Here is a 576716-nt window from a genome sequence, read left to right as displayed (position 1 = left end):
TGTATCAGCCAAACCTCCCCCGTCGGCAGAAATGCCTGCTCAACTATAAAGAGCAACATTCTCCTAACATCAACAAGACAACTGAAAAGATAACATTTCTTCTTGATCTTATAAGAGGCCACAATGAGGCTTAGATCTGGATTGTGTAAACTCGATAATACAACATTTAAAGTACAGCCCTCTGTCTCAAAAAACTTATCTAACTGTGCCTTCACTTTTCTTTTTTAATAAATTTATTTATTTTATTTACTTACTTTTGGCTGTGTTGGGTCTTCGTTGCTGCATGTGGGCTTTCTCTAGTGGTGAGCGGGGGCTACTCCTCCTTGAGGTGCGCGTGCTTCTCATTGCTGTGGCTTCTTTTGTTGCGAAGCACAGGCCCTGGAGTGCATGGGCTTCAGTAGGTGTGGCACGCGGGCTCAGTAGTTGTGGCTCACGGCCTCTGGAAAGCAGGCTCAGTAGTTGTGACTCACGGGCTTAGTTGCTCCGCGGCATGTGGGATCTTCCCGGACCAGGGCTCGAACCCGTGTCCCCTGCATTGGCAGGCGGATTCTTAACCACTGTGCCACCAGGGAAGTCCCTGTGCCTTCACTTCTAAAGGGTGGAACAGTTCTCTGAGCTTTCTGAGATGCTGTTTCCAGGTTATAATCCTCATATTTGGCTCAAATAAAATTTTTCATTTCTTCCTTAGATCAACTGATTAGTTTTTCTTCAGCATAGCATTTACCACATTCTGCTCTAGGTTATAGGAATTTGTTTGTGTTTGTTCTACTACCAGATAACAGACTCTTGAGGCATTGGACAGCCCCTAAGACAGAGTCCTCTTCAATGGGCCCAGCTAATTCGTATTATATCGAGTTGTAGGAAGACAATTTTTTTTTTTCAGAATATAATTTGTGTCTTATTTTTGCTACTTTACAGAAATCGGAAAGAATATGGGCCATTGAGTTTGGTTTTTTTTTTTCTGACTGTGTCTGCCTTTGAGTTCTCTTGCCTCAGGGGATAAAGAAGTGACTTCAGAACAACCTGTCCTGGGCTTTTTTATTTTATTTTTTCCCCAACAGCCTAAAGTCTAAGCTGATTGAAGAGACTATGGAGAATGTTCAGGAGTTGGGTATGGTGGGGACTGTGGATGGTAGCTGAATGGAAAAGGACATGGTTCCTTTTTGAAGGGCTTGTGCCCCATTCCCTGGGAGTATTTTGAAAAGAGTGGATCTATGGTGCCCTTAGGAAGGCTAGACTCTGATCACTAGCACGGAGCAGGATCTTTCCAGGGACAATACAGCTTTAAGCAATAAGACTATCAGTGACTACAAGGATAAACTGAAGGCTAGAAGTATTTACTTTCTCAGTGGCACATAAGCTTCCTGAATTCTTGTGTAATCCTGAGTGGGGGAAGGAGCTGCCTCCAATAAAAACCTAAAAGTGAGTTTCCCACCAGTACGGTAGAATATTGGCCAAGAGTTGGAATTAATTTGATTCACAGAAAAATAAAGTAATACAGCTTCTGGTGTTGGTTAAGAGCCTGGCTGCTGTGACCTGAATGCTGAGTCAAAAGGATTTTCTTTCAAGCTAGGTTCAGATTCATAGACTTGTAGTCCAGGACCCTGGGGCAAGAAACTGCTATGAACGCCTAGGTTTCTAACTCAGAAAAGACCCAAATCATGAGCAAAAGAGCACAAATAGTGTAAGAAGTGGGCCATCTCAGAAGGCGAGAGACCCCGAAATATAGGGCGGTTAGTTTTCATGGGTTGGGTGATTTCATAGGAGGATTATTCCAACTATTTCAGGGAAGGGGCTGGGATTTCCAGCAATTAGGTCACCACCTACTTTTTGGCCTTTTATGGTCGGCCATGGAGCTGTCATGGCACTGGTGGGCATGTCCTTTAACATATGCTAATGTATTACAGTGAGCGTATAATGAGGCTCAAGGTCTGCTGGGAGTTGAATCTTCCACCACCTTGGGTCTTGTAGGTTCTAACTAGTTTCCGTCATATCCACAACAGCTCTGTAATTCACAAAGGGTTGTGCCCTGCCCCCCTCCCTCCTGTTTCACAGGGATCAGGTGGGTGTCTGCCGACTATAGAGCTGAGAGATGCGCTTAGTTTCTCCTCCTTCTGAAAATATGCACCTCCTCATTATGGCATCTTATACAGTGGTCATTTTTTGTCCCTGGCAGACAACAGGCACTTATCAGAGATTCAAAATGCGCATCATCATCAACAAATACGGTAGTTAACTACCACCTATAACGTGTGAATCATGGGAAGCCTTCAAATCTTTGTCAGGTAGAAGATAAATAAGTGTTATTGGATACCCTGGTATTTTTAGAAACTTTGAGGACAATAGAAATTTGGGAAAAAATATGATTGAAATATTGTTAGAACTTTCTAAATTTACGTTTGCGAAAGACTAACTTTTTGTTCTTGGAACCTGGATAAATACATAAATACAAGCAAGGAATCAAGGAGCCCCTACATCTTTGCTTTTGGAAAACTGTGGTGTTATCGTTTCTCTCTCTACAGGTGTTGACATAAATATGCTAAATGCTCTGGGTGTCATATAAATTTGGTTTCTGTCTTTGCAGACTTTGTTGTTACTTTGGAGCAAATGGATCTTTTGTCTGTATAGCGTGTGTGGTCAAGCTGGGGGCCGCAGGAGACTAGCTGCGGAGACCTATAGGAGGGACAGGACAGCCTCACAGTCACGGTCACCTCACTCCGCGGAAGATGGTGGAAAGGAACTGGACTGGTTGGAAGTCATTCTGCAGGCATTCCTCACCAGACAGAATACGCCAGACTTTGCCAAGGTATTTCTGTTGGACTGTTTTCTGTGTGGGTGTCCTGCTGGAGCCAGAGGGCCAGGTCACATCTGGGGACAGGAGTGGGGGACAGGGTAGGTCAGGCTTTTCCTGAAGGCAGTGTCTGTTTTCTCTCAGCCATTCTGGGATGAGGCAGATTCTGGTTGAGGGAAAGAGAAGGTGGGCCACGGACTAAAAAAGGGTGGAAAGTTCCTTCTTCTTCCCCAGCAGAAGAGTGTAAAATGTGACACAAGTCTGGGGACTTCTGTAGGGGGACAGGGCTGCTTTTTCCAGGTGGAGGCAGGAGACAGCCCTTTAAGGGACCTCAGAGCAGGTCTGAGCCTGAGGTCTCAGGAACCCATATCTAGCAGTACTATGAGGCTCTGTACTATACACAGTCCATTTCATTGTGCCCAACCCTTCAGTGATGTCTTGTTCACTTCAACTTAGTTTTTGTGGTGGCATGAGGATCAAAGGAAGATTTGGGTTGGATCTGCAAAGGGCCCGTGGTGTCCTCTCCTTGAGGCCAGAGCTGGGGATACAGTGATGGGCCCAAAGCCCAGTAATCTTCAATAATCATTGGCAGCATCAGTAGGTAAGGCAGCAAGGATGAACAAAGGGAATTTATTGCACACACACAAGGTATCATCCTGCATGTTCTCAAAAATACCTAGGCATCACTTTACAAGGACTAGGATCCAAAATAATGCTGGTGGGGTCTGGAAGCTTCATCACGAATATATGTAATAGAATGTGGTGATCTAAGCTTAGAGTTGCAGGCTGGTGAGAGGTTGTTTTTTGGACCCAGTGCCTGGGCAGCATCCCAGGTGAGGCAGGCCACCAGGCCAAGCAGGTCTTATTCTGTGCCCTCAAGTTTTGCCTTTCCATGAGATGCTTCCACTCCAGTTCCTGTTGCCACCACCCAGCTCAGTCCCAGGGAATGATGCTCCCTCGTCAACACTTTGGCCTGAGCAAGGATAAAGCTCAAATCTCTCGAACATGGTGCTATCTCAATACTAAGAGAAGTTAACTCACACTAAAATAAATAAATTTAAATTTTTACCTCAAAAAAGATCTGTAAACAAATATTGAATTCTAATTAATTACAAATAGGCTAAATTGTTTTAGGCTATATGTTTGTAATTGTCATAATAAAATATTGGCAAAAAATACTTCATTAGAAAAAACATTGCACACAATACAAAGTTTATTAATATGAAGATCCAGATCCTACCGTAACGTCACTATCGTGCTAGGGCTATTTCACCAATACCTTCTCTGAATTCTTTTTTCCTACATTCCAGCCTGTCCCCACGGGCCAAGTACCACCATATTCTCTACCACAGGGCAGTGGTGTCCTGAAGGCTTTGTTCTCTTTCTCATCCTAGTCATCTCTCTCGGTGCCCACCCCAGCCCCTTCCTTACTTTCATGCTAAAGGACAGACCTTCTTCAGAGTTGATAAACAATCCAGAGGAATGGCTACATAGACTCACAATATCATAAGCTATGACCTAATTGTAGCATATTCTTACAACAGCAATTATACAAATTTAGTAAGAGGAAGACAATTTCTCTTATAACCTGCTACTCTGTGTGGCAGATTATATTTTCCCGAATGGCTCCAGCAGTACTTCCGGGCCCACAAGCTCTTCCAGAACCTATCCTATTTCCTCTCCTCAAACCTGGTTCAGTGAATAGAACGTGGCAGCAGTAATGCTGCATGGTTTCCAAGGCTAAGCTATCACTTTCTACCTGTTTTTTTTTTTTTTTTTTTTCATTTTTTGGCTGCGCTAGGTCTTCGTTGCTGTGCACGGGCTTCGTTGCTGTGCATGGGCTTCGTTGCTGCACACGGGCTTTCTCCCCATTGCTGCCACAAATGGGGGCTACTCTTGGTTGTGGCGCCCTGGCTTCTCATTGCTGTGGCTTCTCTTGTTGAGAAGTCCCTTTCTACCTGTTCTTAATCTCTCTCTCTCAACTCTCTCTCTCTCTCAGCACGCTCACTCTTGGAACCCAGCCACCATGCTTCAAGGAAGCCCAAACCAGCTCATGCAGAAAGATCACATAGAGAGTCCCATGAGAACAAGGATTGAGGTCTTCAGCCAACAGCCAGCCTACACTGCCAGCCATGTGAGTAAATGAGCTTTCAAAGAATCCCAGATATCATAGAGCAAAGAAGAACCGTCCCCTGTGTGCCCTGTTTGAATTCATGACCTTCAAAATTATGAGCATAACAAATGGTTGCTTTACACCATTATATTTGGGGGTAATTTGTTACTCAGTCGTCGTAACTGGGATGTGCTGGGAGATTCGAGATACAGATATCAACTAAATCCATGTTCACTGTCTTCATGGAATTTACACTCCCATATTTCTGAGAGTCCTTTGATAGCTGCACATACTGTGAGAGTTTCAGCAGGCCTGAGTTTGGAACAAGTTGAGAGACATTCTTAGGAGTCAGCCATACAGAGTTAAAAATATCAGCTTTGCTTCTGATCATGTTGGTTGGTGCATATGGCTTCAGGACATTAGCCAGGTGTGTTTGCTAATATCTCACTCATTGATTACACTTACTCACTCATCTAGGCGCTGGTCCAGTTGGAAAACTTCAGGCCTCCTCCCCAACCACTTTCCCTTCACACACCTTTCCCCAGGAGCAGTTAGTGCTGCTGAGCAACTTCCACTGGGAAAAAGGAATGTCATACCTCCCACCATATTAATATTAAGGGTTTATTATGTCTCTTAAACTTCTTTCCACTTTAACCTTGTCCTAAGCAAAAATTCCAATGAAATTGGGGATTTGATTTGCTAATTATACATTTTTCTGATATACATTAAAAATAAGTACTCTTTTAATCAACTATTAAAAATGGTTTGTCCATATACCATTTAAAATAATTTCACATATATCCGTGGCTGTATATTACACTTGGGGAAATCATGCTGTGAGATATTGATGTGATGTCATCCCACGAAAGGAGTAAAGTCCAACTCAGGCAGATATACAGTTCAATGTTTGGTCAAAGGCACATATAAGACATGAAAATTGATATTAAATTTTAAAAAAAGTTATAGATTACATTTTACTATTTTTTTCAACAGTATAATCCTTAGGTAGAAAGGTACAAGATTCAGGAAGCAGGAACTAGAAATCATATGACATTATAATGGAGTCTCCTGATTCTTCCAATAATTCCAGCATTGTGGGCATGATTCAGAATGATTCTATATTGTTCTGGATTCCAAATCTTTGTGCATTTCCCAACTTCCATTCTATGAGCCTTTGAAGCAAATTTTTGTTGCCTTGCCTGTGCTCTCCTCAACCTTGGTGACAACAGCTGTTGTCCCATTTCTCTCTCCCCCTTCTTCCTTTCCTTGCTGCTGGAGCCCACTGCAGAGAAGTCAGAGCGGGATGCCAGCCTAGAGTGCTGTCATGGAACCATAGCTGGGTGGGGCTTAGAGTGTTCTTGATGGCTAACAGTGGTCTCTTAGAGCTGTTTCCATATGTGATATCAATGTAAATTTTTAAAATTGAGGTATAGGTGATGTACAATATTATATGAGTTTCAAGTGTACAACAGTGATTCACAAATTTTAAAGGTTATACTCCATTAATAGTTATTATGAATTATTGGCTATAGTCCCTGTGCTGTACAGTATATTCTTGTAGCTTATTTAGTTTATACATAGTAATTTGTACCTCTTAATCCCCTACCCCTATCTTTCCTCCTCTTTCCCTCTCCCCACTGGTAATCACTAGTTTATTCTCTATATCTGTGAGTCTATTTCTGTCTTGTTATACTCACTAGTTCGTTATATTTTTCAGATTCCACATGTAAGTGATATCATACAGTATTTGTCTTTCTCTGTCTGACTCATTTCACTTAGCATAATACCCTCCAAGTCCATCTATGTTGGTACAAATGGCAAAATTTCATTCTTTTTTGTGGCAAAATTTCATTCCTTTTTCTTTATCCATTCATCTGTCAGTGGACACTTAGTTTGCTTCTATGTCTTGGTTATTGTAAATAGTACTGCAATGATCATTGGGGAGCATGTATCTTTTTGAATTAGAGTTTTCCTCTTTTCCGGATATACGCCCAGGAGTGGGATTGCTGGATCATATAGTAGCTCTATTTTTAGTTTTTTAAGGAACTTACATACTCTTCTCCATAGAGGCTGTACCAATTTACCCAGAAATCTACACTTTTAACAACTTTCCCCAGAAATCCAGGACATTCTGATGCAGAAGGTCTACAGAACACACTTGAAGAAACACCCCTCTCATTACCATTGTTGGGACTTTCTTTTGCTATGACACATATGCCTAAACTATTTCTTAATAATTCTTCTAAGTTTTAGTCTGTTTCTCTTTTGACTTTGTTTTCCTATCACAGCCCTGTTCTAGGAGGAATAGAAAGAACACTCAGCCAATATACCTGGACTTCTGACCTTGCTCTGTTCCCAGCTTGTACTGGGCTTCTAACTTCTTTGGGCCTCCGTTTCTTCATCTTTCAATTAAAGGAATTTTTAAATACTGTGCTCCATTTAAACCCTGGGATACCTGGATTTTCCCCAGACCCAAAGATTTAATGATGGGGAAAGGATAAGCTAATAATCTGGGATTAAGCTACCCCTCAACCCCAACTCCTTCAGCAACCAAACCAGCTTGGCTTTGAATTTTTACTTTATACCTTGGAATTCCAATAATGGTTTTGTTTCATCAGGCGAGAGACCTCACTGCTGATTTTTTTTTTTTTTAATCTGCAGGATTTAGAGGTCTTTAAAGAGTCCCTTGATCTCTAGTGTCTATGATACCAGAAACCCTGGGTGGAATCCCTGGCACAAATCCTTCTTTGTGGGAAAATTCCACCCCATCTCATGCCCAATCGATGGTGGCTAGCTTTATTAGGCTGGGGAGAAAGGATTTACTTCTGGAAAGCATGTTGTATTAAGAGCCAGAGGTGTGAGTGGGTGACATGGGCATTGTGACAACCAGTGCTTACCCGGAGACCAACTCAAGCATCATTTAATCACCCCAACCACACCTGATCAGTCTCCACCAGAGTTACTACTTCCCCTCCATGTTACCCCCGTCACAGTGATGTCCCTGATACACAGACTGTCCAGAGGACACCTGGACATTTAAACAGTACAGTTCCACTCTGAGAGACATCATATCATCTCAAAACGAGATGATTCCTCTGAGTTCACGCTTTCTGTTCAAGGACAGTACGCTATCACCCCGGCAGGAAGGCCCTTGGACTGGCAGCAAACGAGGGAGATATCCCCCCAGTTTGGGCAGGAGTGCCATGTTCAGCCATGGAAATGCGCTATCTAGGAAGAGTGAGGGCTTCCCTGGTGGCGCGGTGGTTGAGAGTCCGCCTGCCGATGCAGGGGACACGGGTACGTGCCTCGGTCCGGGAAGATACCACATGCCGCGAAGCGGCTGGGCCCGTGAGCCATGGCTGCTGAGCCTGCGCGTCCGCAGACTGTGCTCCGCAACGGGAGAGGCCACAGCAGTGAGAGGCCCGTGTACCACAAAAAAAAAAAAAAAAATGTGAGCACCAGCAACTTGGCAGGAGCAGACAAAGGTCTTCCTTTGGCCAGAGAGCTTGAGGTATTGAAGGCATTAATGACTTCCATTAACTGAAGAATCAAGAGGTATCTTTTCTATGCATGGGTAGACATAAGGAAAGTGCACTACAAAGAAATCCTTGCCCTCTCTGGACATGTTGGAAGACACCAGTGGTACCTGCCCTAGTCTGCCAGCATCGTCACGTGCTGGGGAGTACCCTGTCCTCTGCAACAAGCACCTTGTCTACAGAATACAGCCTGGCAGCCACAAGTACTTACATGACCTTGGACTAACTTGTCCCCACACCAGTCAAATCATCTCCTGGCCAGTAGGACATATAGTATCACTGGCAGACCCTAAGTTGGCTATTCTGGTTGTCACCAGTAGAAAAAAAAAAAAAAGTACCCATATGTATAAAACCTGCTTATATATAATTAATACTTTCTTTATCTATAATGCAGTAAACTTTGCCCAAATTTCAGGAAAACGTATTAGAAAACTAAACTTTGGGGTTAAATAAGTTGCAGAAAGAAAGTCTTCCTTGGCAAAACCCAATTCAATAAATGAATTCATTTATTCATTCATTCAACAGACATCCAGACCTGTGTGGCCAGTTGCAGCAAATCCAAATAGAACACAGCCTCCATCCTGAACAGGAGTATATCACACACATACATGCAATAAATGTCAAACTAATGAAAATAATGATAAATGTCATGAAAGAAATAAACCAAGAACTGTGGAAATTGAGAATGAGAAGCTGCTCGGCCTAAAGGACAGGTAGGATTTTCACAGGTAGACATGAAAGATCATATATTGTAGAAGGGAAAAGTCTCACAGTAGCCAAGGCTCACAACCTTCCATGTCACATACATTTAAGGAGGCTTTATTATTTAGGAAAATTGTGAATCCAATTTGACTAGAGGGCAGGGTGGAAGTGGAAGCTTGAGGAAAAAAGCAGAGGGCAAACGCTGAGGACTTTGGGCTTAATTCTGAAAGCAGTGGAGAGTGACCCAAATAGAAGAGTCATGTGATCAGAGCTGGGTTTTAGGAAGTTTTACCCGGTTCTTGGTGTGAGTTGGGTTGGGGGAAGAAGAGAAGTAAAGACAGGAAAGTCATTTTAGAGGCCTCTGCAGCAGTCTTGACAGGGACATCTGGACTAGGAGTTGGCAGTTTAAAGGACAGAAGCCAAGGAAGAGAGGAGCCATTGGCCAGGCCGAACCCTCCGTGGATTGGCTGGAGGGAGCAAGTAATCAAAGATGACTCTGACATAACCACCAGGCTCCAGGGAGGAGCAATAATATGTATTTACCACAGACAAGTCAGGAAGAAATGTATCTCGTAAAGATAAAATTGTTTGATTTGGGGTAGTTTCATAAGGACATAAAGTTTATGAGCTGATCTGCTTCATATTAATTCTCTTATTAAACTGAATTGCACTGCTATCAGTAGAATACAGCCTGAAGGGAAACATGAGTAAGGTGGGGTGAGGAAAATGAATGCAGTCAGTGAAGTTGCTTCACAGGGACAGCCAATTCTGTGTGAATTGCCAAGACAGCAACATGTAGATTTGCTGAATTTATTTAATTCATTCTATTAATAACAATTTTATTCAACTTGGTTGAGGTATAATTGATAAGTAAAATTATAATGTATTTAATATGTAGAACATGATGATTTGATGTATCTATACACTGTGAAAGAATTCCCACCATTGAGTTAATAACACCTCCATCACCTCATTTATTTACCTTTTCTTGTGGTGGGGGCCGCATGGAGGTGAGAACAATTAAGTTCTACTCTCCTAGCCAATTGCAGTTGTATAATCCAGTGTTATCAACTACAGTCACCATGTTATACATTAGATCCTCAGACCTTATTCATCTTGCAAGTAAAAGTTTGTATCCTTTTACCAGCCTCTTCCTATTTCTCCCACCCCCAGTCCCTGGCAACCTTTTTTTAAGTGCAAATGAGTTGCACTTAAAAAAAAAAATTCCACATATAAGAAGATTCACTTAATCTATTTGGGTCACTAGATTGTTGCGAAGTAGATATAACAGAGTCTAATTCTTAGGCACATGATGGAAAGAATTGTCAAATTAGGAAAAAAAAATCCCCATGCAAATCATTAAGGGTGTTTTTTGTAGTTGTTGTTGTTGTTGTTTTGCGGTACGCGGGCCTCTCACTGTTGTGGCCTCTCCCATTGCGGAGCACAGGCTCCTGACGCGGCATGTGGGATCCTCCCGGATCGGGGACACGAGCCCGCGTCCCCTGCTTCGGCAGGCGGACTCTCAACCACTGCGCCACCAGGGAAGCCGTAAGGGTGGTTTTAAGGCTGCCTGAAAAGCTAGTTCTCCTTATTTTGCTATGCTTTATCTTTCTCCAAGATATAAACTTGTCAGCATGTGTTAATCCATTCCTTGTTTGCAAGACCATCAAGGTTTTTTTTTCCCATCTACGATATTTTAAGTACAGGTTTGAGTCTGACGCGTTCTTTCTTTACCCAGACCAGACATCGGCAGGAATTTGCAGTGACCCCAGTTGGGAAAAATTTTATCTTTAATTTACAGGTTTCACTTTTAGTCTGGGCAGGTCAAACCCAACTTCAATTTTTTTTTTTTAACTTCAGAATGGTTGGAAATATAGAACTGTTTTACTTTATAATTTTCAGATATATTTTTCAGAATAGTCATACAATGATCTCTTTTGACTCCCTTTACCATATCATCACTTCACAAAATGTAAAGAGACTGATCAAGTGAACAGAGCTCCAAAAAGCCAGTCCAGTCTACCTCCAGGCAGGAGGTTTAATCCCAGAAATGTCCTGGGTCTCAGCATGAGAGAGTGGTCTTGGAATTACAGAGCAAAGTCACGTAGAGAAGAGCTAAAACAGGGGTCAGGGTGTTGAAACCGAAGTCCCTGGCTAATCAGCTGAGTCCTGCTGGCCCCTGGGCTCCAGACCATCTGCACGGGCTGAGCTAATCCCCTCAAATAATAAGAACAATAATAAAAATAAAAATCACTACTGTAGCATAGCTACTTACACTAGGCACTGCATGCATATTCACATACTATTTCACCCCATTTCACAACAACCTTGTGAAGGGTTACAGATAAGGACAAGCTACAAAGTTGCAGACTTCTGGCTGGGATCAAGTTCTGACTGACTCCAAAGTTCGTGCTCCATGCATCCTGCCTCTCTGGCTCTCCAGCAGGTTTTACTCACACTCTTGAGCTGGAGGCTAAATATGCATCCTGGGTTCAGGCTGAGCTGTTCAGATGCTGTGAGCCAAGAAACTGATCCCTTGGGATAAAACTGAGACTCTGTCCAAACTCTCCTGGCAAATGGCCCTCATTTTAGTTCTTACTTACATTGCCGTTGCACTGGAGGTTGTTTTCTAATTTCTCCTACTCATAAAATAGATATTTTTCTACTATTATATAAAAACAAGATACTAAAGGGTTCTATTGCCCTTCTCCTCATCCTCATGTTTTTGCTCCTCGTTCACTGAAGGAGAGCTTTAGGATGCAAGTAATTCCCTTACTTCGCACCCGTGCCCAATTCCTATTGGCTGAGATCCTTTGGTATTTTAAATTCTAAACTATTTTTAGATTTTTCACTGCCGTATGTGTCATCAACGTCTTCAGTTTTGAGACTCTGTATTTGCCACTTACGTTACACATTTGCAACCTCTCTGCCACTATTTCTTTAAAATATAACAATATGGGACTTCCCTGGCCATCCAGTGGTTAAGACTCCGCACTTCCAATGCAGGGAGCACGGGTTTGATCCCTGGTCGAGAAACTAAGATCCCATATGCTGCATGGCGTGGCCAAAGATAAATTAATTAATTAATTAAATACAATATAACAATATGTGTGTCAAGGTTCATTGCTCGTCACTCTTGCATCTTCTCTTGAGATTCCCTTAGCTTGAAATGTTCTTTCTTAGTATTTTCCTCAGGTGAGATACACGTGGGATATCTAATCTAAATCATCCCGTATTCATCAACAGGTTCCTTTTTACTCTGGGAGGTGGATGGCATCTTGACTGAGTGTAGGCTTTTGAGATTGCCTTCCTTTCTTTCCATGCCCCGTAGATATTATTCTACCATCTCCAGGCTTCCACAGTTGCAGTTGATATTTGCCTTTTGTCCGGAAGCATGTAAGATTTTCTCTTTGTCCTTGCAACTCAGAAAACTCACCAGTTTTAGAAATAGATATATTATTTATGTATGTATTATATATTATTTCTTTTTCTCAACCTGCCTGGAACTCAGTAAACCTTTCCAAGGTGATAACTCCAGTCTTTATTTAAACCAGAATTTTTGTTCTTTGTTTTGAGATATGTCTTCAGCTTGATTATCACAACATGAATTGGATTCTCAATTGCGCCTCTTCTCTCTTTCCATTTTTGCACTGAATTATTGAGTTTCAAAATAATGCTTTTTAGGCCCAGAAAGTCCTGTTTATGCTGTAATAGAATCTCCTTGAGTGAGTGTGGGTTTATTATTAAAGTTGTCTTCTGTAGCCTCTAGCAATGACTACAGTAGAAGCTCACCTAATTCTGGGTGTTCTGGCTGCTCTTCATTCTTTTGTGGCCGCTGGGTTGCTTAAGACAATTTCTTTGGCTTAGGAAATTTGTCTTGGGTCTATCTTCCCCTGAGGTTTAGTCCAGCTCTGGAGGTATGTTAAGCAGAATGATAACTGCAGTTGCAGTGGTCTTGGCTGCAGTGGGCCTGTGATGGACAAGCAGGCCAGTTGTGACTCCTTCCTTGGTCAAGGACCAGAGAGTAGCTTCCTGCTCTCATTCTTCTCACAGGTAAACACTGGTGTTCCTCGGGGAAAGAGGAGAACGTGCTCCTGTTCAGCTGCCTCAGGGTGTCCAGCAGTTTTCCGTGGGCTACTTGGAGGCAGATCGGTACAATCTGTCCTCTAGGATGAAGGTCTACAGATCTCCTCAAGGCATTCTCTCACCAAGATCCAGGCCTCATCCCAGGATTCTTCCCCCATACTTCTCAGACTCAGATCTGATTTGCAACAAAGTTGCCAAGACTATTCAATGGGAAAAGAAGTCTTTTCAATAAATGGTGCTGGGCAACTGGATAGCCACATGCAAAAAAGAAAGAAAGAAAAAAGAAATTGAATGCTTACCTCACACAATATACAAAAATTAACTGAAAGTGGGTCAAATACCTAAATTTCAGAGCTGAAACTCTAAAATTCTTAGAAGAAAGCATAGGGTTAAATCTGTAGTACCTTGGATTTGGCAATGGATTTTTAGATATGACAACAAAAGCATAAGCAACAAATGAAAAAAATACATAAATGGAACTTAAAATAGAAAAAACATCTATGCTCCTAGGGACACTGTCAAGAAAGTAAAAAGACAACACAGAATGAGAGAAAGTACACTTGACCCTTGAACAGCACAGGTTTGAACTGTGTGGGTCCGCTTATATGCAGTTTTTTTTTTAAATAGTAAATACTATACAGTACTACATGATCCACAGCTGGATGTACTCTCTGATGCAAAAGCACAGATATGGAGAGCCGACTCTAAATTATACCTGGATTTTTGACTCTATTTGCAAATCATGTATCTGATAAGAGACTTGTATCTGGAATAAGTAGGGAGTGCTTACAAATCAATAATAAAAAGATAAATAAAACAATGTTTTAAATGAGTAAATGATCTGAATAGAAATTTCTCCAAAGAAGATCTACAAGTGACCAAGAACGATGAAAAGATGTTAGACATCATTAGTCATCAGGGAAATGCAACTCAAAACCACAATGAGGGCTTCCCTGGTGGCGCAGTGGTTGAGAGTCCGCCTGCCGATGCAGGGGACGAGGGTTCGTGCCCCGGTCTGGGGGGATCCCACTTGCCGTGGAGCGGGTGGGCCCGTGAGCCATGGCCGCTGAGCCTGCGTGTCCGGAGCCTGTGCTCCGCAATGGGAGAGGCCGCAACAGTGAGAGGCCCGCGTATTGCAAAAAAAAAAAAAAACCAAAAAAAAAACACAATGAGATACAACTTCACACTCACTAGGATGACTAGGATCAAAAAGTCAGCTAAAACAAGTGCTGGTGAGGATGTGGAGAAAATGGAACCCTCATACACTGCCAGTGGGAACGCAAAATGAAGACACCACTTTGGAAAACACTCTGGTAATTCCTCAAATGATTAAACTTAGAGTTTCCATTTGACACAGCAATTCCAGTTCTAAGTAACCTAAATGGAAAACAACGAAATGTTCATCAACTGATGAATGAAAACAATATGAGACATCCATACAGTGGAATATTATTTGACTGTAAAAAGGAGTGAAATGCTAATTCTTGGTATAGCATGGATAACCTTGAATTTATTGTGCTAAGTGAAAGAATCCAGTTACAAAAGACCACATATTCTATGATTCCATTTATATAAAGTGTACAGAATCATCAAATCTATAGAGACAGAAAGTAGGTTAGTGGTGTTTAGGGCTGGGTGGCAGAAGGTAGGGGTGAGGTGAAAAGGGAGGATGGGGCACAAAAGCAAATAGCTACACAGTATGGGTTTCTTTTTGAGGTGTTGAAAACATTCTAAAATTGACTGTGGTCATGGTTGCACATAACTGTGAATGTAGTAAAAAAAAAACCATTGAATTATATACTTTAAGTGGGTAGATTACATGGTATGTTAATAATCTCTCAATGAGGCTGTATAAAAACATGCTATAATGAAAAAAAAGAATAATATTGCTAAAAATACCATGTAAGAACAAAGGTTGAAATAACCTCAAGCCTGTGTATCGAGTAAAAAGGTAAGCAATATTCCCAGGTCTTAGAAAATTGGCAAAATTATAATCTGCACCTTGGTATACAAAGTGCCATAATTTGTTAAAAACTATGAATATAACACATAAAAATAAAACTATTAACACTTAAATTTGAACTAAATATAAGGTCGCAGATTTAGCAAATAGAAACAGAATTCCCAGTTAAATTTGATTTACTTTTAATTGCCTTGGCATATATACATTTAGATAAATGAAAAATACCACATGGGATATACTTTACAATAAAAGTATTTGTTATTTATCGGAAATAAATTATAAGCATCTAAATTATATACCACTTCCTTTGATTTTATTTCTCTGATTTTATTTCTTCTTAACCGTTCCTTGTTTTGTAGCCTTTTGATTGTATAATTCCTTGTGGTTACAGTCTATTTTCCATTTACATTGTCCATTTCTTTTGTTATTTTAACATTTAACAGTAAGAACATGGGTAATATTAACATTATAAGCCAGTATACTAAACATATACTGGCATAAAGTTAAATTCTAATCATTGCTCTTCAAATTTTATTTGTTGAAGCATATACCATCTTTAATGACATAACTTGCTCCTCTATTCTTGAAGACTACATTGCATCTCTTGATCAATAACTTTATAAAATGTCCACTGATATGAAAGAACATTGTTGTCCATTTTTATTTCCTTCTTCTTCAGCAAGCCACCTGATTCCACTTGTTCTCGTGCTGGCAGAATTTTTAGTAATATCCAGTAAAAGAATCAAATTCTTCAAAGGAGGATATCAATTTTAAAGCCCAGTTATGACTAGTGCCATAATAATTGTCTACATCAAGTTGGAATTTCTTTCCTGTTCAGAAGTACTACTACCCCTTTTAAGAACAGGCTCGAAGGCTTCCCTGGTGGCGCAGTGGTTAAGAACCCACCCGCTAATGCAGGGGACACGAGTTTGAGCCCTGCTCCAGGAAGATCCCACATGCCGCAGAGCAACTAAACCTGTGAGCCACAACTTCTGAGCCTGTGCTCTAGAGCCCATGAGCCACAACTACTGAGCCCGCATGCCACAACTACTGAAGCCTGTGCACCTGAAGCCCATGCACTGCAACAAAGAGTAGCCCCTGCTCGCCACAACTAGAGAAAGCCTGCGCGCGGCAGCAAAGACCCAACACAGCCAAGAATAAATTTAAAAAAATAAAATTAAAAAAAGAACAACCTTGATAATGAAAGAGATAAATTTTTCATCAATTCTTTCTTCAGTTTCCTTTGAACAGTGGAGTACTTGAAAAATGTTTGCCCTTCTTTCAATTTGCATCATCTTCTTGCTAAATTGATTAAAAACTACGAACAAGAAATAGGTAGCCTTCACTTAACAGATTACTAAAAACTCAACAAGAATTTTAGGTCCATTTTCTTCATAATTAAAGTATGATTTCATACTTTGTGACAGACTGATGATTCCTTCAAATGTATTTGTTAAATAGAGCCAGTAGATTTTTTGAGAGAACTGAATAATGCCAACAAAATCACAAACTTTTTAAATTGCTTAATACAAATATCATAATATCATTAGAAAGCATAAATGCTAAAGTAAAAGAATAATTTCATAACAATGTCATGGCAATGTCTATAGAAAGAACATCATATGCTCTCTGAGCAGAATATAGCCAGGACAGCCAACACAGTCAGTGGAATCTCATGCTTTGCTTCAACTTTGAAGAAACTTTTTTTTTGCACCTTTAAGCAAACATCTGCATCATCTACATCGAAAGCAGGAAAATTGATCTCATCAACTCCTAGCTCAGTAAGAGAGTCATTCCTGAAATTCGTTAGTGTTTCTGAAGTCTCATCTGGAAGATATTTCACTCACGATGACTTTGTGAGCAAGCCTTTTTCACAAGAAAAATATTGCAGGAGCAAAAGGAAAATTTTTTTCTCATTGTGATTATTTGTGGCTGTGCTGCAAAAAGGTGAGGAAGCATTTAGATCTTTGATAACTTGTAGTAGTAAATGCAGCCATAACACTCCTTATTATGGCTGTAGATTTTGTCCCAGCTCTTGAGTATTTGCTTGCAGTTTTGGAATCAGAAAATCCTTCTGATAGCAATACATTTAAACCTTCGAGCTAAAAGACAGATGGTGACATAGACTGTGAAGGCCATTTTAACTTCTGCTGTGATGATTTATCTTCATCTGAATCTCTTGCAATCAAAAAAATTTATTATTTTATCATCTTCTTTGGTACTAGTTGAAGAAATCATATATATCTTATGCTCAGCTGTTAGTATATGCTGGTTTATACCTAATGGTTTTTATATTGAATGAATAATTGTGTATTACACAAAGGCTTCAAAATAACTTTTTTCTCCTTTAATAAGTGTCCATAGTTTGGAAATTCATCACAAAATTACTTTTGTGTTTTGGCATTTGAGGTTTCAAATATACACAAAAAATTATCGATTTGCTATTATCAATTACTGCAAAATTTGAGACAATTGAATTTGATAATCTATGTCTACATCAATGCCATTGGTCACTCACAAATCTGAACTCATAGGAACTACACACAGGCTTGCAAGGTTGCCAAACAACAATAAACTGAACTCGATATCTGATGCAAAGAAGGTAATCTTCCTGCTTGCCTGCAAGGGAGAGCTACACTTGTAAGACAGTTTTCGTGAGCAAAACCAGAGTTAATCTTACATAAGGTTTTGAGAAGCTTGCCATTCAGGGACTAGTGGACTTTCAGAAGCAAGAGTATACACAGCTTGAAGGACTTTTTGCTGTGTTGGGATGGTCACTGGAGGAAGGCGGCTGTTGGTCAGCTGACCAACCTCCAGGAGTACGGCTACTGGAGAGAGGCACTTGCTGTTTGGTGTTGTATATAGAATCATGGGCTGTCCCAGAGCGCTGACTTTCAGGACTGGGGATTTGTCACTGATTGGCTGGCATTCAGAAACTCGGGCTCTTATTAGGTGCTTAGAGTGAGGCTTTTGACTGGCCAGTTTCCAGAAGCAGGGCTGTGGGAGTGAGCCTATAGCTATTTGGCTAATATTCGGAGCATATAAACTGGTACCAAGTTATCTTGAATTAACAGTTGTTACTTGTTCGCAACTTGGCAATTTGGCCAGAGAAAAGTGTTTCCTTTTCTTGAATATGAAAAGTAATTTTTTTTTTTTTTTCTTTTTGCTGTAAGCGGGCCTCTTACTGTTGTGGCCTCTCCCGTAGCAGAGCACAGGTTCGGGACACGCAGGCTCAGCGGCCATGGCTCACGGGCCCAGCCGCTCCGCGGCATGTGGGATCTTCCCAGACCGGGGCACGAACCCGCGTCCCCTTCATCGGCAGGCGGACTCTCAACCACTGCACCACCAGGGAAGCCCCGAAAAGTAAATATTTTTAATTCTCAGTTTCCCCTTTTGATCTCCCTTCAACCAAACCTTCAGGAGAGACAATAAGAGATTGTCCAGATGTTTGTTTGTACAAGTATGGTTTTCAGCTGGTATTGCCATTTAAATGATTTAAGCACCAACCACTGTAGCGGAAAAATAGCTCTAACTGATGAATTTTTGTAATTTCTCCAAAAGAAGCTGAATACAGGGCATTTGATGTGTCCTGACAAAGTCTATACAGGTCATAGGACATGATTAAATACAGAGCTTGTCCCATATATACAGGATGCCTGACAACCCTATTTAAATATTTTCTAGTTAAAACAAACATTAAACATTTTACGTAACAGTAAAAAGATTTGCTTTCTAAAATTAAAAAAAAATTTAAGATCATTTTATTGACCTGGGTATCTTTAAAAACATCAAATTAAATTGAGCTTATGCCTTTTTCTCTCTCTCATTTAATCTCCCCAAACTATACAGACGTATTTAAGATCTCTTCTGCTAAAGGAGGTGCTAATTTTTTTTTTTTTTTTTTGGCTGTGTTGGGTCTTCGTTGCTGCGCGTGGGCTTTCTCTAGTAGTGGCGAGCGGGGGCTACTCTTCGTTGCGTGTGCAGGCTTCTCATTGCGGTGGCTTCTTTTGTTGCAGATCACGGGCTCTAGACGTGTGGGCTTCAGCAGTTGTGGCATGCAGGCTTAGTAGTTGTGGCGCATGGGCTTAGTTGCTCCGTGGCATGTGGGATCTTCCTGGACCAGGGATCGAACCTGTGTTCCCTGCATTGGCAGGCAGATTCTTAACCACTGCAGGAGGTGCTTAATTTTTTTGATGTTGATGATGGTAATAATTTCCTACCAAAATGTTCTTAAAATAAGATCTGAGTTTGCATGTAACGATTTTGCTTTTGCTTACCTCTTTGTTTTTATTCAAAGCTATAATTCTACTTTCTAGTGAGAAAGATGCACCAATAAATAAGAGATCAATAAATATCACCAGGAAAGTGATTAATGCCTAATGTTGCCTTTCTAAAACAGCAAGCTGAGAGTTTCATATTTCTTTAGAAGTTTTTAAAAACCATTTATGCAGGTCATAAAACAAAGATTTTTTTTCTTTTTTTTTTTTTTTGGTCATGCTGCTTGTGGGATCTTAGTTCGCCGACCAGGGAGTGCTAACCACTGGACTGCCAGGGAATTCCCTAGCAAAAGCACTTTTAAAGAGGCTTCAAGAATTCTCATAAATCTCAATGGTGATTAAATCTTAATAATAATACTGATATAAATGTGCTTCATTTTATGCTCTGTGTAAATTCTCTAGAATAAAAGTTGTTGTTTAAAGGAAATCTGTTTTAAGTAACTGTGAAATCTAACTGTAGTTCCAGGAACCTGTAAACCCATTCAACAGATGCAATGAAGCAGAGGGAGGCCACAGATATTAAGTAGGGAATCCTGTGCAGAGCAGCTAGACAGGTCAGCCCCTCCCCTTTCTCTCACTCACACTAACAGTGGCAGCAGCAATTTGACACTCACAATGGACCGTGGGGATAAAACAGCACAGCAGTGCTCCACAGAGCTGTTGACTTAGTGAGGGACAGAAAGACCTCTCACACAGAAGATATCTATTGGGACATCTCCTCCAGACCACATGTTCTGTCCCACCCACAATCCCTGCAAGCAAGTTGTAGTAAACAGAAGCCAAATCCACAGACATGTATACACAGAGCCATAGATACAAAGATAAGCACACAACTAAGAATCACCACTTGAGGAATACTGTGAAAGAGAGGCACCAACCTCAACCAAAAACCCAACACTCAAAGAAACAGATAAGAGAACAAATAGAAAAGACTCCAAAATAGTTATAATTAATAATTCTTGTGTGATAAAAGAGGACTACAGATATATATTCCATACAAGATAGACAATTATGAAAAACTCCAAAATTCTTAGAAATTAAAAATATGATCACAGAAAATTTTAAAGCTCAGTAAATAAGCTTAATAAGAGAATGGACAAAATTGAAGATTAACTATTGGTTAGAAGGTCTGGGTGAGGAATTTGCTTATAACCTAGCACCGTCTTGAAGTTCTGATGTCCACCTTCAAGGAGGGAGGAAGAGAGGGAAAGGGGAGAAAGCAGAGGGGGCTCTAAAATATAAAGTATTTTTTAAAAGATTTAAGTAAAGAATAAAAATAGAGTAATGAAATAACAGACCTTTAATAGATATTAGTAAATATTGACACATTTAATGTATTTATGCATAGACTTCATTGTAACACAACATATTTTTCTTCTCAGCTAAATAGACAAGCAAGTCAAATGACTAGACTTATACGGGCTAATTCAGACTATAGAAAGTGTTCCAGGAATACATAAAGATGAAAAGTTTCCTACCTCATTCTATTAGGCTCAAATACCACCACCACCACCACCACAAACAACAAACAAACAAACAAATAAAACTATAGGCCAACACCAATTGTATACCCAGTTGTAAAAAGCACAAATAAAATATTAACAAATGAAGGTCATTGGTGTATTAGCAAGTAGAGTTTATCTCAGGAAAGCAAGAATGATTCCATGTTACAACATATATTAATGTTATTTACAATAGTAAGATACCATAAAGAAAAAAATGTTATGATCTTGAGGTAAGAAAGACATCACTTAAGCAAGATTCAGTTAAAGCTTAGAAACCATGAAGGTTAAAAAAATAATAAATTATATTTAAACTGCAAACATTTTAAAACTCTATAGTACAAAATTTACCATAAACATGTAGAAGACAACAATCAACAGATCTTTCAGAAAATATCTGAAATATAGGATTAATATCTCAAATATATAAAGAGTTCCTAAAATATATAAGAAAAAGACAAAGGTCCTGTGAAAAAATGGAAGTAAATTAGCAAGTCACAGAAGAAATTCAGGTGATTAAGAGCAAATAAAAAGGTGCTCCTCTTCATCAATAATCCACAAACTGAATATTAGAACTTATATTCTTCACTCCCAAGACTAATAGAAAGGTGGAGAAAGGGCCATTTTGGCAAGTACATGGTTAAAAGGTATTCTCTTATCCTTTGGGTGAGAGTTCAAATTGATTCAGTTGTGTTTTGCTGTAGTGGTGGTGGTTATTGTTGTTGTTGCTTTTAGGGTAATTAGCTGAATCTATTAACATATTAAATGTGCATACATTTTAAGCCATAAACTGCACTTACAAGAATGTCTCCTAAAGAAATTCTAATTGCACAGCTTCTCAAAGGTGTAGTTCAGTGAGGTGACAGTTTGAGAACTTGGACATTTTGATTTACTTTGCAAAATCCCTTCCATTTCTCTACTATTGAAAGCTGCAGGGCAATTTGGGGAACGGTCGTCGGCACAGATGGTGGGCCTGAATAGTCTGAGTAATCCCAAACTCATTGCCATTGATTGGTTCAGAAATGAACAAATTTAGCCAGTGAAATGTGAGGAACCTTGAGTAAACGTTTCTGAAAAAGTTCTTTCTCACTCTTGAAAGAGAACTGTGGGAAACAAATCTTTTTCCATTGGCTATGCAAATTAGAAAGCATATAGCTCTGGTCACTGTCGTCAGTCATTTTATGTCCAGAGGTGAGCCAGCTTTGGGATGAAATGGATGCTGAGACTGGCAGGGTAGCAAGATGGAAAGGACCTGGCTCCATGATGGCATTGTTTGTTTGTTTTTTAAAATTTATCTTATTGAAGTATAGCTGATTTATAATGTATTAATTTCTGCTGTGCAGCAAAGTAAACATTCAGTTATATATATATATACATTCTTTCTCATATTCTTTTCCACTATGTTCTATCACAGGATATTGAATATAGTTCCCTGTGTAGGACCTTGTTGTTTATCCATTCTATATATAATAGTTTGCATCTGCTAATCCCAAACTCCCCCTCCATCCCTCCCCTATCCCCCTCCCCCTTGACAACCACAAGTCTGTTCTCTATGTCTATGAGTCTGTGTATGTTTTGTAAATAAGTTCATCTGTGTCATATTTTAGATTTCATATATAAGTGATATCATATGGTATTTGTCTTTCTGTTTCTGACTTACTTCACTTAGTATGATAATCTCTAGGTCCATCCATGTTGCTGCAAATGGCCTTATTTCATTCTTTTTTAGAGCTGAGTAGTATTCCATTGTATATATGTACCACATCTTCTTTATATATTCATCTGTCGATGGACATTTAGGTTGTTTCCATGTCCTGACTATTGTGAATAATGTTGCTATGAACATAGGGGTGGATATATCTTTTCAAATTATAGCTTGTCTGGGTAAATGCCCAGGAGTGGGATTGCTGGATCATATGGCAACTCTATTTTTAGTTTCTTGAGGAACCTCCATACTGTTTTCCATAGTGGCTGCACCAATTTACATTCCCACCAAGAGTGTAGGAAGGTTCCCTTTTCTCCACACCCTCTCCATGATTTTTTTTTTTTAAAACCAACGTTTTCACAAACTGTTTTTTTTTTTTAATTTTGTTTATTTATTCAGTTGCGCTGGGTCTTAGTTACAGCAGGTGGGCTCCTCGGTTGTGACACGCGAACTTCTTAGTTGCTGCATGCATGTGGGATCTAGTTCCCTGACCAAGGATCGAACCAGGCCCCCTGCATTGGGAGTGCAGAGTCTTAACCACTGCACCACCAGGGAAGTCCTCCAGCATTTGTTGTTTGTAGACTTTTTAATGATGGTCATTCTGACTGGTGTGAGGTGGTACCTCATTGTAGTTTTGATTTGCATTTCTCTAATAAGTAAAGATGTTGAGCATCTTTTCATGTGCCTTTTGGCCATCTATTTGTTTTCTTTGGAGAAATATCTACTTAGGTCTTCTGCCCATTTTTCCATTGGGTTGTTTGGTTTTCTGTTGTTGAGTTGTATGAGCTGTTTGTATATTTTGGAGATTAAGCCCTTGTCAGTCGTATCATTTGCAATTATTTTCTCCTAGTCCATAGGTTGTCCTTCCGTTTTGCTTATGGTTTCCTTTGCTGTACAAAACCTTGTAAGTTTGATTAAGTCACATTTGTTTATTTTTGCTTTTGTTTCCATTGCCTTGGGAAACTGACCCAAGAAAACTTAGGTATGATTTATGTCAGAGAATGTTTTGCCTATGTTCTCTACTAGGAGTTTTATGGTGTCATGTCTTTTGTTAAAGTCTTTAAGCCATTTTGAGTTTATTCTTGTGTATGTTGTGAGGGAGTGTTTATTCATTTACATGCGGCTGTCCAACTTTCCCAGCACCACTTGCTGAAGAGAGTGTCTTTTCTCCATTGTATATTCTTGCCTCCTTTGTCGAAGATTAATTGACCAAAGGTGTGCGGGTTTATTTCTGGGCTCTCTGTTCTGTTCCATTGATCCATATGTCTGTTTTTGTGCCAATACCACACTGTTTTGATTGCTAGCTTTGTAGTACAGTATTGTCTGAAGTCTGAGAGGATTATGCCTCCTGCTTTGTTCCTTTTCCTCAGGATTGCTTTGGCAATTCTGGATCTTTTGTTGTTCTGTGTACATTTTAGGATTATTTGTTCTAGTTCTGTGAATAATGTCATGTCATGAGAAATTTGATAAGGATCGCGTTCATTCTGTAGATTGCTTTGGGTAGTATGGCCATTTTAATAATATTAATTCTTCCAACCCAAGAGCATGGGATACATGATGGCATTATTGAGCCAATAAATCAGCCAGCAATAAAGCCTGCTTTATCTCTGAAATCCTAGTTATGTGAGCTAAAAATGTCTTTATTGTTAAAGCAGTTTGAGTCAGAGTTTCTATTACTTTCAGCCAAATGCATCCTAACTGATGTAATGTATACTGCAGCACCATTGGTAATAGAGAAAAATAGCCAAACAACCTAAATGCATATAAGCAGGGGAATGGTTAAATAAATATAGCATATCCATATTGTGGAATATTAGGCAGTCACGAAAATAAATAAGGTAGGTCTGTATGCATAGATGTGCAAAATTCTTCAAGACCTTGATACGTGAATAAAGCAAATAGTGAAACAATACATATAGTACGTAATCCCTTTGATGTTTTAAAAATTATATATGTAAACATTTGCAGTCAACTGCGTAAAAATAGAACTAGAAGGATACACAGCACTGGGGAATAAGGTGGGAGTGTGGGGTTGGAGGTGAAAGAGCCCAGTTTTATGTTTATTTTTCGTAATTATGTATGTCTTGAATATTTTACAACGTCAATGAAGACATACATTAATCTTGTGTTTAAAAAATGCACAGTTCATTGTACTACACAAAGCTTCGTGACTGACCCTTCTTTCATAGCTTATGCATAAGACCTCATAGGTCTATAAAAAGCAATATTTATTTTTTCCTTTATTTTATTTTATTTTTTATTTTTTTTATTTTTGTGGTACGTGGGCCTCTCACTGTTATGGCCTCTCCCGTTGTGGAGCACAGGCTCCGGACGCGCAGGCTCAGCGGCCATGGCTCACGGGCCCAGCCGCTGGGCGGCACGTGGGATCTTCCCAGACCGGGGCACGAATCCGTGTCCCCTGCATCGGCAGGCGGACTCTCAACCACTGCGCCACAAGGGAAGCCCTATTTTTTCCTTTATTTTAATAAGCGCTGACAGAGAACACCTCAAAGGTGTTCAACATAGTTGACAATCACTAATGCTTGTCTCCAAGAAAGATTCTATATTTTCTATAAACACTAGCCTCTAACTATAAGCTCTGTCTTTTCATTGGCTTTGACTCTAATATATAATAGGCTAAGGAAGATGTGGCTTCCTATGGATTCTTCCGATTGTGTGAATAAACCCAGAAAACACCATCAACCAAAGTTATCCTGGAAAATGTTTCAGAGCAAATGGCAAGTCTCTAGCTAATTCCAGGAATAAATGAATTCCATCTTTCCCTAATGCTAGTGGGAGTTTTTGTTAATCTCATAGCTAATTACATAAGAATTAGCATTGCAGCTTCAGGATGTGTGACTTTTCCGGTGTCTGTTCAGGATGCCCATGGCACTGAGTGCATCGCTTGAGACATCATAGTTGCCTTGCTGTTTTGTAATAGTGTATTTACACGTTCATCTCTTTTGCTAGACTGTTTGCTCCCTGAAAGCAGGGAGCCCTTCACTAACACATTCATTTATTTATTCATTCATTCCATAAATATTTATTGCATGTTGTGATGGTTAGTTTTATGTGTCAGCTTGGCTAGGCTATAGTACTGAGCTATTCAATGGAATATAAATCTAGGTGTTGCTATGAAGGTATTTTGTGAATGTGATTAACATATACAATCCGTTGACCTTAAATCAAGGGGATTATCCTGAATAATCTGGGTAGATATCATCCAGTCAGTTGAAAGTCCTCAAGAGAAAAACCGAGGTTTCCCTGAGGAAAAAAAAATTCTGCTTGTGGGCTGCAGCTTTAGCACCTGACTGAGAATTTCCAGTCTGCCTTCCTGCCCTATGAATTTCAGAGTTGCCTCAGCAGCCCTCACAATGCATAAGCCAATTCCTTGCAATAAATCTCATACATGTATATGATATATAATCTCCGACTGATTCTGTTCTTCAATAGAACCCTGACTGAATCACATGCCCACTATGTGATGGACACTAAATGTTCAATGATAAACAAAACAGAGATGGAATTTACCATCTAGTATTGGCAGAAACAATAAATAGACAAGTAATATATATATTTGCAAGTTGTGGTGTGTACTAAGAAGGAAAATAAATAGGTACTACTATGAGGAAATTAAAGGAGGAAGCTAATTTAACTCGGGTGATCAGGGACAGGCTCTTGAGGAAGGTGACATGTAGTGTGAAGTGTGAGGAAGCATCAGTCTTGAAAAATGTAAAGAGAAGAGAGTCCCAGGCAGAAGGAACAGTATGTGCAAAGGCCCTGGGATCAAATGAGTGCTTGACCTCTTCCTGGAATTGCCAGAAGACTGAAATATAATGTGTCCTGACCTCTCCTTTGAAATCCTGTGACTATACCAATTATCTATTTGCCTTACCCACATTTCTTTGAATAATTGGTTTTCTGCCTTGTCTTGCCGTTACTAAAATGAAATTTCCATAAAGGCAGGGATTTTGTGTGTTTTGTTTCCCTGCTGTATCATCAGGAATGAAAAGTTCCTGGTACTTAGCAGGTACTCATAAATATTGAATGAATGAATGAACAGTTAGTAACAATTGCAGGAGTCCAGGCAAAAGAGGATGTTGGCTTGGTTAAAGTGGAGGTGATGGGACTAGAGAAGGGCCAACAAGTCTGAGGTATCTTCGGGAGTTACAGTCAATAGCACTGGTTGATAGATGAGAAGTGGGGTGTAAAGGAGAAGAGGTCAAGTGGCTCACAGTTGTCCGGCCTGAACAAATAGGTAGATGGTGGTGCCAGTGGCAGAAATGGGAGAGCCTATTGGTAAATAAATTGGTATTTCCAGGACCTAGCTTGCAATGTTTATAACTGTTTGATAAATGAATGAATGAAATGGTGAGTTTAATTGCCATCACTGTGTTTGGCAAAAGGCAGCTACCTTAATGGTCACAGATCTTCCAAGTCCTCCTTTTAAATTGTTTATTTTTTCTTAATTTTTCATAAGCTTTAATGATATCTTTAGCACCTTCTAGAAGAAAACACTTTGTTTTTTTACTTTTGTAATATAAAGTAAATATCCTATTAGTAGGCTGAAGGACTGTGTTTGGATGACTTTAAGGAACTTTTAGCTATGGTGAAATCCAGCAGACAGGGAAATTCTATGTGCTACATGCTCCCAAGATACACATTCTTGGTGCAATAACCACAGAACAGGCCCACGTATATCCCAAGAAATGGGTCTCTCCTTTCTTGGTACCTCCCTCTGTTTTAGGTATTTTCTTTCATTTCAAATTTTAAAATTTCATTTCACCAAAATGCGTCTCAATTTTGTGAAGTACCTAAGCTATTTTTTTTCCTCCAAAACAATTTTCTCAAACCCACCATGGATTAGTACTACCTGGGGGCAGAGGAACCGGAGGGGGAACTTGTTAAAAACAAGTACACATTCCTAGATCCTGGTTGAAACTTAGTGTATCAGTCAACTTTGGGAATGGGGGCCCAGAATCAGTATTGTAAATATGCCTCCTAAATGATTCTTCTTTTTTTTTCTTGGCTGAGTTTGGTCTTCATTGCTACACGCGGGCTTTCTCTGGTTGTGGAGAGCGGGGGCTACTCTTTGTTGCAGTGCCCAGGCTCCTAATTGCAGTGGCTTCTCTTGTTGTGGAGCACGGGCTCTAGGCATGCGGGCTTCAGTAGTTGTGGCAGGCGGGGTCAGTAGTTGTGGCTCACAGGCTCAGTAGTTGTGGTGCACGGGCTTAGTTGCTCTGTGGTATGTGGGATCTTCCCAGACCAGGGGTCGAACCCATGTCCCCTGTGTTGGCAGGTGGATTCTTAACCACTGCGCCACCAGGGAAGCCCGCTTCTAAATGATTCTTAAGCACATGCACCAAAAGTTGAGGACCACTGTTGTAGGAATATGAAAATGCATATGTTTTTAGAATAAAAACTCAAAAGATAGTTTAATTGCATTTCCTTGTTTATTTTTCAATATAAATGTATGGCTTGAAACTAGTAGTTTTCAAGGTGTGGTCCAGGGGACCCCTGGAATCACCAAGACCTTTTCATGGAGTCCACAGATCAAATCGACTTTTGTCATAATACCAAGACGTTATTTGACATTTTCATACTAATTCTCTCATAGATGTGCAATGTAGTTTTCCAGAGGCTAAGTGGTGAGTGGTAACACCACAAACTGAATGCAGAAGCAGAGAGGAGGATGTAGCCTTCCTTTATTAAGCTAATTAAATATTAAAGAGAGTCTCAAAAAATATGAAACAATGCCACACTTCTCATTATATATTTTTTGTTTTGAAAAAATAGTTATTTTTTATAAAAACATGTTATTTATGTTAATATATGATGCATATTTTATTGTTATTTTAAAATAAGTTAATAAACATTTTAAAAATTACTTAGTTTTAATTTCAGATACAGTAAATATCAGTAGATATAATTCACATAAACACAAGCTGTTTGGGGTGTTCAATAGTTTTTAAGACAGTAAAGTTGTCCTGAGCCAAAAAGTTAGAGAGCTGTTATCCCAAATTTATTTTTCTTCTATAAAATCATCCTAGGGGATCTCAATGGAAACTCTTTCCTGGTCCTTAATCCTCTGTGCATTTTGAATCCTTGTGACTTATGACCAACCAACTGCTTGACCAGGTGAACAAATATACTGTGGGGACTTTGGTGAAGGCCTTTGTCTATTCAAGGGTAAACAGTGATGGTTTCCATGAAGACTAAGTAAAAAGCTAGAAAAACAAGCTCTCAGAATTCCGTTCAAGTAGCCAAGTCTGGTCAAACGCTGAAAGAGGAACAGATGAGGCATTATTAAAACAAAGATGTTTTAGGCATGCATAATATGACACAGCAACAACAGCATTGTCCTTGAAGCAAACATGCTTCAGAGTTAAGATTTCTATTTCTTGCTCTCTGCTCTTAGGCAAATCAAACCTCTCTGGGCCTCAGTTTTCACATCTGGGGTTTATACTGGAATCTAACAGTCATTCATTCATTCATACATTTATTCATTCTTACTATCTTTTATTCAACAAGTATTTATTAAACATCTCCTTGGCTCCAGATACATTAAGTATTGGAGATATATAGGCCGATGATCTAATGTCTGACTCTAGCAGTCTATGAGGAAGATAAATTATTTAAATTATTTAAGTTGCTCTGACTAAAATAGCTTCCCGTGTTCACAACTTTTTATCTCTTTACCCTGCTAGGTATTTCTTCATAGCACTTATTATCACATAATGTGAGATATATATAGATATATATATATTTTTTTGGGGGGGGTACTTATTTCTGTGCTGTCACCAAACTATAAGTCCCAGGAGGAGAGCAACTTAGTCATGTTGACCAAGGCTTTCCAAGCACATGGTTGACATTCAGTAACTCTTTGTTGAATGAATGAAAGAAAAAAGGAATAAAAAAGAAGATATATATGGGGGAAAGAAAGAAAAAACAGCAAGAGAATGCTTAGGAAAACAAATCAATATACTTATTGAGAAAAGAAGGATGAGTTAAAGTTAGGTGAAGTATTGGAGAGACAGAAAGAATTCCAGGCAGGGGGAAGAGCATGCATGAAGGCTTAAAATGTGGAGTAACATGAAATTGTAAGTCATTTAATCCACAGAGCTGAAATGTGTGATCTGCACGGCAGGAGAAGTGCTGCAAGAGACGGACAGTTCTCACGTTCTCTGAATCTATGAAGGAACTGGCAACTTTGTGCCAGGTTTCCACTTCCCTACCTGGGCAATGTGGATTCCTCCGTGAACTGGACTGATAGATATATAGTTTTAGTGTGGGAAGGTTTTTAGCCATTGAAAGGAAAAAAATACTGTTTTCCTTCTCTGCACACACACCCCTGTTAAGACTTCACTTCTGGTCACCAAATGTGTGGATTTTTTCCCTCACACTGACCAATTCTCTAGCAACAGCTGGTATCCTACAATTTAGCTCAGTTCTGACACTCTCTACCTAGTGTTAGCGTCAGACCCCACAGGTTAAAAGGATCAGTCCCACAAGACTAGCCCCTCACTTCAGACACCAATCACAAGTCTGGGTTGTCACCTGTGCTTCTTACTGACTGGCTACAAATCAGAAGTTCCTACAACCCCTCCTCCAGTTTGATAATTTGTTAGAATGGCTCACAGAACTCAGGAAAACAGTTTACATACTAGGTTATTGGCTTATTATGAAAGGATGCAACTCAGGAACAGCCAAATAGAAGAGATGCATATGGGAAGGGACACAGAGCTTCCGTGCCCTCTCCAGGCCTACCACCCTCCCAGAACCTCCACGTGTTCACCAAACCAGAAGTTCTCTGATCTCCAAGCTCCATACTTGAGGGGGTTTTATGGAAGCTTCATTAGGCATGGTTGATTAAATTATTGGTGTTGGTGATTAACTCAACCTCCAGCCCTTCTCCCCTCCCTGAAGGGTGGAGGGTAGGGCTGAAAGTTCAAACCCTCTAATCACTGGGTCGGTTACCTTGGCAACTAGCCCTTATCAGTAGTTATCTAGGGGCTTTCCAAAATTCACCTCATTAACATAAATTCAAGTGTGGTTGAAAGGAACTCTTTGTGAATAACAAAAGACACGCCTTTCATCTTTATTGCTCTAGAGCTATTTCAGGAACGGGGACAAAAAACAAAAGATGCTTCCATTTCTCTTATTGCTTAGGAAATTACCAGAGTTTTAGGAGCAGTGTGTAGGGGAGGAAGACCAAATTTATGTTTCTTATTATAAATCACGATATCACAGCCATCATCTAACAATCTTGATGATAGTATTATTATGGTTATGTTTAATGTATACTGAATTCCTACTAAGTGAAGAGCACTTATATATCATATCATCTTTAAACAACTTTATGAGTTAGAGACTATTATTAAATCCCACATTACAGATAAGAACATTGGTGCTCTGAGGGGTTATGGAATCTTCCCAAAATAAATGACGGAGATGAACTATGGTAGCCAGTCTCTAAGAAGGCCCTCAATGATCTTTACCCCCTGATATTCCACCCATGTGTCATCTACTCCCATATTGAAGTCAGAGCTGATCTGTGTGCCCAATAAAATATGGCACAAGTGATGGTGTTACCGAGTGCAAGCTCGCTCTGCTCACCGCATGACAGGCCAATAAATCGGAGATGAGGTGTTGAGGCAATGAATATGTCTTTATTCGGAGAGACTGAGAAGATGGTGGACTAGGGTCCCAAAAACCATCTTACTGGGGTCTGGATGCCAGTTTCTTTTATAGAATCAGAGAGGGAGAGGAGGTGAGGAAGTAAAGTAAAAAGGGCCATCAGTCTTGCAAAAGATCTCCTGGAATGACCAGCCTCGGTGAGAGGATGTGTTCATTTCTTCTTTCTTGCAGCCATGCACAGGTGGGCAGGGTCAGATGGTCTCCCTGTGAGCTGAACAGAGGCACTTTAGTTTAACATTCAGGCAGAGGGGCAGGGGTCCCTGAGGCAGGCCATTAGGTATGATTATAATAAGGAAAGCAATGAAAAGCAAAGGTTAAAGTCAAAGAAACAGATCCAACATGGAGTCAAAATTGGCTCTTCCCTGTTACAATGGTATATGATTCAGAAACTAGGTTATAAAAGATATTGCATCTTCAACCTTACCTTTTGAATTGTGAATTGTGAAGACACTCAAGCAGTCCTGTGGAGAGGTCCATGCAAAGAGGAACTGAGGCCTCCCATGAAGGGACAGCAGCATTGAAACCGGAGGGAAGGGGGCAGGGCACAAACTGTAAAAGAATGACATAGTCAAGGTCATGACATAAACTGATTAGAACCAAATAGATCCAAGACGGTGGACAAGCTGACTTCCACTAGACCTTGAGCCTCAATATACACACTCATTGTAACACATCAGAAAGCTAAATGACACAGCCACCAAGCACCATGACAGTTTGGAGGCCCAACATCAAAGATCAAAAAGTAGGTGGTGGGCAAATTCCTGGAAATCCCCACCCCTTCCCCAAAATAGCTGGAATACCCCTCCCACTCATTAGCCTATGAAATTACCCACCCCTATAAAAACTGCCAACCCCATACCCTGGTGCCTTTCTCACCTTCTGAGATGGCCCACACTCTGTGGAATGTGTTTCTCTCTAAATAAATCCTCTTCTTACCTATCACTTTGTCTGTCACTGAATTCTTTCTGCTATGAGACATCAAGAACCTGAGCTTCTTTAAGTCCTGAAACCAGGTGTGTGATCTCAGTTAAAAGACCATGGGTTTTGGCTGGGTTCGAGTCCCAGCCACATGGGCTCAAGTCTCAATCTGAGGTGCACAGTTTCACCGTCTGTGTCAGCCACCTTGAAAGTGTATTCTCCAGTCCTAATCAAGCCTTCAGATGACTTCAGCCCCAGCCGACATCTGACAGCAACTTCACAAGAAAAGCCAAGCCAGAACTGCCCAGCCAAGCCTCGCCTGAATTCCTGACCCATAGAAACTATAAGAGATAAAAAATGATGTGGTTGTATTAAGCCACTAAATTTGGGGGTAATTTATTATACAGGAATAGATCATTAATACAGTTGGGCTTCAAAGTCAGATTTGTCTGAGTTGAGAACCAGATTTCTTCATCTTTTTTCCTCTTGCTACCTCTGATTTAAAAAAATAGGCTTGTCTTACTGAGTGTGACATAAATAGTGTCCCAGGAGTTATGGAATCCAGCAGAGTATTTGAGTTATAGGACATAATACAAGATTCCAAAAGTACTCAATATGCCCAGATAAAAAGCAACTCCAAATGAAATCTGTTTTCCTAATTTCTCATTTTTTTAAGTTTCAAGGGGCCATTTTAAATATGAAAACTCTTCCTGAAGTAGATGAAATTTTGAAATGCTTACTAAACAATTTCACTTATTCAATTTGTTATACATATGTTAAATTACATATTATATAAAATAATGTTCTAATGTAGAAATGTTATTTTCCCCACTCTAACATCAGTCAACTATTTTACTCATATTCTTCATATGCATAGTTTACATCCTTGCTATAGATATCCATGGATCAACAGTATTGGCATCTGGGAACTTGTTAGAAATGCAGAATCTCTAGCTCTCCCCTAGACATATTGAATCAAAATGTGCATTTTAACAAGATGCCCAGGTGATTGGTGTGCACATTAAACTTTGAGATGTACTGGTCTACACAAGAGTTGTAATCACTAGTGTCATCTGTTTTCTAGAACACATAATCTTCACTTCCATGTAAGCTGCTTGCAGTATAGCATGCTATGAACTTCTGTATGATGCTACAGCAGATGTTGCTCATTACTCTCCCAATAGCCATTATTCTTTACCTTAACTATGGAACTCCCATTTTGTTTGGGTGTAACACTGTGCCCAGTTAGAAAAACTCAACTTCCCAGACTTCTTTGCAGCTAGGCTTGACCATACAACAGAGTTCAACTTCTGACTAATGAGAGGTAAGCAAAAATTGCTGGATGGGGCTTCAGGAAAAATTCTTCATAAAAGTGGTCCTGGGGGCTTCCCTGGTGGTGCAGTGGTTGAGAGTCCGCCTGCCGATGCAGGGGACGCGGGTTCGTGCCCCGGTCCGGGAAGATCCCACATGCCGCGGAGCGGCTGGGCCCGTGAGCCATGGCCGCTGAGCCTGCGCGTCCGGAGACTGTGCTCCGCAACGGGAGAGGCCACAACAGTGAGAGGCCCGCGTACCACACAAAAAAAACAAAAACAAAACGGGGTACTCGGCTTGCGTGCATTTTTGGACTTGCCTCCTGATCCTAATCCTTTATTTCTGCCTGAAATGTGGACATGAAGCTAGAAGGTGGAGCTGTCATGTTATAATCACAAGGATTAAAATCACACAATGAGGATGGTGGAGGGAAAGTGAAAAGGAGCTTGTGTTCCTAATGGGACTGTGGTATGGTTATATCAGACTTGGACTGCTCAAATCCAAACTTCTTGCCATGTGAGAAGAATTCAACTTTTTGTGATTAAGCCATTGTAGTTAGGCTTCTATTATATGCAGCTGAACACAATCGTGACGCAAGCTGCCGGCACCCGTTCATGTAACAGCAGGATGGTACCGCTGTGTTGTTTTTCATTTCTTCTGTAGGTATGTATTTCCCTGGTTGCCCAAATTTAACCACTTACTATACTGCTTTTAAAAGTAGTTTTAAAAAGGTTTATTTACAAGAACATTTAATCACAACCATGGGGTCATATATGTAGGAATAATGACTAAATGTATGTTCATTTATATTCCTCCTTTGTTTTTAATCTATGTCCATCAGGTGACCTCTGTCAGCAGCCATAATTAGGATTGATAGAGTGCTTACCCATTTAGTACTTTGTTTTCCAAAATTATATAATTGAGATAGGGCCTTATAATAGGAAGACTTTGTAAAATTGCAAATGTAAGGCAATTTCCTCTTTTCTGATCATCCTTAACTTCTATTTAGGCATTTATAGGCATCAGAATAAATCTGTACATCCAGTATTCTGAATCTAGATAGAGCCAATAGTAAGGGGGCTGACCGGAGAGGGGTCTCTCCTACGCAGGGTGATTTCTTTAGGATTAGGAATTAAAGGTAGAATAAGGAACGGAAACACATGTTTAGAGTTTGGAATAAAAATCCTGATGCAGAAGTAGTTTCTAGAGAAGCAGCTGAATTCATTTTAGGGGCTGAAGGCCCTAGATAGTGCACTTTGGGGAATGATGGAGAGGAGGTTGTATCCACGTTGTAGCATAAAGGGAACTGGATAGAAAACTACTAGGAGGATGGGTGTTTCCTCCCAGAAACTTTGGGCTTTGGGTTTCCAGAGTAATATGGGATGGGGTTGTAGTTATTTATTTGGTTATTAATGGACAGGTTGACCCCAGGACACTGGAGGACTTGGGAAGGACTGGAGTTGCATCTGTCAAATCACCTGGCAGATGTGTCTGAGATCCACTGTAGGTTTGTCAAATGTATGTTCATTTGGTCTATATCCAAGGTAATCATCAGCATAATACAAAAGCTTATCCAGAATATTTATCAAAACAACAGTTTTATCAAGCCAAAATGTTCCATACAAAACTCCAGAATTGGAATTAAAGATTCAGAATGGGCCTCCCTGGTGGCGCAGTGGTTGGGAGTCCGCCTGCCCATGCAGGGGACACGGGTTCGAGCCCTGGTCCGGGAAGGTCCCATATGTGGCAGAGCAACTGAGCCCGTGTTCCACAAATGCTGAGCCTGCGCTCTGGGGCCCGCGAGCCACAACTGCTGAGCCCACGTGCCGCAGCTGCTGGGGCCCGCGCGCCTGGAGCCCGTGCTCTGCAACGGGAGAGGCCACCGCAATGAGAAGCCCGTGCGCTGCAGCAAAGAGTAGACCCCGCTGGCTGCAGCTGGAGAAAGCCCGTGCGCAGCCTCGAAGACCCAATGCAGCCAAAAATAAATAAATTTATTTAAAAAACACAAAAAACGAATACATAGGTAGTCTGAAATGGAGGGAAAAAAAAAAGATTCAGAATGAACAAACACTTGAGGAGCATCTGCTTTGTGTCAAGCATCGTGAAGGTACTTTTACATGCACTTTCACCCGCGAGCGACTGCCCTCTCCACAGAGGTTTACTTTGTTCATCTGATCAAAATAGAAACCCCCTGCTGCTCCTGCTGAGCCCTCGTGTGCTGATCACGCCCAGGATGCTCCACCCCTGAGGAGGAGGAGCCTGAACAGCCAGGAGCCGACCAGCTGGCTCCGAGCACCTGTTCCATTGTCTCACCCTCGCCCCCGCAAGGCTTCTGGGTAAGAATGAATTTTTTTCTAATCTGAATAATGCATGTCATTCCTATTCTAGAGCTATACTTATGCCTAAAACAAATAATGCCCTTCCTTAAGTCAGTATCTTTCCACTGAGCTATCTATCGCCTATTAACTTCACCTGACTGTATCTCAGTCAACGGAACTAGCGGAAGTCATGTAACAGAGAAACGACGATAAAGAGGGATCCCAAATTGTAGTTTGATCCCAAATTATAGTTAGGTGTTGTAGTTAAAATTTTTTTTTGATGTACCAGACCAATCTGTCTCAAATTTGAGAGCTATATTAACCTTTTCAAGGACAAAACCTTCTTGTAAAGTCCCAAGAATATGTTCACTTACTTCAGTGGGAGGAACACTCCCTTAAAGAAACAGAAGTCTTGGGCTTTCCTGGTGGCACAGTGGTTAAGAATCCTCCTGCCAATGCAGGGGACACGGGTTCAATCCCTGGTCCGGGAAGATCCGACATGCCACGGAGCAACTAGGCCAATGTGCCACATACTGAGCCTACTCTCTAGAGCCTGTGAGCCACAACTACTGAGCCCAAGTGCTGCAACTACTGAAGTCTGCATGCCTAGAGCCTGTGCTCCACAACAAGAGAAGCCACGGCAATGAGAAGCCTGCGCACCACAAGGAAGAGTAGCCCCCGCTCGCCACAACTAGAGAAAAGCCCGCGCGCAGAAACGAAGACCCAACACAGCCAAAAATAAATAAATAATTTTTTTAAAAAAATTAAAAGAAATGAAACAAAAGTCTTATTCTACAAAAAGAGTTTTCCAGATATGAATTATCACTGCAGATGAATGATCTCTTTATAACCAGATGATTTTTATGCTATCTTTAAGATGAAAACTCAACATTTAAAACTGTTCACAAAACTCCCGCCTCTAAGAAACAGCAAATCCCTCTCACCTGCTGCATAGTTGGAGAAAACCTATACCAGCCAAGAGTCTATTTCTATACAAAACCATTCCCAATCACATATGGGGTCTTTGGAGGCCCTAACAGTATAAGGCACTGCTCTGTTTCCTTCTGTGTGGTTTAAGGGGAACTATATCGCGGCATGATGCTTTCAATTTGTTTCTGTAGAATACTGTTAATCTGGTTCCATTGGTCTGGGTTTGCTGGCTGTGTGAATGGTTGATGTCTTAGGCACAGATGAAATCTTCAACTTTGTTTTGCACAAGCTTTTAAGCCCAGTTTGCATGCTCAAGTGTCAGACACCCGCCATGAGATGGGTTCTCTGACCTGGAGATACCCATTCCAACCAGTTAGCGGTATTGCAAGAACTGCAGGGCCTTGGAGGAGCTTTGTCCTCTGAGGCTGCTGGCCGCCCAGAAATCTGAATCTTGCTTTTATGATGACATCTGGTTGCTGGCCATATGGCGTTTCAAGGGGTCTGTGATCATTTTCTGAAAGAATTCAGGAGAATCATGTTACAGCGTCCAGGGTCTAAAAGAGGCATTTGGCACTGACACAAGAAACACATTACTGGTGACTCTGTTGGCACCATATAGAAAGGGGGCAAACCCTGGGAAAGCCTGGCTTAACCCGGTAAGGGACAAAGCAAGGAAAGGATTGGCTGGGATGCCCATCAGAGATTTTGTAGTTCAAAGGACTCATAGTAGATTTATTCTAAAATTTTGGACAGAAATTTCAGGGTCATATTTATTCATAGTTCCATTTCGTTACTATACAAACCATTGCCTCAAAAATACTGATCATTAAAAACCTCAGAGAAGATGTATTGTTATTTTTATTGCTGGAAGGAACAGTGATGACAACATCTGTGATGTTGTCTTTCAGCAGTAGGGTGACAAGTGACTTTTTTCTTGCTTCTGTATATTTTCTGTAATTTCCAAATGAGCTACAATAATGCAGGAGTAGGGATTTAGACTCAAATGATTGGCTCCACTATCTAATACCTATATGGCCTTGGGCAAGTTATTAACTCACTCTACTTCCATTTCCTTCTGTAAAATGGGGATAATAATACTAATAATATCTGCTTTCATGAAGCTCTTGTGAGGACTGAATGAGACAATACAAATAAAGAGTTAAGACAGTGCCTGGCACATAGGAACTACACCCAAATATTAGCTCTTGTTACTATTATTACTGTACTTCATTGACTCTAAGACTCACTGTTTTTCTCTCTCCAATTCGTAATTTCTTTCTAATTGGGATGTATCTTACATTAGCTGGTGTGAAATGGCTTAAAGGACAGTTCTTTTTTCTGTCTTGATGATACATGAAACAGACAGGCATCTTAAGTGATAATTTGTGTTAGCTGAGTAGTTATTTCTGACTCTATGTATTTCCTGTGAGGGATGAGACAGGATAGCATTTAGCCCTGATGTTTTTGGCCACTCCACCCCCTCCCTTCCTGCCTCCCCAGCTGAAGAGTACGGTGGGTGCCGGGCTGCAGGGACCCACCCCTTCCTTGCCTGGTCCTCTTGGAACTGCAGTATGGAGGGGTGAGTTGAATCCAGGGGAGTGCTGGGCTTTGGGGGCACTTGCAGCACACCTGGAGAAATAGATAAGGAGTAGAATAAATTTGGGTGGCAAGATGGTAGTCTAAAATGGAAGGTTTAGGTGTGGCCACGGCACACAGATTTTTGACCGTGGTGGTTCAGTGCAGTCTGCACAGCTGTACAATTAACTTTTAACTGCTGCAGCCTGCACCAGAGTCTCTTTCCCTTGGGCCACTCGGTATTTTGAACTTGCTGGTTACGGCTGCTTATGAGGCTTTATTCACAGGCCAGTGGCTGTCTTTTATAGAGGAGGACCCAGTAAATGTAGGGGATCCATGGTTGGCCTCAGCAGACAGCCATGAGGGGCTGGTGAGCCAGCGTACCCTGGCCTTGCTGTCCTCCACAGAGGTACTGTCCCCAAGTGGTGGCTTTGATGTGTAGGCTGCAGCTCATTTCTTGGATTACACAGGCACACGTGCTTCAGCCTCCTGGGCTTCCTGCAATACCAGTGGGCTTCAGAGGGATTAATAGTGGAGGAGCTGAGGCAATCATCCACTTACAGGGAAAAGAGATTTTTTTGGATATACTTTTAAAGCAGCGTTCTTTCGCTGCTTTAAAATGCAATGCAGCTGCTGTGTGTGTGTGTGTGTGTGTGTGCAGAGCGTTTCAATTATGAGTGCCAGCCCTTGGTGGTGGGGAGCATTAGCTGAGCTGTCTCAATTCCATTCTGCCTCCAGACCAAAGAAGTGCTGTCATGGAGCTAATTTGGGGGTCACAGGACTTGTGCACAGATTCAGAAATCACTCTCCACCATGTGATCTTGATAAGACTCAGATTAGAAAGCAGGGTTTTTAGGACTAGTGAACCCACAGCAAGAGGTAGCAGAAACAGCCTCTATGGCCAAAGAGGGGAAAGGCCTGCTCACACAAGAATGTAGATGCTATGTAATAAACTGGGGCCTCCATTCAAATCAGCATTGGCGTGCTAGTGAGGTACAACCTGTGCTCTGATCGAAAACTATGTAACCATGTCCCATCTAGACTAACACACACCTTTTGTGGTTATCCAGTTCTGATTCTGTGGAGATAGTTTACAGCTCTGTAAGTTGAAAATAACTGATGGCAATGCAAAATAATTGTTGTCTGCAGACACAGAAATGATTCCTTCTGTGGAGGGGCAACGCTTCCCCGCCATTCTGTGTGAAAGCCAATTTTGTATCTATTTGCACATTCATTTAAATACTCCTTACTCCATAAGAATTTGTGCTTCTTTGATTTCTCCTTTGAACCAGTTGCCTGTCTCTTCCATTTAATCAGTGAGTTAAATAAAATCTTTACCGTAAGTTCATTTTATATCTGTATGTGAGTTATGATTTTGCTTCTTTTGAAAATAGCTTTTAACACTAGAAACATGGGGTTCAAAGGCTAAATGGAAACTTAGGAAATGTTAAATACACTGGGTGAGAAGGAAAGTCCCCTCAAATAAGACTGGGGATGCCACTAGGTCAAATTTCTAGACTTTGCTCAAAGCAGCAATATCTTAAATGCCCTTCTCTGAGAAAAGACAGTATGCATAGGTGGATTTCTCTTCCAATCTAGAAAATTCATAGTTCTAAAAATAATCTCTTGCCAAGAGATATTTCCCAATTGATTTAAAGTTCCCAGGTCATGGTCTCTGGACAACTGACATAAACCCTGGCACACTGGCACAGCTCAAAACAAGGCGGTGCCCCTTCTCTCAATGCCACTGAATCTCTGCTGTGGTCTTGCCAACTCCTTTTGGTTTGGACTAAGTACTGAGTTCTCGGAATATAATTTTGTTCTGGGCTAACTGCCCAAGGTACTGGGGATTGAGTCATTTTCTAAATTTGGTAGCTGTGGGCCAGTGCTATGATAATCTTGTATGTCCTACTAACGTTTAACTCTGGACTTTTTTCAAGGGTGGTTAGTAAAGATTTGGCATTAAGTAATCCGCTTTTTATGAACAACATTCATGATGGTATGAGGCAGCTTAAGCTATAGCTGCTGCAAGAATCACAACTTTACCCAAGATGGAGAATCCCTCTATCAAAACTGAGCAAGATAAATATTGAGAAGGGTGCATTTTGAACATTAATGTCTTTGTACTTTAACTCTGAAAAGCAAGGGAAATTGTTTCTGGACTTTTCATTTCTTTGGACCATAGTGACTTTAGATTCACTTTGTAACCAGGGCTTAGTTGACAGACCCCGTTGCTCTTTGAGAATGAAAAGGAGTTTCTATTCATATTTCTATGTTGACAATTTTTTGTTGGACTATCTTAATGTTGTCATTTACTGTCATGGTGAACCTGTAACAAACTATGTTGGACAGTGAGGCTGCTCAGGATTTGTGATGGGATACAAAAGACGTAGCCAACTTTCATAATTGGGTAGAAACTGGCTTTGACCCTAATCCACCTAATGTATTGCTCTGATACATTTTTGAGCCTCTGGAGGCAAAATCAAAACTCCCACCAGTCGTTCTAAGGTGCTATTCAAAGGGGAAGGGGGCTTCCCTGGTGGCGCGGTGGTTGGGGGTCCGCCTGCCGATGCAGGGGACACGGGTTCGTGCCCCAGTCCGGGAGGATCCCACATGCCGCGGAGCGGCTGGGCCCGTGAGCCATGGCCACTGAGCCTGCGCGTCCGGAGCCTGTGCTCCGCGACAGGAGAGGCCACAACGGTGAGAGGCCCGCGTGTCGCAAAAAAAAAAAAAAGGGGAAGGCATTGGTATTGGGAAGCACTCATGGTGAGAGCACACGGGATGTTACTGGCAGACTGCTGGTATCTTCCCCCAAGGGGGAGGCTGTGCCCCAGGATTAGTGGTTAATAGAACACAAAACTAGAGTATATGCTTGGGAAATACTTCCATGTGAAGCATGTTCATTAGGTAACACTTTCTCCACCATGAGAAAGCCATGAGTTTGGAAGGAGACAATGGGCAAGGATAGCATAGACTCTTCATTTTCCCTCCCTTCCGAGAGAGAGCTGCCCAGAGAGAACATGTATGTGCCTTCCTCCTCCACGTGCAGAGGACGGCCCTGCCAGTGCTGTTGGGAGAGGGGCTAATTCCATTTCCTATACCAGGAAGCTTTTCTATCCACAGATACGAGCCCCCTTCTCCAGCATCGGTTTTATCAGTAACAAAGGTGGTAATTGGAGCACATATCTGGTTGGGTTTTCTTTGGGTTTTTTTTTGTTGTTGTTCCCTAACAACATGTCATTAATCTCAGTGCTTATGAGTGAGCACAGATTGGCCTCATTGTAAATCTACTTTATCAGTGGTGTTATGGTTTATTAACTGCTTCCTGTGAATGAATGTTGAGCTTGTCTTGGGCCTGGCTGGTAGACATCACACATTGCTGAGCCCTTGCATGTTCCTGTGCACTCATGTGAAGTAGTCTGTGTCTAAACAGTTTTACCAACTTTTGTGGCTTTAGACATTTTTTTAAACATCTTTTTGACTTGGAAGCCCCTCCTTCCCTTCCAATAAAAAAGAGGGGGGAAAACCTTATTTTACTTATTTACTTTAAAATTTATAGTACAGAAAAGGCTTTATAGGCTGTTGTCAACTTCTTTTTTTAAAAATTAATTAATTTCTTTTTGGCTGGGTCGGGTCTTCGCTGCAGCACGGGCTTTCTCTAGTTGTGGTGAACGAGGGTTACTCTTTGTTGTGGTGTGCAGTTTTCTCATTGCGGTGGCTTCTCTTGTTGCGGAGCACGGGCTCTAGGCACATGGGCATCAGTAGTTGTGGCACATGGGCTTAGTAGCTGAGGCTCGCGGGCTCTAGAGTGCAGGCTCTAGAGTGCAGGCTCAGTAGTTGTGGCGCACAGGTTTAGTTGCTCCACGGCATGTGGGACCTTTCCGGGCCAGGGCTTGAACCTGTGTCCCCTGCATTGGCAGGAGGATTCTTTTTTTTCTTTTTTTTAATCCAGGCTTGCTAAAGTGATAAATCAGTGGGATGGGTGAGTGCTCGCTCTAGAGAAGGGTTTCTTTTATTTATTTATTTTTTGGCCACACCATGTGGCATATGGGATCTTAGCTCCCTGACCAGGGATCGAACCCATGCTCCCTGTAGTGGAAGCTTGGAGTCTTAACCACTGGACCACCAGGGAAATCCCAGCAGGAGGATTCTTAACCACTGCGCCACCAGGGATTGTTGTCCATTTCTACTTCTTCCTTTGTGCATTGCCTTTTCCCTTTTCCCTTTTTGTTTGATGTGGCATTTGGTAAATCTATTTTATAGTAAAGATCTATACCCTTTGTTGTAAACACTGAAAATATTGACATCTGTTTCTTTTAAATTTTATTTCAAAACTCAAGGAGAAGAAGGGTGTCATTTTTGGACTATCTTTGAATCCCAATATTGTGCACTACTATATTAAATGGCACATGTATTTTGTTTAAAATATCTCTTAATCATTCAAAATAAATCACATTCCAAATCAGTCTCTTGTATTTAAAATTAACCCCAGAACTAGTGTGTGTTCATACACACACACACACACACACCATACATTCATTTGCAATATTTGAATGAGAACCAATTTACCTGAGGAGATATTTTAATAATTTATTCAAGAAAGAACAGCTCTGTAGAAAAATAAACCTTATCTAAGGCTCCAGGATGGGAATTTAAGCAAAATTCATCCACATTATAACAGTTTTGTTAGCATCTCAGTCTCCAAAGACATTATTCACCAAATAACTTCTCTTTTAGTGAGATACAAAAAACTGAACATGCACATACAATTACACAAGTGCACGTACTAGAAAATCCAGTTACATATTCAGAACACTGTAACCAGCTTTTCAGACCCCATTATCTCTATTTTTGTTTCTTTCAGCTATTTGCTCCACTTTTATCTTTCTGCATTTCCCCACATTACTTAAGAGAGTATACATTACATACATACATACACACATACATATATGTACATACATATACATATCAATATATACACATAAATATATGTATACACTTTCATATATAATATATTGATATTTTCTTTTTACTTCACAGTTGATGCTGTGATATTAGTTTTATATCAGGTAGTTGTAGATATATTCCTTTTATCATCAGAAAAAAAGTTTATGTGCAAAATCTTCAAGTGTTGCCCACGTGAAAAACAATAGCGGGAATTCCCTGGCTGTCCAGTGGTCGGGACTCCGTGCTTTCACTGTCGGTGGTGCAGGTTTAATCCCTGGTTGGGGAACTAAGCTACCACAAGGTGTGGCCAAAAAATAAAAATAAAAACAAGAAAAACGCTCGCATAGAGGAAGTAGGATCCATTTGACAATGCACAGTAAAACTCTCAGCTGTCCAGATCTGCAAAGGGGTCTGAGATCCGTGTGTCTCAGGCCCCATCAGTCTGGAGCACATTGGAGTAGCTCATGATTTCACTGGCTGTGCCTTCTACCCACTATTGTGGGGTTTCTGGCCTTTGCCAAACCCCTGGAGGGTCTCATGTGTTGCCCACACACAGTGCTTTCAGCTACCAGGGAATGGCTGTTAGTACTCCACTCCCTGGGGCACACTTCACAGGCCTGCAGGTAGGCGGCAGTGTGAAGAAACACGGAGGAAGGGAGGACGTGGGCCAGAGGGGCAGTAAGAACCACAGTTTCTCAGAATGCCCCCTCTCTCATTCAGTCACCACTCTCCTGCACCTTCTTTTGTAGGTGCTCCTTTTCCTTCCTTTTTTTTGTGTTTTGGATTTTTTTGGCTGCACTGGGTCTTCATTGGTGCACGTGGGCTTTCTCTAGTTGCAGTGAACAGGGGCTACTCTTAGTTGCAGGGTGCGGGCTCTAGGTGCGCAGGCTTCAGTAGTTGTGGTGCGTGGGCTCAGTAGTTGTGGCTTGCGGGCTCTAGAGTGCAGGCTCAGTAGTTGTGGTGCATGGGCTTAGTTGCTCCATGGGATCTTCCTGGACCAGGGCTCGAACCCATGTCCATGTCCCCTGCACTGGCAGGCGGACTCTTAGCCATTGCACCACCAAGGAAGTCCCTCGCTTTTCTTTAGGTGAGTTTCTTCTCCAGGAACCCTGGAGTCCTCTCCATGGGCCTTTCTTGTCATGATCACCTAGCTCTGAGCCCTAGGTCAGGCCCAGCTGGGGTTTAAGCTAAGGCTCCTATTACATTTTCTAGTTGGTTGAGTTGCAAAGAGTTAAACATGTATTCACTGGAAAACAAAATTTCAAAAAAGTTTTAGAAGGAATGCAGTTCAGTCTTCACTAATGTCTTAAACAATGTAATTTGAACGTGAGTCAAACTTTCCTTATTGACTCAGGGTCAACATTGTGAACATGATTGCTGGCACCGTTCTATAATATAGCTATTTCCTGTCTGTTGAGGGGTGTAACTGTCTGTCCCCATTCCTAAACTGCTATGCTGTTGAGTATCCTATGTGTTTTATTCATGGTTACAGTGCCTCCCTTGCTGCCTTTCTATCAGCTGTCATGTCTTGTAGTGAACATCCTTGTGAATTAGAAACTGGAAAAGAAATCTTAATAAACTAGGTGTAAAATAAGAATAAATGGGCTCTGCTGAGAACTACTGGAGTTTTCCCATAAATGCCATGCATGACCTCGAGCGAATGTGGGGAATCTTCATTTTGGCTGCTCTGCTGCCTTTGTGATTTAGCACTTGGGTCACAGCTGAATCTCTGATCTGTGACTATACATCCTGATTTTTCCATGAAAATCCTGGCGTCCTGGAGTAATATGTTAATAGTGTCCTATTTCATTCTCAAAAGTGCTCCAGATAGGATCATAGATTCAGTGGTCACCCTACAGATGAGTGATGTCATCAGCATGAATAAATACTGTACTAATTTCTTCTCCGAGTGATCTGTATATCAGGATTGTACTCGGAGTCACAAAAAATTTAAAAAGAAGACATGAAAATATATGGTAGAGCTCCATTCTAAAGATTTCTAGATTTGTCCACCCAACAGAAAACTGAGATGGAAGAAGGAAAACTCATATTAAGTGCCTCCTGTTTACTTTGTTCTTTATTAGATACATTCACATTTACCAAATTTGTTTAATCCTCAGCGTAGATGTAATTCTTTTTTCCATAAAAGGATAATTAGCTCACAAACCTTGGGGATGACAGACAGAAAGAAAAGATAAGCCTTGTACCGTTGATGGACTTGTGTCAGATTCTTTCCTTCTGTTTCCAATCACAATGTATGTCAGTGTCATACAGCCAGCTGGAGTACCTCTTCCCGGTAAATTTATAGCATTGTCCTCACTTTTAGTTAAGGGGCAGAGGTCGGGTAGAAAAAGAAAGGCTTAATTTAATTCTGAAATATTTGGAAAGCCTCGGTTTGGAAGAAGTGCTGAATATTATGTCATAGCTTTAGGTAATTGTAAACCCTACCCAACTGATTACTGCTTTAGTTTCTAAGGTCTGTGGTTTGAATAACATTTTAAAGCTTGTAATGAGTCAAAGGAATGGAAAATCGTGGGGGAAAATATGACTTTAACCATTCTGGGTGTATTTGAAAATGCAAGCCTTCAGGTTTAGAGTGCAAAATAATAGAATTCTGAGGAATATGGGATGGTACCCAGTCCATCCATAATCATTTTTTAAAATGTATTAATATATTAGGGCTTAAATAAGCCATTTCATTTTTTATATATTGTTTTTTCCCTGTTTTTTTAAAATTTCTGTTTTCTTTTTTCTGCCTTTCTGTAAGTTACCTGGACATTTTTTGAAATTCCATTTTGATATATCTAGCATTTTTTAATGTATCTTTCTATATAGGTTTTTTTGTGGTTGTTCTGGTTATCACGTTATACACGCATAAATTATCAGTCTATTTTTTATGTTATTCTTTTTTGAAGTATAGTTGATGTACAATATTATATATGTTTCAGGTGTGCAACATGGTAATTCACAATTTCTAAAGTTTATACTTCACTTAAAGTTATTATAAAATATTGGCTATATTCCCTGTGCTGTACAATATATCCTTGTAGCTTATTTACTTTACACATAGTAGTTTGTACCTCTTAATCCCCTACTCCTATCTGGCCACTCTCCCCTACCCTCTCCCCACTGGTAAGTACTAGTTTGTTCTCCATATCTGTGAGTCTGCTTCTTTTTTTGTTATATTCACTAGTTTGTTTTATTTTTTAGATTCCACATATAAGTGATATCATTATCATAGTCTACTGGTGTCAACATTTTACCAGTTCAAATGGAATGTAAAAAACTTATTTCCTTTTAAGTCCCTTTACTGTCTCCTATTCATAATAAAATAGTTGAAATATTTCCTCTATAAACATTGAAAACCATTTGCTTCAATGGTCAAACATAATTTAGGAACTCAAGAGGAGCCTATTGTATTTTACCCATATTTTTACTCTTTCTGTTGTTCTTCCTTCCTTTCTGATGTTCCAAGATTCCTTCTTCTATTATTTCCTTTCTGTTTCAAGAACTTCCTGTAGCCATTTTTAAAGGGTGGTTTTGCTGGTGACAGAGTCTCTTAGTTTTCTTTCATCTGAGAATATCTTGATTTCCCCTTCATTTCTGAAGGATATTTTTGCTGAATATAGGATTTTGGGTTGACAGTCCTTTTAGCACTTGACAAATGTGAACCACGTCCTTCCAGCTTCCATGGTTTCTGATAAGAAATCTAATATCAAATAGTTTTTCTCTTATTGGTGAGGTGTTATTTCTCTATGGTTTTTTCAAGGTTTTTACTTATCTTTAGTTTTTAGAAGTTTGGTTATGATATCTTGGTGGGGATTTCTTTAGGTTTATCCTATTTGAAATTCCTTTAGCTTCTTGAACGTGTACATTTATGTCTCTTGCCAAATTTCAGAAAATTTTCAGCCATTATTTCTTTGAATTTTTTTTTCCCATCTTTTTTCTCCTCTCCTTCTAGGACTTCAGTGACACAAATGTTAGAACTTTTGTTATGGTCCCATAGATGCCTGAGGCTCTGTTGATTTTTTTTTCCAGTTTATTCTCTCTCTGTACACATTAGGTAATTTCATTGTTCTATCTTCAAGTTCACTGTTTCCTTCCTCTTTCCTCTTCATTGTGCTGTTGTACCCATCAATTGAGGTTTTTATTTTGGTTATTGTATTCTTCAACTCTAAAATTTCCTTTTAGTTCTTCTTTATGTCTTCTTCCTCTTTTTGTTTGTTTGTTTTTTGATAAGACTTTTTTCCCCATTTGTTTCAAGTATGTTTGTAAATCTTGTTGAAGTAATTTTATGACAGCTGTTTTAAAATCTTTGTCAGATAATTCTAACAACATCTGTGTCATCTCAGTATTGGCTTTTTTTTTTTTATTGCCATTTCTTACTCAAGTTGAGATTTTCCTGGTTTTTGTTATGCAGTGATTTTTTTTTTAATTGCATCTGGACATTTTGGGTATTATGTTGTAAGACTCTGGATCTTATTTAAATCTTCAATTTTGGCAGGCCTCCTCCAACATCACACTGGCAGGGGAAGGTGCTGCTAGGTTCCCAGTTCAATCTCCTTTGATACCCCTAGGAGGAGGAAAAGGCACTTCATTATAGCTGGGTGAGTGTGGAAATCTAAGCTCCCCACTGGACCTTTGCTGACAGGGTGGGGTTAGTTTTCCCCATAGTGTTGGGCTGGAGTTGGGTGGTTTTTGTCAAAAATTTTCTGTCTTGCTGGGCTGACCTAGCTAGAGAGAACAGGCTTTAGGTAGAGAGAACAGGACTTTAGCTAAAGAGAATAGGCTTGTTCCATTTTTGTCTGTGTCTGTTGGTGTTTCTGGGTTCCAGGCTACTTCAGCACCCAGTCCAAAATATATAAGGCAAAAGAAAACCCAGAGAATTCACTGCCATGTTGTTTCTAAGGTTCCAGGGTCCCTGGCTGGTCTGTCTTCTCTCAACCTTTCAGAGTGTTCTTATGTTTGTTTTATATACAATATACGTACAGGGATTTGGCTATACCTGGAGGAAGGAATAGGGAGAAATGCACCCACTCTAGCTTCCAGTCATAATCTTTTAACCCTTTTGATGCACCCTCAGTTTCCAAATATTTTGAAATAACTGACTCCAGAAAGTTCTATAACCAAGGTAGATATGTGGATTCCTGTGTCAGCTGGTTCCATCAACTAGTCACGTGTTTGGGTTGTCATTTGTAACTGGGGCTATTAATTTAGGAGCAAATTTACATTGACTGACTTACCTTTTTCACACTGTATTCTGCAAGCTACTTTGGGCCAAATTTCTTTCTTTTCTGAAATCATATGTCATTCTTTAGGCTAAGTCCCTAGTCTCTATCTCCTGAGTAAATATAAAAGTTTTTCCTAATTGGCAAATTAATTTCAGAAAAGTTTGCTTTGGATTTAGAAGTGAAACTTCTTCCTCTAATCTCAAAGTGCATTTCAAATATAGGCTCATTTGTAGAGTTTACCTGTGAGGTGTGGTTGCTGAGTAAATTTCAGGGTGTTACAAGTTCCTTTCCAAGGGATCGTAAGTTTTGCTCTCAGTGATGTGAGTCCTGAAGTAGGGCAGCTCCAGGTTGAGGACCTAGAATATGTGCCTGGATGGAGCCTCCAGAGTGGTGGCTTTGGCAAAGGGGATTAGGGAAGACCCCAGGTGATGAGGGGGCTAGGGAAGCGGTCCTCAACCTTTCTGGAAGCAGGGACTGGTTTCATGGAAGACAGTTTTTCCACGGACTGGTGGGTGGGGAGGGGGGGAGGGATGGTTCAGGCCGTAATGCTAGTAATGGGGAGCGGCAGATGAAGCTTCACTCACTTGCCCACTGCTCACCTCCTGCTGTGCCACTGGGTTCCTAACAGGCTGTGGACTGGTACTGGTCCATGGCCTGGGGGTTGGGGACCCCTGGGCTAGGAGATGACAAGCAAAGGAAGAGAAATGCATGCTACAAGAGGTGAGAGAGCACAGTGGTGTGGTTGAAGCTCCAAAGGCTAGAGACAGGAGACCACCAAATGTGGCATATCCCTGAAAGTTAGTCAATATGACTGACTTTGCCTATCAGGGTGGAGAAAGCCAGATATTTTGTCCTGTATTATGATATTCCAATGAACTATCACAGGAATTGCAAACTCAGATGTCTACAGGGACCAGGGTGGTGACATGGTTATGAAAAATATTTCCTTTCTTCTTAGCTCTATAATAAAATCAATAACTCTAGTATGATTATAATTAGCAAAACCTTCCAATGGCTTCCCATCTCACCCAGTAAATGACAGTAGTCTACAGGAACCCATACCATCTCTATCCTATAATCTCTCTGATCTCTTATCTTATGTACTTATTCAATACTTTGCTCCAAACCACATTAGCTTTTTTTTTTTAAAGAGAAAGGTTTATTCAGGGAGAAATACATCCCATAGACAGAGTGTGGGCCATCTCGGAAGGTGAGAGTGGCACCAGGGTATGGGGTTGTCAGTTTTTATCGGGGTGGGTAATTTCATAGGCTAAGGAGTGGGAGGAGTATTCCAGCTATTTTGGGGAAGAGGTGGGGATTTCCAGGTATTGGGCCATTGCCCACTTTTTGACCTTTTGTGGTTGGCCTTGGAACTGTAATGGCACCTATGGGTGTGTCATTTAGCTTTCTGATGTGTTACAATGAGCGTATACTGAGGCTCAAGGTCTAGTGGAAATCAACTCGTCTGCCATCTTGGGCCTATTTGTTCCTAATCAGTTTATGTCTTGTCCTCGGGCTCTGTCATTCTTTTAAGTGTTGTGCCCTGCCCCCTTCCTGTCTCATTGCACCCTCAGAGATTTTACTCCCATAATATTATGGGAAGCTGAGGGGCAAAGGTCTGTCTTCTGTAGCTGCTTCAGGGCTGAGTAGGGGTGTAGACCCTGCCTATCAGGGAGTAAGATCTCTGGATGCCTGATCTAGGGGACCCAGGGGCAGGACAGCTCTTGTTTTGAATCATTATGGGCTGGAATCCTTGCATAGTCATCATCTTGATGTGGAACTGGTTGAAACTGCTTCCATAGGCTTTCTATGAATCTCCTTGATGATGAAGCATAACAGCATTAGAGTATAAGAATAACTATAAATGACAAAAGACTTAAAAGGCATGATTAAACATCTGATTATAGTGTAATCAGTAAAGAAACTTGGTTACAATAACCAGAATTACAAATGACTGCATTTAACTTAACATATCATATAATCCTAGTTAAATATTTCTCTTTGAGTTACTTTAGGGGCCCTCTAAACTATCCCAAAGTTAACTGGAGATCAAAAGAATTTTAATTAAAATTTGATATTTGGGAAGTTTGTCAAAAAGTTGCAAAACATTTGATCAAATAAGATCATAGGTCACAGACTTCCCTGGTAGCACAGTAGTTAAGAATCCGCCTGCCAATGAAGGGGACATGGGTTCGATCCCTGGTCTGGGAAGATCCCACATGCAACTAAGCCCGTGTGCCACAACTACTGAGCCTGTGCTCTAGAGCCCACGCACCGCAACTACTGAAGCCTGCATGCCTAGAGCCCATGCTCCACAACAAGAGAAGTCACCACAATGAGAATCCCGCACACCGCAACGAAGAATAGCCCCCACTCGCCGCAACTACAGAAAGCCCATGCACAGCAAAGAAGACCCAGTGCAGCCAAAAATAAGTAAAATAAATAAATAAATAAATTACCTACTTTAAAAAAAAAGATCATAGGTCACTAGGAGACAATACTTAGTTTTTTTAACTAAAGTTACAAGAGATCTCAAAAGTAAATATGGTCACTTAAAGGCAAAGAAACTCATACAATCTGTTATCAAAAGCAGCATTCCAAGAAAACTTTGTTCTCTCTTTAAAAAAAGAAAATTATTTATTTATTTATTTGGCTGTGTAGGTCTTAGCTGCAGCACGCAGAATCTTCGTTGCGGCATTGCAGGGTCTTTCATTGCAGCGTGTGGGCTCTTCCTTGCAGCACACTGGTTTCTGTCTAGTTGTGGCACATGGGCTCAGTAGTTGCGACGTGTGGGCTCCAGAGTGCGTGGGCTCAGTAGTTGTGGCACACGGGCTTAGTTGCCCTGCGGCATGTGAGATCTTAGTTCTCCTACCAGGGATCAAACCTGCGTCCTCTGCATTGGAAGGCGGATTCTTAACCACTGGACCACCAGGGAAGTCCCCAAAACTTTGTTCTTGTAACAGAGAGAAAAACCAAATCCAACTCTTACCTCAGCTTACTCCCAACAAAATTCATTTGCCCAACTAAATTCAATCCAATCTTAGAAAATTCTGATCATGCGTAACTCTTTTTGGTATTTTTTCATTCCTCACACCTTCTTTTACTGAAAACACATATCTTACTTTCCTTAAAAATTTTTTTCCCACATTGAGTTACTTTTCTTGCTGACAAATTAGCAGTAGATATAATAAGGTCTAGTAAACTAGGTACAACAGAAGTATTATGCTTAACATTGATGACTCTAAAGGCATGTCTATATTAATCAAACCAACAAGCTTAAGCCACCTTCAATACCAGATATCAGTTTAGAACTGAATATTTTCCAGATGACATGAACCTGAAATTCATTCTAGCCAGATTTTTTCTATTTCCGAGTATTTATATAAGCACTTAATTTCCTTTAAGTCAATTAAACAGAGCTCTTTTATGAATTAATTTTTGGCAATACCATACATCTACGGCACACACATAGATACATACGAACACTCACAGAGGCCTCATAGTTCCCATTCCAAAATTTCAGCCATCAGTCAGGTACAGCAATGTAAAACCCATCAGTCTACAAAAGAGGTTGGATTAAAATTTGGTTTCTGGCAGATGGAACAAGTCAAGCTCACTTGTCTAGATGGCTAAACCCTTTTTACTCATATTTATGGAAAAGATGCTTAGGATTTTTATTTGTCCTTGATAAGTTCCAAATGATTTACCCCTTTTTTCAAAATTTGCAGTTTAAAAAGATTGCAGAGATAAGGGTTCCTGAGAAGACCGGATAGGACATTTGCATCTCAAAGGTACAGGCAAGTTCCTCCTAGGATGACTTTGTTTCCCCTTTGTTTAATACTTACAAGCCTCTTAAGATAAATAGGGAAGGTTTGGGGAGCAGTAAATGGATTGGTGGGCTTTGGATTATTTTTGGAGCCACACCTCAGGTCATGTAAAGACTAAATTTATATGGGGCTTCCCTGGTGGCGCAGTGGTTGGGAGTCTGCCTGCGATGCAGGGGACACGGGTTCATGCCCCGGTCTGGGAAGATCCCACATGCCACGGAGCAACTAAGCCCGTGTGTCACAACTACTGAGCCTGCGTGCCACAACTACTAAAGCCCTCGTGCCTAGAGCCCAGGCTCCACAACAAGAGAAGCCACCGCAATGAAGAACTGCGCAACTCAACAAAGAGTAGCTCCTGCTCGCCGCAACTAGAGAAAGCTCGTGTGCAACAATGAAGACCCAACACAATAAAAAACAAGTAAATAAATGAATAAATAACTTTATAAAAAACAATATATGCAAAACAATCAATGTGATACACCATATTAACAAATCAAAGAACAAAAACCATATTATCTCAATAGATGCAGAAAAAGCTTTTGACAAAATTCAACATCCATTTATGATAAAAACACTGCAGAAAGTGGGCATAGAGGGAATCTACCTCAACATAATAAAAGTCATATACGACAAACCCACAGCAAACATCATTCTCAATGGTGAAAAACTGAAAGCATTTCCTCTAACATCAGGAACAAAACAAGGATGTCTACTCTTGCCACTATTATTCAACATAGTTTTGGAAGTCCTAGCCACAGCAATCAGAGAAGAAAAAGAAATAAAAGGAATACAATTGGAAAAGAAGAAGTAAAACTGTCACTGTTTGCTGATGACATCATACTATACATAGAAAATCCTAAAGATGCCACCAGAAATCTACTAGGACTAATCAATGAATTTGGTAAAGTTGCAGGATACAGAATTAATGCACAGAAATCTCTTGCATCCCTATACACAGATCAGAAAGAAATCAGAAAGAGAAATCTGATCAGAAAGATCAGAAAGAGAAATTAAGGAAACAATCCCATTTACCATCACAACAAAAAGAATAAAACACCTAGGAATAAACCTAGCTAAGGAGGCAAAAGACCTGTACTCAGAAAACTATAAGACAATGATGAAAGAAATCAAAGATGACACAAACAGATGGAGAGATATACCATGCTCCTGGATTGGAAGAATCAATATTGTGAAAATGACTGTACTACCCAAAGCAATCTTTGCAATCCCTATCAAATTACCAATGGCATTTTTCACAGAACTAGAACAAGAAATTTTACAATTTGTATGGAAACAAAAAAGACCCTGAATATCCAAAGCAATCTTAAGAAAGAAAAACGGAGCTGGAGGAATTAGGCTCCCTGACTTCAGACTATACTACAAAGCTACAGTCATCAAGACAGTATGGTACTGGCACAAAAACAGAAATATAGATCAATGGAACAGGATAGAAAGCCCAGAGATAAACCCACACACATATGGTCACTTTATCTTTGACAAAGGAGGCAAGAATATACAATGGGAAAAGACAACCTCTTAAATCAGTGGTGCTGGGAAAAATGGACAGATACATGTAAGAGAACGAAATTAGAACATACCCTAACATCATACATAAAAATAAACTCAAAATGGGTTAAAAACCAAATGTAAGGCCAGACACTATAAAACTCTTGGAGGAAAACATAGGCAGAACACTCTGACATAAATCACAGCAAGATCCTTTTTGACCCACGTCCTAGAGTAAGGGAAATAAAAACAAAAATAAACAAATGGGACCTAATGAAACTTAAAAGCTTTTGCACAGCAAAGGAAATCATAAACAAGATGAAAAGACAACCCTCAGAATGGGAGAAAATATTTGCAAATGAAACAACAGACAAAGGATTAATCTCCAAAATATACAAACTGCTCATGCAGCTCAATATCAAAAAAACAAACAACCCAAGCCAAAAATGGGCAGAAGACCTAAGTAGATATTTCTCCAAAGAAGACATACAGATGGCTAAGAGGCACATGAACTACTGCTCAACATCACTAATTATTAGAGAAATGCAAATCAAAACTACAATGAGGTATCACCTTGCACCACTCAGAATGGCCATCATCAAAAAGTCTACAGACAGTTAATGCTGTAGAGGCTATGGAGAAAAGGGAAACCTCATGCACTGTTGGTGGGAATGTAAATTGATACAGCCACTATGGAGAACAGTATGGAGGTTCCTTAAAAAACTAAAACTAGAACTGTATGACCCAGCCATCCCACTACTGGGCATATACCCTGAGAAAACCATAATTCAAAAAGAATCATGTACCACAATGTTCATTGCAGCACTATTTACAATAGCTAGGACATGGAAGCAACCTAAGTGTCCATCGACAGATGAATGGATAAAGAAGATGTGGAACATATATACTATGGAATAAAGCCACTTCCAGTGGCCCTCTTGTTTGCGTGTCGGGCAGGGTCCCAGTGGACTTTTCCCATCCAGGGAGGATTTGTTCTTCTAGTGGCCCTCTTGGCCACACTTAAAACAGTTGTTTTCTCAATGAGACAGTGGCTCTGATGCAGGCTTCCTGGATCCTGTCCTCACCACGGGTCTTTGCAAGGGAGGGTAACCCTGAGGTGGTGCAGGGGTAGGGCTGCCTCCAGTAATTGTGCTGTTAGCTGTTGTACCTGAATCCTTTTTGCCTCTTCAACCCTATCTCTATTGTTAAATACTCCAAAGACCAAATCCATGAGCTGGTTTATGGGGAGGGTCTGGGGTCTCCAGCTCCCCAGATGGGGCATTAGGGGTAAATGGTGTGGAAAACTGTCCCCCCTCAGAACTGGGGGAAGAAGGATATCCCGGTTGTGGACCTCGGGGAGGTTGATCATAAAGGTATCTAAAACATCAGGCTCCTGTGGGGGAAGAGGCACTTTGAAGGGATGTGAGCCAGGCACACACAGCTGGAGTTCGTTCAGACCTGTATATTGGAATAGGGTCATGAACATTTGGACATATAGAACTTCCCCTCATTTGCCTTTCCTTTTACTAAACAGGTCCAGCTGCAAGATGGTGTTGTGATTCAGTGACCCATTTTCTGGCCAGATCTCTTGGTCCCCTAGTTTGTATTGGGGTCATGCAGTACTGCAAAAGAAAATTAATTTCTTTTTTCTTAAACCATCCTGTCTAAATTTTCCCCAATTAGCTAAGTATGAATTCTAGCAGGAAGTCCCTCAGGCTGCTTGTAGTTGCCCCATTTTTTGTTGGGATGTCTTGACAAGACGTCGGTCTAATGGATCCTGGACAGATGGTAGTTATTTGTCCTGGCGTTCTCCCAGTGTCAACAGTGGGGTCCCTATGAGCACCGAAAGTCTGCCTGGTCAGTTAGCCTGAGGAGGCCCCTTGGATTAGTCAAGGAAACAAACAAGAGCCAGGGGCAGAAAAAGCAACCAGAGTCTCAGGGCCTAAATCCTTCAGAGAGGGAGAGAGGAGACCCAGGCCCTGAGCCAACTAAACAGGTTAACTTTATCCCTACTGCAACAAAAGAAAGAGAAACAAATAGAGCCAAAGGGTAGGGCTGGAGGACCACAAGGCAGTGACAACAATACAAGGCAAAAACTCCCCTCAGGATATGGTCCTTGTGAAGTTGAGGAGGGCTACCTCTCCACAGAAGAGGCAATGCCCAACCTGCTGACAAAGCCAGCAAGGAGGCTCAAGGATCAATAGACAGTCCAAGAGGTCAGGAGAGAAGGAGGATATAAGAGAAATCCAGGACAGGAGGGAAGGTGTACAGCCAGGAGGCTTCCCAAGGGAGATTCTAAGCCTGCCGAGAAAGGTGCTCACCTGCTTCCTCTGCTCAGGGGTTGATAAAGTCCGCCCACGAACCCCACGAGAGAAGTGCTCTCCCACACTTCCATTCGGGGGTGCAATATCTGGGGTGAAGATCCCCGGAAAAAAAAAAGGAAGACTGGGACTAGGAAGATGCACAGCTGCGACGCTTCCCGCAGGGAAGGGACTGTGACCCTCTCGACGGAGGGTCCCCTGCAACATCCAGTCGGGTGTGCAATGAGGCTGTAAGCCCTGAGAACACTGGGGGACCACTGGGCACACATCTAGAGGGGGACTCACGGAGTCCCGGTGCAGTTCCAGCGTCCCGGAACTGGACTGGGATGAAGCACAAGAAGGGAGGGGGACCTGGGCTCGAGGAGCCACAGGGGAAACTCGCCCAACCAGGTTGTCAGTTACTTGCCGTGGGGTCTTAATGTGGATGTCCGGTGGTCTTCCTGGTGGATCTTCTCCAGTCCAAAGAGAAAGCGATAGTAGAATGAGAAAGATCAGGGGAGAAAAGCCTTGGCCTCGATGGGCTCCTTCACGGCCAGATCCATCTACAAGGCTGGGGACAAGTCCCAGTCACCCTTCAGAGGGGGAGCGTAGCCCAGTAGGCAGATGGAGATTGTGCCCTCTGAGGCCTCAGGTTGGGCGCCAGAAAAGATACTGCAGGAAAGAGAGTGGGGCACGAGAGGACGGTCACGTCTCAGGTCTCAGGCAGTCCCTGGGACTGTCGCGGAGTGTGGGTTTCTGGCTTCGCACAGGAAAGAATTCAAGGGCGAGCCCTGGTAAAGAGAAGGACAGTTTGTTCAGGGAGAAACGCACTCCGTAGACAGAGTGTGGGCCATCTCGGATGTGAGAGCGGCCCAAGCCACACTAGCTTTTGATTGAAGACACTGGGCAACCTCCCTTGCTCAGAATCTTCTCCTGGACTATTTCTTCTTCCTAGAATGTTCTTCCCTGGGATATATGCATAGTAACTCTCTCACCCCTTCAGGTGAGTGACCTAAAGCAAAACATAGCTGCAAGCCTTATCATGCCTGGGGCCAGCCAGTTTGCCAGAGATCCTGAGATTTTTGTTTTTCTCTTTGGAAGCCCATGTATTTCGTGTGGTTTTTTTGGCCACACAGGCCCTTTGAGACTTGACCCCAGATTTTGTATATTCCCCATCCTGAGGTTGTGAAGCCATATGGAGACCGTTATCGGAGGCCGTAATTTATGGCCTTGGTAGTGCTCCTCTCGCCCACACATCCTCTGCAGGGGGGTCGACTGTAAGGGGTTGACCCTTCCATAGCAAGGTTCAACCTTGGTGAGAGGGTATATTGGCACACCTCCAGCAGACTGGCACAGGTGGGATGGTAGTCATAATCTACTCGGGGGGCTTACTGGAGGTACTCGTGTTTGGTCCTCCACCACTCCACCAAACAGGTAGACTGGGAGCCAGAGAGGCTTCTGTCACTCCTGCGTGGCTGGTCCAGCTCGTCCAGGCAGCCTCCTGACAGGGCCTTCTAGTGAGATTTCCAGGAAGGCAGGAATACAGGCATCCCTTGTTCTCTCTGACCTGAGAAGGAGGAAAAACTGCAGGACTGCTCTGGACATTAAGCCCTGTTTATTTTTTATCTTTCCTTTCTATCAAAGGCAGAAAAAGGGAAAAGAAGCCACAACTGGTTCTGGAAGGTAGCCGTGCCGTCTGTAGTAGCTGCAAAAGAGAAGGTCAGTAGAAGAAGGTCAATTTGGGCAAAGATAGGGGATAGAGGCCTTGGGAAACCTCGGGTCCCTTGGCCGAGATGCTGGAGGGCATTGACCAGCAGTAGTGTGGGGCTTTTGAGGGTCGCGTGAGGAGGGATGCCCTTTGGGGTACTGGTGGGGGATGTCAAGGCAGGAGAGATGCAAATGGGAGACTAACGTAGTAGGCAAGACGGCTGGTTATAGGGTGGCCGTGGGACGCCTCCCTAGGCTCCTTAAACAATGTGGGGTGAATTGGAAAGGGCTGGGTTTCTGCAAGGCAGGTGTGGACAAATCCAGAGAAAAACTGCTTTGTCGTTAATACTACGCCTCTACTCTTTAAAATTGAAATAACTTTAAAAGTTTTTTCTCTTATTGTAATAATAGTACATGCTTATAAAAATTTCAGGGGCTTCCCCGGTGGCGCGGTGGTTGAGAGTCCGCCTGCCAATGCAAGGGACACAGGTTCGTGCCCCGGTCTGGGAAGATCCCGCATGCCGCGGAGCGGCTGGGCCCGTGAGCCATGGCCGCTGAGCCTGCGCTCCGCAATGGGAGAGGCCACAACTGTGAGAGGCCCGCGTACCGCAAAAAAAAAAAAAAAAAAAAAAAAAATTTCAGAAAATTTACAAAAGTATGAAGAAGAATATAAAAGTCATTTGAACTCCTACTATGTAGTGATAACCACTGTTAACGTTTGAATAATAATTTCCTGGATTTTTAAATATCCAGGGAGCCAAAGGATATTATACATATATATGTATATGTATACATACGTTATTATATATACACACATATATACATGTACATAAACAACACATACATATATATACATACACATATCTAATGATCAAGAGAGAATCTTATTTTATTACCTTCTTCTTGGGGCCAGATGTTGGCTGACACCAAAGCTTCCCAGGAATCAATCAGGAGAAAGGCTGAAGAGCTACTGAGACAGGAGTGAAGTGACCACCACCACCCTCCTTAAAACTTCAATAAAGTCAGCAAAAACTCATCAAAGGCTTAGTGGGAGTGGATTTATTGTGAAAGGACTAAGTTTTACATCTGAGTTTTATGAGGTGAAATAAGATCAGTGCACAGGGGTACAGAAGTGCAGAGGCAGTTGGAAACATGAAGAAGTAAACTTCAGGGGAGGGTGTTGAACTCTCAAAGGCCTTGAAGTTGGTGTTAATCTAATACAAGTTTCACGGGATCTTCAAAGCCAGTTCAACCCCAATGGGGCCCTTAGCTACTATCTGGCTCATTTTCTCTCTCTCTCTCTCTCTGCATGTGTATGTATATATTAATACATACACCCATATATATTCATATATTAGCACACACATATGTGTATATATACATATATATCTATATAATTTTAAAAGAAATTATACAAGTTGTGTTGTCTGATATCCTTTTTAATTTTTATTTAATTTTTTAAAATTTTTATTGAAATATAGTTGATTTACAATGCTGTGTTTGTTAGTTTCAGGTATATAGGAAAGTGATTCAGTTACATATATATACTCTTTTTTTTACATTCTCTTCCATTATAGGTTATTACAAGATATTGAGTATAGTTCCCTGTGCTATATAGTAGGTCCTTGTTTGTTATCTATTTTGTATATAGTAGTGTGTATATTTTAATCCCAAACTCCTAATTTATTCCTCCTGGCCCTTTCCCCTTTGGTAACCATAAGTTTGTTTTCTATGTCTGTGAGTCTATTTCTGTCTTGTAAATAAGTACATTTGTATCATTTTTTAAGATTCCACATATAAACTTGATGTCCGTTTTTTTAAAAAGAAACTACTATACAAGTTGTGTAATGTGATTTTTTTTTCACTTAACAGCATATCTTAAATAACTTTGTGTCAGGAAAAACATATCCAGATTGTGATTTTTTAATAGCAGCAGGATATTCTACGGTGTGATTGGATCAAAATATATTTAACTCTTCCATGATTGAACATTTAGATTATTTCAGTTTTTCACTGTTACAAACAATGCCACAATAAATGTCTTGGACATATATTGATTTGTGTTTTTCTAATAATGTTCTAGGATAAATTCCTAGGAGTAGGATTGCTGGGTCCATTTTGAAGGTTTTGTGGTACAAATTACCAAAGTATCCTTCACAAAAATGGTAGCAATTATTCTCTCACTAATCCTGTATGAGGGGTCATTTTCCTATATGCTTGCTGTAACTAGATATGATGATTCGTATGTATTTTTGGCAATCTGTTAGCTGAGGAATTATAGAACTTTTAAAAAAATTGTTTTATCTCTTTATAGCAAGGATATATTTCCTCCTTTTTGAATTGAAGGACTATAGAAATGTAAATTCCTTATCACATATATTTTAAATATGTTCTAGTTTTTAATTTTGCCATTGTTTCAGTGCATTTTCTGGCAATATAAAAGTCTTCTTTTTTCATTTTTAAGTATACTTAAATGTAATCTTGTGCTTCATGGTTCTGCCTTTGGTGTCATGCTAAAAGGCCTTTATTTACCCTACAGTTGGAAAATGATTCACCTATTCCACACTTTTTCTAGTACTTTTATAGTTTGAAATTTTACTTAAACTTACTTAACTTTTTAAAAAATATTAATTAATTTATTTATTTTTGGCCACATTGGCTCTTCGTTGCTGTGCGCGGGCTTTCTCTAGTTGCGGCGAGCAGGGGCTCCTCTTCGTTGCGGTGCACAGGCTTCTCATTGCGGTGGCTTCTCTTGTTGTGGAGTACAGGCTCTAGGCATGCAGGCTTCAGTAGTTGCAGCACATGGGCTCAGTAGTTGTGGCTCATGGGCTTAGTTACTCCACGGCATGTGGTATCTTCTTGGACCAGGGATCAAACCCATGTCCCCTGCATTGGCAGGAGATTCTTAACCGCTGCGCCACTAGGGAAGTCCCTACTTAAATTTTTAAACACACCTGATATATTTTTTTCACGGAAGGTTAAGGCAATGATTTAACTTTTTTTTTTTTTCAAATAGATAGCCCAGTGTACCAACACCCTTATTCCCTCTGATTTGAAATGTCTGATTTATGAAAATCTTTGAGCCCAAACTGGTGGAAACTGAGAAATGTAAGAAACACATGTGGAACCTACTTGTCCATGACTAATGCTACCCTTATGATATTAAAATTTTGCATTCCAGAGCTGCATTCCACACTAACCCCAGTATAATACATACTTGTTTGCTATTGGCATTCTACCCTCGTAGGCTTGCGTGATTTGGGCATACTACCCAGTCTGTTCACTAAGCATCCAGAAGGGCGTGCCCAACTTTTCTTCTGAAGACCAAACAGTTTTGTGATAAACCATCTGAAAATGAAAAATTACAAGAGAGACCTACATTGTGTATCTACTCTAGGCTTAAAAAAAAAAAAAGAATTAGCTTTCTTTCTCTTCCAAGCCTAAGAGAAGCTTCCTCTTTTGTACCAACTTGTAGAAGACAGTAAGCTGGCAGCACCTTTAAATGACACTGTTTCTGCTCTTGGCAGCCAGCAGTTAAAACTTGCTCCTAAGTGCCTTGAATCTGGTTTTAGGCTGGGAACTACAGTGGAATCTCCATTAACTTGGGCCTCTGGGTCTGACATGTGAGGGAAAGTCATCTTTGCTTGGATTTCAAGACTCTTATTCTTAGTACTGTCAAACACAAGGCTCCAGGGAAGAGGAGAGCCTTCCATCTGAACACTGTTTACTAACTTTTTTATTCTGTCACACTCTAAAATTATTTACCAAGAAACCAGGTACTAAACAAATCTTTTTAGAAAATGTGAACTCATGATTATACCCTACTTTATATTACAGTTATTTGTATATTTAGCTCCCTTACTAAATTGTGTACTTCTTGGGGGCAGAGCCTTTGTCTTATACATATTTGTCTCCTCCTGGGGCACCTAATGCAGAGCTAGGGACCCAGAAATGCAGTGTCCTTAATACAGCCTTTAGCTTTAGACAGAACAAATATAGCAACCTGTCTCCATACAGTTAAGTGTATGACTGTAGGCAAGTGGCTTAACATCTTGTAGCCTTAGTTACTTATCTGCAAAATGGGGATCATATTCTCTCTCTTCCCTCTTTCCTCCCCTTCTTTCTTTCTTTAACAAACACTTACTGAGCACCTACTCAGTGCCAGGCACCAGGGGACACAAGATAAAATAATGAATAACGTAGGAATGGTCTTTGTTCTCCTGGAACTGTTTGAGGATTAAGAGGGCTGACAAGAATGAGCGTGGTGAGGAAATAAAATGTGAGATAGGTTGATGAGAAGTGGGTAGGACTGGAGAGATGTTATTCACTAAATGAGTGCTAATTGGGAGAGGCAAAGGGAATGTGATTCCTTTTAAAAGGTATGATTGATTACCAATGGAAGAGAAAGAGAAGAACAAAGAAAGAAGGAGATAAGAGAGGAATGAAAAGGAAATAGGAGATGTGGATGCAAATGAAAATTAAAAGAGAAGGTAGAAAGGGGGAGGTGAAGAACAGGCAGAAGTTTAAGCTGGTGGATTAGCTGAGCTGTATCTAGACTTATCATCAGGACATAAAGGTGTCACTAAATTGTAGCTGGAAATGTGGTTAGCAAATCTCCCAGTCCAATCCTCTCAACTCACTCATTGCTGGATCCTGTGAGCTGCCTTCCCTGCCCTTCTGGCTTAGAGTTAATGATGCCATATAAAGGGACAGGAAAACCAAGGATAACTCAGAGGTCGAGAGCTTGTGTGAACGGAGTAATAATGACACCATTCATAGGAATAGAAAAGTGAGGCATAGAAATTAGTTAGGTCTTGAGTTTGGTTTAAAACGTAAGTTTCAGGTGTGAGCAGCTTGTCCAGGTGGAGATAACTGATGGCTAGTTGGAGGTTGGAATGTGATTTGGGGAAAAGGTCCCGTTAGAAATACACGTCTGAAAAATGCACACTGAAGTCATGAAATTGGATAATTCCTGAGGGAAAGAACAGAGACAAAGATAAACCAAAGAGCAAATACTGAATTTGAGGGTCATCACCTGGGTGGTAACTAGGTTCCTTCAGGTGGCAAGAGGAGGAAGGACTACAATCAGAGGAAACTGGAGTTGCCTGTGGAAGAAGAGCCAAAGGAGTATCATGGCAGTGAACCCAAGAGGAGAAATTTCAAGAGAAGGATGGCAGGTGACCACTGGTGATAAGTGATACTGTGTACAGATTAAAGACACTAAGGACAAAGGGAAGAGCTGTTGGATTTGAGGGTAAGAAGATCAGTGGTGACTTTCAGGAACTACTTCATTGAGGTGAAAGAAAGGGACATTCGCTGGTAAGGGACAAGTGAACTGTCAAGAGTGAACACATTGACCAGAGAGCCCTCCAGTGTGGGTATCACCTGGGTGCTTACTAGAAATGCAGATTCTCAGGTCCTTACCTACTCAGAATCTGCCTTCGAATGCTGTTCCCCAGGTGATTCACATGCAAGCAGTGTTGGAGAAGCTGTAGAGTCCTTGTTCAGGGTGACTGGTAGGGAAAGAACGTTGACAGTAGTATCTTGAGGTGACAGCACAGCCTCAAGAAGCATCTCTTAGAATAGGGGAGATGGGTACAGGTTTTTAGCCAGAAAGGAAGGGATAGGAGGAGGGGAAGATGTTCAAAAGGAGAAGAGAGAGCTGATGAAGAAAGGAAGTGGATGGAACCAGGAGTCGGAAGAGAGAAACTTCTCCCTCTGCAAGGAGGAAGGAGGTGCCGGGAGTGGAGAGGGACGGGTGGTCACGGAAAGTGGAGAAAAAGTGGTGGTTTTCTCATATAACACATGGCCTTGAGGACAGGGGCTGACCTCCATCATCTATTTGTGGACCATCCTAAGACATTGCTGCACCTTAGTAATGATTCATGGAAGGAAAACATGTAGGCAGAGTGAATCTCAGCAAAAATAGAATTATTCGTTGCCGTTGTGATTTCTGGGGCACTGCAAAGAGACTGGTACCCAAAATGCATTCCTCTATTTTAAAAAAAATGTGTTTCTTGTTAAATGGTTTATAGCATCTTAAGGAATATTTTAAAATAATATCTCTCTCACATGTGGTTTCTTGAAAGTGGAAGGTCACGCTAAAATTAAATTTTCCTGCAGTTAATAGGAGTTTAGTATTCAAGCTTTGTGCTGGGGCCAGTAGTTATTTGCAAACTGGTTTAACAGGTAAAATAAAAAAAGAATGAAAAGGGATACAGGGTAGCTAAAAAAAGAACTCTGAAGATTTTTTTTTTTTAATGGAGAAATTAAATTAATTCTCCAGTTTCTTTTGGTTTCCTTTTGCTAAGTCTGGGCCTACTACATAATTAGAGTGTATGTTTATTCAGGATGTCATAAGAAAATATTTGCAAAGCACCTTTACTGATGGAATGGATGTAACAAGAAGCTATGAGAGTTAATAGAACGATCTGCAGGCCAGATGCTGCTGCTTAATGTTTGATTTCCAAAAGAAAACCACAAAAACCTTTCATTGTAAAAATGGTTAGCATCGTTGGAAAAATTTGCTCCAGAGGAGAAACATGCATTAAGAATTTGTAAGGGGACACAGTCTTTCTTCCCTTGACCTTCCTTCCCTCATGTTCTTAAAATCAGAAGCGATTTTTGAACCAGAGCTTTTTAAAAAAGATTTGGGGCTTCCCTGGTGGTGCAGTGGTTAAGAATCCACCGGCCAATGCAGGGGACATGAGTTCAAACCCTGGTCTGGGAAGACCCCACATGCCGCGAACAACTAAGCCCGTGTGCCACAACTACTGAGCCTGTGCTCTAGAGCCCTTGAGCCACAACTACTGAGCCCATGAGCCACAGCTACTGAGCCCACGAGCCACAACTACTGAGCCTGCGTGCCACAACTACTGAAGCCCGTGCACCTAGAGCCCATGCTCCACAACAAGAGAAGCCACCATAATGAGAAGCCCACGCACCACAACAAAGAGTAGCCCACCTCGCCGCAACTAGAGAAAGCCTGCGCACAGCAACAAAGACTCAATGCAGCCAAAAATAAATTAAAAAAAAAAAAAGATTGGTACAAGTTTCTTGTGTCTTCCCATTGACCCATATTTTGATAGGGGGAGGCTGAAGTGTGGAAGAGAGTATGATTATGAGAACTGCGTGGTGAGCGGTGGGTAGGAGAGGCTGATAAAGGTGGAGGAACAGTACAGAGAAATTTTGCACACCAAAGAGAAATTTCTCCTGCTTCACAAATTTCCTTTGGGTTGCCGTAAAATGTCTTCCTTCAATTCATGTGCGCTGAATATTCATGTTATGTGAATGGCCCAGTAGTTATTTACAAACTTGTCTTAAAAATTGTTCTAATTTTTTACCCATGATTTTCATTTTTACTAACATGAAAGTTCAATTTTCCAATACCCTACTTGGAGTTAAGATTGGAAATATGCTCCCTGCTCCCTATTTTTTCTTTCTTTCTTTTTAACTGATTGTGAAATAAAGCAGAGACATAATGTACTCTGTACACTAGGCAGAGTTTGAGATTTTTTTAATCCAGTGCAAATATAGTGAGTTGATTGAAATACATCCAGAAGCTTAGATCGTTTGTCAAGCAAACACGCTATGTCTGCCTCAAAGTCACAGTGGTCCCAGCTATTTTCATTTTATAACAAAACTGGTTTCATGCAATTTCACAGTGCAGATTGTTTTTACTCTTTTTAAATTTTTAAAAATTTTATTCAAGTATAGTTGGTTTACAACCTTGTGTTAATTTCTGCTGTACAGTAAAGTGATTCAGTTATACATATACCTATTCTTTTCCATTATGGTTTATCACAGGATATTGAATATAGTTCCCTGTCCTGTACAGTAGGGCCTCATTGTTTATCCTGACTTAGCTTTTTTCTTTCTTTCTTTCTTTCTTCCTTTTTTCCTTCCTTCCTTCCTCCCTTCCTTCCTTCCTTCCTTCCTTCCTTCCTTCCTTCCTTCCTTCCTTCCTTCCTTCCTTTCTTTCTTTCTTTCTTTCTTTTCTTTCTTTTCTTTCCTTTCTTTCTTTCCACAGTGGAGATTTTTACGTAAGTTGAAGTTAAGAAGTCTTAACTTCTTCTCACCTACTTGGCCTGAGTTTAAAATCTTGTAATTTAGGCAGATAGTTGCAGAAACAAAAATTCAGCAAAAGCATTTAAAGAATAAGTAATAGTTGTTATGGCAATATGCCCTCCTCTCTCCTAGCTATCAGGAAGGGACCCCTGTCATCACTTCTCAGAAATGTCTGTCAGTGCTATCTGCCACCACAGATCTCTTCTTCAAGGTAGTTTCAGTGAATGGTATGGGCGTCTCACCTAAGTGGAAAATTCCTGTCACTGACACGTGCCAGCAGGTAGGTGGGGTTTCAAAGAACTGCAACTGCCTGTCGTATTAAAATTCTGCTGAGACAGAAAATCATGCCTTGCACACCCTGGAATTTATTTATTTTTTCTTTTGCTCCAAGAAAAGGACTAGTTGAAAGTTAGAACATGTGTGAACTAGGATAGCAGGGTTTTAACAAAGTTCTGGTAATGCCAGTCGCTGTGCAAGAAGACAGTCCAGTGGTACCTTCTCCCCTCAGTTTCAAGCAACTTAGTAAACACCCCTCATCTCTGGAGTCCAGAGGCAAGGTCTCTTGGCCTCACTAGTGGAGTGGTTTTACTGTGGTCTGGTGAGCAGACCATCTCATCGCAATAGCCACCAAGCCTCTGAGTTACTACTTGGAGGGAAGCTGGCAGCATTTGTGTTCTCCCTTTAGGATTCTTGCCGAAGTTTGCAAACTCAGATGCTTACAAGGGACAGACAGGTGATTTAACAGAGCAGGGAAGGCAGTTGGAGACTTGAAGAATCAGAAAACTCTTGCCCAATACAAGGCCCTGGCGTGGTTCAGAGTGGCCAGCCCTTCTCACCTCCATCTCGTTGTTGTACAGGAATGGGGCTCCATGTTGCCCGATCTTTGGATTTGTCAAGAGAAGCCAGATATTTTTGTGAAATCTACTCATTATAAACTATTGGCAACAAATTCAGAAAATATTTTGAACACTTTTTTAAGTGTTCAAAAACATTTCACCTCCTTCAATTCTTTGCTCAAATGTCACCTTCTCAGTAAGGATTTCCCTGACCACCCTATTTTAAATGACACCCCCTACCCCACCCTCGAACTTCCTTATTCCCTTTCTCTGCTTTATCTTCCTCCATGGCTCTTGTTACTATCCAATAAGGGGAGAAACTTTTATCTGACTGCACCCCTTCTGGAGGTCCACCATCAAGAACAGTGTTTGGCCCACAGAAAGTTCTCAAGAATATTATTGAATAAACGCAGGTCCAATACACAGAGACAGGACTAGGGTGAGGGGAGTGAAGCACCGGGGGTGCCAACTTTAAGGAGGCACTGAGCTTCCATGACCGCGGAGTGAGCACCTCCTTAAATTTTGTATCCTAGATGCCACACTCTCCTCACCCTAGTCACTGTCATAGTGATGCAATTCCCAGAGTGGTCTCATATAATTCTGAGGGCAGGGTAAGATAGAGGGAAAGGGATTAGAGTGTTTAAAAATTAACGTGCTACTGTTATTTTAAACGGCATAATTCTAGTGAATCTCTAATAAGCCCATCAGCAGCACAGGTGATATTGACCATGAATGGTGCAGTGATCTACAGTTAGGATACAACTCTTCTGGGGATTAGGAATTTCACTGTATGCCCTCTTCTGCATTCGTACATAGAAAAATGTAAAACATGATGAGCTCATAGGAAAATTTTCCATCAGTAAGGAGAGACAGACTTGATTCCAGGTCTAGGCATAGGATGACCAGCATTGAGTGCCCATTTATTGAAAACCACCAAAATGTGGAACAAATTGAAAAAAAGAATTAACATCTGTGGAAGAGGTATTGTAATCCATTTTCAAATTGTAGTCAAAACAAAACTTTGAGGGAATTCCCTGGTGGTCCAGTGGTTAGGACTCGGTGCTTTCACTGCTGGGGCCGAGGTTATGTTTCTAGTCAGGAAACTAAGGTCCTGCAAGGTGGCACGGCCAAAAAAAAAAGGAAAAAAATTTGAATAAAAGGAAATAATTATGAGAAAATTTCCGGGTACTGTAACAAGGGCCAGACAACATTTTTAATATACAGCTTTACTGGTTGAGAGGAATGTTATTCTGCACTTAATACCCAAAGTGTATGTCCAAGTGACAATGAACCATAGTATATAGAACTAGTGTAATGGTGAATATTATAGGTTGTTAAATGGGAAATGTGGATAGGCTCTGAGATAGAATAGCTATCAGGTACCAAAGAGGATAATGAGACAGATCAAAATAGAAGTTGTTAAATGTTGCTGGAATTTGTTGAGAAACTGTTGGTTTCTCAAGCAGAGTTGCACTGGTAGGGACCTACCAAGGGGACTTCTGAAGAACCCACAGTATGGGAGAATCAGCTTTAAGCATCTCCCATGCCAGACAGTGCGAAGCCCTTTGGTATGACACCAGTCAAGGAAGAACTTTCTACCCCTTTCCCTCTTTGCTCTAACCCCAAGAACCTACCAGCTTTGCTTAGCAGGTTGAGAGTGAGAGAAAAGGCCCACCACCACTCTTCCTGGAAGCCTGCTCTTGCTAGGAGGGGGAAAAGATTTAACACTAAATCAAAGAAAGAGTTCTTTTTATTGCATGGGACTGGGCATTCTCATTATTGGGTGGAGACTGTTTTGTGACATCAAGTGACCTAAGATGTCCTATTTCCTAAGAGTGAGCAGAAAAGTCATGGAACATGCTGGATTTCAGTCAGGGGAAGGGGAAACTGAACAAATTTTAAAGGGACAGTTGGAATCGAAGCTCAAGTTTCCTTCTGATTACCAGTCATGAATGTGCTTGTTCACTGTACCGATACCGAGAGCTAAAGCAGGCCCTGCAGTAGTTCTATGGCCAGTCTCTGCCATTATTGTTAAATTATCTAGAGAATGTGCTCTTGGGAAGAATAACTAAGAATAGCTTTAAAAGAGTGAAAAAAGAAAAAAATATGATGTGGTATAGTCTTAGGTGCATTTGTATGGCTGTGTAGTAACTGGGAGTTAAAGAAGTTTCTTAGTTCAGACTACTGTAACAGAATACCATCCACAAAGTGTTTTAAACGACAGACATTTATTTCTCACAGTTCTTCACGCTGGGAAGTCCAAGATTAAGGCACCTGCAACTCTGGTGTCTGGTGGGGGCCTTCCTTCTGGTTTGCAGAATGCCATCTACTAGTCATATCCTCATATAGCAGAGAGAGCAGAAGGGAAGAAAACTCTCTCATATCTCTTCTTAAAAAGGCACTAATCCCATCTAGGGTTCCACCCTTGAGACCTAATTACCTCCCAAAGACCCCATTTCCAAACACCATCACAGTGGGGATTAGGGTTTTAACACATGAGTTTTGGGGGGACACAAACATTCAGTCTATAGGAAAGAGTGAAGGAGCTCAGAGTAAAGGTCTTGGAGGGAAGAATGAAGCCAACTAGTCCTGAGAGCTTGGCGGAGCTTGGTCCTCTCCTTAAGAATTTACCCCTCACTAGTTACAAAAATGAGAATCTCCCTTGTAAAACAGAATCCATTGCTCTTAGTTCATACCTTTCAATTCAAGTGTTGTAAAATGAGATTTTGAAGCACAATTAACAAACTCTAGAAAGTGAGATAACAAGTAATGTATTTTGAATAGGATAAGGAAGTGAAAGGAATGTAATTTTGGAAGACAGAGTCAGATCTACCTCTTAGGGCTCTGTGCCTCTCAGTTTCCTCATCTGTAAAAAATATGGATATTAATACTATTTTTAGTGTTATTGGGTGGATTAAATGAGAACATATACGTAAATAAATTCTTATACTATGTTGGTCCACAGCCAGCATCCAATAAATGAGAACCATTATTATTTTTAAGAAATGATTCCTTTAAGCCACTAAGTTTTGTTTTGTCTTGTTTTTTAAAATTTATTTATTTATTTTTGGCTGCGTTGGGTCTTCGTTGCTGAACGCGGGCTTTCTCTAGTTGTGGTGAGCAGGGACTACTCTTTGTTGTAGTGCGCGGCCTTCTCATTGCAGTGGCTTCTCTTGTTGCAGAGCAGGGGCTCTAGATGCATGGGCTTCGGTAGTTGTTGCACGTGGGCTCATTAGTTGTGGCTCATGGGCTCTATAGAGCAGGCTCCATAGTTGTGGCGTGGGGGCTTAGTTGCTTGGTGGCATGTGGGATCTTCCCAGACCAGGACTCGAACCTGTGTCCCCTGCATTAGCAGGTGGATTCTTAACCACTGTGTCACCAGGGAAGTCCCAAGAACTATTATTATTAAAGTAAATACTAGAAGACTCACCATCTACAATGGGGAAAAAAAAATTATTTGTATCACTTGTGTATTACTTACCTCTGTTGTTATCATTAGTATGCAATGACAGGCTTATGAACATTCTTGCAGAAAATTTACATTGGAACAAATATATTTATTTAGTGTAATTTGCTTGCCTAACATGAATACGAGGAAGCACATGGCAGAAGACTTGTATAATAGTCAAGGAAAGACCTCCAAATATATCCTCCTAGAAAATTATCTCTTTTCAATTTTACTTCACACACTAAAAAATATATGTTTGGAGGGTTTCAATAATAACTTCAGCATTCCTTAAGAAGATTAGGAGAGCCATTCTAAAGTGAGTGATTATTTTCATTTTTAAAAGGGAAAAGGGACTTCCCTGGTGGCGCATTGGTTAAGAATCTGCCTGCCAATGCAGGGAACACAGTTTCGAGCCCTGGTCCGGGAAGATCCCACATGCCGTGGAGCAACTAAGCCTGTGCACCACAACTACTGAGGCTGCATGCTACAACTACTGAAGCCCACATGCCTAGAGCCTGTGCTCTGCAACAAGAGAAGCCACCGCAATGAGAAGCACCACTACGAAGAGTAGCCCCTGCTCACTGCAACTAGAGAAGAGCCCGTACGCAGCAACGAAGACCCAACGCAGGCAAAAATAAATAAATAATAAATAAATTTATTTAAAAAAATAAAGGGGAAAAGCCTAGTTTATTTTAAGATGGTGGAAACCTACCCTAATGCAGCTAATGTAACAACTCCTAATGCAAACAGTCTTATGACTTTGTTTTGTCTTATGCCATCTCAGTAAACATTTGTAGGACCTGACATACCAAACTGGGCTGATTTCCCAGAGTCCCAGGAGATGATGGGAGACTTTTTTTTTTAATGCATGTCTCTACTTTTTAGCAGTTTCAATAAAATATAATTTAAGTTGTGGGTAACATAAAACAGGTATCATCAATCCATGTGCTACTATGGTTAGCAGCATTGCATGCTATCAGCCAGTAAGAATGGAAGATCAGATTCTGGCCCTTTCTTAACAAGTGAAAAGTGATCTTGATAGAGGTTACATAAGTTATTACATAGGTAGATATTTGAAGATTGACATTAGACTGTTCTTGTATGTGTCCCATCTATACATAAGTCCTTTATTATCAATATGCCATCCCTTGGTAAACCTGCACTGCTTTGGGGACTGTTCTCCTTCTGTACAGTTCAGGTTCTGGGTCTCTCAGTGAAGAGCTGGTGCCCTTGTAAGCCCAGAGTGGGGATCCTTTGAGGATGTGAGAGCAAGATGTACAGTGTTTGAGATTTTACTTTCTACTACCCAAATTGTATTTTGATTTTAGTGGTAGTTACGTGTGTATCTACACATTTGTCAAAACTCACTGAACTTCGAAAAGGGTGTGCTTCATTATAATTATACCTCAATAAAATTAGTTAAAAGTAATTATGTGCCAATCAGATTACTAAAAAGTAATAATGGACATGAAAAAAAAAACTTCAGTGGCTCCCATTGGCCTATGAGATTAAATTCACACTGCTGAAGATATTTAAAGCTCTCTGTTACATGGTTGCAGGTTACCTTCAGCAGAGGTTTTTAACCTATTTGGTGTCATGGCCCCTTTTGATGGTCTGGTGAAAACTGTGGACTCCTACTCAGAGTAATGTTTTCTGGGGTTTTTTTTTTGTTTGTTTTGTTTTGTTTTTATTTTTTAACATCTTTATTGGAGTATAATTGCTTTACAATGGTGTGTTAGTTGCTGCTATTTAACAAAGTGAATCAGCTATACGTATACATATATCCCCATATCCCCTCCCTTTTGCATCTCCCTCCCACCCTCCCTATCCCAGCCCTCTAGGTGGTCACAAAGCACCAAGCTGATCTCCCTGTGCTATGCGGCTGCTTCCCATTAGCTACTATTTTACATTTGGTAGTATATATGTCAATTCCACTCCCTCACTTCGCCTCAGCTTACCCTGCCCCCTCCCTCTGTCCTCAAATCCATTCTCTACGTCTGCGTCTTTATTCCTGTCCTGCCCCTAGGTTCTTCAGAACCTTTTTTTTTTTTTAGATTCCGTATATATGTGTTAGCATATGGTATTTGTTTTTCTCTTTCTGACTTACTTCACTCTGTATGACAGACTCTAGGTCTATCCACCTCACTACAAATAACTCAATTTTTTTCTTTTTATGGCTGAGTAATATTCCATTGTATATATGTGCCACATCTTTATCCATTCAACTGTCAATGGACACTTTGGTTGCTTCCATGTCCTGGCTACTGTAAATAGTGCTGCAATGAACATTGTGGTACATGACTCTTTTTGAATTATGGTTTTCTCAGGGTATGTGCGCAGTAGTGGGATTGCTGGGTCGTATGGTAGTTCTATTTTTAGTTTTTTAAGGAACCTCCATACTGTTCTCCATAGTGGCTGTATCAATCTACATTCCCACCAACACTGCAAGAGGGTTCCCTTTTCTCCATACCCTCTACAGCATTTATTGTTTGTAGATTTTTTTGATGATGGCCATTCTGACTGGTGTGAGGTGATACCTCATTGTAATTTCGATTTGCATTTCTCTAATGATTATTGATGTTGAGCATCCTTTCATGTGTTTGTTGTCTATCTGTATATCTTCTTTGGAGAAGTGTCTATTTATGTCTTCTGCCCATTTTTGGATTGGGTTGTTTGTTTTCTTGATATTGAGCTGAATGAGCTGCTTGTATATTTTGGAGATTAATCTTTTGTCAGTTGCTTTGTTTGCAAATATTTTCTCCCATTCTGAGGGTTGTCTTTTTGTCTTGTTTATGGTTTCCTTTGCTGTGCAAAAGCTTTTAAGTTTCATTAGGTCCCATTTGTTTATTTTTGGTTTTATTTCTATTTCTCCAGATGGTGGGTCAAAAAGGATATTGCTGTGATTTATGTCATAGAGCATTTGTCTATGTTTTCCTCTAAGAGTTTTATAGTGTCTGGCCTTACATTTAGCTCTTTAATCCATTTTGAGTTTATTTTTGTGTATGGTGTTAGGAAGTGTTCTAATTTCATTCTTTTACATGTAGCTGTCCAGTTTTCCCAGCACCACTTATTGAAGAGGCTGTCTTTTATCCACTGTATATTCTTGCCTCCTTTATGCATGGGTTTATCTTTGGGCTTTCTATACTGTGCCATTGATCTATACTTCTGTTTTTGTGCCAGTACCATACTGTCTTGATGACTGTAGCTTTGTAGTATAGTCTGAAGTCAGGGAACCTGATTCCTCCAGCTCTGTTTTTCTTTCTCAAGATTGCTTTGGCTTCACGGTCTTTTGTGTTTCTATACAAGTTGTGAAATTTTTTGTTCTAGTTCTGTGAAAAATGCTATTGGTAGTTTGATGGGAATTGCATTGAATCTGTAGATTGGTTTGGGTAGTATAGTCATTTTCACAATGTTGATTCTTCCAATCCAAGAACATGGTATATCTCTCCATCTGTTTTAAAACACGTAAAATAAAACATGTAAGAGTATAAAGGAAACCAATTAAATGGAATTTATATCAAAATATGTATCAAATTTTTGATATAGTAGTATATGTACTTCCTCATTAACTCATTAAATGACAAGGGCTGGCATAAGTCTCATAACTACAATAATGTCAAAGTATTGATGAACATAAACAGTAGCTTAAGATCTCAGCAACAACTCTAATGTGAAATCATCTGTGAGTTTTACTGGTGACAAAGTCACACATATTGCTAATACTATTGTGATTTTTTTTTGATCACATTCAAAATGGAAGGAAATGCTAAATTTCAGTTAAGAGGTTAGTAAAAAAAAAAGGTACATTTTTTTCCCAGTCAAATTCAACCTCATCCACACACACTCTTCCCCAACTCCCTCTCTGCCTTAATTCCAGGCTAAAAACTCCTGCCTAATCCCTTGTTCCCCAACAATCCTCCAGACACCCTCTGCCTCTGCTTTAGTGCAGGGCTTACCCATCCTAAAACCTGCAGGGACAGCAGGTAACATGAGTATGTGAATGGACACCTAAGTTAGGCAATGGAAAATGATGACTGATACAGAGCCCATGTTTTCCCTCAGGGCATTCAAATACATTTGTTTTTTTAAAAAATACAATAATGTACTAGGCAGGGGAAGGTTAGCACAGAGTTGGCCAGTGTGCAACCACTGCTTAATCAAGCGGAATGAACTGCCTGTTCTCCTCCTCCCACCCTCCCTCAGCATCTCCAGGGAGCTTCGTTTGTGTAGAAAGCCCTTCCCCTCTAATCTCTGTTAATCAAAATACAGCTAGTTCAGAGGCTGGCATTTCCTGCTTCCCCTAGCTGGCAGTCATCTGATCCCTCTCTCTCCTCCCAGAACACTTAGTTCAAATCTGTTCTATTTTTTTTTAATACAGGTCCCATTTTGGCTTTCATTGTGGTTTTTGATGTCCATGTTTCTTTCACCTTCTGTCATCCATCCTGAGCTCCTTGAGGGCATCACACCTGATGTTTCTCTTTGCATCTCTCATAGTGCCTGTGCTCTGGTGCACACAAAGCCAAGGGGATGCAGCGGAGTCAGATTGACCGTGTTGGGCTGGCCTCTGCCTCCCCTCTTCTCTGCCTCATGTTTTTGTGTCTTTTACTGATAGATTCTAATGCTTCAAGCACTAGAAACAAAGCCCTGACGTACTTTTCTTTCATGGGAGAGCTTACAATACAGCCATAAAACTCCCAGCCAGAAAAGTAATTGATGTCATTTAAAGCCTTCCTCCAGGAATGGACATTCCTTCATTCAAGCATTCATTCCTGTCATTTCTTATTCTACTTAGAGACCAGGTGAGAGCTTACTGTCTGAAATACATCAGGTGGGGACTGGCAGGATATACACACTGTGATGCGTGTTTGTGAAATTGTTTCTTAGTAGCCTAGAGACAAGGAGATTAATGCCTCTTCATGAAAGGCATGCATTCCTCCTCAAATGGGGTGGAGTTGCCCAAGTAGCATCCTATTATTTATATTTTATTTTTTAATTGAAGTATAGTTAATTTATAATGTTGTGTTAGTTTCAAGTGTACAGCAAAGTGATTCAGTTATACATATATATATATATATATCCTTTTTCAGATTCTTTTCCATTATAGGTTATTACAAGATATTGAATATAGTTCCCTGTGCTATATAGTAGGTACTTCTGTTTACCTATTTTATATATAGTAGTATATATATGTTCATCCCAAACTCCTAGTTTATCTCTCCCCCAGCCCCGCTATTCCATTTGGTAACCATAAGATGGTTTTCTATCTCTGTGAATCTATTTCTATTTTGTAAATAAGTTCGTTTGTATCATTTTTTTGGATTCCACAAATAAGTAATATCATACGATATTTGTCTTTTTCTGACTTCGTTTAATATGATAATCTCTAGGTCCATCCACTTTGCTGCAAATGGCACTATTTCATTTTATTTATGGCTGAGTAATATTCCATTGTATATATGTACCACAAGTAGCATCCTATTAATATGGTCAGTCAGCAGTGCCCAAAGCCCCACTGAATACCCATAGCTGTGGTCTCTCTGAAGTTACATTTAAAAACATGAAAGACAATAAAATCTTAGTTTATCTCTTGGTTTTTAAAATTCTCTGCCGTGTGACCTTGAACAAATTACTGAAGATATCTGAGCCTCAGTTTTGTCATCTGTAAATATGGATGGTAAAAACATCTACCCCCTAGGGTTATTCAGTGGTTAAATGAGTTAATACATGTACAACATTTAGACCAGTGCCTAGCACATGGGAAGTGCCCCATCAATGTCACAAGTGTTTGCGAAAACAAAACATTCCCATGCATCTATTTTTTATTAAGCACTTGCTACTGGGTAGGCACTGGGTTAGGCATTAGGGATTTAAATCTAAATAAAACATCACTTTATCTTCAAGGAACTCATGGTATAATATAATGTTTTTCAACCTATAGACTGGAGGTTCCTCAGGAAATCTTTTTCTGAGAATCTGTTTGTTCATCAGACTGAACAAATAATCTGCCTCAGACATAATATGCTTTACTTTAAAAACATGTAGTTACTTTGGGATTAGTAAATCTTAACATCATTTAGAAGGACTTCTTATTTCATACTTTTTGTCATTACATATCATCTCAACCCACATGAAGGGAACAAATGTGATCGTGTGCTGGTCCCCAACATTTTTCGGAGGATATCAAAAATAGCTTCCTGTGGTCGAGGTGGCTGGATCCACTGAGTGGATGGTACATTCTGATAGAAACACAGATCATCATGTCTGCTTAGGCATAAAGGGAATTCTGCCCCTGAAGAATGGCAGTTAGTGCCAAGATACTGCATGGGGGAGACTGATTCTCGGGAAATATTTCATCAGAAGTTTCCAGGTGCTCCCCCCGCAAACTGGGAACCCTTCACAAAGAAGAAAGAAGTAGAAGGACACTCCCAAATTGACTCCACAAGGAGGGCTTCTGTTTAGGAGTTTCTGTTTCTCTGATCCAGCTGAAGCAGGAGAAGGTCTCCAAGGTTCCCAAGATCAGAGGGGCAACCAGTGGTTGCTGATGCTGGATTTCTGTGAATGCCTCCTGGGTGTGGCTACTGATGGAAGGCCCCACAGACAGGCAGAGGTTGCAGAGAAGCATTTGATTCCCTTCTCCCTGCTGCTGTTCTGGTACTATAGAAATTACAGAATTGTTCATCCTCATAGCGTCAGTTGCTAACCAGCAGGTTTAAGTTTTTAGATCTCCTCTTTTTATGACAGATCGTATGAAGGGGTGGGAGAGCGTGAGTGTGTTGGATTCTGATCTGTGTCGCAGTTTGAATTTTCTGTCTTGGCAGTCCACCTAGATAAAGTCTTTAACAGACTGCAGTGACTTTTCTGGCAAAATCACTGGGAAATATTGCCAACACTAAGAAACTCATACCAGCAGAGATTGGATGAGAACCTCCTACCTTGTTCTTTAGAGTCCCATGCCTTAAAGTAGTTATGGTGCAATGTTCCTTTATAGAGGAGATCAGTAATACTTGCTTTCTGGTCCAGAACAGAAGGTCAGTGCACTTTGCTGCAGACAAGTCTGGGTGATGTTTTGGTAGTTATATCATTCTCAAGCCACTTGGTGATCTCCATGGAAAAAGAGATCTCACTGTTTTGTGTTGTTTTGCTTTGTATGATTTTTGTTTTTCTTGTCTGGGAACTCATGTCTTTCATTACTCCCAGAAAAATCATAATTCAGTACCAAGTTTATTGGCTGGCAGTAGCAGACACTCAGTACAAATTATCGACTGACTGAAGAAATGCTTATTCATATACCAGTTAAACCCTAAGCTGTGTTAGCTCTCCTTAGTCACATTCCCATCCCTGAGGTGTTTTCTTTTAGGTGTTTCTTTTAGTTGTTTTCTTTTACCTTCTTTATTCAAAAAGTTGTTGTGGGCCTGATGAACAAGTGGGGTTGTTTAGTAGTAAAGAGCATGAGCTTTGCTCTCAAACAACACCTCCGCGTGAATTTTGGCTCTGCAAATAACTCGATGGGTGATCTCAAACAACAAACTCTTTGAGCCTCAGTTTCTTCTTCATTAAAATGTGCTGAATAAAACCTACCTCATAAAGTTGTTGATAGAATTAAATGAAATAAGACAGGTTTTCCCAAATTTCAGTCATTTGTAACTTGTCCATACAAAAATTGCTTGCACAGTTTTTGCCATATTTAAATACTACCTGTGCGGTTAAGAATCCACCTGCCGATGCAGGGGACAAGGGTTCAAGCCCTGGTCCAGGAAGATCCCACATGCCACGGAGCAACTAAGCCTGTGTGCCACAACTACTGAGCATGCGCTCTAGAGCCCACGAGCCACAACTACTGAGCCCACGTGCTGCAACTACCGAAACCTGCGCACCTAGAGCCCCTGCTCCACAATAAAGAGAAGCCACCACGAGACGCCTGCACACTGCAACAAAGAGTAGCCCCCGCCTGCCACAACTAGAGAAAGCCTGCATGCAGCAACAAAGACCCAATGTGGCTAAAAATAAAGAAATCAAATTTTAAAATAAATTAATTAAAAATTTTAAAAATAATAAGTAAATAAATACCACCTGTGCTATGATTCCCTTAATGTTTTCTGTAACTCAATTTTAATACAGATTAATTTTAAAAGATAAATGGATACTTATCACCTCCCTGGTGATAAGAATTTAAGTATAAAAATAAATGTCATGGAGACTAAACAATATTAAGTTCTAGCTGCTTATTTTTACCTGCTAAAGTCTCTGACCTAAGGTCTGCTCTATTTGTTAGAAAGATTACTGTCATGTGTTAAAGACATATTAACCCCAAACTGACACCTTATTTTTTGTTTAATCAAAAGAACTAAAAAATGATCAAAAGGGAATCATTTTTTCTCTGTTTGATTCAATGTTACCTCTTACCCTGTTATATTATTCATATTGTCTCAGGTATTGCCAATGGCATGTGCATCACATTTTAGAAAGCTGAGATAAAATTTGCGAAGATTTTGTGTTTCTGAGTGAAATGACAGATACACCTTGAGGATGCAGCTCTACTGGATCACATGCAGGCACAATATCCACTAAGAAAGTGCAGTTTCGACATAGAAGAGAGGGAAGGAAAGTCTGCTGTGTGTTCCCCCTGACCTTTGCGTGTTTCCACGAAGGACTCTGAGGTCAAATACTAGACCCCACAGTGGGTTCTCACTCCTGGCCTCAGGGGAGACTGGGAACCTTCACTCATCCAACAGAGCTCACAGCTAGGAGTGGTGGTATGCAGATGATGGGAGAAACTGGAGAGGGAGAAGCACCTTTTGAAATATCCCACCTTGGTCTCTACTTCCTTAGAGTCTGCTGTGGGCTGAATAATACCCAGTGCCTTAGAATGTGACTGTACTTGGAGATAGGGTCTTTAAAGAGATAATTAAGGCAAAGTGAGGTCATTAGGGTAGGTCCTAATATGACTTGCGTTTTTTAAGAAGAGATCAGGACACAGATACACACAGAGGGAAGACCATGTGAAGACACAGGGAGAAGAGGTCATCTCCAAGCCAAGGAAAGAGGCCTCAGAAGAAACCAACCCTGCTGTCATCTTGATTTTGGACTTCTGGCTTCCAGAATTGTGAGGCAATCGATTTCCATTGTTCAAACCACCCAGTCTGTTGTACTTTATGAGAGCAGCGCTAGCAGACTAATACAGAGTCAGTGCTTCCCATCTGAATGAAGGGGATAAGGGCCAAATAGTTAATCACTCATTGACAGTGACACCCAATGTCATGCACTGGCTGGTGTGATAGAGAGAGCCAGGATCATTTGACTTTTTACATATATTTCTCCTTTACTATGCTCTCAATCCAGCCATTGAAATTCCTCATTGGAAAAAAAGGGGAGTGTTTTAGAAAAGCCTTGGTTATTTTGTCAGCTTAGAGGACAAATTTTAATGGTTTTATATAATCTTGATAAGATTTGAATTGTCTTAAATGTCAAAATAGAATTCTGCTTCTCAGCCTGCTCAAGGCCCAGGTGAACTGATTTTCCCTGTTTTGACCTTGTCATTTCTTTTATTCCTTACGCACATAATAGCCTTTCAACTTTGTTGCAACTATGTCTTGTGCATAAGTTCTCAGGTGACACCCACTTACCATGTTTGTGTCCTTTCTCCTCTCTCACTATGTCTTCTCTCTCCTTTTTATCATCATTGTGTCAAGTAAAGGCTTTAATTTCAAGTTCTGATACCATCTTCCTGCCACTCCTGTGCATTTCTGAGCATCCTTGGCGTGTATGGAATTCAGCTAACGTGCCAGTTCACATTTATGTTCGTTAAGTTTATTACATATTCTTTTTGCTCCTGGTGTACCCAAAGAATGCAGCACAGCCAGAATCGCAAAGACTCCTACCTAGAGCTAAGGGGAAATTCTCTTTGTGCCTGCGTATCTTTGTAACTAGCTCCAAGAATTCTGACTGTCCCTAATTAGTTTGTAAAATGTTTGCCATTGTACATTCTGTCTCTTGAGAAAAGCTCTCCTGGCCTCGTGGGTTCAAGCAAAGTTCAATTATGACTTCTTTGAATATCATCTATAATCACAAACGTTGGCCAGAAAGACCAGTGCTTGAAAAGATTTTAAGTGCTTCCGGCTCCCTACTTGGTTAATTGGTTAGGAAGATGTTTGAGCATTTTATGGAAGAATACTAAGTGTTTTGAGGCCGTCATCCAACCAGTTTATCTAGAAGTAATGGGTGAGTGTTGGAGATAAGTGACATGTCTCATCATTAGCCACATGGCAGGGACTGGAGGAAAGGAACAAGACAAAGAAAGTCCTAAGACCTTAAGATAAATAGTGAGTCACTCAAGTCCTCAGAGCCTCTGGTGAGCTAGTGTGGTCTACCAGTGACACAGAAGATGAGACCTGCATGGTAGAAACCCCTAGTACAAATAGCAGCTGGGAAAAGTGACGTTGATTATTCACTGCCTTTTTGTGTTTTGTTTTATGTGGTCACTTTCTTCTTGGGAATAAATCCCTCCCTCTTAGAGTTTTTCCTGGCCTGATTTTGGGGCCTACCTCTTGGTTATAAGATATGTTCTGATTTATAAGTTTCTGTGAAGGCTTGGCCTGTGAATAGATCCTTTATCCTGTTTGAAAGTTTCTGTGCAGTTGGAATTTAGAAAATCTGCTGGAGAGGAGACCAAAGGCAGTCTCTGAGTTCTGATCCCTGTACTTCTCACTTTTCCTTGCTGTGCAGGAAAAGCCTAATGTTTTCTCTTCCTTCTTAGATCCTTATTTCTCCCCTTCATAACTACATGATTTATAGAAAGTGAGGCTGGGTGTGCCCTCCCAAATGCCCGTATCTACCCCTGTGCACACACACTAGCACGTGGACACGGCCAACAACTAATGTTTTCAGGGTTGAACTTGTCTAGCACGTGGCCGTTTGTCAAATTCTGCTCTGTTTCTACGCATTTTAAATTAATGGCAAAGGTGACATCTTGAGTGTCTGCTGTGCTCTTGTCCTCATGTCCCTGCTCCTACATGTTTACATGCCTGCAGCCTCAACACCTGGATCAAATTTAGTACAATGTGATGGGCCCCACAGGAAATGCTCTAACAAGAATAGTTAAGTCCTCAATGGCTCCAAGCAATATCTGGCTTTGATCTTTGGCTGCATCTTGGAGCCACTTTCAGGCTAAAATTTTCCCTCCTCATTTCAATCTCCCTGTCTTTCCATCTGTTTTCTCTTTGTGTCCAGTGTTGCTACCGGGAGACTGAGACTCAAAGAAAACTCTACCTAAGGGTTTGTAAGTTGTAAGTAGTATAAAAAAGAATGAAAGGCATGGCACCCTTGTTAACATTTTTATAGTGCTTTCAAAGGTTATGAAGAGCAAAGCCAACCAGAATGACTCAGGAGCCTGGGCTCCAAGCCCTCCTGAGAGCAGACTGGGTTTCCGTCCACCAGAAAATGTGCCTTTTTCCTCCTCCCTTATCTCCTGGCTCAATTTTCTAAAGAATTTCTTTGCCTATGACCTTCTGTTACATAAAACAAACTAGTTAACTAAGAGCAAAGAGCCATCTTTACACATCAGATTAATGGTAAACATGTTTTCTAGCATCATTCCTGCCCATCATGTTTATTCCCTTTCTTTGCTACACGCATGATACCAGAAGTCTTTCACTCATTCATTCATGGACAGCCATTGAGAAGGGGCACTGTTTCAGATTCAAGACACCTTCATGAACAGGTCAGACAGGGCTCCTGATCTCACCCATTCACATACTAGTTGACTGCAGGGCACCTAACAGTTCTGTGTAGCCTTGTGGGGCTTCCTTCAAGAGGGTCCTGAGAGACTGTGGCACAGAGGCTCTAAGGTGGCCCCCCACAATCCCACCTTCTGGTACTCATGTCCTCTGCTTGAGTATGGGCTGGACCTGTGTCTTCTGACAATAGAATGTGACAAAGGTGATAGAATGTCACTTTCTAAGCAAATAGGGTAGCAGGGTCCCCAGAGAAGGAGAACCAGGCATGGCTTTCTTGACATAAGAGAAGCCATTTTTGGCCTAAGCCATTATGTGATCTAAGCCTGGCCACAATGCTTATCCTAGAACAGGTCTCAGTAATTAATGATCTTAAGGGAAAAAAAGAATGCAGAAACAACCGTTATCAGGCAAGAGATGGAACAATAGCAAAGATAATAGATCAGTTGTGAAGACTCCCAGTTCACTTTCAATGGTAAAGATTAGCCTGAAGTGCTCAGATCAACTAGAACCTAAGAGATGATGATTGACCTTTTCTAACCCTTGTAAGTTCAATCAGTTGAACAATTAACTTGAACTTTGTCCACTGCCGAAGCCCCTTCATGAATATGCATGTACCCTTAGCTTAAAACTTCCCCAATTTTGCCATTCAGGGAGACACTGCTTTGGGAAAGATCCCCCATGTTCTCCTTACTTGCTGCAAGTAATAAATCCTTCCTTCTCCCCATCTTTGGCTTGGTTGTGTCTTTTGGCTCAACACCCACCAAGAGATGAACCCAGTTTTCAGGTAACAACCTCAGTGATTACAATAGGATGTATAAGATTCCATCTTGCTTGCAGGGCCCTCCCAGGTACAAAAGCCCCTCTCTGTCCCCCATTTCTTATTTGTAGAAAAAGACTTTATTCTCTTAGTCCTTCCCTGAGTTCCAAAAAGCATCATAGGCAGTTACTAATTAGGGAAGTGAAGGAATGCAGAAACAAAGGAAAAGCAGTTCAACAAGAGAAGTTCAGCGGTAAAACAGAGTCCTAGTTCCTTCTCAAGGGATATATGTAACAATCCAATTTATATCTTTGAGTTGTCCCACAGGAACTAAGACCCCCCACCCCCACCCCTAGGTGGAGGATGGTGACTACATGCTGGGCATAAGTACACAGACCCTAGACTGATTGGAACCAGAAGGCTGATGATTGAGATTCTTGAAACACCACCCTGTTACCTCACTACCAACCAATCAGAAGAAAGTCATGCATCCTGAAGCCCTCACCCCCAAATGTTGCCTTTAAAAACACTTCCCTGAAAACCATTAGGGAGTTTGGGTCTTTTGAGCATGAGCCACCCATACTCCTTGCTTGGTGCCTGCAATAAACACTGAACAGTAAGTCCCCTACATACGAATGAGTTCCATTCCAAGAGTACATTTGTAAGTCCAGTTTGTTCGTACGTCCATCAAAGTTAGCCTGGGTACCCAACTAACACAGTTGGCTATATAGTACTGTACTGTAATAGGTTTATAATACTTTTCACAAAAATAATACATAAAAAAATAAAGAAAGCATTTTTAATCTTACAGTACAGTACCTTGAAAAGTACAGTGGTACAGTACAACAGCTGGCATACAGGGGCTGGCATCAAGTGAACAGGCAAGAAGAGTTACTGACTGGAGGAGGGAGAGGAAGTGGGAGATGGTAGAGCTGAAGGATGGTCAGCAATAGGAAACAGAGGCCAAGCTGCAATTTCACTCATGCCTGACATTGATGGAACACACCTTCGCATCTTTGAATGTTCTCAACTTGGAGGTTCGTATGTAGGAGACTTACTGTACTTCCCTTCCCCACAAGCTGGTATTAGTAAATTGGCTTTGTTGCACAGCAAGTGAGCAGACCCAAGTTCAATTTGGTAACACATACTCACTCTAGAAACTCTGTAGCTGACTTTGAAAAAATAAGGGGCTATATTGGGAAGTCTGTGTGGTGAAGAGCTGAGGGCAGCTGCCAGTCAACAAGCAGCAAGTAGGCAGGGCCCTCAAGCCTATGACTGTGAGGAGCTGAATTTTGCCAGCACCCTTTGTGAGTTTAGAGGTGGAGTCTTCCCCAGTCAAGCATCTAGATGAGAACACAGGCTGGTGACACTATGACTGCAGCCTCGTAAGATCCAGATAAGCCATTCCTAGGCTCCTGATCCACAGAAACTGTGAGATAACACATGAGTGTTATTTCTTTTTTAATTTATTTACTTTTTTTTTTTTGGCTGCATTGGGTCTTCATTGCTGTGCACGGGCTTTCTCTAGTTGCAGCCAGCTGGGGCTACTCTTCATTGTGGTGTGTGGGCTTCTCATTGCGGTGGCTTGTCTCATTGCAGAGCACAGGCTTTAGGCATGTGGGCTTCAGTAGTTGCGGCACGCAGGCTCAGTAGTTGTGGCTCATGGGCTCTAGAGCGCAGGCTCAGTAGTTGTGGCACACAGGCTTAGTTGCCTGTGGGATCTTCCTGGAACAGGGATCGAACCCGTGTCCCCTGCATTGGCAGGTGGATTCTTAACCACTGCGCCACCAGGGAAGTCCCAAGATAACACATGAGTGTTATTTTAAGCTGCTGAGATTGTGGTAATTTTTTAAGTAGCATGGAAAACTAATGCAGAGACTCTGCAGACAAGAGGAAGAACCTGGCCCAGCACTGTCCCACAGGCTTCTGTAGCTGGTTAGGCCGGCCTTCTCTGCTCATCTCTGTTACATTCCTTGGGATTATTGGATTGCAAAGCTGTAACTTCTCCACAGAAGTTCCCTGACCTGGGAAAACGTGTTTATGACCTCCCAACTCCTGGAGCTCCTTAAAATCAGAAAAATTATGGAGCAGAATTGTCTGAAGCAAGACCATAGACAAAGAGAGATTCCTGAAAAACTGGAAGTTGGGCACTGTGTCACTGAAGGGATTTAAAAGACTTGTCCTCTCCCACACTGGACTGAGTAAAGGTACTCCGCCAAGTACCTTTTCAGACCCCAAAGGAATTGTCTCAAGGTGGTCCATTTAATTACATATGGTAACTTTCCATTCTTTCATTCATTAGCTCAATAAACAGGTTTAATTTCCTCATATGTAAAATGAGTATAATATTAGAATCTATCTCATACAGTTGTCATGAGAGGAAATGAGTTAATACATATAAATTGTATAAATAATTGCTTAGTACATATTAGATACTTTACAAATGTATGCTATTATTATTGACATCTTCGTGGTGTGCTTATTTTTTATTATAGCTGGGCAGTGACCTAGACATTGGGAATACAGATATATATAAGACATAGACCCTATCCTGCAGCTGGTTCCTTATCAATCTGCCAGAGAGCTAAGTTCTGAAAAGAGAGGTGAAATGGACAGGAAGTTTTATGGAATAGGGGCTTGAAGTCAGCAATACAAATTCCAAAACCACATAATGCATGCTGGAAAAGCACATTCTAGGTGGGGGAAGTCTGGAGGTGGTAGTTATAAAAGATGGATCCAGTAGCATCTTATGTCCTCCTGGTATTGTAGGAGTCAATTAGTACTGAAAGAGAAGAGATGGGTGAAGACAAACTCACCCAAATTATCATTTTCACCGAGTCTGTCCTGCTAATGCAAAAAAAAAAAAAATTAAACTACAAACACTCACCGTAGCTATAGGGTTATTATTCATGGCAAATTATATATATGGCAAACATAAATACTCATTTATGGCTTCAATAAAAGGGTAAGTCATGGAAACATTAGATTTGATGCTCTTCTTTCAGGAAAGCTAGTGGGAAATCTAAGGGTGAAACAATCTTTGGTAGTGGGCAGAAACTACAGTCTGGTCCCTGTTCTCCACAAATACAGTTCTTTTTGTGAATGATATATGATGGAGCAAAGGGGAAATGGACTGCCCTGCCCTGCCTGGGACAATTTTAGGCCTCCAAACAAACAAGCCATTTAAAATTAAATCTGTGTTTCCTGGGGGTTTCTTGGTTAAGGTTATCATCCAGGATAAGGATAAACATGAGATCGTACCCTGATGAGATCATGTCATATTATAATTGCCTGCTGCTGAGTGCATCTCAGTCTGTGGCTGAACTTTTCATTCCTGCTTTTTACCTCTGTAGCTATCATGGTGTCTGCAAAGAGCAAAGTATTCTGTCTGTATTTACAAATAATAAGTCATTGAACGCTGATTAATAAAACTAGACAAAGAATAGTTAACTATTCAAAAGAAGGGCAAAATAATTCATTACTCAATAGTTCTTATTTCTATTTGCAGGCTCCCACATTGAGGGAGTATTTTGACCAATTTGGATACAATTCTAGTAGGAATGGAATTTCAATCTAGAAGTGAAGGACTTTGTTCAAATATTGTGTCTATAGTAATAACTAGTTTCTTGAGACCACCCCTAGACCTTCTTTCTAGCTACTCGAAACAACAAGTGCTTTGTTTTTCTGGCATAGAAAGGATGAAAAAGAATTCTCAAATGCTCTTCTCCTAAACTCCTACTCTGCTAGGCTTTGTAAATGTTTGCATAACAAGTGAAACCAGATGTTTTGACTTCCTATCCCAGCATATCACAAGTTGGCGTTGTTGGTTACAGCTTGAAATCTTATTATGAGAGGCCCTGCGATAGATATTTTTATGTGTCAAGTTGATTGGACTCAGGCATTCCCAGATAGCTGGTAAAATATTCTTTTGGGGTGTGTCTGTGAGGGTGTTTCCAGAAGAGATTAGCATTTGAATTAGTAAACTGAGTAAAGAAGAATGCCCTCACCAATGTGGGTGGGTCATCCAATCATTGAGGGCCTGAATAGAACAAAATGGTGTAGGAAGGGTAAATGTGCTCTGGGACATCCATCTTCCCCTATGCATAGACATCAGTGCTTCTGATTCTCCTAGAGCATGGGCCTTCAGACTCTGGGATTTATGTCATTGACCCCCTGAATCTCAGGCCTTTGGATTCAAATTACACCACCAGCTTTTGGGTTCTCCAGTTTGCAGGTTGTACATTCATAACTGCACGAGCTAATTCCTCTTATATATATCCATATATCCTATTGGTTCTGTTTCTCTGGAGAACCCTGACTAATACAGATTTCTTTGCATATCAGCTAGTGAACATATAAGCCTGAATTAAGTTTGCTGTTTATTTCTTGGGTGGAAGAATGTGAAAATGAGCCATCACAAGGAGGTAGGATTTGTAATGATTAAAAAGAGGAGCTTGTGATAGAATCTGAGCTCTACCATTTACTATCTTGAATGGGTTGTTTAAACTTTCTAAGCCTCCTCTTCCTCTGAAATGAGAATACAGTTACTGAATTTAGATCATATGCTGACTTAATGAGATGGCTTGTGTAAAAATATTCAGTATATAGTAAAACAATCAATAATTATTAACTATTCCTATTATGTCTTGATTGAGAAACAGGAAAAGGAAAGAGAAGGAAGGGTTAAGAGCTTGCATGCTATCTAGCTCTGTAGGGAAGAAGGAGGGAGTGTAGGAGGGAAAGTTTTAAAAGTAGTGATAGTGGAAAGCTACAGATTTCTCTAAATTCACCATATCACAAATGGCCAATTCTGGGTACTGATACCTTGTGCCAATGCATTCTACAAGAACATCATACCTGTTCCCCGCCAAATTCCTCGGGTTCAGATGCTCTTAATATACTTTGTCCAACAGAGTGTTGTATGGCCCACCAAAGTTGTACATGTACTAATTTCTAGAATTTGTAAGTATGTTACCTTATGTGGCAAAACAGACTTTGCAGATATAGTGAAGATTACGAGTCTTAATATGGGTCTTATTTGATTAGGATGCATCTAACCATATAAACTCTTGAAAGTGGGAGAAGGCAAAAGGGTCAGTCAGAGAGATGTGGCAGAATCAGAAACAGGAGAGATTCAGTGCCTGAGAGGTACTCAACTCCCTGTTGCTGGCTTTGAGGATAGAGGAAGAAGGTCATGAGCCAAGGAATGCAGGCAACTTCTAGAACCTAGGTAAGCCCCCACCTGACAGCCAGCAAAGAAGTGGGCACTTCAGTACTGCAACCATAAGGAACTGAATTCTCCCAACAACCCATATGATCAAGGATATGAATTGTCCCCTAGAGCCTTCAGAAAGAAATACAGCCTTGCTGACACCTTGATTTTAGTCCAGTGAGACCCATGCTGGACTTCTGACATGGAAAACTGTTAAGATAATATTTTTTTGTTGTTTAAGACACTAAATTAGTGGTAATTTGTTTTGGTAGCCATATAAAACTAATACACAGAAATAAAGGCAAAAGCTTCATTTAATTTCATTCATTCATTTATTCACTGATTTATTCAGTTTTCAACATTCATTGAGCAGCTATAGTGAACCAGGCACTGAGCCAGTTATTGGCAATAAAAGCATGAGGAAGATCCAGTCCTGGCTCTCAACGTATTTACAGAAAGTCAGTGGAAGGATCAGAAAAAGTTTCAAACTACCTAAACAACTTGGTCTGCCTTAATTCTCTGAACTACTCCACCTTTCCTCTTGCCTGCAATTTCAAAACAATTAGTCATTGCAGAGGTGTGGCGTGTTTTGCAAACTCTTTGGCATAGATGTAGAATGGGCAAGTTAAACAAAAACTAATGGATTTTTGCCCTTTGGTCTATTTCCAGTGAGATCTTGGCTTTGGTGCCCTTCTGTGTAGGGCTTTGGCCACTTAATAAACTCACCATCATGCTGCTGCTGCCCAATAACACAGTGACATCCTTATTCCTCAGAAGAGTAGTCTATAGATGGTTGACTAGGTCAGGGCTCCCCAAACCTTGGTGTGCCTAAAAATCATCTGGAAGTCTTGTTAAAACACAGATTCTTATGCCCTACCCCAGAGATTCCAACTCAGTAGGTCTGGGCTGGGGCCTGAGAATATGAATTTCTAACAACCTTCCTATCGACAGGCCACACTTGGAGTGTCCTTGGTGGATCACTCCTTATTAATAAATATGTCTGATGGAGCCGGGATGGTCAGAAGCAGACAAACCTCAAAAAGCATGTAGCATATCTGCCAGTTGGTGCAATACTTTTGAATACCTGAGCCCTGAAAATCCTCCACACTTGTCCCTCTCATTTTGTTCTCAGATGGCACTTCCCAGCTCTCCTGTGGTGACCTGGCATATGCCCTGCAACTTGCTGCAAACTCAGGCCACTGAGAAGTGAGAGAGAGGAGGGGAGTGTGAGTGGTGTTTCTCTAGCCCATAAGTCCTGATGCCCTTGCGTCATAAACAGCATCATCAATAATAAGGCAAAACAAAACAAAACACTGAAATCTCAACTTATGCAACTCAGCATGAGGGCAAAGACTGTGTCCCACTGAGGGACAAGCAAGGTGATTACACAATGTGCTCTTTGGACACTGAGGCATCACATGATATTGCAGCCTCTCCTCATCCCCAGCCTCTGTTAATATCCCCTCACCTAGCTCTGTTGTCCTTATTTCCCTCGCTGCCATCCTTCTATAAACTTTTTAAAGTCCAAGGACACTCTAGAATATATTGACACAGACAACTGCTAATGACTCACTGCTCAGTTCTCTGCCATTGCCTTTCTGAAGATCTTTGGTCTGAGCTATGAAATGGCCACAAGCCTTAATACATTCCAGGCAATAATCTTGGACTCCTAAATTGAGTATTTGTACATATCACATCACTTTGATTGACTGTAGGAGTCCTGTTTCCTCTGTTCAAGATTCAAAAAGATAAAATGGGATTTGGGTCTACAGCTTAGAAAAATCTAGTTGAAATTCCATCCTCTCCATCATTTAAAAGAGGAGAAATGTCATAATCCAGGACTTTGTCAAATACTGCTTGCTTGATTAAAAGGGAAAATATGTTTATTGTAGAAATCAGTTTTCACTTAAGTCCTCTTTCTAAACAAAAGATCTTTCTAGAGTTATAGGAAGATGGTTTATCTCTAGATGACGGTAGTGTTGTTATTTTTTTTTATGCTCGGTTTTTACAAAATGAAAAAGACTTGTTTGACATGTGGATTTTTTTAATTTTTTCCCGAAATTAATGTTTTTATCACTATTAATTTTAAGTTGATATCTTTAATTTTGTATCAATTTATTTATTTATTCTTTTATTTGACAAAGTCTTTTTTTTAACATCTTTATTGGAGTATAACTGCTTTACAATGGTGTGTTAGTTTCTGCTTTATAACAAAGTGAATCAGTTATACATATACATATGTTCCCATATCTCTTCCCTCTTGCTTCTCCCTCCCTCCCACCCTCCCTATCCCACCCCTTCAGGTGGTCACAAAGCACCGAGCTGATCTCCCTGTGCTATGAAGCTGCTTCCCACTAGCTATCTACCTTACGTTTGGTAGTGTATATATGTCCATGCCACTCCCTCGCTTTGTCCCAGCTTACCCTTCCCCCTCCCCATATCCTCAAGTCCATTCTCTAGTAGGTCTGTGTCTTTATTCCTGTCTTACCCCTAGGTTCTTCATGACATTTTTTTCCTTAAATTCCATATATATGTGTTAGCATACGGTATTTGTCTTTCTCTTTCTGACTTACTTCACTCTGTATGACAGACTCTAGGTCTATCCACCTCATTACAAATAGCTCAATTTTGTTTCTTTTTATGGCTGAGTAATATTCCATTGTATATATGTGCCACATCTTCTTTATCCATTCATCCGATGATGGACACTTAGGTTGTTTCCATCTCTGGGCTATTGTAAATAGAGCTGCAATGAACATTTTGGTACATGACTCTTTTTGAATTATGGTTTTCTCGGGGTATATGCCCAGTGGTGGGATTGCTGGGTCATATGGTAGTTCTATTTGTAGTTTTTTAAGGAACCTCCATACTGTTCTCCACAGTGGCTGTACCAACTCACATTCCCACCAGCAGTGCAAGAGGGTTCCCTTTGCTCCACACCCTCTCCAGCATTTATTGTTTCTAGATTTTTTAATGATGGCCATTCTGACTGGTATGAGGTGATATCTCATTGTAGTTTTGATTTGCATTTCTCTAATGATTAATGAAGTTGAGCATTCTTTCATGTGTTTGTTGGCAGTCTGTCTATCTTCTTTGGAGAAATGTCTATTTAGATCTTCTGCCCATTTTTGGATTGAATTGTTTGTTTTTTTGTAATTGGGCTGCATGAGCTGCTTATAAATTTTGGAGATTAATCGTTTGTCAGTTGCTTCATTTGCAAATATTTTCTCCCATTCTGAGGGTTGTCTTTTGGTCTTGTTTATGGTTTCCTTTGCTGTGCAAAAGCTTTGAAGTTTCATTAGGTCCCATTTGTTTATTTTTGTTTTTATTTCCATTTCTCTACGAGGTGGGTCAGAAAGGATCTTGCTGTGATTTATGTCATAGAGTGTTCTGCCTATGTTTTCCTCTAAGAGTTTGATAGTTTCTGGCCTGACATTTAGGTCTTTAATCCATTTTGAGCTTATTTTTGTGTATGGTGTTAGGGAGTGATCTAATCTCATACTTGTACATGTACCTGTCCAGTTTTCCCAGCACCACTTCTTGAAGAGGCTGTCCTTTCTCCACTGTACATTCCTGCCTCCTTTATCAAAGATAAGGTGACCAGATGTGTGTGGGTTTAGCTCTGGGCTTTCTATCCTGTTCCATTGATCTATCTTTCTGTTTTTGTGCCAGTACCATACTGTCTTGATTACTGTAGCTTTGTAGTATAGTCTGAAGTCAGGGAACCTGATTCCTCCAGCTCCGTTTTTCGTTCTCGGGACTGCTTTGGCTATTCAGGGTCTTTTGTGTTTCCATACAAATTGTGAAATTTTTTGTTCTAGTTCTGTGAGAAATGCCAGTGGTAGTTTGATAGGGATTGCATTGAATCTGTAGATTGCTTTGGGTAGTAGAGTCATTTTCACAATGTTGATTCTTCCAATCCAAGAACATGGTATATCTCTCCATCTATTTGTATCATCTTTAATTTCTTTCCTCAGTGTCTTATAATTTTCTGCATACAGGTCTTTTGTCTCCTTAGGTAGGTTTATTCCTAGATATTTTATTCTTTTTGTTGCACTGGTAAATGGGTTGTTTTTTTAATTTCACTTTCAGATTTTTCATCATTAGTGTATAGGAATGCCAGAGATTTCTGTGCATTAATTTTGTATCCTGCTACTTTACCAAATTCATTGATTAGCTCTAGTAGTTTTCTGGTAGCATCTTTAGGATTCTCTATGTATAGTATCATGTCATCTGCAAACAGTGACAGCTTTCCTTCTTCTTTTCCGATTTGGATTCCTTTTATTTCCTTTTCTTCTCTGATTGCTGTGGCTAAAACTTCCAAAACGATGTTGAATAAGAGTGGTCAGAGTGGGCAACGTTGTCTTGTTCCTGATCTTAGTGGAAATGCTTTCAGTTTTTCACCATTGAGGATGATATTGGCTGTGGGTTTGTCATATATGGCCTTTATTATGTTGAGGAAAGTTCCCTCTATGCCTACTTTCTGCAGGGTTTTTATCATAAATTGGTGTTGAATTTTGTTGAAAGCTTTCTCTGCATCTATTGAGATGATCATATGGTTTTTCTCCTTCAATTTGTTAATATGGTGTATCACGTTGATTGATTTGTGTATATTAAGGAATCCTTGCATTCCTGGAATAAACCCCACTTGATCATGGTGTATGATCCGTTTAATGTGCTGTTGGATTCTGTTTGCTAGTATTTTGTTGAGGATTTTTGCATCTATGTTCATCAGTGATACTGGCCTGTAGTTTTCTTTCTTTGTGACATCTTTGTCTGGTTTTGGTATCAGGGTGATGGTGGCCTCGTAGAATGAGTTTTGGCGTGTTCCTCCCTCTGCTATATTTTGGAAGAGTTTGGGAAGGATAGGTGTTAGCTCTTCTCTAAATGTTTGATAGAATTCGCCTGTGAAGCCATCTGGTCCTGGGCTTTTGTTTGTTGGAAGGTTTTTAATCACAGTTTCAATTTCAGTGCTTGTGATTGGTCTGTTCATATTTTCTATTTCTTCCTGATTCAGTCTTGGCAGGTTGTGCATGTCTAAGAATTTGTCCATTTCTTCCAGGTTGTCCATTTTATTGGCATAGAGTTGCTTGTAGTAATCTCTCATGATCTTTTGTATTTCTGCAGTGTCAGTTGTTGCTTCTCCTTTTTCATTTCTTATTCTATTGATTTTAGTCTTTTACCTTTTTTTCTTGATGAGTCTGGCTAATGGTATATCAATTTTGTTTATCTTCTCAAAGAACCAGCTTTTAGTTTTATTGATCTTTGCTATCGTTTCCTTCATTTCTTTTTCATTTATTTCTGATCTGATTTTTATGATTTCTTTCCTTCTGCTAATTTTGGGGGTTTTTTGTTCTTCTTTCTCTAATTGCTTTAGGTGCAAGGTTAGTTTGCTTATTCTAGATGTTTCCTGTTTCTTAAGGTAGGATTTTATTGCTATAAACTTCCCTCTTAGAACTGCTTTTCCTTCATCTCATAGATTTTCAGTCGTCGTGTCTCCATTGTCATTTGTTTCTAGGTATTTTTTTTATTTCCTCTTTGATTTCTTCAGTGATCACTTCGTTATTAAGTAGTGTATTGTTTAGCCTCCATGTGTTTGTATTTTTTACAGATCGTTTCCTGTAATTGATATCTAGTCTCATAGCATTGTGGTCGGAAAAGATACTTGAAACAATTTCAATTTTCTTAAATTTAACAAGGCTTGACTTGTGACCCAAGATATGATCTATCCTGGAGAATGTTCCATTAGCACTTGAGAAAAATGTGTATTCTGTTGTTTTTGGATGGAATGTCCTATAAATATCAATTAAGTCCATCTTGTTTAATGTATCATTTAAAGCTTGTGTTTCCTTATTTATTTTCATTTTGGATGGTCTGTCCATTGGTGAAAGTAGGGTGTTAAAGTCCCCTATTATGAATGTGTTACTGTCGATTTCCCATTTTATGGCTGTCAGTATTTGCCTTATGTATTGAGGTGCTCCTATGTTGGGTGCATAAATATTTACAATTGTTATATCTTCTTCTTGGATTGATCCCTTGATCATCATGTAGTGTCCTTCTTTGTCTCTTCTAATAGTCTTTATTTTAAAGTCTATTTTGTCTGATATGAGAATTGCTACTCCAGCTTTCTTTTGGTTTCAATTTGCATGAAATATCTTTTTCCATCCCCTCACTTTCAGTCTGTATGTGTCTCTAGGTCTGAAGGGGTCTCTTGTAGACAGCAAATATATGGGTCTTGTTTTTGTATCCATTCAGCCAATCTGTGTCTTTTGGTAGGAGCATTTAGTCCATTTACATTTAAGGTAATTATCGATATGTATGTTCCTATTCCCATTTTCTTAATTGTTTTGGGTTCGTTATTGTAGGTCTTTTCCTTCTCTTGTGCTTCTTGCCTAGAGAAGTTCCTTTAGCAATTGTTGTAAAGCTGGTTTGGTGGTGCTGAACTCTCAGCTTTTGCGTGTCTGTAAAGGTTTTAATTTCTCCATCAAATCTGAATGAGATTCTTGTTGGGTAGAGTAATCTTGGTTGCAGGTTTTTCTCCTTCATCACTTTAAATATGTCCTGCCAGTCCCTTCTGGTTTCTGCTGAAAGATCAGCTGTTAACCTTATGGAGATTCCCTTGTGTGTTATTTGTTGTTTATCCCTTGCTGCTTTTAATATGTTTTCTTTGTATTTAATTTTTGAAAGTTTGATTAATATGTGTCTTGGCATATTTCTCCTTGGATTTATCCTGTATGGGACTCTCTGTGCTTCCTGGACTTGATTAACTATTTCCTTTCCCATATTAGGGAGGTTTTCAACTATAATCTCTCCAAATATCTTCTCAGTCCCTTTCTTTTTCTCTTCTTCTTCTGGAACCCCTATAATTCGAATGTTGGTGCGTTTAATGTTGTCCCAGAGGTCTCTGAGACTGTCCTCAGTTCTTTCCATTCTTTTTTCTTTATTCTGCTCTGTGGTAGTTATTTCCACTATTTTATCTTCCAGGTCACTTATCCGTTCTTCTGCCTCAGTTATTCTGATATTGATCCCATCTAGAGTATTTTTAATTTCATTTATTGTGTGTTCATCATTGTGTGTTTCATCTTTAATTCTTCTAGGTCCTTGTTAAATGTTTCTTGCATTTTGTCCATTCTATTTCCAAGATTTTGGATCATCTTTACTATCATTATTCTGAATTCTCTTTCAGGTAGACTACCTATTTCCTCTTCATTTGTTAGGTCTGGTGGGTTTTTATCTTGCTCCTTCATCTGCTGTGTGTTTTTCTGTCTTCTCATTTTGCTTATCTTACTGTGTTTGGGGTCTCCTTTTCACAGGCTGCACGTTTGTAGTTCCCATTTTCTTTGGTGTCTGTCCCCAGTGGCTAAGGTTGGTTCAGTGGGTTGTGTAGGTTTCCTGGTGGAGGGGACTAGTGCCTGTGTTCTGGTGGATGAGGCTGGATCTTGTCTTTCTGGTGGGCAGGTCCACGTCTGGTGGTGTGTTTTGGGGTGTCTGTGGATTTATTATGATTGTAGGCAGCCTCTCTGCTAATGGGTGGGGTTGTGTTCCTGTCTTGCTAGTTGTTTGGCACAGGATGTCCAGCACTGTAGCTTGCTGGTCGTTGAGTGAAGCTGGGTGCTGGTGTTGAGATGGAGATCTCTGGGAGATTTTTGCCGTTTGATATTATGTGGAGCTGGTAGGTCTCTTGTGGACCAGTGTCCTGAAGTTGGCTCTCCCACCTCACAGGCACAGCACTGACTCCTGGCTGCAGCACCAAGAGCCTTTCATCCACATGGTTCAGAGTAAAAGGGAGAAAAAGTAGAAAGAAAGAATTAGCAGAAGAAGAAAGAAAGAAAGGAAGGAAGGAAGGAAGGAAGGAAGGAAGGAAGGAAGAAAGAAAGAAAGAAAGGAGGGAGGGAGGAAGGAAGGAAGGAGGGAAGGAAGTAAAAAAGAAAGAAAGAAGATAAAGTAAAATAAAATTAAGTAAGATAAAATATAATAAAGTTATTAAAATAAAAAAATAATTATTAAGAGAAAGAAAAGAAAAAAAATTTAAAAAACAAACAAAATACTGAACGGATAGAACCCTAGGACAAATGGTGGAAGCAAAGCTTTACAGACAAAATCTCACACAGAAGCATACACATACACACTCACAAAAAGAGGAAAAGGGGAAAAATTCATAAATCTTGCTCTCAAAGTCCACCCTCTTAATTTGGGATGATTCATTTTCTATTCATGTATTCCACAGATGCAGGGTACATCAAGTTGATTGTGGAGCTTTAATCCGCTGCCTCTGAGGCTGCTGGGAGAGATTTCTCTTTCTCTTCTTTGTTCTCACAGCTCCCAGGTGCTCAGCTTTGGATCCGGTCCCGCCTCTGCGTGTAGGTCGCCTGAGGGCGTCTGTTCTTCGCTCAGACAGGACGGGGTTAAAGGAGCCGCTGATTCGGGGGCTCTGGCTCACTCAGGCCGGGGGTAGGGAGGGGCATGGAGTGTGGGGCGAGCCTGTGGCGGCAGAGGCCAGCGTGACGTTGCACCTGCCTGAGGCGCACCGTGCGTTCTCCCAGGGTAGTTGTCCCTGGATCCCGGGACCCTGGCAGTTGCGGGCTGCACAGCCTCCCCAGAAGGGGGGTGTGGAGAGTGACCTTTGCTCACATACAGGCTTCTTGGTGGCGGCAGCAGCAGCCTTAGCGTCTCATGCCCGTCTCTGGGGTCCGCGCTTTTAGCCGCGGCTTGCACACGTCTCTGGAGTTCCTTTAAGCAGCGCTCTTAATCCCCTCTCCTCGCGCACCAGGAAACAAAGAGGGAAGAAAAAGTCTTTTGCCTCTTCGGCAGCTCCAGACTTTTCCCGGGACTCCCTCCCGGCTAGTCGTGGTGCACTAACCCGCTGCAGGCTGTGCTCACGCCGCCAACCCCAGTCCTCTCCTGGCGCTCCGACCGAAGCCCGAGCCTCAGCTCCCAGCCCCCGCCCGCCCCGGCGGGTGAGCAGACAAGCCTCTCGCGCTGGTGAGTGCCTGTCGGCCCTGATGCTCTGTGCGGGAATCTCTCCGCTTTGCCCTCCACACCCCTGTTGCTGTGCTCTCCTCCGCAGCCCCGAAGCTTTCCCCCTCCGCCACCCGCAGTCTCCGCCCGCGAAGGGGCTTCCTAGTGTGTGGAAACCTTTCCTCCTTCACAGCTCCCTCCCACTGGTGCAGGTCCCGTCCCTATCCTTTTGTCTCTGTTTATTCTTTTTTCTTTTGCCCCACCCAGGTACGTGGGGAGTTTCTTGCCTTTTGGGAGGTCTGAGGTCTTCCGCCAGCGTTCAGTAGGTGTTCTGTAGGAGTTGTTCCACGTGTAGGTGTATTTCTGGTGTATCTGTGGGGAGGAAGATGATCTCTGCATCTTACTCTTCCGCCATCTTCCCGGAAGCCCCAGTCTTTGGGTTTTTAAAAAATTCCCCGTGATTCTGACATCCAGCCCAACCACTGACTGTTCTCATATTCCTTTTAATTATACAAGTAATGCACAAATACATTCTTGTTAATTTTTTCAAACACGGTTCTTAATTTTTAAAACATTTTTCAAAGTACATGGAATAGGGATTCTTAAACTCTGATGTGCAGTAGAATCATCCGGGAGCATATTTAACATGCAGATTTCCATGCTTGATCTGCTTTATCAAGCGTGAGGTGAGATCTAGGAAAGTGTAATTTTTATAAGCTCCCCTTTTTCCTTTATTATTAAAGTTTTTATTTTGAAATAATTTTATATTTACAGAAGAGTCACAGAGAATTCCCTTCATCAGGCCCCAGACATCTTACTTAACCATGGTACACTTAATCAAAACCAAGAAGTTAACACCAGTACAATATTATTAATTAAACTACAATTTTTATTTGGATTTCACTTTTTTTTACACTATGTGTTTTTTCTGTTCCACAATACCACATTACATTTAGTTGTCATTTCTCCTTAGTCTCCATCAATCTGTACAGTACTTTGGTCTTTTCTTATCTTTCATGACCTTGACTCTTTTGAAAAGTTTTGATTAGTTATCCCCCAATTGATTTTGGTATGGAATTTTTCTACTTTTTTATTTTAAATTGAGGAATAGTTGATTTACAATATAATATTAGTCTTGGGTGTACAACACAGTGATTCAAAATTTTTGTAGATTATACTCCATTTATAGTTTTTATAAAATATTGGCTATATTCCCTGTATGGTACAAAATATCTTTGTGGTTTATTTATTTTATACATAGTACTTTGTACCTCTTAATCCCTTATCCCTATCTTGTCTTTCACTCCTTCCCTCTCCCTTCTGGTAACCACAAGTTTGTCCTCTGTATCAGTGAGTCTGGTTTTTGTTGTTGTTGTTATAGTCATTCATGTGTTTTATTTTGTAGATTCCACATATAAGTAATAACATACAGTATTTGTCTCTCCTGTCTGACATCTTTCACTAAGCATGATACCCTTCAGGTCCATCCATGTTGTTGCAAATGGCAAAATTTCATTCCTTTTTATGGCTGAGTTGTGTTGCATTGCACATATATACCACATCTTCTTTATCCATTCTTTTCTTAATGGACACTTAGTTTACTTCCGTATTTTGGCTATTGTAAATAATACTACTATGAACATGAACATTGGGGTGCATGTATCTTTTCAAATTAATGTTTTTGGGTTTTTTATACCCAAGTGTGGAATTGCTTGGTCATATGGTAGTTCTATTTTTAGATTTTTGAGAAACCTCCATACTGTTTTCCACAGTGGCTGCACCAATTTACATTCCCAACAGAGTGTGAGGATTCCCTTTTGTCTACATCCTTACCAACATTTAATATTTGTGTTCTTTTTGTTGATAGCCATTCTGACAGGTGTGAGGTGATACCTCATTGTGGTTTTGATTTGCATTTTCCTGATGATTAATGATAATAAGCATCTTTTTATGTGCCTGTTGGCCATCTGCATGTGCTCTTTGGAAAAATGTCTATTCAGGTGTTCTGCCCATTTTTTAATTGGGTTGTTTGGGTTTTTTTGATGTTAAGTAGTATAAGCTGTTTATATATATTGGATATTAACTCCTCATTGGTCATATCATTTGCAAATATTTTCTCCCATTCAGTACGTTGTTTTTTTCATTTCGTGGATGTTTTCCTTTGCTGTGCAAAAGCTTTTAAGTTTAATTAGGTCCCATTTGTTTATTTTTGCTTTTATTTTCTTTGCTGTAGGAGACAGATCCAAAAAAATATTGCTACAATTTATGTCAGAGTGTTCTGCCTATATTTTCTTCTAGAAGTTTTGTGGTTTCCAATCTTACATTTATGTGTTTAATCCATTTTTATTTTATTTTTGTATATGGTGTTATAGAATGTTCTAATTTCATCCTTTTACATGTAGCTGTCCAGTTTTCCCTGCACCACTTATTAAAGAGACTGTCTTTTCTCCATTCTGTATTATTGCCTCTTTTGTTGTGGATTAATTAATTGACTATAAGCGTGTGGGTTTATTTCTGGGCTCTCTACTCTTTTCCATTGATCTATAAGTCTGTCTTTGTGCAAGAATGATACTGTTTTGATGGCTGTAGCTTTGTAGTATAGTCTGACGTCAGGGAGATTGATACCTCCAGCTCTGTTCCTCTTCCTCAAGATGTTTATAGCTATTCAGGGTCTTTTGTGTTTCCATACAAGTTTTTAAATTATTTATTCTAGTTCTGTGGAGAATGCCATTGGTATTTTTATAGGGACTGCATTGAATCTGTAGATTGCCTTGTGTGGTATGGTCATTTTAATAATATTAATTATTCCAATCCACGAACATAGTATATTTTTCCACCTGTTTGTGTTATCTTCATTTTCTTCTATCAGTGTCTTATGGTTTTCCAAGTACAGGTATTTTACCTCTTTAGGTCAGTTTATCCCTAGGCATTTTATTCTTTTTGTTGTTGTTGTTTTGTTGTTGTTTGTTGTTGTTTGTTTTTAAAGAAGATGTTGGGGGTAGGAGTTTTTATTAATTAATTTATTTATTTTTGCTGTATTGGGTCTTCGTTTCTGGGCAAGGGTTTTCTCTAGTTGTGGCAAGTGGGGGCCACTCTTCATCACGGTGTGCAGGCCTCTCACTATCATGGCCTCTCTTGTTGCGGAGCAGGCTCAGCAGTTGTGGATCATGGGCCTAGTTCCTCCACAGCATGTGGGATCTTCCCAGACCAGGGCTCGAACCCATGTCCCCTGCATTAGCAGGCAGATTCTCAACCACTGCGCCACCTGGGAAGCCCGGTATTTTATTCTTTTTGATGTGATTGTAAATGGGATTGTTTCCTTAATTTCTCTTTCTGATAGTTCATTGTTAGTGTGTAGAAATGCAACAGATTTCTATATATTAAATTTGTATCCTGCAACTTTACTGAATTCATTGATGAGCTCTAGTAGTCTTTTGGTAGCATCTTTAGGATTTTCTATGTATAGTATCATGTAATCTGCAAACAAAGACATTTTTTAGTGCTTCCTTTCCAATTTGGATTCCTTTCATTTCTTTTTCCTGCTTAATTGCTGTGGCTAGGACTTACAATACTATGTTTTTGTTTTTGTTGTTTTCTAAAAATTTTATTTTATTTATTTATTTTTGGCTGTGTTGGGTCTTCATTGCTGTACATGGGCTTTCTCTAGTTATGGCGAGTGGGGGCTACTCTTCATTGCAATGCACAGGCTTCTCATTGCGGTGGCTTCTTTTGTTGTGGAGCACAGGCTCTAGGCATGTGGGCTTCAGTAGTTGTGGCTCATGGGCTCCAGAGTGCAGGCTCAGTAGTTGTAGTGCATTGGCTTAGTTGCTCTGCAGCATGTGGGATCTTCCTGGACTAGGGCTCAAACCTGTGTCCCCTGCATTGTCAGGCAAATTCTTAACCACTGCACCACCAGAGAAGCCCTACGATACTATGTTGAATAAAAGTGTTGAGTGTGGGCATCCTTGTCTTCTTCCTATCTTAGAAGAAATGCTTTCAGCATTTCACCATTGATTGTGATGTTAGCTGTGGGCTTATCATATATGGCTTTTATTATGTTGAGGTATGTTCCCTCTATACCCACTTTGTGGAGAGTTTCTATCATAAAAGGATGTTGAATTTTGTCAAAAGCTTTTTCTGCAAATGTTGAGATGACCATTTGATTTTCATTTTTTAAGTTGTTAATGTGGTGTATCACAATGATTGATTTACAGATATTGAACTATCCTTTCATCCCTAGGATAAATCCCACTTGATCATGGTGTATGATCCTTTTACTGTATCATTGGATTCGGTTTGCTAATTTTTTGTTGAGGATTTTTGCATCTGTGTTCATCAGTGATATTGACGTGTAATTTGCTTTTTTGTGATATCGTTGGTTTTGGTGTCAGGGTGATGCTGGCCTCATAAATGAGTTTGGAAGCATTCCTTCCTCTGCAATATTCTAGAGTAGTTTGAGAAGGATAGGTGTTTAGTCTTCTTTAAATGTTTGGTAGAATTCACCTGTGAAGGTCTGATTCTGGACTTTTGTTTGTTGGGAGTTATTTTATTACTGATAAAATTATATTACTGGTAATTGGTCTGTTGATATTTGTATTTTTTTCCTGGTTCAGTTTGGGAGATTGTATATTTCTAGGAATTTGTCCATTTCTTCTAGGTTGTCCATTTTATTGGCATATAGTTGTTCATAGTAATCTCTTATGATTCTTTGTATTTCTGTGGTGTCAGTTGTAACTTCTCCTTTTTCATTTCTGATTTTATTGATTTTCACCCTCTCTTGTTTTCTCAATGAGTCTGGCTAAACGTTTATTAATTTTGTTTATCTTTTCAAAGGACAATCTGTTAGTTTCATTGATATTTTCTATTGTTTTTTAGTCTCTATTTTATTTATTTTTGCTCTGATCTTTATGATTTCTTTCCTCGTACTAACTTTGGGTTTTGTTTGTTCTTCTTTTTCTACTTCCTTTAGGTATAAGGTTAGGTTGTTTATTTGAGATTTTTCTTGTTTCCTGAGGTAAGCTTGTATCACTATAAACTTTTTAGAACTGCTTTTGCTGCATTCCAGAGTTTTTGGATCATCATGTGTTCATTTTCATTTGTCTCTAGGTATTTTTTATATCCTCTTTGATTTCTTCAGTGATCCATTGGTTGGTAAGTAGCATATTGTTTAGCCTCCATGTGTTTGTATTTTTTGCAGTTTTTGTTTTTCTCGTAGATGGTTTCTAATCTCATAGCATTGTAGTTGGAAAAGATGCTTGGTATGATTTCAATTTTCTTAAATTTATAGAGACTTGTTTTATAGCCTGGTATGTGATATATCCTGTAGAATGTTCCATATGCATTTGAAAAACATCTGCTGCTTTTAGATGGAGTATTCTCTCTCTATATATATATATGGCCCAGGGTATTCTGGGGCTCATGCCTACCCACTGGTGGGTGGTGCTGTGTTCTGGGGTCTCTGGCTGCAGGGCTCTAGGGGTACTGGGTTTCATGCCTGTGCACTGTTGTGTGGGACAAGGTCCTGGGTTCTGTGGTGGCCAGGGTCATTTTCAGGGGCGGCTGTGGGCTCAGGGAGTCTTAAGGCAGCCTGTCTGCTGGTGGGTGGGGCTGTGTCCCCACCCAGCTAGTTGCTTGGCCTTAGGTGTCCCAGTACTGGTTCCTACAGGCTGGTGGGTGGGTTGGGGTGGGGTCCAGAGGCTAGTATTCTAGAGGGAGGATTTCAAAATGGTGCTTGTCATTACCAGTGTCCATGTGGTAGAATGAGTTCCCCCAAAATGGCTGTTGCCAGTGTCTGTGTCCCCAGGGTGAGCTCAAGTTGCCTCCTGCCTCTCTGGAAGGCTCTCTAAGGTCAGCAGGTGGGTCTGATCCAGGCTCCTTTCAAATAACTGCTCTGTGCTGGGTCCCAGAGTGTGTTAAATTTTGTGTGTGCCTTTTAAGAGTGGAATCTGTCTTTCCCACAGCCCTCTGGGTCTCCTGAAAGTAAGCCCTGCTGGGCTTCAAAGCCAAACATTCTGGGGGCTTGTCTTCCCTTGTAGGACCCCCAGGCTGGGGAGCCTGATGTAGAGCTCAGACCCCCACTCCTTGGGGAGAACCTCTGCAATTTTAATTATTCTCTTATTTATGGGTTGCCCCCCTGTGGGTATGGGTCTTGACTATACCACGACTCTGCCCTTCCTGCCCATCTCGTTGTGGTTCCTTCTTTATATCTTTAGTTGTAGAAGATCTTTGCTGGTAGGTTCTGGTCTTTGTCATAAATAGTCACTCTGTAAATAGTTGTGATTTTGGTGTGCCCATGAGAGGAGGTGACCTCAGGGTATTCCTACTCCACCATCTTGGGAACTCTCTGATATGGAATTTTAAAAGGATTTCCTTTTACCCTCAGCCCCACATCTCCTTTGAGTTATCCACTGAAAACTCTTCTTCCATATTTTCTCCTGTTTAAATAAATATATATACTAATACATACTTTATATAACAATGTAAATACTGTTGGGCAACTTGCTTTTATTCATGTAACAGTTTGATTTGGTGATCTTTTGTGATAGTATGTAGAATGTTTAATTTAGCATTTGTACCCTAGAAAAGATAAAGTGTGTTCTATATAGAGAACCTTCTGTAGTAGCTGATGTTCAAAGCAGCAGAACCAAAATCCTAGGGGATGGTAATGTAGTAAACACATTTTTCTGATTTTGTTTCAAAAAGCTCACACAGATCTGGGAAATGAATAGATGAAAGGTACATAGTGCATGGATATATTCATTGTCTCATAAGCTTTTCATTATTATTTGAAATTTATTTTAAATGCAGATAAATACAGAAACAAAATCACAGTCTAGAAATCCTTTATTAGTCTTTGAACCTCTTCCTGGAAAAGTCACTCAAACTCCTGTTGCCCCTTTCTCCATGCATTTAGTGGAATGAATTAATTTTACATCAGTGTTGTGAGAAAAATCTTCTAATAAAATTTTTAATGAAGACTTTGAGTACACATGAATATGAATTTGAAAATGCTTCTTCCTCTGGGAACAGAGGAAACAGCATTTTAACTGGTGTTGACAGTTGGAGCAGAAATAGATGTGGTCTCCAAAAGAAGACAGAACTGTTTTGTGGTCATGTGTAGTTATGATTTTAAAAGAAATGCATTTTTCCAACTCTGGCTTGTTGACTTTGGAATGCTTGTTTCTCTTGCAGAGTCAATATTTGAAGAGAGCTCTGATATAGAAAATAAGGTCCACTTCTGTAGATGACACATCAAACGGCCTGATCTGTCACTGGAAAAGTGACAGCCATTAAAATGAAAAATTGAGGCAAAGAGCTCTGCTGTGATAACTCATGGCATTCTGAGTTCTCACATTCTGACCTTGAAACAAATAGATAAAATTCAATTAAAGAATAAAATGCTTTATTAAAAAAGCAGGTCTTTGTCTGGGCCCATCACTTTGGATTTTTTAAATTTGTTTGCTTGTTTTGGCCACACCATTCGGCTTACGGGATCTCAGTTCCCAGACTAGGGATTGAACCCAGGCCATGATAGTGAAAGCCTAGAATCCTAACCACCAGGCCACCAGGGAACTCACAAGGGCCCATCACTTTGGATCCTTATGTTACACCATGGTGGTCTTATGAGATCAAGTTAATGGATTTGATTCTTAAATGACTTTAGTCAGCGTTCCATAGAGAAAACCTCGTTTCTACGAGTATAGACAATATTCCTAACCTTAGCCAATCTCTATGCAAATCCATTCCTGCATCGGTCAGTGTTATCCAGAGAAATAAAACCAATAGGATAGGTATGTAGACAGGCATAGATAAAGATATAGGTATAAATAAATTTTTTAATTTTATTTTATTTTATTTATTTATTGGCCACGCTATGCAGCATGCAGGATCTTAGTTCCCTGATCAGGGATGGAACCATTGGAAGCACAGATTCTTAACCACTGGACCACCAGGGAAGTCCCTAAAGAAATTTGTTTTAGGGCTTCCCTGGTGGCACAGTGGTTGAGAGTCTGCCTGCCGATGCAGGGGACACGGGTTCGTGCCCCGGTCCGGTAAGATCCCACATGCCGCAGAGCGGCTAGGCCCGTGAGCCATGGCCACTGAGCCTGCGCGTCTGGAGCCTGCGCGTCCGGAGCCTGTGCTCCACAACGGGAGAGGCCACAACAGTGAGAGGCCCGCATACTGGAAAACAAACAAAAAAACAAGGCAAGAAGTAACGAGTGTTGGCAAAGATATGGAGAAAAGGGAATCTTTGTGCACTGTTGGTGGGAATGTAAATTGGTGCAACCACTTTGGAAAACAGTATAGAGGTTCCTCAGAAAATTGAAAGTAGAAACATCAAATGATCCAGCAATTTCCCTTCCAGTTATTTATCCAGAGAAAATGAAAACACGAATTTGAAAAGATATATGCACCTCCATGTTCATTGCAGCATTATTTACAATATCCAAGATAGGGAAGCAAATTAAGTGTCCATCAATGGATGAAATAGACAAAGAAATTGTGAAATAAACAGACACACACACATACACATACCTCAAGGGAATTATGCTAAATGATATAAGTCAGACAGAGACTCTAAGACAAACACTATATGATGTCTCTTATTTGTGGAATCTAAAAAAAAACCAAACATACCAATCTCATAGATACAGAGAACAGTGGTGGTTGCCAGAGGCAAGGTGGTGGAGGGTGGGAAAAATGGATAAACTGTTTTGGTTTTCATTTTAGCTTAAATTAATTAATTAAAAAATTTTAATGGAATAAAATGGCTCAGAATTGTACATGATCATGAAGTGGTCCTGAATACTCTTCATTTAAAGCAGTCCTGATTTTTCCCAGCAGCTTCCCTCTTCCACTTCAGTCTTTCTTTCATAACCCTACATGGTCTTCCATAGGGGAAAAAAAAAAGAATTCCTAAGAGGACAATCCTTGTGAAGATGTGGTATCACCATCATTGATTACCTCTGATTGACATGCAATTTGAGTTTTATTAGTTGTCTTTATTTTCTCAGCACTCTTCATAATTGTTTTAATGGTGGAAGCAACTAGGCCTATAACTTAACATTCATCACCAGAATGTCCCCCAACTCTATCCACCATAATATTTACACTTCAACATCCAGTGAGTACTTTGCTCATTAAAATAAATCTTGAAAACACCCCAAAATGGGCAAGGAATCTTGTATGAATGAGAAAATTTGTGGGTATCACTCAAACTGAGGACTGCATGGAATGTCCACTGGCTGACATTCGACCTAGAACAATCCAAATCCCTGTCCTAAAAATGTGTGAGGGTGTAGCCCCATCGCATGTACACTTGTTTATAATGTCACAATGTATTGTTATACTAATTTGACATATGCATCATAAAACATGCACAAACCAGCAAATAAAAGAGAATCATTTAGGGCTTCCCTGGTGGCACAGTGGTTGAGAGTCCACCTGCCAATGCAGGCGACACGGGTTCATGCCCCGGTCCGGGAAGATCCCACATGCCGCGGAGCGGCTGGGCCCGTGAGCCATGGCTGCTGAGCCTGCGTGTCTGGAGCCTGTGCTCCGCAACGGGAGAGGCCACAACAGTGAGAGGCCCGCGTACCGCAAAAAAAAAAAAAAAAAAGAATCATTTAAAATGGCACAAACATTATAAATGACTTTAAAATGTATATTATTGTGTTTATAACATATTTGCTCTTACTAAAAACTCATCATTATTAGTCACACTTTAAATGAGAGCAATGTAATTGAATAGGCTTCATTTTTTTTTTTTAATCTTAGTTCAATACAATGTGATGAAGCAGTACTAGGTTCAGTTTATTTTGAGATTTAATTTTAATGGCTGTCAGAGTAAAGAAAGATTAAAAAATAATACTTAGACCTAGATGGAAGAAATACTCTTGAAATCATGAAACTCATCTTTTTAATTTCATGCATAATTATGCTAATGTTTTGTTGCTGTTGAAATGGAGCTGTTAAACAGCCTGTTGATCTTGCAAACTAATTGAATGATACTGCATTTTATTTATTTATTTACTTATTTTAATTGAAGAATAGTTCATTTACAATGTTGTGTTTGTTTCTGGTATACAGCAAAGTGATTCAGTTATATATATATGTTTTCAGATTTTTTTCCATTACTGGTTATTACAAGATACTGAACATAGGTCCCTGTGCTATAAAGTAGGACCTTGTTATTTATCTATTTAATGCAGTGTTTATCTGTTAATCCCAAGCTCCTAATTTATCCCTCACTACCCCACTTTGGTAACTGTAAATTTGTTTTCTATGTCTGTTGAATCTGTTTCTGTTTTGTAAATAAGTTCATTAGTATAATTTTTTTAGATTCCACATATAAGTGATACCGTATGAGAGTTGTCTTTCTCTGTCTGACTTACTTCACTTAGTATGATAATCTTTAGGTCCATCCATGTTGCTACAAATGGCATTACTTCATTCATTTTTGCCTGAGTAATATTCCATTGTATGTATGTGTGTGTGTGTGTGTGTGTGTGTGTGTGTGTGTGTGTGTGTGTGTGTGTGTATATATATATATATATATACACACACACCACATCTTATTTATCCATTCATCTGTCAATGGACATTTAGGTTGTTTCCATGTTTTGGCTATTGTGAATAGTTCTGCTATGAACGTTGAGGTGCATGTATCTTTTCAAATTAGAGTTTTCTCCGAATATATGCCAGGGACTGGGATTGCAGGGTCTTATGGTAACTCTATGTTTAGTTTTTAGCTTTTTAAGGAACCTCCGTACTGTTCTCCATAGTGGCTGCACCAATTTACATTCCCACCAACAGTGTAGGGGTGTTCCTTTTTCTCCACACTCTCTCCAGCATTTGTTATTTGTAGACTTTTTGATGATGACCATTCTGACTGGTATGAGGTGATACCTCATTGTAGTTTTGGCTTCCATTTCTCTAATAATTAGTGATATTGAGCATCTTTTCATGTGCCTATTAGTCAACTGTATTTCTTCTTTGGAGAAATGTCTATTTATGTCTTCTGACCATTTTTTGATTGGGTTTTTTTTTTGATATTGAGCTGTACAAGCTATTTGTTTATTTTGGAAATTAAGCCCTTGTTGGCTGCATGTTTGCAAATACTTTCTCCTGGTCCACAGGTTGTCTTTTCATTTTGTTTGTGGTTTCCTTTCCTGTGCAAAAGCTTATAAGTTTGAGTAGGTCCCATTGATTTATTTTTGCTTTTATTTCTTTTGCCTTGGGAGACTGGCATAAGAAGACATTGGTACAATTTATGTCAGAGAATTTTTTGCCTATGTTCTCTTCTAGGAGTCTTATGGTGTCATGTCTTATATTTAAGTCTTTAAGCCATTTTGAGTTTATTTTTATATATGTTATAAAGGAGTGTTCTGATTTCATTGATTTGCATGCAACTGTCCAGCTTTCCCACCATTTGCTGAAGAGACTGTCTTTGCCCCATCATATATTCTTGCCTCATTTGTTGAAGATTAATTGACCACAGATGTGTGGGTTTATTTCTGGGCTCTCTATTCTGTTCCATTGATCCATATGTCTGTTTTTGTGCCAATACCATGCTGTTTTGATTACTGTAGCTTTGTAGTATTGTTTGAAGTCTGGGAGGGTTATGCCTCCAGCTTTGTTCTTTTTCCTCAAGATTGCTTGGCAGTTCTGGGTCCTTTGTTGTTCTGTATACATTTTGGGATTATTTGTTCTAGTTCTGTGAAAAATGTCATGGGTAATTTGACAGAGGTCACATTCAATCTGTAGATTGCTTGGGGTAGTATGTCCATTTTTAACAATATTCATTCTTCCAATCCAAGAGCATGGGATATCTTTCCATTTCTTTGAATCATCTTTAATTTCCTTTATCAATGCTTTATAGTTCTCAGCACATAAGTCTTTCACCTTGGTCAGGTTTATTCCTAAGGTTTTTTTAATGCAATTTTAAAAGGGATTTTGTTGTTGTTTTTTACTTTCTCTTTCTGATATTTCATTATTAGCGTAAAGAAATGCAACAGATTTCTGTATGTTAGACTCTGAAACTATAGTAGTGAACAAAACAGATGAAATCTCAGGGAATTTTGCAGCAGTTAATTTTTTTTTTTTTTTTTACAAACACAAGGCAAAATCATCTATGTGCCACAGAAGATGGAGAAACAAATCGGGAAAGAAGGTTTTATCTGTTCTTCAAGGCATTTGAGCCAGGCCTTGAAGAACAGATAAATTTTTAACAACTGAAAATGAGGAAAGGGTTTTTTAAAGTACAAATTGTATACTTCATAAATGCAGTTGAATTACTTTCTAGTAAACAATAGCAGCAAAAAATCTGTCTTTTTGCAATTCTTAGGAATAATCATTCATGATCATGTCCCCTTTTATTCTGAGCCAAGTAGCTCCTTGTCCTCTTGATTTCTTTATATTCTACAAGAATTTTTTTTTAATAGAAATTGTCAGGTAGAATACCCTGTTGGAAACTCTGGATTTAGAGCTAACTAACATAAGAGGCGGATTTGCAATCAGTAAGCTCTAGAAAACAATAAGAAAAAACATTCAAGTGTTTTTCTGACATTAAATTAAAAGTATGAAGTTATTCCACATTCTGGAAATGAAAATGGTGGTGGCATAACTGTGACTGTTTTTCCTGTACTGAGAATTTCTCAAATGAGCTGGTATTTCAATAAAAAAGTTAGTTAACAGGGCTTCCCTGGTGGCGCAGTGGTTGAGAGTCCGCCTGCTGATGCAGGGGACACGGGTTCGTGCCCCGGTCCGGGGGGATCCCACGTGCCACGGAGCGGCTGGGCCCGTGAGCCATGGCCGCTGAGCCTGCGCATCCGGAGCCTGTGCTCCGCAACGGGAGAGGCCACAACAGTGAGAGGCCCGCGTACCGCAAAAAAAAAAAAAAAAAAAAAGTTAGTTAACAGATGTTTTAAAGGTCTTTCCCCCCACCCTCCCTCTTAAAGACAGACTGTGTCCACCCACTCTTACACCAAAACTCCTTCAACAATAAATTCTTTGACCTTATTGCTTCCCTGAAAAACTCCTATTGCTGTCCTGAGCTACACTTTTTCTCTATTGGCTTATCAAAATAACTGGATACCGAATAACGCTTGACTTCATAAATGTTTGGAATGGGAATTATCTAAGAAAAAAAAATCCAACAGAAACAAATTCAGGCTTATAGCCAGAGGGCAGGTAGGGAGTACAAGTAAATACTGAGGGCTTCATAATTACATGCAGTTGTATATTAAGTGATTAGAACATAGTAAGCAGCTCAGAATTGGGTTTTAATTCTGCAGCCGTTTGCCTTTAGATAAAAATAGATGTGATGGTTGCCAATAACTTTCCCTGATTAATGTGAAACGATTCACATAGAAGGAGGAAATACCAAGCCATGTCAACACAATGTAGTTTCATTGTCTAAGACTGTTCAAACACAGTGTCTAGTATTTCAGAACTTGTTAATAACCAAACAACATTTAAAAATGAGAGCTCTTCACATTTTCATAGCACATAAGCAACTCTTGCCTCATCTGTCTTGAAAATCATTTGTGAAAGTGACAGACATTTGCGGTTGTCCTCATGACATCACTGAAACCAAACGTTCTCAGTCTAGGTCAGATCAGCCCATCAAGGAAGCGGCCGCCGTCAAGTCACTGAATGACAAAATGTTAGATGTAACGGGGCAGAACTGGAATGAGACCCAGACCATCCAGATCTCAGTCCTGCGCTGTTTTGTGTTTTTTTTTTTAACATCTTTATTGGAGTATAATTGCTTTACAATGGTGTGTTAGTTTCTGCTATATAACAAAGTGAATCAGCTATACATAAACACCTGGGCTGTTTTTAAACACACTACCAGAATGTCTTTTAAAGAGATGGGGGGAAAGATCTTTGAAACATCTGTTAACTAACTTTTTGAGATACCAGATCATTTGGGAAATTCTGGATACAGAAAAGGTACTCACATTCATGCTACCACCATTTCCATTTCCAGAAAGTTAATAGTTTTTGTCTCCATTAAACTAATTTATCTTCCCCCTCTCCCCACAGCCATGCTCTTCTGTGACTAAATACCCTGTAAGCCCAGGAGAGCAGCTTTGAAACGTCAGACCCTTTTGCTAGCACTTTCTTTTGTAGGTACTCTGCTTTTTTCTTATGAGTCCACCTTGGTCTGCAGATTTTCTTCCTTGGTGGAAGTTTTCAGAAGGCCTTAATAAGCCATAAGAGCAGGTGGTCCCCGTGTTTGGATCACTTCCTGATGCTGAAGATTATAGGCCCCTCTATGTGTGGTCACCATCGTATCTCACTGCCTGGCAGGTTTCCTGACCCACGACAGACATTCAGTAGTATTTGTTAAGTGAATAAACATATCAGATAAGTGTGTGTGTGTGTGTGTGTGTTTAATCTAGGCTGCTGAGGATGGCAGCTCTTACAATAGTCAAGGCTTTTGCCCCACATATTGTCCATTATATCCCATGAATGGAGGTAAAGATGTCGAGTCAAGTCTTTCACCTTTTTTGCAAAGACAAATCAGTAAAGCAGTCACTATTGTTCCATTGCGCTATGTCTTATCATACCAGAGCAGCTCAGAGAACAAGAAATCCTTTCCCCGCAAGTCTCACTTATATTACAGACAGCACGGTTCTCTTCTTTTCACTAGGAAATATGTGTTTCCCAGGCAGTGAGAGGAAAGGACTGATTTTCTGTCTGTCCTGGAGTGGGCTTCCCTTACGGGTGGGTGAAAGAAGAAAAGCAGCTGATGCATTCCACCCTTACCTGTGTGGACACTGATATTCTGTGCTAGACCCTAGACCCTGCTCCCCACACCCGTGGAGAATTGAGTGACAGTGTGTTAAAGCTGGCAGGGCACTGAGAGAAATTTGTGTCCCATTTGGTGGTTCTGCTGAGGATGAAACAAGAGTTCAGATAGGCAAGAAATTCCCCAGTTAGCCGTGGCAGCAGCAGGGGAGGAAACTGGTCTCTTGGACCTATACACATAGTGCAAGGCTCTCTCTTCCCATGACGTAGCATGGCCGTCCTCTGAGTTTTCTCCACTTTTTGTTCCAACTTAAGATTTCACTCATGGAAACAAAGTTCTAAACTTTCAGGTTCCTGGAGATACGAGGTATTATTGTTTTTCTTTCTGGATTACAGAAAAGTTGAAAAGCTGAATGATTAGAGAGAAAATAACATAACTATGTATTTTCTGTCATGTCAAGATGTTAAGTTTAAAAAAAAAAGTTTCAGAAAAATGTATAGAGATCAAGCCCATTTTGTGTCTGTGCCATTTAAAAAAAGGTCTGAACTAAATTGTCAAAAAAGCTTACCCCTAGGGGCGTGAGGGGGATTAGATAGCAGGGTATGAGGGGGACTTTCATATTATTATGCTAAATATTATTCTATTGTATTATTTTTATAGTCAGAATGTAATCATGTATTCATGAGTCACATGTTAAAAGTTACATGAATTCAACAAAGAACTAGTATTTAGAATACATGAAGAACTCTCAAAACTCAACAGCACGAACAACCAATCCATTTAGAAAGTGGGCAAAAGACCTGATAGACACTTCACTAGGGAGGATATCCTGATGGCAATAGCATATGAAAAGATATTCAATGTTATTAGACATAAGAAAAATAAAAAATTTATACCACAATTATGTGTCATTTCACACCTATCAGAAAGGCTAAAATAAAGGGTAGTGAAAACACCAAATTCTGACAAGGATGTGAAAAAACTGGACCCCATTGCTGGTAGGAATATAAAATGATACAGCCACACTGGAAATTTTCTTATAAAACTAAACCTTGTGATCCAGCAGTTGTACTGAGTGTTTATTCCAAAGAAATGAAAACTTCACACCGAAATGATTGTTCATAGCAGCTTTATTCATAATAGCTAAAAACTGGAAACAGCCCAGAGATCCTTCGATGGGTGAATAGCTTCATGAACTGTGGTGTGCCTGCTTCATGCAATACCACTGATACATGCAATGACTTGGATGAATCTCCATGGAATTTTGCTGAGTACGAAAAGTCAGTTCCAAAAGGTTACATTCTGTATGATTCCATTTATATAACCTTTCGTAATGACAAAGTTTTAGAAATGGAGGACAGATTAGTGGTTGTCAGGGGTTAGAGGAATGGGGAGGGGTGGAGGAGGTAGGTGTGGTTATAAAGGGGCAACACAGGGGATCCTCGTGATGGAACTGTTTTGTGTCTTGACTGTGGTTGTGGACGCATGAATTTACATGGGTTAAAACCGTATGTAGCTAAATTCACAGTACAAGTGAAACTGGGGAAATCTGAATAAGATCAGCAGACTGACATGTCAGTGTCATGGTTGTGGAACTGAACTATAGTTTTGCAAGACGTTATTATGGAGGGAAGTGGGTAAAGGGCACGTGGAACTTGTATCATTTCTTACCATCGCATGTGAACCCACAATTATCTCAAAAAATGTTCAATTAAAAAAAAAAGAGTCCGCCTGCCGATGCAGGGGACATGAGTTCGTGCCCCGGTCCGGGAAGATCCCACATGCCGCAGAGCGGCTGGGCCCGTGAGCCATGGCCGCTGAGCCTGCACGTCCGGAGCCTGTGCTCCACAATGTGAGCGGCCACAACAGTGGGAGGCCCGCGTACTGCAAAAAAAAAAAAAAAAAAAAAGAACATGTTGAAGCATTTGAATACATCTGTCAACTCCTGCCTGTAGAACTGCAGGTTAGGGGCAGCTGCAGGCTTCCTTACTGCCTTCAGTTAGGGGATGAAGCATCCTTTCTGTCCCCCTCCCAGCAGACACCATCCTCCCAAACATGTTTCCCTTGTTCTTTCCTCAAGTACAAAAGGGAGAACAGGGACTGATACTACCTCAGTGAATTAATTTCTATAACCATAAAATCTGATTGTCATCTAGGTCTAGGTCAGAGGCTCTCAGCCTGGCCAAAGCTGAGACCTATCTGTGGTACCTCATTAGCCTACCAGTGGTGACACCCCATCCCAGAATGATTAAATCTGAGTCTCAGGAATGAAATCTAGGCATGGTGCTTTCGTTTGGTGTTTAAGCTCTCTGGGTGATTGTGATGTCCATCTAGGACTGAGACTCACTGGTCAGAGTGGTGATCACAGTGGTGGCGTTTAAAGCACGAAGCCCAGGTCCCCCTTTCTCAGTATCACAGCCTACACTTCTAGGATCAGAAGGGTGTATTTTCAGGGGCTCCCTTCCATCTGCAGTCAAAGCTGATGCCGGGCATAACACCTCAAGAAGAGGGTCTGCCCTGGAGCAGACCAGGTGGTGAGTTCTAGAAGGCACACAGACACGCTTAGCGTTCTCCAGCTTGTGCACTTAGCAGAGTTTCTCCACACCCGGCTGGAGCTCTGCTGGCTGCTTCTGAGGTGGCTGAGAGATCGAGCAAATTGTGGGCAGAGCCTTTGAGGAATGGGAGGGTGGGGAAGACAAACGTCCTTGGGGTGACAGAGCCTTCTTGGGCCAAGCTCAGCCTCCATCCGAGAGACCATGGTCATAGCACTGAAGATTCTGGAATCTCTCTGAGGTTCTGGGCAGTGTCAGGTGGTAAATGTGGCCTGGGGATTAATCTCTGCCTCCAGTGTAGAAGAGAGGTTGAGGATTTGCTGCACCCCTGCCGCGACTGCTTGACAAGGTACTCGCACTCCCAAACACCCTCAGAGACAGTATGAAGGAAAACTCATTTAACAACTCCTATCCAGCCATCATTAGCGTCTGGATGGCAGGCAGAGCTATGAAAAACTCTGCCTAATTATGTCATAAGTACCACAAGAATTTCTCAAATAACGCAAGCAAATTCCTCAGACTCTGCTAAAAGCCAAGCAGAGGAATAACAACTTTCTGGCCATTCATGCCTTCCCTCCACTGTTATTTATGAATTCCAGACATTTTCTCCATCTAAATCTAATCTCCTCATCTAGAGATTAGCAATGTTAGTTTCTCCCACAATCCAACTGTGTCCCTTTATCCACAGTTGTCACCATTCAGATTCTGTTCCTAGGCTGCTAAGGATCCATTAAACAGTTTCTCAAAAGCCACATGCTACTTGACCCGTATTCAGTGTGTTTACGCATTCCCAAGTGCAGTTATGTAAACAGACACTGTTCATCTACATGCTGAGATTGTTTCATTTTGTCCTCTTGTATGTTTAACCTATGTGCCTCATTTGGAGAAGGGAAGAAAATAATTAAATTATTTTCTCTCGCCCATATTCTTTATTTTCAGTTGCAGTCACTCCACCCAAAAGATCTAAGAGGTCATTGTCAAGGGAGACAAAAGATTGAAAAGGCAAAGCAACTAGCACCCAGGTGCTTGCTACCGTCCAGGCTGAGTGTGTGCTGTGGGATTCCGAGGGTGCTGGTGCTGGCTTGGACCTTTCCTGACTCTATCTATTCTTTTTCTTTTTTTTACCAGGGGAATATTAATTTTATTTTATTTTTTCTTAATTTTTATTGGAGTATAGTTGCTTTACAATGCTGTGTTAGTTTCTGCTGTACAGCAAAATGAATCAGTCATTCGTATACATATATCCCCTCTTTTTTAGATTTCCTTCCCATTAGGTCACCACAGAGCATTAAGTAGAGTTCCCTGTGCTATACAGTGGGTCCTCATTAGTTATCTATTTTATGCATAGTAGTGTCTAATGTCAATCCCAATCCCCCAGTTCGTCCCACTCCCCCTTCCCCCCTTGGTAACCATAAGTTTGTTCTCTACATCTGTCACTCTATTTCATTCTTAACTTCTTGATCTTACTTCTCTGGTTTTGACTAAAAGTGATGACACAGGTTGTTTTTCTCCTAAAGCAGCTTCAAAACTATGTGAAAAATCAGAGGCTGTGGCAGATTCCTGCTTTTCTTCCTCTTTAGGTCAAAGTTTCTCAGGTTTTAAGATAAAACTTAAAAGGTCAGCCACTTGGGCAGTTAACCATATTTATGTGACCAAGTCCCAGTAAAAACTCTGGCCATCAAGGCTCTACCTTCACGGCAATGCTCTGTGTGTATGTCACACATGTTTTCCAGAACAAATTCGCACTACTCACAGCTCTGCTGGGAAAGGCAGCTGGAAGCTCCAGGTGTGGGACCCTCCTGGACGCTGCCCTAGTCACCTCTTCTTGTAGCTGATCCTAATCTGTCTCATTTCGTTGTGATAAATCATAAACCCCAGTGCAACAGCTTTCAGCAAATTCTCTGAGTCCTTCTGGGAAATTATGGAATCTGAGAGCGGTGTTCCAGATCCTTGAACTTGCAGCTGTTCTCAGAGGTGGTCTTGGGGACTTCCCTGACTTTGCAGTTCTCATTATTAGCCCTGGAACAGTCAGAGGACCTTTCTGGCCTTCAGTTAACTCATCTGGAAAGTGGGGACATGATCATATCTGAGCTGCTGACCCTCCTAGAATGAATAAACATATATACTGAAACAACATATTTGAAAGTACTTTGTGAACCATAAAACACTTCGTAAATATAAAGATTATTCATTGTGGCTTGCTTTCTGTTTCAAGGCATTCCAGGTGAGAGGGTTAAGTTTTAGATAGCAGAGCTGTAGAGGTCAATGGTCCAGGCTGTGGCGTCAGCCTTATCTGGCCTTGGTTTTTCCCATGTCTACCAATTATTGAGGCTACTTAATCTCTAAGTTTCACGTTCCTCATTTAAAAAATAAAACTAATAATATTTAGTTCATACAGTTGTTGTAAGAATTAAATGACTCTTAAGTACCCAACACATGTAGTTATTATTGTTACTTTTTTTTCTTTTTTTTGCCGTACGCCGGCCTGTCACTGTTGTGGCCTCTCCCGTTGCGGAGCACAGGCTCCGGACGCGCAGGCTCCGGACGCGCACGCTCAGCGGCCATGGCTCACGGGCCCAGCCGCTCCGCGGCATGTGGGGTCTTCCCGGACCGGGGCACGAACCCGTGTTCCCTGCATCGGCAGGCGGACTCCCAGCCACTGCGCCACCAGGGAAGCCTTATTGTTACTATTATTATTTTTGATGACCACCACTCCAGTGGCTAACCAGCTGTGGAGGCGGGGGCTGGAGGATGGGGATAATTTACCATATTTTTATGTAAAACTCAACATGTCATTGCTCTTTGCCTTACAGTATTACCCTGATATTCGGTAGTAAGTTATTTTTTTAGAATATTAAGTCGCTGCCCATATTAACAGAGTTAATATAACTTCAAAACTCTAATTTACCACTAAAATATAATCAAGACTGCATTTTATATGTCTCTTTGGTTTTATTTAAGCACATATATTGGTTGGTTGTTGGTTCGTTGGTTAAGACGCCAGATTCCTCTTCATGCTGCTAATGATTGGAAGCGGATTCTAACAAGAACTCATAGAATCACATAATAGGAATAGACAGAGAAATTAGAACAGGGCTGGGGAAATAGTGTGAAGCCAATATGTTTAAGAATATCTTCAGTGGAAGCTAACACAACATTGTAAAGCAACCATACTCCAATAAAAATTAAAAAGAAAAAAAGAATACCTTTAAATCTGTTAGAGGACTTGACCAATTTTTCCTCTCTTCTCTTCAAAACATGATTTCTTTCCCCTACCCCTGCCTTCTTCCAAAGAAGAAAAGTGTTTCCTTTTCCCTAGAATGATTTCTGCCAGCCCTTCCCTGCATTCTTCTGCTTTTTCCCAACCTTGACTCCTGGCTGAGAATTGAGCATTGTGTCATGCCAAGCAAGGTTCTCATCTTCCTCTGAAGGGTGCTCAAGCTGCTCTTGAACCGCACATAGTCCACTGACAAAACAGTCCACTTCTGTTTTAATGAGTTGAAATTGGAATGGAACGTGACATTTCGATATCACTGCCAGGACAGTCTTATCAAATGTGGGCCTAAAACAGACTTTCTATGTTGTTTTTTTTCTAATTACTGAGTAGAATATGAAACTGATCTCAGTGTGTGAAACAGGGTGTTTCCACACATCTCTTCACTACTTCTGGCCTACATCTCAGCCTCTTTCTAGCCCTGAGCCTCAGCCCATCTCTAGGGCTCACCCCTTCATGGGTTTTACCCTATTCTTCCTCCCATCCCTGAACTCCACCCTCTTTTCTGAGAGTCAACTACCCTTGACTCCCACTCCCATCTCTGAGCCTCATTCTCTCTAACTTCCACCTTCCAACCATCAGGAGAGAAGGAGGGGGAAAGGCATGCCATGTCCCTTTAGAGACAACCACTGGAAAATGCACACACCTCTTTTCACATTCCACTGGCCACACTGTAGTTACATGACCACAGTTAGCGGCAAGGGTCTAAATTCTAATATCTGTGCACATTCTCTGCCACTACAAATTTATCTGGTTTACAGTGATTTTCAACACTATATTTTGTGTTGTTTCCTAGGATCTTACACCATTTTTTTCCTGCTGATCAAAGATACGTGGCCACTGCAGAAAATTGGGAAAGTACATAATGCTGCTAAGAGGCAGTAAAAATATGAACCACGATCCTGGCACCCAGGAGGAGCATTTATTCATATTTTGGCATGTTTCCTTCCAGGACTTTCTTTCTACATTCCTTTTCTTTACCTAGCTCAGGTTAAATTGTAAATGCAGTTTTGTATTTCTCCTGTTTTTTCATTTATTAGTAATTGTAGCATCTAACTGGGTAGGGTTTTCACCTAAAAGAAGTGTCCCTAGTAACTGAGAGAGGGAGACAGTGACTCTGTCCTCAGAGTCCAGAGAAGGGAAATGGAGGTTAAAGAACTTTGGTCAGGAAGCCCAAGATGGCAGCTGCCTGTTCTCATTGCAATCCAGACAAGCTGGTAGGGGCTGTGCCCTGGGGAAGTGACTGGCCAGGCCCTTGGGAAGTGAACACCAGAGGACCTTGAGCCAAAAGCATGTAGGCTAAGATGGAAAGAATGATGGCCTATGAGTTCTGCACATGAACAGCGTTCAGGGGACTTGTTCATGAACCCCAAGTGTCTGTACGAGGAAGACTGAGCCTAAGAGTGGACACGGACATCATCACATGGTCAGGTCACCAAGTATCAGTTCACCCCCAGTTTCCTTTTCTGATGGGAACACAGCATTGGGGCAGTTAGAGGTCTCAGCCCTGGCAGCAGCAGGGCTGATGAGACCTCCCAGTTTCCTGATGATTCCAACAAGGGTAGATTATGGGCAGGCCATAGTAGGAGAAAGATATTCTCATATTCAAAAATGGAGGGAGCATTGCCATGCAGTAGATATGGTTGTGATTCACATGTCCCTCCAGCAGCAGGTATCTGGGGGCTACCACAGAGAAGACCAATCACAAACAGGGCAGGGCTTTAATGGAAAGAATGCATCATACTGGGGCCTTCCATAATACCAGTGAGTACAACTTAATCCTCTTCCAGTACAAGTCTGTTCTGTTTTTGTTTTTTAATTTATTTATTTTGGTTGTGCCGGGTCTTAGTTGTGGCAGGTGGGCTCCTTAGTTGTGGCTTGCAGGCTCCTTAGTTGTGGCATATGAACACTTAGTTGCAGCATGTATATGAGATCTAGTTCCCCAACCAGGGATCGAACCTGCGTCCCCTGCATTGGCAGGCGGATTCTCAACCACTGCACCACCAGGGAAGTCCCCAGTACAAGTCTGTTTAAAGGATAGTGATAAAATACTTAGAAAGGCACAACTGAAAGTCTCTTGGATGGATATTCTCAATCTTTTTTGACCTCAATCAACCCTGTTCAGATAAAAGAGCCCATTGTCTACTTAGAACAATCTCCCCCTGGGAAAAGAATTTGGGGATTGCAAAGAATTAGGAGAAGGCTGCAGATGTAGAGAATGGAAGGGTGGACACAGGGGGGGAAGGGGAGGTGGGAATTGGGAGATTAGAACTGATATATATACACTACCATGCATAAAATAGATAGCTAGTGGGAACTTGCTGTATAGCACAGGGAGCTCAGCTCAGTGCTCTGTGATGACCTAGATGTGTGGGATAGCGGGTGGTGGGAGGGAGGTCCTAGAGAGGGGATATATGTATACATATAGCTGATTCACTTCATTGTACAGCAGAAACTAATACAACATTGTACAGCAATTATACTCCAATAAAAAAACAAGAGAGGGCCAAAATTAAAATTTATATGGTCTTACTGCAGTAATTGGAGAAAAAAAATAAAATGATCAACAGAAATAGAACCTGTCAGTAATTCTACAAATATATATTTTTTTAATTAATTAATTTGTGGGTGTTTTGGCTGTCTTGGGTCTTCGTTGCTGCGCATGGGCTTTGTCTAGTTGCGGCAAGCGTGGGCTACTCTTCATTGCGGTGTGCGGGCTTCTCATTGCTGTGGCTTCTCTTGTTGCGGAGCACAGGCTATAGGCTCGCAGCCTTCAGTAGTTGTGACTCGCGGGCTCTAGAGTGCAGGCTCAGTAGTTATGGCGCACGGACTTAGTTGCTCCACAGTATGTGGGATCTGCCCGGACCAGGGCTCGAACCTGCGTCCCCTGCATTGGCAGGCAGATTCTTTTTTTTTTTTTTTTTTTTGCGATATGCGGGCCTCTCACTGTTGTGGCCTCTCCCGTTGCGGAGCACAGGCTCCAGACGCGCAGGCTCAGTGGCCATGGCACACAGGCCCAGCCGCTCCGCGGCATGTGGGATCTTCCCGGACCGGGGCACGAACTCCTGTCCCCTGCATCGGCAGGCGGACTCGCAACGACTGCACCATCAGGGAAGCCCGGCAAGCAGATTCTTAACCACTGCACCACCAGGGAAGTCCCTACAAATGTATTATTAATATAAACCTTCCAAATTAATTGAAATCTTTGGCCCACGTACAGTTAAATGTGTCTCATGTAAAAATTGTGGCAGTTCCAACTTTGTATGTGTGCAAAGCTTTGCGGTTAAAAAAAAATCTGTTAAACATTCAGCTTTATTTTATATTACCAGATAATGTGGGCAATAGACACCCTCGTCCTACACTTCATTCCTCCTTCCACCCCTGACCCCCATCTGAGTCTCTGACTCTTGCCCACCTGTTTCTAGATTCCACTTCTATTCCTGAGCTGCAGCCTAGTCTTGAGCTCCAAGTTAATAACTTGATAACTTTTAAAAAGTGAAAGTAGAGTCTTTCTGCATCGTGAACCAGGAATAAATGTAAAATATCACGCGCTTGTGACTACAGCCGCTCGCTAGCCCCAGTTCTGCATTACTTAATGTAAGATCAACAGTAAACTTTGGGCCAAATAATTCAGATATTGTGGTAATAGAGAACCCACGTTAGAAGTTGAAAAGATTTACCCTGAAATATTAAACATGTGGCCCTGGCAAGAGAGCTAAGGCAAAGGGGGAAACTGATAACTCAGCCACATGGTGTCAAGGGAATTAGGGTGCTTTTATGTGCCCTAGCCTGAACAGCTTGTAGCCTTGGGAATCTCTCATACATGGGCACTAATTCAGTATAGTGTGGTCTCAAATCAATAAATACTTTATGACTCAAAGCAAATACTTTACAGTACTTGATAATGTTTATTCTTGTACACCGATATGTCAGTTCAGGTCCTCTGGGAAACAGATGCCAGATGGAATTAGAAATTCAAGAGACTCATTGAGGAAAATGCCTGTGACGGATTAAAGGGAGAGGGGGTTGGAGTGTGCAGGGAGAGGCTTCCAACTGTGACGCTGGTCCAACACCTGTGAAAGGAGAGGGGGAAGGAAGACTGGGTGGGAGAGCCTCAGAAACTGCAGCACAGCTCTGAGAAAGTTAGTCAACCCTGGAGTAAAGGTTGCCCATAGGATGAGTCCTGCATCAGCCAGAAATAGACTGTGTCTAGGACCCTCACCATGCTCAGTCACTGGCTGGGTGCAGCCTGGGCAGAGGCTCCAGCATGGACAGTTAACTACACTCATTGCTGCAGGTTCTCTTGAAGGGAGATCTGAGTAGTGCACCCCCATGGCTTCTCCAGTCCATCCCTTGTGCTGCACAGATCCTTTGCTCCAAATATTTGAGGAACTGCGGGCCTCTCTTCCTGAGGGAAAGTCTTGATGACTTATCTGGTGTTGTGACCCAAATTCTCATTCCTGCAGGGACTGAGCCCTTGTACCCATTTCAGTCTGGGGTTGCTGCACATGTCTGTTCACTGTTTCAGCTGAGCAAGGGCTATCAAGAAGAATCTAGTTGGATTATCTGATTTGTACATTACTCTGCCCTGCTCTCATGTGCAAGCATAAGATGAGCAATCCTGTCTCATGGTCCTGCTGGTCAGGGTCAATTATCCCTGCCATGATGGTAACTCTTTTCACCTGCTGATGTATGGGTCCACGGATCCCTGCCATGATGGTAACTCTTTTCACCTGCTGATGTATGAGTCCAAGGACTCCAAAGTGTCCTGGAAGGGACTTCCCTGGTGGCGTAGTGATTAAGAATCTACCTGCCAATGCAGGAGACACGGGTTTGAGCCCTGGTCCGGGAAGACCCCACATCTTAGTTGCCACATAGCAACTAAGCCCATGCACCACAACTACTGAGCCTGCACGCTAGAGCCCGTGAGCCACAACTACTGAGCCTGCGAGCCACAACTACTGAAACCTGCGTGCTTAGAGGCCATGCTCCACAACAAGAGAAGCCACCGCAATGAGAAGCCCACATACTGCAACAAAGAGTAGCCCCTGCTCTCCACAACTAGAGAAAGACGGCATGCAGCAACAAAGACCCGACGCAGCCAAAAGTAAATAAATAAATAAATTTACAAAGTGCCCTGGCAGTAGCCATAGCATGTATTATAGTTCAATAGGACCCTTGCTGTGTCCGCTGGCAAGAGTGTGCCCCTTTGGATACTGGGACTGCAACTATGTAAGCCCAGAGTTGCCCAGAAAGCACAAAGTCCCTCAGTGGGTCACTGGGTTTGATGGTTAAGTGAGGCCCCTCCTGTTTCCACCCCTTAGGTCTCAGTTGCTTATGTTTCCTCTAACGGACACGTCACTGTATAAAGTTCTGTGATTTAGTGTCTATACTGCATCCCAAAGGAAGGCACCCCGTTTCTGCAGATTATTGTCTCCAAGACGGCACCTCAGTTGTACCTTCAGAAGGCCACCAATGGAAGGCCACTGCTTTGTGTGGTGCTGTAAATGATATAATGAGTGGACCCCATGGTCATGGGGCCACCCCCATACCTCCTCTGTTGTGAAATGGATCCCCTGGTTGGATGCTGTGTTGTGTGGGATTTTATGCCTGTGAATCAGGCATTCTGTAAGTTCTTACACAGTGGTGTTGGCTGAGGCTATGTGGGCAAGAAAAACAAACCCATTCTCCAAATAGTTCTCTTTCCCTGTGAAGATGAACCACTGGCTCTTGCAGCATGGAAGGGGCCCAGCATAGTTTACTTTACATAAAATAATGGGTTGGTCTCCTCAAAGATTAATGCCACTTGGGAAATTCAGGTTGGTCTCTGTTGCTGGCAGGTTGGACCTTCCAAGGTGTCAATAGCCAAATCAGCCTTGGTGATGGGCATATATGCTGTTGAGTTCCTACGTAGCCTTTATCTTTACCATTTTGGCCACTCCACTCATGTGCATACTGTGATAAAGGCTAACTAATGTCAACCGGCCAAGTCCTTGTGTCTAGTTGGTTGTTGAGTATTTCTTTCATGAGTGGTTTCTAATGGACATTAACATGTGATCCAAAAATCTTCACAATTCATGCCCACTCCATCAAATTGCTGTTATCCCAGACCTCCTTGCCTCTAGTACAGTTTTTTTATTTTCCTCCAGGCCCCTATTCAGTTGGCTGGGCCATTGGCACCTGCCAAGGAATCTGTATATTTTCTCACCTTGGGCTACTTTTTCTTCCACACAAAGTCGATGACCAGATGCACTGCTCCCAGCTCTGCTTATTGGGAAGACTTTTATCTCCACTGTCTTTCAAGGCCAACCCTGAATTTGGCTGTAATGCAACTGCTGTCCACTTTCAGCTTGCATTCACGTATCAAGCCAACTCACCCCCAAACTTGGCTTTTCTTCCTTCTTCATCTGGTTGTATGAGATTCCTGCATAGGTGGCCATATGAGTGGGCTGAAGGAGGGGCACTGGTGTAAAGATGGTGGGCACATGGTGTCTGGGTTACCTGCCCACGCTCCTTGCTCATGCCTTCTAGTCCTACTTGGCCTCAATCCCAGACATTCCATTTCCATTTTACTGTGGACTGCTGCTGGGCCTGTTCCACTCTATGACTTGGTGAGTCTAACAAATTGGACAAATGGGCAGTTCTGAAGGAACAGTCACTTAGTGCCCTGTGGTCAAGTATTTCGGTTCTAACAGGGCCCAGTAACATGCTAGGAGCTATTTCTCAAAAGGCATATAATTCTCCACTGCAAGTGGCATGGCCTTGCTCCAGAACCCCAAGGACTTGCGTTGTGATTCTCTTACCAGGGCTTGCCACACTGCAACATTTTCCATCCCTGACATCATCAACACCATAGGGTCTCCTGAATCACATGGCCCAAGCAGCAGATCTGTTTGCACTGCAGCCTAGATTCGCTGCAGAGCTCATTCCTACTCAGGGCACCACTCAGAGTTGGCAGCCTTCCATATCACTCTGTATATGGGCTAGAGAAGTATTTCTAGATGGGTAATGTGTTGCCTTCAGAATCCAAAATGGCTCACCAAGCACTTTGCTTCCATCTTTGAAGTAGGAAATGCAAGATTCAGAAATTTGTCTTTTACTTCTGAGAGGATGTCTTGGCAAACCCCTGACTACTGGACTTCTAAAAAATTTACTCAAGTAGTAGGCTTCTGAGTCTCCTAAAGCTTATCTTCCACCCTGTGGAGCACAGCTGTCTTACCAAGGCCTCTAGCATATTCGTCACCCCTTCTTGCTCAACCTGTTCGTTCAGCATGATGTCATTGATGTAATGGATCAGTGTAATGTTCTGTGAGATGGCTAGAAAGCCCAGATCACTTTAGACTGTGTTATGACTGAAGGCAGAGGAGTTTTAACAGAGCCGTGGGGCAAAACTGTAAAGGAATACTCTTGTCAGTTGGGGAGTCTTATGTCAGGCAGAAATGGCCTGGTTCTAGTACCTCCACCTCCCCTGCTCAGCTCAGCCATTGGCGGAGAGGGGGCTGGGGGCGTGGCCTCGGGTGGATGAGGCTGAGTACCCTGAAGGTGTGGCCACTGGAGGCTGTCCTCTCACTCCACTCCTTGCACCGTCAGAGAGGCACCACTCCATGGTTGCCATAGTATGTTTACAAAGGGTGATGTTTTTTCTTTTCCAGTGTTTTCCTGCATTTTGTAAATTTCCTAAAGTGGACATGTATGAACTCTAAAATCAGAAGAAAGACAAAACAAAACATATGCACAATCATATGTCTGGTTTTTCAGAGCCATACTGTTTCACAGTAAGATGTCTATTATAACATATTCTTGAACAAGCCTCTGGCCAGTAAATCATAAAATGATTTAATACCATTTTAATCTTGTTTACTGTTTTTAATGCTGTGACTTTGGAGAGGTTTTTAGTGTTTTGCCTTATTTTTTTTCCTGACTGTTGAAATATATTAATTTTAGAAAATGTGGAAAATTACATAACTTAGTAAAGAAATGATTAGAAATAATATCCCAAATCTTAACATCTTTGGACAAATTGTGCTAGTGTTCTAGCATATTTTTTTTTAGGCTTTTCTCTTATTTATTTCCCCCCTTTAAAAAGCTGTCATCAAAATATGCCATTTTTTGGGCTTCCCTGGTGGCGCAGTGGTTGAGAGTCCACCTGCCGATGCAGGGGACATGGATTCGTGCCCCGGTCCGGGAGGATCCCACATGCCGCGGAGCGGCTGGGCCCGTGAGCCACGGCCACTGAGCCTGCGCATCCGGAGCCTGTGCTCCACAACGGGAGAGGCCACAGCAGTGAGAGGCCCACATACCGAAAATATATATATATATATATATATATATATATATATATATATATATATATATGCCATTTTTTGCGTAATTTTTTCCTCTTCAACCTATTTCAACTAACAGTATAGTTTTACCCTTAAAAAAGTGTTACTCACGTACCGAAAAGAAAATGGATATAGGCCTGGGAGTTATAGGGACGGGATTACCTCCACTTCAGAGGTGCAGAAGGACATGGTGGTGGAAGGGTGGCTGTCCTGCATGAAGCAGGACATGTCAGGACCTACACCAGTGTAGCCACTGAGATGGCAGGCTTCTGTTCAGGGCAGCGACTGGCAGCGAGTGAAATGGTAAAACGCTGAATTCCTAATGAGGAAAGCAAAATCAGGGCCCATAGGGAGTAAAACCCTTCACATTTGTACCATGGTCATACTCACTGTGGTGGGTGGAATGCATATATATACACACACACATATACATATATACACATATATAAATAAATTATATATTATATATGTAAATTTTATATATATATATATATATATATATATATATACACACATATAGATAAAATTTATGATGGGTGTTTTAAAACTAGTTCTGTGTCCAGAGTGAACTGCATGGAGACACTCATGCCCTAGGGCCAGGATCATACCAAGTTGTTGGGTTACTAAACTTAATTTCATTCCCCAGATTCATGATGTGGCAAGGGGCAAGGCAGCAGAAAGTGAGGCCAATCCAATTTTCTAGTGGCTCTCAGTGCAGGATTGGATACTCCTGGGCCTCTCATGAGAGGTTGGCCTACCGAGAAGAATGAAAAGCTTTTCTCATGATGCTAAGGTTGGAAGAATTAAGAGCTGTGTCCTTATTTTTTAAATCCCAAAGCAGAGAAGGTGGTCATATAAGCTAAAATCAAAGCATCTTTACTGTGCCTTTCAAAAAGTCTTCAAGTATGGGAGTTACACATTAAACAAGTTTGGCCATGTGTTAATAATTGGTGAACCAAGTGATAGGAACATTGCAGTTTCTCCCTGCTTTTGTATGTTTGACAATTTCCATAATAATAAAAATTTTCAAAAAAAAACCTCTTTGTAACAACTTTAATGATTTTATAACATTAACTCATAGAAGCATCATGAAATCTTTGCCCATCTTGTTCACCAATTTATCTCCATTGCCTACAACAGTCATGCCACATTAAGTTCTCATTTAATTAATGAATTAATTGGTATGTATTAATTTGCTTAAATATAGAAAGTCTTTTAAATAAATTACAACTTCTCAGTGTATGGGTAAACTTCAGGATTGAGCCATATTCTTAACCTAATTGAGAGTGGAAAGTAAAATATTTCTACTGCATTTATAATTACTTCTTCTCTATAGGAAATCCTAGTGTAGCAGTGCCAGAATGACAAAACAGTAAGAAAAGGGAGGACTGAGGTGGAGAGGTTGGGGACAAAATAACAGAGAATAATATGTGCACAAGAAATAAACTTCAGAAGCACTGGGCTCTTGTCTTTTATCATATTCATCTTCTGCCTTCATTTTATACAGAAAATATCACCAAAATATTTTGTGCACATATACTACCTTTAATTTCCCACAATATCTCATGTCTTCCAAAAGAATGCTGCTCCCCAGCCATAATTCCCTGGAACATTTGTGGTTCCCATGGATTAAGGCTCAAAGGTAATATTAGATTACTCTGGAATTCTTAATTATTATAGTTTCTAGGGGAAGGAAACATTTAAACATCCTTTGTGATGTTCCTTTGCTAAAGAAGCATTCTCCTAGTATAAATAATAGTGATAGTTTTTATTTGCTAAGTATTTACTAATGTGAAAAGCCCTTCACAAAAGGCACCTTATTTAACCCTCACAGCAACCCCATAAAAAAAATACTGACCCATTTAAAGATGAGGAAACTGAGATTCAAAAAAGTTAATCAACTTGCCTAAGACCACACAACTGGAAAATGGTATAATCAAGTTTGACTCTAAAACATATACTCTTAACTACATATGAAGGGGTATCCCCATTAGGAACCCAATTAATACAAAAACAACTTTTCCTTAAATTATTTGTAAAGTCAAATAGAAACTATGGCATTTCTGAGTATACTATCAGAATTAATTAACTTTATGTTTTATATCTTACTCTGGGGATATTAATAAAATGGAGCAATAATAGTATTTTCAACAAATTGTTCTGGAACAACTGGACATCCATATGCAAAAAAAAAAAAAAAAAGCTAGACACAGAACTCATACCCTTCACAAAAATTAACTCAAAATGGGTCATAGACCTAAATGTTAAAACACAAAACTTTAAAACTCCTAGAAGAAAATATAGGAGAAAACTCAGATGACTTTGGGTATGGTAATGACTTTTTAGATACAACACAAAAAGCATGATTCTTGAAAGAAATAATAAGTTGAATTTCATTAAAATTAGAAACTTATGCTCTGTGAAAGATAATGTCAAGAGAATGAGAAGACAAGCCATGGATTGGGAGAAAATATTTGCAAAAGACACATGTGATAAAGGACTATTATCCAAAATATACAAAGAATTCTTAAAACTCAATAATAAGAAAACAAACAACTTGATTAAAAAAGGGACCTAAGTCCTCAAAAGACACCTCAACAGAAAAGATACACAGATGGCAAATAAACATATGAAAATATACTCCACATCATAGATCATCAGGGAAATACAAATTAAAAGTGAATTGTTTTAATACTGCACACCTATTAGAATGGCCAAAATCCAAAACACTGACAAAATTAAATGCTGGCAAGGATGTGGAACAACAGGAATTCTCATCCATTGCTGAGGGGAATGAAAATGGTACAGCTACTTCAGGAAACAGTTGGCAATTTCTTACAAAACTAAATATACTCTTACCATATTATCCTGAAATCATGCTCCTTGGTGTTTACCCAAAGGAGCTGAAATATTATGTCCACACAGAAGCCTGAACATGGATGTTTATAGCAGCTTTATTCACAATTGCCAAAACTTGGAAGGAACCAAGTTGTCCTTCAGTAGATGAATGGACAAATAAACTTGGTACATCCAGACAATGGAATATCATGCAGCATTAAAAAGAAATGAGCTTGGGACTTCCCTGGTGGTGCAGTGGTTAAGAATCCGCCTGTCAATGCAGGTGACACGGGTTCGAGCCCTGGTCTGGGAAGATCCCACATGTCGCAGAGCAACTAAGCCCGTGTGCCACAACTACTGAGCCCACATGCTGCAACTACTGAAGCCCATGTGCCTAGAGCCCATGCTCTGCAACAAGAGAAGCCACTACAATGAGAAGCCCGTACACCACAACGAAGAGTAGCCCCCACTCGCCTCAACTAGAGAAATGCTGTGTGCAGCAATGAAGACCCAACACAGCCAAAAATAAATTAAAAAAAGAAAAGAAAAAAATGAGCTTGGGCGAACCTCGCTGTCTGGAGGACATCGCCACTTCCTGCTTACCCACAGTAAAAGTAACACTAAAGCAGTTCATGAGAAAGCAACAAGTTCTCCTCCTCCACAGAAGGATTTTGCAGACAATTTGGCAAGTTCCAAATGATTGTGATCACAAATACCTGAAGGACTGGGCAAGGGAAGAATTCAAAAGAAACTAAAGTGCCACTGAAGAGGATACAATCCAGATGATGATTACTCAAGGCAATACGCAGCTCAAAGAGTTAGAAAAAATACTTGCTTTAGCCAGCTCTTAACTACAGCATTATTCTGAAAGGTTTTCAAAGTCTCCATGTGTTTAGTTGAGCTTAGGCTCGACAATGGGCAAGTCAAAGCCAAGTGAAACTGTTTGTATGTAGAGCCCTTGAGCAAAACAGCAGAACATGGAGCGAGACGTATCAGAGTGAGCCAAGAAAAGTGCATCAGAGCAATTGCCTTAGCACTGAAAAACAGGCCTTGTATTTTGAAAATACTTCTAGATGTGTCAGCAGTTTTTGTAAGAAGCAAAAATTACTACAACAGATTGTCAGCATATAAAAAGATGTTCAACACCATTAATCAGTCATCAGGGAAATGCAAATCAAAACCAGCAAGAGATACTATTCACACCCACTAGAATGGCTATAATTAAAAAGGGAGAGAATTGCAAATGGTGGTGAAGATGTGGAGAGGTTGGAACTCTGATACATTGGTGGTGAGACTATAGAGTTGTGCAGCCACTTTGGAAAACAGACTGTCAGTTGCCCAACAGGTTAAACAGCATTGTTCATAGTAGCCAAAGAGTGGACAATTCAAATGCCCATCAACTGATTAATGGATAAGTAAAACATGGTATACCCATATAATAAAATATTATTTAGCAAACAAAAAGGAATGAAGCACTGATACATGCTACACCTGGATGAACCATGGAGACATTATCATTAAGAGGCCAGTCACAAAAGATCACTTATTGTATGATTCCATTTATATGAATGCACAACTCTGAATATATTAAAATCTATTGAATTATACATCTTACATGTATGGTATGTGAATTCCCCCCTCCCTTTTTTTGAGATATAGTTGACATATAACATTGTGTAAGTCAATAAAGCTGTTTTAAAAAACAATGTGAGAGGTAGGGCTGGAGGTGTACTGACCTCAGGAGACACCCTGGATAAAACATGAAAAATCGAATTTTCATCTTCCAGAGGCTAATTTTATTCTCATGCACAAGCTTTTACCTTCATCTCTATAAAACAGTTTAATTTTATTCACATATATCTCTGATTATCTTCTCTGAATTATAGGTTAAGTCTGTTGTTTATTTAGCAATCTCTTCTCACGTATGGAGCCATGGTCGTTAACTAAGATGTTGGCCAGAACAGAAATGCTGGTGAGACACATTTTATTCATCATATTTATCAGTATTTTGGATAAGGCAAATTAACTTTCTGGGTGTTCCCTGTAAGCTATACTATTGTTTGAATGTTAAAGTTTTGTTCCTAAAATTTAATTTTAAGATGTTTGAGGGCTTCCCTGATGGCGCAGTGGTTGAGAGTCCGCCTGCGGATACAGGGGACACGGGTTCGTGCCCCAGTCCGGGAAGATCCCACATGCCGCGGAGCGGCTGGGCCCGTGAGCCATGGCCACTGAGCCTGCGCGTCCGGAGCCTGTGCTCTGCAATGGCAGAGGCCACAACAGTGAGAGGCCCGCGTACCGAAAAAAAAAAAAAGTTGTTTGAATGTTCGATTTATGTATATGAACTACATAAATCAATCTTTTTTATATTAGAATTTTTTTAAATACAGAGACTTTCTATCATATGAGAAGTGGCTAGGGCTATTTATTATTTAACATATTGACTGCCCCAGTGTCATTTTTCCCCTTTAAAGTGTGCCATCGAAATTTTAAATTCATGGCACAGGCATTGCTGCAGATGTGTCTGCAGAGACAGATGACTTTCTAATGTTTGAGGAAGGCAAAACATATTTCCTGGTATTTGTATTACTGTAGTCACGCCTCTCCTCTCAGGAAAGCTGAGTGGCAGAGACCCATACTTACGTAACTAAATTATCTGTATTTTATGGAATAAGTAAGGAAAATTCGAGTAAAAAAAACAACAAAGGAAGCAGCTTACATGTGCCTTGAAAAAAAGTTGGATTATGTAGAATAAGGATCAAAAGCAAACTGTCACTCTGTGCCAAGCTAGAAATCGTTACAGGCTATTTCCTTCCTTGAGTCAGACATATGAGAAATACTTTTAGAATTAAATGAAATTTACTACTTTTATTTGCTGAGAAGAGTAAATCACTTTTTTTTTTTAATTTAAAAAAACTTTTTGGCTGTGTTGGGTCTTCGCTGTGCACGCTGGCTTTCTCTAGTTGTAACGAGCGGGGGCTACCGTTTGTTGCAGTGCGTGGGCTTCTCATTGCGCTGGCTTCCCTTGTTGCAGAGCACAGGCTATAGGTGCACGGGCTTCAGTAGTTGTGGCATGTGGGCTCAGTAGTTGTGGCTCGCGGGCTCTGGAGGGCAGCCTCAGTAGTTGTGGCGCATGGGCTTAGTTGCTCCGCGGCACGTGGGATCTTCCTGGACCGGGAATCCAACGATGACCCCTACATTGGCAGGCAGATTCTTAACCACTGCACTACCTGGGAAGTCCCAGTAAATCACTTTTATTCAGCTCATTTTGTATTTTAAAAAAAAGTGATTTGCTGTAAAAGAAAGAAAGAAAGAGAGAGAGAGAGAGAAAGAAGAAAGGAAGGAAAGAAGGGAGGAAGAAAGGAAGGAGGAAGAGAGAAAGAGAGAGAAAGAAAGAAAGAAAAAAAGATATGAGCTTGAAAAGCTCATGCCATGAAAAGGCATGGAAGAACTTTAAGTTCATGATACTGAGTGAAAGAACGTAATCTGAAGAGTCTATATACTGATTTCAACTGTATGACATTTTGAAAAAGGCAAAACTGTGGAGACAGTAAAAAGATCAATCATTGAGGGGGGCAGGAAAGGATTATTAAGTGAAGCACAGAGAATTTTTAGGGCAGTGAAAACACTCTGTATGATACCATAATGTTGCATACATGTCATTACATATTTGTCCAAATCCATAGAATGTACACCACCAAGAATAAACTCTAATGTAAACTACGCACTTTGGGTGATAATGATGTGTCAATGTAGGTTCATCAATTGTAACAAATGTACCACTTGGGGCAGAGGATGGGAGGATGTTGATAATGGGGGAGGCTATGCACGTGTGAGGGTAGGGGGTATACGGGAAATCTCTGTACCTTCCTCTTAATTTTGCTGTGAACCTACAACTTCTCTAAAAGAAAAGTCTTTTTAAAAAGCTCTTGTGGGGCTTCCCTGGTGGCGCAGTGGTTGAGAGTCCGCCTGCCAATGCAGGGGACGCGGGTTCGTGCCCCAGTCCGGGAAGATCCCACATGCCACGGAGCAGCTAGACCCGTGAGCCATGACCACTGAGCCTGCGCATCCGGAGCCTGTGCTCCGCAACGGGAGAGGCCACAACAGTGAAAGGCCCACGTACAGCAAAAAAAAAAAAAAAAAAGCTCTTGTGTAAAACAACATGCATATAGTTGTATTTTGGAGAGTATAACTTATGGAAATGCGATATATTCGACAATAACTGCACAAAGAACATAGGTGGGAGTAAAGCCATGTTGGAGTAAGAAAATAACACCAGATGGTAACTCACAGGAATTATTCCCACAGGAATAAATGAAGAGAACTACATATGGTGGATAAGAAAGTTAATATAACAAACTCTATAAATACATACTTTCTCTCCTGTCTTCTCTCAACTTCTTTAAAATATATAAAAGTATATAAAGTAATAATTACAACAATGTATTTTGGAGTTTATAACATATATATGTAATATATATATATAACAATAATAGCACAAAAGGGGGGAAGAAGAATAGAACTATATAGTGTGACATTTATATATCTTAGTGAAATTAAGTTAGTATAAATCTGAAGTAGATGCTGATAAGTTAAAATGCATATGGTAAGTCTGCCATTATGAAAATAAATCCAAAAAATATTTTTTTAAATCATTAAAGGAATTAAAATTTATGCTAGGCACTTCCCTGGTGGTCCAGTGATAAAGAATCCGCCTTACAATGCAGGGGATGTGGGTTTGATCCCTGGTCAGGGAACTAAGATCCCACATGCCATGGGGCGACTAAGCCCACGCGCCACAACTACTGAGCTCACGTGCCTCGACAAGAAAGCCTGTGTGCTGCAAACTACAGAGCCCACGTGCCCTGGAGCCCACGTGCCACAACTACAGAGCCCATGCGCACTGGAGCTTGTGCACCACAACTAGAGAAGAGAAAAACCCACACGCCATGACTAGAGAGGCAGGCACACCACAACAAAGAGCCCACGTGCCGCAATGAAAGATCCCGCATGCCTCAGCGAAGATCGCATGTGCCACAACTAAGACCCGACACAGCCAAAAAACAGCTAAAAATATTACTTAATGCAGAAGAAAGCAGTAAGAAGGAACAGTGGAACAAAGAAGACATGATGCATGTAGGGGAAAAAAAGTAGAATATCAGATGGCAGAGACTGTCAAACTGGATTAAGAAACTAGCAAGATCCAGCTATGTGCTGTCTACAGTAAACATACTTTAGATTCAAAATACAAATAGGTTGAAAGTAAAAAATATATTTATACCATGCAAGTAGCAATTAAAGAAACCTGCAGTGGCTATAATAATATCAGACAGAATAGACAATGAAACAAAAAATGTTACCAAAAATAAAGACAGACATTTTATAATAATAAACAGGTCAATCCATCAGGAAGATATAATAATTATAAACATATGCACCTAATAACAGGAACCAAAATACATGGAGCAAACACTGACTATTCAACGATAGTAGATAGCGATTTCAATATTCTATTTTCAATAATGGGTATAACCCAAGAGAATTGAAATATATGCTCACATAAAAATTTGTACACAAATGTTTATAGCAGCATTATTCATAATGGCCAAAAGATGGAAACATCCGAAGTATCCATCAACTTATGAATGGATAACAAAATGTGATGTATCTATATAATGCAATATTATTCAACCATAACAAAAGAATATCAGTACATGCTATAAGATGAATGAACTTTGAAAGCACCTTGCTAAGTGAAAGAAGCCAGTCACAAAAGACCATATCTACATATTGCATGATTCCATTTATATGAAATGTTCAGAATAGGCAAATCTATAGAGACAGGATGCAGATTAATGGTTTCCAGGAATAGGAGAAGAAGGGAATTGAGACTGACTGCTAATAGGTAGGGGGTTTCTTTTGTGGATGAGAAAAATATTCTGGAATTAGATAGTGGTGATAATTGCATGATATAGTGAGTATACTAAAAACCACTGAATTGTACACTTTGGTGAATTTTTTGATATGTAAATTTATATCTCAATAAAAGGAGGAGAGGAGAGTAACGGGAAGGAAGAAGAAGAAAGGTGCAGACATTTCATCTTAAGAAAGCAAGGGGAAGAAAGAGTCACAAGGGGAAGAAAGAGTCTCAAAGAGAGTGTTGTTATAAGTGTGAAAGTTTCTGAAAGTACAAGTTAGATCAGAATGGCAAAGGGTCTTGTATTCAAGAGTGGAAGTGAAATTCAAAATGCAATGACTTGAGAAGTGACTGGGTGATGACAAAATGGAAACACTCTGAGATATTTTGTTGTGGACGAAACAATAATGATCGGTAGTAATTGGAGGGGAAAGGGAGCCAGGGAGTGTTTTTTAGTGATGAGAAAGACTTAGGTAAGTGTTGAGAAACAATTCTTCACGGGCCTCACATTTCTACATGTCTTGCAGAGGTACTAACTGCCTTGCTATCTCTTCAAGGATGTTTGTGAATAGTCTTGGAAGATAGAAATAATGTTTTCCTTGGAGCAAAAGGTAGATTTATTTACTCTCCAGTAAACAAGATAATGTCTCTCTCAGGAGCAAAGATCAGACAGACTTACTGCCCATCATAAAAGGCTCAGGTACCTTAATTTGGGGATTTTTCCCCCCATTATGTACCCTATTACTTCTGCAGGTATCACCTGACACCCTTCACAATGTCCTTTGGGAACTGAGGCTCAGGGAACTATAGTTCCCTGATGCTTATGCTGATGCGTATGCTGCTTGCTATGCTGTGAATAATAGTCACTTGTCTCTGAAAAAATAAATAATGCATAGAACAACTCAGCAGAGGATAAGCAGAAAATAAAAGACTTGAACAATGCTAAAAACCAACTACACCTAATGGATATCTATTGACTACTCCACTCAACAGTATCAGAATATATATTCTTAACAAGAGCTCAAGGAACATTCTTTAGTATAAACTATATGCTAGGCCATAAAAGAAGCTTCAATAAATTTAAAAGTATTGAAATGACAAAGTAAGTTCTCTAATCACAGTGGAATGAAATTAGAAACCAATAACAGAAAAAATTTGGGAAATTGTCAAATATATGGAAAGTAAACAACATAGCCCTAAATAGTCAATGAGTCAAAGAAGTCACAAGAGAAACTTAAAAATCTTTTGAGATGAGTGAAAATGAAGACATAACGTACTAAAACTTATGGGATGCTGCTGAAGTAGTACTTAGAAATTTATAGGTGTAAATGTTTATATTAAAAAAATAAGATCTCACATGATGTGTATGTCAAATCATTTTGCTCTACACCTTAAACTTATCCAGTGCTGTATATCAATTATATCTCAACAAAACTAGAAGGAAAAAAACAATTTTTAATTAAAAAAATAAGTGAGATCTCACATCAATAGCCTAACCTCCCACTTTAATACATTTAAGAACAAAGTAATCCTAAAGCAGGGAAAAGGGAAGAAAATAATAAAGATTAGAATGGAAATTAATCAGGTAGAGCATAGAAACAAAGTAGAGAAAAATCAACAAAACCAAAAGTTGGTTCTTTGAAAACTTTAATAAAAATTGGTAAATCTTTAGCTAGACTGACCAAGAAAAAATTAGAGGGCTTCCCTAGTGGCACAGTGGTTAAGAATCCACCTGCCAATGCAGGGGACATGGGTTCAAGCCCTGGTCCGGGAAGATCCCACATGCCACGGAGCAGCTAAGCCCATGTGCTACAACTATTGAGCCTCTGCTCTAGAGCCCCTGAGCCACAACTGATGAGCCTGTGTGCCACAACTAATGAAGCCCACATGCCTAGAGCCCAAACTCAGCAACAAGAGAAGCCACCGCAATGAGAAGCCACGCACTGCAACGAAGAGTAGCCCCGGCTCGCCACAACTAGAGAAAGCCTGCTAGAAGCAAAGAAGACCCAATGCAGCCAAAAATAAAATAAATTAATTTATTAAAAAATTTAGAGAAGACTCAAGTTAATAAAATTAGGAATTAAAGAGGAGACATCACTACTGACCCTAGAAACACACAAATAAATCGATGCCTCAAAATGAGGCTGCCAACCTTTCCAAAGTGAAAGTGAGCACAACTTTCCCATCCTCTAGCATCCATCTCTTTGAAGCACAGAATGAAAAGCTGCTTACAAAGGCATTACTGAAAGCCCCTAAGATTAGTGGTTTTAAAATTGCTTGGAAATCTGCCAACATAGGACAAAAGGCATTGCAGCCTACCTACCCAAGCTGTAACCATCTCCTGCTGGAACAAAGAACTTGGTGATAACAAAGACTTAAAATAACGATGGTAACATTGCAGCAATTACACAAAAAATTACCATTACATAAAAACAAAATGATCCACAAAAGTAAAAATCATTAATTTATATTCATTATTTCAGCAACAGCAGCAATAAAAACCGTGACCCACTCATGTCAGCATTGTTGATGGAGATAATATGGTTCAGTCTGAGAATTATGGAAATTCTGTTCTTTTTGTGCATCAGGTACAAAGGGAATTTTATGACACTCAGTGGTAGCCAGGTGTCTTGTATTAGTCTCCACTAAACTCTGCTAACCAGTTAATTTTAGTATTCACTTAGGAAAATAAGTCTATATAATTGTGCACTAGTCACTCATAATAAAAAAAAGAATAGGACTTGCACAAAGACGAATCCCAAATCCCATTAGTGTTTGGCAGATCTTATTTTGAGAATCATTGCTTTGCTTTGCAACTGCACACGGATTGCCATTTATCTACTTGGAAATATAACATATAACCCAGTGTCAGCAGGGCCTTCCCCCTGACCTTTCAGAAAAAATAGTAAAGTTGACTTGAACCCCAATCACATGGAAGTCCGAGCTCTTCTCATGATTTCTGTAAGTTTCACGGGTGGGATGCAGGTGGACACATTTCACAATCTCATGATCACTTTCTTTTGATTCTCTCTTCCATGTGAGAGGCCTCTGTGCTGCCTAACAGCAATGCAGGTGAGAAATTCAATACCTCTTTAAATCCCACCATCAACAACAAAATCCCCTCAGAAAGATGTTTTGGGAAGATGTGTAGGAAGATGGAGGGAGAGTGAAACGACAGCCACACAAACACTTGCAAATAAAGGATTAGGTTTCTCATTCTTAAAATGTTCTTCACCTGCCACTTTCTCCACTCCCTTCCTTCCCCTTCTGCCTGCCCCTCTCCCTCCCCAACCTTGGGGTTTCACCAACACTCTCCACCTAGTCCCAGCCAGCCCCCATTTTGTTTGTTCATCTTGATCCTCCTATTCTCCCTGCTTTTGGTTTTTTTCTCTCCCTTGTTTAGAACAACAAACCAATTCAACCCAGCCTCTCAGAGCAAAGAGCTTTAATGCTTTTCCAAAGGCATGGCAACTGTGAATGAATGCTCAGGTCTTTGGGGTCTCACCTTCAGCTTATTTCCAGGGCTGATATGGAAACTCTTCCTTGAGAATCAGCTGTGACTGGCATGTAAGATTATGTGAGAACATGGCCAGTGATGCTGAGCTACCTGGTTAGATAAGGGGTCAGAAGCATTTCTCAAGAAAGGCAGTAATTTTCCCAGAAGAAGGTAGTGGGATTGTGGTGCAAAGAAAGAACTAAATGTTTAGTAAATATTTGCTGAAGAAGAAGGAGCTCATGGAGTAGGCAAGTGATGGGAAAGAGAGGAGTCATGGGACAGGATAAAAAGCTGAAGTGGAGAGGGATTTCCCTGGTGGTCCAGTGGTTAATACTCTGTGCTTCCACTACAGGGAGTTTGATCCCTGGTCGGGGAACTAAGATCCCGCATGCTGTGCAAAGTGGCAAAAAAAAAAAAAAAAAAAAAAAAGCTAATGTGGAGAGATTACCCCTTTTCAGGAGGAAGGAGCCTCTTTTACTGAGATAGCCTGAAAGGAGATAAGAATGTGCAGGTAAGATGCATTTGGAGGGGGCAAGGTTGGTCATTTGAGGGCATACTTATGCAATGACTTGGATTTTCTCAATGAAGTCAGGAACAACGTCATCTACTGACTGAGGCCAGAGGTAAAAGAGGGCTCAGGATTATGATTGGAGACAATTATTTACCAGTGTTTCTCGTCTATAATGTTGTACAATCTTGTCCACCATATGCGCCCACCTATGAATAGGAACAGATGAAAAATATGATGGCATGGATCCTGGGCTGTGATTTTGAGTCCAGTAAAACAGAAGGACATGAAGACAAGTCAGCAAATACCACAATGGACCAAAAATGCCATCAAGGGGAAGATGGTAAATTGGAAGAAAACTAAATGGCTCAGAGGACTGGACATGGATAAGATTAGATATATTGGGAGAAAAGAGTGAGCCACAAGAATAAGAGATTGTTGACAGAGGTTACTCTGTTAATATTTAGGGTATATCACTGAAGATCAGCTTTTTTTTTTTTTGCGGTACGCGGGCCTCTCACTGTTGTGGCCTCTCCCGTTGCGGAGCACAGGCTCCGGACGCGCAGGCCCAGCGGCCATGGCTCACGGGCCCAGCCACTCCGCGGCATGTGGGATCCTCCCGGACCGGGGCACGAACCCGTGTCCCCTGCATCGGCAGGCGGACTCTCAACCACTGCGCTACCAGGGAAGCCCTGAAGATCAGCTTTAAATTATGACAGAGTATGGCCCATGGGAACTGTTTTTGTGGGCTATAGATGAAGATGCCTGGCATTGAGAAGGATGAGGAACTCAGAAGCTAGGATATTTGATTGGCGATGGACAGTCAGACATTTCAGGATGTGGTCAGCTAGAGATGAAGACTGGGCCAAGCACAAAGACCTTGCGGGAGAGAGACCAGGAGGCGGGAATATGGCAATAACAAAATTGTGGTGGAGGAGAAGAAAACATTCATATTTCATAAAAATAATTTTAACTCTTCAAATGAAATCATAATTTACATGGAATAAATACTAAAAAATCACTCATTTTGTAGGAATCAGAGTTGATCCTCAAGCGAGGATGGGTAAGAGAAAATATGATGCTAGTGGCATAACAGCAGAGAGAAAAGGTGATCACGACAACAGTGTTTGACTTTGATGCTTCAAAAAGGTCAAAACAGAACTCTAATGCCTGAAAGGATAGTGTGTCCAGATTTTGTTTTCTAAATAAAGGCTAAAATGTGTATGGGTTGAGTGCCTGCTTGCACAAGTTGTACTCTTAGAAAGCCTTATAGTGATAGATTCTGGAAGTTACTGAAACAGTTAAAGCAAGGAATGCTGCTCTAAAACTGGGTAAACAATAACAAAATGATACAAATGAACTTATATACAAAACAGAAATAGAACTACAGACATAGAAAACAAAGTTATGGTTACCAAAGGGGAAAGGTAAGGTATAAATGAGGAAGTTGGGATGAACATATACACACTACTATATATAAAATAGATAAGGGCCTACTATGTAGCACAGGGAACTCTATTCAATATTCTGTAATAACCTATATGGGAAAAAAAAATCTGAAAAAGAATGGACATATGTATATGTAAATATAACTGAATCACTTTGCTGTACACCTGAAACTAACACAACATTGTAAATCAACTAGACTTCAATTAAAAAAAAGTATTTCCACAGACCAACAAAAAAGAGCTGGGTAAACAAATGTGTTCATTGAAAATCAAACACACACACACACACACACACACACACACACACACACCCCCCATAGGCCTAATTCTCACTCTAAAAGACAATTACCATGCAAAAGAAATAGATGGTTGAACAAACAAATAACTTAAAACTGCTTGAAAAAGTTTTCTTTCTGGATTAAAAATTCATGGTGGAATTAAGGAGATAAATTATAGAGGAGAGCACATTTGGACCTGATGAGTAGAGCAATGTAAAAACTTGAGAAACTTGCTCTGTTTCTTCAGACCACATTGGCCCTCAGGGGAAATGGAATTTTGCCTCTTATTTGACACTCTGTCTTACTTGATTTTGCAGATCAGCATCTTACAAAGGACTGTTTACCCATCCATAAGAATTCCACCAATCAATGAACAGGGAAATTCTCTCAGGCTACCAAATTACTGGCCAATCCTAAGAAAGAAGATAAATATTGAATTTTCCTTTTCAGTCATTACCCATTAGGTTTCTGGGACAAAATGTAAGGAAGGAATAATTCCTGAAAAGGAAGACATCTGAACATGTGATAAATCAAAAGTTTCTGTTTATGACCTCAATCAGCAAAAATTTCATTGTTAACTATTTGCAAACCAAAGTTGTTAAAATTATACAAAAAATGAAAAGTTTGTTTTAAATGCCAGAGTATGATATAAAAAGAAAGTGAAAATTTCCCTGATGAACTAGAATTCAGTCCATTCGTTGATTCAGTTATTCAAGATATATTTATGCTAGACACCAGAGATATTGGTGAGCATCAGTAAAAATGAAATTATTTTTAGCAAAAGTTACTTGCAAATATTAAGGCCTTAGATACTCCAGGTAGGAGACAGATATGTTTCTTGTTTTTCAGTCCTTTGGAGAACTTCAGATTTAGTCTTATCTGAATTTATTCCAATAATTAAATGCTTGTAAATCTGATTTGGCATATCACCTTAATTGATGCAACAATATCAGTGTTTAGAAATAAAATGAGCCAGGCAGCAAGCCAAAAGAAATACTCCTATTGCTTGTCTGCTGAAAAAGTAGTTCATTTTCAACATCTCTTAAAATGGGAATGCGTCTTGCTTAGTCCAGAGACAGAGGGGGAAAAATCACACACACAAAACCTATCAAAGCTCTTGTGGTAGAACTTGTTTGCTTGGGAACTGCAGGACTGTTGTTTGAATGGCTGTACATTTCATTAGTTAAGACTCTAATTTAGAGGGAAGAATAATACAGTCATCTGCAGTCTCTAAAGTTCTGTCTGATTAACCTCTGATTAGCGTTAACTAAGAAGAAAGAGCTGCTATAAAAATTCACGCTATTAAAACTGGAACTGGAAACCATAACAATGAAAACTGCAAGCTTTCTTAGTGTCATGTTGTGTGCTTTGAAAGCACCAGAGAATCCTTTCAGCCTTTATGGTGTGGGAATGCAGGCTTTTTTCTGGAGGAGAGCACATTCATGAGAGAAGGCACACACAGTGAGTATTAGACAAGGGCTTGGCCTGGGAGCAGATCCCAGGGTGAAATGGAGATTAGCTCAGCATTTATTCTGCTGGCTCTGTAGGTATTGCTGAGATTTTTATTTCCTCTACTCATGAATTTTGTGGGGAAATTGAGGATAGCACTCAGAAGGGTTGAATTCTAAATATCTGAAAAATAATGAGAGCTCAACACAGTTTCTAAGAGCCCTGATCTCTCTGAGCATTTTGATTGTGCCAGTAATTATAAATTTCATTTTAGCAGCCTATGCCCAGGAGGCTCCATGGAAGAAGGGAGAATTATTCTTCAGGGAAGCTATATTTGTACTAAAACTACTGAATGTACATGGGCCCTGCCAAATTATTTTATTCATCTCCCAAATTTAAACTTAAACTGGCTGAATCTCCTAAAAGTTCCAATAAAAACTCATGCAATTGGCAAAAATTTTATACATGTTGATGCATAATACTGAAACCATCTTATAAGCACTAATTTGAACGGAAAAAATAATTGTAACATTAAGGGAAAATGTATACAGAGACCCTGTGGGTTGCTGAAGGAGCAATGATACAAATTAAAAAAGTAGTTGAGCTAGATTTTTTTTGTATTGGTCAACAGTTGCTATTAGGACATTGGGTTGCAAATGCAGATATCTAGAAAAAAAAAAATCGTTTTAGCAAAAAAGGAATTGATTATGGGTACAAACCCTGCTGGATCCAGGACCTCCAACAATATTGTTAGCAGTGACTCCTACACCTTCTCTCAATCTCCATCTCTGCTCTGCTTTCTTCTATGTTGGCTTCATTCTCAAGCAAGGCATTCTTCCCATTGTGTTGGAAAGGTGGTCGTCACCAACTCCAGGCTTCATTCAACCAGGCTAGTAACCTCTAGGAAAGAGATTGTCTTCTCCTCAGTGGTTTCAGAAAAATCATGGGAATGATATTGACTGGATTGACTGAGCAGGTGCCCATCCCTGCATCAATCTCCTGTAAGGTTTTGCTTTACTTAACCATGCCTGGATCATGGGCCCTACACAGAACTGGAAGATTGTGTCAGTATCTCAGGAAACAAAACTGTATGTAATCAGAAAGTGTTTGGAGTGGTTCCCCGAAGGTTCAATGGTATGCTGTTAGCAAAAGAAGAGGGAAAGGAGGTTGGTCAGGTAAACACAACAGGTTGCAAGAATTAGAGACAAGTTCAAGTGACTTCAAGATTTCATTGCAAGAATTCATGTGAAAATGAGGGATGGCAGAAAACAATCTCAACCGTCTTCATGGAGAAATGAAGTATAGTTCCCTATACTGCTGTAGCTCCAGTAGTCTTACTACAACCCTGGAACAGAACATCCACTCTAGAAATTACCACATCCTAGAATCACAGAGTAGATAGTAGGACTTATCCATTTTGGTGCTTCTGTTTCTTCTGCTCTGCAGCTACTAATTCATTTCTGCTCTTCATTTTTTTTTCTCTATTGACTTCTGTTTATTGCTTTCTCTCAATGCATTTCTCCTCTTCTGTGCTACCATTTTTGTTTTCTATTACATTAATTTCTGCTTTCAATATATTTCCTTCAATTTTCTTTAGAATTTCTGTATGGTTCTTTTGCTAGCAAATTTTTACTTGAATAGCTCATTAATTTTCCATCTTTCTTGTTTTCTAATATATGCAATTAAGGCTATAAATTACCCTCTAAGTTCTGCATTAGCTGTTAACCACAATTTTTGACATGTAGTGCTTTCTGTATCATTTGGTTCCAAATATTTTATAATTTTCAGTATAATTGTTTTCTTTAACCCACAACTTCTAAAAAATTTTGTTATGGAGGTATACTATACATAAAGTACACAATTCTTAAGCAAGTAACCCAATAAAATTTATGTATGTATATACCTGTGTAACCACTGCCTAGATCAAGATATAGACCATTTCTAGCATCCCAAAGAGGTCCCTTATGCTCCTTCCCCATAAATACATCCCTAGAGGTAACTACTGTTGACTTTAATTTCATGGATTAGTTTTACCTCTTTTTGAACATCACCTGAATTGGAATCATGTATTCCATTTTATAACTGTGAGATTTATCCATGTTGTAGCAATGATTCGTTTTTCTTTCCTCTCCATTACTGGGAACGAATATACTCATTTGTCTATTCTATTCTTTTGTTTTTAATATTTATTTATTTTATTTATTTACTTTGGCTGCTCTGGATCTTAATTGCGGCATGCAGGATCTTCGCTGTGGCATGTGGTCTCTTAGTTGCAGCATGTGGACTCGTTAGTTGCAGCATGCGGACTCCTAGTTGTGGCATATGAACTCTTTAGTTGTGGCATGCATGCGGGATCTAGTCCCCTGATCAGGGATCATACCCAGGCCTCCTCCATTGGGAGCATGGAGTCTTACCCACTGGACCACCAGGGAAGTCCCTCGTCTATCCTACTCTTGATGCATATTAAAGTTGTTTCTAATTTGGAGCTATTATGAATAAAACTACTATGGATGTTCTTATAATGTCTTTTGGTGGACATATGTACTCATTTCTCTTGGATGTATAGCTAACAGAAGAATTGCTTGTCATAGGGTAAGCGTATTTTAGCTTTATTAGATACTTCCAAACAGTTTTCCATGGTGGTTTTTACCAGCTTACACTCCCACCAGTAATGTGTGAGAGTTCTGATTGTTTCACATCCCTTCAATATTTGATATTGTCCATTTTTCTTTTTTAATTTTAGCTATTCTGGTTGTGTATGTAATATCTCAAGGTCATTTTAGTCTGCATTTTCCTGCTGACTATAATGTTGAACACCTTTTTTATATGCTTATTGACCATTTGCATATCTTGTTTTATGAACTATTTTTTCAGAACTTCTGTCTATTTCTAAATTGGATTAGTTGTCTTCCTCTCCTTGAGTTGTAAGAATTCTTCATACACTCTGATTATGAATACTCTATCAGTTATATGTACTGTGAATTTCTTATTCCAGTATTTTCACTCTCTAAATGATATCTTTTGATGAATATAAGTTTATAACTCAATGAAATCTAATTTTTCTCTTTCAGTGATAGCGCTTACTATGTCCTATTTGGGAAATTTTTGCTCACCCCAAGATCATGAAGATATTTTCTTCTAAAAGCTTCATTGTTTTACCTTTCACATTTAAGTTTATTACCTATTTCATATTAATTTTTGTAGATAGTATTATATAGGAATCAAAGTTCATTTTCTTTTCCATAGAGTTATCCAACTGATCCAACACCATTTATTGAAAAGAATATTGAAAAGATAACTCTCCCCTACCCCCAAAGAATTGCAGTGGTATTTTTCTGTGAGTCTGTTCTGGACTCTCATTTTGTTTCCATTGTTTAATATCCATGTGCTTATATCATATTGTCTTATTTAATATGCTTTATGATAAGTCTTAAAATCTGGTAGTCTAAATCCTCAAACTTTTTTCTCCTGAAAGATTGATTTGGTCATTCTAGATTCTTTGCATTACCATATGAATTTTTAAATCAGCTTGTCAATTTCCACAAACAAACAAAAAAAACCTGTTGAGATTTTGATTGAGATTACATCAAATCTAGATCAATTTGGATAGAACTGATATTTTAAAAAAAATTTAATTGACATATTGTTGATTTACAATGCTGTGCCAATCTCTGCTGTACAGCAAAGTGACTCAGTTATACACATATGTACATTCTTTTTTTATATTCTTTTCCGTTATTGTTTATCACAGGATGTTGAATATAGTTCCCTGTGCTATACATTAGGACCTTGTTGCTTATCCATTCTAAATGTAATAGTTTGCATCTACGAACCCCAAACTCCCAGTCCATCCCTCTCCCTCCCACCCTACCCCTTGGCAACCACAAGTCTGTTCTCTATGTGGATAGGAGTGATATTTAATCAATATTTAGTCTTCCAATCCATGAAAGTGGCATTTCTCTCAGTTTACTTAGGCCTGCTTTAAATTACTCATTGAATTTTTTTTTTCCCAGAGTTAATTCCTGGACATTTGATTTTTTTTTTAGCTATCAGTACTATTTTTGACAGCTAAAATACTGTTGTTTAGTTATCAAAAATGGTATTTTAAAATTTTTGTATTCTGATATTCATTATTAATATCATATAGAAATACAATTGATTTTTGCATGTTGACCTTGCATCCAGTAACCTTACTAAATCCACATATGAATTTAAACAAGTTTTTGGTGTGGTGGGGGGTAGTTTAGATTTTCTACATACACATTCAGGTTAGGTGCAAATAATGACAATTTTATTACTTCCTTTCCAAACTCTACACCTTTTATTTCTTCTTGCTGTACAGCACCCATGAAGTTTTTTGTAATGTTGTCTAAAAATTCCAAAACATATGAGGGTTTCTTCTCTCTTTTTATTGTTAGTTTCTAATTTTGCTCTACCCTTTCTGGAAAAGAAGTTATATGACATCAATTCTTAAGAATTTATTAAGCCCCGCTTTGTGGCCTAGTATATGATATGAATTTTTGCATATGTTACATGTTGCTTGGTTCCCAGATCCATGCAATCTAACTGTGGAGGAAGATGCACCATATGTTGGCTGCTTATTTAAGGCATATGCCATATCCTGTAAGAGAGCATCCTAAACTTGAAGTTGCTTTCTTTGAGCTGGTGCCAAAATTGTGTCTTCAGTAGGCTATTCTGCTTTGCTAGCAATCCTGTGGCTAACTGGAGATGGGGCACATGGCAAGATCGTGAATTACATCAGTGTGAAATCATTGTCATACTTTCTTTGCTATAAAGTATGTCTCCATGCAGGACTCAGTGGTCAGTACCCCACTCATTTTCCCATAAGTGTCCCTATTTTAATGTAACAGACTTCATGGGTTTAAGCATTTAACTGGTGCTGCAACCCATATAGTCAGACCCTAGGCTTGGTCCTCAAACACATCTTTTTTCAACTGTAGGAAATAAGGTACTCTTTTAAAGCTGCTATCAAGATTTTCTGACATAACCCAAGTTCTCATCCGATTGTTTCATTTCTCCTTTTCCTTACTTCTGCCGTCTAGGTATATCAGAATAACCCAGAGTGTACCATAATCCCTCAAATCATTATTGTTGTCTCAGAAATCAAGGTCCACAGTCACTTGATTTCCCAGTACTTTGCCCTTCCACGTCATCATCAGTGACATTTTGAGTAATTGTGATACTACTATATGTCAAGGATTACCCATAGCCCCATTTTCTCTGTACTCTTCAAATATTGCACAAACCAGTTCTGATCTGATGCCATTTTAAAGATTCTGATTTGTTCTCTGGGGCCAGTTACACTACCAATTAATGAGCCAATCAGAGTCCCAGCAGGAAAAAGACAGTGCTTTCAAATTGGATAAGTTAAAGAGAGTTTTACAAAAGGACAATTTATAGAAGTGAAGGCAGAGTAAGGCAAACCACAAAGAATAGTGCAATATTCTGGGACTATGAACAGTAGTGTTTCATGAAGAGGCAAGGAGAGGGGGCAGTCATCAGAACCTAGTTTAGAGAATCACCTGATAGGAAAATAAGAACTGAGCAAGAGATGCTGTGCCAGCCCATGGCAGGCCTGACAGGAGGTAGCTGGGTGGATAAATACCTCAGGTCTACTCTTCTCCCTCTGTCTGATCTCCTACCAGGGATCGTCAAGCCCAAGCCTAAACACCAACAAAATTAATAGGGCAAGAATATATAAGATGTATTTTTTAGAGCTGTTCATTTGCATAATGTTTTCTTATGTATTGTCATTATGCAACAAAAGCTACATAGGTTAGAAAAGATAAAAATTATCATCTCCTAACTTACTGTCATGGCACCCTATGTATGCCTTTATTACCATAGCTCTCCTCACACTATTCTACTTGCCTGTTCTCCACTAGACTGTGAATACCTTGAGGACAGTGGCTATTTCTGTTTGGTTCTTATCACCTGTCACTGGAAGGGGCTCTGTGATAGCTGAATGAATAAGTGTGTTACATCTTTGACCCTTAGCATTCAGAGGCTGCAACTGTAATTCCCTTTTTATTGGAGTGTGGTTCATTTCCCCAGCTACTCTGGGGAAGCCCAAAGGCAGATCCAGAGTCTTGATCATAGTAGATGCTCAGTGCTTAAAACTGATGATCAGGATGCCTTCTTCCAGGGCCCAAGAAGAAGAACCGAGCCAACTGGTCTTGAGAAAACAAGCACATGCTGTTTGCAGCAGAAGAGATACAGATGGCGAGTAAGTATGAAAAGATGGTCAACCTCACCATTGATCAAAGAGACACAAATGAAATGACAATTTGCCTTTTATGTATAAAACTAGCAAAGAGTAAAACGATGTGACCAACAAGGGCTTAATTTCCAAAATATACAAATAGCTCATACAACTCTATATCAAAAAAACAAACAACCCAATAAAAAAAATGGACAGAACACCTAAACAGACCTTTCTCCAAAGGAGACATACAGATGGACAACATGCACATGAAGAGATGCTCAACATCGCTAATTATTAGAGAAATACAAATCAAAACTGCAGTGAAGTATCACTTCACACAGGTCAGAATGGCCATCATCAAAACATCTACAAACAAGAAATGCTGGAGAGAGTGTGGAGAAAAGGGAACTTTCTTACACTGTTGGTGGGAATGTAGATTTGTGCAGCCACTATGGAAAACAGTCTGGAGGTTCCATAGAGAGGGTGGGAGGGAGGGAGACGCAATAGGGAAGAGATATGGGAACATATGAATATGTATAACTGATTCACTTTGTTATAAAGCAGAAACTAACACATCATTGTAAAGCAATTATACTCCAATAAAGATGTTAAAAAAACAAAAGACCCAATGCAGCCAAAAATTAATTAATTAATTAATTAATTTAAAAAACACAAATACGATAAAAATGAAGAAACTATAATCATGAAAATTGCAAATAAAACATTATTTGATTTAAAAGAAAAACTAAAAATAGAGTTACCATTGATCTGGCAATCCTACTACTGGGCACATACCCAGAAAAGATGAAAACTCTAATTCGAAAAGATACATGCACTTCAATGCTCATAGCAGCACTATTTACAATAACAAAGACATGGAAGCAACTTAAGTGTTCATCAACAGATAAATGGATAAAGAAGATATGGTACATATGTACAATGGAATATTACTCAGCCATGAAAAAGAATGAAATAATGCCATTTACAGCAACATGGATGGACCTAGAGATTATCATACCAAGTGAAATAAGTCAGAAAGAGAAAGACAAATATTATATGATATCACTTATATGTGGAATCTAAAAATAATACAAATGAACTTATTTACAAACCAAAAACTCACAGATGTAGAAAAAAACTTTTGCTTACCAAAGGGGAAGGGGGGAGGGGTAAATTAGGAGTATGACATTAACAGATACACACTACTATATATAAAATATATAACCAACAAGGAACTACTGTATAGCACAGGGAACTATATTCAATATCTTATAATAACCTATAATAGAAAAGAATCTGAAAAACTATATATATATATATATATAGTTTTATATATATATAAAACTGAATCGCTGTGTTGTATCTGGCATTAACACAATATTGTAAATCAACTGTACTTCAATTGTTTAAAAAGGCTTGTAATACCCAGTGTCAGTGAGAATGTGGAGAAATGGGCCCTCTTGTGCAGTCTTGGTGGGAATGTAATCTGGTACAAGTTCTCTGAAGGGCAATTTGGCAATGGGTGTCAGGTTGTAAAATGTGCATATGCTTGGATAAAGCAATTCTGCACCTTGTACAAGTGCCTAGTGTTGGGAGAGACATTCCTTCCTGGGCCTCTTGTACTACTCTTGCTGTGTCTTCCAGGACTACAAAGCCCTGTCTACTCTTACTGGAGCTATTTCTCAGGATTACTTTTATACAGATGGTAAACTTGAGAAATAATGTCTTCTAGCTCAAGAGCAGACTCGTTTAGTGCTTGCTATGAAAGCAGTGTATTCTCCAAGCTCAGTGTTCCTCAGCTGCATCACAAATCCACTGTGTGCATAGCATCCATCTGGCTCATATTGTGTCAGACCTGGTGAGACTTGGTGGCCAAAGCCACCAGCATGAACATGTTGATGCTCATGCCACTTGCTGTGCAATGAGTAATAAAGTCATTTGTCCCTGGAAAAAGATTATTATACCAATTTTCTACAGATGACTAAATTGGGGATTGTTGAAGTTAAGTGACCATCCCAGATCACACATTTACTTGCAAAGACAGGACCAGAGCCCAGGGTGACTGAGCCTCTGAAGCTAAACACAGAACACCTGGATAAGCAGGTGAGGGACTGATAGAGAAGTACAGGGAGAGTTCTCATAGTCACACTTCATCTAATCAGCCTACTGGATTGTGTGGCACTAACAATCACTCTTAAAATGTCCAAAATGTTGCCTACATCAGTTAACAGTTATTCTCAAAGTCTGCCACCCTCCCCTCTGACAAGAAGCATCAGCATCCTCTGATAACTTGTTAAAAATGCAAGATCAGACCAGATAAAGTTCTACAATATGTATGTGTGTGTGTTTTTTTTGTTTTTTGTTTTTTGTTTTTATTGCGGTACGCGGGCCTCTCACTGTTGTGGCCTCTCCCGTTGCAGAGCACAGGCTCCGAATGCACAGGCCCAGCGGCCATGGCTCACGGGCCCAGCCGCTCCGCGGCATGTGGGATCCCCCCAGACCGGGGCACGAACCCGCGTCCCCTCCATCAGCAGGCGGACTCCCAACCACTGCGCCACCGGCGAAGCCCGTGTGTGTTTTTTTAATGTGAAGAAATCTATTGACTTTATTTTGGGAAATTATCCTTTAGAATATTAGCTAAGGCAAGTTTTGAAAAAAAATAGAACATTCAATGAATTAAGCCCATTAAGAGAAGTCCAGGCCTACCAGACAGCAATAGACATTTATTGTTTAACCAACTGAAACATAAATTTTTAGATCATTTTAAAGTTAACCATCTTTTTAGACTTTCATAATTTTCTATATTTTTTTCCTTTTTTTTCTATTATTTTTTTCTTTTCCATTATGGTTTATTACAGGATATTGACTATAGATCCCTGTGTTACACAGTAGAACCTTGTTGTTTATCCATCCTATATACAACAGTTTGCATCTGCTAACCCCAAATTCCCAATCCATCCCTTCCCCACCCTCCATCCCCCTTGGCAACCACAAGTCTCTTCTCTAGGTCTGTGAGTCTGTTTCTGTTTCCTGGATAAGTTCATTTGTGTCATATTTGAGATGCAATCTGTGCTTTAACAAGCCCTCCAGGTGATTCTGATGCACACTCAAGTTTGCACAGCACTGTTTCCGTGCACAATGCAACTTCACTCTCACCAGCTGAGTTGTTGCTTTACCAAGAAACTGCTGGGTTGGTTCCCACATATGTTTATGCCAGTTGTATTTGTCACTCTAGTTACATATTTTAATTTATTATTATATTTACCATGAATTATGAGGGCAAAAAGAAAGAGAATTGTTATTTTGATGAAAACTAAATTGAATCTTTCAGAAAGACTCAATGAACACAAGTCACTAAAAATGTTCTTGAAAGAGGGAGAAAAAGTAGTAAACATCTAGTGTTTTGAACTTAGTCTGTTTCATAAAGGTCTTCATTCCATTTTATTTTATTTTTTAATTTTATTTATTTATCTGTTTATTTTTGGCTGCATTGGGTCTTCGTTGCTGCATGCAGGCTTTCTCTAGTTGGAGCGAGCGGGGGCTACTCTTCATTGCAGTGTGTGGGCTTCTTGTTGTGGCGGCTTCTCTTGTTGCGGGCTCTAGGTGCATGGGCTTCAGTAGTTGTGGCATGTGGGCTCAGTAGTTGTGGCTCGCAGGCTTAACAGTTGTGGCACGTGGGCTTACTTGCTCCATGGCATGTGGGATCTTCCCGGACCAGGGCTCAAACCCGTGTGCCCTGCATTGGCAGGTGGTTTCTTAACCGCTATGCCACCAGGGAAGTCCCTCATTCCATGTTAAGTAAACCAAATCTTGAGATCATAGAATGTGGCTGGGGATTAGGCAAAAAGTACAAAGGAAAACACCAAGTAATGATTCTATATTGAAAGAAAAGGCCTTGGGCCTACATCAAAATATTTGCAAATGAGATATGCATGTTTTAAGTTAAAACAGAATGTTTAAGGTGTGCATGTATTATTTTTTATAATTTCCCATTTAATTGATTTTTCTCTATTAATTGACCAGTTTCTAGACTTCACTCTGTGGAGGAGAGAGCTTCCCTTGGATATGATTTAAATCCTGATTGGAGATTACAACCTAGAACAGGGAAGGAGACACACTGTCTTCTTCTAACTGCTCTTGCCTTCATTCTTGGCTTACGAAGAAAGAGGTTTGATTCTACTCCTCCCTCTTTGCTTCTATTCTTGTCTCCGAAGCAAGAGGAGACATGGCCGATGAGCTACACCCTTGAGCTGCTGTTGCCAGGGACATATTTAATGGTAATACCTGGGACTTGTCCTGGAGTTCATTATGAAGCCCAGTGGCTGATCAGTTTGCACCTTTGACTTTGGTCGGAAAATTCTTTGTCCAGCCAAAGGATACGGAAGCAAAAAGAAAAGAGCAGTCAGAAAGAAGTGGTAGCAGGAACCCCATCAGCACCATACCATGAGAGAAGCCATTTATCCCAGAGCAAGAAGCCATTGTTCTTCCCATCCCAAGCCCCTCCCTAAAGAACCATCCCTCACGTCCTTCTCAGAAACCTGACTCCCATCATTGCCCACACCCTGGTTTCTGTTGGCCCCAGGGTGGAAATCTGATTCCCACTGGTCAATCTTTTCGCTTTCTTGCAAATATGGATTTGGTCTGTAGAGACTCCAGATCTTCAAAGAATGTGTGAATTGGAAGGGAAGTACAATCTGGGCCGATGGGGTGGCCGCATTCTCCCATGTACTGGGAGAAGCAGAAAGCTGATCTGGAAGAGAGAGAGTGAAGCATTTGCACACAGAGAAGCAGAAACAAGAAGTCACATGAATGTGGACAGAGTAACTGGTTTATAACTTTCCAGTTCCAAGTTCCAGTCCCTACTGAAGAAGCCTAGTTGCATTTCCTATCCTAGGTCCTATCCTAGACCATAAGGTACCCCTGTATCCTTCTGCTAACTTGCCTTTTCCCCACTAAGCTCATTTCGGTAGGCTTGTTAGTTGCTTTACACTATTCCTGGAGCAAAAACTGCTCAGTTCAGGCATCTTCATGAACATATTGAAAACAAATTGTTGGCAATTCTATTATAATGACTCTGTTGTTTAAAATCTGAACTTTAAGCAATTGCATATAGTGATAGTTTACTGATTAGTAACAAGGGCCCTGAAGCAGAGAGATAGATATGACATCCCAGTATGGGACAGGAACAGTCTTGAGTATCATAAAAAATAATAATAATAATTTAAATGAAAGTAAAAGATAATTTGGACAACATATTGGAGAAGAGACATTTAGACTAGAGTAGAACAGAGACTATTCTTTTAGCCATTCTTAACCAGTGGCATTTTTAGAGCAATTCTTTATTGAGAAAGGAATTGGAAATTAATATTAGGAACAATGTGTAGCATTTGTTTATCATACATAATTATGGTTAAATTAGTTCTTATTCCATAGTGTGGATTCAGTCGTTTCTCACAAATCCTGCTGGTACTTTAATGAAATCTGGAGTCGAAGAATTCCCCCTCCACCTCATCCCCCTTTCCCCAGAGCACTTTGGAAGATAGACACAGTCACTGACCTCCTGCCTATTATGGTCAAGACTTGGTGCCCAGAGTGGGCAATATCAGGTCAGCAGCCCCACTTACTGAATACTTTGTTTCTCCCAGTTTTGTTGAGATATAATTGACGTATAGCACTGCATACTGAATAGTCTTTTAACAGGCTTATTTCTATCCAGGAGTGTAACACACTTTAGAAACCATCTAAGTGTAGCAAAGTTTTCCTCCTGCACCCCTTCCCATGTGTTCCCTCCTAACCTCATTAAGAAAAGAAAACAGATGGTGAAGATATGCCTCCTAGGATCTAAAGGAAGATGGTACAATTCAGAGGAAAATGACACTGAGATAACTCGGGGCATCTCTGCCTATGGATTAGAGAAGGGTTTTGGGATTGAGGCACATAGTCTGCTGGGAAATGAGACTTCTCAGACAGAGTTAAATGGATCCATGGCCTGGAGCTGGGTGTGGGGGACCTCTTTCTATTACCCCACACACACACCAAGGTCCCTGCCTTTGGGGAAAAAGAGAAGTAAGGGTGGGATTTAGGTGAAATGAGTAGTAATGGCAAGGTTGAGGCAGAGTCTGATGGAAGGGTGACAGGGAGGAAGTGAGGGAAGACAAATGATAAAAGGCAAGAGAGAAGGAATTCATTCATCTGGATGAGGGGTGTGTGTGTGTGCATGCGCTCGCGTGCAAGTCACTAAGTGTTGTGTGCATGCGCACACATGTGTGCACTTGCTCCAAGGGCAGACTTTAGAGTAATGGTTTCAATGTAATCAGAACACATCCATTTTATAATACCTCTTGTTTACTTTTTACAAAAACATTAAGGAAGATTTAAAGGATTAAGAGTGGAGAATCTGGTGTTCGACAGACAGTTTCAAAAACTGGCTTTGCCACTAATTAGCTGTGTGAGCTTAGTTCACCTCTCTAAACCTCTATTTAAAGTCAATCATAGTAATCCCCATGTAATAGGACTGTTCTGAGAAAGAAACAAGATAATGTATGTAAAGTAATTGATAGTGTTTTGTACACAGTAAGTGCTCTAAGTGGCAGCTCCACCCACTGACTGATCTCATATATGGTGTATTGAGAGCTGATTTGTGTCAGCTCCTTTTTTACAAGGTTACTGTCTTGACACAGTTAAAGCTACCATTAGTTATGGTTTTTACACGAAGTTTCATGCTTTCTCCATGTATTTTGTTTCTCTATAATTTTTATCCATCCCCAGAGTTGACAGGGGCGCTGTGAACATATTCTATGTGAATCAATCACATAAAACCTATAGTCCAAATTGAAATTAATTACTTTTCCTGTTTTCAGAACAACTAATGTAATGTTGTTATATCATTATTATAATATAATGTTATATCAATGTCATATATCATAATGTAATGTTATATCAATATAAATGTTTGAGTAGATGTGCCGTACACATAGGAGCATGCATATATAAGTTGTAAATGTAATTATTTTAAAATTAATTTATCAGATATGCAAGAAAATCATCTTTATTATTTTATTATCTCCTTTCTCTTTCCCCTTCTTCTTCTAAAAAATAGCACTATCCAGTTAAATTGTCCACATTCCAATGATATTTGGTTATTTCTTAAAAAGCATCTTCCTCTTTAAAATTTTTCCATGCCCATAAATTCAAAAGAATACGCTCTGGGTAGTCACAAAGGAGGAGCCCTACAGAGAATCTTTTGCACTGTGAAGCATTCCTTAGGCTACAATTTTGAGGGTGGAGGAGACCACACTTAGGTGTGGCACATGAGTTTAATCTGACACGTCACTTCACGGTTGCCCCTCATGCATAGGCTTCGGTTTGCATCTCATACCCAAACTTAATTCTCCATACCACCTTCCCCAAAGATTTACAATTCTCTGCTCTTTGCAGCTCCTTGTCACATTTTGTGGCAGGACCTCACATTGTAATCACAATTCCTCAGGAAATTTTTATTTCTGCCCCCTGAGCTAGTCTACCTACTGTAGTATTTATTCTTGCATTTAGTCCTTAGAAACATGGCTTCTTTTTATAAATGAGTATAAAATGGGCTTTATACTTATTTATAAAAGTATAAGTTATACTTTTATTTATTTATAAAAGTATAACTTATACTTTATAAAAGTATAAACATAAAAAGCATCATTATGTATGGGCTTAGGGAAAACACAGTATTATATAGTAGCACATATAGACAACATAGACCACAGTGATATAAAAATAATATATTATCTTTTATTCCTGTGTAGTAAGAAAGCTGATGTGAGATTACTATCTAGACCCTAGCCCTTTCTCTGTCATCTTCACCTTTGACACACTATCTTGTCATTTTTTTTTTTCCTTGTCCTGTCTCTGAAGTGAATTTTCAGGCCAAATATATACATACATATGGTGGAGCCTAACTCAGAAACTGCATCCCTGCCCTGTTTTAAAAGCCATTTAAAATCTTATTATGACACACCATTGTAAAGCAATTATACTCCAATAGAGATGTTAAAAAAATAAAATAAAATTGAAAGCAAAATAAAATAAAAATTTATTATGGTTTAGCATTAGGAAAGCTCAGTAATTTCACCCACCCTCAAGATTAACTACTTCATCACATGTAACCAGTGAGTGAGGAACCAGGAATGGGTTCATTTTTATCACAAAGAAAATCACAAGTCTCAAAATTAAAGATGACCCTATTTGCCATCTGAATTAAGTGACTACCTAAAATATGAAATATGAACACTCAGTATTATATATAATGTTTGTCAAATTACTGGTAGATTTTTTTTTTTCTTCTTGCCTAGTCAGCTGTATGGTAAGAAATTTATATATTGGGCAGATAGCCAGTGATGCCATCTGGGCATGGCCAACGAACGTTTTCTTTTATCTCTTCAGAAAGGCCAGTGTGGGGTTGTCTAATCATATTTATATTCTGGAGGTGATTATGTGGCATGCATTACATAACCCCTCTGTGCCTTTTCTTTTTCTTTCTTTATTTTTTTTTTTTTGCGGTACGCAGGCCTCTCACTGCTGCGGCCTCTCCCGTCGCGGAGCACAGGCTCCAGACGCGCAGGCCCAGCGGCCACGGCCCACGGGCCCAGCCACTCCGCGGCACGTGGAATCCTCCCGGACCGGGGCACGAACCCATGTCCTCTGCATCGGCAGGCGGACTCTCAACCACTGCGCCACCAGGGAAGTCCCCTCTGTGCCTTTTCTTGATGGGGATCAGATTCTATGTCACAAGTCACAGAAATTTAATAAGCTATCGTCAGTGTAAAGCTAGAGGTAACAAAAATATAAGTCATTAATTATCAGAGTTCTTTTTAACTTATGTGTGTCATATTCTAAAGTGGATTGAAGATGGGCAATAATTAGATGAAATTCTGAGCACGTGTTATCACACAATCTGATGAGCTATATTCTCTGAAGAGATGGCCTGTCATCATTTTGTCAGGGCCTTTGGAGACAAGTCCAAGAGCTCACATATAGTCAGCATAAATGTCAAAATGCCCAATAACTTAGCATTTGTTCAACTTTTAAAAATCACAAGCCCCTCACCGACCCAAATGATTATTATAGTATATTTCATGCATATTCGAACTGAAAAAAATCGAACTGAAGCAGTGACAAAAGTTCAGATTCCAGGCTGGGAAGCCAACAGTACCCAGTGGTGGGACAGGTAATCTCCAGTTTGTGTTCACCTGGGGCAAATCTCTGGGGCACTAGGCAAGAGAATTGTTCTCAAAGGCACTCTCAAATCTTAAAAAGTTTTCCTCAAAGCACAGTATGAAACTCCAAATCTTTCCAGTGATGGATGGAGCCTGAAGTCACTGAAAATCAAACCTAAAGATAAATTCTAGGGCTGCTTTATTACAATATTAGTTGAATTCACAACCTCACTATGTCTTTCAAGTAAAATGATCAGGATTAGGTAAAACAATTAAGACAAGGATCAGGAAAAACTAGGATCCTGACGATTAGAAGAGCAATTATTAGGACACACTTAGGACGTGGAGAGTCTAAACCGCCCCCCCCCCCAAATCCTCTGAGATACTCGTCTCTCTTTGCCTGTGCTAGGGAAGCTCACTTCCCTTGCAGAAGAAAGCTAACAGTCAAGCCCCCTGAGTCTCACTGTGGCTTGGCTGATAACCGGAATTCAAGCTCAGAGTGAAACATAGTACCAGAGTGGGGAGAATGAGGATTACAGGATAAGGGATTGCAGGAATTTACTAATTCACGTCATAAAATTTTTTAGAATATTAATGAAAATGGATTTTGAAGATGCTTGGTTGAGGAGGGAATATTTTCAGATAGCTTATATTTCGATGCAAGTGTTGCCATTCTTTGAGCTGGCTCAGGAAATCAACTGTGATCCTAAAAGCGTGTTGACTGGATTAACGAATACAAGCCTACAACGAATGACTGATTGCGTTAAATTATATCGAAGAGGACAAATTCCTTTGCATGAGGTGGAGGTATGAATTCAAAGACTTCAGAGGACATCCATGTTGGATTCAGTATTATAAGCATCCTTTCCACCCATCCTCTCACCATCACTTCAGCCCTGAAGACTCTCCATCTTGCCATGATCATTAGATCGGTGAGGAAAACACCACTGCCATTAAAATGTGCTTTACTGGCTGTCTTTAGTAAGCTGAGAAGACTGGTAGGAAAAGCTAAAAAAAATGGGCTCCCTGAGCTCAGTGAGGTCGGAAGGGTCTCTAAAGAGAGCGTGTCATAAAAAATGTGGTTCTGCCCATTGTAACACGCAGCAGAGTGGGTTTTTTCCTAAGCCTTATTGGGGTTTTATATTTATTTATTTGGCTTTTTTTTTGTGGTACGCGGGCCTCTTACTGTTGCGGCCTCTCCCGCCGCGGAGCCCAGGCTCCGGACGCGCGGGCTCAGTGGCCATGGCCCACGGGCGTAGCCGCTCTGCAACACGCGGGATCCTCCCGGACCGGGGCACGAACCCGCGTCCCCTGCATCCGCAGGCGGACTCTCAACCACTGCGCCACCAGGAAAGCCCTAACTAGGCTCTTCTTAATTACACGCATCGACTGTCTCATTCAGCAAGACCACGGCTGAATTTTCCACGTGCCAATGTTAAGCTAAAATACATTGTTTTATTATTGATTCTTGCTACCCAATTATATAATATGATATGTAAGACACGATGTGTTGTAAGCCTTGCCAGTTAAGCTCAATGCAAATGAACTAAGGTTCTCGCCAATTGCTTCCTGCCCTGACCACCTATCTGGAACTGTTCCTCTGCATTTGTCAATGCAATTTTGTTTCCAACTGCGATATCCCTACAAATGAAAATGATGATTATTATCTGATTAAGGGTAACCTAGTCAATATAGTTGTTGGAAAATGACACATATATAATCCTAATATTTTCAAATGGCTAAAATAAGATTGCCACAATAGAAAAGGAAAGAGCTCGGTTCTGAATACAGTGCTCTGGATACAGTGCTCTGTATCCAAACAATTATCATTTGTATTCTCTATCCACCCATCCCTTCAGCCAATATTTATTTACCACCTATTATGTGCCAAATAATGGAGCAAAGGGAAGACAATTCTCTGTCTTATAATGTGATTTTTTAAAGGAGGAAATTATAATAAAAATAAGGATGCTTGACTTCTGTGTATTTCAAACACCTAGCACAGTTCCTAGAAAACAGAGATGCTCATTTATAGAATGCCACATTTTTGTCTTCCCAGAAATGATTGCTCTCTGCTTTCTACTGCCAGGCTGCTCCAGTTTCTTTTGCATCACCAGGATGTCTCTGAATAGCTGAGTAGCTTGGCTTCAGTTAGGGAACGCTTTCCTCAATCTCAGAGAAAATCCATCAGGTCAGTCAGTCAAATTGCTCTTTCACTTTATCCCACAGCATCTTCTGAATTCTACTCAGTTGTTCCTGTCCAGTATCTCTTCATCTCCTACTGTACTGACTCGTATCCTCTTCCATCCTACGCCCATCCCAACAGGTGCCAGTCAGCCATCACCAGACACACTATTTTATTTCTGGTCACCACCATCTTTTATCTTGGGTACTATAATAGTCTTTCAATTGGTCTCCTTGTTTCAATATTTTCACCTCTCTAATCCAGTCTTTATATGGTAGCCAGAATGCTCTTTTGAAAATACAACTTTAATTAGCTTCTTTCATGCTTAAAATTTTTCAATGGTTCTGCATTGCCCTGGGAAAAAGTCCAAACCTGTTAACATGACTTTCCAGAAGTTTTGTAATACATTCACTAATCACTTTTCATCCTCATCTTTCTTTTGTTATCCTGGTCCCTTGAGCAAAGTTTTTGCTTAAATATTTCAGCTATAAATTCCAGATGAAAAAGAAACAATTGAATGTTTGTACCTGAGCAGAAGTATTAGAAAGAGAGCAGCACCCCCTAGCGGTCAGTATGGTGTTGGTGGGGCGTTGAGGGTGAGAGGTGAATCTGAAAACCTCAGAGTGTGTTAGAGGGCCGCTTGCCCATTTACAAATGGAGATGCTTCCTCCATTGCTTCCTGCATTTTGGAGAATGCAGAACTGGTGTTCCCAAGGAAGGTGGTGTATTTGTTATTGTCTCCAACTTCAATTTTTTAAAGTACAAAAACATTTTTCAAATGCATATTTAAAATATTGCCCCATAACATGCTCATAACCTGAAATCCTAACTCTACAGTGTTGAGAAATTACTTTGGAGAGGGAAAAACATGGTCTGACTACAGCTTTCTGGTGAGTTGACAATATAGTGGAGTGGATTCCTGGCTTCCAAAGATTCCGTGTTTTCCATTCAGTCATTGGTGAGAGACTCCGTGGCTTCTGAATCTGTTCTTTCCTTGAGACACAAATATGATTTACATGATTGACCAACAGGATTGATTTCCTTGTGGTTTTGTTCTTTATTCACTATCAAGTAGGCAGTTAATCTCAGCAAGATTCTGAAGAGGTGACATCAATTTTTAAATTTCAAATTTATTGCCTCCTGTGGAAAAATTATATGCCTTAATAGTACTCACAGATTTGGGTATTCACAAGAGTCTGAATAAGTACCCTTCCTGCTTATCTCTGTGTCTATCTCTTCAAATAGATTAAGGAACTGTGAAGAATAATGAATTAATGTGCCCATTTGACTTTCTCTTAAATATCAGAGATACCAGCTAAGTCTTTACTAGGGAGCAATCTATGAGCTTGGGCAAAAATACAGGCATCCCTGACTTTCTGAATTCTCACCATCTGAAGATTGCAAACAATTTTACTCCAAATTCACTCTAAATCAAAACCCACTGTAATAAATGACCTTTTCCAGATAGGATGAATCCTTGCTGTCCCTGTTTACATGGGTTGTACATTGTAGATATCATCTTCACATTATTAAGGGCTATGATTTGAATGTTTGTGTACCCCCCCAAAATTCATATGCTGAAATCCTAACCTCCAGAAGTGATGATACTAGGAGGTGGGGGAGTGATTAGGTCATGAGGTTGGAGCCCTCATGAATGGGATTAGTGCTCTTACAAAAGAGACTCCACAGATCTCCCTAGGTCCTTCCATCTTGTGAGGACACAGTGAGAAGACACTGGCTATGAGCCAGGGAGAGCTTCACTAGAGGGCAGCCATGCTGGCACCTTGATCTTGGACTTCCCAGCCTCCAGAACTATGACAAACAAAGTTCTGTTGTTTATAAGCTACCCAGTCTGTAGCAGTGTACCCAAATGCACTGAGACATTAAGTAAAAATGTCTTCCAGGAAACCAACCCTGCCAATTAGTTGCAAACTATCAACATTTTGGGGAAGTGATCAACTGCAAGCAAAAAAATCACAGATGCTGCTAATCAAATGTATTTATTGCTAAGTATATGCCTTTATATAACTCTAACCTTATATTTATATGGCTATAGTTACATAGGGACAATGTTGAAGAACTTAAAGGAAACTTGTTCAACTTAAGGCTCACTGTTAGTCAGAAAAAGAGAAAGGGGAAGAAGAGCAACTCTGAATACCCTGTGCCAGATGTTTAAAAGATATTTTAGCTCATGCACAGGAAATGATTAGTGTTATAAATAACTGTGATTATAGCATGAGCAGAAGTATTACATTCAGAAATGCATTCCCACGCACAATTTTATTATTGGGAGCCACATAACTGCAAGATAAGGGAATTTTATCCATTTTGAGGAGCTGTTTTATTGTCTGTTTTAGTATTTGTCCTTTTGATTCAGGTGAGGATTTTCAATTGAGAATCCTTGGCATTGAGTCTCAGTTGCCAAGCTGAGAAGACTGTCTAACTATATCTTGAATTTAGACCTGGACACACCTGTGGCATGTACTGCATTACTTCACTCCTTCACTAGCTCACTCTCTCTCAACTTTCACCCATCACCAAACCTCTACCAAGACCACAGTCCCCCTTCCCTCCCATCACTGAAGCTCACTTGTGCAATTGGAAAGGAACTATTTTTTAAATTGCCTCATTTTATAAAAATTTTAGTTTCCAAGATTTAGTATGTATTTTTAACATGGTTCGTCCTTGTTTGTTCACATTACAGTGCATGTTCATTGCAATGTAGAAGGAAGACACAACTTAAATCTGATACTATCTTTGAGAGCTGCATACAAACATACCATTGATAAGACCATCAAGTGTTGAATAATGGGATGATTAGTATTTTATTTAAAAAATTTTTTTCTATTGAAGTACAGTTGATTTACAATGTCATGTTAATTTCTGCTGTACAGCAAAGTAATTCAGTTATACACAAGTATACTTTCTTTAAAAAATTCTTTTCCATTATGGTTTATCACAGAATATTGAATAAAATTCCCTGTGCTATACAGTAAGACCTCGTTGTTTATACATTCTATATATAATAGTTTGCATCTACTAATCCCAAACTCCCAGTCCATCCCTTCCCCACCCCTTTCCCCTTTGGCAACCACAAGTGTGTTCTCTATGTCTGTGAGACTGTTTCTGTTTTGTAGATAAGTGCATTTGTGTCATATTTCAGATTCCACATATAAGTGATAGGATGATCAGTATTTTAAATGCTTATCTCATGTAGATATAATAAATGGAATGTTATGTAAGTTAAAGAGTGTAGTTAGTGATATTTAGGAAAATTAGTTGGATTTTTTGTATGAATATGGAATGTATGATTATTTTTCCCATTTAAAATACTAGAATAGGGGCTTCCCTTGTGGTGCAGTGGTTAAAAATCCACTTGCCAATGCAGGGGACACGGGTTTGAGCCCTGGTCTGGGAAGATCCCACATGCCGTGGAGCAACTAAGCCCATGCACTGCAATAACTGAGCCTGCGCACCACAACTACTGAGCCCGTGAGCCACAACTACTGAAGCCTGTGCGCCTAGAGCCCGTGCTCCGCAACAAGAGAAGCCACCGCAATGAGAAGCCTGCGCACCGCAACAAAGAGTAGCCCCCACTCCCACAACTAGAGAAAGCCCGCACACAGCAACGAAGACCCAACACAACCAAAAATAAATAAAATAAAATTTTTAAAATAATAATAAAATAAAATACTAGAATATAGACTACCTCTAAAAATACTAGATTAGAGGCTAACTCTAGTGCCTAAATTTCTATCCAACATGTTTTCAGGAATATTTCAGATTCAGATAAAGAGGAATGCAGGCTGTAGGGAGAATCATGAAGATGCTGACATTTTCGGTCCCTGCTCCCTTATGTCAGGGGCTGCCTGAACCGCCATCTTCATCTCTGCGAGGCCAAATGCTTAATCCTAGAGCTTCCCTGATCTGTATCTGACGCTGACGCCAAGGAGGTCACAGCAATGTCCCTTCCCTCTGCCTAAACCTTGTCATTTGAAACTTTGATTTTAGATTTATGTTATTTCTAATCTAATTACTTAATCTGATCTAATACTTTAACATACAGAAATAAGAGGAGCCCCCCCCCCCATCTATAGGAGTAAAAAGAAAAATAAAGGGTTTTTTAAATAGTAACCTTTTGAAGGAGAATTATATAGAGAATCTCTACTGCATTTCATGCACTGTTATGGATATTATCTCATCTCATTCAGTCCTCTCAGCCACCTACAAAATGGGTATAATTACCTCCTTTTTATGGATGAAGAAATTAGGTATCAGAAAGGGTAGGTCATTTCCCCAAGCTTACACTACATTATACTTCCTACGTTATGTAGGCTCAAAGACTATGTTTGAGTCAAAATTTGCATTGCTGTGTTATCACCGTAAGCTAAACAAATAATGGTTAATTTTTTTTATAATATCTTGTAGTCCCTAGTAAGGAGGTATACCTGACATAAAGATGATATTAATTTGTGTATTTTATGAAGCTTTTTCACATATATATTCTTTCTGATTCTTAGATTAATCCTGAGAAGTGAAAAGATAGACTAAAAATCTGGAACACAATTAAATATCTACTTTCTAGTTTATGAACCTTCCAAGGACAAGAATATAGATTTCTTCATTTTCTGTCTTTATCCAGTGGAGTAGATTGATTGCAAAAATCAACAAAATTCTTCTCTCACACCTACCTCCCCCAACACTTTTGCAAAATGTATATGGTGGATTTGTAGTGTATTAAATTAGCTGAAGTAGAACTAGTCTTTCCTAGAATTCCATTCCCTACATAGTTGGAGGTTAGTGAACCACAAAAGACATTCGGAAAGACAGAAGGGATGAAGCAGCCACGATATCGCTTTTTACACCTGAATCTTCTCTGATTCTGAGCCAGGTGCGTAAAGAACACCAGCTTTTCCTGCAGATCCGCCATCACTGAAATCAGACGCTTGGAGGGAGTGAGAAAGTGATGTGGGTTGTGGCCCATCCTCACAGGCCCAGTTTCTTCTTCCACTTCATATCCATCTTTCCTTTTTGACTGCTTTATCTACAGACTTCAGGCTCCAGAACCAGACAAAGAAGCCGCAGCCTCCCATAGACTGTTTAACCTGCTCCCACATTAATAAAGTCAAATTCCTAGAGTCAACTCCTTATCTTATATGTCTACACACATATATTTACATTTATAGAAATATTAAATATATTTATATTCAATAACAAATATATATACATAAATATATATATATATATATATATATATATATATATATACACACACACACACACACACTCATTTATATATTTGTTATTGTCGTTTTTTCTTCTAGTGGTCCTGCTTCTTTTAATGGAGCCCTGACTGACACAATGTCTTTGCAGTTCCTTCCTGTCCCTTGAATCTGGGTTGGCCTTGTGATTGGCTTTGGTTAATAGAATGAAGCAAAAGTGACAGGGCCCATTTCTGAGCCTAGGCCTCTAGAAGCCTTGCACATTCTCTCGGAACTCTGTAACTGCCACGTGCACCGTCCAGGGCTAGCCTGCTGGAGTATGAGAGACTACTATACAGAGGGGAACCCAGTTGTCTTAGCCAAGTCCATTCTAGACCAGCCTATAACCAGCTGTCCCACCCAAATAAGAGCAAGCCCAACCAAGATAAGCACAGCTGCCTACCCAACCCCCAGCTGACCAGAGACGATGCTTGAGCTCACCTGAGAGCAGACCCATCAGCTGACCTATAGTCTCTCGAGCAGTAATAAATACATATTGTTTAAGCCACACTTTCTGGGGTGTTTTTTACCACAATAATGGCTAAGTGATGCATCCAGCATATTAAGTTTTCCTTCTTTCACTGTGAAATATAACACACATGCAGAAAAGCATATAAAAATAAAACCATATAAAAATAAATAAGTTTAACAAGTAATTATAAAGTGAAAATATATGTAACCACCCCCTAGGCTATGAAAATGATCATTGCCAACACCAAAGAAGCTGCCCCATTCCCCACCCAATGTTGCTTCTCACCTATCACCCTATCCTTCCCCACTATCCTGACTTCTGAGATAATCATTCCCTTGCTTCTTTGCATAGTTTCACTGTGTATTAGGGGAAACAGTATCATTTAGTTTTGCCTGATGTCAGCCTTTATGTTCTATATGATTTCTTTTTCATTGTGTTTATAAGATTCCCCCATGTTGTCCTGTGTAGCTATAATCTGTTCATTTTCATTGCTATGTAATGTTGCATTTCAGACTGCACTCAAATTTATAGATATTTGTGCTGTTTCCAGTTTGGGACTATTATTAGACTTTGGCTTTAAGTATTCTTGCCTATGTATCGTGGTATACCTGTGCATAAGTGGTTCTCAAATTTTTGATTCCAGAATCTTAAAAATCAGATAAAATAAAATAAATTAATAAAAATTATTTAATGAAAAATTTAAATTATAGAGATTTGAGACAAAATATTTATTGAATAATTTATTTAAAATAACAACAATAGATACACAATGGAATATTAGCCATAAAAAAGAATGAAATTGTGCCATTTGCAACAATATGGATGGACCTAGAGGGTAGTCATCTAAATGAAATAAGTCAGAGAAACACAAGTACTATATGATCTCACTTATATGTGGAATCTAAAAACAAAACAAAGGAACAAACAAACAAAACAGAAACAGACATAGATACAAAATACAAACTGGTGGTTGCCAGAGGGGAGGTAGGTGGGTGTTGGATGAAATAGGTGAAGGGGATTAAGAGACACAAACTTCCAGTTATAAAATAAATGAGTCATTGGGATGTAATATACAGCATAGGGAGTATAGTCAATAATACTGTAACAATTTTGTATGGTGACAAATGGTTACTGGATGTGTGGTGATCATTTTGCAATGTACTTGATCGTCAGAGCATTATGTTGCATACCTGAAACTGACATAATTTGTACATCAAGTATACTTCAATTAAAAATAAACAAATAAAATAACAATAATAAACCCATTATGTGTTATATTCATTTCCTGAGCCTGCCATAACAAACTGCCACTAATGTGGTGTTTTAAAACAACAGAAAAGTATTCTCTCACAGTTGAGGAGGCCGGAAGTCTGAAATTAAAGTATTTCCAGGGCAGTTCCTTCTGGAGGGCTCTGAGGGAGAATCTGTTCCATGCCTTTCTCCTATCTGCTGGTGGCTGTGGGCAATCCTTGGCATTCCTTGGCTCATAGGTGCATCACTCCAATCTTTTTGTCTTCACGTGGCATTCTCCCTGTGTGTCTGTGTTTGTGTGCCTCAGTTCTCCCTCTCCTTTCTCTTATAAGGACACCAGTCACTGGATTTAGGGTCCACTCTAAATCCAAGATGATTGCATCTTGAGATGCTTAACTTAATTATATTTCAGAAACCCTATTTCCAAGTAAGGTCGAATTCACAGGGTCTGGAAGTTAGGATTTGGACATATGTTTTTTTGGGGTACACAGTTTCACCTACTACATATGTTAACATAGGTAACACATTTTAACATGAAAAAGAGAAATATTGTCCAAATGAAAATTTAGTGATAAGGATCACATTGCTTTACGTTTGTGTGAATCTCTTTAATATCTAGATTCATACAAGAAGCTGGGTGCTTGTCTGCTTTTACATTCGATATGTTGTATGTTGTTTTGGTTGAGATGTATGATGGAAATCCAACCTCCAGTAGATAATCTCAGATCCTCTGAAGGGGTTTCAAAGTCTCCCAAAGGTCTTTGGGGCACACTTTGAGAACCACTGCTGTAAAGTACATACTTTAAAGTATATGCAAAGTGGAATTTCTAGGCCATATATGTATCTTCCACTTTATTAGATAATGCCACATTGTTTTCCAAAGCCGTTGGGCCAATTTACATTTCCACCAGCGATGTATGAGGGATCTTGTTGTCCTATTTGCTCGCCAACATCTGGTATTGCTGTATTTTTAAAAATTTGTCTATCTGCCTCTCTGGTGGTGTGTACTGTATTGCATTATGGTCTTAATCTTATTCATTCATTCATTCTTTGTTTGTATTGCCACTTGATGCATGAAGAAATGGAGGTTTAAAAGAGCAATGTTTCTTGCCAAGAGTCAAGAGTTAGAAAATAGAACCCAAGCTTTCTACTTTGAAATTCATTCTTCTTTCCACTCACAGACACACACAAAAAACTACTTCTTTTTCTGGCCTAGCGTTACCAAAAGTGGGTTCAGCTGCTTGCCGCTCGAAGGCCAATAATCGAGAGGCAAGATTTGTTGGAAAGTTTGCTTTATTTCAGAGGCCGGCAACCTCCGAAGATCAACTCTCCACTGACAATCAATCAGTGGGCAAGACCTTTTAAAGGGGAGTTTCAGGTGTGTATAGGTGGAGGGAGGGGGCTACATGCAGAAACAGCACAGTCACCTCTGACAGTTGTCCTGCAATTAGTCATGCAGTGGTCTGACCAGTGTCACCTCGATTGTTTTAAGTACAGTTAGTCTTCAGTTCCAGGGTCAGTTTGTTCCCATTTCTTTGAGGCCAGTTCTCGGAATTGTGGTAGCTTATGTCATGGCTACAGTCTGGTCATCATGTAGTTAATTTCTTCCACCTGGTGGCGATTTCATTATCTACAAGACAGCTGCTCAAAGGATATGGCTCAGAATATTATCTATAGCCCTTGAGAAGGAACGAAATGTCCTTGACATTGTTTAATGACTATTGCTGTTTTGTCTTGTTTGACGGTTTTCTTTTGCTTCTGCAGTTTTTCACTTCTTGATTAAATTTGTTCTTTGACTAAAGTTTTTCTACAGACAAAAGGCAGGCTGAGGACATGGCACTATTGGGGCGGTTAGGGCATGGGGTTGTCTGTCCTGGGAAGGCCCCATAGGGTCCTGCTCTGTTTCACTTGGTCTCAGGAAGGTGCAATCTCCCCCAAATCTCATCTCCTGGGGGCTCCTTTCCCCCTGCAGAGGCTTTGGGCACCTGAGGCCATTAAAGGTCCTTCATCACCCCCCCTCATCAAACGCCTCCACCTCCCCACCCGGCCTTCCCACCACCCTCTGACTTCCCTGCCTGGCTCTTACATACATGCTTACTGTATGATGCTTCCTGGATGACAACCACTCTTCTAGGGTTTTTTTCAAATAGTGAAGCCTTGTAGTAACCCTCTGGGTTAGGTACTATTACTTTTCTCATTTTTCAAATTCAAAGATTGAAGTAGAGAGGTTAAGCAGCTGGTCTAAGGTCACACAGCCAGTAACCAGCAGAGTAGGGATTAGAACTACTGCAGTCTGGTGGTCACAGAATTCGCGCTCCTAGCAAAGCTGCTTCCCCCCAAACTTATTATTTACAAGAAAATTCTCTGCAAATTACAAAGCGCTCTACCACCGGTGATTAGCCCTCTAGAGCAATATCGGCTCTTCATCACTCCCTCTGAGCCTCCCTAGCGTTTAGCTCTAGCAGAAACACTCACGGGCCGGCAGCTCCTACCACAGGCCACACCCCTTCTCCTCGCCCCGCCCCGCCACGTTCACCATGCTGGCCACGCCTCTCGGCCCAGGCGCTGTCGGAGGCCTAGCTGACGCCTTGCTAGCTTCCACGTACACACTCCAACGTCTCTCCCCGCGGCCGGGGGAGAGCACATCCGGGTCGCTGGAGCAGGTGCCTCAAGCCCCGCCTCTTTCCCCAGTCTCTTGTTCCAGCTTCCGGCTATCTCAAGTCTTTTCCGCTTGTTTTCTGCCGTCTTTATCTGCGCTCCCTAGCTCGTTCTGGCGTTTAGGCCCTGGTCCCTCAGCACCCCTACCCTGTAACCAGCGACTCGCTGCGCATCTCGAATCTCTCGGGGCTCGGAGCAACTCTGCGGTGCGTCTTCGCGGTGCCGTTTGGGGTGAGGCCTGCCGCGCGCCGTGAGTCCGTGGAGACGTGAGCTCGCATCTCCCCGCAGCTCGGTTGAGGCCGCCGCCGCCGCTTCGGGATGCCCCGGCTGTGGTCCGCGCAGCGCTGGGCTGCCGTCGCGGGCCGTTGGGGCTGTAGGCTGCTCGCGCTGCTGCTGTTGCTGGTGCCGGGGCCCTGCGGCGCCTCTGAGATCACGTTCGAGCTGCCCGACAATGCCAAGCAGTGTTTCTACGAGGACATCACGCAGGGCACCAAGTGCACTCTCGAGTTCCAGGTACTACGGGCTCAGGCGGTCGCGGGCCCCAGCTCGCGGTTCCAGGGTCGAGACTGTTTTCTCATTCTTTGGCTGATTCAGGAATCACATCTAGGTAGCTGATGCAGGCCATTTGGCTTTCCTGTCCGAAACCTTGCGCATTAGACATTTAAGACCAGATGTTAAGGTATATAAATTCCAGAAATGCTTCCTGTGGCTGTGATTTTTCCGTCTTTTGTCCGGAATTTTGAACTCTAATGTCCGTCATTTTGAACTTTCTTCTTTAAGAGTTTCCTTTTAAAACAAAAATGTATTCCTGTTCCATAGTGCCCAACGTCAGTCTGCCGCTGTCTAATCCGCACCTCCACTTTAATCAGATTTCAAGTGCTGCCGGTATCTAACTCCGTTGCTTTTCAGTTTTTCCATTGATATTAGGATTATTGGTTAATGTGGTTCCTGTCGTTGGAAGAGCTCTATTCCAGACCAGAAGACCATCTGCCAAAGGATTTGTAGAAGGAATTGCTGTGATAAATGAGAGGCCCCTTTTCATTTGAGGGATTATATAAAAAGTGCCTATTTAACAAAACGTAGTTTCTTAAATTAGTTAGAACAGTCTTTACTGTTTCTATTTTTGTTGGTAGACTTAACGTGTTTGAACAGCTGTTGAGTACTAGGTGCTGGTGATAGAGAAGTGAACAAAATAGATAGGGTCGCTGCCATCATTCTTGATTCCCTACCCATCCTACAGTTCTTTTCTTAATTAGTACCTGTTCATTCATCAGAATTGTGCTTTAAGAGCAGAGAATAGGTGATATACGGTCTGGTCATTGGAATCTGGGAAGGCTTCCTTTAGGAAGTGATTTGATGCTGAACTGTAAAAGATGAGTTGTAAATGCTTTGGGGAGGGGGAAGAGGGAATGGCCTTTGCAAGGTCACTGTGGTAACAGTGACTGGGAATTTGAAGAACACAGAGAGGTCCACTATAGCGAGGAATAAGGAGCCAGAAGAAGGGAGGTCAGCAGGGGCCAGACCATGTAGTGCCCAGCTGGCCAGGTAAAGGATTTTTGTTTTTCCTAAGAGTATGAGAAGCTATCATAGGGTTGTAAGCAGTGTAGTGACAAGTTCTGAGTATTCTTGGTAGCTGTACGGATGTTAACTTGTGCAGGTAGAGAAGGTATTATGGAGTGTTGCCAAGTAGATGTAGAAGACTGATTAGGAGGCTATTGTAGTGGTCCAGGCTGAGACTAGGGTGGTAGCACTGGGGAAGGAGAAAAGTGAAAGGATGGGAGATACTTTTTAGGTAAAAGCAACAGGACCTGGTGATGATTTGGCTACAGTGAGGGAGGGAGGGAGGCCAAGGATGACTTTTAGGCTTGCTTAACTTCATGGGTTAGGACCAGGAGACAGAAAAGATGATAGCAAGAATTGTAATATAAAGTGTCAGTGAAAATTTTATTTGTTTGAATTTAACAAACATTTCTTGACTTCTACGTGCAGATGCTGTGCTTGTTGGTGAGAGTACTACTATACTACTCTTGCGGGCTAAAAAATTAGCGTTTATTATGTGGCAGACAGTATAGCAAGCATTTCAGGTGTATTACTTAATTCTCAGGACAACTCGATATGAGATGGGTTTATTAGAGAGTTTTTATTATTTTTTTACTGATGAAGAAACTGAGGCTTCGGTAAGTTGAGACCCAGGGTTACAAAATGTAACAGCAGAATCAGTATGCAGTTCCAGGTTAAGTTCTTTTTTTTTTTTTAACATCTTTATAGGAGTATAATTGCTTTACAATGGTGTGTTAGTTTATGCTTTATAACAAAGTGAATCAGCTATACGTATACATGTATCCCCATATCTCTTCCCTCTTGCGTCTTCCTCCCTCCCACCCAGGTTAAGCTCTTAACCACTTCCTTTTACTACCTCCCAAAGACAAATAAGGCTGAACTTGACCTCAGGGACCTTACATAGACACATAGTCATGTAATGTTAAATGCAATAATGAAAGTACCCACTAGATATAGTGCTGGCTGACGACGGAGGATCATCAGGGAAAATTTAGCTGAGGGTCTGATGTATGAGCTGAGTCTAGAGGGATAAATAGAAGTTACTCTACAGGGTGGCAGAGGGGGGAGGGACTTCCTCACCAGATATGTTATGCTTGTGAGACTTAATTCCAGCAAGCCTGAAAATTAACCTGAGTCGGCACTGAAAATACTGAATCACAGGGTTGCTTTGTAACTGTGGGTCTGAGGGCTTTAGGGGGGAGGTTTGTGCCAGTTTGTCAGCATTGTTCATCGATGACAGTGAGATTGATGATTTGTACCTGGTCTCAGTGAGACCCCCGGAAAATCTGCTACTGAGAATAGTTATACGGCAAAAATATGCTTATGTGGAAAAGCAAAATATAAAAAAACCCAGTCAAGACTCTACTTTGGGCTCACTGATTCCAAGGTGTTCTTGCACACTTGGGTGGTTCCTGATCTGAGAGGGTATATTTCTGGCCACATCCCTCACAGAGGGAGAACAAAGGAGCCCATACCTGATCTCTTCTGTCCTCCTGCTGTGAGACAGCTTTTGGCTGTGATGTTTTATATTGTATTCTCTCCCTCTCATAAACTGTAGATTTATAAGCGTAGTCATTTGGGGTCCTGTGATTCTTCTTCTACACAAACCCCGTGTAATTTGTCACTATTAGTGCAGATGTAGAGCAGAGACTTGTTCAGAGAATTTCTGGTATTTTTGGAACATAGAGTGAGAAAGGGTGTAGAAGGCGCTGAGACTTCCTTGAGGAAGTACAGGGGTGTGGTATGCTGTTGTTAACAGGTTTGGATTTTTCTGTAGGCCACAGGAATTATCAAAAGGTTTTGAGACGTGGGGAGGGAGGTGTTACTGTCATCTGGTGGTTAGAGACTGGAGATGCTGCTAAGTATGCTACAGTGCGCAGGGCAACACAGCCCCCTGAAAGAAAGACTTACCCAGCCCCAGATAATCTAATAACTGAGGTTAAGAAACCCTGGATTAGAGGGAGGAGAGATTGGATTATGGGAAGACCTTTTAGGAAGTTGAGCCAATAGTCCCATCTGGATTGTGGATTGGGAATGGAAGAGATGGGGTGAATTTGAGAGAGGCAATAATATCGAAAGGTTTCTGTGACTAACTGGACAGGTAGACACATAATTTGAGATGATCCCCTGTTTCTTTCTTATGTGACCAGATAGGTTTTAAGGGTGATTTTTATTTGAAGTAAGATTATTTGTTTTAAAGTTTGATAGAAGAAAAGTGGCATGATGATCAGTTCTGGTTCTATATTTTTGTTTGTATGTATGTTTTGATTATTCAAAGTACTATGGTTAAGTATGAATAATTGGGTATATAAAATGAAGTCATTATTTTAACTAGAAGAAAGGTTGTCGACTTGTGGTGGGGAGGGATAAATGCCCAATTGATAAGACACTGTTTTTATGTCAAACGTTATATCTGTATGTTAATATTTGCGTATTCTACGGTTTCCTCAGTGCCTAGTTATATTTCATTTAATTATCAAAATGATCTTTTAACATAGTTCAGTTATTTATCTTATCTCTTTAGTGACAAAAGGTCATATAAATAATCAATCTTCTCTGAAGTCCAAAGTTTGATCTCTGTGTTCCACAAATGTAGAATGTCAATATTATGCTAACCCAGAGGGTTCAAGCTTGAAAATATATCTCATGGTGGTTGGAAACCCCCAAACCCAATGTCTCTTCCTCATTACCTCAGGTGGATACAGGCACCCTATGTTTCTTCTCCTGTCTCCTCTCCCTCTTTTTCCCAGTCAGTGTTTTCTCATATAAGGAGTTTTTTCTCCCCTTTAATCCTTTTCCTTCTTCCTCTCTTATGCTTGCCAAGTAACCTCAGGAAAAATGTCTCCCTCTTCTCTTCATTTGTATAACTCAGATGGCTCAAATTGTAACTGATTAAGCATAAGCCTTTGAAAATAGCTCCAAAATCCTCTTCAGAAGCTTTTCACCTACCCCTGGCTTTCCTTTCATATGCTTTGCCTTAAACACAGACTGTGCAGAGGAACAAAACATTTATTTGCTTTCATGTTGTTCTGTTTTGGTTTTGCTTTAATCACAGGGGTTAAAACAATGTAGTTTAATCATTTATGTTTCTCTTGGAAACAAGTTTGTAAATAATTATATACTCTTGGAACAGGCCACAAGTCTATTCTGCTCAAAATGTAATTCAAAACAAAGTATGTATCAAATTCCATATAACTGACCTATAAAAGAACTTAAGAAACACAGTCTGTTTGTAATTTGGCAGTAAAATGAGCTTAAGTTCTCTAAAAGAAGTATGCATGGGGTGTTAGGCTAAGGACTGACCTACTTAAGTGCTTCACTGTACTATCTGAGAGTGCTAGGATGCTGCTAATAGGAAACTAGATGAAAAAATTGGAGGAAGGAAAATATTACGTGGTAGTAAGCTTAAGGGTCAAGAGTATGAATTTGGCATTCAGCCTCTTACTAGGTGAAAAATCTTGGGTAGCTTACTTATTTTAACTCAGTTTGTCAAATTGAGGGAAAAATACTGTCTTGTAGGGTTGTTGGGAGAATTAAGTGATGTAAGAGGCCTCTAGTAACTAGAACAGTTGTCTGGATTGTTGGTTAGTTCCCTCTCTCCTGTCATGAGGAAATTTGTTCAGTTTCTGTAAAGCTTTAGTTGAACTGAGATCTGCCTCCCAAGTTCCATCCACTGGTAGAAATCAAGAAATGGGGCTTCCCTGGTGGCGCAGTGGTTGAGAGTCCGCCTGCTGATGCAGGGGACACGGGTTCATGCCCGGGTCTGGGAAGATCCCACATTGCCGCGGAGAGGCTAGGCCTGTGAGCCGTGGCCACTGAGCCTGTGCGTCCGGAGCCTGTGCTCCGCAACAGGAGAGCCCACAACAGTGAGAGGCCCGCGTACCGCAAAGAAAAAAAAAAAAAGAAGAAATGTAAAATTGCCTGTGATGGTAAAAAAAACCTTATAGCCATTTCAACAGGAAACCTGGTTGATTTCTCAAACTTGTTAGTTGCAGTGATCTCTTCATTTTTTTGTTTGTTTTTTTCTCTTTTGTAGGTGATTACTGGTGGTCACTATGATGTAGATTGTCGATTAGAAGATCCTGATGGTAATGTGTTATACAAAGAGATGAAGAAACAGTATGATAGTTTTACCTTCACAGCCTCCAAAAATGGGACATACAAATTTTGCTTCAGCAATGAATTTTCTACTTTCACACATAAAACCGTGTATTTTGATTTTCAAGTTGGAGAAGACCCACCTTTGTTTCCTAGTGAGAACCGAGTCAGTGCTCTTACCCAGGTAATGAAAAGTCAGTAACACAACATTGATATGTTTAAAGGGAAAAAAAAGCATAATTTAATATCCATTAACTCATTGATGGAATACAGAATTTTGTGACTTTAACTCAACCTTTAAGAAGTATCTTAACTCTTACAGTAGATTAGGCATTTCACAGAGAACTTCAGACTTTTTTAGTGAAGAAGAGTGTTAAAGGATTTTATGAAAAGAAAATAGACATTAAAATAGGGGGATCACTTAGGTAGAAACATCAATGGCAAAGAAAGCTTAAAAGTCTAAACAGTACTCTAGCATTATGAAGCATTTTCTATAATTCATGGAGGAATGTTGCTACCATAACTTAGCAGGTTGGTATAACTGGAAGCAAAAATGATGCTTTAATTAATGTATATATATATACTTTTATACCAGTATTTAGTGTTACTCAAACTGCTGTTACAGTAACTTTTGCTGTAACTGAAGGTAAACTAGTAAAGATTAATAGTAAGTCATCTAACAAAAATAGTTAAGGTAACTAAATTGGATTTTATTTTGAAGAATAGCTTAATGAGGGAAAGATAGCAAAAGAAATTTAGAGTCAGTGAACAAATACTGCTCAGGTGATGAGAAGAGCTGTTTTATTTCTAGTTCAGATACATTTTGAGCTTAGAGTATGTCTAAAAGGTAGTTTGGTATTCAAAGGAATTATTTATCACCTTTTTGTTAAAACCTTAAATTGGATTTCATTGTTTCCAGGTTCCAGGTAGTCTCTTGGTCAAAATCATGTAGTGATAGAGGCAGTTTTTAAGAATGTGTAAGAGCCTTAATTCATAAACCTATTGTAAGCATTAATAAGATGTGTTCAAATGTTCTTATTTTTAGAAATGTTCTCTTTATTTTAGCATTATGTGTGAACAGCACTTTGTAAAAAGATTTTTCTTTGGGGCCATTGTTTATAACTTAACCTTCATAAGTTTTAATTTGTAAAATAAGATAGTTTGCTTTAAAAACCTAAGCAGGGACTTCCCTGGTGGTCCAGTGGGTAAGACTCCACGCTCCCAATGCGGAGGGCCCGGGTTCAATCCCTGGTCAGGGAACTAGATCCCATATGCATGCCACAACTAAGAGTTTGCATGCCGCAACTGAGGAGCCCTCATGCCGCAACTTAGAAGTCCGCATGCCGCAACTAAAAAAGATCCCACATGTCACAACGAGCATCACACGTGCCACAACTGAGACCTGGTATAGGCAAGATAGATAGGTAGATAAAAACCTACATAGATAAACGCTTTTAGGACCGCTTAACCTCTTTTATTTGTATCACATTTTATTCTATTCTTTTTTTTTAATTGTTGTGTTAATTTCTGCTGTACAACGGAGTGAATCAGCTGTATGTGTGTGTATATATATATATATTCCTCCTCTTGGACCTCCCTCCCATACCCCTCATCCCGTCTAGGCCATCACAGAACACCAAGCTGAGCTCCCTGTGCTATACCACAGGTTCCCACTAGCTATCTGTTTTACACGTGGTAGTGTATTTATGTCGAACCTAATCTCCCAGTTCATCCCTCCTAACCCCCCCCAGCCGTGTCCACATGTCTGTTCTCTACGTCTGCATCTCTATTCCTGCCCTAGAAATAGGTTCATCTGTACGATTTTTCTAGATTCCACATATATGCGTGGAATATATTGATTAATATACGATATTTATTTTTCTCTTTCTGACTGACTTCATTCTGTATGACAGACTCCAGGGCCATCCACATCTACAGATGGTCAATTTCGTTCCTTTTTATGGCCGAGTAATATTCCATTATATATATGTACCACATCTTCTTTATCCATTCATCTTGTCAGTGGACATTTAGGTTGTTTCCGTGACCTGGCTGTTGTAAATAGTGCTGCAGTGAACATTGGAGTACATGTGTGTCTTTTTGAGTTATGGTTTTCACAGGGTATATGCCCAGTAGTGGGATTGCTGGGTCATATGGTAGTTCTATTTTTAGCTTTATAAGGAACCTCCATACTGTTCTGCATAGTGGCTATATCAGTTTACATTCCCACCAGCAGTGTAAGAGGGTTCCCTTTTCTCCACACCCTCTCCAACATTTATTGTCTGTAGATATTTTGATGATGCCCATTCTGACCAGTGTGAGGTGATACCTCATTGTAGTTTTGATTTGCATTTCTCTAATGATTAGTGATGTTGAGCATCCTTTCATGTGTTTGTTGGCCATCTGTATATCTTCTTTGGAGAAATGTCTGTTTAGTTCTTCTGCCCATTTTTGGATTGGGTTGTTTGTTTTTTGATATTGAGCTGTATGAGCTGCTTGTATATTTTGGAGATTAATCCTTTGTCAGTTGCTTCGTTGGCAAATATTTTTTCCCATTCTGAGGGTTGTCTTTTGGTCTTGTTTATGGTTTCCTTTGCTGTGCAAAAGCCTAAGTTTCATTAGGTCCCATTTGTTTATTTTTGGTTTTATTTCCATTTCTCTAGATGGTGGGTCAAAAAGGATGTTGCTGTGATTTATGTCATAGAGTGTTCTGTCTATGTTTTCCTCTAAGAGTTTTATAGTGTCTGGCCTTACATTTAGCTCTTTAATCCATTTTGAGTTTATTTTTGTGTTTGGTGTTAGGAAGTGTTCTAATTTCATTCTTTTACATGTAGCTGTCCGGTTTTCCCAGCACCACTTATTGAACAGGCTGTCTTTTCTCCATTGTATATCCTTGCCTCCTTTATCAAAGATAAGGTAACCATGGGTTTATCTCTGGGATTTCTATCCTGTTCCGTTGCTCTATATTTCTGTTTTTGTGCCAGTACCATACTGTCTTGATTACTGTAGCTTTATAGTATAGTTTGAAGTCAGGGAGCCTGATTCCTCCAGTTCCATTTTCCTTTCTCAAGATTGCTTTGGCTGTCCGGGGTCTTTTGTGTTTCCATGCAAATTGTGAAATTTTTTGTTCTAGTTCTATGAAAAATGCCATTGGTAGTTTGATAGGGATTGCATTGAATCTGTAGATTGCTTTAGGTAATATAGTCATTTTCACAGTATTGATTCTTCCAATCCAAGAACATGGTATATCTCTCCACCTGTTTGTATCGCCTTTAATTTCTTTCATCATTGTCTTATAGTTTTCTGCTGTATTTTGGAAGAGTTTGAGAAGGATAGGTGTTAGCTTTTCTCTAAATGTTTGATAGAATTCGCCTGTGAAGCCATCTGGTCCTGGGCTTTTGTTTGTTGGAAGATTTTTATTCACAGTTTCAATTTCAGTGCTTGTGATTGGTCTGTTCATATTTTCTGTTTCTTCCTGGTTCAGTCTTGGGAGGTTGTATTTTTCTAAGAATTTGTCCATTTCTTCCAGGTTGTCCATTTTATTGGCATAGAGTTGCTTGTAGTAGTCTCTCATGATCCTTTGTGTTTCTGCGGAGTCAGTTGTTACTTCTCCTTTTTTCATTTCTCATTCTGTTGATTTGAGCCTTCTCCCTTTTTTTCTTGATGAGTCTGGTTAATGGTTTATCAATTTTGCTTATCTTCTCAAAGAACCAGCTTTTAGTTTTATTGATCTTTGCTATCGTTTCCTTCATTTCTTTTTCATTTATTTCTGATCTGATTTTTATGATTTCTTTCCTTTTTCTAACTTTGGGGTTTTTTTGTTCTTCTTTCTCCAATTGCTTTAGGTGCAAGGTTAGGTTGTTTATTTGAGATGTTTCCTGTTTCTTAAGGTAGGATTGTATTGCTATAAACCTCCCTCTTAGAACTGTTTTTGCTGCATCCCATAGGTTTTGGATCGTCGTGTCTCCATTGTCATTTGTTTCTAGGTATTTTTTTATTTCCTCTTTAATTTCTTCAGTGATCACTTCGTTATTAAGTAGTGTATTGTTTAGCCTCCATGTGTTTGTATTTTTTACAGATTTTTTCCTGTAATTGATATCTAGTTTCATAGCGTTGTGGTTGGAAAAGATACTTGATACGATTTCAATTTTCTTAAATTTACCAAGGCCTGATTTGTGACCCAAGATATGATCTATCCTGGAGAATTTTCCATGAGCACTTAGAAGAAAGTATATTCTGTCGTTTTTGGATGGAATGTCCTATAAATGTCAATTATGTCCGTCTGGTCTAATGTTTCATTTAAAGCTGTGTTTCCTTGTTTATTTTCATTTTGGATGATCTGTCCATTGGTGAAAGTGGGGTGTAAAGTCCCCTACTATTATTGTAGTAGTGCCAGTAATTTGTAGTTACTGTCGATTTGTAGTTACTGACAATTTCCCCTTTTATGGCTGTTAGCATTTGCCTTATGTATTGAGGTGCTCCTATGTTGGGTGCATAAATGTTTACAGTTGTTATATCTTCTTGGATTGATCCCTTGATTTTTACGTAGTCTCCTTCTTTGTCTCTTGTAATAGTCTTTATTTTAAAGTCTATTTTGTCTGATATGAGAATTGCTAGTTCAACTTTCTTTTGATTTCCATTTGCATGGAATATCTTTTTCCATCCCCTCAGTTTCAGTCTGTATGTGTCCCTAGGTCTGAAGTGGGTCTCTTGTAGACAGCATATATACGGGTTTTGTTTTTGTGTCCATTCAGCCAGTCTGTGTCTTTTGGTTGGGGCATTTAATCCATTTACATATAAGGTAATTATCGAGATGTATGTTCCTATTGTCATTTTCTTGATTGTTTTGGGTTTGTTTTTGTAGGTTTTTTCCTTCTCTTTTGTTTCCTGCCTAGAGAACTTCCTTTAGCATTTGTTGTAAAGCTGGTTTGGTGGTGCTGAATTCTCTTAACTTCTGCTTGTCTGTAAAGGTTTTAATTTCTCTTGTCAAATCTGAATGAGATTCTTGCTGGGTAGAGTAATCTTGGTTTTAGGTTTTTCCCTTTCATCACTTTAAATATGTCCTGCCACTCCCTTCTGGCTTGCAGAGTTTGTGCTGAAAGATCAGCCGTTAATCTTATGGGGATTCCCTTGTATGTTATTTGTTGCTTTTCCCTTGCTGCTTTTAATAATTTTTCTTTGTATTTAATTTTCGTTAGTTGGATTAATACATGTTTTGGCGTGTTTCTCCTTGGATTTATCCTGTATGGGACTCTCTGTGCTTCCTGGACTTGTTTGACTATTTCCTTTCCAACGTTAGGGAAGTTTTCAACTGTAATCCCTTCAAATATTTTCTCAGACTCTTTCTTCTTCTCTTCTTCTTCTGGGACCCCTATAATTCGAACGTTGGTGTGTTTAATGTTATCCCAGAGGCCTCTGAGACTGTCCTCAATTATTTTCATTCTTTTTTCTTTATTCTGCTCTGTGGCAGTTACTTCCACTGTTTTATCTTCCAGGTCACTTATCCGTCCTTCTGCCTCAGTTATTTTGCTATTGATTCCTTCTAGAATATTTTTAATTTCATTTAATGTGTTCTTCATCATTGTTTGCTTGCTCTTTATTTCTTCTAGGTCCTCATTAAACGTTTCTTGTGTTTTCTCCATTCTGTTGCCAAGATTTTGGATCATCTTTACTATCATTACTCTGAATTCTTTTTCAGGTAGACTGCCTATTTCCTCCTCATTTGTTTGGTCTGGTGGGTTTTTACCTTGCTCCTTCATGTGCTATGTATTTCTCTGTCTTCTCATTTTGTTTAACTTACTGTGTTTGGTGTCTCCTTTTCACAGGCTGCAAGTCCGTAGTTCCCATTATTTTTGGTGTCTGCCCACAGCGTGTGAGATTGGTTCAGTGGCTTGTGTAGACTTCCTGGTGGAGGGGAGTGGTGCGTGTGCTCTGGTGGGTGGGGCTGGATCTTTTGGTGGCAGGGCTGTGTCCAGTGGTATGTTTTGGTATGTGTCTGTGTCTGTGAACTTAGTATGACTTTAGGCAGCTTCTCTGCTAATGGGTGGCATTGTGTTCCTGTCTAAATAAAAAACTAATACATGGTTTGTGATGTAAAATAAGTATAATAAAGCATATATTTCATCACCAGGATTAAGTTTTCAGCAGTAGAAAAACATTAAACTGGTATACAACAAAAAAATTACTCTTAACCTATCTCAAAGCAGATAGTGTAATTTAGAAAAAGCTATGGTGTCATCAGATGAAGGCCTACAAACTCATTACACAGTGAAAATGAAACTTATGTCCTGTTGAGAACGTATATATTAGTTTTGTTGACTGGCATGAGGAAGACTTATTTAGCAAAGTGGTAAACGTGAAAAAAAAATTCCTACTCTGACCTATCACTTTTCAGTTTCGGCTGCTTTTAAGATAGTTGAAATAACTTTGACTAACAATCTACTTTTATGCCATATTTCGTTTGTTTTTGTATATATTTGGACTTTGATTCATATCATTATAATTGGTCAAATTTACTGACCTGCCATTCCCTTCCTCCTAATTCTTCCTCTTTAAGAAACCTGGCCTTGAAACTCGGTAGCTACCAACCTTAACTGCTTAGTATTTCTCCTACTGTTAGCTTCATGTTCCATCTGCCACCTTAACAGATGCCACAGTTGGGACGTTCCAGTTTGGGGCAATAGCTGCTTCGTGGGATCTCTAGCCTTACCAGTCATCCTAGTGAGAATGTGTAGAAGCGTTGCTTTGCCAGGACCATTGACACGAATGAGTGAATGAATGAGTGCCAGTTTAGTAGAATATGCTAGATGGATTGTACAGAAAGTATTAAAACATACTAACTGAAAATCTTTCTCTTTAGATGGAATCTGCCTGTGTTTCAATTCACGAAGCTCTGAAATCTGTCATTGACTATCAGACTCATTTCCGTTTGAGAGAGGCCCAAGGCCGAAGCCGAGCTGAGGATCTAAATACAAGAGTGGCCTATTGGTCAGTAGGAGAAGCCCTCATTCTTCTGGTGGTTAGCATAGGGCAGGTATTTCTTCTGAAAAGCTTTTTCTCAGATAAAAGAACCACGACAACTCGTGTTGGATCGTAACTACGTTTTGAGAATTGATCCACCATTGCCGCTGTAATATTGCTGTCCTCTAATTAATTTTAGGTACCGAAGAACTTAATATTGGCAACATTTTTAGAATCTTACTCATACACTTGTTGTGGAGGGATGTACGATGCATTCCCCAAGCTGTGGAAAGGACACCTTTTTTTATTTGTAAAGGTAGAAAAACTTTGGGACTTATTTTGGGCTATTCATAAATATTCAGCACAATGATCTACTCTTTTCTTGGTTGTTTCTATCTGCTCTTCGCACACTAAAGTATTTTGATTTGATATTTTGGTATTTTGGTTCCTTTTAGCCATTTAAAAATACTTTTCTTGTAAGTAGTGGAGATTTTTAAAACCTTCAGTTTAATGTCTACATGTGTTGTGGAGGAAGAAAATTACCTTTCAGTTGTTTATAGGAAATAAAGTTTTGTTTTTAAGAAAACCAGTTGTGATTAGCTATAGCCCAAGCCCTATTCTGCACTGTTTAATTTTATGAGGAAAAAAATCTACCATAGAAATGTTAGTTAATATTGATATAATTTTAAATTGATACATCATGGTTTAATTTATTTCTCAGTAGCTTGGAAAATATCGTTTTTATTGTTTGGGTTTATTCTATGATCTATAACCAGATATGTTATTTTTTTTCATAAAGACATTTTTACCACACAGAAAATAGTATGTTTCAATAACATAATAGAGTTTACACAGGCCTTAAAAGTCAGACTGTTGTAACAGGTAGAATAATTACAGAATAATTTAAGACACTACAATGGGGGGCAAATGAAATGAGAAGACTTTTAGTGAGTTATCTGCACATATTACATTTTCAGTGCTTTTACAAAGAAAAAAGGTGATCTGTTTCATTGTAAACATTTGAATTGGCTAGTTCTTGCTCTTATGTGGCTTTAATGTCTGAGTCACTCCCAGCTTAAATTGAGAGTTGTAATATAGTATTATAAAAGTGCCATACATTTTATCCTAATGGGTGTGATGCACTGAGAAGTTAGTTACTTTGGTTTTTTTCTTTCTTTCTTTCTTTTTTGGTTTTTTTTGTCTTGCACATGTAATTTGTACAATCTCTGGTTAACAGCCCTAAGATGATTTTAAAAATTTAGAATGCCGTGTATGTGTTTCTTATTTGATAATCTTCATTGATTGTACTGCAATTTAACGAGTATTAGTGCATTTTCTGTAGACTATAGGGTTTAGACTGTGTTTGTGTTTTATAACTTGCATACATTGAGCTGATTGAAATAAGATTCCAAGTATTCTAGAATGGAATACAAGATGATGCAGAACTGGGTTTAAAGCTTTTATGCTGTTAAAAAAAAAAATTGCAACTGCTTTTTGCCATGCTTCTATCCCCCACCTAAAAGTGATGAGTGCTGAACGTGACTGTCATATTGTTAGGACTTTGATATGTGGTACCACAGAATACTGATTGGATAGCAATTCTAGTCACTTACCACTACTGACTAGAAGTTAACTCTTAATTCTAAGCTGTCTTAAGATGCATATACACTGCTGCATGTAAGAGCAAAATGAATTCAGGTTGTCCTGCTTGCTAATTTCAAGTGCTACAGTGTAGCAAGGGATGAACATATTTTCAGACTTCTAATTCTAAAATTTTTGAAGATCAAATAGCTACTCCTTCAACAATATATACCAGTGGATTAAGAACTGAAGTTTAAGATTCTGCAGATTTATCTATTGGGGTTCTTGTATTGGAGTTGTCCTGTAGCTTTTTAAGTGTCCCTCTAGATTTGCAAATTTTAAACACTAATGTTAAAGTGATAAACATGGGAGTATGTTAAATGTCCTTTTCTGGTTGCCTGTCTGCTCTTTTGTATTCAGATAGTTAACACCATAATTCAGCAGAGCTGGGTATCATAAGTGTGCCGAGTTTGGCATAGATAATGCAGTTATTTAATCTGTGCCTATCAAAACTTCATGATATTTAAAGATTATTACCACAGATAACTTGCGGTGAAACTATTGAGATATATTAAAATTTTTTTAAATCACCACTGTTACCTGTTGTAGAAAATAGTAGTGACTTAGTCTAGTCTGTTTGTAACTGGTTAAAGTTTGATGGCTTGCCTATACTCAACTAGGTATGTATATTAAAATTAGAAAATACATATCTACCTAGACATGAATATTAAGTAAGAACTTTTTTCTTCCTTCCCCTATATAATTTGTAGCTCATCTTTTTTCTTTAATCCTTTCATAACTTGTTGCAACAGTTTGAATTCCCCAAATATTTACGTTTGGACATATGGCTCAGAATACATATTTAAACATCATTAGCTGTATATATTTTTAAAGCAGAATAAATAATGGAAAGGGACTTGATATATAAGTTTATACTAAAATTCCAACTGTGTGAAGATACATTTTAAGATATTACTTTGCTAATAATCTAAATATTCATTTTTTATTAAGGAAACAAATGGTTTGGGGTTCACAGCTTTCATCCTGGCTTGATGATAATCAACTTTGAAAACACAGTGGACTGAAAAGCAATTTTATTCTTTGAAAGATTTCATTTAAATCTCTGTACTATCCATTTTTGCTTCAGTTTGTAAATGTGTAACATTTATGGTTAAATAGGACAAAGCAGACCCTATGACTGTTGTTTTCAAGAATTAAACAAATTGATATATAAATTATTCAAAGGGGGTTTTCATTTACTTTTGAAAAGAAAAATTTCTCTAAATTAAAAATGTTGGTTCTGCAGGATTGCACCAATCAATTCTTGTAGAATAAAAAAATATTTCAACAAACTGACTTCACTTATTTCTGTCAAGATTTAAATCTTTTTGAAGCTCCTTATCAGCTTGCAGCCTGGAGTATAGTTTTGTAGCAAGAGAGTGATAATTTACTTGATATTTCATTGGAACATCTCAGGGACTGACCAAGAAAGAAAGTTAAAGAAGAGAAATACAACCTGTAAACACCTCACTTTTAACCTTACTTTTCCTTTTCTTACTGAAAGTTTTGGTGAAAGGAAGTTAAGCCTTCAATTCCCTAAAAAGCTCTTAGTTTTTAGGTAAATTAACCTTTGGTTGTATAATGCCAAGTTTTCTGAACTTTGTTCCCCATTATAATGTTATGGGGGATGTTCTGATTCCTAGGCACAAGTACAAAAGTAGCAGAGAAATAATAATATATTGGGCTGGCCAAAAAGTTCGTTCAGTTTTAAGTAAAAAGACATTTTTCATTTTCACCAGGAACTAAATTGAGCAACGTATTCGTTCACCAAATCAAATTTGGCCAACCCAATGGGTTAACACTTATTGAATGCTTTCCTTGTGCCAGCTGCTGTGATAAGTCTTTTGCTTGTATTGACACGTTTCATCTTTGCAATAATCCTATGAAGTAAGGATACTATTCCCATTTTACAGATGAGGAAAGGGAGGCCTAGAGAGGTTAAGAAAACTGCCTATATCACAGTTAGTAATTAACAAAATCTGGAATATGAACCATGGCAGTCTGGCTCCAGACCCCCCTTTCTCAACCACTATGCAGTAATTATCTACAAACACCACTTAAGGATAGATCTCCAAAGGTTTAGCAGTCTTGATTTCAGTATACCTCAGTAGCAGTTCAGGGGCTTCCCTGGTGGCGCAGTGGTTAAGAATCGGCCTCCCACATACCGCAGAGCAACTAAGCCCGTGAGCCACAACTACTAAGCTCAGGCGCCTAGGGCCTGTGCTCGGCAACAAGACACCGCAATGAGAAGCCCATGCACTGCAATGAAGACCTAACAGAGCCAAAAATTAATAAATAAAAGTTTTTAATTAAAAAAATAGCGGTTCAGTGCTTTGGCTTTGGAGTCATAGTCAAGTTCAGATCATGGTCGGTGACCTCACACAAATGATTTTGTTAACTCGGCATTTCTGTTTCTTCATTTATTACTAAGGTAATATCTACTATAATGAGAATATAATGAGATGTTCATAAAACACTTAGGGTCAGTGCCTATCATATACAAGCCCTTAATAAATAATAGCTATATTTTTGTCATTGGTCCAATTTAATCACTTGATCTTTCTTTAGTTCTTAAAGTTCTTACTGTAGCTTCAACTCATATGGGCTCTTGAATAGTATGTAACAAATAGGAAAGTCTATCATGTACATAATAGACTGCTAGAAGTTTCAAAAATGAGTAAGATAATCTGACCTCCAGGAACATAATTGTTGGGGGAGACAGGATAGCTATGTAAGAAACTAATGTTAAGCAAGTCATGAAGCAGAATGGACTTGAAGGTTCTAAGACCTTTATAGGATGCTAGAGGAGGGAGAAAATATATAGATCAAAAGACTTGTTCCCTAAGGAATTTCACTTTGTCCTCTCCAGGTATGGGGAGTGGTGCATAGTTGTCTAGCTAGGCCAGCAATTGAGTGAATTAATCCCTAATTCAGGGGTGTGGACTCCTCGGTACAGATCAAAAAACATGTTCTTTAACTTTGTTACTAGTAAAGGTGATCTTTGATCTGAATAACTTCATCTCAGTTGTTTCCAAATTCTGGAGGAAAATATAGGGAGTTATCCCTAAACCACCAAATGTGCTATTTTTCAGTCTGCGTTTCTCCATTTTATCCATAAGATAGCATCATTAGGATGATTATATTCCTTGCTGAAATCAACATATATTAGGCCTGGCATAATCTGTTTTTAGTGCTGGTAATTACTAGTGACTGCTACTACCTTACAAAGAGAAGACAACACAAGAATTTGAGAAATAATGGTTCGAGGAGTAAAATCTGCCAATAATCCACCATCTGCTTTGATGTATTTCAGTTTTTCCATAGATAAATGTATATATTTTTAAAGAATTGGTATTGTTTATAACAAATTTGTAAACTTTTAAAAATTGTGAAATTTGTGATAATACAGAAGAGGGTATTAAACATGTACAATTTAAAGAGATATAAAATTATAAAGCACATACTCATAATAACCAATGCTCAGGTTAAGAAATGCAATATTGTCAGCACCATAAAAGGCTCTATGTATCCTTTCCTGATCACATCTCTCAATTTCTTCCCTAGAGATAACCAATGTTCTGCTTGTAATGAAAATAATTTTTCTTTTTCTCTTTACCAGTTATGTATGCTAGTTCTCAAACTACTTTAAAAAAAATTTCTGGGCTTCCCTGGTGGCGCAGTGGTTGAGAGTCTGCCTGCCGATGCAGGGGGCACGGGTTCGTGCCCCGGTCCGGGAAGATCCCACATGCCGCGGAGCGGCTGGGCCCGTGAGCCATGGCCGCTGAGCCTGCGCGTCCGGAGCCTGTGCTCCGCAACGGGAGAGGCCACAACAGTGAGAGGCCCGCGTACAGCAAAAAAAAAAAAAAAAAAAAAAAAAAAAAAAAATTTCCAAGTAATCACAAACTCATAATTTTGTAAATAAAAAATCTTGTGCTTGAATGTTTTGGTAATAGCAAATTGCTATCAGCCTTTCCAAATGCTTACTTTCTATGCATGCTTACTCTCACTTTATGTGCTTCTCTCTTCATCAGCCACTGACAGTTCAGTATGGTTGTTGGACCATACTTTGAATAGTACTGATGTTTATGTTCCTGAAAAACGTCTAAGAAAATCAGGCAAAAGTAAACCTGAATAAATAAAATTTAATGGAATATTCTATTTAATGAATTAGTTATTACACATATTCTTTTGTGACTTTGTTTTGCTGTCATCCATGTTGATGCATATGGCTATAGTTTTCATTACTGCATAGTAGTCCATCATATAAATATACCAAAGTTATGTGTCTTTTCTACTATGGTGGCATTTGGATTGTTCCAGGTTTTTTTGCTGTTATAAACAAAGCCACTATGAACATTTTTGTATATTATGTCGTTGCACATATGTATCATCCCTTGAGAGTACATCTAGGAGTGGAATCGTTTGCTGATAGACTACATATATCTTCATCTTTACTAGGTGACACCTGACTTTTCTAAAGCAATTGTATCAATCAGTGCTTTCACCAGTAACAATGGAAAGTTCCAAATTCGTGTTGTCAGACTTTAAAACTTCAGAAAATCTCATGAGTTTGTAATGTCGTAAAAGCAACACTTAAGAATTTGAGAAATAATGGTTCACAGAATAAAATCCACCCGTAATTCCATTATGCATTTTGATGTGTTTCAGTTATTTTTGTAGATATATGTGTATATTTTTAAAGAAAATGCTATTATACCTCATTGCTGCTTACTTTGCTTTTCTATGAGGTTAATTTTTTTTTCCTCACAGGTTTATCTACCACTTGGATTTCCTCTTTTGTGAAGTCCTTGTTCACATTTTTTGCCCATTTAAAAAATAATTGGATGCTTTGGTTAAAAGGATTCCTTTATATATTCAGGAGATTAATCCTTTGGTTTCAAATATCTTCTCACAGTTTGTGTTTATCTTTCTGCTCCTAGTGAAATATCAGTCTTTTCCCATATTGTTGGTGTTTTGTGTATTGTTAAAGAAATACTTTTCTATCCTGAGGTCATGAATATCTTCTCCTGTACTATGTTCTAAATATGTATGATTTTGTCTTCTACTTGAATTGAGTTTTGTAAATGGGATAAGGTAGGTGTCCAGGTTCCCCCCCTCGCCCCCCCTTAAAAACTCATCTTTCTCTGTTGATTTGCCATGCCAAGTCTTTCACCTATTAAATGCCCATATTTACCTGAGTCTGTTTCTGGGCTCTCTGTTTTATTCCATTGATCAGTTTGTTCATACACCAGTAACATATTATCTTAATTACTAAAGCTTTTAAAATTCTTAATATTGGTAAAACAAGTGTTTATACCTTGTTCTTCAAGATTTTGGCTGTCATCCGTCCTTTGTATTTTTATACAAAGTTTAGAGTTAGCACAAGTTTCAACAAAGCAATATCTGTTAGGATTTTGATTGGAATTGTGTTTAGTGTGTGAACAATTTCCTCTTTATAATAGTGCATTTTCCATTGAATGAACCCATCTTTCCATTGCTGTGGTCTTCCTTAAATCTTTTGATAAAGTTTTGTAATTTTCTTCATAGAAGTATTCTGTATATTTTTGTTAAATTAATCTTTTTAAAAATTTATTTATTTATTTTTGGCTGTGTTGGGTCTTCATTGCTGTGCACGGGCTTTCTCTAGTTGTGGCGAGTGGGGGCTGCTCTTCGTTGTGGTGCACGGGCCTCTCATTGCAGTGGCTTCTGTTTCAGAGCACAGGCTCTAGGTGCGCGGGCTACAGTAGTTGTGGCTCGTGAGCTCAATAGTTGTGGCTTGGAGGCTCTAGAGCGCAGGCTCAGTAGTTGTGGCACACGGGCTTAGTTTCTCCACGGCATGTGAGATCTTCCCAGGGCTTGAACCTGTGTCCCCTGCACTGGCAGGCAGATTCTTAACCACTGCGCCACCAGGGAAGTCCCATGTTAAATTAATATTGTTTTCTTTATATTTTTGATGCTATTATAATCTTTAAATTTTTTATTTGTTGCTAGTATGTGGAAATACAACTTTTAAATTGATTCTTCTATTCAGCAATTTTGCTAAATTCTCTTGTCAATTACAGTAATTTGTATATGCTTTTGGATTTTCTGTGTATATAGTTGTACCATCTGCAAGCCGGGACAGATTCTTCTTTCTATTCCTCACACCTTTTCTTTCTTTTTCTTGTCTAATTACATTGGCGGGGACCTCCAGTACAGTGCTGAATAGAAGTGGGCATAATAGGCATTCTTGTTTTGTTCCTGTTCTCTAGGAATGCTTTCAAGGTATCCTGTAGACAGTTTACAGTAATTTTACTAAGTTTAGAAATTTCCCTTCTATTCTTAGTTTGCTAAGAGTTTTTTTTTATGATCATAAATGATGTTGAATTTTATAAAACAATTTTTTTCTGTATTTGTTGAGAAAAATGATTGTTTTGCTGCCTTTATTCTCTTTATTCTTTTTATGTGGTCAAAGAATTGCTTTCCTGTTATTAAACCAACATTTTTCTGAGGTAAAACCAGTCTAGTCATGATGTGATTTGTTTGTTTTTAATAACTGGATTTGGTTTGTTTTAATATTTTTGCTTAATATCAAGATTATATATCCTGATACAGTGAGCTGGAGAGTGGCTTTCTTTTCTTAGTTTCTGGAACAGAGTCTATAAAATTTACATTACTCCTCCTTAAATGTTTTGTTACAAATCTGAGGTGTTTGGTTGGAATCTGGTTTGGTCTTTGTGGGATACTGATTCAATTTTTTTATTAATAAGAGTACTTCTTATATAATATTGGTAAATGGAATATTCCCAAGAATCTGTCCATTTCATCTGCATTTTCAAATTTATTAGCACAGGGTTATCCCTGCCCACTTTTTATCATATGCCAAATCTGTACTGATGTTCTTTTCATTCCTATTACTGCTATTTGTAGTATACAAATTTATACCACTGTGTATTATGTAAAATATTTGTATCTTCTTTCTTTTTTACTTGACCAGTCTTACCAGAGGCTTATCACTTTTATTGTTTTCTTCAAAGAGCCAATATTTTTTTCCTTCCAGTTTTACTGACATATAATTGACATACAACCCTGTATAAGTTTAAGGTGTACAGCAGAATGATTTGACTTACATTCATCATGCAGTGATTACCACAATAATTTTAGTGAAAGAAAAATAAAAAAGTTTTCCTTGTGATGAGAACTCGTAGGAGTTCTTACAACTGTCTTAACAACTTTCATATATAATATACAGCAATGTTAATTACATTAATCATGTAATTTATGTCCTTAGTGCTTATTTATCTTATAACTGGAAGTTTGTACCCTTTGACTACCTTCATCCAGTTCCCCCTCACCCCTCATCCCCACATCCCCACCTCTGGTAACCACAAATCTGATCTCTTTTTCTATGAGATTGTTTGGTTGTTTTTGAAATATAATTGACCTACAGCACTATGCCAGTTCCTGGAACATAGTGATGCAATATTTCTGTACATTACAAAATGGTCACTATGGTAAGTCTAGCTACCCTCTGTCACCATACAAAGATGTTATGTTATTATTGACTATATTCCCCGTGCTATCCATTTCATCCCTGTGACTCATTTATCTTGTATGGGAGTTTGTACCTCTTAATTCCCCTGACCTATTTCACTCACCCCTCTCCCCTCTGGCAACAACCTATTTGTTCTCTGTATCCATGACTATTTCTGTTTTGTTATGGTTGTTCATTGTTTTGTTTTTTAGATTCCACATATAAGTGAAATCATATAGTATTTGTCTTTCTCTGTCTGACTTCACTTAGTATAATGCCCTCTAGGTCTACCCAGTTGTTGCAAATGGCAAGATTTCATTCTTTTTTATGGCAGAGTAATATTCCATTGTATATATACAAGAGCCACTATTTCAGTTGTTTTTCTTGTTGTCTGTTTCATTGATTTCAGCTTTTTATGATTTTCTTTTTCTCTAGGTTGAGTTGGTCATTATTTTTCTATATTCTTGTAGTGGATATTTAGTTCAGATTTTTAACTTTGCAGTCTAATGCATATTTAAAACTATAGATGTACCTCTTATTGTACTTTAGCTCCATGTTAATTTTCTGTGCTACATAACAAATTACCATAATCATACCAGTTTAAAACAGCATACTTTTATAATTGCACAGTATTTATAGGTCAAGAGTCTTGGCACAGCTTAGCTAAGTCCTATGCTCAGCGTCTCACAAGGCTACAGTCAAGTAGTCACCTGAAATGCCTTCTTATCTGGAGCTTGGGGGTCCTCTTCCAAACTCATCAGGTTGTTGACAAAATTCACCTCCTTGCAGCTGTAGAACTGAGGCCCTCAGTCACTGGAGGCTTCTCCTTTCCATAAGCATTTCACATCATGACTGTTTCTTCAAGACCAGCAGGAGGAAATATGTTGCTTTGAGTCTCTTCTTTCAGGAAAAGACTGACAGGATTCACCTGATGAGATCAGAGGCCCTACCCTTAAATAATCTCCCTTTTGATGAATTTAGAGTCACCTGAATAAGGACCTTAACTGCATCTTCAAAATCTTTTCACCTTTGCCATATTCTTTTGGTAAGAAGCAAGTTATAGGTTCTGCCCACACAAAGATATGGATATGGACATAGGGAGGGATTTCAGGGACCATCTTAGAATTCTGCCTACCATGAACTCCATTCTACAAGTCTTGATATCTGTTTTAGTTATTCATCAATTTCAAAGAATTTTCTGATTTCATTATTCTAATTTGAGGCATAGATATTATTTAGAACTATTATTCTTAACTTTCCAAAAATAAGTATTTAAGTTCTCTTTTATTATTGACTTCTAACATAATTGCATTGTGATCAGATAATATATTCTGTATATGATTTAAATTCTTTGGAATTTTTTGACAATTGCTTTATGAGTTCATTTACCACCCTCTCAATTTGTATATTGTCATATATTCTGCATCTAGAAGTCATTACTATTGTCTTATATAGCCAATATTCATTTAGATTTACCCATGGATTTGCCACCTTCTTTGCTCTTTGTTTTTTTTTTAAGTAAATTTATTTATTCATTTATTTATTTTTGGCTATGTTGGGTCTTTGTTGCTGCATGTGGGCTTTTCTCTAGCTGCGGTGAGAGGGGACTACTCATCGTTGTGGTGCACAGGCTTCTCATTGCAGTGGCTTCTCTTGTTGCAGAGCACAGACTCTAGGTGCTCAGGCTTCAGTAGTTGTGGCACATGGGCTCAGTAGTTGTGGCTCGTGGGCTCTAGAGCGTCGGCTCAGTAGTTGTGGCGCACGGGCTTAGTTGCTCCGTGGCATGTGGGATTTTCCCAGACCAGGGCTTGAACCCATGTCCCCTGCACTGGCAGGCGGATTCTTAACCACTGCGCCACCAGGGAAGTCCTGCTCTTTGTTCTTTGCTGTGTCTTTGAGCTTCCATCTGGAATAATTTTCCTTCCACCTGAAGAATACATTTAGAATTTCCTTTAGTGCCAGTCAGCTGGTTGCAAATGCACGTTTTTTTGGGTTTTTTTAATGTCTTCATTTTGGCTTCATTCTTGAAGGAGATTTTTGCTGGACATAGAATTCACTTGGGGATATCTTCTCATCGTCTTCTGGCTTCCATTTTGTTACTCTGAAGAAATCAGCTATCAGTCTTTTGCTCCATTGAAACTAATCTGTCTTTTTTCCTCTGGCTGCTTTCAAGATTTTGTCTTTGTATTTGATTTCCTGCTGTTTAATTATGCTGTGTTAAGTGAAAATTTCATTGTATTTTCCCACTTGGGTTTTATTAGGCATCTTGGATGAGCTGACATGTCAGTACTGGGACATTCTCAACTATAATCTCTTTAGATATTGCCTCTGCCCAATATTCTCTCTCCTGTCTTCTGGGGCCCTGAGTAAACATATGTTAGACCTTCTTGGTGTATTTCTTATATCTCTTCATTTTTCTTCTATATGTTCTATATTTATTTTCTCTGATCATCCTAGATAGTTTCTTCTTATGTAGCTTTTAAATCACAACTTCACTTTTCAGGTGTTTTTTTTTTTTTTTTTTTTTTTGCGGTACGCGGCCCTCTCACCGCTGTGGCCTCTCCCAATGCGGAGCACAGGCTCCGGACGCGCAGGCTCAGCGGCCATGGCTCACGGGCCCAGCCGCTCCGCGGCATGTGGGATCTTCCCGGACCGGGGCACGAACCCGTGTCCCCTGCATTGGCAGGCGTACTCTCAACCACTGCGCCACCAGGGAAGCCCTCAGGTGTTTTTAATTTGCAGTGAAACTCATTCATTGAGTTCATAATTTCTATTTTTATATTTTTTAATTCTGTTTTTCTGTTAGATTCTTTTTCTTATCTGCTCTGTTACTTTTTATGGTATCCAGTCCCTTGCTGCATTTTTCAGTAAGGATTTTATTTCCATGGATTACACTTTGTGTCTGAGAATCCCAATATCTATAGCCTGCTTTGGTTCTGTTTCTGCTGTCTGTAGTTCATGTTGCTTCTAGTTAATGCTGTCTTGGTTATTCTTCTACCTCATTATCTTTGATTGTTTGCATTAGAAACGTGGAAAAAAAAAACAGAAATAATGTAAGATCTAGGATGATTTTCTCTTCCCTAAGAGGTTTTTGTTTCTTTCTGCTGTGTACCTGTGGTCATTAGCAGTCTGGAACTTAGGCTTTAGATTTTATGGCCTTCCAGAGGGCCCACTGCACTGCAGTTTGTACCCTCACTCCAGGGTAGCGCCCTTGGGCTTCAGTGTAGAGCAAGGGGTGTTTCACCACTTTCGGTGAATACCAAACCCAACCATTGTCTTTCCAACTCTTGTTGATGACAGTACAACTCTGCTTCTCAACTTATTTCTCTAGATTGGCAGCCACCCGAAGGGCAAAAGTAGCTTCCTGAACTCAACCTCTTCCTGAATTTGATGAGGTAAATTCTGTCTTACGTCTTCAAGGTGCTTATTGTGTTTCTTCATATTTCATCTTAAGTGGAAACATTGGTCCAAGTGACCTGTTTTTTCATTACCCACCTCTAGAAATTCAAGGTTACATCTTGGTCATGAATAAGATATACAACATCTGTGCTTTCATTCTCTACTGTACATCACCCTTGGGTGACTCAAGGAGTTCCAGATAACCTCCAGATAGCATCCTTTTATCAGTGACTCATTTATTCATTCAGCAAATATTTATTTAGTGCCAAGTATGCTCTGTCCTTTTTTCTAGAAATAGAGATTCAGTGATAAACAAGAACTTAGTGTTTTGTTCTAGGAGACAGACAACAAGCCAGTTTTCATATGAGATGTTTTTAACCTGAGGTGAACCCTTTAAAATTATTTGCAAGGTTTAATATATATCTTCAGTCTTCTGAAGAGAGTTTGTAGTTTTCATCACATTCTCAAAGGAGTCCATGACTCAAAAAGTTGTATTAAAGAATCCCTGCTCTGTATGATATTAGAGTAATTTTAGCTCTTTCATATTAATATAAAGGTTTGAATTGTAAGCCTAATTTGTTATTTATTCCACATTGTGGGAATTGCAGAGCTGGACTTTAAATAAAGCTTTCTGTTATTTAATAGATGTTTGACTAAATGTCTGCTGTGTGCTAGGCAATGAGGATACTGAAGTAAATATGATAATTTATACCTTCAAGCATGTGCACATAGACCCCAAACAGAAAACCAGAAATCTTACCTAAAAATAATAGTTCTCAAGCATTGGTGGTGTAAGAATCACCTAGTCAACTTGTAAAAAACTGATCTTTCTCAGGTTCCTTCCCCTGAACCTGAGACTTTGATTCAGTACACCTGGATTGAATCTTGGACTTCCCTCCAGAATTCTGAGGCAAGTGTTTTTAAACCACATTTTGAGAAGTAATAATAGTAAATACTTTTGTAATACTATTGCCTGCTGTACTATGTTCTGCATTCAACATAATTTATTTACTTCTCTCAAGTAAATAAATTGTATTTATTATAACTATTATATTTAAAAACTGCTTTTTCCCATTTTACAGATTAAGAAACTGATGCACAGAACAGTTAAATTGACTTGACAAAGGTCACACAATTAGTGCTAGAACCAGGGTTCAAATGCAGATGTCTGCAGGGGCAGGCTTGTAGGGGCAAGCTTGTGTCTCCCTGTGTATATGCAGCCTCCCAGTCACGCAGAGATAAGTGAAGAGCCTATCTTGACCCTCAGTGGCTCTCTCATTTCCAGGATCTCCCTGTTAAATTTTTGGCCAAAAGAGAACTTAAATCCACTGGTCTGCTGCACACCTCACCTGAGATCATGACTTCAGGCTAACAGCTATGGGCTTTCTCCATTTATTTCCTCCCAAGGGTGCAATTTTTCTTGACAGCACCACTAGGTATGGACTTTTTGCCCTCTACCAAGTCAAGTTGGCTGCCTCCAGCTGTGGGGCTCCTGGCTTTCATTGCTGGCCTCATGCTGGTAGCACTGTTGCCCCAACAAAGCTGAGGAGTATATGGGGGTTGGGAGATAAGAGCAGCTTCTGGTTAGAATGCTGCAGATTCCCACTACTCCTACCCAAAATTCAGCAGAGTTTTTTAAAGTGAATAAATGGTTCTCAATTTGTTGTTTTCCTTTGGTCAATTTCCAGAGCCCTCAAATGATTGTTTTTGACAATTTTGTCCAGTTTATATTTGTTTGGGGGGGAGAGAATTTGATGATATCTTCACTGTCACTAGCAGTCCCTCCTATCCATTTTGTCAGGTCTGGGATTTGATTTTACCCCACTTACAATCTAATAAGTTAGCCTATTACTGTCTCATGGATTCTGGCAGAAGACACAAAACTCCTGGATCAGAGACAAAGGATTTCGTTACTCATGACACAGCCAGCAGCACTACTCTCAGCATATTTGCAATGGTTCCTCTTGCTCACAAGCCCCCTGTGGGTGACACGAGGCCCAGGTCCGTGCTACACGTGCAGTGGGTCTGTGTCACATCTGAGGAACACTGAGCTTAAGGAATCCACCACTTTTATAGCAAGCAGTAAGCAAGCTTGTTCTCTATCCTGGAAGGAGACAGTACCTCATATCTCAAGGTTGCTCACTGTAAATGCTACCCTAAGAAATGGCTCAGGTAAAGAGTAGTCAGGATCTTGCTCGTACTCAGTAAGACATAGAGGAACATAAGAGACACACGGGTAACTGTCTCTCCCAGTTCATTTCATCTAAATAGCTTATTGGAATGAAGTTGTTAATATCTTTCATATTTTAAATGTCATGATCTGTGGTGATGTTTCCTTTTTATTTCTACTATTGTTATTTGTGTCTTCTCTCTCTTTTTTTGATGACTAGTTTTACCAGCTGTTTATTAATTTTATTAGTCTTTTTCAAAGAACCATCTTTTGTTCTTGTTGATCCTCTGTTATTTTTTTTCTAATCTTGAATTTCTGGTCTTATTTTTATTATTTCTATCTTTTTATTTGGATTTCATTTCCTGGGGTTTTTTTCCTTCCCTAATTTCTTGATGTGGTTGTTTAGACAGTTGACTTTCTGGCTTTGTTTTCTGATATGCCCATTTAAGACCAGACATTTCCCTCTCATTGTATTTTAGCTATATCCCACAAGTTTTGATATTTAGTATTTTTAATAACATTCAAATCGAAATATTTTATGATTTCTGTTGTGATTTATTTTTTGACCCACGGCTTATTTTGAAATGTGTCATTTAATTTCCAGACATATAGGGGCTTTTCTCGTTTCTGTTTTTGTTTTTCAGATTAGTGGTTAGTGAACACATTCATATTATTTCAGTCTTTTGATTTGTTTTGATTTGCTTTGTGGAGACTTGCTCAATGGCCAAAAACATGGTCTGGTTTTGTTAATGTTCCATATGTACGTGAAAAGAATATGTGTTCTGAAACTGTATTGGGTGCCATAATCTGTATCTGTCAATGAGGTCAAGTTCATTAATCATGTTCAAATCATTTATATCCTTACCGATTGAGCTGTGAGTCTGATGGACATATGTAAGATAATCCAGGGAAATGGTAGAGTAAGTGAAAGAGGACAGTGGATCAAGACCCTGAAAACACGAGCATTGAATGCCAAGGGTTTCAAGGGTATGAAGCCACAGGAAAGACGTTTTACATGTCAGAGAAGCCATCTCTTTCCTGACTTAATTAGCACTCCTCCCCACTTTACTCTGCTTTCTTCCATTCATTCTTTTCAATGAATGGATCTGAAATTGTGCATAATGTCTGTCCTCTGTCTCCTGCTCTAGACTGCAAAATCTCCATGAGGACTGGGCCATCTCTGTCTTGTTCACACTATATCTAGTGCCTTTAGAAGACTCTAAATATTTGTGGCATAAGTGATTGGTGCATTTTCTTGACATGTATACTTGATAATTTGGGGAGAAAAATTTAACTTGTAACCAATTTGAAATTTTTTTTTAGTACAACATGTGAATATTTATGAAGAACAGTGCAAAATTTGGAGCAATTTAAAACATAAAATGAGACAATTCAAGTAAATTTGCCCTTGACATTAGTGACTTTAGGTTCACTTATGCATGTGATGTGGGTGATGAATGGGGAAGTAAATGTTTATCGCATTTGTCATTAGTGATATTTCAATGAAGAAGTTTGGAAAGCAGTGGTATGAAGGGTTGCCAGAGGAAGAGGCACAGGCGGAAGAGGCACAGGCAGAAGAGACTGGAAGAGGCACAGGCAGAAGAGACTGAAAGAGAAGAATTTTAACAAGTAGGATAAGCATGAAGGCCCCATGGGTTGTTAATATCAAGGAACTAGAGTATCTGGAGGAGACAATGATCAACCTTGTCAATTGCCAAAGGGAGATTAGGAAATGAAGGGGAAATAAAGGCAACAAAAAGTACCAGATTTAGTAACAGGGAGGCCACTGTTTACCTGAAAAGTCAATAGAGGGAGGAGGAGAAACCAGCTGTCAGTGGATAATGAATTGTATTGACATGATGGTTAATTGGGCATTTCACCAAGTAATTACTGTCTGCCAGTGCCACCTTCAATGGCCCATCCTCATGTTAGGTAGTGGGGAGAGGAAGAGAAAATAACTTAGCTCTACCAGTAGTAAGCCTCTAAGATCCAGGTATGGACCTTCAATTCCAATGTACTATTGTCTTCTCTGATGTTTAGTAATGGGGTTCTCCTCCTCTGGCAGTGAGTAGGGATTGCCTGAAAAGAAGGCGGGGGTGGGGTGGGGTGGGGTTGGGGGGGTATGTGGTTTTTGAACTGGGTTCTTTGGGAATGACTGGGATTGGGAGCCTGAGATAGATATGATAGATATGGTAGGATAACATATTTGGCTTTATCAGGCATTTTATCCTTCTTAGAATTACTCGGTTGCTTTTCTGTTCTCCCTAAATATTAAGCGGAGTTCCAATTTTGGCTGTGAAAAAGCCGGCTGTGAAAAAGAATCTGAGAAAGGAATCTTTCTCAAGGTGGCTTTTGGTTGGTGTTGAGAGTGGGGAGGTACTGATACGCCACCACCCCCAACCAGGGATGTGGTTGACTGCAGCAGTAGTCCGTGAGAGAACCCCAAAGAGAAAGGAAGGGCCAAGGGACCAACTTGGAGGGCCCAGAGAGTCGCTGTACCTCGGGAAAGGTCTTAGAGGGTTTGTTTGGGTGAGACTGGCTGTTTCCTCCCTTTGGAGTCTAGGGGCTTCTGTTGGGCGCCCCGGGCTCCGCTGCAGGCTCAATGCTGGGCGCGCTAGGTAGGCGCGGAAGCAGCGAATGCAGCTCCCAAGCCCGCACTCACGTCTGTAAGGAACAGACAGCTGAGTCCCTTTCCTTCCTGGCCTCCAAGGCGGGCCTCAAGGGACATTAAAAAAAAAGAGAGAAAACAAAATGCAGCGCAGGGACAATTATCCTGCGCGAGTTCCCCTCCTCCGCCCTCCCGGGCTCTCCTTCCCGCCGCCCAGAGACTTTCAGCCTCGTAAAACCCGTACTCCCTCCGGCGGGGCCGGCCTTGAAGGGTTAAGTGGCGGCGCGTCCCCGTGGGGAGGGGACTCGGCGGCCCCCTGACTTCCGCGCGGCCCGCGGCCGCGGGCGTGGGGCGGGGTCTGCGGCACGTAGTGGGCGGGCCGCCTCGCCTTCCCGACGCCCACGGGAAGTCCCGCAGCGCTCGGCGGGCGAGGAGGACGGAGCCACGGCGGAGCTGCTGCGCCGCCCGCCTCCCCGGCAAGTAGCGGGCGTCCGGGCGGGTGGGCTGGGGGCCGGGCAGGCGTGGGGGTGGGCGAGCCGGCCGTCCTTCCAGCAGAGTTGCCTCGCTCTGAAGGGAGCACACCCGCCAACTCTCTGCCTGTCTTTTAAGTTTCATTTTGATTAGGAAACCTATCTTTTAAAGAAACCTCAGAACCCTAAGCAAAGAGCCCAGCGTCTCAGAGGGCTTAAAGGTTCTGTGGGAGCCTCCTCCAGGCACACTTGAGCCAGTGCAGAAAGTTTTGGTTTTGGTTTGCTGATTTGGGATCTTGTCCCAAAGCTAATTTGGCTAAAAATAATTTGGGCTGGCAGCTGTGAGCTCGTTTTCAGAATTTTGTTAGTTAGGACCTCTCCAGTTTTTCATGGCAGTAAACTTTGGTTTTAAAAGTCTTTAAAAATAATCTTAAATAGTGCGTTGGTTATAAATAGAGATAAGCAACTCCATTTTATATCTCACTGAAATCAGAAAGTAGATGGTCATATATAGAATAATGCCTTACATTCTCTTGAAACAAAGTAAATGTTACTCAGAGTTCCAGCTGTATGTTTGGATGTCTTGCACCTCATCTGTTGAATCATTGGCTCCCTGTGGTATTTTTAAATTTATTCGTTTAACAAATACCTGCTGATAAATAACTCGCCTTTAAATAATCCCCACTAGACCAAACGTCTCCTCCTAGGTCCCACCCATTTCTTTGCTCCCTTTTACTTAAAAAGACAAAACAAAGAAAGAAAAGAAAGAGAATGAGAAAAAGCTCTTTGAAAGACTTGCCTCTAAGCCTTTATTTCTCCTCCTCCTGTTTCCTCCTCCACACTCTCATCTCAGGCTTTTTGTCTCCATCACCCCTATGTCACTTGTGAAATCCAGTGTCTGTGTACATTTCCACTTCCTGTGACACAGTTGTTCGCTCCCTCCTCCTTGATATTTTTTCTGCATTTGGCTTCCAGGTCACCACCACCTTCTTCTGCATTTCCTTTCACCTCACTGGTCACTCTTTCTGTGTCTCCAGGCTTTTCTTCTTTTCTCAACCACTGTTAGACTGCCACAGTGCTTGGTTCTTGGCCATATTCTCTTTTGAGCCATAACTTTCTCCCAAGGCAATTTCTATCCCAAGCCATATTTCATGCCTATAAATAACATCTATAAGCTGATGACTTCCAAATTTTTCTTTCTAGTTTTACTTCTGTCCTGAGCTCTAGACGCATGTGTTTAGCTATTTGCTCAACGTCTCCACTAGGAAGTCTGATCAGCATTTAAATGTAGTATGTCCAAACAGAATTACTGATACACACCCACCCAGTCCTCTTCTGTTTGCCCCTCACTTACCTTCCTTATCACAGGAAATGTTACTGCCATTCAGTGAGGCTGAAACTCTAGGGATCAACATCGACTCCTCTTTTCAGCTCTGACCGCACATCCAAGCATCCAGCAAACTCTGTTGACTCTACCTTGAAAACATAGCTCAATTTCGACCACGTATTATGTGCCCTCTCTTAACACAAACCACAATTCTCTTTTACTGGACGACTGTGAAGACTCTGATTTGGTCTTCCAGCTTCTACCCTTGCTTCTCTATAGTGTTTCTCCAAACAGCAGTGGTTTTTTAAAAATATCTAATCAGAACTTTCACGTCCCTTCAAAACCTGGTGGCTTCTTATCAGAATCATAAAAACCAAATTCTTACCATGGCTCAAAGCCCTGTGTCATCTCACCCCTGACTGATTCCCTGGTCTTATCTTCTGCTTCCCACCTGCCTCCCCCCGCCCCGCCCCCGGCCCCGACCTCTCAGCTGGAGTGGCTCTGATCTTGCTCCTGTTCTCCTTGCCTGCAGCAGGCCTCTGCTAGGCCATCGCAGGCTGTACACCTTCACTTTCCTCACTCCCCTGTTCACATACTGTCTCAGGGGTTACTGCCTTAGTCCTGGTAACATCTTCTTGTCACTGATCCTCTGGGTTGGTGGCTGTTAGATACTGAGCGCTGTTCTCTAATATTCCACGAAGCTTATGGCACCGTTAAATCCTTATTGGTTGCTAGGACTCTCTAATATTGAAAGTGCACAAGCAGCTTTCTCTTGAGTCTCACTTTGATAAAATGTGCAAGTTTGCCCTTACCGTCTGTGTTTTTATAAAATGTTGTTCCTGGTTTGGAGAAGGTTTGCCCTTTAAGGCTAGTTCTCATTCTTAAATATAGAAAATGAAAGGAAAATACTCTGTTTACTGGAAGGAATATGCAATATTTTTTTTCAGTTCCTTTGCTTCAGTGGGAAGCAGTAGTCTCTGATTCAGAGCGTTGTTGAGTGGTACCAGAAACAGGTAGTTTTAATGGGAAGAAGAAAAATGAAGGCACTTGTGCAGAGAATATTATACACGTCTTTAAGTTGTGTAGTGACTGAGCCAGTGTCAGAATAACAAGATTCATAGCAAGATTCAGTTCTCTTTTTAAAATATGTGGGAATGGAAATGAAAAACAATATTTTCATCTTCACGGAAAGCTGTTGGGGAATAAAAGACCGTTTAATTTACATAATGTTTATTTGTCATTTTAATCCCAAGCAACTAGTTCTGTGATGTTACCAGTAGAATAGGTACTATTAGGCTGGCCAAAAAGTTTACAGAAAAACCTGAATGAACTTTTTGGCCAACCCAATACCTTCCTCTCTTTTAAAAGAACAGAAAAACATTTTTTTTTCTCATTTCAGATTTGGGATTTCAGATGCTTGAATAAACATATATAATAGAAGATTAAATAAAATTTTAAAATAAAGGGATTTGGAATATGGAACAAAGAATAGGAGGGTTAAAGGAAAGCCATGAGGAAAATCATGATCAGATCTCCTGCCCCAAGCTTCTGTATGTTGATTAGACAGCACTCATCGACCTGGACCTTCCTAGCAGCTGAGAAAAGAGACAGGCTCCACAGGTGAAAAAGACGGTGCCCAGGGGAAGACCAGTTTGTGTATTTTTGTTTTTCTACCTGATAGAAGCAATTTTTTAAAAATTAATTAAACATTTACTTGCTCAAGGACCTGTTTTAGGTACTGTGGAGATGAATATTCTGCCTTCCAGTATGTGTAATTAAGTAAGATATTGGAGGACCCCTGTTGGGTTTAGAGTTAGCAAATCCAGACTATTGGAAAATTTTCATGTAGATTAAAAAAAAACAAAAACAGGAGATCGAACAGTTAAACCTGGAGGTGAGCTCAACCTATCCAAAATGTGCAGATATGACACATAAGGTATATACTATTTGAGGCATTAAGTGAATGTGACCTCTATTTAAAAACACAAAATCTAGAGAATAATGTATTTACTAAAAAATCTTCTTTTTTCCAGATTACATTATCATCGTAGAAAAAGGGTGTATAGATATAGATACATGTACATTCACACATCTACCATACACAGCTAACCAATGTTAACTTTTTGGTATACTTCATTCCAATCTATTTTCTCTATAGTTTGTTTTTACAAAGTTTTGCAGTATATTTTATTTTATAGTCTGTTTTTTCCACTTATTGTTATGGAAGCATTTTCTCATGTCGTTAAAATAATTCGTAACATTCGTAAACATTTTGATGATTTAATAGGGTTCAACCATATGAATAATATGACATAGTTTATGTTGCCATTCCCTACTTTTTGAACATTTTGATTGTGTACCTCCAATAGAATGTTGGCTAGCCTATGATACTATGTACAAGTTCTCTAATAAGAAAATATAGTCATGTAACTCATACTTCAGAATTGCAATAAAATGTTTCCATAGATCCTGTGACCGGAGAAAGCTGAGCAAGTTTGAGAAACAAAAAAACACACACATAGGGAACTGGGGGAGCAGAGGGAGGAAAAGCACGAGATAAGCTTGGAGCTGAAGGAGCCAGATCATGCAGGGCATCCTTGCCATATTAAGAAATTTTGATTCTAAGAGCAGTAGGAACCCATTGCAGGGGTGTAAATGGTAGTAATTTGATCAGTTGTATGTACTTAAAAAGATCGTTGTGGCTGCTGAGTGGAGAATGGATTAGACTGACCAAGAGTGGCTGTAGGAGACCGATTAGGAAGGAGCAGTGTAGTAGACTAGGGGAGAGATGTTGATCTAGAGTGAAAATGCAGTGGGGAGGGAAGCGGAACATTTTGAGATGTGTCTTACGGGTTGGCTTGCTGACAGCTTGGAAGTGAAAGTGTAGGAGTGGAAGGGGAAAGTGTCAGTGATGCCTGAGGTTTCTGGCTGTTGTAACTGGGCAGATGATGGCGCCATTTTCCATGGTGGAGAAGTCTGGGAAAATGAGGTGGAAGCTACCTCCCAGGCCAGCAAGGAAGACAAGTTAAAAGTGCTGTACGACACATATTATAAGAACTATGAGCAAGATATTATGGGCAGCCGGAGGAGGAGTACTTAACCTGGAGATCAAAGGAAAAGCATTCTGCCAAATATGACCCTTGAGCTGTATCTTGAAATGAATGTACCATGTTTATATTCCCACAGTTTTAAAAAATGTAACGTAATTGCTCATTAAAAAATCCATACATTTGGATAGAATGGTCCCTATTCTGATTGAGTCAATAATTTATATGCTAGGGATGATAAAGAGCTATCTGTTCAGCTATCTCTCAACTTGAAAAACTGTTAGGTCTCATATTTGGAATTGTCTAATTTCATTCATTCATTCAGAAGGTATTGTTGAATGCTGGCTATGTGCAAGACTCTGGAGATACAGTGACAAGCAAGACAGATTTGGTGTTAATTCTGATAGAGTTTACAGTCTAATGGGAAAGATGAGAAACTAAGCAGATACTCAAACATGTAATTAATTGTAGTGTGACTAGAGCCATGAAGGGAAGATATAGGGTTTTAGACTCCTACAGATCCTTAACATTTCTAATGCAGGCTTTGGTACCTAAAATGAAAAACACAGGCACTAGCTTAGTTAGACTGTAAGTGTCAATGGGTAGTATTTGATAATTAATCCTTTCCTTTATACTGGGCCTTTGCTATCCTTATGGATTCTGTGCAAGTCCCAAAAGAAGAAAATCAATAAATGACAGCTGACTCTCAATAATGTTATTTCAATAAAGAACAGGTGGATTCAAATTCTACCCATCCTATTCCTGAAGATATTGATCACCCTAGTTGGGATTTTATTTTAATAAAATATTTCCAGTATGAAGAAGTCTGAAAGAAAAGTCTACACGTTCCTTGTCTGGCTGGCTCAGGTCTATTCTGTTGGGTCCTGACAATAAATACCACGGGCGATACAGGCCACACGGCTCCTGTTGGAATTCTTCAACTCTGCCTCTGTAGCATGACATTTGCCATAGGCAATACAGAAATGAATAGGCATGGCTGTCTTCCAGTAAAACTTTACTTATAAAAACAGGTGGCACACCATGTTTTGCTGCTGACCTGCTGTAGATCCCTGGCCTGGATTTGGATGTTGTATCAATCATAGTTTTGTTGCAGAGAACAGAGTCTACTATAGCTAGTTGAAGCAGGAAAGTGTGCATTAGAGGATATTACAAAATGTACAGTATCACTGGGTAAGTTGAAGAGCTAGAGTCCAGGTTGAGTTTCTAGGAATACCTCAGACCACCACCTACCGTACGGGTGTAGTGGCGCTGGAGCTTTTTAAAATTTATTTATTTATTTTTGGCTGCGTTGGGTCTTCGTTGCTGCGCGCGGGCTTTCTCTAGTTGCGGCAAGTGGGGGCTACTCTTTGTCACGGTGCGCGGGCTTCTCATTGAGGTGGCTTCTCCTGTTGTGGAGCACGGGCTCTAGGCACACGGGCTTCAGTAGTTGCGGCATGGGGACTCAGTAGTTGTGGTGCGTGGGCTCTAGAGTGCAGGCTCAGTTGCTCCGCGGCATGTGGGATCTTCCCGGGACCAGGGCTTGAACCCATGCCCCCTGCATTGGCAGACGGATTCTTAACCACTGCGCCACCAGGGAAGTCCGGAGCTGGAGCTTTTGCCACAACCATGAAACCTCCCGCCCGATCAGCAAGCTGCCAGCTCTGAATCACACCAACTCTGCTAGAGCCTTAACCAGCAAAGTCACTGCCTCATGCTCTGCCTCCCTTCATATTTAACTCACACTAGTAAGTACATCTGATTGGCAGAACTTAAATTACATCCAGAACCCTAGCTTCAAGGAAGTCTAGGAAATAGAGCTTTTAGTACTTGTGGCACAGGAAGTACAGGGAGGTTCACTAAAAGGAAGTTGGAATAAGTTTTGCGTGAGCAAATCTGCAGGACCTGTTACAGAACGCCCCTTTGGCTACTTAATATCCATACCTTCCCTTCTTTCCATACCTAAACCTCCAGCAAGAAATGTGCTCTCTTACAATATAATGCAGCCATCCCTGATTTTAAAAAAAGCAAAGAGCACTCACCTTCTCCCAAGAAGCTAAAACCCAAAGTTCTGTAGGTCACCACATCATCTGCAGTATTCATCACAGACATTACCCCGGGACCTAGCACCCTCAGGAGTTAGGTGGCCTCTCTCCTCTCCCAGGGAAAGGGGGAGTAGGAGAGAGAGCTGCCCAGTGACCAAGAGGAGAACAGCTCAGCTCTAAGAAGCTCCCATCCATACTTTTCATCCTTTCTCTCTACTAGCCAGTTCCCTCCGTTTCCAAGCATTCCGAGTTTCTCCTCTCTTCATGCAATCCTCTCCCCACCCTATGTTCGTTTGTAGCTGTTGGCTTCTTTCCTTCTTAGCTAAGCTTTCCCCTCCCCCGCCCCCTCATCCTCTAGACTCTTGAGCATACTGGTGACTCCCACCATCCCCTGTAACTGCTCCGGTGAACCTCGAGGGGCTCAATGCCTTGGACGCCGACCGCTGCTCGAGGTACTCTCCTGCCTTGGCTTCCGGATTCTGTGCCTGATTTTCCTGCTGCTCGGGTGCCACTCCTCCCTCTCCTTTATGGGTCCCCCTCCTCCAGGTGCCCCTCAGGCATTGATTCTGTCTTCAGCTCTCTTCTTTCTCTTTTCTTTCTACTTGTTTTCAGTTATTCACAGATTTGAGCTAGTGTCAAGGTTTTATCTCCCATCAAGATGCTCTCCTCAGCCTCGGACCTACATGTGTAAGTACCTATTGGACAGCTCCTCTTCCAGGTCACAGGCACCCTAAGCTCCCTGTGTCCCAAACTGGATTAACTGGTCAGCTACATCCAGCCCCCACACCCTGCTTGTCTCAGCAAACGACTCAGCGAATGTAACAAGGCATAGACTTGGGAAGCATACTTGATCCTTCTTTCTTTGTCACCCTCCCAACCCCTGGCACCTCCTACATATCTTCATCTCCACCATACCTTCCTCAGTTCAGGGCTCTGCTTTCTCATCTAGGTTACTGTGACAGCCTCTCAACTGATTGTTCTCCCCATCCAGGGCCTTACAGTCCTTAAGCCTAGTCTCCTTACTCTTGTCTAAAACAAGTCAGATCGTGTCACTCCCCTGCTTAATACCCACCAGGGGCTCTCTGTCTGCCAACACGATCAGGTTCAAAGTCCTGAACCAAGTAAACTAGGTTCCTTACTCACTCTAATCCTTTTTATCTCTCCATCCTTATCTCTCACCACTATCCTCTCCCCTCTCACCCCTGCATATTTGGACTTGAGCCATCTAAACACCTGGTGCAAAATGATCCTAATACACTGTGCCCTCTGGTGCTTCAGTGTTTTTTTTTTTGCAAGTGCCGCTCCCGCTGCCTGGAAACCGTCCGCCTCTCGGCCTTACTGATGCAGTGCTCCCCACTGCGTGTCCATCCTGAGTGCTCTGGTAGCACCTGTTATTTGAAGGAAGCAGCAGTGCAATGAGTCCTAATCATCTGCTTATCCTGGGTCCACATCCCGAAAACCCAGCAGGTCTTGGTGCAGAGTACGTTTTCGACAACCCTTATTAATAATGACAAAACCTATTTATTAATTGAATTAAGGGAAGAAACTATTAATTTTGTATGTATTTCCCACAAGATGGTGCTATTCAGATAGGAAAGACAACTGAAAAGTTCTCCAGGGCTAAAGGATCCAAGTACTAGATGCCTAAATGTTCGTTAAATGTGTGAAATTTCAGAGGCAGTGATTTAAACACATAAGCTTTTTCTGTGGTAAATGCATGGACAGATTGAAAATGGTTTATGCATATGTATTTTATTATCAAATTATTACTGATCATTGTTTTACTTAACTGCTTTTTGGGAGCCTCTCTTCCCAAGTGGTCAAAATTTTTTTTAAATGGAAACAGTAACTCTTAATTCTAGGGCAACAAACTTTTAAGGAGGGCTGTATTTGGGTTTTTCAGAGATACAGGACCAGTAGGTTTTATAGAGAGAGAGGGAGGGAGCGTGGGAGATTCATTTTAAGGAATTGGCTCATGTGACTGGCGGGGCTGGCAGGTCCCAAATCTGCAGGGCTAGAAACAGACAGGAGGTGACTGCAGTCTTGAGTCTGAAGGCTGGAAACTCAGGTGGAGTTTCTATGTTGCCATCCCAAGGCAGAATTCCTTCTTCTTTGAGGAACCTCAGTATTGCTCTGGCCTTCATTTATTGAGTAAGTTCCACCCACACTATGGAGGGTAATCTTTACTCAACGTCTACTGCTTTATTTATTTAAAAAAATAGAAATATAGTTGATTAATACAATATTATATTAGTTTCAGGTATACAGCAGAGTGATTCATTATTTTTACAGTTAAAGTCTACTGCTTTAAGTGTCAGTCTCACCTAAAAAATACCTTCAGAGCGACATCTGGACTGGTGTTTGGCCAAACAACTAGACACCATAGCCTAGCCCAGCTGACACATAGAGTTGACTCTCACAAAGGTCTTGGTGAGGAAAGTAAACTTTGTATGAAAGAGAAATTCACACTGAAGTTTCAGTTTTTAGTTTGGGACAGGGGAGAGAGGGCTGATGGCTGTAACCACCCTGAGGAACCTCCTGGGAAATTTCTGCATGGAGAGGGGCTGTCCTGGGATAGGACCCAACGGGTGCTGCCCTCACTCTCCTCCAGCCACAGAAGTCTTCTGCTGGGAGCAAGAGTACACACAGACACTAATCGGCATTGGGTGGGGCTGAGGAAGAATAATAACCTTGTGGACATGGTAATCTCACCTCAGTAGCCTCCATCCTGTATCATTTATACTGCAAAATGAGATTGAGGTTTGGGGCAGTCCTAAGGAAGGGGTTGTGCTTCCTCTTTTACTGAGAACAATGAAACAGTCAAAGGGAACTTCTGCAGGTGTCCTCTGCCACACCGACTCACCCCCCTGTAGGCACACAGCTTAGTTCTGCCTTCTCTTATTGCTACTAAAGTGAAACCGTAAAGTTTTCTTTAGCTTCTTTGTTATGTGTTTAATAACAATATTAACTGCTGACATTTATGGAGCACTCTTCTAAGCCATTTGATCTTTGTAAAAACCTTAAAGGTAGGTATTATCACCATTTTACACATGATGAAATCAAACGCAGAGATACACGTACAGTAATTTGTACAAAGTCTTGCAGTTTTTTTTATAGTAGGGCTGGGATTTACATTCAGGCAGTCTGATTCCAGAGCACGTAGTCTTAATGAGAATGGAATTTTTTATTTGTCTCTTGCATGCTCTGATTCTTCTTCTTTCTTATTTCCTGTAACATATGTGCGCACTTGCCCAGTGTGCATATATGCCATGCTGTTCTTTTCATCTTACTCTTATTGAATGTGGGGGGATTCCTTTGGCACCTTTGTTTGCCTAGATATAGAGTGAATACATTCTGGACTCTTTCCTTCTTATCCTGGACCTGTTGATCTTCCCTTCAGAACTTCAGTTTAAGGGCTCCATTCTGATGGGTTGTATCTTTCCACATTTCTGTTGCCCTGAAGGGATGTGATTAGCTCAGTTGGGCTGTGGTCAATAGTAATTGGTAGTTTTGGTCTTAGATCTTTTCTGGGGCAATGGATGGAGGTGGAGGTGTCATTCTGTCAAGTGAAAAGCAAAACCAAACCGGAAAAGGTTCAATCTTACAGAGAGCGATTTGGCCAAATCTATCACTATGACAAATGCATTTGTCCTTTGATACAGAAATCCTGTTTAGGGCAATTATTCTGCAGATGACCGTGCACATAAATGACCTTTGTACAAAGTTATTCATTGCCGCATTGTTCATGATAGTAGTAGACTGGAAACAAATCACATACTGAAGAACGGGACAGTTATGGTACATTCACATGCTACGAGATTATGTAAATAAGAGGAGGTTCTCCGTGTGCTGATATGGAAGGCTCTGAAGTTATATTACTAAGGGAAAAAGCCATCTACTGTCTATCTGTCTATCTACTTACCTACCTACTGCTGTTTGGCAGTGTATGTGTATATATACATTAATACTTTTTTTAAAAAAAGGAAAGAAAAAATATATGTATTCATGAGGAAATATTGGAAGGATACAGGAAAAACTAATAAAAGCGGTCACCAGTAAGAGGCCATGGGGGCAACAGGATGGATGGGAAAGACAAGGATGGGAGTGGGACTTTTCAATATAAATATTTTCAAAGTTTACCCTTCTAAAAAAGTAAATAAAAAAATGTACACACACACACACACACACACACACACACGTTTTTATTCCTGTGAACAGTGATCCTGTGTGCCTCTCCCTTGCAGCCACCTTCACTCTCCTCCCGCTTAGATGAGGGGAAGGAGCTGAAATCTCAGTGTTTTAACCCTGATGCTAACTGTCCCTGTTGGAGGAGGAGGACATTGAAGAGGCTTTGCAGGATTCTCTGTGCCACCCTTCTCCCCTCCCCTATTTCTTTCTGCGTTCCCTGCCTTCCTTCTGTTCTCTTTGTTGATGGAGTTAATTAGCTCAGGGTGAGCACAGTCAGGTTCTCCACGCTTCCTTCCAGCCTTGAGAACCCCTGTGAAGAATCTGGACCACTTCCCCATCTCTGACTCATGTGGTGGTGGGAAAGGTAGATCTCCAGCGCAGAACTTCCCGCATCTTTTCCCCTTGGCTAACTCCTTACTCTCCTCTCCAAATTAGAAGGTTATGGTGAAGTTTTCAGACATTGTCACTAATTTTCTTCTCGCTGGTCTGCTTCGGGTGGGGGGTGGGGGTGGGCAGGAGTGCTTGGGAGTTGGAACAGCACATTGTAGATTTCTGGAGTATTTTGCTGTTTTTTGCTGACCAGTGTTTAAGAAAAATGAGACGTAAAATTGTAATTTTTATTCATAATGTAATTCTTTGGTTGTTTATTTTTATTTATCTCAAAAGATTCTGTGTTCTGACTCAACATACCATTTTACCTTAGAAGTTTTCAACACTTTTTAGTGAAAATCTTTTATATTACTTCACATGCACTCATCTGCAGCAACTAGTGATTAAGATAATGAAGTTAAGTTGGTTTAACAAACCTATCTCAACGAATAAGTGAAGATCATTTTAATTGATGCTTTAATAGATTTCTCTGGATAGTTTTTTTTTTTTTAATTCAGGGGAAACTTCTTTCGCAATTCTGCATGGTAAAACTTTTTTCATGATACAATAAAAAAGTCAGCAGTTAATCCTAACCAGTGAAGAGAGTCTGAGTTCATTTAGGTTTATTAATTGGGATATCAATAGCATTGGAGGGTTGTCATGCCTTAGACTACCACTTGGTGGCTGGCACAGTATACTGTGGATCAGAACCTGAAGTACAGACAGAATAAATGACAGGCAATAGCCAGCAATTCCTTCACTATTCAGAGGCAGTAGCAAACCCTTTCACTCCATATATACATTAGAAAAAAATTCTGTGTTTTTCCTTGTTTTTTCTTCCCATAACAGTTTTTCACCATTTTTGCTGAATGGTTTCTTCTAAACCTGAAATATTTTGGTATACGTAGCTATGTTACTTAGGTCATAATGAATAAAATTCTGATTTCTTCTTGAACTCTGGTCTTTGCCAACGAACAATAAATAAAAATGCTTTAGAATATAGCCTATGGGCCCATAGTTTGAAAACATGGAATTTGTAATTATCTATTCTAAATTTTCTGTCTTTTGATAAAAAAGAACCCCCCTTGAAACTGCCTGTTTGGGGGTTATATTAACAACACTGCCAACATTATCTGAAGATTTATTTAAATTAGATTTACATGGAGTACCTTTCTTTCACAGCTGATCTAATTCTTACACTCTGAATTTAGGATCTTTAAAATAAAAGAACAAGTATAGACTACAGTGATTATTTGTTAATTTCACTGGTGAAAATCACAAGGCTTTGTTTCCAGATTTCACTTCCAAACCAAGATGTTAATTTCTCCCTAGGTGAATAAATGTTTTCTTAAGTATTCCCAAGATTAGCTGGAAAATATATTCCTTACTTTTCACAATCCTTATTACAGTTTCTGCACGAGCCCCACTACAACATGGCCTGATCCTAGACAAACAAAAAGGCTCTGAACCCATGAATTCTGGGCAACAAGTCATTTGACATTTCAGATCTTCTCTTTGTTCTGAGTCAGTAGAGCTGCCTGCTAGCCACCTTTAGGATATTTGTATTCTGTTTTGTATTTGTGTTTGATACAAAAACAAATTTTGTGTTTAATGTTGGAATATTTGGTTTCTTTAGGTTTTCCTGTTTCTAGCTTACACAGTAATTTGGTTATGGAGAAGTTGGATTTAAACTCCATATGGGTAGAGTTGATATGGTACCTTTTCTCTAAAATACCAAAGTAATTTATTTTAATTTGGAGGTTTATAGTGTGGTTATAATACGATTTAAAATTTCCAAATGTCTCCTGTTATATTAAACTGGACCCTCTGTTTAACTTACCTTTGACTACCTGTGGTAGCCCTTGTGAAGCTCAAAAAAGACCAGTGATTTCATTTCCCAATGATCTGTTTGGCAATTCTTTCTTAGAGAACTTTATATTATAATCTTTTTGAGGTTTTCGGGGTGAATGAAATTTTCCATTTTTAATGTTTTGATTAAGTTTACGGTATTCTTCTGCTTTGTTATTTCTCCTTTTAGAATGAAATGAAATGCTGAGAAATAAAGCTTTCCTATTCTGATTTGGATCTTTATAATGGGTATCGGAAAGTCTAAAACGGATCCCTGCCCTCTTTCTCTCACTTGGGGTAAAAGCCACAGTGTGGACACGAGTCAAAGACAGCACAAGTCAGATTCCAAGAAATCTGAAGAAACGTCCCTGAGTGACGCTGCTGCTCATAGCAATACAGCAGAGATGCCAACAGGGGAGCAGGAGGGAGCCAAGGGAGTGGAGGAGATGCCAGAAGAGGAAGCAGAAGAAGAGGTGTTCCTCAAATTTGTGATACTGCATGCTGAAGAAGACACAGACGAAGCCCTCCGAGTCCAGAATCTTCTGGAAAATGACTTCGGCATCAAACCTGGAATAATCTTTGCTGAGATGCCATGTGGCAGGCAGCATTTACAGAATTTGGATGATGCTGTCAATGGGTCTGCCTGGACAATCTTATTATTGACCAAAAACTTTTTAAGAGATACCTGGTGTAAGTTCCAATTCTATACGTCCCTCATGAACTCTGTTAACAGGCAGCACAAGTACAACTCCGTCATCCCCATGCGGCCTCTGAACAACCCCCTGCCCCGAGAAAGGACTCCCTTTGCTCTGCGAACCATCAACGCCCTGGAGGAAGAAAGTCGTGGCTTTCCTACACAAGTGGAAAGGATTTTTCAGGATTCTGTATATAGGATACAGCGGGCTATATGGAAAGAGACCAGAAATACGGTACAAAGGCAATTTATTGCTTGACACGGAACACACAACACACAACAGGCTCTTGTTTTGTAAAACAAATGATTTATCTCCACTTGAGAAAGCAAATTTCTAGGAAGAGTTTAGATGAAAGAGAACCTTACTCTTACAGAAACTTATGGAGCCCAAGAAAGATAAATTTCTGCAGGACAGTCTATAGAATTGTGGTACTTTTCAATGTTTCCATAAACTTGAAATTGTCAGAGTTTCAAGAACTGTTTCCAAAAAAAAAAAAAGAACTGTTTCCTCTCAGTTTTCCTAGTTCATGATTACAACAAAGGATATTTTAAATTCATATTCCTCGTATTGAACTTGATCAAAACCTTATATGATAGACATTTAAAAAATACAATAACACTGATTTTGTTCTCAAAGGAACCGCAGAAGAAAATGGCCTCGAGAGATCCGAGCGCCCTCACTTTCGAGGCACCTCTCATGAATGTTGCAATAAAGTGTTCCCGGTGTTGTCACCCAGAAATAGGGATAGCCAGACTAGAACATTTAGAATGTTGAGTGCTGATAAATATGAAACCCAAAATAGATGTGAGAATGGTAGGGCTCTTTAAAAGAATCCAATCAGGGGCTGCCCTGGTGGCGCAGTGGTTGAGAGTCCGCCTGCCGGTGCAGGGGATGCGGGTTCGTGCCCCGGTCCAGGAGGATCCCACCTGCCGTGGAGCGGCTGGGCCCGTGAGCCATGGCCGCTGAGCCTGCGCGTCCGGAGCCTGTGCTCCGCAACAGTGAGAGGCCCGCGTACGGGGGACGGGGGACGGGGGACGGGGGGCGGGGGGGGGGGGAGAAGAATCCAATCAAATGTGTTTCCTTTCTGTTGGAGTTTGCATATTTGGAGGCAGTTCCCACCACTGATTAGTGGCCCATTTGATGGTATTGTGGTCAGGGACTTCGTGCCTGGTGTTGACATGACTCCTGGAGCTGGAAGCTCTCCATTGTTGGTCATTGTGTGTGACCAGGAGCTTCTGAAAGGTGTATGTATCCTAGGCCAGATGTTCTCCTTTAAAATCAATAACCTCTCCTATGGCAGCTGTTAAAAATTCCTCTCTCACACAATGCCCTATCAAGGAAATATTTCTCAGCTAGGTGATCACAGAGCCTGACACTGTGTGTGTGTGTGTGTGTGTGTGTGTGTGTGTGTGTGTGTGTGTGTGTGTGTGTTGTAGATCACTTTCAGACTTGGGATAGAAGTGGGCGATGCGTTTTCTGGCGTCCTCTTCTAGTGCCCCACACTCATAGCAAACCAGAGGCCCCAAGAGGACCGGGTCCTGTCTTTCACAGCCCTTCTGCGCCAGCTGAGATTGAGGGAGAACCACCAGGTACAGACCAGGGACAAGGCGGCGTGTGAATCAGGTCATGTTGTAATGAGAAAAGCACCAGATGGGAATCAGGAGACCTGGTTGTTCTAGTCCAGTCTCTTTCACTGAGGATGAATGGGACCGCGGGCAAGCTATTTACCCTCCTTTATCTGTGAAAAGAAAGGATTGGATTGATGAATCTGTAAAGGCCTTTGTCCTCTCCCAGAATGTGAATAACTAGGAACCAGAAAAGGGAACAAGCAAAAAAAAGGTAGAATTTTATAACGTGATTTTATAATAGTTGCAGGAGGCTTCATATATATGCTCACGATGAAAGGATATTGTATATGTTTACAGTGTAATTGATTTCTAATGCTTCCCATTACATTTTTATAGTCACAGAAAAATATTACAATACGTGCTTACTCAGTTTGTTTTTTTTTTTTTGTGGTACGCGGGCCTCTCACTGTTGTGGCCTCTCCCGATGCGAAGCACAGGCTCCGGACGCGCAGGCTCAGCGGCCATGGCTCACGGGCCCAGGCGCTCCGCAGCATGTGGGATCTTTCCTGACCGGGGCATGAACCCGCGTCCCCTGCATCGACAGGCGGACTGTCAACCTCTGCGCCACCAGGGAAGCCCCTCAGATTTTTTTTTTTAATTTTTAAATTTTTTTCTAGGGACCCTTGAGCAAAAACATTCTGCCCTATTTTTCTTTCTCTTTATTCCCACTTCTCCATATCCCCTACAAACACTAGGGTCTGCTCACAGCTTTCTACAGTCTGCCTCTTCATAGTCATGAATCAACACGTTTCATAATCCTGCAAATAAGTCAAACCTCCCCCACTACTAGTACTTATCAAAGATGAGATTCTTCTCTTTGTGTGGTGACTCAAAGTTCCCTTCTATCATATTAGCATACTACTCACTTTTTCTTTCAGTTCTAATGATAAGCATTCTTTTTTTTTTTGCCACACTGCTTCCTGTATCTCCAATTTCATATACAAATAAAACATTAACCACCCACCCTGCCTGCCTGCCAAAGTTGGCACATTTAATGCTGGATGGTATTTTTTAAATAAGTGTTTTTTACCTTTGACTAAGCTTGATTATTTCCAAGTCCAGTGAAGACTGTGGAGAAGTGTTTTGAAAAGAGGCATCAATCTGTACTCCTCCACAGAGCACCAGGCACAATGTCTCACTTGATTTGAAGTTACATATATATATTTTTATGATGAATAAAGATGTTAAGTACTGAATAACTGTCTATGCTGAAATTAAACGTTGTAATAAGAGATTATCAAAATAGCTAAACTGAGGATGAGAAGAGGTAAAGGTGTGACGCTAGTCGTGTGAGTGTGTGTATACGCGTGTACACGTGTATAGATTCAGACTTAGAGGGAAATTCTGTAAAATTTTGCCACATGCTGGAGAGCATCCATTTTGGTTGTCTGTGGGTCTCATTGCCCACCCTGGAGCTTCACAGAAGAACCTGAGTTATGGGCTTCCCTGGTGGTGCAGTGGTTGAGAGTCCCTCTGCCGATGCAGGGGACACGGGTTCGTGCCCCGGTCCGGGAGGATCCCACATGCCGCGGAGCGCCTGGGCCCGTGAGCCATGGCCGCTGAGCCTGCGCGTCCGGAGCCTGTGCTCCACAACGGGAGAGGCCACAACAGTGAGAGGCCTGCGTACCGCAAAAAAAAAAAAAAAAAAAACAAAAACCTGAGTTGTGCCTTGTGTGTCAGGATTCTTTCAGCTGTAAGAAACAGAAAAGCCGGTGCCATGTGACTTTTACACTATAAGGTAAACTTACTATCTCACCTAACATTAGGTCCCCTAAGGTATGGTGCCTCAAAGGTGTCATTAAAAACCCAGTTCTTATATACAGTGGAATATTGTGCCACCTTAAAGAGAAATAAAATTCTTATACATGCTATAACGTGGATGAACCTTGAAAACACAATGCTAAGTGAAAAAAGACAGGTACAAAATGATACATACTGTATGGTTCCATTTATATGAGGTACCTAGAGTAGGCAAATTCGTAGAGAAAAAAAAAGAGAGGTGACCAGGGGCAGGGGAGAGAGAAGAATAGGGAGTCATGTTTCATGGGTACAAAGTTTCTGTTTGGGATGATGAAAAAGTTCTGGAAAAGGGTAGTGGTGATGTTTGTATGACATTGTGAATGTATTTAATGCCCCTGAATTGTATGGTTAAAATGTAAATTTTATGTATATTTTACCACAGTAATTTTTTAAAAACCCATATGGTCTTTCCACCTTTTTGTTCTGCCATCCTCAGTTTCCCAGCTGGGCTTTCCTTAGAGTTGTACTACGGCTGCACCAGTGTTAAGCACAGATATTGAAGCATCCAGCCTAATAAGACAGTGGGAGTGGTTCACCCAAGTGAGGAAAAATATTTCTTCACTGCATTGTTGAAAATTGCTTATGGTGATAATAAAAAGCCATCTGACTTCTAATTGGTTTTATTATTAGTTTTAAATTCTCTCCACCTGCATCCAGGCGGACTTCTCCCATCACCTCCCCCTCCCTCACACTGTTGAGTCAGATGCCCTGGTGTTTTTTTCTTTGATGTTCACCGTGTATCTTTATTTCAGTTCTATGGTATTTGAGTATTTTACATTTTCATCTTTACAGGTATCTTTTTAAAATGTTTTAAATTTTATATGGAAGTATAGTTGATTTACAATGTGTTAGTTTCAGGTGTACAGCAAAGTGATTGTTATATATATACATATATCCATTATTTTTCAGATTCTTTTCCTATATTGGTTACTACAGAATATTGAGTAGCGTTCCCTGTGCTATACTGTAGGTCCTTGTTGGTTATTTTATATATAGTAGTGTGTATATGTTAATCCCAACCTCCTAATTTGTCCCTCCGCCCATTCCCCTTTCCTGTTTGAAAACAAACCATAAGTTTGTTTTCTATGTCTATGATTTTTTTTCTGTTTTGAAATAAGTTCACTTGTATCTTTTTTGTTTTTTTTAGATGCCACATATAAGCGATATTATATGATGTGTATCTTTCTCTGTCTGGCTTACTTCACTTAGTATGATAATATCTAGGCCCATCCATGTTGCTGCAAGTGGCATTATTTCATTCTTTTTTTATGGCTGAGTAGTATTTCATTGTATGTATGTACCACATCCTCTTTATCCATTCATCTGTCGATGAGCATTTAGGTTGCTTCCATGTCTTGGCTATTGTAAATAGTCCTGCAGTGAACATTGGGGTTTGAATCCCACATGCATTGTCTATAAATTGTGATGTTATACAAGACACATAATCTTCCTGGGTCTCAGTGTTCTCATCCAAAAATGAAGATAATAATGCCTCCCTGGTAGGGTTATTTTGAGGATTAGATGAAATAATACCTGCGAGGTACTCAAATAGTGCCTCACACATAACTACCATACCAGTTCTATCCTACTAGAACTATTGTTGTGGCCTACACACATTGACTCTGCTACATGGGATGGGGCAGAGGGAAAATATAATTACCCGCAACCTTGTTCTTGGAACCATTGTAGCTCGTAAGGAATAGATTTTTAAACAAAGAGGAAGCGAGATGCTGGGCCTCGTTTCCGTGTGCAGGACAGTTCCCATCCAGGCACTGACCATTGAGAGGAGCACCCTGATCCGCAGGAGATGTGTGAGCTATAGCTGTTGGCGTGGAGGAAGCTGGGGGCAGGGAAAACGCGGCAGCGGGGCCCCATGACTGTAACAAGTTAGGGAAGTTGGGCCATAGACTAGAAAAGCAGGAAAGTAGACCAGCTCTGAAGCCTGTTCAGGGGAATGGCCCGCCCAGGTGCGGATGACTTCAGCTGTGTGTGTTTGCTCTTGATGCTCAGAAGAGGTAGGTACATTTTGCATATATTTGCATTTCAGCAGGGTAACCCGTTTAACTCAGCCCTCTGCTGGGGCTCAGGAACTGGCAGATAATTTTGTTTTGGCTGGGGATACAGGCTGGATGAAGCCTGGTTAGACTGTTTCCCCTTGAGGTGGGTGGAGGGGTAGTGAGACAAGCACTCATCTGCTTTGCTTCTTCCTGTCCTGACTAACTGGATTTCTACCCTGCGTTCCAGGTTGCTTGCTGGCCTTAATCCCTTCCAGTGCAAGTCAGGGCTGTTTTCCACTTCAGTCCCATGTCGTTCACTTTTGCGGGTCCTAAAGCCTTAGTCGGGCCTTGGAGTGGACCGAAAACCTGTCAGAGCCTCAGGCCTCCTCATGTAAGGAGCAAGGGAAGTAGTTACAGAAGCAACTTCCTTGGGTCCTCCCATCCCATGCAGCTCATTCCTAAATCACAGGCCTGCGTAGCTGGTGAGGTGAGATCTAACACGTCTGCCCTGGGTGTCAGCCCTGTGTCTGTGCCTCTCCTCCACATCACGCTCTAACATTGCCCAGTCTGTGTCACCTGATGGGCTATCACGGAACATGACTGTGTACTCTGTACTTGTGGGAAGGGCTGAAGGGTAAGGAGGAGAGTTCAGAAAGCTGCCAGGCACCTGATGAAATGAAACCATAGTATCTGAAAATTGACGTCCTTAAAGCAATGACTGAAAGGAATGAATGAATACAGGAGACCAGTGTTTTTGTCCATGAAACCGATGTTTCTCAGGAGATTCCAAGTAGAAAGAAATGTGTTAGGTTTTGAACACTTAGTGGCTGGGTGGGAACAATATTCTTACCTAAATTTGTATTCCAAGTCATACTTGGCAACCTGCGTTGACAATTAACACATTAAGTATGAGATGGAGTAATAAATAATACTTGAAAGTGCCATTAATTAATAACTCAGAGTACAAAAATGATTTGATGAAAGCACAGCAAGTTAACTTGTGGAGGAAAATAAAAGACGGTGGTGGCTCCCCCTCCCCTTTGCCAGTACCCTGGCTTCCACAACTGTTTACTCCATCCTCTACCCTGGTTCACACCTCCCTCCCTTTCTGGCAGGAGCCAGAAAAATTCTGGGGGAAAAGAGCTCCTTTATTTGGTATAGCATGCCTCCCTTCTCTCCAAATAGAGTCAGTTCTGAGTCATTTTACTCTGAGGTGAATAAATAGGAATGCCTTTGTTAGCAAATAACAAGAACTTGCGTTTAATCAGTTTCGCAATCTAATTGGGAATGTGCCTTCCAGCTACCGCCTCAAACAACAGGGTTCAAAGAAGGCAATCTCTACAAACTAGCTTCTCCCAGGGTATTTCCGCGGTTACGTTGGATAGGACATGTAACCCGCTTTACAGATTGCTTAAGTATATTTTATAAATAAAAACACTATCACATGAATCTAAAATTATGTTGGGCTGATGGTTGCACAATTTCACAGACATGCTAAAAACTGTTGAACTGTACACCTTAAATGGGTAAATTTTATGGTCTATAAAATATTGCTCAGTAAAGAATGAACAAACAAAACCCCACAAGGGGCAACAACGAAGTGCTGTAGTGATTTGGAAAACAATTTGGCAATAGCTAGTGATGTTGAAAGTGACAGTATCTTGTGAATCTAGCAGTCCCTCCTCTGGATTTGTACCCTAGAGAAACCCTCTCACAGGTACCCAGAGAAGCACATGTAAGGAGGATGTCTACTACAATATTCTTTGTAATAGTAAAAAACTGGAAACAATCTAAATGTCCATCAGTAGGAGAACTCAGAAATACATGATGGATCATATGGTAATTTTAAAAAATTTAATTTAATTAATTTATTTTTTATACAGCAGGTTCTCATTAGTTATCCATTTTATACATATTAGTGTACACATGTCAATCCCAATCTCCCAATCCAACCCACCTCTCCACCCCCGCCACTTTCCCCCCTTGGTGTCCGTACATTTGTTCTCTACATCTGTGTCTCTATCAGAAATACATGATGGAAGGTTCATACAGTTGAATACTATAGAACATTTAAAATAACTAACAGCTACATATATCAACATGGGTAAATCTCAGAAGCATAATGCTGGAGAGGGTACAGCAAGTTGTAGAATAAGATGGACAAACATACCATTTATATAAAGTTATGAAATGCAAGGTGGCGTTTTTTTAATGGAGGCATACGTAGGTGGTGGTGTATTATTTCCATGCTTTTCTGTATGTTTGAAATAGTTAATAATCATTTTTTAAGTTCGCACACACTGATGGTCATGTTAAGTGCTAGAGAATTTCCTTACACGTGCAATGATTTGAGGAGTGGAGAAAAGAGGAAGACCCAACAATCAATTATATGCTGGTACTAATAGGCTTCATTTTTTATCACCTACTGTGTCAGGCACTTTACTTCCATTATCTCCAATATTCCCCAGTTTCTATATGGCTGGTCTTATTATGTCCAATACGAGTGACAGGAAGCTGAAGCTGGAGACATAAGTCATAAGCCAAGATCAGGGGCTGGTAGTTAATGAAGTCATTGGAATATCAACTGGTCTGGCTCCAAGTCTTGGTTGTTCTTAGGCTCCATAATGCGGCTTCTCAATGGATCTGTTTTCTCAAAGTGGAGAATCTTAGGAGAGGTCTGTAGTACAAAGAGAAAACCATGGCAATTTCTAAGTAAAAACAAGAAGTGACATGGTGAGGTGGCCCTATTTTTAGTCTTCTTTGCCTGGTATGAATAGCTCATGACTGCGAGTCAGGAGATACATGTCCTAACTCTGCTGTGCTGCTGTCTAGCTAATGTTTCCAGTCTTCAGTCTTTAGGATGGAAGTTTTGACCTAAGTTTTGCTTTGGACTTTTTTGTTTTGCTTTGTTTTATTTGCTTTCTTTGCTCATGCTAGGTGTTAAATATGGTAAATGAAACACTGCTTTGATTTAAAGGGAAGAAGAAAAAATTAGAGGGACTGATAAGTGGGGATCACTTTTCTTTCAGGAAAATTAGTGTTGCAAAGCTCCTGGAGACATGTAACTATGTGGTTTGTTGGGTCTTTAAAGCAAAAAGGTTGTTCAGCAATGTATGAAACATTGACTAAAGGAAACAAATACAGGACGTTCACATACACTCTGGTCTATGAGTTTCAGAAGGGCCTAGTTCCAACAAAAATTATTTTTGTAATGCTTGGATCATACTATAGGTCAAATTACTATGACATAGAATGTCGTATGTTTTGATGAGAGTGCAGCCTATGGAGCCACATTACCTGGGCTCAGTCCTGGTTCTACTGTTTACTCCTTGGGTAACTGGGCAAATTGGTTAAACTCTCCATGCTTCAGTTGCCTCATTTGTAAAATGGAGATCATAGTAAAGACTACATCTTAGATTTGTTGTAAAAAGTAAATGGGTTGGGGCTTCCCTGGTGGCGCAGTGGTTGAGAGTCCGCCTGCCGATGCAGGGGACATGAGTTTGTGGCCCGGTCTGGGAAGATCCCACATGCTGCGGAGTGGCTGGGCCCGTGAGCCATGGCCGCTGAGCCTGCGCGTCCGGAGCCTGTGCTCCGTAATGGGAGAGGCCACAACAGTGAGAGGCCCGCATACCGCAAAAAAAAAAAAAAAAAGTAAATGGGTTGATACAGGTAAAGTGCTTAAGAAAGGGGGAATAACTCTTTCATCCTGACTTAGCCCATTATTCAAGGCTTGACTGCTAAGCTATTAGCTAAGCAATTAGATCCAGATCTTGATAGTTGCTCTATTTTTTTCCTTCCAGACCATATTGGTTCACTTTCCTTTGATAAGTTTGCCTAAAGCCAAGGAACAATCCATCTGCCACTTAAACAAGAACAGATTTATTGCTTTTAACTTAAAAAACAAAAAATGTCTGTAAAGGTGAACTCCATCTTTGTGGGCCTCATCTACATGCCTCCTTCTAGCCCTGCCTGGGTGGCTGTCAGACTCAGAGGCTGTGCTCTAAAGGGGAGGTAACAAAAGGATCAGTAGTCACTGACCCAGTGACTCTAATACTTTCTTTGCTTCACTGTGTTTTATGTTGGCTGAAGAATGGGAAGGCTCCCAGCCATTCATTCATTGGTCAGTCTAAGTGTGTGCTGTAGTAGCTTCTTCATTCTTCTCTTCAAGCAAAGAGAGGAAGGTGAGGGCAGCTCTAGGCCTGATTGGAACCACTGGGGAGCTTCTGGCATTGGTTAGTGCTCTGCTAGCTACATGGTTGGCTTGGGGAGTAGATAATTCAGACTACCCAACAATTGGGGACTTAGAGGAACACTAGGTCCTGGTTACTATCCTTTTGCTAAGATATTTCTTTTATTTTTCTTTGTACTAACTCATTAGGACCCAAGCTGTTTTCTGTGATTATAACCTACTCAACTTTAAAAATTTAATGTAGTTCTATTTAATTTTTAAAATACATAATATGTTCAAATACTTAAAAATTCAAAGGGTACAGTGAAGCACTCCAGTTTCCATTCTCAAAGCCAGTTAATATCGTCACCTCTTTGTTCTCTTCCAAAGATACTCGATGCGTATACAATCCATAACACATGTGCATATGTACATGATTTTACATCTATCTTACCTACCAATCAATATCAGCAGTCATCCCATTTCAATACACGAGGAGCTTCCTCATTTCGTTATTCATACTGACTGTCTAATATTTCATTGCTTCGTTGTATCATTTCCTTTAACCAGCCCCTGTTGATGGACTTTTAGGTTGTTTTCAATCTTTTCCATTACAGTGTTCTTATAACAACCTTGTATATATGAAATTTTGTACATGTATGAATGAATATATCAGTAAGATTAAAGCCTAGTAGTTGACTTGCTGGGTTAATGAACGTTTTTTATAGATTTTTTTTACTGCCAAAGTGCTCTCCACAAAGGTTGCATCAATTTATACTGCCACCAACATTATGTGAGAGGGCCTGTTTCCCCAGATCCTTCTGAGAATGTGTCACCAAATGTGTCGATCTTTGCCAATCTAATAGGTAAAAAATAGCATCTCAAAAAAATAGTATTGTCCAAGTTTAAGTTGGCATTTTTTAAAAAGTGAGGCTGAACATCTTTTCATATGTTTAAGAGCCTTTGGTGTTCCCTTTTCTGTGAACTATCTGTGTACACCCTTTGCCCAAATTTCTATTGGGTTATTGGTCTTTTCGTATGGATTTCATAGGAGTTCTTTATGTGTGGGATAAATTAGCCTTTGTCTATGATTTAAGCTGCAAATATTATTCTGAGTGTAGGTTTTGACTTTGCTTATTTTTTCCCATGGAAACTTTTTTATTTGAAAATAATAGAATTTATCAGTTTTTTCTTTTATCTGGGCTTTTTCTTTTTTCTTTTTTTTTTTCATGCTTAGGGAGGATTTCCCCATGTGAAGATTATTAAAAATTATCCTGTGGTTTCTTCTCATACCTCTATGGTTTTGTTGTTCACATTTGAAAGTCTTTGACCACTATGGAATTTATTTTGGTGTAAAGTGTGAGATGTTGGGGTAATTTTTTTCTAGTTGCTCTAACACCTTTTTGTGATAATCTGTCTTTCCCCAATAGTTTTAAATTCCACCTTTATGATATAATAAGGGTTCACGTACGAATTTTGGGTCTATTCCTGGACTTCGTAGTATTTCCCGTTCATCTGTCAATCTGTTCATGCATACTTATCATACTGTTTTAATTATTGGCACTTTATAATATGCTTTAATATCTGAGACAGCTAATCGATGCTTATTACTTTTCATTTTCAGAATTTTCTTTTCCTATATTATATTTCATGAGTATGAAATATTAATTTTAACATATTACTATTAAAATATGTTTGTATTGCTTCAAAAATCCTTTTGTACTTTTACATTATGGCTTAGTTTAAGAAGATTTGATATCTTTATTTTTTGATGTATTGCTGATTTACAGTGATATGTTAGTTTCATGTGTACTGCAAAGTGATTCAGATATATTTACATACATTCTTTTTCAGATCCTTTTCCGTTATAGGTTATTATAAGATATTAAATATAATTCCCCATGCTATACAGTAGGTCCTTGTTATTTATCTATTTTATATATGGTAGTGTGTATCAGTTAACCCCAAACTCTCAATTTATCCCTCTACTCCCACTTTAGCAACCATAAGTTTGTTTTCTATGTCTGTGAGTCTATTTCTATTTTGTAAATAAGTTTATGTGTATCATTTTTTTAGATTCCACATACAAGTGATATCACATGATATTTGTCTTTGTCTGACTTACTTCACTTAGTATGATAAGAAGATTTGGTATCTTGATGATAAAGATATCATGTGTGTCTTCCTGTGTAGCAATATCTTATGCCAAAGAGCAACATGGATGTACTGTTCTGGGAGCTTTTAACAAAAATGACAAGCTTTCGTATGCATTATGTGCCAAGGTTCTAAAGTGGACCTTGTACAAGTGCACCAGTAATTTTTACTTTAGGACATTTTGGCTCTCTGTGTTATGGTTATAGCTCTAAAATTAATAGTAAGCATTTTAAATTTAAATATATATATTAAGGACGTTAAAAATTCATATTCTAGTAGTGTTCCAAAGCAAGAAAATAGAGATATATAGAAATGTTATGTGCAAGGATGCTTACTGTAGTATTTTTTATAACAACAAAAGTTGAAAATGATGTAGATGTACACCAGTGGAGGCTTGATTAAATTATGGAAATCTTTATCTTAAAATACCATTCACTGAGTCAAAATTTTTCTTTTCATAAATATTTATTACCATAAAAATTCCAGTTATAATTTTAAATGAAAAAGCAAGAAACCAAAGTATAATTAGCATGTTTCTAATTTTTTTTTTTTTTTTGGTACGTGGGCCTCTCACTGTTGTGGCCTCTCCCGTTGTGGAGCATAGGCTCCGGACGCGCAGGCTCAGTGGCCATGGCTCACGGGCCCAGCCGCTCCGCGGCATGTGGGATCCTCCCGGACCGGGGCACGAACCCGTGTCCCCTGCATCGGCAGGCGGACTCCCAACCACTGCGCCACCAGGGAAGCCCTGTTTTTTTTTTAAAATAAATTTATTTATTTATTTTTGGCTGCGTTGGGTCTTCATTGCTGCAAGCAGGCTTTCTCTAGTTGTGGCGAGCGGTAGGTACTCTTTGTTGTGGTGCGCAGGCTTCTCATTGTGGTGGCTTCTCTTGTTGCAGAGCACAGTCTCTAGGCACGCAGGCTTCAGTAGTTGTGCCTCATAGGCTCAAGAGCGCAGGCTCAGTAGTTGTGGCACATGGGCTTAGTTGCTCTGCGGCGTCTTCCCTGACCGGGGCTCGAACCCGTGCCCCCTGCATTGGCAGGTGGATTCTTAACCGCTGTGCCACCAGGGAAGCCCTCTAATTTGTTTTTAAAAGTTGAATGTGTATATATTATGTATTCTTTGAAAAAAGACAAGAAGGCAGTAAACCAAAATGTTAGCATTAGCCAGCTACAGGGTTGGATTGTGCATAATTTTAATTTTTTTGTGTTTTGTTGTATTTCCCCCTTTTCTACAAGAAACAGTATTATTTTATAATAATGTAATTCTTAATGAAATCCTTAACAATTAGCTTTCATAACAAGGTTGTGTTTGAATAACAGGCATAGGAAGTGTATCAATGGTTGAAAAATATTTTCTGAAATCAGAGCAGCCTATAAATGCTGAATGATCCTCCACTTTATGACATAGTTGCCTTCCTGAAAGAACTCTTACTGGAATCATGATTCCACTATTGAGTACCTGATATATAAAAATATAGCTTTAAAAATGGTGGCTTAGGACTCCCCTGGTGGCGCAGTGGTTAAGAATCTGCCAGCCAATGCGGGGGACACCGGTTTCAGCCCAGGTCCGGGAAGATCCCGCATGCCGTGGAGCAACTAAGCCCGTGCGCCACAACTACTGAGCCTGCGCTCTTGAGCCCGTGTGCCACAACTACTGAGCCTGCATGCCATGACTACTGAAGCCCGCGCGCCTAGAGCCTGTACTCTGCAACAAGAGAAGCCACCACTCACTGCAACTAGAAAAAGCCTGCACGCAGCAACGAAGACCCAATGCAGCCAAAAATAAATAAATAGATAAATAAATTTATTTTAAAAAATGGTGGCTTATAGAAAAAATGTTTAAGAAACACAATAGTGAAATTAAATGTGCAAAATTAGAATGAAAAGGGATATTGGACAATTTTATTATTTGCCAGTAGCTTGACTGCACACTTTTTGTAAAACAAAACAAAATAACAATGATAGAGAAATCAACCATTGTTACAATTTTACTGTCAAAAAAAGTCTTAACCATTTATAAATTAGCGAGAAGAAAAAGAGGCTAATTACATGATTGTGATGTGGATCATGAGCAGGTGAGGATGCCAACATATGTTTGCCCTGTTTTTACTGCCACTGAAATTCCTATTTCACGTACAGCAGCACCTGCTTCCCATAGCGTGTTTATATGTTCTCAGGGTGAGTGTTGTCAACTGTCTGCTGCTAATCCTGTACTTCGTTTACTATCCTCAGACACAAGGAAACATGGAAACTTACTTGAACTCAATCCTAAGAAATGAACATTTCTTTTCAATTGGTTCTATTCAAAATATTTATGGAATGCATTTTCCTTTTATCCCAAAAGTATCTTATTGCTGAGTTTTTAAATGTTATTCCTGATTTTCTAAGAACTTCACCTTGTAAGACACATAGATTTTGTGATGGAGTCTTGAGTAATTACTGTGAGCTGAAATTTTGTTGACACATTAGTGTAAATTTTAATCAATGAAAGAACATCAAGGTTTAAAATGAGAGAAGATTTACAGCAGCAACCCTTTGGGGGATGGGGAAAATAAAAATTTTCTTTAAATACATGTGGTTTTTATTCAGTGCTGAGCCTTGTCAGTTAGGCCTTCCCAGATGAGATTTTTGTAATCAAACATTTTTCTAGGAAATGATGATTTTTCTGAGGTTGAGAAATAGTATTCAGTTCTCAATTGTTGAAGTACAGAATTATTTCCACCCTCACCTACACCTTCATTCAGAATCTTTTATTGAGCACATACTATGCATTACACATTGTGCAAGAGGCTAAAGATATAAAGATAAATGAGACATGATCCCTGCTCCCAGGACGGTTCAGATGAGTGACGGGCACAAGCCAGGTAACAGTATGGTCATAGTAACAGAGTAAACTCCATTCACCGGGTAGTGTGAAGGACGGAAGAAGAGCACTTGGACTCTGAACAACCACCTAGAAATTTCACCCAGTGAGTGGCATTCTCAGTGGAATGGGGTAATAATGCTGCTGCTGATTGATAGCAAAGTCAACAGTGATAACAGGGCCAGACATTGTACTCAACACACAATAAATATATACATTGTCTGTTTAGATATATACATTATCTGTTTAGGCTTTGCCATAGTTCAAAGAAGTAAGTGATACAATAATTTCCTTTTACAAATGAGGAAACAGGATGCAGAGTCTAGATACAAACCTGGGTCCATCTGATTTAGAGCCCAAGCCCTTAAAAAAGTTTGGGCTTTGAAATTCTGCATACTGGATTTGAATTCTGCACTAAACCTTCTAGCTGAGTATTAATTGGTAAATTACTTCACCTCTTTAAGCTTCCTTTCCTCCTTTGTAAAATGGCGATAATAATAACACCTGTGAACAATGCTGTCTGCCTCCTACCTGACAGCTACCTCTCATTCCTTCCTTCCATGCCGATAGAGCTCACCTCCAATTATTAAGCCTGAAAATTCCAGATGCTTATGTTCTCAGTTGCCCTTGTAACCACGGCCTGGACACATGACCGAGTCTTGGCCTATGGGACCTGAGGGGGAAATCAATGGGAGGAACATTTCATCTCTAATAAAAATTAATGCTAGGAATCTACTTTCATTTCCTGCGGTGTGAAGGCCAATACTACTCTAGCCAACTTGCAATCCAAAAGAGCCGCCATGGACGCACTGAGGACAGCTTCTGGATGGCAGTAAGCAGAGGAGTCTGTGTTAACATCATGGAGCTATGTGGACAGCGCATTTTCTTCCTTATTTAAACCACTTTTAATTGGACGTCTGTGACTCCAAATTTATTGAGTTTTAGGTGAGCTAAGCTGTATAAAGCACTTAGTATAATACCTGCATAGAGTAAGTGCTCAAGATAGAGGGTCTTATAATCTTCTCGGTCAAAGTTATCTAAAAAGCTTGTAGCTTTTGATCATTAGTAAGATATGGAGTTTTCTCTCTTTTTTAATAACATTTCTAGATCGACCAAATCTAAGCTTATAAGTAATATATAAACAGAATCATTGATGCTATTTGACTTCTCAAGGGATTAAGCATAGTGCAAAGTAAGAACTAGGTGAGTTGGCACAGAACATTGAACTATTAGATGAGCTGCTGGGTCAATCATTAATTGCTTTCCATATCCATTCTAAAACTTGCATTAAAGGATTATAGGCATCCTCATGAAGAGGCTTTTGTCTTTTTAAATTAAAATAACGTACAATTGACCATCAAGGACGCACCTGGACCTCCACTTTCCACCACGTGAGGATACTAGGAGAAGTCATCAGTCTGCGACCTGGAAGAGGGCCCTCACCTGAACTTGACCATGCTGGCACCCGGATCTCAAACTTCCAGCCTCCAGAATGGTGAGAAATACATTTCTGTTGTTTATGAGCAAAAATGAGAACACACCTGTAGGTAGACAAGGTGGGTTTTATTACTCACTGCAGAGAGGGAGAACATACATCATGGAGAATGATGGAGCATCTCAGTAAAAAGATATTAGAAAGAATGTATTATAGGATTGGGGCTTCGGTTAGGTAATTTAGGGGAGGCTCTAAGGAGGTGGGGTTTGTTCCAGATCAGAGGCTGTAAGAAAGCAGGAGCAGTTCTATGACTGGTCATCAATAAATCTTATCTATAGAGAGGAGAGATTAGATGGAGGGTAGAGTTGTAATTGGCTAATAAGTAGCAATCAGTCATCTTGGCCAAGTAAGGAGATATTTGGCATTTTGCAGGTAACACAATGCCTTTGTTGCTGTCTGTGCTTAGACAAAATTATGAAGGGACATTATTTGATCTCATTTTATTATGGTCTTAAGAGTAACCTTGCCTGAAGTTGATGTTCTGAGATGATTCATGTCTAACAGGAGAATAACATGGCCTCGCTGTGAGTATAAGTCAAGTTTTTAGATGTCAGCGGCTGTCATTTTTGTTTTCTTCTCAATTCAAAATGCAACGATATTAGACACATGCTTTTCTATATGTAATGCTGTGTTTTGAAATCAAGAACAAAAAACAATATGGAAATGGTACTTTAATATAAAGGGAGCAAAATACTTTTGTTTCTATTAATGGTCCATGCTGGGAAAATTCTGTACTTCTTTTTGGCTGATGTAAGAAAGTTAGACTAGGAATACCCCAATAATAGCAGGAAAATACTTCCTCAGAAACGATGTAGTCTCAGACTGGCCACATCTTCCTTCATCCTAAGACAAAAGATAGAAAAGGAATTTCTACTTTATGTTTTATTCATTCACATTTATTTTTTGGCAATCAAATCCCAGCTATCATTCTTATTTTTCTTTTAAATGTGGTGCTTACTTTTTTTTTTTTAATATTTATTTATTTATTTGCCCCGGATCTTAGTTGCAGCAGGCGTGCTTCCTTAGTTGCAGCTCACGGGCTCTTTAGCTGGGCTCACCTGCTCCTTAGTTGTGGCTTGCTGGCTGCTTAGCTGTGGCATGCGAACTCTTAGTTGTGGCATGCATGTGGGATCTAGTTCCCTGACCAGGGATCGAACCCAGGCACCCTGCACTGGGAGTGCAGAGTCTTAACCACTGTGCCACCAGGGAAGTCCCTGGTGTTTACTTTTAAAAAGACCTTTGTCCTTGGTCTCTCCCTTTCTATCTATTCTTGTTTATATATTTAACAACTGGTTACAAAAGACCATGATAATGATAATAACTTGTTAAGCAATGTACAGGAAATGGTATTATAAGTAAAGATGAGCTTCAGTTGATGTGTTTCAGTTCTAGAAATATTTTAATGCCACGTGGCCAGTTACAAACTGAAAATAAACCATGAAGACATAGGGGTAGGAATAATAAAAGCTGCAGTTAGATTCTGGATTAAAAGTTGGAAAATACAGGGAAAAGTCTAGGAGACACTTAATGAAGTCATTTTAGTAAGTGTCATTTCTGAAAAAAAAAAGTAAATAATGCTTGGATGATAAAGAGAATAGATGTTCAGCTACTGCCCCAAAATAAGCACAAAAATCTCTCTCACAGGCAACACTCCTAATATATGTGATTTTTAACTTAGACAGGATTTTCTTATTTCATTTACATTGCAAAAACAATTTTCTTCATTCAGAAAAACTGTTTAAACACTCGTATTCTAAAATCTTGTTCATGTGAGAGATCTCAAGGGTGAGGATTACCTACAAGCTTTCTCATTGCTTTGTTTTCCTTCTTTTGTGCCTAGCGATAGTAATTTCCTGATTGTTTTTTCCCCTTCTCTTCTGGAGTATATTTAATTCAGATTTGTTTCCACAATAATAATTTATAATCTATTATAAACCTGTCTTGAATTAATATGCATACATGCAGCTCAACAATAATCTGCTTTATGATATACCCGAGATGAAAAGGAAAATAAACAGCATTTGACTGTTGCTGCCCTTCCACATGTCCTGACAGAGAGGTTCTAGTGTGAAAATAGAGGAAGCTGGCTAATGAGGGAAGAGAAAGCTAGGCTAGTGGTTTGGTTCTACGGCTCTCAAGATGCTCGTCAGTGGAAGGTAAGAGTGAAGACACTATAGCTGGGGTTCTCAAACTTCATTGTGCATCAAAATGACCAGAGGGTGTGTTAAAACATCAGTTGCTGAGCCTTACACCCAAAAGTTTCTGTTTCCTTAGGTCTCAGGTAGGGCTGGAGAAATTGCAATTCCAGTGAATTCCCAGGTGATGCTGATACTGCTGACACAGGAACCACATTTTATTATATTTTAAAAATTTGTTTTATTGAAGTATAGTTGATTTACAATGTGTTAATTTCTTCTGTGCAACGAAGTGATTCAGTTTTATATATATATATGGATATATACATATATATATATTCTTTTTCATATTCTTTTCCATTATGGTTTATCACAGGATACTGAATATAGTTACCCTGTGCTATACAGTACGACCTTGTTGTTTATCCATTCTATATAAAACAGCGGTTTGGATCTGCTAATCCCAAACTCCCAATCCATCCCTCCCTTATCCTCCGTACCCCTTGGGAACCATAAGTCTGTTCTCCATGTCCGTGAGTCTGTTTCTGTTTCACAGATAAGTTCCTTTGTGTCATATTTTAGATTCCACATATAAGTGATATCATATGGTATTTGTCTTTTTCTGACTTCCTTCACTTAGTATGATCATCTCTAGGTCCATCCATGTTACTGCAAATGGCATTATTTCATTCTTTTTTATGGCTAATATTCCATTTTATATATTATATGTACCACATCTTCTTTATCCAGTCTCTGTCGATGGACATTTAGGTGGCTTCCATGTCTTGGCTATGGTGAATAGTGCTGCTATGAACATCGGGGTGCATGTATCTTTTTGAATTACAGTTCTGTCTGGATATATGCTCAGGAGTGGGATTGCTGGATCATATGGCAGTTCTATTTTTAGTTTTTTGAGCAACCTCCATACTTCTTTCCATAGCGGCTGCACCAATTTACTTTCCCACCAACAGTGTAGGAGGGAGGAACCACATTTTAGAAAACCTTGACTCTTCTTGATAAATTTCTATCTGTTGAACCCCCAGCTGTGTGGGTTATAGGTTCCTCCCTTCCCATCTAGCCTTTCAACATGCTGAGATAAGTTGGGGGTGACCTAATCTCACTTCCCCTCTTGTTGCTAGCTTCTGTTTCCTGGACCTCTTGTCTAGAGCCTGAGGCTTGGCGTCTTCTTAGGCTGGATCCTGACTAGTTTGGCAGGTTATTTGCTCATGTCCCTGACCCTTTGTTTCTGTAGTATCTTAGCCTGGACTCTGGACCCTTGAAGCATCTTCTCTTGGCCTTCCCTCCAGCCTGCCTCCCACACCCACGTGGCTTACAGTGCCTGCCAGCCTTTGTCTGTCTGCATCAGCCATTCTTGGCCTGCCATGTTCTGTTATCACCTAAGTCCCCTGTGAACCTTACCAAGGTGAACTCTGAGTGAACTCTGATTTCACTCAGTTCTATTGCTGTGATGACTGTAATGAATTAGAGTTCCCTTGGGAATTCGAAGGACACAGCACTGTGTGATTTGATTGCGTTTGAAAGCAGGAGTATGTGGTTGTTAGCTGTTGTCATCATAGCTATTGGACAATGAGAAATTGATGATATGAATAATAATTGACCAGTTATAGAAAGGCATACTTAACATTGTACATAGTCAATACATACTTAGAAATTGTGTTCGTTTTCTCTTGCTGTGCGGTAAATTACCACAAACTTAGTGTCTTCAAGTAACACCCATTTATTAGCTAACAGTTCTGTCTGTCAGGAGTCTGGAAAGCATAGCTAGTCCACTGCTGGGAGCTGCACAGAGTTGAAATCAAAGTGTCAACTGGCTGAATTCTCCTCTGGAGACTTGACCAAGGAAGAACCTGCTTCCAAGTTCATATGGGTTATTGACAGAAGTCAGTTCCTTGTGGTTATAGGACAGGGGTCCTCCTTTTGTCAGCCAGGGACCACTCTCCAATCCCAGAGGCCACTTACATTCCTCTTCACAGGCTCTCTTTTTTTTTTAACATCCTTATTGGAATATAATTGCTTTACATTGTTGTGTTAGCTTCTGCTATATAACAAAGTGAATCAGCTACCCGTATACATATATCCCCACATCCCCTCCCTCTCACCCTCCCTATCCCACCCCTCTAGGTGGTCACCAAGCACCGAGCGGATCTCCGTGTGCTATGCGGCTGCTTCCCACTAGCTATCTATTTTACATTTGGTAGTGTATGTGTGTCAATGCCACTGTCTCACTTCACCCCAGCTTACCCTTCCCCCTCCCCATGTCTTCAGGTCCACTCTGTACGTCTGCGTCTTTATTCCTGTCCTGCCCCTAGGTTCTTCAGAACTTTTTTTTTTTTTTTAGATTCCATATATATGTGTTAGCATATGGTATTTGTTTTTCTCTTTCTGACTTACTTCGCTCTGTATGACAGACTCTAGGTCCATCCACCTCGCTACAAATAACTCAATTTCGTTTCTTTTTATGGCTGAGTAATATTCCATTGTATATATGTGCCACATCTTCTTTATCCATTCATCTGTCAGTGGACACTTAGGTTGTTGCCATCTCCGGGCTATTGTAAATAGAGCTGCAGTGAACATTGTGGTACATGACTCTTTGAATTATGGTTTTCTCTGGGTATAGGCCCAGTAGTGGGACTGCTGGGTCATACGGTAATTCTATTTTTAGTTTTTGAAGGAACCTCTATACTGTTCTCCACAGTGGCTGTATCAACTTATATTCCCACCAACAGTGCAAGAGGGTTCCCTTTTCTCCACACCCTCTCCAGCATTTGTTGTTTGTAGATTTTCTGATGATGCCCATTCTAACTGGTGTGAGGTGATATACCTCATTGTAGTTTTGATTTGCATTTCTCTAATAATTGAGCAGCTTTTCACGTACTTCTTGGCCATCTGTATGTCTTCTTTGGAGAAATGTCTATTTAGGTCTTCTGCCCATTTTTTAATTGGGTTGTTTTTTGTTGTTGAGTTGTATGAGCTATTTATATATATTGTAAATTAAGCCCTTGTCAGTTGTGTCATTTGCAAATATTTTCTCCCATTCTGTAGGTTGTCTTTTCGTTTTGTTTATGGTTTCCTTTGCTGTGCAAAAGCTTGTAAGTTTGATTAGGTCCCATTTGTTTATTTTTATTTCTATTGTCTTGGGAGACTGACCTAAGAAAGATTTTTCTTGTTTCTTGAGGTAGGATTGTATTGCTATAAACTTCCGTCTTAGAACTGCTTTTGCTGCATCCCATAGGTTTTGGGTCATCGTGTTTTCATTGTCATTTGTTTCTAGGTATTTTTTTATTTCCCCTTTGATTTCTTCAGTGATCGCTTGGGTATTTAGTAGCATATTGTTTAGCCTCCATGTGTTTGTATTTTTTACAGATTTTTTCCTGTAATTGATATCTAGTCTCATAGCGTTGTGGTCGGAAAAGATACTTGATATGATTTCAATTTTCTTAAATTTACCAAGGCTTGATTTGTGACCCAAGATATGATCTATCCTGGAGAATGTTCCATGAGCACTTAAGAAGAAAGTGTATTCTGTTGTTTTTTGGATGGAATGTCCTATAAATATCGATTAAGTCCATCTTGTTTAATGTATCATTTAAAGCTTGTGTTTCCTTATTTATTTTCATTTTGGATGATCTGTCCATTGGTGAAAGTGGTGTGTGAAAAGTCCCCTACTCTGATTGTGTTACTGTCGATTTCCCCTTTTAGCATTAGCATTTGCCTTACGTATCGAGGTGCTCCTATGTTGGGTGCATAAATATTTACAATTGTCATATCTTCTTCTTGGATTGATCCCTTTATCATTATGTAGTGTCCTTCTTTGTCTCTTGTAATAGTCTTTATTTTAAAGTCTATTTTGTCCGTTAGAGAATTGCTACTCCAACTTTCTTTTGATTTCCATTTGCATGGAATATCTTTTTCTATCCCTTCACTTTCAGTCTGTAAGTGTCCCTAGGTCTGAAGTGGGTCTCTTGTAGACAGCATATATATGGGTCTTATTTTATATCCATTTAGCCAGTCTGTGTCTTTTGGTTGGAGCATTTAATCCATTTACTTTTAAGGTAATTATCGATATGTATGGTCCTATTACCATTTTCTTAATTGTTTTGGGTTTATTATTGTAGGTCTTTTCCTTCTCTTGTGTTTCCTGCCTGTAGAAGTTCCTTTAGCATTTGTTGTAAAGCTGGTTTGGTGGTGCTGAATTCTCTTAACTTCTGCTTGTCTGTAAAGGTTTTAATTTCTCCATGCTGGGTAGAGTAATCTTGGTTGTAGTTTCTTCCCTTTCATCACTTTAAATATGTCCTGCCACTCCCTTCTGGCTTGCAGAGTTTCTGCTGAAAGGTCAGCTGTTAACCTTAGGGAGATTCCCTTGTATGTTAGTTGTTTTTTTTCCCTTGCTGCTTTTAATATTTGTTCTTTGTATTTAATTTTTGATAGTTTGATTAATATATGTCTTGGCGTGTTTCTCCTTGGATTTATCCTGTATGGGACTCTCTATGCTTCCTGGACTTGATTAACTATTTCCTTTCCCATATTAGGAAAGTTTTCAACTATAATCTCTTCAAATATTTTCTCACTCCGTTTCTTTTTCTCTTCTTCTTCTTGGACCCTTATAATTCGAATGTTGGTGTGTTTAATGTTGTCCCAGAGGTCTCTGAGACTGTCCTCAATTCTTTTCATTCTTTTTTCTTTATTCTGCTCTGCGGTAGTTATTTCCACTATTTTATCTTCCAGGTCACTCATCCGATCTTCTGCCTCAGTTATTCTGCTATTGATCCCTTCTAGAGAATTTTTGATTTCATCTATTGTGTTGTTCATCACTGTTTGTTTGCTTTTTAGTTCTTCTAGTTCCTTGTTAAACGTTTCTTGTATTTTCTTCATTCTATTTCCAAGATTTTGGATCATCTTTACTCTCATTACTCTGAACTCTTTTTCAGGTAGACTGCCTATTTCCTCTTCATTTGTTTCGTCTGGTGGGTTTTTACCTTGCTCCTTCACCTGCTGTGTGTTTCTCTGTTTTCTCATCTTGCATAACTTACTGTGTTTGGGGTCTCCTTTTCGCAGGCTGCAGGTTCGTAGTTCCCGTTGTTTTTGGTGTCTGCTCCCAGTGGGTAAGTTTGGTTCAGTGGGTTGTGTAGGCTTCCTGGTGGAGGGGAGTGGTGCCTGTGTTCTGGTGGATGAGGCTGGATCTTGTCTTTCTGGTGGGCAGGACTGTGCCCGGTGGTGTGTTTTGGGGTATCTGTGACCTTATTATGATTTTAGGCAGCCTCTCTGTTAATGGGTGGGGTTGTGTTCCTGTCTTGCTAGTTGTTTGGCATAGGGTGTCCAGGACTGTAGCTTGCTGGTCGTTGAGTGGAGCTGAGTCTTAGTGTTGAGATGGAGATCTCTGGGAGATTTTCACCGTTTGATATTACATGGAGCTGGGAGGTCTCTGGTGGACCAATGTCTTGAACTCAGCTCTCCCACCTCAGAGTCACAGGCCTCACACCCAGCCAGAGCACCAAGACCCTGTCAGCCACACGGCTTTTGGGAGGTCTGAGGTCTTCTGCCAGCATTCAGTAGGTGTTCTGTAGGAGTTGTTCAACATGTAGATGTATTTCTGATGTATTTGTGGAGAGGAAGGTGATCTCCACATCTTACTCCTCCACCATCTTGAAGGTCTCCCTTCACCGGCTCCCTTCAAGCGTTGCAGCAGCAGAATTTTTCAAGGCCAACAGGAGACTCTCCAGTCATCCATTGAATCCTGTCATGCTCTGAGTCTCTCTGACTTCTGTTTCTTTCATCCAGAGGAAACTCTCTACTTTTGCGCAGCTCATGTAATTACATGATTAGGCCCAGCTGAGTAAACTCCCTTTTGACATTTAACATAACATAATCATGGGAATGATATCTCATCACATCCACACTGAAAGGGGAGAGAATTTGGTTATATATATAAGATTGAAAGACATTGGGGTAGGATTCTGACTACTGCAATCTACCCTGTCACCCTCAGTGGTCCACATGTATTCCACATGCAAGATACATGAACCTCCTCCAAAGGTTCCTAAGGGCCTTCCTTATCCCTTTTCAGCATCAGTTCAGAGTCCAAAAGCTCATCTAAATATCATCAGCTCAAAAGCCCAAAATACCATCATCTAAATCAGGTGCTGATGAGGCTCCTGGGAGTAATTCATTTGGAGCACAATTCCTCTCTATCTGTGGGCCTGTAGAACTACAGAGACAAGTTGTTTGTCCCCACACTCCCAACAAACAATGGTGGGACAGGCATGGTAACTGTTATAGGCATTTCACTCAAAAAGCATGTAAATGGAAGGCACAAAGGAGTTATCAGTTCAAAGCAGTTTGGACATCCAGCTGGACCAGCTCATTAGGTTTGATAGCCTGAGAATAATTCTGCTTGACTCTTTGCTTTACTCTCTTGGCTCTTGGTTCTGGCCTCTGAGGGTCATTGAGTATCATTCTTAGACTAATGCTACTGTAAGAATGATTTGATTTTTTGTGTAGATTTCATTTCAAGTATCTTGAGGAATTCATGGCTGATACATGAGGATACATGATATATTAGTAAGCATAACCCAAATATTTATTTTATTTTATTTATTTATTTTTGACTGTACTAGGTCTTCGTTGCTGCATGCAGGCTTCCTCTAGTTGTGGCAAGCAGGGCTACTCTTCGTTGCAGTGTGTGGGCTTCTCACTACGGTGGCTTCTTTTATTGCGAAGCACAGGCTCTAGGCGTGCGGGCTTTGGTTGATGTGGCACGTGGGCTCAGTAGTTGTGGCTCGCGGGCTCTAGAGCGCAGGCTCAGTAGTTGTGCCTCATGGGCTTAGTTGCTCTATGGCAGGTGGGATCTTCCCAGACCAGGGGAAGGTCTTCTTAGTGTTGAGACCTCAACACTCGACCCCATGTCCCCTGCATTGGCAGGTGGATTCTTAACCACTGCGCCACCAGGTAAGTCCCCAAATCTTTATGAAGAGAATAAAATGGCACCCCAATTTTTAAGCACAATGATATTAACCACCCTATGGTAGATTATGAGTCATTTCCCAAGCAGTGAGCTCATACTCATAAGATGATGACTTCTAGGAGTAAGGATCATCTATTAGGAATGGTCATCTGATAGACGATTATCTCAGTGATGAAATATGAGGAAATCAAAGAACTGAGAAAAAAAGTTTACAATAAATGCTTGAAACAAAGCTTACTAGCATTTCCTTAAGCCAAGTTTTCTCTAAAATAGTCAAATGTCATCAATAAGAAAAAGCCAACCAAATGTCATGTATTTGGGTAGTCAAATTGTTAATATAAAATAAGAGCTCCCTAAGACCTAATATAGACCCAGTGTCCAGCACATGGATGACTCTTTGGGATTATTTTGGCAGTGGCATTGAAATCATACAACCTCAGAGACCTCTTCCACACAAGGCTGTCCTGAGTGTGACCCTTAGAAAAAGTCATGAGAAGGCTGATATGGGCAAGAGAGAGAAAAGATCTTTAGTCTAATGGTTTGTAGCAGACAGAGGCAAGGTGAGGAAGAAGTTATAGTGATAATGTAGACAGTTTCATTCTTCACATGTTAAAACAATGGTCCAAGCCCACTGTGAGCACAGAATGTTCTTTGAGGCGTTTTTCAAGTTGCAGTTGTAGATTTGGGCCAATACAGTCATCATTTCTTGTCTAGTCTCTCCTGTGAACAAGGGCAAGTATTAACAGTGGGTTATTGTTATAATTACTACAGTGAGAGGGTTGTGTGAAAACTCAGTTTGTAGTGGGAGAATCAGACACCCTTAGCAAGCAAAGATAGAACAAGAACTCTGGGTTCTGGCCTACTAGATAATCTAATGGACACCATTTATTGAGTGCCTCCTGTGTGTAAAACACCGTGTTATGTGTTTTATAAATGTTGTCTCATTTAGTTCTCAAAGCAATCCTTAGGCAGTAGGAACTTTGACCCCCTTTTATAGTTGTAGAAACTGGGGCTCTGAGAGATGTTGCTCTTTGCCCAAGGACACACAATTAGTCAGTGATCGTTGCTTCCGTAGCACTCTGCATACTTTTCTCACAGCTTGCCCATTAAATTGAAATTACCTGTTTGAGTGTCTGTTGCCCATACCAGACTATAAAGTCACAAGGAGAGGGATTCAATCTTATTTCGAACCTAGTGCATGCAATACATGTGTGTTGAACTGAATCAGTGGCCTCTAAAACCTGTGCTTGTATCTGGCATGATGTGCTAACTTCCTAAGCTTAGTAGCCATGAAACATTATAAAAATGTGGCAGGGACATTATTAGGGCCTGGAGACAGAGGGCGTGCAGAGTTTTAGCATTAGAAGACCTTCTAGAAAGGACCTATGTCCTCTTCAAAAGAATTCATTCTCAAAATTCTTCATTCATGCAAATTCTTTTTGATAAGAAACTAACTCCATGGATACCACATAGAAAATTGTTGTAGAAATTCTCTTCTGCTAATTTCCTCCCCCGTGCCCCCTCCCAGAGCACAAAGAATAACAACAGAAATTGGACAAATAGTTTTTTGCATGTTTTCTGTGTTCCTGTCACTGCTGCTCTGCACAGATTTGGTGAATAGGTAACAAAGCACAGAAAAGGTCAAGTACCTCTACCATGATGTCTGCCATCTGGCCCCTAGGCCCTTCTTACCTTGTGGGTGAAGTGACCTGGGCAAAAAATGTTCTGGATGTACACTGACCACCAATCAAGGCCAGACATCTAGGCCCTATGCTAGCGTGGACACTCCATGGAGGCCTATCAAAAGGGGCAAGTTTCAGAGAGTGGAATTTCCTGGGTGTGGTATTTACTCAAAGAAGCCGGAAACAGCAGAAGGAAAGGGGTAGGTGCAAACCATAATTCATATGAGCCAGCCACAGGTGTTCCAGTGGGACGTGGTCACATGTCAGATCTGCAGGGCAAATCAGTCTACAAATGGGCAGTAAATCCAGAAGCAGGAGTCCTGGAGGAGCCAGGAGCGGTGAGAAGGTGGATGCGAAGCAATTAAGGAATGCAAACCATGAACAGGACCCGGGTGGAGGCCTGCTCTCATGGGTGTTTCCCCAGTGGTGGAGGGACAGGCCTGCTAGCTAAAGGCTGTGGGACAGGTCCCAGAGAGGCAGAGTCCTTATAGGAGCAGAAGCTTATATAAGCAGAAGCTCAGCTCCAGGACCCAGAGACCCGGGGGGCCAGGAGGGCGGCAACTTGGAAAGCAAACACCCATTACTGAGGAAGCACATGGCAGAGGCATGTAGCACCATTATTCAGAACTTGAGTTCTGGAGTCAGATTGTCTGGATACCAATTCCACCTGCTGCTGACTGACCATGTGATTTTGCTTGAGTTACTGAACCTCTCAATCCCTCTGTTTCTCCATCTGTGTAATAGTACTCACTGTGTTTGTTATAAAAATTCAATAAAGCAACAATTCTAAAGCTTTATTGCACAGCCCCTTACACACAGACGCACTAAATAAATGCTTAGTGTATTGTCAGTAGCAGCAAATTATAGTACTAATTATCAACAGAGGAAACAGGAACAAATTGGAAACCCATGGTCAGCACTTGAACCCTCAGTGCTAGCTTTCAAGGGCCGTGCTTTGCATAAGATGCTCCAGATGCCTGGAACCCCTTCTCCCTCCTCTACAACTGGCTACAGCTTCCATCACCTTCAGGTCTCAGCTCACATATACCTACCCCCAGGTCAGAGGCTCCTGTTTTTCTGATGAGTAGACTAAGAACATTTGGATTTGTCTGCTCTGTATCTGGTTTGGTCTGGGAACTAGGACAGAGTCTTCCTGCCCAAGGCCAACTTGGTACTGGCATAGACTTACACTCAGAGATAAATTACATTATTGTAACTAAGGGACCGAGGCTGGTAATTTTATGAAAAAACACACTGTGGATGTTATTGTGTGTTGTGAGTTCAGCTGAGGCAGAACTCTAACAGGTAGGGCTCTTCTGAGCAGGAAAAATATGGGGTTCTAGCACTGAAACCTACTGAATAGATGCACTGGACTAGAGTTTGGATGTGCACTTGTTGTTTTTGAGAGGGAGGTAGAACATAGACGAATTGCTGTTTTTACTCACTGATCCAGGAGGCAGACCTTGAAATCTAAGCAAAAGGTTTGTTCTCAGGATAGCTTCTTGGCTATGGAGCCAGTGACTTAACCAGACAGTTTTCAGCGTCGTGTCCAGCTTGCTCTCAGTAAAAGTGGAAGTTGATTTTTACTTGGCACCCTTTAGGCTAGCAGAAGCTGGACCTGGCTCTGCCCCATTTGTTTAGATTCGCATTCTACCTGAGGAAAGTTCAAATTATTTTATGTGGCTTCCTCAGATGCTCCATGACCTGACTCCTCAATAACTCCTTGCCTTCATGTCTCACGAGTCCCTGTTGCAGGTTGGTTCCCAGCCCTGTGGAACTTCTTTCAGCTCTTCGGCAGCCAGGCTCTCTCTTGCCTCTGAGTGTTTCCGCTCTGCCTGAACTTTTCTTCGTTACCACTTCTTCATCTGTGAAAACTCCACCTCACCCTGCAGACTTCTGCTTAATCATCACTGCCTCTGGTAGGCCCCCTTCCACTGCAGCTTGTCCCCCCAGCGCAAATTAGGTGTTTCCAGGGCTCCAGGAGGACACATGAGACATGACCTTGCTCCCAGGCTCATTACTGGGCATAGCACAGAGTCACCAAAAAATAGGTGTTGAAAGAATGAGTGACTGGGGCTTCCCTGGTGGTGCAGTGGTTAAGAATCTGCCTGCCAATGTGGGCGACACTGGTACGATCCCAGGTCCGGGAAGATCCCACCTGCCACAGAGCAATTAAGCCCATGCGCCACAACTACTGAGCCTGCACTCTAGAGCCCGTGATCCACAACTACTGAAGCCCGAGTGCCACAACTACTGAAGCCCGCACACCTAGAGCCCATGCTCCGCAACAAGAGAAGCCACCGCAATGAGAAGCCCGCACACCGCAACGAAGAGTAGCCCCTGCTCGCCGCAACTAGAGAAAGCCTGCATGCAACAACAAAGACCCAACGCAGCCAAAAATAAATAAAAACAAATAAATTTAAAAAAAAAAGAATGAGTATCAGTGAATGAATGGATGGACAAAATATGCCTGTCCTCCGCAAATGACCAACAGAGGGCTGTTTTGAATAGGGACCTAGAAGGTGAGGGATGCTTTTGGTGTTCTTGGATTGGGTATGGTAGAATAAAGAATTGAAACCTGTCCCAAGGCATGGGAAAACACTTAAGTAAAATGATAAAATAAATAAATATAAATATAATAAATAAATATAAAATAAATAAAATAAATCGCGGTAAACTGATTGATGGTACTGAGCCTCAATAGGAAGGATGCGCAGCAGTACTCAGCTTCAAGGACACATCTGCCAGCCTTCTCCTGAGGATTGCATCTATATTTCTTAAGGGGAGAACCTTATGTCTGTAACACAGATCTCCCACCAATGTGGGTCTTCAGACAGTTTCTCAGGGGTGCTCCACAAGAGTACTGAACTTACAAAACTGATGCTAAAGGCCTTATCCCCTTCTGACTAGGAATCATAACTCAAGATTGGATTGTAAGTATGGTGGGCTACTCTGGCCTTACGGGGCAGGAAGAGAGACTGAGACTTAGCATGAGACCTACCTACTAGTGTGGGACTGGCTTTGAAGAACCAATTTAGCTGTGGAGAATAATGCCAGTAGAGGAACCAGACAGGAGCCACTATTACCAAGGAATATCTTGGCCTCAGCCACAACTGGGGCAGCGACTTGCAAGGGGGTTTCCAATCAGAAGTATTGAAAGGTTGAAGGTGTGTTGAGTGGCTTTAACAAGAAAGAGTCAAAGTGACAGGGTCCTCACCATCAGGGTTGAGTTCAGGGCGGGGGCAGGCCCCAAACATGGTGGGCCTGCCAGTTGGTGGCAGGAAAAAGAAGACAGAAACAGGTAGGATTGGGGACAGGGAAAGTGACTCTGCTGTGGCACTGGCCTCTTCAGAGAGGGTCGGCAGTAGAACACACTGGGCCCACGTAGAAAGGAGCTAAAGGTGGAGTGGGAGGCACAGAATCAGCAGACAGTCACTAGCTGCACAGGAAGTCAGAAGAAAAATAAATGTGGTGGAGCTGAACCTAGAGCAGAATCACCTTCCAGAATTCTACACTAGGACATAGTGGATTCCACTGGGAGGGCTGATGGCATGAAGTTCCTAGGACTGTAAATACCAGGGAGGTGTTGAAGGAGCTCTGGAATTTGGGGTCAACACCTTGGCAGAGGCAGAATCATCAGTAATGATTTATCCCCACCGATGGAGCAAAAAGGTCCTTTAAGCTGAGCATCCAAGGAGGTGGCTGGGAGCTCCTGAGTGGGGAAGGTGGGCATGAAAGAAGGCAGCTTTGAAGTAAGAGTCTGGAACTGATGCAGGTTGTGAAGACACCAAAGGAGTGAGGGTTGTGAAAGCAAAATTCATTTCCTGGGCTCTGTGAGAAGTAAGGCACCAGAAGATCATTTGGGTGTTTAGGGCCTGGCCAACAGGGACTTTGGAGTGGTGTCTGAGGCACGGTTCCCAGGGCTGGGAGAGAGGGCAGGAGTGCCCTAGACTCAGGTTGTGTGGCAACAGGGGACCTAGGTGGACTACTGGGTTAGAAGCCATCTGATTCCTCCCTCTCCAATAAAGTGTGGCTCCTAAGACTTGGGTGGGGTCTCACATGCTTGAAACTGACAAGAACCTGGCCTGTCTGATACCAGTCTGGGTGGTGACAGAGAACTCAACAATGGGGTTCTTCACTTGGGGTGGGGCTCATCGGGCTGTAAACCAGGTTGGAAAATTCCCCAATAAGCCATTCTCGAAACACTGCTGGGGTAATCCATCAGCCATAAAGCCATATCCTTACGCCTGGGCTAAAGAATTCTATAGCAGTTTTGGGTTTTCTGCTCAATGGGTCCTACTGAAAATACACTGCTGTAATTGGAGGAAACATGGCTGAGACCCACACCTGTGATGTTACCTTCTCTTTATTTTATCTTTTTATTTATTTTTTCTGAATTTTCTGGTTAAGAAAAGATTCCTTTTTATTTTTATTTTTCTTATTAGTTATCTATTTTATACATATTAGTGTATACATGTCAATCCCAATCTCCCAGTTCATCCCACCACCACCACCTACCACACACACTTTCCCCCCTTGGTGTCCATACGTTTGTTCTCTACATCTGGGTCTGTGTTTCTGCCTTGCAAACCGATTCATCTGTACCATTTTTCTAGATTCCACATATATGCATTAATATACGATATTGGTTTTTCTCTTTCTGACTTACTTCACGCTGCATGACAGTCTCTTTGTTCGTCCATGTCTCTACAAATGACCCAATTTCATTCCTTTTTGTGGCCGAGTAATATTCCATTGTATATATGTACCACATCTTCTTTATCCATTCGTCTGCCAGTGGGCATTTAGGTTGCTTCCCTGACCTGACTATTGTAAATAGTGCTGCAATGAACATTGGGGTGCATGTGTCTTTTTGAATTATGTTTTTTTCTGGGTATATGCCCAGTAGTGGGATTGCTGGGTCATATGGTAATTCTATTTTTAGTTTTTTAAGGAACCTCCATAATGTTCTCCATAGGAACTGTATCAGTTTACATTCCCACCAACAGTGCAAGAGGGTTCCCTTTTCTCCACACTCTCTCCAGCATTTGTAGACTTTCTGATGATGCCCATTCTAACTGGTGTGAGGTGATACCTCATTGTAGTTTTGATTTGCATTTCTCTAGTAATTAGGGATGTTGAGCAGCTTTTCATGTGCCTCTTGGCCATCTGTATGTCTTCTATGGAGATATGTCTATTTAGGTCTTCTGCCCAGTTTTTCATTGGGTTGTTTGTTTTTTTGATATTGAGCTGCATGAGCTGTTTATATATTTTGGAGATTAATACTTTGTCCGTTGATTCGTTTGCAAATATTTTCTCCCATTCTGAGGGTTGTCTTTTCGTCTTGTTGATAGTTTGCTTTGTTGTGCAAAAGCTTTTAAGTTTCATTAGGTCCCATTTGTTTATTTTTGTTTTTATTTCCATTACTCTAGGAGGTTGGTCAAAAAAGATCTCGCTGTGATTTACATCAAAGAGTATTCTTCCTATGTTTTCCTCTAAGAGTTTTATAGCGTCTGGTCTTACACTTAGGTCTTTAATTCATTTTGAGTTTATTTTTGTGTATGGTGTTAGGGAGTGTTCTAATTTCATTCTTTTTTTTTTTGTGGTACGCGGAAGTCTCACTGCTGTGGCCTCTCCCGTTGCAGAGCACAGGCTCCGGACGCACAGGCTCAGCGGCCATGGCTCACGGGCCCAGCCGCTTCACAGCATGTGGGATCTTCCTGGACCGGGGCATGAACCCATGTCCCCTGCATCGGCAGGCGGACTCTCAACCACTGCGCCACCAGGGAGGCCCCTAATTTCATTCTTTTACATGTAGCTGTCCAGTTTTCCCAGCACCATTTATTGAAGAGACTGTCTTTTCTCCATTGTATATCCTTGCCTCCTTTGTCATGGATTAGTTGATGTTAGGTGAGTGGGTTTATCTCTGGGCTTTCTATCCTTTTCCATTGATCTATATTTCTGTTTTTGTGCCAGTACCATACTGTCTTGATTACTGTAACTTTGTAGTATAGACTGAAGTAAGGGAGCCTGATTCCTCCAGCTCTGTTTTTTTCCCTCAAGATTGCTTTGGCTGTTCCAGGTCTTTTCTGTTTCCTTACAAATTTTAAGACTTTTTGTTCTAGTTCTGTAAAAAATGCCATTGGTAATTTGATAGGGATTGCATTGAATCTGTGGATTGCTTTGGGTAGTAGAGTCATTTTCACAACATTTATTCTTCCAATCCAAGAACATGGTATATCTCTCCATCTGTTTGTGTCATCTTTGATTTCTTTCATCAGTGTCTTATAGTTTTCTGAGTACAGGTCTTTTACCTCCTTAGGTACGTTTATTCCTAGGTATTTTATTCTATTTTTTGCAATGGTGAATGAGATTGTTTCCTTAATTTCTCTTTCTGATCTTTTGTTCTTAGTGTATAGGAATGCAAGAGATTTCTGTGAATTAATTTTGTATCCTACAACTTTACAAAATTCACTGATTAGCTCTAGTAGTTTTCTGGTGACATCATTAGGATTTTCTATGTATAGTGTATTATGTCATCTGCAAATAGTGACAGTTTTACTTCTTTTCCGATTTGGATTCCTTTTATTTCTTTTTCTTCTCTGATTGCCATGGCTAGGACTTCCAAAACTATGTTGAATAATAGTGGCGAGAGTGGACATCCTTGTCTGTTCCTGATCTTAGAGGAAGTGCTTTCAGTTTTTCACCATTGAGAATGATGTTTGCTGTGGGTTTGTCATATATGGCCTTTATTATGTTGAGGTAGGTTCCCTCTTTGCCCACTTTCTGGAGAATTTTTATCATAAATCGGTGTTGAATTTTGTCAGAAGCTTTTTCTGCATCTATTGAGATGATCATATTGTTCTTATTCTTCAATTTGCTAATATGGTGTATCATATTGATTGATTTGTGTATATTGAAGAATTCTTGCATCCCTGGGATAAATCCCACTTGATCATGGTGTATGATCCTTTTAATGTACTGTTGGATTCTGTTTGCTAGCATTTTGTTGAGGATTTTTGGGTCTATATTCATCAGTGATATTGGCCTTTAATTTTCTTTTTTTGTAGTATCTTTGTCTGGTTTTGGTGTCAGGGTGATGGTGACCTCATAGAATGAGTTTGGGAGTGTTCCTTCCTCTGCAATTTTTTGGAAGAGTTTGACAAGGATGGGTGTTAGCTCTTCTCTAAATGTTTGATAGAATTCACCTGTGAAGCCATCTGGTCCTGGATTTTTGTTGGAAGATTTTTAATCACAGTTTCAATTTCATTACTTGTGATTGGTCTGTTCATATTTTCTGTTTCTTCCTGGTTCAGTCTTGGAACACGATACCTTTCTAAGAATTTGTCCTTTTCTTCCAGGTTGTCCATTTTATTGGAATAGAGTTGCTTGTAGTAGTCTTTTATGATGTTTTGTATTTCTACAGTGTCCTTTGTAACTTCTCCCTTTTCATTTCTAATTTTATTGATTTGAGTCCTCTCCCTCTTTTTCTTGATGAGTTGGGCTAATGGTTTATCAGTTTTGTTTTTCTTCTCAAAGAACCAGCTTTTAGTTTCATTGATCTTCGCTGTTGTTTTCTTTGTCTGTATTTCATTTATTTCTGCTCTGATCTTTATGATTTCTTTCCTTTTACTAACTTTGAGTTTTGTTTGTTCTTCTTTCTCTAGTTTATTTAGGTGTAAGGTTAGATTGTTTATTTGAGATTTTTCTTGTTTCTTGAGGTAGGATTGTATTGCTATAAACTTCCCTCTTAGAACTGCTTTTGCTGCCTCCCATGGGCTTTAAATTGTCGTGTTTGTCATTTGTCTTTAGGTATTTTTTGATTTCCTCTTTAACTTCTTCAGTGATCTCTTAGTTATTTAGTAACATATTGTTTAGCCTCCATGTGTTTGTGTTTCATTATTTTCCCTGTAATTTATTTCTAATCTCCTAGTGTTGTGGTTGGAAGAGATGCTTGATATGATTTCAATTTCCTTAAATTTACCAAGGCTTGATTTGTGACCTAGGATGTGATCTATCCTGGAGAATATTTTGTGTGCACTTGAGAAGAAAGAAAGGGTCATCTGCTGTTTTCAGATGGAATGTCCTATAAATATCAATTAAATCTATCTGGTCTATGGTGTCATTTAAAGCTTGTGTTTCCTTATTAATTTTCTGTCTGGATGATCTGTCCATTGGTGTAAGTGAGGTGTTAAAGTCCCCCACTATTATTGTGTTACTATCGATTTCCTCTTTTATAGCTGTTAGCATTTGCCTTATGTATTAAGGTGCTCCTATGTTGGGTGCATATATATTTATAATTGTTATATCTTCTTGGATTGATCCCTTGATCATTATGTAGTGTCCTTCCTTGTCTCTTGTAGCATTCCTTATTTATTTATTTTTTTTTGCGGTACGCAGGCCTCTCACTGTTGTGGTCTCTCCCGCCGCGGAGCACAGGCTCCAGACACGCAGGCTCAGCGGCCATGGCTCACGGGCCCAGCTTATCCGCGGCATGTAGGATCTTCCCAGACCGGGGCACGAACCCATGTCCCCTGCATCGCCAGGCGGACTCTCAACCACTGCGCCACCAGGGAAGCCCTACATTCCTTATTTTAAAATCTATTTTATCTCATATGAGTATTGCTACTCCAGCTTTCTTTTAATTTCCGTTTGCATGGAATATCTTTTTCCATCCCCTCACTTTCAGTCTGTATGTGTCCCTAGGTCTGAAGTGGGTCTCTTGTAGACAACGTATATACGGGTCTTGTTTTTGTATCTATTCAGCCAGCCTGTGTCTTTTGGATGGAGCATTTAATCCATTCACATTTAAGGTAATTATTGATATGTATGTTCCTATTACCATTTTCTTAATTATTTTGTGTTTGTTTTTGTAGGTCCTTTTCTTCTCTTCTGTTTCTGACTTAAATAAGCTCCTTTAGCATTTGTTGTAGAGCTGGTTTGTTGGTGCTGAATTCTCTTAGTTTTTGCTTGTTTGTAAAGATTTTGATTTCTCTGTCGAATCTAAATGAGATACTTGCCTGGTAGAGTAATCTTGGTTGTAGGTTCTACCCTTTCATCACTTTAAATATATCGTGCCACTCCCTTCTGGCTTGTAGAGTTTCTGTTGAGAAATCGGCTGTTAACCTTATGGGAGTTCCCTTGTATGTTATTTGTCATTCATCCCTTGTTGCTTTTAATAGTTTTTCTTTGTCTTTAATTTTTGGCAATTTGATTACTATGTGCCTCAGCGTGTTTCTTCTTGGGTTTATCCTGCCTGGGAGTCTCTGCACTTCCTGGACTTGGGTGGCTACTTCCTTTCCCATGTTAGGGAAGTTTTCAACTATAATCTCTTCAAATATTTTCTCAGGTCCTTTCTCTCTGTCTTCTCCTTCTGGGACCCCTATAATGTGAATGTTGTTGCGTTTAATGTTGTCCCAGAGGTCTCTTAGGCTGTTTTCATTTCTTTTCGTTCTTTTTTCTTTATTCTGTTCCATGGTAGTGAATTCCACCATTCTGTCTTCCAGGTCACTTATCCATTCTTCTGCCTCAGTTATTCTGCTATTGATTCCTTCTAGTGTATTTTTCATTTCAGTTATTGTATTGAACAAAAGAACTGTTTGTTCTTTAATTCTTCTGGGCCTTTGTTAAACATTTCTTGCATCTTCTTGATCTTTGCCTCCATTTTTTTTCTGAGGTCCTGGATCATCTTCACTATCATTCTGAATTCTTTTTCTGGAAGGTTGCCTATCTCCACTTCATTTAGTTGATTTTCTAGGGTTTTATCTTGTTCCTTCATCTGGTACATAGTCCTCTGCCTTTTTTATTTTGTCTATTTTTCTGTGAATGTGATTTTCGTTCCACAGGCTGCAGGATTGTAGTTCTTCTTGCTTCTACTCTTTGCCTTCTAGTGGATGAGGCTATCTAAGAGTCTGTGCAAGCTTCCTGATAGGAGGGACTGGTGGTGGGTAGAGCTGGGTGTTGCTCTGGTGTGCAGAGCTCAGTAAAACTTCAATCTGCTTTTCTGCTGATGGGTGGGGCTGGGTTCCCTCCCTGTTTTTTTTTTTTTGGCCTGAGGCAACCCAGCACTGGAGGCTACAGGCTCTTTGGTGGGGCTAATGTTTGGACTCCGGGAGGGCTCCTGCCAAGGAGTACTTCCCAAAACTTCTGCTGCCAGTGTCCTTGTCCCTGAGGTGAGCCACAGCTGCTCCCACGCCTCTGCAGGAGACCCTCCAACACTACCAGGTACATCTGGTTCAGTCTCCTGTGGGGTCACTGCACCTTTCCCCTCGGTCCTGATCCACACACTACCTTGTGTGTGCCCTCCAAGAGTGGAGTGTTTGTTACCATCAGTCCTGTCTAAGTCCTGCAATCAAATCCCACTAGCCTTCAAAGTCTGATTCTCTGGGAATTCCTTTTCCCGTTGCTGGACCTCCAGTTTGGGGAGCCTGACACGGGGCTCAGAACCTTCACTCCAGTGGGTGGACTTCTGTGGTATAATTGTTCTCCAGTTTGTGAGTCACCCACCCAGCGCTTATGGGATTTGATTTTATTGTGATTGCACCCCTCCTACTGTCTCATTGTGTCTTCTCCTTTGTCTTTGGATATGGGATATCTTTTTTGGTGAGTTCCCATGTCTTCCTGTCTATGATTGTTCAGCAGTTAGTTGTGATTCCGGTGCTGTCACAAGAGGGAGCGAGCACACGTCCTTCTACTCTGCCATGTTGAACCAATCTCCCTCACCTTCTCTTTAGAAAGTTGGATGACAGGGACTTATAAGACTGGTTCTCAAGCTTTATGGGCATAAAATGATTTCTAGGATTTGTTTAAAATGCAGACTCTTGTGCTTCACATTAAAACTTAGTGAATCTGAATTTCTGAGAGTGTGTCCCAGAAATCCTCATTTTAAACAACTTTCCTAGGTGATTCTTATTCCTGAGGTTTGTGGGCCACATTATAAGAAACAATAATGTAGAGGCCCATTCTGCTGCAGCAAGTGGAGATGGATTTTTCATCTTATGGGGATTGGGTGAAATCTTTGTACATTCAGAAGGTCGCCTAGTTTTCCACTCTGTACCTGGGTGGGAAGTGGGGGAGAAGGAAAGAAAGGGCCACCTCTTGTGTTTTTTCAGCTCTTTGTTTCTTGTTGGGGCTTCTGCTCTCTCCCACTGCCTTTTGGCTGGCTGTCCTTCCAGTAATCCTTGAAGATCCAGCTTAAACATCACCTCCTTTCCAGGCTTGCCCAAGGAGAGTTAGTGGCTCTATCGTTTGAGCTCTCACAAATGTTTATATATATATATATTTCACTTTGATCTGTTTATTGCTACATTTCTCCCACAGACCATGAATTCCTTGAAAGCAGGGATCATATCCATTTAGCATCTAACATAGTACACAATAGGATTCAGTAACTATTGACATGATGAATGAATTTATGAAAAACTACTTTGGCGAAACAAATTATCAGTGTTAATAAAATAGATTTCTTTTATAAGAAAGGCATTTCTAAATAGCTTGGGAAGCATACACACTGCTATACTATTTTTGTGTTATAGTCATTAAAGTAGGTTCCTTTCACACTTTTTAAAAATTAAACCAGTGCTCAGTTAGTTACTAAAAACAAGAAGTATTTTTTCTTTTTTTTTTTGCGGTATGCGGGCCTCTCACTGTTGTGGCCTCTCCCGTTGCGGAGCACAGGCTCCGGACGCGCAGGCTCAGCGGCCATGGCTCACGGGCCCAGCCACTCCGCAGCATGTGGGATCTTCCCAGACCGGGGCACGAACCCGTGTCCCCTGCATTGGCAGGCGGACTCTCAACCACTGCGCCATCAGGGAAGCCCCAAGAAGTATTTTTTCATTCATCCTATCCTTTCCTGAAGTTAGATGAAGTTAACAAAGTTTACCAAAACTGCAAGCAGAATCTTTCATTGAGGTTTCTGGTTTAAGCAGAGACAAGCAAGAATAAAACATTGAAAAATCCCCAGAAGGAAAACTTTAGAAGGAATAGTTTACTAATTATAGGTGATTATATGGATGCCAAAAAATCACAAGGTGGTCAAGCAAATTTGGGAAATTTTGATGTACTATTTTATACATACCAAAGTAGCAAGAATTTGAAAAATATAATATCTAGTGGGTACAAGTTTCAGCGAATTCAGCACACTCTCTTGCCACTAGTATAAGCAGATTGGCCTAACTCTTTGGGAAAGTGATACAATATGTATGAGAAGCCAGAAAGATGTTCCATAATCCAACTCCTGGAAATTTATCCCAAAGCAATACATGAAAAGAAGAAAACAACTTAGACAACTTGAAAATGTTTGTTGTTCTAGTAATAAGGGTGCCCCGTCTCTGCTAGTCCAGTTCCTTCCCACCACCCTTTCAGGTATGGGGTAGTGACCCCTCTGGGCTTACAGTGTCTTGGGGGCCTTGCAGAGAGGTGCCCTCCTAGGGACTTGTAGTGCCTTGGGTCTCAGGGAAGCCCAATGAGTCAGAGCTGTGAATGCAGTGACACAAGGCTTCCCCTCAGAGGTAGACTGGGTGTTTGCCTTGGCTCCTGAAAGTGGCTCGTCTTTTGCCTGCCATCCCCTGGGCACTTACCAGAATGGGTTATTCAGAGGCTCCCTCTGGTCCTTTCCCCCTTTTCTACCTCTCTGGTTCCCACCTGTACCACCTGCAGACTCCTTGACCTTGAGTCCATGGTTCTCCTTGTTATATCCCCCAAAATATTCTGAGGCTTTTAGGACCACAGTAATTGCTGATTAAACCAGAGTCCAAAGCCTTAGCAACCAAACCAATCCAAGTCGAACCAAGCAAGCCAAAAGAAAAACTTCTCCTCCCCAATCGTAAAAGGTGCCCTAGGAGATGGGTGTTTAGAAACACAATGTAAGATCTTTCAGCAAAACAGAAAACGGAATTTTAGTTGAGTTTCTATTTAAGAAAATAAAAAAACTAAAAACAAAGATTTGAAGAACAAATACTGCCAAAATCTGTAGAAACGGAGACAACCTCCAGTAGGAGGTTAATGAGTAAATCAGTAGTCTTCAAATATTTTTGTTCACATACATGAAATATTATTTACCCTCTTGCATATTTCTAGGTTAACATCTAAAATTTTTTCGTCATAAGTTTAAGCAGTTGCAAAGGATACAATTTCCTGCATACTGTAAAAATGACATTTTAAGCTAGAATAGTCACTCTTTTAAGTGAATCCAATGAAATCTAAATACCATAGCAATTATGCCTATTATCAGCTATTTACAAAATATATGAACAAACTCTTCTTTACCTTCAGTATATTTTATGTAATTTATTTTTCTTTTCACACTTATAGCTCCATTCCACTTCCCCATCCCTCAGGATCGTATCCTAGTTTAATGTATTTTTATGTTTGAATGTATTTTATTGATCATCCTATTATATTTATCTGTGATGAAAATATAAATATATTTAATTTTAAAATTTCCTATGACTGAAAGACTATGTGCTAGAACATTTTCTTCTAGACTAAGATATTATTATATTTATTAGAAATGATCAGGTATTCTAAACAATGCAAAATATATTACAAATGTTTATAATTACTAAACATGTAATTTTTTACAATTAGTGCATACATTTGTTGTTAAATACTACATCTTACAAGAATGAGACAGAGTTAAGCGTCAGTGTTTTTCTCAATTTTTCATTTTTACAAATTCTAAGAAAATGTTTTTACATTAATAAGTATATGGGGCTGTAAGAAGTGTTGTCACATCAATTCACTCAATTCTTTGAACTCCTTCCAATTTATAAACTCACTTAGTGATCTTGAGGTCATACTTTGTTGAAAGTAATTATTTGGAAATCACCTAGCTTGCAAAAGAATTTGTTATCCAGTCATTAGGAGTATACTTTCTCTGTACAGTCCAATATTTTAAATTGATAAAGAACTGACAAAGGTTGCCTGAGGTTTTTTTTTTTTTTTTTTTGCGGTATGCGGGCCTCTCACTGTTGTGGCCTCTCCCGTTGCGGAGCAACAGGCTCCGGACGCGCAGCCTCAGCGGCCATGGCTCACGGGCCCAGCCGCTCCGCGGCATGTGGGATCTTCCCGGACCGGGGCACGAACCCGTGTACCCTGCATCGGCAAGCGGACTCTCAACCACTGCGCCACCAGGGAAGCCCTGCCTGGTTTTATACCCTGGAACAATGCACCATTTTAAGATTCTCAGTGAGTGAAAATTATGTCCTTTATTTTTGCAATTTGGGAAATATATGGCTATTGTAAAAGAGTTGGGAAATGAAACAGGGAGATGCCATACTGCATTCCTTTACCAGCAGATCAGTTTTAGGAAGTGATACAGATGCAAGCTGAAGATTCAGAAACTGGTGGCCTTAAAACTAAGTGTGCACCTACCCCTTGAAAATCCCCTGGGAGATGCTCATGTCCATTTGAAGACCACTGATGTAAATTTTTACAACATCTTATTGAATTTGATAAGAGAGATAGGTCAGCTCACATTAGGCCTTGGTTGGGAAACTGTACTCTGGTGTTTACACCTTGGGAGTGTAGAACTGTGATCTTTAACACTAGGGATAAAACAGCCAATTCCTCTTGGTTGTTTGATTTTTATAGATTGCTACCCTCATCCTTTCTATTCTGCCCTTCTTTATTTTCCTCTCAGTGGTAGTAACCTTAACTTCAATTTTGGAGTACTGATGTTGAGCCTATATACTGACTGCCTGAGGCAAATATAATGCCCCACTTAAAAATGATTATTAAGACCATAAAAAATGAGAAATCTTTAGAGTATATTAAGGTAAAAAAGCAAAATATGTAGTTGTATGTAAATTATTATTTCAATTATACAAAACTACATAAAATTCTGGACAATACTATAAGTAAATATGCAAAAATGAAGTGATTTTTAAATAAAATGTCTTTAATGTTGCATTACTTTTTAAGTAATAATGCTAATTACACTTATGATACTGGGGGTCAGATAATGTCTAATCTAACATTCTCTTTCTCTTAACGGTACCAAAAAACTGTGTGTGAGTTCAAGTCCCCCAAAATAAAGTGTTCAAGAGATTGAAAACTACGTTTTTCAAAACTATTTTCTCATCATGATTCACTATGGGTGTTAAGTCTCCAAACATATTTAAACTCTTCCTCACCCTAGTTTAAAACATCCCATGTGTTAACGTCATGAATTCCACAAGTTTATTTCCTGCTGCACAAAGTAGTAATTCTTTTCATTTATATTAACTTTTTAGCTTCCTCTCATTTCCTGGTTTTACTGTTCAGAGTGAAGAACTCGATGACTTACACTGCTGTTAAGCTTTATCATTCCTTGTAGCTTTATATTTTCTTAGAGTTCATATTTTTATAAACTAAGCCATGTTTGGCAGCCTCCAAAACTAAGCTTTTTCTCAAGTTTGTTGCGTTTTTCTTGTTTTGCTTTTTTGAGGCCTCACAACGAGCTCGGTATATTCCAGGGCCCAGCAAAGGAAGGAACCTTAGAAGAGACTAGTTTGAGAGAGTTGATGTCTGCGAGAAAGAAAGAATGGCTACCACCCCTCTGGGGGGTTATGGCCTTGCAACCCAAAGGTACCCGAAACCAGCGCCCCGAAAGGTGGAGCGCGGAGTAGCCCCCGACACCTCGACAGCCTCTCCGCCAACCTTCGGCGGCCGCCTCCGGCGTGACCCCGCCCCGCCCCGCCCCGCCCCTAGGCGGCTGCTCGCGGCAGCCGCCGCCTTCCCCCGGCCCAATGGCGAGGCTGCCGCGTCGGTGATGTGAAGCAGTGCTCTGGCACGTCCGGCCCCCGTCCCGCAGTCCATTACACCATCCGCCGCGGCTGCAGCCCGCGCAGACTGGGAGGGCGGGAGGCAGTTCGCCGGGGCGGGGCGGGGCGAGGCGAGGCGGGGCGAGCGGCGCGGCCGGATTCATTCCTGTGGGGCGCGGGGTATGGAGAAGCTGTGCGGCCGCAGGCGGAGCTGGGCGGTCCGGACGGCGGCGCGGATAGCGGTCTCATTTTGAGGGGGCAGCCCGAGCCCGAGCGGCCGGCGGCGGCGGGGAGGACTAGCCCCGTGGCAGGTAGTGGAGGCGGCGGCGGCGGCGGTCGGCCGAGCCCGGGCCGCGGCCTGAGGCTCCCGCGGGGAGGCCTGGGCGGGAAGGGGAAGGAGGGCGCTCGCAGGAACGGAAGGCGGGCAGCGGGCTGGAGGCCACAGGCTGATCGGCCTGCGGGAGGGGGTCGTGGTTGATGGAGGAACTTGGGGAGGGGGCTGCCCCTATCGGGAAAAGGTAGAGGTGAAGGTTGTGTAGGGGCGGCTGTGGTTTGGGGAACCTACGGACCCCTTTGCGGGGCGGGGGGTGGGGATCAGAATGGGGCGGGCGAAGTTAGCTAAAAGGCAGCCGGATTTCCTGAGAGCCTCGAGTAGTTTTAAAGGAGAGGGAACCTTTTGGGTGAGGGTTTTGGCGTTAGCTGGCCGCGGTTTGTTGGGTCCGACCTTTTTTGTTCCTTCTCGAAAGCCATCCTGGCCACGGCGAGGCCTTGCAGCCTCGCGCCCTTGGCCCGCTCTCCTCTGCAGATGTGAGAAAGGGAAACATTTCTGCACCCGCCTCTCCTGCCTCTTTGGGTTGTACTCTCTCTGGGCGTGTGCAAAGCAAAACTAGCCCAAAGCTTGGCTGGTTAGGAGGCGAGAAAACCGGTTGCCTGTAGTGTTTAAATTTACCGTACACAGAGAAGAGACTGTCTCCCACCATAACATTTGGGTCTCTGTGTGTATCTTTTTTGTATTCTTCTTTCCCACCTTTTTTGGGGAGGCGGAGTAGTCCCTAAAGTGTGGCTCCCCCCGCCCCCAGGAGTAAAAATTAAGAAAACCTAGTGTTTTCGCCTTTACCTATGGAAATTTCAAAACCGCTACTTTTTTTTTTTTTCTTTCTCCAGTTTGGCGCTCTGGTTGTCATATGTTGGACGGCAATAGACAGAACATACATCCGTTCTGGGGCGCCGTGATTAACACTGAACTTTGGTTCTTGTAACCCTTGCCTGTGTCAATAGAGTTAAGCTGGAGCTTTGCTTTGAAAGATAAAGCACAGCCTCTCAACTGGACATAAATGGATCTAAAGACAGCAGTATTTAATGCAGCTCGAGATGGCAAACTCCGGCTTCTCACCAAATTGTTGGCAAGCAAATCTAAAGAGGAGGTTTCCTCCTTGATCTCTGAAAAAACAAATGGGGCCACCCCACTCTTGATGGCCGCCAGGTATGGGCACCTTGACATGGTGGAATTTCTCCTAGAGCAGTGCAGTGCCTCCATAGAAGTCGGGGGCTCGGTCAATTTTGATGGCGAAACCATTGAGGGGGCTCCCCCTTTGTGGGCCGCTTCTGCAGCAGGACATCTGAAGGTGGTACAGTCTTTGTTAAATCATGGAGCGTCTGTCAACAACACGACTTTAACCAATTCAACTCCTCTTCGAGCTGCCTGTTTCGATGGCCATTTGGAAATAGTCAAGTACCTGGTAGAACACAAAGCTGATTTGGAAGTGTCAAACCGACATGGGCATACATGCTTGATGATCTCATGTTACAAAGGACACAAAGAGATTGCTCAGTATTTACTTGAAAAGGGGGCAGATGTTAATAGAAAAAGTGTTAAAGGTGAGTTCATATTCATTTTAATTTTTTAAGTGTTTACCACTTATTTTCAGGAAGTTTGATACATAATTATAAGCAGTGGTGTTGAGTAAGCCAACACTGACAGACCTATTTTGATTAGGTATCCCTTCCAGTATAACCTTGTTGATTGTTTCTTTGGTATTTGATAGTACATGGGACAAATGTGATTTTAAAAAAACACCCTCTATCACTGTGTTAAGCCGCATTTTCTCTTTATTTGGAGTAACTTACAATTTATGGGAAGTGGGTTCCCCAAAGTTTCGAGCATGTTAGTGGCAGTTGATCTGAGCCATTAGACTTGTGTTTACTTAATTTACTTAGTTTACTTAACTTGATTTAATATATTTTTCTTAGTTTTATTTTCTTAGAATACCCTTGGAGTAGAAACTACTATACTTAGTGAGTCATTGTCATGTTTGTCTTATGTAGGCATTTCATTTGTTATTCTGTCAGGGATGGCTAGGCCATACTGACCCGGGAGGATTAATATCCATGAAAAGGAGAAAATCTGTTCCCTTATTCCATACTTACTGTGTGGCCAATAGAAAATCCTTTCATTAAATATAGCAAGAGAGAACAGATTTTTTTAAACTGCCACAATGCCCAGAGCAAAACAAGGACTAGGTTAAGCAGATGTGGATTTGCTGACTAGCAACAATGTAAACTTCTTTGTCCAGAAGAAGAGTTCAGGTTTATGGTCATGTATACTGTTCAGATGATAGTTATAGGATTTTTTTAACCCTTAAAAACAAGTGTTTTGATAGTATAATATTAATACTTAGCATTAACATTATTTTCCTTAAACATATTTGTTTATACAACAGCAAAGTAATTCACTGCGTAATATTAAAAAACTATAAAACTTAAAGGAGCATACGTACATGGTAAAAAAAAAAATCACACAATACAAATTGGTTTACAGTGTTTAGTATGAAAAATAAGTCTTAACACCCTTCATTTCTAGACCTCCAACCCACCAGCTACCATTGTTTACAGTGTTTTGTGTGTCCTCAAGATAGTCTATGCAAATACAAGTATACTTGTCTGTATATCTCTCCCTCTTTCTTCTTTGTTAGTTGATGCATACTGTTCTTTCTTTTTTTTTCAATTTAATTTATCTTGAATGTCATTCAGCTCCAACACACGTGGCTACCTCATTCTGTTTCATGGCTACACAGTATTTCATTGTATGAGTGTGCATAATTTATCTAGTCCCTGTTGACAGACAGGTCACATCCAAAATAAACAATGCTGCTGTGAATATTCTTGAACAAATCTGTGGCTTTGCACACTTATGTGAAAATAATTGTATTATAAATACCTGTAAGTGTAATTGCTAAATCAAAGTGAATGTGCAGTTTATCATTGTGATAGTGACTGATTTCCTCTCAGAGTGGCTAAACCACACAATTATGGGGCACCACATAGTTACTGGACATATTTACTGAAGTTAGTATAAGCTTTTTTAAAAAGGGTTGTCATAAAAATGATACAGCCACCTTGTGATTTTTTTGTAAATTTTTTTCCTGAGGAAATATAAAATCTCACAAAATTCCAGCACTTAGAGATAATCCTCCCAAAGATACTGAATTTTGCATTTAGATATATGTATGAAATTTTATTTTATATGCTCTTCTGTACTTGTTTTTTAGCTTAATAAATGTTATCCTTAATGTCATTAATAATAGCTCTTTAATTTCAGTGGCTGCATATTCTTCTACTAATGGAGTTTTACATTGCTTCTGCCTTCTCACTATAAGAAATGTTTCTGTAAACATTCTTTCTTATGAATGATTTATTGTTTCTGATTATCTTTGATGTAGGTGTTGGGTAAAAGGACAGCATGACTTTCTTTTTTTTTAAACAATCACCATTCTTTTAAAGAATGTTTGTTTTAAAAGAACAAATTACTGCTTAATTGACCATGTTAGTATTGGGAATGCTTTGAAATCATACCTAGAAGAGAAAGGGTTAAAAGGTATGGCTGCATGTTTAGGCTTGTTGAATTTTTAGTTTGTTTTGGGCTTTTTATTCATCAGCCTAATGATGTAGAGATTGTTGATAAACTCACGTATTTAAATCAAATTGGGGCATGTTTTAAACTTAGGTCACTGGAGAGATTAGTACTGGTACTATTTTTCATTCTCTTTTTCAAAGTTCTTTATACTTCTAGAGATATAATGTATGGGAGAACTATAGTGTAAATAGCCCATATTTTAGTGAGCATTTTCCCTTAGTAAACTGTGAACAATATTTAACTTGATTACCTTTGCTATTTCAGAGGTAATAAAACCTTTTAACACCATCATCATATAGTTTTGTACTTGAGGATGTGTATACTCCCTGTTCTGGCTAATTCTAGAGTTTTTTCTTTTTTTACCTCAGTATCAATATCTAGTATTTATGCTGTTTAAAGAAGTACACATAAGAGAAAACAATTTTATACCAAAAATTGTTTTCATATAGCTTCAGTTTTATATACATACATATATACACATAATACATACGTGTGTAGTATATGTATATATAACGTATCACTTTGTGTGCAGTACTTTAACTTTTGCATAGTGCCTTTTAAATTTGACAGTGAGTCTTAAAGAATATTGGGGGCAGATTAAAGTACGTATGTACCTCCCCCACTCTGGTCCTGAAGCTTCCATTCTTTGATAATTCCCTCATCGATTTTTCAGATTTTTTTTTATTTTATGGGTTTGGGGGGTAATAAAAAAACAGGAACTATTTGAAACTGAGGCAGGAACACTGGAGAAGGATCTGGTAGAGTGTCAAGAAAGGATTTTTTTTCCCACATTTTTATCCCCATGCAAAAAATGGAAAAGACTGATAAGATGAGGGATAAAATGGGATAATTTCTTAGGAAATTTTATATGTAAACTGTTGGAAATGGTTCTGAAGAAGGAAAATGTCAGTAGATTATGCTTGGTTTGCTTAAATATAAAATGCATGTGACTTCTACCTTCCATTACTTTTTAACAGGCAGTTGACATTTGAATATATTATCTAACCTCTTTCCATTACTTTTTAACAGGCTGTTGGCATTTTGAACATGTTTTAACCTAAGGTGGAATTCATTCATTAATTGAGAGAGCACTTATTGAGTCCCTTGAGTGTGCCAGACTGTTTGACTTAGGATATACAAAGATGAGTAAGACAAGATATCCAGTCCTTGATTCCCTGCTCTTCAGGAGCTCATGGCTTGTTTGGAGAGACAGGTTCATAAGCAGATACTTAAACCACACTGTGGTAAATGCAGCAGTAGTGCTTTCTTGTTTTAGATTTTTGGAAATACTTTATCCCCAACTAACTCATTACCTGAGGGGACAGTGGGTTCCATTTTTTCCCATGCCATTCAAAAGGGGGAGAAAAACTGAGATATTTAGAAATGCTGCTGCAGTATAACACAACAGTTCATTTTTGAGACAGGAAAGTTGGTTGCTATTTAAATATAGACCTCAAATCAGGAGTGATTAGACAAGCCCATCTTAGGGCCATAACACTGATCTCAGTACTTCACGGTTATAGTCATCTTTGGCTTTCTTTGGTTCTTTATTTATTTATTTTTTTTTGGGGGGTACGCAAGCCTCCCACTGATGTGGCCTCTCCCGTCGCGGAGCACAGGCTCCGGACGCGCAGGCCCAGTGGCCACGGCGCACAGGCCCAGCCGCTCCGCGGCACGCGGGATCCTCCCGGACCGGGGCACGAACCCGTGTCCCCTGCATCAGCAGGCAGACTGTCAACCACTGCGCCACCAGGGAAGCCCTGGTTCTTTTATATTTGAGGGTTTTTTTGTTTGTTTGTTTGTGTTTTGACTCATAATAGGACTTTGCAGCTCTATGGAAAAGTTACTTAAACCCTCAATTCTGCTTTTACACCCAAATTCGACTGGAAATTGAGCACCTGAAAGTGATTGGTTGAGTACTACAGACCTATATAGGACAGCTCTTTGAGTTGGGATTGGGGAGACTGGCCCCAGAGGACAGGCTATCCTCACGCATGGGTCAATTATTTTAGATACCCAAGGTAATTAAGTAAATTAGTAATAGGATAATTCCTGTGCATGTTCTGTAGGCCAGATATTGTGTTGGACTTTGTGGAGGCTCTGAAAAGATACAGCACATCACATTTGTTCACCGATAAAGGAATGGTATAAATTCATTATATAGGATTTTGGAAGAGTGTACTGACTGGAAAGGCCTCATGGAGTTAACTGGGCTTTGAAAGGATTGTTGGAGTTGAGATCTGCAGAAGGGATTTGATCCAGTTTTTAAGGCTTAGGAAATGGCATAAGGAAAGGCACATTGAGAATTATGCTTGGAGGGTACAGAAATTGGAAAGGAGCATATTTGGACCAAAGGGCAGTCAGGGCTAGAGTATAAAAGGACATTGACTTCCAGGTAAAGGAGTTTGACTTTATTCTTTATGCAGTGGTAGGTAAGTCGGTGAATGTTTTCAGCAGAGGAACGACTGTGGTGTTTTTTTTTTTTAGAGAAACCCATCTTAGTACATTCTAATTCTGTTACATTGTGAGCTCATTGAGGCTAGAGACCTGGTGTTTGTATCCATGTGTTAGAAAGAGTAATCTGGCCCACAGGGGGCAATTGGTAAATGAGTTTGTTGAATGAATGTGTTGCATTTAGGAGAGGAAAGATTATAAGCTCTTGGATGGCAAGGACTGTGTTTTCTGGTCCTTGTAGTACAGAAATATGTACATGAAGACATTAAGACAGTGATTGTGAAAAGTGAGTGGTACAGGTAGAACTCTATAGGAGCTTAGAAAAGGGAGAAAACCATGTAGGCTCGTAAGTATGGTTAGCTTTAAAAGGGTTTGAGAGAGCTAGATCAGGCAGTTTTTTGCCTCGTTTTTAAAAATAAATAAATCTTTTATTTATTTATTTACGATTGCACTGGGTCTTCGTTGCTGCATACAGGCTTTCTCTAGTTGTGGCGAGTGGGGGCTACTCTTTGTTGCAGTGCAGTGGCTTCTCTTGTTGCGAGCACGGGCTCTAGGCGTGCGGGCTTCAGTAGTTGTGGCACGCGGGCTCAGTACTTGTGGCTCGTGGGCTCTAGAGCACAGGCTCAGTAGTTGTGGCACATGGACTTAGTTGCTCCATGGTATGTGGGATCTTCCTGGACCAGGACTCGAACCTGTGTCTCCTGCATTGGCAGACGGATTCTTTTTTTTTAAAAACCTTGGTTTTATTTATTTATTTATATTAATTTAGTTTAAATCTTTATTTTTGGCTGCATTGGGTCTTCATTGCTGTGTGCGGGCTTTCTCTAGTTGTGGCAAGCAGGGGCTACTCTTCTTTGTGGTACGCGGGCTTCTCCTTTCAGTGGCTTCTCTTGTAGCAGAACACGGGCTCTAGGCACGTGGGCTCAGTAGTTGTGGCACACAGGGCTTAGTTGCTCCGCGGCATGTGGGATCTTCCCAGACCAGGGCTCGAACCCCTGTCCCCTGCATTGGCAGGTGGATTCTTAACCACTGCGCCACCAGGGAAGCCCACCAGGCGGATTCTTAACTACTGTGCCACCGGGGAAGCCCCTATTTGCCTCTTTATTATGGAAGTTTTCTAACTTATATGTAAGTGGAGAAAGAAGAATACTTTGAACCATTATGTATTTATCACCTTGCTTCAACATTTATCCACATTTGCTAATATATGTTAAAAAATATATTTCTCCCTCCTTTTGTTCTCTGCAGTAGCTTGAAGCAAACCCCAGGCATTCTTTCTCTCCTATAGTATAGGCAGTTTAGGGTATAGATGTATTTCAATCAAGAGAATGTTAAAAAAAAGAAATCCTTTTTTTCTCTTATCCACTGTAAATCCAAAGGAATTTCATGTAAGAAAATCTCCACTGTAAATTAAGAATGGTTGGTATTAAGAGAATGGACAAGGATAATGACTATTGTCATGTAGGTAGTTTATTTGTATACTTCAGGACTGAGAGTGTTGGAAGCTGAAATGCTGTTTTTCTTCTTTGAGAACTCTAGCTCAGCTCTTGGTTACCTCAGAACACACCTAGTAGCAGAGAAGAGTGAAAGAGAGGGATTTAAAATTTCTTTCTACTCTGTAACATTCCATACTTATTTTGTTATAATAATAATGTTTAACTAGTTGAATTCATTAACATTTTAATCCCAGATCAAGTTGCTCCTGCAAGTTGTTTCTTGTTCATCCTTTTCCCTCCTGTATCTCCTGGCACACTTTCTCTGTGTCTTCGGGGAAACTTGGCATCCTAGTTGGGGAAGCTAAGCTGTAGATGATGTGTCTATTGAGTGCAGTAGGGAAATATCTATTGTGTTCCTCTATCCGTGAAGATTGGATTGTAAACTGTGTCCTCACAAGATTGAACTGAAGATGGTGAAAATGAGTAGCTCCTGAACACTACTGCTATTTCAGAGTCATCCCCAGCAACACAAACTTAAGGCAGTGGTTAAGTTTTACTTATTGATCTTTTAGCTACATATAGTTCCCTCAGTGAGTTCATCTTTATGAGATTTTAATCACATTGATTAATTAAATTTGTTTAAAAGAAAATTTAGGAAGCCCATGGCATTCTAAAGATGTATGCTACCGAGACATCGGGAATGCATGTGTTGGAAGATAGAGGTGGAAGAGTTGGGGAGAGGCCCAGGTAAAGAAGTCACACGGATGCAAATTTGATTAAAATATCTCTTCCTCTTTTTTCCCTACCTTTGGGTAGAGCTGCAGTTGAATAGAGAGTCTGAACTAGAATGTAAGTCTGAATTGTAATGTTGATGTTTTCATCAACTTATGTTGTGTAATTTTCATCAAATTATACTATTATTAGTTGAATTTAGTCCTGATCCCTTAGCTCAGATATTACTGCTTGCTATCAAGACCCATTTCAAAGGCAAGTCCTCATCCCCCTTGAGTCACATGAATGCATCTTGAGCATTTTTTAGCATTTAACTTTGTTGTGAGCTCAAGGACCTGTATTGTTAAATTTCTCTGTGTTCCTAGCTCACTGCCTTATATAAAGAATTAATGAGGGGAAGGCACGTGGTAATCTTAATACCAGTAGTTTTTTATCATCTTTTTTTTTTTTTTTTTTTTGCGGTACGCAGGCCTCTCACTGTTGTGGCCTCTCCCGTTGCGGAGCACAGGCTCCGGACGCGCAGGCTCAGAGGCCATGGCTCACGGGCCTAGCCGCTCCGTGGCATGTGGAATCTTCCCGGACCGGGGCACGAACCCGCGTCCCCTGCATCGGCAGGCGGACTCTCAACCACTGCGCCACCAGGGAAGCCCCCTATCCTATTTTTGATTCTTTTTTTTTTTTTTTCAAACTCTTGTCCTTGAGTATCTCTGGTGTTACAGCATACATGGGGAAGGGAAATATTCTGAGCAGAGGAACCTTCTAGTGCTCCTTTGATATCCTAAAGTTTTCCTCTTCACCCCTTCCCGCCTGCTCCCTTAACACATACCAATTAGCTATTCCAGGAGTAAAATGCTTGCAATCAGCCTTGTTATGCAGTTGAACTGCACCCCTCCCCCCCCCGCCCCCATGTTTATAGGTGGACCTCTCTTTAAAGACTCGGCTTAGCCCCAGCTGCAAGGTAGAAGAATGGATGCGAAGCACAGCAGGCTAAAGAGGAGAGATGATGAGCGAGCTGGAGCTGTCGTGTAAGCTGACTCTTCTCGCCGCACGACAGGCCAGCAAATCGGGAGACGAGGTGTTGAGGCAAGGAGTACCACTTTATTCGGAAAGCTGGCAGACCGAGAAGATGGCAGACTAGGGTCCCCCAAAAAACCACCTTATGGGGTCTGGATGCCAGTTTTTTTTACAGAATCGGAAGTAAAGTAAAAAGGCAGAATAGAGAGGGAGAGGTGGGGAGGAAGTAAAGTAAAAACGGCCATCAGTCTTGGAGAACATCTCCTGGAATGGCCAGCCTCCCGGAGGGGATGTGTTAATTTCTTTTTTTCTTGCAGCCATTCACAGGTGGGTAGGGTTCCCTGAGGCAGGAAATTATGTATGATTATAATAACAAAAGCAACGAAAAGCAAAGGCTAAAGTCCAAGAAACAGATCCAACATGGAGTCAAAATTGGCTGTTGCCTGTTACAATAAGAACTGTTTTTGTGCATTTCCAGACAAATCTGTTATGATAAAAAACCTTTTAATTGCTGTTTCTATCAGTCAAAACTTATACTTTACTAAAAACAAATACTTTGATTTTAAAACAGCTTTGAGACATAATTCACATACCATTCACGCATTTAAAAACCACCCATCATTGATTTTTAGTATGGTCACAGATTTGTGCAGCCATCACGACAATTACTTTTTTTATTTTTTATTTTTTTGGTTGTGTTGGGTCTTTGTTGCTACGCGTGGGCTCTCTGTAGTTGCGGTGAGTGGGAACTACTCTTCGTTGAGGTGCGCAGCCTTCTTATTGCAGTGGCTTCTCTTGTTGCAGAGCATGGGGTCTAGGCGTGCGGGCTTCAGTAATTGTGGCACACGGGTTCAGTAGTTGTGGCTCGCGGGCTCTAGAGCACAGGTTCAGTAGTTGTGGCGCGTGGGCTTAGTTGCTCTGCGGCATGTGGGATCTTCCTGGACCAGGGCTTGAACCCGTGCCCCCTGCATTGGCAGGCGGATTCTCAACCACTGCGCCATCAGGGAAGCCCAGTTCCCTAAGTTTTGAAAAACATAAACTGTAATTTAACCACCACTACAATAGAGGTGGAATGAAAACTTCCTGTATGCCCCTTTGCAGTTAACCATTCTCTCAGCACCCACCCTCTGGCAATCACTGGTCTGTTATGTCCTTATAGTTTTTTAGGCATTAATTTTAATAGTGAAAATTCTGAAGGAATGCAGATGTCCATCAACAGAGAAGTGTTTATGTAAATTATGACATGCCTCCTTACTTGAACTTTAACCATAAAGCCATTAAGAGTGATTATGTAGTATCTGTGTAAATAGTTCATGTAGACTATATACATGGAACGTGACAAAATGACTAAGATGTAGGTGAAAAGCAGGAAACAGTTGTATATTTTCTGATTACAACTTTATCAAAATATACTATGTAAAGACACTTGGAGACATGACATAGTTGCTGTAAAATTATGCTTTTGTATTGGGGGTTTTTTTGACCTCTGTTTTCTTAACTTTTAAGTAATGGTCTAGGTTATAATTCAGAAATTTTTTAGGGCTTCCAGGGCATGAAAGTGTGGCAGTTATATACTTAACCTGTTAGAATAATAAAGGTGATCCCCTCCTGCTAAGATTTTACTTTTTTTTTTTTAATGTATTTATTTATTTTTGGCTGCGTTGGGTCTTCGTTGCTGTGCGCAGGCTTTCTCTAGTTGCAGCGAGCAGGGGCTACTCTTCATTGTGGTGCACAGCCTTCTCATTGCGATGGCTTTTCTTGTTGCGGAGCATGGGCTCTAGGTATGCGGGCTTCAGTAGTTGTGGCACATGGGCTCTAGAGCGCAGGCTCAGTAGTTGTGGTGCACGGGCTTAGTTGCTCTGCAGTATGTGGGATCTTCCTGGACCAGGGCTCGAACCCGTGTCCCCTGCATTGGCAGGTGGATTCTTAACCACTGTGCCACCAGGGAAGCCCTAAGATTTTAGTTTTTAAAGTTATTTTGTCCTTATTTGAATCATTTTTTGTGATATCAAGTATTAAAAATTTAAGAATCTACCTTAGGGCTTCCCTGGTGGCGCAGTGGTTGAGAGTCTGCCTGCGAATGCAGGGGACACGGGTTCGAGCCCTGGTCTGGGAAGATCCCACGTGCCACGGAGCAACTGGGCCCGTGAGCCACAGATACTGAGCTCTGTGCGTCTGGAGCCTGTGCTCCGCAGCAAGAGAAGCCGCGACAGTGAGAGGCCCGCACACCGCGATGAAGAGTAGCCCCCGCTTGCCACAACTAGAGAAAGCCCTCGCACAGAAACGAAGACCCAACACAGCCAAAAATAAATAAATGAATAAATAAATTTAAAAAAAAAAAAGCTGAGGTTTAAAAAAAAAAAAAAAAAAAAAGAATCTACCTTAGCTTTGATATTGTGCTAAATAACTGCTATCTGGGATATACAGGAAATATAACATAGGCTCTGTGTACTTTAGGAATAGACAGTTTAGGTAAGAAAACCTATTTGTGAAGCACTAACATATTATGTAAGGTATTACGTAAGATTATAGTAGTAGATATAACATGAGTACTTACCAGGATGAATGAAACATTTATTCACCAGGCATTCTCAAAATGATAAATTGACATAGTATAACCAAGAAGGCCTCTTTGAGCAGCTGAAATTTCTGGTGCAACTTGGAGGAAAAGAAGTTAAAAAGGCAAAGAAGAAAGAGTATATTGACAGGAAAATTAAGAGAAGAGGCATGGAGGTGGAAGTAAGCGGGACTATTCCAGGAACTGGGAGAGGTAACTTAGAATACAGTGATGGGAAGCCTAAGCCGTTTCTTTGCCTTGTGTGTGGCTGGTATTGATGATGTCTTTTGGGTTAGAGAAGGTGTTGGCAAACTCTGGCCCAGAGGTCAAATCCTGCCCACCCCCTGTTTTTGTACTGCCTGAGAACTAAGATATATTTTTTAATGGTTGAAAAAAAAATCAAATGAAGAATTAATATATCATGACATGTGAAAATTACACAAAAGCCACATTTCAATGTCCATAAGTAAAGTTTTGTTGGAAAACAGCCATGTCCATTAATTTAACCAATTGCCTATGGATACTTTTTGTTATATGGTAGAGTTGAGTGATTACAACAGAGACCTTATGGACTGCAAAAGCTGGAATACTATCTAACCCTTTACAGAAGAAGTTTGCTGGCTCCTGGGCTAGATTCACAGAGCAGCATTCATACTGGAGATGACAACGAATGAGGCTAGAGAGGTAGGTTAGGGAAATATTTCTCTTTTTAAAAATCTATTTCCCAGAGTATATCTTCTTATGTGTGTTCCCACTACCAAGATTAAGCTTTACTTCACATGACATGCCTTCTAAAACTATAGATTTCTGCCTTGTTGCTTTCTCATCCTCACACAGATAGTGCTTTGAGGATCAATGCTGTAGAATTTTGAAATCTTAAAGATTTTCAGCTATTTCTTTAGAGGAAGCATGAAAGCTTTTGAGCTGGAAAGTAATATGATTGGTGGAAGTTTTATTATGATGCTTGGTTTATATTAGAAATAAATTATTCACTGGAGTGTAGTATGACTAGCATTTAAAATATGACCTTAGTAATGAGCAATACACTGAAATGGCAATTGGGAGACATGGGTTTTTATTTTACTACCAGTTTCTCTGGTTTCTGTTTGTAGAACAAGTTTATCTTCTCTACTTTGCATAGTTATTAATAGAAGTTTGCAATAGTTAATACAATTTAGGGGAAAAATGCCGTGCTAGCATACTGGTACCTTTTCTCTTCATTTATTTCTGTTTTTTATTATTTGCTTCTAGTCTCTCTAGGATTAATATATTGTTTTTCCCCTATAAGTTCTTGAGATGGAAACTTAGCTGTTTTTTCAAAAAGCCATTCTTTTCTAATGTACATTTAAGCATAGTTTAGCCATATCCCACAAGATTTTTTATTTAACATTTTTATTATCATCCAGATAAAAATATTTTCTGCTTTCCATTGGGATTCCTTCTTTGACCCGTGGGCTATTTAAAAGTATATTTTTAAATTTCAAATATGTGGAGATTTTTCTAGGGTTTTTTTTTTTTTCCGCTTGTTTTTAATCTAACTTGTATTGTGGACTTAGAACATATTCAGTGATTTCAGTCCCTTGACATTTGTGTGAGTCTCATTTTATGGCCCAGAATGTAGTCAGCATTTGTATATGTCCCATGTGTCCTTAGAAAAAAATTAAATTCTATAGTGTTCATTTAATTTTCAATATCCTTATTGGTTTTGGTCTCCTAAACTGAAAAAGGTGTGTTCTAATGTATTATGAGTGGATTTATCTGATTTTCCTTGTAGTTCTGTTGATTTTTGCTTTATTTATTTTGCTGTTTTTAGGTGAAAACAAATTTAGAATTATATCTTTCTGTTGTTTTGAATTTTATGCCATTATAAAATTGTTTATCTGTAATCATGTATTTTGTTTTAAAGTCTACTTAATATGATATTTTAATATCAGACCGCTTTCTTATGGTTAATTTTTGCATAAAGTATATATATTTTTTCATCTTTTCACTTAAACCTTTTTCTATCCTTACATTTAAGGTATTTCTCTTGTAAGCAGCATGTAGTTGAGTTCTATGTGTGTTTGTATTTTCAGTCTGACAGTTTTTGTCTTAATGGAACATTTAGTTTGCTTGTATTTAATGTAACTACTTATATATTTGGGCTTTAATCTCCTAGCTACTTACTGATTTTTATTTGTCTACCTGTTTTGCTTTGTTTCTGTCTTTGTTTGGATTATTTTTCATTTTTTCTCTATATTAGAGGATATAGTAATTATATGCATGCATAGCCTCTATTATTTTAGTGGTTACTCTAGATAGTACTACTTTGACTTATCAAAGGCTAACATAAATTTCTAATTTTACCTCTTTCCAAGCAAGGCAGAAATCTTAGAATACTTCAACTCCAATTACCCTCTTTACTTTTATGCTATTGCTGTCAAGCATTTTTCTTCTATATGTGTTTCAAACCCTGTTACAAGATATTATTTTTAACGTCAATATTTATTTAGATATCTCACAAATTTACCCTTTCTGTCAATGTTGATACTCTCCTTTCCAGGCTTCCATGTGGCTCATCTTTTCTTTCTCACCTGAAACGGTCCTTTACTTCACAGAATTCTAAGTTGGCATTTATTTTCCTTTAGTGCTTTAAGGCTTCTCTTGTTTCTGATTAGAACTTTGCTGTCAGTCTAATTGTTGTTCTTTGGCAGGTCATGTCCACCTATTCTTTGGTTTTAAGATTTTTCTCTTTGTCCTTAGTTTTTAACGGTTCTGCCGTAGAGTGCCTCAGTGTGGCTTTCTTTTTGTCTATCCTTGTTGTTTATAAAACTTATTAAATTTATGCTTAATCTTTCATCAGCTTCAGAAGATTCTCAAACTTTATCTCTTTAAATATTGCTTTGGGCCTATTTTCTTACTCTACAATTCTGGTTTTAAGCATGTTATCCCTTCTGACATCGTTTCCTCTGTCTCTATAGTCTCCTGTTTTTCCATCCTTTCACTTGCATGCTTCTTTCTATGTATTTTCATCTGACTTAACTTTCTAGTTCACTAATTCTCTATTCAGCTGTGTGTAGTCTGCTTTTAAAGCCACCCATTGAGTTTTTCAGTTCTAGAATGTCCGTTTGGTTCTTTTTTGTAGTTTGCAGTTTTCTGTCTAATTCTCAAATTTTTTTTAAATATCTGAATACTCTAAGCATAATTATTACTTTAAAGTCTGTGTCTGATAACTGTATTATCTAGATCTTCTGTTGGGCTTTTCTCTTAGCTCTTATCCTTGGTTTTTGTGTTGTGGTTCCTTGTTTTCTCTTTTGTCCATTATTTTTGATTGGATACCAAACATTATATATGAAGAATATATAAAAATAATTTGAGCTCTAATATGATAATATCTTCATCTAAGTAGTATTTGTATTTGCTTCTGGCTTTTGATTACATATATGCTAGCAGTTCTGGATCACTTTAATTCAATATAAAGATGATTTTAACTTGCATTTCAGTGCCTGTGAACGCTGGTTTCTTTGCACTTCACCTTAACTCCTAGAGAGCAGCCCTTCAGAGCTATAACCTAAAGTGTATAGGGATTTCTTAATGGGCTTTGGACTCCAGTTTTCTCCTCTAGCCCTGAAAGGTCAAAAGCTCTGCCCAGTTTTTTAGCTGCCTATTCCAGAATCAATAGAGGTCGTTGGGGAAAGCTTCCCCAAATTCTGGACTTTACTTAACTAATTTTCTTTATTCTCCTGGATGTTGTCTCCCTGTGAGCTCTTACAGGCGGTCGTACAGATTTTTTTTAAATGCAGTTCTCAGCTTTTCTGGTTCTGATTGGGAGGGTAATCATGCTACCTCTGCCAATACTAGATGTGAGAGTCTCTTATTCCTTTAAAACAAAAAACAAAACAAAACAACATTTTTTCAGTATATGGTGTATTCAAAATATATATATTCTGCATTTTTCTAATATGTCAATTCAGTTACTTAAAAAACTGGCTTTTGCTGCATTCTTTTTCTTGATTTTATTGTTCTGAATAGAGAAGAATGCCATCTAAGCCTTCTGTTTATATTTCTATTATATTGTCTATTTCTTAGAGAAAATGGGAATATTAGGGATCCATAATTCAAAAGAGTTTTAAAAATATACTTAGTAGTAGTCATGTTTAATTGAAATTATTTTGAGCAAATGAACATTAGTAGTCAGAAGTTCTGGGCTCTCTTAGTGGTTGGTTACCATACACATTGCTAAAACATTCTATCAGACACCCTTCCATTGTAGACCATTGGAATCCTGGGTCACAACATATCCAGATTTTTTAATATAATCCCTATAGATATCATGGAAGACTAATAAACAGGCTAAACTTGTGAAGAGATTTAAAGTCCTAATGTATTACAACTTGTGCTTTTTGGAATTTTATCTGTAGATCTGTTATGTGAAGTATTCAGGTTTAAACAACTTTCTAGTACACATCCTGTGTCAGGGGTCCTCAAGGCCACCCCCATGTTTGCAGGTAACTTAGCATACAGTTGTACTCATGGCTAAGAGTTATTACAGTGATATAATAAGGACATGTACCTGGATCATAAGAGGAAAGGCACAGTTGGGGCCTAGAGGAATCTTTGTGCAGGCTTTTTTATGCTCTTTCCTTCCTGTGAGGTCACAAAGAGCTGTCTTCCCCTAGCAACATAAATGCATGTGTGCAATATTCCTGCCCAGGGAAACCCATTTTGATTGATGAGAGAATGGTTAGAGACTCAATGTCCAGGTTTTTATTGGGCACTGGTCACAAAGGCACCCTCTGCTGAGCACATACGCAAAATTCCAGAGTCCCAGAAGGAAAGCAGGTAGTCAGCATAAAAGCCCACCCTTATCATTTAGGGAAAGTTTTATATCTTGGAACTGTTTACCAGACAACATTCCAGATGCCAGCCCAGGGCCATCCTTGCAAGCAGGTCTTTCTAAAGATAGCTGTCTCAGCCAGCTATATTAGTTATTTTTCACACACACAGCCTAAAAAGACTGTTGAAATTTTCTGTAAACAGTGTATGTAGATATCAAAGGTCTGCATGATAATTTCTGTTTTGATCATTAGTAGAATGTTTAGATTAAATTTAGGTAGCTAAAATGAGTGATTATGTCTTAGTATGTTCCATCCACACAGCCTTTTACTAATGTGCCAGTGTCTATTGTCAGTTTTAATGCATGTGTGGGAAGAATCGGACGGTGTTAGAACATTTAGTACATTTAAAAAGAATGTTTAAGAAAATTAAATTACAGTGGGAAATAATCCATTATGAAAGGACACTTCAGATGTCTCCTTTTAAAGTTCATGTTGAACCACCCACATATTTTTTAGGTTTCAGTGGACTTGTTTTTCTTATGTGAGTTTTTTGAAGAAAGTATTGTACTTTGTTACCAAGATTTTTGACTAAAACAGCTGAGGTTCACTTGGCAATCAGAAATACTGAAAAAATAATTTCTGGCTCTTAGAATCAAATTGGAGACTCTTAGGTGTTACAGACTAGATTTCTTATTTATAAATGTGGAGTCTGACCCAGAAAGTTAAGTGACTGTCAGCAAAACTGTAAATAGGTGGTTAATTTCATTTTGTCAGTTTTTAGTTGTAGAATATACACTTGAAAACATTACTGAAAAATATCAAGAGGCCGTGGATTAATTTTGAATTTCATTTAGTGACTTTGAATATCTTTTCATGCCTTATTTTGTCATTTCGTTTATTCAAAGAATTTAACCAATATTTTTTCCCCCTGCTGTGTGTCAGACATTAGCTTTAGGTGCTGGGGATCATTTTTTCTTATTTGTAATCAAATTAAAGTATGTCCCATTGAGGGCAGCTTGGAGCTGCCTGCTTTTCTTTAGATTCTAAAGTATACATATGTATTACATTATATCCTGGTCCCTCAAATATGTTATCTCTTCTTTTCCTCCTCCTTAAGGTAATACTGCATTGCATGATTGCGCAGAATCTGGAAGTTTGGACATCATGAAGATGCTTCTTATGTATTGTGCCAAGATGGAAAAGGATGGTTATGGAATGACTCCCCTTCTCTCAGCAAGTGTGACTGGTCACACAAATATTGTGGATTTCCTGACTCACCATGCACAGACCAGCAAGACAGAAAGGATCAATGCTCTAGAGCTTCTGGGAGCTACATTTGTAGACAAAAAAAGAGATCTCCTTGGGGCTTTGAAATACTGGAAAAAGGCAATGAACATGAGGTACAGTGATAGGACTAATATAATTAGCAAACCAGTACCGCAGACACTAATAATGGCTTATGATTATGCCAAGGAGGTAAACAGTGCAGAAGAGCTAGAAGGTCTTATTGCTGATCCTGATGAGATGAGAATGCAGGCACTATTAATTAGAGAACGTATTCTCGGTCCTTCTCATCCTGACACCTCTTACTATATTAGATATAGAGGTGCTGTCTATGCAGACTCTGGAAATTTCAAACGATGCATCAACCTATGGAAGTATGCTTTGGATATGCAGCAGAACAATTTGGACCCTCTAAGCCCGATGACCGCCAGCAGCTTATTATCTTTTGCAGAACTGTTCTCTTTTATGCTACAGTATAGGGCTAAAGGTCTGGGAACCACTGTTACATTTGATGATCTTATGGGCATACTGTGCAAAAGTGTCCTTGAAATAGAGCGAGCGATCAAACAAACTCAGTGTCCAGCAGACCCATTACAGTTAAATAAGGCTCTTTCCATTATTTTGCACTTGATTTGCATATTAGAAAAAGTTCCTTGTACTCTAGAACAGGATCATTTCAAAAAGCAAACTATATACAGGTTTCTTAAGCTGCATCCAAGGGGAAAGAATAACTTCAGCCCTCTTCATCTGGCTGTGGACAAGAATACTACCTGTGTAGGGCAGTACCCTGTTTGTAAATTTCCATCTCTGCAAGTTACTGCGATACTGATAGAATGTGGTGCTGATGTGAACGTCAGAGACTCGGATGACAACAGTCCCCTCCATATCGCTGCTCTGAACAACCATCCAGACATCATGAATCTCCTTATTAAATCAGGTGCACATTTTGATGCCACAAACTTGCACAAACAAACTGCTAGTGACTTGCTGGACGAGAAGGAAATGGCTAAAAATTTGATCCAGCCTATAAATCATACCACATTGCAGTGTCTAGCTGCTCGTGTCATAGTGAATCATAGAATATACTATAAAGGGCATATCCCAGAAAAGCTAGAGACCTTCGTTTCACTTCATAGATGATAATTTGACTGTTGAAGCACGACTTGGTAACAGTTGTTTCATAAATGAGCACTGTTGTGGTAACACCAGCATTCATTTAGCTTGATTTCATCGTGCTCTCATTGGCTAAAGCATTGTAAGCATCAAATTTACAGGATTGGTTTCCCAGTATTTAATATAAATATACCATATAATATGTTGTTTGTGAATTATTGAGAAATGTAATCTCATATTCAGATTTCTAAAATTGTCTGCCAAAGGCTTATCCATTCTGGTTTTGTTTGCTGTTGGGTGCTTGGGATAGAGTTAACCATTTTTCAGTGGTGTCTTTATACTTTTCTGGTTTGTGAATTTTATACAATTGAATGTCTTTTTTGTGCTTCTTCCTTCTCTTTGAGCTTCTCCCCTGTTTCCACCTCATTTTTAACTTAACCATTTCTACTTATCAATTTCTTTCCCCTTATGGATCCATGTTAGGTTGTACAAACTTTATGGACTTGTTACCATTTGCAGTTACCATAAGTGCTTTATCTTCTCTATGCACTGGCTTCAACTTGACTGTTGTATGTTAGCATATTTTCTATGCAGCAGTTGGTCACCTTCAACTCTGAAACACTGCTAAGTATGTTACAAAGTTCATTTTACGAAAGTACTCTTGTAGCATGACAATTTTTAGAGCTACAGGTTAGCTACCACAGCTCAAGCTTTTTTGTTGTTTTTTTCTTTACATCTGAGGTTTCTTTCTCTAATCCACTGAAATTATTGTGTGCTAAATTTGGGAAACAAAGCTATTCTAACTCATTAACCCAGTTGAAATTTAGGTCTGTCGTCTTAATATATCATGCAGTAAAAGGAAGAATCTTTGTAAAGTGACCCACCTTTCATGCTGCGCCAGCATTGTCCTGCTTGTGCTGATGATGTGATTAGGTGTAGAGAATTTGCTTAAATTTAACCTCAAAGTTTTATCACACAGCTTAATGAGTCACACTGAAGTATTCAGTAATTGAACTGCAAATCACTTTTATTTACAAAAAAGAGCTGAAGCATGTCAGTGGCATGATGCTTGCCAAGCCAGATCTAGGCATCTAGGATAATTAAGGTATTTTTAGTATGCAATTTACTGCCATAGTATCAGAGGTCAGTAACAGTGTTCCTTCTTTCTTCAAGCTTAAGTATACCTTTGAAGATAACTTGCATGAATTACTTTGGTCTCAATTATTTGTCACCCTAATTAAACACAAAAGGTTGCAGTGCTTCCTCTTCCCTTACTGAAAATTAGCTTTTCTTTTCTCTTTCTTTTTCTTTCTCTCTTCCTTTCTTTTCTTTCTTTCCTCTCTCCCTCCCTTCTTTGTTTTCTTTTTTTTTTTTTGGATTTTTTTTTTCTTCACAGCTTTGCTAATGCCACAGAAAGGGCTCTTTTAACTTAAGAAAAAATAAGTGAAAAGTACTAAAAAAGATTCAGGTAATTATCATTCAGCACTTTATTGTTATTCAGAATAAAATTTATGATGGCATATTTGCCCTGCAAATGTCTTAATGCAATTGTTCTGAATAAAAAGCTCCTTATTGGTTTGAGGAAAAACTCAGTTTACCTGTGAGTTTAATGAGCCTGATCACTTGGATTTTTGTGTTGACATTTTATTCTGAGGGTTGATGTAGGGGTATTTAAGGAGTCATCATTGCAAACAGTCACATTAGGTTTATTTCATCGTTACTCAGTAAAAAACTTGTAATGAAGAATAGTAAATAAACAAAAAAGCATTAGACTTAACTTTCTGGTTAAATAATTGAAGTTTAATTTTTTAAGAGATATCCTTACTCATTTTACTAGGTTGTATATTTAATTTCACCATTGAAAAAGGTGATTTGGATATAAATGGTTGCTCTGCAACCTTTTGATGAAGAGATTTTAATATCTTGTTTACTATAGGAAAATTTGATGAAATATTTGAACTGCCACATAAATTAAGAATAGTTTGTGATTTAGATAATTATTCTGGAAATATCAGATATCAATTTTTGAAATCATTTGCCTCTGACCTTCTGGAATAAGAATTATATGCGTGAACAGCCTTTTTTTTTTTAAAGAAAGGAAAATTTTGCAAGTACAGTAAATCTACATTAGTTGATCTCAATAATTTTGGGGTGAACGGTGAGCAATTGGATTTTAACTGATTTAATATTCCTTTTTTTGGGAGGGTGTAGGAGGGCTTACATGCTCTTATATATAGTAAGGCACATCTCACACTATTTTATAGGTGAATTTGAATTGTGCAACTCTAGTATAAAATAAGGATTTCTTTACATAGCATTTTCCCACCACTGAATATAGATAACTTAGAACTATTCCTCAGTCTTGATAACTGAAATGCCTTATTTCAATTAAGATACAGTTCTCTATTTGCCATCTCCCCAAATGATGTTAGGAGCTCTTGAAAAATCACGTAGTTTAAAAGCTCAAAATTGTCCATTTTATTTTAGAGGAGGTTGTTTCATAAATGTGCCCTCAGATACTGTTTAAGGCCTTTGTCAGAAAGTATTCACAAAATTGTGAGACTGAATTTAAAAAAAAAACTTAAGTTTGTGTTATTTTTTTTAACCAACAGATGAGTAATTTAATAATGAGCTAATTGTACTCTCAGCTGTACACTGTAGTATGGTAATGTTGGCTGGAGCTAATGTATAAGTTTTGGTTGCATTTCCATAAAAATCCCCTGTTAAGGCCTGCTGAATTTTAGATGTTCCACTCTTGATCATTTCTGTAAAAGAAATGGTCATTTTATTTAGATGCCAGTCTACATTTTAAAGACAAGTGGATTACAGATTTTAAAAAGAGTCATTTTCTTATCCATAAATCTGACAGGGACATTAGCCCAAATCAACCAAAGGTAATTTGGTGCCCATTATGATTTTGCAGTTAAGTGATTGCTCACTTGTAAAGTGACTTGTAATGTATAATGTTTTCGAGGCCCCCGTCTCCTGTGACTTGGGAAAACTGTTGAGGTTATATTTGAAAAAGTAGCTCTTTAAAATAATATTACCCAGCAGAAGCCTTAGGTTGAATTTTACAGGTATAATAATCCTTTTAATTTCCCCAGAATTGTGGGGGCCGGATGAGATAATAACCATATTCTTGTGCACTGTACCAGCAGCATTATTGCTTGGAACTTTAACCATTTTAGTTACTAGGAAAACTAAAATTAATTGTCATCTTTTTCTTTTTGCCCTCATATATCACTAAGCAACTAGTTTCTCTCCCTTTTGTCAATTCCCATTGTGTATTTTTCCAAAAAGTACTGTATTCAGATGCCAGCCAATAAACTGTCACACAATGGAAAATGATATGCCACAACATTCATTGTAAGGTTTAATAAAATTAAATTTGCGCCAAATACTAGTGTATTCTTATTAACTCAATACTTGACTGATGTTATCTTAAGGCATATGATAGTGGACTCCTTTCTCAAAAACACCTACTGGTAATTTATAGTCAGTTAGAACTCACGAGTTAGCATTTATTATTATACTAGTATGTAAAAAACAAAGATGATTTATGTAGTTTATTCTAATTTTTTTTTTCCAGTAAAGAGCACAGAAACTAAAGATATAGGAAGATTTTTGTTGTGGGATGCATGGGAGAGGGACTGCTTTTAACTCTTGTTTTTTAACTGGTCTAACTCAGTTTTTTAACTGAGTTTGATATTAAGTATCAGAAGTATATCATAAATATATTACTATGAAGGTAAATTTTATAAATTTATTTTCATCACTTTTAAATTGCAAAATGTAAGTAGTCCTTGTCTTTTCCTTATATGTAAGTTTCCTAATATAAGAAGTTTTAACAGATCCAGAAAATGCATAATTTCTAAACTCCAGGCATAAATTGAAATATTCAATTGTATGAGCTTTCCCCTTTTGAATCATTAACTTATCCATAACAAATACAGGCTTTGTCATAGTTTTCACAGGACCCTTTGAAGTGTTAGTCTTCTTTACCCTTGGTGCTATGGTTGTTCCCAACTACCACCACCAACATTTAAAAGGAAATCTTAGCAAGTATATAAGGCTAAGAATATTTTTAAGGATTTGAGCAAAAAGAAAAGTTATTATATCCTTTTTTTCCCCTCCATTTCTGCACATTTAGAATGTTCTTTCTTGAGTAATATGGGGTTGTGGGAATTGTGAATTGGTTCCTGTATGCCATATTACCTTACGTTTTATTATAAGGCTCTTTTAAATAAGATTTTCTCTCCCTAAATTAACTCAGCTTTTAATAATTATCTCAATTTAGTTTCTTAATATAGAATGTCTGATTTAAAAAATAAAACAATTCAGTTCCATGCCTTAAAAAATTGAAAATTTAAACTTTAAAATGGGATACACTTCAGACACATATGTTCACATTAAAGAGGGATTTGATTAGTAGTCCCACTAAAACAATTGGGTGCTTATTAATAACTATACTTTGGTGTAAGTCAAGGAGTGGAGTGGTTTAAAGTATTTCACATTGCCAAAGATGAATAAAGAAAGATAGTCTATTATAAAAACATTAACAAAACTTCCCAGTAATGTCTCTTCTAAAGTGAGGTCTCCTTGATTTATTTTAGACATAATTTGAGCCTTATTTTATTAATTTAATTTTTTCCTTTTCCAAAAGAAAATTTTGTTAATAGCAGGTTCCCCTCTTGTTTACATTATAGTACCAATTGATCCTAGTATTGATACTTATTTCTAAAATCCTTTCATCCGTATAAACAAATGGGTTTGTAGATTATAAAGTTATAAAGGATACTTGTGATAATACCTAGTTCAAAAACTTGGCACCTGATTTTTCTTTTTCTAAACAAAATGTAGTTAACATATTCATTACAAGGGATTAACTAAAGACAATTGAAAAACAAAACTAAAATGACACCACAGCTTAAGATAACAAAGAAAGGACAGACCATCTAAGGAAAAACCAAGGCAACAGTGAAAGAGGCTGGACAGCTGGAGTCAGGGTTCTCACAGGGAGACCTGCTTTAACTAGACTTTCTTGCAGGTACTTACAGGTTGTGGGCATTTCTAGAACTTAGGAGCATGTGTGTTCAGAGAGCTGTCGAGGTTGGGTTCTAGTCGGTTCTGCACGGAGAACAGGTGGTCCTGATGTCACACAGGTGGACCCACTTGTTCTCGGAGATGTCCAGGCCGACGTGAGCCTCGCATCCACGTGGCGCTGGTACAGGGCTGAGGAGCTTCACTGCGCACGCGCTGCGATGGAAGCCACCCGGAACCGCAGAGACGGAGGCCTCAGGTCTTCGCAGACTGTTCCCGCTGCTCCGTGGATGGACCTCACCCATGTGGAAAGGACTGACTCAGGGTAGGCAGAAATTCCCTTGTCCCTAGACTTCCTGGGGGTCACCAGCTCCTACTGGAGCCTCTTTTTTTTTTTTTTTGCGGTACGCGGGCCTCTCACTGTTGTGGTCTCTCCCGTTGTGGGGCACAGGCTCCGGACGCGCAGGCTCAGCGGCCATGGCTCACGGGCCCAGCCGCTCCGCGGCATGTGGGATCTTCCCGGACCGGGGCACGGACCCGTGTCCCCTGCATCGGCAGGCGGACTCTCAACCACTGCGCCACCAGGGATGCCACGGGAGCCTCTTGCCCACAGGCTTTCGGCGCCCCAGCTCGGGTACGTCCCACTCCTTTAAGGGCGGCTCCGATCGATCACCTTGATTCTTTAATAGCAGAAGTAATACCAGTTCAGTATTCAGTCAATAATATTGAATTCCTGCAGTAACAGACACTGTGTCAAATGATTATTCTATTCACTGTAGAAGCTTTTCGAAAATAAAAGAAAACCACCTATCTCATACCTCTCAGTTATACATGGTTAATGCTTAGGTATGTTTTCTTTTCTTTTTCTTTTTTGTTCTGTTTTAAACCTTAAGTTCTTTCAAGACAAATTCTTAAAGCAATAGGTGGTAGCTAAAATTCGAAAAATAGAATTAGGTCAAGAATGAATTTAGATGAGTGTGACCTGTTTATAATGGAGTGTTAAGGGAAAATTAGGCATATTCTCCATGCTCTTTCAGGGTAATCTTCACGAAAAAATCAGTTAGCAAAATAAGTCCACATGCATTGTCAGTAGGTAACAATTCCTTCCTGTTTATCTCTGAAATAGCTGATGTTAGGATAGCTTCTATTCATCTAAATACAACTTATTAAAGAAATTATGGACGCTTTAGTTACACATAAAGAGCTTATATAATACATTTAAACCTTTCTGATTTTTCTATAATCTTAAAAATAAGCTGATATTTCTCATATTTAGTTCTTTCTCTACATCACTGACTTTGAACAAGTCTTGATATATTTGAATTATGAAAATTTTATTTTACAGATGAATTATACAAACTAGTAAGAGTTGTAGAATATTTTTATTTCTATGAATACTCCAAAACTTTAAAAAATTTTAGAGTAATTTTAGATTTACAGAAAAGTTGCAAAGATAGTTCAGAGAGTTCCTGTATACCCTTCATCTAGCTTCCCCTAATGTTAACGTCTCACATACACGGTACCTGTTTATCAAAACTTAGTTTGTCAAAACCAAGAAATTAACATTGGTATAAAACAATTAACCGAACTATAGATTTTATTTGGAGTTCACAGTTTTCCACTAATGTCCTTTTTCTGTTCCTGCATGAAATCTAAGCCACCACATTGCATATAGTCATTGTGTTCCCTTAGTCTGTTAACAGTTTCTCAGTCTTGTTTTCCTAGACCTTGATGTTTTTGTTTTTTGTGTTTTTTTGGATTTTAGAAAAGAAATATTTTTTCTTTTCTTTTCTTTTTTTAATTTTTATTATTTATTTTTATTATTTTTTTATATCTTTACTGGAGTATAATTGCTTTACAATGGTGTGTTAGTTTTTGCTTTATAACAAAGTGAATCAGTTATACATATACATATGTTCCCACATCTGCTCCCTCATGCGTCTCCCTCCCTCCCACCCTCCCTATCCCACCCCTCTAGGTGGTCACAAAGCACCGAGCTGATCTCCCTGTGCTATGCGGCTGCTTCCCACTAGCTATCTGTTTTACCTTTGGTAGTGTATATATGTCCATGCCACTCTCGCTTTGTCACAGCTTACTCTTCCCCCTCCCCATATCCTCAAGTCCGTTCTCTAGTAGGTCTGTGTCTTTATTCCTGTCTTACCCCTAGGCTCTTCATGACATTTTTTTTTCTTAAATTCCATATATGTGTGTTAGCATACAGTATTTGTCTTTCTCTTTCTGACTTACTTCACTGTTTATGACAGACTCTAGGTCCATCCACCTCATTACAAATAGCTCAATTTCATTTCTTTTTATGGCTGAGTAATATTCCATTGTATATATGTGCCACATCTTCTTTATCCATTCATCCAATGATGGACACTTAGGTTGTTTCCATCTCCTGGCTATTGTAAATAGAGCTGCAATGAACATTTTGGTACATGACTCTTTTTGAATTATGGTTTTCTCAGGGTATATGCCCAGTAGTGAGATTGCTGGGTCATATGGTAGTTCTATTTGCAGTTTTTTAAGGAACCTTCATACTGTTCTCCATAGTGGCTGTACCAATTCACATTCCCACCAGCAGTGCAAGAGTGTTCCCTTTTCTCCACACCCTCTCCAGAATTTATTGTTTCTAGATTTTTTGATGATGGCTTTTCTGACTGGTGTGAGATGATATCTCATTGTAGTTTTGATTTGCACTTCTCTAATGATTAATGATGTTGAACATTCTTTCATGTGTTTGTTTGCAGTCTGTATATCTTCTTTGGAGAAATGTCTATTTAGGTCTTCTGCCCATTTTTGGATTGGGTTGTTTGTTTTTTTGTTATTGAGCTGCAAGAGCTGCTTATAAATTTTGGAGATTAATCCTTTGTCAGTTGCTTCATTTGCAAATATTTTCTCCCATTCTGAGGGTTGTCTTTTGGTCTTGTTTATGGTTTCCTTTGCTGTGCAAAAGCTTTGAAGTTTCATTAGGTCCCATTTGTTTATTTTTGTTTTTATTTCCATTTCTCTAGGAGGTGGGTCAAAAAGGATCTTGCTGTGATTTATGTCATAGAGTGTTCTGCCTATGTTTTCCTCTAAGAGTTTGATAGTTTCTGGCCTTACATTTAGGTCTTTAATCCATTTTGAGCTTATTTTTGTGTATGGTGTTAGGGATTGATCTAGTCTCATACTTTTACATGTACCTGTCCAGTTTTCCCAGCACCACTTATTGAAGAGGCTGTCCTTTCTCCAATGTACATTCCTGCCTCCTTTATCAAAGTTAAGGTGACCATATGTGCGTGGGTTTATCTCTGGGCTTTCTATCCTGTTCCATTGATCTATATTTCTGTTTTTGTGCCAGTACTATACTGTCTTGGTTACTGTAGCTTTGTAGTATAGTCTGAAGTCAGGGAGCCTGATTCCTCCAGCTCCGTTTTTCGTTCTCAAGATTGCTTTGGTTATTTGGGGTCTTTTGTGTTTCCATACATATTGTGAAATTTTTTGTTCTAGTTCTGTGAAAAATGCCATTGGTAGTTTGATAGGGATTGCATTGAATCTGTAGCTTGCTTTGGGTAGTAGAGTCATTTTCACAATGTTGATTCTTCCAATCCAAGAACATGGTATATCTCTCCATCTATTTGTATCATCTTTAATTTCTTTCATCAGTGTCTTATAATTTTCTGCATACAGGTCTTTTGTCTCCTTAGGTAGGTTTATTCCTAGATAGTTCATTCTTTTTGTTGCAGTGGTAAATGGGAGTGTTTTCTTGATTTCACTTTCAGATTTTTCATCATTAGGGTATAGGAATGCCAGAGATTTCTGTGCATTAATTTTGTATCCTGCTACCTTACCAAATTCATTGATTAGCTCTAGTAGTTTTCTGGTAGCATCTTTAGGATTCTCTATGTATAGTATCATGTCATCTGCAAACAGTGACAGTTTTACTTTTTCTTTTCTGATTTGGATTCCTTTTATTTCCTTTTTTTCTCTGATTGCTGTGGCTAAAACTTCCAATACTATGTTGAATAAGAGTGGTCAGAGTGGGCAACCTTGTCTTGTTCCTGATCTTAGTGGAAATGCTTTCAGTTTTTCACCATTGAGGGCAATGTTGGCTGTGGGTTTGTCATATATGGCCTTTATTATGTTGAGGAAAGTTCCCTCTATGCCTACTTTCTGGAGGGTTTTTATCATGAATGGGTGTTGAATTTTGTTGAAAGCTTTCTCTGCATCTATTGAGATGACCATATGGTTTTTCTCCTTCAGTTTGTTAATATGGTGTATCACATTGATTGTTTTGCATATATTGAAGAATCCTTGCATTCCTGGAATAAACCCCACTTGATCATGGTGTATGATCCGTTTAATGTGCTGTTGGATTCTGTTTGCTAGTATTTTGTTGAGGATTTTTGCATCTATGTTCATCAGTGATATTGGTCTGTAGCTTTCTTTTTTTGTGACGTCTTTGTCTGGTTTTGGTATCAGGGTGATGGTGCCCTCATAGAATGAGTTTGGGAGTGTTCCTCCCTCTGCTATATTTTGGAAGAGTTTGAGGATAGGTGTTAGCTCTTCTCTAAATGTTTGAAAGAATTCACCTGTGAAGCCATCTGGTCCTGGGCTTTTGTTTGTTGGAAGATTTTTAATCACAGTTTCAATTTCAGTGCTTGTGATTGGTCTGTTCATATTTTCTATTTCTTCCTGATTCAGTCTTGGCAGGTTGTGCATTTCTAAGAATTTGTCCATTTCTTCCAGGTTGTCCATTTTATTGGCATAGAGTTGATTGTAGAAATCTCTCATGATCTTTTGTATTTTTGCAGTGTCAGTTGTTACTTCTCCTTTTTCATTTCTAATTCTATTGATTTGAGTCTTCTCCCTTTTTTTCTTTATGAGTCTGGCTAATGGTGTATCAATTTTGTTTATCTTCTCAAAGAACCAGCTTTAATTTTATTGATCTTTGCTAGACCTTGACGTTTTTGAAGAGTGCTGGTCAGGTATTTTGTAGAATGTTCCTCTGTTCGGGTCTATCTGATATCTTCTCGTGATTTTATTGGGATTGTGATTTTCTGGGGAGGAATACCACCAGAGGTGAGGTGCCCTTCTCCTTACATCATATCAAGGGTACATGCTACCAACAGTACAACATTGATGATAATAACCTTGATCACTTGGTTGAGATGGTATCTGGTGGGTTTCTTTCTCTATTTGAGAGTTATATTTTTCTATTCCATAGGGTATTCTTTGCAAGTGAGTTGCTAAGTCCAGCCCTTGTTCGAAGAGGAGAGTAATTAAGTTCCTCTTCCTAGACAGGGGTATCCATGTGGAATTCTAACGGAAGGGAGATTTGTCCCGTCTCCCTCAATCAATCATTTTTCAGTATAGGATCATGGATTTATATTTTATTTTTGTGTATTATAATTAAATACTGTAATTGTTTGTTTTCTTGCTCAGGTTGTTTCAGCTTTGGCCATTGGGAGCCATGGTATTTTGACATGACCCCACTTTTCCTCCTTAGCCTTCCTTACTTTCTATAAATATACTCTAGGATCATCTTGTATTTTCTCTGCCCCAGCCCTAGAATCATACATTTCTCTAGAGCCATGTTGCTTTTTTATTTTTAAACATGCTTTTTTTAAAAAAAAAAATTTATTTGGGCTTCCCTGGTGGCCCAGTGGTTGAGAGTCTGCCTGCTGATGCAGGGGACGCGGGTTCGTGCTCCGGTCCGGGAAGATCCCACATGCCACGGAGCGGCTGGGCCCGTGAGCCATGGCCGTTGAGCCTGCGCGTCCGGAGCCTGTGCTCCACAATGGGAGAGGCCACAGCAGTGAGAGGCCCGCGTACCACCAAAAAAAAAAAAAAAAAAAATTATTTATTTATTTGGCTGCATTGGGTCTTCGTTGCTACGCACAGGCTTTCTCTAGTTGCAGCGAGCGAGAGTTACTCTGCGGTGCGCAAGCTTTTCATTGCAGTGGCTTCTCTTATTGTGGAGCACGGGCTGTAGGCACGTGGGCTTCAGTAGTTGCGGCATGCAGGCTCAGTAGTTGTGGTTCTAAAGCGCAGGCTCAGTAGTTGTGGCACATGGGCTTAGTTGCTCTGTGGCATGTGGGATCTTCCCAGACCAGGGCTCAAACCTGTGTTCCCTGTATTGGCAGGCAGATTCTTAACCACTGCGTCACCAGGGAAGTCCCTAGAGCCCTGTTGCTTTAGTTGGAGAATGGTATTTAGAATCCAAGATTTGACTTTGGATGTACTTGTTGAACGTATATTAACACATGTAAATACACATACCTATAATTATTTCTGTATCTGTATATATTTAAAATAAATCTGAGTTCATACTGACATCTCCTACTCCCAATCTAGCACTACAGGATTCATTACAGCCTTCTCCCTTTGCTTATTTGTAGCTTCTTTCTCTGTCAGTGACAAACCTAACTCCCATTATCTACAATTTATTTACTTAGTTTTTCAACCCTATTACATAAAGTAGTTTTAGAATTGCTAAACCCGGTATCCTTGTGAGAAATTTACCTACGAGTACAGTGCTTATGTATATTTCTTTTTTTCTATTTCTGTTGTTAGCCTTACAGTATTTAGTCAAAACATCATTTTCTAAGATTACTTAAGGCAGCACCTTTTAACCCCAACAAAACTTTTTTAATGACTATTTTGTAATAGGCATCAAAGAGAGTAACGTTCTGACTACAAGCTATATAGCTCACCATCAAAAAGAAGGAAATGGGGCTTCCCTGGTGGCACAGTGGTTGAGAATCCGCCTGCCAATGCAGGGGACACAGGTTCAATCCCTGGTCCAGGAAGATCCCACATGCCATGGAGCAACTAAGCCCATGCACCACAACTACTGAGCCTGTGCTCTAGAGCCAGCGAGCCACAGCTACTGAGCCTGCGTGCTGCAACTACTGAAGCCCATGTGCCTAGAGCCCATGCTCCACAACAAGAGAAGCCACCACAGTAAGAAGCCGTGCACCACAACGAAGAGTAGCCCCTGCTCGCTGCAACTAGAGAAAGCCCGCGTGCAGCAAGGAAGACCCAACACAGCCAAAAATAAATAAAATTAAATAAATAAATTTTTAAAAAAAGAATTGTTATTAAAAAAAACAGGGAAATGTTTCAAAGACATAATGTATAAAATTTTAAAATAAAAATATATACATTTAACCTGTTTCTAACTAAAATTGTTCTCTCCTTCCTGTCTCAGCTGATTGTTCAACAAAGCTGACTCTAGTATCTTTTCACTGCTTTTGCTGATTCTCTAGCTTTTTTTAATGTTAAATTTATAAGTTGAGATTACTGAAATAGAATCAGAATGTCTGTTGGTGAAATTCATCTTCTGATATTTTGAGTAGACCTTAAAAATGAAGTGATGTTTGAGGATCGTTAGAAGTAAATGGGAGCAAGGTTAGGAAAGAGTCTTAATTATCTTTTTAAGGAAAATTAAAGGAAATTATTAAAAGGAAATTATTGGGCTTCCCTGGTGGCGCAGTGGTTGGGAGTCCGCCTAACGATGCAGGGGACACGGGTTCGTGCCCCGGTCCAGGAGGATCTCACATGCCACGGAGCGGCTTGGCCCGTGGGCCATGGCCTCTGGGCCTGCGGGTCCGGAGCCTGTGCTCCGCAGCGGGAGAGGCCACAGCAGTGAGAGGCCCGCGTGCCGCGGAAAAAAAACCCCCCAAAAACCCGAAATTATTCTCTGTGTTTAAATACTGAAACACCTTAATTATTTGTGCTAAAAGCCAAAATAAGAGAGTTGCTGGTAACCACCATAACACCTTATAGGATCCATATTGAATGCACTGGCTTTTCTTTAGGCCCCAATACTTTATCTGCATACAATGACATGAGATCAAAGTTTAAACTTCTCTAGCCTACCAATCTACTGAAAGTTTAGGGGAAAGAGTCCTTAGGACTGAAGGGAAATAAATTTGGGAGTAATTTATCATGTAAACTCACACATTCAGTAAATTTATTGACCCTGCAGTGAGTGGGGATATAAAGATTAATAAAACAAACTTGCCATTGAAGAATGAACAATATTTTTAAGGAGGCAAGCGAAGCTAATTTTCAACTGTTCTGAAGGGCAGAGGGTTTTTCTGACTTTTAGGTTTAATAAGAATTGAGAAAGATCTCGAATTAAAATTGCTTATACGTTACATTGTACACTTTTTTTTATAAACCATCGTTCACATTTTTAGGACTGGCTGGCTATTTCACCTTTTTATCAAAATGAGGTTTAGAGGAAAAGTGCATAGTCCATTGACTGAATTTTCCTCATCTATTTGACATCATTTTTGTGCTAAAATTTGTACTTTGTATTTTATTTTGAAATGTGTCCTTTACCTTACATAAAGTTGTAGGAGGTATCCTTTGAGTGAGTGAGAGTGTATGTGTGTGTGTTTCCAAGTAACATCTTTTGTATTCTGAACTCATTAAATCTGGCCCATGCTGAGCATTCAGAATTTGTGCTCGCCATGATTGAAAATCAGTCAGAGTCTACCAGGTTCATTAACAAGATCTGTTCTCTGTAGTCTGGAATTTCAAAGAAATTTTTTTATTATTAAGATGTAGAATTGGCAGAAGAATAAAAGTGAGTGAGGGATCAAAAATAAATCTCACAGTTTTAACCTTTTGTTAATCTTTTAAGCCATCTAAAACTACTTATAAAAAAATCTTAAAACTGATCCAGAAAATTTAACTCCTTAGCTACCACTAGAATGGGGGAAATTTGGTTTGAAAACAGTTTTTTCCTTTTTTCTATTTTGTAACCTCTGTTTATAGACTGGTCTTAATGTTGTCACAGGTGAAAATGATTTCAGGATATTAATCAAATGAGAATGTACTTCTGCCTTGCTAAACTAAGGTTCTGAGGAAGGTATTAAAGAGAATGGGACCTAAGTATGTGAATATTTTGATCAGCAGTGGTACATGTGGGTTTTGTTTTATTTCATTTTTAATTGAATCTGAAGTTGTCTTTTAATAATTGCAGTTTAACTTATTTACACTTAATTTATAATTCATTTGGACTTAATTTCTAACAGCTTATTTTGCCATGGTTTTATTTAGCTTTTATTTCTTGTTTCCTACTTCAAGGAGATTGTTTTCTATATTTCTTTTTTTCCCTCTATTTTTTTAGAATTTATACATTCCATTAAAGAAAAAACATTTTTAGTGGCTACCTTTTCATTTTTAACATGTGTACTGGGTTGAATTGCTTTCTCAGAAGATACGTCCACCCAGGACCTGGGAATGTGACCTTATTTGGAATAAGAGTTGCAGATATAACTTAGGATCTTGAGATGATATCATCCTGGATTAGAGTGGGCTCTAAATCCAATGAAGAGTGTCCTTATAAGAGACAGAAAAGGAGAATGCATGGAGGGAGACATAGGGGAGAAGGCCATGTCAGACAGAGCTGCACAGAGTGGAAGCTCTTTGAAGATGTGGGCAGAGATTGGAGTGATGTAGCTACAAGTTAAGGAATGCCAAGGGTTGTTGGCAGCCACCAAAAGCTGGGAGGGAGGCATGGACCAGTTTCTTTCTCAGAGCCTCCAGAGGGAACTAACCCTGTTGACACTTTGTTTTTTGTGAGGTTTTTTTTTAAAATTATTTATTTTTGCCTGCATTGGGTCTTTGTTGCTGTGCGTGGGCTTTCTCTAGTTGCAGCGAGCGGGGGCTGCTCTTTGTTGTGGTGCGTGGGCTTCTCATTGTGGTGGCTTCTCGTTGACAGGCTCTAGGCACGCAGGCTTCAGTAGTTGTGGCACGTGGGCTTCAGTAGTTGTGGCACATGGGCTTAGTTGCTCCGTGGCATGTGAGATCTTCCCAGACCAAGGCTCGAGCCTGTGTCCGCTGCACTGGCAGGCGGATTCTTAACCACTGCACCACCAGGGAAGTCCCTATATTTTTATTTTTAGAAGCTCTATTTTGTTCACGATTTCCTGTTCCTTTTTCAATTTCCACCTATCTCATCATTTTAAACAGTTCTACTTGATCATCCCCTGTAGTTGTACTATCTCGAGTTCCTGGCATGCCAGTCCCCCTGTGCTGCTCTCTTCAGGATGGCCCCTTTCCTCCCAGAGGTTATAATTTTATTTCTGTAGCTGTCCTCAGCATGTGGTGTTTCTTCAGGTGGAAGACCTGTGTGTCCAAGGCTTTGGGAGTATCCCCATAGAGCAACCAGGGCCCCAGGGGTTCCAGAATATCACATTTTCAACTTGGGCATCCTATATGAAGAGGATGAAGTTAGTCTGGATTCTATGTAGGCATACCTCTTTATATGGTGCTTTGATTTATTGCACTTGGTGGATATTGTGTTTTTTCAGAAATTGAAGGGTTGTGGCAACCCTGCATTGTCAGATGATAGTTTACATTTTTTAGCAATACAGTATTTTAAAATTAAGGTATGTACTGTTTTTTAGACATAATGCTTTTGTACACTTAATAGACTACAGAATAGTGTAAACATAACTTTTATATGCCTTGGAAACCGAAACATTCCTGTGACTCACTTTATGGTGATGTTTGCTCTAATTGCGGTGATCGGGAACTGAACCTGAAATATTTCCAAGGTGTGCCTGTACACAGAATACAGGTTTACAGTTCCAGTTTCTCCTGAAAGCATATTCTTTTTAACAAAATCCATAGTGATGGACAGACAGCAAAGTCTGCTCGCTGCCCAACTGGACTAAAAGGCTGTGGTTTTCTTGGCCCCTTAACTCAAGGATAGTGTTTCGTGGGTTCCTTACATTCTATGTAGAATTCAGTTCCAGCTTCCTGTCTAGCTGGGACTCAAGGAGATGCCTTCTGTGGGTGCTAAGCCCTCGCTCCCTAGCCATTAGACATCCCTACCCCCATCAGTGTTGGCATTAGCATGGCTTTGAATTCCCCTCTTCATTTCTGAAATTTAAGCACTCCTTTCTTCTCAGCTCAGCTATGTATTATAAAAAGATGGGGGAGTTATATTTATCTGCCATTTCCACGTGTTTGGAATGAGAGAGTAGTCTGCACTAAGCTGGTCCACCCATCTCATTCCACAGTCTGGTGGGTCACAAGTACCAGAGTTGTTAAGGGATTTTCAGTTTTATAAATTAAAGTCGAATCAAGGTTATTCTTATATTGATATTCTCCCTAGAAATCAGTTACACTTAGTTAATGGATCAGGAAAGCATAGAAGTATAATTGTGACCTTGGGCATGTCCATGGAATTCAGTCCTGAATGTGAACATTGTTTTTCCTCTGCCACAATAGGAAACAAAGTTGCTTAGAGCAGCCTGTAATGAGGCCAAGACTTGGGGCTGAAAACCTTTGAGCCACAGAGCGGTCTTCATTTTGTAGTCACAGACTGTAGACTTAGCTGAAGTAAACCCTGCTGCAATTTCCACGGCAAAAAGGAGGATGAGAGTTTGTATAATGCATTTCCTCTAATTTACTAGAAAAATTCATTCATGGGTTATTTTGGGGGTACAAAGTACATCTTATTTATTTATTTTTTTTTTTCTGTACGCGGGCCTCTCACTGTTGTGGCCTCTCCCGTTGCGGAGCACAGGCTCCGGATGCGCAGGCTCAGCGGCCATGGCTCACGGGCCCAGCCGCTCCGCGGCATGTGGGATCTTCCCAGACCGGGGCACGAATCCGTGTCCCCTGCATCGGCAGGCGGACTCTCAACCACTGCGCCACCAGGGAAGTCCCATCTTATATTTTTATTTACATGTATGTGAAGCATTTAGTGTTAAATGGCCCTTTAAGACAATGTCGTATGCCTCTAGCAATGAACTAGTATCTCAAGATATCTAAAAGAAGAAATGTGTATTTAATGTATCTTTTCATCATAAGCATTCCATTAATATATGCTATATATTGACCCTCAGGACATTCCATTTAATATACACATATATAAATTTAAATATATACTTACATATGTGTGTTTGTGTATGTGTGTGTGTGTGTGTATATATATATATGTGTATATATATATATGTGTGTGTGTATATATATATACACACACATACAGAAAGAGAGAAGAGAGAGAAAGATCCTTCCCAAGACACGATTTAATGTATAGCTAAATAGTAATGTGCTTTGGGCTTCCCTGGTGGTGCAGTGGTTAAGAATCCACCTGCCGATGCAGGGGACACGGGTTCGAGCCCTGGTCCGGGAAGATGCCACATGCCGCGGAGCAACTAAGCCCGTGTGCCACAACTACTGAACCTGCGCTCTAGAGCCCGCAAGCCACAACTACTGAGCCCGCGTGCCACAACTACTGAAGCCCGTGCTCCTAGAGCCTGTGCTCCTCAACAAGAGAAGCCACTGCAATGAGAAGCCCGCACACCTCAATGAAGAGTAGCCCCCGCTCGCCGAAACTAGAGAAAGCCTGCGCACAGCAATGAAGACCTAACACGGCCAAAAATAAACATAAATAAAATAATAATAAAATAAATTAAAACAAAAACAGTAATGTGCTTTGTTGGATTGTGGCAACGGCATAACAGTATATTTGTTGCAGTGCTTGTGTTCAAGTTAAGGAGTGGCTTATTTAGTTATAATGGGAATACTGTTTTTAGTCATAGAAAATGACAGCCATTCAAATGGCAGGTGTCTAAGTACAGATTGGGTCCATCAGATGGGAACACACTTTAAATAATTGTGACCACGTTTGTTTTGCTTGGTAGTTTCCTAGTTACCCAGGACAGAACTGCAGACACAGGGAAGAGGTGGTAAATTACCCTGATTATCAAACAGCTGAGAAAATAGTTTGGCTCTGGTGTTGAGAAACTTGTTTAGAAAATAAATCAAAGCTCATTGGAGCTTTTTTACTACATTGAATTCATTCAAAACACCTTCTTTGTAACAGACAATTACAGTGTTAAAGGATTAAGTATTAATTATGGATGTGTTCAGTTTCCTTAGGTAACTACTGAATACTGCCTTTTCAAGAAAGGTAAAATTCCATGTGATTTTATTTATTCATTCACTTAGATTCAACAAATCAATGGCAGTGATAAGCAGAACACAAAATTTAAAACTAATAATTTATTAGGGGGTAAAATTAATATATTACTTGGCCCATGGGTCTCTATTACTAGCTGTGTGACCTTGAGCTAGTTAAGTTTTCTAAGATTCAGTTCTGTGGTTAATGAGGATTAATAATGCCTGCCTCACAAGGTTTTTCTGAGAAGTAAATAAAGCATTTAAAGTGCTAAGTAGAACACCTGGCACATAATAATTTCTTAATAAATGTAGTAGCTATTAATATTATTTGGTGGAAAAGTAGATAATAAAATAAATGCTGGATTTATTTGGATTTTAATCTTTGAACAGACTTAATAGGTGCAATGAGCTTATTTTATACTTGGTCATAAATGTAAATTTTTTTAATTTTCTGAAATCCAGAATATAAAACTGAAGAGTGCAGCTGGTATTCAAGACTAATAATTTGTACTTTCTTAAGAGATGAACTTGGGAGGTAGTAGTAGGAGGGGAGAGCCTAGAATTAGAAAAGCTTCATTCTTTTTTTTTTTTTTTTTTTTTAATTTTTGGGCTGCACCACACTGCATGCAGATCTTAAGTTCCCCGACCAGGGATGGAACCCGCGCCCTTGGCAGTGGAGGCATAGAATCTTAACCACTGGACTGCCAGGGAAGTCCCAAAAAAGCTTCATTCTTAATTTTGAATTGCGAAGAGCAAGGCTGTGAGACCTAATACATTAAAATTCTGTAATATCTTTAAAAACAAGCCCTGCAGTAGCAGGCCCTGGAATGAGAAATGTGCTCGACTTTTCAAAAGCTTTAATTTGAAGGGTCACAATTATTGTCTTTCAGATGTGGAGAACTGATTTCTAATTCTGCGTCTAAGAGAAAATTGGCCATATTTTCAGTATTATGAGCAGATTCCTAATGCCCAAAGGGGATTATGTTCTGTCTTTTATTGCCTGTGGGAGGGGTGTTGCTAAGAAACAGAATTCCTGATACATTCTGAGGAAGGCAGCCTGTCATTTTAGTGATGCACTGAGAATAAAACACACCGAAGGCAATGTATTTTCAAAATCTAAAGCTGTTACTACCCAAAGAAGACTGTTTATCTCTGGTTGATTAGATGTAACTCATCTGCTTGTGTGAGGCTTAGAAAACAAACCTTAAAAGCCTGTATATTGATGCTCTAAAAGTATGTATGGCCTGCCAAATCATTCTTTTACGAGTGTTTGAAGGACAAAAGGAAATGACCTACAGAGTTTGAAGGCTGGAAGGAAGCAAGCACGCACTGAGGACTTCCATACAAGCACTGGGCTGGGCTCTGTCACGGTCACACCTTGCTGATGATCCATGATGACCTGTCAAGCAGGAGGCATAATTTCCACTTTACAGATACGGGAATAAGTTCATCCGAAACTCGACCAGTTGAGTGTCAGTACTCATAACTTCAGACCTACGTTTTCTCACTCCAAGTGCAGAATTCTTGCCACTATACTTACCAGCTACTGGCTTCCAGTTTTAGAGACTAAAGTAGGGTCAGGGTTAGACTACAACTGCAAAGGAGATTGGGGAAATTCTATGATTCAAGACACAGGCCTAGATACTCTGGAAGGCCTAGATTTCTGGTTCCCTTTGGCTGCTGAAGAACAGGTGCTTCGTCATCATTTTTTATCCTCTGAGTTACTGTACCCTCAAGTGAAAATGAATTCTTGCCAGAGATCTTTAAGGTACACAGACCAGGGAAGTACTGACAGCCTTTCAGAGACAGTGTGATCTGGTACAATGTAGGGATCTCTAGGGGCCCTTCCAATTCTGTTTCTCTTATACCACCACATTTTCAGACATTTTTTCTCACCTTTTCGGCATTCAGTGCACTCAGGCATTCTCAGCTTTTCGTAAGCGTTCTCTGTTATGATAACTGGGATCCTAAATAGCTCATGGGAATAATCATTATATTCAGAAGCAGGAGAATTCATTCATCCAACAGGCATTGATGGAGAGCATACTGTGTGGTAGGCAGTGTCATAGGAGCTGGGAATCAGCAGTAAAGACAAAGTTCTGTTCTCACGGAGCTTATCTTCCAGTGGAAGAGAGACGTATATAAAATAATTTCAGATATTAATATGTGCTTTGCAGGAAAAAAATAAGGGCAATGTAGAGGGATGAAGAGTGAGTAGGAATGAGACTGCGGCGGTGGTTTAGAAAGGAAAGTCACTGCAGGCCCCTACGAGGGTCTGCCGTTTGCACTGAGTCCTGAGGGCTAGGAAGGAGGGAGCTGTACCACCACCAGGAGACAGGGTGTTCACGACAGAGATGATAGCAGTTGTGAGGTCCTGAGATGGGCTCTAGCTTGATTATTTAAGGACTGGCAGAGCCATAGCACCTGAGTGGGAGAGGCTGACAGGTGCATTATATCAGGTCTGGGTGGTCGTGTGGAGGAGTTTGGGTCTTCTTTTGGGTGTGATGGGAAGCCATTAGAGAGTTCTGACCTCAGATTGGCATGCTATATGTTATTGAAAGATAGCTGTAGCTGCTGTCTGGACAGTCAGCTGTTTGAGTGGAAGCTGGGAAACCTTTCAGAGGCTCTTGCTATAGTCCCGATGAAAGACGGTGGTGGCGGGGGCTAGAGTGCTAATGATGGGACTAGAAGTGGAAGGATATAGGCTCATGCTTAGAGGTGGTACTTAAAGGTTTGCTGATGGACTGAATGATGAGTATGAGGGGAAGAAGGAGTCAGGGCCTCTATAACCAGATGCTTGGCAACTTGTCACTTTCTTAACAGTTATCAAACAGAACTCCCAGTCATTTCTGCCACTCCCTGAAACACAGCAGCAGTGACTGACAGTATACATTGCACTTGTGAGTGATGACAGGATTTTTCAATTTGAAACCTTAAAAATTTTTTTAAATTATTCGTTTTAATTTTTCTCAAAAAGGGAAGAGCAGGTATTCCCTTCGCTGTCAGAATCTTAAGACACACACGCACAAATCCAGACACACACAAACACACACACACACCACCACCACCCCAAATGATATTTGAATTCTCCTACTTTTGAAAACAATACATGGGCTTTTGAAAATAGCTGTCAGACTCTTTAAAAGGAAAAAACCCAAAGGCATAAATAAATGAACTCTACAAATGACTTTGGTTCACATAGAACATAAAAATAAAATCCACAATGAAAAAGCCAGTTTTAAAGATGTTGGCTTGTTTAGAGACTCATGGGAGGAAATGTTAAGGCAGTTTAACCATCGATGATTGGAGTACGTTTTTTCCCGCCCAGGATAACAATGGAGCAAAAGTGCAAAAACAGTGTAACAATATTCAGTTTATGGGTGGCCAAGGAGTGCAGGGAATTAATACATCTGAGTCATAAAACAGAAAAAGTGAAGCACAAAGTGGTATATGTACTGTGAGAAGTGGATTAAAAGAATTTGTTAGCTCGTGGGAAAAGTGAGACAGTACCTTCAGTGGAACATAGGATATTCCCTCCGGTGCAACTTCAAGACAATCACCAGGCAAAGTAGCTGTCCTTGATTGCTAAGCCAGTGCATGGAGAAGGAGACTTCTCCTGATATATTAGTATTAAATAATGTATTAAGTCAGTCACTGTCATCAAATTAATACTGGGAAGTACATGACCAAGATGAAAACACCTTCCATCAGTAAGTCACTTGGTAATCTAGGATGGACCTTTATCCATCCCTCCCCCATCCAAACCCCACCCCCAGCCCCCAGCATCATCCATTCTTATACAATTTTTGAAGTCCCATAAAAGTCAATTTATGTTGCCTTTTCTGTCTTCAAAAGGGTTCACAGTTCATTAAAATGCCACTCTTTCCTTTGTGTCTTGCTCTCAGGACAAATGGTAGAAGTCCAGATTGAACACAAGGCACAGATCAAGCCAGGGTGCTCAGGCTTACAGAGTCTGACCTGACAGAGGCCTGAGCAGGGATTGGCCCAGCACCCAACACATGGAGAATGATGAGGGTGAGTTTGGGAAGATGGGAGAAAAAGAGGGTGTTTCGTTTTCTTCTTTTTCTCTACTATTTTTTTTTTTTTTTAGCACCTTCAACATGGCGTCATTCTGCACAAATCTGTTGCTTCCTTGGTTGAAATGAACAGCCTACAATTTAAGAAAGATATTCACAGAGATACAGAAGGATAATAAAGCCACGGAAGAGAAAGGCAACTTAATTTATAAATGACATGAAAGACAGGAGAAGTAGGATGATCATTAACTTACGTAACCAAGTTCATGTAGAAGAGGTGTTGTGGCTGGGGTAGGGCAGTGTGCGCTTTAATTTGCCATAGGTAAGGTATCAGTAAAGAAGGAGCAATGCACCAGATGGAAAAAAAAAAAAAGGTCAAATGCCGTCACAGAGACTGCATTTCTTCCAGCATTGAGTCGTGGTTGGAGGAGGGTCTTCTGGAGATAAACTAGTCAACTTACTTGCTTTTCAGTCCATCCCCTTAAACAATATTTGTTATTACCCTAAATTAAGAGAGGGATCCCAACTCCTCAGGCCTTGTGTTTCATGAAGGGTCTTCTGCTCGCAAGGCCTTCTCTCTGTCCCTTACTCCCAAGGAGAAGTAGTATCTGTTTGTAGAGGTTGTGGCTCAGCCTGGGGGGGTTTCTTTCCCTGGCCAGCCTGCCCTTAAGACAGTGCCTTCTCCTTTCACTCCTGCCGCCACCCAGGTTCTGGGTCAGGCCCAGAACCTACCTTCTACGTGCACTTTTGGAGACCTTTGTCTCTTTGTCCTTGCTGTCGGGGTTCAATCGGTTATGGTGCTGATTGGGTAAGTTTGGGGTAGTCTAGAGGCCCAGTCTCTTCTGCAGGTGGGTCCTAAGATCCAGACCCAGGAAGCAAGTGGTACAAATTCTATCCAGAGGTCAACCTGATTCAAGGCAAGCCCAAGTGCCGTGGAGAAATCATAGCAGTGTTAGGGAGTGGAAGGTCGGAGAGAAAAGGAGATAGACAGGGTAGTTAGGGAAGACCCCTCCGAGGAGGTGAGGTTTAAGCTGACATATGAATAATGGGAAGGAGAAAGCCATTGTGAAGATTTGGGGACAGAGTTTTGGGGGCAGAGGGCACAGCAAATGTAAAGTCCTTGATGGGGAATTAACTTGGGTGTTTCAGGAATAGCAGAAAGGCCAGCGTGGGAGAGTGGTAGGATGTAAGGTCAGAGAGAGGGGCAAAGGAATGTGTAGTGCCTTTGAGGCCCTGATTAGCGGTTTGGATTTTATTCTGAGCAAGTTGGAAACCATGGGAGGATATTGAATACAGAAGGGATGTTGTTAGGTTCATGTTTTGAAAATGGCACTGACAGCTTTTGAGGAATTGGGGGTTTCTGCTTTTTCTTTTTCTTGTCCCCCCTCCTCCCCCCACCTCCCTCCTCCAGCAAAGAAGAGGAACCTGTAAGTTTTAGGGATGTTTGTGCATACTGACTCTCATCGTATGTAACCTGGTTTGAAGAGAAGTGTTTCCGTTGTAGGTGTGTCTTGCTGTAAATATTTGTTCATATTTTTGTGAATTCAATACTATGTACCACTGTATTATAGTAACTTTTATAAAGCAAACCATAAAAAAAAAAAAAAAGAAGAGATGGAGGGGAGCTAGGATGGAGGCAGAGAAGGTGGTGAAGATGATGAGAAGTGGACAGATTTGGGATTTTTTTTTGGATATAACTGAAATCTTCCTAAAGTTTTGAATATTGAATACAAAGAAATAAGAGAATCAAGGATGCCTCCTCGGTATTGAGCTTGAGTAACCGGGTGTATGGTGGTGCCGTTAATTAAGATGGGTGAGTGGAGGTAGAGAGTGAGAGTAGAGGGCAGAGCTCTGTTTGGGATATGTTATGTTTGAGATCTTTTGGGGCATCCAAGTAGAAATGTGAAGTGTAGTCCAATCTGCAACTCTGGGGAGCAGTTGGGGCTGGCATATAAAGCCATCAGTGTAGAGATGATGATATTTAAAGTCATGGGTCTGGCTGATCTCACCTATGGGGAGATTTAAATAGGGAAGATTATTGAGGACTGAATGTTGGAATGCTTCCAGTATTTAGATTGGAAACTGGAAGCTGAGTCAGCAAAGGAGACAGAAAAAAGTTGTATTAGTTAGGGTTCTCCAGAGAAACAGAACCAATAGGATGTGAATATGTAGAGAAAGAAATTAATTGTAAGGAATTGGCTCATACAAGTGTAAAGGTTAGCAAGTCCAAATTTGCAGTATGGGCCAGCTGATTCAAGACTGGGGAGAGCTGATGGTGCAGATGAAGTCCAAAGGTAGTCTGCTGGAGAATTTTCTTTCACTTGAAAGAGGGTCAATCTTTTTGTTCTATTCAGTCCTTCAGCTGATTGGATGAGGCCCACCCACATTAGGGAGAGCAGTCTGCTTGACTGATTAAAATGTTAATCTAGTCTAATGTTGTCTATTGATTTAAATGTTAATTACACCCCCAAAACACCCTCACAGAAATACACAGACCAAATGTCTAGGCATCCTGTGGCCTAGTCAAGTTGATACGTGAAATTAACCATGACAGTGCTGGTTGGCTTCTTGGCTCTTAATACTTAACACTTTCTCTCATGCATATGCATATGAGCTGAACAGAAGTGGCAAGGAAAAATGGCACATTTGAGTCCACTTTTCAGCAAGAAGCATAGGACCCTGGAAGAGACCTTAAAGGCTGGCTAAGACAACTTTCCATCCAATGTAGATTTTTCTGTCTCTGCTAAAACATTTCCAGTGCTAGGGTGCTCACTACTTTCTAAGATAAAAAGTTCTGTTAATGTGACTCTCTATTTCTTAAAAAAAAAAGTTATCCTTATATTGAGCAAAAATCTTCCTCATGAAGCCTGACTAGCTCTCAGCTTCCCTAGCAAGTAGTAAGAATGCCACACCGCCTCTGCCAAGGACTGTGTCAATTCTGGAGCTTTGCAGAGTTTGGAGAGCTTTATCAGTCCTGGAACACAAGGCTTTTTCTCCCCAGGGCACAGACATGCCACCCAGGTAGTTGGGTGAGGATGGATTCAAGTACTGTTTATCTGAAACCACTCACCAGGCACTCAAGCCTTACTGCTAAATCTGCCAGGCTGCTTCAGAATGGTGAACTTGCTCCCAGACACTTCTCTGACCCCAGAAGCTGTCTTCTATCAAAGCCTGAAGGCTGTCAGCCCTGTCTGTCTGTATAGGTCTGAGCCAACTACGGACATGCTTCTTTTTTTTTCCTCGGCCTATGTTTAGGTCAGTAGAGGTAAATAGATATGAAGAAGGAGGGGTGTGGTCCAACTCCAAATACCTGTGCAAATGTTAGCTCCATTCTGACTGGAGACCCTTTAGTTGGGAAGACCAGACTTTGGTTCTGATTTTGTTCCTTGGTGACACATTCCCTTTTTAAAGCCAGTAAACTCGGATTTGCCCTAATACTAACTCCATCTTTATAAAAATGTAAGCTGTAACCTAGGCAGCGATGAACAAGACTATTTCCTTGTGAACGAAGCCCCTGAATGTAAACCACATTCCAGAGGCCGCTACAGACCCAGCGTTTCCAGTGCCAGTGGAGAAACAGGCCTCAGAACTGTGTAGACACCACTCTGCTAAGAATCTTTGATTGGAAGATTGACCACAAGCCTAGGAGAGAATAGTCATGTAATCCAAAGAACGAGGATTAGTACAGGGTTTGGTCCACCCCCTTTATTTATTTATTTTAAAAAATTTATTTATTTCCTTTATTTTTTTTTGGCTGCGTCGATCTTAGTTGCGGCATGTGGGGTCTTCGTTGAGGCATGCGGGATCTTTTGTTGCGGCATGGGCTCTTCGTTGTGGCATGCGGGCTTCTCTCTAGTTGTGGCGTGCAGGTTTTCTCGCTCTAGTTGTGGCACGCGGGCTCCAGGGTGTGTGGGCTTTGTAGTTTGTGGCACGTGGGCTCTCTCGTTGAGGCGCGCCAGCTCAGTAGTTGTGGCGCTCAGACTTAGTTGCCCCGCAGCATGTGGGATCTTAGTTCCCCAATCAGGGATCGGACCCGCATCCCCTGCACTGGAAGGTAGATTCTTTACCACTGGACCACCAGGGAAGTCCCTTGGTCGTGCCTCTTTAAAGTCTTGCTTTCTACTTTAATAAATGAAAGCACTTAGTAGAAAAACTAGTTCTGTAGGGCTCTGACCGCTAGGCAATCTTTTTAGCCTGCTGTTTGCAAACACTAGGACATAACGCAAAGATGGAATGTTTGTGTCCCCCCTACATTCATGTATGTTGAAACCTAATCCCCAGTGTGATGGTATTAGGAGATGAGGCCTTTGGGAAGCAGTTAGGTCATAAGTCAGAGCCCTCATGAATGGGGTTGGTGCCCTTATAAAAGAGACCTCAGAGAGCTCCCTCATCACTTCCACTGTGGAGGACATAGTGAGAACATGAGAACAGTCTTTGTACCAGGAAGCAGGCCCTCACTAGACACTGAATCTGCCAGTGCCTTGATCTTGGGCTTCCAGCCTCTAGAACTGTGAGAAATAATTTCTGTTGTTTAGAAGCACTCAGGTGTGTGGTATTTTGTTCTAGCAGCCTAAAGAGACTGAGACATATAATATCTTTTGTCTTTTGTTTCTTTGGAAAATTCAGTGGCCATGACTTTTTTGATGTGTTTTTAATCCTGAAGAGGACTTGTTGCACAAATATGCACCAATGATACTTTTGGTTATTGGGTTTTATTAAGGAATTTCGGACACCACTGAACTGAGGTCTGGCAAATAGGAACTACTCTGGATGTGAGTCCTTGTTTCCTTCCCTACAATGCAATGTTTATCCTTCAAATCCTCCCCAACCCCACCTCTCCTCACAGGACAACAACTTTGCGCATCCAAGAATTACATGTGTACATCAGCATTCACACCTCTTTCCTCAAAAAATGAACAGTTTCTCTTAACATAAACATTTCTAAGAAGACTTATGCCTTTTGTAGTATTTGTAATGACATCATTGGTTATTAAATTTTGTTGATTCAATTGTGAACTTGAGAAAAGGATATCTCAAACATCTTTTTAGGCTCATATGTCTTAAATACAGTCCTGTGCTTAATGAACTATAAATATTTAATGAAACGGTAAAAATAATAAATGCGTTATAAAGAGATTCCTGTGTACTAATATCTTTGGGGAGTAAATTGCTCTCTTTTTAAAAAAGGATTATATATACATAGTATATACAGTCGGCCTTCTGTGTCCACAGGTTCACATCCACAGAGTCAACCAGCTGCAAATAGAAAGTATTCAGAAAAAAATTCCAGGAAGTTCCAAAAAGCAGCACTTTGTACATAGCTGCCAGGGTGTTGTGCCTGGCAACTATGTACATAGCATTTACATTGTATTACTTATTATAAGTAATCTAGAGATGATTTAAAGTATACGCAGGCGGATGTGCATAGGTTATATGCAAATACTATGCCATTTAACACAGTGTAAGGGACTTTATCTGTGGATTTTGGTATCCAAGGGGGTTCTGGAACCAATTCCCCAAAGATACTGAGGGACAGCTGTACATATTTTTGAAATTTTGAGAAGAATGACTGTCGTTACAATTCGGCTGTCCAGAAGCAACAGTTACTGAAATTTTAGTGTATTTACTTTGGTCTCTGGTTAGTGGAACTATCACATCAAACAACTTCCATTGTAAGTCAAACTTTCCTTGTATAATTGTGCTATTTCCAGCTTTTCTCTCACAGTAGTGATCTATTAATAGGTATAAAGGAGCTAATGTGATTTCTGTGGTTTATTTTGTTTAGAGAGAATCCTCCGTATTCAGGGGCAAGTTGCTTAATTGACATGGCTGTTCAGATCTGAGAGGTGTGTGCATTGCTTAGAAGAAGCAACTCCCAACCCCTCCCTATTGAACTGCAGAGTTTCAAGATATGTCTACAAGTACAAAAAATGACTTGAGGTGATTATTCAAATTTTAAGGTGGTTTATTTTGGGGGGGGGGCGAGTGTTGTTAGTTTGTTTCTTACCGTTTACCTTAATGATTAGGCAAAGTTGTTTTGAGATCTGAGTTATCTGGGTAGTCATCCCAGTTCTTCAGTTTTCTACTATGTGGCTTTCACTAACAAGTTGAAATGTTTCTGTGGTGTCAACCCTCTAGGCAACCTTTGGAGATGCTACTTTTCTTCTAAAAAATGTGGTTATGACACAGATCCTGAGGCCGGAGCTTCCTTGTCCTCTGGAATGTCTGAATGGGTGTATAGATAAAGGTAAAGAGCTTTGGGCCTCAGGATTCTCATGGAAGATGCTATAAACTGGTTTACTCAGAACCCATTCCAGCACCCTTCTCTCCTGACTTCCTGTTCAAAGGGGTGGAGAGCTGAAGATTCCTTTCTCCACCTCCCTTGCCCTGAGGGCTCTGCATGTGACGTTGCATCACCTAAATCCATGGATCTGTGTGAGACTAGGAGCATGTGCAAACAGCAAGGCAGTGGCTAGGACTGGGAGTGGGATGGGACACAGTTCTTTTGATAGGCATTGCACTAGAGGCATCTATTCTTTGGGGGCAGCTGAGGCAGATTTTTGGCATTCAGCCCCTGCTGATGTCAATGCAGTGCAATAGACAGTAGGGGGTGTCAGGTCTGCCAACACAGTCACATGGTATGGGCTGGCTTTTTTCTAGTGCTTAGTTCTCTGGTCCTCCCAGATTCCATAAACTGCTAGGATCTTTTCTGTAATCCCTTTGCACACCCTAAATAGAAAGGACTCTCTTGACCTTAAATAAGAACCAGGTTGTAGAATGAGATCTCTGGGCTACTGCTGTAGTAGTTCTCCACTGTTTGAATTTTCTGGGATAGAAAAATTTCCAAAACATATTTTGGAATTCCATTAGTGTTGCCAACTTTTCTTTTTCCAAGAGAGGGGATTAACAACAAAACCCATTTACTATCACCGTAATTTATCTGAAGAAATATTTTTGAAGACCAAAAAAGTAGGAAGACATAGATGCAGAAAAAAAGACAGTTTTTAAGTTGAAAAAATTTAGCTTTATGAAAAACCTCACAGAAACATCCTTATATTTTCTTTTATTGCCCTTGGTGAAATGTATTCTTAGAAAGTCATTGGGTAGGAGACCAGTGGTCTAGAAGCAGTCAGCACACTTCAACCCACCACTGACTGTTTTTGTGCATATAGTTTTTTTTGGAACCCAGCCAGGCTCATTCACAAGTGCTCATTCACTATGACTGTTTTCATGGACAGCAGCAGACTTGAGTAGTCGTGGCTGTGACCATGAGGCCACAAAGTCTGAAATATAACTATCTGGTCCTTTAACAAAAATTTGCCAACTCTGAGTGACCTACGAGACTCCATCTACCTGGAAGAGTCTAAGAACCTTGAGCGCTATCTTTCTGGACAAATCCGTTGTTTGTACTCCCAAGAGTCATTCCTTCAGCAAACATTGATCAAATCTCTGTATGTGCCAGACTGTCTTCTAGGTGCTGGGACACAGGGATGAATTACAAAGAGAAGTTCTCTAACCTCATGGAAAGCATGTTCTAAAAAGAGACAAACATTAAATAAGTTACATGAAAAAATGAACAAAGATTATTTCATTTAGTAATGAATATTTCCATGAAAACAAAACAGGTTCAGTGATGATGAAGACTGACCCAACGGGAGGATGCCTGTGTACTCAATTAGGGTGGGTACTAAGGGGTAGTTATCAGTTCTCATGTCTCTTTATGCTGAATGGGTTTGACCCTAAAGGTACTAGTTGGAAATCATGTGTAAGCACTTCTGCCTGGGCCAGTGCATAACTGTGAGTAGGGCAGGAAAAGAAGATGCAGAAACACATAATCAAGAGGAATGTAGTCACAGGTTACCAATAATGTAAAGTCCTCAACCTGGGGAAAATCGGTCAAATAACAGAGAGCTACAAAACTAGATCCTAGCTCTAGGTTTTAGACTTTTTTTTCCTATATCAGGACACAGAAACAAGTTTCAAGTCAAAATGCTTTACTCTGCACAGAACATTGTTATACAGTTTTGGGATTTTTTTGGCGGTATGCGGGCCTCTCACTGTTGTGGCCTCTCCCGTTGTGGAGCACAGGCTCCGGACGCGCAGACTCAGTGGCCATGGCTCGCGGGTCCAGCCGCTCCACGGCATGTGGGATCCTCCCAGACCGGGGCATGAACCCGTGTCCCCTGCATCGGCAGGCGGACTCTCAACCACTGCGCCACCAGGGAAGCCCTGTTATATAGTTTTTGAATTGGGAGGGACACATACTTTTGGGTATTATTCTATGCGTTATGTGTTTTTGTAAAGCCACTGTGGTGAAGGTGGGGACATACTATGACCATGTTGGGAATCTCTTAAACAGGAAATTAAAGATGATACTAAATTGGCAAACAGGAGTATTATAGAAACCTTGTTCTCAGGAGAACGATGGTTACATACTGTAAGCTATTTCATTTATTTTTCTTTTGTTTCTCATTATTTAATAATAAGGCATGTTCTTCTACCTAAATCAATGACACAGAATAAACCAGTGTAATTAGACTCAACTATCCCTGCCTGAATTTCTGGTCAGTCAAGTTTTTTTTTTTTTTACAAATTTATTTATTTTATTTATTTATTTTTGGCTTCCTTGGATCTTCGTTGCTGTTGCACGGGCTTTCTCTAGTTGTGGTGAGTGGGGGGCTACTCTTCATTGCGGTGCGAGGGCTTCTTATTGTGGTGGCTTCTTTTGTTGCAGAGCACAGTGTTCAGTAGTTGTGGCTCGCGGGCTCTAGAGCGCAGGCTCAGTAGTTACGGTGCACGGGCTTAGTTGCTCTGCGGCATGTGGGATCTTCCCGGACCAGGGCTCGAACCCGTGTCCCCTGCATTGACAGACAGATTCTTAACCACTGCGTCACTAGGGGAGCCCCGGTCAGTAAAGTTTTGAAAGCAAAGAACAAAATCAAAATAATCTCAGTCTGCTTTTCTAAACTTTAACGCTGGTATAATATCTTTTCTGGAGGGGGAACACATTTTCTTGCTTTTAGTTTCCTTTGATCAAATTCCTCAAATCATTACCAATGCTAAAATACAGGCAGTCTTGACTGGAACCCTGCCACAGGGCTTGGGAGTGGTGGTGAAAAGTGGACTTGAAGTGTCTGATCTTTTGCTTGTTTTGAAACAGTGAGCCCCATATTGTTAAAATGGCAGAGCTCTTACGGTCCCTGGTTGAGCATAGCTAATTCCCAATCCGTGGGAGCATGTTTGTATTACAATGATCCTAATTTACCCATAAATAAATTATTCTCCTCTGAAGCCCATAATAAATATAGTTTTAATTGCATGCCAACTGTTAGACCCTAAAATTAGACAGCTTCAGTCTTCCTTTGCCAATTGGAGGAGGTGTTCTGGAATATTGGAGTGGAGATTTTCTGTGGCTCCAGAGGCTCTTTGGGAGAGAGAAGAGGCAGAAATATTTCTGATGAACGTCTGAACAGATTTCAGTTGTACAAGCCTTATTTCTGGGTCAGACAGAAGCCATGTTCAAATGTTTTTCAACCATTTGAAGGGTGGTATCCCAGCCATGCCTTTTATCATCTCGCTTCTTTTGAGTCCCCGGGTCCATTTTCATAGATGAAGCCAAAGAGGATGAGTCAGAAACTGCTCTGCTGCCTGTGCCAGCCTTCAATCTGCCTTAATTAGCAGAAACAGTACCCACTTCGAAAAGATGTTTGTGCCCTTGTGACTAAGAGCCTTCAAATAGAGTCACTCTCTAAAGGAAATTGTAGGACAATCTTACAAATTAACTTGGGCACAAGGGAATACAGGCCATGTGTGAAATTAGGTTGGCCCCAGTGGAAGTGAGGTTAGGAGCTGGGGGCAGATTTCGAGCTACCCTACCCTCGTCACACTCCTTTCCCGGCCCCCTCCCAGCAGAGCAGCTTGTGGGAGCTGAGTGACTTTCCGCAAGTGCTTAACCTCTTGACCCCCGTTTCCTCATTTGAAAAAACAGGGAGAATAACAGTACCTGCCTCACTGAGTGGTTGTAAGGACTGAATCAGATGATGTTTATAAAGTGCACCGCGCCCCCCCCCCGCCAGGAGTGTCAGTAAAAGTTACTAATTGCTGCTCCCCTTTCTTATGTAGTGAGTTATCTCCTAGCCCTGCTTTACCTTTGCTTCCCACTTTTCTCTATAGCCACATTTTCCGTCTGTGGAATGTTGAAGGGCAGATGCACCAGGTAAGTTTCTTTTGAGAGAAGGGGACTGTGTACTAATACTGAACCCAAAACCCTGTAGTTCTTGTTTAACGTGGCAGTTGATAGAAATCACAGTTAGAGCCAATCGAGGGTCCTGGGGCTGCCTCAGGATCCAGTTGCAATGATGGAAATCAGGGCATTCTTGTCTGTGAACCACTGTAGCATTCTAGAAGCATTCTTAACCTGCTTGACTTACTTTGGAGCAAGGCACCAAGTGTCCTTTTATTAGTCAGTTCACATTTTTAACAGATAAGAGCAAATCTTTTAAAACAATTTTTCAAGCAATGTTGGAAGATTCCTGTGTTCTTTCAAACAGTATCATCTTTCTCGCCTTTTTTTAAAACTTTATATACTTAGGTATATTCAGAATGTCAATAATGTATCTGCAGATCTTTATTTTGCAAGTATAGAGTAGTGTTCAGTTAATAGAACAATTATTTGAATTCCTTGTTTCCTCTGGGAGGAGTGTAGGTGGGTTTTTGTGTGTGTGTGTGTGTTTTAAGGGTTTTTTTTTTTTGCCGTTTTTTGGATTAATTAGCACCTTTTAAAAAAATTTATTTATTTTTGTCTGCGTGGGTCTTCGTTGCTGCACGTGGGTTTTCTCTAGTTACGGAGAGCAGGGGCTACTCTTCCTTGTGGTGTGTGGGCTTCTCATTGTGGTGGCCTCTCGTTACAGAGCACAGACTCTAGGCGCACGGGCTTCAGTAGTTGCAGCAGGCAGGCTCAGTAGTTGTAGCATGCGAGCTTAGTTGCTCTGTGGTATGTAGGATCTTCCCGGACCAGGGATGGTGTCCCCTGCATTGGCAGACATATTCTTTTTTTTTTTTTAACGGTACGCGGGCCTCTCACTGTTGTGGCCTCTCCCGTTGCGGAGCACAGGCTCTGGACGCGCAGGCTCAGCGGCCACGGCTCACGGGCCCAGCCACTCCGCGGCATGTGGGATCTTCCCAGACCGGGGCACGAACCCACGTCCCCTGCATCGGCAGGTGGACTCTCAACCACCGCGCCACCAGGGAAGCCCAGCAGACAGATTCTTAACCACTGTGCCACTGGGGAGGTCCCTAGAAGTGTCGGTTTTGATTTCTCTTTCATAATGGTCTTTGTTCACCTTTGCCATGCCTTCAAATTTACTTTCTCTTTGGCAGATCTGCTCTTCCACATTTCTGAGCATATTTAAGAAATTTCCAAATAGCTGGCTAAAGCATTTGGGTGCTTCTTTTTTCTTGTGCTTCTTGGCTTCTTAGAATTTCCTTTGCCAGTGTTTAATTATTTTTCCAAAGATTAGAAAATAATGTTGCTGATTCTTGTGCTTCCACTATATAAAGAATAAACAGGAGGGCTTCCCTGGTGGCGCAGTGGTTGAGAGTCCACCTGCCAATGCACGGGACACGGGTTCGTGCCCCGGTCCGGGAAGATCCCACATGCCGCGGAGCGGCTGGGCCCATGAGCCATGGCCGCTGAGCCTGCGCATCCGGAGCCTGTGCTCCGCAACGGGAGAGGCCACAACAGTGATAGGCCTGCGTAAAAAAAAAAAAAAAAAAAAAAAGAATAAACAGGAAGCAGGAGAAACAAAGGAAATAAATTCTGGAAGCAAATTCCAGTCTCAATCATACATCAGTCAAGCAATTCAGGATTTCCCAATTATTTCTTTTAAAATATCCCATTTGTTCAAAACTTTGCTCTTAGGAGGGTATGTTTTCTGAAAGGGGTTGGCACATCCTTGTTTACCCCCAGCGCTGCAGCTGACTTTCCATTTACAGTTTTGAATAGATAATACAAACACATGTTCTAATCTTTTATGGATCTCTGGGGTAATATGAACAAGTGCACCTCAACTTTTGTTTCCTTTGCTTTCACATCACTTTCCCTCCATTCCCAGTTCCCCAACCACCAGTCCCTGCTACCACTTTCATTAATTTACTCATATACCCTTCCAAGATATTTTAAACATATTACAAGTATGAATGTACATGTAATTCCTCCTGATTTTCATACAGTTGTCATGATACTCATCACAGTGTCCAGCAACTTGCCTCTCCACGTAACAATACAGTACGCGTAACAAATCAGTACACTTTTCTATGTTTCTAAAGATGGTTTTCTTTCCCTCCTTGTTACCTGCATACATGTGAAGCTTTCATTAAATAATTTATTTTGCACACTTAATGCCTACATCTCTCTCTTTTATAAATAGGGGACTAGACATAGAAACTTAAGGTGCCTGACAGTTTAGTGAGGATTCTGTGATGCTCTAAACTACTTCTCTGCTTGTTACTGAATGCAAATCAGTGTGCCCGACAACGGACAGTGAGGCCAAACAAACTGAAACGTCGGAGTTTGGACCAGAGAAAGGTTTATTGCACGGCCATGCAAGGAGATGGGTGACTCATGCCCAAAAAACTCCAATTTCCTGGGAGGCTTGGAGCAAGGCACTTTTAAAGGCAAAGCGAGGGAGGGGCATGGTTGGTTGTTCCCAACCTCTTGGTGTCAGAATCCTTTATTCTTGCAGCTGTCCACGTAGGTCAGGTCTCGATGTTCCTGGAAACCCCCAACAAGACAAATGATATTCTCTGTTCTGCAACATTTTACCTTTATATGAATGGACTCTTAAAAGTCAGAGTCTTCAGAATAGGCTAACCCGTATATTTCAGGCTACAGGCAACATTCTTTTACAAAAGGTACAGAGCCAGCATGACTAAGCACAGGCGACAGAGCACAAAGATTAAAGTAAAAGGAGCAGATCTAATAGGGAGTCAGATTTGTTCTTCCCTGTTATCTGCTGTTTCCCTCCCTGCCTTGGGTCCCGGGTATATGTCCAGGACAGTATTTTTGTCAACAGGGAGCCACAGTGGACATGTGTGTTTCAGGTCCCATTCTAGCCCAACCTTGTCCTAGATTTTTAAACTGATAGTCTATGAGAACTTTCTTCGTTATCTTGATCATTTACATTAGTTCCAAGGGAGTGGAGACTTTGGGGATAGGGTTTGGGGATATGTGGGAAGAAGTAGGAAGGTAGATTACTGTGATGCCAGCAGTGATTAAATAAACACCCTTCTGTCCTCTGATCTTACAGATAGTTATACTAAAAAAAGTTAGAATTGACTAGAGATTTGTTTTCTTTTGGGTATGATTGGTGATGGACATGCTCCCAGATCTAGCACAGAGTAAACAGCTATTATGAGTTGAAAAGTCATGAGTCTTAAGCGATGGCCAGAAGTGTTTGTTGCTTTAGGACTATCTAGCCAGTCACCTTTGCCCACAGTGCCCTGATTTTTTTTCTTTTGTAGATTGCCTTTGCACTTCTGCGTGTGGTCTTGGGAGGAAGCCCAGGAACCCAGGTGATGCCTCTTCCTTGGAATAGCCTTGGGGAGGACAGATGACAGGTTTGGCCACTGGGTGGTATCTTCCCTAGACCTGGGCAAGAGGACCCCACTTTTATCCCTCTGGCTTCACGTCCGTCCACCCAGAGCCCATACCCTCTTTTCTAGACCATATTCTGGGCATCCTGCCCGAAGTGCCCCAAGCCTGCGAGGGCAGATCAGGCCACAGTGTTCACACTCCCCAGGTCCAAGGGGTGGCTGAGAGCATATTTTGGAGGGAGAGTGGTATATGGGAGGAGCTTGTATGAGAGCTACTCACCAGTGTGTAAAGGCCCCTTGTGGAGGAAAATGGGGCTGCAGCTGGAATGAGAAAGTGGGTGGGTTGTGGGCACAGGCCCTGGGCTCCATTTGAAGGCTTGTCCTGGACCCTGTGAATGTTAAGAGTGAGCCTGGCTGTGATCCGGATGCCTCAGACTCTCTGGAACAGCCTTGATTCCAGCCTGTTTTCAGAGCCTGAACTTCAGCTTCCTGTGGATTCTGTGAGTTCCTACTAACCTAAACGGTTTTGCTTGAGACAGTCAGAGTTGGTTTCTGCTGTATGAAGAAGCACAAAGAACACAGACCGAAACAGAAATCTTAAAGGGAATTTCATCCCACTTCCCTTCCAGTAAACACTTTATCTCCCCATCACCCTGGGCAGCGTCACATTTTGTTGGGGTTAAACACCCAGGTTAGAGGCCACAGTCACTCATCCCACACTCACACCCAGCCACTGCTTCATCTTCAGGCCAGATCAGAAAAGGATAAACAAATGAAACCTATAAGTAGTTACACTTTTAGCAAGTCATCATCTGGGTTTCATCTGCTCTGGAAAAAATGATACAGTCTCAAACATTTAAAATATTAAAGGTTGTTAGAGAAAGTTCACCTTCTGGTGCTTTTTCAGCGACTTCCATTTCGAAACCTGTGAAATTCATTATTCTTTCTAAAAGGTCTTTATTACTTTAAATATTTATTTGAGAAGTATTTATATGTGTAATGTTTACTTAGTCACAAGTCTTCACTCCCAAACTGGAGTAGGTCAGCTCTTTGAGGGCAGTAACTGTGCTTGAGTCATCTCAGTAGCCTAGTGCCCTGCACACAGTAGGACTTCTGCAAATATTTATTGACATCATATATTTTATTTAGCATTTATAATAAGCATTACTATGTGCTTAGCTAGCATTTTGCATATGCTGATTCAGCACCAGTCCCTGTGAGATGGGGAAAATAGATTGAATTTAAAATAAATAAAAAGAATACACGGGACTTCCCTGGTGGTCCAGTGGTAAAGAATCTGCATTCCAATGCAGGGGACGTGGGTTCAATCCCTGGTCGGGGAACTAAGATCCCACATACTGCGGGGCTACTAAGCCCACGCGCCACAATTATTGAGCTTGTGCACCTCAACGAGGGAACCCACGTGCTTCAAACTACAGAGTTCACGCACTCTGGAGCCCTTGTGCCACAAATAGAGAGAAAACCCACACGCCGCAACTAGAGAGAAGCCCACGCGCCACAACAAAGAGCCCACGTGCCGTAGGAAAGACCCCGCACGCCTCAGTGAAGATCCCGTGTGCCACAAGTAAGACCCGACGCAGCCAAAAAAATAAGGAAAATAAATAAATTAAATAAATAAATAATTTTTTTTTTTTAAAAAAAGAATACACATACATGTATTTCCCACCATCCCAGAGTAAAAAGTTTGAGGCACATTGAAGAGGTTATTAGTAATGATGCATAAAGATTTGGGTTGAAGGGAAAATGGAGTTATTGGAGATGATGATAAGTAGTGATGTAGTAGAGGATAAAGTTCCAGGCAGGAAGCCAAAGTAGAGTATGGGTGATAAGAAAGAATGAGACAAAAATTGGAATTGTTGGCAGTAAGTATAAATAATGTGACATTATATGTTGGGTTTCGGTCTTCAAAACTTTGTGTTCGGAGCCTGTCATCTCTGGAGGGGTAGATGGGCTGATCCTGTTACTGAAGAAGCACTCGATGTTCAGAGGCCTCGTGGCTGTTAAGAGAAGGAGCAAGAATTGAAAGCCAGGTTTTTCTCTGCTGCTTTTGTGACAGTTTGCCGAGTGAGAGACAGAATAGAATAACGGCATCTTTATGGCAAAAGGAGAAAACCTGCTAACAATAGCTGACCTTTATTGACAGTTTACACTGCAGGCATTTGTATTAACTCGTTTAATCCCACAACTTAATGCCTGTTACTCTATTTTGCAGATGAGAAAACTGAGGCCAAGAGATGGTTCAGTAACTTCCCCAAGATTATATAGCTCCTAAATGTTACCACTGGAAGCAGCTTGGATCCTGTTTGGTTCCACAACTGCATTCCTAATCTCTTCCCCTCATTCTGAACATGCTTCTGTGGCCCCAGAGAAGAGTCTACTGTAGTAGCACATATAGACATGTTCAATAGCTTCTGTGATTGTTGGCATAGCAACTGATCTGGCTTCTGTGCTTGTTGCTAGGCTAGAAGTACTAAAGATAGTTTCACTTATTTATTGAGCACTTACTTTGTGTGGCTTAATTTTATTCTCAAACATCCTTTAGATATTGACCTTCTAAGCTGTGGAAACAAAGGCATAAAGGATAAATAATTGCACAGGTTCACACAATGAGAAAGTAGCAGAGCCAAGATTTGGGGTAGAACTTTGTGGTTCCAAAGATTCTTCTCTTAAGAGTTACAGTAGGGGCTTCCCTGGTGGCGCAGTGGTTGAGAGTCCGCCTGCCAATGCAGGGGACACGGGTTTGTGCCCCGGTCCGGGACGATCCCACATGCCACGGAGCGGCTGGGCCCGTGGGCCATGGCCGCTGAGCCTGCGCGCCCAGAGCCTGTGCTCCGCAACGGGAGAGGCCACAGCAGTGAGAGGCCCGCGTACGAAAAAAAAAAAAAAAGAGTTACAGTAAACAGCTAAAGTGCCCTCTCCCCCTCCCCCACGTACAGCTCTCTCTCCTCTCTCTGTACTCTGTGACCAGAGTTTTCATCGTCATTATCAAGGTGACTGGTGTTGGTTGCCTTCTCAACAGCCATACCCACCTTCTTCCTTGCTAAGGGAACCATGATGTCGTTCATCTCTTGAGAGGCCAGTGATAGGTTTAGGTGTTAGCATGTGTATGGAATTCTGGCTAAGGAGCTGTTGTTACCCAGTTCAAACTTATGCTGCTCGCCATAGGACAGGCCAATAAATCGAGAGAGGAGTTGTTGGGTGAGGAATAGCAACTATTCAGAAAGCCAGCAGATTGAAAAGATGGTGGACTTGTGTCCCAAAGAACTGTCTTGCCTGAGTTAGAATTCAGGCTTCTTTTATACTTAAGGAGGAGAGAGTAAAGCTCTGGAGGGGTTGTGTTAATTTCTTCCCTCCTGCAGTCATTCACTGGTGGGCCTGGTCAGGATGTTTCCTGTGAGCTAAACAAAGGTATTTTAGCTTAATGCTCATTACCTGGGAGACAGAGTTCCCAGAGATGGGCCATATATATAATTTAAATTTATAAGCAACATCCCTATAGTGATTAACTTGTAATAGAATACAAAGTTTCTTCCCTATTACACGGTGAGGGAAGGTCTGCTGATAGAGGGTGGCTTCCAGAAAAATTTTCCTTTTTCTTGAAAAGGAAAGACGTGATCTTCTCCACCTTTGGAGATTGTTAGAAGAAGATGTGGTATCCGGAGTGATGTCAGCCATCTTGCACCCATGAGGTTTAACCCAAGTTAGGAAACAGCCTACGTGTTGAGAAGCTCGGAATGAAGGCAGGAAAGAGCATAGATGCTTGATGACATTTTTGAGCCAACGAATTACTCATTCTGGAACCTCTTTACCTTGGGACTTTTCATCATGTAATAACATTTCTTTACAGTTTAAGTCACTTCTGTTTGGGGTTTCTGTCACATACAGTCACAAGCACCCTAATACAATTAAGATCATCATCATCACCATCATCATCATTAATACCTGTTAAGTGCTTACTGTTGCCAGACGCTGTTGAATTTGTATGTGCGTTACCTTATCTAATCCGAACCACAACGCATTGAACTAGGCACTTTTATCATTTTATTTTACAGATGAGGAAATTGTAGCTTAAAGAGTTTAAGGTTAATCTGTCCCAGGACCCATGGTGAGGGAGTGGCAGAACAATAATATGCAGAGCCAGGACTTTCCTTCCTTCCTCTTTATTAATGCTTGCAATAAAATACAAGTTTTATGATCCTTGTTTTATTGGTGAGGAACCTGCAGTTTAAAGAGATTAAGTTCTGCCTCCCAGCTATTAAGCGCAGATTTAAACTGAGGTCCGTCTTTTTTTACGTTGTACAATGTGATTTTTTTTAATGATGTACAATGTGATGAGTTAATATACATATATAGTGAAATGATTACCACAATCGAGTTAATTAATAAACGCATCACCTCATATAGTTACTACTCTTTGTGTGTGGTGGGAACACTTAAGATCTACTCTGTTACCAAATTTTAGCAAATATGGTACTATCATTAGCTATAGTCACCATGCTGTACGTTAGAGTCCCAGAATTTATTCGTCTTATAACTGAAAGTTTGTACCCTGTGACTAAACCGAGGTCTTTGTGGCTCCAAGGCTGTGTTTTTACTGCCCTTCCCTGACTCTGAAGGACACCGTGTCATGAGTCTTTTCTTTAGCTCTTCCTTCCCTGCCTCCTACCTGTCCTGTGCCCCAATCCTTCCACCCCTTGTTTTCTCCCAGGTGATGATGGATACTAATCTCTGCTTACAAGTGATCTAACTAATCAGCTGCATCTCCTAGTAACAGGATGGCTTAAGTCTGCTACCATGCCCCTGTCTCTTGGCAGCCCTGAAATCTTGATGACAGGTAGGCACATGACAGGGTAAAGCATGAGGGCCCTGGGCCTGCTTTGGATCACTGTGCACTGGCATCCTGTTGGGAATGCTTTCCTGCATGTGGCTCTGCTCTTAAACAATTAGAACGCAATACAGAAAAACCTGTATTTAGCCCAAGGTAGAATCAAAATACTGACAATGTTAAAACATCAGAGACAGACAGAAAAGGAAGAGGACAGAACGAGAGTCAGTCACTGCTCTCAGTGATGGAGCGTTCATCTGGTCCCTCAAATTCCCATCCACTCTTGCCCATGTGTCTCCCCCTCTCCTAGGGGCTGATTGCCCTCGGAAGCCGTGGCCCTTCCTCTCTGCCACGGTTCTCACACTTGTGCCAGACGCCTAGCCTTTATTCATGCAGAACTGCATAGTTCCTGCTGCTACCCCGGCCCATCTTTCCATCCGGTCCTGTGCATTCTTCAAGACTTGGTGCAAGTTCTGTGTTCTCCACGAAATTCATTGGTTCACCCGCGTCTCTAAGTTTCCCTGAATTCAGGTTGCCATTTAGGAGTTGTGATGATTCAGCTCATAAGCGTGGATTGCTTCTGAAATTTATTCACCACTCTCTCCAAGGCCTTTGAGCTTATGCGCCACGGACATGACTGATCCTTGGAACTGCTGACCTGTGAGCTGTCCCTGCTTGTACCCCAAGCAGTCTTGGCTACACAAGACCACCACATGCCCCTGTCAAGGGCATTTCATATTCTTGTCTGACCTCCATCCTTTCCTTCTTCTGGTAACATCACCTCAATTTTCCTTTGGAGTAGCAGAGCTCCAGAGGGCCAAACCTGGCCAATCAGCTTATTTCATTTTTCAAGTTTCCTGATTTGTTGAAGCAGAGAGAGCATGCCGTGCAGGTCAGTCCATTGTGAATCAGTCCGGGGACTTACGTGGAGCTATACAAAAGGAGAGAAGCTCTCTCCTTAGTCTAATTGAATGAAAGCCTGGATTCTTTGGGAGTTCCACATGATGGTGTGCTGAGAATGAAGGCAACATAGAGGAAATTAGATGAATAGTTAGCAAGAGAGAGATTGATTCCTGGCATCCTTTGGTCTGAATTAGGTATCCAGCCAGACCCACCCGTGAAATGTTCATTTCCCTGAGACGATAAATTCCCCTTTGCTCATGCCTGCTGAGCAAGGGGATTTTTCTCAGTTGCAACTCAGAGAGTCCCAACAGATTCATCCACCCAACAGGTGGGGTTTCCTGATGTCGTTATTGAACCTGTGCTCTAAGCCCACACCTGCCAGGAAAAAAAAGTACTATCATCCTAAAACAACAACAAGTGCTATAGTTCTTCCTTGTTTTCCTCCCTTTCTCCCTTAGAGTGTAGGAAAGCAAGACGGGGCCCAACATGTAGTCTTGAAAACCTTGGCTTTGGACTTGTCCTCAGAACAGTGACTCTGTGCTTAGAAGGAACTGAGCCTGGTTCCCCAGAACTTTATACAACAGTACTCTGAGCCCAGTGAAATGGTTGCACCAAAGGGCAACCATTTTCTTGGGGAAATCTGGTGCTAGGTCTTTCCTGGAAATGCCCAGCATTCCAGACCCTCTGGACAGACTGGGGGGATTTGGGCACGTTCTGAGCTTGGAGGTTGTTGGAGATTCGGCCACAAGAAGGCATTTTCAGAGAAAGAACAGAGAGCTTTCAGTAGTTTCACTGCTATAGTGGTAGGGATTTTTGAACAACTTTTGAGAAAGTTTGTATACTCTAGAGGCATGGCGAGTTTCAGGGCTCTCAGTAAAGCAAGAAAGCTAGAGAGGCGAAGTGGAGACGACATTATAGATACTCAAGCAGTTTTCAAGCGGAAAATGTAGCAACTGCAAAAAACCAAAAAAACAAAAGAAAACAGAACTGATACTTCCTTGACTGCTCTTATTGCAGGAACACTTTTTTTTTTTTTTTTTTGTGGAACAGAGTTAAAAAATCGAGTCATCAGATTGTTGCAAGGGTTTACCAGGCAGGAGGAAGCTACTTGTCCCTGCGTTGATTCCCAGCAGCCCCTCTGCGTTGGGCCCCAGCCTGAGTCCTGGTGTGGGAGGGACTGGCTATGGGTGGCTGCCTGAAGTCTCCCAGCTCAGCTCGTCCTGTGGGAGAAGGGAGGGAGGGGCAGGGGTCTCCTGCCAGGGCTTGGAGGAGTGACCCAGAGCATGGATGTTTCCTCACTTCGCTTCATGCAGATGCCCAGACCTCAAATGCGGGAGAAAGGAAGTGAGGCTGACAGTGGGTTTCTAGGTGAGGCTGGGGAAGCTGCTGGCAGAGATTGCTGGTGTTTTCCTCAACCAGATGATTCACTGGACGAAAACTAGTCAACTGACCACTTGCTTTGGCATCTCATAAGCCCCACCTCACCCTGCGAGTCACCTCACTGGTATTTAAATACAGGGCTTTGTCCTCGGGGACTTTTTACTTTGCTTCCCAAGCCTCCCAAATTCCTTGAAGCATGTTTGAGGCTGTCTTCTTTCTTCTTCTGTTGTTGTTGAACTATCTCCTTAAAATTACACAAAGGGGCTTCCCTGGTAGCGCAGTGGTTAAGAATCTGCCTGCCAATGCAGGGGACATGGGTTCAAGCCCTGGTCCAGGAAGACCCCACATGCCACGGAGCAGCTAAGCCCGTGCGCCACAACTACTGAGCCTGCACTTGAGCCACAACTACTGAAGCCCGCGCGCCTAGAGACTGTGCTCCGCGACGAGAAGCCACCGCAGTGAGAGACCCACGCACCACAACAAAGAGTAGCCCCCGCTCGCCACAAGTAGAGAAAAGCCCGCACGTAGCAGCAAAAAATAAATAAAGAAAGAATAAATAAATTCATTAAAAAAAAAAGAGGTAAAGAGACATAAAGCCCCAAGAAAAATAACAATGTCTGTAGATTTTCTCTTTATAGGAGGGGCTAAGAGTGGAGGTTGGGTTGCAGAAATGGGAAAAAAGGTGAGGGTACTTAATGCTATAGAACTGTGCACTTAAAAATGGTTAAAATGGTAATTGTTATGTATATATGTAAATGATCACACCCCAGGTTTTAAAAACGTAAACAACAAGCAGACAAACAAGCACTGTTATATGTCAGGTTAAAAAGAAAAGAAACAGGAGGGCAGGATTTCAGGAGATGAGTGTCACCTCCCCCATAGTTAGCATACATGGACCCTTCCACCATAAGATGTTGGGACTCTAATATGAAAATAATTGTTATTTTAAGAGATATCAATTTTTAGAGTTGTTTGACAGTTCAAGTTCAATAATTCATCTGTATTTCAGAAGTGTAACTCTATAAGTTATAACATCATCACATATTCCCTGCATAGAGGTGTACATAAAGTCCAGAAACAAGACAGTGGCCTTCTGACTCTCCAGTGTTGGCAGAATCAGTTCCCTGGAACAGTAGGTCAGCCCTGACTGTGATTTAATCAAATTGGGAAAACCCAAGATATTGAAGGGTCACCTTAGAGTTTAGAGACAGGAGACTTTTTGTTTCTGTTAATAAACAAGTATGTTTCCTTTTATTAGGTAAGAATTTAAAAATTAATAGTTTTCCTTTTTTGCCTTGGCTATCAGGAGCACAGAGCTGATTTGGGAGATGATTACAATGATCGTCTACAGCTTAGATTATATACTGCAGTGCTTTCCTGGTTTTCCAATCCAGACCCTGGTTCTTTTATTTTGGTTTTAAGGGGTCTGTTGGATTTTTGGCTTTTGTCATAAGCTTCCTCAGTTTTTAAAAAGGTGAGGACTAAAAGATCAATAAATGGAAGGAGATATGAAAAACAACCACTGGGCTGGCAGGCTGAAATCAAAGGACAGAATAAATTTCTTTATCAGTCACCCATCCAAGTTTGGACACCTGCCTGGCTACCTTTTACCCGAGGCAGCTGCTTCCCTGCCATCCATCTGCAAGGTGTGTGTTCCCTCATCTGTGACTTGCTTGGGGCCTGGCCCACTGAAAGAGGCCAGCTGGTCGTCACTTTGGCTTCTGAAGTTAGTATTCTTACGCTCAGGGAGCCTCTGTTGGAGGAGAAGTGCTGTGTAAACAGTCTGCACCTCGCACACTGTCAGCAGAAATGTTACTTGAGCCTGAGTGGGCAGGGTCACCAAAGTACTGCTGCTGGAGAGCTGAGGCCCCAGGACTTCAAGATGGTAGCAGGGACAAGAAGGGCATCCACAGTGCTTGCTCTGAAGGTCGAGCCTGAGTTGGGGTGGTCTTCCTCTGAGATGCCATCTTCCAGTGGCAAAGGGTGTGTCTGTAGACCCCTCTGTACCTGAGTGTAATGTAGTTTCTGCTGGTATCCCGATCCCTGAGGGGCTGTCTTGTGTTTTAGGCTGGTTGTTAGAAAGGGTTTTCTGTGTGAGTTTTGGAGTGTGATGCATGAGGGCAGTAGTGAAGATCCTCTGACCCTGTTTAAAGGAAGAGAAATGAGCCACTTGGGCTGGGGGCTGAGTGAGAGCAGGGCCTGTCATTCAGGGTGAGATCACTTCCTGTTCTTTCTGCCCCTCACCTACCCATCTGGCTTCTGCACCACCCTCGGGCCAAAATGATCTCGAGATCTAGAAGCTCACCAGGGAGCCTCCTGTAAGCATTTGTTTTGATTTTATGTGGGTGAAGTCTCTACAGAACTCTAAACAGTTTATATTGGGATTAAAGAAGTGAGGAAATCATATCAAAATGACTTATTTTTTCTCACTTCTCTCATTTGCTAGTCATTCTGGAAAATCACATATCAGTTCAAATATAACAAAAGTTCAAGATCTGTTTCTAGGATTAATTTTAATATGTCCTTAAGAAAAGCTGATTTTTTCCATCTCCCAAAGCAGATAGCTTCGATTCCCAGGCATTTCCTTTGCAAGTGGGTTTTCTCTCTTTATTTTCAGGGACCACACAAAGATGGTGAAAATGTTGGGAGCAAAGGTTCATTCTTAGCAACTAGGAAAAAGTGTCAGAGGATTTAGAAAGATGGAAACTCAGCTAAGAGCAATGACGCCAACTTATTATACTACAAGTTCAGGAGACTTCTCTGTCTGACACTACTTTTTTAGAGGATCTGTGGCCATATATTCTAATTTCTTGTTACTCAAAATATAGTATGTAAACCAGCAGATATGGCATCACTTGGGAATTTTTCACAAAAGTCTTGGATGCTCTAGATTTACATTAACATGAAAGAGATTGCATCAACTGTTGATATTAAGAGAACCCAAATTTCTTTGCTTCATCAGTTTATTGGTCCCAATGAGCTCTCATTACCAGTAGTAATTCAACTTCCCTAGCTCGGATTTCCCTGGCAGTGCCTGAGACCGGATTTCAGTTCACCTTCAAAGTGCCCCTAAGCTTTTCTTGGGTTCCTCAGAAGGTTGCCACAAGCTACCTAAGGAGCAGGTTCCCCTCCCCCACTGTTGTCTGTTGCTTACTGCCTGCTGGGGTGTTCCAAGGGAACCCCAAGTTCCCTCCCAGAGACAGACAATGCAAGGGCCATGTTTCCTTTAGTATTCACCACATCAGACTCCTCTAGGTCATGACCAGAAATGAGTAGCGCCACCTCCACCAATCTCTGACACTCTCTTGTGTATACCTTAGTATCATTTCCAGCCCGACTCTCCAGAGATCTAAGACATCATGAAGGCCACAATTTTGATAGACACCTATATCCTCGTTTCTCATTTTCATCCAGGCACTCTGGCACCAAGTCCTCTCCACAAGCTATTTCCTCCATGAAAATCACCTCATGCAGAATGGTCACTGCCTATGGGTCACCATTAGAACCAGTTCATCAGATAATCTCAGCCTCTGAATCCCAGTTCAGGCTCAGCTGGAACCACTACTATGAAAAGCAGTAGTATAATGTAGATGGTTTAAACAATAAATCAACAGCCATATTGATAGCCAATGCTTGCTTTTGTTTTGTTGCTAATCAAACCAAAATACTTGGAGAAGTATTCTTCCTGGATCACTGATGATACTCTTAGAGCTATCTGCTGAGATCACAGCAAGGATATACAATTTAGTTTTGGGAACTAAGTGTTAAGATGGACATTCGTAAACTAGAGAGGACCGGTATAGGCAAGAAGGATGTTGAGGCATTTATATACAAAGTGAAAGGAAGTGGAGAGGTTTAACTTGGAAAATGGAGGCCAGGATAATATCTTTGCATTTTAAACACTGTCATGGGGCCAGATAAATTCTCTTGTTCTGGATTATTCTGGTGCACTAAGATTAATGAGAGGAAATTACGGAGAGGCAGATTCTAAGACCACAGGTCGACAAAGAAGGAATGAATGCCTTGGGAAGCAGAGTTCTATATCACTCATGTGTCTAAGCTAAGAGGAGTATGTTTACATTAGAGCACTTTAGGAGAAATTATTGAGTTAAGGGGGGATTTAATCCAGATAGCCTAGTATCTTGAAAAACAAAAGCTAGAAGGAATCTTAGAGATTATTATCAGAGTTTAGGAGACTAAGGCCCAGAGTGCAGATTTGACTTGCCCCAATTTACACTAATTGCTGGCAGAGAGGGGAATGGAGTCCAGATTTCCGATCCCCATCTCAGTACACTTCTTGTTACACGACATTCTTCCCCACTCTCAACTTCTTTGATGCTCTGTCTTCTCCAGGAGGATCAGGTGAATGAATGGGAAAATGGAGAAAAATTTGGTGGAACTTTAAGAATTTAAGTAAGTTAATGCTGTCCAGGCTAAACTATCTACGTATCCTAGGACTAGTCTTTCCCACCAATCAATTGAATCCTTTCATATCTACAAATTGATATATCTTTTCCAGAATATATTAATATAGAGTTCTAAGCTATTCTCCATTTACACTTTGACTTTATTTGATAGCCATTGCAACATGGGGAACCTAATTGAGATTGAGATGGGGACATTTAACAGAGAACTCTGAGGTCTTATCAGTGAACGGGAGCTGGTGTGGAGGAGAACTGGAAAGTTTTCCAGGAAGCAGTAACAGCATGAGTCAAGGTCTTGGGGTAGTTTCCTGGTATCTTGAGAAACTAAAAGTTTGGTGGCCAGTGCTCAGTGGAAGGAGGGAGATCAGTAAGATATGAGTTGGTAGAGGCTAGATGATGTGGAGCTTTTTAAGGCGTGATAAGGATTTTGGATTTGATTCTAAGTGGGCTTGGAAACAGTTGAAAGATTTAAGCACGGGAGTTACATGACTCAATTCCTGTTTTTTTTTTTTGCGGTACGCGGGCCTCTCACTGTTGTGGCCTCTCCCGTTACGGAGCACGCGCAGGCTCAGCGGCCATGGCTCACGGGCCCAGCCGCTCCGCGGCATGTGGGATCTTCCCGGACCAGGGCACGAACCCGTGTCCCCTGCATCGGCAGGCGGAGTCTCAACCACTGCGCCACCAGGGAAGCCCCTCAATTCGTGTTTTAAGAAGTGCCCTCTGGCTGTCATTAGAAAGACTGAACAAGATGGAACAAGGGTTGATGTGGAGTCCAGGTGATGGTGGTTGGGATGGTACAGTGATATCAAGACCAATTTGAGTCTATGTTGGGATTAGAGAACAGGAGGACTTTCTAATTAGTATCAATCGTATCTGGCTAAACTGCATTTTGGGTTCTTCTCTTCCCACTTAGTGAGTTTTGAAGAATCTGTAATTTGTTTTTCAGTAATTGTCTCTGATCCCCTTTTCATGTTTTTGTTTTTTGGGGGGTTTTTGGCCATGCTGTGCAGCTTGCGGGATCTTAGTTCCCTGGACAGGGATTGAACCTGGGCCACCACAGTGAAAGCACTGGACCGCCAGGAATTCCCCCATTTTCGTGTTTGATCGATATCAACATCAACTCATACAAAAGTCTCTTGTCCTGGTTCTCACTCCTCAATTCCTGGATTTCCTTTGGCTCCACGGTGCCAAGCTTCCCTGGGCCCTGTCTTCTCTCTGTCCTTCCTTTCCCCGTCTCCTTCCTGGGGGGCAGAAAGGAGGAAGCTGGCGGGACCCTGTCGAAGGAGAAAGGAAGGACTATAGGGGAGGGAGGCAAAATGAAGGCTGGGGCCCAGAGGAACTTTGCTGACCTCTTCCAATCTTTGCCACAATTTTTCTTATTTCTGTCCTCTGTGCTTAGAAAAAGAGAAGCTGTGGGCCAATCCCTTTTCACATCCTACCTTTCATACCCCCTCACAGTAGGAATGGTGATGATGAGAAGGCTCCTGTGAGCAGAAATATTGCCCTCGAGGCCTGGCATTCAAAATGCTGACAATTATAGTGATTCCCTTGGAAAACAAAACCAAAGCCCCCCACCCTCGCCAGGGGAAAAATTATTTTATAATTTCACTGATGCCTGAAAATCTCTGAGGGAAGTAAGGGAGTGCTGCAATGGGGCAGGACACAGCCCCTGTCCTCTTTGGGGAAGGGGGAACCGACCAGAGTTGCTTGGGGACCTTCCTGGGGAGGGTTTGGAGTGGACCTCATACATCTGTTGCATCCCTGGGCTTAAGCACTGAAGATTTCTGTGAGAAATCAGGTGAAGTTCCTGGAAAGCACAATACATGAATGCATTGACCTTTTAACTCTGAACGCTTTATTAAATTATGGAATGGGGAAGTGTTCGGCATTTTCTTAGTTGACAAGAGCTTCCACTGGGCCTTGTGTTAGGAGTGTTTTTTTATTCATAATGAGGTCCTTTCAACCTTACCTAAGTTTATGCTAATGGGTTGACTCTTGAGCCATGAGGGGGGGTCCTAGATAGTTTCAGGATGGGGCTAGTGGCCAGAAAGACCGAACAGGTGATTAGAGGGTTGGAACTGTCAGCCCCTGCCCACACATTCTTCGGGGGAGAGTGAGGGGTTAGAAATTGAGTTCAATCACCAGTAGCCCATGATTTGATCAGTTGTGCCTACATAGTGAAACCTCCATGAAAACCTCTAAAGCCTGGGCTTGGACAGTTCCAGGAGAGCTCTGATTAACCCACTCTCAACAGTGTAAGTTGATCCTGGTCACCCAGTAGTTTTTTTTTTTTTTTTCTTAATAAATTTATTTATTTATTTTGGGCTGCATTGGGTCTTCGTTGCTGTGCACGGGCTTTTCTCTAGTTGCGGTGCGCAGGCCTCTCATTGTGGTGGCTTCTCTTGTTGCGGAGCACAGGCTCTAGGCGTGCGGGCTTCAGTAGTTGTGGCACACGGGCTCAGTAGTTGTGGCACACGGGCTTAGTTGCTCCGTGGCATATGGGATCTTCCCGGCCCAGGGCTCGAACCCGTGTCCCCTGTGTTGGCAGGCGGATTCCTAACCACTGCACCACCAGGGAAGCCCCCACCCAGTAGTTTGGTTAAACTTATTTTTGTTGACTAGATTTTGCTGCCCAGCATCCATCGTCCATTTCCCCTTTCCTCTGATAACAGCATGTTGATTTTCCTGGAGGACACATCCTCCCTCTCTTTCAGGCTGTGGGAGGAGCTGACCCTACCCCCAGTAATAGGAGTAGTAGATTCCATCCTTTTAAAAAATAATAATAATAATTGTTTCAAGAATGGGCACATGAAACAAGTTAGTTCAGTAAACTCAATCCTTGGATTTTTGCCTGATATAACAAAAGAAAGTTGTCTTTTTCTTTTGAGATTGCTAACCTGGGTGAATGTAAACCAAGACTTTCTGGTGGCCATCCCACCTCCATGAGGGTGGTGTTGCCGGAGAATGGAGCCAAGACAAGAGGAAATTGGAGGCAGGGTTTGGGGGTGGGGGGAGAGAGAGAGAAAGAGAGAAGGAGAGACTTTCTATTATAAGAACCACTAAACTCTTCTTTAGTGAGTTCAAGTTGGGTTTCTGTCCCTTGGAACCAAATATAGCCTTCTTAGCATTTCCAAATTCCCCTTCCACTCTAGTCCCAGATGGCCTGGGAGAACATGGACAAAGCTCCTAAGTCTCTCGTCTGAAATTATTTAGGGTCAGGAGACTCATTTTAAGTCCTGGTACCACCATCATTTACTAATGATGATCAGGACAAGCTATATAATCTCCTGCGAAGCGTGGATAAAAATGCCTCCCCCGCCTCCCTCGTGGGTTATTACTATATTGGAATGAGGTGAAGGATGTGCATTTACTATCTTAGCCATGTGAACATATTAAAATGTTAGTATGGAACAGAGGAGAAAAGCACTAATGATTTTTGGTGTCTCCTTGTTCCAGACGTAATGCAAGGCACTTCACATATGTAATCGTATTTCATCTTTACATCAACCCAGCACCTAATATATTTCCTGGTTTGGAGAGGTTGCTCAATACATTTTAATTTCCTGTCCTAATTGTGCTACCAGCTTAGGGATCTAGGATAAGTAACGTCTCCAGTTCTCAGATTTCTTCAACTGTAATATGGGGGCTTGAATGGTATTTAACATTCCATCTAGTAGGCTGAATTGTTTAAGACACACTTTGGAACTTGGAATTTGGAAAAAGAGTTCTGTGATCAGAAAAGTTTGGGACATGCTGAAATCAAAGGTAAACAGGGTCTTGTCCAAGGTCATGTAACAAATCTATAGCCAACTTGGGGTGACTGGATGTTCTACATCTTGATAGGGGTTTGGGTCACCCAGGTGCATGCATTTGTCAAAACACAGCACCTATTATCTTAGTATTTGTGCATTTCCTAGTATGTAAATTTTATATCAGAAGGAAAGATCTGTAAAAAAAATTATTGAGCTCCAGTTAATAGTATGCATGCTGAAGTATTTAGGGGGAAGGGTATTGAGGCCTGTAGGTCACTTCGAAATGCACCAAAATTAACATGGAGTAATGGATGGATAGAGGGATAGATGTGATCAAGAAAGTAGTATAGCAAAACAATCAAGATAGAATCCAGGTAGGATTATGCCAGTGTTCCCTGGAAAGTGCTTTCAGCTGTGCTGTATGTTTGAGTTTTTTTTTTTTTTTTTAGAAATAAAATGGTAAAAAAAATACCCCACAGCTAAGCCCAGATTCCTGCCCAGAGCTTTGTATGTCGTTGAGCAGCCCACAGCTTCTGCTTCCGTATGAACAGACCCAGAAGACCCACTGCCTGCGGGCCTGAGAGTTCAGTCTCTGCAAGGCCTCTGAGCTGAAGCAGGCACACTGTTTCTTGTGGTGATTCCTCTCCTAGGTAAAATCTCTTGCCCTTTTTCCTAACAAGGGAAGCTGAACTTCCTCATGTTAACAAGAGCCAAAGTGCTCCATAAGCCACAGTGAGCAGTTCTGCAGCGACCCCTCTGCTTCAGCCGTCATCACTTCTGTTCCCAGGTGTGCCTTGGCCTCGGCACCTCCTCTCCTTCAACAGTCACTCTGTCACCATCACCCCCACCTCAGCTTCCCTCCTGGCCTGGCTTCAGGGCCTTAGAAGCCCTGGAACCTTCTGAGCTTCCTCCTTTGCCCTCTGTCTTTCAGTCTCATCTGAGATGAGCCCAGGGCTTTAAAGCAGATGGTTTTTAGTTTTCAGATATTTGTGCTTGTAGTTTGTTTAATAAATTAATCAGGCACATCAAATCTGCTACTGCTCTGAAACTGATTTCCGTCCGTATTTGCATAATAATAATTCCTTCCATTTGCATATGCTTTTCTTTTCTTTTTCGCATATGCTTTTCTTAATTCCAGGCACCTTCCATCTTTCTCCATAGCTCATTTAAATTTTCATGGGATAGACTGGCAGGTATCATTCAGCTTTCACAGATGGAGAATCTGGGAGAGTGCAAACTAACATTTATTGAGTTCCTACTGTATGCATTCATTTCCTGCATGTTGCCCTGGACGCGGTCCCACTTAAAGCCCACAGCCTCCCTGTGAGGTGCTCACTGTATTGGCACCACTTTAACAGATGAGGAAACTGAGGCCTGGAGAATGTTTTTTGAGGTCCAACAACCAGACGACAACTGGCACCAGAAGTGCAGTCCCACAGAATGACAGAGCAGGAAGGGACGTTTGTGGCTTCCTAGGCCAACCATTATATTTTCCACTTGAGGATCCTGAGGCCTTGGGAGTAGATGTGAGCTATTTAGAGGAGACGCTAGAATTAGAATTCAGGTCTAAATTTTCTGACTCAATTTAGAAAATGAGAAACTCCGTACAGATTTAGACATACGGGGCAAGTTGGAGTGTTTCATACCCACAGGATAGCTGTGTGCCACTCTAGGCTGGCGTTACAGTTATTAAATCTGGCGTGAGCTGGATGCCGGGTAGGGTTGAAAACTCAGCCACTCAGTCTGTGAGACACTTGAGCAGCCCAGACATAATCAGTATTCCTTGTGTGGCAATCATCTCATGTGCTAGGAGGCTTCGAAAGCAGGAGCAGAATCCACACGTGCCATATAAACATTGAAGTGAGTAGTAAAGGGGAAAGGCATGGTGAGTAGACCCCAGACCATCCAGGTACCGGGCCTGCTCTTTTATAGCTTCTTCCTGTCACGTCCTGACGCCATGTGGTTGGGTCTGAGGGTGAATGGCTTGCAAAGGCCCAGTTTCCTCTCTGATCTGATCTGCATCACCTTCCTGCAGGTAGCATAAGCTTGCTGATCGGATAGTGGATATTGCCGTTCACACCAAATGTTGCAGACAGAAAGATTTTCACTTCTGAGCTGATATTAGGCTCCATCTCCCAATAGAGTTAGTAGGTAGGTGCGTGGTTTATTTGTATATTTAGGCGCTTGTGTATCTGCTAAAATGTCTCAGTCCTCCTACATCCGGAGGTCCTGCCATGGAAGGTGAACCGTGCTGGGCGAACCGTCCTATGGACAGGTGGCTTGTAGTCTGACTGGCCTGTGACAAGGCCAGACTTGCAAGTTCATTTGGACTCCTAATGAGCCTAGCACTCACCTCTCACTGGAAGGGTGACTGGAAAGGGACAGTGTTGATCTTGTCATAATGCAAACCTGGATAGGATGGCTGATGTCCCACGCATGATGTGTAAGACTGAATGAGCCAGATTTTGGTAAATGTACTGCTTGCAGGCAATTGGAGTCTGACTGTTGTCCGGTCCCACAGGGCCTGATCATTCCCTTGGTTCTGGGGATGGGATTTTCTGGAAAGGAATGGGTATTCTCACTGTCAGTCTTAGAGTAGATTATTCCTAGTCAAGGTGACTGTGAAACTTAACATCCAAACTAAAGCTGTTTGGGTAGTGGAAGGGGACCTACCAATAATGGCACTGGGACATCAGGTGTGGAGCAGGACGGATGGTTCTCCCTCTCTCTGGGCAGTGAGAGGCAATATAAGAGAAGATCCACCCTCCCTGGGCTCTGAGGCGGGAGAGGCCTGGAGCACTTCCCTGCCGCAATGGCAGAGGCTGGGCCCTGAGCGGGAGAGGGATGTAAGGGACCCTGAGGGGGGATCTGAGTCTTGGCACTTCCTGGAAGCTGTTCCCTGAATTGTACACATCCATTATCTCTGGTGGTTATGTGTAGATTCCTTAGTTGTCAGTGCCTGGACATTTGTTGTGTGTAGAGAATGAAGGGCAGGGCAGGGCTGGGCATAGAAAACCCCGGGGGGGGGCGGGGAAGAATTGCCCCCTCCCGTGAGAGCTGAGTGGAGGGGGCAGCGGGGGAGGGAGGGAGTGAAGATGGGGTGTGCGGAGGCATCTCCGGAAGAGCACAGCTGTGCACAGCCTACAGCAGCCTCTCCGGAGGCAGCAGGACAAGGGGCAGCAGGACGACAGCAGCACCAGGAAGGACAGGGACCAGGGGCCAGGTGAGAAGGGGAGGGGAGGGGGCTGGGGGCACTGGTCCCGTCCAGCTCACGAAGGACCTTCTACCTTGGTCTACACAGCCTGGCTCTGGCTCCTTTACTCACCCTCATGTCCATTTCACACTTTCCTGTCTGAGTGATTGTAGCAGGGCATCCACTTTGCAGTCACAAGTGAAAATGCTTTTAGATTTTGTTGCTCTTCTCTTCCTTCCTGTGGCTTCTCTTTGGGGAGACGGTGGACATCTGTGGGAAGCAGTCTGAGCTCCAGACTTCCTCATACTCTGCACGCACCTCCAGGCTGGCATTTGAGTTCTGAATTGTAATTGCCTGTTGGCTTATCCATCTCTCCCACTCCCTCTGCTAACAGCAGCTTGAGGTTGTCACATCCCCAGTGTCCAGTGCCTGGCAAAGAGCCGGCATTCAATCAGTCTTTGAGTAAATGATGGCAAGAGATGGAAAGGACTTTGAGGTGGGATATAGAGGTCAAGGTGTAGATTTGATGCTCCTCAAGGTGTCAGATATCCATGCAGGTTTTCCAAGATAATGTAAAAACTCTAATTGTCTTTTTTTTTTTCTCTATGGCTTTCAATTTGATTTTGTTGATCTGCTTTGTACCTTACAGAGAAAGAGAAAAAACATCTTACTATTGGGGCTTAAAAACGATTGGGACAAGCAGGATTTATTTTAAATTAAATGCTTCCAGAAAAATTTCTCCTAATGCATCTCTTCCTTTGTAGTTCTTGCCATTGATAATATATAGGGATGCTTTTTTTTTTTAATCTCCATGTTTTCAGTTTCTCTACAGTACAGGAGTCAATTTAAAAATTGCCGTTATTGTCTTTGACTTCTGAAGTCATTTCATGTCATAATGTAGAAGGAGTATTTTCCTCTTTTAATTTGGCCTGCAATTTTCTGTAGAAAATTTGCCATATTGAACCCAGGGTGTTATGACAAATTACATACTATAACTAGTTCTATGAACTGCACATTATAATCATTCAATAAATGTTACTTAAAGGGAACGTTTCCTATTTAGAAAGGTTCAATAAAGTTTTTTAAAAAATTAAAGATTGAAGAAGCTTTAGCAGATATAAATATATGCACTTATTCTTGTAGGCTTTATGTATAAACACAGTTTTTACAAGTTCCCTGGTAAAAGATGGATAGATTTAAAGTTTAAGATTAAAAGTTTACTTTAAAATATTAAAAAATTTTCCTTTTGACATTTTTTATTTGAAAAATGAAAAAAAGGAAAAAATGAAAGTAATAGTCATCCATAATTTTGCCACATTTTTGAGAAATATAATCCCGCCTGTTATCACCACTATGAAAATCTAGTCACTGATATAAACAACTTGGTGCATGTTCCAGACCGTTTTCATTACACACACAACACACACTTACAAACTCACTCACATATATTTTTACTTGAAAAAATGGAATCACACTAATTATATTATACTACCATTTTCTTTTTTCACCTAAAAATATTTTATAGGCCTTTTTCAAAGTCAGTACATATAGATAATATCTCATTCTCTTTTTAAAATTTTGGTTTTTGCATTTAGCTTTTCAATCTGTCTGAAATTTATGTCTGTGTGTGGGGTGAGACAGGGATCTAACCGCAATTTCCTAAATGATTGACAGCTGTCTCAGCGGATCATCAAATAAATGCTTCTCTACTGATTTGAAATGCTGCTTTTTTCTTGACTTGAATTCCCATATGAATGTGAATCTGTCTGGACTTTTATTCTGTTTCATTAATCTATTTGTCTATTTCTGTGCCAAGTACTGTTTAACATATATAATTTATGATGTATTCTGATACGTAGCTTTCATTTAACTTTTTATCTGGTAGGAAAAATTCCTCTTATTTGCTTTTATTTTCTTTTTTAAAAAAAAATTTTCATCTGCTAATTTAAAATTTTAACAAAATAATACATGTATATAATTTCAAAGCTAAATAAAATGAGAAGGATTATAATTACAAACTACATTCGTCCTGCTACTCTTCAACTCTTCATTCCTTGTCCTGAGAGGTCCTGTTACTTCTTTTAGCTGATATTTCTAGCGTTAATCTTTATATTTCTAAGTAATATGATTATACTGCTAATTCTTGACTTATCACTTTTAAACATCATTTATTGGCTTCTATTAATAAGTATTCCTCTCTCTTGCTCCATTCCCTCTTCTGCTCAACAGAGTATAACAGAAATTTTGGTTAAATCAATAATTAGTGTTTACATTAAGAATAGGCAAACACTTTCTTAAAAAACTGAAGTATAGTTGTTTTACAATGTTGTGTTAATTTCTGTTGTACAGCAAAGTGATTCAGTTTTATATATATATACACACACATTTTTTAAAATATTCTTTCCATTATGGTTTATCACAGGATATTGAATATAGTTCCCTGTGCTATACAGTAGGACCTTCTTATTTATCCATTCTATGTATAGTAGTTTGCATCTACTAACCCCAACCTCCCACACCATCCCCCCCTCCCCGCTTGGCAACCACAAGTCTCTTCTCTATGTCTGAGTCTGTTTCTGTTTTGTAGATAAATTCATTTGTGTCATATTTTAGATTTCACATATAAGTGATATGATACGGTATTGTATTTGTCTTTCTTTTTCTGACTTACTTCACTTAGTATGATAATCTCTAGTTGCATCCATATTCATTCCTTTTTATGGCTGAGTAGTATTCCATTGTATCCATGTACCACATTTTCTTTTTTTTTTTTTTGCGGTACGCGGGCCTCTCACTGTCTTGGCCTCTCCCGTTGCGGAGCACAGGCTCCGGGCACTCAGGCTCAGAGGCCATGGCTCACGGGCCCAGCCACTCCGCGGCACGTGGGATCTTCCCGGACCGAGGCACGAACCCGTGTCCCCTGCATCGGCAGGTGGACTCCCAACCACTGCGCCACCAGGGAAGCCCCATGTACCACATTTTCTTTATCCATTCATCCATCACTGGACATTTAGGTTGTTTCCATGTCCTGGCTATTGTGAATAGTGCTGCTGTGAACATAGGGGTGCATGTATCTATCTGAATTATAGTTTTGTCTGGATGTATGCCCATGAGTGGGATTGCTGGATCACATGGTAATTCTATTTTTAGTTTTCAGAGGAACCTCCATACTGTTTTCCACAGTGGCTGCACCAACTTACATTTTCACCAACAGTGTAGGAGGGTTCCCTTTTCTCCAGACCCCCTCCAGCATTTGTTATTTGTAGACTTTTTAATGATGGCCATTAAGAATGGGCAAACACTTTTTAATCGCAGAATCAACTAGTATATTATGATTGCATTTCCTTTCTTATATAAATGAAATCCTTTTCTTTTTTTTTGGAGTTACTCATTGCTTCTGTTTTTACTTGTGTAATTTTTTATAAATCTATATCTAAATTTTTCCAAATATTCAATCAGAGGTACCATAAACCTATCAGCAGATTTCCGCCCCACCCTGCCCCTATGCTCAGAAACATTAGTTTATCAATGCCCTCCTTTTACCTGGAAGCTTTCTTCTCAGAACCTTCTGTCTTCCTATTCCAGTTCCCTATTTCCTTAATCCCATTTCTTTCTCTTTTTAAATTTATTTCCTCATTTTGTTGGAGTATATTTTCCAGTTGTCAACATTTCTGTATGGTTATGTTTTAGATATGTTACTTTTATTTTATTTTGTATTTTTTAAATTTTTAATTTAATTTTATTTTTTAACTTATTTTTATCTTTGTTTTTTGGCTGTGTTGGGTCTTCTTTGCTTTGCGTGGGCTTTCTCTAGTTGTGGCGAGCGGGGGCTACTCTTCATTGCAGTGTGCGGGTTTCTCATGGCAGTGGCTTCTCTTGTTTTGAAGCATGGCCTCTAGGCACACGGGCTTCAGTAGTTGCAGCACGTGGGCTCAGTAGTTGTGGCTTTCGGGCTCTAGAGGGCAGGCTTGGTAGTTGTGGCGCACGGGCTTAGTTGCTCTGCGGCATGTGGGATCTTCCCTGACCAAGGATCTAACCCGTGTCCCCTGCATTGGCAGGCTGATTCTTAACCACTGTGCCAACAGGGAAGTCCCTATTTTATTTTTTAAATTCTTTGCGTATATAGCCAATGATGTTTATTGGCTACACAGTTTTTTGTTTTTTTGGCCACACCACATAGCTTGAGGGAGTTCCCAACCAGAATTGAACCTGGGCCACGGCAGTGAAAGTGCTGAATCCTGATCACTGGATCACCAGGGAACTCCTGATAAGTTACTTTTAAATAGCATATATTTGGGATTTCTTTATTGGTTTGTTTTTTGGTCTAGATAGGCAATCTTAGTTTTTTAACTGGAGCAATTAGTTTATCTGCATTGAATGTATTTACTGTACCTTGTGTTTAAATCTGCCTTTTTATTTTGTACTTTCTATTGTGTCAGCTGTTCTATGTTTTTCCCCTCTCTTTCTTTGCCTTCTTTTTTGTTTGATTGATTGTACTAGTTTGACGTTTTCCCCTCTACTAGTTTGGAAGTTGCATCCTGTTTCTTTTCTCTTGGTAGTTGTCCTAGAAATTACAGTATGCATTCTTGACTTCGTAAATGTTAATTCATACCTTCACCCTCCTCCTAGACAACACAAACGCTTTAGTATTAATTACCAACTTCCCAAATTCCACACTATTATTACTATTTTTTTCAATTCTTTCTGTATTTACAATACCATAAGGCATAATAGTCATTGTTCTACGAAGTCAGTATTCATTTAGATTTACTCACATATTTATCATTTTCTTTGCTTTCCTCTCCCTCCCCCTCAAGTTTGCCTTCTGCCTGTGATCACTTTTCCTTATGTCTGAGGTGCATCCTCTAGGATATCCTTAGGTGCAGATTTACAGAAGGCAAACTCTACATTCTACATTTTTACTTGTCCAGTAATGTCTCTGTGTTGCCTTCATTTTTGAAATATATGTTTGTGGAGTATAGAATTCTAGGTAGGTGCTTTTTTTCTCTCTCTCTCTTAGTATATTGAAGATAACATTCCCCTGTGTTCTGGCTCTTTATCATTTATTTTTTGATATTGAGAAGTCAGCTGTCACTCTGTCACTCCTTTGAGGGTAATCTTTTTCTCAAGCTTCGTTTAAGATTTTCTCTTTCTTTTTGCTTTTTCTTACAAACCAAAATGTGGATATTTAGATATTTATCCTGGGGACTTATTGGACTCTTGAATTTGTGAATTGCTGTCTTTCATGAATTCTTGAAAATTCTTAGCGATTTTTTTCCTTCAATTACTGCCTTTACCCTATTCCTCTCTATTTTCCTCTAAGGCCTAATTGGAGACATAGCATACTTTAGATCTTTTAATTCTATGTTAAGTGTGGACAAACTGTGGCCTATGAGTCAGCCCCCTATTTTTGTAAATAAATTTTGAATATAGTCATGCTTATTTGTTTACCTTGTTTTTTCAAGCTGCAGTGGCAGATGTGAGTAGTTGCAACAGACATAGTAAGACCTACATAGCCTAAAGTATTTACTATCTGACATTTCAGGCAAAAGTTTGTCAATGCCTACTCGATGTTTTTTTATCTTCTCTTCTGTTTTCTCTCTCATCCTTTTGGTCTTTCCATGAATGCATTCTGGATACTTTATTCTAATTTATATTCCAGTTCCCTAGTCTTTGGCTGTATATGATCTACTGTTAAACCTGTCCATTAAATTCTTAATTATGAATATTGTATTTTTTATTACTAGAATTTCTACTTGATTCTTTTTCAAATCAAAGTCACTTCTTAGTTTTCACTGCCCAACTGAAGTTTTCAAGCTTTTCTTTTTACCTTTTATTTTTAATTAATTAATTAATTTATTTTTGGCTGCGTTGGGTCTTTGTTGCAGTGTGCTGTCTTTCTCTAGTTGTGGTGAGTGGGGGCTACTCTTCGTTGCAGTGCACGGGCTTCTCGTGGAAGTGACTTCTCGTGTTGTAAAGCATGGGCTCTAGGTACGCTCTAGTTGCAGCACACAGGCTCAGTAGTTGTGGCTTGCGGGCTCTAGAGCGCAGGCTTTTGTAGTTGTTGTGCACAGTCTTAGTTGCTCCGTGGCATGTGGGATCTTCCCGCACCAGGGCTCGAACCTGTGTCCCCTGCATTGGCAGGCAGATTCTTAACCACTGCGCCACCAGGGAAGCCCCGCTTTTTACCTTTTAAGACAGGAAACATGGTTTTGGAGTCTGTGCCCAATACTTTCACTATCTGAAGTCTTCATGTCTTTGTGGGTTTATGTCTGTTGTCTTCTATCCCCCCCTTGGTTCTCAGCCATAGAGACCTTATACTCAATATTGAGTTTGAAGTTTTATTTGTAGAACTAATTTGAGGCCCAGGATGAAAATATACACCTCCGCAGAGAATTCTCATTTGCTCCCGACACCCTGGGACCATCTGATTGAACTTCCAGACCTGAGATTGCCTGAGTCGTCCATGCGGGAACAGTGATATTTCCAATTCAGTCTTTCTCCTGTAGTTGTGATTCCCAAACTCATCTGCACACTGGAACCACCTGGGAAGCTTCAGAATACACGGATGCCTGTGTCCCACCCCTAGAGACTGTGATTTAATTGGTCTGTGGTGTGGCCTGCACTTTGGAATTTTTAAAAGCTCTCCATGATTCTAACGTGCAGACAAGTTTGGGAAGCTCTGCTCTAAGAGTAAAGCCCTTCAGGACCTCAACTTAATGTGTGGGTATTCATCAGACTCTCTACTTGGCAGGCCCTTTTATCTGGTTTGCCCAGCGAGGCTGCCAAATACCCCAGCTCCATGGTGCAGCTGTTTCTTCCTGATCACGTCAGAACAGCTTTGAGTGCTTGGTATGGCATTCACATTTTGGCATGGTAAACCTTTGCCATCTTATAAGCTCTCTGATGCTTTTAAGAAAAAATATAAATATTGATTATAAAAATATATTTACTTATGTATTTAATATCTTTAAATATATAATATTACATATATATATATTATATATATATATATATATATATATATATATATATATATTCTATACATTTTTTTCCATACAGCGGTTTTAGTTGACCTGAATGGGAGGACTGGTCTAGGCTGTCATTAGCAGACTTGAAAGGCCTCCAGTTGCTTTTTAAAAGAAGGAACGGGGTTAGTATTGTAGAGTTCTTACCCTTCTGAAAATATGTGATTTTATCCAGTCTGTGCAGTGATGACTTGGCTGCGATTTGAAGTCTAGGTTGAAACTTAGTTTTCTTTCACTTATTTGAAGGCGCTGTCTTACTGATCCCTAACATTCATTGATCTCTAACACTCACTGGAGCTGTTGAATAATCCTAGTCCTACCTGATGCCTGTTTCCTTGCCAATGACTTTTTTTTTTCCTTTGGGGAACCATTAGGATCTTCTCTTTTCCCCCAGAACTCTCACATCTCAGTTTATGTACCTTGGTATGGGTCTCATTCCGTTCATTTTGTTGGGCATGAAAGAGACACTTTCAATCTGGAGATTTTTACTTTTTACTGCTAGGAAATGTTTTTGCCATATTACTTTCATATTTCCCATCTCTCGATTTTCTCTCTTCTCTTTTTAAAGAAATCATTTTGGTTGGTGATAGACCCCTTGCATTCATCCTCTACCTTAATTATCTTTTTTTCCCTAAATTTTAGTGCTCTTTTGTGCTAGTTCTTAAAAGATTTCCTCAACTTTATTCTAGAACTTTTCTATTGAATGTTTTATTTTTTTATTTTATTTTATTTTTTTTTGCGGTGAATGTTTTATTTTGATTAAATTTTTATTTCCAGAAGAAAACTGTATTTCTTCTTCTTTGATTTATCCTTTTATATAACCTCTATTTCTGGGTGTAAGGATACAAATATCTTATTTCCCTACAGTTGTGGATTTTTAAATCTTATATCCTCTTCTGTTTGTTTCCTGTAGATGCTTCTTTCCCTTTATTCTTACATTGGTTTTTCTCTTTCACGCTAGAGGTTTTACTCGGTTGTTTGAGAGCCTTGGCACTCTGTTCCTATTTAAGAGTGAGCCTCTAAATAGTGTTTGGGGGCCCTGAGTGAGTGGGCAGGACGAGTGAACCTGTGGGGCCTGTTTGGGGGTGATTGAACAGGGGGTTCATAAGAAAGAGAGAAAGAGGGAGGGAGGGAGGAAGGGAAAAGAAAACTGGAAGCTTTTTCTTTAGGGCCATTTAGCTTGTTGAAAAAGAATCTTCTGCTGTTCTTTATGTGCCTGTCAGCTTATGGAGGGCAATTTGGGGAAAGGTAACTATGTAGTTCATTTCTTTTGCAGACTTCCATGTGCCTCCCCACTGCTGCTCCATCTGGGTAACCCTAAGTCTCAGCCTTTCCCATTAAGTTATACAGAAAATAACTTTTTAATCACCAGTCTGGGAAATTAGTAACCTGACTGTGTGAGGTGAGGGAAAGGTATGATTACTCCATAAACAGATTTTCAACAACAGCTTTTTTTGGCTCCTGGCTGCAACCCAGCCCTTCAGTGTACCTGCAGTCTCCAAAGCTGAGCATCTCAGGTTTCCCACTGGGGTGACTTGACTCACTTACTAGTGGTCATGCCCCTCCAGGTGACAGACCATTGCTTCCTCTGCTATGATCAGTCACTTACCTCTCCTCCATCTGGTTCTGTCTTCCGAAATTGCATTGAATTCTCTTGTCTGTTTCTGTCTTTATTCTCTTTGTCTTTTATAGGTTTCTACTTTCTTTTTGTTGTTGTAGCTCCTTTATTATCAATCAGTGGAGTTCAAAGCAGGAAAGGAGATAAAAATCTTTATTCTTAAAACATATCCCAATTAACTTTAGATGGCTTGTCTATTAAAAACAATTCTCCTGTGGTTTTACTAAAATTGCTTTGGATTTATAGGTTAATTTGAGAATTGTCAATTCTCTGTTACTGTGTCTTCCTATTCAAGAACATGGTGAATCTCTCCATTTATTTTGATCATTATGACCTTCTGCAAGTTTCCACAGTTTTCTTTATTTTAGCTTTATTACTAAAATATTCCTCTGATGAGGAGCACAAGTGACACAAAGGAAAAGCAAATTTGTGAGCTTGAAGGTTGACTGAAAAACTGACCCAGAACATAGTACAAAAGGACAAAGAGAAAAAATAGGAGGGAAGAGTTAAGAGACTTGGAAAACAGATCCAGCAATTCCAACAGCCTTCTAATAAGAGTTTTGCAAGGAAAGAACAAAGGGAAGAAGCCATCAAATAAATGAAAGAATAAACTTTCCTTACGTTGCAGAATGAGGTGAACACACAAACACACACCCTACTCCACATGGTGGGCAATGTTTCAAAAAGGTAATGAGGAAATTCTTTTTCTTTAAAAAATAAATTTATTTATTTTTGGCTGCATTGGGTCTTCATTGCTGCTCGTGGGCTTTTTCTAGTTGCAGTGAGCAGGGGCTATCTTTGTTGTGGTGCGCAGGCTTCTCATTGCAGTGGCTTCTGTTGTTGCGGACCACGGGCTCTAGGTGTACGGACTTCAGTAGTTGTGGCACGCGGGCTCAGTAGTTGTGGCTCGCAAGCTCTAGAGCGCAGGCTCAGTAGTTGTGGTGCATGGGCTTAGTTGCTCTGCGGCATGTGGGATCTTCCCGGACCAGGGCTCAAACCCACGTCCCTGGCATTGGCAGGCGGATTCTTAACCACTGCACCACCAGGAAAGTCTCGAGATGATGAGGAAATTCTAAAGGATTCAAAAGAGTGAAGATAAATTCCATTAACTTATACCCTGAGGACTTTCTCTACTCATCATAGAGAGGTTAGAATCACTGACGATAGAACTGGCAAATAAAAGCTGCAAATATTTGTCTCTTGGGAGCAAGCATCATCTGTCACCAGCACCAGGAAGCACGTGAGCATGACATTCCTATGTTTATCACTGTACTTGCCACCAGTTAACGGCAGATAGCACAGGGCCCATCTATCTTCCGGGCAGCTGTGATGCCTCCACACTCCCTAGTCCTTCATCAAACATGCTCCACTTGGAGAAACACCTTTTCCCCTCATTCTTCCAACATATCAGAACTCCAGAAAACTCTTTGGAAAAGAGCAGGGCTTGAACACTTAGAATTGAAATCTCCACTGCATTGGAATGGAGGAGGAACATCCCTTACATGAAGGGAAAGCCCAGAGCAAGGCCTGAGGCTGTTCAGTTCCCAACCTCATATTTCCCTACCTTTCCTTCAAAGATCCACGAAGGAAAGATGTTCATTCAGACACCCTTTTGAGGTAAGTGCTCTTCCAGATATGTCACTAATGAGATGTGATATATTTATATGCAAATGTGATATATATATGCAAATGTGTTCTAAATGGCAGCCTGCCAAATGTGGGTGGACAGTCTCACTTGTCATGAGGGTTATGGAGAAAGGGAATTTTTATGCTGATTATGTATATGAGATACCTAATCTGTTCTAGCACAAACTTTTTTTTTAATTAATTCATTTATTTATTTTTGATGTGTTGGGTCTTCGTTGCTATGCGCGGGCTTTCTCTACTCTTCATTGCTGTGTGTGCGCTTCTCATTGTGGTGGCTTCTCTCGTTGTGGAGCATGGGCTCTAGGCGTGCAGGCTTCAGTCGTTGTGGTGCATGGGCTCAGTAGTTGTGGCTCGTGGGCTCTAGAGCTCAGGCTCAGCAGTTGTGGTGCACAGGCTTAGTTGCTCTGCAGCATGTGGGATCTTCCAGGACCAGGGATCAAACCTGTGTCCCCTGCATTGGCAGGTGGGTTCTTAACCACTGCCCCACCAGGGAAGTCCCCTAGCACAAACTTTTGAAACCCTGTCCCTTTGCCTCCTTTAGATGCCCCTGATTCCTGCCCAACTGCATGTCTGGGACTCCACAAAGCATAAGCATCAGAGCCATTAGCCTGAGAACCTAGACTAGCCTGAGAATGTGAGCCTGTGTTCGAGACACAGTCCATTCGGTCATTCAGTTGCTCAATAAACGTGAACTTAGTCCTTCAGAAGAGAAAGATAAACATGGCCCTGCCTTTAAGGGACTCAGATCTCAAGTCCATCACCTACCAGGTAGGCTCAAGTAGGTCATTTAAGCTCCCGGATCCTTCAGTTCCTCCCCTTTAAATATCAATAGAATGCTGGCTTTGCCTAACTGACAGGTTTTTTTGTGTGGATTTAGTCAGATAATATACACGGAAGTGGTTATGGGAAAGCCTGTAGGACATTTTTTAATCATTTTCCTTACCATGCCTTTGTCCTCATTAATCTGAGTTACTAAGTAAACACTGAATTCAAGCGATGCTTCCGTTTCCCACCAGAACAAGCGTGTCTACTTCTCGGCATCTGGTAGTTGTATTCCCCTCCCTTTTCATCTCCTGTCATCTCTCTTCTGTTGGGGACTGCAGGGCATGTGTGAGTTACTTCTGCTCTCAGTGACTATAAAATTCTCTACCCTTCCCTTGAAGCACCCGGAAGGAAGGATGCAAGGCCACTGGATTGCTGAGGTCTCCTGGGTGGTGACATCCACCATCCTCAAACTTCCCGAGGGGTGTCCTGGCTGCCATACAGTGCTGCTCAGGAAGGGGAGGCTGACTTTCCATTGCTGGGGTTCTAATTTCTGTCCACGGGTCTCTTGGCCACACCACCTATCTCAAATCAAGTTAATGATAGCTAACACTTCAGTGTGCTAAGAACGTCACACCTATTCACTTCACACCTATTTAGTTCTCACAACAACCCTGTATTATCCCACGTCATAGACGAGAAAACTGAGACTCAGACAACCTAACAAACTTGTTCATGGTCACAGGGCTGGTGAATAGCAGAGCTGGGGTTTGAACCCAGGAAATCTCTCCCCTGAGTCTAGGCTCCTAGCCGCATTGTTATCCTAGCTCTTACATTAGATTTGCTCAACTAGCTCAGAGTCAAGAAAATCTCCCAGCATTGAAAGCATCTGGCAGGGTGCTAGCAGTCCTTGATTCTCTGATGATTTAAATAAAAGTCAACTCTGAGGTTCTACCATCTCTGTACCCAGTACTCCAGCCAATTGGACACTGATCTCCCAGATACCTGAGCAGCAAGCTCATGGCAGGTTGAGCCATATGAAATTGTCAGTGTTCGGCCATTTTCGACCGAGACAAATGGCAATCACATGTCTGGTTCCTAGCGGGGTCCTTTTCCACAGCGCAGCATCTGCAGGCTGAGACCTGGGGGCTGAGTGCAGCTGCTGCTCCCAGAGGCAAAGCAGGTTCAGGTTACACTAGTTTTGAAGTGAAACATGAGTCAAAAAGGGAAAATAATGTGACCTCTGGAAAACAGGCAGATATGACTCAATCAGCAGTAAAAGGCTGCTTTGGAAAATTGAGTCAGACCTGCTCGATTTGATTCCGTGTGGTCACAGCCACTGGCATCCACAAACTTGTGGGTGTGCTTGCTGCACCTTTAAAGAGAATTTGGGGGTTGGAGGGTGGTTTGCCTAATTGAAGAGCTCTGCTGTGGGTAGCTGAGCAGGGAGAGCCCAGATGGAGGGCACCTGGAAGAGCCGGAGGCCGTTGGGGTAACAAGTTGAGACAAATACACCTAGAGAACCGAGAGGTAGTTTGGCAGAGAGGCGGGATGGGGAGGTCTTTCGCAAGTATAACCAGAAGAGTGAAAATTTGGGGCTCTCCCCAGTCCCTGGTGCTGGCTGAGCTCCCAGGCGCTGGAGAATCCAGTTTAACTGCCTGGAGACCTCTTGGAATGACCTTAGGCTGTAAGGTATGAAACCGGGGCTGGGAAGGGAGGAGGGAGTGTTAAATGCGCACGAACACAGGAGATGTGTTCCAAATAAGGGGACTATTATTCAGGGATAGATGCAGACATAGTGGGAAGTGGTTCACAGGCGTTCATTTGAATTCTCTGGTTTTCCTCGGTGGGAAACTACTTTCATCTGATTCTTTTCAATATGGATTGACTCACATCCTCTTTATTGGACACAAGAATATATGTGCCATAAGGATTTTAAAGCACTGAACAATTGCTACCTCATTCTTAGGGCTTTGATTGGGGCACTCTTGGCTCAGCTGCTGTCTCCCCGAGGGTAGGAATTTGAGATGAATTCCCAGCCACTGGAACAAAAACTACCGAAAGAAAGTAGGAGTGAGTGTTCTGGATCAACACAGATCTTTGTTTTAACTTTTTTCTGGGCAATCAGGTGTTGGGAGTACAAAGGCTTGCGAGGCTGCCTTCTAAGAGCCTGTAATCGATTTGGGGGAAATATGTCATATACACAGAACACAAAGACAATGTTTTGTAAATGCTAAATGTATGGTGAAGAATCAATCAAAGTTAGAGGAAGCAAAGAGACTGATATATGCAATGCAGATAATGAGGCAAGGATTCCTGCAGGGAGTAGATTTGAACTAATCCTTCAAGAATGAGTGTTTAGGGGGACAGGGGAGTGAGAGGAAGTCATTGCAGGCAGAGGGAGTGGCGCACACGTGCACACACAAGTCCAAAGGTGGGAGAGCCCATATTTGCTTAGATCCTAAGTAGATTGGTTTGAGCAGAGTGAAAATTTGTTGGGGAAATAGTATGAATGCCCCCCTCCTTCTTTCTATATTCATGTTCCCCTGGGTGAACTCATTCAATCTTTAATTAAATAATGTCCATATACTGATTCCTGGATTTATAACTCCAGCACAGACCTTTCCTCTATGTTCCAGACTTGTTTGTCCAACCACCTACTCAACATCTCCAACTGATAATCCCACAGGAGTCTCAAATTGAACACAGCCACAATGGAACTCTTGGGCTTACCTTCCTGACTTGTCCCCATCCTCCCACCTCCCATGTCTTTGCCCTCTTGGTGAATGGCATCATGCTTCACCCCGGTATCAAGCCAAAACCCTGGGAATCATGCTTGAATTCTTCTTTCACTTACTCCCCCACCTTGACTCCATCCACAGTAGATGTCAGCTCTTCCACAGGAGAATCTCAAATCTGTCCACATTTTTCTGACTCTCACTGCTATCACCCAAGTACCCAAGCTCAAGGCACCAACCTCCCCTGCATGTCATTCTGTAATACCCCCTAATTTCAACCCTTCCAAGTTTTGCTACTTGGAACCCTTTCTCTGCCCAGCCAAATGCCAGCAGACCACTCCCTTGCTTAAAATCCTTTGATGGCTTTGCAGGGCTCTTAGCATAAAATCCCAACTCCTTACCATGGTTGACCACAGCCCTGCTTTATAGATGCCTCCTCCACCCCCATGCCTGCCCAGCATCCATGTACCTTCTTGTGATAGCTGCTTCTCCATTTCTCTTTGGGAGCATGACTCCTGCCTTGATTCTTACTGTGAGTGGTCTGGGCGGGCTGACTCCACTCTACTCCCTGTGTCAGGGGGCAGCATGTAACTCTAGTATAGACAATCAGCATATTTTTGCCCTGTGTCACAGTGATTGGCTCAGAGATTAGCACGTCTCCTGAGTTTATCCAGTAAGACTGAAGTCCAGGTCTTTTGCTAGAACGTTGGGGATTGCTGGCTGTAAAGAAGGTGTGTGCCTGGAGCTACAGAAACCCATCCATTGGGAGAGGATTCCTGAGCTAAACCCAATTCAGAACAAAGATGACTGAGAGATGGAGAAAGGCTACGTCCTGTTGACTCTGTTTGAAGCCAGTTCAATCCCATGTGATGCCTTCACATTTCAGTTGAGCCAATCAATTCCCTTTTAAGTTCAGATTTGAGTTGAGTTTCCAGGCTCATGTGTCCTGCAGGATCTGAACACTGCCTAGACTTGAACCTTACCACAGCCCATTCTCCTCTCTACACTCACCTTGGACCTGGGACACATTAAGCCCTTTATCACCTCAGCATCTTTGCCTTTGGTGTCCGTATTGCTGACAGTTCTCTTCCCTAGAGTTTTGAGAGGTTGGCATATTTTCATTTCTTAGGTCCAAACTCAATATCACCTCCTCAAAGAGCCCTTGAAAAAGAGACTACGTAAAAGAGACTCCTCCGTTTCCCTTCTATCATGTCACGTTGTTTCATTTAGAGCAGTGATCAGAATCTGTATCTCACTTGTTTATTATCTGGCTCCTCCACTGAAAATAGTAGCATCATGTTGGCAAAGGTTTTCTATCTTGTTCAGTCTGTACTCCCAGGGTCTAGCTCAGTGCTTGGTATACAGTAGGTGCTTAATAAGTGTTTGTTAAATGTGTGAATGAGTGAATGCATGCATGCATGCTCGATGCCATAGATTCATCTTGATGGGGAGGAAGAGATAGGAAATATTTGCCATAAAGGACAACAGGCACAGTTGGAAAATGCAATCTTCCTTTTTCCTGAAGGCTTTACTTGGGATTCATGGAACAGAGTGTCCTGCAAAGAAGGTGATCGCAGCCAGATGTGGTCAGCACAGACCTGGGGTGAGTCAGGGTAGCAGATGGGTGAAACAGCTGCTGTTCTACACTGGCCCCAGGCCAGGGTGCCACCCTCAAGTTTACCTGCAAGTCACCCTCGGGAGCCACATCAGGTCATGGCCAGGGTCACCGTGCTGGGTGGAGGTATCAGGTCAGAGTTACACCTTCCTCTTTCTAAGACGAACCACCGTTTATCTGAAGGGTTGTGGAGGGAGGTGGACAGTCAACTGTGAAAGGTGCTGCTTCCCTGATCTTGCCAGCAAGGCTTTTGAATGTACTGCTACTAATAAAGTTACAGCATTGACAGCAAACGTGCATTAAAAAAACAGCTTGCTTCGTGCTAGAACTAAGTGTTTTATGTGTACCAACACATTTAATTCCCACAGCCATTGAGGTAGATTAAGGTTGGCCACGAGTTCTTTGATACTTTTCCCGCTGAGAACTGGGGTCCATGTCCCCTCCTCTTGAATCTGGATGGGCCCCATAATGCTTTGATCCATAGAATATGGCAGAAATGCTGACGGGCCCGTTCTGAGCTGTCTTTTGGAACACTCTAGGGGGGCCAGACACCACGTAAAGAGCTTTGTCTACTCTGCCAGAGAAACCATGGGGAGGGCCCCTGAGACCACAAGGAGAGGGACAGGGGCCAGTTGAAACCAGCCTCGAGCTTTTCCTGACGAGGCACCAGACCTGGGAGAGAAAAAGCCACCTCGAATCCTGCCATGCCAAGTGACACCACTTGGATCTGAGAACTGCCCAGCTGAGCCTGCTTAAATTCCTGACCCATGATCTTTTTTTTTTTTTAAACTGAAGTATAGTTGATTTACTGACCTACAATCTTGTGAGCAAACTAAAATGACTGTTCTAAGCCACTACCTTCTGAGTAGTTTGTATTCAGCAATGAACAACTAGAACAACTACCCGACCTCTTAAGTGCTACTGTATCTGCATCTTACAGATGAGGAGACTAAAACATGGAGAGGTTCAGTGATTCGCTCAAAGTCACACAATGGTAAGAGGCAGATATGGAATTCAAGCCCAAGCAGTCTGACTCCAGAGCCTGAACCACTGGCTCTACTGGTGCCAGGTCTTAGCTGCCAACGGCCAAGTCCTGCCTGACCTGGGCTTCTTAGAGTCAAGATGACTTAGTTCTTAGGGCCTCAGTCTTTGCAAAATGACTAGGGCTGGACTAAGTTAAAAATCTAAAGCAGAGTTTCTCGACCTGCTTTTTTTTTTTTTTTTTTTTTTGCGGTACGCGAGCCTCTCACTGTTGTGGCCTCTCCCGTTGCAGAGCACAGGCTCCGGACGCGCAGGCTCAGCGGCCATGGCTCACGGGCCCAGCCGCTCCGCGGCATGTGGGATCTTCCCAGACTGGAGCACGAACCCGTGTCCCCTGCATTGGCAGGCGGACTCTCAACCACTACGCCACCAGGGAAGCCCTCGACCTGATTTTTGGCTGGATAATTAGGCCAGATAATTCTTCACTGTGGGCTGTGCTGTGCACTGTAGGAGGTTTAGCAGCATCCCTGGCCTCTACTCACCTTCACTGTGTGGTCCCCTTCCCCTCACTGTGATGAGCCAAACTGTCTCCAGCAGTCCCCAGATCACCTCCAGCCTTGAGCCATCTCATGTCTCTTCCAGCCATGTCTTTGCTGTGTCCCCCCTATGCAGCACTGCCCCGTCCTGCGCCCTTAGCTATGCTTAACTTTTGTTTAAAATCGAGGAGGTGTCATCTCCTCCAGGACTCCTCCTCTGGCCTCTCTGCCCCTTTTGTGCTCCATCATGCCTGGGGTCTTTCTATGGTACTATACAGAGATGGTGATATAGCTGTGCCCCTGCTGGCCTGTAAATTCCGTAAGGACAGAGACTGTGTCTTACTTGTCTTTGTATCTTTAGTGTTTAGCCCGAGTCCTGGCTTTCTTAGTGTTGGTGCTCGGCCAATTCTTATTAAAACAAGGAATGGGGCTTTGCTGGTGGCGCAGTGGTTGAGAGTCCACCTGCCGATGCAGGGGACACGGGTTCGTGCCCTGGTCCGGGAAGATCCCACATGCCGCGGAGCGGCTGGGCCCGTGAGCTATGGCCGCTGAGCCTGCGCGTCCAGAGCCTGTGCTCGGCAACGGGAGAGCCCGCAACAGTGAGAGGCCCGCATACTGCGGAAAAAAAAAAAAAAAAGGAATGAATGACGCGATACTGATGCTGAAAGCTCAGCCTCTGTGCACCAGTGCTGAATCGAATCTCAGAGACAGAGTTTTGGGTGAAGCAGAAACGAATAGCTTTATTGCTTTGCCAGGCAAAGAGGGACACGGTGGGCTCCTGCCCCAACTGTCCCAAGGCCAGAGGATTTGATGAGGCGTTTTACAGCAACGTTTCAAGGGTGGGGTGTGTGCAGGGCCTGCATTCCTTTAATCTTGTCTCAAGTAATCTTCTTGATGAGCTTCTCTGGTCTTCTCCAGTATGAAGAATGCTGACACCTTCCATTTGTTAGGTTTTAATTCTGTAAAGACCTTAAAGATACTGTTATGTGTATCCCTGAGGCAGAACCAGGACCTGCCCCGTGGCTGCACTGTTATTTCTTGGCTGGTCCTCCCTTGTCTCTGCATCGCCTCCCTTCCCAGATTAGCACCTGTTCTTTGGAACTCAGGGAGGGTCATGGAGGCTGGAGTCTGTTCCCTACAAGAAACGGGGGACATGGAAAGGCTTCTGTGCCCAGGAGCCCCACAGCGTCCTGTTTGGTTTCAGTACATGGTGGTTGTTTGTGCAGCATGGGCTTTCAGACAAGCTGAAGCCAGTTTGAATCCTGGCTCTGCCATTTACCAGCAGCATAGAGTTGGGAAAGTTTCATAATCTCCTCAACATTCCTCTCTGGAATAGAGACAGTGAAATCTCTATACCTCACAGGGAAAGCAAAAAGGAGAAAGAGTAAGGAGAAAAGGAGATTATATCTACTAATTGCTTAGCACAGTTTGACATGTAGTAAATGCTCAGTAAATGGTATCTTCTACAAAACAAACGAATGTTATCATTTCATGTCTCCTTCCCCTTCACATGCCTTATTCTGCCCCTTCAATTCTGCAAACTTGTTGGCACAGGTACTGTTAGAAAGTCTCATTTCTCTTTTCTTTGAGACTTCCTCACTGTTGAAGTGGACTTTACTCAGTCCTGGATTCCAATTTGTACAGTTTTCTCAGCATTGTCACCAGGTGCCACCCCACCTCTATGTCCTCTGATGGACCCAGAGAGCAAGGGGCAGGGCATCTGAAGCCTTAGAGAGAAGTGAGGCTCATGTGATCAGGTGTGTTCCTTATCCTGAGGGGCTGAGGGTTGCACTGGGAACCAGAGCAAGGGACTGGTAGGTAGCGCAGGGCAGTGGAGACTGTAGCTGACTGTGGACAGCTGTAGGGTAGCGAGATGTGCTTGTTACCCTCCCCTCGTCTTTGGGGGGGCATCACTGTGCATGGCCATTGCTAGCAGAGAGCATAGTGGTATGCAACAAGGCTGGGACAGTAATGGGATTTATGATCTCACTTAATAAGAAATCTAGTAGAAGGACCACTCCAGACTTGGCTAGTTTGGCTATTAGCTAATAGCCAAATTGGCTATTTGGCTAATTGGCTATTCAACAGTGTCATCAAAGACCCAGGTTCTTCCCGACTTCAGTGTGTTGGCTTGTCTGGCTCCCCTGGTCTCAAGGTGGCTGCCATAGTTCCAGCTTCACACACAGTCAGTCATGTGCAGAGGTAGAAAAAAGGGCATTCTTGTTTGCTCTCTCTCATCTCTTTTTTTTTTTTAATTTTTTGAAATTTTTAAAAATATAAAAAAAAATTTATTTTTCTGGCCATGCCATATGGCACGTGGGATCTTAGTTCCCTGACCAGGGATTGAACCCGTGCCCCCTGCAGTGGTAGCATGGAGTCTTAACCACTGGACCACCAGGGAAGTCCCCACTCATCTCTTTTTAGCTGAAAAAAAAAAAAATTCCAAGAAGCCTCCTTGGCCGTCTTCCTCTGTGTTTCATTTACATGTTCATCCTAAACCCATTCCCAGAGGCTCAGACCTTCCCTGAAATGCACGGATCCTTGGGGGAGAGTGAACAAAATTTGGGTGCTGTTGGAAAGGGGGCAGCCAGATAAATGTTGGTTAGGACTTAACAGGGTCTGCTATGTAAAGTTATCCTGTTTTCTTTTGGGGGAAAAAATAAAAAGTAAACAGGGTCTGCTATGTAAAGTTATCCTGTTTTCTTTTGGGGGAAAAATGTGTTTCTTTTCTCTCTCACGTGAGAAAAGAAACACATGAAAGAAACATGTGCTGTAAATGTGAAAGGGGCTTAAAACCATGAATAAGGAGAGCAGTTAGTTGTGGCAGGAATTCAGAGTTCCTCAGAAAACCTGCATGGAGCTCGAACTAACCATAATTTGTGTATAGGGCGCAGACTATCTCAGATAGGTAGATTTTAAAAGGGGTCTCTTTCTTCACAAAGTCAGGAGCTTTTTGAGGATTTACTAACTACTTTATCATATACTAGCTGTATAGCCTCAGGCAAATCAGAAAACAACTTTTATGGGCGTATATTGATTTACCATGTTGTGTTAGTTTCAGGTGTGCAGCAAAGTGAATCTGTTATACATATACATATATCCACTTTTTTTTTTAGATTCTTTTCCCATGTAGGCCATTACAGAGTATTGAGTAGAGTCCCCTGTGCTATACTGTAGGTCCTTATTAGTTATCTGTTTTATATATAGTAGTGTGTATGTGTCAATCCCAATCGCCCAATTTATCCCTCCCTCCCCCATCCCCTGGTAACCATAGGTTTGTTTTCTACATGTGTTGCTCTACTTCTGTTTTGTAAATAAGTTCATTTGTACCCTTTTTTTAGGTTCCACATATAAGCGATATCATCTGATATTTGTCTTTCTGTGTCTGACTTACTTCACTCAGAATGACAGTCTCTAGGTCCATCCATGTTGTTTCAAATGGCATTAATTTGTTCTTTTTAATGGCTGAGTAATATTCCATTGTATATATGTACCACATCTTCTTTATCCATTCTTCTGTTGATGGACTTTTAGGTTGCTTCCAGCCTCAGGCAAATTAATTAGCCTTTCTGAGCCTCAGTTTCCTCATCCGTAAAATGGGGATAATTATAAATATATATTTTCAGTCCAGATTTTTTTGTTTTTTTTCTTTCTTTTCTAAAAAAATTTTATTGAAGTATAGTTGATTTACAATGTTGTGTTAATTTCTGCTGTACAGCAAAGTGATTCAGTTATACATATACATATTCATTTTCATAATCTTTTTCATGATGGTTTATCACAGGATACTGAATATAGTTCCCAAATGGGGATAATTATAAACCTTCCTTCCAAGGGTGGTTGTGAGAATTAAATGAAGTAAGAGTATAGCCCAGAAGCTGGAGTATAGTACTCAGTAAGTATTGTTATTATGGTGGTGGTGGTTGTTATCATTGTGTCGTTACATAATCATCATCATCATTATTATTATCATTATTATCTTTATCATTATCTTTGAATCTTTAGCACTTAGTCAAGGTACGTGTTATATGCTCAATACATGTTTGTTGCATGAAAATAAGTGTGGGAATGAATAAACAGGGAAAGGGCATATAGAAAGTGAAATAATGATCATGAAGCTCATGACTAAAGCAGGCCAATGATGCAATGAGACTGACAAGATGGCGGGGTGTGTAATTCACTTCCTCATGGGAGGTACTTCCAGGCAGTTCTGTGACTGCAGAATGAAGCATCCCTGTGGGATGGAGCAGTCAGGAAAGCCCTCACCAGGAGGCAGGAGGGTCTGAGATGATCTGTCTAGGATGGTGGGAGCTGAGTAAGGGGACAGGGAAGGGAGACATTTACAGATAGAGGTCCCCCATCCTCAGACCTGACATCTTAGAAATTATGAGCCTTGAGGAAGTTCCCTCAGGGAGTTGAAGTTTAGTTTGGTTTTGAGATCTGTGGCTTAGTTCCTCAGGGCCCAGCCCAATCCCAGCGTCTGTTTTATGCTTGCTTGAAAGTGGGAGGCTGCTGCAGTGCAAGCCCAGACATCTGCAGAAACATTTTCTTTGTAAACCCGCTCTCTGTGACAGCCATTGCACGTGTTCTGGGGTAGGGGCCATCTGACTCAGGAATTCATCAAACCCTTTTATGCCAGTTCTCATCAGCTTTCAAAGGGTCTTTACACAGAACACTCCTAAATGAGTAGTGGATGAATATTCATAGATATATTTTCCCTACCGCTGATCTGGAAGGACGCCGCTTTCAGAGCTGTTTGCTGTCTCTGGGTGGAGGGACTGCCTTTGGCCTTTGTGCTTATTGCAGAGAAGAGGGAAATGAGTCAGCCTCTGACACTGAAGAAACAGAATGTCCTCCTCCTGTCCATGCTAAACTTGTCAAAGGCCAAGCAGTGTTGGGGAAGGAATCCGAGAGTTTCTAATCAGAGCCCTTGTGTGCAGTGTGTAGAACAGACTGGCTCGTGTCTTCTCCACAGCTGACCCAGGTTATACGCTAGGGACCTGGGTGACTCAGTTTCTCATAACCTACTTCTCATTCATTTGCCCTGCCTGATCCACTGTCCTCAGCGTTCTGATTGGACACCGTCTTTCAGTTAGAATAACTCCCACATTGGAGAGCACTTTACAGTTGGTGAGGGGATTCCGTCCACATGATCTGATTCCCTAGAGAGGGATGCAGGACAAGAATCGCTGAACATACTGCCCAGGGAGAGTGAGGTAGTCACAGCCAGGCAGAGGTGAAAGGAGAACATGATCCCTAACCCCCGACAGCCCTCCTGCCATTCACCAGCGCTCGAGCCACAGATGCTGAAAGGCTCATAAGCTCAAAAACTGGTCTTTCCTTTTTTTTAAAATTGAAGTGTAGTTGATTTACAATGTTATGTTAGTTTCTGGTATACAGCAAAATGATTCAGCTGTGTGTGTATATATATATATATATATATATATTCTTTTTCAGATTCTTTTCCATTATGGTATATTATAGGATATTGACTATAGTTCCCTGTGCTATACAGTAGGACCTTGTTGTTTTTGTATTTTATTTATAGTAGTTTGTATCTGCTAACCGCCAACTCCTAATTTACCCCTCCTCCCTTTCAGAAAAGCCCTTTGGTAACCATAAATTTGTTTTCTATGTCTGTGAGTCTGTTTCTGTTTTATAAATAAGTTCATTTGTATCATTTTTTTTAGATTCCACATATAAGTGATATCATAGGATATTTGTCTTTCTCTGTCTGACTTATTTCACTTAGTATGATAATCTTTACGTCCGTCCATATTGCTGCAAATGGCATTATTTCATCCTACAAAAACTGGTCTTGAGGGCATCAGATCTTTTTTGAGTTCTTCAACTTAGGGTCTAAAGCAGTTGTTCAAGTTCTTTTCCCAAAGGCACCCATGCTGCAGGGCACTTTCTGAGCCCTGTGGTGACTCCAGTGGATTTGGCATTTCTGAACCTCATTCCAGTGTACTTCTGGGTACCACTTAGTACAACACAGAACAGTCTGCTGCCTCTCACCTCTCTCTCACAGAGCATCTTCAGAGCCGTCCCTGCATAGGGAACCGGCTCTCCTCAAACATTTATCCCACCAAACAGGCACTTTCCTACGATGCTTGTGAGGGGCACACAGGCCAGCTGTGTGGAAGACAGTTGAGTTATATCCCTCAAAATTACAAATGCATTGATCCTAGGATCCAGCAATCTCACTGCTGGGAATTTTCCTACACATAGATCTGCATATATATAACAGGATGTATGTCCAAGGTTTTCCATTGCAGCTCTGTTTTGTAATAGCAAAGACTGTACACAATCTAAGGGACCATCTACCAAGGACCAGTTAAATGAATTGTGATGGAACCAGATAAACACTACACAGCTACAAAAATGACTGAGGAAGTTCTCAGTAAACTAAGAGAGAATGATTGCCAGCAAAAATGCAAAACAGTGTATATTGGCTACATTTTGTGTAAAGGATGGGGAATGAGTGTACTTTCATATTTGGTTGTATTTGCATAAAGGAACACCGGAAGCATACTGAGGAACTAGTAAAATGGTTACTTTGTGGGTTAGAGAATGGGATGGATGGGGTGATGGTGGGTAAGAGAACGTTTGATTTTTCAATGGGAACATTTTATATCATTTTGAGTTTTGAAGCACATTAATGGGTTGTCTAATCAAATAATTAAATTCAAGAAACTTTCCCGCTACCAGCCAGCCAAGAGTGGGGCTTCCTAGAGATATGTGAACTTGAACAGAATCTAAATCCTTAATCCTTGGGCCATCAGCCGGGCATCTCATCAAGTCATTGGAACAAACTGTTACCTAACAGGAGCCAGTCAGGGGAGAATGTGTCACCCCAAATGTAGATGTGATAAAAAGTAAGGCATGTCCTGAGCTGGGCAGGAACAGAGTGATTGCTTGGAGGATTGAGAAGCTGCCGAAGGTTGTTGTAATAACTTTGGGATTTCGTGGAATTCAGGGCCTCACCCTTTGGAATTCTCAGGTCATCATCTTCCTGCTTTGCTCTGGCTTGACTGAGTCCCGTGGCACCAAGATAACACCACTGGAGGAATTAGTGGACACTCGGATGCCAGCTCTGCCTCTGGTCCTGGCCTCGCCTGGAATGAAGCCTGGCTTCTGAGAGCCAGGTCTTCGCACCAACTGCTCTGTTCTGTTATCAGGGTGATGTTGGAGACCTCAAACTGTCCCAGGGCATCAAGTTTTCCACTCAGCAGTGACCAAGTGCCTGACTGCCCTGGCCCTGCCCAGGGGCGATTGAACAATTCAACTGCACCTTAAACCCCCTCCCTCCTAACACGGACCCTGTCCTCTCCTCTTCTTATTGGTACAGATTCAATTCAAGAAACCTCCTATGTCTTCATTTGACTTGACAAAATTAAAATGAGTTCAGCCTTTAGCAGCAGAGCTGGCAGGAAGCCCTGATGGTCACATCGCTTCTCCTGCCCCACCTCCCCTTCACTGAGGGGAGGGGACAGGTGTGGGAGTAACTTTGTCATTCTTACCATTTTCCTAGAGCAGTTAAAATAAGGTAGAAAAATAGCAGCTTTTTCCTGCTAGGCAAAATAGCCTTGCATTTCACACCTCACAAAGTCTCCAAGTCGGCTTCATTCGTTAGGAATTCTGAACCATGCGCTTAGCACACAGCACCCGGGAGCGCTTGGTAAGTGCTGGGGGACCGTGTGGAGCACACGGGAGCCTCTGGCCTCTTCCTACGGGTGTAATAGAAGCACGCAAAGCAAGTGGGGCTTTGCCGAGCAAAGTGGCTTCATTTGGCTGAATTGCTCCACTTTTCATTTGTCTCCACCATGAATGACAGAAAGGGAAGTCTTCACTGGTTCCTCAGTTTTCGTCCTTTATCCAGATAGAAGAAATATTTCTTTTGCTTCTTCTTGCATCTAGGGAAATATCTAGATAGGCCAAAGGCAGACAACACAGCTTAATAGAGAGAGCTCTGTGTTGAAAGTCTAGGCTCAGAGCTGGGTCCTACCCACACGTGGTCTGTGGTTGATTTCATCAGCCTGTGGGCCTCAGTATCTTACCTGAGGAATGGGTAGCCTGAATCTTTTGAACGTTGTGAAGGACGTTATGAAAAGAGTTGAGCTGGTTCTTGCCCTCTGTGTCCCTGTCTCTTCCTGTCTCCTAGCCCACCGAATCTTCTCCCTGGTATTGCCATAATGCCCCTTAAAAACACCCTGTGTGAAAATACCTGCAGTCCATGCCTTCAAGGAGCTCCCTGTTTCCAACAGGAAGGAAGCAAAGCACATGTTGACAAAAAAGACTGAGAAGAAACAGACGCTATGCTCTTAACAAGATTAAGGTCATGTGGTACGACAGTGACGGAGGAGCCGGAGCCCGTGGGGACGAGTCAGGAGTGGCTGAAGGTGCTGAGTCAGGACCTCGGAGCCAGGTGTTGAAGGGATGGGGGCGGGGTGCTGCGCTCACCTTCAAGACAGGAGCAAGTGAAGCAGGGAGCCAGGTGTTGACGTCGGAGGGGGGACGCTCACCTGCGGGGCATGTGGAGTGAGTGGCTGAGTGCAAAACAGCCGACGGAACACTCTGCAGATGGACAAACGCTTCCTGCAGGCAGGATCCAGCCTCCCCTCAGCTGCAGCGTGGGAGCTCTGGACTGGCGGGGCCTGAGCGGACACACAGGGGTGGGAAGGAGAAATGGCAGGAGGCAAGACTTCCCAGCCAGAGAGGACGGCGTGGCACCGAGCGATGTGGGGTGTGGGTGCCTCGGGGGGAGGAGGTCGGGGTGCTGAGCAAGCCCCCACCTAGGTTAGCCCTTAGCCAGTGTTTCCGAAGCAAGGAGCCTCAGCTGACTCTCAGTGCCACAGTAGCCCGGAACTGGGCATGCTTGTATTATTTTCTTTATTATCGTCACTGCTGTCACCAGGAAAGTGCACGTGGGAGCTGGGCCTTTGTCTGGGGCTGCCGGAGCCCGCTCACGGCCATTGCCGGCACCTCCGACAGGCTGGCCTGAGTCTGCGCGGCGCCCCGGCTCCCAGCCACAGGAGGGGTCCTGGCAGGTCCGCTGCCCCTGCACATGCGGGGGGCAGAGGCGCTGGTGAATTAAATCGGTGACCTTTAGTCCCTCCAGTGCCAGTCCAGCTGAATGGCGGTAGTTCCTCATAATAACACATGTCTAGGAATCTGTATTAGGTACATTTCTGGTCACAAATCAGTCTAAGGAAAGACTTTTCACCAGAAAACCCCCTGCTTCTTTAGACTTGAGGCACCTGGGAAGGTGACAGCATCTCACTCCTTGTTTGCATTAACAGCAACCTAGGTAACATGCTCCTGACGCATCTAATTGTGTTTTTGCAAAGTGGTGGAAGTAGAGAAGCATCAAATCTTAACCAATGTATGTACAGTATACCAATGTATGTACAGTGTGTGTTTATATATATATATATATAAATTTTCCCTCAGAAAAAATAGCTGTGGGTGAATCAGGTTACAGTAAAACTTGAGGAATTGGATGACACATTAATTGAACACACACTTCCAGCCGAAGACTTACCCTGTTTCACTTTTCATCTTAGCTGGGGTGCCACCCAGCAACTGACATTTCATATTTATCCTTGGAGTTTCTGCAAAGATAAACGGTCAAAGGAGTTCAGTCTGTTCACAGACAATACTGTCTTGTTCAGTTATGGAGACTTGAGTCTGCAGTGAACGAGGTAACTGGTTGAAAAAGGGTAAATTCCATTAATTATCTGGAGGATTCCTGCGAGTCCCTAAATATTTGCTTTATAAAAAAATAACCAGATGGCTTCTGGAACTTTCACATTTTATCTAAAAACACTTCTGGAGCCACTAGTGCTGAATCCTTGCTGAACTTGGGAAAGTCCCTTCATTTTCCCCTGCGGTCCCGTGGCCTCTGGGCCATGTCAAACGGCTGCTGTTTGTTCTGTGGAGGTACTTGCACTTGAAATGGGTTGGCAGTCATTGCTCTACTTTGTTCTTTAAGGAGAGTGAGGTCAAAAGCTTGTTTTTGTTTAGAATTTTGGCTTCCTTTCACTTGAAACAAAGGAGAAGAAAGGCCGAAGGAAACGAAATGAGGTCACAGGCATTAATTGGTGTAGGGAATGGCTCCACTGGCCCCTCTGAGATGGACCTTCACGGATCAGCCCGGAGATGGAGGTCAGCGTGAAATCTGGAAAACCCCTTAGCATGTTCTCGTAGGAAGAACCTGACTGGTAGGTGGGCTACAGAATGAAGTTATGGTCCTGAATGATTTAGATCAGGGGGTTCAAAATCCTGTGTCTATTGGGATCAGGCTGGTTCTTTAAATAGGGCGAGAAGGAAGTGTGGCTAATTGGAGTCTCTAGGCCCTGTCCCAAAGGGGGCACATGAACAGCTCCAGCCAAGTGTCAGCCAGTGGGGAATATAGGTCCAGTGTTGCTAAGTGTCACTGCTTTTCGAGAGAAGCTGGAAATCCAGCTTTTGCATGCACACTTCTGATTTATTGAATGTTAAGAAACTAATTTAAAAATGTTTAAAACCTTACGAGGATCATCAAAATATGTTTGCAATCAGTATGTGGCCACCAGTTTGCTGCCTCTAGTTGAGATATTTTCCTGGCTCAGGGCAGGGTTGTTTTTTCCAGGTCTTTTATTAAAGTCCATGAGCCCCTCAAGTAACAGAGTCTTATTGAGATCTCTGTGTCCCACACTATCCAGGGCTTGGAATGGGAGTGGGAATAGAACAGTATAAGGCAAATTTAAACCTTTAGTTTAAATTTTAGAGGGGAAACAAGATTAACACATATTTCTTCTTTCTACAAAGATCTATGAAGCACCTTCTGTGAACAACACTTTATATTGGTGAATATAGCTTATTTGCCCTTTCAGATTGTAAACTCTTTAGCTCTACAGGGGCTTCGAAGATAAATTAAGGTCATAATGAAAAATTAGAGGTGCACAAATTGCTACAAGGCAATATGGTAAAATGCCAAAATGGCAGAGCAAAGTCTATGGGTTCAAGGGTAACTTCCTGAAAGGGGATTGCAGAGGAAATGACCTGAGCAAAAAAGTGTGGTGAGTGAGAAACCAGCTGTGTTTAGGAACATTAAGGAGGCTCATTTGCTGGTGGAGTGAGGTGACTATTGTGAAAGAGGAGATGAGCCATGAGGAGCCTTCACCAGGATGGTGGCAATGAGAACATAAAGAGAAGGAACAGTGTGTGAGAGACTCAAGACAACATGGTGGTGGAATAAATAGTGCTTGGAAATGAGGTGGATGTGGGGGCCAAGGCAAGACAGCGGTCAGAAAATACTGCTAGAGTTGGCACCTGAGTACTTGGAAAATATGGTACATTCATAGTGGGTTCAGTACCAGGAGTACACACACACACACAAACGCACAAACACATAGACACACACACACACATAGACACACACACAAACACACAAACATATAGACATACACAAACACACACATACACAAAAACACACAAACACATAGACACACACAGACAAACACATAGATGCACAAATACACACACAAACACACACACAAACACACAGACACACACACAAACACATAGACACACACACACAAACACACAAACACATAGTCACACACACACAAACACATAGACACACACAGAAACACACACACAATTTTTTGGCAAAGAGATAATAACTTTAAAAAAATTTATTGAAGTATAGTTGATTTACAGTATTGTGTTAGTTTAAGGTATACAACAAAGTGGTTCAGTTTTATATATATATATTTTTTTCAGATTATTTTCCATTATAGGTTATTACAAGACATTGAATATTATTCCCTGTGTGATATAGTAAATCCTTGTTGCTTATCTATTTTATAGATAGTATTAGGTTGGCCAAAAAGTTCCTTTGGTTTTTAAATAAAAATAAAAGACACTTTTCATTTTCGCCAAGAACTTTATTGAACAGTGTATTCACCCTTTTGCTCCACTACCTTCTGCCATTTTTCAGTCAGCTGTCTGTTAATCCCATTTTCCTAATTTATCCCTCTTCCACCCCCTTTCCCTTTTGGTAACCATAAGTTTGTTTTCTATGTCTGTGAGTCTGGTTTGTATATAGATTCATTTGTATTATTTTTTAGATTCCATGTATAAGTTATATTGTATAATATTTGTCTTTCTCTGTCTGACTTACTTCACTTCGTATGATCATCTCTAGGTCCGTCATTCTTTTTGTGGCTGAGTAGTATTCCATTGTGTAGATACATGTATCTTCTTAAACCAGTCATTTGTTGATGGGTATTTAGGTTGTTTCCATATCTTGGCTATTGTTAATAGTGCTGCTGTGAACATTGGGGTGCATGTATCTCTTTGAATTAGAGTTTTCATCTTTTCCAGATATATGCCCAGGAGTGGGATTGCTGGATCATATGGTAACTCTATTTTTAGTTTTTTAAGGAACCTCCATACTGTTCTTCATAGTGCCTGCATTAATTTACATTCCCACCAACAGTGTGGGAAGGTTCCTTTTTCTCCACACCCTCTCCAGCATTTATTACTTGCAGACTTTTTGTTGTTAGCCATGCTGACCTGTGTGATACCTTATTGTGGCTTTGATTTGCATTTCTCTAAAAGTTAATGATGTTGAACAGTTTTTCATGTGCTGTTAGTCCACCTGGATATCTTCTTTGGAGAAATACCTATTTAGGTCTTCTGCCCATTTTTTGATTGGTTTGTTGTTGTTATTGAGTTGTATGAGCTGTTTGTGTATTTTGGATATTAAGCCCTTCTTGGTCACATTGTTTGCAAGTATTTTCTCCCATTCCATAAGATGTCTTTTCATTTTGTTTATGGTTTCCTTTGCTCTGCAAAAGCTTATAAGTTTGATTAGGTCCCATTGTTTATTTTTGCTTTTATTTATTTTGCCTTGGGAGAATGAGCTAAGAAAACATTGCTATGATTTGTGTCTGAAAATGTCTTGCCTATGTTCTCTTCTAGGAGTTTAATGGTGTCATGTCTCATACTTAGGTCTTTAAACCATTTTGAATTTTTTTTTTTTTTTGTATATGGTGTGAGAGAGTTCTCATTTCACTGATTTACATGAAGCTATCCAGCTTTCCCAACACCACTTGCTGAAGAGACTGTCTTTTCTCCATTGTATATTCATGTCTCCTTTGTCATAGACTAATTGATCCTAGGTGTGTGGATTTATTTCTGGGCTCTCTATTCTGTTGCATTGATATATATTTCTTTGTGCCAGTACCATGCTGTTTTGATTACTGTAACTTTATAGTATTGTCTGAAGTCTAGGAGAGTTATGCCTCCACCTTTATTATTTTCCCTCAGGATTGCTTTGGCAATTCTGGGTCTTTTGTGGTTACACATAAGTTTTAGGATTATTTGTTCTAGATCTGTGAAAAATGTCAAGGGTAACTTGGTAGGGTAAATCTGTAGACTGCTTTGGGTAGTATGGCCATTTTGACGATATTAATTGTTACAATCTAAGAGCATGAGATACATCCCTTTGCATCATCTTCAGCTTCCTTTATCAATGTTTTGTAGTTTTCAGCATATAGGTCTTTCATCTCCTTGGTTAGGTTTATTCCTAGGTGTTTTTTTTTTTTTAATGCGGTTTTAAATGGGATTGGTTTTTTTACTTTCTCCTTCTGATATTTCATTGTTAGTGTAAAGAAATGCAACAGATTTCAGGACTTCCCTGGTGGCACAGTGGTTAAGAATCCACCTGCCAATGCAGGGGACACGGGTTCAAGCCCTGGTCTGGGAAGATCCCACATGCCGCAGAGCAACTAAGCCTGTGCACCACAACTACTGAGCCTGCGTTCTAGAGCCTGTGAGCCAAACTGCTGAGCCTGTGTGCCACAGCTACTGAAGCCCATGTGCCTAGAGCCCATGCTCTGCAACAAGAGAAGCCACCACAGTGAGAAGCCTGCACGCTGCAACAAAGAGTCACCCCCACTCACCGCAACTAGAGAAAGCCTGTGCACAGCAATGAAGACCCAACACAGCCAAAAATAAATAAATAAATTTTAAAAATGCGAAGCATTGTATGTAGAAAAGATTAAAAAAAAAAGAAATGCAACACATTTCAATCTAATAATCTTGTATCCTGCTACCTTGCTGAATTCATTTATTAGTTTTAATATTTTTGTGTGGAGTCTTTAGAGTTTTCTATATAGACTATCATGTCATCTTCATGTAATGATAAATTTACCACTTCCCTTCCAATTTGGATACCTTTTATTTCTTTTTCTTGTCTGATTGCTGTGGCTGGGACTTCCAATACTATGCTGAATAGACGTGATGATAGTGGGCATCCTTCTCTTGTTCCAGAATTTAGTGGGAAGGCTTTCAGCTTTTCACCATTTAATATTATGTTGGCTGTGGGTTTGTCATAAGTGGGTTTTATTATGTTATGTACCCTCTATACCCACTTTGGTGTGAATTTTTATCATGAGTGAATGTTGAATTTTATCAAATGCTTTTTCTGCATCTGTTGAAATGATCATGTGTTTTTTGTCTTTTTTGTTTGTTTGTTAATGTGATTTATCACATTGATTGATTTATGTATGTTGAACCATCCTTGTGACTCTGGAATGAATCCAACTTGATTGTGGTGTATGATCCTTTCTATGTATTGTTGGATTAGGTTTGCTAATATTTGTTGAGGAGTTTGGTATCTATATTCATCAAAGATATTGGCCTGTAATTTTCTGTTTTGGTAGTGTCTTTCTCTGGTTTTGGTCAGGGTGATAGTGGTGTCATAGGATGACTTTGGGAGCTTCCCTCCTCTTCAGTCTTTGGAATAGTTTGAGAAGGATAGGTATAAATTCTTCTTTGTATTTTTGGTAGAATTCCCTAGTGAAGACGTCTAGTCTTGGACTTTTGTTTGCAGGGAGGTTTTTTTATTTTTTTATTTTTTTTTATTTAGAGCTTCTATTTCACTTCTAGTGATTGGTCTGTTCAAATTATCTGTTTCTTCTTGGCTTAATTTTGGCAGGCTGAATGTTTCTAGAAACTTGCCCATTTCTTGTAGATTGTCCAATTTGTCAACATTTAACTGTTCATAGTATTTTCTTATGATTTTTTGTATTTCTGTGGTATCAGTTGTTATTTCTCCTCTTTAATTCCTTATTTTGTTCATTTGGGTCATCTGTCTTATCTTCTTGGTGACCCTAGCTAGAGGTTTGTCAATTTTGTTTATCTCTTCAAAAAACCAGCTCTTGGTTTTATTGATCCTTTCTGTTAGTTTTTTGATCTCTATTTTATTTATTTTCTCTCTGATCTTTATCATTTCCTTCCTTCTGCTGACTTTGGGTTTTGTTTGTTCTTCTTTCTCTAATTCTTTAAGGTGGTAAGTTAGGTTGTTTATTTGCGATTTTTCTTATTTCTCGAGGAAGGCCTGTATTGCTATGAACTTCCGTCTTAGAACTGCTTTTGCTGCATCCCATAGATTTTGTAAGGTTGTATTTTCATTGTCATTTGTCTTGAGGTTTTTTTCTGATTTCCTCTTTGATTTCATCATTGACTCATTGTTTTTTATTAGTAGCATTTTGTTTAGTCTCCATGTGATTGGTTTTTCTCCCCATTTTTATTTCTGTGGTTGATTTCTAGTTTCATACCATGGTGGTCAGTAAAGACACTTGAAATAAATTCTATCCTCTTAAATTTGTTGAGGCTTATTTTGTGTCCTAATGTGTGGTCTATCCTAGAGAATGTTCCATGTGCACTTTAAAATAATGTGTATTCTGCTTTTTTTTGGATGTAGTGTTCTGTAGATATCAATTAAGTCAAACTGTTCTAATGTGTCATTTAGGATCTCTGCTGCCTTATTGATTTTCTGTCTGGAAAGTCTGCCCATTGATGTCAGTGAGATGTTAAAATCTCCTACTCAGATTGTATTCTTATCACTTTCTCCCTTTATGTCTGTTAGTGTTTATTTTATATATTGGATTGGCCAAAAAGTGTCTTCGATTTTTAAGTAAAAATAAAACAGTTTTTCATTTTCACCGAGAACTATAATGAACAATGTATTCACCCTTTTGTTCCACTACTTTCTGCCATTTTTCAGGAAACTTCATAATTCCATCTTCACAAAACTTTTTATCTTTTTGAGCAAAGAATGGTTCCAGGTGCCTTTTACAGTCTTCCATTTTTCAAAAAAATTGAAATTTTTTCCATTAAGAGAAATTTGTAAGGACCTAAATAAATAGAAATCGAAAGGTGCAATATCTGGTGAATACGGCAGATGAATCAGAACTTCCCAGCCAAGCTGTAACAGTTTTTGCCTGGTCATCAAAGAAACATGCAGTCTTGCATTACCCTGATGGAAGATTATGTGTTTTCTGTTGACTAATTCTGGATGCTTTTCGTCGAGTGCTGATTTTAGTTGGTCTAATTGGGAACAGTACTTGTTGGAATGAATCATTTGGTTTTCTGGAAGGAGCTCGTAATAGAGGACTCCCTTCCAATCCCATCATATACACAACATCACCTTCTTTGGATGAAGACCGGCCTTTGGTGTGGTTAGTGGTGATTCATTTCACTTGCCTCACAATCTCTTCCATTCCACATTATTGTACAGTTTATCTACTTTTCATCACCTGTCACAATTTGTTTTAAAAATGGAATGTTTTCATTACATTTAAGTAGAGAATTGCATGCAGAAATACGGTCAAGAAGGTTTTTTTTGCTTACCTTATGTGGAAGCTAAACGTCAAAGTGATGAACATAACCAGGATGGTGCAAATGATTTTCAACACTTGATTTGGATATTTTGAGTATGTCATTGATTGTTCTCAATTAATGTCTCGATTTGATCGCTAGCAACTTCAACTGGGCTACCGACTGTGGAGCATCGTCCAGTGAGAAATCTCCAGCACGAAACTTTGCAAAACACTTTTGACGTGTTCAATGAGTCACAGCACCTTCTCCATATACTGCATAAATCTTTCTGTGTGTTTCAGTTGCATTTTTACCTTTCTTGAAATAAAGCATAATATGCAGAAAATGTTGCTTTTTTCTTCCATCTTCAATATTAAAATGGCTACACAAATATTCACCAATTTTGATGTTTTTTTTTTTTTAATGCACATTGATATGAGAGCTGTCACAATACAGTCTAACAAAATTGTTTCAAATGAAGTTAAAGACAACTAAGCCCTACTAGAGCCATCTTATGGAGAAACCGAATGAACCTTCTGGCCAACCCAACATTTAGGTGCTCCTATATTGGGTGCATATGTGTTAATGATTGTAATATCCTCTTCTTGTATTGATTACTTTATCATTATATGGTGTCCTACTTTGTCTTTCTTAATGGACTTTGTTTTGAAGTCTGTTTTGTCTGATATGAGTATTGCTACCTCTGCTTTCTTGTGGTTTCCATTTGCGTGAAGTATCTTTTTCCATCCCCTCACTTTCAATCTATATGTGTCTTTCACTGTAAAGTGTGTCTATTATAGCATCATTTTGTAGGTTCTTGGTTTTTTATCCAAATTTTTTGACATATTGAGATTTAGGTACCAGAGGAACAGCTAGGTGAAGAGGTTCTGAATATGGGAAAAAATATTAGCCTAGAGCTTATGAGAGAGGTTGCAGCTAGAGATACACGTTTTGGAGTCTTCTTTATCACAGTGATAATGTTTGGGGGTAGATGAGATTGTTAAGGAGTGGTGGAGGAGAAGAGAGACCAGCTGAAGAAAAACTTTGGGGAGTACTGTGCTTAGGATGTCAGTTAGAGATTCTCCTTCAAATAAAGAGTCAGGGGGAAAAAAGCCAAAAAGGAAGGCATAGTAACAGCCCCAGATGCGGCTGAGGGTCAAAGGCAGTGTGGACCCAAGAGAATCTGGTAACTAATGAGTCATCAAGAACTCTCTAATGCATGGCTTCAGTTGGGTGGGGGTGAAAAGCAGAAGTCAGGGTGCAAAAACATTTAAGGGTAAGTGGGTGATGAAGAATTAGCAACAAGCCATAAAGGAAATTTTCTATAATTTGGGCAGGAAAGGAAAAAACAGGGCACAGCTGAAACAGCACTGAACACTGATGGAATGTAATGGGGGCAGGTGATATTCTGAAATACTACTTGAGGAAGTGGTTTCCCACATGTGCTTGTACCCCAGGCCTTTCCACCATACAGGCAGCTCAGCCTTGCAGTATGTATGGCCTCAGGGAAGGGCTGCTGAAGCAGAGCAAAGATTTCTTAGAATATCATCAATAACTTTGGGGGAATTTGAGGCTCTCTGGTTTCAGGACTAGATATCGGCCCCCCCTGGTTAAGGAAGAAGGAGAGTTGAGGGGAAGTGAGGGGTGCATTAACATTGTATTTCTGAGAAAGGGGCCCTGCTCTCTGCTGCATCTCTGTGATGGTTAATTTTACTTGTTAACTTGGTTAGGCTATGGTGCTGAATTATTTGTCAAACACCAGTCTGGATGTTGCTGTGAAAGCATTTTTAAAGTTGTGGTTAACACTTATAATCAGAAGACTTTAAGTAAAGCATATTACCCTCAGTGGTTTGGGTGGGCTTTATCCAATCAGTTGAAGGCCTTAAGAGTGAAGACTGGGGTTTCCCAAAGAGGAAGGAATTGTGCCTCCAGACAGCAACATAGAAACCTTGCCTGAGTTTCTAGATTTTGGACTCAAGACTTCAAGATCAACTCTTACCTCAATTTCTAGCCTGCCAGCCTGCCTACAAATTTTGGACTTGACAGTCCCCACAGTCATGTGAACGAGGCCATTAAAATCAATGAATATATCTCTCCGCTCCTCCCTGAATGTATGTATATGTGTGTGTAGATAGGTAGGTAGGTAGATAGATACAGGATATCTATCTGTATCTTTATCTGTCCCGTGAGGTTCTGTTTCTTTGGAAAACCCTTACTAATACAAACTTCTTAAAACTTTCAGAGAAAAAATGGTAACGGAAGTGAGTGAAGTAGGAGTGACAGAGACAATGGTGAATGAGGGACCCAGGTTCCTTTGAAAAGGAGTGATGTCTTCTCAACCCCAGGCAAGGGTTCCTATGTGGGAGTGGAGTCTGGTGTTATCAGACAATGTGATTAATTAAGAGAAGCCAAAATCTGAATTATTGTGACTCTAGAAAGGGTTTTGTAGAAGAGGTAGGTTTTGGACATTCCCATAGAAGTGCAATCTGCCCTGAAGTGTAGGAAATACTGAGTTTGAAGCCATATAAAATAAGCACAAGCCCCCCTTTACACCCAGGGACCTCCCTACCCAAAGAAGAAAATGGGTCCCATGAGTTTGAGCCTCTTTGAAGAAAATAAATAAAGCTAAATTTGGTCAACTGAGGCATTTGTTTTTATTTAATCACCAAAATGTTTCCTTTTTTAAAAGGGAGGAGTGAAGAGGGCTCACTTTCCATTGACTTCACTTATGTCATTTTTTAAGAATCCTGTGTCAGATATATTTTAAGAAGTCTTTTAAGTGAATAGCGTTTCATGAAGGCAAGGTAACTTCCTGAAACTTCAACCGAAGTTATTTCCAACTTGCTACTTTCAAAGGGCATCAGAGCTCACAAAGCAGAGAGAAGAAGGAACAAACAGCAGAAGTGAAAAGCAAGCCCTTGCACGTAGGAGGCAGCTTGCCTGGAACATGCGATTATGTGGCAGGAGGTATGGATGTGAATCATGAAATTGTATAGCAATTTTTTCCTAGGAAAAAAGGTTCAGTGAAACAGACCAGTCTATCACTGAAAGTGACATAAATGCTGGTTAGTATTATTGAACCATAGAAAGCTCAACTGATTTTGATTTTTTTCTTTTAAAAAGCAGCTAATTGCCAAGCATATAGTTCCCCCTGCTTTTCAATGCATTCTGATGTTAGGGCGAATCTGATGATTCATGTAATTGAACAAAAACATTTGTTGTTACATAAGAGGAGGAAAATGATTAAACTATCGCTCGGGTGTCTCTCATTTCTTAGTTCATTATGCAACATGGGAGGTACCTTGAAGTTTTCTATTCTCTTAAGAGTGAAAAATATCCTTTGGCTGAAATAGTTTTAGGTAAACCATTGGTACTAAGAATTCACCAAAAATAATAATACCCTAATTTTGGAAACCTGCCCTGGAATATGCTGAGTGCCAGATGGCACTAGGCACATCAGTAAAAGACAGTGATTTCTAATGCAGTAAGTGAAATGCTCATTGCAGATGCCACTAGCTGCAGGGCCACAATGGCTGCAGACGGGGTCTCTGGGAGCTGTGCTTTGTCGGTTCTCATTTTTCACCCCTTTCAGCTTGCTCTTCCAGAAGATTGCAGAATGAAACAGGATAGTGGTTCTTAACCTTGGCTGCAAATCACCTGGAATCACCTGGGGGAGATTTAAAATATATATTGAGGCCTGCTCCTATCACCAGAAATTTGCACCTAATTGGTCTGAATTGTGGCCTAGGCATCAGGGTTATTTTTAAATCTCTCAAGCTATTTCTAATGTGCAGTCAAGGTTAGGAGCCACTGCCCTGTTACAGAGCTCAGTAAGTTGCGGATTCTAGAATGCCAGAACTTAAAGAGAACAAATTCATTGTTTTATAGATGAGACAGCTAATGCTCAGAGAGACCAAGTGGTTTGCTTAGAATCACACATCTTTATTAATAGCAGTGTGGTGACTAGAACCCACCCTAATGTTTTTTCTGTAATGCTCTACCACACGCGCTTTGGTTGTTCGGCTGGTGAGAAAGTAGGGACTTAAAAGTGCTTGTGAAATTGTCAACATTTTGTGTAAGGAGCTACCCAGTTCCCCTAATACACAGGACCAGCCACAAGTTCACCTCTCAAAAATGTTCTGGGGTGTTGGGTATCTAGTTTAGATAGAGTCAAATCTCCTAGCCTGTTCGGGCTTCCTGTTTGAAGTTAAAATGCTAGAGACTCATTAAAACTTGTGTGATTAAGCTCTGCCCTTTGGTGAGGTCCTTTGTCTTTGCAGACTGCCATGCGTGGCCTTTGCTCAGAGCAAACCCCCTGGTTTTTATTGCTCTGCTAGAGTCAATCAATCAACAAATGGTGTTGAGTGCCTGCTAGAGCTGAGGGTCTCTGCCAGCTGCTTTGAGCAGGAAGATGCAGGACATAGTTGCTATTTTCAGTCAACATATGATATGAATGAGGGATAAGGCATAATGGTAAACACCTTTTCTTGCTTACCCAGCATCTCTTGCAGAATCACCCCTTCTCATTTTCAGTTCATGTGTATGTGGGCAGCCCTACCTCCAGATTTATGGCTGGAAGTAACGCCAGCCTTGGCCAAAATAGCCTGAGACTAAGACTAGGGCAAGTGATGCAAGCTGAATCACACAGGGACAGCCCCAAATCTTACTGAAGTGATGAAGAAGAGGCTCCAGGCTGTGCAATGACCCCAGCGTTCCAGGCAACCAGAGCTGAGGGAAGAAAGACAGGAGCGCTGCCCCAGTGGCACCGTTCGAGCCCCTGGATTCAGGCTTGCCCAAAGTCCCCTGACTTTGCTGAAGACCCAGGGGTCCCCATGTACATAAACCATAACCTCCCCTCCTCCTTTCTTTCCTTGTGCTAGTTGGAGTTGGGTTTTTCTCCCTGGCGACTAAAAGAGCCCTAAGACGTGGAGCTTTACGTCAGACCACTTGAATTATTTGCAGTCTGCTCCCATTCACCTCCCGGACGTCAAACCCCGCTAAGGTTTTTGGCCAGCATGAGTGCTGATAAATTGGCTGTGCTGCCAGACCTGTCTAGTGGCTATTTTAAGGTTTAATTTGTTTTCAGTAGCTGGTAGAAAAACCTGGGGACATTTGTTGGGTGATATGTAGATTAATTTGATTTTTACTCGTAATACCCTCCTTTGATGGGGCTGTGGCATCACAATAACCACCCTTGGTAAGATTGGCCACTGTTTTGTAAAATAAATTCACCATCTGTCTGAATACTAACCCGAGGGCCAAATCTGGAGCATCTTTTAATCCTTTGGCTATTGTGTATATTGGGTATAGTTGAATATGTGACTTGGGACTTCAGCCAGCTTTTCAGTTCATCATTCTGTGCTGCAAAATGGTCTGTAATCTTGGGTGTGTCACTGATGGCGTTACTGAATAGGCAAACTCAGCCTAGGATTAGGATGCCAGAAAGTAAATATTTTTTGAAATATGTTTGATATTTCAAAAAAGTATGAAAATATGCACAATAGGAAATACTAGAACTTTGTTGTCATTCTACTAATTTTGTGATTTAGAATTGTGTTAGTTTTCAACTGTGTATCAGTAGGGAATGGGAAATGTATCATAATTTAGCGTCTGGAGGTTTTAATCTGTCTCTAAGTGCTAAATAGCATAAAAACAAGAACTGGAGAAGAAAAAGGTTTACCAGCGTGGGAAATGAATGTCCAAAGATGGGGGGAAAGGGATGGGCCATAGACTCTTTAATCATTGGGCTAAAAATACTTCTTAGTAAAGAATGTTCTAGAAATGTGCGAAAGGTTTGCATTATTTTATGTAGAAAGAGGAGTCTCGATTCTTTTGTAAACAGTTTGAGGTTTCAAAGACTCTTTGGCTTTCTAACTTATTTAAAACATTCATTGCTTCATGAATTGGCCTCAAGCACTCCTCGGTGAATTATTTATGTGATACTTGACTGCTGCTGCAGGTTTAGATGAAGCCACAGCTGTATAAACAAAGACTATGAACCTATGGGTTGGATTTAGCAGGCACTTTGGTCTGTTTAAATGCACTGACATTTCAAATTGTGTGTCTACAGATTCTTTGCAGAACAACCACTGAAGGTGACAGGGCTGATTTCTAAATAGCCCTCCAGACAAACAATGTGTGTGTTCTAAAGAATGGCCACTGAAGAAATGGGGACTGGGGTTTTATTTACACTCAAAATCATGGAGAGAAATTTCAAGGAGGATGGAAGGGAGTTAAGGTGACTCAGAAAGGAAGGAGGTTTCAGACAGTCTTATGTTAGTGATGCAAACTTTTGTATTTTCCACATAGAGTGAATGATTAATAGCAGTAGTTTATCGGCCAATTGTAAAATATTGGGATTTCCTACCTCTATATTCTTTTTCAGATAAGATTTTAGATGACTGTTTTTGTTTGGTTTCCCCCCAACCAGACCTGGAGACAAGGCTGAGGTTAGCCAGTTATTTGGGAGTGGATCCCAGAAAGCATCTCTGAAGGGCTGGGACTAGGAAAATGGGACGAAAGCCAGTAATAAGTGGATTACCACTGCAGGCAACTGCGGCCCAGTCCTACCAGGAACCTTCAAGTAAGTGAGTAGAATGAGCTTTACAACTTTCCCAGGGAGGGTCAAGGAAGTTGGGAGTATTTATCCATCAGCTCTGCTCTGTTGGTTGAGAATTGCCCCTGGGGGCTTTGAATCCTGAAGAAAACTTCCAGGCAGAAAAGAAGAAAGCCTTGGTGCTTTAGATGAGAAGCTGTCACGGGGCAAGGAATGGGTCTAACATCTTGCAGGTGAATAGATCAAGAGAAATATGGGGGAGGGGACATCAATGGGGTCAGTCACCCTGGCCATTTTTATATAGTTGGAAAACAGATTTGTCATGAGAAATTCTAGTTATTTTCTCCAACAGGAAGTGGGTCTATTTGTCTGTTTCCTAAAAAGGGCTTAAGTGCAATGATTTGGGCAGGTTTCCCAGTCCCACCCTCTAGTAACATTAACATGACATGTGAACAGAACAGTAATAGAAGCCTGGCTAAATTGTCAGAGTACCTCTGTGATAGGAAATATTATGAAGCCATTAACATCATGCTTTTGGAATTTTTAATAACATGAAAAATGCTAAGTGAAATGTTACTGCTAAGTGAATCAGGTTGCGAAACTACAATTTCAGTTACATGAGGAAAAAAAAGACTAGAAAGAAATATACCAACATGTTAATGGTATTTATTTCTGGGTGGTGAGATAATGGATAATTTTATAACTTTGTGCTCTTTTCTTCATTTCCTAAATGTTCTATGTTGAACTTTTTTGCCTTTTTTTTGTTTTTTGTCTCTTAAGTCAATGTGTTTTTGGTTTTCTCCAGGTGATCAGATTAAGTGGGGAGCTTGCTGGGTAGACAGGTGGGTTTACTCTTAGGCTTGTTGGTTTGAACACAGGAGGCAGGCTGTTACTCAGCTCTGTCTTTGCTGCCAAGTTCCCCAGGGTATTCTGACAGTCTCATTTCAACGTTAGCTCCTGAGACTTTTCTGCATGAACTCGAGAGACGAAGAGGGCACTTCACAGGTGGAATCTACCCAGCAAGATTCCTGCAAGGGCTGTAGGGAGCCAGTGGCTGTTACCTGCTTGGCTCAGAGGAGACCGCTGGGCAGGCAGTACCTGGGAGGCGTTATCTATGTGCCCTTTTCGGGTCAAGCTGAGGCGCACATCCTGGTTCACTTTTATGTCAATTTATTGTCCTCAGTTAGCCATCCAGGCTAGTGGTGGTCACAGGCAGTGCATTCTCAGCCCCATCTTGGAATAAGCATGGTGCTAGGGGTGGTAGAGGAATACAAACAAGAGTATCCTTAAGGAGGTAATATTCCAGAGGGAAGGTTTTGTGAACCATTGAAAATGATTGATCATGTAAAGAGGATGTGTTTAAAGACCAACATAACATACAAATAAAATGTGTGTTAGGGTTTCAGGAGGTGGTTGGGGCGGGGTGCTCTAGGAAAGAGTCGCTGTGGACTGGAGTGGCTCAGAAAGGCTTTTTAGAGAAGGTGGTGCTTTGAATAATGGGTCACCCATAAAATGATGAACATCCACGTACTTTTGTCTCAGGTAATGTATAGCCCTGAATATCTAGAAGTCCGATCATGGTTCTGCCTCACATTCCCTTTGTGTCATCAGGAGTATGTTTCCTGGTCCGTAAAATGCCAGTGTTCACACGCCCCTGCCCTATAGGCCTATTAAGATGAGTAACTGATGGTAAACATCCTGGGAAAATTTGGTGGTACTGTTGCTAAAGCCTTAAAAATGTCAGACAATTAAATAGAGAGACAGGCACCAGTGGGTCCTAGAGATACAATACAATGATAGCGATAGAAAGCTCAGGTATGCTTGAAGTGGCAAGAATCAGCAGGCTGATTCAGGAGTAATTTCTCGTCTTGGGTATTCTAGTTACAGGCTGAATACAGAGAGGTGGAATCAACAGAGGCCTATTTATTCAATTCCTCATTTGTGCTTAGCACAAGTTGGGTAACATTAGGGGAATTTAAAACATCATTAGCAAGTGTTGTTTTGGCAACTTGAAGGCACACAGACCTGAACTGGAAGCTACAATCCTCAGGAGTGCAGATGCTCAGGTAGATTTGTATCGCAGCGTTCACAAAGCCCTGGGGAAGAACCCTAAGAGAGGCTCACTCTTTTCCAAAGATCTGACTCATCACATCTTTGAGCGTAAGAAACCTTTATGCACTTACTTGTTCCATTAATGTGAAATGGATTCAAGCGATCAGGAAGCCGTGCACCAAAACCAAACAAACAAACAAGCAAAAATAATAGAGAACCTAGTCTAGTTCACACAGAGAGTGTACATTTCTTTCTGTTGAACTGTTTACAGTATGGCTGGACCTCCGTTGCCCACAAGCTGCATAAATACCCACAGCCAGTTCTCCTGCCCTTTGGGACTGGGGCAGTCCTGCTGATGAAGGGACCAAGAAGAGGCCAGGGTTTACTTGGTCAGGTCTGGCTTTCAGGAGGGCCTGTGTGGCTTTTTGCTCAGCAGTGAACCATTCTACCCCAAGCTGCAAACCACCTGATAAGGTTCCTTATAATGAACCTGGAGTAGAAAAACAATAAGCAAACAATAAAAACGAGGCCACGGGAACACATTAATAACATTTCCTTGGAGTGATATTTGCGGTACTTTTGCAAATATTGACTCTTAAATATGAGGGGGAAAAACAAACCTGGTTTAGAGCTGGGCCAACCATGTAAAGCGCTGGGTACTCCCTTAGGCAGTGTTTCCCTGGCCCGGGGATCAAGCCTAGACATGAGCACTCCTTTGTATGCAACCTGTAGTGTCTTCTACACCCCATCTAAATTCAAAAAGGGGTTTCTCTTCTGGCTTATAACAGCCTTTCTCCCAGCCATTAGAGACATAAGGAGGCAGGACCGACGGCATGTGACCGACTTATAGAAACAATCATTCTATTTTAACATGGAAATGTACTGTTTTCTTTCCACTCTCCCTTCTTTGTCTACACTAAAGGGACCCAACATAAAGTCTCCTCTCTTCTTGGGAGTGTTTGCTGATCAGGGCCTTGTACCCATGCATTTGGTTTGTTCATCCTCAGACTCTGGGTAGAGTAGACCAAAACAATGATCTTAAAAGAACAGAAAAGAGAAGAAGCAAGTGCCTTGAAGGAAGCTGCTTAGTGAAGAGGAGGTTCTCTTGTAGCAGAAGAGGAAAGAGGTCAGTGGGTTTCTGGAGGAGGAAGTGTGCCCGTCGTTCGGTTCAGGAGTGTTGTCGTGTCCAAGCTCGTACTGCTCACCACACAGCAGGACAAGGCGTTGGGACAAGGAATAGCAGCTTTTTTCAGAAAGCCAGCAGACCGAGAAGATGGCGGACTAGTGTCCCAGAGAGCCAGATTGCCTGGTTTTGGGTGCTACTTTCTTTTATAGAGCAAAGAGGAGGAGTTGAAGAGATAAGGTAAAAAAAGGTGATAAGTTGTTGCAAATATTTTCTGGTCCAGCCAGACTCCAGAGGGAATGTGTTAATTTCTTCCTTCCTGCAGCTCTTCACAGGTGGACTTGGTCAGGATGTTTCCTGTGAGCGAAACCAAAGTATTTTAGCTTGACACTCAGGCTTGGGAGGCAGGGTTCCGGGAGATGGGCCATTATGTATACTTTAAGCTATAGGCAACATCCCATTAGTGATTAACTTGTAGCAAAGGCAGCAGAATACAAAGATTAAAGTAAAAGAAGGAGATCCAGTATGGAGTCAGATTTGTTCTTCCCTGTCAATGGAGCCCAAGGAAGTGGCTAATCCTCAAGGAAGGTGGTTGTATGATGTGCCTGAGGGCGTGGGGACACAGGCTCTGAGGTTCTCGGCCTTGGCAGCAACTTCTGTGCCTCCAGTATGGACAGAGCAGCCATCCTCAGGAGTGTGTGTGCGTGTGTGTGTGTGTGCGTGTGTGTGCGCGCGCGCGCGCGCGCATGCACAGCTGCCCAGCAGAGTGGTGCTTCCAGGTGGCAATCAGGTTGATTCACAGAAAATAGAGAGATGTGGTCCTTCTTGCACATTGAAGTGGAAGAGGCGACTCTGAGCATTTCCATCCAGGACCCACCTCAGCCTGGCCTACACGTGTAACTCTGTTACAGAATCTCTACCTGGCACACTCAGGGGCTCACCCAGATTTTGTGGGGCTGAATATTTAATCGGGAGAAGGGGTCTTCTTTAAGAAAAAAATAAATTTATAAACATAAATTAGCTAGAGAGCCTTAGAAGGAGCCTTTTGCAATTGAGGAAACCTGAGCTTATGCTTCATTGGTTTTATGATAAAACCTCCTCTCCGTTATTACATTGTCCTGGTTGAGCCCTCGAGGGCTTTTCTCCCACCATCCATGGACATCCTTCCTTTTCTTGAAGGTATTTCACACTCTCTGTTTTTGCCAGCTTTCCATACTGTCCAAACCAAAGGAAGATCTGAAAATCATGTACACAATTTGTTTATGTGAAGGCTTACCCGCTCCCTTAACTAGGTTACTCAACCTTTAATTTAAAAAAATCTTTTATTGCAGAATGAAAGGTTTCACTGCTTTGATAATCTCTCTCCCTGCCAAGTCTCAGCCTTACCACTTTTAAAAGAAAATTTTGGTATCGGCAAGCAGTCCAGAAGATTGGGAGGGGGGAGGAAGGGGACTTTGTACCAAACCTCACTGGAACTATTTATCTGGGTCTTGAAGGGAGACTGATTTGCTCTCTTGATCCTGAAAGCAAGCATAGCTGAGTCTCTGTCCTAAAGCACAACAGATTTTCTAAGACGGTTGGTTTTCTCAGAGCTGGAAGAATACTCAGGTTCACATAAATGGTCTACATTCTCTGAATCACCACAGTGGAGAGATGAAGGTGCACAATGGAGTCTTTTTTTCGGTGGCCTTTGCTAGAGAAGGTGCTAAGAATCCAGTTTCACCAAGATGTAGGATCATTTCACTGAAGACATGCAAAGACTCTAAAGAAAATGCTGAAGAAATTCTGAAGAAAATTCCGAAAGAATTCCAAGACATTCTGAGCGTGGTGTTTATGCCACTCATTCAGACACTTGGTCTCATTTGAACAAGGAAATCTCATTGTTTAGGAATTAGGCTTCACATATATTTATGTATAAAATGTCATTTACTTTAGTTGACATCTTCTAATCTTCCTTGCATTGGGCATAATGAGTAAAGAAACAGCGGGATCTTGCATTGGTAAAGGAAGCACTTGTATCTGTTTTCCACATTTGGGTTTACAACTTGCCTCCTTTGTATTTTCAATGCCTTCCTAAAAAACAACGGAAAATCCCAAGTCTTCAGAAAAGGATTAGAAGGTCAAGAAACAGCCTTGGCCTAAGGTGAAAGAGCAGTATACAAGGAGTCAGGAGACCTAGGGCCTAGGCTCCCTTCGGCCACTGGCTAACCAGTCTGGGAATTTGGTCCACATCCCTCAAGCTGTCTGCCTTGATTTGCTCATTAGTGCCATGAGAAGCTGGGCTAGGTCATCCCTCAAGTCCTTCCCAGCTCTAGTGTTTGTTTAATGATTTTCCTTTGAGAATTCCAGAGCCTTTATATAACTCACAAGGCTAAGAGTCCATTTAGGGAAGTATAGGGGCCTCAGCTCTGCTCTCATCACATACAACTAGTCAAGCTCAGAAAGATACTTTGGCCAAAGGTAATATGGGAACAGATTGTTCAGACACAGACTGGGGAGAGGTAAGAGATTCATCATCCTAGGGATGCAGGTATTAGGACGGGGCTGCTGTCCAGCTTGGGGCTTGATAAGGGAAAACTGGCTTTTGGTTAGAATCGTAGTGTAAAGAATAGGCGTAGAGGGAGACCCGAAGCCAAGGGTGGGCCAGCTCTGCCACGAACATTGTCCTACTTTTGGCCAAGTCACTCGCCTCTCTGGGACGCTATTTCTTTATAGGTGTGAAGGGAGGGTAATAAGATCAGCCCTGCCTTGCTGAGTAGCTTTGGATAAGGTCAAAATACATATGGATGTAAAAGAGTTTGAAAACTGTACAGTGACACATAAATAGAAGGAATGTGATCAGCTTTAGAAGATGTTTCTGCCCCTGTGGCCGGCCTAGGGAGGAAGCAGGGCAGGGGAATTTCAGCACAGGGATGGTGGGGGGAAGAGCCTGGGCTGAGGGCGGAGAGGCAGGATTAGGTAAAGAGCAGGCCTGGAGGACTGGTGAGTAGAGGGAAAGCCTCCTACCCAGCAGCCAACTTCAGGCTGGGGTAGTTGGCAGCCTAGGCCTACTGTGTCCACTTCCAAAGGCCCTCTGTTTATTGACGGTGGCCTTCCTTCTGGAAATGTCTGTTGCACCCTTTCTTCTAAACAGAAAATGCCTGGCTATGGGACCACAGGGGCTGATACCCTGTCGTCCCACCCTAGGGCCCTCTTGCCTTGTGAGACTCATGAGATTCCTGTTTGGTGGCTCCTGGCAGCTGCACAAGAAGCAGGTACCCTGATCACTTCTCAGGAGGGGGCTCCATAGACTAGCGAGGCAGTGACAGGGCTGAGATAGAAACCAGGTCAAGTAATAGCAATAATGATAATCATAGTTATTATTTATGGAGCACCATGTGCCCGACGCTGAGGTAAATGTTCTGTATACATTTGCTTGCTTGACTTTCACAGCTTCCCAATGAGCTTGTTATATATATATTTTTCCAATTTAGAGAGGTTAGGAGAGGTCATGAGACCCTAAATCTCCTAGTGTACTTTAACATTTTTTTAATTAAAAAATATTATTTAAATATGGTTAATTTACAATGTTGTGTTAGTTTCAGATGTGCAACAAAGCAATTCAGTTATATATATATATATTTTTTCAGATTCTTTTCTATTATTGGTTATTACAAGATATTGAATATAGTTCCCTGTGCTATACACTAGGTCCTTGTTGTTTATCTTTTATATATATAGTAGTGTGTATATATATATTTTTTTTTTTCGGTACGCGGGCCTCTCACTGTTGTGGCCTCTCCCATTGCGGAGCACAGGCTCTGGACGCGCAGGCTCAGTGGCCATGGCTCACGGGCCTAGCCGCTCCGCGGCATGTGGGATCTTCCCGGACCGGGGCACGAACCCGTGTCCCCTGCATTGGCAGGTGGACTCTCAACCACTGCGCCACCAGGGAAGCCCCTAGTGTGTATATTTTAATTCCAAACTCCTAGTTTATCCCTCTCCTGCCTTTTGTAACCATAAGTTTGTTTGCTAAGTCTGTGAGTCCATTTCTGTTTTGTAAATAAGTTCATTTGTATCATTTTTTTGGATTCCACATATAAGCGATATCATATGATATTTGTCTTTCTCTGTCTGACTTATTTCACTAAGTGTGATAATCTCTAGATCCATCCATGTTGCTGCAAATGGCATTATTTCATTCTTTTTTATGGCTGAGTAATATTCCACTGGATATATACACCACATCTTCTTTGTCCATTCATCTGTCGATGGATACTTAGGTTGCTTCCATGTCTTGGCTCTTGTAAATAGTGCTGCTGTGAACATTGGGGTGCACGTATCTTTTTGAATTACGTTTTTCTCCAGATATATGTCCAGGAGTGGAATCGCAGGATCATATGGTAGCTCTATTTTTAGTTTTTTAAGGAACCTCCATACTGTTCTCTATAGTGGTTGTACTAATTTACGTTCTCACCAATAGTGTAGGAGGGTTCTTTTTTCTTTGCACCCTCTCTAGCATTTTTTATTTGTAGACTTCTTGATGTTGGCCATTCTGACCAGTGTGAGGCAATACCTCATTGTAGTTTTGATTTGCATTTCTTTAATAATTAGCGATGTTGAGCATCTTTTCAAGTGCCTCTTGGCCATCTGTGTATCTTCTTTGGAGAAATGTCTTTTTCGATCTTCTGCCCATTTTTTTTTTTTTTTTTTTGCGGTACGCGGGCTTCTCACCGTTGTGGCCTCTCCCGTTGTGGAGCACAGGCTCCAGACACGCAGGCTCAGCGGCTATGGCTCACAGGCCCAGCCGCTCTGTGGCATGTGGGATCTTCCCGGACCAGGGCACAAACCCGTGTCCCTTGCATCGGCAGGCGGACTCTCAACCACTGCACCACCAGGGAAGCCCTTCTGCCCATTTTTTGATTGGGTTGTTCTCCTAGCTTATCTTCATGATAGAATTGACTTTGAAACCACTTTGTTTGGACGCTAAATCCTATTCTCAATCATTGTACTGTTCTGCTTCTCCTGGTTCCACAGATTCTTATCAAGTCAGCCCAAAGTTGTCTGGACTTTAGCAGAATCCCAAAGTGATGATTGAGTCAGTTCTGAGCAGTTAAGAGACCAAGACACAACAGTGATCCAAAAAGGGCCTGATTTGGTCCTTCTGGGGGGACAGAGGTAAAGTAAACAAAACCAGTAGTTCTATACTGGTGTAGGAAAAGTGAGATGCTCTGGAAGGGACAGAAGTGATTTGTTGTTGACCATTCCAGCCAGTGACGTGCTGATGCCACCTTGCACTGGCTCGCATCTGCCTTCAGGAGCCAGTTGTGTGCATCTCCTTCCAACCCTACATTCAGTCAAGTTAGATTAGCTTGGTCTTGGCCAAGGTGGGAGTATTAACAGTGTGGAAAATGGCAAACACTACAAATTAGAGTTTATTTCTCTGTAGAGCCAGTTGTTAAACATGTATCTGCACTGATTCTAGCCTTGTTTGTCGTTTTTTTTTTTTTTTTCCCAGTGAATTGTAGGTCCCTCTAAAGACTTGTTTCTGAAATGTGGTGTCTAAAGGGAAGTCTTTATGTATATGTATGGTATGTAGATACTATACGTGGATTAAAGGAGCCATTCTACCATGTGCAGGTGAAGGCATCACTGAAAGTTGCTCCATAACTAAACATGCTCAAGACAAGTGAGTAAGAGTGGCAGGACTTTGCTGCCGGTTCCAGAAGGGCATCTTGCTCTCAGAGCTGCCATCTGGGCCTGCAGGGGAAGGGCTCTGTGGTCAGTTTCCTTTGGCAAGGCCTGGTGGCTCGGATTATGACGGTGAGGCTGCGTGTCTGTGTGAATGACCTTTTCCTTTTTTGCATTTAAAAATAACCTACCAAAGAGAGCATGGATAAATGAGGCACGGGGCCGAGCGAATTCCTTGGAGAAAAGTATTTTTTCAGATCACCTGTCTTTTCAACTACACGCGCCTTCACTGCATATGGCACTTACAAGGTTATCTGTAGAATCACCTCCCCTGATTTTCCATAGAAATGGGAACTAGGAATGGAATGGAAAAGTAGGACTAGAGGTGACCTCCACATCTCAGGTTTCCTGTTGCTTCCCGAGTCTCTCGTATTAAGCCTTTTGTCTGAACTGGAGGAGAAACGTGCATTTCAGCTGTTCTCCCAGCTCCCTCCTTCCTCCCTCCATGCAAGGGCTCCTGGGGAGGTGGAAATGTCTGTTAGACACTTACCTTGATGTCCTTTAGCTACAGTTATGAGAGAGTAGCACTAGACAGTCTCTCTTACTAAGGTCCCCTCTAGTTCAAAGAGATTCTGTGCCTAAATAACCAACATCCATGGGGCCTGCAGCACAGACAGTCCCTTGAAATGTGCCGTTCCAACTGCTTGAAGGGGGAACTGGGTTTCAGTCCTAGTTCTCTGGCCAGTTCAAGACATTTGTTCTTTCTTGATCTGGACTTAACAGGTAGAAGGATACCTTCCCCCAGATTCCCTAGTAAAGGAGCAGCCAGAGCTGTAGTGGAAATAACTAGAGATAAAATTAGCCACCCTGAGCAGCCGGTAGCTCACATGATGGGGTCGGGGAGCGCTGGGCCAGCTGGGAGGCGCTGCCTGGCACGGTCCTGCTTCTGTTGGGCTCTGCGCCACCCGGGAGGGTCTTACATAAGACATGTCACAGCAGCCTGCCCCTCCCTGCTGGGGCAGTTTGCAGGGCACAGGGTTAGCTGACCAGAGCCAAGCTCTATTTCTGGAAGGCAGAAAGTTCAGCTAAAGGGTAGCCACTGAGAAGATATCCATTGAAGGGAGCAGACACAGAGACTGCTAGAGGGAAAATTATTTTAGGAGATCATTTTGTACAGATACGCCAAGAACATTTGGGAGCAGAGCAGAGGAAGAAAGCAGAGCGTGAACAAACTTGAAAAGTAACTCTGTTCCTCTTGTTGTCATCCCTCCTTTGGCTACTGCACTGATTCAACCCCAGGATTTTAGAAGTATGATTTATCCAGTGAGTCTGCCGAAACAAGACTGTATGATTTCATCTTTGCCACCCACCTAAACTTATGTTTGGATGCACATTATATCTAATATATTATATAGTAAATTATGATCATTCAACATCCTGGGGAGCCTCTGTTAGCCGAATAAATACCAGATCCCCATGTTGGACTGGACATTTGTTATTTCAGGTCGTGGGGAGGGGTGTTGCTATCATGCGTCCATTTCACTGCCTCACTACGCGATTAATTCCTTCAAGACAGAAGGAAATACGAGGTATGGTGATAATGTGGCCAATTAAGGAGAAATTATTTGAACTCATGTCTTTGCTGGTGGTGATGGGTGTGTGTGTGTGTGTGTGTGTGTATGTGTGTTGGTAGAGTAGGTGTATATCGTCTATTGGAAATGACAGTTTTGAAACGGTGTAGGTCCAAAGCTAGGCAGGGGAGAGCCAAGCTGGGATCTAGGAACGGAGGTTAAAAACTAGCACCCAAGGCAGGCCGAAAGCAGGGACACTGAGGCATGCGGGCAAGGAAAAATCCAGAAGGCAGAAATCAAATCAGGAAAGTGCTATCTGACAGCAGGAAAGAATAGAGAATGTGAACCAGGAAACTGGACTTTAATGAGCCCCAGGACATTCCTGAAGCCCTAGGGTTAGCAAAGAGAGTGCACGCACCAAGGCCCAGAGCGATTCTGTCTGAACAGTTGTACCACTTGATATCTGATATTATATATTCAGGTGAGCACCCAACATTTTTGGAGGACACATCTTGGAAATTGCTTTCGGAGACAAGTTTTTGAACAACGCAAGAAAAAAATATAAGTTTTTTGTGAATGATCTTATTATTTTACTCTATTTAAGCAGAGGGGTGCAAGACAAAATTTGTGCCAGGTGGAAGACGGATGGGTGCATGGGAATGCCCATTGGGAGGCCATCGCAGTGGTCCAGGAAGAGATGATGGTGGCCTTGACCAGGGTGGGTGGCTGGGGTGGGAGATGGGGGCTGGGGATGCAGAAAAGGTGACAGATTTGAGTACTAGTTAGACCACCAGCTGCTAACTGAAATGCCTACAGGCTTTTATATGTGTTTTAAATTTTCCATAATAAGTTTATTTTAATTGTAAAAAACAAGAGATGGAGAGCTCCAGTAATTATGCTGGAAACCTCCAAATTAAAAGAGACTTAAAAATAGATAGCTAGTGGGAAGCAGCCGCATAGCACAGGGAGATCAGCTCGGTGTTTGTGACCACCTAGAGGGGTGGGATAGGGAGGGTGGGAGGGAGACGCAAGAGGAAGGAGATATGGGGATATATGTATACGTATAGCTGATTCACTTTGTTATAAAGCAGACACTAACACACCATTGTAAAGCAATTATACCCCAATAAAGATGTTAAAACAAACAAACAAACAAACAAACAAATAAATAAATAAATAAAGAGACTTAAACATATTTACCAATTGCAATGCAGGGGCCTTACTTGTATTCTTTTTTTTTTTTAACATCTTTATTGGAGTATAATTGCTTTACAATGGTGTGTTAGTTTCTGCTTTACAACAAAATGAATCAGTTATATATATACATATATTCCCATATCTCTTCCCTCTTGCAACTCCCTCCCTCCCACCCTCCCTATCCCACCCCTCCAGGCGGTCACAAAGCACTGAGATGATCTCCCTGTGCTATGCGGCTGCTTCCCACTAGCTATCTACCTTACGTTTTGTAGTGTATATATGTCCATGTCTCTCTCTCGCTTTGTCACAGCTTACCCTTCCCCCTCCCCATATCCACAAGTCCATTCTGTAGTAGGTCTGTGTCTTTATTCCTTTTTTACCCCTAGGTTCTTCATGACATTTTTTTTCTTAAATTCCATATATATGTGTTAGCATACGGTATTTGTCTCTCCCTTTCTGACTTACTTCACTCTGTACAACAGACTCTAGGTCTATCCACCTCATTACAAATGGCTCAATTTCGTTTCTTTTTATGGCTGAGTAATATTCCATTGTATATATGTGCCACATCTTCTTTATCCATTCATCCGATGGTGGACACTTAGGTTGTTTCCATCTCCGGGCTATTGTAAATAGAGCTGCAATGAACATTTTGGTACATGACTCTTTTTGAATTTTGGTTTTCTCAGTGTATATGCCCAGTAGTGGGATTGCTGGGTCATATGGTGGTTCTATTTGTAGTTTTTTAAGGAACCTCCATACTGTTCTCCACAGTGGCTGTATCAATTTACATTCCCACCAACAGTGCAAGAGGGTTCCCTTTTCTTGTTCAAGCAAATTGTTAATAATGAGACTTGGAAAGTTGAACACTGACTTTTTGTATTAAGGAGTTGTTATTTTTACATGTGATAATGGCATTGTGGTATTTTTTTAAGAGTCTATATCTTTTAGAGATATATGCTGAGATATTTATAGATGAAATCATATGACTGGAGTTTTCTTCAAAAAATATGGGGGAGTGGGAAGGAATTAGCTGAAAAGAGATTGTCTCTGAGTTGAATTTTGTTAGAGCTGGATGATGGTTTCATGGGGACTCATTATACACGGCGCCAAGGCCTTCCTTGTGATGACAGCTGCTAGTGCCATGTGCCAGAAATTTTTCAGAGCTCCATGTCTGCTCTGCTTGTATGGATGAACGTTGCTGTTGCTCTAGGATGAAGACATCCAAATGCCCACTTTAATAGAGAGATGAAACAGAGCCACAAGAAGGTGGGTGTTGTAGAGGAGCTTTTTTGTTTGTTTTAAATGTATGTATCCAGCTCTTTCTGCTAAAAATTGAAAAGAAGAAGCATTTTGGAATTTATCAAGATGAGTAATGATGTGTGGGAGAAGCTAGTTGCCCCCTTTCTCTTTTCCTTCCTTAGAAGCCGAACCCTAATTGTTTGGCAGGCTTCATTGCTGCCTAAACATTTCCCAGCCTCCTTGTCATCAGGTTTGGCCATGTGATTTAGTTCTGGTCAATGAGATGTAAGCAGAAATGTTATGTGGATGTGTGAAACAGAGAGCTAGTGGGAACCTGCTGTATAGTGCAGGGAGCTCAGCTGGGTGCTCTGTGGTCACCTAGATGGGTGGGATGGGGGGGCAGGAGGGAGGGGATGTATGTATACATAAAGCTGATTCACTTCATTGTACAGGGAAAGTAACACAACATTTTAAAGCAACTATACCCCAATTAACAAAGAAAAAAAAAGAAACGTTATGTAGAACTTTCTGGAAGGCTCTTTAAAGGGAGCTGACTCATCTAGGAGGTGTGTCCCTCTTTTCTTCCCTCTCTTTTTCTTGCTGCCTGGAATGCAGGTGTGAGGTGTAGAGCTCCAGTAACTATGCAGGACCACTGAAACTGGAAGTCACATACCCAGTGTGGCAGAGCAGAGAGAAAGAAGGAGGCTAGGTCACTGATGACTCTCTGAACTTCCTGTCTCTGGACTTACTTTTCAAAGTGAAAATATACTTTCATGTGGTCGAGCCAAAATTACTCTAGATTTTTAATTAGATGCAAAGAGCCTAAATGCTAATTAATACAAGTAACAGATTGTTTATTGTTAATAAATAAAACATTAATCAAAAATAAAAGTATATAGAGTTGTTTATTCAGCAATTCCAGTCAGGATTTCACCCTGTAGATATGCACCAAGATATAGTATTGTTTGCAAGAGCAAACACTACAGGCAACCTAAGCATCCATGCATGGGCACTGGTTACACAGTGCCCATGCCTTTAGTGGGTTATCAGGGAGCCAGTCAAACAGTGAGATCTGTGTTGCCGTGAAAGAGCCTCGGTTCTTATCATTCAGTGAAAATGAGTAAGTTACAAAGAAGCATGTGTAGTTTGATCTCTTGTGTAAATTATATCGTATAAATATAAATTATATTATTATATATTTAATTACTATATTTTATTATACATATATAAATTATATATGATTTTATATAATTATACGTATATGTTTTATCTATTTACTATATTTTATTGTACCATATATATGAATTATATATATAAATTGAATTGAAAAAATGAATTATATACCATATATAAAAATTATATATACATATATTATGTATATATGTATCTGTATACATATATATGGTATAATGTTATATATGTATGTATATCATTTTTATATATGGTATATGTAAAACCATATATATATGTATATATTTTTTTCACCTAGAAGGAAATAAAAATGTGCTAACTGATGGAAGAGAGGACCAGGGAGTTGGTGTGGGGAGAGGCTTTTATTTGTCACTGTATATATTTTTGTACAGATTGAATTTTCTCTCTACAGTCTTTCTTTATATTAATAAAAGAATTACTTCCAACAGCACACATTCTCTCCAAGCCTAATTTTATAAATTAATAGCACAAAGAGTTTGACTCATTAAATTTCCTTCAGTATCATTATCTTAATATTTAAGGTATAGACTGATTTCAGTCTGTACTAATTTAAATGGTTACAATAAAGGTATTATTGGGCTTCCCTGGTGGCACAGTGGTTGAGAGTCCGCCTGCCGATACAGGGGACACAGGTTCGTGCCCCGGTCTGGGAAGATCCCACATGCCGTGGAGCGGCTGGGCCCATGAGCCATGGCCACTGAGCCTGCGCGTCCGGAGCCTGTGCTCCGCAACAGGAGAGGCCACAGCAGTGAGAGGCCCACGTACCAGAAAAAAAAAAAAAAAAAAAGGTATTATTGTCCCCCTCCCATCTCCCTGACACTGTTCTTCTCTCCCTCTTTCTCCCTCTCTTTTACTCCCACTCCTCACCCTCCTCTCCTTCCCCCACTCTCCTCCTTCCATAAATATGTAATATTACTGACCAAGGACCTGGTCTTCCCAAGGCCCATGCAGAGGATCGGGGAGACCAGAACACAGGAAAGCATCTCCCCAGGAATGGCTGAGCTAGCTGAGGATTCTGTCCACCAGTGCCGGGACAGAAACAGATACTCTGCCTGAACACACAGTCCTGGGAACTCTCAGTGGCCTCCAAGTGGTTTTCACCAGGTTGTTTGTTTGTTGCCGATGAATGAGGTCACATGTGCTCCGACAGGAGTTGGCACATGTCCAGGAGTTTGTTTACTTAGGCTTCAAGTGAAGGCAAAGGTTTATTGTGACACTTTCCCGCAGCATCAGAGCTCTGCTTACAAGAGCAGGATGGGAACACAGCAGGAAGACAGCAGCAAGACAGCCATGTGCCACGAGGCAGATGGTAGAAGAGGTGACATTTGTTTCCAAGGGATCTCAAGGCCCTGCGAAGCCCACAAGAGCTGCTCAATTGATGTTTTCAATTTTAGGACAGTTATTTCTACGGGAAATAACCTTAGTTCCTGACCACATACTTTAGTGATAAAATCTGAACCTTGGCAACCCCGTGAACCGGAAAGGATTACCATAGGATGATCAAGAAAACTCATGTCTAAAGAATGGCAAGTTCCACGGTTGCTTCAGGGATGGATTCTCACATAGATTAATATGAGTTGATAAAGTCTGAGAGATGAAGGGAGGAACATGGGGGAAATGAGGGGTCTAGGAATTTGTCACTAGACCAGGTGTATTGGTCCCAACCATTCTGGTTTTGAAAACCATGCCTGAAAGTTTGGTGGGTGATTTCAGGCACAGTTAGATCCAGGGCTCTCAACAGTACGTGAAGGACTTTTGTCACTGCCTCTTTCCCTCAGCCCTGCTTTCGTCAGTGTTAGTTTCATGCACAGTCAGGCATTCCCTACACGTTGGTAAAGGGTTACCAAGGGGTTCCATCTACCAGTTTAGCAATACTGGGCTCAAATACCTTTTTCTCTGTATTTCTAACAATGTCAGGGCCGATTTTCACTGCTCAGTTTGCGACACGTGCCCATCTCTGAACCAGTCACTGCCCCTGTGATCTTCTAGGCCCAGACCTGGTACCCAGGCCTGGAGCCAGTCACACCAGACTGGGGAATGGGAGGGGAATTTCAAGGGAAAATTAGTGTGTTGTTATCTATCAGAGGCAGGAGGAGATAGCTGACAGGCAATTAAATACCCCCTACACTGGCATAGACTGCCTAGCTTCAAGTTTTTTTCCAGTAGTAAATGAAAGGGAGAAGGGGGACTACCAATGTACCCCCAGTATATGATCCTTCTTGGAAATGTTAGAGATCACAGGCTCCCAGACTACAACCAAGGCTTTGGGGCTTACTCTAGAGTTTTGGGGTGTCTTGTAGTTATCCCAAGTATTGGGGTTGAAAACAGATTGGGACTAGAAAATATAAATGTGTTCTTAGAGGTATTCTCCACGCCTGGATGAATTCCTGGTCTAGGATTTTCCTCAGAAAGGTAGAATATTAGAAAAATTTTCCTAAGGAGTCCTTAGGAAATCCTAAGGAGTCAGCCTGTTTTACTTTTGCCATTGTTCCATGATTGCCTCTAATTAAAGACTTTCAAAGCAGTGAGTAAAGGGAGAGCTGGACTCACACTCAGGAGTTCTGCCCCCAAATCAGGGGGCTCTTCTCTGCTCTGCTGTGGGTGGGTAGAAAAAGCAGTAAAGAACATTGGTGCCACCTTCCAGAAATGGCATGTTTGAAAATAATTCTTTGTAAGACTGAGAAATGTTGCCTTTCTTAATACACAGATTGAGTGGAGTCTACAGAGACTTGGAAAATGCTGGAGCAGAAGGTAAATGATGTGGTTGAACCAAGCAAGCAGAGAAGAATGCAGTACTGCCAGCCCTTTCACCATGTCAGAACATGAGAACTGGGTGAAGACAAGTAGCTCACCTGCCAATTTTTTTCCTTACTGGGGAGAGAATATTCTGGAACTCTTCCTGCAGGAAAGGCCATCAGGCATAGACCTATTTCCAAACAAACATTACTAGTAAGGAGGAGTGGTATAGTTTGGAAATGTGAAGAAAGAAGAGAAAGGAGTCAATTTTGGCTGCAGGAACAGCTTAGGTGATGCCCAGGGGAGAAGCACCAGCCAGAGACCTGTCAGTTAGATTCCACCTCTGAGCATGCTGGGAAGTTTTCACAGAGCTTCTGGTCATTTTTCATTCCTTTTACGGAGGACGGTTCAGGAAGTCCAGGTTAGACAAACCCTGTGCCTCCTTCTCAGTTCCAGAACATGACCCAAAGAGGAAGCAAGATCTGGAAATGTCAACAAAGGTAACCCAGTTGACCTGCCACACATACTTCCTCACTGACAACTACTGGAAAGGGCCATCCTACCCACCATGGGACTGGACCAGGAATGGCCCCTAACCAAACCAGGAACCAACAGAATTACTCTTTCTGAAATCAGAGACATAGCTAGAACTGCCAAACATGCTTGAGGAACGTAAGGAAACAGATACATGGAACATAAGCTGAGGCACCAGGGCGACCACTTGCTGCACTGGGGACCCTGAGCCTGAGTGACGAGCACTTTTCTGTTTTAGACCCACTGATTCATGTGTGTGGACCCCCATAGGCTTTGGAGCCTGTGACCCCTGTGCTAAGTCAGGGAGCTCAGCTCTGGCCATGGAGGGTTTCTCAGGGATCCCAGTTCCTGTCCCTTCTGAGGTCTAATTTATTAGTTATCCTGAATTCCCAAGACTTTTTCATACATAGAGTGAGCGCTCTCTCTTCTCTCTGCTACCCGCACACAATACACAACTTATCTGAGCAAAGTTGAGTGGGTTTCAGACCCAGCTGCCAAACGAGCTTTCAGTAAAACAACTTCTGAGCATTAACCTAGCGGAGGCAAGACGCCACGGGGAAGGGAATTGGAGTGTATGGTACTTCATTTCCATGCCTTCACCTGGCATTGGCCCCTCTAAAAAGGTCCTCCACACACCTCCTTGGCGGCCTCTGAACCCCTGTTGATGTGGATTCTTTCAGGCCTCACCCCACCCCAGCACCTGGGCATAGCTAACTATGTCATGGAGACATCAAGCTCTAAATGACTTTTTTTTTTTGCCCCTACCTTCTCGCTCAAGTTGTCAACTTGTATGTTCAGGAGATAGTTTTAGATGTTTGCTTGTTTTTTGCGGAATTTTGGTGACCTCACTCACTGGGTCTGTGTATAGATGCCAGGAGAGAAAAGGGTGCTCACCGTCGGCGCTCAGAGACCTGTGTGTTTTGGGGCTGTTGCCCAAGGAAGTGGGTGTGCAGCATGCTTTAAAGCCATCGTGCAGTACTGTGCTCTCTTCTGTGAGTCAGTCATGTGCTGTCTAAAATAGGTGTTGAGTGTGGGCAGGGCAGTTCAAAGACAACAGGACTCATCGAGTTTATTCCCAGGGAGAGTGCGACCCCTCATACAAAGGCTTGGTGAGGCTCCTTTTGGCTGTTGTAAGGGTCGGATTGAGCCTGCAAACCCACTGAGTTGACTGGTTCAGCTCGGCCCTGGTGATCCCCACATACAGCTGTGCGCTGTGTCTTTAGGGAGGTGGGAGCAAGTGGATTTTACCAAATGTCTGGACGTGAGGCAGGCGCACACTTGTGGCTGGGCTTTCCTAATAAACTCTACAGTGTGTGGTTCCCTAGGAATGCACAAGCTCACTAATGGAGCCGAAGGCTGAGGCACACTAGGGATTTTCACACTTTTAGAACATGTGTTTGGAGATGGGGAACCCTCCCTTGCTCCACACACTTGTATGAACATGTTGTCATGTTGGTCATGTGAACGTTTAACCAATAGCTCAGGCTGATACAGGACAATCGGCTTAGTTCTAAGGCCACCCATGGCCCTTCCTGCTCAGCTGGCTATTCCATGTTAGATCATTGAAAGGGTCATCACATGACTATGAGCAATCCCATGTGAGACCTGAGGAAAGGAGCCTTCTGATTTGAAAAGGCCACGTGGTGATGAGCAAACTCCAGGCAATCTGCAGCTGTAATGCATCAGGGCACAGAATGGACACCTTTTCTGCAGTGCAAGGAGGAGGGGAAGTAGTTGTTTAGAAACATTGCAAATACTGGTGCAAGAAAAGCTAGGAATTTCCAAGGATTACGTGTGGCAGGTGCCTGTTGTGTCAGAGAAAACCTTTAGAGATCACTCTGTAGAGGGCGAGGAGGAAGGTTTGCTGGACTAACAAAAATACTCGCTTTCCACCCAGCCTTGCCCTAGGCAGATACGTGGCAGAAGGTTATCCTTCAACTTCCCTTTCTGTACCATTTTCTTGACCTTGCTCTTAGCTTTCACATCCCATATCACCACCATCCATGCTGTAGGCAACCATCACTCTCTCAGCCCGCTTATATCCCTCATTTTTATCCTAGAATAAGTATTAGTCACTGTGTTAAGTCTTCCGAGATGATTCTAAGCCCTACTGTTAACTGTGAAATATTAGAAGAATGTGTCCCCCTTTTAGTGACCATCATCAGAAGTGGAAGGCCCTGTGGACAATAGGAGAGCTTTTGTACTTTCTTGACACTGCCAATCATGATTTAAGGCAAACTCTGCTTAAGACAAAGACAATAGCATATCCAACAAGAGACCAGAAGCAGAAAGTCATCCAAACAGAAGGACAGTGTCCCTGAAAGGGACTCACATTTTTATGTGTTGCCGCTTTTTTTGTTGTTATTTTTGTTTGTGTTAATTTGTTTTTTAAATTATATTTTGTTTTAGTTTGTTTTTTGAGAACTTGACATTTTCCCTCCCCTGGTGCCCACAACTGTGGGAGCAGCATTGCCTGGCCCATGGCATCTCTTTGGGACTCAGGAGTCACTACAGCTTCTAGGAAAGATTTCAGGTCCTGAGGTCCCTCCCTACTGCATTTGGGAAGACATTTTAAGCAACAAGAGAGCTACTAACAAACTACAATATTGTTGAAAACTTTGCTGTCAGATGGTAGTTATATACAGCCTGAGTCTCACCTTGTCGTCACGTGTAAAGGCTACCTCTGAGCCCAGGCTCCCAGTACATACAGATATGTCATCTGATTGCCTTATTGCTTAAATTTGTTAACTTTTGAGAGGAATATCATGGAGACTAAGTAAAGGAAGGTTCTAGGATTGTTAAACTTGCTAAAGCTTTTCACCAGTTCTCAGATGATTTCTGAAATGATCACATTTGGAGACATATTGCATGCAACGTTTCCACCTATTAGAGCCCCATGAAATGGCCATTCCAAATGGTAATAATGCCAGGAAGTGAGTCCTATTCCTGCTAGATGAAAACCCCATTAAGACTTCATTTGCTTCAAAGTAATTTACTTGGACCTCTTTCCTTACCTGACTTAATGGTTCTTATCAATGTCCCAGTGCTCAAGGGATATAGTAGGCATTGTTTTTCTTTTTTTATAAGGAGAAAAAAAATATTGAGAAGGCAGAACTACAGCTTGTTCCCTCTGAGTGGGGGTCTTTCTTTTTTTTCCTATCACAGTTCTGTCAATTCTCTTGCCAATATTTTCTAATTTCTTTCTTAGTTCTAAAGATTTTCTTCTAATTTATTCCACCCTCCAATTCCATGTCCCGCCTAGTAACGATTTCCCATTCTCCCCCCAGTGTCTTTCCAGTCAACATCTAACTTTGCTTCCTCCTCGTTTCTTTCACCTCATGACTTCTTCTCTTACCCATAATCATAATTGGGTGGGTTTTTGCCATCCATGCAACAGTGGCTCAGTGGGATATCTGATAAATTCCCAAAGCCTTACAGTTTGACAGTAGCCAAATTCTGTATCCACGTGGCCTGACATCCTCTTTACTAAACACACATTCTCATTGCCTATAAGTAATCCTACCCCCTTTGGAGTCCTCCACCACCACCACCAATTTTGAATATTTTTTTTCCAATCTCCTGACATTATGAAGATTTTCTCAGCTTGCTGAAAGGAGAGCAGTGCTACTGTGTCATAATATTCAAAGTTCTCTTACACACATCCCCCATCTTTTCTTCTTCCTAATACCTACTCCCCACCTGCACTCTATTCAAACGCATTTCATTCTGCATACCTGGTGTTTTCCTATTCCTTGCTGGAGAAAGCATCACTGTAAAGCTGTCTAGATGGTCAACCACCAAAAATGTGCAAGGATCTCACAAGACCATGATCATAGGCCTAATTGGAGAATAAGGACATCCCACAATTGCATATAAACATGTTCCCATTTCAGTTTATGTAAGTTTATGTCAATTATTAATAAAAAATTTAGCTGTTTTTTAGAGAAATGCATTGTTTTGGGTTACTTCATCTTCAGAATCCATTTAATTGGCTTTTTCCCAGATTTTTAGTTAGAACTAAACAAAAGCTATTGTAGACTAGAAAACATCAAACAAATATATCATGATTTCATTGCAAGTTGGTTTCACAACCTGCATACTTGAAAAATGAGCATCATCAGCTGAGTTTAAATACAATAGAGATATCAGAACTCGACCCACTGGCCACACAGGAAAAGATATTTACGTAAGCAAGCTTTCAAAAATCAGTAACTAGAGTGACATTTGATGTGGCACTTGATAAACAACAGCTAAAATGAAAAGTGTTAGTTATCCATGGTGATGACTAATGATAAAATATCCATTGCTTCAATATTTCCATGTGTGGGAGAAAAAAGTATGACAAGGAGGGCAGAGCCTTTTGTGATGAATGTTCCAGCCGGCGAGACTGCCAGGTGGTTCTGAGTCTCTGTTGAAAACTGTTTAGAAGGCTTGCCCTCTCAGAGGAAGTCAGCTCTGCTGCTTTAAGGTAGTGGTTTACAAAAGCCAGGGAGCTTTGAAAATACAGCAAACATAGCAATAACCATGGCCTCCACCCATGATAACCAAATAAAAATATCCAGGGTGTCAATGTTCTGTCTTAAAGCTCCCAGCTGATTCTAATGTGCAGCCAGAGTTGAAAGCCATAGCTCTAGGCCTGACGACTTATGAATTTTGAGGGTGGACAAGGAAATGTGGTTCCATTTCAGGGTGGTGGACTAAGTATATCGTCCAGCATCTTCATCCCTGCAGCAAGGCCCTTAACTGATGATCCTAAGTCAGAAGTGAAACTTTCAGTGAACCAGAAACCAGGATAAATCCTAAAGTATGGGATGTACACTGGATTGATGCAAAAACGCAGAGCCCAATCTAAAATGTGTACAGAAGACTAGTGCCAAAAAGGTGAAGGAGCACCAAGACTCCATCCGCAAGGTGGCAGACACCCGAAGCAGGAGGGTAACAAGGACAATCAACACTTCGGTCCTTGGGGCACTGCTGCAGGAGGGGCCATCAGTTCATCCTCTACTGATGCCTTTCCATCTGCTCTTGAGCCAAACGGCAGTGACAAAGTGTCAGCCTCCAGGTAGGAGTCATGGCCAGGGAGCCCAGATTAGATGGATATGGCTCTGTGTCATGAGGAGGGGAATTGGGCACCAGACCTGAACACCCCAGAGAAATCTTACCCAGTGGCTTTTCCTTCTTCACTGTCCCTGAGAAAAGGCCAGAGGACAATTTAGAACAGCAATCTCCCCAAGAAGTTGACTACTCATTGACAGACAATGCAATTTAATGGAGAATCTCAACCATATAGATTACAGAGACAAGATCACCACACATATGAAGAAGACCAGCGCTACAAAAGATTACAAATTCAACAAGATGGATGAACTAACAACGCCCAAGCAAGATAAATGATAGAGCAAGCAAAGCAGGAATTAAGAATAAGGATAAGTTGATTTTTCTGATAGATGTGTGAGGATAGAGCAGTCGCAAATAAATCAACTGGAGGTCATGGAGATTAAAATTTGGTCCTTATAATAAAAAACTGAATAAGCAGATGAAACTGATATTTTTCCTGAAATTTAATTTTATTAAAGACTGATGATGTCTTATAACCTAGTGACTAGTGATAGTTCGTAAGTTTAGTAGTTTACTTTTTGGAAAGCATATAACAATATTCAAATAAGACATTATAGAAAGTATTTTAAAGAATGAAATGTTTGCTGTAATTCTTTTTAAAAGGCTTGGTCCATATTGAAAAATTGACAATGAATGAAAAATAAAATCAAAAGAAAGAAAAATAAGTTTTCCCCTCAAATACGTAAGAAACACTTGCTGGTATTTGTATTTGAAGTGCCTGGAGTAAGATGGGCTGAATTTTTCAAAGGCAGTTAGTGGTAGCTTGTACAAGGACTTGTTTCATTTGATTTAGCACCAACTAAAATAAAAATAAATATACCATTTAAGATATAGTCTGGTTTCTCCTCCATTTCTCATACTGCCCCACTACTCCAGGGCACAGTACATAAGCACTCATTCTCAGATTACACACACTGGCAAGATTTTTTCCCCTTAAGATAGGATGTCAGCGAACGCCAGCAGGTATCAACTTCTTTGATCAGGAATAAAGAACTCTACCTTCAGCAAATTCAGTTACTTTCCCGGTCCTGTCATATAAAGCCTTTCTATTGGCACATCTGTTTTCTAATTATGATGGTTATTTCTGTCAAGGAAATTTCGCACCAGGCATGCTTGATCTATTTCTATTTCCTAATGATACAGTATTTTATTTTATGCAGTATCATAAGTTTCTTCTATTCATTCTTCTTTTTAAAATACTTTGTTACTCACCAAGGCATAGAGATCAAAAAGAGAACTGTCAAGTAGATCCTAAAACACTTTTTTTTTGGCTGCATGGGATGTGGGATGTGGGATCTTAGTTCCCCAACCAGGGATTGAACCAATGCCCCCAGCAGGGGAAGCGCACAGTGTTAACCATTGTGCCGCCAGGGAAGTCCCCTAAAACACGTTTCTTAACTTGAGTAACATCTGAAAACATAAGATGTCAATTACATTTTCCATTAAAGAAAATGCATTCAATTTTGGTGCTTGTACAAGAACTTACAATGTCAGTTTCTAACATATTATATCCCTCAGTGAGCACTTTTTCCTTTTTTTCAAAGGAAAAAAAATCATATCGAAGTAATATTTTCCTAAATTTTTTTTATAGCAAATTGAAAATTCTGAGTAAACTGAAGGTATGTTTAACAACAAAAGTAATATAGCTCATACGGCCTCCTTATAGGTTTCTTAAAGACATCAGTAAACTCGCATTCTGCAGTGGATTGGTAAATCCAGTTATTTTTATCTGGAATTTTATAGAGGTAGCATCTCACAAAACCACATCCCCTGTGCTAGAAATGTCTTTTTTGGTATCTGGCTACACAAAAGCTTCTGATGAAATACTTTCTGCAAATTAGTATAATGTTAATTTTTTACTTTTCCAGAAAAATATGAAACCTTACCAATCACTTATTCTTACTGAACACAAGTTAGATTACTACCAGTTGCTCTTGTACTTTTGGTCTATAAGAATTTTTTAAAGTTTAGACATTTTTAATGTTTCTGAATTGCACACTCATAGAAGACAGCTGGATAAAACACACTAGACAATTTCAAAAAAAAATCTTTTTTTAAATTAATTATTTTTGGCTGTGTTGGGTCTTCATTGCTGCGTGCAGGCTTTCTCTAGTTGCAAAGGCGGGGGCTACTCTTTGTTGAGGTGTGTAGGCTTCTTCTTGTAGTGCCTTCTCTTGTTGCAGAGCACAGGCTCTAGGCCCGTGGGCTTCAGTCATTGTGGCACTTGGGCTCAGTAGTTGTGGCGCATGGGCTTAGTTACTCCATGGCATGTGGGATCTTCCCAGACCAGGGCTCGAACCCGTGTCCCCTGTATTGGCAGGCGGATTCTTAACCACTGCGCCACCAGGGAAGTCCCCAAAAGACAAATCTTACTATCAGACTCATTTGTCATATCCTTAGTATCCCGAATAAAATCCACAGAAGTGAAAATAATATTTTCAAAGAATTCATTCATGGTGGGGTCTTAGAACAAGGAACTAACTCCATGTGAAGAAAGGAAGAGTTCTGCTCATCTTGCTAATCACAAGGATTTTTCCTCGTGGGGTAATTGAGTTTTTTGGGGTCTCTGTGGGACTTTTGTTTGCAGGAAACCATGCATACAGGCCCAGATCTGATTGGTTTCTGTTCCAGAAAATGTTTCCAACACTCCCTTTTTCTCGTAATATTCCAGGACCAGTTTTGTTTGGTCTTAGTAAACCTTCATTCTCTTGATAAGTGATTCTGGTTTATCATCCACACGCTGAATGAGAGGCTCTCCAGTCACATCATCCACGTCGACTGCTTTGGGAGGGTTAAATTCGAGGTTGTAGCCGCGGCCACTGGCTGGATGAATCCAGCGAGCCGTGAGGCGTTGCCGGATGATCTCAAAGGGCACGTTCAGGTTCATCACCAGGTGTACCTGATAAACTCTATCCAGGGCTTCAGCCTGTGTGAGTGTCTTGGGGAAACCACACAACAGCCAGTTATACTGGGTGAAATTTTTCAGCTCCTGGAGGATCAGCCGAGTCATGAGGTCGTCTGGGATGAGCTTCCCCTGGGACATTCCCCTTGGCCAGCACACCAATTTCTGTGTCCCTCAGCATGTTGTCTCGGAGCACGTCCCCACTGGAGAACTTCTTCAGCTGGAAGTGTTTGATGATGCGCAGCGCCAGGGTGCTCTTGCTGGAGCCCGGGGTGCCCATGATCATGGAGCGCGCTGCAACTGCCTTGACGCTCCCATGGCTGCTGAGTGAGGCCAGGGCCAAGCCATCAACTGGGCTTCTGGTTGGAAGCCAGCTGCGCCTGCGCGCTCGCTCCCAGTCTCGGCGGCCTGACGTCGGGGGTGGAGCCACGAAGAAGCGCAGAGGGCGAGAGGGCGTAACCCACGTGGAAACGGACGGACGCTACGGAAGAAGAGCGTATGCGTGAGTTGTAAGACTGAGTCAAGGAATTCTCCCACAATGCAGTGTGAAGGGCGGAAGAGATGGGAGGTATGAAAGGAAAATGAAGAAACAACGTGTAGATTCAAAAGTTCCACCTTTCACAGGAGGAAAAGGAGAGGAGGGAGGGATACAGTACTTAAAGAGATTATTAAAGACAAGAATTTCTGGAATTAAAGAATGATACAAGTCACGGAACTAGACAGCGGAACAGTTCAGAACATCTAGAAGCAAATGTTGGCAAAGGTGTAAGTAGGTCTCTCACACTCCTGCTGGTGGGGTGCCCCCACAGCTGGTTTGGAAGGCAACTTGGCAGTGGCCATTTTTTAAAAAAATTCCTTCTCAGTATCTTCCTTGGAAAAGCACTCTCAAGTGACAAGAAGGGTATAGGATGTTCATTTCAGCCTTATTTATAACAGCAAAAAACTATTAACAATTTATCTGTTCATTAATTCGAGAATAGCTAAGTGAACCTTAAGCCATACTATGGAATATTAATGCAGCAGCTAAAAAGACAGGTCTCTGTTAACATGAAAAGATTTCTAAGACATTGTAAATGCAAAAAGTTGCAGAATGATACAATTTAGGTTAAAGAAAGATGTAATTTATGTTTAAATATAACTATTAAGTGAACTGGAAAGCTGGGTTTCAAGCAGTGGAAGGACATGACTTGATTTTTGTTTTTAGATGATTGTTCCATCTTCAAGAAGGAGAGCAGTTAGAAGGCTATGTCAATAGACCAACAAAGAGGTGAGAAAGTACTATTTTAATTTTAATTTCTTCAATATAAGTGAGATTGAGCATCTTTTCATTTGTTTATGGACCATTTGCAGTTTATTTCCATGTAGAATTTTTAAAGTGACAATTACCTTCTAATCACTTCCCTGGAAAAATACTTAGGGTTTGGTTTACTCAATAAGATGTGAAACAGATCCTCAGCTTTGTCTCAGATGGTCCAAGTGCACTGGCTTAATACAGTATCAGACTGTGCATCATATGGCGCTACTCTAATTAGAGGCTGCTGAGCCACCAACTTTGCATCCGCTTCCTTCTCTAACCATTTTTTAAAAATAAATAAATATTTATTTATTTATTTATTTTTGGCTGCGTTGGGTCTTCGTTGCTGCATGCGGGCTTTTCTCTAGTTGCGGCGAGCGGGGGCTACTCTTCATTGCGGTGTGCAGGTTTCTCATTGCAGTGGCTTCTCGTTGCGGAGCACGGGCTCTAGGCACGCAGGCTTCAGAAATTGTGGCCCGTGGGCTCAGTAGTTGTGGCTTGCGGGCTCTAGAGTGCAGGCTTAGTAGTTGTGCCACATGGGCTTAGCTGCTCCGCGGCATGTGGGGTCTTCCCGGACCAGGGCTCCAACCCGTGTCCCCTGCGTTGGCAGGCAGATTCTTAACCACAGCTCCACCAGGGAAGTCCCTCTAACCATTCTTGAGCCACTTCATTTCCGAAAAAATCCATAAAAATGATGTGATGGCTTGTTCTCATTCTATGAGCAAGAGAGGAAGCTATTTCCAGAAAAAAGATTTTGGGATTGGAAACCTAATTTCTGTATTTTTATTTTATGGTAGCAAAGTAGAACTGCTGCTCTAATTTCTCAGACTTAAAGAAAAAATAGTTTTTGCTATTTTAGATATTTAAGTTAGTCATATAATCTCTTTTATTGTTGCTATATTCAAAAGAGTTACACTGAATACATAAGGTGTTTCAAAAGGTATATGGATATTTAATAGAAATTTAGCTCATATCTTCCAGCAAAGGAAAAAAAAATCATGTTATAACTTGAAACAGTATTTTGCATAATACTAACTGCTTTGCATAATAAAACAGCACACTATGACTGTCTTTTAGGATAACTAATTATATATATAAAAAGTGATCCTGCCAAGGCCTTTCTATCCTACTAGATAGATTTAGCCTTCTAGTATGTTCAGCCTTTAACTGAGATATCTAATTTGGTACCAGACTCTGATCACAGAATATTTCAGAGGAGTATCTGTGAAGTGTGGTAGGGTTCACTTGGCTATAGGTGTGAGTGGGAGAGGATGTGTCCCAGAGCAGCTTAGAGCAGACACAGTCGGTGTTGGCCTGCTGGTAAGTGACAAAGGGTTTTAAAACTTACTCTTAATAGCATCTGGTAAGAGGTTCTTTGACCAAATACATATAAACTAGTAGTAGCCAAGTAATATCAGACAATACATTTGATCTCATTTAGCAAAACGCATCCAGTGCCAACCAGATGTGACTGTGGAAGTTTATGGAAACTTTCTGGGTATTTTTCACAGTAATGGAATCCAAATGGCATAGCAGTAAAAGAAAAACAGCAGGGGCTCATCAGATTATGCCAGTTTTTATAGTACTAATCATTCATTCGTTGACTCAGCAAACTTTAATCAGGCGTTTATCTGTGTGACCAGTTGTTCTAAGGACAGAGGATGCAGCCTATGAGATAGAAAGAAGGTTGAGTGTCTGTCCCTGTGCCATGACCTTCTCACGGGTATTATGGACCAGTGTTTCCCAAGGTGTGACAGTTGCTTCTCTGGAGAATGTGAGATAAGTTTAGGTCTCTGTGAAAGAATATTCCCCTCCCCCACCTCCAGGTTTGATAATTGTGTTTTATTTTATTTTTAAAACTATTTTATTACGAAAATTTCACAGATACCTAAAATTAGAGAGGTAGTGGTATAGCCCCATGTACTCTAGTTTCAACAGTGATCAACCTTTTGCTAATCTTGTTCTATCTCATATTTTTTCTTGAGTATGTTAAATAATAACACTTTTAAATTATAACAAAGAGTATGTATGTTTTAATGTGCATAAGAAAAATATAGCTAGCACATCCAACCTAATACTTCACAGTGTTCTTGCTTAGGACAAAACTAAGCTATAAATTTGTTTTAAAACTGTTACACAGATAGGGCAAAGTTCAATGAGGGCAAACTTGACTGACTAATAGACACTCCCCTTCATCGATTCCTTCCCTCTCTGAGGCTGGGATGGTTAGAAGTGATTCCTTCTTCTATAGGAAATGCTTAGCACCATGTGTGACACTTAATAAGCACTTACAAAAGAGAAGCTAATATTGTGTTTGGGAGCCATCTTTGATTCCACAGAACTGATACTGGCCAACATTTATTAAGCACTTACTGTGTACAGGCACTGCGGTGGGAGATTTACATATGTTATCTCATTTCCTCTTCATAGCCACACTCTGAGTAGATGTTAGGATCTCCATTTTCGGAATTAAAAATCAAGGCTCAGAAAAATGAAGTAACTTAAGGTCACAAAGCTATTAAGTGGCAGGGCTCGGACTTGAGTTGAAAGCCTGTTTTCCTGCAAGGTCCATCATGGTTTTCCACCCAGTTCCCAGGACAGCCAGGGCCTACATCCCTACCTCTGGGAAACAGTTGGGGAAAGAACTAGATATGTGGAGTTTGGAGGCTTGATGTAAACCTGATTCTTCCATTTGCTAAAGTTGTGACCTTAAACATTTCATTTCACTTTTTCTGGCCCTCTGTTTCTTGTGCATACAGTGAGGACAATAATACTAATTACCGAATGTTCGAGCACAGAGTACAATCATTTATATGGAAATTTGACACCGTGGGCACTAAATAAATGTTTGTACTGTATTCACACGCCAGTAACAGGGAATGTGATCTTGAACAATCCCCTTCCCTCTCTGGGTCTTGGTATCCTCAGCTGTAAAGATGATGGCGTAGGCCCTTAAAGTCCTGCTAGGGATAGTTGTTCCACGATTGTATTCCAACTGGACCACAAGAAATATTAGTGAGTGAAGTTAATGGAAATAACTAGGTAAACGTCCATTCAGTGTGATTTTGTTTATAATTATGTATACTTGTCTTAATCTGATTCCTTAGAAAGCAGAGCCAGACAATGACATGTTGCTGCTGCTTGTTAGGAGGTACAATGCCAAGGAGTAGAAGCCAGAGACCTGAGAGACACAGGAGTGAGGCAGGGAAGGAGGGAGAGAAATTGGAGCAGGCGTAACTGAGCTGGTCGCCACCCAGTGCTCCTGGTTGCTCTGTCTTAAAGAAGCAGCCTCTGAAAAGCTGCATCTCAGTCTTTCTGGAGTGAAAAAAAAGAGAATGAATTTATCTACCAGTTTCCGGCTCCTGTTTGGCAACACCTTGACCACAAGGGGTTTATTCCTCTGCAATTATGGGTTGTACAGTTCTGGGCTCTGGGGCAAGATCCCTTGTGTCCCACATCTCAGTGTGAACAGGGAGGCCCAGGATGAGAGATGAGAGAGGTGTGGCCTGGGCACGAGGCTGGGCTCTGAGAAGTGTACCTGCAAGTAGTTGGAACTGGTAGCCATGGTGGTATTTGGAACAAGAGACGGGAGGCTGAGAGGACCTGCGGTGGTGGAGGTGTGTGGTACAATAACTTCTGCCCCATTGACTTTTAAACAGAATCTGAAGGGGCTTATAAAATAAGGATGAGGAGGAGGAGGAAATAATTCATAGAAATATGAAAAAGAAATGACCTCAGTTTATTACCTGCAAAGAGAGGATAATAATAGTATTTATCCATAAGGTTGTTATAGTGAAAGAATGATTTCAAGAAGGTAGTATTCGTAGAGCATTTAAAATATACGTGGCATATAAAAGCCGCTATGCAGATGTTTGTTTTAAAAAAGAAAATATTTAGCCACATGAGCTTTGATGGTTTCTGCAACTAAGCATTACATTTACCTCTAAGCTTTCTAGCAGTTAAGGAAAAAGGGAAAGATGGTAGTTTTCATAATCTACATTATCTGATCAAAATGAGCCTGCTAATTCTGAAAGAGAGCCAAGAGTCTATCTGACAAGAAAACCTAAAGGGAGCTGATCTCAAAGGGACATTAAAAAGCAGAATAAGTAACGTTTTCAAAATGAGTACTTCAGTAAGTCGTGCTGAGGAATGTCTCACATGGCTAATTCATTCACTGATACTTTACCAGACACAGTATTTCTGGGAGCTAAGATAGAGACGTTCAGATCTGTAGCCTTCTGATGTGTTACCCTGAATTAGTGGTTCTCAAGCAGGGACAGCTTTGCCCCCCAAGGGACATTTAACAATGTCTGGTAATATTTTAGGTTGTCACAACTTGGGGATGGACGGTGGTAATGCCGCTGGTCTCTGATGGATAGAGGCCAGAGATGCTATTAATATTGCGTGGGATGTACATATACTAAAAAAAACTTGCTGGTTATCTGAAATTCAAATTTAACTGGGAACGCTGTGTTTAAATTCGCTAACTCTAGCAGCTACACTTCCTACATTGCACAGGACAGCCCTCCACAACGAAGGATTATCAGGCCCCAAACGTGAATAGTACTGAAGGGGAGAAACTCTGCCCTAAATGAGTACAGATCTTTGCATACTTTCCTAGAGCCAGGGAGACAGAGTATGGACATTAAGATATCTTTTGTTTAAGATTAGTTAGCTGACAGTTTCAGGTCCAAACCTCTGGCCTCAGCCTAGCTTATTTATATCTGTGATGCTGACAGAAGCTCGAATCCTGTCTCCAACAAAGAAGTGTCAAAGTGGACATTGCATAGGAAGCTTCTTGAACACTCCCATTGCTCTTTATATATCTCCTCTTCGTGGCACTTGTCACCTGGTGCCTCATCTGGTTACTTGGAGAGATTTATTGCATAAGCACTCAGCTAATCTGATGTTGAACAAGGTGATTTAGGCAGGAAATAGAGCCTGCAGTACTTGAGGGGTTTACATTCTAGTTGCAGAAGTCATTCAAGGGAAGGATACCCTAGGAAGGCACTGGCAATCCTGTCTTCGTGTAAGAGTAAGGAAAGGTTCGGGGGTTGACTGAATGACAAGCTGGCACAGAGAGCTGGGTGAAATCCATTTTCCAGAGGAGGGGCCCATCTCTTGACTGGGCGGTGCAGGTGGGCCATGGTTGGGCTCCAGGGAGACATGGTCTTTCCACGGAGAAAGCCCAGGCAGGTGTACATCCCTGAAAGAGGATAACAGAAAAGACTTGGTGGGAAGTCAGGATTTTAATCCCCCTCCTCTGCTTCTCTGGCGACCTGTCACCAAGACTCATGTCATACTGCTTTCTTTGGTTTTATTAGACACTCCTACATGTAATAGAAGCCAAATAATTCTCCATGGTATACATCATAAAGAAGATATTCCCTAAGTAGAGCTGGAAAGGGTCACAATTTAAACTCCCTCCTGAAAATATCAATGAGTTTACCGCCCCTTCACCTGCCTCCCAGGCCTGGCATGAGATAAATAAGGATTATTGGGGTCTTCAGTTGTCCAGAGGATACGCTTTGCATTCAGCAAACTACAGAAATTGTGTTACAAACCATGAAAAGGCACAGAAAGGGGAAATCAGCTGCTCTCCAGCTAAATTGCTTATTTAAGAGGGTGGAAGATGCTTTCTACTCCGTGCTGGCTCACCTGTGGTTACGCAAACACCTGGCACATTCTTAATCCACATCCATCATTTTTGGCCTCTCCTTAGTCATTTCTTAGGTGTGGAGAGATGGCCTCTGCATTTCCAATTCCATGACTCAGTAAAGAAAACTGAAAGCTTGGTATGATGTAATAACAGACGTTCACACCGGTGACCCTGATTAACCCAGAAAGGATTCAGTTACACTTACTGTTCTCTGCTCAGAGGGCAGGGAACTTTATCATCTACTTTTGAAGGCTTGCCATCAAAAAAAATTGCTGAAAGTAATATTTTTTGTGATTGAAGGGTTAGTTTCAGTTTTCTGAAAAATTGACCCCCATGGTGCACTCCCTTCTTGATTTGGGTTGGGAAATAAGGTACCACTGTACTTTCATAATGTGCTGCGACTCCCAAAGGTACAGGTGATTTCTCATTGGCTTCATTTTTTTTTTTTTTTTTTCCTGTACGGAGGCCTCTCACTGTTGTGGCCTCTCCTGCTGTGGAGCACAGGCTCCGGACGCACAGGCTCAGCGGCCATGGCTCACGGGCCCAGCCGCTTCGCGGCATGTGGGATCCTCCCGGACCGGGGCTCGAACCCATGTTCCCTGCATCGGCAGGCGGACTCTCAACCACTGTGCCACCAGGGAAGCCCTCATTGGCTTCATTTTGAGTTGGAGGGTTCTTGATGACATACAGTCATTCTTTAAAAAAATAAACTTTTTTTGGTGGAATAATGTTAGATTTACAGAAAAGTTGCGTTAAGTAGTACAGAGTTTTACTATGCCTCATCCTCCAGTTTCCCCTGTTGTTAACATCTTACATAACCACCATACATTTGTTGCAACTGAGAAACCAACCTTGGTACATTGTATTAACTAAACTCCAGACTTTATTTGAATTTCACCACCTTTTGGATTAATGTCCTCTTTCTCTTCCAGATTCCAGTTCAGGCAACCACATTACATTTAATTGTCATATCTCCTCAGTCTCCTCTTGTCTGCGACAGTTTCCTCATCTTTCCTTGTTTTTTGTGACTTTGACAGTCTTGAGAGTACTTGGCAAGGTATCCCATAGAATGGGTTTGTCTTTTGTTTTTCACATGATTATAAGTTTCTGGAAAGGATACCAAAGAGTTAAAGTGCTCTTCTTGTCACCTGATATCAGGGGTACATGATACCACCTGACATCTCTGGTGATACTAAACCTTTTTGCTTGGCCAAGGTAGTGTCTGCCAGGTTTCTCCACTGTACAGTCATTACTTATCCCTTCCCCTACTATGTCTAGCCTTAGGAACTGAGTCTAGCCTACCCTTGGGAAGGATGGGGTTAGGCTCTACCTCCTGGAGGGAGAGTATCTACCTATATTATTTGGAATTCTTGCATAAGAAAGATTTCATACAGCTATTTTAATGAGATATTTTAATAAATATGTATGCCAGACTCCCAGATTCAGCAAATGTTAACATTTTGCCAAATATGCTTCAGATCTTTATTTTAAATAGATTTAAAAAAATTGTTACAGATATGGTTGAAGTCTCCTTTGTATTTCTTCGTTAGCCCATTCTTCTTCCTCCTTCCCTTCAGGTAACAATTAACCATGTTTTTACATATATGTGTGTATCCATAAAAGGATTTTCCGTATTTATGTTTCATTGTGCAACTTGCTTTCTTCATTCAGCTTTATGTTTCTGAGGTCTATCCAGGTTGAAGCAGGCATATGGGAAGGCATCTTAATCTTAACCAGTAATTTGTCTCCAAATCACTTTATAAATTGGATTATTGGTGGAAAAGTTTCCTGCAGACTGTTAATCCTCCCCATGGTGTGTGAATTTGTGGAAGGTGAAAGATACCTCCTAACCTTGGTCTTAGAAGCTGGGCCAGGGCTGAGGTGGCTTCCAGAATGGTGAGAGGGAAAACAGGAGCTAATTACCCTTTTTGATGTTTCCTACATTCTCTTTCTACTGGCTGTCCCTCTCCTTATTCTTTCTATCTGGCTACCCCTTTCTCTAACATCTGTCTCCTGACTTCCCACCTTCCTACCTTCCCCAGTGTAGGTGAGTCTTCAGACCAAGTACCTGATAATCAGTGAGATTGGCCCCATCAGCCCTCTAGAGACAGTGCAAGGCACTATAGGACTGAAGGTAGTAGGGTTTCAACACCTGAGCTCCAAACTCAAATGTCTTATGACTCAAACTCGATATGTTTCAAACTAACCTTTTCCCACAAGCTGTTCTTCCACCAGCGTTCCTAACTTCAGTAGCCATCCACTTGCCAAAGTCAGAAACCTGGGAGTTGTTCTTGACTCCTACCTTTCTCTCTCCCATTAACTCATGCCCGAAGTCCTATTATTCTTATTTCCTAAAGAACTTAATTCTTCTATTTCTCTCTAGCTCCATGCCACCACTCTCATCCAAGTTATATTAACTCACACCCAAATTACTGCAGCACGTGCTCAGCTGGACTCCCTGCCCCCAGTCTTGCCCCCTCCAGTCTCTCTTCCTTCCACTCTGCAGGCTAGAGAAATCAAGTCATATTACTCCCCCAGCTCAGTCTTCCCCATTGGCCGTAGGACAAAATCTGAGCTTCTAACAAGATTTACAAAACCCCCAAAGCTCTTTGTTGCTTATGCCTCTAGTCTCACTTCCTACCCTCTTTGCCTCAAACTTTATTGACCAGTCATAACCAGTTTCTTTCACTTTCCCAAATGCATTGTGCTCCCCGAACTCTGAGGCCTTCACACATGCTCTTCTCTCTTCCAAGGATATGCCCTAATCCAACTTTAGTGAGCTTTCAGTTTGTAGCTGAAATACTCCTTTCTGTGCAACAAGAACTCTGACAAAGACTTTCTTCTTGACCAAACTTTAGACAGCCTCCTCTGAGCCCTTTTTTTGACTAGACCTTGTCCTTGGGCCCTGTCCTTAGCCTGCTGAGGCCAGTTTTCGCAAGAATCCTGCTAAGACAGATTAGTGAGAATCCCCCCTTCCTTGATGTCTGACCACCTTTGATATCTCATCGAGTTCCTCATCCCCCACCCTTGATGTCTAAGTCCCTGGCCTGCCTTTAGCAAAACTCCTGTTAGGCCAATTTAGCAAGAATCCCTAACCCTTGAAGTGTCCTCTTAGTAATTTTCCATCCACTGACCCCCCTCACTCTGCTTGTTGGCTGTGAACCCCTATCTGTCTATATTGGCTTTGGAATTGAGCTCAGTTTTTTTACTGAAGTCTCTTTCCCCTACTGCAGTAGTTACTGAATAAAATCTGCCTTTACTACCTTTAACTGGTGTCTGGCTTTATTTCTTTTTAGCAAGACCCCTAGACTACGTTAGGGTTCCTATCATACCCCTCTTCTACTTCCCCTATCATGATTCTCATTATACTTGATTGTGACTTCTTCTGTAATTGTGTTTTTTAACCTTAAGTGTCCTGAGAGCAAGGATTAGGTCTTGTTCACCATCGTATCCCCAGCACGGCCCAAGACTTGCATGTGTAGGACACGATCATTGTGGAATAATGGAATGAATTTTCAGAGTTGCTCACTTGCTCGTATGGAACGTTCCTCCGTTACAGGCAGTTTCAGGTAGTGTGACATGTTCCGGAGGTCGTGTGGTGGGCCCTCGCCATAGATGAAATGAATCTGTATCTACTTCTGTACTGTTAGGCAACTCTTTCCTGGGTCTGGTGTGCCCTGGAGCAGAAACACTGAGCTGACTTTCTCTAGCGATGTCTCCAAGTGGAACTGGCAGTTGCCTAACTCATTCATTCACTCAGGCAGACTCTCTCATCACAGGTGCCTAAAACCCATGATTGTACATTCTATGTTTGTTTACCCATCTTTCTCTCTATTTTCTGCCTAGCACAAAAAACAGACTAGACGTAAGTTAATCAAATTTAATGCTCAGGCACAAAAGATGATTAAGTTCTTTGTTTAATGTAACCATTCCTCATTTTACATCTGTCTCTCTGCTTACTTATTTCATTGATGCTTGGAAGTAATTGGCTTTGATACATTTTGGCTCACTGATAAAGAGTGTCAGACACATCTTAAGTTTGACTGGGGGCTCTCTGCTATCTTGAAACAGACGTGGCTGATAATTTTCAAACAGAAATATCTTCATTTTCTAATCTATTTTAATAAAGCTTGGAATGTGGGCAAACGAGACGGTGATTACATTAGGTAAAAATTATCTTTTGTCAAGCAACTAGGTTAAAAGCAAAAGACTATCATTAATACTGATATGAAGAGACCAGAGGGACCACCTGTGGCTTCTTCACAGACCACCAGTACTGCCCTCCGAAGGGGGGAAGGTCTCATTGAAACTCCTCTGACTCATGAGGCTGTGTCACAGTTTTGAAGGTTCATGGAAAAGGGAATTCTATAACCTTCCTGGCAAACCCTTCTAGGTGTTAGAAATGCTGACTCTAGGAAACCTGAGTCTATGGATTTTGCACTTAAATTCTTCATACTGCAGGTAAAACCTAATTCTGTTTATCTTTTTGCAGTGTAGGAGGAAACAGAAGCTTAAAGATGGTAAATGACTTGCCCATAATCTTACTTGTAAGTGGTAGACTTAGATTTGAACCTAGGCCCGACTCTACAGCAGCCCCTCTTTTGTTCTTAGCCATTGTACTGCTTTGCGCAGTTAATGAGATGTTTCAGTAAACAAGGTCATTCAGTTCCTTAGCTAGCTTGGATTAAAGATAGTGCCTACTGTTGGCCATAAACCTGTGCGACTCCAGCTCTATGTCCAGGGCTCAGGTGATTGTGAGGCACCTCACAGGCTCCCTTTGGAAATAGTGGAGATGGATGTAGAAAACTGCAGTGCTGCATGGCCCAGTGTGGTTCGGGAACAAGCCGCAAAGCTCTGGCATTGAGCATCCCAGGCCTTTGGTGCAGTTTTACGCTTCATGTTACTCCATAAATTTAGCTCTGACATTTGAAGAGTGGTAAAGGCTAATCTGAGTTTGAGACTAGTAACTCTGTCTCAGATCCCTTGTTTGTAGATTAGGATAATATAGTTCTAGTAGGATCAATGCCATATTACATGTGAAGAGGTTGGAACAGGGCCTAGAGAATAGTAAGCTCTCAATAAAGCTTAGGTATGAAAAATATATTTAAACAGTTGCTATTATTTTTGTTATTGTAACAACATGAGAACAAAGTGTTTAAACACAGCCATAGCCAATTAAGCAGTGACTAGGCCCTCTGTACTGAGGTTCCTGACGGGCCAGTGACTAAGCCAGTCAAAGATGGTGACCCCAGCAGCTGCTGCTACAACAGATATGCTTACACAGGTGACTAGACACCTTGAGAATTCTGTGCATTCAGTATAGCTCTTCCCAGAATTACATATGCTCTTTGAGAAAACGTTAGTGTTTACTAATAAAATATTATTGTATTTAACTCTTGTCCCCAAAGCCTTACTTTGCAGTACTCCTGTTTACTTACTCTTGGGTTTCTCTTTTTAATTTCAGCCCAAGATTGTTTTCATAAGTCTTATATTTATTCTACACGTTTTTAACCATCCTTTCTACTGAACTCTTATTTTTGCATTCTTCTTACTGAATTCATCTTCCTTTTCTCTCTTCATTTGTGTAGTTTTGTTTCATGCTCTCTTTGACGTTTAATCTTTCATAAACAGTTCTTACATATAGTTCATCTGTTTTTTTACACTTCTTAAAACTTAAAACCTTTGTTTAAGGACCTACATGCTCCAACTGCACAGGATTATTTTCCTGCTGTAAGACACCTAGAAATGCATAGAATTCTTATAAGCACTTGTCCAGCCTTTATTAGCTTCAAAATACTGAACATCTGTTTAAAAGTTATAATTGTAGAAACTTTATGTTTTACTTTAAAACATGTAACAAACAAAGCTCAGAAATGCATAACATGATTATGAAGTGTCCCCTGACATTGTTAGCAGTTCTTTAATTAACAGACGTGGTCTTACGAGCTCACTAGATACTTGCACATTCATTAGCTGGAGGGGTCCCATGAGGAACTGTTTCAGAGGAGTTAGGAGGATGCATGTCTTCGTTCTCCATTGTCACCTTAGCCCACAGGTAAAGCTGACAGGGTTCCCCTTCCACCTTATACACAGACACAAACACGCCCACATGCCTTGGGCTATCCTGAAGCTTTCTCCTTGAAGACCACACTAGATGTTCATCTTGATCAGATTTTACCTCCCTGTAAAGGAAAGGAGGGAGACTATGTCACACGAATGTACCCACACCCATGTCCGCAGCGCTCCCCACCCCCCACCCCCCCGCCAACACCGACAGCCCTGTATTTGTGAATGAGTGTATGTGCATGGACCGAGTGGGGTAGAAAATACCTAAAGGGAGTTTGTTAGGAAGAGAAACCACACGTTTCAGTTCTTCCTAACATTCTAGCTGCTGATGAATGTGAGGCCACTGTCATTCATGTCCTTATCTTTCTCTAAGCAAAAACCCTGTCATAAAAATGACAGTGTGACTATGCAGCTGGACTCATACAAATATAAAGAGGTTATTGAGAGGTCAGGGCCCTAATTTAGGAAGATTTAATGGGACCTGCTCATAGGACCTTCTGGGTACCTTGCTAGCGCATACACACTAATCACGTACATCTGCCCAGGGCCAGCTGCCCACGCGGAAGGTCCTGAGTGCCCACACGGTGAGTCAACAGGTGGCTACCACCTCCCAGGCATGTAAACGCTCTATCTCTTTTAGCTTCTTCTTCTGGCTGCTGGTAGCAGGAAGTGGCTGCATTAATGTAGATGCATCCTAAGTGTTAAGGTTGGAGAAATAAAGAGTATCAGAAAGTGAAGGGCTTTTCAGAGATTTAAAGTTCCTATATGAACTAACATTGAATTTGTAGGAAATTTTGCTTTGGAGATTGAGGTAAAGAGAGTCTGATTTCTGAAGTCTTAACTATGACTCAGCAAACCACCACGAGCACCAGGTATCAGAGGAGTGCACCCCTCGCTCTGCGTCAAGGCAGCAGTTGGAAACAGCTGCTCGGTGCAAATTTATCTGGACGATCACAGCATCAGAAAGAGACCCAGGTTTATGTCAGGACCTGGGCCAGAGACCAGCGAGACGTTTTTCTAGGAAATGGCTGCAGCGCCAGCAAACTTTTTGTACTAGATATAGAAACAATACAATGTCAAACTCTGAAATAATTTTTTTTTTTAAAAAAAGCTCTAAGACTGTTTATTCTATTACTGGAAGAGTAGAGATATTCTTTCTTTCTATACTTGCTGTAATCCGTAGCAGGCAAGGGAAGCTGCAGGTTCCTAAAGGTTCTCTAAGGGAGTCTGTTACAATTCCCCACTTTTCTGTCCATAGGACAGAGGAACATTAGACAGCAGCCTACATAGGGACTTTCAGAATCATGGTTCTCAAACATCCAACCTAACCACAAATCTGTTCCTATATAATTGGTTGAAAGTTCATTTCTTAGACTATGCAGTCTTTTCTTGAGCGATTTGTAAAGTGAAATCTTAACTGCACCCATATAGAATTTTTCCTGTATCTCGTCCCATCTACTCAATATCATTGACTCAAATCCCTTTCTTGGAAGAAGGACAAAGGGAGATGGGAGAGAAAAACAGTGATGTTGGTTGTCAGGTTTTTTGGAAATGGACCAATATGCCTAAAAGTTCATTTTCCAGAATCAATCTTGAAGATAACCACTAGCTACTCTATTTTATCAGATAGCTTTTGCCACATAGCAAACTGCCTCCATAGTTGTGGGTTAAAACAATAGCAGTTTGTGTGGCTAACAATTTTGTGATCAGTTCTTCCGGTCTGGGAAGGCTCAGTCGTGAGTCTGCTGGGTTGGCTGGGAACTGTAGGGTGGTTCCAGGTTGGTCAGCTTGTCACTGCTTTACATGGTCTCCTTACCTTCCAGCTGGCTAACTTAGGCTTCTTCACATGGTGTCTGGATAGGGATCTGAGAGAGAGCAGAATTGTTCAAGGCCTCTTCAAGGGACTGCCTTGGAACTGCACAGCATCATTTCCACCACATTCTATTAGTCAAAGCAAGTCACAGGGGTACTCCGGATTCAAGGGCTAGCCTGCCTTTCGATGGGAAAGGTTGCAGTCACGTTGCTAAAGGCTCAGGTACGGGAAGGGGAAGAATTGTAATCATTTTTGCAATCTTTACACCTACCAAGTAAAAGTAAAGTAGATCCAAATAGTTTTATCCACAGATGAACTTCCCATAGAAGAAAAATGGGCTGATAAATAAGTTGTACCTTATTTAAAATAGTAAGCAGTCATTCTTGCTAATATTGACACCATCAAAAGAGGAAACACAAATTCTCAGTCAACTCTAGTCTAGCTTCCAAGATTTTTTTCGCGGTACGCGGGCCTCTCACTGTTGTGGCCTCTCCCGTTGCGGAGCACAGGCTCCGGTCGCGCAGGCTCAGCGGCCATGGCTCACGGGCCCAGCCGCTCCGCAGCATGTGGGATCTTCCCGGACCGGGGCACGAACCCATGTCCCCTGCATCGGCAGGCGGACTCTCAACCACTGCACCACCAGGGAAGCCCTAGCTTCGAAGATTTTATAGACAATAAATGTAAGGCCCTTCCACTTAATATAATAACTTTTGTTTTATAATAGTTTGTGTAGATGTTGTTACAAGCTGGGTTCTTTGGTAGGTAGACTCTGAGGTGGAGTGTAGTGTGAAGGATGTTTATTAGATCCCATTCCTGGGATCAACACCCGTGGGAGAGGGAAGGTGGATCAGAGGGAGAAGTTGAGTGGCCGTGCGGGTCCACAGCCTCCGTCAACCCCATGGAGAGCTCTGGATCTGAAACAGCCTGTCAGAGTTGTCCCAGTTTGGGCCAGTGTGACTGGGCCTTTGTAAACAACCCTTCCTCCATCAGTGACTGATTGTGGGCTTCCTCTGGGAAGGACATGACCTTGGGCAAAGTGGCTTTCTGCAGCTGAGGCATCTCTGATGGTGCCAGTGGATGAGGAGTGTCTGCTGACAGCAGTTCTGGAGCTGAAGGCCCCGCCTTCCAGATCCAGCACAGTGCTGATGGAATTATGGTAAGATTCAAGCTACACACCGCTGATTTCATCTGCAGGAGAAGCAGCATGGACACATAACATGATGATATTTATTGACTCTCTTGTTTTCCTCAGGGGATTTCAAACAGCTTCATGAAGGGTCTCTGACTCACGGCACCGCTGAGTTCATTTTGCTGCTGGAGCTGAGCAATATGTAGTGGGCTAACTGAGGAATTAATTAGCCATCGTGCAAGGCTGCTTTCATGCGTGTTTCAGGCTATCTCCTTCTCCCCCTCCCCCTTCTCCCCCCAAAGGAACACTGATTCCTGCCACTCTACCCTCTGGCCAGCAATTTTTGGCCACTGGGGATGTAGGTTTTCTCTCTCTTCTGTCTGGATTACAAGTTACACACATTGTCAGCAGGGAGTGAATTGGGGCTAAGGGGGGTCAGGGACCAGCAGTTGAACCCAACTCTAGGGTAGTCATATCCATAAAAATTAAAGCTCACCAGATAGATGATTTGGAACTAATTGTATTGCAATAATCACATTTTCCTTCTCTTTGTGAAGAAATAAAGCAAGCTTCCCCGGTGAATTTAGAATAGGATTTGATTTTTAAAAATTTGATTTGCATACGGCCATTCAATCATCTGCTGCACTACAGCTGGATTAAGGAAGCCTTAGCTGTGCTTCCTGTCTGAATATGGGACTGCCCTCTTAAGGGCCTTAGAGTGGTCTTTGTAAGAGTTTGACCAGCCACAATGGGAGGCAGTATTGCCTAGTAGCTAAGAGCCCAGGTCCTGGAGTCTGACTGTTCCGACTCTGATGCTTTCTAGATGTGTGTTCTTGGACAAGTCAATCTATCAAAGCCTCAGTTTCCTCATCTACACAATGGAGACTATAACAGCTGTTCCCTCCAGGAACAACTATAAGAATTCAGTAAGGTGATGCCCTTGAAGAGCCTGGCATAGGCCCTGGCACCAAAGTGTTAGCTTTTCTTCTTTAGGAGGAGGAAGTTAATAATAATGGTGGTGGTGATGACGGTGAGGCATTTGGTCTTTGCCCTCTGTCACATTGCCCTTTGTCACATCCCCACGAACCCTCACTCTATGGTCTAATTAATCTGCTAATTCTTTGAAGCAATAGGTAGTGGGTAGATGTGAAAGAATGAAGAGGAAAGAAATGTATTTTTGAAAAATATCTAAAATACAGATTCGCATTCAAAATAATAAGGTAGCTTAACATGAATAAAGTGTAGGAGAATTACCTAGAAATAAACTGCTATGGCTACTTCAGTGATGCCTGAGAGCAGATACCCAAGACAGTAGAGGGAGGTGTGTATTTATGGGGTGGTGGCAACACCGGGAGTGAGTTGCTTGGGTTGAGGACCAGGGGGTGGGGAGTGGGGTCAGCAGGCAGAGCCTAGGGCCTGTGGTCTGTGGGCACGTGGGAAGCACACAAAGCCACAGGCTTCTCACTTGTCGGATCCCCCAGTGTCTAGCCAGCAGTGACTGATGAGGGGGCTGACAGTGCACAAGGTAAACTGAGCAAGGTTTCTAAATAGAAGGAGTTTGGATGTAGTCCATGAAACCTCAGCTGTTCTGTAATAAGCTTTTAAGCTTTGTCCACTGGAGCAAGATTTCACGAGAGGGTGGTTTACTCTTCCTTGGCCTCAAGTCACAACAGTTTGTTGCAGAGAGGGACACTGCTGAATTTACAAACCAGAAATATAAAGATACTTGTTTTTAAAGTGTGAGTTAGCTATGAGCTTAACATTCTCCAGTGGGAAAGAAGATCTGTGTCTCTGGCAGTAGTGATTTAGTAGTGTACTTCTGGATTTGGCAAACTGCTCTTTAGTTGGCCTGATAGGGATCTGGTATGTTGTGATTAATCACTCTGCCTTACTGAGTTGTTTATCATGGTTATACTTAGGTTACCAACTTTCAAAGAACTAGAATTCGGCGAAATGCATTGACACTGAAGCAAGTAAAATGAGTTTACCCTTGCTTTGGCAATTTACAAGAGCTTTAGGATCTTCGAGGACCTCATTGCTGTCATTATCACTGTGCAGTCTGACAGGTTAGAAGACGTAAACTGTTGGGCCCAACATATGCCCTGAACCTGCCTCGTGACTATGTCCTCAGTATCTGATTCTGGACTGATGGTACTTTTTTGCAAAAGGACGTGCTTAGGGAACTACTTCCGGTTGTTTGAGTCTTCTGCTTGTCTGGGTTCTGAGCCAATGGGGTTGTCCTGTTGGAGAAGCCCTCCCTGAGACATGCTAAAATGGAGCTACAGGCAGAACTCCTCTGGAGGGAAAATGTTGATGGGCAATACTTTGCTTGGGAATTCCAGACCCTTTGCTGTCTCCAGGCCTGGTGACAGGCTGCCTGATGTTTTGGTCTGATTTTGACAGCCCCTTAATGAAAGTAGCCTGAAGGACTTCTTAAGTCATCAGAGAAAATGTAAATCCCTGTTCAGCTAATTAGTTCATGGCCATAATCAGACATGATCCTTAACCTCTAAGGGCCTTATATCAAAGTCTTTTTGTTGTTTTTGTTCCAGTTGTTTTAATCGTCTTTAAAAGGAGGGAAAAGCTCTCACTGAATTCTTGATCCTACCGTGTGTACAGTTTAAAACAAGGAGACTGTTCTTGGATAATTGTTAAATGGATTGAATTCAAGTGGGCGTCTGGGGGGGCTTTGAAGAACACACCAAGTGTGCAGCTGTTCCTTTTAAAATGTGTGGTTTGGAACTTCCCTGGTGGCGCAGTGGTTAAGAATCTGCCTGCCAATGCAGGGGACATGGGTTCGATCCCTAGTCCAGGAAGATCCTACATGCCACAGAGCAACTAAGCCTGTGTGCCACAAATACTGAGCCTGTGCTCTAGAGCCTGCGAGCCACAACTACTGAGCCCACATGCCACAACTGCTGAAGACTGCACGCCTAGAGCACATGCTGCGCAACAAGAGAAGCCACCACAATGAGAAGCCTGCGCACTGCAATGAAGAGTAGCCCCCGCTCCATGCAACTAGAGAAAACCTGCACATAGCAACGAAGACCCAACGCAGCCAAAAATAAATAAATTAATAAATTAAAAACCAACAACAATGACAAAAATAAACAAACAAACAAACAAAACGTGTGGTTTGCCCAGACACGGGCTACACCACCAATCACTTGGTCTGGCGCTCTCGGGTGAGCTGGCCAGGCTCTTCCCCAGCTAGACAGCCATAGGAGCAAACTCCTCAGCGCCCTTCCTTGGTTCCCATCCTATCTCCTGAACACTTCTCTTACCCTATCTGCTATTCCTCTCTAGTTCTTGACCTTCTTGGCATCGTAGCTTTTCCCTCACCTGCAGTTTCTGGCCTCACTCTTGCCCTTCAGCCCTGGTGCTTGGTGACCTGCCCTTGTCACCTTCCATGTGCTCTGGTTTGCACTCACGCCTAGGGTTACCTCTCCTCCCTGCTGCTCTTGGTCACACCTTCTGCCAGTCCTGCTGGACCCTGGGCCCTTGCCCCATGGCTAGTGCATATGTGTGTGTGCGTGTACACTTGCCTCAAGAAAAAGGTACTAAACAAACTTGTTTTTACCACAAACGCCTTTTAATGGGTTCTAAACAGCTTTTACCAGTTCTGCAATATGTTTATTCCTTAATTCTATAGGTTCAACATTTTTGGTTATTGATAAGTTGGCAAATATCTGTTGAGACCTACTCAGTATCCAGTGCTGGCTCGGCATTGAGAAGTTGCCTTGTTACCTTCAGTCTTGAAGAGGATGTAAGGTGTGTGTCTGTCTCCCCACACTTAGAGGAGGTTACTGCACTTAACCTCCGTGGTTGAGATATAGACCATTTTCCCTCCTAGTCCACATGGGCATCTCCTGAAGCTGTCAGAAGAGAGACATTGTTCCCAGATAGACCATTCTTCATAGAGTGCGTACACATTGTCAAGTGCAGAAACAAGAATTTTGTGTAGAGTATATTTATGTCAGTTGAAAAAGCAAGGGAGAAACTAAATATATGGTAGCTCTGGAAGAACATGCAAGAAAATGATAGCATAGAATGCCTCTGAGGAAGGGAACCGGGCATCTGGGGAATCAGGTGAAGAAGGGAAAGTTCACTGTATGTGCTTTTGTAACTTTTGAATTTTAAACCATGTGAATATTGTAGGTATTTTTAAAAAAGAAACAAGTAAAATCTATTTTTAAATGTTAAGTCCTCAAAAAGGAGGTGGGAGAGTGTTAGAATATGGGGAGCCTGCAGTCCTGTGCTATAACTTGGAATCCTGAGCAAACTGATGAGGGAGGTACACAAGTGTAGATACAGAAAGGGAATCCATAGGAAATCAGAAGGAAGCAGAACTCAGCTTTACAGGATTAGGTGTGGTTGTTATTGTTGTTTTTTCTGAAAAATATATTAAGATACCTCTCACGAACATGCATGTGCTGGGCCCCCTTGGTGCATGGCTGGGAAGGGCCGATGACAGGCCAAAGGAAGATGCTAGAAGGAACCATCTAGAAAGCTGTAGTGAATCTGAGTGGTGTACCCAGCAGAGATTGCCAGCTGCATTAATTCTGCATAAACGCAAGTGTGGGTTTCTGTGAAGGCCCAGCACCAATTAGGGATTTGAAAACTCACAAAGCGTTTAATTTTGTGAGGCTCGTTTGAATTTTAGGCAGGAAGATACTGGGTTTTGATGATATCCTGCACAGTATCTTCCTTAATGAACGTCTGTTCTCCTCAAAACAAAATAAATTTGTGTTCCCTGGTCTAAACAATAAATAATGTTCACAGAAAGTGCTTTGTGATATTGGCTAAGGCTCTGTCAACAATCTGCTGTTTACATTCCTATCACTTTTTCTTGATGACAAATGAGCTTAATACAGTGAAGAAGCTACAACAGAGTCCTGTGCAGCCCACAGAAGGGAAGTCACAATTCACCAAACACCCAGTTTGGTTATCAAATTTGTAAATCAATGACAGCAGACCACCAGCACTAAAACTCTTCAAAGCAATTTACAAATGTTAAAAATTAGAATTTACTTATTAAGGTTACTGAAAGCTGTACTGTAATAGCTTCTATGCACAGTCTTTAAAACCTGGACTTTTTTTTTTCTAGAAGAGCAAAACATGCACAAGATTTATTCTTTGGGTCACGTTTGATGGACATTTAAAAGGTTCATACCCAAGTAGCCTTATTGCAACTCTAAACCATGGGAAATTGGAACAAAGGCAAATCCCTGAGGTAGGCAGAATTCTCTGCTGAACTAAAATCAAATGAGCCACCCCTTCTGGGATCACAAAGCAGCACCAGAGCCCTTCATTTTGTTTCTCTCCTTACAGTCAAGTTGAACATGTTTGGCTGCCAACTCATCTTCTTAGTTTCACAGATTAAGCAGTTTACGTGGATTACTTCATTAAATCTTCACAACTACCACTTGGGCTGTAATTATTCTATTTTATGAACGAAGAAGATGGGACACAGAGAGGCTAAGTCATTTGTCCAGAATCACAAAGCGAGCCAGTGGTCAAACCTAGGCAGCATGACTCCTAAACCTGCATTCTATGTACCAGATTAAAGAAAAATACTTGTGTTCAGTGGGATCATTTTATATATACTATGTTTAATGGAAAAGTATTAACCTTAACTATACTTGAATATTAGAAGAAAAGAAAACTATAGTAAACTTGGGTGGCCATGTACAGTTGTGCAAGTGAGTGCTGAACAACTGCAGGGGCCCATCCATGTTACAGCCCCTATGAAAGGCACCTGTTAGTGCTGTGCAGTGCAGAGCATACACAGTCACGTGCCATGACGCTGAGTACCTGAAGGATTGATGAACTTTGGGTAACTATTTCTTTACCATGAGCAATATTAGTTCCTGAATGATCCCTATAAAGTTAGGAAAGTTGATTATAGAAAAAGAAAAGCAGGAGAGGGAAAGAGATTATGTAAACCATTAAGAGACTGGCAAATTTATTTTTTAACTGTATGCTTCAAATTTGACAGACAACGAGCTCACTCTGCAATGAGAAACTTGGTAATTTGAATTATCACTATCTTCCCACATCTCTTTCCTCTGTCTTCTGGATTTTGTTTGTCATGTCATTATTTTTACATGATCAAGATTTATAGTATTTACGATGAGCTAGAGATCATAATTCCCACAGTCACTTAGTCTTCATCTGACATCTTTTTTTTTTTTACATCTTTATTGGAGTATAATTGCTTTACAATGCTGTTAGTTTCTGCTTTATAGCAAAGTGAATCAGTTATACATATACATATGTTCCCATATCTCTTCCCTCTTGCAACTCCCTCCCTCCCACCCTCCCTATGCCACCCCTCTAGGTGGTCACAAAGCACCGAGCTGATCTCCCTGTGCTATGCGGCTGCTTCCCACTAGCTATCTACCTTACGTTTGTTAGTGTATATATGTCCATACCTCTCTCTCGCTTTGTCACAGATCACCCTTCCCCCTCCCCATTTCCTCAAGTCTGTTCTCTAGTAGGTCTGTGTCTTTATGCCTGTCTTATCCCTAGGTTCTTCATGACATTTTTTTTTCTTAAATTCCATATATATTTGTTAGCATACAGTATTTGTCTTTCTCTTTCTGACTTACTTCACTCTGTATGACAGACTCTAGGTCTATCCACCTCATTACAAATAGCTCAATTTCGTTTCTTTTTATGGCTGAGTAATATTCCATTGTATATATGTGCCACATCTTCTTTATCCATTCATCTGATGATGGGCACTTAGGTTGTTGCCATCTCCGGGCTATTGTAAATAGAGCTGCAATGAACATTTTGGTACATGACTCTTTTTGAATTATGGTTTTCCCAGGGTATATGCCCAGTAGTGGGATTGCTGGGTCATATGGTAGTTCTATTTGTAGTTTTTTAAGGAACCTCCATACTGTTCTCCATAGTGGCTGTACCAATTCACATTCCCACCAGTAGTGCAAGAGTGTTCCCTTTTCTCCACACCCTCTCCAGCATTTATTGTTTCTAGATTTTTCATGATGGCCATTCTGACTGGTGTGAGATGATATCTCATTGTAGTTTTGATTTGCATTTCTCTAATGATGTTGAGCATTCTTTCATGTGTTTGCTGGCAGTCTGTATATCTTCTTTGGAGAAATGTCTGTTTAGGTCTTCTGCCCATTTTTGGATTGGGTTGTTTGTTTTTTTGTTATTGAGCTGCATGAGCTGCTTATAAATTTTGGAGATTAATCCTTTGTCAGTTGCTTCATTTGCAAATATTTTCTCCCATTCTGAGGGTTGTCTTTTGGTCTTGTTTATGGTTTCCTTTTCTGTGCAAAAGCTTTGAAGTTTCATTAGGTCCCATTTGTTTATTTTTATTTTTATTTCCATTTCTCTAGGAGGTGGGTCAAAAAGGATCTTGCTGTGGTTTATGTCATGGAGTGTTCTGCCTATGGTTTCCTCTAAGAGTTTGATAGTTTCTGGCCTTACATTTAGGTCTTTAATCCATTTTGAGCTTATTTTTGTGTATGGTGTTAGGGAGTGATCTAATCTCATACTTTTACATGTACCTGTCCAGTTTTCCCAGCACCACTTATTGAAGAGGCTGTCCTTTCTCCACTGTACATTCTTGCCTCCTTTATCAAAAATAAGGTGGCCACATGTGCGTGGGTTTATCTCTGGGCTTTCTATCCTGTTCTATTCATCTATCTTTCTGTTTTTGTGCCAGTACTATACTGTCTTGATTACTGTAGCTTTGTAGTATAGTCTGAAGTCTGGGAGCCTGATTCCTCCAGCTCCGTTTTTCTTTCTCAAGATTGCTTTGGCTATTCGGGGTCTTTTGTGTTTCCATACAAATTGTGAAATTTTTTGTTCTCGTTCTGTGAAAAATGCCAGTGGTAGTTTGATAGGGATTGCATTGAATCTGTAGATTGCTTTGGGTAGTAGAGTCATTTCACAATGTTGATTCTTCCAATCCAGGAACATGGTATATCTCCCCATCTATTTGTATCATCTTTAATTTCTTTCATCAGTGTCTTATAATTTTCTGCATACAGGTCTTTTGTCTCCTTAGGTAGGGTTATTCCTAGATAGTTTATTCTTTTTGTTGCAATGGTAAATGAGAGTGTTTTCTTGATTTCACTTTCAGATTTTTCATCATTAGTGTATAGGAATGCCAGAGATTTCTGTGCATTAATTTTGTATCCTGCTACTTTACCAAATTCATTGATTAGCTCTAGTAGTTTTCTGGTAGCATCTTTAGGATTCTCTGTGTATAGTATCATGTCATCTGCAAACAGTGACAGCTTTACTTCTTTTCTGATTTGGATTCCTTTTATTTCCTTTTCTTCTCTGATTGCTGTGGCTAAAACTTCCAAAACTATGTTGAATAAGAGTGGTGAGAGTAGGCAAACTTGTCGTGTTCCTGATCTTGGTGGAAATGCTTTCAGTTTTTCACCATTGAGGATGATGTTGGCTGTGTGTTTGTCATATATGGCCTTTATTATGTTGAGGAAAGTTCCCTCCATGCCTACTTTCTGCAGGGTTTTTATCATAAATGGGTGTTGAATTTTGTAGAAAGCTTTCTCTGCATCTATTGAGATGACCATATGGTTTTTCTCCTTCAATCTGTTAATATGGTGTATCACATTGATTGATTTGCATATACTGAAGAATCCTTGCATCCCTGGGACAAATCCCTCTTGATCATGGTGTATGATCCTTTTAATGTTTGTTTCTAGGTTTTGTGTCTTCCTTAGAATACCTTTTTAAAAAAAATTTTTATTGAAGTATAGTTGATTTACAATGTTGTGTTGATTACTGCTGTACAGCAAAGTGATTCAGTTATACGTATATATATATATATATATATATATATATATACATTCTTCTTTTATATTCTTTTTCATTAAGGTTTATCATAGGATAACAAATATAGTTCTCTATGATATATAGTAGGACCTTGTTGTTTATCCATTATATATATAAAAGCTTACATCTGCTAACCCCAAACTCCCACTCCATCCCTCCTCCAACCTCCCCCACCTTGGCAACTACCAGTCTGTTCTCTGTGTCCATGATTCTGTTTCTGTTTCATAGATAGGTTCATTTGTGTCATATTTTAGATTCCACATGTAAGTGATACCATATGGTATTTGTCTTTCTGACTTACTTCACTTAGTATGATAATCTCTAGGTCCATCCATGTTGGTGCAAATGGCATTATTTCATTCTTTTTTATGGCTGAGTAGTTGTATATATGTACCACATCTTCTTTATTCATTCAACTCTCAATGGACATTTAGATTGTGTTTGTGTCTTGGCTATTGTCAGTAGCGCTGCTATGAACATAGGGGTGCATGTATCTTTTTGAATTAGAGTTTTGTCTGGATATGTGCCCAGGAGTGGGATTGCTGGATCTTACGGTAATTCTATTTTTAGTTTTCTGAGGACTCTCCATACTGTTTTCCACAGTGGCTGCACCAACTTACATTCCCACCAACAGTGTAGGAGGGTTCTTTTTTCTCCACTCCCTCTCCAGCATTTGTTATTTGTAGACTTTTTAATGATGGCCAGTCTGATCAGTGTGAGGTGGAACCTCATTGTGATTTTCATATGCATTTCTCTAATAATTTGCGATGGTGAGCATCTTTTTATGTGCCTGTTGGCCATCTGTATGTAGAAAGACCTTCTTTATTCCAATATTGAAATTTAAAATATTTCATATTTTCTTCAAGTGCTTTCATGGTTTCATTTAAAAATATTTAAATATTTGACATCTGCTACTTATTAGGAGTAAGGTAGACATTCATTTTCCTTTCTGTTCTCATTGTTGGCCTATTGAATATTGAATGATCCATCTTTTCCCCACCACTTAGAAATATTACTCTCAAGAAAATTATAGAATTTCCATACAGTATCCTTTCAATTAGTTTCCAGTCTATACATACTCTGCCCTTGCCTGTCCTCCATCTCCCCAGCCATGGTGGGAACAGTATAGAATCGAGTGGAAGTTTTACTTATTAATCGGGTATTTTAACAGTCTAGGTCAACCTTAGGATATTTTTCTTGAGGAAATTAAAACTAAACATCCCTGTAGTATACAAGTCCACCCATTTCAGACAGGGGACAACATCTGTGCCACTTGCCCAGAGCTCTCTTCTCTTCTTGGTTTTTTTTTTTTTTTTTAACATCTTTATAGGAGTATAATTGCTTTAGTCAGCTATATGTACACATCTATCCCCATGTCCCCTCCCTCTTGAGCCTCCCTCCCTCTCTCCCTATCCCACCCCTCTAGGTGGTCACAAAGCACCAAGCTGATCTCCCTGTGCTATGCGGCTGCTTCCCACTAGCTATCTGTTTTACATTTGGTAGTGTATGTATGTCCATGCCACTCTCTCACTTCGTCCCAGCTTACCCTTCCCCCTACCTGTGTCCTTAACTCCATGTTCTACATCGGCATCTTTATTCCTGTCCTGCCTCTAGGTACTTCAGAACCTATTTTTTTTTTATAGATTCCATATATATGTATTAGCATATGGTATTTGTTTTTCTCTTTCTGACTTACTTCACTCTGTATGACAGACTCTAGGTCCATCCACCTCACTACAAATAACTCAGTTTTGTTTCTTGTTGTGGCTGGGTAATATTCCATTGTATATATGTGCCACATCTTCTTTATCCATTCATCTGTCGATAGACACTTAGGTTGCTTCCATGTCCTGGCTATTGTAAATAGAGCTGCAATGAACATTGGGGTACATGACTCTTTTTGAATTATGGTTTTCTCAGGGTATATGCCCAGTAGTGGCATTGTTGGGTCATATGGTAGTTCTATTTTTAGTTTTTTAAGGAACCTCCATACTGTTCTCCACAGTGGCTGTATCAATTTACATTCCCACCAACTGTGCAAGAGGGTTTCCTTTTCTCCACACCCTCTCCAGCATTTATTGTTTGTAGACTTTTTGATGATGGCCATTCTGACTGGTGTGAGGTGATACCTCATTGTAGTTTTGATTTGCATTTCTTTAATGATTAGTGATGTTGACCATCCTTTCATGTGTTTGTTGTCAATCTGTATATCTTCTTTGGAGAAATGTCTATTTAGGTCTTCTGCCAATTTTTGGATTGGGTTGTTTGTTTTTTTGATATTGAGCTGCATGAGCTGCTTATATATTTTGGAGGTTAATGCTTTGTCAGTTGCTTCATTTGCAAATATTTTCTCCCATTCTGAGGGTTGTCTTTTTGTCTTGTTTAAGGTTTCCTTTTCTGTGCAAAAGCTTTGAAGTTTCAGTAGGTCCCATTTGTTTATTTTTGTTTTTATTTCCCTTTCTCTAGGAGGTGGGTCAAAAAGGATCTTGCTGTGATTTATGTCAGAGAGTGTTCTGCCTATGTTTTCCTCTAAGAGTTTTATAGTGTCTGGCTTTACATTTAGGTCTTTAATCCATTTTGAGTTTACTTTTGTGTATGGTGTTAGGGAGTGTTCTAATTTCATTCTTTTACATGTACCTGTCCAGTTTTCCCAGCACCACTTATTGAAGAGACTGTCTTTTCTCCATTGTATATCCTTGCCTCCTCTGTCACAGATTAGTTGACCATAGGTGTGTGGGTTTATCTCTGGGCTTTCTATCCTGTTCCACTGATCGATATTTCTGTTTTTGTGCCAGTTCCATACTGTCTTGATTACTGTAGCTTTGTAGTATAGTCTGAAGTCAGGGAGCCTGATTCCTCCAGATCCATTTTTCTTTCTCCAGCTTGCTTTGGCCTTTCAGGGTCTTTTGTGTTTCCATACAAACTGTGAAATTTTTTGTTCTCGTTCTGTGAAAAATGCCAGTGGTAGTTTGATAGGGATTGCACTGAATCTGTAGATTGCTTTGGGTAGTATAGTCATTTTCCCAGTGTTGATTCTTCCAATCCAAGAACATGGTATATCTCTCCATCTGTTTGTATCATCTTTTTTTTTTTTTTTACTTTAGTTTTATTTATTTATTTTTAAACATCTTTATTGGAGTATAGTTGCTTTACAATGGTGTCTTAGTTTCTGATTTATAACAAAGTGAATCAGCTATACATATAAATATATCCCCATATCTCTTCCCTTTTGCATCTCCCTCCCTCCCACCCTCCCTATCCCACCCCTCTAGGTGGTCACAAAGCACTGAGCTGATTTCCCTGTGTTATGCGGCTGCTTCCCACTAGCTATCAGTTTTACATTTGGTAGTGTGTATATGTGTTTGTATCATCTTGAATTTCTTTCATCAGTGTCTTATAGTTTTCTGCATGCATGTCTTTTGTCTCCTTAAGTAGGTTTATTCCTAGGTATTTTATTCTTTTTGTTGCAGTGGTAAATGAGAATGTTTCCTTAATTTCTCTTTCAGGTTTTTCATCATTAGTGTATAGGATTGCAAGAGATTTCTGTGCATTAATTTAGTATCCTGCTGCTTTACCAAATTCATTGATTAGCTCTAGTAGTTTTCTGGTAGCATCTTTAGGATTTTCTATGTATGGTATCATGTCATCTGCAAACAGTGACAGTTTTACTTCTTCTTTTCCAATTTAGCTTCCTTTTATTTCTTTTTCCTCTCTGATTGTTGTGGCTAAAACTTCCAAAGCTATGTTAAATAATAGTGATGAGAGTGGGCAACCTTGTCTTGTTCTTGATATTAGTGGAAATGGTTTCTGTTTTTCACCATTGAGAACGATGTTGGCTGTCAGTTTGTTGTATATGGCCTTTATTATGTTGAGTTAAGTTCCCTCTATGCCTACTTTCTGGAGGGTTTTTATCATAAATCGGTGTTGAATTTTGTTGAAAGCTTTTCCTGCATCTATTGAGATGATCATATAGTTTTTATCCTTCAGTTTGTTAATATGGTGTGTAACATTGCTTGATTTGCGTATACTGAAGAATCCTTGCATTCCTGGTATAAACCCCACTTGATCATGGTGTATGATCCTTTTAATGTCCTGTTGGATTCTGTTTGCTGGTATTTTGTTGAGGATTTCTGCATCTGTGTTCATCAGTGTAACTGGCCTGTAGTTTTCTTTTTTTGTGACATCTTTTTCTGGTTTTGGCATCAGGGTGATGGTGGCTTTGTAGAATGAGTTTGGGAGTGTTCTTCCCTCTGCTATATTTTGGAAGAGTTTGAGAAGGATAGGTGTTAGCTCTTCTCTAAATGTTTGATAGAATTCGCCTGTGACTCCATCTGGTCCTGGGCTTTTGTTTGTTGGAAGATTTTTAATCACAGTTTCAATTTCAGTGCTTGTGATTGGTCTGTTTATATTTTCTATTCCTTCCTGTTTCAGTATAGGAAGGTTGTGCTTTTCTAAGAATTTGTCCATTTCTTCCAGGTTGTCCATTTTATTGGCATAGAGTTGCTTGTAGTAATGTCTCATGATCCTTTGTATTTCTGCAGTGTCAGTTGTTACTTCTCCTTTTTCATTTCTAATTCTATTGATCTGAGTTTTTTCCCTGTTTTTCTTCATGAATCTGGCTAATGGTATCAATTTTGTTCATCTTCTCAGAGAACCAGCTTTTAGTTTTGTTGATCTTTGCTATTGTTTCCTTCATTTCTGTTTCATTTATTTCTGATCTGATCTTTATGATTTCTTTCCTTCTGCTCACTTTGGGGTTTTTTTTGTTCTTTCTATAATTGCTTTAGGTGTAATGTTAGGTTGTTTATTTGAGATGTTTCTTGTTTCTTATGGTAGGATTGTATTGCTATAAACTTGCCTCTTAGAACTGCTTTTGCTGCGTCCCATAGGTTTTTGGTCATCATATTTTCATTGTCATTTGTTTCTAGGTATTTTTTGATTTCCTCTTTGATTTCTTCAGTGATCTCTTGGTTATTTAGTAGTTATTGTTTAGGCTCCATGTGTTTGTATTTTTTATAGTTTTTTTCCTGTAATTGATATGTAGTCTTATAGTGTTGAGGTCAGAAAAGATACTTGATATGATTTTGATTTTCTTAAATTTACCAAGGCTTGGTTTGTGACCCAAGATACGATCTATCCTGGAGAATGTTCCATGAGCACTTGAGAAGAAAGTATATTCTGTTGTTTTTGGATGGAAAGTCTTATAAATATCAATTAAGTCCATCTTGTTTAATGTGGTATTTAAAGCTTGTGTTTCCTTATTTATTTTCATTTTGGATGATCTGTCCATTGGTGAAAGTGGGGTGTTAAAGTCCCCTAGTATGATTGTGTTACTGTCGATTTCCCCTTTTTTGGCTGTTAGCATTTGCCTTATGTATTGAGGTGCTCCTATGTTGGGTGCATAAATGTTCTCAATTGTTATATCTTCTTCTTGGATTGATCCATTTATCATTATGTAGTGTCCTTCTTTGTCTCTTGTAATGGTCTTTATTTTAAAGTCTATTTTGTCTCATAGAGAATTGCTACTCCAACTTTCTTTTGATTTCCATTTGCATGGAATATCTTTTTCTATCCCTTCACTATCAGTTTGTATGTGTCCCTATGTCTCAAGTGGGTCCCTTGTAGACAGCATATATATGGGTCTTATTTTGTATCCATTTAGCCAGTGTCTTTTGGTTGGAGCATTTAATCCATTTACATTTAAGGTAATTATCGATATGTATGTTCCTATTACCATTTTCTTAATTGTTTTGGGTTTGTTTTTGTAGGTATTTTCCTTCTCTTGTGTTTCCTGCCTATAGAAGTTCCTTTAGCATTTGTTGTAAAGCTGGTTTGGTGGTGCTGAATTCTCTTAGCTTTTGCTTGTCTGTAAAGGTTTTAATTTCTCCGTCAAATCTGAATGAGACCCTTGCTGGGTAGAGTAATCTTGGTTGTAGGTTTTTCCCTTTTATCACTTTAAATATGTCCTGCCACACCCTTTTGGCTTGCAGAGTTTCTGCTGAAAGATCAGCTGTTAACCTTATGGGGATTCCCTTGTATGTTATTTGTTGCTTTTCCCTTGCTGCTTTGAATATTCTTTCTTTGTACTTAATTTTTGATAGCTTGATTAATATGTGTCTTGGTGTGTTTCTCTTTGGGCTTAACCTGTATGGGACTCTCTGCGCTTCCTGGACTTGATTGACTATTTCCTTTACCATATTAGGGAAGTTTTCAACTATAATCTCTTCAAATATTTTCTCAGTCCCTTTCTTTTTCTCTTCTTTTTCTGGGACCCCTATAATTCGAATGTTGGTGTGTTTAATGTTGTCCCAGAGGTCTCTGAGACTGTCCTCAATTCTTTTCATTCTTTTTTCTTTATTCTGCTCTGTGGTAGTTATTTCCACTATTTTATCTTCCAGGTCTTCTCTGTTCTTCTGCCTCAGTTATTCTGTTATTGATTCCTTCTAGAGAAGTTTTAATTTCATTTATTGTGTTGTTGATCATTGTTTGTTTGCTCTTTAGTTCTTCTAGGTCCTTGTTAAACATTTCTTGTATTTTCTCCATTCTATTTCCAAGATTTTGGTTCATCTTTACTATCTTTACTCTGAATTCTTTTTCAGGTAGACTGCCTTTTTCCTCTTCATTTGTTTGGTCTGGTGGGTTTTTACCTTGCTCCTTCATCTGCTGCGTATTTCTCTGTCTCCTCATTTTGCTTAACTTACTGTTTTTGGGGTTTCCTTTTCACAGGCTGCAGGTTCACAGTTGGGTTCAGTGGGTAAGGTTGGTTCAGCGGGTTGTGTAGCCTTCCTGGTGGAGGGGGCTGGTGCCTGTGTTCTGGTGGATGAGGCTGGATCTTGTTTTCCTGGTGGGCAGTACTGCATCCAGTGGTGTGTTTTGGGGTATCTGTGACCTTATTATGATTTTAGGCAGCCTCTCTGCTAATGGTGGTGTTGTGTTCCTGTCTTGCTAGTTGTTTGGCATGGGGCCTCCAGTACTGTAACTTGCTGGTCATTGAGTGGAGCTGGGTCTTAGCGTTCAGATGGAGATCTCTGGGAGAGCTCTCGCCTATTGATATTATGAGGGGCTGGGAGGTCCCTGGTGGACCAATTTCTTGAACTCAGCTCTCCCACCTCAGAGGCTCAGGCCTGAAACCTGGCCAGAGCAGCAAGACCCTGTCAGCCACACGGCCCTTTCAGCCCCTGTTCACGTGCTTCCCACCACTCCACCAGCTCCTGCCTCCACGCCTCCCTCCCTTTCAATTTGATCTTTACTTCCTACACCAGGTGGGGGGTGGAGGGCAGTGCAGAGGATGCCAGTGGGCAGCTGCCCTGCCATGTCTTCGTCTGCACCCACGCCAGGCTTGCCGGGTCCCTCCCAGTTACGGGGCAGGGTCCGCAAAGACAGCCCCATTGCCGGACAGACCCACAGACCTGGCCAGGAGGGAGGGGGCGGAGCAGGCATGGCTCTCTTTTTGTTTAGAGCCTGCTCTCCAGTCCTGTGCCTACATAGCATCATGCAGCTGCAGCAGCTGCTTGAAAGCAGGTTGTGCATGACAATTTATATCAATCAAGCTGTAGAGAATGCTGAGGTCTTTTATTTTATCTCCTGGAGGTTTCAGGGCAGACAAAACAAAACGATCCACTGGAAGTAGCTTGGCGTTTCTTAATAGACTCACGTAACAATTCATAGTCAAAAAGACAGTTCAGCTTTGCCATAGCAACAAATCCATTGCCTCCAGTGAGGTAGGCCCTGGCAAGGTTGTTAGCTGCCCTTATAGCTCAGCAGACACTTGGCCTCCAGGCTGCAGGCTCTGTGTGAGGTGCCCTATGCAATTCCAAATTCAGGCCCAGTGAGCTCCTGAAGTGTCATTTGGATTCCAGGCTTGTCAGATGGTCCCAAGGCTCAGTCCTACCCCAAGGAAGTCACTGAGTAGGTGGTGCTTCTCCCCGTCCCCCTCAAGGGTGATGCTCGGTTTGGGGGATGTATGGGGAGGCTGCAACAGCCTGGATTCATAGTGCTCCTTGGAGGAGGTTTGTCTTTTCATGGAGCAGGCAAGGGCAAAAATCATCTAAAGCAGGAAAGAGAGGAGTCCAGAGTGAGTAGAAGAGAAGAAGATCAGAGCATCTAGGGCCCTGCATGGGAGCCAGTCTCTGCTTCTCCAGAGCATGACCCCCTGCACCCAGCACCCTACAGAATGGGCTGAGGGCAAGGAAACAACTCTCACTGCCCGAGCCTGACCCCAGACTGCTACTGCCTTCTCTAGAGCTCTCTAGCCTCTCCCAGAGGTAATGCAGCCCCTCAGGTCTTAAATAAAAAGATGACTGCTGTTACTGAGGAGAAAGAGCAACCAGAAATCTCCAAGGACTCAGGGAAGAAGAAGGGGTGGCCCTCAGTCCAGGCGTGAAGAAGGGGTAGGCCTTCAGCATTATTTGGGCCCAGCCTGATCCTGCCAAGGCCCGGAGAGTAACAGTCCAGTTCAAGTTGGAGGTCAGACGTTCAAGAAGAACCCCAGGAAGGAGGTTAGGGAGAAGGACCCAAGATCCTGAGAGTAAGGCCTCCTCTCCCACTTGACCCCGCCATCTTCTTTCCTACCATCATCCTCGCCTGAGGTTATGCCTGGGTGAGTTGGAAAGCTAAGATTCTTTTCTGGGGGGTGGGAAGGAGACACTGAGCAGAAAAGGAATCAAGGAGCTAATGCTCTGGGCCCCAGAGGCATTCTCCTTCAGTCCATGTAAACATGACAGAAGCTTTGCTTCTTCATTCTCTTCGCGTGTAGATTGACTTCTGCCCTGTAAGATAGTATTTTCCTTCTTGTGACAGGCCTCCTACGTATCACTCCCTTCCAGGCAACCAACCCACTCATTTGGGGGAGGTTATTTTTGTGCCCAGTTTGCTTGTTGGAAACTACTGTGCTTCAGTGTGTGCAGTGCAGATGGAAAGGAAAACAAAAAAATCCAGTTCTCTGCCTCGGTGATGAGGGTGGAGAATCAAAGCAGCATTACTTGCAGCTAACAAACATTTAGTGGTGAGAGAAGAGGTGAGAGGAAGGGTAGAGGGCCAAAGGTCATGGCCAACATATGTTTCCTCTACTCAGTATTTGGTCTAGGTCTGACCGTCTTTCTATACACCCGGTTCTGTCTTCCAGAAATAGTTGGGGTGACCCCAAATAAAAAACACTAAAAGCAAATGGGGTGCTTCTTTAACCCTTTGATGAGTTTAAAGTTGTCTTTGCAGATCAGTTATAGTCAGAGCAATCTATAGAGAAACTTTTTTTTTTTTAATGATGAGAATTAACACCATGACATAAAATTGTCAAATTGACATAAAGTAGCCTGGAATTTTTGAAATGAAAAATAACAGAAACATTAGCCCTTTTGTTGTTAAGGAAATGAAAGAAATGGAAAGGGAGAGGCCACTATGCCTTGAAGAGAGAAGTGCAGAGTCTCCAAGTGCATGCTGAGAACCATGAAATACTCTGCCTGAGCATGTAACAATGTGGCTGTAAGATTCTCTGCACAGAAGTACTTTCTTGACATGCAAAGCATATGAAGTAAACAGACAGCCATGGAGACCTCACCCACTTTACACTGTTCTAGTAAATACTATGAGAAAACACTTGGAGCTTAAACATTCTCCCTTCCATGACACTGCCCACCATCTTGGAACATTTAAAGCAGTGCCTATGGGAAGTTCAGAATGAGCTGGAAAATTCCCTGCCAAAAGGGGAGCACTCCAGCTCCAGAGCACTCCCACTGTCCTGAGCTGAGTGACATCAGCTCCCCTACACTACACTCTGCAGAGGCAAGGGAGAGGAAAGGGGGTAGCAGCAGCAATGAAAGAAGGTCTGATTTCAGCCTTTTGGTATCTATCCCAGGATGCAGAAGCCCTCCCTGTGTGACCATCAGTGGACGAAACCATTAGACAAAACGTTGATGGGAAATTTTACAAAGGAGTAATCAAGATACACCCACCAGAACCCATCAGGCCCTACCTGATGAAACTTGACATCTGTAAGGGTAGGACAGCCATACACGTATCCCCTGGTATTGTGCACTAGGAAATATACAGCATCACCTATCACATATTCTTGCCAAAAAAGTTTAACCTAAATTCAATCAATCCTGTAAGTCTAACCTGTAGAGGAACAAAGTTAAATGATCCTATCAGGAACCAAACAGTCAAAGGCAGGTCATGGAACATTCTGCAAGACAGTTGGCCTTGTTTTTTTCAACACATCATTGGGATTAACAGGTAAGAGAAAGAAGGAAAAGGAGAAGATGGAGAAGGAGAAGGATCTGCTCTGTATTAAAAGATACTTAAGGGACAAAATAACCAAATGTAACATACGGACCTTATTTGGATCCTGATTATAACAAACTGTGGAGAGAATATTTGAGGTAATCATGGAAACTTGAATATGGACTGCCATTAAGTAGCAAGGAATTATCATTAATTTTGTTGATTATGATGTTGGCGTTGCAGGTATGTGAGAAAACGTCCATAGTTTGAAAAGCCACAGGTTTTAAAGTTTGTAGGGGTGAAATGATAAGGTACATGATATTTGCTTTAAAATACTTCAGAAAAAAAAGGATAGGTAAGGCAAGAGTACTGTTTAGAATTCTTATGAGGTGCTTTTATTAATGATTTTATATACATGAATATACAGTGTGCACCAGTAAAACACATTTTCTCTGTGAAACACACATACACAATGAAAAACATGTTAGGCCTGTTATTACTCACTTAAGCAGGGTAAGTGTTTTTCTGAGTCACTGGTAATAGATCTGTTCCTTCTCCATCTTTCAAAATAATCAAAACCAAAAGAACTTCTTTAAGACAGAGATGGACATCTCACATGCAAAGAAATATGGATGACTTTTGAAAAATATGATTTCTTTGCAAACCCACTGATTTCTAAGAAGCTTAAGGAAAGTTAACCTCAGAGTTGCCCCTTGGGACAAAACGGGGCTGCATTCGGTCTGGTGCCCAGGCTTTCTCTAGGATGGTAGTCTTCACAGAATCACCTGGGAACTTTTAGAAACGCAGTTTCTCCGGGTTTACCCCAGACCTACAGAATCTGAAACATTTGGAGATGGGGCTGAGATGTTGTTTGAACAAGCCCTCTGGGTGATTCTCTGCACACTAATGATGAGACTCACTGCTCTAAGAGCAGCAGATTAAATGTTAAGAAGGTACATCAATTCTGGGATCGGATGTTTACTGCAATGCAGAAGTAATGCACTAAATGATTCGTGGCTCTTATTTGCTAAATGGTGGGGGTTTATCCAGCCGTAATATCCCACATCCCCTCTTACGAACCTAACTCAGCTGTATAGCTGTCGTCAGGAAGTGTGGGTTAACAATTCTCTTTAAATCCAGACCTGGCTAGGAGGTTAACATTCTCAAAGGATTTTGAATCTGGTTGCCAGTTTGTGTCCATTTAACATCTCATTCCTTGTGCACATCTCAGCCCCTGATTTGATAAACCTCATCCTTGAAGTGTTGTCAGCTTCAGAATATTTGGTAGAGTCCTTCAGCCTCAGGAGACTGACTGTATCCTCTCCTTGACAGGTTCCCACTCAGGCATTTATATTTCTTCAGCTAGTTGGTTTATGCAACAGTTTGAAACAGAGGTAGAGAAAGGAGCAGAAATCTGTGCTTACGCCAGAAATATTTTCTCTCGCTTAATCTCAGTGAGAAGTGAGAAGTCTTTGTTCTGCGAGAAAAATATCATATTGTTCAAAGAGATTAGAAACTCTTCTTGGAAAATTTAGTTGTACTTCTAAAATGATCATCTGAATGCTAACTGTCGAGTGAAAGCGGGACAATGGAAAGTCACCTGAACAGGCTGAGGCTGAGTTACTGGAGGATCCAAGGAGCCAAGTCTTCACCTTGTAGAAAAATCAACTGGCACCAATCTTTAATTTCAAAGACAATACTGACTGTGCAAGTCCAGTCTCAACAGGGTCATGACTGCTTACCAACCTGGAGATGTAGGTCTGAATTTCTAAATGTGGAAGCTGGTTTCCTAGTAAATGACAAGACAAGGTGGAAAGAGAGTAGATCTTAAAACCTGAAAGTAAAAGCTTCAGATCTCAGCTTAACACTTACATCTGTTTGAACTAGGTCAGATTTGTTATTCTGAGCCTCCACTTTCTCATGTATGAAATGAGAATAACAACACCTGGTTTGCAAAGGTTGTGTGAATTCTCTCTCTCTCTCTCTCTCACACATGCGTGTGTGCGCGCGCGTGCACACACACACACACACACACACACACACACACAGAACATTCTGTTCTGTTACAGCCAGGCTTCTGCAAACATGAATGAGCTCATACATGATTGGTACAGAGTGGAACAATGACAATCTAACATGGAAGTCCTGATGAATTTCACTAGCATGCTAATGTTTTCCTCCATGGATACCAGCAGCTCATCACAGGGTGTATCTACACAGCTGAACATGGCAAGTGTGAGGAATACAGTATTGTCCACGATGTCTAGGCACCCCTTATTTTTTTGGCTCAGTTCAATCCACTGCTCTGTCCAGAAAGTGTTTGTTGCATAGTTTCCCCCAATCTTTGGGCATGTTGCCCTTGCTGCCATAACTCAGCAGCCTCACACTCCCTTGTACCCCTTCCCTTAAGGTACATGCACTTTTTAATTATTTTAAGTAAAAATTTTAGATTTATTGTAGTACTTCTTTATCAGGAATTTCACTTTTTTTGCTGTACAAATATTTTTATTAGGATTGTTATTATTTATGTTGATGCTCCGGTTACAAATTTGTATAGATTTTAAGAGGTATGCTCCTAATACTATTTTTCCTATAAGCCCTGTTAGTTTTGATATGAAAACTAATTTTAGTATTAATTTTATAGAATGCTAGGTTTATCAGGAAGACAAATATTATAATAAAGCAGAAACTGCATAATGCAAGTACACACACACATATAAATATATACACACATGTTTTGATTCCTGGTAGCAGTGGAGAGCTCTTGTCACTCATTTTAAACTTCTGTTTTTGTAGAAGTCACCCTTACCCTTATGACTTTGATGGCGACAAAGACGACCTCTCAGTATAGAGTCTGAAAATGCTGAATACTCACTCATTTGCTCAGCCCCCTTGCAGCAAGGGCAGAGGCCTATGCCTCAGGCTCTGCCAGTCATAGCCACCCATGACAAGACTGATGTGAGAGAGAGTGGCACTAAAACCAAGGAGCCAGGTTTACCATCATTTTTGTGGTAATGATGTCAATGATTTCCTCCCCAGAATGGTTTTGGGCCGTAGCTTTGGTGTTCTTATTTCCTGCTTAGCCTGGAGCTAGATCTTCAGACCTTCCTATGATTCATGACTTACCCACTGTGTTTTCAAAAAACTTGTCTGTTGGGCTTCCCTGGTGGCACAGCGGTTGGGAATCTGCCTGCCAATGCAGGGGACACGGGTTCAAGCCCTGGTCTGGGAAGATCCCATATGACGCAGAGGAACTAAGCTCATGCACCACAACTACTAAGCCTGTGTTGTAGAGTCCGCGAGCCACAACTACTGAGCTCATGTGCCACAACTACTGAAGCCCGCGCGCCTAGAGCCCGTGCTGCACAACAAGAGAAGCCACTGCAATGAGAAACCCGCACACTGCAACCAAGAGTGGCCCCCACTCGCTGCAACTAGAGAAAGCCTGCACGCAGCAACAAAGACCCAACGCAGTCGAAAATTAAAAAAGGAAAAAAAGAGGGCTTCCCTGATGGTGCAGTGGTTGAGAGTCTGCCTGCCGATGCAGGGGACACGGGTTCGTGCCCCAGTCCGGGAAGATCCCACATGCCGCGGAGCGGCTGGGCCCGTGAGCCATGGCCGCTGAGCCTGCATGTCCGGGCTCCGCAACGGGAGAGGCCACAACAGTGAGAGCCCCACGTACCGCAAAAAAAAAAAAGAAGAAAAGAAAAACTTGTCTGCTTAACTCAGCCAGAATTAGCTTGTGTTGCTCGCTATGAAAAACTCTAGCTGATATGGTAGTTATTATTATAAAAATGTTATTATTTTTTTAAACATTTGCCTCATCTACTACGCTTTAAGGGATACCCAGATCAGCAAATTACCTGTCTTTTCCAGATATCTATTGCTGCATTTAACAAACCACCCCCAAATCTTAGTAGCTTAAAACAATTATTACTCTCTTACGTGGTTCTGGGGGTTGAGTGGACTCAGGTAGGTGATTCCATCTTGGGTGCTCTTTTGTGGTTGTAGTTAGATAATGGCTGGCACTGGAATTATCTGAAGGCTGGACTGAGTTGGTTGCCCAAGATGGTTTCTTCATTTGCATGTCTGGCTCCTTGTCCTCTCTTTTTATATGGTTCTCATCCTCCAGGATCTCTCCTTGTGGCTTCGGGCTTTTCACAGCATACTAATCTCAGAGCAGTTATACATGGTAGCTGGATTCCAAGAGGCAGGAAATTAACACTTTAGGGCTACACCTGGAATTGACGTGTAACTTCGTGTTCTGTTGGTCATTGGTCAAAGTAGTCACAGGGCCTGCCTAGGTCCAAGGCGGGTGGAGAAATGGAGAAATGAACTCTAGTTCTTAAAGTGAGAGTGGCAAGGTCAGGCTGCTACGGCCAGAGATATATTTGTGGCCACCTATAGAAAATACAATCTGTCAGGCTACCCTTGAGGGGATAGGTACCGTCAGAAAATAATGTAGAAAACATTCAGCAATATGTTTTTTATTTTTATTTTTTATTGAAGTATAGTTGATTTACAGTGTTTCAGGTGTACAGCAGAGTGATTCAGTTATACATATGTGTGTAAATATGTGTATTCTTTTTCAGATGCTTTTCCATTGTAGGTTATTACAAGATGTTGAATACAGTTCCCTGTGCTATACAGTAGGTCCTTCTTGTTTACCTATTTTATATAGGTAAACTCTCAATTTATCCCTCCCTCCCTTCCCCTTTGGTAACCATAAGTTTGTTTTCTATGTGTGTTAGTCTATTTCTGTTTTGTAAACAAGTTCATTTGTATAATTTTTTTAGATTCCACATGTAAGTGATATCATATGATATTGGTCTTTCTCTGTCTGAGTTCACTTCGTATGATCATCTCTAGGTCCATCCATATTGCTGCAAATGGCAACATTTCATTCTTTCTTATGGTTGAGTAATATTCCACTGTATAAGTACAGCACGTCTTCTTTATCTGTTCATCTGTTGATGGATATTTAAGTTACTTCCATGTCTTGGTTATTGTGAATAGTGCTGCAGTGACTATTGCAGTGCGTGTATCTTTTTGAATTAGAGATTTCTCCAGATATATGCCCAGGAGTGGGATTGCTGAATCATATGGTAACTCTGTTTTTAGTTTTTTGAAGAACCTCCATACTGTTTTCCATAGTGGTTGTATCAATTTACATTCCCACCAGCAGTGTAGGAGGGTTATTTTTTCTCCACACCCTCTCCAGCATTTATTATTTGTAGACTTTCTGATGATGCCCATTCTAATCGGTGTGAGGTGATACCTCACTGTAGTTTTGATTCTCATTTCTCTAATAATTAGCGATATTGAGCATCTTTTCATGTGCTTGTTGTCCATCTGTATGTCTTCTTTGGAGAGATATCTATGTAGGTCTTCTGCCCATTTTTTGATTGGGTTTTTTTTTTTTTGATATTGAGCTGCATGAGTTGTTTGTATTGGCAATATGGATTTTAAAAGGAGAAGTGCCCATTCTTCAGGAGTAAGATTGGCTGTCCATGGAATAATACACAAAATATACAATAGTATGGTCTTTAAAGAAAAGTACTAACTTCTCAGTGGAGAGGGTCCCCCACCCACTTCACACAAGGTCTTAATCTCTATTTTGTGGCAAATAATGCAGTGCAATTTGAAGCCCTTTTAGAGTTTTAGAATTCAACAGAAAAGTTCTCTTCCAGTTTTTGCCTTCTTTCATTACTTGGGAAAATCTATCAGGTGAAGAAACTGATCAACAGTCTCCTAGCTAGCAAAGCTTTGGAATTGAGTGTTAAAAAAAAGTAAATGGAGGGCTTCCCTGGTGGCGCAGCGGTTGAGGGTCCGCCTGCCAATGCAGGGGACACGGGTTCGTGCCCCGGTCCGGGAGGATCCCACATGCCGTGGAGCGGCTGGGCCCGTGAGCCATGGCCGCTGGGCCTGCGTGTCCGGAGCCTGTGCTCCGCAACGGGAGAGGCCACAACAGTGAGAGGCCCGCGTACAGGAAAAAAAAAAAAAAAGTAAATGGAAAAGATAGTAAATAAACTGCTGAGCTCCAGGCCTTTCCCTGAGGTACATGATACATGAGTGTGGCGTTAAGGAAGAGGGACAGCACTTCTGAATTTCGTTATAGTGGTTAGAAACTGGGAATACGTCTAAACACAACTTGATTTAACATAGTGGCTGCCCAAATAATAGTCTGTTTACTTTCACACTAAATAATCCTTCCTTGTGGCTATGCTTCAGGGATGCAAGAAAGTGTGCTTTGTCTCTGATCTCTAATACCTCTGACTCTTATTAAAGATTGTTTTTCTTATTTACCATTTGACATTATTGCTTAGGGCAACAGGCACTCTTAGTAGCCAGTACCTGACAGAAATACCTCTATTGGTTGCACAAAGCTTCTGAATCTAGCTTAAAAAAAAAACCAGGCTATTCATCCTGGGGCTTCTCCAAGCTTGACTAGGAAAGCATCCTGCTGTTCCGGAGCGTGAGTGGTCTAGGGTCTGGTGTATAGTGTTTGTTTCATGTACCTCATTGGGGCCAAGGTTAATTCCATTTGATTAACAGAATGAGCCAGAAGTTCTAAACGATGTTTCCCTGGATCTTAGTTCACTAATTTCTGCTTTGCTTCTGTCAAGACAAGGTTCCTATAAGATCTGTAGGGTCCTGTTGTCTAATATTATCTTCCCTGTCACATAGTTTTCATGGGCTTCTCCCCATTATCCTGGTCTTATTATTATCAGCATTATCATTTGTATGAGTTAGTTGTTTCCTAGTTTCAAGTGACATAGAACCAAACTATAGTTGGCTTACAACAAAAAGTACATTGATTCTTTTTTTTTAGTTCCTCTATTAATTTTCCTTTACTGTTTTATTTTAGTGGTTGCTGTCAAGATTATAATATGCTTTTTAATTTATCACAATCTACTTCAGATTAATTCCAATGAAATGCAGAAATTTTGCTCCACTATAGTTCCATTCCTTCTGCCCTCTTTTGTCTTTTACTGTCATTAAATACTATATGTTACATCTATATACGTTAAAAACCTACCAGCACAGTGTTACAAGTATTGCTTTGTACAGCCTTCATTTATTCTTACAGGAAGGTAAAAGGCCCAGAGTCTGGGCCAGCTTCAGACAAGGCTGGATTTAGTGCTTCAACCATGCCATTAGGACTCAGTTTCCCTCTATTTCTTTACTTTGCTGCCTAGTGTTCTGACTTCATTCTTAGTCTCCATTTAGCTCCAGGCTAAGTAGTGACAAGATTGCTGGGGCAGCTCTAGCTACATTTTCTCAGGTTCAAGTCCAGCTCAAAAGAGGTCTTTTATGGTAGCTTTTGAACAAGTCATGAAATTTATTCTGATTGGACTAGTTTTGGTCATGTGCTCATTTCTGAACCAATCATTGTAGATAGACGAATATGCAGTACATTCAATGGCTTACGCCTGAGTCATGTGTTCTGTCCTTAGAACCAAGGGAAGGAACCTCACGGGACAAGGGGCACATCTGCAGTGGGAGTCAGGAGCTGTTGGAGGAGGGAAAATGAATTCTAGGGAGGCAAACAACAACTATTAGTGTTCTATCACTATTATAATTATCTTTAGGCTACCATTATTTATACAGTTCCACTTAGTCCTTAGTACCTGGCACAGGAGCTGCATAATGTTTTTTTTTAAAGGGAAGTTTATTATTTTTATTTATTTATTTTGGCGGCGTTGGGTCTTCGTTGCTGCACGCGGGCTTTCTCTAGTGGCAATGAGCAGGGGCCACTCTTTGTGGTGCATGGGTTTCTCATTGCAGTGGCTTCTCCTGTTGAGGAGCACGGGCTCTAGGCACGCAGGCTTCAGTAGTTGTGGCACGTGTGCTCAGTAGTTGTGGCTCACAGGCTCTAGAGCACAGGCTCAGTAGTTGTGGCGCACAGGCTTAGCTGCTCCGCGGCATGTGGGATCTTCGCGGACCTGGGCTCAAACCTGTGTCCCCTGCACTGGAAGGTGGATTCTTAACCACTGCACCGCCAGGGAAGCCCATAATACATGTTGAAGGAATGAGCTGTTTAGTAATGATAAACATGAGTTCAGTCTCTCAACCGCCAGTCAGACAGGGCTGCTGAAAGTCAGGTGCATAAAATGAAGAAAACATTATTCCCTTGAAGCATAAAGAATATATCAGATTTTAAAGCTGTTCTTCAGATCTTTGTTATTAGATTGTTTTGACTACCTAGGCAGTTTTTGCACATATTATAAAATGAAATACATTTTATATTGCTATATAAATTGATGGTTTTAAGTATCTCCCTAAGTGAGTGCATCTGACACACTTCACTTTCAGCCAAATTGGAATGCTTCCAAAATGTGCTTTCAGATGTTGCAAATGCACCTCCATTCTGGTGCCTCGCTGCCTAAGCAAATGCCTTCCCACCCCCTGGGCGAGGGAGGGCGGAGGCGAGAGGGGAGAGGAGGAAAGTGCCAAGTCAGCTTCGGCAGTGCAGAGAGATGTGTTCTTTCTTTTGCATCTTTCCACTCCTACTGCTTACTTTTTCTACCCTCTAAGCAGGGAAAGGCAGGACCAAGACTTTTGGTAGAGGAGAGGGCACAGAAAATTATGTAACTATTTCTAAATTCTCCCAAGCGTGGTACTAAGAATGACATATAACTAGTATAATTCTGTATGCATAGAGACAAGATAATTCATTACTAGCACCATTGTATAAGCATAGAGCAGAATTAGTTCATTATATATATGCATGTTTTAGGGCAGTAGGGAATAATTCTCTCATAGAACTCTGCTTGAGAAAGGCTGAGTTAGATCTTAGTATATCATCATCTTGTTTTATTTGAGTACCCTATTGTCTGTTGAAGAAAAGAAGGTTAATTTTTTCTCTGGTGATGGACAGGAATGCAAATCAGGCTCCATCAAGTATGCACACATACACACATGCATACACACATGCATGTGTATGTACATATATAACATATATTTGTACAATACATATTGTGTTCGATATATTATGTATATAATATATATTCAATGTCCATATGTATTTCAATATATATTTGTATATATATGTATGTATGTGTGTATACACACACACACACACACAGGAAATTCTTTTTTAACTTCAGGAAGGAAGGAGCAGTATGGCCTTCTGAGTGTGAAGGAGAGAAAACCCTTCCTCAGTACCCATGGCTCCCCGCTTGGAGATGCAGAAATTTGTTGCTGAGGAGCAGCCCAGCAGCCCAGTATGAGCAGAAAATGGCAGTGTAGTCAACTCCATCCTTGGGCCCTGCCCCCGTCATTGGACTCTGTAGGTCTGCTCTGAGAAGGGCAGGTGTCTTTCCCCTTGACAACACGGTGTGGGCACCCTGTGCTTTGGTGGCTGTGGTGGGTTCCCCACACTTAGGGAGGAGAGCCGGGTGAATCTCACGGAGAAGCACCTTACATGTTGCCTCCATTCTGCCCAAGATGGCAGCCCTTCTAGTGGGAAGAGGCTCCCTCCATTCTGCATGAGGCTAAGCTTTGTCACTATCTTGCCCTTTGGCCATGAAGTAACTGAAAAGATTCCTTCTACGTATGTATCTTCAATTTCATTGCCTGGAATGAGAGCTCTGGAGAAGGGTATAGAACCATGAGTCTTCTGAGGAGGTGTCAGAACTATGGGGCAGAGACAGCTGTGCCTTATGCACACTTGGCCATGGCTCCATGCAGCATACAGCTCAGAGACTGTGTAAAGGAGCAGCCATAACCCAAGTCAGATATGCAAGTGGGGTAGGTAGGGTTAGAAGGATACTCCTCTCTCTTCCATGAAGCACACAGAAAAACCCTCCTTCTTCCCTATGCACAGACCACATATGAGTTGGACACCTTGAGTTTGCATAATGCTTTCCATCTAGATACTTCAAAACACTTCCTTGGAGAGAATTTCTGAAAGGTCAGAGAAATGGGAAGAAAATCAAAGCTTGATTGTTACAGCCTCACTCTGATTTTATAACACACTGAGCAGGAACGGTCTATCATGTCAGTTAATATTCCTGTGCATTTTTTCCTCCTCTCTCCACTGACTGCTTCCCAGGGGTAACTTAGCAAAATCTAGCAAAGGACTCCATCAGTCAGGGCTACATTATGAAATTTTGACTCACTGAAGGCAGTTTGGTGAGCAGTTTTTCAAAGCTGATTTTCCATTAGGAAGAAGATGGGACGTTGGGAATTAAGTGGGAACAAAACAAACTGGCAAGGACATGTATTACAACTGCCAAATGAAACAAGTAGTAAGGCATCTGGTTTCGCCACAGCCCTTCTCTGTGAAAGCTGCCCTGCCTGTGGACTTTGCTGCCTTTCTGTATTTGTAAACTGCAAATAGGTTTTAAAACATTATCCTGATAAAGGGTGGATTCACTTTATTCTTGTTCCCTAAGGTCTGACCTAAGGGTTGGACTTAGGAGTAGATTTTCTTAATAAAAACTGTTCAAACATTTCATGATTTAAATATTTATTTAATCCTTCATTTTTAATTAAAACTAAACTGACCTGTTTCACATAGCCTTAGCCTAGTAAAAGGTAAACTTTACCTTTTATTCAGGTGTCATTAGTGTGAAATATTTGCTTCATCACAAAACAAACTGAGAGAGCAATTTGAAATCAGGTCAAATAAAATCAGCAGTCAGTTTGGATGGTAGTCTTTTCCTCTACCCTTGCATTCTATTTCTGCAGCCCTAAATTTTCCATAAGGGAAAAAAAATGTAACAACAGAGAAAAAGAATAAAAGAGGAAAATAATCAGAAAAACAGAATACTATGAAAATGTGCAAAACTTTCTGTGACCAAACTGCTGCTGCTGTTAATAAAGGACCCAGTGTGTAACTGCTATAGAAGGGATGCAAGCAAAATGATTTGAGAAGGTCATGGTTCATGAACTCAAATGGCAAAGGATCTAAGCAAGAAACAGAAATGAGTGATTGCAACCAAGGCAGTAGGGGTGACCAAGCCAACAGGAGAATGCTTGTTCAGTCTAAAACATTCACATTGAATTTAAAGACTACTGAGGGCCTGCTGTGGACTTCCAGTTTTCCATCCCTGGAACATGGAGGAAGTCAACTCTTACAGAAAAGCTTTCATTTATATTAAACCTTGCAGAATGAGTAAAATTTCAAGAAAAAATAGAGAAAGAACAGGAAGGAACATTCAAACCTGAAAAGTTTCACAAACACAAGCCTAGGTGGCAGTGGGAGAAGAGCTTTTGTGAGTAGAATGAGGTCTTGAGTGCCAGTGTGAGGAGTTTAAACTTTATTTAGTATGTCCAGAATAGAATTCTACATCCCCTCCAAACTATTCTTTTCCCAGGGTACCACGGCTCAGAATGTCGCTACCATTCCACCTGTCACTCTGGCCAAAACCTAAGAGCTACCATATTTTACTTTCTTTTTCTCTCAGACCCCAGGGACAGAGTCAGGTTTTGTGTAAATGAATCTCACAAATTGGTGGAGGGTTCTCATCAAGGAAAAGGCTGTAAAACTAGGTGCAAACATGAGTATTTATTTTGCATGACCTGTGCAGGTGGCAGGAAACCCACTTCTGCAGAACTTCCATCAAAGCCATCATTGGAATCTGCTGCCTCTACCTTCAGAAATACATTGCAAATCCAACTGCTTCTCCTGACATCCACCGCTACTTCTCCAGACCAAGCCTCCATCAGCCCTGGCATAGATCACTATAATTCTGGCCCCCTAACTCGCCTCCCTAGTGACATTCTTGCCCTGCTGCAATCTATTCCAGACACATCAGGCAGAATGATCCTTTTAAAATCTAAATCAGATCACATCATCTCTTTCCTCAAAATCCTTCAGTGGCTATCTGTCGTACACAGAATAAAATCCAAAGTTCTTCCTCTGGGCTCCACGGTTGTAGTATATAGCCTCTACTTACTTCTCCGGCAACATCTTCCACCACTCTTCCCACTGATCACTCCCCTGTAGCCACACTGGCTTCCTTGCTATTCCTTGAACCAGGCAAGCACTCCACTGCCTTAGGGCCTTTGCATTTGTTTTTCCGTCTGCTTGGATCACCCTTTCCATAAATACTTTCATGTCTCTCCCCATCACTTTATACAACCTTAGCTCATATGTCACCTTCTGATCACCCTGTCTAAGTGTCCACCCTTTAACCTCTATCCCTTTACTTCTCTTTATATTCTTTATCACTGCTTACTTTATTATTATTTTTTCATGTTATTGTCTATTGTCCCCACTGCATGTAAACTCCATGAAGGCAGAGATTTTACCTGTTTTATTCACTTCTGTTTTCCCAAAGCCTAGCAAAGTACGTGCCTTAGAGAATAGTGTAAATCCTTCTCTGGAGGTATATGGCATTCTCCAAAGCCTCCACAATTTTTCAAACTCAGTGTCCAGCATTTACTTTTAAAAAATTCCAGGCATACCAGGAAACAGGACTGAAAGAAAAGAAATAGGCAATAGAAAGAGACCTACAGATGACCCAGCTATTGAAATTGTCAGGTACAAACTAAATTAATATGTTTTAAAAAACCCAGATTAAACATATGAGACATGATGAAGATACACATTCAGTAAGGTAAAAAGATCTAACATGAGTGCAGTTGGACTCCTAGGGAAAAAGAGAAGAAATAAGGTAGAAAAAATATTTGAAAAGATAATAGCCAAGAATTTTTCAAAAGTGATATAAAAAAAAAAAATCCATCCACAAACTCAATCAGCTTTCCAAGCCCCTAAAGGGATAAATACAAAGAAAACCACAATGAGGCACATCATTGTAACACTGCTAAAAGTGACAGAGAGAACACCTTGAAGAAGGAGGAGGAGGAGGAGGGGAAGGGGGAGAAGGAGAAGAAAAGGAAGCTAGAAAAATAAGGCACTGCCTTCAAAAGAATAACAAGACTGACAAGTTAGGTCACATTGGAAGATATGGCAGAAGAGAGATGGTGGAAGTCAGAAGACAATGAATGTAATGGCATCTTTAAAGTGCTAAAAGAAAACAGTTGTCAACCTAGAAGTTTCTACCTAGCAGATATGTTCTCCAAAGATGAAGGCAAAACAGTAATTTCCAGACAAATAAAATCTGAGAGAATCTGTTATCAACAGACCTGAACTGAAAGAAATATTAAAAGTTTTTCAGACAAAGGGAAAATTATTTCAGACAGATGTCCAGAAATGTAGTTGATAACCTCTCTGTGATCCTCTCAGCGTGGAAACCAGCTCCTCCAAGGCCTCCTGCCCACACTGGCACTCTGATTTCCTCTGTAGGCCACCCACACCTTGCCTTGGGGCTCCCATCAAAGTCCTGCTCCCTCTGCACACCCTCATCTCCAGTTGCTGATCCCCTACCTCCACCTGCATTCCAAAGAGTTGCTTCCTGCTTGCCCAGTGACTGCAGACCAGCTCCGGCCTGGGCGAAACCAGTGAACTCCTCTACTATACAGTAATCTAAGCTACACCTTCTCCAGCAAGGTCTGAACTCCTTCCATGTTTGTCCTTTCTTGAGTACTCTCTCAGATGTAGGATACCATGTAGATTTTCCTTATACTTTATAGTCACTCTTATCAGGGTATAATAATTGTTTATTAAGCCTATTAACTTTATTAAATGTCTACTGTTTAACCCACTGATTGGATTCAGATTAATACAAAGGACTATGTCAAAATGATAAAGGGTCATTCCACCAAAGAGATAGAACAAATTCTAAATTTGAATTCAGCTAATAATATAACTTCAAATTATACAAAGCAAAAATGGACATAACTAAAAAGAGAAATGAATTAATATATAATTGTAATGAGAAATTTAATATCTCTCAGTAATTGATAGAAAAAGCAGAGGTAGCTTCACTAGATATAGAAGATCTAAACAATACAACTAACGCACTTGATCTAATTGATATCCAGAGTACTCCACTTAAAGACAACAGAATACACACTCTTTTAAAGGGCACCTGGGACATTTACCAAAATTGAATGTATGTCAGCTCATAAAGGACACCTCAGCACATATTAAGGTACTGAAGTCATTTAGAGTATGTTCTCCTACCACAGTGGAATTGAGTGAGAAATAGATCATCAAAAGAAAAAATTTCCAAATATTTTGAAAATTAGCAATATAGTTCCAAATTTGGTGTAACCTTGTGAGGTTTTGGCCCCATTCTAAATAATGTTCTCTTTGTTTAATGTAGTTTAAAAACATCGCCTTTAAGTTATACTTGGATCTACCATATCAAAATCACAGGCTCATTACTCATATTTTACAAGGTTACATGTTAATTCAACTTGATCTATGTCCCACTCCCTGTCTTTTATTCACATGTCACACTGAGTGACTTTGCGTATTTCCAAAAAAAAAAAAAAAATCAAATATGCATTTAAAGGACAATGGCTCGCTAAAATTAGGATATTTTTAAAGTGGCCTGCCTTCACCACTTAACCTCTCCATGCCACAGTTTTCTCACTTATAAAATAAGAAAGTTTGAACCGGAAGTCTTTAAGAGCTTTCTAACTCTTAACATTTTATGAGTAAGTGAGCTCTAAATATGTACAAATATTTTATTTTAAGAAGTATATATATTAGATTACCAGAAAACACTGTCAAAGACCATTAATTAAGCTAGATGCAAATGTATAGTATTCATTTACATGGATTCTTTTTTTTTCTTTCTTACAAATTTATTTATTTTTGGCTGTATTGAGTCTTCGTTGCTGCGAGCGGGCTTTTCTAGTTGCGGTGAGTGGGGGCTACTCTTTATTGTGGTGCGTGGGCTTCTTATTGCGGTGGCTTCTCGTTGTGGAGCACGGGCTCTAGGCGCGTGGGCTTCAGAAGCTGTGGCACGCAGGCTCAGTAGTTGTGGCACACAGGCTTAGTTGCTCTGCATCATTTGGGATCTTCCTGGACCTGGGCTCGAACCCGTGTACCCTGCATTGTCAGGTGGATTCTTAACCACTGTGCCACCAGGAGAGTCCCCATTTACATGGATTCTTGATTGAGCAAAGAAATATGAACAGTCCAAGTCATTTTTTTTCCAGAACAGTGGTTAATTTTTGGACTTTGGGGTGACTGTGAGATGAAAAGAAAGTAAATCTGGGAGATGTTAATGATGATGTGACATACTAATGACAATATTCAAAATATCGTGGGATTAATATAGAACGTGCTCATGTGTGCTCTCAAGATGTTGTTAATGTGAAAAGCCTTTACTGGAACAGGTTTTTGGTTATCTAGTCTGACTTGAGCTGTCAGATCTACCACCAGTAAATAATCTGAACATCAGGTATATTTTATTATATATTTTTTCTCTATGTTAATATTATTATTATTAGGCTATATCAGTACATTTCCTAATAGGAGTGGGGAGAACTCTCAATGATATACAGAAGGGTTAACACTGATATTACTTTTGCATTTTTCTTGGAGTTCTTAGTAACTAAAATTTGAATGCAGCCTTTGCAGTGTGCAGATAACTTCTTCATATTTATTTGATACTTGGGAGCATCATGATGCATCAGAAAAAGCAGGGACATTTAAGCCAGACAGACAAAAGCCACACTTTTCAGTTCTAGTGTGGCTATTTACTTACTCTGAGCCCTCCAAGTATTGGTTTGGCCAAAAAGTGCCTTCGGTTTTTAAGTAAAAATAAAAGACACATTTTAAATTTTCACCAAGAACTTTATTGAACAATGTATTTACCCTTTTTTTCCACTACCTTCTGCCATTTTTGAGGCAACTTTGTAATTCCATCTTCCCAAAACCTTTTATCTTTTTGAGCAAAGAACTGTTCTATGTACCTTTTACAGTCTTCCAGGGAATTGAAATTTTTTCCATTAAGAGAATTTTGTAAAGACCGAAATAAATGGAAATCCAAAGGTGCAATGTCTGGTGAATACAGCGGATGAATCAGAACTTCCCAGCCAAGCTGTAACAGTTTTTGCCTGGTCATCAAAGAAAGATGCGGTCTTACATTATCCTGATGGAAGATCATGCGTTTTCTGTTGACTTATTCCGGATGCTTTTCTTCAAGTGCTGCTTTCAATTGGTCTAATTTGGAGCAGTACTACTTGTTGGAATGAATCGTTTGGTTTTCTGGAAGGAGCTTATAATAGAGGACTCCCTTCGCATCCCACCATATACACAACATCACCTTCTTTGGATGAAGACCAGCCTTTGGTGTGGTTAGTGGTGGTTCATTTTACTTGCCCCACGATCTCTTCCACCCCACATTATTGTACAGTATCCACTTTTCATCGCCCGTCACAATTTATTTTAAAAACGGGACGTTTTCATTACATTTAAGTAGAAAATCACATGTGGAAATACAGTCAAGAAGGGTATTTTCACTTAACTTATGTGGAATCCAAACATCAAAGCAATGAACATAACCAAGCTGGTGCAAAAGCATTTTCAACACTTGATTTGGATATTTTGAGTATGTTGGCTATCTCCCGTGTGGTATAACGTTGATTGTTCTCAATTAATGTCTCAATTTGATCGCTATCAACTTCAGCTGGTCTACCCGACCGTGGAGCATCGTCCAGTGAGGAACCTCCAGCATGAAACTTAACAAACCACTTTTAACATGTTCGATCAGTCACAGCACCTTCTCCATATACTACACAAATCTTTTTTTGCATTTCCATTGTGTTTTTACCTTTCTTGAAATAATAAAGCATAATATGCCAAAGATGTTGCTTTTTTCTTCCATCTTCAATATTAAAATGGCTACACAAAAATTCACCAGTTTTGATAAGTTTTTTTTTTAAATGCACGCTGATATGACAGCTGTCACAATACAATCGAACAAAATTGTTTCAGATGAAGTTAAGGACAACTAAGCCCTACTAGAGCCATCTTACGGAAAAAACCGAGCAAACCTTTTGGCCAACCCAGTAGTTACTTACTGTTTCTGTGGGTGCTTTTGACTGCAGTAACTGAAATCCAGATCGAAACTAGCTTTGATGAAAAAGGAATCTGTAGTCTTTTAATTGAAAAAGTCTAGAGAGGGCAGCTGTCAGGGGCTCTCTCGCTGTCCCTCTGTGACTGTTCCGGCTCTGCCCTCCTCTGTGTGAGCTTCTTCCTCTGACTGGTAGGGGATGGATGTAGCAGTTTCAGGCATCACACTTGAACATCCTAGTATAGCCTTACCAGTTATTAATGTTTTAGAGTATTTTGGTACCAATTGATAAGTACCTGCTAAGTGCCCCCAACATCCAGCTGCTGCAGCATCACACCCCAGGACTTTCCCACAGTCTAGCACCTAAGGGGGTGATATAGGGCACAACAGGGAACTCCAGACCCTGCTTCAGTATTATGTCCAGCATTCATTCTGATTACCCTGCTGGCACATATCACCATTTGGAGGAAGAGAGTCTATCTTTCCCTATGGCTTTGTGTACGAGCAAGAAAACTTCTTTCTCAGAAGTTCCCTAGTTCACTGTCCCCATTTCCCTTTTCCCATACTGGATAATGTGTTCATTTTCTAACCAGTTTCTATAGCTAGGGGAATGTCATGCCCTTATTAGCTTAGAATAAAGTTCAAAAATGGAAAAATGGGATAGGCTCACCCTTAAAGTTAGAGGAAGGGATGACTTCCTTGCTGGGTGCAAAAGGGGTGGATATCAGAATAAAAGTCAGAATATAATTGAGAAGGGGGAAATGGCTAATAGAAAGGCAGCCATCAGTGCCTGCTCTTTTAGTCTCAGTATCATCAGCTATAGAATGGTGTTAATGTTATCTACTTCACAACAAGGTAGTAGGGATTAAATGAGGTCATATGGTACATTACTTAGAATAGAGTTTTGTTCATTGATTCACATTAGGTGCTCAAAAAATAGTTACCAACAATACAAACAATAATAATGATTTGCTATTTTCAGGGACTCTTAAGGGTCTGAGATTTCACACCATTTGCAAGCTTAACAAGTTAGCCTGCCATAGTTTAATGGATCTTGGCCAAAGATACAACACCTCTAGGTCAGAAATAAAGAACTTTTTCACTCCTGGCATTAACAGTAGCCAGAGTATCAGCATTTTCTGTTCCAGTTCCTTGAGCCCCAGTTCCCACGTGGTGATTCTAAGAAGGGCAGGTGACACCTCAAAATGCAGTGAGTGACATTATAAGGGAGAAACTCTGAGCTTAGGGAAGCCAAATATTTTATAAAGGCAGTAAGCATGCCTGTTCTTTGCTCCAGAGGGAGACAAGGTCTTTGTCTTCCAAGGCTGTTCTCTGTATAAACATCCTTGAAAAGATATATGAGAACAAAAGCAGCCTGTGCCGCTATTCACAAGACATGAAGAAATTCAAGAGTCCCTGTGGAGAATTATCTCCCAACAGTTGTTTGCTGGTAAATGGGTAAAAAAGTTTAAATATTTTTCCTTAGCAGACAAGTTTAATTTTTCTTACTTGAAGCATTTGACTAATATTCTTTTAATGTAAGATTTGCCATGTGTATAATATGTTGGTGGGGACCAAATGTTCCTGGGCCCTTATATGAGAAGTCTTAATAGATGAAGTGAAACTTACTATGTATAATAATTATCCATGTCCACTCACAGTTTAGTGTACACTGATAACTGGGCAGCTCTAACTGGAATGCCTTAAAAATAACACAGGTTAGTATAAATTCTACCATATCCCTGTAAAACCCAGCACAACTCTCATCTGCAACAAGATAATGTCTCCTCACTTTAAATTAAATGGACAGGCATTGGTTCAAGATGACAGGGTAGAAGGATGTGCTCTCTGTCTTGCGAGAGCACTGGAATCACAACTAACTGCTGAAGAATCATTGACAGGAAGACACTGGAACTCACCAAAATGATACCCCACATCCAAAGACAAAGGAGAAGCCACAACGAGATGGTAAGAGGGGTGAAATACAATAAAATCAAATCCCGTAACTGCTGGGTGGGTGACTCACAAACTGGAGAACACTTATACCACAGAAGTCCATCCACTGGAGTGAAGGTTCTGAGCCCCATGTCAGGCTTCCCAACCTAGGGGTCCAGAAACATCAGGAGGAATTCCCAGAGAATCAGACCTTGAAGGCTAGCGGGATTTGACTGCAGGACTTCGACAGGACTAGGGGAAACAGAGACTCCACTCTTGGAGGGCACACACAAAGTAGTGTGTGCATCAGGGACCCAGGGGAAGGAGCAGTGACCCCATAGGAGACTGAACCAGACCTACCTGCTAGTGTTGGAGCGTCTCCTGCAGAGGCTGGGGGTGGCTATGTCTCACTGTGAGAACAAGGACACTGGCAGCAGAAGTTCTGGGAAATACTCCTTGGTGTGAGCCCTCCCAGAGTCCGCCATTAGCTCCACCAAAGAGCCTCGGTATGATCCAGTGTTGGGTCACCTCAGGCCAAACAACCAAGAGGGAGGGAACCCAGCCCCACCCATCAGCAGACAAGCAGATTAAAGTTTTACTGAGCTCTGCCCACCAGAGCAACAGCTACCTCTACCCACCACCAGTCCCTCCCATCAGGAAACTTGCACAACCCTCTTAGATAGCCTCATCCACCAGAGGGCAGACAGCAGAAGCAAGAAGAACTACAATCCTTCAGCCTGTGGAACAAAAACCACATTCACAGAAAGACAGAAAAGATGAAAAGGCAGAGGGCTATGTACCAGATGAAAGAACAAGATAAAACCCCAGAAAAACAACTGAATGAAGTGGAGATAGGCAACATTCCAGAAAAAGAATTCAGAATAATGATAGTGAAGATGATCCAGGACCTCAGCAAAAGAATGGAGGCAAGGATCCAGAAGATGCAAAAAATGTTAAACAAAGACCTAGAAGAATTAAAGAACAAACAAAGATGAACAATACAATAACTGAAATGAAAAATACACTAGAAGGAATCATTAGCAGAATAACTGAGGCAGAAGAATGGATAAGTGACCTGGAAGACAGAATGGTGGAATTTACTGCTGTGAAACAGAATTTAAAAAAAGGATGAAAAGAAATGAAGACAGCCTAAGAGATCTCTGGGACAACATTAAATGCACCAACATTCGTATTATAGGGGTCCCAGAAGGAAAAGAGAGAGAGAAAGGACCCGAGAAAATATTTGAAGAGATTATAGTTGAAAACTCCCCTAACATGGAAAAGGAAATAGCCACCGAAGTCCAGGAAGCGCAGAGAGTCCCATACAGGATAAACCCAAGGAGAAACATGCCGAGACACATAGTAATCAAATTGGCAAAAATTAAAGACAAAGAAAAATTTTTAAAACCAGCAAGGGAAAAATGACATACAAGGCAACTCCCATAAGGTTAACAGCTGATTTCGCAGCAGAAACTCTTCAAGCCAGAAGGGAGTGGCATGACATGTTTAAAGTGATGAAAGGGAAGAACCTACAACCAAGATTACTCGACCCAGCAAAGATCTCATTCAGATTCGATGGAGAAATCAAAAGCTTTACAGACAAGCAAAAGCTAAGAGAATTCAGCACCACCAAACCAGCTCTACAACAAATGCTAAAGGAACTTCTCTAAGTGGGAAACACAAGAGAAGAAAAGGACCTCAAAAACAAACCCATAACAATTAAGAAAATGGTAATAGGAACATACATATGGATAATTACCTTAAACGTGAATGGATTAAATGCTCCAAGCAAAAGACACAGGCTCACTGAGTGGATACAAAAACAAGACCCATATATATGATGTCTACAAGAGACCCACTTCAGACCTAGGGACACATACAGACTGAAAGTGAGGGGATGGAAAAAGATATTCCATGCAAATGGAAATCAGAAGAAAGCTGGAGTAGCAATACTCATATCAGATAAAATAGACTTTAAAGATTGTTACAAGAGACAAGGAAGGACACTACATAATGATCAAGGGATCAATCCAAGAAGAAGATATAACAATTATAAATATATATGCACCCCACATAGGAGCAGCTCAATACATAAGGCAACTGCTAACAGCTGTAAAAGAGGAATTCGACAGTAACACAATCACAGTGGGGGACTTTAACACCTCACTTACACCAATGGACAGATCATCCAAACAGAAAATTAATAAGGAAACACAAACTTTAAATGACATAATAGACCAGATAGATTTAATTGATATTTATAGGACATTCCATCCAAAAACAGCAGATTACACTTTCTTCTCAAGTGCACACGGAACATTCTCCAGGATAGATCAAGTCTTGTGTCACAAATCTAGCCTCAGTAAATTCAAGAAAATTGAAATCATATCTGGCATCTTTTCTGACCACAGTGCTATGAGGTTAGGAATCAATTACAGGAAAAAACGTAAAAAACAAAAACACATGGAGGCTAAACACTTCGTTACTTAATAACCAAGAGATCACTGAAGAAATCAGAGAGGAAATCAAAAAATACCTAGAGACAAATGACAATGAAAACACTACGATCCAAAACCTGTGGGATGCAGCAAAAGCAGTTTTAAGAGGGAATTTTATAGCAATACAATCCTACCTCAAGAAACAACAAACATCTCAAATAAACCATCTAACCTTACACCTAAAGGTACTAGAGAAAGAAGAACAAACAGAACCAAAAGTTAGTAGAAGGAAAGAAATCATAAAGATCAGAGCAGAAATAAATGCAATAGAAACAAAGAAAACAATAGCAAAAATCATTAAAACTAAAAGCTGGTTCTTTGAGAAGATAAACAAAATTGAAAAACCATTAGCCAGACTCTTCAAGAAACAGAGGGAGAGGACTCAAATCAATAAAATTAGAAATGAAAAAGGAGGCATTACAATGGACACCACAGAAATACAAAGCATCCTAAGAGACCACTACAAGCAACTCTGTGCCAATAAAATGGACAACCTGGAAGAAATGGACAAATCCTTAGAAAGGTGTAACCTTCCAAGACTGAACCAGGAAGAAATAGAAAATATGAACAGACCAATCACAAGTAATGAAACTGAAAAATCGAGAAGTGATTAAAATTGAAAAAGTGATTAAAAATCTTCCAACAAACAGAAGTCCAGGACCAGATGGCTTCACAGGTGAATTCTATCAAACATTTAGAGAAGAGCTAACACCCATCCTTCTCAAACTCTTCCAAAAAATTGCAGAGGAAGGAACACTCCCAAACTCATTCTATGAGGCCAGCATCATCCTGATACCAAAACCAGACAAAGATACTACAAAAAAAGAAAATTAAAGACCAATATCACTGATGAATATAGATGCAAAACTCCTCAACAAAATACTAGCAAACAGAATACAACAGAACACGAAAAGGATCATACACCATGATCAAGAGGGATTTGTCCCAGGGATGCAAGGATTCTTCAGTATATGCAAATAAATCATTGTGATACACCATATTAACACAATGAAGAAGAAAAATCATATGATCATCTCAATAGATGCAGAAAAAGCTTTTACAAAATTCAGCACCCGTTTAGGATAAAAACTCTCCAGAAAGTGGGCATAGAGGGAACCTACCTCCACTTAATAAAGGCCATATATGACAAACCCACAGCAAACATTATTCTCAATGGTGAAAAACTGAAAGCATTCCCTCTAAGATCAGGAACAAGACAAGGATGTCCACTGTCACCACTATTATTCAACATAGTTTTGAAAGTCCTAACCACAGCAATCAGAGAAGAAAAAGAAATAAAAGGAATACAAATTGGAAAAGAAGAAGTAAAACTGTCACTGTTTGCAGATGACATGATACTATACATAGAGAATCCTAAAGATGCTACCAGAAAACTACTAGAGCCAATCAATGAATTTGGTAAAGTTGCAAGATACAAAATTAATGCACAGAAATCTCTTGCATTCCTATACACTAATGATGAAAAATCTGAAAGAGAAATTAAGGAAACACTCCCATTTACCATTGCAAGAAAAAGAATAAAATTCCTAGGAATAAACCTACCTAGGGAGACAGAAGACCTCTGTGCAGAAAACTATAAGACACTGATGAAAGAAATTAAAGATGATACAAACAGATGGAGAGATATACCGTGTTTTTGGATTGGAAGAATCAATATTGTGAAAATGACTATACTACCCAAAGCAATCTACAGATTCATTGCAATCCCTATCAAATTACCAATGGTATTTTTTACAGAACTAGAACAAAAAATTTTAAAATTTGTATGGAGACAGAAAAGATGCCGAATAGCCAAAGAGGTCTTGAGGGAAAAAAACGGAGCTGGAGGAATCAGACTCCCTGACTTCAGATTATACTACAAAGCTACAGTAATCAAGACAATATGGTACTGGCAAAAAAACAGAAATAGAGATCAATGGAACAGGATAGAAAGCGCAGAGATAAACCCACGCACCTGTGGTCAACTAACCTATGACAAAGGAGGCAAGGATATACAACGGAGAAAAGACAGTCTCTTCAGTAAGTGGTGCTGGGAAAACTGGACAGCTACATGTAAAAGAATGAAATTAGAATACTCCGTAACACCACACACAAAAATAAACTCAAAATGGATTAGAGACCTAAATGTAAGACCGGACACTATAAAACTCTTAGAGGAAAACATAGGAAGAACACTGTTAGACATAAATCACAGCAAGGTATTTTTTGATCCACCTCCTAGAGTAATGGAAATAAAAACAAAAATAAACAAATGGGACCTAATGAAACATTAAAATCTTTTGCACAACAAAGGAAACTATAAACAGGATGAAAAGACAACCCTCAGAATGGGAGAAAATATTTGCAGACGAATCAACTGACAAAGGATTAATCTCCAAAATATATAAACAGCTCATACAGCTCAATATTAGGAAAACAAACAACCTAATCCAAATATGGGCAGAAGACCTAAATAGACATTTCTCCAAAGAAGCCATACAGATGGCCAAGAAGCATATGAAAAGCTGCTCAACATCATTAATTATTAGAGAAATGCAAATCAGAACTACAGTGAGGTATCACCTCACACCAATTAGAGTGGCCATCATCAGAAAATCTACAAACAACAAATGCTGGAGAGGGTATGGAGAAAAGGGAACCCTCTTGCACTGTCGGCGGGAATGTAAATTGATACAGCCCCTATGGAGGACAGTATGGAGGTTCCTTAAAAAACTAAAAACAGAATTACCATGTGACCCAGCAATCCCACTACTGGGTATATACCCAGAGGAAACCATAATTCAAAAAGACACATGTACCCCAGTGTTCATTGTAGCACTATTTACAATAGCCAGGTCATGGAAGCACCCTAAATGCCCATCGACAGACGAATGGATAAATAAGATGTGGTACATATATACAGTGGAATATACTCAGCCATAAAAAGGAATGAAATTGAGGCATTTGTAGAGACGTGGATGGATCTAGAGACTGTCATACAGAGTGAAGTAAGTCAGAAAGAGAAAAACAAATATCGTATATTAACGCATATATGTGGAACTAGAAAAATGGTACAGATGAACCTGTTTGCAGGGCAGAAATAGAGACACAGATGTAGAGAACAAACCTATGGACACCAAGGGGGGAAAGTGGCGGGGGTCGGTGGTGGTGGTGTGATGAATTGGGAGATTGGGATTGACATATATACACTAATATGTATAAAATGGAAAACTAATAAGAACCTGCTGTATAAAAAAATAAAAGAAAATTCAAAAGAAAAAAGAAAGAAAAGTAAATAAATATATTAAGTGGACATTTAAGGTCTTGGAAGAATGTGGAGAAAGGGGGATTGGGGTTGTCTGGGAAAAGAGAGAAGGGCTAAGAATGTACAACAGGAAGTGATCCATAGCTACTCAATTCTGTTATTTAGCCATATACAAAGAGATATAAAATTTTCTCTAAATGTATTGCAACACTGGCTCTCCCCTCAAGTATCACAACATAAGCTGAACTTTGCTTCATCAATTCCAGTGTGTAGGACTCCAGTGGACTTTGGAATCAAACAAGACATTCCAGCCTCTGCTGCTGACTAGCTTTGTGAGTGTCCACAAGTTTCACATTTTTGCTTCTTAACTGGAAAGTATATATAATAATAGCACCTACCTCATAGGGCCATTATGAAGAGTAAATTCTGAAAATTTACTCTTTAGCATAGAGTCCAGTATACATTGTCAGTAAATGGTAGCTGATATACTAGTTGAAAAAATTTTAGTGATGATAGTCTTAATGATATATGAAAATATGTATATATATCCTGTTCTCCATCCATATTCCTCATACATGTGGGACAAAAGCCATTTTATAAACCAACTACACATGATGAGTGTAGACTGGTCATCTAAATGATGAGGCATCCCAGAGACTCAGTGCCACCTCCAGGCCACCATGAGGTGTCTCTGGGTAATGTTCATCTGTCCATTTCTTGTACTCTGTGCAGTCATAGAGCCTGTTCCCAACTCCAGAAGATGGGTGTAAGATGCAGTAGTTAAATTTCAGAATATTCTTTATGCATTCTGGTTCCACTTTTTTAAATTGATTTATAGTTGATATACCATGTTGTATAAGTTTCAGGTGTAGAACATAGTGACTCACAATTTTCAAGGTTATATTCCATTTATAGTTATTATAAAATATTGGCTGTATTCCCTGTGCTGCACAATATATCCTTGTAGCTCATTTATTTTATGCATATAGTTTATATCTCTTAATCCCCTATCCCTGTCTTTCCCCTCCCCCCTTCCCTGTCTATATCTGTCTCTCTTTTTTTCTTATATTCACTAGTTTGTTTTATTTTTTAGATTCCACATGTAAGTGATATCACACATTATTGTCTTTGACCTATTTCACTAAGCATAATACCCTCCAAGTCCACCCATGTTGCTGCAAATTTTTATTCTTTTTTATATATATATATACACATCACATTTTCTTCATCCATTCATCTGTTGATGGACACTTAGGTTGCTTCCATATCTTGGCAATTGTAAATATCGCTGCTATGATCGTGGGGGTGCATGTATCTTGAATTAGTGTCTTGGGGTTTTTTGGGGGATATGTACCCGGGAGTGGAATGGTTCCACTTTTTGACTGTAAACTAATCAACACCTCAACAAGAAGTTGTAATATTTAAATAAATTATGTTTATAAATTTCTAACTAGCACCGTCTCTGGCACATTTTACACATTCAATAATCATTTATTCTTTCTTTTTCTCTCTGTTGTATTTTAAGGACGAGGTATTTTCTCCAAGTGGTTGTCAAGTGACACTTTTGGGGTCTAGAAGGAGCAACTCGTTCAGCAAATCTTAAAGTCCTTAAATTTTAGTGAGCATCAGAATCACTCGGGGAGATTGTCAAAAATGCAGAATTCCCAGGCCCCATCCACAAAAGTTTTGAATGAATAAATCTGAGGTGGTGCCCAGTAATCTGCACTTTTAACAAACTCTCCAGGGGATTCTTCTGGTGTCAGGGATGCGTGGACCACACTTTGAGAAATATTTCCTCAAACGTACCAAACTGTTTTGGGCTCAATTATCTATCTAATATTACTTATTTCTAGTTCTCTTTTACTATATTACACCATAAAAATTTGCTTTTTGGAATAAGGTATATAGAACAGTGGTAGAGAAGACCAAGTAGGGTGAGGGAGGGCAACTCTTCTATTTCCACCCCAGAGCACTTATTTGTCAAACCTAGAGTTGACACTACAAATAAAAAGTGAATTTTCCATTGATTAGGAGACTCTGTCTTGGTTTGAGAGAAGAGAAATGGAGAAATTTTCTAACTTTAAGGGTACAGAAACACATGAAAGAAAAAGGGTATCAAAGAATAATGAAAAGGGTTTTTATTAAGTAAAAAGAACACAATCCATTAATGTGGTTGGTCAGTGAGGATTTAGGTTATTATATAGCTAAATACAGAAGTGGTTTATATGTTTTCAGTAACGAAAACAGACCCTCACGTTCTAATTATGTTGACATCTGCTGAACTTGAGAAGAGAAAAATCATATGAGGATAAAATTGATAATAAATACTCCGTACTCTTCCATGGTATCGTATTGCACATGGAAATACCTGATGGGGGGTGGCTGTCAGTTTTTCCCTATAACACAGGCCTGGGGACAATTGGGGTATTGTGGCCTGTTTCCAGCTGGCTATTTCTAAGAAATAAAAGATTTCTGTGACAGAGACTCTGTGTTCCTGCAGGAACTTCCCTATTCATTATTCAAATCCATACAAATCCCTGGAACAGGTTCAGCAGCAGAAGTTCCTTTGCTTCAGGACAGTGAGGTATAAATAGTTTTGTAAGATTGAACGCCTAGATCATCTCATAATATTGAGAACATTGGAAGGTAACTGTGAATCAGGTTCCAAGCTGTTGTACCATTTCTTGAAAAAAAAAGTATATTTTAATTTATCTCTCAAAGGTCTAGTGAATTTAATTGCTCCTGTTTTGAGCCTGGCTTCAGACAGTACACCCAATTAACCTGGCGGTAGTTAAAGGAGGAGTAAAAATCATCAAGTCAAATAAAAAGGCAACACTCAGAGATACAAAACTGAAAACAATGTTCCTCTTTATCGGGTCATTATTTGAGAGGAGTTGTGTGACCTGGAGGCCTGAAATCTCTAGGCCACCCTAAATTTGGAGGTGAACATGGACACAGTGAAATGGGATGGTTGACTTTCTTCACCAGGAGGAGGAAGCTGATCTACAGCCCAGAGAAGGGAGAAGAACCTTTCTTCTCTGTCTCTGACGTAGGCAACATCACACCCCAACACCTTCCTAGGAAAGAAAAGCCTTCCTCCACCACCTTGCCAAATTCTATCACAAAGGACGTGATAGATGCTATGAGAGATGCTGACCCAAAAGTTTTCCTACAGTATTTTTAAATGAAACAGAACACCATTTACCAATTATTTTCAATCTGTAAGACAACTGTGACTTACTGTACATACCTCTTTTCCCTTGCTCTTACTTAGATATAGCTGTCCAGCTATCTGTCCATCTCTTCCCTCCCACTCTCAGACTCACTGTTCAGAGATCACTTCCCCAACCCTTTCCACCGTGGTCACTGACTTGTCTCACTTCTTATTCCCTCTGTACAGAAATTATCAAAGGAGATTGATGAAACACAGAAGGCCGTAACTGCATCTTTAAGACGCATCACAATTTCTCTGTGTGTTTTTGAAAAGCACTGGGTCTGAGAAAACCAGATGACAATAACCAGCTGATACTTTAGGAGCGCTTATCATGTGCCTGGACTTGTTCTAATTTAAATACTTCATCCTCACGTCAGGCCTATGTTTATTATATCCACTTTACGAAGAAGTAAATCAAGGAGGAGAAAGGATAGATGACTTGGCCCGAGGTCACAGTTCACAAGGCTTGGAGCCAGGATTGGAATGCAGGCAGCATGGCTGTAGAATCTCTGCCGTAGCCACTACCTAAACAAGAAGATTAACCAACAGTGTGCGGTCAACCCCCGTTCTCCTGGCCAGACCTTCAGTGGACCATGTGACTTGAATAAAAGTGGGGAAGAGGAGGCACTGCTGCTGTCTCAGAGTCAGGAGGACCAGCCTCACCCCCAGCTGGAGAACCCTCAGAGGGAGCTGACAATAATGTTACGTGAGCCCCCTCAGACCTGGGCTCTGGAAAACAGGCCTCCTTCTTTCCTGAAGCCACAGGACTCTAAAGATCAATTGACATCGCGCCGAGCAGACTGTCTCTGAGAAAAGGGAAAAGTTTCATTTCCCCTTTAGGTGTCAGGACCCCCATCACACGTGTTGGTGGGGAGGGAGGCCACTGTCTTCTGTCCTGGCTCTGTGGTCTTGAGCCTGCTCAGCCTCATTCCCTAAAGCAGAGGTGCCAGAGCTCCCCTCCACCGCCCCTCTGGTTGGACGGAGGTCCTGAGCTGTGAGGATTTGCTGCAGGTGGAGGGGTTTTCTCCTGTGAGCAAACAGGACCCTCAAGGCCCCGGGGGTGGCAGTGGGAGGTGCTCACCTGAGAGAAGGAAGACACACTTCTGTTAGGGCCTGGTCCAGCGTGGCCCCTGGGCGCTCACACAGCGAGCGACAGTCACGGGCATCTTTCCTGCAGTCCACTCACCAGGCAGCCCCTTCTTCAGTGTATCCCAGGATCAGATTGCAGGTGCAGAAGAGTATGTAAATTATACCTGTTTTAATCACTTCAGTTATATATATAAACTCTCAGAAAAATCGCTAGATATTGTCTTCCTTTCTCTTTTTCCTTTCTCTTCTTCTCTGTTTTTCTCCCACACGATGAAAGCACAGAGTATCTTCTGCAATTCTCGACAGCAGTTCACTTTGCTTATATCCCCTCCACTGTTTTTTCATAATAGTGTTTCCAGTAATTTCTAAACTTCGACATAATGCAAAGCTTGCTTATCTTTGACAAGTAGAAAACCACTTTTAGAGAAACAAAAGTTCATACTTACGTTTACATATGTTTGCAATAACATGGAAAAAATAGGTGAAAAGAATACACCCCAGGTCATGAACATTGGTTATCTTGGAAAGGGGGGTAGAAATAGGGGGGTAATGGAGGCAGAGTTTATATTACTGTTTTCCTTATACATACTTTTATTGTTTCACTTGTCAGAGTAAACATGTTTTTTTTTGTAAATTAAAATAGAGAACTTTTTTTTTTATTATTTATTTTTATTTGCGGTACGCGGGCCTCTCACTGTTGTGGCCTCTCCTGTTGCGGAGCACAGGCCGGACACGCAGGCTCAGCGGCCATGGCTCACGGGCCCAGCTGCTCCACAGCATGTGGGATCCTCCTGGACCAGGGCACGAACCCGTGTCCCCTGCATCGGCAGGCGGACTCTCAACCACTGCGCCACCAGGGAAGCCCCCTAGAGAACATTTTAAGAGGAAAAAGTGGACTTCCACTTCTAGAAAGATGGAGTAGACATACTTTTCTCTATTCCTTCCACTAAGTGCAACTAAGAACCCTAGACATTATATATAAAAACAAAAATTAAAATAATCTGAAAGGTGGAGAGAGAAGGCAGACCGTCCATGGACAGAGGAACCCACGGAACAACTTGGTGTTTAATTCTCTGGGTTCTCCTTCTGCCTCCTTTATCCCTGACTTGGAGCTAAAGAAGCTAGCCACCCAGAAAAGCCAGTGGTTGCAGACACAAAAAAAGCCCAACACTTCCCTGGTGGCGCAGTGGTTGAGAGTCCGCCTGCCAATGCAGGGGACACGGGTTCATGCCCCAGTCTGGGAAGATCCCATGTGCCGCGGAGCGGCTGGGCCCGTGAGCCATGGCCGCTGGGCCTGCGGGTCCGGAGCCTGTGCTCGGCAACGGGAGAGGCCACAACAGTGAGAGGCCGGCATATAGCAAAAAAAAAAAAAAGAAAAAAAAAAAAGCCCAACAAAAGCCAGTGCTCTCTAACCAAAGGACCCGGAAAAGGGCAGCCTAGTAAGACAGAAAGCCTTTAGGTAATAACCACTCTCCTCCAGCCAGACACCCAGCGAAAGTTAAGTGGGGAGCCTAGACTTCCACCCTCAGCAGGCTGGAAGGAGATGGTGTCAGAAAAGGCCAGGTCGGAAGCCATCCCTGTCAGACAGTAACAGGCCCCTCCCTTGGCGGTGTCAGGTGAGATGTCAGGTGAGAGCATGCGGGGGCCTGGCAGGGTCAGTAACAAGGCACTCCTCCTCCTTCCCCCAGGGGTGGCGTCAGGGAGTCAGTCACCACCACCCAGTGGTAATGGGACTCCCTCCCTCCCCAGTCAGTATCTGGAGCAAGGGACTTCCAACCCCTCCCAGCCAGGGAAGTACCCACAGAGGCCTAGTGAGAGCCAGAACTCCATCCCTGCCTAGCTGTAACTTCTATCACACCAATTTTTAAAAGCTGTGAGACTCAAAATAAGCAGTGAGAAGTTGTATGTTTACTTGACTAATGAAGTACTAATTAGCACTTCATTAAATCTGGTGCCTTGGATGTTTGAAATATCTGGTTTCCTCTTTGTTCTCAAACCTTGAATGTTTACAAAATTTACATAAAACAAGAATATATTCTAATTTGTCTTAAAAGTTCAAAGTATATAGAGGTATATAGAAGAAGAAGACAATCATGGCTAGCAGTTTGCTATATATCCTTCCAGATGATTTTATATCCATTTGTATAAATACACATATATATGTTTATAGATCTACAGATAGAAAAATGTCCATTGAAAATTTTAATGTAAGTGGAATTAGATTTTATGGGTTGTTTTACCACTCTTAAAAAACTTTTTAAAAACTTAGCACAATGTCATGGAGACCTTTACATACTAGTACATGATAGTTACATGTCAGTACGGTTTTTTTCTCCACTGTTGTGAATATATCACATGCGTATATCATAACTCCATCATTACCATAATGAATATCTTTGTATTCTTTGGGCACGTATATATATGTATTTTTCTAAGGAAACTAGCTAGATGTTTAATTTCTGGTTTGAAAATCACGCACATTTAAAATGTTTGACCCATACTGCCACGTTGCCATCAGTAACACCTGTACCACTATGTACTCCCAGCATTGTGGGACCCTCGTGTCCCCGTATCTGGGACCCAGCGTCTGTGATCGGGGAACACTTGCCCTCTCCAGCAGCGTCCTCTATCAGCCAGCCCTGTCTTCTCGCTGTCTTTCAGGGAATTTTCAAAATGTCTAGTCCGTTAGTGGCAGTCCTTGTTTTTTAGCATGACTTTATTATTTATTTTTAAAATATGTATCCTGTTAATTGAAAAGATTTAGAGAGGTAGGTATGTGTGCTCAGTCTGACATCTTGTTCTGATCTTTCAGCTCTGCATAAAGGAAGATGAGTGGTTCAGAACTGTCATAAGGGAAGGACTTGCTAAGAATCTTTACATAGAAACTCTCTAGGAAATTTTCCTCTTTTGGAAATCTCTGACCCTGAAATTTGCCAGTGGGCTCTGTGAAACATCATCTGTCACGCTAGTTTTTTTTTTGGTTGAATGTGTGGGTCATGGGGGCAGAGGACATAGATTTTTATATCATCCTAATGGATTAATGGCTCGAAGTCAAATTCTGGCAGAGTATCAAAGACTCACATCAGAAATGCAAGGGTGAAAGTTCCCTCTCTTGAAAATGTATAATTTGGGACTTATTTTGTAAATGTTGAATATATTTATCATTTTCTTTTAATCTAAGAAATCAAAAGAAAACCACATGGTGCCAAAGTAGGAAAGAAAGCCTCCAAATAACACAATAATTTTGGAAGCAATAAAAATCTACTTTAAAAGATTTGCTTGTTTTGAAGAGCAGCCAAATGACCTCATGTTTCACATCGAATTCTCAAATCTGAGCGTTTGTATTCTGTCTGCCTAAAAGTCCTGTACGGGAGTCCAAGCAAATGCTTTGTTCAGCTGCTTTGTGCCCTGAGCTGCGTCTGCTGTGACAGGATTTCACCTGCTTCGGTTGGCAGGAAGGTTTCTGGCCACAAGCTCCACACTCAGGGCTGGATCTCAGCAACGTTGTGAAGTAAAGAGACTTTTTTTTTAGCGCCCGGCTTCCCAGTTTGAGCAATCTTTTTCTTCTTTCTCTGCATTTTCTTCTGTCTCCTACCTGTTGAAAAACTTTGGTTCTTTGTTAGATTTAGGGGCAAATAACTGACAGTAGCTTAAACTTTTACCCCTTTAAAAGTACCTGCATTTGATCATTGGTGCTGTAACTGTGGCATCCTGGTGTCAGCAAGCAGGTGAGGGGCAGGTGAAGCAGGACTCTGTGGGCACCAGGGCCTTCCAAATCCCACATAGTGAGGGGGAGGCGCTTTCATCTGCTCACCTGGGTGCCATTTCTCTTCTCACCAGGACTCTCATCCCGTTGCAGCCAACAGGGTAATACTTCTGTGCCTCTTCTGTTCAAAGGAGAGTCAAAAGTCAGCAGGGCTTCATATAGTAACTGCTTCAGTATGAACCCCTCGGAGGCCTCCAGTGGAGGGAATTGGTGAGAGCAGGTGGAGCTCTGGCCCCTCCCCAACCCTGTTCTTCAAGCAAAGCAATTATTTTTTCCTTTTCTTCAGTGTAAAATGTTTGAAAATGGGGTTCTGTGGCCAAAAGAAAGATAGAAAACAACAGTGAAGGAGAAAAAGCTCTCTGGAATGGGAAAGATCTGGGCTCTAATTCCTGCTTCCTGAAGCTCAGGTGAGTTCAATATGCAGTGACTGATATGAATGAGTCTCAGTGCCACGTCTGGCCAAAGGAGATTGTGCCCTTCAGCCACATCCCAGCTCAGGACACACGTTTGTATAGAGGGGATCTCTTCACTCCATTCTTGGGGCAGGAAGGATAATGTACATGAGAGGGACATTTTCAGTAAACATAGAAAACCAGACTGTGGTAAATGACGTGTGATATTTTCACTAACTCTCCAAGCCTCAGTTTCCTCATCTGTAAGATGGGAGTGATGGCAGCAACCTCATAGGGTTGTTGTGAGGATCGAGTAACGAGTAACATGCAACGCTCTCTGCCCAGTGTTTGGCCCACAATCAGTGTAAGTGCCAGCTATTACCATTAAGTATATGTTCTATTTCACTCTCCAGTCTCTTCATGTGGGACCATGTGTCTCCCAGCTGGACAGGAAGTGTTTGGATGGCATTATACTTCTTATCCTATATTTTTAAACTTCCATTTCCCTACAATACCTAGCGCAGTGTCGGGCATATCATGGGTTCTCAACAAAAACCTGTCAGTTGAGTCATTAATATTGCAGCTGAGATCATTGGCTCTTTTTTCTTCTGCAGTCCATGAAATTGTGTCACCTCGGCTGCCCCCATTTCTGTTTGTTCTTTATATAGAGAATGCTACCTTTACTTCTACCTTTACTTTTGATATTTTTTTAGAAAAAGAAGTTTCTCCTGTTTCATCTTTTGGTCTACCTACATGAAAATGTAAAGGAAAAAAAGGGATAAAAGTCAACTTCTTCTGGTTTTTTTTAAATGTACTTTTAAGTCAACTCAATAAGAGCTTATATTTTCTGCTGTTAAACTACAGGATATTGGAAGAATCTTTTTGCTTTATACTCTTTGCTTTATACTCTCCTCTTGTTCTTGAGTGCTGCGGAGACTGTCTTGTTTTTATAAGATTAGAGAGGTAAACATCAATAAAGATGAACTGCGTAAAGTGTATTCAGTAGTAGGGACATGAAGAGGATTACATTCTCTTCCATCATTGGGTGGATTTTAAGTTAAAAATAGATCTGCTATAAGGTTAACGTTGTAATTTATGAGGTGGCAAAGTAAATGGTTTAAGTTTTTAAAATATGAACCATAAACATTGTAGCTAATATTGAATAACAAAGGAGTTTTCTTATTTAATGTACGCTTTAAAAACAAATAGAAATAAAATGGTATAGTTACTCCAGAATACAGTTGGGTAGTTTCTTTAATACTAAACATGCACTTATCACGTGACCCAGCAATTGTACTTCGGGGCATTTATCCCAGAGAAATGAAAACTTATGTTTACACAGAAATTTGTACATGAATATTCCCTGCAGCTTTATCCATAAAAGCCCCAAACTGGTAACAACCCAAGTGTCCTGCAGTGGCTAAATGCTTAAACAGACTGTCGTCCATCCATACTCAGCAATAAAAAACCCAACTATTGTTACACACGACAGGAATTATGCTGAGTAAAAAAGCCAATCTCAAAATATATGATATTACATACTGTATGACTCCGTTTGTGTAACGTTCTTGAAATAACAAAATTAGAACGATGGAGAACAGATTACTGGTTGCCAGGGGTTAAGGAGGGAAGGCATAGCTATAAAAGAGGAGCATGAGGCAGCCTTGTGTTGATGCAACTGTTCTGTGTCTTGATTGTGGTGGTGGTTACATTCATCTACACGTATGATAAAATTGCATAGAGCTGTGCACACACACATACACACACACACATAAGGGCGTGTGAAGCTGGTGAAACTGAATAAGCTCTGTGTATTCTACGAATGTCAGTCTCCTGGCTTTGGTATCGAACTATAGCTGTGCAGATGATACAGTTGGAGTAAACTGGGTAAAGGGTATTTAAGACCTCCCCATGTATCTAACTCCAGATATGTCTATTAATCTCTTAAAAGTCCAGGCGCGTTCCCCAGCGCGGCTGTTAAAGAGCACACATACTTATCCATATTTTTAGAGAAATAAAATGAAGCATAAAATGTCTCACTGGGTGTATAGTTTATGCTACCGAATTTCTGTTATCCCAGAAATTCTTTATTCTCCACAGCTCTCTATATTTCTTTCCCTTTTATTTGATCTTCACAATAATCACATGAAATATGTAGGGGAAAAAACAGAAGTACAAAAATCTTAGGCTGCTAATATTACAGTTCTTCTGTGAACTGCCAAGATGATCACACATATCCAGGCACAGGTGTCCTCAGTAACCCAGAGACCCCTGGTATCCCTCAAATATTACATCAGAAGGACAAGGACACAGAAATGTGGAGTGACTTGACCACTCCTCCGAAGCACTGTGCTGATGCAAGCATTGTACTGTTTGGTTCATTCCGTCCCCCAGCCTTTTGTTCTTTCACAGTCCTATGAGGTAGGCATCTTATAAAGAATCCAGGTAACTCGTGAACTTTGATGAAGTCTGTAGACGACTGAGCGCAGGGCTAGTCCTGGCCGTGGCACACTTGAGGTGCCTCTGTGCTCAGTGCCTGGAGTCACTCTGTGTGGGTGTGAACTTCAGCTCTGCAAGTGATGAGCTGTGCCGTCCAAGCCAGTTACATGGCCCCTCTGTGCCACGGTTCATTTGTAAATTAAAGGCCATAGAGTGTTTTGAAGATCAAATAAGTTAGTACATGTAAGTCACTTAGACCACGGGTCATCAGTAAGTCATTCAGATCAGGAGCCGTCAAGCTGTGTCCTGTGGGCCACATCTGGCCCCACCCCTGTTCAGGAAAATTAAGTTTCGCTGGAACACAGCCAGACTCGTTCCTTCCGTATTACCTGGAGCTGCCGTCTTACTACAGCAGCAAAGTTGAGCTCTGCTAGCAACAAGACCAGATGGCCCACAAACTGAAAACACTTTCTGTCTGGTCCTTTACAAAAGTTTGCCAACACCTGAGTTGGATGAATACTTGGTGAAAACTAAGTGCTCAGGTAGTGGTGACTATTGTCACTGTTACTGTAAAAGTTGACCCTGAAGTCTTGGAGAACAGGCTTGCGCCATCCATTGAGGGCTGGCACAGTTCATACTTCAAGTAGTTTATCCTTCAGTCATAATTCTGAAGTCTCTCACTTAGAAAACCTATACAGCTAGCCATGTTTTAGGCCTGTGTCCTGAGGGCAGTAACCTGGTAGAACTGGTTTATACTTTCAGGGAAAACTACAGTCACTCTAATTAATCTAGTATAGCTGACCTGTCAAAAATTCTTGGTTTTTGGCAGAGTTGCAGCATAGCTTTTCCAGGTCAGACAAACAAATGTGTTTGCTAGGAAAGCATGAGGCAATGGACTGATTTTCTCCTACACTAGGTCATGATGGTCATGTTCTCTGGCGCTAGGAAAGGTCATCACCTAGAAGGCCCTGCTGTTTCTGGAGGTCAAGTCTAAAGATAATAAGGAGAAACAGCAGAAGCTAATCTGGATTTGCAAAAAATAGAAAATAAAAGTAACACTGACCCCAGTAGAACTCCTGGATGAATTGGGATCAGCCCAAATTATAAAGCTAGAATAGATCCACTTGTCACATAGCATGTAGCTCCACCTTTGACAACACAGAGCAGGTTACATCCCTCCCTTGACTAAAATCTTCCACCAACTTCTCCTTGTAGCATAAAGTCAGAATTCTACGATCTTACACTGCTACTTCTCTGACCTCGATCTGCCACCAGTCTCCCCCTTGCTCACTTGGACGCATCACATAAGCTTTCTTTCCTTCCCAGCACGTCCAGAGGCTCCTGCCTGAGCTGTTTGTACTTGCTTTCCTCTCTCTTCTCTCTGCCTGGAACCCTGTGTCCCACATCTCCACAGGGCTGGTTCCTGCGTATGTTGCGGGTCTCAGCTCAAATGGCACTTCCCCAACCAATTTTCTCTCAAGATCACCCACTCACATTCTCCACTACATCTTCCTGTTCCATTCTGTTTGTAGCCCTCCTCACTAACTGAAATGATCTTAGGTATTTGCTTACTTGATAACTGTCCTTCACCATTAGTATCCAGGCTCTGTGATAGCCTGGAATTTCCCTTGTACATAATCGGTGCTTAATGAATAGTTGTTCAATGAAGAATGAATGAGCCAGCAAGGTTTTTACCTCACAACTTACCAAAAAAGTCTGAGGTAAAAAAATAACTCTCTAGGGAAAATTAATTTAGGTCAAAGAGTAGGGTGTAGTTGGAGTGCAGTAGAGTAGCAGAGACTGTGTCAAGCAGAGCTCTTTGGGATGTGCTTTCGAAATGTGATCTACTGATACGTGCATCCTGTCTCCTCCCATTTAGGCAGGACTTTCCTGCTTACAAAGTCTATGGAAGTGTGCTTTACCTAGCAATTCCATTCCTCCTTGTTAATCTTCATCAAGCTGCCTTTAAAACCAGCAGACAAATGGAATGTCCCTGAGTGTTGAGTTCATCTAAATGCCTGCAGGTAATTTTTCCTTTCAGGTAATTTTTCCTCTGGCATCGTGGTCAAAAGGTCATGTCCTTCTTTCAGTAGAGAACAAAAATCACTTTTAAACACTTTTTGAACTTTTTGTTAATCGTTCCATTTCCAGTTTTTAAAAAAATATGAAAAGTTATTAACACATAAAAGCCCATTCAGGAAAACAATTTTGTATCTGAGAGTAGTTCTCTAATATTTTCACAAAAAGTAAAACCGGATTGTCATATGGAAGAAATGATGTCATTAACCCTTGGAAAGACTCTAACAGAAGTTCTTTTGTACTACTACCAAAATTAGACAAACATTCCACCCAGAATGAGAGATCTAAACAGCCCCTTAAATTATCTATACTGGCAAAATAAGGCTGCTGTGAGAGCAGGCATCCATTCTTCAGGAATCTCTCTTAGGACCAAACATGTCTAGTTCGTTTGTCAATAGCACATGGGTGTTATCATTGAAAATGTGTTTAAATTTTCATACAAGGTAAAATGTACACAGTTCATACATGTGAAAGGTTCTAGATTAACTTTAGAAATGAAAAAGAGAGGAGAGTTAAAAATAATTAAAACTACTTGTAAAACTCAGTGCATTTAGATGAAAAAAGCTTAGCCTAGTACAGATCTTATTTTCTAGCCCAGGTATTATTTTTTTAGTTGTGTGGTAAAAAGCTTACTGGTTCATTCACCATTCATGCATTCATTCATTCATTCATTCAACAGTGACCTATTAAATTTCTATTATGTACCAGGTGAAATTCTAGATTCTCACAGGACTTATATACTAGCGAAGGCAGACAAACAATTAACAAGAAAGAAATTTAATTTCAGATTTAAAACTGGAAGTTTTAAATGTCGGGTTAACTGTCTGAAAGAGTTATAGTCTTGACCAAGCTTTAATATTCTTCATGTAAATTATTGGACATCGATCTGGGCAGACTTAGGGAACATTAATTCTAGCAAGAATTCAGAATTTCACATAGACACAGATTTGAGTGAGAATTTCAAAGTGGGACAGATGAGAAGTGTGTCTTGCAGTAGGATTTTATTTTTATTGAATTGAAAGAGGATTGGGCCCAGATTTTACTGAAACAAATTAAATATTGGGCATTTGCTCTAATTATGTAACTAAATAAATGCATTTTGTAAATGGAGGTTATAAAATAAAAAAAAGCTTTTCATCTATTTGGTGGATTAGAAAGACCAGTCTTTCATGGAGCGATACGTTTTGCTGTTCTCCACGGAGCTCTCCTCTGAGATGGGTCTCTGAGCGGGAGCACACGTGTGTAGGAAAACTCAGGGCCTTACTTGCTGACTGCTGGGTCTCTGCCATGTGCAGAGGGCTTTACAGCCATCACCTCATTTAAACCTCACAGACAGTCCACCAAGACAGGTAAAGGAAATGGACAGAAACAGAGAAGTAATTTGCCCAAGGTTTGCACAGCTAGTAGGTTAGTGGGAGAATCTAGATTCAAATTTAGGTCGGACTCAAGAGTCCATAAGCCCTCAACCACTTCACTGGGACCTCTCTCAGTTGAGAAATGTGTGGTGAACTTGAATTTGAATCGAGAAAGCGTTATGGGCTGTTTGACTGTTTCCCTAAAGGGAACTGCACAGATCCCCTGGACAAACTCCAGGCATTTGACAGGCTTATTTTGACAATGCCTGACAAAGATATTTGGTCCCAGTACATAGTTTTCACTATGGGTTTTGCCTTAAATTTTTGTTTTTCCTACAAATTTATTAATAAACCATATCAAAAGGAAATTCATGACATATTTAAATGCTAAGAGACCAGGGGACAAACTTAGCACTGGAAATAGTGACCTGATTTCACTAGATATTACAGGAAAATTACTGATTTATAGGTCACTGGTTTTTTTCTACCAGAAGTTTTTGACTAAATTAGGTTACAGCCTGCAGGCCCTTCACCTGTCTCTTACATAAATAAAATGTCCCAAGAGTGCCCTCTCAGCCCTACCCACTGCATGGCTGACACAGACATTTCAGCTAGTATAAACTACCTTTTGTTTGTTCGTTTATTTCAGGAGAAACTCCGTTCCCTCAAATGGGTGTGGGAGTGATATGAAGATTTGCTCAAAGCCAAAGGTGAGTGATAAAACATAATAGTCTCTAAAAGGATCTTTCTATGATTCTAGAATTCTTTGATTATAGGATATGGAATAGAAATTAATGAGACATGTTTCACATAAATGAGCAAATCTAGGATTAGAAGTATGTCATAATTTAAAGACAACCCCAAATTTATTTTTAGGCTGCATGAACCCTTCAGGGTCCTTGATTTACAAAACAAAAACAAAAAACAAAACACATTCTAGTTTAAGGGAAAAATAATTTTTTTATTAAAGGTTTTAAGAAGTTCTCAGAATCCTGGTGAGGGCCAGAGAATCAACTATGATGCTCTGAGACCAGGAGCTACATGCAGCTTACATAGGAGGATGGTCCTAGGGGATACCTCACTGTCCCTAGGCCTAGACAGCTCATCTCTTGCCCCCAGTGGTGGACCCTAGAGGCTACTGCTAGGACCTCTGGTCATGGTCTCTCGGAGGTGCTGCTTCTCCCTCCACCTGCCATGATGGATTGCGTGAGGTACCTTGCTCACTTCCCCATGGAGTTCTCAGTCAAGTGGGTCTGATTGACAGAACCTGGACCCTATATTTGGACATTCTCCAAATATAACATAAGCCCAAAGATAATGAGTAACCAAAAAACATGACAAATGCCCACTTCAGTAAAGCAGTATAACCTCAGCTTCCCCTTGGTGCCTGGAGACACACCCTTTCCAGGGTAGTTAATGCCCCACAGGCCCCACTGTTGACCAATGGCAAGTGAGGAGTGGGAAAGAGCTGAGAGATAAATTCCTTTCCCTTCCCTTCTCCTGATGGGCTGCCTTGAGATGCAATAGCTTATCTGGTCTTGCCGAACACATCGCATGAGATGGAGCATTAACTATACTCGTTACCAACCACAGGCTGACTGAAGCCTCCCTCACGTTGCCTCTGCCTCACTCCTTTTCCCCTCACTCTTGTTTCCCTGAGATTATACCTCCCTAGAAAGTGGCAGCTCATCAGCTTTTCCCTTAGGCTCTGGTTTCTTGCAACCCAGGCTACAAGAGCATCTCTTGCAGTTGCAGTGTATTCTCACTAGAGTCTTTGGTCTCTAAGACCAGCTTCAATTATTTTCTCTAGAAAACTAGTAATAGTAGCTCGTGCTGATTTGAAAACCTGCGTTTGCCATAACTGTCACTCATGTTGAAAACTCTTCTACTGTCTCTATTTTTTCCTCATGCGCAAACAAAAAAGAAAGAAAGAAAGGAAGAAAAATTCACCGGGAGGTTGGGTTGTGAGAGTGGGAGTGGAGGAATTAACTTGTCATTGAGAGTCTCCTAGCTTCTAGTTAACTCTCTTCTAATTCCCTAAACAAGCCATAGTGTCTCATTTCTCTGCGCCCTCCCTCAGGTTATTTTCTCTTCTAAAAAGCTATTTGGGGCTTCCTGGTGGCACAGTGGTTAAGAATCCGCCTGCCAATGCAGGGGACATGGATTCGAGCCCTGGTCCGGGAAGATCCCACATGCCGCAGAGCAACTAAGCCCGTGCACCACAACTACTGAGCCTGAGCTCTAGAGCTCACGTGCCACAACTACTGAGCCCATGTGCCTAGAGCCCGTGCTCTGCAACGAAGAATAATCCCCGCTCACTGCAGCTAGAGAAAGCCTGCGTGCAGCAATGAAGACCCAACGCAGCCAAAAATAAATAAATAAAATAAATTTATTAAAAAAAAAACTGTTTGCCTTTTCTTTATTTTTACAGTTAAATGTTTCTTGTCCTTGAAGACTAATCTTGGGTGTCTCCTCTTTAAGGAAACTGTCTTGACCCCCGACCCAAATCTAATTTACATTGAGCTGTGTATTCCTATGGTACCCTGTACATCGCATTTATGTGGGCCATGCTGGACTTCAGCTATTGGTCTTCCCTAAAAGCCTGTCTTTCCTAAAAGATAGTAAGCTTCTTGGGGACAAGGACCATGTCTCATTTGGCTTTGCAGCCCTGGCTTAAATCAATATAACTGGCACATAATGATTACTCAATTTAAAAATAGCTGTTGAATATGTGATTAATATATGTGGAATAACTGGTTGAATAATTCCATTCAGGATCCCTGTGCCATGTTGTGGCAGTGCCTGGAAAAATCCCCCATCTAAGCCCTTGGCTGGGTGGAAGAGTTGTTTCACCCTTGCACCCACCTAAGAGATAGTCAATAATTGCACCGCACTGTTCTACTTGACAAATCCCAGTCATTTCTCCAGGAAAGAAGAAAACCCTATGAAAGGATTTAGTGTTGTATTTTTTCTTGGTTCCTAAGTGAGTGAGTGAGGGTGATAAGAAACAAAATTTCTACTAAAAAAAGTAAGTGAAGTGTAATTTCACCTAGAACTTGCCTCATAGGTGACCAGTGTTTTTGTCATCCACATACCACTTGGCCAGTGGACAAAAATAGCTGTTAAAAAAGACATTTAATTGTTCCCGTGTTTGGCAGCCCTGTCTAAAGTTAATCCTCATTTCATATATGTGTCCAAATGTGTTCTAATTTTTTGTGTAGAAGATATCTACTCACTCATTTATTCATGGATCCATTTAACAAATGTTTATTGATGCCTGCAATGGGCTTGTGTTGGGCTAAGGATGCAACAGTGAGCAGAACAAAGCTCATTCCTCATGGAACTTGCATTCTAATAGGGGAGATGTACAAACATTGTAATCCATATTCAGTAATTCTTTCTTTAAATAAATTTTAAACATTATTTATTTACAAATAAATAAGTAAATATAAATTTATTTATATTAAGCACTACTGATGACTAGATGGTAAATATATGGGTGCCCCATGGAGGCTACTCTCTAGATCAAATCAAATGCTGACAACTGTTAATGAAGGAAGGGATCCAAATTTCGGTAGGGGTGGAGGTGGCCAAAGAAGGCTTCCTTGGGAACTGACATTCAAACCGTGTGCAGAAGGATCATGACTAATAAGATAAAGGGAGGGTTAGAGGTTCACTCTAGATTGCACTGCTAACATAGGCAAAGGGATACTTGGCACATTTGGGGATCTGAATGAGGCCCAGGGTAGCTGGAGAACCAGGAGAGAAAGAGTGGGAAACAAGAACGGTGGTCAGGGCCAGATCACACAGGGTTTGTAGATCATTTAAGGAGTCTCATCACACACACCAGGGGATAATAGATTATTGAAGTCTGAATGAGACTGTTGGTAAAAATGAGTTTGTGAACTTCAGAGTTAGTAGTATCTATTCTTTTGGCTTACATTCTAGTATGAGTAGTTGAGTTTTTTAACTGTTTACATCATGTAGAAATTAGTATTAAAAGCTGTTCTGACAATTTTCACTAAAAAGAACTCTTATATTTAGTATAAAATTTGGGAAACTCAATCTATTTAAAAGACTTGAATGTCAGTTGACTATACTTGAGAATCTGAATATGAGAGTAAATGTTTTTACTTTTCTGTCTGGGTTTTAACTGGTATGTGCCTTCATATCCCTACTGCTGGTATATCCTAGCAAGAACATTCTAATTTTTATGCATAAAAGATGAAAATGTTATTCTTTTGCAAAGAATCAAATATAGACTCCCCACTGTTGTTTATTGTTTCTCAGGTGACATCTGGTGGATAAAAACTGAAATGCAGTTCTCTGTAGTTTAGGAAAGGTGAGGTTCTCAAATGTCTTTGGGAGGAAATCGTTAAAGAATATGAGCTGAATTGGTTGAAGATTAATTTTGCTTACAATTTTGACATTATATTTTCTGCATTAAGTAGGCATTATGGTATCAGATGTAATGGAGAGAACACTCCAGTGCTCTGCTGGATTTGGCACGCTTTGAGTTCTGCTCAAACCTCTGACAGTAAATAGCAAAGTGATTTGCTATTGTTTTTGCTTTTTTAAAGAGCTTCAAAATTAAAGCAAGAGATTAGCTACAGATGGACAAGAATCAGATTGCTATTGGACTTCTCAGTGGCTATACTGGATAAAAGAGACAAGAGAACAATATCTTCAACATTCTGAGGGAAAATTTCTTTCTATCTAGAGTCCACTACCGAATCAGGCTCTCCTTCAGGTATGAGCAAAATAAAAGCATTTTCAGACATGCATGGGTATGAAAGTTATCCTTTTGTGTAAGTCCTCTCTGAAAGAGTTACTAATTTAAAATGTTGTCTTTGTTAAGCACTATGTTTCAGTTTATTTTCAGATATTTTCTTTTTTGCTGTTGCAATTTTGGTCTTTATTTCCATTATGTTTTCTTTTTTAACTTTGAGATGTAATTGACATATCCATGATGTTTTCTAACTGGTTGTTTGTATAGATGAAAGCAATTAAATTTTGCACACTAATTTGATACCCATCCATCTCATAAGTCCTCATACTGTTTGCAACAGATTTTTAATTGAGTTTATTGGGGTTTCCAGGTATACAATTATCTATAAATAGTAATAAATGTACCTCTCTTCCAATGTTTATACCTCTTATATCTTTCTCTTGTCTTATTGCATTGGTTAAACCTCTACAGTTATGCTAAATAATAGTGGTGACCATAGACATAATTGTATTGCTGTTGATTTTAATGGGAATACTTCTAATGTTTCCTCATTAAACATAATGCTGGCTTTTAAGAAATATGGATCTTTCCTATTTTATGAAGATTTTTAAAAATTAATTATGGATACTGAAATTTATCAAATGCCTTTCCCGCATATTTGAAGAAAATTGTACATTTTTTCTTTCTTTTAATCTGTTTTATCATTCAGAGTTCACTTGCAGAAAACAGAAAGGGATTTAATACATGGAGTGAACTGCTTATAAATCAGTGGAGAGCTAGAGGTTCAAGCTCTCTAGAAATAACTCCCAAATCCACACTGTAGAACTGGCCCACCAAGAGACCTGCTCCCTCTGCCACAGTAGAAAGTCATGCTCCCACCGTTAGCTCCAGGAACACACCATCTTAATGTGATCTGGGAATGAGAAGTTGCCACCAGAATTCTTAGCTGCCAGAACACACCTTCTTATCTGTTACCTCTGAATCAGAAAACTAATGCTAGAACTGTCAGCTGCAGAGTTTTACTATGTCTGCTATAATATGTCCCAGCAAAATGTGTGCCTTGCTACTATGTCTTCCCCTATTTAAATGAGTTCTGAAATCGAATTTCACACAAGTGTATCTGATTAGTAAAACATAATTTACATTGAGGAACCTAGCTGCAAGGGAGCCTGGGAAATGAGGGTTCTGAGCTTTTCAGCCTCTGCAGTATACATGGCACACTAAAAAGAGGCTGAAATAGATGCTGAGTGAGCTGACCAACTGTACCCAACCACTTCCTAACATAGGAAATGAAACTGAATCATTCTTATGATACTGGGAGTGGGGGGAACTAGTTTTCTTTTAATTCTTCTAAGATGCTGCTGGATTCAGTTTGCTGAAACTTGGTAAACATTTTCTGCATCAATATTCATAACTGATTTTTGTCAGTAGCTTGCTTTTCGTGTTATTGCTGTCAGTTTTTGGTAACAAACGTATGCTACTGTTATTAGAATTCGGAAGTTTTCCTCTTTTTGTCTCTGCTCTGGAACAGTTTAAAAAGCATTAGAGTCTGTTTATTCTGTAAAATTTCCTAAAATCAGCCTATGAAGCCCTCAGGGCCTGGAGCTCTTTGGGAGCCTACCATTTTAACAATTTTTTCCTTTTTCTTAGGTTTTTAATGTTTAGATTTTTAATTTGCCAACTTTAGTAGACGGTGTTTTCTTAGAAAAATGATTCATTTCATCTGGATCTTCACATTTATTTGCAGATAATCGAAAAAAATAGTCTCCTGTGATTCTTTTCTTTGTATTTTTATTATGTATATTTGTGCTTTCTTAATTTTAATTCTTGATCAGGTTAGCTAGTGGTTAATCTGTCTTAACTGGTTAAATTTATTCATTAGGATTATCATTCCTCTGGTTTTTATTTTATTATTTTTTTCTTTCACATTAATTCATTTCTCCTTTTTTCCATTTTTGATTATTGATTATTTTTTCCCCTATCTTCTTCAGCTAGGTGGTTAGTTCATTTATTTTTATTCTTTCTTATTTATTAAGGTAACTACTGAAACTGCTGATTTTCTGCTGAGGATGGCTTTAGCCAATAAACCAATACTTGGATATTGGTTTGTAATGTTACCAATGTTTTCTAATTAAATTGCAATTTTAGTTTTGATATCCTCTTTGACTCAGGATTTTAAAAATTTTATGTGATAGGGTCTTTCTGTCTTCTCAGTTGATTTCTTTCATGACCAGAGAATTATATCTGCATTATTTCTGCTTTTTGACATTTACTGAGGTTTTTGTGGCCTAAATATATGGTCATCTTTGTGAATATTTCATGAGTGTTATAAAATATAGTCCCTGTTTTCAGTGAATAGAGTTCAGGATATGTCAAGTAGAATTACCTTATAAATCTGTCATCTAGTCTACTCTTTATTGAAAGCCCCTTGTCTGTGACCTTCTCCAGGTAGTCTCCCTGTGGCTTGGCAGCCTTAAAGAAGGAGAGCAATTCTGATATGGGTGTCTGACAGCTACAGTCCCAAGCTCTGCCAAGAAAGTGAACATCCCTGCCTCCCCAGCTAAGAACTAGTCCTTGCAGAAATATTGATAGGCAGGGAAAAGAAATCTGCAAGAACTAGTCATAATGTCTTATTCATTTACACTGACCAATAGCCAAGTCAGGCGCACGCTTGGCTTTACATATTTGTACAAAACCAAAACCTTTCCTTTTTTCTTTCTTTCTTTCTCTTTTGATTCCACTGAGGTTTCCACCAAGTACTTCCTGCAGACAGTTGTGTAACACCCTCTGAGCAGTCTTTCAGTGCTGCCTACTTCCATGCCCAAGTCAGAATGGCACTTCCTTGTATTTCTCTGTCCTTGGAAACCTGGTTTGGTGTCTACAGTCTTTCCCTGATAATGGCCTAACGCTTGTTGATTTTCCTTCCAACGTGAGCAAGCCATACAGTGTCTCTGTGCTCCAGATTATGCCCATCACTAGACATTTACTGGTGTTATAAGCACCAGCTAGTGTTAAAATGTTAAGTTTATCTCAGTCTATGTGTAACAAAAATTCAAAAAGCACTGGTTTTAAAAATAGTTCTTTTTCTCACATAAAAGGAAGCCTGGAGGCAGCCGGTACAGCTGCTCAAATTAATACATGATAATTGTAAAAAATCTGAAACATTACAGAAGTCCCAACCATTCAGTAATATTTTCTTTATCATTTTCATGATGTACAATTCCTTAACTTCCACATTTATATACAGATATATGTTTTTGATTTAAAATTCTCAAGCAAGAGTATAAATACTTAATTGAAAAGTTATTTTGTTCCTGTGAGCTAGGAGTTCCTGAAAATTTTCCCATAAATCCAAGGGAATACATAGATGATATATGAGTTTAATTTTCTATCTAACTGTAGAAGAATGACCCTGTGATAACTTCTGAAATTAATTTTTTAACGATAGGTTCATGTTCATCAAATGGGTTTGAATTTTCAGGGAAAAGTGCTCTATTGGGACTAAATGGTATAGTCATAAAACTGTCAACCATACTGAACATTTTTCATTTCCCTGAGTCTGATCTGAAGGATGTAAACCTGGGACTACCTGCAAAAGAATAATCAACATCCATTCAAACACAAGTGATTATCTTCTTTATTTTCTACTGGCCTCCAGGAAAAAAATTATTTTTCAAAAGAAGAAAAATAGACTTGGAGTTTTTTTTTGCTTTAGGAAAATAAGTTTTAACTATTAAGTCAGATCCAGGCTTGATGCTTGGCTCTGCCATATTCTAGCTGTATTATCTTAGAAAGTTTATTGACTAAGATTCTCAAACTTTATTTATTTACAGCAAAGAGTAGCTGTGTGTGTTGTTAAGAGTGTTTGGCACATGATAGGCCATCAAAAGTAAGGATTATTATTTTTAAAGTAAATATTCACATTTTTTCCTTTTATCTAGACCTACCTTTAAATTGTCTTAACAGCTACATTTGGTGTAAAGATTCACTGTTGTTGCTTTGGCTGTTGTTGTTGTTATTGTTCAACAATAAATATTTTTGCCCCATCAGGGAACTGACAATCTGTTGGAGAGTATCTGATTAGGGAACTCTGATATTATCGAGGAACTATAAAAAAACAGCTGAAAGACTGGGAAGTCTTTACACGACTTTCTCTTTTCAGTTTCTATAAATATAGTTAAGTTTAAACAATTGAACATTTTGTATGGGGATAGTCATTTAAAGGTCAGTGGAAGGAGTTCAATTGTTTTTATTTGAGAATAAAAATTGTGGAGGAAGTTATCACCCCTTACATAAGTAATATTGATTAGCTTTTTTTTTTTTTCCATTAGGGATATCAAGAGGTATCCTTTTTTTTTTTTAACATCTTTATTGGAGTATAATTGCTTTACAATGGTGTGTTAGTTTCTGCTTTATAACAAAGTGAATCAGCTATACATATACATATATCCCCATATCTCTTCCCTCTTGCATCTCCCTCCCTCCCACCCTCCCTATCCCACCCTCCCTATCACACCCTTCTAGGTGGTCACAAAGTACCAAGCTGATCTCCTCGTGCTATGCGGCTGCTTCCCACTAGCTATTGATTTTATAGTTGGTAGTGTATATATGTCCATGCCACTCTCTCACTTTGTCCCAGCTTACCCTTCCCCCCGTCCATGTCCTCAAGTCCATTCTCTAGTAGGTCTGCATCTTTATTCCCATCCCGCCCCTAGGTTCTTCATAACCATTTTTTTTTTAGATTCCATATATATGTGTTAGCATACAGTATTTGCTTTTCTTTTTCTGACTTACTTCACTCTGTATGACAGACTTTAGGTCCATCTACCTCATTACAAATAACTCAGTTTCGTTTCTTTTTATGGCTGAGTAATATTGCATTGTATATATATGCCACATCTTCTTTATCCGTTCATCTGTCGATGGACACTTAGGTTGTTTCCATGTCCTGGCTGTTGCAAATAGAGCTGCAATGAACATTGGGGTACATGACTCTTTTTGAATTATGGTTTTCTCAGGGTATATGCCCGGTAGTGGGATTGCTGGGTCATATGGTAGTTCTATTTTTGGTTTTTTAAGGAACCTCCATACTGTTCTCCATAGTGGCTGTATCAATTTACATTCCCACCAACAGTGCAAGAGGGTTCCCTTATTGATTAGCTTTTATTCTGATTTCAGAAGTCAATATGAAGCAACCTTATTCCAGACCTGTCAGTTTATACTGGTGAATTCTATAGTTCACCATAAAATTATCCATTTGTTAGTGTATTTAAGACAGTAATACAAATATTTTGTTAATAATTAAGCCTATATAAAAGAATAAATCTGGTGCCCAGGCATAAGAGTCTATTTGATTTTGCCTAACTGTCTGGAGCAATTCCACACATTTTCAGCATATTATTATGTAGCTTTGGGATGGATCATAACTGCTCCACCATTGTTCAGTTTGCAATAGTGATCTCTACATAATTATTAAAACAAAATATTTGCCTCTTCTAAGTCCTAGTTTCATGATCTGACTTCAGGGGAACCCAAATTGAAAGCCTTTCTTTTTAAGTTAATTTTTATTGGAGTATAGTTGCTTTACAACGTTGTGTTAGTTTCTACTGTACAGCAAAGTGAATCAGCTATACGTATATATATATATCCCCTCTTTTTTGGCTTTCCTTCCCATTTAGGTCACCACAGAGCACTGAGTAGAGTTCCCCGTGCTATACAGTAGGTTCTTATTAGTTATCTATTTTATACATAGTATCAATAGTGTATATATATCAATCTCAATCTTCCAATTCCTCCCACCCCTCTTCCCCCTTGGTATGAATACATTTGTTCTCTACGTCTGTGTCTCTATTTCTGCTTTGCAAATAAGATCATCTACACCATTTTTCTAGATTCCACAGATATGCGTTAATATACGATATTTGTTTTTCTCTTTCTGACTTACTTCACTCTGTATGACAGTCTCTGGGTCCATCCACATCTCTACAAATGACCCAATTTCAATCCTTTTTATGGCTGAGTAATATTCTGTTGTATATGTGTACCACATCTTCGTTATCCATTCCTCTGTTGATGGACATTTAGGTTTGACAGCCTTCTTCTATCTTCCTGTATGGAAGAAGTGTGAGAATTGGAAAGAAAGCGATAACATGATCTCTGTTTGCAGATAATGTAATAGAATAAAAGGAAACCCTAAGATAATCATTCTAAAAATAAAACCAAAATTAAGAGAATTGATTAAAGTAGCAGCATAAAAAACTAATAAAGAAAAATCAATAGTTTCATATATCCGAAGAATAACTAGCTAGATGATGTCAAGGGAGCAGAAATCACTTGTAGTTGCAAGAGAATATTTTTTTTAAACTTAGGAATAAGCTTAAAATGTTTACTCTTCAAAGATGCAGAAGTAGAATGGAACAAATGTAAAGGCATCCCTTGTTTATGGGTAGGGCAACTCTACATCATACTTATGTTAATTCTTCCCAAGTTAATAAAGAAATTTAATGTGATTCCATTAAAAATATTGAGATTTTTCTCTTAAAGTAGACTGTTGAGTCTAAAGTTCTTTTGGGAAATGAGTAAGCAGGAAAAGGAAGGGAAACCCAAAAATAAGAACAATGAGAGGAACTAGCCCTGTAAGATATTAAAACACTGTATAATTTCCCTATAAATAAGAAAAGCATGTTCACTGCTACATAACTAGATATACAGAACGATAGAATAGGCAAAAAATTCAAAATAGAACAATTATATGTGAAAAGTTAAGTGACACCTCAATCACTGGGGAAATATACTGTTTTAAATAAATATTTTTGGCATAACTAGATAGCCTTTTGGGAAAAAGTAAAATTGAATCCATATCTCATCCTGGATATCAGAATGAAATCCAAATTATCCAGATATCTAAATGTAAAAAGTAAAACTGTACAAGAACACAAGGATTCATTTCTTTATAAACTGGGAGTGAGAAAAGCCTTTCCAACTATGATTACAAATCCAAAAGCATCAAAGAAAATGCTAAAACATTGACAAACTTGACTACATAAAAATAGAAAGAACTTTTTCAAAGCAAAAAAAAAAAAAAAGAAAAAGGCACTAAACAAATTAAAAACCTAGAAGAAAATATTTTCAATTTATATGAAAAAATTCTATAACAATCACCTAATTGATAAAGAGCTCTTAAAAACTGGGAAGACCATACACAAATATAAACTCCAAATGGCTTAAAGACTTAAATGTAAGACCAGACATTATAAAACTCTTAGAGGAAAACATAGGAAAAACACTTTTTGACATAAACTACAGCAAGATCTTTTTTGACCCACCTCCTAGAGTAATGGAAATAAAAACAAAAATAAACAAATGGGACTTAATTAAACTTAAAAGCTTTTGCACAGCAAAGGAAACCAAAAACAAGACAAAAAGACAACCCTCAGAATGGGAGAAAATATTTGCAAATGAAACAGACAAAGGATTAATCTCCAAAATATACAAACAGCTCATGGAGCTCAATATCAGAAAAACAAACAATCCAGTTAAAAAATGGGCAGAAGTCCTAAATAGACATTTCACCAAGGAAGACATACAGATGGCCAAGAGGCACATGAAAAGATGCTCAACATCACTAATTATTAGAGAAATGCAAATAAAAACTACAATGAGGTATCACCTCACGCCAGTCAGAATGGCCATTATGAAAAAATCTAGAAACAATAAATGCTGGAAAGGGTGTGGTGAAAAGGGAACCCTCCTGCACTGTTGGTGGGAATGTAAATTGATACAACCACTATGGAAAAAGTATGGAGGTTCCTTAAAAAACTAAAAATAGAACTACCATATGACCCAGCAATCGCACTACTGGGCATATACCCTGAGAAAACCATAATGCAAAAAGAGACATGTACCCCAATGTTCATTGCAGCACTATTTACAATAGCCAGGACAGGGAATCAACCTAAATGTCCATTGACAGATGAATGGATAAAGAAGATGTGGCACATATATACAGTGGAATGTTACTCAGCCATAAACAGAAACAAAATTGAATTATTTGTAGTGAGGTGGATGGACCTAGAGTCTGTCATACAGAGTGAAGTAAGTCAGAAAGAGAAAAGCAAATACCATATGCTAATGCATATATATGGAATCTAAAAAACAAAAAATGTGGGATGGGGAGGGTGGGAGGGAGGGAGACGCAAGAGGGAAGACATATGGGAACATATGTTTATGTATGACTGATTCACTTTGTTATAAAGCAGAGACTAACACACCATTGTAAAGCAATTATACCCCAATAAAGATGTTAAAAACAAACAAACAAACAAACAAACAAAACCCAAAAAATGGCACTGATGAACCTAGTTGCAGGGCAGGAATAAAGAGGTAGACATAGAAAATGGACTTGAGGACATGGGATGGGAGGGCAAAGTGAGAGTAGCATCGACATATATACACTACAGAATGTAAAATAGTTGGCTGGTGGGAAGCAGCAGCATAGCACAGGGAGATCAGCTCAGTGCTTTGAGATGACCTAGAGGGGTGGGATAGGGAGGATGGGAGGGAGGCTCAAGAGGGAGGGGGTATGGGGATATATGTATGCATATGGCTGATTCACTTTGTTGTGCAACAGAAACTAGCACAATATTGTGAAGCAATTATACTCCAATAAAGATCTATTAAAAAAAAAAGAAACTGGGAAGAGGAAGACTAAATACCATTGGGGAAAGATGTGAACAGTTTAAAGAAAAAACTGACATTCTTTAACTTACGAAAAAAGGCTTCATTCATAACAAGAGAAAGGTATATTAAAATTACTGAGAGTACCATTTTTCACCTATTCAGATTGCCCAAAATACAAAAACTTGAAGAAATACTGTGATGGCAAATAATAAGGAAACAGGCACCCTCAGGCATTGCTAGTTGGAGTACAAAATGGTACAACTTCTATGGAAAGGAATTTAACAATATCTAACTACATTTCCTTTGCATTTATCACTTGACTCAGCAATTCCACTGAAGATACACTTCCCCAAATATGAAATACTTATCATTACTTGTGATGGGGTTCAGGGCAGGCCACCCCAAAATACGCTACTTTGGCATATTGATTGCTTTGAGTTCAAGTTACTTGAGAAACAGCCAGTGCAAGATGGACTCCCTGACCCTGCCCTCTTTCTGCCTGAAAGCAGGAAATGAATTTCCCATCTGAAAGGCAACCTCTGAGCACCAAGACTTAGGGACATTTTTACCTCCAGGGATAGAAAATTCAGGGTGGAAAAGGCTATGTAAACTAATTCTGCTTAGTTTCTTCACTAATTAATACCCAAGCCTAAGTGTCTTTGTCAGTTCTTCACAAATTAATTGTTTCTTTGTCTAAAAAGTATAAAAGCTGCCTGCTTTGGTCATTTCTTTGAGTCTCCTGTTTCTGTGAACTCCCATATGTATGAAATTAAAATTTGTCTCCTGTTAATCTGTGTCATGTCAATTTAATTATTAGACTCTCAGAAGAACCTAGAAAGGTAGAGGAATATTTTTTCTTCCCCAACACTTGTCACAGCAAAAGATTGGAAATAACCCAAACATCTGTCAATAGATGCCTGGTTGAGTAAAACAGAGTATTATGCATCCATTAAAAAAATGAGGAGGATTTCTGTGAACTTACATCAAGCGAGTTGTAAGATATATTGTTAAGTGAAAAATGTAAGGTGTAGAGTATTATATGTGTGTTATGAGTTGAATTGTGTCCTCTAAAGAGATATGCTGAAGTCCTAATGCCCAGTACCTGTGAATGTGACCTTATGTGGAAACAGGGTCTTTACAGATGTAATAAAGTAAAGATAAGGTCATACGGGATTAGGGAGAGCCCTAATCCAATGACAGGTGTCCTCATAAGAAGAGGGAAATTTCGACACAGAGACACAGACACATAGGAGAGAAGGCCATCCAACCATACAGGCAATGACTAGAGTAATGCTTCCATCAGCCAAGGAATACTACAGGGTGCTAGTGACCACAGGTGCTGGGAGAGAGGCATGGAACAGATAACTCACTCTCAGGAGAGGAAGGAACTCAGGAACCAACTGTGCTGCCACCTTGATTTTGGACTTCTGGCCTCCTGAACTGTGAGAGAATACATTTCTATTGTTTTAAACCACCCAGTTTGTGATACTTTGTTATGGCAGCACTAGCAAAATAATACAATATGCAACATGTTTTTGTAAGAGAAAAGGAAAAATAAGAACACATATATATATATACTCATTTTTGCAAAAAGAAATGTAAAAGAGCAAGCCAGAAATTAATAAAAAATGGTCACATATAGAGGATCAGTTGACAAGGCCATGGAGAGGGTGTGTTTGGGGGCAAGATTTCCTTAAATATGTCATATCATTTTGACTTTACATACATTACATATGTTTTACATAGTTTTTAAAAAGGATACCATAAAGAAAAAAAATAGAGGAAACACTAAAAGTGAAGACAAAAACAATCAAAAGAATCTGACTACCTAAAAATAGATTCTATTACCACCCAGAAAAGAGAAATTTCAGTAAACTCTTGAACACAACACTCTGACTGAATATCCTGTGCGGGATATATTCTAAGGGCAAAAAGAACTACAAAATGATCTTAAACTTCTTTCAGTAGGTTTACTGTTAGTGGTAATTTCAGAATTGTAATTTGAAACTACATAATTGTTGCAAGAAAAAGCAAATAAGTAAATATGTTGATATTCTAAGGAACCAAGATTTTTAGTGTTTAAGAGAAAAGAAATACAAATATAAAAGAAATTAAGGAATGACAAACCTCTGATGTAATGTTAGAATTGGTACAAAATGTAAGAAATGAAACTATACAATGAGAATATATTCTGTAGCTCTGGCCACTGAAAGGGCCCCAAAGTGAGGGCCCAGGCAGCTGCCTAATCTTCATGTTGCAAAGGCCTGCTCTGGTTTTCTGTTTATGAGATTCTTAATCATTTTTTGGAATTTTTCATCCTAATAAAACAGTAAAAATCTTAAAGTGGCCATCTTGCGTGTTGTTACTATTAATATATTCCCTTATAGTATCCAATCCAGTGTTGTCCCTGGCAGAGACCACTCAATTCAAGTAATTGGTTGACTGTTTTCCCTTGAGGCTACCAGATTATTCTAGACTAACAGTTACAGGAACTCAGACAGTGCTGTGACAACACACCTCATTTTGGGTAAAAGGTAAGTACATAAATTAAAGAGGTCTTACCTTCTCAATACCCGGAAGCTTCCCTCTTCCTTCTAGTGCATGGGGAAAGGAGAGCAGCCCATCTTTTGTCTCCAAATCTACCAACCACCTTGTGCTGCAACCCTCCAGTAAGGAAGAGCAGGTGCCCCTCTCAGACATCAAACTTTCCATCTGTGACCTAGACTCCAAGGTACAGATGCCCTCCACTAGTCCCCAGCTTGAAACGTACACACACACACACACCACATGTATCTTCTTTGATCACACATCTTCAAGCTACCACCTCATTTCACTGATCACCTGCATCACAGAATCATCAAAATAGTTGTCTAAAGACATTATTTCCACCCCTCACCTTCATCATCTCCTCAGCTGTCTCAGCCAGGCTCACCACCCCACTGACAGTGCTCTTGTCAGGGTGGCCAGTGGCCTCCTCATTGTCAAATCCAACCATCAGCTGTCTGTTTATGTCACTCAACCTTTGGGCAGCAGACCACACAGTTGATCATTCTTGAAACACTTTCTTCCATAGGATTCCGGCTTTCCTCCCTTCTCACAGACCTCTCCTGTCAACTCCTCCTGTCTGTGTCATCTGTGTTGGAGGGCTCTAGGCCTCAGTTCCCAGACTTCAATTTATACTCTCCCTGAGTAATCTCATTCACTTTTTAAGATGTTTTCTACTTGGAGATGAAGACCAAATTCATATATTTAACTCTAGTCTCTTTCCTGGGCTCCATCTGCCTGTTTTAACATCTCTACCAGGATGGTCTCTGGAGTTAGACCAGTTAGGCTTATATCCCAGTTCCTACTTGTATATGGTCTTGTGTTACTTAACATTATCCGTGAAATGAAAATGATAATAGTACCTACTTCACTAGATTGTTTAGAACAGTACTGGCACAAAGTAAGTGCTCGATAAACACCCTGTTTGTTTACTTGTTTGAATTCCCTGATAGAAGTTTGGAGAGAAGGAACTTCGTGTGTGTGTCTAATTCAACAGTTAATTCTCAAGGTCTGGCATATAGTAGCAGCTGGATATTGATTGAATTAATGAATCGATGAATGGATGAATACGTTCCTTTAAAGGAGGAAAACGCAATGCATCCACAAATCAGCTGAATTGCCACTGGTTGCCAATGCCTTGACTGCAGGAGTCATCTCTGGCTTTTCCCCACCTTCCCAACACTGTATCTTTGGAGTCTCTCTTCTAAATGGCCAAGTCCTAGGAGTGTGACATCCCTGCGTCTGATATCTGATAGTGTAGGGCGTGCTGTGTTTTGTTTGAAAATGTGAAATATATTGTTCAGGCTCATCAGTAATGTTTTTTAATTTAGACTCAGTTTCACCAGAACTTAGTAGAAACCTAGAAAGAAGTTCTATTATGAAATGTATCTCTCTCTATGGATATATAGATATCTATGTATATCATATATCTATATATAACACGAATAAATTTAAGTAGGACAGTGAAAAACAATGAATTTTCCCGGTGGTTAGGGGACAGGGGCCGGGGAGAAAGACTTTTTGCCAAATAAAGAGTAGATAACGTGCACTGTAATAAAACTGCGCCGCAGAGCACAGCGAAGCCGAGCCCGCCACCGGCCCGCGCTCCGGCCCGCGCTCGGGCCCCGCCCTGATCCCGACCCCGCCCCGCCTTGCACCGCGGCCCACCTCCGCCCCGCACTCCCGCCCCGCCCTGCGCTCCGGCCCCGCCCCACATCTCGGCAGCGTTCTCCCTGCCGGGGGATCCCTCCCGCCCCAGCAGAGCCAGAATCTCCCCACGCCCGAACCCCTCCACCCCAGGCCTGGGGGGCCGCAGCGCACCGAGCGGCTCGGCGCGGAAAGATGGCCGCCCTGACGACGGTCGTGGTGGCGGCGGCGGCCACAGCTGTAGCGGGGGCTGTGGCCGGGGCGGGCGCGGCCACCGGGACCCGCGTGGGAGCAACGCCTGTGCCGCAACAGGTAAATGGAGGAGGCAGACGTGGGCCGGGAGGCTGCAGGCGCCAGAGGCTGGACGGGGCCCCAGGCTGAACAGGTGTGCTGTGCAGCGCGGCCCCGGGAGGCGGGAGGCGCGGTGTTAGCCTCCCTTTGCTCGGGGCCTGGCGCACGCCAGCGTTTCGCTTTGTTCGCTTGTGCGTTTAACTGCTTTTACGGAGCCGCCTCTCTTGAGGTTTTGGAGTGGAGGAAGATCTGGGTGGAAACGCTGGCTCTGCCTCTTCCTAGCGTGTGATAGGAACATATTTAACCTCTCGGTGACTCAGTTTCTAATCTAAACGTTGGGACTGATAATATGCAGCTTCTCGAGCCGTGCACATTGTCTGGGAAGCCCCTGGTACAATGCTTGGTTGGAGAGAGATTCGGTGCCCAGTGACTGGTGGCTGCTGTATTATTGTATCAGCGCTGGGAACACAAGGAGGAGTCAAACATGGGATGGTCTGAGGCTGATGTGTTTCCAGAGATCTTCTCAGGACCCGTTTCTCTGCAGTGAGGACCAGAGGATCCCCCAAGGAGAATTGTTGGATCCAGTTGCTCAGGTCAAAGAGCACCTCTCCTTCTCTCACAGCCCACACCCCAGAGCATGGGCAGTTCCTGTCTGTTATACTTCGGAATAAGTCCAGAATCCCACTCTTCTCACCACCTCACATGGTGGTCCACACCATCATTTCTCCCCCAGCAGAAATACTTTCCTAGTTGGTTTCTATTCTTCCACTCTTGCCTTCCTCAAGTTTTATCAACAGTCAGGTGATTGAGTCCAGTAATGACACTTGTCTGCTCAGATCCCTCAGAGTAAAAACAAACGTTTTTACCGTGGTCCACAGGGCCTCTGAGCTGCCCCTACCACCTCCCTGTCACCTCATCCCCAGTCCCCTGCTCTGAGTCGGCTGCAGCCATACTGGCTTCCTGGTGGTCCTTCAGACAGGTGGAGCACACTCCTCTCTCAGGATTTTTGCAGTTGCTGTTCCCTCTGCTTGGAATCTCTTTCCTCATGGTCTCATGGCCAACACCATCACCGCCTTCAGATATCTTTGTTCAAATGCCATCAGCTCAGTGATTCTTTCCTTGACCTCCCCTTACTGAGTCCCCCTACCCAGCACACCCTGTTGTCTTTTCTGGTTTTGTTTTTCTCCATAGCACTTATTACCATATAATATATTACATATTTTATGCTTACTCTTAAATTTTTCTCCACCCTGCCTGGGAATGTAAACCCTGCCCTCTATGAGGGAAGAAACTTTTGGAAGTTTATTCACTATTGTATTCCCAGTACCAAAAGCTGTGCCTCTTTAGTCCAGGAACATAGTAGATGCTCATTAAATATTTGTGGATTAGTCCAAACCTGAAAGAAGGCTGTTATGAGCTGAGGACAGCTTCTATCATTTTCTTCCTCTAAGGAAATACAGTGTCTTTACCTGTTTCAAGAAATTCAAGAAATTCCACCTCAGACAAATTTTCTCACACATCCTCTGTATTTCTTTTTATTATTCTAACTCTGGCCCAAATGTCTCAGGAAAAAAATATAAAATACAGAAAAATACATAATAGATATATAATTTTTTCAGATATATTTAAAATACTTTTAAAATCTTTTTTAAAATGTATGGCCCTAGTGTTTTAGTCCTCTTGGTGGCTCTCTCTGGCTTACTTTAGTTGAAAATGATTTGTTCTCCAAATTCTTATAACCATTTTAACCTCCTGGTTTGCATTTCTCACAAGTTGGCTAATACTGTTATTGATGCACACTCTTGCCGACTACAGTGATTCTCAGAGGTTTGCCTTCCTTGGTGTTGGACCAGAATCACCTGTGGAGCTGTTTCAACTGTGACATCGGTTTCTCACATTCAGCAATGTCTAGAGACAGTTTTGGTTGTCACAGCTGCAGGGGGACTGTGGGGTGTTTGTGTGTGCTCCTAGCATCTAGTGGGTACAGGCCAAAGGACAGCTCCCCCAAAACAAAAAATTACCTGGTCAAAAATATCAGTAGTGCTGAGGTTGAGACACCCTGCTTTATACCCTCTCACCAGTTTAGGGAAGGCAGAGCCTCATGACTGACAGTCACAGCAGTAGTGAGGTAGAATTTCTCAAGGGTGTTTGGGTTTAAAAAAAAAAACAATTAGAATCTCTACTGTACCATACTGTGCTTTTTGAGGAGTTTAACTATGTGTTATCCCTCTGTGTATTCCCCCCAACATACCACATACACATACACACAGACACACACACATACACACTATACACTCAAATTCTACATCCTAGCACTGAACTTGGATATTTGTCATAGGATTTCATGAATGAGTATTCCTATTGACTCTAACGGTGAAACCAACTAATGTTTTCCTGAGAAGAGATAATTTTCCTCATGATATTAGAGATGTCTGCCAAAATATCTAAAGTTCCTATAGTAGCCTGCTAGGGCTTCCATAACAAAATACCGCAGACTGAATGGCTTAAATGACAGAAGTTTACTTTTTTACCATTTTGCAGGCTGGGAAGTCCAAGATCAAGGTGCTGTCAGGGTTAGTTTCTGGCTTGTAGACAGTCACCATCGTGCTGTGTCCTCACATGTGCATATGCAGAGAGAGAGAGTTTTCTGGTGTCTCTTCCTCTTTTTTTTTTTTTTTTTTTTTTTGTGGTACGCGGGCCCCTCACTGTTGTGGCCTCTCCCGTGTGGAGCACAGGCTTCAGACGCGCAGGCTCAGTGGCCATGGCTCACAGGCCCAGTCACTCCGCGGCATGTGGGATCCTCCCGGACTGGGGCACGAACCCGCGTCCCCTGCATCGGCAGGCAGACTCTCAACCACTACGCCACCAGGGAAGCCCTCTTCCTGTTTTTATAAGGACACCAGTCCTAATGGATTAGGACTCTATCCTTATGATCCCATTTAACCTTAATTACTTCCTCCAAATCTAGGACTTCAACCGTGAATTTGGGGGGTGATAATTCAGTCCGTAACTGTTTCCTTAAATTATTTTGGAAAAATTATCTTTGAAGTTTTAGAACTATTTTATATTGTGTTTTATTTTACAACCTCCATAGAGTGTGGAATCCCATAAATTTCTCATTCATTTTGGAAAGAAATAATGTACCCTATCTATGTACTTTAATACTTGTATATTATTTGTCCATAATTCTCCTCAGCCATTGCCTTTCAAGGCCGAAGACGATGAATCTCTTGATTGTCCTCTCAGATGCCCTTTCCCTCTTGATCTTTCCAGCAGCTGAATTATAACTTTTTTGAAGTATCTCTAGCAGTATCACCTAGTGTACGTTCTGGTTTTGTACCAAGATAGAACTGTGTCTTCTGTTTGATTTGTTTCTAATGACCTTCCTGTGATGACTTGTATTTTATGGCATTTGGCTGCCTGGAGTGGTCCTTCAGTAATAAGCACATTACTTTTCTGACTTTAAATTATTACTCAAAATTGATTTCCTCTAGAAGATCACACACATGAATAGGGCTGTGTGTGTGTGGTTAGAGTGCAGAATCCCCCTCCCCCCTCAAGGATAGTCACATCCTAATCCCCAGCACCTGTGAATATGTGACCTTACATGATTAAAGGAACTTTGCAGATATGATTAAATTGAGGATCTTTAGATGGGGAGTTTATCTGGGTGGGCCGATATATTCACAAAGGTCCTTGTAAGAGGGAAGCAGGAGGATCAGAACCAGTAGGAGAGGTAACAGTGGAAGCAAGAGGGTGAAGTTATGTGAGGAAGGGGCCATGAGCCAAGGAATAAAAGTGGCCTCTAAAAGCTGAAAAAAAGGTAAGGAAGTAATAGATTCTCCTCTGAATCTCCAGAAAGAACACAGTCCTGCCAACACCTTAATTTTAGACTTGACCTCCAGAATTGTAAGAGAATAAATTTGTGTTGTTAAGTTTGTGGTAAACAAATCTTTGGTAAATTTGTTATAGTAGTGATAGGAAATGAATGCAACCAGAGAAGGCCTAAGAAGGCCTGAGCTCTCACCTTTGGCTGGTCTTGAAACTCTGTGCAACAGGAAGTGAAGGCTAAAGTAGAGTTTTAAACTGCTTGCCCGAGTACTGATGGCATGCTCCAGCATGTACTTAGACCACCTCAGCAAAGACTGGGGGCTTAATTTGTTCAAGACATCTAAGAAAATCTTTGACCAACCAATTGTTCACGGACAACTAAGCTAACAAAACAGGGATTTCAGTACCACACAAACAAAGAATACAGATTTTACCGAATTGGTTCAGAAAAATGACTAAACAAACAGTGACAACAACAAACCTTGGAGAGGGGAAAGAATCTCATTTTCAGAGTTGCCACATTATATTATTTAAAGTGTTGAGTATTTGACAGACAAATTATGAGATGTGCAAAGAAACAAGAAAGTATGGTCCACACACAGAAGAATTAAAAAAAAATAGAACAGTAAAAAGAAACTGTCCCTTAAGATGATCAAATGTTGGACATAATAGACAAAGACTTTAAATCATCTACTTTAAATATGTTCAAAAATCTAAAGGAAACCATTTCTAAAGAAATAAAACAAACTATGAGAATGGTGTCTCACCAAATGGAAAATATCTATAAAGAGAAAAATTATAATAAAAGAATCAAATAGAAATTTTGGAGTTAAAAAATACAAGAACTCAATTCACTAGAGGGGCTCAACACTAGATTTGAGCTGGCAGAAGATAGGTCAGTTCAGATTATCCAGACTGAGGAACAGAAAGAAAAAAAGAATGAAGAAAAATGAACAGAGCCTTAGAGACCTGTGAGATACCATCAAGTGTCACAGCTAATGAGAGTCCCAGAAGGAGAGGAAAGAGAAAACGGGGGAAAAGAATATTTGAAGAAATGATGGGTGAAATATGAATCTGCACATTGTTGGAACTCAGTGAACTCCAAGTAGAATAAACTCAAAGAGATCCATACCTAGACATGTCATAATCAAACTGTAGAAAAGACAAAGACAAAAAGAAAATCTTGAAAGCACCAACAGAGAAGCAACTCAACACATACAAGGGATCCTCAGTAAAAACTGGTTTCTCAACAGAAACCTTGGACTCCAAAGGCATGGAGTGATAGACATAGTCAAAATGCTGAAAGAAAAGGACTCTCAACCAAGAATTCTGTGTCCAGAAAAGTAATTGTCTAAAAATGAAGGAGACTACATCAAACTAAAAAGATTCTGCACAGCAAAGGGAACATCAACAAAATGAAAAGCCAACCTACTGACGAGAGAAAACATTTGCAAGTCATATGAGGAGTTAATATCCAAAGTATATACTTGTACAACTCAATAGCAAAAAAAAAAAAAAAAAAAATCAGATTGGAAAATGGGCAAAGGAACTGAATAGGCATTTTCCTCAAGAAGACATACAGATGACCAACAGGTGCATGAAAAGATGCTCAGCATCATTAATCATCAGGGAAATGCAAATCAAAACTGCACATTTTAGAATAGCTGTTATCAAAGGGACAAGAAATAACAAGTATTGGTGAGGATGTGGAGAAAAGTGAACCCTTGTGCACTGTTGGTAGGGATATAAATTGGTTTAGCCTCTCTGGAAAACAGTATGGGGGTTCCTCAAATAATTAAAAATAGAACTACGATATGATCCAGCAATTCCGATTCTGGGTATTTATCTGAAGGAAATGAAAACACTAACTTGAAAAGATACATGCACCCCAGTGTTCACTGTAGCATTATTTACAATAGCCAAGAAATGGAAGCAACCTATGACCACTAATGATGAATGGATAAAGAAAATATGATACACACACACACCACTGGAATACTATTCAACCATAAAAAGAAGGAAATCTTGCCATTTACAAAAATGTGGATGGACCTTGAGGACATTATGTCAAGTGAAATAAGTCAGACAGAGAAAGACAAATACCATATGATCTCACTTAAATGTGGAATCTAAAAAAAAAAAATTAAACTCATAGGTACAAAGAACAGGTTGGTGGTTGTCAGAGGCAGGGGATAGGGGCTGGGCAAAATGGATAAAGGTAGTCAAAAGGTACAAACTTAGTTATAAAATAAATAAGTCCTGGGGATGTAATGTACATCATGGTGACTAGTTAACAGTAGTTGTTAAGAGAGTAGATATAAAAAGTTCTCATCACAAGAAAAACAATTTGTAACTCTGGTAACGGTTGCTAACTAGACTTGTGGTGAGCATTTTGCAATATATACAAATATTGAATCATATTGTACATCTGAAACTAATATAATGTTATATGTCAATTATATCTCAATTTAAATATCAAAGGAGATTGGAATTCAAAGGGAGCTTGGAGTTTATCCAATAAAATATTTTCATAAAAATAACTTTAAAAATAAAGTTGAGACTTAAAGATATTAAATAATTTGCCTCAATTTCTGTTATTAGATATACATCTCAATAGGGGCTCTGTTTCCAGCATAGTGTTTCTGCCAATGAAACATGCTAACTCAAGCTCTAAGTGAGTTGATTTGTTAAAAATATAGATAGTTTTATCCCTTACAGCCTAGTAAAACCCAAAGACTTTATTGTTTGCCAAGTTATTTTTCATAAAAAACATATAAAATGGAAACCTAGGTTACAAAATTTGCTGCCACTAATTATAAGGACATCTTCACTCTATTGTCCCCAAAATATAATGGCAGTAAAATATAATGGATAATGGTAGACTATGGAAAATTGAAAACATATGCACAGGTCCTCTATTGGCTTCCATGTAAATTCTCCTAGAAGTCCGCATCCCTGGAATTCACATAACTAGAACAAGTAAGTACACTTGACCCTTAAACAGCACGAGGGTTAGAGGCACCAACCCCTGCATAGTCAGAAATCTGTGTATAGCTTTTGACGCCTCAAAAACCTAACTACTAATAGCCTACTGTTGATCTTTTGGTCAGTTAACACATATTTTGTTATACTGTATTGTATACAGTCATATAATTTGACTGTATTATATACAGTCATATAATGACTGTATATAGTTATTATACTGTTGTTACAGTATACATACTGTTGTATACTGTTGTATACATTGTTACAATTAAATAGGCTAGAAAAAGTAAAATGTTACTAAGAGAATCGTAAGGAGGCAAAAACACATGAACAGTACTGTACTGTACTTATCGATACTGTAAGTTTACATGATTTGTTTATAAGATGAATTGCCAGTCAGTATCTACATCAGTATTGTCTTATACAAAACACTATAGATGTTGTATGTATTACTAACACTAGACATCAAAAATGAAAACATAATGTGAAGAAGAAATTCATATTTATTTACAAATATAATGGTCCATGCACTGATAATGAAGAGCAGCAATATGATTGCTTTATGGTAGCCTAATATAGTCGATACGTTTGCTTCACAATAGCCTAGCCTATACACCAGTGAATGAATCATTATAAAATTTTTATGGCATACAATATTATCATCATATTCATAATGTAACATTGGGAACATTGTTCCATTTTTTTCAAAAACCACTTACCTGTGATGTTAGGCTGCTAGGCACTTTCTCCAATTAAGAGAGAGAAAAGCATACTGTACGGTAATGTAATTCTTTGAAAGCAAAGTTATAAAACAGTAAGAAAACTAACGCATTATTAATTTTATATGACTGTCACTCACCTTATGCCTATGTCAGGATAGACTAGTATCTACATATATTTCATGCATTCATGACATACCTTTTTCTTAATTTTTTTGATATTTCTAGGCTGTGTGATTCGTCTGTTTTTTTCAAATTGTCACAAATCTCCAAAATTTTTTCCAGTATATTTATTGGAAAAAATCTGTGTATAAGTGCACCTGCTTCAAATCTGTATTTTTCAAGGGTCAACTGTATAGTACTTCTCAGAATTGGAGCATATTTTCCTCAGCTAAACATAATTTCCCCATATGATCAAGATTATATTATACTTGTAAGCTAATGAACAAATTTTTAAAAATTGTATTCTCTACACACATTTCTCAAGTACAATGTAAAAATCTTTAGTGAAAAAAATGGAGAAATTTAGACAATCCCAGATTTTAAAAAACTGAGAGGATTCATTGCCAGCATATCTGCCCTACAAGGAATACTAAAGGAAGTCCTTCGAGCAAAAGTAAAAAGATACTAGGTAATAATTCAAATCCAAGTGAAGAATAATATCGATAAAGAGTACTGGTAAAGGTAAATATAGAGGTAAATATAAAAGTCAGTATAATGTAAAGGTATATAATAATAAAGGTAATGTATGATAATATATTATTATAATAAAGGTACATATAAATATATTTGTAATATATAATAATAAAGACAAATGTAGAGGTAAATATAAATGTCAGGGTTTTTTTTGTTGATAACAAATTTCTTTCATAAAATAGAGAAGGGAACACTTCTCAACTCATTCTATAAGGCCATTGTTACCTTGATACCAAAATTAGACATCACAAGAAAGAAAATAACAGATCAGTATCTCTTATGCATACAAATGCAAAGATTCTCAACAAAACCCTATCAAGCCAAACCTAACAACATAGGGGAGGATTTTACACCATGATTAGTTGGGATTTATTCCAGGTATATGAAAATCAATCAACATAATAGAACATACTAATAGAATAAAGGACAAAAACCATATAATCATCTCAATAGATGCAGAAACAGCAACTGAAAAAATCCAGCACTCTTTCATGATAAAAATATTCGACAAGTTAGCAATAGAAGGAAACTCCTCTGCCTGTTAAAGGCATCTATGAAACACCAACCTCTAACATAATACTTAATGACAAAAGATTGAAGACTTCCCATAAGATCAGGAATAAGACAAGAATATCCACTCTCACCACTTTATTCACTGGAGATTCTAGCCAGGCAACTAGGCAAGAAAAACAAAAAGCATTCAGATTGGAAAAGAAGAAATAAAACTATCCTTATTTGCAGATGACATGATCTTGTATATAAAAAGTCCTAACTAATCCTCCAAAAAAACTATTAGAGCTAATAAACAAGTTCAGCTGTTTGCAGGAACTTGCAGGAAACAAGAGCAATGTACAAAAATCAGTTGTACTTCTATACAGTAGTAATGGACCGTTCAAAAATGAAATTAAGAAAATAGTGCCATTTTGGAGTATTACTCAGCAATAAAAAAGAATGAAATATTGCCATTTGCAGCAACACAGATGGACCTAGAGATTATCATACTGAGTGAAGTAAGTCAGACAGAGAAAGACAAATAGTATATGATATCGCTTATATGCGGAATCTAAAAAATAATACAGATCAAGTTTTACAAGACAGAAACAGACTCACAGAAAAAACAAAAACAACAAAAAAAGTATGGTTATCAAAGGGGAAAGAGGGGGAGCAGGGATAAATTAGGAGTATGGGGTTAATGGATACATACCACTATATATAAAATAGATAAAGAACAGAGATTTACTATATAGCACAGGGAACTATATTCAATATCTTGTAATAACCTATAATTGAAAAGAATCTGAAAAAAATGTAAGAATCATTTTGCTGTACATCTAAACTAACACAATACTGTAAATCAACTATACTTCAATTAAAAAATTTAATATTCCATAGTATAATGAAGAATAAAATACATAGGAATGAATTTAGCAAAAGAAGTGCAACACGTTTAAGTTTTTGAAACATATGTTTCGAAAACTCAGAAACATCATTGAGAGAAATTAAAGAAAACCTACCTAAACGAACATTTTGTGTTCATGAATATGAAGACTTAATATTCGTGAGATGGCAGTACTCCCTAAATTGATTTACAGATTCAATGCAATCCCTATCGGAATCTCAGCTGTCTTTTTTTGTTGTTTTTTTTGCAGAAACTGTCAATCTGATCCTAAAATTCATGTGGTAAATTCAAGGGACCCAAAATAGTCAAAACAATCTTGAAAAAGAACAAAGTTGGAGAACTCCCACTTCTTAATTTCAGAATTTACTGTGAAGCTACAGTAATCAAACAGTATGGTACTGGCACAAGGATAGACATACCAGTGAGAGTTAAGAGTAAACCCTTACATTTGTGGGCAATTGATTTTCAACAAGGGTGCTAATATAGTTCAATAAGGAAAGAATAGTCTTTTCAACAGATGGTGTATTCACATAAAAAAGAGTGAAGTTGGACTTCTCTCACACACCACATATAAAAATTAACTCAAAATGGATTAGAAACCTAAATCTGAGAGATAAAACTGTAAAACTCTTAGAAGACAACTTAGATGTAAGTCCTCATAACCTTTAATTAGGTAATGGTGTCTTCTATATGACATCTAATGCACAAGCAGCTGAAGATAAAATAAATTGGACCAGCAAAATTTAAAACTCTGTGCTTCAAATGACATTATCAAGAAGGTGAAAAGACAGCTCAGAGAATGGGAGAAAATATTTACAAATCATATTTTGATAAGGACATATCTAAAATATATAAATAACTCTTACAACTCAAAAATAAAAACACAACCCAATTTTAAATATAGGGAAGGAGATAAATAGATACTTCTCCAAAGAAATAGCCAATAAGTACATGGGAAAATGCTCAGTATCATTAGTCATTATGGACTAACGAAAAACCACTGTGAGATACCATTTCACATCTATTAGGATGACTGTAATAAAAAAAGATAGACAATAACAAGTATCGGTGAGGATGTGAAGAAACTGGAACCCCCATTGGTGGCTGGTGGAAATGTAAAATGGTGCAGCCAGTGTGGAAAACAGTTTGGCACTTTTTCGAAACCTTTGTGCTTCAAAAGACATTATCAGGGAAGTGAAAAGGCAACTCAGAATTGGTGAAAATATTTGCAGATCATTTATCTGATAAGGGACTTATAAGAAGGCTCACAGCTTAAAAAAAAAAAACACGAAATTTTTAAATGGGAAAGTAAAAACGAGTTACCTATGATTCAGAAATTCCACTGCTAGGTATATACCCAAGAAAATTGAAAACATATGTTCATACTTAAACTTGTACACAAGTGTTCTTAGTAGCATTATTCATATTGACCAAATAGTGAAAGTAATCCCATTGTCCATTAACTGATGAGTAGATAAACAAAATATGCTAGATCTGTATGGAATATGACTTAGCCATAAAAAGGAATGAAGTACAGATTCATGGTACAACGTGGATGAATCTTAAAAAACATTATACTAGGGACTTCCCTGGTGGCTCAGTGGTTGAGAGTCTGCCTGCCAACGCAGGGGACACGGGTTCAATCCCTGGTCCAGGAAGATCGCACATGCCATGGAGCAGCTAAGCCTGTGTGTTGCAACTACTGAGCCTGCACTCTAGAGCCTGCGAGCCACAACTACTGAAGCCCACGTGCCTAGAGCCCGTGCTCCGCAACAAGAGAAGCCACCGCGATGAGAAACCCGTGCACCGCAACAAAGAGTAGCCCCTGCTCACCACAACTAGAGAAAGGCCGAGCAGCAACAACAACCCAACGCAGCCAAAAAAAAAAAAAAAAATACATTAAATAAATTAAAAAAAAATTTACTAAGTGAAAGAAACCAGACAGAACAGGTTGCGTGTTGTATGATCCTGTTTATATTAATTGTCTAGAATAGGCAAATCCAGAGTTGGAAAATAGATTAATGGCTGCCTAGGGGTATGGGGAGTGACTGCTTAATAAGTACAGGGTTTCTTTTTGGTTATGATGGAAATATTCTGGTACTAGATACTGTTGATAGTTGCACGCCTTTGTGAATATACTAAAAACCACTGAATTGTAAACTTTATGTATACATTTTATGGTATGTGGATTATATCCCAATTTTAGAAGTATTTCCTAAATTCATTACTTTATTCTTGCTTGCTTCTCAAAATTTAAAGGCTTGTTTCCTTTTTTCTTTTTCTCCCACATCCAGGCTGTCAGCAATTCCTCTTGGTTATACCTCCCAGATATATTTAGTCTTCTTACTTTTAATCTTCACCGTCACCCTGGTAGCCCTGAACACCATCTTTCCTTGTCTGTGTTGCTGTGTCACCTGCCTCATAGATTCTCCTGCTTCCAGTCTTTCCTCACCTCCTCCTCCACCTTCCATCAATTTATTCAACAAAAAATTAGCCAGAAGGATTTCCTTTAAAAATTAAGTGTATATGGGCTTCCCTGGTGGCGCAGTGGTTGAGAGTCCGCCTGCCGATGCAGGGGACACGGGTTCGTGCCCCGGTCCAGGAGGATCCCACATGCCACGGAGCGGCTAGGCCTGTGAGCCTGCGCGTCCGGAGCCTGTGCTCCGTAACGGGAGAGGCCACAACAGTGAGAGGCCTGCGTACCGCAAAAAAAAAAAAAAAAAAATTAAGTGTATCGTGGCATTTTCCTACTCTAAACCCTTCAGTAAAATCGAGACTCCCCTAGTGACTTAAAATGCTGGAGTGATGTGCCACTTGCCTACCTCTGTATCCTCATCTCCTACTTTACTCTGCACTTTACTAATCTCGTGTCACAGTTGCCTTTTCTCTGCTTTAACTAGCCAAGGTTTTTCCTGCTCTAGGGCTTTTGCACGTGCTAGTCCCTCTGCCTGGCACACCTTTCCCTATAGTTTTTGGCATGGCTGGCTCCATTCTTCCTTAAACATCATCCCCTCAAATAGACCTTCTGTGGCCATTCTAACTGAAAAATAAAAAATAAAAAAAAATAATGCTTTGCCCCATTATTTTCATCTCAACATTTTTTATTTCCTTAATAGCACGTACCATGTTTTTGTTTTTAATTTATTGCTTTTTTACTCTTTTCTTTTTAAGTCTGTTCCCCTCACTAGACTTTAAGTCAAGCGCCATATTATCATGGGCTATCATTGTTTCCCTAGTGTCTAGTGCAGCACCTGTCACATCATAAGTGTTCAATACATATTGGTAAATGACTGATTGAATGAAAGAATTAGATCTTTTTCTGAAAATCCCTGAAGACTTTACATATCTTACTTACTAATTTAGCATTTTAAGATAGATATTCCTTCTTCCACAAAATGTATTTTTAAAAATTAAATAAGATTGGCCCCCAAATTATCCCCTGAGAAACTCCATCATTGATGTTTTTTCTCTGAAAAAAATTCCACCTTCATCTCCTACCATTTTTATTATTGAGGATAAATTTATTTTTGTTTTCTATTCAGAGTGATGGCTGTTTTGGTACTTCAGGTGGAATTCGTCCTTTTCAGCTTCAAAACTGGAAGCAGAAAGTTAGTCGGACTAAGAAAGCAGAATTCATACGTACAGCAGAAAAATTTAAAAATCAGTAAGTATAAAAACATTATCTTCAGATAACATTACTAGCCATTTTATGGTGAACAGCATAAAAATTCTACTACACCCTATCCAGTCCCACACTAAGTTATGAAATTCTAGTCACTAGTCTTTCAGATGTAAAACAAGAGAAAGGTGAGAAGTGTGAAATAGACATATGATAATAAGCTATTTAGTATAAAGTTAATTTTAAGTATAGTTATTTAAATTTTATTTATTTATTTTTACCATTTTGAGACAGTGTATATCAACAAAAACAAAAGTTATTTCTTTAGATCACATATATCAAGTAACAGATTAAATACATTTTTACTTACCTAGGTGAGCACTCAGTAAATCTTTTTGAGTGAGTGAATAATTTTAATGAAACGTCTGTGCTGTACCCTTGAGGTTTTTTTATTGGCCTTTTCATTGGTTTCCCTTCCTTGGTCTCTGCCCTTTCAGATCCATCCTGCACATTATGACTAGAATGATTGAGAAGTTGGCATTTATTTTAAGTTTTAGTGTATATGTATTTTTAAAATAACCAGTGATATTTACTCAATGTTTAACATTATCGGTAGCACCATATGATATGATGAATATCATGAGTAAAGATAAAAGAATTAGTATTCAGAACACCCAATCCTATCCTATAGCTGGAGGCTTTGTACAAACACTGCTCTGAATTTATACAATATCAGTTTGCTAAGGAACCAAGAGAAAAGGAGTCATTTGTAAGAAATAGTCTCTGGACCAGAATTAGTGGCAGTTGGGTCTGTTTAGAAATTCTACCAATAAAAAGTGTACTGTTCGAATTTTGAAAAGTTAGACCGTACTGTAGTCTTGTGAGATTGAATTCTCACTGTATTTGTATAATTTTTATATTTTTAATACTCAGAATTTGATAAAATACATTTTTTTTAAAATTTCCAAAATGCATTACCTTAGATAGAATTGGACTCTAGGTTAAGAATTCTGGTCATGTTTCTCTCTAGATAGGGTAATCCACCAGGCAGTTAATGTCCATATATATAGCAAACCAGTAGATTATGCCAGTATAGATAGATACCTTGTCTATCAGTGTGTGTAGGTTTTGTAACTCTGATTAATCTTCCTTCATCTGTTGTAAGGTTTTAGAAAAACTCATTGAAAGAGTATTAGAAAAATTCATTGAAATTGAATCCAACAATTCTCATTGGATGCAAAGGAAAGAACACCATTTGTAATATAATTGTTTTATTTTCAGAATAGGTTATACATTCACATAATTCAAAAATCAGTTCATATCAAAGGGTCTACAGTGGAAGGTCTTTGTTTCAAACACTTCCGTTCCCCTCAGCTAGTAGTTTTAGTTTCTTATGTATCCTTCCAGAGATCTTTTATGTACTTACAAGGAAATAAAAAGACATATTCAGATGGTTCCTTTTTTATATAAATGGTAGCATACTGTATACACTGTTCTGCATCTTGTTTTGTTTTTTTAACTTAAGAATATATCCTAGATACCAAGGAGTTATTGATTTTGTCAGGCATGATAATGGCATTATAATTATATATGTCAAGTATCCATAATCTGTAGAAATGCACACTGAAGTATGTTGGGGTGAAACTATATAATGTAGTAGATTTACTTTAGAATACTTAAGCAAAAAAGGAAGAGAAAAGATAAGAAAAGGTAGCTGAACCAAGAAGGAAAAAGGTAAAACTGTTGAGTGAATCAGAGTGATATGAGGTATATATTGTATGAAGCTATCTGAGGGGAGTCGGTTTACCATTCTCTACTTTTGGGTATATCTAACATTTTCGTATAAAACCTTTGTTAAAAAAGAGTGTATCTTGGAGATCTTTTCTTATCAGTACATAGAACACGGTACTACTGCATTGTATTCCACTGTAGGGGTGTACCATCATTTATTTAACCTGCCCCATAGTGATAGACATTTGGGTTATAGTAAATCTTATGTTATAACATAATGCTGAATTAATTGCAGTTTCCACATAGGTTCACATTATGTTGCACATGTGTGAGTGTATCTTTAGGAACAATTCCTAGAAGTAGAAATGCTGGGTCAAAGGTATATGAATTTGCAAATGTGATGAATATTGCTAAATTGTCCTCCATAGGCAATTTATGATTTCACCAACAATATATGAGAGGACCCATTTCATCACAGTTTTATCATCAGAATATATTATTTAAAGTTGTGATTTTTTTCCCTAGTCTGATAGGTATACAGTGTTACCATGGTATAGTTTTAATATTCATTTCTCGTATTATGAGTGAGGTTGAACACCTTTTCATATGTTTGGCAATTTGTCTCCATTATTACATTTTGAATGTCTTTATAGGTTAATATTTCTAATCCAGGAATATCAAAACATACTTACTGTCGTCACATATCCTGTGTCCATGACAAACATTTCTATTTGATCATAGTAACTTCCCCCACCCCAACCAGAGACTAGATGGGCTGGAGTCCTCAGTGCAGGACTCCAGTAGCTACCCTCAATCTGTTAGAGTTGACCTGCAGACTGACATCTATTTGACGTCTCTGTTCTACCCCTTCCTTCCTTTCCCAACATACGTGCAAGTTATGACCTCTTCAGCCTTTGGGGCAGCCAGGTAGGGCCTGTGACATTCTCATCTGTTTACCCCAGTATGCCTTATGGATATTAAATTTTTCTCTATATGTGGCAAGTGAAAAAGATTGGGAAACTCTACCTTAGATAGTTGCCCCTTGGGTTATATGAAATTAAGTCAGTGGCCAGAGATACTCCACCACTCATTAAATTCAGGATTAGTGGAGAAGTCATGTTAATTTCCACCTTGTGGGAGAAAGAAAACAGGCGTTGAGAAAGTAAATTTCTGTGTCCAACTAAAAAAATTTCTTGATGGTAATTGTCTTGTTTTACCCTGGGGTTCAAGCTAACATTAAAAGTCCTACGTACCAATAGGTAGATGGACTAAAGCCAAGGAGCAAGGATGAGACGAAGGAAGCTTTGAAGTAAATGTAGACAGTATCCCTTAAATATACAAAAATTCCTAGATTGTTTGCCTTTTGAAGTTTTAGTTTTACTAATATTAATAACTTGCATTTCCATAGTGCATTTTACTGTATAAAGATCCCTCACATATATTAGCTCATACAATATTAATCACAGCCCTGTTGGGTAGTGGTGAGTTGTTATTATTCACTTTTTATTGATGAGGATGTTCATGCCTGGAGAGGTTAAATGTCTTGGCTCATGCTACAAAGTTAACAGTATCTCCTATTGAAAGCAGCCATCAGCAGTGGTGACAATTTTCAGCCCACGGTGAGATTGAGTTGGAATCAATAGCCAAAAGTTTATGTGTTTTCAAAGCAAGTCTATGATTAAATTTTCTTAAATTAACATTTTGTAACTTAAGTAACAATTCAAATTACTGTTGATTTTAGTTGAACTTAACAGTTTTCTAACTACTATTTTGACTCCTTAGCCTTATTGATCCAAGTAATTATATTTTGAATCCTTAGATGAATTAATCCAAATATAAAGTACAGACTGTAAGTATCTTCATATTTTAAACAATTAAAAATATACTTAAATCATATTTACACTATTTGTTTCTTTCCCTAAAGAGTTATTAACATAGAAAAAGATAAACACAATCATTTCTACAACCAAAAAAGTGACTTCAGAATTGAACATAGTATGCTGGAAGAATTGGAAAATAAATTGATTAACAGCCGGAAAACAGACAGTAAGTGGAGTTCATGATGAACAAAACCTGAGATATAAAGTTATAGTTTTGCCCTGTGCTTTGTCTTTGTTCATTGACTGTGTTATTTTCTCTATCAAGGTACTTTCTAGCTGGTAATGAGTTTATCTTTTAGGGGTATGTATTTATTTTTTGGGGTCACTAGTTATTCTGACTGGATTGTTTTCTGTGTATATTTCTTTAATTTTAATAGGAAAAAGAGGGTTTTGTTTTCTGGTTGTCAAATCAATTAATGCTATTAAATTTTTTTAAAGTAAAGGGAAATTGATTCCTGGGCTGTCTGATCTTAGCTCATCACCACGATCTTACTGACTGAGCCCCGGACTAAGTAAGCATCAACAGATTCAGAGCCTGTACTTAATGGTATGAAGTGGTCAAGTCACATAATTGCTTAAACTGGAGTTTACTTGTCTGTGATATAAAACCTACCATTTCTACCATAGTAGAGCTGTCTGTGCATCTGATGAAATAATATATAAGAAAGTGCCTTAGAGGTTGTACAATGAATATGTTCTGTTGTTTGTTATGAATATTAATCATTGTTAACAGTGTACTAAATGTTGGCCTTAAAAAAGAATTCTACAAGAATACTTTGTTTCCTTGTAGAGTAGATTTTATATGCTGCAAAGTCCTTATGTTATAATAATAAAAACATCTTAGCTTTGATTAAAGGAAAAATAATGGTTATCAACCCACTGAGCTTTATAAAATATTAAGACTTATTATATAGAGATTATACTGCTCATGGGACTCCCTTATAGTCAATTAAAAGAATATTTTAATAAGTTTTTCCTTTCAGAATGTAAGATTGCGCTATTTCAAAAAGTCATCTTTTGTGAGATAGTGGCAAGAATCATTCTTCCTCTTGTGTTGGAATGATAAGACCTAACATAAATGCCAAATTGCCAGTTCTCCTCTTCGATTCATAAAGGAATCTAAGCATCCCTTGTTTAATATTTCTTAATGTCCCTCAGTTCTTTTACAGACAACAGCAAGGCTGATCTTTCTGTCTCTCAGTCATGCCATTAAGTAGAGTGTCTCCATTCTGTGCATTTTAAATTATTTGATTTTCCCCCTTTTAAGGCAACTTTATTTTTATCATTTTATTTCTCTTCTACAATTTTGCCTCTCTTTATTCACACTTTGTGTTTATTTTATCTAGGAGAAGAAGGAATGCACTGTGTTAGTATAAGGATATAGAAATTTCCCCTTCACATATTACAGCTCAGGAGTACTAAATACATATTCCTTACATCAAATATCATGCCACAATTTTAGCCTGAATTTATGTAATATTGTATTTGAATGGTTTGCCTGCAGTGCAGAATGTCAGTTCCAAATGAATTAATAAAAGATCATTTGCCCGGACTTCCCTGGTGGCGCAGTGGTTAAGAATCCGCCTGCCAATTCAGGAGACATGGGTTCGAGCCCTGGTCCGGGAAGATCCCACATGCCGCGGAGCAACTGAGCCCGTGTGCCACAACTACTGAGCCTGTGCTCTAGAGCCCGCAAACCACAACTACCGAAACCCACGCACAGCAAAGAAGACCCAACGCAGCCAAAAAAGATAATAAACTAATTAATTAATTAAAAAAATAAAAAGATCATTTGCCCTGTAGCGGTATCACTGTAGCTGATCAAACTGTGGCAAAAATAAAATAACAAAAAACACTTTCCTGATTACTTTACTAGGGAAGTTTCTTGACCTAAAGTTTCAACAGTAAGACTCTGTAAAATACATTGGATAAAGTTTCTACTTTTATGGAACATTTGAATTTTAATAAAAAATAGAACAAGCCAAAGTCACATACACATATTTGAGGTTTGTTTTGAATATTAGCACTGGCTTCAGGCCTAAAGGTAAACTTTTTAAAAAATAATTGCTTTTAAGGACTTTTGAACAGAGCTTTTTGGTGCCTCATGTTCATTTGTGGAAAAGTTGCAAAAAAATAAGAGAGGGGGGTGCATAAGTAAAATACCCAAAGATGATAAAATATTACTATATATGAATATGTATATGAATGTGAATATTTGACTTTAGCCTAATAATTTAAGTAAATATTAAACTTCAGAAAGAAAATATGAAAGAAGAACCCAGTCTTCCTGTTGCTGATACGGAACATCTGAAAATGGCTTTGAGACCCTCTTCTGTTCTTCAGGCTTTTATTGTGGGCCTAACACTTTACTTCAGACTGGTCCTTTGGCTGAGCTTGGCAACCTGTAGCATACATACCAGTAAATGGCACCTGAGACATCTCCTCAAGGCCATGACTGTGACACCAGTGGGTATCACCAGCCCCATCTTAGAGGATGTGGTTAGATGAAGTTAATTCTCACTAGGAAGTTTGTCAGTATTCATAGAATTAATATTGGTTAGACAGTTTTAATATTCCAACAGTAGTTGAGGTCAAAATCTATGTCCATAAATTAAAACAAATTAAAAGAGAAAGAAAAAAACTGTTAAAGAACAAAACATGACTAAACCTATGCTACTGATCCATGTATTTGAGTGTCCAATAACTCAGTCTCTAGAGTTTAAAAAAATATTTCCAAGGACATTTCCTTGGCACAGGTTATAGTAAGATTTAGCCTATTGTGCTTTAAAACATTAGAGGAAATTGAGAGATGGTTTAGTTAGAGCAAGAGTTTGTTCAGGCTGTTTTGACACTTATAAATAACCATCTTTTGTTCATTATTTAATTGCTCTTCACTATCATTTATTAAATAGTGGTGATCATAAGGGAGTGACATAAGTGGTGACTATAAGGGAGTCCCATGAGCAGTATAATCTCTATATAATAAGTCTTGTGTGAAGAATCCTGAACCACATTTGTCATAGAGTTATTTTAAAGTACATACTTCTCCCTTACAGGAGTAAAAATCCAGCAACAATTGGCCAAAATACACAACAATGTAAAGAAACTTCAGCATCAGTTAAAAGATGTGAAGCCTACACCTGATTGTAAGTAAATTTAGATTTTATATTTTTTCTCATGTATTAGTTTTTTCTTTTGTTCATTAGAAAAGTTTATATTTTTCTAGTAAGAATTTTTCTATTTGGCATTAATGGAGGAGCTAAGCCCTACTTTTTGGTTAGGGATTAATAAGGATACATCAGAAAACTGTAATATCTGGTGTTTATGTATTTTTTTATCTTTAAAATGCTATCAAACCCTTACAACTTATGAAGTAGACAGAACAGATAATAGTGTCACATACAGGATGAAGAATCTGTGGTATGCAAAGATTCAGATTCAGCTGATGAAGAGGAAAAAAAGACTGATTTCTTGATTCTTAGCCTAGTGTTTTCCCATCATTTGCTTTTTGAAATTATTGCCTTTCAGAGGCATTTCAAATACCTAAGGGAATGGCTAAGTAGTATTGGGGCAAATTCTAGTCATTTGTGAAAAACAAAATTGTATCCTTACCTCCTTGCTTAAGCCAGCATTCATTTCTGAGAGATCAAAGCAATGCAGTAAAGTGCTCAAGATGTATGGACTTAAGAATCAGACACATGTTGGGTCAAATCCTTGAACTATCAGTTAAGTGATTTTAGGCAAGTTACCTGATCTCTTTGAGCTTTCATTTACTTAGCTCTAAAATGGAGATAATCATACAACCTAACTCATAGAGTTGTTGCAGGAATGAAGTGAGACAATGCACATAAAGCATTTATGCACTGCTTATAACATAGTAAGCAATAAAAAATAGTAAATATAATTATTATTTATTAAATTAATACATGAAACCATTAAAATATTAGAAAGGAACATGGGTTAATATTTTTATAATTGTATTATAATTTATAAGAATGACAAAGATCAGAAACCATAAAGAAAAAAGTGGACATAATTGACTATTAAAAAATACCTCAAAACCATAAGCAAAGTTGAAATACAAATTAGGAAAATATTAGCAGTATATATGTGACTTAAAAAGCTAATATCCATAATGTGTAAAGAGTACCTACAAATTAGAGCAACAGAAAAATGGGCAAAGATTGTAAGTTGCATATTATAGCAAAAGAAACACAAAACACATGTGAAAAGGTGCTCAGGCTTATTAATTATTATAAAAATGTCAATTAAATCAATGACAATAAATTTTTGGTTATTTTGGAACTGGCTAGAATTACATGGGAAGGAGCACTCTCAAGAACTGTAAAGAGATAGAGCCTCTTTGAAGGACAGTGTGACACTATTTAGCATACTGTAAAGTGGGCATACTTTTTTGATTTAGCATTTAAGGTTATCAGTTATCCTCTAAAAGTATTTATTTGAGGTGGCAGGGATAGACTGAGAGTTTGGGATTGACATGTACACACTGCTATGTTTAAAATAGATAGCCAACAAGGACCTACTGTATAGCACAGGGAATGCTGCTCGATATTCTGTAATAACCTAAATGGGAAAAGAATTGAGAAAGAATAGATACATGTGTATGTATAACTGAATCACCTTGCTGTACACCTGAAACTAGCACAACATTGTTAATCAACTATACTCTGATATAAAATAAAAATTAAAAATATTTATTTGAGCATGCAAAAATATGTATGCAAAGATAGTTACTACAGCATTGCATCTATTTAAAGGTTCATCAGTTGGAGAATTAATTAAATGAATTAGGGTAGCATTAGACAATGAAATACCATGTAGCCATAAAAAGAATGAAGTAGCCATATATATATTGATATGGAAAGTTAACTACAGCATTTTGTTAAAGAAAAAGTGCATGTCACAAAAAAATATATGTGGTATAAAATATTTTTTTGGGAAAAATATTTAAGATATGTACATAGGAAAAAATCTGTAATAAAAAAACTGCAATCGGGGCTTCCCTGGTGGCTCAGTGGTTGAGAGTCCGCCTGCCGATGCGGGGGACACAGGTTCGTACCCCCGTCCGGGAAGATCCCACATGCCGCGGAGCGGCTAGGCCCGTGAACCATGGCTGCTGAGTCTGCGCGTCCGGAGCCTGTGCTCCGCAACGGGAGAGGCCACAGCAGTGAGAAGCCCGCGTAACGCAAAAAAGAAGAAAACAAAAACAAAAAACTGCAATCATAAAAATTCACTTTTTAAAAGCACATTTTTTTCTTATCCTTTAGGCTAAGAAATGTGTTTTTTTTATATATATATATATATATATATATATATATAATTTTTGCGGTACGCGGACCTCTCACCGCTGCGGCCTCCCCCGCCGCGGAGCACAGGCTCCGGACGCGCAGGCCCAGCGGCCATGGCGCACGGGCCCAACTGCACCGCGGCATGTGGGATCCCTCCGGACCGGGGCACGAACCTGCGTCCCCCACACCGGCAGGCGGACCCCCAACCACTGCGCCACCAAGGAAGCCCCCTAAGAAATGTTTTTAAATTAAGGGAACATTCTAATTTTCTTCCGAATTTTTAATCCTTAGTCATAATAAAGTATGACATAATTTTTCCTTTTTTTCTTTTTACAGTTGTTGAAAAGCTCAGAGAAATGATGGAAGAAATTGAAAATGCAATTAACACTTTTAAGGAAGAGCAGAGGTTGATGTATGTTTTAAATACATTTTAATATACAATTATTTACCTTTTTTTCAATAACTCTTTACTAGATTGTTGTATGTAAACTATTTTATTGTTATGTATTTAATACTAGTCTTACACAAAGGCAATATAAAACCTCTTTTCTTTTACTTTAGGTTTTAGACTGCTTTTCATGTTTGAAGTGAATTTTCATTTATATTTGGACACTATAAAATCTCAAATAAGAATTTGAAAGATTGTTTTTTCTCTGAGGAAACTCTTTTAAGGCTTAGATTTATAAATGTTAATAATGTAAAGTGAAGAAGATGACATCAAAAGAGTTGGGAATAATAAAATTTGAAGAAAAATGAAGGGTTAATATGGATTGGTTTGTATCTTATTTTTCAAACTTTATTTTTAAAATTTTAGCTATGAAGAGCTTATTAAAGAAGAGAAGACAACTAATAATGAGTTGTGTGCCATATCAAGAAAAATTGACACATGGGCTTTGGATAATTCGGAAACAGAGAAAGCTTTCAGAGCAATGTCGAGCAAAGTTCCTGTAGACAAAGTAACACCAAGTACTCTTCCAGAAGAAGTGGTAGAGTTTGAAAAATTCCTTCAGCAAGCAGGAGGGCGACAAGGGGGCTGGGATGATTATGATCACCAGAACTTTGTAAAGGTGAGAAACAAGCATAAAGGGAAGCCAGCATTTATGGGAGAAGTTCTTGAACACCTTCCTGGAAGAACACAGGATGAAGTTCAACAGCATGAGAAATGGTATCAAAAATTTCTGGCCCTAGAAGAAAGGAAAAAAGAGGTAATAACAATTATAATAGCTATTATTTGTTGTATATTTTTGTGTTCTAGGACTGTGCTAAACTCTTTAACACGTATTATTAACTTTACAACAACCCCGTGAGGTGTGTTACAGTTTTTCCCCCCATCTTATAGAGGGTGAAACTGAGGCATTGAGAAGTGAAGTCATTTTAGTGGAACTATAGTTGGACATCCTCAACATCCAGCATATCTACTCCAGTAAATAATACAGTGGGTCAGAAAATGTCTGACAGTGGGCAACACCCTCTGTGTCCACTAGAAGTGTGGGAAATGCAGATTTACCCAGGTTTTGATAAAAGTCATCTTACCAGCAAAGGCCATATTATTTTCAACAGAAAATAAAGAGGCAGTAGAAAGAAAGCTCTTTGACTCAAAAGTTTCTTTTAGTTTTGGCACTTCAGCCTCATTGTTCATTTTAAAAGACTCAAAATTTTGGCAACTCCAGAGTAAAGGGGTAACTCTTAATTGCAGCAAATACCTAAAAAGTTCCATTTTCACAAAAATATTATTCTGGCTCTGGTTTAGATCAGGATTTCTCAACATTAGCATTGTTGACCATTTGGGCTGGATAATTCTTCGCTCTGGGGGCTCTCCTGTGCATCGTAGGATGGTTAGCAGCATCCTTGACCTCCACCCATTAGATGCTGGTAGCAGCCCCTGAATTGTGATTATCAAAAATATTTCCTGACATTACCAGATGTCCCCTGGAGGGTAAAAATTGCCCCTGGTCAAGAACCATGGGTTTAGATAGTCTAAGTTTGAGTCACTTTTTTGTAGACTTCAGCTAGATAAACTTTAACTCGATTGGTTTAACAAGAAAGGTATGACAGTTCAACAAACAGTATACCTAAGGAGCATTAAAGAAATATTTGATTGCACGTGTAGTCTAAAGTTTTAGAAGAAATAGCTGGCATTTGTTGTTGCAGTTGTTTCTGCCCAAAATAAGTTGAATGTTCATAAGGTTGAGACTTGAAACTTTAAGAAAAACTTTGAAACATAAGTCATTTTTAAAAACTCAAAATAACAAGCAATTAAGAATTATTTGGGATTTTTTTCTCCACGATACTGAAAACTTGAGGTCCACAGGCCAGCAAAGTGGTCCGTGGACCAGCAAAGTCAGCATCACCTGGGAACTTGTTAGAATTTAGCAGGCCCCAACCCCAGACCTAATCTCAACTCTGGGGGCGGGGCCCCAAAATCTGTGTTTAAACAAGTACTCTAGGTTATTATGTTAACAAGCTAAAGTTTGAGAACCACCTCTCTAGGGAAAAGGAACAGACACAGTGCTTCTTGTAATGAAGGTAAACCACCTGGATTCCGGCTTTCTCTTCTTATTCCCAGCCACTCTGTTTCCTGATATCTGATGATTGATTGGATGTAGGGGTGAGGTAAGAGGGGGTGTGAAAGTGGAGGTGTCATTTACTGAAGTAGGACATGGTGGAAGAGAAGAGGGAAGTTTGGGGGTAAAGCATCAGGAATGCAGTTTCAAATCTGTTGAGTTTAAAATGTTGAGTAGGAAATTTACCATTTTTATCTCCCATTTCCTTTAATATATCCTGTGTTTTGCCTAAATGAACATACTTATTTTCAGACATTCCATGAACTTTCTGGCCCAACTACCCTTGCTTATCTTGTTCTCACTTTTTGGAACCTCCTTCTTTCTTCCCCCTTCCACTATCAACCTGCCCAAATCTGCCCAGATCAGATGCTGCTTCCTTTCTGCTCACTCAAACATAAATAGTCTGCTCAGAATTTCACTAGTACTTGTTTATATGTCTTGTGTGATGTGTGATGGCACATTCTGCATTCTAGTATTTATGTACATATCTCACCTCAAGCAATGCTGCTCAAACTTGGTGCATGGACTGGATGTTAGTTTGCAAACTATTCTGGTCTTCAGTGAGTTATCATGATTGCATGAGAATCAGCTACCCAGTAAGTACACTATTTAGTTCAGGTGGCTGTTTTTTCATAGAAAACTTTCTCATTGAGGAAGCAGTACACTGATGTACATCCTGGCATGAATTCCTGATATTGTTGTGGACCAGTACTTTGAGTAGCACTATACTAGATGGCATTTGGTATTGTTTTAATCTTCTATGGTTCCCGTCACATTGTCTTGCGTATAGTACACATAGCATAAGGATTTATTTAATGAAAATGAATGATATACCATAAGGAAAGATGAGGAAATGATTTCCCAACTTGAGGGGAAAGTAATTCAGTGGATGTTTCCTTTATGTCAGAGAAGGCTGCTAGAATTTTAACTAATCTTTACATACCCATATATAAAGATCTGAAGCTATTTTACTTTTTACTTTTTTTTACACTTACGAAGCACTATGTGCCAGGCATTTACTCATTTAAACTTCACAACAACCCTGTTTGAGAAGTGCTGCCTACCACTTACAGATGAGCAAAATGAGGACAGAGACATTTAGTGACTCGTCCAAGGTTACACCTAGTAAATGGCAAAACCAGGATTTGGTCCCAAATACCTGGCTTCAGAGCACATACTCTCAACTACCCCACTTTTAATTCCTCTTCTGATATTTTGACCAGAGATAGGTCACTCAGAAAGGATTCTAAGCCTAGAAAGAAGATTTGGAAGCAGAAGTGAAATGATCAGAGGAAAGGGATGTTTCCCCTGAACACAAATGAAGAAGGTAAAGGGGAGGAAGATACTTAATGAGGTGTTGTCCTTGTGTACCTGGGGATTAAAAGAGGAAGAGAAAGGCTGATGGAATAGCCATTATTCAGTGTTTTAAAAGATACATTAAATTTTTTACAAATAGAAATAGAAAAAACCTGCATTGGTTTAAAAAAACACTTTTAAAAACTAAGCAACTAGCATCCTGCATCACTATTCTAGAAAGAAAGATGGATTTGAGGTTGTATTTTAAAATGGTTTTGGTGGGAATTTTCTGGCAGTCCAGTGGTTAGGACTCAGCTCTTTCACTGCCGGGGCCCAGGTTCAATCACTGGTTGGGGAAGTAAGATCCCGCATGCTGCACAGTGTGGCCAAATTAAAAAATAAAATGCTTTTGGCTATTAAAAATATTTTTTCTTGCTATGTTTTAACCATTTAGTCTATTCAGAATTGGAAAACCAAAAAGCAGCAAAAAAAGGAGGAAATTTTCAAGATAAAGGAAAAAGCGGAGAACATACCAATGCTTTTTCATAATAAACAGGAAGATAATCAAAAGCAAAAAGAAGAACAAAGAAAGAAGCAGAAATTGGCAGTTGAAGCTTGGAAAAAACAGAAAAGTATAGAAATGTCAATGAAATATGCTTCCCAGTTAAAAGAAGAGCAAGAGAAGGAGAAAAAGCAGCAGAAAGAACGTCAACGCCAACGTAAACTAAAATTGCTGCTAGAAACTTATACCCAGCAGAAGAAAGAACAGGAAGAATTTTTGAGACTTGAAAAGGAGATTAGGGAAAAGACAGAAAAGGCAGAAAAAAGAAAAACCGCTGCTGATGAAATTTCCAGGTTTCAAGAAAGAGTGAGTAAATACATTTCCTAAATAATTTTTCAGTGATACACATGGAGGTATTACTTCCAGGTTCAGTTCAGCAAAAATTAATTGAATCCTTCTTATATATCTGGCCTGGACCTAGCATTAGTACACCAAAATAAGTGGGCCATGCTCCCTGCTTTCTAGTAGATTATAGTCTACTGGGAAAGACTGGTGTGCAAATAGAGGACTTCAGTATAATATGGTAAACAGTGTGGTGATTGAGGTGTGGACAGAGAACTTTCGGAGGTGGATGTGCAAGAAAGAAAGCTTACCATAACTGTGAGTGTGAGACAGAAGGTGATACTTGAGTTGAGTCTTGGAAGAGAAGAAAGGGGAAGGAAAGGGGAGATCTTTCTTAGTAGAGTGAACATGAATGGGCAGCTTGGAGGAGTGTAACAGAGTAGTTTGTGGGGGAAACTGTAAACACTTCAGTATTTTTAGGGCATCAACTGGGAGATGGGAACCAGCAGGAGACAAGGCTGGAAAGGTAGCCACAGGCCAGGCCATGAATGTCTGGTTTCCTTTGCCGAACTGGCTGGCTTTTCCCTATAGGTGATTTGCTTACTAGTTCACTGTCCATCTCCCTACCGTAATGTAAGCTCCATGAAGGCAGAGGTTTTGCCCTTTTTGTTCATCCTTTACCCTAGGGTCTAGCACATTATAGATACTCAACATATACTTAAAGGAATCAAGGTTATTGCTGAGAGGATTATAGGTGATTTTAAACAAATGTATATAAGAAAAATCCTAATCAAAGAAAGAAGTTGCAATCTTATTATCAGACAGGGTGGAATTCAGTCCAAATGTATTAAAAAAGACAAGGAAGGGTACTTTAAAATGAAAAAGAGTACAAATGAGAGGTAAGTGCTATGAATTGTTATATGCATCAGAATACATAGGAACAACACTCATAAAGCAAAAATAAGGGAAATACAAAGAAAAATAATAGGAAAAAAACACATTACTAGTGGGATTTCTTTTGGTTCATATATAAAAATCTCCCTAAATACCAAAAGATCCACTCCCCAAAAAGGCAAGCAGGTCACATAATTAAAGGCTTAGGAAAAAAAAGAAAACCTGTTATACAGAAAATATATGAGAGGTCTAAAACCAGACATATCTGTATTGATAAGTGAAAATAGGCTAACTCACCCATTAAAAGGAAGTTTTAGACTGAGCCATAAAATAAAACAAGAAACGCCTAAAAGAAGGTGATTCAGAAAGGATGTGCATGTATTACATTTATATTCAGAAAATAAAGCTCTTACCTTTTTTGGAAAAAGTTGATATTAAAGGAGTATTGCTACTTAAGGTAATTTAATTTTACTTTAAACTTTATTAAAGTTTACTTTAATAAACTTTGAAACAGATTCTAGCTGATTTTAATTTCTTAATGTTATCTTTTTTGTTGGTATATGTCTTTTAGGATTTACATAAACTTGAATTGAAAATTCTAGATAGACAATCAAAGGAAGATGAAAAGGCAGAAAAACAAAGAAAACTGGCAAAATTAAAAGAAAAGGTACTCAGTCCTGAGATTAATTTATTTTCATTGTTATTATCCTAATTCATTGATTTGTAAGGATACAAACATAAAATCCATTTTCTTTTTATCCATCTCCTTTATTTCACACTTATTTATTTACATATTACAAAAAATAACTTGGTACAACTTAAGCAGCTGTTGTTTGAATTCTACCATTTCACATTATAAGCACCTCATTTTCTTTTACCCTAAATTCCTTCTCTCTTCCTACTCTTCATTCTTTTCTTCATTCTTCCTATATGAGCCTATATTTTAGACCTATAGCAGCTATGAGCATTGTTTAATTTCATTGGTGATAAAGATACTGGTGACTCTCATGGATAAAACAAAGGACTTACTGGTGTTTATTTATCTTAAATTTATTGTCTGGCTATATCACTATCATACTTTGCTGCATTACATTTCCCTCATGATAGAAATAGAAAAAAATACAACAGTGGAAGTAGAATAAAATAATTGAACTTGGGCTTCCCACCGCCTGCCGATGCAGGGGACACAGGTTCGTGCCCCGGTCTGGGAAGATCCCACATGCCGCAGAGCGGCTGGGCCTGTGAGCCATGGCCGCTGAGCCTGCGCCTCCGGAGCCTGTGCTCCGCAACGGGAGAGGCCAGAACAGTGAGAGGCCTGCGTACTGCAAAAAAAAAAATAATTGAACTAGAAAAAACCCCTAAATTAACACTTTATTAATAGATTGATATAATCCAAATTTTATTTTAGCTATATGAGCACAATTATAAGTTTACTGAAACGGTTTTATTTCTGTCTAGCGAATATCAAGTATTTTCCTTAAAACTGCTGTCTGTTACTAAGGATCTTACAAGTACAAACTTAATAGTTCATATAAATTAACTGGCACTCATTTTACTTCTGATTACAGGTTGAAAACAACATTAGTAGAGATCCCTCTAGAGTTTACAAACCTACCAAAGGTTGGGAAGAACGCACCAAAAAGATAGGACCAACAGGCTCTGGGCCACTTCTACATATCCCACATAGGTAAAAAGGAGTTAGAATGGGTGTTCACTCTATAATAATTTAATAAACTGCATATAAATTGTATATATTTTATGCAGTTTATGTATGTATATTGTGTTTTATAATAAAAAGTTGATAAAACAAATCTATATACTTTTTTAAAGTTAACATTTAATCAGAACTTTTAAAAAATATCCTATATATTTGTAATTGCTCTTTTCTTCTTCTCCTTAGGGCTATTCCGACCTGGAGACAAGGAGTTTAGAAAAGAATATGGGATAATGAAATTGGCATTCAGTTGATGAGAAAGTTAGCATATTCTGTTATAGGAGAGAGTGACTGTGTTCTTGAAATATTACTAGCCTAGTCAGATTGATTATTGTGTTGCATGTGAATTGGCAGGTATTAAGTTCCATGAGGCATTGTCATTAGTGTTTCCTGTTTACACTAAGAGGGTAATTAATGTACAAGTTGGCCTATTATTGATGTAAAAGTTCCTTGAATAAGTCTATGTTAGAAACAGTATTTCATTTAAATACTTAGAACATTTGAAAGATACTTTGTTTTTGTCACTGCATAGCAAAATAAATTGAGACAATCATACAGTAACATTTTTAAACCAAAATTGTAAGATTTATAACTTGGAGCTAAATTAGCCTGAGTAACAAAAATGTAAAGTTTTTTTTTTTGAGTTATGAAATAAGTTGGTACTTTTTCTAAGTTTAACAAATTGGTAATTTGTCAGTTACTACATTTTTGTGTACCAAATATTTTGTATTTGTTTGAAGCATGCTTTGTTTTATATAGAGAATATTTATTTTAAAAATATGCCTCTCATCTCATATATACCCTATTATTTGTATTATTGATATTTAATCTTTTTGGTTTCCTTTAGCTATTCCAAATCTCCTTTCAGCCTTTCTGGACTCCACACATTTATAAAATCTTGTGTCTTTCACATCTTCTTGGCTGATGCAGTTTTCTTTTCTGCTTTGTTTGCCTCAAAATATGAAAATCTTCTGTTTTGAAACATTATCTGAAATAAGCTGGCTTTAGAATACTATGATTTCTCTTAGTGGTATTTAAAATGTTTTAAAATTGCTAGACTAATATATTTGGTCAAAAGAGTTAATTTTAAAATCTCCAAACTTTTGTAAATGAAAACACAATTTAACTTAATTTGACTCAACTTTTCTTATTAAAAAAATCTTAGTTCCTAACTTTAATTAGTTCCCATCTTATAGGAAAGGCATCATATACATAATAAATATAGAAACTCATTTCTTATAACTTTTATATCAGAGTATCTTTAATTGTAATTTGATACATTTAGGTCAAATGACTCAGAAATTTACTATGAGTAGTAGTCAAAACCTTTTCATATTTCAAAGTTAATATTCAAAGTAGATGGCCTCCAAATTATGGAAACTGAATTCTGATTATACAATTATTGGTGCAAAATGAGAGAATTAATATAAAACATCCTTAATCAGGAATGCCCATTTCATTTATTGTACTTGTTCTCCTTAACTTTTTAAAATGATTTGAGGCAGTTTAGAAATAAAACAAAGAACAGGACAAGGAAATTTAAAAACAGAATTGAACAGCGACAAGATACAGAAAAGTAAAGGTTTCTTATACATTACTTTCTAACATGTTGCTTTTTGTTGTACACAAATACAGCTTTTAGTTTCCTGCATCTAAGGTAAGCTTACTGGGTGATATGGTTCTTATAGCTTTTTGTTTTATTTATTTATTTATTTTTTAAATAAAAGTAAGTATGGAAGTATTTTGAAGAAACTAGTCCTTCTAACTGAATCTATTGATAAAATAAATGAGGAATTTATCATATGGATCCTTTGTATAAAGGACGTACAATAAACATAATAATGTCTACAGTTACAGGCTCATAGAAGAGATGTCAAATAAACATTTCTTATACCAGATTAAAAAGTATATTAATAAGAAATTTAGAAAAAAAACTAAAGGAAAAATGTTATAAAGCACCCATAATTCCACTACCCTAAGGTAATTTCTTCCAGAAATACACCTACATATTTTAAATAGGTAGTCGTAGAATACATTTTAGATATTACACTGTAATCGCTTAACATTACATCACATATTTTTCTGTTTCTGTATAGTTCAAACATTATCATTTAATGGATAAATAGTATTCAATTTTATAGATACTCTATCATTCCTATACTTTGAAGACTTGTGCTATTTATACTTCTTAACTAATAATGTAGAGTGACATTTTATGTAGGTGGTTAGATTCTGTCACATGTATGTCAAAAATCTTGTATGGTCAGAATCACCCATGAAAAGGTGGGTGATTACTTACCTAGGAGGTATATTATCTCTCGGTGAGTCCACCATAGAAGTATTTCCTCCAGATTTGGATCAGATTAGTGGTTCTTGGGCTGAGAATCAGATGAAATATTGGCTCCCCTTTAAGGGCCAGGTTGAATAGGATTGTCTTTCTGAGCTTATATAGAATGTGCATAATTGATTCTAGTAAGTTATATGTGTGTGATGTAATTTCACTTTGAACATCTTCAGACATTTTGTGGTGTATATGTGTAAGTGAGAGAGAAAGATCTTCATTGTAATAATGGAGTGAAAACTCCTCTAAACTGGGCATACCTAAAGGGCAAGGACTGTTGGCCTCTGTATTTGTAGGGAAGCACCAAGGACAGCCCTCTGCCCCTACCTGGCAGTTGTTAATGCAGTATTTGTTAAAGACATGCAGGAGTACCTGTGAATAATTAGTTACTAGTACCTAACATTATGCAAGGTGCTTTGGATTGGTGAATTAGGATAACTCCAGCCCACATGGTATGTTTTTTAAGAAATACATTTTCTAAGAAAGCTAACAATTGAAATTATGCCCAAACTTCTATTAGTTGATTATAAAAACCAAGTTCAGGCCTGATCCTTGCGTGGATTTTTTTCCCCCAAGACTGAATCGTAAACTTAAAGGGAAGACTATATGGTTGAAGCAACTTAAATCCCTCTTTTTGAAGAAGAAAAAAAAAAGCTAGAAGCCTATGTTATTTCATTTTTTTAGCATATGCGTAGAGAACACGTTGCACATATTTTCCGTTGCAAATTGATCCAACATTGATGCTGGATGACACATTGACTCAAGGAGTAAAATCTTTGTCCCGTAAAAGCAAATGATACAAATCCTCGCATGCTAGTGAACAGGGAGTGTGTGTGTGTGTGTGTGTGTCTGTGTGTCGATAATTATTTAATAAGCATTTGGTTATCCCCATAACCAAATAATTTGATTTGTAGATTTTCTCCATCCATTCAGCTTAAAACTGTGGCCTTCGAAAAATGAGTCTGTTGGCAAATTTATACTGGCCCATCTCTATTTTCATATGTACCATCTTCATGTTCTTTAGGGCCTTACTTTTCTCAAAGCGAACTTGAAGCTACTGACCTTGCACTTCCTCCCAAATATCCAAGATAAAAGTTCTAGAAGGATGTGTGGATTTGTGGGCTGAATTTTACAAGGCTTGCGAGGTGTTTCCAAACCTTTGGAGCTTAGCGTAGAAAAGGCGGGGTCGTGCGCTACCTACGGAGAAATGGGAGGGAGAAAGCGCCGCGTAAGGCCTTCCGTTGACAGCGTGTAGCTTCAATCACCGATGTGGGAAGCGGAGGGCGCACTTGCCCTCCCCGCCCGACCCCCAGGTGTTGCCCCATGGGTTTCCTTCGCGCCGCGAGGCAACTGCTTCCGGGTCGCGGCGGACGTTGTTTCCGTAGCAGCATGGCGGCCACGGAGGAAGAGCGGCCGGCTGGGAGTGGAGAGGGAGAGCGGCTGGATTTTCTACGGGACCGGCACGTGCGGTTCTTCCAGCGCTGCCTCCAGGTCTTGCCGGAGCGCTACTCTTCGCTCGAGACCAGCAGGTAACTGGTGGCCACAGCCAGCGAGGCCGACACAGGGCCCGGCCCCCCGGAAAGGCGCTGCGGAGCCTGATGGCTAAGTGGGCGCCCCATGAGGGCTGCGCCACCGACCACCCGGCACTGCTTACCCTCCCGGGCCGGGCTGCAGTCACCCTCGCTCCCGCGAGCTACGGCGAGAGGGCTGGGGCGAGCTGTAAGTCGAGGGCTTTTGGAATCTACAGGTTTCGCCCTTTTCACTTCTCAACCATGTTTTCGTCTCAACTTTGAGCTTCCTTTTTACCCTGCTCCGAACCTGTGAGTCCCTTGGCCTCGCTTCCGAGTATAAACAGAAAAAGACAAAGGGTTTGTCATCGTATTTTACCTAAATAGCCTCTCCAGTGCTTCCCTTTCGTCCATAAAGTCGTTAATTCTTAATTGAATGCCTGTATGGTGTTCAGTGTATAGGAGCGGTAGGGAGCCTCTAAGGTTTGCGTAGATAAGAACTTTCCAGGAATCGTAAATCTAATGATAGGATTGGCGAAAGAGGTGCAGTGTTGCTGGAAGCAGCCTGTTAAAGTTTATTTGCAATAGCATTGTGAGTTGGGGTGGTCTGAGGACTGTGATCTGGCAGAGGCTAAGAAACTGTTAGTTAGTCATTAAGAGTAAACGTCTGGGGATGAGAATAACGAAAGGAGGCGGCGATCTTTGCTTTGCACTGTTGTGTTTTGAAGTGAGACTCCAAAGCTTCATGGGACTGGCTTGGAAGAGAGAGCCAGTTGGTTTTGCTCTAATCTTTTCCGTATTTTCGTAACTGAGTCTGTGGTGTATTTTGAACACTTCAGTTTTGGAAGTTCTATAGATTACTTTCGCATGCATGGTCAAGAAATATTTATTATGGTAGGTGCTGGAGGACAGCTGAACAAGACGTACAGGCAGTTTCAATAGGGCAGGTTCCTAACCCGGATTTCCTTAGAGAGACCTTCCCTAATCACCCTTTCCAAAGGAGACTACTTCCAGTCACCACCTGAAATTATATATTGATGATACCCTTCTTTCACACAGGATTGTAGACTTCATGAAGGCAGGATTTTTGTCTTTCTTGTTTACCTCTGTAATACCAGGGCTGCCCTGTCCAATTTGGTAGCCACATTTCGATATTTAAATTTGAATTAATTAAAATAAAATAAGATTAAAAATTCACTTCATCTGTTTCCAGTAGATACCACTTTTCAAGTGCTCGGTCACCACATTGGCCTGTGGCTTTTGTTTCTATCTCAACATTTACGTCATCTCAAAAAGTCCTACTGGACAGCATTGCACTAGAACCTTGACTAATATCTGGCATAAGAGAAGGCAATAAGGACATATTTGTTGAATAACTATTCCGAGCTGAGCCCTGAAGGATGAACAGATTTTTGCTAAAGAAAGAGTGAAGCATCGTTTATATTCCTTTCTCCATCTATGTATATTGATTGACTAGCAGAGCCCATACCTCGATCTAATTTAACATTTCCAAGACTCAGTCATTGATTGTAATGATATGGGTTGTTTAGAAATACATTGATAAATCACATATTTTACGAGGATTAATTTTATATTAATTTAAAGCATTTGAATAAAGAAAAACATCCATCCTATTTTGACTGTTAAACAGTTGAACTTTGCTTGTAGCTATCACAGGTCTGTGGTTGCATTTTCAAAATGCTAGTGTGTTTGGTCTATAAAATTCAGCAAGGACAAAATCATACAGACTAACGCATGTTGGCAGTAAACTGTAATCCTGCTCACAGCATAAATTGTCTGATTAAACAACTAACTTAACAATAGATTTAATAACTTAGTATCATCTTAGGATTTACACCAGGCATTGTATATTAGACAGTAGATATGTAATATCACAATGCACTAGTTTAAGAGATATTAATTATATCCTTTTTATGCCTCATGTTTGTCACTTAAGTATGTTTTATCATTTTGGTTTTTTTAATGGCCCAATTCATAACCACATTTAAGATAATATGCACATACTGGGTTTTGTGGTGACTTTTTTTAAGTTTTTCAATTTTTGTCTTTCCTGATTCACATTCTTTCCTTAGTTCAGCATTAAGTCCTTTTGTGGTGTATGTGACTCATAATTGACTTTAAGATGCTTGTGGAGAAGCTCCAACTTTTTAAGCAAAGGTGACTGGGTCACGAAATTTTTACTAATAGAGTTTTAAGATAAAACAATGTATTAACTGAGTCATAATTCTTAGCTAGTATTATAGTTCAATTCCACAAGCATTTATTGAGGGGTACCATGTATCTGGGTATGGGGATAGGTATAAAGCAATGATTCAGGTTTTCCTGTGTTCATTTCTTTTTACTGATAGATGTGAAACAGCTGACTCCTAGGAAGGCTAATATTGAACTAGACATTTAGACCCTTATTTTCTGACCCACCATTTTGACAAAATTATTCTATTTCCCTGTTTCTTTTAGCCCGATCAATAGAATAATTTTAATTTTTCTAATAGCAGTGGCTTTATGAAAATTATAAGGTATACTGTTTGTTGATTCACTCGAGTTTTTCTTTTATATTAACTTCTGAAAAGTGATCGTTACTAGTTAACTCAAGTGAATATAGACCTTGGATTGTGAGCTTTGTCAGTTAACAGGTTTCTTTTCATGAGTGGCTTAGAGAGCTTTTTGGTTATGTGATATTGTTGTCATTTGTGTTTGGGCAGTGGGCATTGGAGTAGGCCTTTTTAAGTTGGGGAGCAAAATATTGACCATTTTCTTTTATGTTATTTTTACAGACCCAGCTCTTCTAGAGGAAGGGTTTAGATGATTTTCCCCCGCCCCAAGACATTCACAATCTTTCTATTCTGGTTTCCTCCGTATCCCCTTTGTATCCTGTGTTGTAACCATTGAGCTGCCTACCAGCCAGCAACTTCTCCTTTTGTTCTCTCCATTATCTGAAGTATATCACAGTCTGGCAGTGTGTCTCTCAAAGTGTGTTGGTGAGGGAGGCTTTTAATCAGTGATAACAGAGTACTTATAAAAATACACATACCTGAGCCCCTCCCCAGATCTACTGCATTCGACTTTCTGTATGGGCCTGGGAGTCTACGTTCATAATAAGCATCCCAGGTAGTTCTGATGCACACTAAAGTTTGAGACGGTTTGCCTAATAGGAGTAACAAAAGTACAAACAGATGATTTAATACAACAGTGCTTCCCAGCTCTAATGTGCATATGAATCACCTGGGGATCTTGTTAAAATGCAGGTTCTCATTACGTAGGTCTGGGTAGGGTCTGAGATGCTGCAGTTGTGACAGGCTCCCAGGTGAGGCTGATGCTGCTGATCCCCTGGCCCACGTTGATTTTGTTTGCACGGTGATTGTGATATTCACAGGGCATTCCGGAAGCACCTATGTAATCAACCTGAAGAGAGACTCTGAGGAAGAGTCTGAGGCTTCCTGGAAGAAGTAACCCTGGAGCTAAATATTAAAGAATGTGTTGAGTTTTTGTATGGGTGAGTGGATTATAGGCAAAAGGACAATAAATAAAGACAATAAAGATAGATAAGTGAGTACTGAGCAGGGAAACACCAGTAAGTTCTCTGACAGTGGTTCAAAATGTAAGGCAGGTGTGGTAGGAATTTAGTATGGAGAGGTAGACATAGGTTTTCTTTGCCATGTCAAGAACTTGGGAATTTGATATCATGTAAGTGACGGGCAGTTGCCAAGCAGTGGATCTTTCTGGTTAGATATGCATTTTAGAGTTATCATTGGATTTGAGGTTGGTTATTGTATCAAGTGGGACAAAACCAGAACCAGGAGCACCAATTAGGAAGCTGTTGCAATAGTCCAGGAGTCAAGTGCTGGGACAGCAAAATTAGGGACAGAAAGGAGGGGATGAAGAAAGAAGGAGGAGTCCCAGAATTCTAGGGTTGAAACTAGCAACTGGTCTAGAGAACAAGAGGCAAAAGGAGCAGATTTAGAAAGGAAGAGGATGTTATCTGTAGTAGCGCTTAGAAACATCATTTAGTTTACCTGCAAATTGATCTATTGGTGAAGCAACTTGATTGTGGGGGTGGGGCGGTGGGGGGGATGTTACTTGTTCGTCTAAGTAAGATAAACTTTTTATATATACTGTCCAGAGGAGGAGAAGGGGCAGGAAGACATGACTTAGTTCAGTTTTTCAGAGTTCAATTCTAGGGAAAAGAAGAAAGGAAGAAAACAGACAGATGCTCTCCAAAGAAGTAATAAAGTAAAAATCACTTCACTGGCCTGATTTTAGGTGCATGCATTGGCAAGATTACCCCTCTAGATGCCTGAACCAAGGCAGACCTAGCAGTCTCTGCCCCAAGCAGCAGTCAACTGGGCACCACAAAACCCTACATTATTTCTCCCAGAGGCCCACAGCCCAGAATTCCTTTTTATTCCATGTGACTTATTTAATTCTCTCCCTCTCAGTGTTTTAGGACTACTTGAGAACTCTAGTGTGGTCAGAAAAGGAATACTTTCTTATTATCCTTAGAGGAAGTCTGGATGTTTGCTCCAAACTGACTTCTTGGTTCTGTCTGCCAGCCACTGCTGGGTGCTTAACTTGATAAACAGGCTTTTCACTATAGTGTTGTTAATCCTATAAACCTTAGTCTAAACTGCTATGAGTTGAAAATGCTGGACCTCGAGAAGCTTTTAATAGTTAAGTATGCAGGACTTCAAAATAGTTTACCATCGGATGACTGAATTCTGGTGTTTGCATCCATACCGTGGAGCAAGTAAAACAAAAAAACAGATCATTCAGGTATCTCTTATATACAGATAACAGTGTGACTTTAGAGGAGAGTTTCTAGACCTCAGCACTGTTGACATTTTGGGCCAGACACTTCTTTGTTGACTGGGGCTGTCTTGTGCATCATAGTACATTTAGCAGCATCCCTGGCTTTCACCAACTAGATGCCAAATAGCACCCTTCCCTAGTGGTGAAAACCAAAATTGTCTTCAGAATGTCCGCTGGGGAACAGTATTGCCCTAGTGGAGAATCGCTGTGCTTCTAAAGCCTGGCTGCCCTTTAGAATCATCTGGGAAGCTCCCCATCCTCCACCCCGTCCCCACTTACCCAAACACCAGGTCCCAGACCCTACCTTCCATCTAGAATTTATGATACCTTTGTCGTGGAGTAAGACCTAGGCCTCTCCTGGTTTTGTTGGTGGTGTATTAAGTTGTTTGTTTTTAAGCTGATTCTAATTGCGCCACATTTGAGAAACACCCCTTGGACTCAGAATTCCTTGAGTAGTTTTCATTGGTTATCTAGCATTGAAATCTCAAGTTACTTGAATTCTTTGGACTTTCTTATCTTGAACTAGAAAATTAAAGAGATGGACTAGATAATTTCTGCTTTTAACTTAGGAAATAATACCTACTTATTTTTATAGCCCTTTGGATATGTTTTCTTACAACATTTTTTAGTAACAGGAAGATGATTGTTTTATCAACACCTCATGTTGTTCCTCACTTTTATCTCTCTTCCTTTTGCTTTTCTCTGTAATAATGATTTAATAAACTCAAATATTAGATGCTTAATTTTACCAGACTGTCGTCATTCACTTTATAGATTACAGCCAAACTGAACCCTATGATAGCTCTCCAGGAGGGCTAGATGTAGTATTGCAGGTCTTTTATTTGTTAGGTAATTCAATAAATTGAGTGCATATCATGCACAAGGCAGACCTTATCTCATGAAACATAATTAGCACCAAGAGCAGTGATTTTCACATGTGAGTACTGTTAGGTAGAAATGTTCCCCATGTCTAAAATATTTTGTTTTGGAGAAGAGCAACTGGGGGGATGGTGGAAGTTGGCAACTAATGAAAAGGCCTGTATGGTGTAAGTTAGTCCTGTCCCTTCAAATCAGGGAAATACCAATAATAATAGCTTCCACTTATTTAGTGCTTGCTTTTGAGCAGGTAAGCACAATAACTGTGTGAAGTTTAATGATTTACAGATAAGGAAGCTGACTTAGAAAAGACTTAGAAAAGGTTTGGTAACCTAACCAGATTACATATAGCTAGAAATTGACCAACCTAGGATTTGAGGCTAGCTCATTTTATTGCAGATCTGGGCTCTGAACTCCTGCTCCCCACATAAAGGTGTTCCATTGCCCTTAATTTATTTCTGATCTTATCTAGATAAATCACCTCCCTAATTCAAGTGGATTTCAGTGAGTTGTTAGAATTAAATTGAGATAATATATGAGAAATTTCCTAGCCCAGTGCCTAATACATAGTAATACTCTCTCGATAATGTGAGTTTCCTAAAATGTATTGTTCTTTTTTTCTTAATTTTTTTTTTTTGCTGTTGTTGTACGCGGGCCTCTCACTGTTGTGGCCTCTCCCATTGCGGGGCACAGGCTCCGGACGCGCAGGCTCAGTGGCCATGGCTCACGGGCCCAGCCGCTCCGTGGCATGTGGGATCTTCCCGGACTGGGGTACGAACCTGTGTCCCCTGCATCGGCAGGCGGACTCTAAACCACTGCGCCACCAGGGAAGCCCTAAAATGTATTGTTCTTGAGTGTACCAGTATCTCAGTTTTAGTTTTTGCCTTTAAGCTTTGGTTGGAATTAAATTGCTCTCTGATTTCTCCTCCTGTTATCTAATGGATGCCAGCCTTTTCAACCAGGGATCAGAGAGAGAATTATACCCTTTAAAAAAATGAGTGACTATTTTCTCATTTCTCCTAAAGTTGGTAATACCATTCTAGATGCAGAGAAGTTAATTATATACAATGGTTGCCTTAGGGCATTAAGGCTTAATTTTCTCCTGGAATCTCTGTTTAGAAGGTTATAGAATGCATCAAGTGGCTCTGCTAGAAGATTTTTGACCAGATAATTTGAAGTATTAGTTTATCAGTATTAGTCATAGGAATTATTAGAATATGGAAACGAGATAACCATGCTCAATCAAACAACATTGTAGAATGCATCTCAACAGGAAAGGAAATATATGAAACAAACTCTTTAAGTAAAAAGCTACCACTAAGGGGACTAGTTTTTATATGAAAGCACAAGGCGTAGATTTCTGATTTAGTGCACAATCTTGGAGGGGAAAGATATTGCTTTATAGTGTTCCATTTCATCAAAAATGTTCGTCTCGGGCTTCCCTGGTGGCGCAGTGGTTGAGAGTCCGCCTGCTGATGCAGGGGACACGGGTTCGTGCCCCGGTCCAGGAAGATCCCACATGCCACGGAGCGGCTGGGCCCGTGAGCCATGGCTGCTGAGCCTGCGCGTCCGGAGCCTGTGCTCCGCAACGGGAGACGCCACAACGGTGAGAGGCCTGAGTACAGCAAAAAGAAAAAAAAAAAAGAGTGAAGAAAAATGTTCGTCTCTAGGAAAATGGAAACTGAAATGCATTTGCATTTTTAAAAGTGTTCCTTATTACCCAAAATTCATTATAAATTTTTTCCAAGGGGTCACATTATTCATAAACAAATTTGAATAATGATAGATTTATTCTAACATCCTTAAGAATTAAGTACCAGCTACAAGCATAATTGCTCTTGGCAAATCAGTGAAAATTGAGATTTTTATATATTTTCCACCTTTTTGGCCTTATGTATACTGATTAGGTGCAGGGAATTCTCTTTTTCAAATCTACTTTTAGCCTTCAGGTTGCTCATAAACTGGTTTCAGTGAATTCATGTATACTTAAGATGAGTAGGGTTGATTTCTTAACCCTTAAATGTCCCTTTATTAAAAATTAAAACAAAGGTTTGATTGATACTATTAACTTATAAGAATAAATTGGTTTTTTCGGCTTTTGCAAGTTGGGAATATTGTTTAAATTATCGTAAAGTTGGAATGAGTTTATTATTTTTCTGAACCAGAAAGACTTCATTGGTTTGATACTTAAGATGGAATTTTATATTTTTCTCTTTTAGATTGACTATTGCATTTTTTGCGCTCTCCGGGCTGGATATGTTGGACTCCTTAGATGTGGTGAACAAGGATGATATAATCGAGTGGATTTACTCCCTGCAGGTCCTTCCCACAGAAGACAGTGAGTGAGTTTTTAGCATTTTGTTTTTAGTGTGACTAGTTGTACCTGGCATAACATGTGTTGCACTCGGAAATCTTAGTATTTGTTCTTAAACTATTAACATATTTTATTCATCTGTGTTTTCCTTGTAACACTCTCTTTCTGTTCAGACACAGTGCTGACCAAGTCTAGTTAGTCATTAATCTCTGGAGAGAACAGTTTAGCGATGTCTAAGGTTGGATGGAGATTCACAGTTGTACACCATGCTGTGTTGCATATTTCCATGCTCACGACTGCTTGTTGAGCAGTATTGTAGTCCATATTTATGTTTGATTAGTTTTGTAGCATTCACTCTATTTTTCATTCCCAACCATTCTTTTTGTCTCTTCAGTGAAAAACTCATTGCTGTCAAAAAATTTCATTCCAATCTCTTGGCCATTTTCCCTCTAAAGTTCCATTAGTATTTCTTTAGTGGTTTCTTAGAGCTCTTATTTATACTTCAGTCATTTTTATGCTTCTTAAAACTTTATACATTTTGATCAATTAAATAAATTCTCAAAATTCATAAATTATTGATCAGCTAAATACACACAAATTTATAAACTCTGTTGTTCACTCCATTAAGTGTAAAATACCTAATATCTATTTAACTTATAAATGTTAGAAATTCTAACATTGAATTGAATTAGAGCAAGCAGATAAACTCACAGAAAATCATGCAATTTTTGTCTGTGGTCACTACTTACCTTTCTTTTAAGAGTCAGCATTTATAAATTAACTGTGTGGTTCATTGGTTGGAGTAATCATGTATAAATCTCACCCAGGTGAACTTTGGGGAAATAATAAGCTAAAGCTTTATTTAGAAATAAAGTGCTTTGATCTGTTAGCAGATGCTGTTGGACATGGTTTGTGACTTTCTACTTTATTGTTCTTGAAGTTTGTAGTATTTTTTTTTTTTTTTTTTTGCGTATGCAGGCCTCTCACTGCTGTGGCCTCTCCTGTTGCGGAGCACAGGCTCCGGACCCGCAGGCTCAGCGGCCATGGCTCATGGGCCCAGCCACTCCGCGGCATGTGGGATCTTCCCGGACCGGGGCATGAACCTGTGTCCCCTGCATCGGCAGGCAGACTCTCAACCACTGCACCACCGGGGAAGCCCTGTAGTAGTTTTTAATACATAATTTAAAAAATCTGTGCCTGTTGATGAATTCTTGTTAAAAAATGATTAAGCATTTTTAGATCTATCAGAATTTTATTACATAAATATCTAATCATTTTTCACCAACTACATGAAGCAGCATATATGATATATTTCTGAGTAGTTATAGATTCTAACATGTTGGTGAGTAGGATTTATTGAATGTTTTGCTAAGAGTACTCTGCTAAACCTGTGGAGAGGGGCTGTGATAAATTATAAGATATGGTTCTCATTCCCTGAGAGCTTGTGGCTGCGGTGAGGTCACAGTTCTAGTCACCTACAAAATGGGAATAATTTGTGTTTTCCTTTTTTAATCAGGATTTTTTTTTCACTAGTTTAAGTGAAAGTCTGGAACTTTTTAAAAACTTAGATATTAGACAGATGTAAGGTAGTTTTGTTATAGATTATGTATAATTTTTATTTACTAAAAATACATGTCCTAATCAAATTATACATTGTATTTTCTTAAATATATTACTGATACAGATATGAAATTATACACTGTGGTACATAGGAAAGCTATTGTATAAGTTTTTGTTAAAATATATATTATTTTTAAAATTATTTATGATATTCATTTCCTTGGAATAAAATAGCTATTATCTCTCTAGAAATGTAGGGACCATAGCATTTTAGTGAGAGACTCATGCTATAGGTTACAGTTACCAGAACACTAGTCACTTATTCACTATGCTTCCTACTTTCTGTCTTTTCTTATATTTTTATCTACCTTTAAGGACTGTTTGCCAGCTCCAGCTAATTAATATCCATATTCTTTTTGAAGCCTTCTTACTTTTCTCATTATTTGATCTTTTGTTGTGAGAGCTTTGCTGTTATCTGGACTTTCATATTATCCCTAATAATTGTGTTTGCTACATACTCACTAGAATGGCCAAAATGGAAAATATCAAATGTTGATGAGAATGTTGCACAACTGTAACTACTATTTTACAACTACTATTTAGCAATATTTACTAAAACTGAACATATGTACATTCTATGAACCAGCAGTTCTACTCCCTAGTAGGTATCCAACAGAAATGAAAAAATGTATTCACCAAAAGATATGTATTAGAATGTTGATAGCAGTATTTTTCACAGGAGTCCAGAGTAGGAATATACAAACTACCCATCATTGGTATAATAGATAAATGATATATTACAATTCACACAATGGAATAGTATACAGTAATGGGAAAGAACAATTTAGACCTACATGCAGAAATTTGGATGAATGTCACAAACATGTTTTGAGATAAAGAAGTATATAGTGTATTATTCTATTAATACAAAGTGAAAATGTAGGTAAAACGAATCTGAGCTTTTGGGGAGTGACAAGAAGGAAGTAGGATGGGGCTTCTAGGTTGCTGGTCATGCACTTTTTCTTGAGCTGAGTGCTAGTTATACAGGTGAGTTTACTTTGCAGAAGTTCATTACTTGATGAAAGTTAACTTTGATGAAAGTTAAAAATTTTTTTGAATTAGGGTGTACTCACCATCTCTTAAGATCCATCAGAATTCTCTTTCCCATTGTACTTTCAACTACATGGACTTTATTGGATTGAAGCCCATTGCTAATTTTTTAATTTTTTTAGTCATTGTTGCTTAACTGTTGCTTAAAATATTTTTGCTTACATCTGAATTGTAAACTTCTGGAGGGCAGTGAATGCGTCAGTCTTACATTTCTTTTCCCTTTTGGTGCCTAGAGCATTTTTGTGTTATCAACAGTTGTTGGACTGCTAAATTACCTACACCTTTTCCTACTTTTCTTCTTTTCTCTATTTTCACGTTTAGCCTAGAGCGTCCTCTGGCTCCTCAAATATTTTCTCATTCATAAGACATTTGCAGACTGCATAGAACATGCTTTCTGTAACTCTTAGCTCTGTATTTGTCCTACTTTGTGATATCACATAAAATCTTAGGGAATTTAAAAATCTTAAAAGTGTTAAACAAAACCCAGAGACCGTAAAGGAAAAATTTGGTAGATTTGACTAAATAAATATTTTTAAATGTTATGTAGGGAAAGAATAAGTTGGATAACTGACGGACTTGGAGGAAATTGTGCCAATATATATACCAGACAAAATATTAATATCCAAACTATAAGGAATTGTTAACAATAAAAAAAAATGACACATTGCGATTTAGAAAATGACAAAATTTATGAATAGGTAGTTTGCAAAAGAAGTACAGATAGTCATTAAATACATGAAAAGAGGATTAATGGATACTAGAAATTAGGGAGATGCAATAGAAACAAGGATGTTAACATTTTTTTATCTAACAAATCAATTTAGCAAAAAGTTTTTAAAAGTTTGTAGGAATGTGGGGAAAAGAGCACTTTAATATTCTTTTGGTGAAAGTAAAAATTATTGCAGCCTTTGAAGAGCATTTTAGCAGTGTAACTTTTTATCCTCACATATTCTCGTGTGTGTTGTAATTAGTTAAATGATGGCCCCCCAAATATATGCCCATCCAGAACCTCAGGATGTGACCATATTTGGAATAAGGGTCTTTGCAGGTATAATTAAAGTAAGGATCTCAAGATCATTGACTGGTGTCCTTCCAAGAGAAAGGAGAGGGAGATTTGAGACACAGAGGGGAAGGCCATATGAAGACAGATGCAGAGATTAGAGTGATGGGTCCACATGGTAAGGAACATCAGGACTCCCCACAGCCACCAGAAACTAAGAGGGGGCATAAAATGGATTTTCCCTTAGAGCCTCCAGAAGGAACCAACCCTGCTAACAACTTGATTTTGGACTTCTGGGCTCCAGAACTATGAGAGAATAAATTTCTGTTGTTTAAAGCCACCAGGTTTATGGTAAGTTGTTACTAACCTCAGGAAACTAATACATGTGCACAAAAATCTGTATAGAAGAATGTTTTGGCATTGTTTGTTACAGTAAGAAATTAGAAACAAATATCCACCAAAAGTGAAACAGTTAAATAAACTATGGTTCAGTAAAGAGTACAGCCCAGTAGTGAAGTGACTGAGGTAGATCTATATATGTACTGACATGAAACTGTTCATCAAATACAGTTAAATGATAAATGCCAACATGTACAGGGGTGTTTTGTTTTACTGATCTATTAACATCAATGTATAGGAAAAACTCTGAAAGCGTGCATAGACAGTCTTTGTGGAGGGGGAAGTAGATGAAAACAGAGGTAGGGGATGGCAGGATAAGGTACTTTAGTTTTATTCTATATATCTGCATTGTTTGAATGCTTAGAATAAATATGTTTCTGTATTAAAATTCAACTTTAAAAATTTTAGCTTAACCGCTCTTCAAAACACAACAAAAATAAAAACTAAGCCCATTTATATGATTATACACAAATATCCATATTTTGCTACTGGCAGAAGCAATGCTGTACATTATTTAATATTTTGTAATTTTCAAAGACATCATCAAATTTGTTCTTCCCCTAATCTGCCTTCCCCAGAAGTGGAGAAGAAAATGAGAGGCAGAGTGATTAAGAGACCTGCCCAAGGCCATATACAGATGGAAAGTAATAGAGTCAGACTGAAATCCCTGGCTTCTGACTCCAGGCCCCAGTGCTGCTTTACTGGTGAAGTATGTAGGGCCCTAGTGGAGACTATCATGAATGGAACTTAAGTACATTGTGAATATTTAATCACAATTAACCCTGGCCTTCCACTTAATTCCAGGGTTGTAAAGACCCTGTGGTATCCTAGTAATAAGTGTGTGGTCAGACCATTGGAGAGTTGGGGCCCTTTCATCAATATCAGGAAGTATTTAGGAAACACAAGGGATCAGGCTGGGAATTTTGTGTTACCCTCTCTGATCAGGGACACAACCAGAGAATTTTGGAACTAGAACCAAACAAGGAATATTATAGTCCATCATTTTACAAATGAGGATATTAAGATCCAGAGAGAGTAATGATTTGTCCACAGTCATACAGCTAGTTAATGCTAGGGGCAAAATTAGAATACAGTTTTCCGTTTCTAATTTTCAGTTTTTCTAATACTAGTCCCATGCAATAGATGCTCTGTTTATCATGTATGTTTTTCTGTAAGATATGGATTTTTTCCTGAGAACTCTGAGGCTGTCTTATGGTGATAAAGGAAAATAAATCTGGCATCTCTTCCATAACAGAGCTCATAAAACATTAGAATTAAGTGTTTGGAATTGTAGATAAGATGGTTTAATATTAAAAGGTAAAATGTTGAATGATTTCAGTTTTTTAGTAGATTTTTCAGTCAGCTTGTGCCTTTTTTTTAACAACATGCTGAAAATGTAAGTATAGTTTCATGTGGCTAAATTGAGCATGTTGCAGATTTTAGAAATTATAGAGCACCTGTTTGGGAAGCATTGTAGATCAAGAACTTTTTGCAAAGATAGTCTCACAGTGGTTGGTCGGTTGATGTCCCCAGTTGCCCCTAGTCACATGTCTGGTAGGCTGTACTACAGGTCTTTTCACAGTCCACCTGCAATTCCAAATAATCAGTTTACCATTTGGTTGGATGAAACACTATTAAATTTCTAATCTCTATGAGAGAAAATCTCCCACCTGCCTTCTGTTTAATTGCCCCGTTCTAAAACTAATCTGTGAAATTTAGAAAATAGATTTAAAAAAAACCACTTTTTAAATTATATAATATTTTATGTACCTTGTCTGGGTCTCTCTTGACATCCTGAAACAGTTATGTAAGGTGTGTCCTTTTACTAGGAAACCTTGTGTTTCTTGAGACCTGTGAGGAATTACTTCTATAGCCATAAAATATAAACGTCCATTTTTACCTTAAATCACCACATTCCTCTCTTGAATTCTCTTTGCTTATTGCAAAAACCTAACATTCAAAATGAGAATTAGAAAGTTAAGAAGATGACCAAAACAAGTTTTGAACTATATTTAAGCAGCATGACCACCATTAGTAATATGATATTTTAGCCCAAGAGTTGTCCTTTATTAGAAGCACCTAAATATAATTTTTTAATGTATTTTTATTTTATCATTCACAATAAAATTTTCTCCTAAAAGAGGGGAAACACATTTTCTTATGAAAAGCAAAATAACTGCTGATTAAAATGTCTTTTTAAACTCATTAAAGTTTTACATTCTACGGGTTTATAATCATTTTCTTTGCTTTTTAGAGAATATCTAAATGCATTGTCTTTTTGATGCTTGACATATAATTGGTGTTTATATGAGCTTAGTAGTAAAATCCTAGGTTGTAAATGAGATATGATGCAGTCATCAAGCAGGAGTCAGCCTTGTAGCTTAATAATTGACTTTCATGTGCAAGCATGCAGATAAAGGGATTGTTTTCCTTATGGTTGATAGCTAAACATGTTATATTCTCTAATAACACATCCCTCTACGTGCTCACACATAAATACACATATATGTATTATATCCATCTGCATATGCCCATTTTTGCTATTTTCCTTTTCTTTCCATAGACCCAGTTTCATTTTTTTAAAGTAATCTGGGTTTTTTTGATACATAGCTATCTAGACTGCTTCCATAAAACAAGGAAACTAGTTTGACTTTATGTATGCATTCACCAAATCAGTGGTTCTCAATTCTGACTGTGTATCAGACAGGGATTATTTTTCTTTCTTATATATGATTGTTCAGGCCCTACTGTGAGAGTTTTGATGTGGGCCGAGGTTAGGACCCAAGAGCATCTATATTTTTCCAAACTGTACTTGATTCTGTTGGTCAGCCGGATCACACTTTGTTCGCTTCGTTATTACTGAATAGGAACACTAGATGGTGCTATCTAAAAACCTCCAAAGAGGTTTAAACTGTATCCTGAATTTGCATGCAGTTGTAAATTTGGAATAAATTGCATGTTTATATTTTAATAATTATCATGAATAGGTAAGCTTACTAGAATTATAAAAGAACGCACAATAGCAGACAAATCTTGACAGGAACCAGAAAGAATGGCCTAATGAATTTTTTAAGATGATGATATGTACTCCATTTTGAAAATGGAAGAAAAGGTATTTTTATTTTAAAGAAAACGTTCCTTGATAAATTGTAACAGAAGCTGTTAATTTCCTCCTATTTCACTTTTGATAACATCTAATTAGCTGATGTTAAATGGTTACTATTTATTGAGCCTTAGTCACTGTGCTGAACACCATCTAAACATGCCCTTGAACCTTTAGAAGAACCCTGCTAAATATTGATTGTAGTATATTATTGTTCCTAGTTCAAAAATGGAGGGAACCAGCTCAGAGAGGTTGTTACTTGCCTATAGAACACAGTGCTAGCAAGAATAGGATATTGAGTTTGATTCCAAGTGTCCATGCCACAGCTCCTAACCTTATGTGGTATTTTTCAGCATCAATATTTCTGCTAGTTTTCAGAAAAGTTAATAATTTAAGTGACATAAAAACACAGAAATGAGCAAATAGAAATTCCATTCATTTATTTCTAAGGAAATAATTTCATTGAGAAACAGATATTTATTAAACCCCTACTGTATGTCAGCCTCTGTAAGGCTGACAGAGGCTAACTAAGTTACTTAGTTAGCCTAACTAACTTAGTGGGGGCTCCAGAAAGGCTTCCTAAGGGAAGTATAAACTCAGACCTGAAACGTGGAATCAGAGCTTTCTTCCATCAAAAGTAGAAATAGGATTTGATTTTCATAGAAAACTATCAGCAAATCAGTAGCTTGAAAGGATAACTTTTAAAAAGGCAGTCTGAAGGAAATAAAACTGATTGCAAAAGTTTTAAGTCATAATAGGAAAACATTTTAGGCATCAGATCAAATATAGAGCCTAGGAAAATATACCTTTTGACGCTACCCCTCGCCCAATTAAAGATGGATTAAAACAAGTGACGATAAAAGGATAAAGGCACCCATGGCTTGGTAAGGAAGGGATAATTTAATTTTAGATTTTAAAAGTACAGTGTTAACATCCAATTTGGAGTATTGGAAGGAGTATTAGGCAGAATTCTAAAGATGTTGCCCCCTCTCCCACCAAAATTCCTGTTCCCTGGTTATTTAATCAAACACTGAGTTCTACAGAATTTGCAGGTGAAGTTAAGGTTACTAATTAGCTGACCTTAAAATGTGGAGATGGTCGATGAGTGTTATACATACAGGCACAGTATAATCACATAAGCCCTTAGTAAAGAAGGCAGAAGAGTCAGAGAACTGCAGATTAAAGAGGGCAAAAGAGAGATGCTGCAGAAGGGGAAGCCAGAGAGAGTCTAAGCATGAGGCGGATTTGAGCACCATTGCTGATTCTGAGATACAGGGGCCCAGATGCAAGAAATGGCAAGAGTGCCCTTTAGGAGCTAAGGGGGTCCCCCAGCTGACAGCTAGCAAAGGAATGGAGACCTTAGTCTTAAAACCATAAGGAACTTGATTCTGCCAAATAACTTGAATGAACTTGAAGGCAGATTGTTCCCCAGAGTCTCTAATAAGGAATGTAGCCCTACCAGCACGTTGATTTTTAGCCTGGTGAGACCTGCCTTGGACTTCTGACCTTACAGAACTGTGAGATGATAAATGGGTGTTGTTTTAAGTTGCTAAGTTTGTAGTAATTTGTGATGACAACAATGACTAATAAAGAGAACAAAATTCACCTTTAATCGTATCCTCCTACACAGTATTATTTTATTTATTCTCTTCCAGGCTTTGATGATAAGCCCACTTCGCCTAATTATAAACATAATACACATATATTTTTGTATCCTGCTTTTTCTCTTAACTTGAGCATATATATTTCTCTATGTTACTATGTAGTTTTCCCTAATCATTACTTTTCATAGCAGTATAATGTTCTTTTGAGTATAGTATGTTATATTTAACCTGTTGGATTTTTGTGTCACTTCAAAATTTTTACCATCACAATACTATAGTGAGTGTTTCTGTGCATATGACCATCTCATATTTGAAGTTACTGGAGTGGATTTTCAGGTGTATCATTACCAGTCAGAAGGTATGAGCCTTTGTATAACTCATTATATATTGGCAAGTCTTAAATGGCTTACCAATTTAAGATTCTTAAGCAAAGATAAGAGAACCACGTTCATCAAAATCGTTATCACCATTAGATAACATTCTTTTTTAAATAATTTTTTTGTTAATGGGGGAAGATGCTTGGTGGAGAGTTTTAAATTTAGGGATAGTTTCCTAAATTACTCAAAGAATTAATGTATAAGCTACTATTCTAAGTATTTCAGGTGTATAAAGCTGAATAGTTTATAGTACCTGAAAACCAGTTATTATGATTAGTCATGTACCAGTCATAAGAGATATGAAGCTAGTTCTTCACCTCGGAACCTGTTTTTAAGTCAACTTGGTTTTTTTTGTTTTTTTTTTTTTGCGGTACGCGGGCCTCTCACTGTTGTGGCCTCTCCCGTTGCGGAGCACAGGCTCCGGACGCACAGGCTCAGCGGCCATGGCTCACGGGCCCAGCCGCTCCGCGGCATGTGGGATCCTCCCGGACCGGGGCACGAACCCGTGTCCCCTGCATCGGCAGGCGGACTTTCAACCACTGCGCCACCAGGGAAGCCCAACTTGGTTTTTTTTTTATTAGCAATGCATGTACAGTCTGTTGGTACTACGTTCCTACCTTCTATTTTTATCATGCTGATTTTATAATAGTTCTCAAAACCATAATTATTTTCTTATTGTGGGTATGACCATTTTTTTCATTTATATTTTTTAATTTTTTTTCCAGCTTTCTGGAGATAATATTGACATATATATAAATTTAAGGTGTACAGCATGATTATTTGATACACATATATACTGTGAAATGATTACCACAATAAAGTTAGTTAACACCTCCATTCCCTTTACATAATTTCCTTTTTGTGTGTGTGGTGATAAAATTTAAGATTTACTATTTAAGGTCTTAACTTCCAAGTATACAATACTGTATTGTTAACTATAATCACCATGCTGTACATAACATTAAATCTCCAGAACTTATTCATCTTATAGTTAAAAGTTTGTACCCTTTGGCCAACATCTCCGCTGCCAGCCCTGACAACTACTATTCTACTCTCTATTTCTGTGAGTTCAGCTTTTTTAGATTACACATATAAGTAAGAACATACACTATATGTCTTTCTCTGTCTGGTTTATTTCACTTAGCATAATGCCCTCAAGCCTCATTCATGTTGTTGTAAAAGGCAGGATTTCCGTCTTTTTGATGGCTGAATAATATTCCTGTGTGTGTGTGTGTCTGTTTGTGTCTGTGTAACACATATGACATTTTATCTGTATATAGCTCACATTTTCTCTATCCATTCATGCATCTTTGGACACTTAGGTCGTTTTCACGTCTTGGCTGTTGTGAATAATGCTGCAATGAACGTGGGAGTACAGATATCTCTTTGAGATAATGATGTCATTTTGGGGGGGATATATATACCCAGAAGTGAAATTGCTGGATCATGGTGGTTCTATTTTTAATATTTTGAGGAACCTCCATACTGTTTTCCATAGTGGCTGCAACGATTTACATTCCCAGCAGTAGTCACAAGAGTTCCCTTTTCATGAATGTAGATATTTTCTTTGTTAAGTTCCCAGTTATATTCCATTGACATCTTGAAAAATTTTAGGTAGGAAAAATATCAGTGTGAGTAAACATAGTTTGAATAACTAGAGACTAAGTGCTAACTTACAGTGTTCTTTTGTACTTCAAAGCAAAGTATTGGACTTAGAATGAAGGTCTAATACTAAAATACAAAGTACATATATTTTCTGTGACTGTAGAGCAGTTTATACCTTTACCTTGCTCCCCTGTAAAGAAGCCATGAGTTAAAGTAAAAAGGCACTAGATGGGACATGAGGTTTCTAGATCCTTTTATGTTGCTAACCAGCTATTACCTTGAACATGTCACTTAACATCTGGGCTTCTGCTTTCTGTTCTGTAACATGAGGGATTGAATATGTTGATGACATGAAAATGGTCATTTAGGAAAAGTATGAAAGCATTTTGTACTCAGTGAGTTAGGCTTAAATTAAAGGTACCTGGTAGGAGGTCATTGGTTTGGTTTGGACTGGTTTGGAAATTAAATGAAGAAATTCCCATAAAGCTCCTAGAGCAGACATTCAGTGTTGCCTAGCATGAAAATGGAGACAGTGACAAAACTTTGGTACTAAAATACTCTGTTTCTGAGAGACTGTATAACTGAACTGCTTTAGAATCTGTACAAAAATAAGGTACATTTAAAATAAGTACCTATTTTTATTTTCCAGGATCAAATCTAAATCGCTGTGGTTTCCGAGGCTCTTCATACCTGGGTATTCCATTCAATCCATCAAAGGTTAGTTCTCTTTGCATTAGGAGGAAGGAGGAGAGGGAGTGGAGAGATTTTAGTAAGAAAGAAAACTAAGAAAGTAACAGAAAGAACCAGGCCTCCAAGTTTCAGTGTAGCTAAATACTGTCTAATACTGTGTGTTGTGAACTGGAACTTTTTAAGGGAAAGCTATACCCACCTTACTTCTGGAAGAATGCACAATATATAAATGAACAGAAATTCCTGTTGTTAAAAAATTGTCTTTCTTACTATCGTGTGTGTGTGTGTTTGTGTAAAAATTATTGGTGATTTCTTGGAGAAAATGGAAATAAAGCACTCAAGAACATGATACTTGTTCTCTAAGAAACCAATGAACCGTGTGTTACAGAAGGACTTTATATTTGGTTCACATTTCTTAGGAATGAAAGAGGAAGCTCTTGCTAAGCAGTGATTGGAGACCCAAGTAGTGATGAATTATGATGACATTCCTGACGGTAGGCAGACTGTCTTCAGACTTATAGGCAGAGGCTTTGGTACCAGCACATGCAGGTATAGAAAGCAGTGAATCCTAACATATGAGAAGCTTTTTTTCTTCTTCAAAGAAGCAGACCCCAAACAAACTTTTGTAGGTGTTTCATCTGTGCGTAAAATATTTTTCTACAATAGAAAGCAGAGCAAAACTTCATCATTTTGTGGAAAGAGACCTCACAAAATAGAAACTTTTTCCTTGATGGGGGTCAGTCTGCTTATATAATGGTTACAAGCCAATATCTGGCTACACTGAGTACATCAAGATTTATATCCCTTTCCAAGCTGAAGGTAAATGACATGTTGCCAGTTTTTCCATACTCTGCTTCAAAATTTTGGAATAAATAGCAGTGAGTTTGGAAAAGGTGACATGATTTGATAGAGGCACTGCTTCAACTTTCTTCCTCTGCCCTAAGCTGTAGACCAGCATGCCTGTGTCAAAGTCATATGACTTTGCTAAGGTGTCTCCAATCATGTATGCCAATTGCTTTTAACAGAGAATCTAGAAACTAAGGATCCATAAAAATTGTCCTTTTTCCCCATACATATAATACTTTCCAACTTAAGCCAGTCCTGAATAGAGGTAGCTCTCCATTTAGTCATAATGGACAGGATATCTAAAAGTCATGGCACTGATAATAATGACCATTATACAGCACCATACCCTATACAGATGTATACTTAAACTTGTTGGGGTAAAACAGTTCTTTGATAACATTACTTTTAAGAGACAGCCCCCTTACTCCCCTCACCCCCTTCCAAGGCATTTTCGAAACAAAAGGATAAAATGTAAGGAGAAAACATTTTTTGCCTTTGATTCACAGAGTCTCCTGAAACCCATTTTGGGCCCTTAATTCATCGAGACCCTGGCATTTTCTGGGGAAGCTAGGTCTCACTCCATTCTGTGTTGCATTAATCTGAATCTTGAGTGTTAGAGGGAGCTAGAGACTCTAGCTGGAATCATATAGGGCCACAAGGAGTTGTCACTTAGGGTGGTGGCTGAGAATCCAGGAGACAGATGAAGCCAAGAGAATCTGAGGAGGCACATATGATTTTTCAATACAGTATGTAAATAGTATCTTCGCTTTTTCGTCTGAAACCACCTATGGGCCATTCACTTACCTGAAAAATGTCCAGGACCTTTAGTGGCCATAGAACACTTTTTGAGAAACACTAATGGATCTTCTCAACCCCCTTTTCTCACTGTTTTCCTTCAACAAATCCCATATTCTCTATTAAATTATGTACCGTCCTTAACACATACTACATAGCCTGGAATCTTCCTTCTCTGCTTTCCTTTTACTTTTTCTTCTACCTGTAACGCCGCCTCTTCATCTGTACCTAATCAAACTCCTCTTCTGCTGCAGAAAACAATCCTTTATCCAGGTATTATTGTATCTCCATCATGACACATACAGCATTCTACTTTGTACTGTACTTATTCAAGTAGCCCTCTTCTCCCTTCAAGGTTAAGGTCCACATTTGATTTCTGTTCGGACTCCGCACAGTGTTTTTAACATAGCAGATATTTAGTGTGAGTACCAAAAAATGAAACGCTACAGGATTTCTAAGAAGGCAGTTATAAATGTGGAATAGGATATCCAGGAGTATTAAAGCTTGAGTTCTAAGGAGGAGCTCAGAATGAAAGAAATACCACGGTGAAAATTTGCTTGTCATATTTGTGAGACCATATAAGGAATTGTATATGTAAGGCTGGGTAGGTGGGGTGAGTTCAGATTATAGAGGATATTGAACACCTTTGCAAACTTATTCTATGAAGAACTACAGAAGGTCAGTGAGCAGCAAAGTATTCTGATTAAGTCACTAGTGGTTTCAAGACCCTTGAGTCGTGACTCCAAAGAAGTAGTGGCCCTTTTGATATTTGCCTTGCACTTGCATCATCATCAGTAAGATAACTAGCATCTGTATAGACAGTAATTTTATTTAATCCTCAGAGTAACCCTGTGAAATAGGTACTAATATCTCCATTTTCCAGAATGAGAAAATGCAGCAGTGAGTAGTAGAGCCAGGATTTGATGCCTTACAGTAGTGTAGAAGCTAACATTTATTGTAGAAAGCAGAGGAGTCTGTTTTAACCAGAATCTTGGTACAAGCTTCATTTTAACTTTCTAATGTTATGGGCAGTTATTCTAGTATTTGAAGCAATTATTGATGAGCCCAAACTAAAACAGAAGGAAATCCTGTGAGAAAGATGAATTTAAAATACACTCTTATTCTATCAAAATTAAAACTTTCTTAAACTGAGAAATAGTACAATGTGAAATTTTACATTTTTTAAGTGAAATCATCTTTTTAAAATAACCAAACAGGATTGGCTATTTGAAAATAATTATAAAACTTTAAATGCTTTGTGTATTGCAGAATGTAAAGTTACTTGGTTTTACATTTTTACTTTTACTTTAATAAGTTTTTTAATTAATTTTATCTATACCAGTGCCAGCTAGAGTCTACAGGATTTCCTACAAGGCGTCACATATTTTATAAACCTTAAGAGGCTTTGATAACTGTTGATAGTTTTGTTGAAACAGTCAAATCAGTGAAACTAATCTAATAAATATTCTGGTTATATGAGTTTCCTAGTTTGACTCCCCAGCTCTGCCTGGGCAATTACTAGTCTAACAGTCTTCACAAAAGACTTTTTGCAATCAATGCTCATTTGGTAATTTAAACTTTAAAAATTAGATTGTTTTATTTCTAGAGAATTTTTCAATATTAGTATCTTGAGCTCTTCTTTGCATTTTTTTGTCATTCTAAGTGTTAATATTATTAGAGACTCAAATAATTAAACCATATGAGAATAGAATAATGTTTTTCAACTGTATTGTTTTGTAGGATTTTTAAATGGTGATCACTACTGTGGTATTTAATTTGAATTTGTACAGCATAAAAAATAATTATTTCTACATGCTTTTCTAACTTTATAAGACTTAAATTATAAGTGATATGGTTGGTCAAATAGGAAGTTGAAATAATTTGGCTTATTTGAATATCAGATCTACTTCCATAAACTTGAGGATAAAATTGAAAATTATGTAGCCTGGAAAGTATGCAATAATACTTATGTTGAGACATACACGAAATTGAGTTTTGTTTGTCTCTATCAGATGTCTATGCAAATCAGTATAAACAACATTTAATTTTACTGTTTACTAAAACCTCTTGTCAAATTGCATAATGAAATAAGATCTCATTTCAGTTTTCTAATTAACATTATATTAATTTTGAATCTAGAATCCTGGAACAGCTCATCCTTATGATAGTGGCCACATAGCAATGACCTACACTGGCCTTTCATGCTTAGTTATTCTTGGAGATGACCTAAGCCGAGTAAATAAAGAAGCTTGCTTAGCAGGCTTGAGAGCCCTTCAGCTAGAAGATGGAAGGTATGGGTCATTCTTCGTTACTTGTCTTTTTTTTTTTTAAGAAAAATCATTTGGAATTAAAAATAGATATAATCCTATACTAGAATTGTAGAGTTTATCATAAACTCTTATTAGAACCACCTAGAGTTCACTGTATACATACGGTTTAAGTGCCTAATCAGTGAAATATTTCTTATGTGAATGAAAATAAAAGTAATCACAATAACAGTTCCATTTTTTCTTAGTTCATTTTTCTTTTTTTAAAGGCGATAATGGATCCATAAATAAATGGTTTAATAGTTTCAGGATTAGGATCTACTTTAATTTACATTCTGGGTAAAAAAAATGGACATTTTGAAGCAGACATACATTTAATCTAAACTTTTATGCCTTAAGACATAGTGATGGGGGAAAAAGGGATGAACATTGAATATTATTATATTCTAGTGTAGGTAGTTTCTGTGATATTATTAAAGGATAGAAAAAGTAGTGAGTTCATTAATATTTGATGGTTTGAGTGGTGTGTCTAACAAAAAAAAAGTTTTAAGGTGAAACTTTTTTTTTACGTTTAGGAAGTGATAAAGCAGTAGTGATGCTATCTAAAGAAAAGACTTTGCAAACAAATCCTGCCACGTTGTTATAGCTGTAGTCCATCTACTGCTGTGTCTATTTTCCTGTCAGTATTTTAAAAACACTGCTGTTGATGAGGGGAAAATTAGTGGAAACATATAAGATAAATTGACATTAATTGGAAATACTATAAAACTAAATATTTACCTCAGCAAGTACATGTGACTAATTTCTCAATAGTTCATTATAGTCTTTGGTCACTGCTGTCTTATCCTTATTTATAAATAAAAGAATAGATATGAAATACAAACTATTATGTACTTCTCTAAAACTAATTAAATATGTGAAAATTAAATTAAAACAATATGATCGGGGCTTCCCTGGTGGCGCAGTGGTTGAGAGTCCACCTGCCGATGCAGGGGACGCTGGTTCATACCCTGGTCTGGGAGGATCCCACGTGCTGCAGAGCGGCTGGGCCCGTGAGCCATGGCTGCTGGGCCTGCACGTCCAGAGCCTGTGCTCCGCAACGGAAGAGGCCACAATGATGAGAGGGCTGCGTACCACAAAAACAAAAACAAAAACCAATATGATCAGTTAATTAATGGTTATCTATATATATACATTGAGAAGAAATTTCACATAAGCAGAACTTGGGCTTGAGAATTTCTTACTACCCAATAGGTCCCTGCTACTTTTTCTGCTATTAATTCTCAAGCCACTGTGCCATAGCTTTCCATGGCTGAGAGCAAAGAAACTTACTCTGAGTGGTGGCATCTGGGAAAGAGTAACTGTGGTAGTATGTTAAGCTACCCAGAAATTGAACTTGGGAGTACAGTGTTGATTTAGAGATAGTTTTATATTATTCAAATTAATAGTCCTTTATTGAATAATACAAGTAGTATATGGTTTTTAAATCTGTATTTAGTGATAGCTTTTTCTGTGAGTGAAGACATGAAGTAGGTGTTTCTAACTAACCCCCCTACAAAAAAATAAATTATAGTACAGTAAATCATATGGTTATTATTTTCAGTTTTTGTGCAGTACCTGAAGGCAGTGAAAATGACATGCGATTTGTATACTGTGCTTCCTGTATTTGCTATATGCTCAACAACTGGTCTGGCATGGATATGAAAAAAGCCATCAACTATATTAGAAGAAGTATGGTGAGTTGTGTTGATAAATTGACTCTTTGTTTTAAGTTATTACTGCTGATATATGGGGACTGGGGCATGCCTCATCTCTTCTAGCAATAATTTGGAAATAAGGATAATAAGATTGCTTTCTGGGTACATCATATATCAGAATAGCCATTTAAGAATAATATTCAAGGAAAGTTTGACTCTTTAGCCATTAAATTTTAAATGTAATCTGATTGTGTCCAAAGAAACTGTCTTTAGCAGAAAGACATTAGTCAGCCTTAGAAGCAAAAAATAGCAAAATCTCAAAGGTAAATGTTGAACCTATCTTAATAGGGATCATTGGGAAGTCGCAGCCAAGCATAAAGGAGAATTACAGTGCCCTTGGTGAGATTATTCCTATATTGTGTGTGAGGTGTGAGTTCCTTAAGCTATTTTGACTAGCAAGATTGACTAGGCTGACAGTAGATTTTTGGATCACTTTTGGTTTCTTAATACTTTTATGTGGGTTTTTTTTTTAATCTAAGGTTTATTTTAAGGAGAATATCAAGTAGAAATTTTATTCTTTCACACAATACAATTTAATCTTTTTATCAACAATAGTAAGGAAAACTTAGTTTAGTCTCAGCCAGAACTATCCTTTGCTCTACTTTTTAGTCTCTCATATACAACCAGAGAAATAGAAGTGCTGCTTCCCAGGTCTATTTTACTTCCTAAATATGAAATTTTTATAGATTAGAATATTTTAGGCTGTTAATTCAACTTTTACTAGTCCATATTTCAGAACAAAAATGTAAGTTCTTAGAGGAATGGAGTTATTTTTAATTGAATGTGTGAATGTGAATCAGATTTTATAGAATCTATAATAGCACAGGTTTTTAAAAGCCTGTGGAGGCAGAAAGACGAAACCTTTAAAGGAGTTTTAACATCTTTATTGGAGTATAATTGCTTTACAATGATGTGCTTTATAAAAGGAGTTTTAAGAGGAAAGGAGGTTTATGTTATAGACAAAGGTGGGAGATATACATTTTGGCATGAATATTGCAGAAATAACACCATGTTCTTCTCAGTGCATTGTATTTGGAGGTACAACATGTTAATTTGCTCTGTTATTGGTGATGTTAACTTTAATCACTTGGTTAAGGTGGTGTATGCCAGATTTTCCTCTGTAAAGTTAGCATTTTTCCCTTTGTAATTATTTAGTATCTCATGGTGAGATACTTGGAGACTGTATAAATATCCTGTCCCTCATCAAACTTATCCACTAGTATTGGTATGCATTGATATTTTCCAGCTCTATCATTCATTCTGTAATTATCAGTTAAAATTCTATAGTTATGGAAAGCTTTCCCTTCACCTTTATCTACTTATTTATTTAATTTAAACAGGCACTCTAGATTCTTGTTTTACTCAATGGGTTATTATCTGTAACTATCATGATTTATTTTGATGCTGTCCCAGATTCAGCCAGCAAAAACCCCTTCACCCCTTCAGCCAGCAAAAACCCCTTGTGCCCTTTTGGTGTGTCCCCTTCATTCTTTGAGCACCTCCTTGTCTTGTGGTACAAGATATTCCAGATTCATAGTTTAATTTCCCAGCCTCAGTTCTGAAATTGGTCATTTCTTCAAGGAGTTCTAGTTCTTATTGGAGGATGATGTTTAGAAACCACGATTTGGGCACAAAATGTGCTTATTGGTGCTGGGATATCACTGCTTCTGGCCCCTCTCTCAGAGGTAGGAAATGTATATATATATACACAGACATCCCCCTTACACACTTATACACATCTATATCTTTTTATCTATCTATCTATCAATCAAAAACCGTGAGTTCACACTAATACCTCAAATTTTAATCCAATACCACTAGGTTCATTTTAACCTTCCTTTTTTCATTTGTAACTCCCTTCTCAGAGAGTGACAAACCTGTCTCCTATTATCCAGAATGCATTGGTTCTTTTTGTTTAGAGCCTGAAGGTATATAGTCAAAATGTTATATTTAAGAAACACTTGAGTTACTTCTTTTATTCCCTCCACCCCCAACCTTTAGTTTGTTTATGTTAACTTATTTGAAATAAAGTTGTTTATTTGTTTCTGTTTGGATTCTATTTTAGGATTCCCCCCAACTTTGTTGATTTTATTTCTTTAATATGTGAAATATTAACTCGGTTTTGAAAGTCATAACTATACAAAAAGTTATATTCAGAGATGTGTAACTCACAGGGCTTCCTGTTCCTTCTATCTCCACCCCTTTCCTAACTCCCATGTTTGCCACCTTGTTCCCATTCACTCTGTAGGTAAACGTTCTCATTAGTTTTTGGTTAGGCCTCCCTGTACTTCTTTTTGATGAACAGATATGTACATTTTTATTTCTGCTTTCTTACTCAAAAGAGTACTTTTTTCAGTTTGCTTTTTACATTTAACAATATAGCTTGAAAACCACTCTATATCAGGTCATAGAAATTTTCCTCATTTCTTTTTTAACAGTTTTGTAGTACTCCATCACGTGCACATGTCATAGCTTTTTCCAGCTCTTCTATATATAGGCTACATATTTTCCAAATGCGAACAGTGTTGAAATTCATACCTTCTACATGTGTGCTTATGTATTGTTGGGGATATAACTTCAGAATAAATTCCAAGCAGTGGAATTGCTTAATCAAAAAGTAAATGCATATGGGGGGATTGGTTCAAGGTGGTGGAGTAGAAGGACATGCCCTCACTCCCTCTTGCGAGAGCACCAGAATCACAACTAACTGCTGAACAGTCATCGAAAGGAAGACACTGGAACTCACCAAAAAAGATACCCCACGTCCAAAGACAAAGGAGAAACTGCAACGAGATGGTAGGAGGGGCGCAATCACAGTAAAATCAAATCCCATAACCGCTGGGTGGGTGACTCACAAACTGGAAAACAGTTACACCACAGAAGTCCACCCACTGGAGTGAAGGTTCTGAGCCCCATGTCAGACTTCCCAACGTACGGGTCCAGCAATTGGAGGAGGAATTCACAGAGAATCAGACTTTGAAGGCTAGCGGGATTTGATGCCAGGACTTTGACAGGACTGGGGGTAACAGAGACTCCACTCTTGGAGGGCACACACAAAGTAGTGTGCGCATCAGGACCCAGGGGGAAGGGGCAGTGACCCATAGGAGATGGAACCAGACCTACCTGCTAGTGTTGGAGGGTCTCCTGCAGAGGTGAGGGGAGGCTGTGGCTCACCATGGGGACAAGGACACTGGCAGCAGAAGTTCTGGGAAGTACTCCTTGGCATGAGCCCTCCCAGAGTCCACCATTAGCCCCACCAAAGAGCCTGTAGGCTCCAGTGCTGGGTCACCTCAGGCTGAACAACCAACAGGGAGTGAACTCAGCCTCACCCATCAGCAGACAAGTGGATTGAAGTTTGAACTGAGCTCTGCTCATCAGAGCAAAACCCACCTCTACCCACCACCAATCCCTCCCATCAGGAAGCCTGCACAAGTCTCTTAGATAGCCTCATCCACCACAGGGCAGACAGCAGAAGCAAGAACTACAGTCCTGCATCCTGCAGAATGAAAAACCACATACACAGAAAGATGGACAAAATGAAAAGGCAGAGGACTGTGTGCCAGATGAAGGAACAAGATAAAACCCCAGAAAAACAATTAAATGAAGTGGAGATAGGCAACCTTCCAGAAAAAGAATTCAGAATAATGAGAGTGAAGATGATCCAGGACCTCAGAAAAAGAATGGTGGCAAAGATCGAGAAGATGCAAGAAATGTTTAACAACAACCTAGAAGAATTAAAGAACAAACAAACAGAGATGAGCAATACAATAACTGAAATGAAAAATACACTAGAAGGAATCAATAGCAGAATAACTGAGGCAGAAGAATGGATAAGTGACCTGGAAGACAGAACGGTGGAATTCATTGCCACAGAACAGAATAAAGAAAAAGGAATGAAAATAAATGAAGACAGCCTAAGAGACCTCTGGAACAACATTAAATGCACCAATATTTGCATTATAGGGGTCCCAGAAGGAGAAGAGAGAGAGAAAGGACCCGCGAAAATATTTGAAGAGATTATAGTCTAGAACTTCCCTAACATGGGAAAGGAAATAGCCACCCAAGTCCCAGAAGCGCGGAGAGTCCCAGGCAGGGTAAACCCAAGGAGAAACGTGCCGAGACACATAGTAATCAAATTGCCATAAATTAAAGACAAACAAAAACTATTAAAAGCAGCAAGGGAGAAATGACAAATAACATACAAGGGAACTCCCATAAGGTTATTAACAGCTTATTTCTCAGCAGAAACTCTACAAGCCAGAAGGGAGTGGCATGGATATTTTAAAGTGATGAAAGGGAACAACCAACAATCAAGATTACTCTACCTGACAAGGATCTCATTCAGATTCGACAGAGAAATCAAAAGCTTTACAGACAAGCAAAAGCTAAGAGAATTCAGCACCACCAATCCAGCTCTACAACAAATGCTAAAGGAACTTCTGTAAGTGGGAAACACAAGAGAAAAAAAGGACATACAAAAACAAACCCAAAACAATTAAGAAAATAGGAATATACATATTGATAATTACCTTAAATGTGAATGGATTAAATACTCCAACCAAAAGACACAGGCTCACTGAATGGATAGAAAAACAAGATCCATATATATGCTGTCTACAAAAGACTCACATCAGACCTAGGGACACATTCAGACTGAAAGTGAGGGAATGGAAAAAGATATTGCATGCAGTGGAAATCAATAGAAAGCTGGAGTAGCAATATTTATATCAGATAAAATAGACTTTAAATTAATGAATGTTACAAAAGACAAGAAAGGACACTACCTAATGATGAAGGGACCAAAATCCAAGAAGAAGACAATAACAATTATAAACATATATGCACCCAGCATAGGAGAACCTCAATACATAAGGCAGATGCTAAAAGCTATAAAAGAGGAAATTGACAGTAACACAATAATAGTGGGGGACTTTAACACCTCAGTTACACTAATGGACAGATCATCCAGACAGAAAATTAATAGGGAAACGCAAGCTTTAAATGACAAAATATACCAGATAGATTTCATTGATATCTATAGGACATTCCATCTGAAAACAGCAGGTTACACTTTCTTCTCAAGTGCACATGGAACATTCTCAAGGATAGATCACATCTTGGGTCACAAATAAAGCCTCGGTAAATTTAAGAAAATTGAAATCATATCAAGCATCTTTTCCAACCACAACACTGAGATTAGAAATAACTTACAGGGAAAAAAAACCTTAAAAAACAAACACATGGAGGCTAAACAATATGTATTGAATAACCAAGAGATCACTGAAGAAATCAAAGAAGAAGTCAGAAAATACTTAGACACAAATGACAACAAAAACACGATGATCCAAAACCTATAAACAATCTAACTTTACACCTAAAGTAACTAGAGAAAGAAGAAGAAACAAAACCCAAAGTTAGTAGAAGGAAAGAAATCATAAACATCAGAGCAGAAATACATGAAATTGAAACAAAGAAAACGGTAGCAAAGATCAATAAATCTGAAAGCTGGTTCTTTGAGAAGGTAAACAAAATTAATAAAACTTTAGCCAGACTCATCAAGAAACAGAGGGAGAGGATGCAAATCAATAGAATTAGAAATGAAAAAGAAGTTACAACGGACACTGCAGAAATAGAAAGCATCATAAAAGACTGCTACAACCAACTCTGTGCCAATAAAATGGACAACCTGGAAGAAATGGACAAATTCTTCAAAAGGTATAACCTTCCAAGACTGAACCAGGAAGAAATAGAAAATATGAACAGACCAATCACAAGTAATGAATTTGAAACTGTGATTAAAAATCTTCCAACAAACAAAAGTCCAGGACCAGATGGCTTCACAGGTGAATTCTATCAAACCTTTAGAGAAGAGCTAACACCCATCCTTCTCAAACTCTTCCAAAAAATTGCAGAGGAAGGAACACTCCCAAACTCATTCTATGAGGCCACCATCACCCTGATACCAAAACCAGACAGAGATCTACCAAAAAAAAATTACAGACCAATATCACTGAGGAATATAGATGCAAAACTCCTCAACAAAATACTAGGAAACAGAATCCAACAACACATTAAAAGGATCATACACCATGATACAGTGGGATTTATCCCAGGGATGCAAGGATTCTTCAGCATACGCAAATCAATCAATGTGATACACCGTATTAACAGATTGAAGAATAAAAGCCATATGATCATCTCAATAGATACAGAAAAAGTTTTTGACAAAACTCAACACCATTTAGGATAAAAACTCTTCAGAAAGTGGTTATAGAGGGAACGTACCTCAACATAATAAAGGCCATATACGACAAACCCACAGCAAATATTATTCTCAATGGTGAAAAACTGAAAGCATTTCCTGTAAGATCAGGAACAAGACAAGGATGTCCACTCTCGCCACTATTATTCAACATAGTTTTGGAAGTCCTAGCCATGGCAATCAGAGAAGAAAAAGAAATAAAAGGAATCCAAATTGGAAGAGCAGAAGTAAAACTGTCACTGTTTGCAGATGACATGATACTATACACAGAAAATCCTAAAGATGCCAGCAGAAAACTGCTAGAGCTAATCAATGAATTTGGTGGAGTTGCAAGATACAAAATTAATGCACAGAGATCTCTTGCATTCCTAGACACTAAAACGAAAGATCAGAAAGAGAAATTAAGGAAGCGATCCCATTCACCATTGCCACAAAAAAAGTTAAATACCTAGGAATAAACCTACCTAAGGAGGTAAAAGACCTGTACTCAGAAAACAATAAGACAGTGATGAAAGGAATCAAAGATGACACAGACAGATGGAGAGATATACCATGTTCTTGGATTGGAAGAATCAATATTGTGAAAATGACTATACTACCCAAAGCAATCTACAGATTCAATGCAATCCCTATCAAACTACCAATGGCATTTTTTGCGGAACTAGAACAAAAAATCTTAAAATTTGTATGGAGACAAAAAAGACCCCGAACAGCCAAAGCAATCTCGAGGGAAATAAACGAAGCTGGAGGAATCAGACTCCCTGACTTCAGACTATACCACAGAGGTACAGCAATGAAGACAATATGGTACTGGCACAAAAACAGAAATATAGATCAATGGAACAGGATAGAAAGCCCAGAGATTAACCCACGCACCTATGGTCAACTAATCTGTGACAAAGGAAGCAAGGCTATACAATGGAGAAGAGACAATTCCTTCAGTAAGTGGTGCTGGGGAAACTGGACAGCTACATGTAAAAAAATGAAATTAGAACACTCTCTAACACCATACACAAAAATAAAATCAAAATAGATTAAAGACCTAAATGTAAGGCCAGACACTATCAAACTCTTAGAGGAAAACATAGGAAGAACACTTCGACATAAATCACAGCAAGATCTTTTATCACCCACCTCCTAGAGTAATGGAAATAAAAACAAAAATAAACAAATGGGACCTAATGAAACTTCAAAGCTTTTGCACAGCAAAGGAAACTATAAACAAGGCGAAAAGACAACCCTCAGAATGGGAGAACATATTTGCAAATGCAGCAATGGACAAACGATTAATCTGCAAAATATATAAACAGCTCATGCAGCTCAATATTAAAAAAACAAACACCCCAATCAAAAAATGGGCATAAGACCTAAATAGACATTTCTCCATAGAAGACATACAGATGGCCAAGAGGCACATGAAAAGCTGCTCAACATCACTAATCATTAGAGAAATGCAAATCAAAACTACAATGAGGTATCACCTCACACCGGTCAGAATGGCCATCATGAAAAAGTCTACAAACAATAAGTGCACTGCAAGACCCTTGCACTGTTGGTGGGAATGTAAATTGATATAGCCGCTATAGAGAACAGTATGGAGGTTCCTTAGAAAACTAAAAATAGAACTACCATATGATCCAGCAGTCCCACTACTGGGCATATACCCTGAGAAAACCATAATTCAAAAAGAGACATGTACCCCAATGTTCATTGCAGCACTATTTACAATAGCCAGGACATGGAAGCAACCTAAGTGTCCATCGGCCGATGAATGGATGAAGCAGATGTGGCACATATATACAATGGAATATTACTCAGCCATAAAAGGAAATGAAATTGAGTTATTTGTAGTGAGGTAGATGGACCTAGAGTCTGTCATAGAGTGAAGTAAGTCAGAAAGAGAAAAACAACTACCGTATGCTAACACATATATATGGAATCTAAAAAAAAAAATGTTTCATATGAACCTAGGGGCAGGACAGGAATAAAGATGCAGATATAGAGAATGGAGCTGAGGACACGGGTAGAGGGAAGGGAAGGCTGGGGCGACGTGAGAGAGTAGCATTGACATATATACGCTACCAAATGTAAAATAGCTAGTGGGAAGCAGCTGCATAGCACAGCGAGAGCAGGTCAGTGCTTTGTGACCACCTAGAGGGGTGGGATAGGGAGGGTGGGAGGGAGACTCTAGAGGGAGGGGATATGGTGATATATGTATACGTATAGCTGATTCACTTTGTTATACAGCGGAAACTAACACAACATTGTAAAGCAGTTATACTCCAATAAAGATGTTAAAAAAAAGTTCAAGAAGATTTCTCAGAAGGGAAAGATCTGAGTTTCCAGATATCCTGAAAGGACCACTGAGGGCCCATTATAATGGATGAAAATAGGCTCAAACCCAGGAACATTACTGTGAAATTTCATAACACTGGAACAAAGGAAAGATCCTTCTTTGCCTTGACTCTTAGAGGATGTTCTCCACCAAAACAAAAGAGTAAACCAAGAAAGAGGAAGAGATAAGAAATCCAACTCAGGTGAAAAACATAGGAAGTTCCAAGGTTGATAGTGAAGGGAAGTCCCCAGATGACAGCTCTGCAACAGTGTGGAGAGCACTCAACCCAGATAGGACAAGGATGGAGGAGTGGGGGGCTCTGTTCAAGACAAAGACAGACATTGGTAGGTGTCTAATGGTGGTTGACTGTGTCTATCAGAAGCTGTGTCTATTAGACGGTCAGTACAAAGTAAAACACACAAATGGGGGAAAAGGTAACAGTTAATTTCAGGAAAAATAAGAAAATAAACAACCATAGTCCACAATGCTCAACTGTGAATTGTATTTTCGTAGACAGGTTACATAATCACAGAAGTTGATTTAAGCAAAGTGTAGTATCCTCGGAGCATGGGGCACAGGAACAGAGGGGAATGGGGTGTAAGAGAGTTGGATGCTTATCTACCATAATAAATGATAGAATATGCCTAAAAGTCACAATTTAAAACAGTATGATCTAGGCATATTATTTGGAAGCACCAAGATGTATACTCCAGAAGAAATGGCCAAATACTGAAAAGTGGTTGCCTCTGGAAAAGGGTACTGGAGGAGTGTGAGGAATGATGCAGGGAATCACTGTTTTGTTATAAATTTTTGTTATAAATTTTTCAGTACCATTTAACTTTCTAAATGATGAATGTATATACCTTTGATAAAATAAATTTTAAAAAATGTTATGCTTTTCTAGGGTTTTATTTTAATAATTTTTAAAAAGCATATGTTATGCTTTTTTCAAAATGAAAAAATAAAACAAACATAAAGGAAAAAAAAAGAATTACCATATGACCCAGCAATCCCACTGCTGGGCATATACCCAGAGATAGCTATAATTCAAAAAGACACATGCATCCCAGTGTTCATTGCAGCACTGTTTACAATAGCCAGGTTATGGAAGCAGCCTAAATGCCCATCGACAGACGAATGGATAAAGAAGATGTGGTACATGCATACAATGGAATATTACTCAGCCATAAAAAAGGAACGAAATTGGGTCATTTGCAGAGACATGGATGGACCTAGAGACTGTCATGCAGAGTGAAGTCAGAAAGAGAAAAACAAATAGTGTATATTAACACGTATATGTGGAATCTAGAAAAATGGTAGAGATGAACCAGTTTGCAAGGCAGAAATAGGGACACAGATGTAGAGAACAAAAGTATGGACACCAAGGGGGGAAAGCAGGGGGTATGGTGAATTGGGAGATTGGAAATGACATATATACACCAATGTGTATAAAATAGATAACTAATAAGAACCTGCTGTATAAAAAAAGTAAATGCATACATAAAGTTTATCAGATATTGCCCATTTTCTCTACAAAAGGTATGAACCAATTTATATTCCCACCAGTGTATGAGAGTGCCTGTGTCCACACAGTGTCACCAATAGAATGTGTTTTCACACGGTTTTTATTTTTACCAATATGATGGGTGAAAAATGGTATCTCAGTGTTTTTAATTTGCATTTATTTTATTAGGAATGAGTTTGACCATTTTCTTAACTTTAGGACTGTACAAAACCAGGCCACAGGCCAAATTTAACCTGTAGTCCCCAGTTTGCTGACCCCTACTTGTAGTCCATTATTTTTCCTTTTTCTTTAGGTATTCCAATTTAGTGTGTTTTCTTTCTTTGCTTATCTTTCATTTCAACCACTTTCTCTCTGACCCTTTTTACTTCTTTATCTCATTTTTATTCTCTTTGCTGTTTTCAGCCTTTCTTAAATGTCACTTACTGTGTTTTCCTGAAATCATTTAATTTTTATTTCTTCCTACTGTTTATCCTTTTCATTTTTTAACGTTAAATCTCTTTTCATATTCCCGAATGCTTATTTGAGGATATGCAGTTGAGTTTGGGGTGCTGTATTACAGTTTTCCTTTGCTTTATCACCATTTTTTGGAGGTGAAGGCAGATTTTCCTATACTGGGATGTTTTCATTCTGATTGTTGTGTTTTCATCTCAGAGTTACTTTGTGTAGATTTGTCTTTTTCTGTTTAGTCATTAGTGGATTTTTTTTTTTCTTACAAGAATTCCTAGTTTAAGAGTGCCCTCTTTTCAGTGCAGAGAAACAAAGTATGATTTCTTTAATTTAGAGTGTCTTTTTGTTTGTTTGTTTGTTTAGTGATTGGGGAAGTTTTGTGAGTTCTGTGATTTTCTGGTAGGAGAAAGGTTCTCTTTTGTTTCCCGGGTTTTTGCATTTTGTTCTTTGGAGTTTTCATTTATTTGGTCTTCAGTGGGCCCTTCTCCCTTCCTTTTTTAACGGTCTTCACCAGACTTATGCCCATTGAATGCTGCCACCTTGACTTGCACACTCTCCTCGGTCTTTTCTCTGTAGTCACTGTTCAGTGTTACCAGAGCTCCTACAGTACAGCATCCTCACTTTGCCTGGTAGTGCCAGACTGTAATGATGGTCTTGCAGGCTGAAATGATGTACAGTGATTTTAATCATCAGTGGGAAAAATGACACTTGTTCTGTGACCTTTATAATTTTTTGCCAAAACATTAAAAACTATTACCGTTATAAATGTACACAGAATTTTTAAATGGTAAAACCAATGTTTATTTATTAGTACATCATAATTTAAAACATTAGCAATATTGAAAATTAAAGTGTTTTCTGTGTAAAAACATTCATCAGTAGTAGCTTGAACAGCACTGTTTGTCTTCTCATTATATAATTTATAATATGGAGCAGGCATCTTTTCTGTCTTGGTAAATGATCATACTCCTTTCTAAGTTTGTATCAGCTTCCAACATTCTGTCCTTTGCATTTTCATTGTGAAATATCTGAGAGTTCCTTTTATGTGAAGTTTTTGCCAGCATCTCTTCTCTAGAACATCTCCATCTTTTTCATCAGAGCCACTTTCCTCATTTATGTAGATATTTCTTTCGCCTTCACTTGATTTTTCTGACTGCATATCTAGTCTCAATCAGCCAGCACTGTCATGATAGCTGTTTCTTATATTACTCTGTTTGATCTCAATTTCACTTTCAGTGTTAACTGCTTTTCATTTCTTTACTGCACTTTCATCTTTGGTAGCCAATCTCCTTTTTTGATTGTTTTTAAAACATCATGTGGGTTTATCACTAAAAGACAAAGAGACAGCACAGCCACATACATTGCTGTCTGTGTGAACTGAAAAACATGTGCAGTGACCAATTACTACAGACTTTGAAAAAGGTGACGTGATTGGTCACTGATTGTGATACACATCTATTATGTATGTAATGGTTTGTGGACTGAGGAGCTAGCAGCAAGTTTGTACTTTATGCAGTTGCTAACTGTTAATATATTGTTATTACTGAAATTTGAACCATACTATGTTACTTAACTAAGCGGGGGTACCTGGAATTTGTGTATATTGGAACTGTGCAAAGCAAGGATTGCCTGTATTTCACACTGAGGCTTTTCCTAGTGATTTAAGCTAGTGATTTTAGGTAATCTCAGACCTGCCATTAGCGCCCCTCCTCTCTCTTCCTCACAAGTTTTCATAGATTGCCCTTGCTCTCTGCAAAAGTATGTCAGGAGTGTGGGATTTGATGTTTCTTCTTCTGTAGAAAGGAAATTTGAAGCTTGAGCATGTCTTCTAGCTTTGACAAGGTTTCAGTTTTATGTAGTTGTATTGTTCTTATCCTGTTTTGATTTTGTGGGATATGTGGGGAGATTCAAATTTAGGCAGGCACCATTATCATTGGCTACCTAAGAGCCTCAAAATAGATTTGTGTTTATAATGTTATAGGAGTATAAAATCCTTACATTTTCCTTAAATTCATATATTCTTGAAAGTGAGAGAGGAATAAAGGTTGGGGCTTCTTATTGGGTAGAAATTAAATATGTAGGTGCCATCTTTGGACAGTATTCTCAGAATATGCCTAGTGCATACATTTACTGATTTGGCTTGGTGAATAAGACAAGAGCAGGTACTTGAAAATGCCTAGATCTATTTCATTGTGGGAAAGAGTGCATATTTTGAAAAATATAAAGGAGAACTAAAATTAGATCAAGAGACAAAAAATGAGCATAATGACAACTTATTTATTTATTATTATTTCCCTGTTAAACTGAACATATTTTTCTTTTTCAGTCCTATGACAATGGGTTGGCACAGGGAGCTGGACTTGAATCTCATGGTAAGGCATCTTAAAATAAATGGACATGTAGTTTCTTTTGTTCCTTCAAATAACATCATGGTATCTTCAACACGTAGGACCTCAGAAGTCTGTCTCAACTCTTGGTGCAGCCTGACTGTCTTCTTTCCTACTTCTCTCTGTTGACACTGCTGTGCCAACTCGAGCCTCTCCTAGGTCAGTAACCATTCAGAGATTGTTCAGACCAGAATGTTCAAACAGTACTTTCTGGTGATCATTTCAGCTGTTAGTTGCATGAAAACATCTTGGGATGATTTAAAATATTGTTAGAAAACAGCACGTTTTCTTCTTTGGTGTAATACTAAAAAGCTAGATACAGAATATTAAACATGAATCAATGAATTTGTGAAGAAAAATTTTTTTTTACCTCCTTAATATAATTGTCCTAAGTCATAGTGATAAAACATTTTGCCACATAGCATATGTTCACTGCGTACATTAATACAGTTTCTCCTTTCACACTTTTCCTCAATTTTGGCAGAACCAGAGTGAGCGATAGTCACTTAGTTTGTCAAAACATCAATAGCCTGAACTCTTTCAAGTGGAATATATCGTGTAGAAGTAAATGCACTTCCTTGCTCCTTTTTTTTTTTTTAAAAAAAGAGCCCAGATCAGGGAGGCTCTCTGAGTGAAATCCTTGTTTCCTCTTCATCACAGCAGTGTTTTTGTGCTCACCTGTGTGTCCATCCCTCTGCTAGCACGATAGAGTAGAAAGAACACATCAATATTCAGGTCTCAGCCCTAACACTAGCTATGTGGCTTAGGCCCCTTACTTAATCTCTCTGAGGATTTCCTCATCAACAGAGTAGAAATAATTATATCTTTCTTTAAAATTATTTTTAGAGATACGAGGGAAACTGGTTTGTAAACTGTAAACCATGTATAAACATTTTTTTAAAACACATTCCTTGTGCTTTCCCTAGGACCTGTCCTATCAGGTATCTCTTCCCTCTCTGACATTTTCACTCCCTCCTTCGGTGGTATTTGTAGAGCATACGTGTCACTAAGGGGCGTATAGAAAACTGTCTTGGATTTTCCTCTGAAGCCATACTGTAATTAGGACATCATAATTCTTGTGTATGTCTATATGAGATTGGGGGTGGCAGTAGCAATTATGTCACTGGTCATCACTACTTGGTAAGGAGGGATATACTTGTAGTTGCACAAAGAGGAAATCTGGCATCTATAAGAATTTCTGAGAAGACGAGGTCTGGGCTCACTATTGTAAAGGATGTTAATGGGCACTCAGGCGGAGGAGATTCTTTGCAGTGCAGGAGACCTGTGGAACAAACACTGTTGTTCCCCAGAAAATGGGATTACGTTCTCTGGGATATGAAACAGAGAGGGCCGCTCAAACATGATACTCTCTGATGGAAAAAAAGTCTTGCTGAGTCACACAAGTAGTGATTTGGAGTCAGTATGACTCGAGTAGGATCACACCCAGCAAGATCATCATTGATGGGCTGTGGTTCATGCCAAAAAGCTTACATCTTCCTTTTACACTCTTTTTGTCTTGGTAGATTTAAGGTCTAAAGCCCGAGAGGAGGGCTTCCTACGCAGGGTGCCACAGTACAGGGTGTGCTGCAAATGGGCTATAGGCATGCCAAGCTATTGCTGCCTGAGCCTTTGGAGCAGCCAAGACCTAGGCGTCTAGAGCTCCCGTTTAGGTACCAGGAGCTCGCTCCTCAGGTCACCGCTGTGTGTTCTGCAAATGTCAGACGTTTTAATGTTCTTGTGTGCTGTGAGGTTAGATGGGCTGAGAAGTACTACTCTAGAAGGCTTTGGTATAGCCTCCCTTCCCTATCTTATCACTGTCTACACTGGCAAGAGAAACCTCTTTCTAAAAAGTAGTCTTGCAGATTGGGCACTCTGAAGTCATGGTGTTCTCCCTTTTTCTCCTTTTATTAATCTTTTTAGAATAGTGGTCCAGGTATACTATTTGCCCTTCTACACAAATGGCTTGTTCTTTAATTTTTCTGTGTAAGATTCAGCAACTTAAATGAAATATTTCTTTTAAAGTCATGAATGGTCTACATTTCAAATCCAGTGTCTTCTCATTCCTCATCTTCTTATTTATTGAAGCAAATGAAGCTGTTAGCCTCTTCCCCTTCTTTCTTGAAGTATCAATTCCTCTTGTCCTTCTTCCTGACAAGTTGTTTCTGGCTCCTTCACAATTTTTGTTTCTTCCTCTCACCTCTTTATCTTAGTCCAACTTCCTTCTTTTCATTGGATCATTCATCTTTCTAAATATCAGGACTCTTATACTTGCTATTCCTTCTATATAGAATCCTCCACTCCCATCCCTAGCAAACACCTGGCTTCACTTCACATCCTTCAGGTATTGGCTCAAATGATATTTTTGGAAAAGCCCCCTTTTTAAAATTGCAAACCACCCACAAACACACCTCCTGTTTAGAGTTGCAAACCAACCACAGATACATACCCCATTGTCTGTCCCCCTTTCTGGCTTTATTTTTCTCCATATCACTTTTATTTTATTTATTTGTTTATTGTCTGTCTCCACATAATATATGCCTCATGAGATCAGAGGTTTTGGCCTATTTTATTCACTGTTTTATCTCCCACACTTGTAACACGTGGCACATAGTTAAATGAACTAACAGATGGTTCCCTGTCAATCATCCCTGGGGTGATGGCACCCACACTTTGTTTCCAAATCTATACTGTTGCTTCTGAGCTGCATACTGCCTTTCTGTGTGCCTGCCAGGCAGAGCTAGCTACCTTTATATCTCTCAAGCTGCACATTTTTAAAAACCATCATTCTGCTCTTTCCTTCCTTCCAAGTCTGTTTTTGCTATTCAGGAATGTGGAACTATTCTGATCTACTGATTTTTCAGAGAGCCAGAAATCCAGAATTTGGGGTGTTTAATCTCCTGTTCTGTTTTTTGTTGTTGTTGTTCTTAACTTGCCAGTCACACCAGTCCTCCATTAGTCACCAGTTTATAACCTTTTACAGACTTAAAAGGAAAAGAATTTATTTATTAAGCAGCTGCTCTGTGCCAGCTAACAGTTTTCTCACTTAATCCTCACACTAGCCCTCCGAGAGTGGACATCTTGGTATTAGTTAGATTCAATCAGAAGCAAAATCACTATGAATATTAAAGACTAGGAATTTATTATAGGAGTAAGATTTTACATGGTTGTGGAAGAAGATGGAGAAGTAAGGCCCTGAAAGGGGTAGCAGGTGGATCAGGAAAGAGTCACTGACAAGCTCTCCTGAGGCACTGGCACAGGTGGACAAGTGAGACCTTGCAGGGGAATCTGGAGAGCCAGGTGCATGCAGCTGCCAGAATGTAACTGGAAGGCTGTTGTTCGTACATCCATTCGTGGGCCTGGTGTCACTAGAGCAAGAAGTAGAAAGAACTTGGATTCCAAGTATATGGGAGAATAAGGGCAAGCTAGACTCTCACAGCACCTCTACCCTTGTCTCTTACCTTCTGTGCCCACAACCAGGGCAATGGCTACTGCTTCACTTCCACCTTAGAGATCTCACACAGATTTCTCTAGCTTCAGACCATATAAAGAAGGGGATTCTGGGAAACAGTTCTCGCTTAGCCAAGTTAACACAGTATAAAACCACCACAGTGATTATTGTCGTTTTACCCAGAGAAGGTAAGTAACTTAACTCCTAGGCTCACATATCAGGTAAGTGTCTTGAAACCCTATGCTTGTTCAGCAGTACCATTCTGCCCATATTTAAATCTCTTAGTGTAGTTCTCCGTGGTCCAGTGCCAGCCTAGCTTTGTAATGTGAGAGATCCCTTCCATGTGCTCTAGGTTGCAGAGAAAATGTATTCTCCAAATGTTCTTACATGCCTTCTCACCCCTGGACTTTACTAATGTTCTTTTTCCTATACTTGAAATGCTTCCCCTTTACTTCTCTTCATTTCCCTTTCCTTAAACTTCAAATTTTACCCATCTTTCTATGCTTAGTTTCACTGTCACATTCTTTGTAAAATCTTTCATTGTTTCTTGTCCCCCCTAGCCCTAAGCAATTTCTCCCTTTTCTTATATTCCCGTAATACTTGGTTCGTACCATTTACTTCTGTTTACCTTCTCTGCTAGGTTGTAAACTGATCGTGTCTTATTTATGTCATACTCCATATGCCCTTGAATATTGTAGTTGTCCAGTACATATTCGATGAGTTAGTTATGCTGTATTCCACTCTGCATCCGAAAGCTGGGAAGGCTGAATTTAGAATGTGTACTTCTGCTACAGTTTGATGTTAATCAAGTTTTTTCATGTGTTCTTCGTCCTAATTCCGCAGTCTAAATGCTGCTTAATACACTGTTTTCTTTTTCTTTTTAACTCAACTGCTGTTCTCCAACACCTGCTTAGCCTGGAGTCCATTTGTCACGAGAACTAAATAGGCACATTGTACCCTTCTAGGCCATGATTATCAAATGTTATGATTCTGTTTATCCTAGTGATTCTTTTATGATAGTACAGTTTTAAGGGAAAATGTTCATGTGTTTTGGAAGAATTAGATTTTCCTACTTCGCTAGGATTGAAACTACTTTTCCTCTTGAGATTCATAATGTAAAAGTTCACATATCTTCATTTGATTCCATGATTCTTTTAGAATATCTCTACTCCTTAATCCAGAAGAGAAGTATTAAACTTTACTTGGCCTGATTTCGTCTAAGCATTCAACTCCCTTGAATCTCCCTCACTTTACCTTTTTCATGTGGTGTTTAAGAGTAAAATGATGTACTTATTTGTGTACCTGTTTACTTAGCTTTCTACTTTAGCTGTATGTTTGTTGACCATCTTAAATTACACATTTCAGAGCACATAGATTCTTTCAAATTATTTGGTATATACAAATAGATACTAAGAGAATGCTTAAAAACGAGCTTTAAAACCTTACGGGAACAATAAGTTAAAACATAAGTAAAGCATAGCAAACAGAACCAGAGTCAGTAACATCTCCTTTACCCTGCAACTGGAAGAACTGGGGTAGGTTGTAAAGAGAGAACCAGTCCCTCCCAGCTGTGATTTTTTTATGACAGTGGTATTCTGTGTACATTAATTATCCACATAACTGAAGCATTCCACTTTAGGTGGCAAACTTTCAGCAGTTTCAGGTGGAAATCTTTCTCTTATTTGTATGTGCCTTAATATTCTCGTACTCTTACATGCCTTCGATACAGAAGGTTATTTTCATAACCTTCTTCAACCAGGGCATAATGAACAGAATTTAATCTTTTCTTGATGAATTCAGATCATTATTATGAGAAGGAATTCTTAAATTGTACTTTAATATATATAGTGATATAACATTCTCGAAGATTTTTGAAGCTTGTAGGAATCATTGACCTAATCCTATTTAGCCCCAAAAGGATATTCTAGTTGAGGTCTTGTGCCTGCTTTTTCTTACTGTACTTATTGTCATAATGTTACCTGTCTTTTCTTGCTGTTTTTGTCTGCCTCTAACACTCTTCTAACATCCTACTTTTAATCCAGGTTTTTAGAACTGGTGTTCTAAAATTGTTTACACAGGAACCTCTCAGGGGTAAATGTTGATAAGTGAATTTTAGCTTAAAGAATAGACTTTGTAATGACTGTGTTTGGCTACTCAGAGACCAGGCTTACTTCAGAAATTGTCATTTTCAAAATCTGGTCATTTGGGCAAAGTAAAGAGTATTTTTATTTTGAATTGTGCCAGTTTGCTTTAAAAAATCCGAACAATTATTTTGGAGAGTAACAATTAAGTGTGTCTTTATTTCTTGGTAGATAGTTTTAAAGATTATGTACTTTCTCTTAGAGGCTTTATATTTAATGATGTAATAATACCTGAAGTCATGGCCAGCTTCTCATGAAAGAGAAATTGAAACTAGTAGGTCATTGAAGGGGAAATAAGATTGATAGTTGCTGAATAGAAATTATTCTAAAAGGTTATGATAAATTTGTTTTACTTTTGTTTTAATTCACTCATGACTAACATAGATCTCCCTTTTTTTTTCCATTGGGAAAAATTCTGAAGACTAAATAGTTCTTACAGTGTGACCCTTTTATTTATTTATTTTTATTTTTTGACAGTGACCCTTTTAATGTGATAGCTGCCTTGCATTTTCTAGAGAGAATGCTCACTTTTCCTTTGCCAGAGAATACAGCCAAGATTTGTAACACCAAAAGGAAAGTTACAGGTTGAGGCATATTAGGAACAATCTATTTAAAGAGATGGAATTAATAAAAATCACTAGGTCAAGTTGTAATAAGTTGGAAGTATAAGTATTTTCAAATTGTTTGGAGTTGACAGCAGATAACGCCAATGGAAAGTGGTGGGGGTTTTTTTGTTGTTGTTTTTTCCTTTATGGAAAAATACTGACTTTTCATTTCCCGAGGAAAGTAATTACCTTTGTGACTATATTGGTTCTATTGAAGCTGTAACATTTTAATAAACTTAGGGGTATAAAACAACACAAATTTATTCTCTTACAGTTCCAGAGGCCAGAAGTCTGAACTGCATCTTACAGGGCTTCAAATCAAGATGTCAGCAGAGCAGGTTTTTTCTGGAGGCTCCAGGGGAAAATCTGTTCCTTTGTCTCTTTCAGCTTCTGGTGGCTGCTGACATTCTTTGACTTCTTGTCTCATCACTTTAGTTTCTGCTTCCATAGTCACAATGCCTCCTCTTTGACTGTGGTTTAATCTCCCTCTGCCCCCCTTTTATAGGGACACTTGTGGTTACACTTAGGGTACACCCCATCCAGGATAATCTCCCCGTCTCAAGATCCTTAACTTCCATCACATTTGCAGAGTCCTTTTTGCCATATAAGGTAGCATGCCCATGTTCAGGGATTAGGACCTGGATATCACTGGGGGGCATTAGTCAGTCTACCATAGTGAGCATGGACCTGTATTGTGCATCTACTTCCAGATACAGTTTTCTTCTCCACATTACCCCCATCCCCAACACACACACACACACACACACACACACACACACACACACTTGCCCTTTGCTAAAACTTTTCTTCCTTAAATTTCTTAAGCTGACATATAAACTTCTAGTTTATGTTATATGTAAAAATCAGTCTGTAGCTTTAGGCAGATGGAACCTCAATTCATAATCAATACACTGTCTTTAAGGGAATTAAAATCAGACTCAGGTGATAGAGTAGTAGACAGGGAGTAGGAGTTCTAGATTTTAGTTTCAACTCTCCCATTAACCATATAATTTTGAACTACTTTCTAAATCTTTTTTCATTTAAAAAATTGTTCTTACGGCCTTAAGTTATTTTAATTTTTTTCTATTTCATCAAGTTCATATTGAAGACTCCAGTGCTTAGTGGTTATTTTAAATAGTGAAATTAAGGTAAATAAAATAGTGAAATAAAAGTAAAATTAATTGTCTTTTAATTTTATTTCACTATTTTCTAGAGTTATTTAACCCTTTTTTTCTTCAATCATTTCATATTATTTTCCTAGACATCTAATAAGTTTAAAGTATTGTGTGGTTTTAATTAACAGGAGGATCGACTTTTTGTGGCATTGCATCACTGTGCCTGATGGGTAAACTAGAAGAAGTTTTTTCAGAAAAAGAATTGAACAGGATAAAGAGGTGGTGTATAATGAGACAACAAAATGGTTATCATGGAAGACCTAATAAGCCTGTCGACACCTGTTATTCTTTTTGGGTGGGAGCAACTCTAAAGGTAAGAGAAATAATAAAAATGAGAAACCTTTACTCTTTGTTAATAAAAAAACTGTGCGTAAAGGGTTTGGTCTTTGTGATGTTCATTAAATATTGTTAGGTTTAGGGCAAAAGGTTTTTCCTGTTGCTCTGGCAAAGCTAGTCTCTGTATGGTTTTTCCACAGAATTCAATTATCTGTTGTACTACTTAGAAATTTCTATTCTTATAAAGCTCTAGTGTCCCAGAACCTATGTAAGAAAGTAGGTGTAATGTCATAAAAAACTTTTACCTGAAACTGATCGGTGGTCTGTCTAGTGGGGAGATCTGTCTGAACATACCAGTAAAGGGTTTATGGGAAAATTTAATCTTAAAAGATAAACCATGGGTCATTCCTTTAGAAACCATCTAAGGTTTTCTATTTTGTATTAATTTATTTGTGTCAGCCTTCTGAAATGTATTGATTAATATGTTCATACATTTTCCCCATCTCTACTACCTTTTGATGTACCTAAATACATAAGCTTGTTAGCCATTGTATACCCACAAGTTTTCAATACCTTAAAATCGCCTTTTTTGCCTTTAAAACATATCACCTAGGCCTGATATTCAGGAATCTAACAAAAGTCTATGTTCATCATCTATACACAGCAAGTCCCCTGCATATGAACAAGTTGCATTCCGAGAGTGCGTTTGTAAGTCCAGTTTGTTTGTAAGTCTAACAGAGTTAGCCTAGGTACCCAACTAACACAATCGGCTGTATAGTACTGTACTGTGATAGGTTTATAATACTTTTCACACAAATAATATGTAAAAAACAAACACAAAAAGTAAAACATTTTTAATCCTACAGTATAGTACTTTGAAAAGTACTATAGTGCAGTACCACAGCTGGCATACAGGGGCTGGCATCGAGTGAACAGGCAAGAAGAGTTACTGACTGGAGGAGGGAGAGGAGGTGGGAGATGGTAGAGCCAAAGGATCGTCAGCAACAGGAGACGGAGGGCAAGCTGCAATTTCACTCACGCCTGACGTGGATGGCACAGGTTCTGGTTCCTTGCTGGATTCAGTTCTATCTACCCTCTTGAAAAAACGATCCAGAGATGTCTGGTTAGTAGCTCTTTTTTTCTCGTCATAGATGACACGCTAGCACTGGATTGCATTCTGAATGGCTGCTGCAACCTTCGTGTACCGTTCTACATTCGGGTCCTGTGCCTCAAAAACTAACAGTGTCTCCTCAAATAAAGAAAATCCCCTTGCCATTTCCTGCATCATGAATCTCTTCGGTTCTTCAGTTACTTCTTCCTCTTGTCTCTCTTCATCCTTTCTCTGGGCCTCCAGTTCCATCAGGTCTTCATTAGTAAACTTCTCCTGTTGCACACCAAGGAATTCAATGAAGTCGTCCTCTTGCAGATCTAGCTTGAAATAAAGATACTGTACTACTGTACTCTATACAGTACTGTACAGTAGAGTACACAAAAAGCACAACCACTTGTAGAGGATGCACGCATGTGACAATGTACGCCAGACATGTGAACTGACTTACGCGATTGGACATGTGAATGCACGTTTGCATCTTTGAATGTTCACAACTTAAAGGTTCGTATGTGGGGACTTACTATAATATCCTAATTTTTTTCTCTTAAACAAAATTCATACATGTGGTTGAAATGAATTGGGAAAATAGAACAATTTAAAATGAAGGCAATAGCCTCTGTCTCCTCACTTTTAGTGCCATTCCTCAGGTGCACCATATTAATTTTTATAATTATGAAAAATTTCAAACATACCCAAAAGAAGAGAGAATAGTGTATAATGAACCCTTAATATGTTCATCAACCAATCTCAACAGTTGTCATCCCAAAGCCAGCCTTCATTCATCCATATACCTATCCACTTCCCTCACCCTCACTGACTAATATTTTAAAGCAAATCCCAGATACCATTTTTTATATTATCTGGAAAATTTTCAGTATAATCGCTAAACAAAAAGAGCTTTTTAAAAAATGGAACCGTAGTATCACTTCTAAGAAATCAGCCATAGTTCCTTATCATTAAATATCAAGTCAGGATGATATATATTTCCTATTGCATCACATCAAGAGGCATATAATATAATCTCTGGCTGTCTCTCCTTTTGATCAAAGGGCTCCAGAGTTGTCAAAACTGATTCATCCATTATAAAGTTCCCCATGAGCCTTCTTTGTTCACTTTTTTTTTATGGTGTTAAAATATACGTAATGTAATAAAGTTTAACTATTTATAAGTGTACAAATCACAGTGTTGTGTAACCAATACCACTGTCTATACCCCAAACATTTTCATCATCCTAAACATAAACTGTGCTCATTAAACAGTAACTCCCCATTCTCCCATCCCTCCAGCCCCTGCTAACCTCTATTCTACTTTTTGTCTCTGTGAATTTACTTATACTAGGTACATCATATAAGTAGAATCATATAATCTACTGTGTCCTGTGTCTGGCTTATATTTCTCAAGCTCCATCCATTTTGTCACATATATCAAAATTTCGTTCCTTCTTATGGTTGAGTAAATATACCTGTTTTATGTATATACCACATTTTGTTTTTCTGTTCATCTGTTGATGGACACTTGGATTGTTTTCACCTTTTGGCTATTGTAAATATGGTGGCAGTGAGCACTGGTGTAAAATAAATATCTGTTTCTGGATAATTACCTAGGAGTGGAATCGGTGTATTACATGGTAATTATATGTTCAACTTTTTGAGAAACCACCAAACTATTTTCCACAGTGGCTGCACCATTTTACATTCCCACTAGCAATGTATAAGCGTTCCAATTTCTCTACATTCTCACCAATACTTGTTTTTTCTGTTTTTTTTTTTTTTATAATACCATCCTAATGGCTATGTGGTGACATCTCATTTTGGTTTTGATTTGCATTTCCCTAATGATTAGTGATATCGAGCACCTTTTGATGTGCTTATTGGCCATCCTGTGTATCTTCTTTGGAGAAGTGTCCAATTTATCTATTTTTTCTTTTGTTGCCCATGCTTTTGGTTGTTATTCCATGAAATCATTGCCAAATCCAATGTTATGAAGATTTTCCCCGATGTTTTATTCCAACGGTTTTATAGTTTTAGTTCTTGAACTTAGGTCTTTGATCCACTTTGAGTTGATTTTTGTATATGGTATAAAGCAAGAGCTTCAGCTTCATCCTTTTACATGTGGGCATCCAGCTTTCCCAATGCCATTTGTTGTAAAGACAGTTCTTTACCCATTAAATTGTCTTGGCACCTTTGTCGAAAATCATCTGTTTATTTCTGGGCTCTCCATTCTATTGCATTGGTCCTTACTGTTTTAATTACTGTAGCTTTGTAATAAATTTCAACGTCAGGAAGTATGAGTTCTTGACATTTTTCTTTTTAAAGATTGTTTTGGCTCTTCAGGGCCCCTTGCAATTTCATGTGAATTTAAGGATTGGCTTTACCATTTCTTAGGGAAAAGGCTGTTGAAATTTTGATAGAGTTTACATTGAATCTGTAGATTGCTTTGAGTATTGTTGACATCTTAACAATGTCAGGTCTTCCTATCCATGATGATGGAATGTTTATCCATTTATTTAGATCTTTAATCTTTCACCAGTGTTTGGTAGTTTTTTGCATACAGATATTTCACCTGCTTAGATAGGTTTATTCCTAAGTATTTAAATTCTTTTGGAAGCTGTTATGAGTGGAATTGCTTTCCTAGTTTTCTTTTGGATTGTTTGTCGCCGATGTATAAAAGCTTCATCATCTTCTTACGGAATGGTTTTAGCAGCCGTTGAGGATCATTACTTAGGTCCATTATGTCATTGGGGGTTGCTATATGGTGATATTCTATCATTCCCTCTAAATTTATTAACTAGGATTCTTTTATAAAGAAGAATTTCACTTTAACTTAAGGTATGGTTATACAGAGAAAGGCAGATGATTGTTTCTCTTAATTTTAATAATGTTCATTCAGTCAGTGAGTTGGTTCCCTAGCATCCTCTAAAGTTTTCCAATAAAATAATTGGGTTTTAGGGTTTGTTTTTTTTTTAACCTTTGAGTATCACTGTGAACTCATAGATTTTAATATATTTTATCCATTTTAGTCCATTACATTGTTCTTTTTAATGCTCAAATTGTCCCATCTTTAGCCAGTAGGAGCCCCTTCAAGTTGTTTCTTGAGTCTTTTTGATATGACCTTGGTGGTCTTTGACAACGTTCTAAAGGCAACTACTTTTAAACCTTTTTAAAATTTTTAATTCTTATGGATAACTTTAAATAATAACTTTAAATATGCTGATTTCTTGACTTAACACCTTTAGGCATTATCCCAGCTATGAAAACATATTCCCAACTATAAAAAATGAAGATTTGGCCTCCCCTTTTTCCAGCAGATTGTTACTGGTATATATTTTTTTTAGTTCTGAACCATTTCTCTTCCTCTCCCTTCTAAACCTTTCAGTTTACCTTTACTTTTACAACATCAGCTTAGGTGACATTCATATTTTGTTCAGTAACAATGATCAAATATTTTATGCTTTGCCTTTAGGTTGATTTTAAAATTTGAAAACCAGTAATCACATATTAGGGCTGTATAAATACTTTTTATTGCTAAACCAAGTACAGTGTTAAGATTATTGTTCCTTCTTTCTATGTAATGACTTATGTGCCACTTGATGAAAAATGTTTCTAGCATCAGGAGTCTAAAGAGTCTCTGCTTATATTCTATTAATTAAACCAAATGAATGAATAAGTTGGTTTCTTATTTGTACCATAACCTTATTATTGGGTTTGTTTCTCTTTTTGAGAAATAATGCTTCTTTATTAATCATTAATACCTTTCGTGGCTCTCTGATTTATTGACACACTTTCAGCTGCTTTGTGACACTTCTTGAACTTTCTTATCTACTGCTCACCACTCCCCAACCCCGTTCTCTTCACAGTTTGACAATCCTTTATTTTTTTCTATTGAATGGGATCTTCAGAGAAAGGACAAATACATGTCCTAAATCTTTAAGCTACATAATTTTTTATGCTAAAATTGTATTTGTCTCACCTTGTATCTTTCCTAATTAAAGAGCTTTAATTTTTTACTATTCTCAAACAAAACTGTCTCTAGCACGTGGTTAATAATTTTTGTTGCTCTTTTTTGAAATATTTTTAGTTTTCATTACCAGCAATTTGTAACTAATAGTTCAAAAGCCTGTCATGGGCTTCCCTGGTGGCGCAGTGGTTGAGAGTCTGCCTGCCGATGCAGGGGACACGGGTTCGTGTCCCGGTCCGGGAGGATCCCACATGCCGCGGAGCAGCTGGGCCCGTGAGCCATGGCCGCTGAGCCTGCGCGTCCGGAACCTGTGCTCCGCAACGGGAGAGGCCACAACAGTGAGAGGCCCACGTACCGCAAAAAAAAAAAAAAAAAAAAAAAAAAGCCTGTCATAAGAGTTAGAATATAGGTTAATTAAATTGCCCTTTTAAAAATAACTGATGAAGTTGAGCATACTGGGAAGTTGTGTTTTGAATGTAGCTAAATGTGATGCAGAGAAGTCAGTTGGGTATGGTTCAAAAGAAGGAAATAGTGAGTGGGTCAAGAAAAGGAGAGTATATTTGATAAGATGATAAAAAAAAGTTAATGTGGTTGAGAATTTTAAATGCTCAAGCCCCCTAGGCTTGTTCTGAGAGCCTTACTTAATTAGAGAAAAGCATATTTAAATTACATATATCTGAAAATTGAGCCAAAGGTCAATATGAAAGTTTTATGTCAATAAGTTTAAATTTGTCATGTCATTTCAGCTTCTGAAAATTTTCCAGTATACTAACTTCGAGAAAAATAGAAATTATATCTTATCAACTCAAGATCGCCTCGTAGGGGGATTTGCCAAGTGGCCAGATAGTCATCCAGGTAATTTATTTTTTGTATAAATCCAGAGCAACTTTTGTTTATTTTTTGAGTAGATCTTCAAGCATCTTTGTCAGAAAGGGCATATGATAGAAAATATAGGCACAGTTGTAAACTTACTTTAAATAATGTTTTTAAAAAGGTAAATTGTTTAAGTTTATGGTAGATTTAGGGTCTTTGGGGTGTAAAGGAAGGATTTGATTATCAAGATGTATTGGTATAGTTTGCCCTTTTTTCCATATATTTCACTTAGCAGTGTTTCATCTTGTTGCGGGCAGTAAGGCAGATGGTCTGAATGGTCCCTGTCCAAAATAGAATTGGTTCATCCAAGATCTTTAGGATTACTAGCTATCACTTGAGCTCTGCAGAATAAATTACTCTTAAATCCAAAAGGGAGCTAGTTCTTACTCTTTTCATAAGTCATTAAATCAGAAATCTCAAATCCTGAATACAGGTGCCCCTCACTGTCCATACTCTTATTCTCTGAATTTTGGCAGATTCAGGTTATTTTTTTTAGATGAATACTTTTGCTATATGAACTCTCAAACCATTCACTCTCTAAAACTCAGGAACCAAATAGATTCAGACAATACAATATTCCATGCTTTCCCAGCTCAGGAAAGGCATAGATGTGAAGAACAAAAGATTCTTGTATTTCATAAGTACTTTTAAAAGGGTTCTTCAGAAATAATGACATTTCTTCAAAATATGTGGATAATTCTATTTTCCAAACCTAGACAGGCCATAGTCTAAGCTGCATGCTCTAATATAATAAAGTCAGTAACTACATGGATGCCATCTACAGACCCCTCAGGCCTAGCCTGCCAACACAGCTCATCATCTCCGTGCTCTGCCCTGCCCCAAAACTTTGGTGGCACTAGGCCCAAGTTCAGGCCTAGGATTCTGAAAATGTCTTACCAGTCTTCCTCTAGTCCAGTGCCCCTCCTAGTGACACTGTGTGTGTGTATGTACATTTGCTTAAATGAGAGGAAAGGGACCAAAGCTCTTTTCAGACTCCCAAAGGGATCTCTGATGCAAAAGAGAACCTCTAATCTAAACTCTTCTGTTAAGTCTGTTACAATTGTTGAAAAACTTTCTTAGCACTCAGAGTCAGCTGGCACTGCACACAAGGCCCTCCCAGGATTTGGCTCCTCTCCCACCGCTAGCATCGTTCTCCAAGCTGCTTGCCCTTCCCCCTTAGGTTTCACCTCCAACAAAATGAATCTATTTATAGCTTCCAAAAAACTCAATTCAAGACTTTGTTAAAAATAAGTCAGAACACTGACACTTTTGATAAGCAAATTGACCAAGTATTAGCTATAAATATATGACACTAGATTTAAGGAATGATTGTTTTTGCAGCATTGCAGTAGTGTCATGGTTTTTATTATTAGTCTAGAACCTCTTCACGTCCTCTCTTGTCATAGAACAGTTATGGTCAGAATATGTACCTGAATTGAAGTACAAATAAGGGGCTCATGGAATCATGTCAGGAATATTTCCTGACATCCATATTTACGTGTATTTTCATGCAAACTATGCTTCTTTTTAAAAAATGTACAATGCTTTTAATTTCTAAAGCAAAATAATATTTTTAAATTTTGATATCTATAACACATAGCTGTAAATATGTTTGAAAAGTGCCTCAAGAAAACAGTTCTTTTGGTATTGATTCCATTGTTTTCAATCAGTACATGGTACTATTTTAAAAAATAATGTACTGTTTTAACAAATAATGGGAATAAGGAAATGACAGTCTCTTGAAAAGCATTTGTTATATAAACATATTGAGATACATTTTGATTTTTTACAGTAGCTTTTTTAAAAGAAAATTATTGGAGCTTTTTTCTAGAGAGATCAGTTGTTTAACATTTGAGTAAATACTTGGATGTAATATTTTTTATAGATATGTTACAATGTCTTCAGATCCTGTACATTACAGAGCATAGGAAGTGTTTGTATGATAAATTGAATTTATGTGGAAAAGATCTGTTCCCAGAGCTGTTATAAAAGTCATTTTAGTAAGAGTTTTTAAAATTAGCTTATTCTTGGTTCTAATAAATCAATCTAGTAGCAGATTTGACACACAGATTTTATGTACATTTATAGGAAAAACTTACGAAAAAATGAAGTTTTATTATGAGGAAAATATATATTTCAACTCTAAAGTGCTTGAATACGTCATCACCTACAGACAAAGAGGGTTTTTTTTTTGGTTTTTTTTTGTTTTTGAGGATTGAAACATTACCTTCTATTTCATTAGCTTTTACAGAACATCCTTTTGAGAAAAAAAAATTCTTACATTACTGGAAAGTGTAAGATCCTATTTTATTTATTCTAAGTGTATTTTCTGTTGCATTCTTTTCCTAGAAAAGTTTCCTTATTTCTGTACAATAAAATTTAATGTTGCTTTTTAATTTAGAAAAACTGCAAGAAAACTATAATAGTATAGGAAAAATCAAGTTTATTTTTTGTGGTCTGAAAATTAGAGGAAAATGAGCTAGAAGAAACCTAAGTATTCTCTGAAAAAGACATAAAAGGGGATTAACATGGACCTTCATTGGTGAAATAACTTTTTCACAAATAACATTGAGTAAGCACAACTATCTGTCATTCCTTTTTTGAAAAGTAAATGATACTTTTGTGAGTAAAACTTTCTCTTTAATTCTTTTGACACAAAAGATGTTTTGAACTTTAATAGCTCATGAGACCATAAATGATGACGAACTCAAAAACAGAAAAAAATTTTGACTGCTACAAAATCTGCATTTTGTAGCGTTCCCATAACTGCAGAGCTCTGAGCCCTTTCAGAAGTCATATAAGGCTCTCAGGCAAGCAACAGTCTTGTGATTTCAGTGGCCATTTAATGGAAGAAAGTTGCTGCCCCCTGAAAGATGGGAAACAGTAGTGAGCCCACTGTAGAAGAATTGTTATGGTATGAACACTCACATTATTATGACCAAATAGAATGTGTGAGTTTGTTTTTATTGTCAGGTCATATATTTTTAGAATGACTGACATTACCTGAAATAGGGAAATTAAATATGGTACAGCATTCCAGAATGGATTATTTTGCCTAAGCTTCTTTCATTTAACATAGTATTGTCATCATATATGGTTTAGGAACTGTCAGAAGTAAAACTTAGAGGGGAGGGCTAATGCTACTTAGATTCTGAGGTTTATTTTCACTTTTAAGAAAAAATTTCTGTTTATGATATAAAGCTCCTTGTTTCCATATTCTATAGTAAGCAAAAGGGAAAACCCATTAGAGTGAGAAGTCTTTTATATCACTGGTACTCTTCCTTTTTGTTCTTTAATCACAGAGGATGTTGGTAGTGTCACTTCTTCAGCTAGGAACTGTTCTCCTTTGTTAGTGATGTTTTCTTGAATAATGTATCATCTGATTTTGATCACCTGGTTTTTAAAAATTTGGGGTTTGAGACAGCAAATATTTCAAAAACTGTGTTTAGTATTTTTCTAAATTTATTTTTAATGTAGTGATGGGCTGATAAGTAGCTAAAATATTTTGTACAAATAAGAATGCCTGTTATGATAAAACTGCCTTATTTTCAGATGCTTTGCATGCATACTTTGGAATTTGTGGCCTGTCACTAATGGAGGAAAGTGGCATTTGTAAAGTTCATCCTGCCCTGAACGTAAGCACACGGACTTCTGAGCGCCTTCGAGATCTCCATCAGAGCTGGAAAACCAAGGACTCTAAACAGTGCTCAGAGAATGTACACATCTCCACATGACTAACTTTAGATTGGGAGGGTGGGGGGATTTGTAGCCTAACTGTAGCTCAAGGTTAAAAGCCATGTATAACCAAGTGTGCTCTTTTTTTTAAGAGGTAGAGTCTTACAATCGAATCTTGTGCTGATGTCACTTTGGTATATGGTCTTGAGCCAGTAACCTTCGTACTAGGTTTCAAGGAAATCTTTGTTGAAGTTTGAACCACAGTGGACTCTGTTGTGGTTCTTAAATGTTTATATACTGTATTTCTAAGTTCTCTGAGGCAAACTAACTGTATGTATGAAGGTTATCTTTTTAAAAAGCTCTTCAGTACAAAATTGTATCATAAATACAAATCTTCAAAAGAAGTTTACAGTTCACATAGCATTGATAATCTTCAGGTGAACACTTAGTGATCATTTAAAAAGCTTGACTGCTGATGGTAGAACATTGCTTTAATGAATTAAGTATCTGGGATTATCCTTTGAAAACAGATGATCCCATAATTTTTAAAAAGAAGACTTATTTTGACTTAAAATGTGCCAATTAAACTTTTGTGGCCTATACAAATGAAATTAACTTCATAGCAAGAATGAATAGGCTTAACTAAGACAATAATTTTCTAAAGGGAGATTGTTTTAAGAAGACTATTATGTAACTGAGGGACAAGTAATATAACTGTATGTGATTGTGAATGGGGAAGTTTTGTGCTGTGCAGGTCATTTATTTTAGATGTTGCTGGGGTAAATAACAGTTATGTCTGATGTTAATCTCAAATCATTAGTTCTTTTTTTTCCCTTTCTGCAGAGAAAACAGTCTTATCTAGAAGGAAAGCCATTTAATGGTTTTGTTTCTTTTTCTGAGATATGTGATACTGTAAATTATACTTGTACTTTCATAACTGAGTTATTTTTAGCCATTTGGATTCTTATTTTTAGTTTGTTGCCCCAGTGTGTTAGCTGCTCAAATTTCAAACTGATGATTTTCTAATTTTTTCAAATGAAATAAGTAAACATTTAAGTAAAAAAATAGCACCGCTCAAGTAAAGTTAATGGTGTAGCTCCGTACACGGTCATTCATATTTTTGTATTTTCAGGTAAGTGGGAAGGAAATGTACCATTTAGGGGTTAAGGACTGGGGTTTTGCTTTTCTTTGTTTTGTTTTCTTCATTCTGTGACCTAGCTAATTGTAAAGGAATTAGTATAAAAACTCATTTTTATTAGTAATCAATTTATCAATAAATTACATCTGTCACTGTTGCTCTATGACGTTCAAAGTTATGAGAGTAGTGCTGAAATGGAGAAGGAAGTCTCTTCACCAGAGGGACTGGGTTTCATTTAAAGTCTTGGTGATAATAAATGTTGGATTGTTAGTTTTACAAGTATCAGTATAAAAACTAAGTTACTAATATCACTGTTTAGGTATTGTAATATTTAAATTTTTAATTTCTTTCCTAGAGTGGAGAAAAAATACCCTTAAACAATGGTCCTTCCCAAAGGAAACGTAGTATATACTTGGAGAAATGATGCATTTATTATTGGCATGCTTAGTTTTAAACCTCAATTTGCCAAAGTCAAAAAAAAATTTTTTTTTAATTAGAAATAAAATCAGTTTTCTGATGGTGGGGATAAAATAAG

At 40.0% G+C, this 576716-nt stretch overlaps 5 protein-coding genes and 1 pseudogene across 8 annotated transcripts; all 6 read left to right on the top strand.

Moving 5' to 3' along the window:
* Positions 1-129249: 129249 nt before the first annotated feature.
* Positions 129250-129954, top strand: LOC137220566 (LYR motif-containing protein 2 pseudogene; annotated as a pseudogene).
* A 39009-nt stretch (positions 129955-168963) lies between these two features.
* Positions 168964-184598, top strand: TMED7 (transmembrane p24 trafficking protein 7). Its single transcript, XM_067731468.1, has 3 exons — positions 168964-169560; positions 174644-174889; positions 181565-184598. The coding sequence occupies exons 1-3, from the start codon at positions 169366-169368 to the stop codon at positions 181799-181801; spliced, it is 678 nt and encodes a 225-aa protein (XP_067587569.1). The 5' UTR covers positions 168964-169365; the 3' UTR covers positions 181802-184598.
* Positions 184599-199378: 14780 nt separating this feature from the next.
* TICAM2 (TIR domain containing adaptor molecule 2) lies at positions 199379-213538 on the top strand. Of its 2 annotated transcripts, none has more exons than XM_067731465.1 (2): positions 199379-199472; positions 212478-213538. In XM_067731465.1, exon 2 carries the CDS (start codon positions 212533-212535, stop codon positions 213238-213240), a length of 708 nt encoding a protein of 235 aa, XP_067587566.1. In that variant the 5' UTR covers positions 199379-199472; positions 212478-212532; the 3' UTR covers positions 213241-213538. The 2 variants fall into 2 exon arrangements, with proteins under 2 accessions (XP_067587566.1, XP_067587567.1); XM_067731466.1 differs by lacking the exon at positions 199379-199472 and adding an exon at positions 201266-206569.
* A 42234-nt stretch (positions 213539-255772) lies between these two features.
* FEM1C (fem-1 homolog C) lies at positions 255773-458654 on the top strand. Its single transcript, XM_067731469.1, has 6 exons — positions 255773-255943; positions 256797-257510; positions 273673-280317; positions 296819-296948; positions 395740-395802; positions 457543-458654. Exons 2-3 carry the CDS (start codon positions 256967-256969, stop codon positions 274977-274979), a joined length of 1851 nt encoding a protein of 616 aa, XP_067587570.1. The 5' UTR covers positions 255773-255943; positions 256797-256966; the 3' UTR covers positions 274980-280317; positions 296819-296948; positions 395740-395802; positions 457543-458654.
* A 27469-nt stretch (positions 458655-486123) lies between these two features.
* Positions 486124-516759, top strand: CCDC112 (coiled-coil domain containing 112). Of its 3 annotated transcripts, XM_067731470.1 has the most exons (10): positions 486126-486387; positions 499539-499660; positions 503271-503392; positions 506283-506372; positions 508872-508947; positions 509350-509740; positions 512850-513263; positions 514705-514800; positions 515702-515820; positions 516034-516759. In XM_067731470.1, the coding sequence occupies exons 1-10, from the start codon at positions 486271-486273 to the stop codon at positions 516062-516064; spliced, it is 1578 nt and encodes a 525-aa protein (XP_067587571.1). In that variant the 5' UTR covers positions 486126-486270; the 3' UTR covers positions 516065-516759. The 3 variants fall into 3 exon arrangements, with proteins under 3 accessions (XP_067587572.1, XP_067587571.1, XP_067587573.1); XM_067731471.1 differs by lacking the exon at positions 514705-514800 and having other exon boundaries at positions 486124-486387; XM_067731472.1 differs by lacking the exon at positions 499539-499660 and having other exon boundaries at positions 486240-486387.
* A 2788-nt stretch (positions 516760-519547) lies between these two features.
* PGGT1B (protein geranylgeranyltransferase type I subunit beta) lies at positions 519548-576338 on the top strand. The gene is made up of 9 exons (XM_067731464.1): positions 519548-519717; positions 527619-527737; positions 539121-539188; positions 542942-543093; positions 544673-544805; positions 557722-557767; positions 565280-565464; positions 571242-571350; positions 574921-576338. Exons 1-9 carry the CDS (start codon positions 519578-519580, stop codon positions 575100-575102), a joined length of 1134 nt encoding a protein of 377 aa, XP_067587565.1. The 5' UTR covers positions 519548-519577; the 3' UTR covers positions 575103-576338.
* Positions 576339-576716: the final 378 nt, after the last annotated feature.

This window comes from Pseudorca crassidens, chromosome 3, assembly GCF_039906515.1.
Source record: "Pseudorca crassidens isolate mPseCra1 chromosome 3, mPseCra1.hap1, whole genome shotgun sequence".
Classification (NCBI taxonomy): Eukaryota; Metazoa; Chordata; class Mammalia; order Artiodactyla; family Delphinidae; genus Pseudorca; species Pseudorca crassidens.
This window is presented reverse-complemented; position numbering and strand designations above follow the sequence as displayed.

Coding starts and splice junctions, on each gene's coding strand:
- PGGT1B (XM_067731464.1), top strand. CDS start 519,578: ATGGCGGCCACGGAGGAAGAGCGGCCGGCTGGGAGTGGAGAGGGAGAG. Junction 519,718..527,618: donor TCTTCGCTCGAGACCAGCAG/GTAACTGGTGGC, acceptor TTTCTCTTTTAG/ATTGACTATTGCATTTTTTG. Junction 539,189..542,941: donor TTCCATTCAATCCATCAAAG/GTTAGTTCTCTT, acceptor TTTTGAATCTAG/AATCCTGGAACAGCTCATCC.
- TICAM2 (XM_067731465.1), top strand. CDS start 212,533: ATGGGTATCGGAAAGTCTAAAACGGATCCCTGCCCTCTTTCTCTCACT.
- TMED7 (XM_067731468.1), top strand. CDS start 169,366: ATGCCCCGGCTGTGGTCCGCGCAGCGCTGGGCTGCCGTCGCGGGCCGT. Junction 169,561..174,643: donor AGTGCACTCTCGAGTTCCAG/GTACTACGGGCT, acceptor TCTCTTTTGTAG/GTGATTACTGGTGGTCACTA. Junction 174,890..181,564: donor GAGTCAGTGCTCTTACCCAG/GTAATGAAAAGT, acceptor CTTTCTCTTTAG/ATGGAATCTGCCTGTGTTTC.
- FEM1C (XM_067731469.1), top strand. CDS start 256,967: ATGGATCTAAAGACAGCAGTATTTAATGCAGCTCGAGATGGCAAACTC. Junction 257,511..273,672: donor TAATAGAAAAAGTGTTAAAG/GTGAGTTCATAT, acceptor CTCCTCCTTAAG/GTAATACTGCATTGCATGAT.
- CCDC112 (XM_067731470.1), top strand. CDS start 486,271: ATGGCCGCCCTGACGACGGTCGTGGTGGCGGCGGCGGCCACAGCTGTA. Junction 499,661..503,270: donor GCAGAAAAATTTAAAAATCA/GTAAGTATAAAA, acceptor CTTTCCCTAAAG/AGTTATTAACATAGAAAAAG. Junction 509,741..512,849: donor TAGAAGAAAGGAAAAAAGAG/GTAATAACAATT, acceptor TTAACCATTTAG/TCTATTCAGAATTGGAAAAC.